This window comes from Melanerpes formicivorus, unplaced genomic scaffold (assembly GCF_026170545.1).
Source record: "Melanerpes formicivorus ecotype bairdi unplaced genomic scaffold, bMelFor1.0.p_v2 SCAF_33, whole genome shotgun sequence".
Lineage (NCBI taxonomy): Eukaryota > Metazoa > Chordata > Aves > Piciformes > Picidae > Melanerpes > Melanerpes formicivorus.
The window spans coordinates 4,919,296-5,453,487 of NW_027142385.1; the positions used below are offsets into that span (position 1 = coordinate 4,919,296).

The window sequence follows — 534,192 nt, forward strand, 5'->3', positions numbered from 1 at the left end:
TCCAAAAAGCATCAGCAGCTGTCCAGGGCAGCCAGCAGCCTGTTTCAAGAATTCTTTTACGAAACTTGCCCAGATGAAAGTGAGCACTGCAGACAGTGCTGGAGGCGCAGAGCCTCCTTTCAAAGAGCAGAGCAAGCTCATGGGTATGAAACATCTCATCTCCTGAGTCTATGGGCAGCTCATGCTTGTCTGCCAGGTCCTCCAGAAACAGTCAGATCATACAGTAACAAAAATGGATATAAAAGCTTTTGAGCTACTTCTAACGTATCAGTGTATGTGAGCTAATAAAGGCAAGTCTATGGTCAGAAGGGTTAAATCCACTCAACAACAGTCTGCAACTCCAGTAGAAAGTGTTTAAGGGATCTGCAGTCTGAAAAAGTTGAAACTGCCTGTCTAGAATAATTACAGAAGCAATAGTAAATGAAGTGTTCTGCCTCAAAAAGTTTCATATGACCTTTAGAAATTCTCAGAACCTCTAGGTGGAAGTCATGAGATGTCTATGGGGACTTGGTCCAGGCAATGCCATCTATTTGCTCTCTCATCTGCCTGTGGGTGACAGACCTGGCCTTTCAGAAATTGTTCTTCCCTACTTTCCCATGATCCTTGCCAAGACAAGCTTATCATCCACTTGCTCCATCACAGCTTGCATTATTACAGAGTATCTCTTTTATTAGTCTCCATTTCCAGAAGAAGAGCAAAACCAGAGTGATCAAACATATGGACATGATGTGAGAAGGCAAATTAAATAGTTGGTGGGAAAGCAATTTCTGGAGGCTGGAGGCTGTAATCAGAACCAAACAGATGAAACCTGTCTACGTTGATCTCAGACTGCACTACCAATGTGCCAGGTTAAGCAGATGGACCACATCACTTTAAGTGATGTTAGTTAGGTAAAAACCTGCTCTGAACAATATTTTGAAGGTGTGACATGCTAAGGTGGAGCTACCAGAGCTGTGGGGTAGCTCCAGAGGCACAATGACTGTCTGCGCCAGAGGCATTTGGCCAAACAGGGTGTATGTACCACGGCTGCCAAATTCATCTTGTAAATTCACCAAGGGCAGAGCTGACAAGATTATCTTGCTCTGGCAGGGGGTTGGACTGGATGATCTTTCAAGGTCCCTTCCAACTCTCAACATTCTGTGATTCTGTGATAAATATGCCTCTTGGACTCCTTTTTTCTTATCGTCATTAAGGAGATCCAGTAAGATCTATCAGACCTATACATGGAGAGCCACCTAGAGAATTTTGGGCTTTAGCTCTGTGTAGGGAAAAAAATTCTCTCTAGGTGTCTAGTAAAGGTTTCAGCCAACAGGAATAATGGATGAATTAGAGCCCCTTATCATTGTTAGTCTTTACTGGACCACTATGCTCATGGAAAATCAAGATCCTTTCCTAGGAATATTTCAAATTACCAAAGGATGAGGATCTTCTCACTGTTTTCAAATAGTAACCAAAGAACAGTAAATTGCACAGCAATTACTGTGCAGTGGATGGATAACGGCCTGAGTCGCCTTGTGTCATTGCAAGAAAAATGCGTGCTTATTTCTGTTTGCAGTGCTGCAAATCCATTGAGGCTCCTCATGTTAATTACTCAGTGATCTGTGTGCGCCTGGACAAAGCCTTTGCTAATACTTAGCAGTTAAACCAGGCCACCATCAATTGCATAACATTTTCAAAATATTTGTATCCTTCTTGTTTTAGCTGCTGCTTCTTTTCTTTCTTTTTCTTTCTTTCTTTCTTTCTTTCTTTCTTTCTTTCTTTCTTTCCTTTCTTTCTTTCTTTCTTTCTTTCTTTCTTTTTCTTTCTTTCTTTCTTTCTTTTTCTTTCTTTCTTTTTCTTTCTTTCTCTTTCTTTCTTTCTTTTTCTTTCTTTCTCTTTCTTTCTTTTTCTTTCTCTTTCTTTCTTTCTTTCTTATTCCTTTCTTTCTTTCCTTCTTTCCCCTTCCTTCCTTCCTCCCTCCCTCCCTCCCTCCCTTCCTCCTTTCCTTCCTTCCTTCCTCCCTCCCTCCCTCCCTCCCTCCCTCCCTCCCTCCCTCCCTTCCTTCCTTCCTTCCTTCCTTCCTTCCTTCCTTCCTTCCTTCCTTCCTTCCTTCCTTCCCTCCTTCCTTCCTTCCTTCCTTCCTTCCTTCCTTCCTTCCTTCCTTCCTTCCTTCCTTCCTTCCTTCCTTCCTTCCTTCCTTCCTTCCTTCCTTCCTTCCTTCCTTCCTTCCTTCCTTCCTTCCTTCCTTCCTTCCTTCCTTCCTTCCTTCCTTCCTCTTTTCATAGTTACTGGGCTAAACTCTGCAGTGGATGCAACATAATAAACTGCAGTGGATAGAAAGATACCTTTCTTTAAGGAAAATCTGAATTATTTCTGAGGCTGCAGCAAAAATGTAACTTCCTGTTAAGTTCTGGGTTTGCCAGTCTAAGAAATTGATACAGTGGCATGTAAACAAGCTGTGTAAATACACGAGCACAGCCATGCCTCTACAGGGATATTTTTTAACAGAAGAACTTCCACAGAAGTGGCATTCTCAGGAAATAACTGTAATTTGCACAGTGCTATGCATTAGAATGCTAAATGATATTGCAAGGTCTGAATTTACTGCCAGCAGGTTGCATATTTTAAGTACTATGCTTTTGCACTTAGCAAACCCCCAAAATATTTACTGACCTTCATTGATACAAAAATCCAGTTGTTAGGCCAGGAAGAACTGCTAATGTTATATTAATCTGATCAGAAATCCATCAAATTCCCAGCATATCTTTTTATCTAGGCCTTCAACAAAAAACATTGTCAAATTGATCAATGCCATTCATGGCTCTGATCCAGCACAGCTCTGTTTTTCCCAGGCTGAATGGTGAGAAGAAACACATGTTTAATTAGCATAAAAGGTTAGAGGGGAGAGTACAATTGTAGCAGAAATAGTAGTAATATAAAATTCTATCTATTAGACCTGTCAGTATTTGCTTCTCCAGCAGAAATGATTTTTGTGGCTGGGTTCTCTCCCTCCGCATGGAAAACTGGAAGCAACTTGTTTGACGTGTCTGCTCGGTGCCACGTGTGGCCAGAGTCAATTCCCATGACAAAACACGGACACACCTCTGTGACAGAGCAAGACTTGACTGGGTTGCATGTTGCTCCAGATAAAGAGTGAAAGCTCCCTATGAAAGAATCGAAAGTGGAACTACACTCGGCTGAAGATTTAGCCTTTTCTATAACTGCCATTTCTCCTCTGATGCTTTTTAACTGCAGATAGTAAGAGATGACTGATTCAAGTCAGTACTCCTGCTCATGGCACAAGGCCAAAACTACCTTCAGTAAAAAAAAAACTAAAAGTGACTCCACGACACCCTAAATGCTAAAGGACTAACTTTGTGCACAGCTTACAAACCAAGAATGTTAGCTAAATGAGACATGGATATTGATTACAATTACAAATTATTACAGTTCATTGCAAATATACATCATTAGTTTCTCCTGCTCCCCAGGAGGCCAGCTTGCCTGCTGAACATTTAACATTTGCAGGGAAGTTTACCACATTGAGCACATGGAGGCTGTGAAGATGCCTTCCTGGCAGCAGAAGGAAGGGTAAACGCTTCATTACCAGCATATTTACTTGTAAAAGGTACCACTTTGCCTTTGGGTGCAAGCATCTTTCCACCCCTTCCCCCCTGCCCCCACCCTCCCACTCCCTGCTGCATGACTTTTCAGACCAATTACTGATAACTCACCTAATATTAGGACAAACTTCAGTCAAACACTTCACATCACTTTAAGCATCCCAGCTAAAGCCTGCAAAGAACTAAAGACTGTGTCTCTGCTAACAGAAGTGAAAACATGAGTGCTCTCAGTCCAGCTGCTTTGCAGCTTGTCTTGATAACATGGCAGCTTGGTTATCTTGGTTATTATCCAGCTCTTTATTCCCTCTTTTTAGTGATTTGCCAGTCCTAAGTTACTCTTAAACCTCATTTTTATTCACTGCAAATCAAGAATATAATAGTTATTCCTTTGCCTCTCTTTAATTAGAATGAGAGCCCAGGATCCATATAGCCTCTATTACCTACTGGGGTAGTCATGTATCATACCAGAGACTCTGAGCAGCTGTAAATGCAGCGCATGGGAGGGTGTGAGCGGTGTTTTGGGTTTGCTGTATTTGAGTTTTAAAGCAAAGATACCACAGACCCAGAGAAAATTATTTGGAGTATGGGATTAAGCAGAGTTTCAATGAATTCACTCACAGGACAAGACAAAAAGGACTTGAAAGTCTGGAAAGGAAAGTGCAGTACTATAAGCTTGGAAAACGGACATGCAGATTGCCAGCAACTGCACCAAGCAGTGGATACACAAGCATTTCACACCCACCAAAACCCTGACTGCTAACACAAACTGGACTTGTTGCACATATATTTCACCTGTAGTCTTTCCAAAAGCAGGTCAAAGTGATCTCGGAGTGCATAGATCATTATTTTATAGATTGTTATTTCAGCTGGGAATAAATTAATTGTTACCAGGAATGGTTTAAATCCTCCTTAGTCAGGAGGGATACATTCCCGCAGAGGTAGGAAATAACTCCACTGAAGCATTCAGCTGGTTGGAGGATTCACACTGTAGATGCTGTGCTCAGTCACATGGTGTGAGGTAAATGAGAGTGTTTGCCAGTGTCAGTATGAAGAATGCAAGTAAGCCAGACAATAGAAACCACGAGGCTGGAAGATCTACCCTTCATTAAAGTGAACTGAGCCTATTGCCAGAAGTTCGTGGTGTGTCCTGGAGAAGAACCAGGGTTAAAAAGATGGAAAGAAAAGGGGGAAAAATCCCTTCTAAAAATGTCCAGGCTTATCTCTTCACACCATATTTGATTTTATGACCCTTTCTAGTGGCAATACATTGAATTTCATTGGGAAAAACAGCAACAGAGTTATGTAATTAGTCCTGGCTTCCTGCAGTACAAAAAAAATAAGACTACAATTCACCTGCTTTCAGTTCCAATCTGCCCTTCCTTCCAGGCATTCAGTCACTGTGAAGACCATAGGCATGTGCACATGGAGCTTCTTTTAATGACCTGAATGTCTTTGCTATCATCATGCCTAAGCATGATTGTTGTTTTGATTTGTATTTTTCTCCTTTTCTTTTAGATTAATATTATTATTACAGGTGCCTAAGATTTAGACTTTATTTTCCAACAGACAAAAAAAACTAACAGTTATAGAAAAGTGCTCTAAATATGTTTGGGATTTTTAACAGCTAGGAAGAAAATATACTTTGGAAACCAAAGTACCCTGGAGGCATTTTCTCCATCCATAGTATATTTGATAAATTGACTTTTGCTTCCGGGGCAAGCATCCAGTTTCTTCATTAGTATAATGATCCTTTTCCCAAACTCAGATGATTTGAAAGAAAAAATTCCTTGAATGTAATGCAGCTATTAATAGTGTCAATAAATTTTAAATGTTAATTGCATATCACTTTAAGGTGATGCTGTCCCTCTCTACCAGAGATCAAAATCTATTTACTCAGCATTGTAAAAATCAAATCTTCTTTCCCTTTGCTTGACAAGAACAGTCCAGGGTACTGCTGGGTACCGTGGTGACTTGCAAGATTTTCTAGTGTGGAATGCCCCTTTATATTCTGGATTTTGTATGAACTCAGAGACAAAATATCTGCATTAGAGTAAATAAACTTGGTAAAATGTATTTCAAAAAGTTCCTTGAGTCAAAAAGTAGCAAATCATTGTATGTATTTTCCATATTTGTATAGGCTTCGTTATATTCTCATTCTAAGTTACTCTTATGTCTCTTTCATATTTAAAAAAATTAACTACACACCTATCATGCAAAATGTAAAGAAGTATGTTCAACTAGTTCAAATTAGATATACAGTAAAAATACACTTCCAAAGAAATATCATTTCCATTTTTGTTCATGTTTTTAACAGAATTCCAGACTAATACACCAAATGTGGAACTGTACAAGTATGTGAAGAAACATTAGGATCGCAGTAGTAAAAAAATGTACAGCATTCAAAACCAACAAGCTCTAAACAACCAAACAATACCACAGGATTGAAACAATCATGGGGACAACATAGGTCATTGGAGCCAGTAAGTGAATCCTAATGCACCTACATAAAGACCCTACATAGAATATTGTCTCTTATTTATATGCAAAATCCCTGATTTGATTAAACCAGACAATTCCTCTAATTGTCTCTTATAGGTTTTAGATAAGATTCACACGAGGGTATTCCCCTTCAGAAATGTCAATTGTTTGAAAAGGCAATATTGAGAGTTGATTTGAAAGGTATTTCCATCCATGTGGATTCAGGTAGTTAAAACAGAAGATCACAAATAGCAAATAGCACTGCAGTTTTAAAGAGCCATTTGAATTGGTACCCGCTCCGTTTGCTGCAACGCTCCAGAGTTCAGGATTCAGGGTTTTAAACCGCTTACAGGTTACTACACAGGATTGTTAATCATGGGCCGTATCCATTTAACAGTGGATCAACATTGCCTTTTAAATCAAGAAAAGACCCAGCTAAGCATGTAAAAAAAAAATATATATAAAATCTCCAAGGTAATTGACAATGAACAAAACATTACATACAGCAGAACCTGTGTTTGAGTGACTTTGAAAGGCAGATATCCACTAACCAGCACAATTTCCTTCTTAGACATTTGTTCTATGAGGAAAATTGTCTTGGACAAACCTGTAACAGTTATCAATTCAAGCCTAATTATATTTTTTAAATGTTTTGTCAGTGTGCATAAACTTCATGGCCTATACTAGCCTGTTGGGTTTAGTGACCAGAACAGAATCCCTTTCACATATCTTAGCTAGTTATGATTTTTTAGCACTATTTTGCTTTTCAGATAATTCACCGGGCGGGGGGACACAGGGGGTTAAGCTGAAGTGTAAAAAAGGTTAATAAATGACCTAATTATGTCAGCATTTCTATTCCACAGTCCTTATCCTCTGAGATTTCTCACTGATCTCAATAGGAATTTGACTTGTACCAGAAGGGCAAATTTTCAGCTGAGAAAGCCGAATAAATGTAGCACTATAAAACCCAAAACATTGTTACCCAAGAGCCTGGCCTACTAAATCATCTTCAATGCACTGAAAGGGCAACGAAGCCAAATCTTGGCACCTATCTTGTTGTTTATTTGGAATAATCTTTTAGCAATTTTGATCCAATGGGAATGAGGGATTAGTTTTAGAGAGCTAGTCACAAACAACCTAACATTTGACCAAAATAAACTGATTGTGACAGGTTTGAAAAGGAACAAACATATGCATCTTATGTACCACTCAAAATCTATAAAACTACTGGGCAAACAGCATAGTGTGTACTCCTTACACATATTTAATCTTTGCTGAGGTATTTCTTTAATTACAGAAAAGCATTGTTTAAAACAATAGGAATAAACCTCAAAATATGAGTTATATTCTGCACAGACATTTGGGGAAGAAATAATTCATTTGTACTGAAAGGTCCATAATCATTCAAGGAATAACCACTTCTGTTAGTATCAATAATATATTCTTCCTTGGCATTTTTATTCCTTCAAAGCATCACCAAAAATGTAAGGCTGTGACTCTGCAGAACGTAATTTTGCCTCAACTTTGTCCACCAGCATTGTAAAATAACCTGAAACATTTCTGTTTCTTTCCTAGGGAAACATTACCCAGTGTCCACCTCTGTAATGGACTGGTTGTGGCCACACAGCTGTCAGAGACCCCACTTGCCTCCTCCATGGAATGAAGCTCTTGCACAAAAGCAAGACTGTTTTCAGAAATTCTAGCTGGAGACAAGTTTCTTTCACACATCAAGATTAAGTATAGTTCTTCTGTTTGAATTTTAACATTATCTGACAAATTCTACCTGCAACTAACAATTATTTCTCTACAGTGACGATACCTAGGCTGTCGTACAGGCTAGATTTCTCACTCATATATACTTCAGGAACAGGAAGAATGTATACATCATATTTAGAGTTTATCCAAGGCAGATACTGTGCTTGAAGTGCAGTTTTCTAATCCTTTTAAATACAACCAGCCTATCTTGATTGTGACACTAATGTTAAATGTAACTGCAGCCATTACCAAGTAGTTTCCATAAGTGGTTTTATTACTGGTTAGATTTTACAAATTCTGGTATTCGAACAGGCTTCGACCTTAAAATTCTAAAACAACAAAGCAACCAATGAAAGGCTTAGGACTATTCAAAGTAACAAACTCTTAACATTTTTGCCCTGGTCATAAATATACAGAGAGAGAAAAAGAGAGAAGTGGACATGGAATCCAAAGAATGTAGATAAAACAGTATATAAGGCACATGGCAGTCTTTGAAAATACAGAAGCTTTAGCCAACTTAAATTAATTGCTGTTTCCCTTGCTCAGTCCACAAAACTGTACAGTTACACAAATGTTGTGTTGCAATAGATCTTCCAAGTTATTCTTCAGTCCGTACTCCGCAATACCAGAACACTACATTTCCTCCTGTTTTTTTAGGAGAGATCCTAATTGTGGTTAGTCAGTTGCTCAAAGCCTCTATTAAAATTCACTTGGAATTTCAGCTAAGAATAATTTCTTTTTTAAAGAAATTATTAAGAGAGAGTCATCAGAAAAGATTCGTGAGAGTTGTTTGTGAAGGACTTCGAGATTCGTGAACCTCAAGACTTCCGGGCACTGATGTCAAGACAGATGTCACAGTAGGCATAGTAGGATTAGTCAAGTCCGTTAAAGTAGTGGGAGTGCTGGATGGACTCATGGAGGCATTGGATATTTCTGAGGCAGGACCTGATGGGGTTCCTGCTTGGAGTGTTGAGTCTGAAGTCTTATCCACCCCTGTGTTTTCTTGACGTAAGAGGTTCCGTCTGAATTTGGCTCGAGCATTTTGAAACCAAACCTGAAATAGTTTAATATAACAGGGTAGTATTTAAAGATCTGCAGTGTTTAAAAAGGCAAAAGCATATTCACAAATTCACCAATGCTTGAATCAGGGAAGATGTTTGTACTGGTAACATGTTAGAAAAGTAGCCCCAGTCAGGAGAAGTGTCCTCTGCATGCCTGTAAAACATTCCTCTTTCCCTCTTCTGCAATCCTGAATAAACACTCTGCCTGGGACAGGAGTGGACTAAGGATGGAGGAGGGGAGCTTTTCTGTGCAGGCTATGTATAAAGATGCTCAGAATTTGGCAGCCTGCATGAATCCTTGACTGCCCTCAATCCCAGAAGTATTTGTCTGGATGAGGCAGACATCAAGCATCTGATGAATATAAAATAATGAATTTCAGCATCCTCATATCTCAAGTCCATCTCCCACAGTAAGCAGCAGGTGTCCCAGACCTCAGCACCCTGCCTTTCTTCAGGCCCCAAGAGCTCTCCCAGGGATTTTCTTGTGCCTCAGTGCCTGCAGTGCTCTTACTTTTCTACAAGGACTGGCCTCTTACTCTTCTCTCTCAAATGCTGCAGCTCCCTTTGCCTATGCCACTCTCCTTTTCCAAATGTTTTCAGTACTGGAATGGTATCAGGAAAAGAGGCCCGGCTGGTATTAAAGATCCACATTGCATTACAAGCTGTCATTTCAGTAGGAATTACATTCACATACAGAACATTTTCCAAGATTGCTATTTCTTGTATCACTTGATTATTATCTCTCAGTGAAGAACAAAAGCTACAATTTCATCTTTCTCAGTTAAATTTCATTGTTTAGGTCCAAGTTAATATTGCTTTCCACTGCTTGCAGGATCTGCTTAAAGATAAAATATTTTTTTTCTGATTGAAGATATGTGAAATTAAATGTATTTGTGAAACTTGCATGAGACTGAGGCACAGCACATTACTTTGGCTAAATTTGAAAGTGTAGTTAAATATTCTATGTTTAACCTGATCTGTGTGGATACCAGGCAATTTTACTGCTACAAACTAGCTGTTCTTATTTATCAGAAGGCCTTTGTCACAGTTACATTCTTTACAGTGCACTCAGTCTTGATCCTACCGTTCTCATGTTGACCTACTATAAGGAATAGCATCACATCTTTCCATTTCAGATGCAATGAGCCTCATCATTTCGGTCTCTATCAGAGAAAAGAACTGAGCAAGTGAAAGGATCTGCATAGCCATACAGTATCTCCATCATATGTCCTCTGTGGTACATACAGGGAAACCGACTGCATGGAGCTCATGAGGCCACACCAACCTGTACAGAAAATCTGACCTCTTAACTCTGCTACAGCACGGCCCCTGCCACAGGATCCACTTTAAGCCAGACTGCTAATGGAGGAGCGATCCATAAATACAGCAGTCCTGTAAGGCATCCTCTTTGCATCCTCAGCTTGCCAGCCACAGTTAGAACTGGAGAATGTGTCTCAGCTGGTTTTCCTCTGACTGTTTTTCTTCTCATCTATGGATGCTCCAAATTCTCCCTATTGAGCACTCTTACTCTTTTTGCTGGAAAGCCTTCTGCCCATATGTGGCATTTTTGCCTGACACATTCACAACCTGTGTCCTGGCCAGTGATGATTTGTTCAGAGCCACGCAAGAAGGGAGGTGCAGAAGTGTGTATGGGGGGCTCTGAGCAAGGTGAGAGCCTTGTGTGCAGGGGGTGTAAGTGAGGCACACCAGCTTGTTCTGGCCGTTTGAGATGCAGTCCTAAGCACCAGCTAGTCTGGAACGGTAAAACCCAGCAATTTGAATATTTATGGGATTTTTTTACTCTTCAGTAAGAGATCATTTATATTTGCCCCACAAGCAATTTGGTTTTGACTTTTTTTTTCTTTGTAATGTATCTTCTACGAGTTGCATAAAGGACAATACATGAGAAGGTGAAATGGAAGTTCAGAGACTGCCGCTGTTGGTAGTTGTACGTACCATAGTTAAGCAGTAATTAAAGCAGAACAGGCAAAAGCACTAGTCCGGATGCATACATACATACTTCTGTGTCATCTCACACTTATGTTCATTAAAAATATACATATTTATCTATGCAGTAGTCTCAAATATGCATAACATTTCTGTTCCTAGTCACAAAACAATTTTCTTGTTTAAACTGTAGAAGGCACCATAACTACTTTGTTTATTTATAGTGTTCCTAAACCTCCAGATGCTCCTTAACCTTAACAGAGTGAGACACTCTGTGGCATTTTTTCTGTTTGTGGTTTGGAAGAAAAGTGAGCAGCATTATTGGTGTTTATGTATTCCCCTTTGTCTTGCACTAAATATGGCAACCTGTGCTCAGATGCCCTTACCAAGGACCATTCATGCTGCTTTCAGGAGTCACACATGTAACATGGTTCATTCTCTTTTTCATATGGCAATTCATGTTACACATAGAGCATATTACATAGTATTGTGAGTAGTGTTCAAAAATGGAGATGATGTGACTACTTTCACTTCCTTCCTCACTCAGGTCTTATTAAGATTAATCAGTGAATGGTTATAAAGTTCTTTAACATTGTCCAGTAGCAAATATTCATATTATTACTACAAAGACATCTAAATATTTATTAATCTAAATTCTGAAAATGCCTCATCTTAGGATAGAAAGGGATGATAGAATGGTGATATTCTGGGATGCACTGAAGACATGACAGCATTCAGCAAAGACTTCACATTGAAGACTAGTGAAAGAATTAAAATGGTTGTTTTCTGAGCTGTAGGAATGTGAACCTGTTTTTCTCCTGCCCCATGTCATTACTTAGAGCTGTGCAAGCAGTGTGTAGGAGCTGGCAAGGCAGAGCTGCGCATGCTGAGGGCAGGAGCCCTGTGTACTCACATTGGCAGTCCAGGCCCTGCACCTGTATCGGTGCCACAGCAAAGCCACAATAACCCAAACAGACATAACTGAAAGAATCATTCCAGAAGGACTTATCGCACATCAGTCACACAATTAGGAATCTGGTCTTCAGTGTTGGGGGATAAACAAAATCATTGGGAAGTATTTAGTGGGTTTCTGTCCAACTGTATCATTATAAGGCTGAGCTATTTCAAGTCAAAGGGGGAAAAAATGAACCAAAACTCCCACTGAGAAATAAAGGCATCTGTGAGACTCACCACTGATGCTACCATATTTTTGTTTAGCGGGGCTGGATGCCTGCAGCTGGGCAACTCAGCAGCTGGGCAGAATAATATTTACTGTGGTTAAAATATCACACTGTCTCTTCAGTGATTTGTGCATCTAACTGCTTATCTCCATCAAGTAAAATAGGAATAAAATAATATCTCCATATGACAGGGAAATATTGAAACTAAATAGGCTCAGTATTGCAAAGGATTTGGATACTGCAGTGAATGAGATCATCTAATCTCTTTAAAGAACTTTATGTTCTTGTCTGTAACACCTCCATTGTTGCAACTGTTACTTGTTAGTTGTATGAATAGCTTGGTCTAGAAGCAGATTTTTTTAAGCACAATTTTTCTATTCACATAGCTACCTGCAGACATCCAAGTTTACTGAATTTTACTAACTAGTGAGTGGAGAAATAAAAATATAAAGAGGGTTGCACCACAAGAAGAACTACATTCACTCATTGCACACACATTCTGATTACTCTGTCATAATTAGTAAACACAGAGTGAAAGGGGAGCTATGGGATACTTTATGAAGGGAAGTTCAGAGAGAGGCTGCAGCACACTGGCCTAAAGCAAATCTTCACCAAAAGGCAGTGCAGGGACCCACACACGCCTGTGAAAATGTTCCTGCTTGTTGACTCCTGGAAACTGAACTGGCAAAGTCCAAACAGACGCAGTAATCTTTGCAGGAGTCTCATAGCAACTTCATCGGGGAATGACTCAAGAAAGAATGAGCAGTGTACAAGACACCTACTGGAAAATAATGCTTTATGTTCCTAAACTGCTTTTGCCATGGATAATTGTATTCCAGACTCCTGGGGAGAGAAGAGGTACATACCTATTGCTATCAATCCATAACTTCCTAGGGCTATCTACTTCCACCCTCCTTTTCTAAACTCACAAAAAGATCAGTGATAGCATACAATAATGAGATTATGTTCCCCAGCTGCAGTACGAGAGGTCCCTGAAGGAAATTGGAAATATAAAGCTAAATTGGAATGAAAAATGAAAAAATATTTTTTTTAGAAAGTATTTTAAAAATACATAAATAGGCTTACTGTGATTCTAGTGTGGCTACTTACAGAAAACAGACTGCCTTACAAAGCCACTGAAGGAAATGCCATTTATGAAGCAGTATATTAGATTTCCATGCTATTCCACTTCTGGACAGGTGCAGCTGATGACTAATCATACATAAAACAAAGACAGAAGTCGGGCTTTCCAAATCCAGTATCAGAGATCATTAAGAATATGGTCAAATTCTCTGCTGATCTACAAAAAACCCTCATTACATGCTATAGACATGTACTATATAGACAGTCATCTATATAGTAAGGGCACTACAGTTGTTTCCTAAATCCCTAGTAACTCTACTATGTGTGTTTGGGCAATGTGCTGGTTTGGGAACAAGAGAATCTGCTTTTCCTGACCTTGCTTTTTCTATTAAAATACACTCTTCATGACATACAAAGAGCCACAACCCTTCATCAGCTGAACTGAGATCTGAACATACAGAAAGCCAAACAGCTTACAAACACACCTAGTAGCAACAACATGGGGAATCTGGAAGATTTCTTACTACTGGCAAGTGTGTATGTACATCTGGGAGTCCATAAGCGTTCAGTACATAAGACAGACTAATGCTAATGATGCTTGTTTAGATCAATAGTGTCAGTGAAGTACTTGGAGTTCAATAACTTACAGATGGAATGACAACCTTTCTGGCTCAAAGAATTAACAAGTGACACTATCTCAAGTAACCAACATCATGAAGAATATTCCCTGGCAAAGAACAACTCTGAAACTCATATAGATGAAATTCAGGCTTGAAAATTTGCCTCTCACATATTAGAGGGTAAACTAGTTGGGCACAAAGGTTCTAAAGAAAGTTGTTTGGTTATTTGGTGGTGGGTTGTTTTTTTTTATTACATGGACCAAATTAATTTTCAAACAAAAAGTCCAAGAGTGTAGGGTAGAGAGTGCTCATAACCGATGGGAAAATGCAGATTTCCTTACTGCTATTACCTGCCACCGCTCTTCAGCTAAAGGAGCCTAGACATAACTGTAAAAGTAAAATAAGTGAAATACTAATTACCAAAATTATAAAAAGTTTAGAAGTTTAGTGGAATTGTAAGGTTCTGCCCCCCCCAAAAAAAAAGAAAGAAAAGAGAAACCACTAAGCACCTTAAAACTGCAAGATGTGATACGGTTAAGATGAAAACAGAAGCAAGGAGGAAACTGAAAGGGAAACTGAAGTGTAATGGAGATGCAGAGCCCCATTTTGGAGTCAAAGAAATACATTCTGAAAAGGAAGGAAGAAACAGAGACAATAACTTGGGAAAAAAACCAACCAAACAATAACAACAAAGATGGAAGCAAAGGTCCACTTGGTGAAAAGAGGAGAGAAGTGGAAATGAAGTTCCACTTCCAGAAGTGAAAGTCGAAGTTGCTGTAGAATCAGAAGAGAGAACAGGAAGATGATGACAAGTAGGGCACTTTCTAGACACTGATCTCATTTTGTACTGCACTATGTGAAATTTCTCAGATAACTCAGGTGTGAGTGCACTGCAATGGGCAGCATGGATATTACTGAAGTGTCTAAACTCTGAGGGTAAAACAAAGGAGAAATGTCAAAATAAGGATAGATGAATGCCGTAAATTATTTTGTCCGTGTAGGAAGGAGAGCTGCTATGAGAGACACTATGGCAAGTGTTGGGATGTACACTGGTTATATTGGAGGAACCTCTTCCACCACTGCATTTCAGCCTCATTTAAAAAAAAAAGAACAAAAAATCCAGCTGTGGAAGAGTAGCCAAGAGAAGTAAGTACACACAGTTTTTCATTAGTAGTTTTTACTCTCCAGTGAATTTTGTTTTTCTTAATATATTTTGTTTACTGCCCTTCACTTGCCTGTGAATGTGCAAGAGCTGCCCATGTGTTCCCAGGAGGCTGTCTCTGAGCCCTACCTGTCTCTTTGAAGCTCACAAACCATTTTTCTACAATTAAGACACACTTAAAAATATAAGCAATAGTTGCTGGAATGTTATGGCTCCTATATGCCCAAATTTATCTCTAGGCATAGCTATTTGGATAAGTGGTCATTAAAACTGACTTATTGAATCAGAACTATAAATCGAAATGGAGCTAATAGTTTCACCTTTGTTTCCCAAAACAGCTCAAATGAGGCACATAGCCATGAAGCAAGGAAAACTCAGCCTTCAAAGAAAGAGCACTTTTAAAATGTTCTCTTTTCATTCTATGTTACTAGACTGTGACTAAAAGCTTAATCTTTGAAAAACTAAATTTATGTCTACTTTGTTTAGGAAAGAAAATATATTCCTCTTGTTTCTGATACAAATTCAGACTGCTGATTAGTTTGCACTCACAGTAATTTCTAAACTGAGCTCTCTAGTTACAGTGAACAAGCTAACTAAAATAATTCACTTTTTTAATGGCAAATTGGGAGCTAAAATATGCATCAGAACTGACTAACTCTGGAAAACAAGCAGTGCCCCAAACCTTCACAATTGGCATTAAGAATTAGAACTCAAGTAATCTGCTATTGGGAAACTAAAAAGAAGTAACTTCTCTCTTACTTTCTAGGATTTAACTGCAGTCTCACAGAAGGTATGAATGATTAAGAAAAGCTTGAGGATCAGCAGAATCTATGGCATTTTAAACATAAAGATGATGCTTTATTTACTTTTCAAGACAGAATACTGCTGCTCTTACCTGAAGAACTCTTTTGGTCAGGCCAGTTTTCTGAGCTAGCTGTTTCAAGTCCTTGGCATCGGGATTGTGGTTAATAGCAAAGTATGACTTCATTGTCCGCAACTGGTGGTGTTTGAATGATGTCCTCATACGCTTTGTTTTTTGATTGCTGGGGTATTGCTGGTCTCTATCCAGGTGGTCACCATCGTTTTCATTGCAACTTAAAGCTTAAGGCAACAAGAGGAAAAGGCGTGTAAATCTATTGCTCTGTGACCAACATTGTTTGCAGTTCATCTGAGTGCAGCAATTAAAATAACACACCGTGGCATGTATTGTACTGGTACAAATCCTACTTGCCTTCCCCTCCATTTCTGCATCTTCTATTTTTCCCTTACAATAACCAGCCTGCAAGGACCCTCACCTGCCTCTTTATGGCTTTTTAAAATGTCAGGTCTGTTTCCTTTTTTCTTCCCTCCATCTCCATGCAGCCTTTCCTCCACTTTCTGCTTGTAGGACAGTAGCTGAGCTCAGCTCTGTGAGGTGTTTTAATGTACTTTTTATCACTACAAATTGCATTGTACCATACAAAGAAAGCTGTACAATGCAGTGCACTTAAATCTCGATGGAACAGACCAGTTAAAATTATAATTATTTCCTCCATCAAACTAAACCCTGTAGAGCACAAGAGAGACCACTAAATGAAACACTATAAAAGAAATAAAGTTAGCGGGTGCCAGACAGCAAATTATGACTAATTTGACTAGCTAAAGAAACAGAGCTGTTAATACAATGTATCACTGAAATGAAAAACCTCTTTAATTACTTCTATATTTTCTTTTTTCAGAAAGTGTTTGCAAATACTGTTTGGAATGATCAGCTCTGCTACATCCTTATGAAATCATTGAATGACACCGAGAGGTATGTTTGCATAAATCACCCATAAAACCTGTAAATGAGGTCTGTGAACAAGGAACATTTTAATAATTATCAAGTGGTATTAAATGTTGAATGCCAAGTAAAATACTCTCATAGACCAAAAGTAGGTTTTTTAATTTATTTGTACATACAGGACACCATAGAAAAACTCTTTAAAATAACATTAAGGACCAAGCTTAAAGCTACTAAAAAATTAAGGGACACACCCGCGAATTAGCTCTGACAAACTGTTCCAATATCTACAGCTCCCTTTCAATTTCCAATAAGTTTCATGGCAACAGTGACAAAAACTCACTACTGTCTGTGTTCTGTGATGCATGCAGCAAATGAGGGGGGAAAAAAATTTAAATGTGAATTACTGATTAATTTCTTCACCACCTAAACATGTTTGTTTTCAATTGTCTGTTACTGCTAGTTTATTACAAATGAGTGCATCTCACAGACTTGTCTGTATAGTCTCACTCTTAATTCATTCTGTCCATCAGGGGTTTTAACCCCGTTAAAAACATGTAAGCATTAAAACCAGGTTTTATAAGTACATATAAACTGCAGGTACTCCTAAGTGCAAATACATACAGGTTCTGTAAACAGCAGTTGTGCAGCATGTGCAGTAGCTGCTTTGCAAGCTTCAGCTTCTCAAGGTCTAAAAAGACCTAGCACAATATAGAGCCAGGCCTGCAAAAAGTCAGCTTTGAGACCAAACACATGTTTGCTTAATACATGAGTAGAAAGTATCTGAAGCCTCGAATTCTGCTCTGTATTTCTGTGCTCCTATAATTTGAAAACCAGCTTTAAACATGGTGCTGTGTATATAACTGTGCGTGTGTGCGTGCATATGTGGACACTTGTATAAATCCTTTCCAGACTCAAGTATGTTGTGCCAAATTCTAGCAATATGAAGCATTTCTGCTTGTTTTCCTGTTTGCATAGGAAGACTAGAAGCACCTGAATTTAAAAGGTCTATGACACTTAAAAGGAGACAGTAAAAATGCAGATTAATGGAGCTGCATGGAATGTAGCAAACTCTTTGCTGGTTAAAGAACTGAGGTCTAGTTGCCAAACTGGGGTCACCTCATGTGCTCCAGTCTCCTTCACAGCTACAATTCCTGATGTAAAGGACACTGGGTGAATAACTGAAACTATATGGCTCTTAGAAAATTCTATTATGGAAATATAAAAACAAGCAGTGCTTGGTTTTAAAATGCACTCACAGAATTTTAGATATTAGTAATGGAAAAGACCACTGTGTGTTATCTTAAATGCTTTCAAACCCTCCCAGAAATAACGAGGCAGAGTCTTAGGAGGAAATGTATCAAGATGTCTGTCTGAAGGACTGAGGTATGTTCATGTTAATATGCAGCAAAACAAACCCTAGGGCTGCAAGTAGTTGGATTTTAACCTGTTCCGTAGAGAGTGAGATACATTCAGTATCCAAGGAAATCAAACTTATTCTAAACCTTCCCAGAATGGAATGAGGCTATCAGCTTTTCATCAAGCCCTGATAGGATAATGAACAATTTACTCTCCAAATTTCTCATCATTTCACTCATCTACTAAATAAAAGTAATATTAAAATGACAGTAAGCATGTACCATTTGAGACTGGCAAAATACTGCCCTTTTCTATGAGGAAAGTTACAGACCAGATTTTGGATGTGCACAGGAGTGTTTGATGTTCACTGTCTTGCACAAGTGGTTTGGGTACCCCCAGGCACCACCCAATATGACCATAGATATTCCTAATTAGTGCCAATTCCCTTTTCATGTTTGGTTGTGGTGCCTGGCACCATCTTCAGCAGTCTATTCTATTAGGTCTAATATTAGATGCATCTCGCTCAGAATCTGCAGTGTCTATGGGCGTTGCAGGCACAGATACAGAACAGGCCAAGGGTGTAAGATTTTAAGAGCTGAGGAGTTTCTGCAAAAGGCATCATGGTGAAGACTAACACTGTACATGCTCCTCACGCAACTCTCTGTTTTTCAGGCGCTTCTCCCCTGTTCCTTTGTGGTGTCCATGTGAATCTCCCAAAGGAATGGTTGAACTACTTGTATGTAAGATTTCCATTCAGCTGCAGTGTCTAGGGTTCCTGCGAGGAGTTCAGAAATACAATTGGTAAAACTCCAGTTGAATAGAGGAGTCTTAAATAATGTTTCATTTCCATTTTGTGATAAAACAAGTTCTGAAGCAGTGCCAGGTCTCTTTTTTGACCCTAGAACATTTCTAAGGTCCTGGTGCCTTTCCCCCAGATCCCACATCCAGGCCATTGCACTCCTGTCCTTCAGCTGGTCTCACCAGTGGTCAGCAACTACAGCCTCCTCCATTAGCATCATGACACAAATGTCCACTTGGCCACAAGATGGTGATGTCCACAGAAAGCATCACTAGGAACTAAGATTAACAAACGTATTTTGATATTGAATAATGCCTAACACTGTTTCCAAAAACAGCAACATGAGTGTAAACCAAGATATGCTCTTATCTTTGCAACAAACACTATCTGAAGAATAAAACTTGAGAGCACTGTTCCACACACAGACTGCCAGATCCCCCCACGTGTCAGGATTCCGAGCAAAGCATGTGCTTAGCAGTTAGTAGGTCACTAAGTATGTGGCACATGAACAAGATGAGAAAGAGGAATTTCCTTTGGGGGACTTTTGCTCATAGTAGCTTGTGTTTGACATGTTAAATTACCCCAAAAGAAAGCAAGCTAATCCTGATTCTGAAAAGAATGATGAAACAAGAAGCACGTTTGGTGCATGCATCAGCTCTCCGTATTCAGGGGCTCAGGAATATACACCCCTTTCCTTCTGTAATAAGAGTCAAGGGGGTGTTTTAACCTCCTGCTGCCTGGAGAGGGAACTTGTGATTAACTAGACTAGCAGAGGTGCAGCCTTGTTTGTTGTTTGGCAGGAGTGTGTAAAGGACTTTGCGGTACTTGCATACTTGAAGAGGACAAAAGTGAGGCAGAGCCCTCTGAATGGTACTTGGGACAGGAACAGTGATAGACTCTTCCTGTGGAAGGAGAAGACACTTGGAGAAAGCAGATGCCTGAACTCCTTTGCAACTGGGATTAAAAGAGGTGAAGTTCTGGCCCTTGGAGCAGGCAAGGTAACCCTCGCTGCTTCTGAGGTGCCTGGCAGCTCTGAAATGAGGGTACCTCTGCCAAGTCTTCAGCGTAACACACACGGAAAGCACTGCCTCAACCCGGATATTTCAATAACTGTTTAGAGAAAGAGAGGGATCAAGCCTCTCTTAAAGAGCCACTGTCTTCCAGACTGAGTCTCACAACGCCACGACAGAGATCTGCGATTAGAAACCTTCCTCAGCGGCCTCGCACAAAAGGGCTGCGTGTCCCGGTGCCTCCCCTGCAGGGCCGCTCCCCCTACCCCCCCTCGCCGTGGCCGCGGTGCCTCTAGCGGGAGAGAGCGGCCCGGGACGGGGCGGGAGAACAAAGAGTCCGGAGAGGGGCCGCGCCGGGCACCGGGAGTGCGGGAGGAGCCAGCCGCGGAGGGTTTTTCCCCTCAATTAAGCCAATTGAATGGCATTGAATAGCCGGTGCGAGTGCGCGGTAATTCCCTGAGCGCCGCGATTAACCCGGGCAGCCCCGTGCTCCGCGCTGCCCGTCGGGCCGGGGAAAGTGGTTGGCGGCGGGGCCGGGGAGAGCTCCGCTCCCCTGCCCGCGGGGCTCTTCCCGAGAGACCCAGGCCGGAGAGAGAGATGGAGAAATCCCGGGGCCCCCCTCGCCCTTTGGGGAGCGAGTGGTGCTGGCTCCCTGCCCCTGCCCCGACCCCAACCCTTCGGCCTGCCCCTGCCCCGACCCCAGCCCCAGCCCCCCGGGGAGGGTCCAGATGCACCGCGCCCGCGGAACCCGAAAGGTGACCGGGGGGGGGGGGGAAAGGAGAGAGCAGGAGGAGGGGGGTGAGGGAGGAACTCTGATTTCTCTTAGGAAATAGCTGCAAGACATCCGTTCTTAAGCTGCGGCTCCTGTTTGCTCGCTCTGCAACTGTAGTCGCAGGAGAGCTTGTTCTGAGCTCTCAGTCCCAAGGGAAGCGAGGGAAGAGAAAGTGGCTCTTCAAAACTTTCCAGGCTTTTTCTCATTTTTGTCTGAGGGAAAATAACTTAAAACAACAAAACAAACGAAACCAAAAAGCACCCTCCCTATCTTTTGACAGAGCCGGTTAGGAGGCTAAGCTCCAAACGGTCCCGGTGCTTTCCTAGCCGTGGCTGGGATGGCAGGGAGGGACAGAACCGAGCGTCCGCGGTGCTCGGCCGGGGGAGGTAGGCCAGCGCCCCCGCAGCCTCCCGCCTCACAGCAGAAAGCCGTCCCCGCGTTCCCCCAGCCCCGGTCCCCACCTGAGGGTGTGCATCAAGTACAGAGGGTTATCACCTTCTTACTATGGATCTTCCTGCTAGAAGAGGAAGGAAACCTCTGTCCGCACAGATGATGGGTATTTTGTCGTACACCCCACCCCACCCCCACCCCCCCGTCTGTGCAATACATCTGTCATTTTCTAGGGTATTTTAGTGTCTTCCTGTTAAAGACAAACCCGATACAAATGAATAAAATATAGCAGGCTGTGGGAGGTTCGGGGTCTAATTCACATAGGGAGTATTCAGAATCCTTTACAGGTGCTTCTGTGTTCAGCAAGCTTTCAGCCATTGATTTACTGACCTAAAAAAAAGAAAAATCAAACTCCATTCCAACAAGTGAAAGAAGAAATTATGATCACAGGAATACACTTTAAAAAAACCAAAAGGAAAAATAAAAGAAAGAAAAGAAAGACTAATCTTTTTGAAGTTTCAGTATCCTTCTAAGCTATTTTCCACTTGTCAGGTTCTATCCACATCCAAACTCCATCATCCCCGTGCAAAAGTAGTCTCGTTTAAATAGGGAGGGGAAAGTCACTCCAATTCGAGTCGCAAATGAATATTTGCTGCACGTCACAAAATAATTCCAGTCTCTACTCTGCCCAAGTTTAAAGTTCCCCTTTTTCCCATACACAAACTACCAGCAACAGATCTCAGAAGAACATACTGCGCATTTCTAGTGCATTTCTGAGAAAGAATTGACACAATTCATTAAAAACAAGAAGATAAATTCCCACACTTCTAAAGGTTTTCCCGTGAAAAGGCACACACAAACTTCAGGCTTTATAAGAATTCGCTAGTTTGTGACATTTTCATCAACGTGCAACCTGGTCTGATTTCCAAGATCAATGGCACTTATTATCGCGTAAATTAGTCGATTAACGGCTTAGTAAATAGTTAAGTAGATAAATAGTTTAGGCAAAGAAGCTAAAGGTTCCTCAAGGAAGATCTCTTAAGCTTCGTTGTAGGCTCTAAACAAAAATTGAAAGGAAAAAAAAATCGTAGGCCAATTATTTTGAGAACAAATTCTTAAAAGCCCAGTTAAAGGCAGTTTCGTTAGGCAGTCGGGGAGCAGCAAGGCTTTCTTAGGCTTTGCTCCCATCCAGGACAGATGCTGCTGGTTTGGTTTACAGGTCCTTTGAATCTGAACATCTGTCCTGCACAGGGAGACAGCGGAAGGACAATTAAAATCTAATCCTTCCAAAAAGGAGGCGGTTTTGAGCGGGCAAGATGAATGTTTTATGTGTGTTTAAAAGCTCAACCGTTACTCGCGAGAACACTACATACACCTTTCATCAACCTTCACCTCTGGGACTACTCCTGATTTTTGCACCATTTCCGAATTATTCAGCAATTAGTTAAATCAATAATAGCTGGCAATTTTGTTCCCGGGGTGCATGTGCCAGCCCGAGCTGCGCTTTCTCTCCCTGCCATTTTCAGCGCACATCGCTGTGTTTGGTCGCTATTCTCACTCTGCTTTAAGGCGCAAAACAGCCGCACCCTCCCCCTCCCGGTGCGGCCGCTCCCCCGCCGCGAAGCCCTCAGTGCTGAAAGGTAACCGGCGCAGCCTGAGTCCCTAACCACACTGCACGTCCCCTCGGTGTTCTCCCCTACACCTTCCTCACCCCTGTACAAAGCGGAACGGCCGGAGCTCGGCTCAGCCCGCAGCCGGGGCAGGCAGAGGTGCGGCTGGACACGAACGGCAGCGAACTTGGCCTTTACCTAACGCCCTCTCAGGGAATCAAGGTCCTATAGGACGTGCCTGAACTGCGCAGAATGAAAAAGTAACAGCCTGGAAACGGCGGGGAAGCGCAGACAAAGCTCAAGCAGCTCAAAGGGAGAGGCAAACGAGTTTCCTCTGCAGGATCTAACGGGACGGCTGAGAGCAGCTTAGGGGAGCTCGGGTCTGGAGGATCACCCGCCTCCAGTTCTGCTAATAAAATCACCAACTAAGAGCTGTCTTTTGCCCAAGCGCTTCTCAAGGAGCAGTGCTGGAAGCCCCAGTGATCACACCCATTCTGGTGGGCAGCTACATGGATGGAGAAGAGCGAGGGGAAGAGGGGGTGGAGAGTGGGCAGGAGACTGCTCGAATTCCTTTGCCTGCAAAATTACAGTGCTGTGGTGGTGAGAAGGTTAAACGAGGAAACATATCACAAAGTTTGCAGCTCGATAAAGAGCCTGAGAGGCAAAGTTTTTGCAGGGACCGCGGGCTTGTGGCTGCTGCCAGTTTTGCTGCCTTCCTTCTCTCTGCAGATCCCATTGAGGAGGCTCAGCTGCAGTTCAGGACATCGGGGCTTTGGAAAGGGGATGATGTGAATTTCCCGACTCTTCTCCGAATCACATCTGACAAACAGAACTATGGATGAACTTGGCATGGTATGAGAGGACTCGAGACTTCTGCAGACACCTGCTGCCTTCAGCCCCTGCCCAGGCACCCTCCGCTCTGTACCCCCCACCCGCTGCAGGACCTGGGAAGCAGCCCCTTTCTGACTCACTCACTCTCTCCTTCCAAAACTGTGAGGTGCAAGAGCTCAGGACAAGGCCCATCAGCAGCCCCCGAGTGTAGCTACTAAAGAAAATTCACAGCTCTCTGAAGTGCTAACTTACAATCTCTGGTTTCCAGATTTTATTTCAAGCTACACTCCCCCTTCTCCCCCTCCTTAACCAGATGACCTTGCTTCAAAACATTTTATTTCCAGCTGAAGTGAAAAATGCTAACATATTAGCTTCTGTAATTGCAGTTTGACAGCACTTGATCTCAATAATTACGCTGCAGCTAAACTATTATTAACGGTTTAAGTTAAAATAAACGGAAATCCCCCTTTGGAAGTGAACAGAAACAAACCATTTGTATTTCTCTGGGGCAAGATGGGAGTCTCTTACCTGCATTGTAGGCTGCCAGATCTGCCCCAGGTCCTGGGCTCTTCCTCTTCCTGGGTCTCCCTTTCTGGACAGTCCCCACACCGTTGTAATAAGGCAGTCCCAAAGTGTTGGCAGAGCCCGCTCCTAGTGCCGGGCCCTTCCCAGCGGCTACATCCGAGTGATTGAAATGCACCTGGTACTCCCCCTGGATCAGAGTCTCGAAATGGAGGCGGCAGTACACCAGATTGTCCTTCATGCCAAAGTGGTCGCCGGTGGTCAGCATCTTGTTGCAAGTGGTGCAAGTGAAGCAGTTTAAGTGATACACCAAATCCCTGGCCCTCATGACCATTTCGGAGGCAGAAATTCCCAAGTGACATCTCGCACATCTTTGCACCGAAAACCTCCTGCAAAACAGAACGGACAGAGAAGACGGTGAGAGGCGCATCCCCCCCGCCCGCCTTTGCCGGGTCCGCCGGGAGGGCAGCGGAGAGAGACGGGCTGCGGGGCCTGGGGCGGCCGCCTCAGCCCGGGCAGCGGCACGAAGCTGGGATATTTGCGGAGCTACTTCTCCAGACGTGTGGATACTATGAGCCGAGAATCCGGGGGGATTTCGTCCAGCTCCCAACCAGCTGCCCCGCCAGCTCCCACCCGCAAAACGCACTGACTCTCATCCCGCAAACTTCCCCGGGACTGGAAGAGGCCCGCGCAGGAGGCACCGTTTCGAGGTGCCAGCCCTGTTGCCGGCTGGGCTGACAGCGTGCCCGGGCTCAGCCTCATCCTTCACCTTGCACAGGGACACGGATGGGCAAGGCGAGCCCTTACCCAGGGTGCGAGTGCGGTGCCCTGCATGTTCAGGGCACGCAACACTGCTCAGATTCCCTTGGCTATTTCTTTTTCCCTTCGCAGACCGAGAAGGATGGGCAGGGGACGCCTGCCTGAAGGAGCTTCCCGGGGCTGAGCTGTGCCAGGACCGTGCCCCCGCCCAGGAACACAGGGCCTATCCCCATGACTCTCGTTTTCCAGTGGAGGGTTTTAGGGGCCCGTTGACTGCCCCATGGGGACGGTCTGCCACAGTCCCTTTAGAATAGGTTTTGTTCAGCGTGGGGGGCCAGGAACAGGTTCCCTCTCCCAGGCTAGTGACTTGAGGGCAGGCTGTACCTGTAGTAATCCTCCTTGCAATAAATGCTGCCATCCTTGCTGAAGCAGGTGAGCTCGGACTCCAGGTTGAGTTTACATTCACAGCACTTCAGGCAGCGCATGTGCCACTGTTTATCCACAGCCAGGAGGTAATAACGGTCGGAGATTTTCCCCCCGCAGCCGGCACACAGGGCAGCCCTGTCACTGCTGATGGAAGGCATGGTCGGCTGGGGGAAAACAATTACAGACCGTTAGCGAGAGGGAGAAACTCTTGTGCACTGCTGGGTTCCCCCCTCCCCCTGCCCGGCCGGGGCCGGGCTTCTCCTCTCCCTGGCAGGGGCTTGGCAGGCGTGGAGCGGAGCGGAGCAGGGGGGCTCCGAGCCGGCCGCCCCTACCTGCCTCCTTCGCCCGGGAACATGGGTCCCCAGGGGCTGGTGGTATCCCACCTTCCCAGGATGAGGGCGAGGCAGAGAGGAAAACACCCTGGATTTGAGGAAAGGCGTCAGGATCAGACCCAGTATGTTCTGATATTTTTATTTTTTCCCCTCAGTCTCAGAACCAGAAAAGATGCTGCTCAGTAAACAGGCACAGTAATCACAGAGTAGGCAAATCGCAGATAGTTAATTTTAAAATTTATTATGGATGTACTGAGAATAATGGTCAGCGAATGCACGTATGTGGAGCATGTCTCTCTCTATTTTTCTAGCTATAAAATTCCAAGGGAATTACGATCAAACCCCACCAGTAGTCACAATGCCACAGCCACAGCTCTCCCTGCAAGTTGGTTCCAAACAACATGTATCCGAATCTGCTGCCACTCGAAGCAGTAAAGGGATCAGTAAACAAAGCTGCGGAGGAGACGGGCATTACTAAATCCGAGGTGCAGAATATTTTATCAGGAAAACGAAATAGTAGGAAACACGTAAGAAAAAAAGTGGGAGAAAAACAACAGAGCACCTTAGATTATGCTGGGATAAACTTGGAAGCAATAAAACTAAATGTAACCCCTATATAATTTAATAGTTTAGTGTCAAATCGCAATCCAATCGAAACTCTGCAAAAAACCAAATCCATACATATTCTGTCAACCTCTACCGAAAAAGAGAGAGAGAAAAATATCGGAAACCGTTTAAGCACGCTGATTTATTTCAGCCAGCACCTTAAAGCAGCTTTCAGGAGAGGAGGCTGGGAGTGCAGCAGGGTTTGTGGCAGACCTGGCAATGCTCTGTTCTCCACTTTGTTCCAAACTTACTATCGCACACTTTGCACAAAAGCACGCTGCAGATTTGTTCTCGTGCGGGAGAACCCGAAATATTTTTGTGCAGATGTGATAAATAGGCACTGTGTTTTGAGTCGGGCGAGGAGTGGGGAGGGAGATTTTGTTTGTTTATTGTTACCTCCTTTAGAGCCTTAAGTCTTTGCGCAAAGGAGAGAGAAAAGACATTTAATAGGGAAGAAACGAAAGAAACTGAGGCTGTTTTGAACATATGTTGGACTCAATACTTTGATCCAGTGCATCACAAACCATCGCCATCAGCACTACTGTTTGCACTGCACTATCCCCACTATCAGAACTCCATCCAAATAAAATCCTGGCACTACCTCTGTGTGTTAGGCACACAAGCCCACTGCTAGCTTCTCTCTTTAAGGCAGTGACTGAACTCCGATTAGGGATTGTTTTGCAACCAAAGTAGTTTCTTGTAAATTCACTTTCAACTAAATATGATTTTTCCGATTTGCCTTTCCGGTAACAAAAATATTCTGAGGTCCAGAAATGGTATTTAAGGATCCAGACGTCTACCCCACCATTTATTCTACACACACATATGCACATACACTATGTATAGATATACAAAGCTACCATGCTGCAATATTTATTTCAGGAAAGATAATTTGATATTGTTTACTTGTACGGAGAAATATTAACTTTTCTGAAGAGTATCAAACCCATTTAGATTCGAAGTTATGTTCAATCCTTATTGCATAAAGGCTGTTTGTAAGCCTGCATTTCAGCATGAAATACTTTCACTGTCACCTTTAAGTAATTTTCTACGTGGCATTAAGAGAAATAACATACTGATGAAGTTTTAGAAACCAAGAACAGATACATTTCTTGCCTTATGGCCCTATCAGCTTACAACTCAGCATTTAACCAAAATACGGGATCATTTCCGTTCAAAATTATCATTTCTTTAAAAAAAAACCCAAACTTGTCTACATAAAATACTGAAACAGTTAATTCTTCAGAAATATTTTCCACTTTGCTAGCTCAGCTCTGGTCAGAAGGGTCTACCTTTTTTATTACCTAAATGTATTAACACACAAGTACTATGCAGCAGCAGACATTAGACAAAAAGTGGTCAAGTTAGTAAAATTTGCAGCCATCCATATCTCTTGTTGTGTTTGCCATGTTTGCAAACCCAGTGTTCGTAGATATTATGGTTTGATTTTGGTGGTTGGTTTTTTTGTTTTGTATTTTTTTTTTAATCATCATTTAAAGGCATTGGTCTTTGGGGTAGTTTTGTGGGTTTTAATTGTTGTTTATAAATGCTATAATGACTAACTCACCATCAGCATCCTACCTGAAAAATAACACATAATTGGTTTCTTTGGTGTTTATGTTTCCATTCTGCAGCCAAAAAAAAAAAACAAAAACCAACACCCAAAAACAAAAACAGAAAATAAAAAAAAAAAAAAAAGATGCTGTGCCAAAATGTTATCTGTAGAAAAGCAGACTTTGCCTCTTCCTAAAAACTTTGGAAGGCCAGACAGGCTGGGGGGAAGGGAAGGAGTTCCTGGACGCTACCAAAAGGCTGGTCATTCTCTTTTTTCGCACAAGCAGTACCGTTCATTTCACTCAAGCGTTACTATTACTATGCATATTATTAATAATTAACAGTTTCATGCCTTTCCCACCGGTTTTATTTAATTTTTTTGAGTGCCTTTATGCTTAATTTTCTTCTGATTTAGCATTTTGCACACGTTTTACCCTGATCCGTTATTTTAAGGGGAAAAAAAACCTGTATCTTTGAGGATCTTTATTATGTTTAGGGGGTTGAACGACTCTCCCATTCCTTCGGCTCCTACCGTTTCGGTCTCTCCCCTGTCTATAGCCGAGCTGATGGCCGGTGCTTCGCTTTTGGTTCTCCGATCCATCTCATCGATGACCCCGTGCATCTCCGAGCCGGACAGACTGTGGAAAAGCATCGCTGAGGAAGCGGAGGAGGAGGCCCCGAGTTGCTGCTGCTGACAGTTGTCGGGGTCCCTGCAGGAGCCCAGAACTTGCATTAACCGGAGCCCTCCCCCATGCATCTAGCACGGCCGCCCCGTCTCTCCTTGGTCTCCGGGCTTTTCACCCCGGCAAAGATCTCCGGAGCGCAGCGCAGGCACTGATCCGAGGTTTCAAGGGGACTGGGTGCAGAAAAGACGGGCGAAGGGGATGAGGGAGAGGGAATAACTGGTGGTGTGAGCTTCGGGGCTTGGATCTAGTCTGTTGCGCGGCCCCGGCACATCCCTCTAGGAGGCTTCTTCAGTACAGGGCTCATTGCCCCAGGTGCAGTCCCAGGCTTTATGCTCTGGCCCAGCTGGCAGAAGGCTAGGCAGGTTTACGATTGGGAGAAATTAATAAATAATAGAAATATAAAAAAAAATTAAACCATCTTCGTTGAGAAATAAATAAATAAAAATAATAAAAAAACCCGACAAGCCCCCTACGTCGTACTGTGCGAAATTTAGAGGAGGAAAGCGAGGGAGAGGGAGACTGCAGCAGGCGGAGAGCAGGCTGGTGCTGCAGAGAGGATGGGGCGGATGCCCACCGTACGCACTCACAGTCTAGAGGGCTGGCAGCGGCGGCAGTTCAGGGGCAAAGTTTGCTCCTTCCCCCGCTCCTCCCCCAGCCCGCTGGAGCTCGTTGGGAAAAGAAAAAGCCAAGGGGAAGGAAGAAGAGTTGGATGGGCACCAGGTGGGACGGGCACTCAGCGGCGGCCCCCCCTTCTCTCCTTAAAGCGGCGCGGTTTGCGGGCCCCCGGGGCGGCTGCTGGGTAGGCGGCCGGGCCGCGGAGAGGGAGGGGGGGAAGGGGTTGGGGGAGTGGAGCGGAACCGCCGCCGGAGCCGCCGCCCGGCGCGGTGCCTGCGAGCAGCGCGTCTGTAGCCTGGGCCCGCGCGAGGCTCCGCGCCTTTTCTACAGCCCCTCTGACATCATGTCCTGCCCCGCCGTCATTGGCTGCCGCCGCGCCCGAGCCCGCCGGCATGTGCTCGGGGCTGGGCGCGCCGAGCGGTGCGGGGCCGGGGCCGCTTCTCCGGCCCCGCTCCCGCCTGTCCAGCCTCGCTCCGCACTCCCGTTACTGCTTCACGCTCCCAGCCCTGAACACACACCGGCGCATTTGTCCTCCCCCGGCCCGAGACCCATTCGGAGGTTGGAGTTTGGTGACAGCCAGCGACGTGTCTCGCCTTGGAGCAACAAAAGAGAATTCCTCTAGCACGGAGAAAAAAGTTTGTTTGCACTCCAGGATCATGATACCCCAGAACGTTTATTGCTCGTTGAAAGCACCCAACAACACTCGATGTGAAAAATGTCCACCCTTATAATTCGTGTAATTCCAATTTGTGAAGCCTTTCACTTGACCAAAGACACTTGCTTCTCGTATTTCCAAGTAGCGAACCAGGCCAGCAAGGTCTCTGAAGTCAGGAGAAGCTTCAGGAAGTCTCCAGGAAAGACAAAAAGTACACCGGGGAAACTGGTTGTGATGTCTAAATATTTATCCAGACGGTGGGTAGTAAGTAAGGACTAATTAGTATTAAAGATGTCAAATATCACACTTCTAATTATAGTAGAAAAGGTAGCACAACAGAAAGTAAACCTGAATGCACATCTGAGATCACGAGACACGCTCTTTAATCCATGACTACAAATGATTACATCACTTAGTGCGTTACCCTTAGGTGTTGTGCTCTGACAGAGCCATTTGCCTCTTACAGGTGTGGCACAGCTAAGACTCTTTGCTAAAACTGGAATTGCTGCATTTATACGTAAACTTCACTGGTTTTCTCTGTTCCTTTCTTACAATAACCTAGGCTTCCTATCATCTTTCTGTTGGTGTTGTTCTGTGTAGTTAAGTGCCTTTCCATATCTCAGAGTAGAACAATATGTCTTTTGCCGAAATGTGTATGAAATAGCCACAAAACCCCCCAAGAAGCCATACAGAATGCAAGCAGATTGGCACCTGTGGGAACTACCCAAAGACCATCCCAATAACAGACTTTGGAAGCAATGGAAGTTCATCTTTTAATTCAGAATTGGTGGAGTTGGATAAGGTTTATCTTGATAAAATAATTCTTCTCTTGCTCCATTACATTGCAAGGTGCTTCAGACACTGTCTGTGATGGGAGGTTTGCTTCCACTCACTGGACACCATGGACACCAGTGTGGAACATCCTTGTCTATCTTCACCTAAGCAATTTGCTATATGCATCCTTACTTATGGCTATACACTGTACTATCCTTAGATGTTTTAATACCAGTTTAATTGCCTATCCCATAACTGATTATGTACATTTTGCAGTTAAGAAAGGTCATAGATTTGTACGCTTGGTCTGACATTGCTGATTATCAGAACAGTTTTGTATATTTAACAGAATTAAAATATAGTATTTCATGTAACAGCATTGCCTAAGTGGTTGGAACCAATAATACCAATAGCAGTTTAAAAAGGTATGGCATGCCCTCCAGTTCACAGGCTATCTCTGATTATCTCCTTAATGGATATACAAACACAAGAAGACATCCAACCCTTGCTACCAAAACACAAGGAGAGTAACAGAATGTAAACACAAAGCTGCTAATGTACACACTGACACATGAATGACATTTACATTGTTCAGAAAAAATCCAGGATATTCTTGAATAATGAGCAACAGAAAAACTGCTATAGCAAAAAAATCCTTAGAATCAAACACAGACTCACTTGAAATGAAAGTTTTTTTCATTAAAAAATCCGTGCAGCTAATAATAAAGTCTTTTAACCTGTATTTTGTTATAGGTGACAGGTGAACAAATCACAGGTCTTGAGTTTCTCTACCCTGCCTCTCTTGGTAACGTCATCTCCAGTACCATCTGCTACCTACCAGACAAACAGACCAACCACATAATGAGGTACCAGCTTCCACCCAGCTACCGTGACTAAATCAGAACAAAAGATTCAACGCCTCCTTCAACAAAGGAACACAAGTCTAAGCTGTCTTTGCTAATTGCTGGGTTTCAGGTTGTCTGTTACAGATTTTAAGTGAGCTACAAACTTCCATCAGATACTTATAGCTGTTGGATAAAGGTACTAAGAATAAAAGATAAATGGAAGCAAAAGGTAAGAGAGAAGAAAGCTTAGAAAATACGTAACTACTTATGGTAATTTAAAGGCTGTGGAATAATATAAACATGAAAGACCAGGGGGCAGAGTGATTGATATCTCATATGTTTCTGATGCCCCTACGGTTATTAGACCGCAATATATGGGAACATACAATAAACTATGAATTAAAATGTAATTGTAGCTTCAGGCATCTTCTTCATTGTCTGCTGTGGTGTTATGTCTTCATGCACCGTGATTGACAAGGTGTAATTAATCATCTTACTCAGTTGTAAATATGGGCACCCTTCACAGTAGGCATCAGGAAGTGTGTACCAGCAAAGGAAGCAATACTTGACGCTGATATACCATTAAATCAAAATCAGAACGCTTCTATGTTCAGAAATGTGTGTTTGGTGTGATGCTGTTATCGTTTATTTCTAAAATACTGTACCAACAGATTTAGTTGATTTGCAAGTTAACTACAACATTAACTGGTTTTATTTATTTTGTCTCTTCTTCATTTTTATAGGCAATGATGTTCTTCTCCTAAAATGTGAGACAGTTTGCTTCTTGTCAGCAAGCGGAGCTCAGCTCAGCTCTTCATCTCCCCGAGATGCTGGAGACAGACTCACAGGCTTTAGATTCTGCTGCTCTATGGACTGATTGAAACGATTCAGGGAATTTGGGACTCCATTCATGTATCACTTTTTGTGCTTCTTATATATTGAGTCAGACTCTTTGTAGCATTTTAAAGTAAAAGAGAATAATGAAATAATCTTAAGAAACACTCTCCAGTTTTAAAATAGGGCATTATCGCAAATGTTCTCCCCTGACTGTAAAGGAACATATTTTTAAAGATTTTTTTTTTTCCAGTATTCCAGGGCAAGAAATATTTTATATCTGTTTCCTTCTCTAAATGATTGCTATCCTTATCCAGTTAGTGCAAAAATGGTCTGTGAGTCAGAGGAAATTTAAGTGGTTTGTCTCAGGAAAATTTGGTGGTATGCATTTTTTTGACGCACACAGAGCTGCTGAATGAATAATTGGCAACCTATTTAATGTCCTTTGCTTTAAAGCTGTCTAGTATGCTTGCGGTTTAAAAAAATGTCTTTCAAAGCTGTTAAATATGTAACAAAAAGAGGTTGCTATCACCATTCTGACATGAACAAAGCCATACAGTGAGCTGCCTGAAGTACTTCCAGCATGGTATTAATTACAAACACTGTAATACATGAACATTTGCAAAGTTCTCAAATTTAATTTCTTTGCAATACCAGTGATGAATGGTTTATAAAAGCATGCAGTAAAAATATCTGTCTAGGAATTAGCTGTTAAATATTACCTAAGTTAAGCATTTTGGGGAGAGTGTGGAATCTGCTGGATTTCTCCTTTCACAGTTTACTTCTGATTGAATAAGATCTCTAGCTGTCTCAGCAGCAAACCAAGCTTAAAACAGTAGCACACTTTTAAGAAGATGATCGACTGAGAATGTGTTTTATTTTGATTTGAAAACCTGTCAATCACAGATAAAAAAGACAAAATGATATTGTTATATAATATTAGCTAATTGTATTTGTCTGGTATATCCAGGAATATCCAGGAAAGACAAATAATACAGTTTAAAAGGAAAATATTCAGAGTGTTTTGCCCAGATGTTATACTGAAATTGTTTGTCACTGGTATAAGCTGTAGATTTCAGATAAAAATATGAGTGTGCATCTGTAGATACGAGGGAGAAATAAGCTGCCCATGGTTTTACACATTTCAGTTTATATAGCCACAGCTATTTAAACAATCCCAAAACTGCCTCTACGGGTGTCAGAGAGGGAGGGAAATCTTCAACCACATGATCTTCTCTCCAGAGTCCTGTTAAATCCACTGAACTTAAAACAGAACAAGAAGTGTGAAATATGGGTTTGAACATGTTATGTCAGAAATGTAAAGGTTGGAAGCCTTTTTAGTAACCGATATTAATATTGTATTAAATGTTATGAAAAGGTAGGTGTTGGAGAGAAGGGCTGGGCTCATGTGCAATTTTGTCAAGGTTTTTATCTGTGATTATGATTCCAGATGTATCTATTCCCTTAGGAGAAAAATGAAGTAAAGTTGGCATGTGACATGTGTTTTAAGGTGTTTGGCACAGTTTCCCAAAGTGATGACAAAATGTTCATTTTTATTACCGTGAATTGGTAAAGAAAATACATCTCTGAAGGTCAGTAGCTGTATATTTAGCATAGCTTTAGAGATTTATCTTGGGAAATACAGATTTTTGGCAGTGCGTTTAGATCTGACTACCTGACCTGAGCATACTGGAATAGGATAATTTCTACAAAATATGAAGTGGTAATGGCTAGAAATTCAGTAAATCTCATGCCCAGAACACAGCGAAGAACAAATGAATGTCTAGGATTGCATGTGGCAGTGTAGCTGATTTTTAATTATATTTCAAATCTATTTACTACAGACCAATATTTTTTTGCTCTGCAATTAGAGCTCAAATAAGTATGATAAGATTCTTTGTAGAAACTCTTTCTAGTAGACAGATTTTTATTTTCTTTTTAACCAAGTGGGGAAGGTGGCTGTGGCTTTTTTTTTTTTAATATTATTTTGTATAAATGCATATGAAAAGTTTAGATGAGAAACTTCCCCCATGGCTCCCCAGCTCCCCTTCTCTGTTCCCTCCAAACCACTTCTGTGTGTAATAGTATCAGTAATTCCATGCTGACAGCAGGGCACCCAGGGCTACATTACCAGGCAAACACTCACTCATAAACATTTTACAAGTTCAGTATCAGCCAATCCTGGAGGTTTGGGAGTCTGCCCTGATTGGGTACATCATGGATTTGGTAAACATGGCTACATAACAAAAATAAGGTTTGTAGAGAACGAGTCCAGTAGTGCTGCGTTCTTTGAATAAGCAAAGAATATGATTAATTCCATATTTTAGATGTAAACTTCCACAGCTCTGTATCCATCTGCAAATATTCAGAGTGATGTGCTCAATACATTCCTTTCTGTTCTAAAACCACATTTCTTTGAGAATTTAACCACATCAGAAAGCACTTCAGATTTCTAACACAAATATTAGATGCATTTAATGTAAGGAAGCTTCCTTTATTGGAGGTGATTTGGAACATTTTGTATTTTATAGGTATATTTAAGAGGTTAGCAGTAGGGGGGAATCATCTGTGGAAAATCTGTCTACAGCTGAAATGTTTAGATGCAGAGTGTTGCTGAAATGCCTGATACATTCACATTCTTTTGTTAAGGAGCTTATAGGACTATCCTCTTAGCTACCAGATACTTCTTTTTTTTCTTTCTTTCTTCTTCTTCCCCTGCTGGGGGTGGGGGTATTTTAATTTTCTTTTTTTGTGAAATAACTTTTTTTTTTTAAATTAAAAAAAAAAATCTGTTATTTCCAGGATTATATGCTTGTATTTATTCCTTGGGTGCAATTAGAAGATATTTATTCTCAAGGGCTTTACTTTTTATCTGCAAATTTGTTGTTCTTTTCAATAATCTTCTGCAACTTTATTTTATCTGCAGTGCATGGATGAAATGCACACAGCCCCTCAGTTGCTAGTATATTATTGATTTACAAGTTTTCACAGGTTAATTGTCCATGGGATTATTTTTCTCCAATATAACATGCCTCCAATTAAAGAAAAAAATGCCAAGGGCTAAGGTATAATACAGTGTAGAAATTAATTTGTGAGGTCCTTGTGCTTATATTTTCAATTTAGAATCCTATTTATACTTCAGTATAAGAATAATATGAAGAGTTTGAAAATGAGGAGTCTGATATTTTCCAGATATCAAAATGTGTTTGGCTAATGAAGACAGAAGATTTGGTGACTAGATTTATTTTAAAGCAGTGCTTTTAGATATTCATAAATTAAAATGGCAGTTTTCAATGAGATACTTATTACTATTTTATTTGATATTTGCAAGATACCTGACCATTTAATATTTATCCTTTATTTCTCTGAGCTGATCTAATTGCACCTCTCTATTTTGCATTATTTCTCTTTGCAAACACTACATTATTCACTCTCTCCTGTGCTTATTAAACACTGCCACCTGCACCAAATGAAACAAAGCTTCTCCATCAATCTATCCCAGCTAAAGAACCCTGACTATATATTATAATTAATTGAAGCTCAATTGAACACTTGAGTCTGAACTAGATACAGTAACCTGAAATAACATTAAAAAAATTAGGATGTACTTTAAAGAAATCTTTTAAATGAAAATGTTCACTCAAAACTGAGAACCTAACCTTGTACCAAGCACTCTTCATCATCTCTACACAGTACCTCAAGTAGCAATTAGCAGGTCCTTTAATTAATTAACTATTCCCTGTACATCACAGGGATTTTTGTGGCGCTAACGTCATCCTTCATAAGTGAATACCAAATCCAGTCAATATTTTGTCACTATAAACCCTTATCTGGACTACCTGAATGCCCACCACCCATCTCTGAAAAATTATTTCCAAACACAGCAAGCAGGTATGGAAACCAGAGGCAAACTTTGCATTACTTGCCTAGGCAATTAGAGGGAAGAAAGCTAGAAAGGGAAGAGTGAATGTAGGTAATCCTCTATCTAAATATTTGCAGTGAGAAGGAATCAGATAAGGTACAAATAGAACAGTAACGATGAGATCTTATAAACAGAGTGAAGTAAATTTAATTTATAAGAAAAGCTGAATGTATTTGCAACTTCCCAAGTGCTGCAGGCTTTGCTCACGGTGCTGCCTATCTTTCACACTGCCCGCTCTCAGACAAGAACAGATTAATTAAGTGGCAGGTCAGACACAATAAGGTGAAAGGGCATTTCCAACCAATCAGAAACATTTTGCCAATTTTATACTTTGCAAACTTTTCATGTAACCCCACATATTTAGTAATTTGAATGGAATTAACATCTGAAAATGAGACACAAAATATGTATTGCTGTTTTAAAGGTTTACCAAAGATGCGCTATGTAAATTTGTTTATATAAATATGTATAAGATATATGACTGTACAAGGCTATGTGTGTGTGAGTGAACATATGTGTGTGTATCCATCTATCTAGTTGTAGCTTCAGACACAGACATATGTTATCATTTCTTAGAGGCAAATATCTGCAGAAGTAATTCTTTGTGTTCAATAGTTTTACTTAACATGTAGTAAGTTTATCTTAAGAGATTTCTGTTTTCAGGAAAGATCTTGTGAATTTATGAAATGTACAGCATGACGAAATCAAAGTGATGATGATTTTGCAAGAATTATACACTATCATTCTTTCAACATGTGTAATAGTTTGGATTCTGGAACAAACTTTATAGATAATTTTAAATAATAAATAAAATATATAATGTAAATCTATAGAAATAAAAAAGAATTATTATTCAAATAATCTGGGATCTTTGCCAAGTGATATTATAATTTTAACCCCTTCCCTCCTCCCAGCATTTAATTGGAGCTACTCATGAGGACTAATATTTATTCAATTAGCAAAATACAGTAAATGCACCTCAGTAAGATTTTCTATTTTGTGTAAGTAACAAAAATTTTCATTTTCACCTCAGGGATTCTCTTACATCACTGTTATTGCAACTTCAGTTAAAAAATGTTGTCATGATCTAAATGTGAGGTAAAATGTATAGGTCAACTGATAAGCTCTGATTGTATCTCTGGTGTTGCTGTGTAAATCCACTCTTATCAATAATTCACTATTCATGTTCTACAAAGACTCTGTCTTTACGTTTTTTAATTAGCACTCACCATTTTACAAAGCTAATTAAAATAGGGAAATATTAATCCCTGTACTTGGGGTCCTTATGTCAAAATTTACTGCACATTTTTTTCCAGTAGCTCTGGCAAATGAATACTCTATTTTGATACATCAATCTCAAACAAAGGTGGACTCTGATGCAATTTTTCACTGTTCATTTCCTTGAATCTTTTGGGATATAAAGAATCATGAACAAATACTTAACAGTCTGATCAATAATCATTGACCGTTTTGAGCCCCTCGTACCCTAACAAGCACAGCTTGATCATGTATATTTGATCACTGTAAAATTTCAAAGCACCTTGACACAGCAGAGCAAGTCTTCCTATGTCATCTTTCTGTTGTTTCATAAAGTGCATATTTCCCATGATTTAGCTCTACCATTAATGGAAACTTATTGCACGTATATTTTATGAAACTCAAGATCGTGCATTTTGGCATTATTATATCCCCAGTATTTCATATCAATGGCAAATATAAAACACTGTCCTAACATTTTAGGGTAGGAAACTCTGGATGTGCCTTTGGATTCAATGGACCCCAGAGTGCAAATCTAAAAAGCCCAATCGTTATAAATCTTGCATTCCTGCTAAGTGTTGGCATGCACATTACACCGAGGTGTGCTAAGTTTATTTTAGTGGAAAAATTGTAGTAAAAGCCTTTCCCTTGATATCCTTTTAAATATATGTTCACATATGTATAAAATAAAAAATATGCAAGTTCACAGCTGTGTTCACCCTCAGCCTTATTAATATGTAAAGAGATAAAGATCTAAGTAAAAATATTTACAGTGAAAAATGTCTTTGCAGAACTTTACTACTGTTTGTAATTGCACATTCGGTATTTTTCATACAGGAATTTCAGATTATCATTAAAATATAACATTGATGCTACATTTGTATAGCTGCCTTTTCTGCTTATAATCATAATGTTTATTCTAACTTTCTGGGCTTATTATTTTAGACAGATATCAGTTTAATTAGCTTAAGCTGTCATACTCTAATAAATACAGACAGGTTGTCTGGTTCGGGAGGAGGAAGGTGGCTGCAGATTTCAGAAGCAGAGACAGTTAATGCTTTATACATTATTATGTAAACAGCAAAAGGACAAAAAATAATGACCTGATAAACTTTCAATTTCTGACTCTCCTCTATATGCTTTCTGACCAATTTTTCTATAGAAAATCCATTCAAATTAGGCAGGTCCTCTAAATATCTGCAGCATCTGCTGGTTCAGACACCTTCCTTTATGCAGAGTACCATTTTCATATGATAATACATGTAATATGATATAGAATGACAGAATGCATGACAGTTGCCCATAATACATAGAAAGTCACTCAAAGGACAGAAGCGACATTTGGATAATTAGCATCCATTGGGCAGTCAATCATGCGAATAGAAAAAACTGAACAAAACCCACAATGGAGTTAGAAAACAAAAGGGACCCTAGCCAGTCTCAGGATTAACTGCTCTAAAGCGATCTAAATGCTTTTGTATCTAAAGAACTGAGGCTCCCAGGGCTGCCCTGTTCCCCTCTAGATACCCAGGGAACTAATTGTGGCGATCAAAGTTAAAGCATTCTCTCTTCTTTATAGACTGCTAAATACACAGAAAAATTATTTCTCCATTCGTGTTCATTAAACTATTTTAAAGTTAAAAAACTGATGCCATGTTCTTTTGCCAAGTGAAATGAGCTAGAGTATTGAGATTGTCCTGCTTTTATGGGAATACAACAGCTCATTTAATTTAAAGTCTGCCTTTGTTTGATTAATATTATTTTGCTGTTGTCCAGTCTGCTCTTTCTTTTTGGATAATGAAGGCAATTGTCATTAAAAACTCTTGTGTGAGAAAAACCTGAAAACAGCTAGGAATAATAATAGTAATAACAAAGCCCATTAACAAAATCAAGCAGGAAAGGTCTCACAATTTCTTAGTAACTGGCACCTTGTAAAATAAATAAAATGTTTTTTCACTCAATATATGCAGCTTAGAATATTTATTTTCCCCAGATTAGTTGGAAGATGAGGGCAGCCTCCTTTAAAGCTCCATCTAACAGAAGAGAGAGAAAAAGAGAAGAGATACAGAGAGAGCCCCAGGATGTGGAAAGTCATGAAAATACCTACCCTGGAGACAGTATTCCCATAGGATCCTTTTCATACAAATTCCAACTTGCCTAATGCCCTTAATGAATGAAATAAAGAGAGAATTCAGAAAGGCCCATGCTGATGGCTCCTGCTGGAAAGTGTGTGGTTTAAGGCATAGCTGCAGCAGTTCTGGGAGGGAATCGGCTCCGGTCCCCATCAGCCAAGCAGACAGGAATCACTGGGGCGAAATCTTCCCCCTCACACATTTGCAATTGACTTGAAATAACATCACGACACCTTTGGATAATTGACGCCTTCTTACCTTTCGTTGTCCTTTGCAATTAATATTTGTAGATCTAGAGGTTTCTCCCAGCCACAGATAACAGGAAGGTGGAAGGGGTGGGGAGAGAGAGAGTGCGTGTGTGTGTGCGTGAGTGTGTGCGTGAGTGTGTGTGTGAGAGAGAGACAGAGAGAGAGGAAAAGAGAGAAGCAGAGAGAGGCTTTGGTTGTGTGTCTGTGTTTGGGGAATGGTGTGTTGGTGTATTTGTGTGGAGGTGTATTTGGGTCTTTGTAAACCTCTGGAGTTCTAAAGGCAAGACAGAAAGTGAAGAGTATGAGGAGCTGGATCTCCCTTCTCAGTCGTTACAGAGTTTCGGCAGCAGTGACCTTCAACCCTTTTGCTCTGTGTTAGTCTCAACTTGAGCCCCTTGCCCAGCTGCTGTGCCCGCGTCAGAATGCGGAGAAGGAAAAAGGGACAGCAGAGGTAAGGAGGCAGAGAGAGATTGAGATCAGAAGGGCTTTTCGCCCAGTCAAATGGGCCTCTGGTGACAAATCAATCACGGCCTGTTCAAACCAATGATGCTGCCAGTCTCCAGCTCGCCAACCCCTCCACAACCTCCCCCAGCTCAGCTTGCTCTCCTACATGACACTCAGCTGATGACTGGGGCTCCAGTCAGAGAAGGGCTGCTTTTTACAGGTTGATTTGGTCATTAGCATCATTTCTTCACTGTTTTCCTCTTTCTCTCTCTTTACCTACCATCTATTTATTTATTAAATCTTGAAAACTAATATTAGAAGAGGGATTATGACACATAGAAACACCTGTAAATAAGTTCACTTACTGCCTTGTTAAATATTTTACTTTATTAACTTAGGAAGAGCTACCTGGTTTAGTGCAATTAGAAGATCTGATCAATATAATCAGTAGGCCTTAGAAGATCCTTACTCCACCTCTTCCTTCCATTTCACATTAGTAAAACCAGCTTCAGTAATTTTTTTCTACTACATCTGTAGAATAGGAATTATTTTTTCAATTATTGCTGCTAAATGATAGTAAATTACTTCTTTCAGTAAAGGCTTTCATCTGAAAATGTTTCCAAACAGTCAAAGAGAGAAACAGCAATATAAGAAGAGTGCTTAAAAGTTTAGGAAGAACAAAATACTCTCTTAGAAAGTACTCTCTTGCAGGTTTGTGATCTGAGGAATTGTATTCTCTGTTGTTTCTTCTCTTCTCACTTCCCCTCCCCCTTCCCTCAATCCCTAATATAGAGGGGGAGAAAAAGTCAAAATAAGGTCTTAACAGAGTATATATTGCTCTCTCTTAGCCCTCACTAACCTTAATCCCTGGAATAAAATCCTCCCAAAAAAGAGAAAAAAAAAAGGAAGAATGAATTTTGCACATTAAGAAGAAAGGAGAACTCCCTGCTTGTCCTCTTACATCTTTAGGGCCAGTCTCTTAGTTCAGATATATCTCTGTGCAGTCAAGGATGTCAGTGTACATTTTTACTGACAAATATACATGTTGGCCACCCGAGAGCAGCTGGCCAGTCTGACAGTGTGGTGGGAAGGAAAGATGACAGAGATGCATAGAATGGAGCTGAGCTATTCCAAGCTCTGTAAAGAGAGACTGGGCAAGATACAGGAGCATAAAAAATATAGCACAATATGCTCAAAAATGTCTCCCCTATCTTCTTTCTAATATGACTGAACTCTGGCGAAGCTGAAGTGCATTGCAGATAGCAGTGTGGGGTGTTGAACAGCCTGTAGCTGGAGAGTGCTTCAGTTTTTATCTTCAAAGCTGTCCTGTCAAATACAAGGTCTTTTAAACATCACAGGGATAAAGTTTCTGATTCTGTAGGGTTCGTTTTCCTCTTGGTTTTCCTCAGTCAGAAGTTAAGCCCATACGACCCCCACAGTAAGCTGGCTCTAGGATTGCTGCCCTGCTACTTGCCCCATGATTTGGGGATGCTTGTATAGAACAATCTTGATTTGCTCACTGTTTGTTGAGTTCAGTTTTCTTCATGTTAGTTCTTTCTTCCATCTTACATGTCTTGAGGCCTTTGCGCCATGGCAGTGAATTGAATCTTATGAACTTAAAGGAAAATTGTGGCTGGGACTTGGAGAATATTCATCTGTTGCAGAATATGCTGAAGTCTGAACATGTGAGAATTGAACTAATGAGTTTTTTCCTCATTTTGGTCCCTTAGTCTCTTTTTTTTCAGCCATATCTTAATTGCAGTGTTTCCTGACAAAATAATCTGAGCTCCTAAAAAAATTTAAATGCACACCTTCATTTCATTGCTTGTACTTCCTTCTACTAACATAATTCAAGAAATTAAGATGATATAAAAAATAATGTGCTTCTGTCATCTTATTGTCAATAAATATGCACTACACCTAAATCTAGTCGGTTTCTAAAATGAAAATTCATTACATTTCTGGAAACTTGAACTATCAGCTCCATGCATTTTAATTAGATTGTCTGTTTTTTCATTTATTACTAATACAGTCCTCTTAACTATGATTTATTTGTTAAACAAAGTGCCATAATCCGTCACTTATTCATCTTAATTTCAGCAAAATTAAAGTAGTTGCTGTTATATTACATCTAATTGCACTTGCAATGAAAAGAACGGAGATGTTAATCAAAATAAATTGAAGATAAACAATAAAATCATTAAATCTTTGCTGCAGTAAGTGTAACTAATCAGTTTTGACTTGAAGCGACCGAACACAAATAATGAATCTGTCAGTGAAGACGTGCTCATTAAATACAGCCTAGTCCGCTTGGGTCCTGCCGGCAGCCTGCACCACACAGCCCCGTGCAGCCCTCCGGTGCCTCCCTGCTATTAGGAAGCCAGGGAGAAGGAGGAAATCACATACCATTTTCAGCACCAAATGCATCTATATGCTGCAGTTTGATTAAGTGAAGATGCAAATGCCACAGGTATGCGCTAACTCCTGCAAACACTGTGCCAGCAAGAGTGAAAGAGCATCTGTTTTATTCAGCAACTGGCAGGTCAGAGATTAGAAGAGGACAGGGCAAGGGAAATTCAGAGATATGAAGCACTCGGTTTTAAAAGTTATTAGAATATTAGCTTCATAGCAGATCAATGAAGTTGGTATTGTGTTAAATAGCATATGCTAAATAATATGTTTTGCACTAGTACGAGACATTGATTATAGTCCTGTGCTATACCCACCGAGTAGGGACAATGCTTGGATTAGGAACAGAAGCTGTTCATACACATGCTGTCTTACCACCATTTACCACTTCTGACCTTACTAGCTTATTACAAGGTACAAAATGGGAACTCTGGTTATTTCCAAAGACGTTGTGATGCTGGCAAGGAGTCCTGTATCTGAGCAGCCTGGTGAGCAGAGCTAGAGCAACCAACAATTTCTGCTACAGCTTTTAAATTGTTTACTTCATTATTTCAGTTTCCCCAATGGAACATTTTGGAGTAATCATTGGGAGCATGAATTTATGTGGCAAGGAGCAACTTTCCCTAAAAGTGTTTTGAGTGCTACCCTTTTCTCTGGTATGAGACAGCAACTAAGTGCAGTGATAAAAATATAAAGAGTGGACCTCATTTTGTGGCCTTATTTAGGTTTGGTAGACTGAACTACATCTTTATTTACTTGAATAGTATTACTAGTTTCTAAACTGAAGACAATGCTTTGTATTTTAACCTTCCCCACACTGTGTTATATTTTACTTCTTTACAAATCTTGTTGTCCTTTGTCTTAACCATTTAGTAAACAGAAAAATTCAGCTTAAAATGTTGATCAGCACAAAGGATGTCTACCTTGCTCTTGGAATCACAACATAACTGATCAACATTTTACACTGCTCATGCTTTCTACTGTACTTTAAATGGCACCCAGTCCAAATAATATAGTGATAGTTTAACAGTTAATATGCTCTGGTCAAGTATATCAGATACATGCACATATTTTTTAGTTTACTTTTCATTATCTATGGATAAAATTGGGCAAGATAACCCAGTGGCCTTTGAGCAGGAGGCTAATTTCAGCTCAGAATTTCAGCTCAGTTTTCTTCTTTCTTTCTCTTTCTTTGTCTATCATTCATATCTGGTCACAATAAAAGAAAATTATCATGGGACAATAAGGTTTCACAGGCTGAATTCTGAGCTGGATGACTATTGAGAAAGTTCTTTCCCCTCTGCTTTTCTCATGCTAGTGTGATTTGATTTCTGTTCATAATTAACCTTTTTTTGTTGTTGATGTTAATAAAACATCTAGCTCGTGGACCTTATATCTAGTTTCTGTTCTGCATCTTTCCAGCATTTATAATGCTTAGCCTGGGACCTGACATTTCTCAAGACACTCATTTGGAATGATTTATATGGGCTTTCCTAGTTCAGTGCCCAGTGGGTAATTCCAGAAATTAAATATTATATGTTTTTTACTGATGTAACTCTAAACACTTAATAGAAGTAGTAAACATTACTGTTCCTAAATTACAGAAAAGGTAATATAAATACAGACTGAAAAGTGGCTATCAGGGTAGGAAACAGGTAATGATAAAAAATTAACAAAAGGATGGACCTGCTCCTTCATTAGTCAAAAACTCCTACTGACTTCTGTCAAAAATCTACCTTGAATGAAAATGATAGAGGGCTCTGGAGCTGTATAGTGACCCGTGTAAAGTTAATCTGAGAATCTTATTCCAGTGGCTTTCAGTAGGTCTCTAAAAAAAATTCACCAATACAAGTGGCACTAATTGGACCCCATGTTGGGAGACTTCGCAGAGGAGCTTACGATTGAATGGGCCTTGGAAACTGAACTCCCTCTCCTATCTAGATATGGCTCCTTGAGGTCACAGTTAAAGCACACCAGGGGGTCAATGTCGAAGAAGGTTGCTTTTTCTTTACTTGTGCTTTACCTTTCCTGTAGCTAGAATACTTGAATATTCAGGCTGCTCAGCATATCACTTGCTCAATATTTTAACTACCCTTTGGGACTTTGTTTGTTTGTTTTAATGTAAAGTGTTTAGGACTTTTTTCAAGGTAAATATGATCACCTATAGTTATGACCTTGAATAATATGCAGCATGTACACAGTGATTAAGAAAAGAGTGTGGACAGCCTGCAGAAGAGGAAAGATTGAAGGAATTCTCGTTAGCCCCATTCTGAACAACAGCTGATGGTTGGGTGTCTGTAAAGACATTTCAAGAAGACTAGTTGAGATTTAATTTTGAATAGGAGGAGACAGGTTAGGAATAAATAAGTGGATCTGACAGCTGGCAATGTAGGGATGATAGCTAAATCTGTGTTTGACAATGAGATTACACCAAAATAAGATTTGGCTTGAAGTGGAAGAAGGCAGCTAAAATACAGCTCCATTAAATACCTCCAGAAAGTTGGTGATGTCACGTCCGGATGAAGGATAAGTGAAGAGATTATTAAAGATGTAATAAAAGAGCCATGAAAGGACAGGTTCAGGGAAATTAAGAAGGACAAGATGTCAAAAACTAGAGTTCAATCAACAATTCTGAATGACGAAGTGCAAAGGAGTATGAAATTGGAATAGTAGTTCTCAGCTTTAACAGAGAAGATAGCTGTGCTGCATAGAGACCCGACTAACTCTAAGGTACTCAGCTATTACAGTGACAGTTTGTGTGTAAGCGTATCACTACAGATATATACCTATAGATGGACACTCTTCCTTGGTTTTGTGCTTGTGTGCATGCACACCAACTTGGGGGGCAATCAATGACTTAATAGAACAGGACAATAACTATTACTCTTCAGAAGGTAGGAAGGGAAGAAGAGATTCCTTAGAAACAGCAACATACTCAACTGTATCAGAAAGTAATTTTGGGCATAACAATGTAACAGATTATAATGTTGGCAAAGGAACGCAAGTAACTCAGATGCCAGGACCTCTCAGTTATGTAGAACTAATTACACAAACTTGAGCAACACGTGCCTTCCCAAGAAACACTGCAGCTTCCCTCTCACCAAATGTTTTTCAGAATTTGGTATGTTTTATTTTAATAAATGACTGGCTTTACCACCGTTTTTTCAATTTTCTACTTTTGAACATGACTCATGGATTATTACAATATCATTTAGCACAGATAAATACTCAATCAGGTTTCACTTTGCATAAAGAACTAAAATTTAAATTAGCAATGTCAAGAAGTTTCAGTTCTGCAAAACAGCAAGTTCTGACCTCAGATTAAATCCAAAGATCACAAAGCGCTTTAGGAGCTTTGTAGACTATCACAAAGTATGTAATGCAGAGCACAAAGGTGGGAAAATTCTTGTCACCTTCTTATTACTGATGTATATAGAACTCTCTGTTGACATTTTCCAGAACTACCCTTCGATCTGTCTCTGTTTTAGTAGACATACTGATTTTAATCTCATCATATATTTTTGTTGGTAGTTCAGAAATGTCTTCTTTAAATCCCCACAGAATTTATTGATTTACTTTCCAGTCCTAGGAGCCTGTTTACATTTAATTTGTGAATTTGTTGCAGCACATATTTAAATTCCTGGGCTTGACAAAACCTCATCTGTATTACACAATAGGAGGAAATTTGGTATATCTGCTTCCCCAAAATTCTATGCAGAAATGCTAATGCAAAAAAAAAGAGTAATTTACCTTCATTTTAGTCTCTGTATTCTCATTAGCTTTCTTACTTTTCTACCAAATAGCCCACTGGACTTACAAAATCTCTTGCAGGCTTGCTGCTTCTTAATACTTGAGAAAATCTTGTTTTCATGTCAGGCTATGTGCTCCTCAAATCCTCTGTCATCCTTCTAATCTCCACTGTGCATCTTAGTCACTGTATTTTATCCCTGTTGACTTCACAAGTTAAAACTCTACTTTCAGAAAAATATATGTCTGACTATAACTAATTTCTTCAACCTTCCTGTAGCCCTATTGCTCATTTTTGTTTGTCAGCTTCCTTTTTTTTGTTTAGGGTTATGCATGCCTTCTGTTACACTGTTACGGTTGCTCAAGTAGCCTCCATGCTGAGTCTAAGGATTTTAATTTCCTCACTTCTGACTTTAGGGTCTTTTTAACTAGCTTCCTCATTTTTTGTACAATCCCTCCCCTGAGGATGTTGAAGTTAATTATATTGTGGTCACTATTACTTAGTGGTTCAGCTTTACTTACTTTATAAACTAACTCCTGTGTATGACTTCAGAGAGGCTTTTCTTGACTTAGTTCTTTATAGCTCTAAGATTAAAACAACGAACATATGTATCAAACCATTTTTTAAACATCCTAACAGAGCTAACTGCAATGTCTAGAAAAAGGCATGTACTTATACGGGCAGTAACAGCAAGGACCAAGAGCATTACTGTTACACCGGTGAAATGCCACCTAATCTTCATTAACTGTAAGACTAGAAAAAATAAAATCAATTAATGCTGGCTTCATTTAGAGACAGAAGTATTGCAGTATACTGATATCCCCACCATATCATTTTAAATAATACCATAAAAGAGTCAGAACTAGATTTGAAAGACCATTTCCAGCAGGACGTTATCCCCAGTTTAGAGAAAGGGAAGATATTTGCTGGCTTGCAATACCATCTGCAGCAGTTTACTATTTAAAGTTCTCCCACTGAATACGGAAGAGGTTGGTGTTTCCTAGCACATGGCATTACCTCATTATATCTCCATGTTGCACAGTTCCATTAATTACATAAACCAGACCTTTTATGAAGTATAAAATGAGCAATGATGTTTAGAGAAGGACACTTTTACTTGCGTTCCGCCCCCCCACCCCAATACTGAATGGAATTATTAGCATCACAGAACTAATCAAAGTAACATCAAGAAATAAATGAACACTCTTATTTTTCTTAAATTATAGAATCATAGAATGGTTTGGATTGAAGGGCACCTCCAAAGGTTATCTAGTCCAATCCCCCTGCAGTAAGCAGGGGCATCCTCTGTTAGATCAGGTTGTTCAGTGCCTTGTCAAGCCTGACCTTGAATACGTCCAGAGGTGGGGACTCAAGAACCTCCCTGGGCACTCTGTTGCAGTTCTCCACCACCCTCATGGCAAAGAACTTGTTCCTAACATCTAATCTGAATCTATTTTCTCTAATTTAAAACCATTGTCCCTTGTCCTATCAGTCCAGGCTTTTGTAAACAATCTATCTCCAGCCTTTTTGTAGGCCCCCTTTAGGTACTGGAAGGCCACCATGAGGTCTCTCTGGAGACTTCTCCAGGCTGAACAACCCCAGCTCCCTCAGCCTGTCCTCATAGGACTGGTGTTCCACCCTCCTCATCCTCATTTTCATGGCCCTCCTGTAGACCAGCTCCATCAGGTCCATATCATTCCAGCACTGAGAGCTGAATGCAGTACTCCAGGTGAGATCTCACTGGAGCAAAGTGGCAGAATCCTCTCTCTAGATATGCTGGCCACGCTTCTTTTGACGCAGCCTAGGATGCTATTTGCTTTCTGGGCTGCAAGTGCACACTGTCTGCTCATGTCTAGCTTCTCATCCACCAGGACCTTCAAGTAATTTTCTGCAGGGCTCATTTTCACTGTCTCCTGGCCTGTGCTGACATCTAGGATTGCTCTGATCTAGGTGCAGGACCTTACACTAGGCTGTATTGAACCTTGTGAGATTCACCTCAGCCCACCTCTCCAGCCTGTACAGGTTCCTCTGGATGACACCCATCCTGTCCTTCAGACTTATCAACCACACCACACAGTAGCTTCCAGCTTTTCCTGTTTGTTGCCCATGCTGTGTACACTTGTGTAGAGCTTTCAGCCCTGTTCACTGGCACTCTGGGTCACTGTCATTTCCTGGGGGTGTTCCAACAACCCATGTCAGGTGACATCAATGCTTGGTGCCATGTCAGCTCTTGCACACTTTGCTGATAGTTCCTGTCTGGGGCTGTGCACTCAAATCCTGCCTGCTCACTGTCAGAAAAGTGTCCTGTCTAGTTTGGTCTAGCTTTGATCTAGCACATGGGCTTCAGCAAGTAGTGCTTCTGACATCTTGCCTCGACTGCTCTGAAAAGGTATGGTTTGGAAGAAAGCCCTTCTGTATTGTAATCCTGTCTGTCTGTCAAGAATAATGCTACATATTCTAAAAAAATAAGTAAACCATAGATGCCAATCAATGACAATAAGCAGACAATCCCCAAGTTAGCCAGGGACCCCTAAATTCTTAATAAAATGAGTAGGGTTTTTTTACCCAACCAGGTACCGCACATGAGACACCTCTTGTCTGAACTCCTCAGACAAAAGGAGAGTATGAACATGAATGGATAGATATGGAACTTACCCTTGTGTCTATCATGTGCAATATTACCAGTGTCTTCTGAACATCAATGCAGAAAAATCAGTAAAAGATATTTGTAGGCCATCAATTCCATTTTATATATGCAAGTTAGGAACAGCTACTGGCTGTCTAGCACTAGTTGTTGCTAGAAAGGTAAGTTGGAATGTCATGCTTCAACAATCATATGGAATTACTCTAATATGACGAATATAAATTACATGAGACTCAGGCCTGTACTATTTAGTCACTGCTACACTGCTCAGTATGGGAGTAATTTAAATATTTGACCATTTTCCCCCCATAACAGTAGGAATTCAATCTTGATTTTAGCATTATATAGTTCCATTTTTATATAAACACGAAGCTTACAAACAACCAGCTTACAACACACAAGTGGTATTTGATATTTTCTTAATACCAACTTAAAAATAATAGCTTATGACAACATGTTGTCTGATGACATCTTAATAAGTAGTGGGCCATCAATAGCTATCATGTTACCCCACACAATGGCAGAAAGGATAAATAGATTACCCCTTACAAGGACAATGAAGCTGACACTGGTAGTGGTCTTTTGGTTTATGGTAATTGTAGTGATTATATTTGAAGTCTGGCTCAAAACATGTTTTATTTTTATACAAAAAAAAGTTCTGATAATTGTGACTGAAAAGGCAAGATGGATGGAGCTGAAAAAAAAGGGAAAAGGATTCTGTCAGCTCTGTGAGACAGAAAAAATGAGGAAAATCATGGAGCTTATGCCAATATTTCATACCAAGATTTTATTATTTTTATTTATACAACAAATGTGACAAAGCAGAAAATCATGTTTGAAATAACAAACATTACCAAGTAAAAAACACTGTATTTTGTAAATTCATTTGTTCCTTCTTTCTTTTTAAGCTCTTTCTTTTCCCTTCTCTTTCTTTCATGCTATCTGACTTCACCAGCTTAAGCTGGGCAGTCTACTATACAAGAGTTTAGTATCATATGAAGTAAGTACTTCCCTCTGCTCCAACAACTTATGTCTTGCTGTTCTGGATTTCTCCTAAGTATCCTTGTTCTTCCAGGCTCATTAGTAACTTAGAGGGACTTGAATGTAGCAGTCTGATTTACATCAGTGATCTTATTCCTTTCAGCACAGGAGGGTTATCTTTTCTATGACAAAGGCTATTGCAGATATGAATAACTATTTTCATACTGGGCTTTTTTTTTTTTTTTTTTTGTCTGGCTGAAATCACACCATCATAGATTTTGCCTCATAAATCTGACTTTGCTTTATAGAGCAATAATGGTACAGTCAGCACTCTGCCATCACAGCAAGGTGAATAGAGAAGAGTAACTTAGGTCAGTTGCTTCTTTATTATTGGCAGATGAAATAGTGTCTTCAACAGCTTCAGAGCAAGAACCAGCTAGGCAGTGTGTTTGCACTCCGAAGGCAGTGCCGTTCTGAGAAGCCAGAGCAAGAGGTTTTTCACTAGATGCAAGGAGGGACGTATAAGCCACAGAGCAAAGCAAACCACTAAGTAGATAACCTACTGTTATTGCCTACTGTTGTTTTAAAGCTGCCTAGGTGAAAATTTAGAGATTATTTCAGGGGAAATTGAGAGAGAACTCAATTGATATTGAAACAGGTATGACACATTATCAGGTAACAAAAAATATAGCTCTGTTAACTCTGGCAGACTGAAGAAAGGATAAACACTGCAAGGCCAATTTCATCTATTTGCAAATGTATTAAAAATAAACTCAGGATCATTGCTGCAGAACCTCACATGCTTCCTGGAAAAGGCAGGCATTTAGTGCTTTCCAGAAGACTGAACTGTTTATACTGTTTGACATAGTATGAAGTTCTCTTAGCAGAAGTATTTGATATAGGCATTTTCTAAATACTTGTGAGTCTTTGTGAACGGGAGACTTCAGAAAGGTTTCTACACACCCACTGTGCAGCCCTGCTAATGGCAGGAAGGGGATGGCACTGGACAGCCAATGGTAGCATGGCTGAGCCTGGAGTTCTGCACTCATTGGCTTGTCTGCAGTGCAGGACCAATGGGAGCAAAGCTGCTCATAGCAATCAGCATGAGGTGCAATTGTAAAAAGCCAGTGGGGAGCTGTCCCCAGGCCTTTCCAACAGGGAAATTCTGGGTTTATTTCTATTGCTTATTTAATCCATAGAATCACACTTTTTGTGTAATACCTAACAAAGCTTTCCCCACCCTCTTCACTAATAGTTTTCTTTTGCTCATCTCCTGGTATCTTTTGTCACATACAGAGGTGCATGTTCATGGCCCAGCTTTGCACGTGGGTGTTTTGGTTACTCAGTTTTACAATCCATGTCAAAAGCCCTAGAGAATTTAGAAGACATGAATCATCTTCAGCAAATCAAAGCTGACCTGTGAAGAATATGGCACTGGAAGATTTTGAAACCTGAAAATCACAAATACCTTCTACCACTCTACAAGAGAACTTTGAGTATCAAATTGTAGAGCCTGAAGTGGACTTTTAATTCAGTCAGCATTGGATATCATGAGCAGCAGAATAATGTACTGACAACATTCATTATGGAGAACTATAAGCTGATTTTTGGACGCAGGACTTAATCCATGGATTTCAGCAACTGTGGCAGGCAGAACTGGAGATCAGCACATGAACACTGGTATACAGCCCCTAGGATAAGGCATCTCATTCTGATAATTCACAGATACAGGTGGTAATTTTTGCAATGCAGAGAATCCAAAACAATTCCACAGGCCTGAATTGACGTATCACACGATCTCCTTCAAAACGAAAGCTCTTCAGAGAGCTCAGTGTTTCCTGGTTCCTGCAGTTCCTCAGCTTGGCTTCAGGATGAACCACTTGTTTGTTACCTAGTGTCTGCTTTTGAAAGAGATACACAGGTGAATTACCTGACCTTTATTGTGAGTTACAGATATGGGGTGATGTGAGAGGGAATAACTGATTTTTGAGGACTCCAAAATGTACCAAGTAGAAGTTGTTGTTTTAAGCAATTACCCTCTAATATTAATTTGGATGTTTTAACTAATTTCCTCTCAAAAAATAGCAAAAAAACACACATTAAAAACAAACAAAAAATGTCTTGGATTTTTGCATTTCTTTTAAAATAATAATTACTTAATTTTTGGTCACTTTAACACCATTTTTTATGGTGGCAGACTTGTGAATCGTTAATTCTTTATATCAACAACTTAAAAGCCAGCTTAAAGACCCCAAACCAGAAAATGTGATCACTGTTGTAAGTGATGCAAACCAGGGGAAAAAAAAAAAAAGAAACCCCCCCCAGATTTTCTGACAAAAAAGAAAAAAAGTCATGGAACAGGAAAAGACAAAGAACCAAATAGTTCTGTTAGACATTTTAATAGTTTCCCCATACAAAGAAATAATCAATTTTTATCAATCATAAGAGATTCTGATGGGGGAAAATGTAGACCGTTGTGAGACAGTAGCACAAGGAAATGTTTGCCATATTTAGATCTCTTTTCACTAAAAAATGAAGAGGTCACTCGAGGTCAATCATCCTGGGCTCTTTTCTTTAGGGGAATGAGTCTCCAGCATGGCCCTTTATAATAAAGGATTTCATGGGCCTGAGTTATAGCTATTGGTATAATCACAGCTAAGAGAAATAAGAATAGTTATTTCTTATTTCTTTGTGAATAAAGAATGAAAAGGTCATTCAGTGTAAGGTACTTCAAACACTTGAAAGGAAAGGTATTTTACTGCTTACTTAGCTTTTTATGTACTGTATAGAAAGTATGCACAATGTTGCCACACTGCTATACAGAAGCAGAAAGAAAGAGCCTTTTTTATTCCATGACAAAACTTCAGATACATCTGCATTTCTTATTTTGAGCATAAAATCATAAGGTTTATGAAATCGTGAAAGACATGAAGAGGGTAAATAAAGAAGTCTGACACTGGTGAAGTGTCAAAATTACTGTGGTAGGTTCAACACAAACAAAAGGAGTTTTTTTTTTTTCACCTGGCATGTGATTATGGTATGAAAACTGTGTGCCATAGAAGGTAGTTGATTCTAAACTAGACGTGGATTTTAAAGCAACTGCACAAATTAATGGAAGAAAACCCCCCTGAAAGCTATTATGTAGAAACAGCACCAGTGCCTGAGAAAACACATTAATTTATTAGAAGCTGGGAGATGATTCTACATACTTCCATATTCTTACACTCTTCCTTAAACACCTGCCAGTGTCCAGTTTTGGAGACAGAATGCTTTTGATGCAACACATTTGTTATGTTCTTACGAAAGTTTTGTGGTCGGTTGTGGGGTTTTTTTTGGTCAATTTTTCTATTTTCTTCTGTATTTTCCAAAGATCTCCATCCATACAAGTAGGTATATCTGTTGATTTACCATCTCGTTTCAGGGCATAAATGAGTGTCTCTGAAGGCAAACCTGGTATTCTAACAATGACTGATGAATCACAGTTTGTGAGCATTAAGAGGCGGCTTTTTTCTAAAGCAACATATCTGAACACTTCTAGAGGCTGTTTGCACATAAAATTGGCAAATTACTTGATCCACAACTCAACAGTATTATTCTTTGACAATGACAAGAATTACAAGCTTGAGGTTGATAAAACAACTTGTGCTTAACAGCTAAAAAAATATTTTTAACAAGCTTTTGGTCAGTTCATAAACATTGGTAGAGACTTTCCTAATCTTCTCTGAAATTTGGAAAACCATAGGTGGCCACTACCATTAATATTATTTAGGTACCAGTACTTTCTCTTTCAAGGCATAACCTTTTAGATGAAGCTTAACTATTGATCTATAAAGTCAGCACCTTTTTTCTTGCCATTCCTATTGGGTGAGATGTAGCAGAGTGAATTTCCCAAGTAAATTTATATTACCGCATGCTTCGGAAGGGTTATCACTGACTGAGAAGAAACAGGGAACTATCTTTTTATGCTCTGGCTGCATTACATGTTAAAATATAGGTTCACATTCACCCAAATTCATCCCAGAGTGCACAGTCTAAGATCTCTGTTTCTACGGTATTGAATTAAGACTTTCTGGTCAATCTGGAAGCATCCTAAGGCTTTCACCAATCTTTTAATTCCTGGATTATTTTCTTCTGCCTGAACTTTCCCTTCTGCTTCCCTTTTGTTTGCTATTGATGCTTCATCTCTTCTGGGAGGGTGATTCACAGTTAATCAGCTCTATTTGGAGACATTCAAAAACACTGCTTTAAGGACAGGCCAGCAGGCATTGCTGGAACCCTTGTGTGGTTAAATCCTTCTCTTTCCTCAGGGGCTTGTGTGTCTCTGCAGCCCTTTAACAGTTACACAATTACCGCCAAACCATTGGGCCAGCTGCAAACATTAGTACCATCAACAGAACTGCAGAAAATGTAATTCAGGTTACCTAACGAGCAGCTTGTTTACATCAATACACCAGGTAAAGCATTAAAAAACAAAAAATCTACAGCTTGGAACACTAATTAGTATTAGGTACATAGAAAACTTTCCTGTACTCGGACAGGATCATCTGTATTACGATTAGCATCATTGTCTTTTACCACTTTCACACAGAAAATATATGTTTGTGTTTTGTTTTTGTTTTTTTCAATTGGAACACATATTTAAATATGCAGTCTCCAGTTAGCTGAAATAGTGAATGACTTCTATTTTATTATTGTAATTTGGAAGGTGCAAGCTGTGTTCTGTACCCAGGCCCTCGAGTCCAGAATGTACCTGACTTTACTTGCTTTACATATACAGAGTAAGGTAAGAGTATACCATACTAATTCCATATTGAGTGTCTGTTTTATCCTACAAGTAGAAGAAATTCTGGCCACTCATTCTCTCCTTACCTGTTTTCCTCTGTCTCAGCACTACTAGATTTAGAAGCTCACACTTGCTTCATTAGGCAGCCTTTTAAAATAGAGTTTCCACAGAGTGAATTTGCTATGTTTGTGTTACCAGACCCATTAGTGTGTCTTCTGGACAAAACCTTACCTTTTTTCTATACACATTCCTAATTATTTTTATTAATTAAACTCCTTTAACTGTGAGCTTGAGGTAGGTCACCCTTTTCTTGAAAGATACTAATATACTGTTTTTCAGCTCGAGTATCTCATGCTCATCACATAACCCATGTAGTGGTAATATTTCCTGCTCAGCAGTTTCAGCATACACACGCATGTGATCCAGGTTGAGAAACTGTTTATGAACAGGTACCAACATGGGGCCGATATTTTAATTTCTTCCCCCAAGGGTAGGAAAACACACTCATTACAAGTCAGTCACCTACAAAATGGATATTTCACTGAGACATATTTAAAGGCAATTACCCAGTGCTAATTTTGCAAGCTGTTTTTCCTGGCATTTGTTAGTTATCAGCCACTATCAGTTCATCCACCAACTCAGCTATCAACATCTCTCAGTCTCACTCCTGAAATCCAATATTTACACCATACTTTCTCCACTCTGGGGTGAATGCCTACTTCCTAATACTGCATTTACTCTGTGAAAGGATTTAAACTGCTCATTTGAATCACCTAGCATTTTATTCCTTAGTATGTCCAGTCTAAAACCTATCAAATGTAAAGCATTCTCGCACATTATGCCGTGCCCCTGAAACATTTACTGACTCTTGTAGTAATTTTACCAAATCTTTTAAAAGCACACTAAACAGAATGGAGCAAAACTAAAACTGTCTCTGGCTCAACCTCTTAAGTTTAACGTCAATCCATTTTCCAAAAAAGGCCTTTGCAAGAGTACCAGCTCACAGCCCCTCTCTGCCTTTTTTACCTTTTGACTCCTGTAGTCCCTAGCCGTCGGGCACTTATTTCTGGCTGGGCCTCCAGTCGATTTCTTGCCATGCCGGGCACCATCCGTATGGGGATGGTTCCCCTCTCTACAGGGCTTTCCAGGGTGGACAGCTCTGGTCCTCATCTGGTCTGGACACCAGTCCCCAGTGGATTGTTACAGACTCTAACCATACTTGTGGCGCATTTGCCCCTTGTTCAGGGGGTGCCTGACGGTTCAGTCCCTGACAGAATCCAAGGCACAGCGACAGGCAGGGACTGGGTAGTGGAAACGAGTACCCCTCTCAGCCGCCTTCCTGACGCTCTTGTTTGCTTGGGGTGTTTTTTTTTGCCGCCGAGGGCGCGAGGTGGCTGAGGCGCCCTGAGGGGAGCGGCGGCAAGAAGGGTCGGGCTCGCGCGCTGCGCGCGTTGCCAAGAGCGCGGGGCGCGCGGCGGCCCCTTCTGTGCGTGCCTGCCGCTGGCTCCGCCCGCCCCGCCGCCCGTGCGGCCCTGGCGCACTACAGCTCCCGGCAGCCTCCTCTACACGCCGTGACTCGGCTGGGGCGACGGCGGCGCCGGCTGAGATGGAGTGAGGGGGCGAGCGGCGGAGAGAGTGCAGCCCACCGAGCTCTGGCCCCCTGCCCCCTTTCTCTCTCTCTCTGGCCAGGGCCTATGCGGCCCCCCAGAGACCATGGGATCCAGGATCAAGTGAGTGCCCCCGGAGCTCTCCAGCCCCGCTCGCAGGCCCTCAGGAAAGCGGGAGGGCTCTGGAGAGCGAGAAGGGGACTTCCCCGCCCTCCCTCCAGCTCCGTGTGCGGCCGCGCGGGCGAGAGCCCGGCCGAGCCTACAGGCCTCGGGGTAGGGCGGGAAAGACTGGGAGGAAGAATGGGGAAGAGTGCTTCCCACCCCCTCAGGCCAGCTCACGGGCCGGGGAGGGGGAGGCGACAGGGCGGCGGGCCCCGTGCCGTCAAACCCCAACTCAGCGGCAGGACCCTGGGGCGGGGGGCTTTGCCGTCCCCTCTGCCCTGAGAAAGGGAATGTTGTTTCCTGCCCTCAGACCCAGCCATGCTCTGTAGTATTCTTTCTCCCTGTGTGCAGTTCTCCGTGTGGTGGGCACAGGGCCAGGCTGTGAGGGCAGTTTAAATTTTATCAGTGCAGGCCTGAAGGAGTGCTGGGGCTGCTGGAGTGGGAAAGTCCTCACTGCCAGCAGTGGTGACGTCTGTTTTGGGGTGTGGTGGGGTCGAGAGAGTTCAAAGCTTCCTTGCCTGGGTTGGAGTGTGCTAGAGGAAAGATAGTCTAGTTCAGGTATCTTAAAAGTGCATTAGCAATGGAATTTAGGGGAAGGAGAGGAGGGATGCAAGTGATCAGTGTGTTGGGTTTGGAACTCCATGCCCTCAGTGTTTTTAAAATTTTCACAGAAGTGTGGGCGAGTTTATTGATAAGCCCTGTTGGTATTTTTGGGATTGTCACATTAAAGATTTCAGTTCATTTGTATGCTGTTCCAGGCAAATTCTGTTCCTCTGAGACAGGTAGATGTGTAATAAAGCTATCACCAAGCAGAGAGTGCTGACATCTCTCTGCGGGAAAGGGATGATATAGTGGAGAGATCCTGTTAGATTGTATTTCATTCAGCAGTTTCAGTAGGTGCTGTTGAGCAATTGCTTTTCCTTCTTGAACACGCTGTCTTCAAAATTACATAGGGCTTTACCTTCTCACCTGTTTAACTTGAATACGAGGCTGGAGGAAATGCAGTTTGTGGTCCTTGATGACACATCTTCCTGTTCCCAAGCCCATAGGCTGGATATAACTGTGTATCTATCCAGGCAAGTGTTAGGAAAATGTAAGCAGATGATGAGTGCATGTAGTGATAGTACTGAGGTGGTTGGTTGGTGCCTGAAAGCAACATTCCTTCTTCCGGAGATGTTGTGAGTGAGGATAATTTTTGCACTCCTTTGGTATATGGGTTCTCAACTGTTGCTACAAAAAAAGTCAAAGTGTGAGAAAGTAGTTACATTTGTCTTACATTCAGATACTGGTAGAATCTAAAGTTGTTACTATTTTGACAGCAGAGGAGGATATAGCTGTAACTTGTACTTTCAGATCTTGCAGTGGCCATCATTGCTTGGGTCAGTATTGTGATCTGAAATGACTTTGGAGAGCAGCCTTGGGGAAGGGGACCTGAGGGTCCTGGTGGGCAGAGGGATGACCATGAGCCAGCAATGTGCCTTTGTGGCCAAGAAGGCCAATGGCATCCTCGGGTGGATTAGAAGAGATGTGGTTAATAGGCCGAGAGAGGTTCTCATTCCCTTCTACGCTGCCCTGGTGAGGCCGCATGTAGAATATTGTGTCCAGTTCTGGCCCTCTCAGTTCAAGAAGGACCTCAAGGAGCTGCCTGAAAGAGTACAGTGCCAAAGGGAGCAGAACGTCTCCCGTGTGAGGAAAGGCTGAGGGAGCTGGATTTCTTTAGCGTAGAGAAGAGAGCTGAGGGGTGACCTCATTTATGTTTATAAAAGTGTGGAGGACAGAGCCAGGCTCTTCTCAGGGATGTCCAATGACAGGACAAGGGGCAAAGGGTATAAGATGGAGCAGAGGAGGTTCCATGTGAACATAAGGAAAAACTTTCAGTGTGAAGGTGACAGAGCACCTGAACTGGCTGCCCAGAGAGGTTGTGAAGTTTCCTTCTCTGAAGACGTTCAAAACCTGCCTGGATGCCTTCCTATGTGACCTACTGTAGGTGATCCTGCTCTGGCAGGGGGATCAGACTAGATAATCTTTCAAGGTCCCTTCCTACCCCTAACAATTCTGTGACTTCTTATGATAACCTTATTCTTAAATCTGTTAAAAGGCTGGCACTCACTTAAACTGTGTCTGCTTTTGTGGATGTACTGAATCCACAAGCTGTATTTGCTGTCTTTGGCTTTACATACACTTTGTGGAACATGAATGTAATCACTCAGATAACACACTTCAACTGGAAGCCTCATTTGAGTAGCAGTTAGGAAGTATTTACTACAGGTGGTGGACTTTGGGATTTACTGTGCAAAGTCTTTCAGTGCAAAGTCTTTCAAGATTGCAGACAGAGCCTGTGTCTTTCTGTGTCACCAGGAAAACACAGGTTATAACCCTATGTGAGCATTACTTTTCATTCCTCTTGAACCTTGTGAGAAAGCATTTTGTCCATTGTGCAGTGAAGCAACTTTGCCTTGAGTGACAATCAAGGAGTTAATTTTTTTCCACTTTGGACAGAACACTGGTCCCAAGTAGACTAAGTGCAATACTTCAAAATAATCTTGAAATATATAACGAGGGAGCTAACCTAAGTAATCGGTTTTCCTGGTCTGCTCTTTTGAGCTGGATTGCCAGGTAGCTCCCTTATTGGGGTAGGTGGGACCGTGAATGTGAACACTGTTTTATAATTTGGTATAGTGAGGTGTGCCTCCTTTAGTGGTGGTGTCAATGTGTGTTGGAGCCCTAGCAAAAATCCATTAGTCAGATTTCTTGCTTCTTGCCATAGATTGATAATTATGAGGGATGTTAAATTCCTTGGCACATGATCAGTTGCACACACTGTGATGCACTCTGCATGAAACCTGGACATATGTGTCAGTTGTATTTTTGATGGATGTATAGAAATGAGTCATCTCAGTGAAAGACTGATTAGAGAAAATTATCAGTAGCTGTATCAGACTGAAGTGAAAGAAATCAAGAAGTTGCCAGCAATCCTGTAAGCTTTTGACTTGTGTATAGCTGCAAGCAAAAGAAGAAAAAAAAAGTTAATTGGGTATTGGGTTACACTGCTGGGTTCAGCATTTTGTTGGAGCTTGTCCTACAGCATGTACAAGGCACTCTGTGACGGCAAGGCAATGGGACATAAGAGTCTATTTCAGTTCATAGTATAGAATAATAGTTAATAGTATCGAGTTAACCTGACTACCATCTCTTCTGGGTATTCTGGAATACTCAAGACTTTAGAAAAGAGAATTCTTTTTTCTTAATAATGTGTTGATAATACAAAATCTGTTCAACAAAATTCCATTGCACTGTAAAAAACTTGGCGTATTCCTTTCCAAAGGTGGTTGTAGTTTAGTGGTGGCAGAAGAGATCCCTCATATTAATCTAGGAGTACTTTCAGATATTTAACATAACAAGTTTTCTGTATACTGAAATGTAATATTATCTGCATGGAGAATACCAGGCAGAAATACTGAAATATATGCAAATTAATCAAGTTTTGAGGTGCGGTTTCTGATTTCTGCTAGTAAATTTTTTTTCTGCAAGAGTTGAGCAACTGTGTCTGGTTACAAGACAATTATCAGCAGTGTCAGACTCCTCTCTTATACCTCTGTTTTTAAGTAGAATGATACTAGAATGATTACTTTTTCTTATGCTTAGAAAATAATGCCTCTGTCAGAATTGAAATAGGCTTTATATATGTAAGGTATGGAGTTCTGTACTACATGCAGCTTGTGCAAAAGACTTTAATTCTATTGTGTACAAATCTCTTGCAGTTTGGTGAAAACTAATAATTTTGATTGTAAAAAGTACATAAATATGTTATTTGAAGTGTTATGTTACTTCAATGTAAAATTGAATTTGTTATGGATTACTTTGATTACCAAAGCTATTTCTACATCAGAGAGATTTGAGTAATTCATACAACTAGCATTTATCACAGAAGCAGTCTGTTCTCATAGTGCTCCTTACTAAATTTCTGTTTACAAAGAAGAGTTGCTATGTATTTTTGTACATGCATGTGCTATGTATTCTTTGATTGCTTGTATATGTTCACTTGGTAAGTGACCATTGGATTTTAAGTGATTATTGTGAGGAAAGAAAACTGTGTGTGTGTTTAGGGTTCTAATGCTGTGGATGATTTCAGTGGGTTGGGATTTTATGACAATGCACAGGTGGCATTAGATATCTGCAGGGTAGTTTAATCATAAAAATGGACTGCAAAATATACATATTATGATGCATGTTTGTGCTATAATTGCAAACAGTATGAAGTTCTTACAGTGAGTTGTTTCCTTAATTCCACAGAGAAGTTATTAAATATTCAGAATTCAACAATGACTTCATTCTCATACTGAGGTGTTAGCTTGTTGAATGCAGCCTTTAATACAGAGTTTCTGGCTTGGCATAGCTACTTTAATTTCACTGTTCCTAGAAATAAGTGGACGTTTGTCATGGAATACAAAATGTGATGTCTTTTTGTCTGAAAGTTTTGGTGTATAGTATGTGCTTTTGTCAGCTGTGTTATACGGTGTTTTCACTAAAGAACTTGAACACAGACTCTAACATAATATTAAAAAGGTGTTTGTTATTTTATCCATTAGCTGTAAAAATATTATAAAACCTATAAATTTTTAATTAAGGCAACAAGGTGCTAAAAATAAAGACATAAACAAGAAGAGTAAGGTAAGGCTGCACAGCAATATGTTTGTGGCATTAACATGGACATAATTTCATCCTCATCCTGTACCATGATTGTAGGAGTGTAGCTAAGAATCGGAATATTTGAAGCAGACTATGTGTAGCAGCTTTAAGTAGCACAGAGAAAATTATGCAGATTTGTTTTATACTGCAAACTAATAGTTGATTTGTTGGTTTTAGTTTTCTCCTAACTTGTGAGTGTCTTTTTCAGAAAAATGGCTGCATAAAGTGAATCAGTTGGGAACTGGTAGCAAATTAAATTAACATTAATTGAATTGTGAACCATATTGTTGCTCCTGTGAGGTGCTCTGTGAAACTGTAGAGTGTGATCCTATGTTACTGAAGCCAATGGTAGCTTTTCTGTTGATTTAAATAGGCGTGGGCTTTTGGCTTAAAGTCACTTGAGTTACACTAAGTAGGCCTGTGGCATGGTTAGAAATGTTTTGTTTGATTCCTTTTGGTGTTAAACTAGGATTAAAAGATAATAGAAATTCTCTGAAGAGTAGGCTGAACTCCTTGACATGTTTATATGTTTAATTTGAGGTGCTGGGTGAGATGAGCTTCAGTTTTAAAAATCATTATTCAGGTGGGAATTTGTGTGTGTGTGTATGTTTTTTATAATTACTTTTATCTTTAACTGTAAGGCAGCTAACAAAGTTCACAAGTTAATTATACCTCAACAATTTTCTAACTTTAAATAGTTTACATTAACGCACAGGAGTTAATATCACTACACAAGCAGACATAAATTTAGAGCAGTAATTATGCAGTTTGGATTCTCGGTTTTAACCAGAAAATCTAAGAATAAAGTGTCACATGCTCAGACTTATGAAATCCTTATTTTGGTAACTAAACAATTGCAGTCTAATGTGTGATTCTCTTAAATCTCAAACTTTGGAGTAGCTGAAATTGTTAGACCAAAGAATCTAACTCAAATATACTCCCTTATAGAATCACCTGCTGCCATGACATGCTTCATTTATGGAGTTACATTGCTATGAACTGAAAATCTGCACCTTTACCCCTGCCCCCCCACCAAGTCTTATATCATTAACTTTTTATTTCTGGTGTATTTACAGCTCTGAAGCTGAGTAAGTTTCTTTCCTCCAGTGTTTACTTTTTGTAGTTGAATCTGATATAATTTTTACCTTTCACACCTATCTCCCTATTTTGCACATCTGTCAGCTTTCTGCATTTGACTCAGAAGTCTTGTGAGGTGAAACATTTATTGAAGAGAGGAAATGTGTGCATAAAATAACTTTACATCCTTTTGACTACAGCTTGCTTTTTTCCCCTTTTGTCTTGAGTAAATAGGTATAATGAAATTGAACTCAAGGGTCACAGTAAAGAAAACACAAATCTGGGTTGTTTGTCCCACATTCGACAGCATTACTCTTCAGTTTGGTGAAGAGAAAAGAGTATTCAGGATTATTTTTACCCCCCTGAAAAGACCTTCAGTATTTAGCACGCAGGTGATTTACTTTCTCATTTGAACATAAAAGTGAAATAAAAAGATTTGCTATTGCAAGTTGCACATGGAATCAAAATTGGAATTATGACCAAGAACTGTAATGACTGTTGTTTCTCTGAGTAGCATTCTGGAAAGTGATATGAAAGGCATGGGTTTACTTTTCCAGCAAAATTCTGAATGATAGGCCTGTGACATTTTGATATCTGGAAAAGCAGAGTAGTTGCAATAATCGAAGTGACTTAAAGGTTTTTCTTTTTTCTCTGTGGAAGTTTGTTAGACACCCTGTTCACAGTGACTCATCTGAGCTTCAGTTGTATCTTGTTACCTACCAGTAAGGCAGAAAGATTGGATGTGAAATCATCACAGACTATGAAACAAACTTAGTTTATCAGGTTGTATCTGCATTTTGTGGACCTTTTTTGACTGAGTAATTGAAGCAAGCTAGAAAAAAAATTCACAATGTGCTAAATACTGCTTTTTTCTTTCAGACAAAATCCGGAAACTACCTTTGAAGTGTATGCAGAGGTAGCCTATTCGGGCATCAGTTGCGTTGGGAAAGGTACTGTTTGCACCATAATTCTACCTGTTTATTGGTTAACGTGTTCTTAAGAGCCATATATTGTGAGATAATGAAGTGTATTTAATATTATGCTCTCCTAGCTTTTAAAGATACCTTAAACATTGCTTCTGTGTAACTTTTTACAGTTGGGATTAATAATGAGAAACTCTGGCCTTCATCTCCGACTGATCAATTTTCTCATTTCCTTGTTTTGCCTTGTCTTTTAAAATAGAAACTGTCACTTTATTAGTTTAGAAAGGTAAATACATTTTCAGATTTGTATTTACTGTTTATATAATGAGTGGGTAGTTTTAAACCAGAAAGTACTCTAAAACTTACCATGTGGAATTTATTTTTACTTTCTCTTTTTACTTGTCTGAAAAAGTATTTTTACCTGCTCCCAGACTTCTTCCTTTGAGCATGGGATTTTTATCTAGAAATAAGGAAGGAATGAAACTTAGGATTTAGTTCAGTGGCTTAACAAACATTGTTATTGAACCATAATTATAAAAGTATTTTTCTATAATGTTATTTTGGACAAATATTCCTATGTTTATGCTAGAGAAGTCCCATAAATATTGAAACCAACATGTAAGTATTTGTGAATTTTTGATTGCAGTTTTTCAAATAATCAGGAAAAGCAAAGGGTGAAATTCATAACCCCAGAATGTATTTCAAGATGCATGAACTCAGTCTCTAGACTGTTTTGAAAAGGAGGGATATCAAAATTAAATAATTATGATTAATCAACCTATACTGAAGTAGTATTTCTTTTATGAAATAATCCTGTGTATTTTCAATATGGTATAATGAACCAACAGAGAGGGGGTTTATATCTTATTGACTGGAAAGCCTTATACCTCCTTTTATATCTGGGTGTGGTTTTTTTTTGTTTGGTTGGGGTTTTTGTGGGTATGGGTTTTTTTGTTTGTTTTTGGGGTTTTTTTTGGGGGGGAGGGTGTTTCAGGGGTGGGGGGAGGTTTGTTACAATCAGCAAAAGTCAAATAGCTGCAACTCTTTCCTTTGCTGCCAAAGCCTCCATAGGAGTTGTAGTTGGAATACCGTTTTGGCTTGTCCTACTGCTATATGCCATCATGACTATTTGATGAAACTGCAGGAGCCCTTTTAATAACTAGTCTTTGTTTCTGCACATCTGACCTGGATTCTACTGCCAGAAAATCTGAACAAATTTGACCATAAACATTACATTGTACAGTACTAGTGTCTGGGTATAATCTTCTCTTTGAAGTTTGTTTGCATCTCCCTGAAGGGATTAATTCCCTGCTGTGGGAAGGTGGGTTAAAAAGCATGGAAACTACTTTACAGGTTTTTAATTGGAGAATTTAGTATGCATTTTGTTCTATAAACCAACTGATTCAGTGGGAGTTTCATTTAGTTGTGTTTTTAGGTTTGTTGTATGCACTTGTAGGTGCAAAATCCTCAGAAATAGGTTTTAGTGAGTAAAAATGGTTCTGATAATTTTTTGCAACTCATATATTCCCAAGTTATTCTTCCTGAAGTATCTTTTTAAAGTTTTTTTTTCCCCAGTATTTTTTTTGTGTTTAAGAGGTGCCTTTCATTCTCAGAAGTAGTAGATATGCATATCCCCAAATACTTTCTCCTGCTCTAAATGAAAGTTGTTGTTTGGTTCTTCAACAGCCATCCTGTATCTCAGGCAGATCACCAGTCTAGAAATATTGACCTAGAGACCTCCACATAGTCTTTCCTACTCCTCTACTACTCCTCTACTATGCCAGAAGATTGGGACTATTTTCTGCAGTTATGGAATGTGTGTTGCAAGGCATGCAGCAGTTATTGTTAAAAATGTGTGTTTAGAAGGTGTATAAGGAGCAAATTATCAGGCATTTAAGAGAACCTATTTATTTCCATGTAATGGATTGCAAAATTAACCAAGACACAGGTTTTTGAAGCTGTCTAGTGTAATAGCACTCTTGATCACTTACAATGCTCTTAATTCTGTATTGGTCTTCTGAAGTAGTCTTGGGGCGAATTAATTGCTCCAAAGCTGTATGAATCCTAGTGTTGGGAGGTTGTGTGGCTTGTGTCATGGTAAAATATCATAGTATCAGTCAGGGTTGGAAGGGACCACAAGGATCATGTAGTTCCAACCCTCCTGCCATGGGCAGGGACACCCCACCCTAGATCAGGCTGGCCAGAGCCTCGTCCAGTCTGGTCTTAAACACCTCCAGGGACGGGGCCTTGACCACCTCCCTGGACAACCCATTCCAGGGTTTCACCACTCTCATGGTGAAGAACCTCCTCACATCCAGCCTGAATCTCCCCACCTCCAGCTTCATAAGTTTGTGTAGCTGTTGTGGTTTAAAAACAGCTGGCAACTAAGCTCCACCCAACTACTTGCTCCCTTTCTCCCACAGTGGAATGAGGAAGAATGGGAAGAATGAAAGTGAAACAGCAGCAAAGGATGTTTTTATATGACTGTTAAATATTAACTAAAATCAAATATCAACTAAATGTCAACTAAAGGTTTTAATGTATTTCCTAGTTCACTTGTGTCTTGCTGCAAGGAGAGAGACTGACTTGTGTTATTTCTTTCTGACAGGCAGCTAGCAATTCAAGTAGATTTCTTGCTCATGTAATTGCTAGGAATTGCAATTAATGCATTTAATATTTATTTTGTTAATAACTTCTGAAATGAATGAGAGCAGCAAGGCAGCAGAAGGCAGCAACATTGACTATCATACAGAATTACAGAAATGTTTAGTTTGGAAAAGAACAAGTGTAAACCAAACACTGCCAAGTCTGCCACTACTCCATGTCCCTCAACACCACATCTACAAATCTTTTAAATCCCTCCAGGCTGCCCACTTCCCTGGGCAGCCTCCTCTAATGCTTGATGTAGAAGGCTTCCTCTTAGTAATCAACACGGCTGACTTCAGAAGAATGAAATATGTTCTGGGCTCTAGAAATGCAGCAATAAACTGTAACAAGTTCAATGGAGGACCACCAGGATGACGGTGAGCAAGCTAGAGTACTTGCACTGTGGGGAGAGGTGAAGATTTTCATACCTATGAGGAGCTCATCAAGATGAGATTTCCAGGCTCTTCTGTGGTACATGGCAGGGGGATAGACTGAAGCAAGAGATGTTCTATCTGAATATGGGAATGTGTTCATTGTGAGGATGGTTGTGTATTGGACCAGGTCACTCAGAGAGGTGCAGTCGCTGTCCTTGGAAGTTTTTAAGACCCATCTGGATAACAGCCTGAACAACCTAGTTTGACCTCACACTTGTCCTGTCTTTGAGCAGGAGATTGGACCAGACACTACCTGAGGTCCCTGCCACCCTGAACTAATCTATGATTCTAAGATTTGATTTGTAGAAGCATAAGCTTCATGAATGTCTTAAGACACTAAGCTGTGTGATCCAACTGACATGCTGGAAGGAAGGGATGCCATCCAGAAGGGCTTGGACAGCCTGAGAGGTGGGTCCAAGCCAGCCTCATGAAGTTCAGTAAGACCAAGTGCAAGGTCCTGCGCCTGGGTCAGGGCAATTGCAAGCACAGGCATAGGCTGCGTGAGGAGTGGCTCAAGAGCAGTCTTGAGGAGAAGGACATGGGGGTATCAGTTGATGAAAAAATCAACATGAACTGGCAATGATTGCTGGTAGCCCAGAAGGCACCTGTGTGCTGGGCTGCTTCAAAAGAAGTGTGATGAGCCATGTGAGGAAAGTGATTTTGCCCCTATACTCTGCTCTTGTGAGACCCTACCTGGAGTATTGTATCCAGTTCCGGTGGCCTCAGCATAAGAGGAACAGGGAAGTACTGGAGTGGGCCCAGAGGAAGGCCACGAAGGTAAGGGGGCTGAAGCACCTGCCCTGTGGGCACAGACTGTGAGAGAGTTTGAGCTGTTCAGCTTGGCTCTGGGGAGACCTTATAGTGACATTCCAGTACCTGAAGGGGGCCTACAAGAAAGCCAGGAAGGGACTTTTTACCAGGGCCTGTAGCGATAGGATGAGAGGTAATGGCTTTAAGTTTGAGGAGGGAAGATTTACACTGGGTATTAGGAAATAAATTTTTATAGCAAGGGTGGTGAGACACTGGAACAGGTTGCCCAGGGAGGTCATGGATGCCCCCTGTTCAAGGCCAGGTTTGGATGAGGCTTTAAGCAACATGGTTTAGTGGAAGGAGTCCCTGCCCATGCCAGAGGAGTTGGAACTAGATGATCTTTAAGGTACCCTCCAAACTGTTTCATACTGTTCATGAGATATGAAGACAAAACTTTGAAACCAAAGAAGCTGAAAAAGAACTCTGCCAAATCACAATGAAACGCACGAACCAAGAAAGGAAATGATCCCTGGATCAGCTGTGCCATGGTCTTTGTCCTTTCCCTTTTAGATTGCTTAGAACTAATGATCATCTGTGCTCAGTGTTGGTGAATTGCGTATTTCTGGTATTCAGTTTTATCTAAAAGCTGTCTTTGTGTTTTTGTTGTATTCATAGGTCTTATTTGGGGACTTAGCTTAAGCACTTCTAGACAGTTCTATGCTATTGACATATTGTATGCTTCAAATAGAGTAAAGTGCACTGGAACTGAGTTGTTTGGTTGGTGTGGGGTTTTTTTTTGGTTTTTTTAAGCCTCATCTAAAAGATAGCTTTGTTATATTGAGATGCAGAAGTGGAAAGAATCTACCAGCAATTTTAGTTTAAATACCTATCTAAACAAAAGGACAGCATGCTAACTACTCAAGAAATCTTTCTTTTAACTTTCAGAGCATTTTATAATCTTAAAACTGCTGCAGATCATCAGAAAGGTGATGTAACAAATTTAAGGATCTCTCTGGACCTCAGCCAAAGATCCTCTTGTTAGATGGGGTTATGAAGGGAATTATAGTCTGTCAAACTGTTCATGCAGAAAAAGAGAATTTGTTAGTCTAAAGTAACCGATCAAAATAGTCTCTAAAGTGTGAACATTTGAAAGTAAATGCTCACAGGAGTAAGACACCCCCCTAAACCCCTGTCTGGGAGGATGTAGCATGCTTTTGTGTGGGGTTTTTGTGTTCTCGCCAAAGCAGACATTATAAAAGTATGTCAAATCTGTAGCTTTACCATGTAGTGTGCCAAAAGGCCTTTCTCTCCAAGGACCTCATCTTTCATCTTTTTGTGAGTATAGCATAAATTCTTGCTGTGTGTTCAAGGAAAAAATGGTTTAGTACAGCTAAAGGATTTCTTTCCTTTTTCTTTTCCCTTTTTTTTTTTAAAAAAAAAAAACCCTATGCTAAGTTGGAAGCTTAAATGTGATAGCGTGGACAAAGTGTAAGTGTTAGAGTTTAACAAATGCTCACTGGATTAGTAAAGGAAATGTAGTTTGTACTACTTTTATGACAGAATTTAAAAGGTCTTGCTTTAAGACTCACCATGTGCTGCTTTCTTTTCTCCAAAACATACCACTAAGTTGAAAGGGGAGATGAATCTTAGAAGGAAACTATTAACTCTGAGGTAGTTTATCATTGTTTGAGAGAAAGGATGAAATTTGCATTTGAATTGGCTCTGAGAGTAGCATGTACTACTAATCTTGTTCCTACTAGAGGCTTGTGAGTAGTTTAAGTACTTCCTTCTTTACTTTTCATGTTCTAGCCTTGTGTTGTAATAGCTCTTTCCCTCCCTCTCCCCCCCTTCCCAGTAGATCACAAACGTTATAACTTAAACTAATCTAAGCCCTTAACTCTACTGGGAGAAGTCATGATGTGCTTGGGTCCTGAAATTATTCTACAGTTGTCACTATGGTTTCCGTGTTAAAAATTTCACAGGTAGAGAGAACTAGCAGGTTTCTGTCTCTGCAAAATAGACATACTGCTACTCCTTCTCATTAGCATTTTGTCACGTTGTAGTTCTGTGTAGTAGAATGGTATCTCCCATAAAGATGAAGTCTTTTCTTGAACATAAGCAGTTACTAGAACAGGATTAATTTAAGACTTACTCATTCAGAAGTTTGTAAACCTTCCCCATGCACCTCTTGGCAACCTTTTGTTTGTTTTGTTGTTGTTTTAAGGTGAAGACATTTTGTTGGTTGAAGTCTGCTAGTTTTGTTCTGAGGAACAGATAACATGCTGAAGACTTAGGAATAACAAAGGAAGTGCAAAATTCAGGTCTCTCTCCATTAAATAGTGGCTTTCAGTGGAACAGGTGCAGTGATTCAGGTATCACAAGTTATCCTATCCTGTCTTCACGGTATTATGGTGCTACATCCAAGTTCCTGAAGCAGGATTGCAAGAGTAATCAAATCCAAGTAGCTAGATAGTATTTGTGACTTGCAATGCTCCTAAGTTGCTGCTTTGTTTCTTTGTTTCCATTTGATCCCTTTTCTTCTAAGTCCAAACAAGCTGAAAGATTTTCACAAAGCACTTCCTAGGACTGCAGTGTCCAGATGAGATACATGGCACTGCTTTGGTTGAAGACAGTTTACAATTTGGCTTTTGCAGTAAAAATGAAATACATAACTCGAAGGGAAGCTCACTTTATGAAAAAATACTAGAATCTGTTATACTGCAGTTCATCATGAATTCTATCTAACACATTTTTTAATGTGTTCTTAGCTGGTGATGCTGCATTTAATAACCCCCCAAATGTTAATATCAAGTATAATTCAATATTCTTCCATTTCTGGAAGTTATTTTGTGTATCCATTTGTCCTTTTTGTTTCATGCTTTAACTATTTCTGTCTACAGCCTTTTCTGTTTCAGAAGTAATTACTAGTCTCTGCTATATTGCTACTTCTGGCACTATTTAACTAGACAGAAAAATTCAGCACAGAAAGTCTAACTCACAAGACTTTAAAACTCTTTTGTTGATTTATATTTTTTTAAAGGAGCTTGACATCTTCATCAAGTTCACAGTGGGCCTGCTTTGTTTGCTTTCTCTTGAATGCTTGATAAGATTTTTCTTCTATTGTTTTGTGCAGCAAGGACAGAACTTGCCATGGCTGAGGTGTTTTTTTTTTTTTTTTTTAAAAATCCACAATATGGTCATTGTCTGCTGCTGAATAATTGTGACTGCTTTTTGTACAACCAGAACTAAGGCTTTGGCTGTGAACAGATTCCTTCTTAGCGTGAAAAGAGACTAATCCATGTAAATACAGCTCCAAAATAAAGCTTTACAGAAAAAGGGAAAGGCTGCTAAGCAGGAGGGCAGAGGTCAGCAATTTAACCTTTAACCTAACAAATAAGAAGCATGAAAGTTCCCGAATTGGTTTACAAAGGCAAGCTCCTGTGATCTGTCAGTTTTTCTTTTCATGATAGAGTTGGGTGAGAAAACTGACTGACAGCTAGTGCCTTTTTAACTGCAGGTTGAAATTAACTGCTAAACCGAAACTTTTTTAGGGAAGTTTTTTTCGGTCATTTCAACAACTTATTTTCATTCACTAGCTGTACTTACAGTTTTCCTTGAATTTATAGAGAAGTTTGAGTGGTTGATCTTTTTAAAGAGTTCTTGAGATACCCAATTTAGGTATCAAATACTACTGAAACATGGAATATTTCAGCAGTTGAAGCATTTAAGAATTTAATGAAGCACTTGTAATTAAATCTCCGTTAATGTGCTCCTTTAAGAGTAGGGCTCTTATTCCAGTAACTGCAGAGATTCTGCTTTGAGTAGAGCCAAAAATTGTTATAGGCTGTGTGAATGACTTTAAATAAAGGGAGCAATTTTAACCTTAGTTCCTTCTCAGTCACAGAAATTTCCAAGGTAGTTTGTTTTTGTTTGTCCTTATTTAATCACAACAGGTAATCTCATTAATGAGTGTTAATTTTTGCTTAAAGCTTAATGCATCTGCAATCAGCGGTGAGTCTGGATACAGACATTTCTGTAAAGAACTTTTAATTAGTGTCATTCAGATGAAAAAGAAACAAAGTAGTAATGACTTTAAAGTAGACTCCCTGTAGATTAAGAATAGCAATTTTGAGGAGTTTTGCCTAATGTTGTAAGCACTGTCCTAGGAATGACTGACATTGAGTCCATCCACCATTGTACTGATGCTTCCAATGGGTGGTTCCAATAGCAATACTGGAGTTTAAAAATTGTACCTGTTTAGTCTGTTGATATGTAGGTCAGTAATTCTACCCACAGCACTGTTTTACCATGCAAGCAAAGCAAACTTGGTAGAGCAAAGGATAAACTAGATCTGTTTTTATTACTGGTTAATTTTCTTATAGGTACTTTCTTACAAGAAGGGAATGTAAACTCTTAATTCAAAAAGAGGTCTGTCATCAGACTGCCCCAGGCAGTATTGGTTTGCTTCTCTTTGGTGAGATATTTTTTTTGGTCATGAACAAAAAGAGACATTGCCAGGTTTTCTTGTGTTATTTGTTGGGTTTGTTGTGGTTTTGCTTTTTTTTTTTTTTAAGATTTAAACAGAGGTAGAGATTAAATAGAGATTAAAATATTATCAAATAAACATAAAATGAGTTCAAGACTATTGCTTTACTTTAGCAATAGTTGTGAAAAAACCACCCAAATCCCACCTCCCACATTTTGTGCTACCAGAGACAAGGCTGACCCTGCAGTACTCTCCTTGAAATGCTGTAGAGTGCAGGTTCATAGTGAAGGGGCAGTGCATGGTGTGCTTCCCTTTGCAGTGCTTGTGAACACCAGTGGTAAGACACGTTTTAATCAAAGACCTGCATTGTGTTCTGATAATAGCCAAACACACTTGTTATCTTTGAACAAGGTGTGTCACCTGCTCTCCACTGGGTGCTATAATTGGAGAGGGGAGAAAGAATGCAGAGAGATTGCTGCTGAATCCTGACTGATGAGTAAGGAGGTTTTTGTCTCTTCCTAGACCTTCCTGATTTTGGGAAACCATTTGTCAAATCTCCAAATACTGAAAGATTACTGACTCCTGGGAAGATGATTTTTGTGTGTTTGTTGTTTTTTTTTTTTAAGGGAAACAGCTTTCAGTTATTTTAGCCAAAAGTATTTCCACACTTACAATTTGTGCTAAGTTTTCAACTGGAGGTAAAGTTAAACCCTAGCCCTAACACTTACAACTCCCACTTCATTTTAGTGAAATAACCCAATCCCATCTTTAGTTCCTTTGAAGAGTCATTTACTTTGTAACCTCACAGTTATGAATAGAACTAGTAATAACATTATCTTTTTGTATTAATTGAATCTTGCATGATTTTGTCTCTTAAATGAAGAGTAATTGTTTTCTTGTGTCCAGCTGACCTGTAAGATACTTTTGAGTTCCTTAAGATCTGTTCCAAAGATTCTAAAACCAGATCATTGCTCTGTGGAAAAGCACCTATCAAAAATAATTAATCCAGACTCAAATCAAATGCTAACAAAAAATGTGAAGACAAAATAGCTGATTAAATACTGCAGTATAGGTGGACAGTAGAATCAGGCTTCTGACTTTTCCTATTTGTAAGCTTCATATTTGACTTAATGTTATTTAAATCATGTGCTGTGTCTTTTTGTGAATGTGACTCTAGGACAGTAGAAGCAAGCAGGGGGAGATGCCAAAATATAGGAAACAGCTCAGTCAGAACTGAAGTTATTTTATGCTGTTTCTTCAATAGTTGGCTGGGGAGATAGCAGAACAGAAGTAGCCTGTGATAAAGGGTGGGGTCAAGTTGTAGTAAATACAGATTTTATCAAACATCTTAAGTAGAGAATTATTTACCCTATTCAAAGCTATAACCTAGGTCCACAAATGCAGTAGATGTTTACTTAGCATTGCCACAGGCTAATATATTGATCTCATCCCATTTTACTAAGAGGTGAAATTTGTACGTGGAAAAATGTTGTAGATGTGTTTATTTTGCTTCATTGTGATTTAAGTCCTTCTACACTAAAGGTAATGTTACATTTATCCTGTATATTTGCTCCTTTTACTTAATGGCTTAAATCCTTTGTGTTTGTGGTGATCTGTCATCTTTTCCTACACAGTAGTGTTAAAAATTGTTTTAATAAAATTTACTTGTAAATTATTCACTAAAACTACATAGCACTGCAGTGTACTGTAGATTCTGTCAGTACTATGTAATTAAATATCTCTTAAAGATACTGTCTGCTGGAAAGAATTGGGATGTTAAACCAGAAGTATATAGCTTGGTGTGTGCCTTGACAGTATTCATAAACAGAAATAGCTGTAATGAGTAAATAGAATTATTTAACTTGTTCAATATCTTTATTGATGATCTGGATGAGGGGATCGAGTCCATCATCCGTAAATTTGCAGATGACATCAAGTTGGGAGCAGGTGTTAATCTGTTAGAGAGCAGGAGGGCTCTGCGGAGGGACCTTGACAGGCTGGACAGATGGGCAGTCCAATGGCATGAGATTTAACACATCTAAGTGCTAGGTTCTACAGATTGACCGCAACAACCCCATGCAGCACTACAGACTGGGGTCAGAGTGGCTGGAGAGCAGCCAGGCAGAAAGGGACCTGGGGATACTGGTTGATATTAGGCTGAACATGAGTCAGCAGTGTGTCCAGGTGGCCAAGAAGGCCAATGGCCTCATGGCCAGTGTCAGGAATAGTGCGACCAGCAGGAGCAGGGAAGTTATTCTGCCCTATACTCAGCACTGGTCAGGCCATACCTTGAGTGCTGTGTCCAGTTTTGGGCCTTTCAGATTAAGAAAGATGTTGAGTTGCTTGAATGTGCCCATGGAAGGGTAACAAAGCTGGTGAGGGGTTTGGAGCACAAGCCCTATGAGGAACAGCTGAGGGAGTTGGGGTTGTTTAGCCTGGAGAAGAGGAGGCTCAGAGGAGACCTTTTTGCTGTCTACAATTACCTGAAGGGAGGTTGTAGCTGGGTGGGAGTTGGTCTCTTCTCCCAGTGTCACAAGCCCATTGGTATGGTGACAGATGGTCCAAGTACAAATATGGTGACAACCTGTGACAGAACAAGAGGACACAGTCTCAAGCTGCACCAGGGGAGGTTCAGGCTCGATACTAGGAAGAAATTCTTCACGGAAAGAGAGGTTGGCCACTGGAATGGGCTGCCCAGGGAGGTGGTGGAGTCCCCATCACTGGAATTGTTTAAAATAAGACTGGATGAGGCACTTGGTGCCATGGTTTAGTTGATTAGATGGTACTGGGTGATAGATTGGATTTGATGATCTCAAAGGTCTTTTTCAACCTGGTTAATTCTGTATATTTTATTCTTTAATGAACTATAGGGGTAAAAAGTAGTGGAATCTCACAATTTGCCATCTCTCTTGCATGGGAATTGCAAAAAGCATCCCTTGTTGCACTTAAAATACCAAGTATGGTATCCAATAATGCAGTAATTACACTGTTTTTCATTTTGATGTATTTCTTGATTGCTTTGCTTTACCCTGGATATGGGATTAGGTCCTTCACCTAGTCATCTTGAAGCACTTCTGAAAATGTAGACTAAATCCTTAGAATACAGTGGGTGTCAATCACATGGACAATTAAAATTGAGTATTGACATGTTTTTAAAATAGTCATACATTTCAATTTTGTTTATCTCAAAGTTTTAAAAGCCTAATGACCTCATTGCAGCTTGACTATAATTACCATGTTTAAACTTCTATGCATTTTTTAGTTTAAACAGCCTTTGTGTTTCTTTTTTTTTTTAAACCAAAAGAAAATTAATGAGAAGAGACAAAGAGACATCAAAGAGGTTTTCCCTCTGATTGCAGTGTTAGAAGTTTTGCCTGAAAATAGGTTACATTTCTTCTGTTTTCAGCTGAATCCTCATTAACTTTACATTTTAATGATGTCCAGAGCAAATTATACAATTACGCTAGATGCCTTAAAGGGAAGCTTAAAGGACACCTTTTTAATGTTTGTTTCTTTATTGGTGGCAGTATTTTCACCAGTATTATAAACAGTGTTAGAATGCTAAAAGTAATCCCAAAAATATGAGAAATATCTTCTGTAGTATAAGTATTTTCATTTAAGATGTAACATAGATGGAACCTATTAGGGGGATATCTTCATCTTTGTAGAAGAAAATGTAGAGAGTCTACAAATTACTTCTGCATCCTACCAGTCCTGTTTATAATGATAAAATAAAATGGAGACAGGTGATGTAACAAGGCTTCTGAATTGTTTTAACTTCTTGGAACCATCAGTCGAGAAGATGATTGAAATGTTAGTAAAGGGATAATTTGCATTTTACGATGATGACATAAAACGTTATTGGGGGAACGCTGTTAGCAGCAGTTCTGTGCTATAATGTACCAATTCTGTGCTGTAATGTACCTTTCCTACTAAAAATTAAGGTTTGATGCCTATGAATAGAACCCTTGATTTTTCTTGCACTGCACTCTAATTAATAAACTAAATTTTGGAAGGTGGGGTTATGGCAATGGGATGGGAAGATGTAGGAATATCCCAAAGTTCAGCTATGAGGTAGGACTCAAAAATCTAGTTGCCATGTTGAAATACAATCACTTAGAATCTTAATGGTTAATACTTCATGAAAACTCTGCCATAATAGAAGTGAATTTTAAAATAATCTCTGATTATTCCTATAGATGTGGCTCTTACTTGGCCTATGATTTCACAGCACTGATGTCCTCATATGTTCCAGACTCTTAAGTCCTGAATGCCTGGCTGTTCACTTTAGTGTTATCCCAAGCGTGGCGGCGTTGTTCATTGGTAGATCTATGGTCTGTACTTGAGTGGAACATCTGCTTCAAGATGTTCTTGAGAGCTCAGATTTGAAATCTTGCTTCTCAAAATAATCCTTTCTGTCCTGAGAATTCCACCTAAAGGGTGCTACAATTGTATGATCTACTTTTCCATTGAAATTTGCATAGTGGTTTAGTGTCTTGGCATATGTACACATAGCTCTTGGCTAAATGAAATGTTGCCTTTTATTTTGAACTCAAATAAATACATTTTTGCTAAATAGTGCCTGGTTGACGACTTCCTCCTTCATTTAGTCTACTTGTCCTGATGGAAGTATTTGGTATACCCATTGTTAATAAATAATTGAATAATGCAAGAGGCATTAAACAAAAGGAAAACTGAATTTAACCTTTCTATTTCAGCATCATTCTTACATATTCTTTTTTTTTTATATTAATGCATTTTCTGTGGAAACTCTTCAGAGATCTACATTGTTGTGATTGTCCCAGTGTTATGGCAGATCCAAACTGTGCATCTACTTTGGTGTGCCTTAGATGATCTCTTGTTAGAAAATGGGCTTAAGTCTTTCAGATGTTTGGCACCCTGTAAGGTTGAAAACATCTATTTAAAGTCCTGGTTTAAGTTCCCAGTTTAGCTTAAATCTTTTAGCTTTGATGCCTTCTAATGTAGTTTTGGTTTGAAGATTTTTTCGCTAAAGAAGAAAAAAGTCAAATGCAATTTTCTACCTCTTTCTTACCTTTATTTTGTAATTACTGGAGAATTCACAGTAACTTAATCTTCAGTTGAGATACATAATCAAAATGCTGGCTAATAAGCTCTAGCTGACAGAAAGATGTGCGCATTATTTCCTTGGCATGCAGGATTTTCTATAGCATCGTATTAGCACTGGAAACCTGAAGTGTTCTTCCTGGTAACTTATTCTGCAAGTATTCTCCGCTTGGCTATTTCCAGCCAGTTATGTGTTAATGATAGTGCAAGGTTGAAGCATTCCAATCATTCATATGCCTGTCCTCCCTTTCTCATATGTGTTTCCGTGCTCGGTGTTTTTGCCTTATTTCTTTTGCTTTGTTGTGGTCAATTCAGTCAGTATAATAGCAAAGACATTGCCTTTTTTTTCTTTCTTTCTCTTTAATAAGGAGTTATGTTTGAGATATACTATAACAGAGATAAGAGCTATTTATGTCCTAAACTATTGATTTTTAATTAATGTTGCCTGGGCTCATACACGTTGGCAGAATTGCTAACAGCTTGTGGTATTTTTTAATTCACATCTTTTTTGGTATTTTGACAGTGTCATTCATATCTCATGAAAAAGTACCTCGTCAGGTTAAATGTGTTAGAACACCGAGCAAAAGGAAAAAAAAAAGAGGAGAGAATGGAACATAGGGCTGCCTAGAAACCTTGATCCATTGCCAAAGTATTTAAACAATTTAGTGTTTTGGTTTTCTAGCTCCAAGCTGCTTCTCAAATCCCTTGCTAATTAATCCAGTTAATTCTTTGTAGACTAACTGTATGCAGGGCTTTTTCTTGTGCTTCTATCGCTGAGAACCCTGTTTTGTTTGAAGCAAACCTAAGCTCTGTTATAAAGGTTGTAGTAATAAAGTGAGTACTTGCAGATGTAAATACACTGTTTTGAGCCTTTTTAAAAGGAGTTGTGTTTGTGTGTGTAACTTCTAATTTAATCTTTGGTGGTAAAAAAATTTAACATATATGCTCTTATAAGTAAATTACTGTAAGTGCTGTTTGTTTCTATACTCCAAACCAGGTGACTTGATGTAGAGCAAATAAGAGTTTAACAGGCAGGAGAGTTTTTAGAAATGACCTCTGGATACTTTGTAGTCCTCCTGGTTAGATTACAAAGTGGTGTGATTTCAGAACTGGAGAAAACAGCTAGGGAGCAGAATTAGAAATCCAGTTAGATGTGGCATGGGATAACGAGTGAAGAATATGTGCTCCTCAAGGGTGTGCTTCTCTGTGATAAAAGCTGCTACAGCTCTTGAGCTTACTTCTCATTTTATAGATATTTATTTTTTTTTAAACTGCTTCTCCTCATCATGATGCTTATCAGTGCTAAGCATGTGATTGTGTGCAAGTGAAGCTCAAGCTCTCACTGATGTTTCTACAGAGCACTATGGGAAGAATGTCTCTCTGAATGTTCTACTCCTTCAACTTTCTTTTTTTTTTCCAGAAGTTGCTTCTGAGGACTTAGTGTCTATAGGACACAGGTTTCTCTCCTAGTCTGTGCTGTATTAGGTGTTCTTGCAAATCAGTGATGATGTGCAGATGCTGGAGAATGTATCTGTGCTGCCAGTTGGCCTTGTTTCTTTGGTCATCCTCAATAGCTTTGCATGTCAGCACAATAACAGTTGATGTAGAACTGCACTTTGGCACCTTGTGGATCAACCTGTGGAGAACAACTGTGCAAGTGGGTTCAAGGTGCATTTTTTCATTACCTTTTTGGGTTGGTAGTGAAAGGAAAAAAAATCTGCAAATCTGCTGCTAAGATTGGAAAGAATTGGAAAGAAAAAGTCTCTAAGTGTAGTTGGGAGTTTGTTGTGTAATAAAACTGGGCAAGGAAAAGAAAGGGGATGGTTTCCAGGACTGGCTATTTAATTAGTGTAACATGATTATCCTAGAATCATTAAGGCTGGAAAAGACCTTTTAGGTCATCAAGTTGAACTATAACCTATCTACGATGACCACTAAACTATATGCTGAGGTGCCATATGTACACATTTCTTGAACACCTCCAGGGGTGATGACTCCACCACCTCCAACACATCACCACTCTTTCAGTAAAGAAGTTTTTCTTTCCAACCACTCTTCCCCAAGCCTGGAGTGTTGCTTGGGGTTGTGACCAAAGTGCAGGATCATGTTCTTGGTCTTGTTAAACCTCATTCTGTTGACCTCAACTTGTTGATTTAACTTGTCCAGACCTCTCTGCAGTACCTTCCTACTCTTGAGCAGATCAATGCTCTTGTTCAGTTTAGTGTTATCTGCATTGTTGCCACTGGTGCCTTTGATCCCCTGATCCAAATCATTAATAAAGATATTAAACAGAACTAGCCCCAGTTTTGAGCCCTGGGGGACACTGCTCATGACCAGCTGCCAGCTGGAGGGAGGCTGGGAGGAGATTCACCTGCCTCCCTGAGCAGGGACCTGTTTTCACTCCCCCCATCTTTTAGTCCTCTTCTGTTGCCTGGTGGCAGGAGGGGAGGGGATCCTCTGCTTTGTGATGAATCTGAGACTCCGTCTGCTGCCTTTGCTTCAGGCTGTGGCCCCACCAGTCTCTCATGCTCCCTGATACTCCTTAACCTTTCCAGTTCTCTTCTAGCTCTCCCACCCGGCTGAGGAGTCCATTGACATACTCACACCTAACACAGGCATCTTCTCTACTGTCCTCTGGTACCAGTGCCAGGCTGAGACTGTACCTTCAACCGGACACTTGGGCAGCTGCTTGTTTGTGGGGGAACTCAGACTGGGTCCCTGCATTCCTCCTTTTACCCACGTGGTTGCCACGCTGGGTCATCTTCTAGGCAGTGACCAGTTGCAATCAACAGAGATAACCTCTGTGCTTGGCACCACACTGCCCTCCCTGTGGCTTCTCCTTGGGTGTGGTTGTTTCTACCTTGTTTAGCTGTGCTGCCAGGGGTGCTGGCTCCACCACACCATCTGAGCAGTCTGCCACAAGCTGCCAGCCCTTAGCAGAGGTGTGCTGCTTTCCCAGCTTCAAGAGCCCCCAAAAGAGCTCCTTCTTGGCCCTTTTGGCCACAATTCCCTCTCCCAGTGTGGGCTTACCTACACTGGAGCTGGTCTTATTGGCAAGGAGGAGGAGTAGGAACATTATGAAGTGTTCCTACTCAGAACTAGACTAGACCATTGTCTGAGGAACATCTTGATTGCAGGATATGTGCTGGCATACATCTTGGAAGAGTCAAATATTTTAAAATGTTCTAGCACATTTCTGTTTTGCAGTTAAAAATCCTGTTGATGCCCTTGCCTTTTCTGCAGTCATAAAAATGTTTGAAATTTTCTTTTAGTAGGATGATAGATTTCCTGTCTAGTTGCACTATCAGCAAGCTCCTCTTCATGTAAAACAAATTATTCTTTAAGCTGATGGTCCTGCTTTCAATCTGCTGAATTTACTTTCTCAGAAACTTTTTTATTATAGCATCACACATGGCATAAAGTGAACTTGGGTAATAGTAGTTGAAAGCATTGCAGGTATGAAATAGTTCAATATTTCAAGTGTAAATATACCCACAATTCTCCTGTGGTGCTTGATGCTGTCCAGTTAATGAACTTGACTCCAAAAGACAGAAGTCATTCTGAACAGTGATTTTCTTTTTCTTTCATCTCATGGTCATTAGCTACATGAGATATATTTTCTGTGTTAGAAGCTCTCAACCCCCACTAGGTTTTGAATACAGTCCAAGAAGTTCAACTTCTGCCATCAACACATCTAACTCCACAGAAACTTTTTGCAGGACAGTATATTGAGTGCCTTTCCTTTTTTTTTACTAACTTTTCTCTCATGTAATACTTCATTCTGTAGGCATTCACAAGTGATGCTGCAGCCTTAGGTTAGGCTCAGTGTGACCAATTGCTGATTATTTCTTTTAACTTGCTTCCAGCTTATGGACCTGTAGAAATTCTCATGATCATTTTGATGGAATGGGCAGCACCAATGTGATTCATAAGTTGAGATGGGCATGTTACACAGTTCAAACTGAAACAAAAAGGTGAAATTGGGTAGTGAAGGGTACAAGGCTGAGTTCTGATATGTATCAACCAAATAATTATTGCTATATTTTATGTATTATCTGGCACATCTTAAAACTTAGGAATGAGTTGGTGACCAATACAACTACTGGCCAGGCAGGATGGTTTACTACCACAGATTTCTGTAGTTAAAATTGCAATAAGCATGGAGCTCTGAGCATGTGTATGCTGTAGAAACCATAACTGTACTATCTCTGTAATAATGTCTGCCCAAGAATGATAGCAAGGTTGGGCTTCCTTTGCTGATAATGAAACCTATGAATCAGATTTATTGTGTGATAGATGGGATATATTTTATTCTACATTCCAGAAGTATTTGTTAGCATGTCTACTAAAGAAAGCAATGGAATTTAAGAATGGAAGTACTGCTTTCCTCTGTCACAATTTAATCTTTGACAGAAGCTACTTCTTTCTGTTTCAATGCCATTTGAATAATTAAAGCATCCTGAAATGAAGAGAGATGCAACAATAGAAAATTTGAAGCAAACAAACCCCCAAAATTATTCTGAGGAGCTAGTTTTATATAAAATCTTGTATTGCTGTGCAGGGGCATTCCCTTAAGAGATGATATTTGGGCAGATCAGTAACACAGAGCCGTGTCATTGGGAGCTGGTGGTACTCTACTGAAAGTAACAGATGATAACTTTGAAACTGAAAACAGTTTGAGACTATCAATATTGAAAGTATGAAAGTAAGGTCAGAGTTTTAAACATTATAAAGTTACATAGCTTGAGGCTTAGAAATCAGTATTCACTGTTGCATGTTTAACAAAGGAGGTATTCTCTGTGTAGTTCAGGCAATTATACAGTTGCTGAAGAGCAGGGTTGGGTTTTTTCTTTTTAGTACATCACTTCATGAACTTGTGGTTCACTTGAACACTTTTATCCAAGTGCTTTTTGAGTCACTTCAGGTTAAACCTGAAATGAAACAGTCCATATAACAGTGAATGTGTTCCTACAGTACCTGTGCATATTTGCGTAATATCCATGTATCTGACCTCATGATGGCTGCTGAATTTTAGAAAGAAATAAAGAAGTTAGATGATTGTCATGTGTTCTGTAATGCTTGGAAAATACAGGTTATTAGCATATGGAAATGGCCATAATATCATTTAAGCTATACCCCCAAAAGTGGTGAAAATAAAGCAGTTTGGGAAATGTTTATAAAACTCAAAAGTAATGAAAAGCCTGGCAGCATGTTGGGAAATATTATTTGTTTTCATTAGCAATTCCTTTAGGTTTTGTAATGTAGTTGATTGATTGCCATGGCCACATTGTGGTTTGACATGAATTCCTTGTAATTCACCATTTCTAAAAAGTAGTATGACATTAAAATGTTATTCCTGGCTTTCTTCAAAACAACAAACAGTTAAAAATTGTCTGTTTCACAGAGGAAAGTGGAAAATGTGGTGTTAATTGAATCAGAGTTTTTTGAGTTAAGATTCCTATGACATGACAATAAGAGATATTAAGTTGGCTATAAACTCTAATTTTATCAAAACTTTTATTTTTGCTGTACAAAGCTAGCTTAGAGAAAATGTTTTAGCTTACATGTGCTTGAGCCTTCAACAAAAGCAGCAATCTTGGGAAAGTAGATAGGCATACATAAGCAAGCTGGACTTCGTGTCTTGTAAATATTAAAGACTGTTTCTTGTAGAAATGTCAAAATTCCAATTGCTTTGGTCTTATCTTGTGCAACCTGAGAACTTGCATTCTGGAAAAGCAAGTTAAACTGGCAGATGTACACAATCACTGGTGGTGTCTGGTATTGTTAAGCTCTAGGTGATGCACTAACTCTGGGTTAATTTTGGCTGCATGCTAGCTACATGTGATTAAGGTCTGTTTATTTTTTTTTCCCTTTATTGCTTCTGAGACACAAGAAAAAAATTTATCTTGTAAATCCTAGCCTGTGTGATATTGGCACTTCCAGACTGTCACGTTTAAGTCATGGCATAAAATATTAGTTAACTGCTTTTTTCGTATTTTCAGGACAAGGAGGGCTTGCCAGCTGCTGTTGAAGAGGCTGTCACCAGGCAACTCTGCTGTCTCAGAATATAAATACAAAGAGGCAGGAGAGAAACAAATTCAGTATTCATGGCCTGAGCACTTGAAACATCTCTCTATTAAATTTATAGAGTGGTGAAAAGGTTACGAGAAGAAAATACACTGATCAAACACAAATAATTTAAAAAAAATTATTAACCCCCCAAAAAGCCTACTTAAAGTATCAACTTCTGCTTTTAAACTCTTTAGTATAGTTATTACAGGCAGCCTGTGAAATGTTTCAAAACACTTCATACTTAATTTTGTAAGCCAGGCTTTGTGGATTTCTTGACTGCTGAAGTAGGATGTTACCTAACAGAATTTTTTTCAAGTTTTAGCTGCTGTATGATTTACTGACTAAATTTACAGAGGGGAAAAGAAAGAATTAAAAACATAATCCATTCAAAATTTCCTCCTTACAGAGCTCATGGAGTTTGTCTTAGATTTCTAGTGATAGTCAATTTCTGAGTTGGTTGTAGAACAGATGGTTATGAAGAGAAATATCTCCTTAAGTGCATAGTAAAGCAAACTCAAAAGATTCATCAGCCATGCTGTAATGTAGACTTGAGGTATCACCAAAGCAATTAGCCATTGTATATAAAAGATCTGAAGATCTCAAATGAAGCCAGGAGAAACATGTAACAAATAAGACTTGAAATAAGTACTTTTTGTGTCTTGTTTTTGATCTCTGTTATTTTAGCTTTAGCTCTATCCTGTGCATCCCTTTTTTATACTTCTAGCTTTACTCAGATCTGTATCGTCAGTTTAAAATTTAATCTGAACTGAAAGTTTTCTGCTCCTCTTTGTAAAGAAAGAAATCTGAATTTTCTGATAACTGAAGACATCTGATGCTTTCCAGTGTCTCCTTATTCTCACAGTTTAGAATGTTAGTAGAAGATAAATTAATTTGTATTGTTGTACATTGGATTTTTTAAAACCGATTTCTTGGTATAGATGAAGTAAAAGAAGTCAAGGATTTAATAGGTAATCCCCCAACTATGTTTCATACATTAAACAGTCTGCAATGGAACTGTTTGACAGCTGCCATTAAAAGAATTGGTAAAATTTTGATCAAACCTGGAACCATTCTTTATGGGAATCCCAGAGTAAGTAAGAGCAGTTGAAAATGCAACATGTTACCTTACAAAAGGATCTAACTGGTCTGATGCATAACTTTTCCAATATCTTTTTACTGACCATTCATCAGGTCTTGACTCTGACAAATGAATTTTCTCCAATCCATTACTTCTTGATCTGATCCTATTACAATTTAATGCTGTGGAAGGGAAGAGCTGATCTTGTTCCTTGGGAGGAGATGCCTGACTTCATGCTATAGAGGAGATTTGAAGTGAAATACAAACTGAACCAGCTCTTCAGGTTTTCTGGTGATGTTTGCATTAACATTTAGATCAGAGCTAACTTCAGTGCTGTGGGCCTTTGTGCTTGGCCTTTTGTAATTATTTTTGAAAATTCTCCTTCATCTGTTTATGCAGCTTTTCACCTGCTATTTTGTCCTGGTTTTAGCTCAGCTGCCAGCTGAGTCGTGGCAGTCCAGTCACAATAGACGGGTTTTCTCCTTCCCCCTGCTCCTCTCCCGTGTAGGTGGGCAAGGAGGAAAGGAGCAGGGAAAGATGAAATGCCAGTTGAGATAAGGACAATTTACTACTCTACTGCAGGGATACCAGATTACTCAAAGGGAACACAAAAAAACAGGAGGAAAGGTACCAGTGTAAGTAGCAGAAAAAAACGTGAAAACCACCACTGCTGTGTGCAAATGAAAATCGGAACAAAAGGAACAAACTCCAGCCTGGAAACTGGGGAAGAAACACAAAACAACTAATACAAGAAACTTCATGAACTGTAGAATATATTACAAGTCCCATGAACCCTGGGCAACCCCTTTCCTGTCATACAGTGAGCATGATATGAGCATGGCATAGAGTATACGATCCAGCTTGCTCTGTTGCTGTGTGCTACTGAAGGGGGGGGTCCCCCCCATCCCCTGTGCGTCATCCCTTCTAGAGGGGTCAGTTAGCTTAAACCAATACATATGAAACAAAAGAATAGATTCATTCAAAGTTGTAACTGTGCCAGAGGGTAATGGAGATGTCATTCTTAATTGTTCTACTTGTCTATAGCAAAATGTCCGTGTGGTGCTAGGTACCTTTTAAGTGGCAACCTGGAGAGTTCAACAACTTAACGTGACACCAAATAACTGATCAGGAGTTGCTAAGGGGAAACTAATGTATCCTCTTCTTTCCCTAAAAGGCACTGAATGGTTTTCCTGTCTTTGTATCCAATAGGGGAGTACTGTTCCTACTTTGCATTTATTGTATTTTAGTTATTTAAAAGAAGTGTAAACAGAATTTAACCATGACCTCTTTAGATGGAAGGTTGGTTTGGGTGCTAGAAACAGTGAAAGTCCTGGATTTAGAATTTATAATGAATAGGTCATAAAGTTGCTGATGGAATAAGGCATGCACTGGAAAACAGATGTCAGAAACCCATCCACCTTGGGTGTACTGGCACATGAGGGCTGCTTGGAAAGCTTTTGTCAGTTCTTGTATCATTAGGGTTGTTATTTCTCCATGTTTCTTTATTCTGGAGGGATGTGTAGAGCCTTAAGGAAAAATCAGCTAGGAACTTGCAGATTAACCTGGTTTATTTTGAAAGTATTAAAAAAAAATATATATATATATAACTGCTGAACATTACTTAGCAAAGTTTTGCTCCTTGCTGCCCATTTTGCTTTTGATGTGTTAATATAAAAACAATCATGGTGATTTGCTTACTCTGTTCTGGTTTTCTCCCTTCGTTCCTTTTTTCTGTGTTGCATATTTTATGTTGCCTTTGCTTTCCCACTTCGGGACCGTTTGTCTGAACTCTGAACAATGTTTTCTGTGTGAGGTGCAAACCTTCTTCTGTTTCTAGATAATACTGTTGTGAAAAGCATTTTCATGTTACCAGTAAGGTTTTTTGGTGCTTGCAAGTGTTCCTTTTAGAGGGAGAAACAAACTCACAAGTCTGCTTATTATGGCACTAATGTCAGTGGACTTGTTGGAACAGCAGCCGATATACCTGGGATTTGCTGATCACTCAAGGGCAATTGTACATTGCTCATGAAAGCAACAGGCAGTGTTCACTGACATACACTGAAATTTTCACAGAGATGTGGGCTGTAGCCTTGAAATGGAATATTTGTTTGCAATGTGATCTGCTGGGTGAACAGTTTCATTGCATACTATTCTCATCTGGGCTTTATTTTTGAATTTGGACCTGCTGTGTGTGCTGTCCTGGGGTAACTCCAGTTGCATGTGTTGTGGTGCTGGCAGGGGTTTTACGTTTTGGTTTTTTCAGACACAGTTTGTACGGCATCCTTACAGCATTCTCTTCTGCATCTTGGTTGTGTCCTGATTTGCACACTTTCAGAATAAGGAATATTTTACAAAGATGGAAATCTTAAAGCTTCACATCCTGAAAATTGTAGTTTTTATTCCACACCCATTGTGGGGTTTCTTGTCTCTATATGTAGGTTTGGTTTTTTCTCTCCTACATTTTCTTGTCCCCGTTCCCCCCTTCCTCCCCCTCCCCCCAGGTCTCTTCCCCCACACTGAGATCTTACCTTCGTGCAAAGTGCAGCAGTTTAGGGTCAAGCAGAAGTTTGGGCTATACTGACTACAGGACATCAAGGAGTTTGCAGAGATTTGAAGGGAAGTTCACCTAACTTCTTAGTTCTGCTGCATAAGCACTACAATGTGTAGTGAGTTGAAATTAAAGTTGCTCTGAATGGAATTCTGTTTAACTTCTAAAGATTGCAGCAATAAAGACCTTAATGAAGTGAATGAGCTAAAAAATTTAGTTAAGGGGGGGAAAGTGAAGTAATTTTCACTGCATTCTTTCTATTTGGGAGTTGTATACTGAATATAGCCAGTATGGGTTAACTTGGCTGGGTTTGGGTTGTTTTTTTTTAAATCCAGGAGAAACAGATGCTTCTGTATTTGTGTGGTTAACTCTGGCAAGTATTTTCTGATAATTTTTTGAGGACTTCCCTGGTTTTATAATTTCCATACACTTCAACTACAGATTGGTATGAGCTGTGCTATTTTTAGAAGTAATTAAGCATCTCTCTTTTTTTCAAGCAAAACTCTCTGTTTTATGATGTAAGAAAAGTTGAGAGTAAAAGAGCAGCATAGTTACACTAATATGCCATTGTGGCATGTTCCCATCCTGTCATCTGGAAAATTAAATCAGGTTACAGCGTGGATTAACATCTAGACTTGTGAGGAGGGGAAGGTAGTGTCTTAAATGCCATGAAATTGAACAATGGGATTATACAGTTCACAGCTAATTTCAATATACTTCTGTATTTGGCTTTTTGTTGAACAAGATTTTGTAATGAGAGGCAGTAATAGGTTTTAGAACTTGGAAGCATTCACATGTTTACTAAAATTCTAATGATAGATGGAATATGGTTGAGTTATTGATACAATGCTTTACATAATATGCACAGATGTGAAGTAGAATCTCTGCTTAATGTCTTGGCAATGAAAACTGTATTCACCTAGCATGGAATCAATGGTATGTACTATCCAGTTGTTGATAGCCTACAAATTCATGGGAAGGAATCAAAATGCTGTTGTGATAGTGCAGAAAATTCCACTCTTCTCTCACTGAGAAATGGCATTGCCTTTTCTTACTTATTTTTTTGGGGAAAAAAAAAGTTCAGTTACAAAAATTTCACACCTTGCTCATATGAGAATTTATTCAGTATTTCCCTCAAAAGCAGCTCTTTAAATAATTGAAACAGAAACTGCTTCAGAAGTAACTATGTGATTGGTTTCATGTCTTTTTCCTAACTGGTGCTTCCTAGAACAGGGTGTCTGTTGTGAGCGATGAGGGCTAATGGATCTCCAGGTCTTAAACTAACCCAGATTTTATGGGCAGCAACTGCTTTGTATGGAACAAATGGGAAGAGGGCTTGGAATGGTGGGTGTCATGTTGGTAAGTGCTCTGACTTCACTAAGGTTCCTCATGAATCCTATGGCATGCCATTAGTTTGAAAGCTTTTTAAACCTGAGTGAAGATCAGATGAACTGAAAGATAGAGAGGAGATGCTAAGTTCCCATCAACATACAAGTTCAACCTGTAACACAACATGAGTTCCTGTTTTGGGATTTGTGAGAAGTTGAGTTTCCAGAGCAGTTCTGTAACTCTTGTGACTTGTTTTTCTGTCTGTTGTTGCCTTTCACTTTAGTTGTTGTTTTGCAAGATCCCCTTTTGCGGACTCTAGATGAGCTTTAAATGCCTTGTGACTTCATAGGTGGTTCATGCCCTGGAAATCTTCAAGCTCTGTACTTTAACTATGTTGGTTAAGATTTCAGTCTGTTTCTTCCCTTGTTCTGATGCCAGCGAATAGATTCCACTCTCCTGAACTTGAAAAAAGTGTTTTAGGTGTATATTGTCTGTGGAGTATTAAAATAGAAAAGTATTTGAGCATCATTTCATTAGAGAGTGTCTTAAGTACCTAGAATAACAGAATTTACTGTGTTTTGAGTTACAAAGAGGTTTCTTATTGTCTGGAGATACAATGGAGCTGCATCTAATTCTGTTTGCATACTGTGTGCATAACAAATTACTGTTAGTGAAAGTGTTTGAAGTTTTCAAGTTATTTCAGTTTTACAGGCAGAGCTGACAGTCAGTTATGTTCATGTCATTACCAAGTATTTCACTTGAGTGCTGAAGCAAATTTTACTGATACCAGTGGTGCTGATTAAAGCTGAATCCTGAATGCTTGGCTGAGCTACCCTCCTGTATTCCTCCATTTGTTCAGGATAATTTGGATATTATGTCCATTGTGATTATTAGGTACCATGTGATTGTCCTTTCAGTTAAGAGCCTGGCCATGCTGAGTAATACAAATGTTTGGGTTGTAGATGCTTATATTGCCCTCATAGTGAAGAACTTCTTCCTTACATCTAATGTACATCTACCCTCTTTCAGTTTAAAACTATTCCCCCTTGTCCTATCACTACATGATCTGATAAAGATTCTCTTCCCATCTCTTCTGTAGGCCTCCTTTAAGTACTGAGGCCCTTCTCTGTACCTGTTCAAGCAGGTCCATGTCCTTATGTTGGACACAGTACTCCAGCTGAGATCTGAGAAGAGTGGAACGGAAGGGCAGAATTCCCTCCCTTGACCTCCTGGCTGTGCCACTTTTGATGCAGCCCAGGATACGTTTGGCTTCTGGCTGCATGCACACATTGATGGCTTGTGTCTAGTTTCTTATCCTTCAGTACCCCACAAGTTCTTCTCTGCAGAGCCACTTCAGCTGCTGCTCCTCCAGCTTCTGTTTGTGCTTGGAATTGCACTGACTCCTCTGCAGAACTGTTCACTCTGCCCATTGCAGAGGGGTTAGAACTAGATGAGCTTTTAAAGTCCTTTTGAAGCCAAATCATTCTATGATGGTAAAAGACTGTTCTTGCCAGTTCAGCTGTTGGTGTTTGTTTACAGGTTTGGACACCTATCTTAACACACTTACCTGCTTAAAAGTTAAGAATTTTCAAACTAAGGCTTTAAAAGGTGGTCCCTTGCTTTGTATTTCTGCTTGGTTGTATTACTGTAGAAGGGTTGGCTTATATGCTTATGTGAAATTTGATATATTGGGTATATAATTCTGTGTAAGGGTGAAATGGTAAAACCAACCATCTGATTGTCTGGAAAGGATTACTCTAAAAAGTTTGTTAATATACAGTCTTTCTGTGTTTCTAATGTATAAAGAATATACTTTAATAAAAAGTTTGCCTCTGCTAAGAGTTGAGTCACCAGTCAACTGATCTACTGCTCATGGAAACTTTGCCAGTGAGAATTCTAGGGTGGGACCACTCTGAAGCAACAGTACACGGTGCACGTCCCATAAAAACAACTCTCTTTCCTTCAAGCCTTAGCTACAGTGCAGCATAGCAGCAATTCAGCAGTAAAGGTTGTGTGTGCAATGCCACTCTCTATGAAATGATCAGCATCTGTGGATATGGCGTAGCCAGGGAGCCAAGTGTCACACGAGCAAACCCAGCTAAGAGCACTGCATAGGATACCAGTTAATTTTTCCATGTGCTACACTTTATTCTGAACACTTATCTGACTGTTGCATGGTTTGGGGTTTTTTGGGTCTTGTAATTGATAAAGTCCTTTGTAGAATGGAATCTGGCCTTTTCAGCTGTGTTCCTTTGAAAACTGGATGGCTTTGAAGAGTTTGGTTTTAAATAGGTTGTCATATAAATAATTTCAATCGTGGTATCTGTTGTTTTATGAACACCTCTAATTGAATTTAAGATAACTTCTCAGGGAATACCACCATATTATTTATTCTGGAATAAGGACTTTGCACCAGTCTTGAATGCTTGCTTATCTGAAGCACTTAGCATTTGTTTGCCTGATGGCAGAGGTTCCAGGGCTATGTTAATTACCTCTTTCAAATTTTGTTTTCCAGGGAGCATACCATAACATTAACATGGAATAATTTTGAGAGATTTGTAATCTGGTATCACTGAAAATTGTCTGTGGAACTTAATCAACACAGTGTCTGTAGCTGGCAAAACTAGTTACCTAATTTAAACCAAAATCAAAGTACATTTGGTAACCTTGTCTGGCGACAAGCCTTATTGGGAAATTGCAGCCAGAAAGATATTGTACAAGGTAACAGCCTGAAGTTTAGTGTAGCACCCGCACATCTCTTCTAAAATAATTTATATATAAATATATGTTTATATATATGTGTGTGTGCCTGTGTGTGTACACACAGACATTTCTGATGGCCTGTCTTTGGTGTATGTTTTATGTACAGTTTTTGTCTTTCTGGAGGAGGGTAAAGGCAGAGCCTTGAAAAGTCCTTCCCTGCTCTTATCAACATAGCAGCCTCAGCTGCCCTCCTTGGATCCCCTGCCAGGGTTGCTATCATCTTCTGATCAAATATTAATGTGTGATTCTCTGCTTGCTCACTAATCCAAAGCCAATTAATATTATCTGTCAATTATTTACAGATCCTGAGGTGCGGAGGCAATTCCCAGAGGGCTACAGTGACCAGGTTTGGAATGCGTAATTAATTTTTTACATGACAAAATTTATTTCAGGGTTGTTCAACATATTATTGCTGCTCTTTTTACTGAAAGAGATAAATGCAATCTTAGGAAGAAAAAGAAGCTGTAATTAGGAGCAGAAGGATAAAAACATTTTTACATTTAATGCAGAAAACTGAAGAATTTTGGATCTCGTAAGGTTGTTTTACAATCTAGTTTTTACAAGCAAACATGAGAGTGGGAAGGAAAATTAATAAATTTCACTTTTTGCCTTTAGGTGCCACAGCCTGCAGTTCATTTGGCAGTCCCCACTTCATTGTCTGCAAGGTTTATAGCTATATTTAACTGGGCACCTGGCATTACAGTACATTTTTAAAATTCTTGCCTGATCATGCAGTCTCTAGTCTATTTCAGAAAGATGGCATAAAAATCCAAATGTGCAGGTGGAACACACAGGTATTTATCATTTAATTCATGCACAGATTGAGATCTGGAAATTTTCACAGGATCTCTAGCTGACTTTGAAATTAACAACTTCAAGTTACCTTGTATTTTACTGTGGCTCATTAGAAGTGGATTGGGGCAGGGGTCAGGGGTTGGAGAGAGGGGATTATTGCTGTGGTGTCTATAAGTAGTGCTGGAGTTAATGCACTGTTATTGTTTGTCCATGCTTGGGGGAACTGCTGCATCTGGGTTGTGAGCTGATTTCTTGCACCTTTAGTTTTGGGGAGTGTTGAAATTATGGCACTGTATAACTATTTAATATAACAGTAAATTTTGCATCAGTGAGTCTCTGATATTGAGTTAGGGTCAGCAGAGCTATTTTATTTCAGATCCTTTCCCTCTAATTATGTTTTCATGCAACATGAAATTTTGTGGCATTTAGACTAAAGCATTTAATAAATTGTTAGATGTGATAGCTCATCAGGGCCAGGACAAATGCTTTCATATTTGGCTGTGATCACTCTATGCAACGGGACCTTGACCTGGCCTTCTGGGTGTTTTTGCATTAGTAGTAATAATAATTTCTTTTTTCAAAACAGCTATTCAACTACCTGACTTTCACCTGTAGTTTATTATTAGGTCTTTCTTTACACATGAAGTAAAGAATGGAGCTAAACTTTCTGGGGGAGTACATCCTTATTGCCACTGTCAGTCTGTAATTTGTGAGTAAGTAAATCCCTGAGTTTGTGTGTGCATGATATTCTACTTTCCAGACTACTACAGCATATCAGGTTAGTCCTTCAGAGCTGGTACAGTCAGTTGTGTTCATGGTCAAAGTATTCCAGGAGAGTCTTGTACACAAAATTGATTTTGTAAAATCCTTAACAGTCCTCTTCCTTCTACTGAGAATGATTAGACTTGTATAATGTTGCTATGAATATGCAAGACTGACTCAAACTCAGAGGAGCCACAACCTCATATATAATTCTTAAGATGTTCTCCCAGTTATAGTCAGAATTTCCAGTCTGATGTCAGACCTCACAAAAAACACAGTAGTGTGTTTGTGGGGATGAGTTGGATTTTTAGATCATCAAATATTTTGCGCCCACAGCTCAATGGGAAAGCAAAAGAAAGGAGGCTAAACTTCTCAAACTCAGAATAGATTTTCTTAAGGACGTTACCCTCTTGATACAGAGAAGAAGATTCTGTGTTAATAAGAGCTACATATTCTTTAAGAAGAAAACATGTCCAGAGCTGACAGATTTACATTTGAAATATCACTTATTTGTGAGTATTCAAATAAGCCAAAGGAAAAGGAATGCAGAAAGTAGAGTAAAAATGTAGAAGTGCTAAGTCACTGTAGATAAAGCTACACACCAGGAAACCCTTGATTTTCCTGCATGTATTCTGTATGCAAAGGAGAAAGACGATATGCGTGTTGGTGCAGGCAAAAATTGTTTCTAGCAATCAAACATTTATGGTTTAATCCAGAAGGAATATTTGAGTTAAATCAACACAAGGTAAAGCACTTATTAGTAAGAAAGGGGAAAAAAAAAAAAAAAAGAAAAGAAAAGAAAAAAAAAACCCTTGATTTTTTTTTTTTTTTAAATTCATCTAAACTATCAGTGCTTGTTTTTACATACACTGTATTTCCCATGTACCAGCACATCTGATCAGAGACCCTCACTGCTGCTAGATGTTTTATTCTGTGTGTTCTTTGTACCTTACAGTAAAAGAATCTGTCACAAATTATTGTGCCTCACTGCTTTAGAAACTGAGAAAAAAGGGAGGTTAGATTGACATCTGTGACTGAATAATGATGACCAGCCTTTTGGCTCCCCTTGAGCCACAAAGCTAGCATTGCCTTTAGAGAGGAAAAAGGAGTAAGAAGAAAGGGGAGGGATAAAAGAGAGTTACAAATCTGTGGTCCCGGAGATGTATTACTGTTGGGCCAGTTGTCTGCGTGGTATGATAATCCATTTTGATCTTCTGTCTTAATTGTCTGCTAAAGACAAATGGGCAGTAAAAGTTCATCAGTTTCATCTTTTGCTTCTCATTTAGAGACAGAATAAATGATCCATCGCTACAGAAGAAACCTTTCTTTCTGACACGGAAGTAATGCAGACCCAACACGTTTTATTAAAATATTTCTCCCTCATTATTTCAGTCCTCTCAGCTCTGATAGATGTTACTGTTTCATGAAAAATGTAATCTGAAATGTAAATAAGGGGTTTGATACAAAGTAAGGAAGTAATGAGCAGGCTAGCCACATTGTAGGAATTTTGATTGTAATTACTGACAAACCGAATTCTGCGTGTCCTGATTTTTTGCCCTCAAGTTGTCTTTGACACGTTCAGACCACAATGACATCTACGGTTTAAATCTGCTAAATAACTGTGTAACGGAATATTTTAGAGGAAATGTCATAGACAAGGTATCTTAGGAGCCTTACTAAGGAAAGAAAATGCTAATGATTGCTCCAGGCCACTTGAAATGGTTAAAACTAGGGGGCTTTTTAGAATGGCAGGAGGGGGGCTGAAGTAATCTTGAGATACATTTTTAAATATAACTCGTAGAGGTGTTTTATAATGGCTTTTGAGAATAAAATGTGTGTTTACATGCATGTGACTGTACCTAACATGAAATGCAGTAATTGGTGGCATTATAAGCAACACTTTTTCAGTGCTAGCTTTGTAGCAGTGGTCTTAGAATTTAAACCAGATGAGAACTCTTAGATATTTTTCCTGAAATACAGTCACTATAGGTAGAAGCATCCTTTAAAAAAAAAAAGTGAATGGTCTGGCAGAAAAATGCAGATGTATTACTGTTTTTTCTGATCTGAGTTCCTAATAAAGCTATAATAATTAAATTAATGTTTTTTGGTAGGTGAAATCCTATGTTACTGGAATGTTATAAACTCCAGCCAGGTCACTTCACCCTTATTGCCACATGAATTGTGACTACCCACTAATTGAAAGGTTAATCTCAAGATTAATGCCTCTCCTGCCCTGACACACACAAGAAAGTTTCTTGCAGAGGTAGGAACACCTAACAGAAAGAATATTTCTGCGAATACTTGATGCATAAATGTCTAAAAATAGCAAATATTCAAACAGTCAGTGGAAGGTGGAGCAGGAAAGACACAGTGTTGTAGCATGCAATATATTTTTTAAATGGCTTTTTTTGAATAGTGCATCGTTTGGCTCCTTGCTGTTTTAATCTTTCCATCTCATCTGGAAGGGGAAGAAAAAAATTATGTGGTGATAGTTCCCATTTGTGAGCTGCTTCACATGGGTATGACGACTTGTCTATAATTTGATGAACTATTGTATGTATCAGTTAATTAATACACGGATGGCTGAGGTATGCATGCTTGCAAGCTGGTACTTATGCAGATTGCTACTTCCATTCTGCTGGTAATTTTTCTTTCCACTGGCATTGTAACAGTTTATAATGAAACTAACAATCTTTATGCATTTATAGAAACTATAAAACTTTTATGGCAGTCTTTATATAGAAACTAATGGTCTTTCTTGTACAAAGTCTATGAGCGTTGTAGAAACATTCCACACAGGGAAAAATAAAAAGCACCCTTTCTTTGTGTCATTGTAAGAGTCGTGTGATTGGGGAGTATTTACACAGTGCTGGCCATAAATAGAGCATAAACCTCCTATCTTGCAAAATCTGCATGCTAAGAGGACTTAGTTGCTTGAACAGGGATAATTATAATCCAGTTTGATATTTCTGAATTGCACATAGTATTCTTAGTCTAAAGTTTTTGCCTTACAGGCTGCATATATGATAAAACCTGTCTTAGTTATTATTTTAAACTACTCTTATCAAAAGTAGGCAAAGAAGTTTTTGGGGAAAGGTTGAGTACTTACTAACTTAAAAAAATCTATTAAAGTGGCTACAGTGATGCTACTATAGAGTTAAAGCCACTTTGTAGTAAAAAGGCAGTGTGAATAGTAAATATATGGAGTATTTGATACTTGCTTCTGAAACATTTCATTCTCTTGATATGTGTGGAGCTATCACACTGCATTCATACAGGGAGGTTTTTTAAGTGAAAGCCTAATAAAACTCAATATGGGATAGTTATAAATGTTTTTCTGGTACAGTGATTCCTATTTAGGCAGCAGGAAATAGCAGCATGAATGGAAACCTTTGTGTGGTGTAGGCAAGCAGCCTGTGTGACCTGTGAGGAGATCACCTTGTGCCTTTGGTGCTGATAGTACAGCTGTTGTTTCATGGAAGCATTTTGGAGATGACTTACTCTATGAGGACAAAGCTGGGTTATTTGCTCAAGTCCTAAGAGATAGTGGATGGACTAAACCATAGACTTTGACTATTGAAAGCCATGTTGAAAGCCAGTGTCCAGAAGTTGGAAAAATTCTGAATAGAAATAGAGGAATAGTTTGGTTCAAGTGTGAGGAAATGTAGTCCAAGCTACTTTCTAAACAATTTCATTTTTTTCCCCATGTAAAATTAGAATCAATATTAGAAGTTCAATAAATACAGCTTGATTTCGCCACAAATTGTTCAGCTGAGTGCAGCTATTCCTGGATACAATCATATGGCCTTTGTTATACAAGAGGTCAGACTAGATGATCATAATGCTCCCTTCTGGCCTTAAAAATCTGTGACTATATGAATAATTTAAAACCTGTCCTGCCAACCCTCATTCGGTGGGGTAGTCATATTAAAATCCTGTGGGACTACTTGTGTGAGTAGAGGTTTTAGGATCAGGCCTAAAGTGAGTAATCATTATCACTTTTGTTTAAATGTATTGATAAAACTATGAAATATTCACTTCAGTCAAGATGAGTTTCTTTAAAATAGGAGATGCTTTTGCAGTTATAATCTATGTTGGGTTGTATAAGGCAGTCATTATCAAGGTAGCTTAAGAAGTTCTCGTTTCAGTCTCCTGAACATTTAGATCTCTACTGGTGCTATAGATCAATTTGTAAACCATTTCAAAACTATTGTGTGAAAACTTGTGCTACGTAGGAAATGTCTCTGTTTTGTTTAAAAAGAAAATAAACCCCAAGCACCTGGCAATATGGTGGCTGTGGGCATTTTAAAGTTGATGGCAGCCTTTCTCTCTACAATGAGAGGAAATATCCTCCATTTGCACCAGGGGAGGTTGAGGTTGGATACTAGGGAAAAAAAAGTTGTTTCCAACCAAAATTATTCTGATTCTATAATTCAATGCACGTAACAATCTTCCTTGTAATGACTGATTGTGTTGATAAGTGCAGGAGAACAGAGTAGTACTTTCCTTTGCAAACAGTAGAACTTCTTGAAACACGAGTATAGTATCAGCAGGCAAGTGGTGTCTTCAAGGTGAGAGTCACAAATCAATCTCAGATATGTCGTGACTTTAAAGTCATAAAGCAGTTAATTACTTAGTTGATTAGAGATCACTTTTAAATCCAGAGTTTAGTGGGATGACTTATTTAGCTTAAAAATCTGAACTACTGGTGGCTAAGACTATTTTTGAGACCACACTACCAAATGAACCTTGATAGGACTCTTTTTCCCCTTAATATGTCTTCTGTTGCTTCTTTAATATAGCTCTGCTATAGCAGAGGACTGTCTTGTAGCTCCTAAAGCAGCCATTAATGCTTGAAAATTGCCCTAGCATGTGGAGGAAGAAACAGCTCTTTGGATTCTCGCTGCTGCAGCTCATCTGCCCATACCTCAGTGTGTAAATGCATTTAAAAATGTAATAAAAAAAGCTAAAGATTCCCTGAAGTTTCTGTGAAGACAAAAGCTGGAAATAAAAGTTGTGGGCTTTAAAATTTATTTGGAGAGCATCCTGTGGCATGTAAAAAAGCATTAAACCAAACAGAACTGCTTGTGCTTTGTTACTTAAGTCTTGAGTTCTCATACCAGTTGCTGGTGCATGTAAACTGTATGAAAGGGAGCTCTAGAAGATTGCTGTTCCTTGCTTTACTTTGATTTCCAACGGGGCAGGCAGTTTCCATGGCTTATTCTTGACACCAAAGGAGCTTGGGTTTGGGGCAGTGTCAATGGAAATAGAACTTTTTTTGGTTTTCCTTGTTATGTGTGCTACTTCAAAGTAGGCATGAACTTTTATTTGCTCCACACCTCACACCCCCAGGTGATGAACTGTAAAACCAGATAATCTGTCCAGTCTCTTCAGGAGGAGGAATTTTATATCAAAGTATTGTTTCTCAGTAAAGTCAGTTGGTGATTTGTTATTTCAGTAACAAGTATTCAGTTGTAGTCATCTGCAAGGTTATCACAGCCCTGTGCCCTCTGCAGATTAGAGATTGTCGGGGTGGAGTGCCCTGGAGAATACACAGGGCAGAAGACGTGTAGGAGTGCCAAGGAATGTGTTGGTACCAAAAGGCAGGTGTACTGAATCCCAAGTTACTATAACACAGCCATATAGAAGGCTTCTGGAAGGTGTATGTTTTTTAATGCTTTACTACCATAGCTGTGAAAGAAAACCAGTCTGTAAGTGTGTGTGCAACCAGAATGCTGAGATTCTTACATATTTGAATGTCCCAGTACTGTATTTTCTTATAGCCACCATCATGTCAGCATATTTGCTGTTTGCTTTAGTGTAACTTTGGAATCCTTTCACAAATGGTGTAGAGCATTAGACTGCATGATGCCTTCACTGAAGCTGAGAGGGACTTTTAAAAAAAGGCCTGTAGTGACAGGATAAGGGGTAATGGATTCAAATCAGAAGCAAATCAATTTAGATTAGATGTTAGCAGGAAATTCTTCACCATGAGGGTGCTGAGGCACTGGAACAGGTTGACTAGGGAAGCTGTGCAATCTCCAAGCCTGGAAGTGTTTAAGACTAGGCTGGATGGGGCTTGAGCAGCCTGATCCTAGTAAGTGGAGTCCTTGCCTATAGAAGGGTTGGAACTGGATGATCTTTAAGGTCAGTTCCAGCCCAAACCATTCTGTGATTCTATGTTAATTTAAAAAAAATTAAAGAGATGTTTGGAAAGTAGCCTGAAAGAAAAGTTTTGTTGGTGATTGTTAGGTGACATTAATTGATATTCACATACTCAAGTTTTCAGGTGCCTGAGGAGCAGCCTAGAAGTGATTGTACATTATAGAGAAAAGTTGGAAATGTTTTTGTGAGCCTAGGGAAGTCCAAAGGTTCTCAGTTCTATACTTGGAAAAGATAAGTTTCTAACTGTAGTCTCCTTTGTACATATCAGTGATCTTTTCTTCAAGTCAAACCCATTTTCTGTGACTAAGGAATGTTTTTATAGCTCTGTGTTTTTATTTTGTCTAGCATATTCTTGTATTTGGAAATCTAAAAGTTGTGAAAATACTGATACATTTGAAAAGCTGTGTCCTCTTCTGACCTCCAGTTGTCTAAGGTGATCACTGACTCTATCTCATCTCTGCAAAGTTTAATGTTAGAAAAGTTGTTCTTTCCCTGGGGGCATTAGTGTCCTCATCATGTATCATCATTTTCTCCTTTAGAGAATTCCCAGATAGGTATGATGTGCATGCAAGGCTGAGAAACAGGTACTGCTGGATTTTAAAATTTGCTCAGCTGTTGCCCCCTTTGGGATAGTTGTTGAGTTTTGTTGTGTTTTCTCAGCTGCAAAAGAAGCAGATAATACCTGGTAAGGGAGCTGTGAAGGACCTTCATTAGTGGTCAGCTTTAAAGATCTCCCACAGCCAAGTGTTATTCCTGCCATTTAGAAGACTTTTGTGAGAAGGCAAATCCATGAATTGTGTCAGTTTCTGGTATTTGGTAGCAGAGTGCTAGGTATCACAGAATGCTAGTGGGTGGAAGGGACCTCTAGAGACCATTGAGTCTAAGCCCTTTTGCCAAAGCAGGATTGCCTACAGCAGGTCACACAGGAACACATCCAGGCAGGTTTTGAAAGTTTGCAGAGAAGGAGACTCCACAACCTCTTTGGGCAGCCTGTTCTAGTGCTCTGTCACCCTCACTGTGAAGAAGTTTTTCTTCATGTTGAGGTGGAACCTCCTGTGTTCCAAGTTGTACCCATTGTGCCTTGTCTTGTTACTGAGCACCACTGAAAAGAGACTGGCACCTTCATCCTGACAACCATAGCATGGTATATCCATGGCATTTGCCTTGACAGTCATATTTACCTTTTAGCTAACAATTTAAAAACTAGTCTTCTGTTTTAAGTGCAGTAAGTGATGAGACAGGTTTGCTCATTGTTTCTCAGAAATTATGTACTTTGCTCAGTTGCTGGTTAGGATTCCCAGTCCCGCTAAGGATGTCACTGCTGGAGAATTGCTAATATGGAATGACTACTTGGATTCACTATACACTCTTAATATTCTCTGAGGTAACTGATGCAGGAAGGAATTGGAGTCTAATATTATTTTCTCACACTTTTTAATGCCTGGAATTTCTATGAAAAATGTTCTCAGTGAAATGACTTAATTTTATGTGAGAGATGGTGGAATTCCTGCAGTAAGTGGCAGAGAAGTCACACTGGAGTGCTGCTTTGCACAAAGGCAGAGAAGTTGCTGGTGGCGAATTCTTACCTTTGCTTCTTAACCATAAAATTCTGGTGTTGTCTTTATTTAGACTTTGTCAACATCTCAAATTTCTCCACATGTTTTTTTTTTCTTGGGCAAAGGGCAGGAATTGATTTTAAAATGATATTTATTATCCATTGAGTGAAGTGGTTTTGGTTTGGGGTTTTTTTTTGTTTGTTTCTTCTGCATTTTGTTTGTGGTTTTTTCCCCAGTTGCTTATTTATAATATCCTAGTGATTATTTTTTCCTTTGATTTAGTTTCCTGTTTGTTGTGCCTGGACATTGCAGAAATGTCTATGGAAACTTGTACTCAGCAGAAAACAATTACGATTTATAACAGCCAGAACAGTTTGTTTAGGTTTGGGGTTTTGGTTTTGGGGGTGTGGTGTGTTTGTGTTTCTTTTTGTTTTGTTTTCCTCTACCCTGTGAAAAATGAATCTCCTATTGGGACTTAAGTACCATAAAGGTTTATAAAGGTGTAGCATAGTTACATGGGCAGCGTTTGAATTTAGGTTTTAATTTAGATTTGGAGCTCTGGCTTGGCTCTGCTCTTCTAATATATTTTACTTGTGTGAATGAATTCCCATGGTTAGCATTATCGGTTTATAGTAAAGATCGAATCTGGCCCAATCTTGTAAGTATGACTGAAAATCTTATTGGAACAGTGCCATCATAATAGCCTCCTGTGATCATCAAGTTTATATTAGATAAACAGAACTCATTTTCAGGTGTTTTAGCAGATACTGTTTCAGAGAACTGCATATATCTTTTTATAGGTTGGGCAGTGGCTGGTGCAGAAGTGATTAAGAAAGCAGGATCTTGCCCGTTTATGTAAACAGGGTATTTCTTTTGTGGAGATGTCGTGTTAACTATCTGGTGCAGACCTTTATTGGTGCTTCTTGAATAATTTGTTTAAACTACACAGTACAGATTCCTTATTTTAGCACTAAGACTTACAAAGGCTTCTTTTAGCAGCCTTTAATTTTGTACTTATGTATGTGACATAGCCTGTGGCTGTGATCTCTACTGTGAATCTGCAGTTGTTTTGGGATGAAAGAAGGAGGCAGCTGGAAACTCAGTAGCTACATCTAGCTGTCTACCTAGAGAAGGCCTTGATTTCAAGTTTATCTAAACAAGCTCGACTAATCCCAACTATCTAGGGGGATCCACTGTCAAAACAAGCAGCATGGCCCTAAGGCAAACACAACCATACAGAAATGAAGGCTGGGACTTCCAATACTCCAATGACTGCATACTGGAGGCTTTTTTTCCTGAAAGAGAGTAAGAGAGGTAGAATTTGCATAATGCCTTTTCATTGGAAACTTTTGGAAAGCTGACAGAGGTCCAGTTTATAGCTCTGTAGCCACAATACAGAGTCTATAGGAGAATCCTTGAATGACCTAACCATATTGAAAGAAAAAATGAAAGCATCGAAGTATAGCCAAGTGAGTGTGGAAAAGAGGGCTGCTGCATTGTCTAACATCTGCTCTACTTCTCGTTAGTTTTGTTCTTTGGTATTCTATGTGGACTTTGGAGAAACCTAAGACAGCCTAACATGAATCCTATAATCTTCCTTCTGAATATTTATGTAGTGTGCCAGCCTCTAAGCTGTCCTTTGCATCTTCCTACTTCCCCCTCATTTTCATGCTCTCAAATGAGGCCAACATTTCAAAAGCTAAATAAATGTTTGTGAATGTTTATAAAAGATTTGCATAAATTTGTCCTTGTTTGACAAAGATCACTTTTTTCTTATGCCAGTTCTGAAATTTTTTAAAGGTTTCAGTGCTTGTCTTGACAACAAAGTCTTGCCTCAGAGAACAATGATTGCTGATTAAGAGGGTATGCAGTTGTAGCTGAATAGAGCATTTGAGACACGTCTAAAAGGACCAGTCATCTTAAGCCAGAATTATAATACTTAACAAATGTTAGCTGCAGAAGATATTTAAAGCTTTGGTTTTGACTCACTATACCTGCGCAGTCAACTTACTGTGTGAGAAGTGTCTGATTCTCTTTGCACAGCTAATAGTTTTCACCTGATTTTTCCTAAATGGGGAATTTAACAATATTTATCATTTTTAGGCACTAAATATTTAAAATAGATTTAATTCATGCTCTCTGGTATTGACACTTCTTATCTTTACCAATTGATCAATATTAATGCAGATAATTGGACCTGATTTTTTTTATGCTTGGTTGTATAATTTTTCAATCCTTTGTGAACCAAAACCAATAATTCTTACAACTGTTGACTTTCTAAATTTTGGTTAGCACGTTAGCTAAAAGACATTTGTCTTAAAATAAAATCAAGTTTTAATTTTATTGAAGAGGATTTAAAGACATTTCTTGAGGAGATCTCCTTGAAAATCTGCTAAAAGATTTAATTCAGCTTTACTTTCAGATATATTTTTTTTTTCCACTGGAAAAAAGTAATAGTCAGTTCTGTTCTTTTGTTCTATTAGTTGAGAGGTTGAAGTTGTCATTAAGGCAAAAACTAGAGCTACTTCTCTGACACAGTTTTTATCACATCTGCTAGGCCTGTGTCCCAGGAGGAGCTGTGCAGAGCAGTGAATTCAGCATAGGCCCATTATCTACTGGTTTTGCGTGTGTTGTAAAAGGAGTGAGACCTCAGGGAGGCTTGGAGCCTCCTCCCGTGTAATGTCCAAATCAGATTTGAAGGACTGGTGGCAGGAAAGCTTTGGCCTTGGGGTGTGAATTCTAAGAAACAGAGTCACAATTAGGTTTAAAAAATTCAGGGATTTTGAGCTTTATCTTGAAATATGTTTTTAGTAATGCAAGTAGAAAAGTTGCCCATCTGTGCACATATTTTGTACATTTAAAATATTTAAATGATAGCAGGCCTCAATATGCTTAGGAAATGTTATTTATCTCGTGCTCTTCCTGATACCAGCATTGTGTATATATGTGTTAGGGGTTTTGTTTGCTTTTAAACCCCAGCATTTTCCTGAGAACAAATGGTGTTATTTCATCCTGGGCACCATTCCCCTTCTGACCCTCCTAAGAAGTAGTGACTTTTGTAGAAGAAAATCCCTCCCCTAATTCAAGCTTTATAATTGCAGAGCGAGTGGATTTTTAGCACACTAAGCGAGTGGATAAACTAGTGCTATGAAATGATATTGGAATACTGAGAGAATGTAACAAAGTAGACATAAAACTAAATTGAGATGATTTAAATTAATGCTATTAAGCAAATTATGCTCCTGCTTTTTTTTTTCTTAATCAGTTCTTTCAAAGAACTGATTCAAATGAATTCTGAAAATATTTTGACCATTATAAAAATCAGTAACTCTCAGTGCTGCTGTGAGATGGAAAAGGGTGTTAGGATAAAATCAATGCTAGATGAAATTTGATACAAATATTTTAACTAAACAATGTTGCCTAAAAAAAAAAACAAACACAAAAACCCCTGTATTTTATCAGTTCTTAAAAAGCTAGAGAAGCCTTAAAGTCTAGAGAGATCTTGGGTTTAATTTTGTGATTCATGGCTTGCTCTGCCTCATCATCTTGTAAAATCATTTTTTTGTGGCTGTGTGACACTGGCCACTGCATGCAGGACTCTCTTTTGAATTTGAGGGTTAGATTTTAGAAGCTGTTTGAATTGCAATGCTTCTCCTGATTTGTAATTGCATAATTACATGGCCCTTGTTAATCAATGAGAATCTGTAATGATAACATTAGGAAAATTTGATGTAAGAGAATATAAACTCACACTAATACTAAATGCAAATTAAAAGTCAGATTTTCCAAACACAAGATGTACTGATCCCTCTTTGTTACTGGTAGCTGTGTTCAAGGGAGTGGTTGAATTTTTTGGGCTGGCATTGCTTTAGTGCATTTAAATTCCTTAAATAACATTTTGAAACCTGACTGCATTTCCCTGTCCATTTTAAGCAGCAGCTTTGTAAAATGTTTAAAGCAGTTATTGAAACTTGCCACTGAGGTGCTTTGTTGTGCAGCAAGATGTTCGCTTTCCTAGGAAAACTGCTTTCCAGTTTCTCCTCCTTCCTTCATCAGTCTGTTGATGTCTTCCTGGAACTCTGTTGGTGTCTCTCTGTGCAAACAGGATGGATTTCACGTTTGTTTTGTGGATTCAAATGATATTTCAAGCTTGATTAGATGAACACTATTTGTATTTCCACCTTCCCTATTTAGTGTTTTGCTTACAGCAGCCTCACCTATATTTCACATCTGGATTAAGGTCAAGGAAATAAAACAGTATTCATCTTTTCATCACTGAGCCATCTCTTCTCTCCATGGAAAACTCATCCTACTTGCAATGCTCCATTCTGTTGTAATATTTGAGTTGTCCTCACATAAATACATGTGCTTTGTGAAATATGGTTGTGTGATTTTGGAGTTGTTTCCTTCCCACCCATTATTCACTACTAAAAGGGTTTGGCTTTACTCAGAGTAGCCTTAACTTCACCCATGTTTCTCTTGGGGGTTTCCCAGTAGGCTTTCAAATACAGGTCACCAACCTGTTGGGTGTTGTGGTGTGTTGTTTCCTTTCTCTGGCTCAATTATTTCAATGTCTTGCCTTAATCATTCACCATTTTTCACAGCTCTCTGCCTGTATTTTAATTTTTCTCTCCAACTTTTTCTTACACTCCTTGTTCCACTTGGAATGTGTCTTTCTATGAGTAGATTGTTCACAACAGTCTGCTGCTCTTGCCTCAGACCAGCAATTTGCTTATCATTTTATCAGCACAATTTAATTGTAGCTGCAGCATGGAGTCTTTGTTACCAATGTTCATTTGACCAAGAAAAATAAAGTGATCTCATATATCAGAAAGTCTCTGAACTTATTCCATTGACTTATAGGTAGGAGCATATAGGGAAATGATTAAAAATAAAAATTACTTAAGATACAGCTTGCTTATTAATTTCACAAGTGAGTATGCAACATTTTTCAGCCACATTGAGCTTTCTTGGCTATTTCACCTCAATCTATGGATAATTCAGGACATTGTCCAAGTGTGGATTGTGTGTATTTCACTCTCTTGCTTTCCATACACTTCTTGAGTATCTCTGTGTGTGTAGGAAATCCTTTCAGAGGCTGCCTCACCTCCATAAATCGCTGTGTGACACAAAAGGGCTGAACACTGTATTCCTGCCTCATTTATTCTGAAAACTTTGCTGCTGAAACCAAACTTAATCAATGAATTCTGTGTTGTCTCCGATAAGTTATGTACTGGCTTTATTGATTGGGAAGGATTTTAGAAAACCCATGTGGGGTTTATAATGTCAGCAGTGTTTTGATTATGAAAAGAGTTGGAACCTTGGGACAAGGAACCAGGTGGTGTATGTCCTAAAGCCACTGGTGACACGGCTGGGCTGAATCCCCCCAGGGACACAGTTCATGCCCTGCACTTTAACTGTGGTGACTGGCTGCTATAGATGCACTTTTTGCTCATTAAAATGTTAAAAATCAAACTGCATGTAAAAAGATTTGTGAAAATATAAACTTGGGGATTGATCCAGGAAACTGGCATGTGGGACCCTAGAGACACTGGTTTCAGCTACTGGGTAATTTACGCTTATCAGCTGTGTGTCCTGAATTGGTTGCTTGGGGTTTTTTGTTTTGGTTTTTGGTTTTTTTTTCTCCCCTTTTCTTCTCTCTCTCTTTTTTTTTTTTTTTTTAAAGGAGGTTTTGCTTTGCAGGCATTTATGTAGGGTTTTTTTTTTCTTTAAAGAAAATAGGCATAGGGGAATAAAATAAGAAAACAGGCTGTTGATACTACCTCTGTGTTTCCTGTCAGGGAAAAACGTAAAAAGAATTCTGCTGCCATGGAACTATTCTAGGTTTGGTTTGGTTAGGGGATTTTTAGTGTGAAATTGTAAAGAAATGATGAGTTCTCCAGGCCATAAGTAAGCACTCACCTAAAGAGGTCTGGTAGGAAGTTATATGTTACTTAGGAATTGCTAATCTTGAAACTGAGCAGTATTTCAAAGGGGGGAAAACAATGAAAAAAATGAAAGCAAAAGAACAAAAAAGCATTGCATTTATAGTAACAAGCCTGAAACTTGAGCAAAAATCGAGTAGTTCTCCAGTAATTGTATTCCTTACATGCAAAAGATCAGCAGTTTTGCTAATTAGAGACTAATACTGTGTATTATTCTAGTATTTCTTGATAGTTAATGCATCATTTTCTGTGGTAAGAAAGCTATAAATACTAGGAAACAAGTGCAAAGTAAAACACTTAGCCTACATTAACACAGTGCTGATGACATGCTGAAGTGCTTTATTATGTCAGTCTTTTTTCTTATAGTTGCAATAATTATTTACATCATCAAAGAGATGGGGAAAATAGAGTATGAAATTTTCAGGTGATTTATGGCTTGTCTTTTAGCATGGTTTTATTTCAGGATTCTGCGTAGCAGTTGCAGGGCTTTAAGTCTGAAAACTAGAGGTGCTGTCATTATTTTGAGAACAATGTTATTGATAAGGCCAACAAAAATATAGATACTTTACTCTCTTGCCATTAGGATTTTGGCTATTTTAAAATTCTACATTTTTTTTCTTACTGTGCTTTAAAAAATATTTTCTTCCTGGGCATTTCAGTTGTGAGTAAAGAACAACTGTGTAGTAGTTAAAATTTGTCAGGATGTGGGTTTTGTGCCCAAGCAGAGCAGTTCAGATGGTCAGTCTTTTTGGAAGTCAGAGATTCTGCACAAGGGTGAACCCAATCACATTAATGAGGCCTTCATTCTGAAGGCATTATTTTGTGTCAAAGTGCATATTTCTGCAGAGTTTATTTTGAAACCTGTATAGCTCCTTTCCAATTCTCCTGCTGAATTTGAAAGGAGGATTCTTCTTTGCTTTACATGGAATTCTTCAGTAGATCCTTTCGTGTTCTTTAAAAACAGGAGGTTCTTAAATAATCTATCAATAAACTGCCAAGAAGTCAAAGTTTCCATATCTGTTTCTCCCTGAAATCTTAAGAACTTGTCACATTTTAGTTGTCAAGACACCTCCAAAGAAGTGTCTATGAGCAGTTGAACCCGAAACCATTGCTAAGAATGGGATGTGCTGGTTTGAATTATGTAGGAGGAGCGTGTTCTTGCAAGGGACTCAATATGTTTTCTGCTTCATTGAATAGGTTATTAGATTGATGTAGTTTATTTGTTGAATGATGGCATTGGTTTTAGAAATAAATGAAGCGAGAAGCATCAGTTTAGTTATTGGTGATAATTTATTGCTATTGGTCAGAAAAGTGTTGAATATATCAGAGGGTTTGTCATTTAGTCAGGGACTGTCTTCTTTCAGCTGAGAACAAAAATATAGTTTACATTTCAGGTCCTGAAATATTTAAGTGTGAAGGAAAATGAGCAATGAACTGGCTGGTAGTAACTGTCTGCAAACTAGGTAGAGCTTTATAGTGGGTTGTGGGTTATAGAATTTAAAATTGGAGTATTATAGAGCAAAGTATGTAAATGGATTACTTGCTTTCTGTGAACACAACTGTTTTGGGACTAGCTTCTTTCTGGTTTTGCCTCTTTAATTACTGTGTTTGTTTAAAGGTGAAAATTAATTTCTGTGCTGATCACGTTTGCAGTTTCTATATTCATGCTTTTTATTTGCTGTCATGCAAAGGCTGTATTTAAAAGTTGCTCTGTTTGTGGTGCTGTTTTGCAGCTTCTAAAAATTGGGTTGTAGGTTATACAATTTGTATCCATTTTAATACACATTATTTTAATCAGTTTTTTAACACTCAGATTTTCTTTTTAGCAGCAGTAGGCAACAATAAACATTCCTGCTATGAGACCTATTGGCTGTATCTTTTGTTATTTATCTCACTGATGCTAGGAAGTATTCTCTAATCCCCCAGACCTCTGTTCCTAGGTAACAGTCAAAAGCTGTGCCAGCAGAAGTGGTCCTGCCAGGCCAAACCCATGTGGTTTGGTGTTATTCACTATGATCCATATGGTCAGGGTAGAGATTGTCCCTAGAGAGGTGTTAACACTCAACAACCCAACCTCCTCCTACTCTTCAGAGAATTGCTGGATGGCTCCTGCTGCCTGCCCATGTGTGAATCTTGATTAATTTTTCATTTTTAATGAAGTTTGATCATGTTTATTATTTCACATGATTGACTGCCTGGTACTCCTTCCATGTAATTGATAAAGCCCATATTTCTTCATCTGTCTCTTATTTCTTCAGGGCAAAGTTGTGAAATTCTGTGATGTGGTTAATATTAGATTTATTGGTCCCAACAGATGTATAAATTATCTCTTTTTCTCTCCACAGGAAGTTCTACAGACTTTGACCAAGTTTTGTTTCCCCTTCTATGTGGACAGGTAGTGTTAGCTTTTCAAACTTTACAAGAAAATAAGCTTGTCAATAAAACCACTGTAGAAAATAAAAACCATACCATTCTTAATGTTCTGTCTGCTTGACTGTGATTTAAAGCACCCAAGTGCAAATTATAGTCTTAGAATCACTTTTTCCTGGGGTTTTTATGGGCACCATCAAAAAAAAAAGAAGTTTTAAAAGTTGGAGCTGTTCAGTGGCAGCAGTAAGAGTGCATTTTGGTTTACGTCTGTGTAATGCTTGGATGTGGAAATCCTGGGGTAGTCATTGTCAGATATGCATATTGCTGTCAAAGATAAGATATGCAGGCATACAAAGCTCTTAAGTGACAAAATTTGGGCAGAACTATGAATTAAATGCTTTACATTTAAAGCCCTTGGTCTTGCTGGAATTCTGATGCTTTACTTGCTCACTATTTAATGTGGCTTCTTATTTTTAGGGTACAAAGTGTACATTAAGTTATAGTGGATTTGACAGGAGCTAAGACTCTTTAATGCTTGTAATTGAGAAAGCTCCAGAACATTTTTAGTTTTCCAGTTTTGCTTTTACTGTGAGGATTTTTTTAACTGATTTCTTGAAAAGACCAAACATTAGAATCTTGCAAGGATGTACCACTGCTTGCATCCTTGAGCATCATTTAATTGGTTAGAATCACTTGTCTTAGGTCAGCTAATACACTGAATAGTTTTATTGATGGAATGAACTGACCTTAACTGTGATTAAACTGCTAGAATTTGTTTCTCATTTCAATGAAATATGTTATATTAACAGTAGAAATAGATTTTTCTTTATAAATCAACATCCACTTCAAATAGTGTTGCTTGTTGGAGCTGTTGTGAAGTGTTTATTTTAGTTTGCACATTTCCCCCCCCATCCATGGCCCAGCTGAGATTGCTTAAAGTTGTCTTGAGGTATTGTTCACTGGTTTCTGTGAATGGAGATGAAATCTCATAATGCTTCTCTGGAGATGGGAGCCTTCATAATAAAACCACTGCTACACTTTGTCCTCTGATGTCATAATCTGGGCTTGGAGGAAGCTGAAAGCTTGAATGGATCATGCAGATGATCTGTTCTTTCAACCCTCCAGGTGGTTCCTGCAGATCAGGCTTGAGAGCTATTGGTGAGGCACTGCTGGAGACAGCAGTTATTACCAGTGCCTCTGCTGTACCTGATTTGTACATAAAAAGAGAATTTGAATATCCTGGGCTGTCAACATGAGCTACTTAACTGGTTCATGTTGATTCAGATGACCTTTAAAAGCCACAAATACTACTTATAATTTGGAATCACTTTTGGCTGATCATCCTTTCCCTTTCCAAAGGGGAGGGAGCAGGGAGATACTTATTTATATTTTTCTCATGTATGTGTTTCTACTAGAAATATTTATGCTTACTATGTGTAGGCTTATTGTACCTAGGAGTTGTGTTTGTTTTGTTGTTTTTGGTTTCTCCCAGCAATATAACATTTTGAAAGATAAGAACATTGAAAACCCATATGGGGTGCAAATGAGAACATAATGGAAAGTGATTCCCATTTCTGGATTGGCTTGTTTGACTGAATATCACAGACTGTCACTGAAAAGACTGCAAGCCAACCATTATGAACATAAAGGAGAGATTGTAACCGGCAGCATACATCATAATGTCAAATTAAGAATGGACTTTCTTCAGAAGGTAGAGGATGTCCCCAGCTTAAGGACATGGCAGCTGAAAGAGAGGTGTGCTGCTTCTCTTCTCGATGTAAAAATACACACATGCATAGGTGTGTCTGTAGGTATTTATATATAAATAAATGCTTGTTGGATATATGAATAAATACTTGCCAGCTTTGAAATGTGTGTGGGAATTAACCTGCCAGTTACAGCAGGGAGGAAAACTGTCTTCTATCACTGAATGCAAATGAACATGATGGGACCGTGAGAAAGATACAGTGCATCTGAAGTGCAAAGTGGCCTTCAGCTTTTAGCTACTTCCAAGTTTAGAACTAATTGAATACCTGTTCTTAGAAGCTATTTCTGGAGCTCAACTAGTGATTAGTTTGCACTAGTTGGTCTTTTCTTTCCCTGTTTACTGTTAAGCAACTACTGAGTGTTTATTTATACATTCCTTATACTGCATTTAAAGTAAAATTATTTAAAGTAATGAGCAGGTAGCCTCATAATGAAATTACTTCAGACAAGGCTTTAATATTTTTCTCAGTCTTCACAGTAAACACTTTTTCTAATTTAAGACGAAAAGAATTGCTTCTAGAATAAATACTGTTTTCAGTTTTATGTCAGAAAGGTCCTTATAGTCATATCTTACAGAGTTGACTAGCACTCTCTAGTGGGATTTTATCGCTTTGTATGTGCCTGGGAAGTGGTATGTTGGATCAGATCTCCAGTTACTCTAATTCTTATTCCTCAGAGTGGTTTTTAAATATAGTCTTGTCCTTTCTGAACAAAAAGACAGAGAAATACTGGAGTGGTTTCAGGGAAGGCCTTACAAATACCTAGGTACTATTCTCATGTAACTGAGTGGCCTTGTCACCTGTGACAATTTTAGCATTAGAATCTCTCCATATGATGAGAGATTTTTAAATGTTTATTCTTAATAAAGCAGTGGAGATACTGGCTCATTCTTCAAATACTTTTGGAACACGGGATAATACCTTCTGTTGAAATATCCTCTGGAACAGTTATCAGTATGAATTGTGATGAAGAGAGAGTGATACAAGTGATCAGAAATTCATAGTAACTAAGTGTAGGCACTGCTCTCCTTTTCACCAACTCAGAGCCCAAAGCAGAATTAGCAGTCATAGAACTTAGGTTTTCAAGCCCTGCTGGAGTCATGTCCCTTGTTTATCCTCTGTTTGTGAGAACTTTATTTGAGGAAAATCCATTTATGTAACTGCATTCTCTGTTACATGCAGTATTTTGCCAGACATTCAGTGGAAACTTCATGATGGTGGAAATGTGCTCAGTGGTAGCTGAGTTGAGGCTTGCTCTTCTGACTTTGATGTTAAACAGGGGTACTTCTTCCACAAGTGATGAAAAGGATCTAAGTCTTCACCTACATATGTGCCTCTTCTAAGGCTACAGGATTCATAACGCAGGTGGCAAAAACTGAGGATGAGTTACTGCCTCTGCCACATCACAACTTCAGATGATGGTAGGACATCAATATTTTGAGGCAGATCTTCTGCATATCTGGTTTTTGGCTCTGATGAAGGTTTAGCCACTCATTTACACAAGCTCTTAATTCTTTTTGTATCAATTCTTATATATATTGTTGCCAGTGTTCCAAAACCACCAGGGACTAGTTGCCCCTTACTGTAGGCAGTGGACCATGAATTTTCTACTCCTATAAAAGCAGGATCAAGGCTATTCTCTAACTGCAGCAGTGAAGAACTCCACCTCAGGCAAATTTCCTATCAGGATTAATTTGTATTAGCCAGATAAAGCTGTTGATGGGGGATTTTAAAGAATTCACTCTTTCTCTCTCCCCTTCCCTCCAACCCTAAATTCTATTTGCCCATTATTTATGGTATTTCTATCCTGTTAGGCTCAAAATAGACCTTCTTCCCATTTGAAAATAGAACTATGAATCTTAAGTATTGATATTAAGCTATAAGGTAAAGTGCTTTTTATTTGGGAGAACTGACAAGTGAGCAAGACCCATCAAACCTGTTTAATTTCTGCAGAAACCATGAATACAGGAATCTTTAGGTTTACTTCGAAGGAACTTACTGACTTGTCACAATTGTTCCATAAACAAGCTTCTCCCTGCTGCAAATTAAATGTTTTTTTTCCCCCTCTTCCATAATTTGTCAGCTAGAATGCTATTTCTCACACATGCTCTGCTCTCAACCTTGTTAAAATTAAGCATATAATCCCCTTTTAAAACACCATACTAAAATCACCATAGTAACATTACTTCCAAGCTTTACAGATAAAACACAACACCAGTAAGGGATTTTTTGGTATCCCCAGCAGCTCAGTATGGTTTATGGAAATAGTTGCTCTGGTGACATTTAGATTTCAGTAGGATGATAGTACTTGCACCTTTGAATTCTCAGAATGATGAAATCCTTTTAAATATCTGTCTTTTTGTTCAGCTGTGAATTTGGAGCACTTTTTTTGTCTTCATCACTGCATGTTTTTCCTTCCTTGTTTGGAATCTACTGAAGGCTTTCTGAGCTGGACAGTGCCATCTTTTCAGTTCAGATTCAACTTTTATTTCTGAAAGTCTATTTTTCATCTTTTTCTGTAGACACTAAAGGTATAATCTCCCACAGAATTGGTTTATTGCGTTATATATGGCATCATAGAAGTGAATACTTGCTGCTCTTAAGGCTTCTGCCTGTTACTTAAATGGCTTTGAATTTAATAGGATTTGTTGGTGATGTCATAGAACTGACATGTAAAGCTGCTGCCTGTGGAAATAGCAGTCAGTTCTCAGTAGTCTTGAAATAAACTAGAACATAACCTGAAATAAGTGTTAATTTCCTGTCATTATGGGGTCTCAAAGTGATCTGAAATTGGATGGAAAACCTTGTAATAATTACACTAGTCCCAGCTTCACCACTCAGTGTCATAATTTCTATTAAACAGTAAAACTATATTTCTACAAACTGGGAGGTGAATTGGTTGTGGTTTATATGGGATCTGCTGTTGCTATACAGAAGATTTTGATTAACTTTAGACAAATGTGCTAGTATCTCAACGTCTTGTTGATGAATAGTGTTCAGAAAGTGCTGGGCTTTAAATGTAAAGCATCATATTTTGATATTTTACTCTCTTGACCATAACTCATCAGTGGTAAAATACAGATGTTAAAGTACTTTTAAAGACATGACTTGTAAAATGTTTGGGCTTGGAGATTTATTTTGTTTGAATGGTCTGGTTCTTGGGTTTTGTGGTATTTGTTGGGTTTGCTTTTGGTGGTGGTTGTTGCTGGTTGGGGTGGTTTGTTTTATTTTCCAAAACTCTGTTTTTTACAGTTTGGGCAACTTTTCCTGTAGTGATACTTTCCACTGTGGTGTGAGTGGGAGCCAGCATCTAAGAATATTATTAGTTCACTTGTGCTGTTCTGAAAGAGCTGTTAAGTTCTACAGAGGAGGCAGATTGCTCTTAATTTCAAAAGACCATACAGAAGTCCTACCAAATGGTTTTTATAGTCATGGCTGGCTTGAGCACAGTGTATTTTTGATTCTCATTTCTCCTTTTTTTTCCTCATGCACACTATTCTGGTCTTTGCTTAAACTGGTTGCTTGGCTGCCAGTGTAAAGGAGAGTCACCTGGCTGGGTTCCAGCTGCTGAACATTTTGGAATTATGTATCTGGCATACATGCAGAATTGGTATATGGATAATAAAGCTTCTCTAAGTCAGTATCCAAGTGTTGAAGAAGCTTAGCATGTTATTAAACATTGTCATGCTCTTGGACTAAACCAATTCTTAAATGAAGAATAATAAAGAAATATTTTGGGTTACATGAGAGAACATGGGTTTGGTTTGTACAGTGTGTACTGCACTAAAGATGGTTGATAGTCATAACCACTTTCATTTAAAGATAAATGCATTTTTAGTGTCCTCCCACACTTAAAAAATGGGAAGAAAAGCCTAAAAAATCACTCCTCCCTCACCAAGCAACTGGGATATTTAAGTTTCTAGTGGGTGTATACTCTAAGTTATCCCTCAAAAAAAAATTCTGCTGAAAGAGGAAGTGTTATAGGTTCAGTGACCTAAACTACATACTTTTGACACAGAGTTAGCTCAGCATTAATTTCCCCCCCCTTCTCTTTATTTTCAGCCATGCAGTTAACCAAGTTGGGCAGAACTTTACATTTGTGCTTACAGACATTGACAGCAAACAGAGGTTTGGATTCTGTCGCTTATCTTCTGGGGCCAAGAGCTGCTTCTGTATCTTAAGGTAGGTCTGTGGTTTGGCTTTTGGCTGACTCTAGGGAACAGTGTTTGACTTTCTGTGCTACACTGCAATTATAATTTCCAGCTGTTCAGAATTTTTCCTATCTGGTCCTCAAAGTCACTGCTCTTCAGCAGAAGTGATGCAAAGTATCTTGCACTTTGAGTTCCTCTGCAGATAACTGTATTTGTTTGTAGTCAATGTTCTTGAGTTAACAATGTGGGGGGGAAAAAAAGGTCTCTCTGTAGTAATTTGATATGACATAGCATGATGGCAGCTGTTATCTTTAGCTGTCACAACTGATCTTGTTAAGACATTTTGTGGACATTTGTATATGCAAGTTTTATTAACAAAGCATCTGTTGGTAACTGAGAGAATGTCACTGATGCTCTCTACGTCCTAAAAGTTTGTGTGGATGTGCTTTAGTCTGTCCCACGGAGGGGTTTGTGAAGTTGGTCATAATAAAGACTGTTAGTGGAAGTTGGGAGCAATGCATTTCATGCAAAGCAAGCAAGAGGCTCTATCAGATTATTTTTGATGACCTCTGTAATTGTCTGTTTACATTTGCTGCAAGAAATGGTACAAGTAAAATCAATTTTAATATCTATCAATGTAAGAACTTTGATGGATTTAAGGTTTCCAAATGGTATGTAGCCTGTCTTGTTATAAACAAATTTTAGAATGATCTGTCTTCTGCTTTCTGCATGTTCGTGAGAAGCTGGAAGTTCAGGAGCCGTGGCCCAGGTAGAGTTAACTATGTGAACAGCCAGGAGGGTGACTGAACAGTTGCTCAAACAATCACAAAGGAAGACAGTTTCCTCTATGAGCCATTGTTGATATCTGTCTTGGTCATCTCTGGCTTGCTTTTCATGTGAGAGTAGCCAGTGTAAGAACAAGAACCTGTCTTTGCTTTGTGAGTACTGTGTGTTACACGTGACCAAATGGGACTTTCTGTATCTGTTACTGACTATGACCCCTCTGGAGAAGTGCAAGGATTATATTGAAAAATAAAAGAGCACCTATAAAGTACAAGGACACTTCTCATTCCTTTGGGTTTGTACAGCAGTACTAGGGAATAGGTTTGGGATCCATGTACATATTTTGAAGTGAATGCCTGTGCCATTTGTGCTGGCACTAGGATGGTGAAGACACCAAACGTTCATTGCTCTGTACTTCAGCATTTTACTGATGGCAGTGATCTGCTTTCTAGGCCTTCACTGGGAAAGCCTCATATTTGGAGAAATTGTTGTAAAATCTACCAAAATTACAAACTAATTGGGTGACAGGTGTTTCCTGAGTATCTTCCTTCCTTCTTTCTTTTCTCTAGTAGACATTTCCACTATTATTAGCTATGGCAGTCCAGCAATATGGATGGTGTGCTGGAGGCAGGAAGGTGTCAGCCAACATGGATTCAGGAAGGGCAGATCCTGCCTCTCCAACCTGATCTCTTTCTATGATCAGGTGACCCGCCTGGTGGATGTGGGGAGGCCTGTGGATGTGGTCTACCTAGACTTCAGCAAGGCCTTTGACACCGTCCCCCACAGCAAACTGCTGACTAAGCTGTCAGCCTGTGGATTGGACCACTACACTCTGTGCTGGGTTAGGAACTGGCTGGAGGGCCGGGCCCAGAGAGTGGTCGTGAACGGTGCCGCATCCAGCTGGAGGCCAGTCACCAGTGGTGTCCCCCAGGGATCAGTGCTGGGCCCTGTCCTCTTCAACATATTCGTTGATGATCTGGATGAAGGGGTAGAGTCAGTCATCAGCAAGTTTGCAGATGACACAAAGTTAGGGGCAGATGTTAGTCAATTAGAGGGTAGAAAGGCTCTGCAGAGGGACCTCGACCGACTGGAAAGATGGGCAGAGTCCAATGGGATGGCTTTCAACAAGTCCAAGTGCCGAGTGCTGCACTTTGGCTATGGCAATCCCATGCAGAGCTATAGGCTGGGGTCGGAGTGGCTGGAGAGCTCCCAGACAGAGAGGGACCTGGGTGTGCTGATCGACAGCCACCTGAATATGAGCCAGCAGTGTGCTCAGGTGGCCAGGAGGGCCAATAGCATTCTGGCCTGCATTAGGAATAGTGTGGCCAGCAGGAGCAGGGAGGTCATAGTGCCCCTGTACTCTGCTCTGGTTAGGCCGCACCTTGAGTACTGTGTCCAGTTCTGGGCTCCTCAGTTTAAGAAGGACATTGAGACACTTGAGCGTGTCCAGAGAAGGGCAACAAGGCTGGTGAGAGGCCTTGAACACAAGCCCTATGAGGAGAGGCTGAGGGAGCTGGGATTGTTTAGCCTGGAGAAGAGGAGGCTCAGGGGTGACCTTATTGCCCTCTACAACTACCTGAAGGGTGGTTGTAGCCAGGAGGGAGTTGGCCTCTTCTCCCAGGCAACCAGCACCAGAACAAGGGGACACAGTCTCAAGCTGCGCCAGGGGAGGTTCAGACTCGAGGTGAGGAGGAAGTTCTTCACCGAGCGAGTCATTCGGCATTGGAATGGGTTACCCAGGGAGGTGGTTGAGTCATCGACCCTGGAGGCGTTCAAGGGGAGATTGGACGTGGCACTTGGCGCCATGGTCTAGTCATGGGGTCTGCGGTGTCAGGTTGGACTCGATGATCCTCGAGGTCCTTTCCAACCTGGGTGATACTGTGATACTGTGATACTGTGTGATACTGTGTTTCCCTGGCTCTCCCCCCATAGCTGCTGCCCTGTCAGCTGGGGTGCTGATTCACTCATGTGGGAAGTGTCTGGTTACATAAGGTAACTTTTCCTGATTAATGACAAATTAAAGGGGAAACAGTTTAAAAAGAAAATCTGAATGAGAAGTCCCTTCTTGATCTCTCCTGGATAAGAGTTCCTTGCTGTCAGCTCCCTTATGTTGAGTGAATGCCCAGAAGAAATGGAGGAGTTATGTTGTAGTTAAATGCCTTCTGCTTCAACTCATAACCAAAAAAAAAAAAAAGAGGAGTTCTAGTTTCAGTTAACTGGGACTCTTTTAGCTTCATTCCTATTGTTTCTTTCTCCTAATGAGAAATTAACTAATGAGAAAGTGAAAGTTCATCATCAGTGCGAAGGAGTGCACATTTTAGAGGATAATAAAGAATGTAAAGCAGCAATACACAGATTCACTTGCTCTGTCCTGAGGATTGTGGTGCCCAGCATGGATGCAAATCCTCGCAGAGCCCTTTCTGAATTAAAGGACGCTGTGTGGCAACTGGATGGGTGAAAACATGCTGAAGAATATGAGAATGATAGGAAAAAGCAAATGGGGATTAAAAGAATGTTTGTTTGTTTGTTTGTTAAATTACAAGTTGGGTGGCAGCAAGCTTCAACTATTCCTTGCTGTGCTCAGTGATGGTATAAAATTAAGTGATATTGTTTAGTAGGAGAGATGATATTCACACGTTTGCAAGTCAGAGATTCTGTGAGTCTGGTCATGGTAAAATGGTTGGAGGTGGAAAATTATCACATGTTTAGGTTCATTATTGAAGAGGAACAGGAGAAAAAGGAAAATCTTTTCACTCAGCCGGTGCTTTAAAAAATGTCTGCAGAGGTCTGGAAGCAAAGTTTAAAGCTGAGACAGTACTCAGAAGGCCAGAAGTCAAGGTCTGGACTTTGAGTTTTAAAGTGACCCAGAGACTTTTTCATGTGATACAAAGTGCAGTAAAGGTGCTGAAGTTATCCACATGGATATGGCTCCTGTGGCCATCAGAAAGGCAGTTCAATTTTACAGAGTAACTCTTTTGGCTGTTTTAACCAGTACTGTTTAGAAATCCACTTTCAAGATAGTTTTCATAGTTTCATTCCTGCTGTGGTTAGTTAGCATCGCAGATTTATGAAAATCTTTGATTAAGTTTAAAAACTACATCTTCTAGCTGTTCAGAGATTTCCTTTTAATGTAGAGCCACTGACTCTGTCTCTATTACTCTCTTTCCTCTTTTCTTCACTTCATTTGTAGCTAATCATGAAACTACAGTGATCAAACATTGTACCGCCAAACTGTGGAGAGCTCTGGTGCACGGATGACTCCTTTCTGCATTTCAGTCAGCAGAGGGCGGACAAAGGCACAGAACAGGGGTCACACATGGGCTGGTGGGGTTTCGAGGTCCTGAGCATTGAAGTGAATTGAAAAAACCCCACAAGCTCACATACCACACATCAAAATCTCTTGGGTAACTTGGAATTCTGGGCTGCCTTTTGCAATGCAAGATGTTACAAAACTTAAAATATGCTTTTTTATGATTTTCTTTTCCAGTGATGAATGTAGAGTAATTTGAGAGCTCATGTTCAAGTCCTCCAATTTTGAGATGCAACATGGTAATTTTAATACCCTGGAAAATGTCCCACGCCAAAGGACTTTTTTCATTCTAAAACTTCATTTAAAGACTTAAGGATTTTGGCTGAAATGAAACAAATCCTATTGGATATGTATTAGGAAGCTGATTTGTTTTTGTTTGTTTCTAGAGGTTTGCTCTAACCTCACACCATATTTGGCATGAAGTTTAGAAGGTGAACAGTATAGATAGCTGTGAATTTAGTCAGGGCTGTAGTCATAACCTCAGTGATAACAAGTACAACAGGATAAATTTATCTTTCTCCTTTCGCGTGTTCTTAAAGGATATAGATGCCTTCTGATTCTTCAAAATTTTGCATGCTGAGGCTCTTAATGTTCATCTCCTCATTGTTCCAATGATAGATCACCTTACTAACTTATTCATCTTTTCATATTTCTATCAACTCCAGCTTTACTAATTTTCCCAAAGCTGGTTTGTTGCTTCTAGTCTGGACATTCTTGTTCAGCGGCTCTGCTGCATCTGTCTTCTGGCTTACAGGAGTTAGCCAAACTCTTCAGAGGTACAGGCAGTGATGAGTTTCAATGTTCTGCTAATGGGAAAGTAATGCTAAAAGCAGTTTGTATTAGTCTCCATAGGTGTGAAAAAGGAGCAGAGTGTTTTGCTGTCTGGTATCTCAAAGCGTAAATGGACAGATGCTTTTGTATGTGGTCTGCTCATAGGACACAGTTACCAACCTCATAGCTGAAATGTAACTGCAAGCATCAGGCTTGTACTGGGTCTAATGGTCTGAAAATGGTTGAAGAAAATGACGATGGGGTATATAAAGCTGTGAAGAAAGTGCTGAGCATATGGAATCCTGAATTCTGTGAATACATTGAAACATGGAATTCCTACCCCCCTGCCTGACTCCCCTTGAGAAAAAGATAGCAAGTTCTTGTATGAACACATTAGTTAAAAGTGTGTATCAGCTGTCATTGTAGCTGGGGTTTTGTCCTGACTCTTAGATGTTGTAGAATCTCAAACTTCTGACAACTTTGTCTTTCTGTGCAGTCATGAAGGAGGAAAAACTTATGCTTAGGAATGTAAAAAATGTTGTTAGCTCAGTCTGAATACTATTTTTTTTTACACCCTTGTTGCAGATTGTTTATATGAAAAAGCCCTAACAAGATCATTTAAAAAAAAAAAGCTTTTATCTATTCTAAAATGTTTCCAGAATTGTGAGGACCCAGTTACTGATGCTTGAAGAATTCATCAGGTTATAACCAGATAGGCTCCAGTCATTTCTTCAGATGTCTGTTCACTCTGTTCTGGCAATCTGAATGTTAAAATAAGTTTTGTTTATGAAACACCCTGCTTCTAATTAAAAATAAAATAAAATAGTGCTGAGGTTGAATGTGTGGTAACCTCTTCAAATGTATGAAATGGTTTAAATGTGAGGGTCCAGGCAGTGATTTCTCTCCTGTTTAGATAAAAAGATCACAGGCCTGTTCACCCAGCTGATTTTAGCATTAAATGTCGTGGCAATGCATATTGGAGTTTAAAAATGAGAAATCATATATTTGTATCAATTGAACTGAACTTTTGTAGAAGGAGGCATAAGGCCAAGTACAGTACTTGTGGTCTTCAAAACCATTTGGCAGAGTGGTTTGGAAGTAACATTCTTGCTGTTACATTGTTTGCCTCATAGCCAGTTATTTTTGAGTTAAGACTCTGAGGCCAGTAATGTGAAAAATGGAATGAAAACCATTTTGAAATAAAAATGTGCTTAAAAACCCCCAAATCACAGAAGACCCTCAAACCTGTGCACTTCTGCAGCACCTTGTAGCAATCCTAACAAAGCTGAGTTTGACATATATGAAGGGATATGGTAGGTTGTGTAAAAACCATTTTTAATCTGGTCTGGATTACTAGTGTGTGATAGAGTATTAAAAGAGGTAAAACATTGTTGGATTCTTCACTGATTTAAATGCATTTGAATATATTTTCCAGGATGTCATTAAGCTTGTGGAATATGATGATTCACTATTTCAGTTCTAAAGCTGGACAGCATGTCTGTTGCATTTCTGCAGTGTAAGTCAAACTCAAAGGCCATGATGGGTAGATGTCAGTACACTTGTCCATCTGTGCAGATAAATATGTTGCCTAACTATCTGCAGTTTCTCCACAAATGTGATTTTGGTAATTTTAATGCTGTATTTAATCTGCAAAATTTCTTTTCCCCCAGGTATTATAAGAAAAGCCCTGGGAGATGTTGGTTCAGTGCTGCCAGACCATACACAATCCTTTATCCCTCAGAGGCTGCCTCTGTGGTGGTTTTTGCCTTCCTATCAAAAAAATACAGCAACCATAAGAGTAAAAACTTTCTGAGAAGAGAACTTGGTCATTGGTACAGGAATGAGCTGTTGGTAGTTTCTGCTTTGACTGTGCTGGAGAAGTGTGTGGTACTGGACAGGCTGTATTACCCTGAAGGCCTCAGGCTTTATGCCGACGTAGTTGAAGTAATAAGATCTGGTGGACAAGCACTCTCTCATTCCTGTAACCATGAAATAGGTGTCTAGCATCTTTTTAATTATTAACTAGTACCATTTCTGTTCTATCTGTTAAATTGTGAGCTATAGCACCTATTTCTAACCTCCTGAAGGAGCACTAACACCCCAAGTCAAAGATTTTGGTCTTGCTCCACATTTTGTTGAAGTAAAAGAAAAAAAAAAAAAGAAAAGATAAAACTTTGTGTAGTTTGCTTTGGTTCACAAACTTACTGGGCATAGTTACTGATTTAAGGAGGTGCTATGACCATGTGCAACTCTGATTTCAATTCTACTTAATTTGAAGTTTTCAGTGGGTATTCAGCTTTTGTACCCAAAATGAAAATCATTCTTCTGAAGTGAAATGCAGAAACATTTGTGTGGAAATCCCTCTTGGCCAAAATAGCTAAGCTCTGCACCACTCTTTTTCTAAGATAAAAAGAAATGAATCTATAATAGTTTGTGACAGATGGCAGAAAATGTAACTAACTGAATGTGATTCTGTATGGAGTTATTTGAGGTTTTTGGTGTGATTTGTTGTGAGTTCCTCTCCTCCCCCCCTTTCCTTTCCTTTGATTGCAGTCTTTGTCCATTTATTCTTAGGACAGAATAAGATTTCTGAGAAGGGGCCTCTCTTGTGGTGCAAAGTGAGAATTGTTTTTAATTGAGCAGAAACATGTGGAAGGATCAGGAATATCTCAAGGGATTACAGAAAAATTCCAAATTTGTACTACTTACAGCTTGTGTTTAGAGCAGGGTCTGCTGGGAATAAATGTTAGTTAGTGTGACCTGTGACCTTAAAAACTGTTGACATGGATTTCAGCCAGAAACTAGCCACAGAACTCCTTTGTTAAGCTCATTCATAGCTCCTTGAAAACTCTAGTCAGTGAAAGTTGCCAGCTCAAATCTAAGGAAAGCAGAGCCCCCCTTTTTTTTTTCCCCTTTTTTTTTTTTCCCTTTTTTTTTCCCATGCTTTGGAAACAGTGGACGCCCCTTAACCAGCAAGACTTCTTTAATAGGACTGCATCGCCTAAACTTGATTGGAATTGACAGCTTCCTGGCTCAGGCTTGCCAACTGGCAGGGCATTGATGCATAGGGGACAAACAGCTTTAAGGGCCTGTGTACCACTGTTTGTGTATGTGCCTCCGAAATGTAACACACGTCTGTTGTGATACCTATGAGTGGAAAGCAAAAATCCCAAACCCCAAAAACTGCTTTTAGTTCCACAAATCTTTCCCTTTTTTTGGGTGAAAAAAACCCCCAAGAATATTTGTTGTAGGTTTGGTTTTAAAATAATCCTGCTGTGTTCTCAAATTTTCCCTTGTCACTGATTTGGCTGAAAGCCACAGAAAAATATTTACACTCGAGGGTGGCAGGGGAGGCATAGATTTTGATTTTAGAATTTTGACTACACGTTTTTTTTGGGGGTGGGTTGGTTGGTTGGTTTTTTTAACATGGCTTTATTGTACCTAGAAATATTTTGATTACCCCACTATGATAGGATTAAATTTACAAAACCTGCTTGTTGTGCACTCACTTCTTTACAAGTTTTTTCCACTTAATGGGTTTTATTTGTCTTCAGCTGATTCTGTGGTAGAATTCCCTATGTGACAGCCTGAATGCTCACCTGACATAAACAGGACTTTTGAAGTCAGAAGTACCAGGAAGTTACTCTTCACTACCTGTATCTGGTGATCAGAATAGGCACAAAATAGGATGTGGGAAGGAGAATACGAATTTGGGTTATTTTAAGCAAGAAAAAGTAAGCAAAACAAACTAATCTTCATGAACAACTGTTGAACAGATAGGCGATGAACAGAGATAAGATATCCTTAATTGATTTACAGTGCAACTTTATGCTGTTTTGTCTGCTGTCGGGTAAAGTCCCAGCGTTCAATATCCTTTGTTCATCCTGCACTGTCAATACACCTGAATATTAGAGTTTTGATTCAGGGCTTTCTGTAAAAGTGCACATTCTCTAAGGCTGACATGGTTTTTTTAATATCTTCCATGGGATTTTTTAAAGAAGAAAATAGTAGATGCAAAGGTAAATCAACCTCATTTCTCCCAAGGACGGTGCAACATCAGCCAGTAATTCCTATTGTTTTCTGGGTGTGGAGAGGAAGGGTGGTGGAAGAAATTGGAAGCTACTTACCTTTTATAGCCTCTTTCATTGAAGGATTAATATTCTTGCCCTTTAATCCTTCATCTTGTAATCTTTATCATGCTCTTTGAATTCTTCTGCTGGTTCTCGTAGCCTCAGAGAGCTGTACTTCTTCTACTGAACTAATTGCACCCACTTTTCCTGAGCTGACTTTGCTGCCTTTCTGCATAAACTAGAGAGCATTTTGCTCATGTTACTGAGCTAAGTTGGAGCAATTCAGCTCAAAAAAGCTTGAGCTTGTAGAAATTCTTTAGCAACCTGTGGGAATGATTAAATATTTTAATTAGAAATATTACTATATGTTTGTTGTTCTTCTGAAATGTTCTGTAGCTGCTGTTTGTGGAGGAGTATTTGCAGATGAATAAGGAAGGACATCCCATTCTCACTTTATCTGGGATGAAAGTTTGGAACATTAAAAAAGTGCAGGTTGGAAGTGCCTGCTTTGAACTAGTGTTAATAGGAATTTTCTTCTGTGGAGTATGCAGACATTAACAACAAATAATTCACTGTATTTAGTAGTAGTTTAATATATAGGAAGGCTGAGCCTTCAAATTCTTCTTGTTAACTAAAAATTCTTACCTCATTTAGAGTTTCTTCATACTTTGCGTTTTTTCTTTACATACATCAAAGTAAATTAGTAGGAAATCTGTTTTGTGCTTTGTAAGTAAGTAGTTAGACTACTCTATTTTTTAATTTACTGCAGAATAGACAATAAAAGCCCTCTGTCTGGGTGTGTGCTGCTTTGGGGAGGCTGTAACAGACCTATGGGGTTTCTGCCTGGTTGCTATTTGCAGGCTTTGATTTCAACCCACTGTTTTGGGTGGCATCTGTTGTGTCCTTCTCCCCACAGAGAGCAACATGGTACCAGGACTGCTGAGTTCTTTACCTAGTTTGCAATGGCGGCAGATGCCATGAGCCTGCAGTCTACTGACCACTACCTCAAGTACTTTTGTTCTGGCAAGATGAGTAAAATAGATTTTGGGTGCTTTTACTTAGTAAGGTTAGGGTACTCTTAATTAATTCTAGTCTGCATGAGATTAGTGCTTTTATCCATTGATGTTACTTTGGTTTATAATTTTTATTAAAAGTTTGCACTTTTCTGCAAGGAAGGGAAGAGAACTGATAATGAAACCAGGCTCACCAAAACAGACAATGGATTTCTGTTGCTAATTTAAAGTTTTAATTACAAGTCTAGCCTGCAAGCAATGACTGTACATAACCCCAGAGCAGAGAGATCCTTGGTAAAAAAACTGAACAAAAAACCTTGTCTCTCTATCTCTTTAACTTTATTTCTTCACCTCCCATTTTGCTGTTAGGCTTCTGTGTAGACACAGAAAAGTATTGCTGACCAATTAAATAAATGTCCAAGACTTTATTTTAGGAGGACTTACTATAGTTGTATGTTGAACAAAATGGTAACAAGCAAAATCAGTGTTTTGCTTCTATATGCATCTGTATGATACTCTCAAGCCTTCCAAAAAAGGTCTGTGGTAATGGCTGGAAATGATATGGAACACTTTTTGGGCAGTCTGTTTGGTCTTTATGATGTATCGACCCTGGAACCCCTGTTCTACTTAAACCGCTTCAGAGATGAAAGAAAATAGCAAACCAGTTCTGTTAGACACTGGCAAAGGCCACAAAAAATACATGTATAAGTCATGAGAAATTGGATCTCTCTGATTCATCAGTGCAACAAAATTGTGCCTAATAAAACTCTTGTTACTGAGCCTCTCTCTGCTGCCTTCGTAGATTTTCTTATTTTTCTAGCTGTGTATTCAACCCATGCTTTGAATGTAAGTAGGAGTTGAGGCAGACATTTCTCACTTCCTCTGCATGGACCCTACAGAGAAAAGAAGAGAGGGCAGGCAGGACTTGGAGCTAGAATCTGACCTTCCTTCACAGAAATTCTAATTTTTTACAAGCTTTAACTGTTGCAAACCAGTTTGATTTCCTCTTCTGTGTATAACAGGAAAGTGGTCCAGGGTTGGAAGGGCTCTCCCGTTGTTGCAGGCATTTTGCTTTAACTTGACATGTTTATAAAACAGTTTGCATCTTAAAAGTTTGGGTTTTTTACTCCTGCTGATTTGCTTAAACAGACACTGGCTTTTATTTTCAGTTACTTGTCAGAATATATATGGAAAAGTGATGAACCTAGTGAAAAAGAGCTTGACATCAATTAAATTTAGCTATCTACTTTGTGTTTCTGCTTTCTGATACACTTTCCAGTATAGCTTCTCCAAACTTCCTGTGTTTTTTTTTCTTTATTGTCATTACAAATTTTACAAGATAGAGATGAGCTATTTAAAACCCACTGTTCCAGGAAAAGAGGAATAAATTTTGTGTTACATCTGCTTCTTTTTCTTCCATTTTCATCTCTGCTGTTCAAACTTTTTTTAGACTCTAGAAACTTATTTCGGAAAGCCTGGAAGGCTGCCTTAGTACCCTACCTTGCTCAAGTATCTTGAAATAAAATGTGAAGCATTTCTCAAGTACTGTTTGCTTTCTGAAACTATATTATCTGCAGTGCTGAGTAAAATACACTTGCTGGGATGTTCTTAATTAAAAGCATGTGATAATGCATTTATTTTTTCAGTCCCATTATTAGAAAGCATCTACGGAAGTTTATTCCTACTTTTTATTGGTTCTCTTCTTGATCACGAATGAACACAGCCATTATTAATCATGTAAATATGTTCTGTGCTTGCATTTCATAAGGAAGTGTGCATTTCCAAAACAGAAAAGAGATTTTCACATACTTCATATACAAACTTCTGTCCAAGTCTTATAGAATCCATTTTATTCTGTAGGAGACTTGGGGTTTCTCTTTAATTAATATGTGAAAAGTATCTACAGTATTGCCTCTTAATTGTTGTTTGGGTTTGGTTTGGTTTGGTGGTTGTTGTGGGGTTTTTTGTTTGTTTTGAAATTGTATTGAGGATCAGAGTTGCAGCAATAGAAATGCATTTTGATGCTTTGAGTTTTAAGACTGACACTGAGTCGATTCCACTGAACTCATAAATAATGAATTCTTATTTTCAGCTAGATATAGTTGATAAATAACAAGTCAATAGGGAATATATTAAATGACACTGAATGAAAAGCTTTGGAGTTTTCATTGTGGTGTCAGTAGGTCTGTTAAAGGCTTTGCTCACTGAGCTCGAAGTATCGAAGCATGGTTGAATTGGTTTAAATAATTTTGTTGAAACATAAATGCCGTAGAACCTTGCTAATCCATACACCTCGTAATCACAGAGGTAAAAATGGCCAACTCCATGTATGGCTCAGCAGAAATGGACAGGGCTGTAGGAAGGTTTCATGTTTCTAGGCTTCACTCTTATAAATAGACTACAGTATGCTTAGAATCTTAAATTCTATTTGTGCAATTCATCACAGCAGCAAAAGAAATCTCTCATAAGAAGATACTTTCACCCTATGTACCTTTTGGTTTCACTTCTGGTGCTGAATGCTCTAGTCACAGTTGCGAAACACCTGATACCAATATGAGTGACTTAAGGTGTGAATGCTACAGGCAATAGGAAAAAGATCTAGAAAAGACAGAAAATGTTGCAAGTTCTGAACTGTGGATTTACTGTAATGCTCTGGAAGAGAAAAATGTCCTTCTAGGTAACGCAAGGACCCTGCTTATGTTGATTTTAATTTATTTGAGATTCTTGGCTTTCATTCTGCCTTGCTAAGCACACCTTCATCTGTGTTTTCTGCTCATGAGTGACACGTGCCTTTATGGTTGGAGTAGGGGATGTGAAGTCTTTGCTGCAGATGCTTTTTTATAAGTGATCAGCTAGTGATGATGCTTGAAATAGAAGTTTCCTTCTGTTTCTATCCATTTTTCTCTTACTGTCCACTAGAAACAGAACTTAGGTCTGTCCATCAAGTTTGAGGTTTATCTTGGTTGCAAAAAGAAAAAAAAAATCCTATTGTTATAAAATGCTGTGAAGTGTTAGCTCCACCCAGTCTGCTTCTTCCCCGGCCTGCCAACTGCTGATACCATACTAAAGGAAAATCAGTTAAGCCATACCTGCTCTGGCCTGTCTGGACTGGGTGCTGCAGGCATCGGTGTCTGGAATAAAATGCTCAATGCACAAGAGGCTAGTTGATTAACTGGAAAATACTTAAATACAATTAAACATTGGAAGTAAATTTTTTCAATAATCAAATTTAAGTTCCTTCTTACCTGCAAACAAGAGGTTGCAGAGAATATTTACATGAATACTTTATTTGGCTGCTGCTCAGCCATTTTTTTATTGTTCCTAGACAGTGCTTGGCTGTGGAGAAAAGATGTTTTGGTTTTCACTCTATATGCACATACGTATTCATCATTCTTCTTAACTGAAAGTGTTAAGTGTTCCCCTTTAACACTGATACTTATTTCCCTATATGGCAGTTTTGGTACAAATCTGAGCTGTTTACTTGCATTAATTTTGTAGTGAGATAAAGTTTTAGTGCTTTTGAAGTTAGTAGCAGCCAGAAAGTGCAGGGAGTTGTTTACAAAAGAGTCCCATCGATTCCCCTTTTCTGTGGAAGCATTCAAGCAGTAAGACCTGCACAGTCTGTTTGGCACAGTAGCTGCTCTCAGCTGGCCCTGTGCCCTCCTGCTGTTAGTCAGGGCAAAGGATGTGCCAGATCTCAGATTGTAACGGAGCAGAGCCTGCTTGCAAATCTGCTTGTAGTTAGCCTGGGGCCTTTTGGCAGCAGACTACAGCCGATTGATTTAGTTGCAATCCTTTTTCCTTAATATTTTCCATCTGGCCAACAATGACCTATAAAGACAGACACAAAACAGAGTTTGAAGTATGAGGAGCGTAATAGTGAAATACTTCCAAATCTCACTCTAGAACCTGCACCAGTGGATTGCTGCTGCTATGGAGCCGAAGAGAGTTTGTTCTAAAGCACAGCTGAAACAGTGCTGCTGCTGAAAAGCCATTGTACTTCTCAAGTTCAGAATCACGTGTGTTTTCCTTCTTGCTATTTCTTGCTTTCTATTGATCCTGAGCAGAAAGCAAAGCTCTCTCTCAAAAGCTTCCTCTCACCCTTCTCCTGTATGTACTGCTGGGGCTAAATCACGCTGCAGCATCAGGAATCATGTCAGAGTGATGGGTCAGTGTGGAGATGTGACATAGAGAGGAGCATGGACATGGAAATGCTTCAAGGCATGCAGCAACAGGCTGGGGGAACTTGCATTTTAACGATGTTAGTAAGGAGGTGATGTGTCCCAAACTCTCCAATCCGCAAGCTTGGATGAATGCTTTCCAGAATGAGCTGCTTCTAGATCTGAGCTATTTGCTGGCTCTTCCAATGCTGCTCAAAGCGGAATTCTTACTCTGATTACAGTTAACCTAAACTAGTCCTCTTGACAATTTATTTGTCTAGTGAGGTCTCAAAGACTCAGACATTTAGAACCTAGAACTCTAAAGAGGCCCTTTGGAGGGGCAAGTGATAGACATTTTCACTTGCTGGCATTGAAAATTATGAATGAGACGTGCAGGGGCAAGGGAAGGAAACATGTGCTGTCCTAGGTTTACCACAGGTTGGAGTTACTACATATTATTTCCTGAAGCTGTTGGCTTAGTAACTAATGCAGGGCTCTTCTCTGAGAGTCACTTCTCAGCTCACAGTCCTTTGTCCTTGTTTCATGTCCATCTGCTGCCCGGTGCTTCCCATCATAGCAGCAGTAAAATTGGGGATGTCAGATTCATGGAAGTGCAGTCAGAGGCACGACCATGTTGTCTTCAGAGCACAGTTGTAATATAGCTCAGCATTCCTGTTGGAAACTCTCTTGTTACTTTGTTGTTACAGTGTGTTGAAGTAGAAGTGGAGGGCAGAATTAAAAGCATGAGGAATAGGTGCAGGAGGAAGAAATGAATCTTCATGATGATTTTAGGAAAGAGCTAAAGATGGAGGGGTAAAAATATACATCATTGATACACAGGTTGAAGAAGAAAGGTAGATCAGTTATGATTTTAGGTGGTGTTCATCATATTCCATGTATGATTTTTGGTGTGTCTGTCCCATCCCATTCCTCCCCTTACCCCCCCACCTCCCATATCTCAAGGTAATTCTTGCCAGAATAAATACCTTTAAAAAAACAAAACCAAACCCCTCTTGTGTAAAACCAGAGATTAGATTTCAGGTGGAAATTAGATTTGGTGTCATGTAACAGTCCTGGATTGGAACTGCCAATTGATTTAACCTAACTAGTGCCACATAATTCTTATAACAGTGATAACTGCCATTTATTCTGACAGTTCCCTCTTGGAGCAAAAATTATGACACTGGAGTATTTAAAGGATCAGTTCTGTGATGTTGTCTCTAGGTAAAATAGAAGTCTGACTTCCACTTTATTGACCTTCTCTTGCATCATTAAAGTTTCTTGACAGAAGTTACAAAGATATGAAAGGAGCTGTATTTGCTTTCTAAACAGAACGAGGAAATGCACAATATGAAGTTAGTTATGACTTAGAACTATTTGATCTCTCTCAATGCTATCCTCAGAGACCCATGATCCTTGAAAACAGACACCCTCCCCTTCCTTCTCCTCTTCCCTCTGCATTACCAATCCATGGCAATGCTGATTTAATTGACTTGTAGTGAGTTTGAAGAACAGCAAAGGTGTGTCAAAGGAAGTTTACTGCAGATTTTCCAAAGCTTTAATCTTGACTGCAAGTCAAAACACTTTTGTAAAATACCAATGAGAAGGATCACAACAAAAAATGTCAAATGTTAGTCATACCACTGAATTGCTACTGGTAAGAACACTGCATTCTAGTCCAACTACTTCACTGGTCTTGCCTACTGACCAGAAAACAATTTTACTTAATTAGGGCTTCATGTCACACCTTCTTTAGTTGCTGAACAACTGTAACAGAAGTAATTAAATCATGTCACTTTTTATTACCTTTGGCCCTGGCTGACTGGCTTGGAAACTTCCATTTTAGGGCTAATACAAAATGAATTAGTGCATTACCTTGGGGAAAACCCAGTTCCCTGGCATCAAAAACATAGCAGGGAAGTAGTTAAAGTGTGAGATGGTTAAATCTTCTCATCCACAAATGGATCACTTTTGGGTTGCTGTCTGAAGGTGTGTAAAATGCATCTGTCAGGATTAAGACCATCCTGTTCTTGCTGATAGATGTACCCAACATTCCCCTGATGAGGTTACGTGGCAACTTCCTCTTTCAAAAATCAAGATGTGGCAGGAGCCCCGAGGTTATGCAGTGGTAATTGAAGAAGCAAGGGCTGTTCTGAGAGGTAGAATTGCTGAGAAAATCCGCAGGAGTTAACTTCTGCACCTTGTTTCAATAGAAAACGTGATTCAGCCACAATGTAATAACAGGAGAAAGGCTTTGTATGGTTTCCTAAAGGCAGTGCTAGCTGGATTGTGCATGGATCTGAAATAAAAACTGTAATTTATAACTCAGTTTATGAACATTCTCAATGAGAGATCTTCCTCTAAACTCTGCAAGTATTAGTTACCTACCAGTCACTTACCTCTTTGTGTTTTAGCATTAATTATTGTTGGTACAACAGCTTGAGTATTCAGAGAATCAAATGATTGTGGGCAAGCTCCTATTTTAATCATTTGCTTAAACTGATTGTTAGATAAGAATGCTTATAAATGAGAAAACCCATGCCCTCTGGCCAGGTGAAGGGACAGAGAGTCTTTTCTGGTCATTGCATGTCACATTTTCAGGCAGTGTGTTGCCCAGGTTCGTCAGGCAGATGAAGACTCAAGCGGTGTCTTTTTGTATGTTTACTTTTACAGCTAAATGTTGTGAATCCTAAAACGTTGTACACAGTCATAGGCACCCTGCAATCAAATATCAAACTCTCTGACTTGATCTTTCAAGCCTTCGGTTTAAGGACTGTGTTGACATCTTGTGTTACAAATGCTTGTCTGCTCTGAGTACACTGACTCTTGTATGCCTAGCCCAGTTTCTCCCATTCCCAAATGATGAATTCCAAGTAGCACCAGAGCACTGAAATAATAATGAATTTCTCACTTGACTTTTTCAGCTGTGGTTGTATTTTGAGTTTAATTTTTATGACTTGCTGCCAATTGACTTGGGGACCAAACTTTGCTTATTATTAGCAGGCATGTGTAGTACCACTGAACTTGTCAGTATTTCTTCATAGAATTTTCACCCTTGTCTGGGGGAACTAGAAAAGACCTCACTGCACTTAAGTTTGTGTTTTTTATGCCAATAGGAAACAAAAATGGTTTGGACAAAATTCCAGAAGAAGGGTGCATCTAATCTATTTCTTCTTTCTCTTTGTTACTGAAATACTCTCAGTCTCTATGCCAGTTTTCCCTGTACATAAGTTACCAAAATGTGAAGAATCAATAGTATCCAAGAATGTTGTCATTTGAACACAGAGGTGTGAAGCTGCTTTATCCACCTTTGCTGGTTTGGTGGTAGGAATGAGCTAGTGCTGCTCATTGAACAAAACAGTGTGGGCTTACTGCTTGTTTCTCAGTGTACATCTCCTCTGCATAGTCAGAAATGAGAACTATGCTGTCTGGGTTGTAAAATGCTTGCCTCTTACTAAAACTTTTTTTCTATCTATTGGCATGACCTCTAAGCTTTTTCTGAATCAGCTTATGATGCTGATCTATGAGAGTGAGATTTCCCTTGTGATGTGCTTGGTTTTGAGCAGATATTCTTTTGTGTGACTCAGAAGGTTACTAATTCTCTTTGTCATATGACAGTGTGATTAGCCAGTGAAAACCTCGGTTTTCCTCCTGCAGTTAAGGTAGTTGATACTTGCCTGCCTTAAATTCTGATCTGACAGTTATGATTATTTTTTTTCCTTTCTCCTTAGCCTTTGACATAGGTTTATGGTTAATGACCAATTCAGAGTAAATGGGTAGGAAAAAAACTTCCTCTGGTTCAAGAAAAGAAGGCCCTTGGAAAGACAGAGATTATAGAAAACACACCTCATACTCAGCTTCAACTTTTAAATATGTGGCAAATTTCTTTAGTAACTGAGCAAAAGCCCTTAGTAGCCTTTCAGTGTGACTCTTGAACATAGAGGTGTGTAAGATTTTGCTTCTCTTCAGGAGTATATTGTCATTTATAGGTTGTCACACAACACATGCCAAGGCCCCATAGCTTTCAAAGCTCACAACATCGGTGTGCCACAGCACGTTGTGAATTTGCTGATAGGGAGCAGTTCTGATTTATAATAAGAAGTTCCTAATTCTACTGAAATTTCAGCTGAAACTTAGAACTAGAGGGCACAGCTCAACAAGCACATGGGATTGGAGCCTGTAATGAAAAGGAGCTGTTTCTCTGGTCAGGGAAAAAGGGTTAATTTGCATTGCGATGAAAAGGCTGTTCAGGATCTACTATTTCAACCTGTGATAGACTTACCAGTAGTCTTTGATCCCCAAATGAAATGTGATAGATTTCAACTGATGCCAGATGTCTCAAACCTAGTGGGATCGCTGATTGTCTGCCACATCTAGAATTCTCTCTTCCAGCACTTTCATGTGTGCTTTTAAACGTGGTTTGGGAAGAGGGATTCCTTGACAAGCTAAACCTTTGGAATCCTTTCTCTCTGTTGTCACTTCAGTGGGGATCTCCAGGCTCTTGTGCTAGCACATCCCACTTAGTATAAAATCAAGCCTTAGCTTCTCAAAGTGCTTCTTGACCAATTCTTTTTAAGTCCAGGAAATTTAGTACTGGTATCATCTGTAACATTTCTCAGTTTAAGGCTGTTCTCTGCCCTCTTATTATTTGTTAATGAGAGCATTTTACCCTAGCTAAGTAAAAACATAGTTCAAAGTATTCCTGTTGGTATTAAGGGAAACAGAATTGTTGTCTTTTTAAGTCCAAGGCTACCTTGTTGCATTTGATAAATCTTACTATAAACCATCAAGCACTTGAGCATGCCCATCTTCTCACCAGCTCTGCTTTATGGGGTAGCCTTTGCCTGTGGTTTTAATAAGAATATCAAGACATAAGTGTCAGTGTTTGCCTTGTAAATGTAAAAAAACCTAAACCCCTTTATTTTTTAATGTACCTTTATTTCAGGTCACTACTTCAGTCCTTTGCTCTCAAACGTGCTGGAGAAGATGGTGGTTTTTTTGGTGTTGTTTTTTTTCCCCCTCTTAAAAAAACCCAAACCACCACCAACAACTCCCCCCCTCCCCCCCAAAAAAAAACAACCCAGAGTTTTGCACATTTCTGAAAAAATGGGAGTATATTGGTCTTCCCATTTGATTTTACACTTGATCATCCAGACTCAGTCATCCTAGAATGCAGAATCTGAGAAGGGAGGTACACCTGCTCAGACCTGCTTATAGTAGCTGGGTATAGTAAGAACTACGGCTTTCTATACTGTAAAAGCCTTGCTGAGTAGGGATTGCGCTGTTGTAAAGCTGATAAAATTGCACAGCTCTTTTCTTCTGTCATCAGCCTGTGCCCCAGGCTGGCTTTTGAGATGTGTGTGCTCTCCAAAATCTACTTAGAGTTTTGCATTTTGTTTCAGTAGACCCTAGGTTCTGTTAGTTAAATGAATTCCTTTCTCTTTTCTCCGTGTGCACTGTCTGGAGAAATATTCCTTGGCAAGTTTTCCCAATGGCACGAGTAACTTGTGTGTTAGAAGTTAAAAATCTTTGATTTTTAAAAAGGAGTGATCTACCAGAGGGAGAACAGCAAGTCCCCAACAACGGGCCAGACCTGAAAGATAATTCTGAAATGAATTTAACGCCTAATCTTCTGTTGTAAAATCCAATAAGCTTGCTTAAATTTTGCAGTGATAGATAGTTCACAAGCAACAGTCTTGACTATTGAAGATGGTTAAAATGTTGTACATTCTAAATGGTGCCTTATGTGTGTCTGTGAGAGTATGGATTTTGTACAGCATATAAGATGTTTGTACATAGACCCATAAGCCAAAAGGCATGAGATCTCTATTTTCCAGTCTGAAGTATAATGCTCCAGGTCCTTAAAAGACAGATTCTTTTTTTTATACAATGTTTTCCAGTGAAAGTCCAAGATGTATTTTTCATTGAACAACTTTCTTTTTCAGGCTGTAAAATTATGTTGTTTTCTTCCTTTGCAGAGAGCTCCTGTGAGAAGCAGGGGCGATTACTGTGTGTGCTGGGCTGATGGAAGCTTCATCATGTTGCATACTGTAATGCTAAAGTTCTTCTGAATTCCTTTTATTTACATAAATTCCACAGTGCAGCTGCCCTGGACTTTTTTTTTTCCTCTCTAAGGTTTTAGAGTGACCACAAAGAATCTGAGAAAGGGTGACAGCTTTGTCAAACTCAGACTTCAGTTCCATTTGCGATGTCCCAATTAGATGTTAGCACACTAACAAAAGCCTCTTGGAATGGTTATCTCAGGCTGCCCTTGCACTTTTAGCTTGACTAAAATGTAAAATTGTTACATCATAAATCTCTTTGTTACAGTCTTCTGGCTTCATGTTGTTAAAGGGGTGTATTGAGCTCCTTTGAGCTGCCTTTTGTGAGAGACGCTGCTGCTGCGTTTCAAGAGCCACTGTAGCTGTTTGGGGAGCAGTTGGGTTCAATAGTGGTATTTAGTGAACTTGGGAGGCTTTGTGTGAGTGAGACTTGCTGGGACTGCTTATGCTTGGTCACACAGGGTAGAAAAACAGGAAAGGGAATGTTTTAATTGACTTTTATTATTAATACACAGTGGCAAGTCACCAAATTAAGCTCTTTCTATTGCCAATTATATAGTATTAAGATGTTCCATAAGACAAGATGTGCAAGTTCAGTGTGAGCCAGTTCTGTGGGGTTAAATACTTATAAGATATGTACATGATGCATGTGGTTAAGTATAGAACTGTTAAATGAATCTCATGGAATCATTGAAAGATCATTCATGGATAATAATCAAAGGGAAGTTTATAACTGAGGGAAATTCAAAAAGGAAATAAATGCTGTGAGAGTGAGAAAAGGAAAGGATTCAGATGGCTTTCCACAATGGTTTGAGATCTAATGCAGAGACAGAATTTGGAAATAAAACAAAAAAGGCTGATGTTCAAAAAAAGGCTGTTGGCTGATCCTGTGGAAGGTAAGCCTGCATCTCATCAACATGCACAGATGTTGCTATGGAGATTTGTGGGTATGTGTGTATGTGTTTAAGCTTACAAGTGTGAGAATGTGTCAATAGACTGAGTCTAGAAGAGAGAATAATGATGTACTGAGTTCCATAAGGTGTAAGGGAAGACACTGGAACACATAAATGTGGCTGAACTGGGAATTTAGCCTACGGGAATTCCCAGATGAGCCCAGAGGTGCCTTGGTTCTTTCAAATGCATTTTGTAAAAAGGCTGAAAACATTGGATAGGGGAAGGAAAGGGAGGTGGAAAAAAATAAATTAATAGTGTATTACAACAAGGAAAATAAGAGAGGTATGAAGGCTCTCTCTTGAGGGGGAGAAAAGGGATATTTTAAAAAATATGTAGTTCAGGCATTTAACAGTCTTAGCTGGTAAAATTAAGGTGGAATTTAAAAATAATTAGAAAGGGGAATTCACATTTTTAATGAAGGGAAGGAGAAAGTGTTTTGCTGGCTCTGCTTTTGCTCTTTAACATGGTGTCTGCATAAAACCACTGAAGAGCAGAATGACTGTCCAGCATAACTTAGTTCATCATCACAATCTGCAGTCACAATTACTAGTTTCATAGTTTCATTCAGGGTTGGAAGGGACCACAAGGATCATCTAGTTCCAACCCCCCTGCCATGGGCAGGGACACCCCACACTAGATCAGGCTGGACAGAGCCTCATCCAGCCTGCTCTTAAACACCCCCAGGGACAGGGCCTCGACCACCTCCCTGGACAACCCATTCCAGGGTTTCACCACTCTCATGGTGAAGAACCTCCTCCTCACATCCAGCCTGAATCTCCCCACCTCCAGCTTCATTCCATTCCCCCTAGTCCTATCACTACCTGATATCCTGAGAAGTCCTTCCCCAGCCTTCCTGTAGGCCCCCTTCAGATACTGGAAGGCGACAATTAGGTCACCTCGGAGCCTTCTCTTCTGCAGACTGTACAGCCCCAACTCCTTCAGTCTGTCCTCATAGGAGAGGTGCTCCAGCCCTCTGATCATCCTCGTGGCCCTTCTCTGGACACGTTCCAGCACCTCCACATCCCTCTTGTAATAGGGGCTCCAGAACTGGACACAGTACTCCAGGTGGGGTCTCACCAGGGCTGAGTAGAGGGGGAGGATCACCTCCCTTGACCTGCTAGCCACACTTCTCCTGATGCAGCCCAGGATCTGATTGGCTTTGCGGGCTGCAAGTGCACACTGAGAGCTCATGTTGAGCTTTTTGTCCACCAGCACCCCCAAGTCTCTCTCCTCAGGGCTATCCTCCAGCCAGTCACTGCCCAGCCTGTATTTGTGCTTGGGATTGCCTCGACCCAGATGCAGGACCCTGCACTTGCTCTTATTGAACTTCATGAGGTTGGCCTGTGCCCACCTCTCCAGCCTGTCAAGGTCCCTCTGGATGGCCTCCCTTCCCTCCAGCGTGTCTGCTGCACCACACAGCTTGGTGTCATCAGCAAACTTGCTGAGGGTGCACTCAATGCCACTGTCCATGTCCCCCACAAAGATGTTGAATAAGACAGGTCCCAGGACTGATCCCTGAGGGACTCCACTTGTCACTGGCCTCCACTGGGACATGGAGCCATTGACAGCCACTCTTTGGGTGCGGCCATCAAGCCAGTTCCTTATCCATCTAGTGGTCCACCAATCAAACCCATGTGTCACCAGTTTGGAGACCAGGATGTGGTGTGGAACAGTGTCAAAGGCTTTGCTCAGGTCCAGGTAAACGACATCAGTTGCTTGCCCCTCATCTATTAATTTTGTCACCTGCTCATAGAAGGCCACCAGGTTGGTCAGGCAGGATTTGCCCTTGGCAAAGCCATGCTGACTGTTCCCAATCACCTCTTCACTATTCTTTTGAGCGAGTAGTGACTCCAGGAGGATCTGTTCCATGATCTTTCCAGGCACAGAGGTGAGACTGACTGGCCTGTAGTTCCCTGGTTCCTCCTTCTTGCCCTTTTTGAAGATGGGGGCAATGTTTCCCCTTTTCCAGTCTGTGGGGACTTCACCAGACTGCCAGGACTTTTGAAATATAATAGAGAGGGGTTTAGCAACCTCATCTGCCAGTTCTCTCAGTACCCGTGGGTGTAACCTGTCGGGTCCCATGGACTTGAACACTTTCAGGTTCTTCAGATGATCACGAACCTGTTCTGCACTTACAATGGGCAGTTCTTCCTCCCCGTCCCTGGCTTTGACTTCCATAACATCAGGAGTGTGGCTAGAGGCCCTTGCAGTGAAGACTGAGGTAAAGAAGTTATTAAGTACCTCAGCCTTTTCCTCATCACAGGTGACCATGTCACCATTTTCCTTTCTGAGGGGGCCCACACCTTCCCTAGTCTTCTTCTTCCCATTAATATACCTGTAAAAGTTCTTAGTATTCCCTTTAATCTCCCTGGCTAGATTCAACTCAAACTCTGCTTTGGCTTTCCTGACCAGGACTCTTGCTGCTCGGGCAGCTTCCTTGTATTCCCCCTGTTCTACCTGTCCTTCCCTCCACTTCCTGTAGAGTTTCCTTTTAAGTAATAGTGTGTCCAGTAGCTCCTTGCCCATCCAGGCAGGCCTCCTAGCATTCTTACCTGCTTTTCTCTTTGTTGGTACACAGAGCTCCTGGACACAGAGGAGGTGGTCCTTGAATACTGACCAGCTGTCCTGGGTCCCTCTTCCCTCCAGGGCTTTGTCCCAGGACACTTTGGCTAGCAGATCCCTGAAGCGATCAAAATCTGCATGCCTAAAGTCTAGGGTCATGAGCTTGGAATACTTCCTCCTGATTGCCCTGAGGATGTTAAATTCAACTGCTTCATGGTCACTGCAGCCAAGGCCGTCTATGAGCCTCACATTGCTTACCAGCCCTTCCCTGTTGGTGAGAACAAGGTCCAGCATAGAGAACAAGGTCCAGCATAGAGAACAAGGTCCAGCATAGAGAACAAGGTCCAGCATAGAACACTAGCTTAAAAAAGACCATGATTGCTAACACGGAGAGTCTAGTTACCAGCTGCAGGAGGATGGAAAGAAGCAGCATGGGTTTAAAGTATAAATTGTAATATAAATGATCTTTAAATGCAGAAACTTACAAGTAGTCTCTAAGAGACTGTATTGAGTTTTGAAATGTTTCCCATACTCATGTTCTTTCAAATGGGGGAGGTGAGGGGGGAGGTATCCACAGAGATGCCTTCTGAATTCCAGATGCAAGAATTTGTAATTCATCCTGCAGGTACTGACAAGTACCTTGGTCAGAAAGCATGTGCTGTGCTTCTCTAGGAAATGTCATCCTTTTTCAAATTGCTGGGTTTTACTTGAGATTTTGGTGTCCTCTATGACTTTTCTGAGGACTGCATGTTTAGAACAGTGATGTTGCTTGAGTGGACATAGAGAATGAGGCACACATGCCCCTGCTGATACCAGTCACTTGCATCATATGAGTGTGACCATGCAAGAAAAGGTGTTTCACTCATTAGACCAATGCTTTGTCAGGCAAGAACTTTCTGAGCTTCATAGTGATTTTACTGCCACAACTAAGTACCAGGTCATCTATGGTTTGAATTAATTATTCAGTGTCCATGAACTGAAACTTGCTGTGGTTTATTGATACATGCACAAGTTGTGCTGGCAGAAGAACTACTTGGCCTCAATTTCCTCTTCCTTACACTTCCGTCAATCAGGAGTACTTGCAGTGAAGTTGGTGAGAATGCCTACTATGGTTTATGTAAAAGCCAAGCTTATTATTGACAGAATTAGGTACTCCAGTGGCCTAGAAATTATTGTCCTGAGCAAAAGGTCAAGATTCAGGAACTCTTCGAATCCAATCCTGGCTAATACAGACAGATTTTGTGAGCCTGTCACTACAGAGAAGTGTGCCCATCTGTAAAATGGAAATGACTGTTCTGTTTTGCAAGGGAGATGGCAGTTGGTTATGCTGTTATCAAAATATATAGTATGTGTTATAAATAAATACATGTTAACAATTCCACTTCTGATCTGTGTGAATGGAAGGAATAAAAGTTATATCTGCTTGTAAATCAATCTTTCAGGGCATGCTGCATTAGATATGTTGGTGTTCAACTAGTTACTTAGTCTCGTTAACTTCAAGTGACAGATCTGTACAAAAACGCAGTTCTGCCTATATACAGAGTGGGAGTTCTAGTGCTTGGTGGAAGTTGTGTGAACTAAGGAGATACTTGAATTGGTAGGGTTGAGGAAAACACAGGTACTACAGGTACCTTTCCGAAAGTGCTTGCTTTGCTTTTTCAGGGCGTCCCTCCACCAGTAAAACTGAGCACTGGAGCTGTAAGTGTTGACAATTCATTTTAGTAACAGTTACTATAGTAATTAGCAAATCCTCATAGAACATTTTCAAAGTTACCCTTTGCCACTGAGGCTTGCTGCTGCCACACTGTAGCATTTTTGCTGCCGAAGTTCTTAATACACTTTCCAACTCTTTAGTGCTCCACGGGAGTTTATTTTACCTTCAGCTTTCACTGTGTTCTTGCACACTTGGCTTATCTTGCCATTTCTTCCTCCTTCACAGTCACTTGTTATAGCTAAGACTGGAAAATCTCTCCCTTTAGGGTTGACTTGACTGGAGAGTTACCTTTCTAACAGAAAGTAAAATTCCTAGTTCCATACCAGGCTTGTCCAGCCTCTTCTTACACTTGACCTTGCATGTACATGGTATTTGCCAGACAATACAGTGATTCATTCAGTGGTGCATGCTATAACTTAGCTTTCTCCTTCATTTTAATTGGAGTTAAAAAAATATCAAAAGAAATGTTAACAGTGAAATTTTAAGATTCAAAGAAAGTATATTTATTAGCAAGGCCTCTCTTCGTTACTCGTGCTTCAAAACTGGATATGCAGCAGCTGCGTTTTCCTGAGGAAGCTATCTTCTACTTGATTAAGAAATCAACTGGATGCCTGTGTAGATAACTTGCTTGCAGATTTCCCCTTTGCTGTTCTTAGAGATGTTGTGTTTATTATTTACTGCCGGAGAATTCCGTGTGACTAAACTAGCTGCATGTCTTTATGTACAGGCAATCACAGAACTATCATCTTGGCTTTGTATATTGTTTCTTGGCTTTTTTGTTTTGGAGGCAATCTCTTACTGCATCCTTCTGCTGGGGAATGGTAATACGCACTTGTGGGCTGGGTGTAGATAAGTGCATAGAAAGGCAGTTTCTTTAGTGCTAAGGTCCTAGCTCAATATTCTCCAATTCCAGTTGCAGTCCTTTCTGGAGGTCAGAAAATGTGACCTCACATGTGCTGCTGTGATAGTTTTTCTCTTTTAAATGTTAAAGCACACGAGTGGATTAATATGATGAAAACTCAAAGCTAAATTGACTGCAGTACAGCATTTTCATCTGGGCAGCAGCTAATATTGGGTGATGACATTTTCTGTTCAGTGTAACTTTTGAAGTATAGATTGGACTTGTGGGAGTGGGGCTGACTGGTGAGCTGGGCCTTTGGCAGCTGTCGGTGTGCAGGTCATCTGCGTCCTCCTGCCTTCCCCAGCACTTCAGCTCTGCCATCTCAGGACAAAGGCTCTGCTGCTCCTTGCCAGTTGAGCCTAGGAAAGGTGAACCTCTTCATAATTGCAGACATCTACCCACTGGGATTGTTGGGCTCTGATATCACATTAATTTGCTGCTTTCTCCCTGTCCTATTGTCTTGGCCCAGCTGTCTGTTGATTTTGCATTTTGGAAATGTTTGTATTTATAAGCTGCAGTGCAGCACTATTGTCTTAACATTTGGGCTGACCCTAATTGCTATGACACATGTAACTAACAATGTTTTGTACTTTCAAGGAGTGCACTAAAAAGGTGATGACATACGAGTTACTGAATAAGGTTCTGTGCAGCTTGTGCAGTGGAGTTTGTGCAGACCTGATGTAGCACAATAAGCAGTTTTCCTGTGCTCGTGCTTGTTTCCGTCAGACTGGCCTGTCTCCAGCACTGAGGCTGCATCACACACTTGGGGTTCAGAGGGAGAGAAAGCAGAGTGCCAAACCTATCTCTCAGCTTGAAGAAGCCTGATTTGATGAGGCTTTGGTTTGATTTGGGTGATTTGTGGCAAACACCTCGTCGTGTGTGTGCATGTGTGAGGGGATGGAAAATGGGTGTAAAATAACAAAAAAATAAAACTTGCAGTTTACACTTTTATTTTTGTTTACTCTTCAGCCACAATCTGATTTATGCTTATTGGAGTCTTTGAACTTCAACTCCCTTGAAGAATCTCTAGTCTGTCGCTTTTTTGATGTTGTGTGAAGGGGGATGTGTGTGTGAGTGTGCCTGCGCTTGCAGGCTGTGGTGCTCTGGGCAATTTCACTCCAGAGCGCTTCCCGTCCTTTGTTTAACCTATGACCTGTGAAAACAAGAGTTAATCAAAAGTTCTAAGGTAGCTAAGAGGAAGGGGAAGTGTTTGGTTACAAATTAAATATGAGCAAGTCATAAGCCATAAATCTTCAGCAGTGCTACCAGTTGGGCTGCTTAAGTTGCATGTGGTTCAGAAAATTTTTTGGTTATAAATTCAACTCCTGTTCCTTTGGAGGGGGTGTTTAAGGGCTGCCTTGAAGAAAAAAATTCACATATTTTCTTTTTTCTTTCTGGCAGAGATCTAACCCCAAATTCAGGTAACAACATTTCTTCAGTTTAGTTTAGTGTTTTGGTTTTCCCCCCCCCCAACTTTAAGTGGTCACAATTTGACCTAATAAAAGCAGAACTGTTTCACTCTTGAGCAGTAAACACACAGAATAAGTGATGAAGTAAAAGTATTGAAGATGGCAGGATAAATTAGTTTTTTAACATATCTAAAGCTTACAGGATGAGAGAGATCCTGAATTCTGCAGTGATGAGGGAGGTGAAAATTGAAGTGAAATTGTCTACATAATTTATGCAATTTCATGGTGGATTGGTTTGTTTTATCTTGTCTTGCACCTCTCTTGAGCAAGAGCCACAGAGATCTCCATGTGTTGTAGTGTGCCAAGGTCTGCTTCAAATATCAGCTAATTTCCTCAGCTTCAAAACTGTGAAGCTTCTCTCCTCAAAATGGAACGTTATTCTTAAAATAAGAAAAAGAGGAGGTTGTGCTGCGATGCTAAACCATCATTTGGGAAACATGGATTAAAATAAGGATGAGTTAGCGTTAAACAAAGGACAGTAATGAAGTTCATTATAAGATACTCATGACGAGAGAAGGGAAAGCAAACAAATCTGGCTGCGACCTTTTAATTGTATAGAAGGTTTGCTGATGTTTGAACCTTGTGTGAATATGAGACTCTGTCTGGGCTGTTTTCATTAGAATCAGAGAAGCTATTTTTCTAGGTGCTGAGCCAAAGAATTGAAACTGGATTTGGATGGCGCACTCTCATGGGTGGGACTTGCAGACTGGTTATGCTGGGAGTATTGCTCCTTCGAATCTGTAGCAAGGTGTGGTTTAGCTGTGAACAGCCAGGCCCCGACAGGACAGAGAAACAAATCTTTGAAGAAAGAATGTACCTGAACATGGTTCAGGGCTCAGCATTGTCCCCGTTTGGTCCCTGCGCCACTCACTGCAAATGGTGCTGGGAACCTACTCTGTCCTCACCCACCAACGCTGGGGCTCTAAATGAACCAGAGCTATGGCAAAAGAGAAGCTGAGGTGACTTGTTTCTGTTCATTGCTTTTATCCTGATGCATACATTATAAACACAATAATACTTTAAAAGACATTAATTTTAATTCTGTAAATGCAGTTTTTCAGCAAGGTCCCTGAGCAGTTAAGGAGAATTGAAATACACCTTCATGAAATGAGTTTTGGGTTCATACTGCTGGGAGCTTTGCTGTCTTTTCAGACTCTTTTGATAGATGCCTTGCAAGGATTTGTTTACCAGGTTCTTAATCTCTACTTAGTAGATATGTTTTGAGAGGATTTCTTGTTACTCTTGTAATGGCTTTTAACTCTGCTGAAGTTTATTTAACTAAACAGAAAGAAAGGAACTTATCTTCTAGCTAATCCTTCTTGATTGTTTACAATATAATGCCAAACTTAAATGCTGTTTAAAGTGGTAATTGTCTTTCTGGCTCTATTCTAATACATAGTTTGTAAAGATGCTTAGAGCATATTAATTTAAATGATAATGCTGTCATATAACATGAAAAGTTAAGTTGCTTATCAGTATATTTCGATAAGCTACTTACATTTTACAGTAGCATTTGCAGGCTTCAAACAAATGTTAATGATGGAGTGCCATTCACTTTATCTGTCTCATATATAGCTTCTCACCTCATTTGTTACTGAAAGCTGTACAGTTGGGAACTATGGGGCACTCAATTCTTTATAGCTGTCAGGATGTAGTCATATTTTATAAAAACTTTAAATCCTGTCTAACTATATCAAAATAGATTCCATTTGCTTCAGAAAGCATCTGTGATTAGAAGACTAATCAGTGCATGCGTCACACAAGCTTGCTTTCCTATTTGCTGCAGCTGAGGGGAAATTCCTTGCTGGTATTTAAAAAGGAATTGAAATAAAGAGCTGTGCCATGAGACCCAAAATCATAGCAAAGCATACTGTGGTGAAAAGTAACATCTTAGCTGTCTGTCTTATTTTATGGAATGAAAATGTCATGTAATTGAAAAAGATTGGGCTTTCTGCATGTTTATCTTCCAGTTTTGTTTCTTTATTTCTTTTGTAAAGTGAGTGTGATGTCCAGTGGAAGCTTCTGTTAGGATACATCTGTATAATAAAGGCCAGCAGTCTTGAATTTATTCACTGACACTCGGAAAGTTAAACATTTGTGCTTTCTTTCTTTATTTATTTTTTCCCCAGTTACCTCCCGTGGTTTGAAGTCTTTTATAAGCTGCTCAATATCTTGGCAGATTATTCAGCAAAAGGACAGGTATTGTTCTAAAGTTTAAAACTTCTTTTCCCTGCCCCAGTGTCAAGTGAGGGAGAGAGGATGAAAGCAAGCTGGTTTAAGAAGTGCTTGTATGAGAAATGACCACGTGAAATACTAATCTCCATATAGAAGAGCATATTCAGCCAAGCTGAAAGATTGGCATCTATCTCTGAAAAATAAAAATGCTGTTAAATTGCTTTTGAGAAAAGATGGCAACACCTAGCCTGCTTTCATTTACTTACAACAAGTCTAATCCTCCCAGTTAGGTTGCTGCTTTGATTTGTTACTGTTTTGTGGTAACACTTGTATTTTGCATGTGTCTGAATCATATGCATTTGAGGTAGAAGCTCTTAGGATCAAGTCTTCATCTCAGTGTATTAAATATCCTCAGTTAGTGAGTTGTTGTTTAGAACTTGCAGTGGAAACCAGCTTGCGCTGAGCTGAGTAACTCTGCAGTGCACAGTTTGGTGACTCAGTAGGTTATAGAAATACATATGAAAAAAAGAAATAAATTTCAGAAACTCCTGTTATTAAACCCAGCTGTCAGAGAAAACTACATTTATTTCTGTTCATAGCCTAGTATACAAATCTATTTTCACATTTTCCTTTGCACTTGCAAGTTCCCTAGGCACCCAGTATCACAAACGTTGTCCTTCTGTCTTGGAGTTTAGCTTGTTATAGCACTTCCTACTTAGTATTCCTCTGTTTTTCCTCCTTATTTCAGGATAGCCAAAGGAGTGAGCTCCTAGAAACATTTCATAAACTTACCATCCCTGAGCCAGGAACCTCTGTTCATCTTGGAGTGGTAAGTAAAGTGGGAGAGATGTAAACTAAGGAGCTCAGTTTTCATTACATATCATAGTGGAGGAATGTCAAAAGCAATTCTCCTTTTTGGAACTTGGTACTCGGATGTTGTTTTCCTGTGAGGACACAGAGCTGTGAAATTCCCCTTTTCACATTTGGGGCCCTCTTTTTCCCTTTCGTTAACCTCCAGTGTCTTTGAAATGCTGTTCCCTGATTGGAGGAAGATTGTGTATATTCCCCATGGAAATTTCTCACCATATCCTCTGTGACCTGCGAGAGGTCACAGAGCAGCAACATGACATTTATTGCCCACACTTCTACAGAAGTCCTGAATCTTGCAAGTATGCAAGGGGGACAAGACTGGAAATCAGTCTCCTACCTGTCATAGCAGTGTTTTCAGTGTTAACTGTTTATTAACTGTTTCTTCTTCCCTCCAAGAAAAAACTTCAAATACAAAAAAGGATTTATTTAATTTCTATATCTTGTGAGAAAATTGATCAAAGAACAGTGAAAGAAGAGATGTGAAATTTTATTGACAGATTGATATTTTTGTATTTATTCTTTTGGAATTCTTCTCTTTTTGCAGAACAACCTTGTGTTCCAGGCTGTAGTAAAAAAATCCTTACAATGCACATTGCTGCAGTTGCCAATTAGTTGTTTAGAGTTCACATGGAAACTAGTGGTGTGTGCAGTCACAGTTCTCTCCCTCTCATTTCCTTTGCTCCTTCTTCTAAAGTACTTTTTGGCAACAAGCAGCTTACTCTCGTCACTTCACTCTGTAATGTCAGTCGACAGGTAACAGTTGTTTGGCCTTGCTAGGTCACCAGCTGGCGGTGGAAATGTCCCAGTCCTCTTGAGGCGAGCTCTTTCATGAACAGCATTTCTGTTTAAGGGGATGAGCTTTCTCAAAAGGCTACCGTCAGTTGGGATATTTCAGTTTTTTCATACCAGTGGTTTCAAGGAATGCTGCTGGTCTCCCCTTGTCTCAGGCATTTCATGGGCGATGAAGCAAGAAAGGATATAAAAAAGCAGCCAAAGGACTGTTGGCTGTGGTGTCTTTACACATTTTATTTTGGCTGTTTGCAAGCCTATTTTGGGGTTGGGGCGAGGTTCCTATATGTGATGCAATTCCATATACTATTCCTGTATATTTGCATTGCATCTCTTCAACCAAACTAAAACAGTGATGTATCAAAAAGCAAGGACTTGTGTTTATACATTTAGTGTCTATATTCAGTGTGGCTGTTGTGCCCGCTTGCTATTTCGGGTTATAGATTGTTCACGAAGCACTGAAATGTCTGAGAGAGATATATAAAAAAATAAGTTGTGCTGGTTGTGGAACTCTGCCAAGAATGTAACAGCCCTTAAAGCTTCAGCAAGTCATTAATAAGTACCCCTAAGACAAATTGTGAAAATCTTAAAAATAGTATAAGTTGTATATAACATTGATTTACAAAAGCAGTTTAGTCTCATTCTCTTCTTTCCCAAAGCCCGAAGGAAGAAGCATGAAAGTCATGCATGGTCAGCTATGAGTACTGTGAGCCTGGTCTCTTCAAATGCAGGCAGCTAGAAAACCCATAATATAATGGAATATGACATTGCAGGACCAATGTGCTCTTCCAAAATATGCTTTTTAAGGTGTATAAAAGTGACCTAGGACTTTAGTAATATTTTTCAAGTAAGTAGGCAGAAAACTTCAGGAAGCATTTCTCAGTAAATTTCCATGGCTTCGCCATTGTCTTGTATGAAACTTACTGACGCTGTAAGTCAGAAGAGGGCTCGATGTTGCTGTTGCTGTGGTCCATCCTGCAACCTGCAGTGGGCTGTGGAAAGATGGCTTGAATTATCAACTGCCTTGGAGTTTCCTTGGCCTATATCATATGTTGTGTGGGTCTGTCTGTAGAGACTCTGAAGAACAAAAAACCCTAATGTAACTTCGCAGGAGCATTTGATACTTTCTATCTTAATGAATTTCATATTGGATGTGTGATCTGAGAATCCAGCTTTTGAAACCCATGACAAAGTAGTCACACTGGTAGTTGGTAACAAATGTTCTGTCGTTTTTACTTAGCTGAGCAACTGCTGTTACTGATATCAAGCAACAAATATAGATTGCTCTTGACAATATTGCAATAATTAATATTTGCTCTTCTATTTTTTTCCCAGCACTCTTACTTTACTGTGCCTGACACCAGAGAGCTTCCTAGTATACCTGAAAATGTGAGTACTCCAGAGGACCATGTGCTTTACCGCTTCTATTTAATATCAGCAACAAAATAGATAACAATTCTTACCTCTATGTGGCCTAGTAATAGATAACATTCTGTAAAATATTGTTAGATCTTGAACATCTAGGGACCTTGCATTAATGGTGTGTTGTTAGCTGCAGTTGCTCAGGCAATCATTGTTTCCTTTGGGGTAACATACTCCTTTATAGAATAGAATTCAGGTGACAATTTGCACTGGTGGTTAAAAGCTGAAATGTGTTAGGATAAGGTATGAATGGCCTGACCAATATGGGTAGAAAGAAGCAGGTCTGCAAATCATACAGAGAGGCCCTTTTGAAAGAGTGACATGAGAGATCAGTAACAGTGATCCCTTTTGGACAACTTTCTGAAAATGCCAAGCACACTGCCTTTCTCTAGGGTCACTTTTTGGGAGACTTTTAAAGCCTTACGAAGTTGTCTTCTATGTGTTTCAGCATGCCTCAGATTTCTAGCCAGATGATAGGTCTGTGGAAAGACAATGCTGGCATTTGTTTCTCTTAAATACTCTTTAATATTCTCCTGTGATACCTCTTAGCCTAATTTCTGTGCCTGACATCCCAGTTTTCTCTCTCAGCATTTTGCAGTCTGCCTTAGTGCCATATACCTTAATTTATGGCATGAAAGAAAGAAAGAAAAGGGAATCGTCAAGACATTTCATCTCATTTGTGGATGATTTGTATAGCAGATAACATTTGGGGCTTTTTGTTTCTGTTTTAAAACATTCTTGCTAGCTTTTCTGTGTCGTAGACTTTTCATACTGAGACGTAGCCTGTCAGTAAATTTAATAGATGTGTTCTTTCTTCTAAGGTGCTTTATTTCTGTAGAAATACGATATATTAGGAGTAATTCAAGAGTCAATTCCTGCATCTAAACCAGCTATCAAATCCTGCCATAATCCAGCTATGTGGTTACTTGTTTATAAGGTTTATATTTCATGTTCATCTCTTTCATGTTAATCATCTCAAACTTCAACAGTTTTTGTCTGATAAAGCTCAGATCACCTGGAGAGCAAGGAAGAAGTTTATTTCTGTTTTGCAGGCTGGTAAACTGAAAGGCAGAGAGAAATAAGCTAGTAGTGATAAGAAACCAGTAGCAAGGATTAAAAGTAGATGATCTAGCTTTGGCTTGCTTTAACTGATATGGAACAGCTCAATAGCACAATAGATGGTAAAGTCAGTATAGCTGTTTTTATGCTTTGTTGGTTATGTCTGCTGGTGCTGTTCCCTTTATATTCAAAGATGAGTCAGCTTCCCAAAACATTTGAGCAGGAGACATGATGAATGCTCAGGAATCAAAGGCTGTTATAAAGGCAGAAGCCTTGGGCCAGGAGGAATTGGGAACCCTTTGAAAACTGAATGCTCAACCTTCATGGCTGGGAGTGCCATGTGATACTAAAAAGCATCCTCTTTGAATCATTGAGTGGTGCTGATGTGCCTCAGAGGGAATGCGGCTGGCTCGATGTAGGTATCCTGTGCAGTGATGGCACGTGAAGGATGGGCTCGTGGCAGTGGCTGGGGTGAGCCAGGGCACCTCTGGGAACAGAGGTGTGGGAGCATTTCAATTAACAAATATTTATGCCTACAGTATACACTAAAATTTTGAAAGCTAGGGTTTCTAAGAAAAGTATTTAAAATCAAATCCACTGGTCCAGCAGTCGTAGCAGTTGACTTGCTGCTGTTTCTCAAGCATTTTGTTTATGCTTTCTAACGAGTATTGTGAGGATTTGTTCTATTTGTAGTTCATGTGGAACTGAAGCAAATGAGAGAATAATACATGAACATTAAATGAGCATAAATCTTCATGGATTTTTAATCAGTTGGCCTGATTTATTCCAAAGTCTACATATCTTATCAGTAATTATGTTTTAAACCCATATTAGCAAAAGTTTTAGCAGTGCCAAACTTTGAAGTTGTGTGTAATGGTTAATGGAGAGCTGCACAGAACTCTTATCTGGAATGTTAACAAACTTCTTGAAATTATCTGACTTTGTGTCAGATCAATATGTTTAATGAGTCTCAAAAACACTTAGCATGGACACTTTTATGTAACAGTTAAGCATTCACCTTTTCAAAAGACTTGAGTGATAGGAAGGATTTCTTAACGCAGAAGTAAATTGGGTTCCTTGCAGGAAATTCAGTGCAAGCTCTGTGTTTCCTAGTAGTGTCTGTCCTGTTTAAGGTAAGTCAGCAACCTGAAATGGTGATGTTTTCTTGGTGATACTGTTCTGCTGTATTTTCATATATTTCAAAATGCCTGATTTTTTTTCCCCTCATCACAACTTAACTTTTGCAACCTGATTTTCTTAAAATCCCCATCCACTTTTTGTTTCTGTATTTGCACCACTTGATAGAGTGCATTGTCTTCAGTATGTTGTTCTCCCCAACAAGAGCATGCTAATAAGAGCACAGTTGCCTAACCCACGTTAGATTTTATATGTGTGCTTCAAAGAGGGATTTCCAGTAGGAGGATGGGGAGGGAAATATGACTCAGTTCTATTGACCTGTTCTAATATGGGATTTACTGCAGTCTTGTAAATGAAGCCATTCAAGAGCTGACTTAAATAAGTGAGCTATAATCCATCTTACTATTTGAGCTTCACTCTTGGCAAAGCAGAAAGCTCTTTGGATTGTTCCTTCAGTCAAAAATTCTCCATTAGATGATGAAGGAAGAAAAGCACAGGATGTTTAATTTTATTTTCTCTTTTAATCTCAGAAGTCAGTATTCTTGTGCATTTACTGATACTACATAGCAAATGATCAAAGGGGAATGAACTTGCAAAGGCAGACTTAGTAAGTTTTGAGAGGAATGGGGGAGATCTGCTCCCATTTTTTATTTTAAAAAATCCCCCTTTTTTCTCCCCCAGGAAAGGTTTAGATCCTAGGAAACAACGTACACAACAATTACACTCCAAATTGGAACGCTTTCATTTGTATTTATTTAACTCATTCATGGTTTTGTCACTTACGAGACATGTCTTTCAAAATACATGTGTAAGTCCCAATTTCATCTTCAAAGATGACAGCTTTCTTATAAATAAAACTTTGAGCTAACACGTGAATTTCCTCAGTATCAATACATTACCATACCGCCCACATGCTTCGCAGGTGTCACTGGCAAATTTCTGAGAGCAGAGAAGACTAAAACCTTATAAATCTTTCCATCTGAAGGTACATTTGTGTGTCAAAGCCAGTATTTTGCTAGAATAAACTTGATGGAAGAATAATTGCAAATCAACTCCCTGTGTCTATTTTCCTCTTGTTAGTGGATACTGTTGCTTTATAAACACATCCCTGCGCACACATCTATACCTTCAGACAGACTGCAGGCATTATGCGCTCCTTTTGCCATGCCCCTAATTTGGGTGGCATCAAAGGGAGTTTAGAGCTACTTACAAATTCTTTTAATTCACACTATTTGCAGTAATTGTGTCGTCATGCGCTGTGTTTTGGCGTTGTGGAAAGATGGGTGAGAGGGGGAAGAAGAGCCGTAGAGAAGACAGCTTATGTTTAGACAAAAATATCATGCTAATCAGCACAGATGGGATGAGAAATACAGAAAAAGTACATGATAGTTTAATAGGTTTTTGGCAAAATGTGTTGGCTTTTTTTTCCCACCCCCCCCTGCTTCTTTGAATATACCTGTCTGTGGCAAGAGCTTTTCTTTAACAAAGAGCTGAATGACTGGTTTATATTAACATGTTTGAAGTTAACCATAATGAGCTTAGTTTTTCTCTATCTCGCATACTGGTACAAAAGTCTTCCAAATACAATGCTTAATTTTTCCTTCAGTTCTTTCTGTTTGGATGGCAAGCTGTGGAACATATTTTTGCACGGTATGAAGCATCTTGGCAGACTTCTCAGGCCAAGTATTGGTGGTTTCAGAGTTATCTTTGGATCTGTCAAAAGTGCTAATAGGCTTTGTTAAGCTTCTTTAAGTTTCTAAATCATATTTGCTTTTCTGCACTTTTTTATTTAACGATGATTAAGATTGCACTTGAATTCATGACTAATCTTATTTTGCTCTCATGTGCTTTTTCTATAAGGCTGTCTTTATTATATAGCAACCCTTTCTTACCTATTTGGAAGCAAATTCCCTAATTCAGCATTTTCAGGTGTATTATTTTTTTCCTCCACCACAATCCCTTTTGAAAATTTCTGTGTTTTAAGAAATGAGAATATCCTCTACACACAAAAATCCTTTTTTCTTTGCCTTTGCACTGTAAAAACCCCTCATTCTGGGAGAATGTAATATATTTTGATCAAGTTACCCGCATTGTGGCTTTTAATTTTGATAGTAAAGATCTTAGCATCACATTCTACTGTTTATTAGGAGATATCTTAACTGTTTAGTAAATTATACATGATTCATGCCACAGCAGCAGGTGCACCAGGGAGTTACATTGGTAATGATGAATGGGTAGTGTTACTGGCTGATGGGAGGATAGCCTTTTGTGCATCTTGCTCTGTTTTCTTTTTTGAATCTCAGTTATTTACGCTACTTAGGTACTTTGTAATATTCTGAGCAACAAAAGCATGAAATAAACCTCTGTTGTGCAGGAAATGTATCTGTAAAGTTTGGGCAGTATTACTTCCTTGTGTCTTGGTCCTTCTATCTGTGCTTTAAAGGCAGACTGCAGATGTGTTTTGCTTGCAAGGTATTTCTACTGCAGTTAATTTTCTTTATACTATATAAACATACTGATTGGATGTTTGAATCCTGTCTCTCTGTCAGAGATGGGCATCCACTGAAATTTTTAGAGAAAGAGAATTCTCTGTCTCCTTCCTCAGTTTTCCCAGTTTCCTGAGGAAGTGCTTTCTGCCTTCCACCATGGGGAATCATGTGTCTGAGTGTACAAAGGGAGGAGTTCAGCCAACCTGTGTAGATGTATTTAGCTTGTGTGTTAAATGTCCATGTGTATTTCCAATTATCAGAATTGTTCTAGCCTAGACTGAGCTTTCATCCAAATTGGTCACATTAGAATTGATGTCTAAGAGAGCTGCTTTTATTGTTAGATGGAGAAATGGTTTTGATACTTCATCAGAGAACTTTAAAGTTTCCATAAAAGTGACAGAAGATGTTTTTCTCTCTCACAGGAATATCTTGTATGTAAGAACCTGTATGTGAAACATCATCAATTGTATGATTCCATGACCTAGCTCCCCAAAAGTTATGGAAAAGATGCTGCAGTTAAAAAGTGCTCTGACATAAGAAGACATACTGCTTGCTTTATTAAGCCACATACTGGATCTAGAATAATAGGAGGGTGAAATCTGGGTTGGTTTTTCTTTTTGTTAAGGACACTTCTGTTTATAATATCATGAATCAAAAATTATTTGCTCTCTTCCCAGAGAAATCTGACAGAGTATTTTGTAGCAGTTGATGTCAACAACATGCTGCATCTCTATGCCAGTATGCTGTATGAACGCCGCATCCTCATTTGTTGTAGTAAGCTGAGCACTGTAAGTACAATGCAGAACAACTTCTCTTCTAAATAGCCTTTTTTTCTTTTAATGACACTTGTATATAAGAAATGATCCTGTGATCTCCAACTCCCCTTCCAACTTCAGCTACGCAGTCTCAACTCAGTTCTATGGTTCTATGTGATAATTTTACTGAACTGCTTCTGGGCTCTAATATTCAAATGAAAAGTAGTAGGGTTTTTTTAAAAGGAATTCTGGAGGTTGATTGGTACATAAACATACAAATATTTATGCCATTGTGAACTCCCTGTTTCATTATTTGCTCAATAGGGAAAAAACAAACAGTGGGTAAATGGTAGTGTCAGGTGGATACTCTAGTGACCTTCTCTGGATGAACTGAAGGATGGGCTAAAACACGGTGACCATCCACGTTTTTGCAGGTTTGTTTGTTAAGGTGTAGTAGCCTTAGTGCTACTTAGGCTCCATCAAGTGTCTGGGAGATGAAAGCTACTGAATACTCTCGAGTACTCCCTTCTAAAAGTGACTGGACATCAAAACAAGTACACGGCTTGATTTAGTTCAAAGTTTTGTGTTATGCCTTTCAAAGTTAATCAGTCAGTAAGATTGTGATTTCCTTTATAAAAGAAACTGTTTTCATTCTGTTTGCTCTGTAAATGGGTATTGATTGCTTTCCTTTATGAATGGCAAGCATAAGAAGGTTTAACTAATTTTGCTTTCTAGTGGACTGAGTGAGCTTAAGTACCTGAGCAGTCCTTTCTAACATACAAGCTTCCAGTTCCATTCTTTATGGTATTAACCAGTCTCTTACTGTCTGACCATAACCTACATTTGTTTGAGATTAAAGCTGCTTTGTGGAATTGTAACTACTATGGAAGGCTGAAATTCTGTACATAAAATCATGTATGGATGGCCTGTAGGTAGAGGGCAGGAAAATGAACAAGAGTAAGACTTCATACTTATTTTCAGTATAATTATTACAATATCATTTTGAAAGGTAAGAGAAACAAGAAGAGTTAAAATAATCTCTGGGACCTATTATTAAGTATTTACAATCAATCCTACATTTAACTGAAAGAATTGAAGTCTCACAAAGTTTAATATCTTAGAAAACTTGTAAAATCTTTACTCTTATATTTGCCAGGTGCTCTGTGTCCTCCCTAGTAAAAGAAAGAGCACCACATCCAGACCTGGTAATTGAATAAAATAGAAGAGAGAGAGGTGTTTATTCAGGAACATAAGGAATGAAAAGAATAGTAAATTATCAGAGAGGAGGAAAGAAGAGAATGGCTATCCAAAGCATTTCACAATTTGTGTGGCTGGTTGGTTTAATCTCTCCCTTTGTGACAGAGCCTGGGAAGAAGAATTACTTACCTGTCACTTTGCCTTCCTTAATGAGCCATTTCACAAGTAGCGTTGTGTTTTCTTTCCTATCTTTCTGCTATTTCTCTTCCTTTTGCCTCTGTCCAAGATAAAAGCATGTCTGGTTCTTCAGTGGGGAGGGGTATTCATATTGTGTGTTCTTATCTTACAACTTTATATATAAACTGCTCCAAGATTGGAGTGACAGTGTAAGACAGGTTTGAAGTGTTGGGCCAGCGCCAGTGATTCCTTGCCTGCACGCTCTGCTCTGCATGTTCCAGCAGTAGGAACAAGCTGCATTATTTTATTTCAAACTGTGCTCAGCGGAAGCCAAGACCTTGTAACTGGAAACGTACCAAACTGAGAATTCTCAAAGTGAAGTGAGGGTGGTGTGGTGGGGAGGGGAATTGCTTTCTTTGTTTTTTATTTTTTAGTTTTTTAACAAAAAAAAATGAAAGTGGAAGGGACCTATTTGCAGTGCATTTCTTTTGCCTTTGAGAGACATGGCACGCTTAAGGCTTCAATTTAATATCAAATAAGAGAGAAAATTAGACAGTCATGGATAGAAAGCCTTTCATGGTGGAATGAATTCTGTGCTTTAATGCATCATACCAAATTCAAATTTTGGTTTGAAATACCCTTAATATAGTTAAGTTCTACATGATTTGGAGGTAACTGAATGAGGCTGTGTTTGTTAGCTATTTTGTAAATCATGTGTACTGAACCTATTGAATTATTGCTGCTCTCCTGGATTTTTCCTGCATAAGAAAACTCTTTTTGTTTTTTTTTTTTTCAAATGTTGAAGCACTTATTCATGTTACATTTCTTTCTGTATTCTGTGGTCTGACTACTCTCATGAAAAGCCAGATAGGAACCAAAATGCATAAAAAAACTTGTGCTTGCTAAAAGACCACCTGCTGGTGGGAGCGTGCTGCTGCAAAACTGAAATGAGCTTCCCTTGCATCCAGTATTCTCCCTTCCATCATGACTTGCTTGTGCAGCCCTGCCACAGCAAGGTGTGACAACTAATTGTGAGAAGGGCAGCAGCAGGTTGTCTCTCATTATAAAAAGGTGGTTAACATGAAGCCTGATGACTCTTAAAAGACTGAAACTTGTGAATTTCTGTGATGTTTCTGCTTGGCTCCATCATACTGAGGTGAATTTCTTTACATAGTTTTTCTGTTACTTTTTGAGTGTTAGTACAAAGCAAAAAATACCTTTCTGACATCAGACTCTTTTGTTCCTGAGAGCTGAGAGCTTGCCATGTCACTTCTTCCATGTCACAGAAACCTCTGATACACAACTTCTCATTCCCTGCTTGGTTTCTGACATGCCTCAGGGCTCTGAGGATAAGGAAATAGTGGTCCTTAGGAAAAGACAACGTATTATTAATACCATTCACCAAATGTCCTTGTGATGCAGCACAGCTAAGAGCTTGCACTGTTCTTGTTCTACAAGCAGCCTTACAACTACTGTTTTAAATGCACAAGCTCTTCCTTCCCGAGAGCTGTGTTGCTGTCCTTCTAACCCGCCAGGATAGGTCTTGACCTGCATACACAGCCTTTGCAACAGCCCTGCTTTCTCTGCTTAATTCATATGTAACTCAGTCTTAAACTTTCTACTTCATTTTTGCCCTGAGTAAAGCAGAAAAATGATCTTACAAACTGCAAAAGGTGGTGGTTTTTTCCCAGTATATGTTACACATTTGAGGCCACATTCTGCATCTGTAAAACTGTGCAATGTCTCTCCATCAGGAGAGAGAAAGTAAAACACATTGGAAAATGTCTATTGTAATTCACCATCAGTTTGTAACTTCTATATGTGTGATAAAATCCCATTGGTTTTAATTTGCTCAAATAAGGCTGTTAGAGTAGTAAATATAAAACTGCAAGGAATGAGTGAATCAATGTCTTTCTTACACAGCTATCTTTTTACATTCTCTAGCAACAGCTGCAGGAAGCTGAGGTAGTGGAACTAATCTTATTTCAAAATGCTGGATTCCTATAGTTTTGACAGTTGGGCATTTCTCAGGCTGCCTTATTATTAAGTGCTTGTTTTCTGTATGGCAATCACTAATCAGGTGAGGTCTCCAGCAAATATGCTATTTCTTTTTTATGAGCCCTTATCTTGGCAGAGTTGAAGGACAGTACTGGTGCTTACCCATGGTAGTGTGTTATTTGAATTCATGCCAGATAGCAAGGTGGGAGTACATCTCAAAAATAAGTGACAGGTTCTGCTCAGATGTCTGCAGTGTTGAGCATTATATCTGTTTAATCTTTTCTTGCTGAGTTTTAAAACCAATGGGAGGGAGCTTGGAAGGGGCCTCCTTGGATTACTGAGTTCACTTCTCTACAGTGGCAACCAGGTTATATAATAATGCTAGGAAATAATCCATTTGATCCTCATGGAAGCAATTGTTAAGTAAGAATTAAATTTTTTAACAGTGCCTTTTCCAGACACCTTTTTGATTTGGAGAACAGAAACAGCAAACATAAAGGATTTAGGAATACAGAGGAAAAGCTACAGTGGGATGCATGCCCTTTTTTTCCCCTGCTGCATATTTTGGAACTAGGCTCTGCCTTTCATCTAATTTGTGAGAGAGGAGCATCTTCTCCAGATGGAATAATATAAAGTTAAGTTGAAATATAATAGGATAGGGATAAAACTTTAGTGTTTTGTGACTCATAAATACAGAATAAATTCAAGATTCTGTAGCTTCTAAATTTTCCTCTAATTAGCTAAGTTTGCTTTATTAGTTACTAATATTTCCATCCCATATGGACCATAAAATAATGTTCATCTGCTAATAAAGACCTTTCTTATTGAGAGAGACTGAACAGGTACTTGTTCAGATGCTTGCTGTACCCTGTCTGCTTCCAAGGATGCTATTTCCTTAGGATGCTGCTTCAAATCTAGTTTGAATTTTTTGCATATTCTTACTTCAGGAAACACTGCCAGCACTGGAACACTTTTGGCTACGTGGCCCTCTTGTTATGCCACTTGCCAAATCAAGGTGTGCTAAGGTGAGGAGTGACCGTGCAGCTTTCCTGGGAGACAGAAGTGAAAATCTAAGGAATGTTAAAAGAGGGTCAGATAAGACTGTGCCTCCAGATTTTATCAGTATTTTTTGAAAGAGCTTAATGAAATTGTGGAGATACTGAACTGGGTGTTAAGATTAATAGAGATGGAACAATACTGTTTGTGCAGGTGAATGTCACTCACTGTGGTAGAGAACTGGTAAAGAATATAGGTCAAGAGATGGATGTAATAGACAAGATAGAAACAAAGGATACTAACAGGTTTGTGTTTGAATTGTGCTAAGAGGGATCACTGTACCAGAGTGAGCAACTTTCTGTGTGGAGCAGCTTCCATGCAGCTGCCCTTTTCTGCTTTTGCAAAACACCTGCTTGCCAAGCTCACACCTCGCCATGACTCTTGCCTGAACCACACTGCCCAGAAGCCTCAAAAAATCTGTCCCTTCATTCATTCTTATTGCTTATCCAGATCTGTATTGTTAGGGGCTTTAAAAATAGCACATAAAATATGTGCTTGTCTTCCATCTTCTTGCCTAGTGACCTGCATGTTAATCAGAAAACCAGACTCTGTTACTTACAGAAACTGCACCGGAATTACTTAAAGGCTTTGGCATTGAACGTAAGCCAGACTTCATCCAGACTTGTAGCTGATTTTCCCTGACATGGAGCCTGAAGAGACCAGTTTATCTTCTGCAGACCCATTTTCTTTACCAGTTATGGGTTCCCTGTGATGAGGTGTATAATTCAGTAGTCTGTCTTAATGGAAATTAATAATAATGAGGGTCACTATTTTTAATTCTTTTGCCCTGCACCTCACTGAGTTAGGATTCATGGCACAATTTGTCTTTGCTTAGGTTCATCTCTCACAACTTCAGGTCACCACAAGGCCCCAAGTGCTTTAGATTTTGTCTTGTTGGTATTTGCAAGAAGTGCTCTTCCTCCTCCCTACTGTCCAGACAAGCATTACATGCCTGATTTCATCGTACCTTCAAATGTCTGCTAGGCTTTTGTTGAGTATTGTTCTCAAAATGCGTCTCACAAGTGAAAGACGTTGTAGTACTTGTGCTGGGCATCATTTCAGATTAAAAGACACTCTAAAACTGCAAAACACTGTCAGGGTGGATGTGATTGCCTGTCACTTCTTAGTCTTTTCCTTGTATGTTCTATTTGTATGACTGTTCTGCCTTATTTATTTATTTTCCCTTTTCATGGAGTGTTCCTATCCTCTTCTTATGGTATTTGGAGTACAGTTTTTGCTGAGATTTCCTTATTGAGGATTACCACCTTCTCCATTCTAATATCCTTAGTGAATGTGACAAATATCCTGCTTATCTTCTTTTCCATGTTATTAATTATCATTTGAAATGGGATTGAGAAATGTAATTTCCTCCAAAGCTCTGTGATGATTCTCCCCACAGCTTGACTGGCACCTGTGTTTGCTACTTGTGATCTTTTCCATTTGGTACCTGCCAACATCTAAACTATTCTGAAGGATTTTATTATTTTTTGTAAACCCCATAACTAGGAAACTCAGTGAATCAAATGATTTGGTGGAGGGCAAGTAAATAACAATTTGATCACTGCATTCAATACAACACACTCTTAAGAAATGTGTGCTACTCACATGGTATCTTCCTGGGCTTGTGTTTTTTCTTTCCAGTTTGTGTTACCACTTCAGAGCAGTTTCATGATATCTAATGGATGGTAATGACCAGAACTGGGAGGATTTGCCTTTACTGGCTTTTCATACCCTTTGTGTTTTCATTTCCACGTTTCTGTTGCTTTATAGAGCACTAGCTTTGTTTTCAGGTTCTGTTGAATGAATCATGTTCTCAGCTGTTTACAAAGGCAGTCAAAATACAACTACCATAAACCAGTCATGCTTCACCCACCAATACCCTTTTCTTAACAACAGCGCTGTTTATTTTGTTGTAAAACATGTTGATACGAAAGCAGAATTGATTATTTACTTTTTTTTCTTTCTTCTAACTTTACCTTTTAAAGCTTGGGTTTTGTCTTATTTATGGTCCTGTTTTAATATGTGTTTTTCAGTTAACTGCCTGCATTCATGGGTCTGCCGCTATGCTCTACCCGATGTTCTGGCAGCATGTTTACATTCCTGTTCTGCCCCCACATCTATTGGACTACTGTTGGTAAGGCTATATATATATGTGTGTGTGTGTGTGTGTGTGTGTGTGTTTGGATATATATTAGATATGTATCCTTTAAATTCACAACATTTCTCTGTAGTAAGTCATATATCTTCTTCTGATGCAACTGTTACTCTAAAAATATGATGGCATATTAAGGAAGCAACCAACCTAGTAAGAAAAAAAACTTATCCTCATGGCAAGATATAATTGTCTATCAGTATGTTGAGATACTCTAATATGAATGGTTACTATGGAAGGCTACAACTTGGATATTGTGTAATTAAAAGCTCTTTTCAGCATATCTGTGTTAAATGTTAACATTTGAATTAAGACTCCTAATGTAGAGGATGCACTGAAGAAGGTACTCACATTTTTCTGCTTTCTTGAGCTATTTGAGATGGAGGGAGAGGTACATATTTTCCCATGGTGATCTTTTATTATCAGTGTGTTTAAAACATGGTATTTACCTTATTTAGGGGAATGAATGTAAACCTTTCAAAAACCTACTCATTATTATGATGTGATAAATTTTGGCAGAGCCCATGAGCAGCTTCGTCTAACGTCAAGTCTCACCCTGTTTTGACTGGCAGCTTGGACCAGTTGCCCTCTGAGGTTCCTTCCAACCTGTTTTATGATTTCACGCTGTCCAGATGGCCCAGGAAGTCTCCTTATTCACTCTGGGGTCTGCAGAGCAGCATGTTGTTGGACCCTGTGGTTAATAGTTCAGTGGCCTGTCTACTGTGCCTCTCAGAGTCTCTCAGTCTTTACTTTCTTTTCTAGTACAAACTCAAGTTTAGCCTCATCGGCCATGACATCATCTCTCATTTGCTGTGCATCAGAATGGTGGATGAGTACTATGAGTAACTTGGAAGATGTTTAAGATGCTATTGCTTTTAGTGGCTCAGTTATTCTCATGCTCAGTTTGTGTCACTTCCCCCCCCCCCTTTTTTTTTCCTTCCTTTTTGCGTAGGTAACAGGGACATGAAGTCTTCCCCCAAACAGTGGCCTTCCCTTAGGCTTCCTAAAGAAGTTAAACTCTCAAGTCCTAAATGGAGAGTTAATGGAATTTTTGTCTGGGCTTGCAGGGCTGGAATTAGTAAGGCCAAAGCTCGGGTGGAATTAAACTGAGGGATATGAAGGATGAGGTGAGGCTTCCACAGGCTTAGAAGTAAAAGGAAATCACAAGGGAAACATGAACAGGCTGCTGTGTGGTCACATACTCAAGTGATGAAGGATGCAGAAAAGATTGAGGGACTCAATGCCTTTGTCTTTACCGGCAAGGTCTATTTCTCTGCTTCCACTTGTCCCTGTGGAGCTGAACTGTTTGTGGGAGCACAGCACTTAATGCACTTTTGGGAATGATTTGAGAACACCAAAACAGCCTCTCTCTATCCCCTAGCATTTTTAAAAGTCCTCTGGAAAACATAAACTTAAACTTACTGTGTCATCCGATACCCTATTTTAAACGTGGCTCTTAGTGTGGAGGTTGGCTGGGGTTTTTTCAAGTGTGACAGTGTTCTGTGGGATGTTTTCTCTGCCTTTGAGAAGAATAAGGAAGCAGCCAGGATAACTGACTTCTTTCTTTTTTTTTTAAGTGAAGTGTTAGGAACTGAACCATGTAGATTGAAAGGAAACTTGTTCCTTTGCGGATGATTTAAATGTTAAGTACGTGCCTCTGTCGAGGATACAGGGAAGGGAATCTAAACCTGTTATCTCCTGTAGAAATGACCCTTCAATTTACTGGCTGCACAGGAAGGGCAGATTCTCATCATTTGCACTGCCAGCAGGTGCCCTTTCTCTGCATAATGGGCTTCGCATCTGTAATTAACACATGAAGGCGGCTGCTGCCAGCTTTTTCTTCAGGTACATGCTGCTAGGAGTTTCAGGACAACGGTGTGGACCACAAGAGGCTTTTACGCTGGGTTTGAAGATTAGGTATTCATTGACTTTCTGACAAAGCCATGTTAAGAGGGGCTAAGTCCAGATCCTGCAGTTGGGAGCAGAAGTGTGCAAAAAGCAAACACTTGGGCAGTGTACCCAAGGAAATAAAGACACAAGTCATTGAGCTCTACTGAATGAATTCTTTCATGGCATAACACCCGTCCACAGAACGAATGAGCCAGCTAGTGTGTGAAATATGTGATTAAAAAATGCAATTACTAGGTAGATTGTAACTGCATGCTTACAAATACAACTGATTACCTTAGCCAGATATGAACCTTAATTGGAGAGGACGCTGCACACACTTTAATTGGAGAGGTAGCACTCTACACTGTAATTGTTTGAGTTAGTCAATTTAGGAACAATTTGTGTGCCATAAATATATTTCTCAAAATAGAATCAATCTATTTTGTAACTGTGTGAACTTGGAGATGTCATTTTTGCCTAGGAGGACTAAGAAATCAGCACAGTGCTCCCTGCTTTAAGGGGATCTTATTGCTTTTTCGTTGCTTCTTAAGGGAAATAACCTGAGATTATTTAAAATAAGAGTTCAGTGTAATTAGTGCCTGGTTATACCTTTTGCAGATGTGACACAAGAATTTTAAGGAGCTGAAATGGGAACAAAATTTAAAGTGATGAGGATCTTTCCTTCAGTTATTATGAATACAAAACACCTTGTTATTCATTGTCCATTTATTGCCTGTGCTGTGTGAAGCTTTTGAATCTTCTGCTCTCTTGGAAGTTGCAGAAGGGTAGGCTCCATAGACTGCATTGCTTATCACCTTTGAAAGATTTTGAAACAAGTACATTCCACCTTTGATTATTTACTTGCAATCATTTGAATTGCCAGTGGAAACTTTCTGTTTAAAGGAAACTTCTGAGGTCCCAACTGGTCCACTGACAGCTGGTGGTTGTGAAATTTGGAACTTCTTGTATTCCCTGGGAAGCGCAGGGGACACAACAACTGCTTTTCAAGAGATACACAGAGGTGGAATAGTCTCTTTGCAGAGAGCAAATGGGTAAAGTATCTACCTATCCTCCTCAAAGATCCTTTTGGCCAACTTCATATAAGAGAAACTTGAGGCTCAGTGTGGAGAGTTCTCTTTAGCTGTTGAGAGCACTGAGCATTCCTGAGCGAGGCAGGGAAAGGAAAGTGATTGGAGATTGTCACTGTCACAGGTGAATGACAGCTCTGCCACAAACATACTCAGTGTCAATCTACGTCACTGACATTGCATTTCACACTGAGTGCTTCTATAACACAGTGGTTTCTCATTTTTCAGTTTGTTCTTTGCTATTTTTTTTAATTTATAACGTGGAAGAGGTGAAAGAATTTTTAAACTTAACATGTATGCATTCCTCACTCATGCTCCTAACCACAGAACTGAAAAGGCCAAAACCCCACATCTTCAAAATGTTTGTTCTCAATACACTCTCTCTTTGTAGTAGGGATTCTGAGTCAGTAACAGAGGTGTAGTACCATGTACATGTATCTGGAATGACTTCAGCCATCTGATCCCGAACATTTAGATTAACTGTGAGGGGGAGAGTGGTGCAGTCTTGTGGGGGAGAGAGTTGGAGAGGGGGAGCAGGGGGAAGAGTACTATTCTTTTTTTTTGTTTGTCTTTTAATCAGGTACTATTCTTTGATATATTTTCAGCCCAGGGAAGATTCTGAGTGGAGACTAGAAAATGGTGGGAAACCTATCATTAGATTTCACACCTTAATGCACAGTTGCTTACTTCTTTGAATAGAGAATAACAGAAGAAACATGAAGCAGTGCTGGTTGGGGGCTTGGGGGATTTAGGTTGTGAATTTTTTTGTTTGTTTTGTTTTTTAAGAAAAGTACATGCCAGCAGGTGCCAAAAGCACTGGTTAATGAGATACTGCCACCAAGCATCAGTAGCCAAGCACATACAACTCCTTAAATTTGGCCAGAGCTTGTCCATCTATTTTGCTGTTTGGAATTTAAACATTCCTCGATGTGAAAGAAACAGTCTATTAATTTTCCTCACTACTTCAGGTCTGTTTTTCATGTGGCATAAAAACACTCCCACTGTGTCTGTTTTCTTCCTGTTTGCTCTCAGTGTCTGTGTTTAAAATTAGCCTGTAAGAAAAGCCTGTCTTTGCTGACCTGTAACACAGCTTAGTATGTTCTCCTAGTCCTAGAGCATTGTTGCTCAGGTTACTCTGTGGGCTTTTAAAAGAAGCAACAGTATATCTTCTAGGGTGATTAAACCAGTCTTTTATATTAGATAGACTGCTTAGCAGCCAACATTAATATATTCTGAGAGCCACCTTTTTAGAGTACTGTGGCACAGCTGCTGAACAAACATTTCTATTGGTGCAGTTTTCCCTTTCTCCAGGAGTTGTTTCAACTCCCTTTCTCCTGTGCTCCAAATCTGCATATAGTTCAATATGCTCCTTTAAGTAGGTGGAGGGGGTGACTGGAGGGCGAGTACTCCTGCTGCTTGGGAAACAATGATTCCTTCGTCAGGAGCCTCTTGGTAGGCATTTCAATTTAGCCTGGTACATCTGTGTACTCACTAAAAGCTCTTGTAGTTGCTGTTCTGGTTTCTTCACTCTGTTTCCTACGTCATTCAAATTTATGCAGTCAAGTTTCTAATTTGCATCAATTACTCCAATAAATTTCAGATTCCGTTCTGTTGCAGTTCAGTGAGTAATCTGAAGAGAAATCAGGAGAACTACCTTAGAGAGTAAAGTACAAGTGGTGTGAGAGAACAACACTAAGTCAGTATCTGTATATCAAGATGTGAACTTAGTAAATGTGATCTAACCCACTTTCTTGGAATAATGAAGCAAAACGTAGCTGTAAACTCTGAACCTTTTGGGGAACCTGGGGGTTTACATTATTCTTTGTGGTGAACTGCAGTATTTCTTAAGTTTTGTTGTTTGGTTTGGTTTGGTTTTGTTCACATAGGAGGAAATGTCCCTCTATTTCACCTGCTTCTCTTCCAATTAGTAGTTGCCCACCTCTTGGGAGCATAATTAAGAGGTCTCTAGTTAGCCTAAAGAAAGGAATTAAAGAAATTGTAAAAACGCAGCTGTAATAAATGGGCAATATACAGCCATTAAGTCCCCAATATCCATATTCATGCTTATGCATTGCTACTTTAATGATTTGATATTTACCTGTATAACTCATTTGATTATAAATAATGATGATTGCACTGGGAACTAGTGTAGCACAAGAGGAGTAATAACCTTTCTCTTTGTTCCAGAAGACTTCGGCAGGCATTTTCTTTAAGCAGTAAATATGCACAGTAGAAATTGATACTTCTTAATTTTGCTCTTAATGGATATTGGCTGCCTTCAAATCGCTTTGAGTAATTAGTAGTTGTTGTAAGACGCCCCAGGACTGATGAGGTGTCAAGCAGTAGGTACAGACTGGTCTGAAGGGCAGTCTTTAATCTGTCATGGGTCCCAGAAGGATTAAAGGTTGTGCGGAGTGTTTCTCCTGTTTACACAAGCAATGTGTCTTACTGAAGTTCACTTGAGAGCCTTGGAAATACACATCTAACCTGATAAAATATTAAAAGCTGCTTGAGCGTTTCATGTCTCAGGACCTGAGTAGCAGTTAGGAGGAACTGTTCTAGCGTGCTCTGAATGGGGAAGAGGAGGCACAGGGTGTTCCCTGTACAGGATGGTAGCTGAGTATTTAAGTACTGACATATGATTAACACATGATAAAGAAAAATGGTGATAAAGCAATTTATGAAGCCTGACATGAACCTTCAACATTTACTTTTAGGAGTGTTTCCTTTTCAGTCAAATTGATGAGTGAAGACAGGAGAATACAATCTTTCTGGTAGATCTTTATTGGAAATATTTATGCTCTTTACCAGAAGTGTATTTTATTGAGGTTATTTATGATGCCTGCTTAGTTAAACTTCTCAAATTATAAGGAGCTATCATGATGAATTATCCTTAAAATACCTTTGCTTTTGCTTTGCTGTTCATGTGTCAGGTCTGACAAACAAAATAAATTTGGGTAAAATAGCTAGTAATATAATTTGGGTTTTATTATCTGTGGAGAAAACACATTAAGATCCATTTGGGTGATGAACAATAATGGTTACTTTAAAGGCATTTTGAATAAACTGATTTCAGACAAATGCATCTCCAAAACCAAATGCTCCACAGATGTATCTCAGATCTGCTTTTCCCCACACCTGCCACCTTTCACACAGAACAAAACCTGCATTTGTTTCCCTAGATTTTTCTGCCAGGATGTTTGTAGATGCCTCTTGGTTGTCATTCTTCTTTGGTGTCTTTCAGTCCGTGGCTCTTGTGGATTAAAATGAGGTTTAATTTCATATGTTCCCATAACATGGGAAATCCTTTGTTGGTCCCCAGATCCAATCCATTTCTAAATGGTGTGTGTTTCTTCGGATTCATGTCTGAAGTGTGGTCTTTCTTACTTACCTGCATAGCTCCAGCTGTCTTGGCCCAAGCTCTGCCTTCTCTAAGCTAAGCACTGACTTAAACCTGTTGAAAAACTTCTCAAAGGAATTATTTTCCTATATTTTCATCAATCTTCTTCATTTACATTCTATTTTGCCCCTCTTCTCTTCTACATCCAACATGCTCTTTGTCTTCTGGAGCCCTTCATAGCATGTAGCTTGTCATTGTCTGCCATGATGGCACGTCCCAGTTCTCTGTGATCGAGTTTCTCACCCATGTTCTAAATATTTCTCAAAGAAATACCCAGTGTCTTCTTTTGTGCTCTGTCTCATTCCCCAGTGGAAATCTCTGCAACTGTTGTAAAACTAACACAAACATTTGCAAAACTAGCACTTTGCACTTTAACAAATTACTGCTTCAAAGCTGCTTTTTTCATATTGATCAGCCAAACCTGAGCTGTTTTTATGGTGTTTTGGTTTAGTTTTTTTTCAGTGGCTATGCTAAAACAACTCTCCGTAGTTCTGTAGTATCAAATTGCTCCTTCTGCTTTCTGCTGTCTGTCCAAGTGTATGTCCTGTACAGCCCCTTAAGCACTGAGCAGAGTTCTTTAATGTTTCATAATACAAGTTTAAAGAAACAATGGCTTTCAAAACACTGCTGAAAGTCAGGTCACTGTGGTCTTTATGCAATCCCTGTAGTAGTTTATATGTTGTGTTGCCTTTACCTGAAATGTCTGTCACTAGAAAACTAAAGGTGGTTCAGTACATGCAAAGCTGATCCATTTATCTTAAGCCCTGCTTTTCCTGTAATTCCTTGAAATCATACTGGAGGGGCATGCTTTTAAGGCTTTAGACACTTTTTTTTAATTCTTTTGTTGATAAACTGGAGGGTTGGAAGATGGACATGATACAGCTAATTAACTTTTACAGGTTCAGATTTTCCTGTGCTTGCTGACAGACTACTTTTGGACACGTTAATAAATGGCTGGTTTTCTGGAATACTGCACTCTTCCTGCTTCCTTTCATTACATTAGCCAAGGTTCCACTAGATGAGACATTTGCAGTCTTAAGACTTCCTGCCGAGGTTCAGACTTTGTATTTTTGAGATTGAAGCTGTCGTGTTCATGAAACTACTTAATTAGAAACACATTCATTTCAGTGCATGCTGGAGGAGCCTTGAGCAGCATAGCCAGGCACGCAGGGAAATTGAGCATTTGTGCAGCTGGCAGCTAAACCAGGGGTTTATACTTTGAATATAAAATTAGTGGATATTTGCTTGCTCCTGGAATGTGGCCATTGGAAGTGAAGGGATGTGGGTAAAAGAGATAGCATTTGTTGCAAATAAAACATGCAAAATGACAAATAAAAATACTCCTCAGCTGAGCAGCATGCTGTGTGGTAAAAATGTCTGTCTTGGATGTATGTTCTGGTTCTCATCTGTGGAATTCTCAAGGAAGCAGAACCTTAAGGATTTGTACTGAGTTAGTATCTGATTTAACAGTCCCTCTGGGCTGTCTGTCATAAGGTGCTGTAGGTGCTATTCTGGGTGAAGCTTGGGCAGGGGCATTCTTACCAGCCTGGGCAGTTCAGTAAGTTGTAACCTAATGTGATACACAGCACTTCAGTGTTCTGCAAATGAACTTGTAAAGGCTTATTTGAAGTTCTATGTGTTTAATGTCTTCAGAAAGGAAAAAATTGTTTTTATGTGGAATGTCTAGTACAGAGGCTGTTTCCATCTCTTGGTGCAGCACCCAGCAGAGCAGCAGTTGTAGGGGTATATTAATAAACATGATAAATATTAATAAGCATATCAGTAAGTAAATTTTTAAAGGTATTTCTCGTGAAAATGAGAAGCAGAGCGATTTTGGCTGGTCTGGTGTCTTGCAGTAGTCTTTTCAGCACTGTACTTCTCTTACTGAGCAGTAGGCACCAGTTTATAAAAGCAATATGGAAGATATTTTAATCCATGGCAGTACAGTGACATTTCCCTCATTTTTTTCATCTGAAATTGAAAATGAGCTCTTTAAGCTTCTGTATACAAAATGAAATGAGGCTCTATTTTAAAAGTTGTGTCTGTCTGTGTGCTTTCCATTTAACAGGCAGTATATGCCATATTTGCAATTAGCAGCTTTGGCATCCTCTTTGATGTCTTCTAATAAGCAGTGCAAATATAAGCTTTCCCTGATTAGTCGAGTGGGAGTCCTGTAATAAGCTTAATATTAGAAATACTCCATACACAAGGATACAACTTCCATTCAGTCTTGTGTTACATAGTCCATGGTGGTGTTTGCTAACATCATGGAGGAGAAGACAGAAAAGATCAATCTTTCTCTTAAATGTTGGTGTGCTGTTTGGGAACAGAAGTATCATGCTGTGCTGGAGGTTACAAATGTGGCCTAAGAGCCTCTTGGTGTATTTACATTCTGTGTTCTGAAGGGAATAGCAGTAGCCATGGATATCCCATCACTCTAGAGTTTATCAGAAGCTTCAGAAGTATTTTCCTGTATTTTTTATAAATGTAAACATTTTAGGATGTAAATTGATAAATTATTCAATATATGTCTGGACCTATTTTAAAAGCATTTAAAACTTGCAGTAGTGGCTGCTGTGTGTGCATTGAATGAACCACTTAAGGCAGCAAGTTACATCTTTCTAAAGAATCCTTTCAGAAAATGTCTTTTTTCCCCCCAATTGTAATAGTACTGTTTGTTTTTTAAAAGAAGACCCCAGTGTTACAGATATGTTTAATAGCTGTCCCTGTGTGCCTGCCTTACCTTAGACATTCTGATGTAAAGGAAAATTAGTCTTACAGTGCTGAGAGGATGTTGCATAGTAAGAGAAGTCCTTTGAATATGAAAGAAAATTTTCTTCACTTGTTGTTTGCTTCTATGTATATTTGTTTAAAGCAAAATCTAATCCAATACCCTGGTATCTTCCCATAGCTGGTTTATAAGTCATGTATGTTAATCTAGTGTGATGAGAATGTAAAGCTAGCTTTTCTTCCTCTTTGCAGTGCCCCAATGCCCTACCTCATTGGAATACATTTAAGTTTGATGGAGGTAAGTCTTTCTCATCATTTCTGAAGCTATATATAGTTTTATGATTTAGAGCCAAATTCTGCAAGCAATTATATATTCATTCATATGCTTAAAAATGAAATAATCCTGTCGATTTGGGAGTGTTGAAAGAATTGAAGTTAAGCAGTCATGATAATGGTAAATCTTAAGGCAGTTCTGTTTGCTACCTTCTTTGGGTGTGCAGTTCAGCAGTCAGTGACAAGCTCACGTTGTGCTCCCCTCTCCATCCTGTTGCTTCATTTAATCAGTTTGCTGCTTTCGTTTGACGCTGTATTCACAAAGGCAGAGTTGCTATTAAACCAAAATGTTGACAGTTACAGTTCTCTTTTAGGCTTTTGCAGACAGATTGTAATTTTTTTAATGTTCAAAAGATCTGAAAAGAAGGAACTTGCTGTTAATGTTAACACAAAGCTGGCAGAAAACCAGCCCTCACAGAAAGCTTCACATATAAACAATTCAGAGTAATTCATGTGACTTTTTAAAAACTCTAAAAGTGGAAATGGCACATTTGCTTTTGCTTCCAGTACTGGTGAAACAGTTGATGACTTTCCTCAAAAGTATCTGGAGGACAACATAAGCTATTAATTTAGCTCCCTATGAAAATCCTAGTCCTTATTAATTGTGCCACTTTACACAGGAAGTCTGAACAACGTGTATGTGCTCAGTGTGGGACGTGGTATTCCTGCCCAGAGAGCAGTGCCTCTCTGCGGGCTCTTAAATTAGCAGCAGTGTTGAACTGGTCTGAGTTGCAAATGCCCTTCGAAGTTAATTGACTTGTTTCCCTGCTTCAGATAGCTCTGTTTGGCAATTTAGGCTCAGTCTTTAGGATATGTAACAACGTCCAAAGCTGAGGTTTACATCATATAAAGTAATGCATATTGCTAGAATATTTGTTACTCACTTGTCCATAGAAGTGTGTCATTGCTCTAGAAATATTAATCAGACATTTTCTTTTACTATGTTATGTGTGTAGTAATGATCCTCTAGGTCTGTGTGTGCTGAAATTCAGACTAGTATGCCGTGGAACTTCACCCTTTTTCCGCTGTTGCTGCAAACTGATTTTAGAGGTCAACTTTTTTTCATGAGAAACTGGATGAAACATGAGGGATCTTTTTTTTTTTCTTCTCTTCCTCACCATCCTGAGCACACCTGATTATTTTTTTTATGTCCTTCATATTGCTAAATAAAGTACAGAATTGCAGTACAATGTGTTGGTGAATAAGCAATTACTTTAGAAGTCAACATACACTGTGTTTGCAAACCACACTCTAGTGTTAGAGGGGTTTCTGATCATTTACCCTTGATAAACAGGACTGAAGTAACATCTAGGAAGAAATAGCCTAGCATGTGTTTTTCATATTGAGGATGAGCCTTGTTGCCCCATGTCTGTAGCAGGTAATCATTGATTTGTTTATTATGGTATCTGTCTTTGAAAGAAAAGGAATAGACCTGGTAGAAGATGGGGTAATATCTTCATACAGATACTTTTCAGCTGTCCCAAATATTTTTGCTCGCATAGAGCTGTGTGGTTAGCCTGGCAATAGAGAAAAAAAATTATTAGTTACATCTCAAGTTGCTTTGCACGATGTCTCACTCCTGCCTTGCTACATAAAACCATTACCCTTTCCTTTGTCTCAGTGTTTCAGATTGCAGGGCTCTGTAGGCCTTCCAAACTCCATCTGTAAGAACTCAGAAAAAGGAGTTGTTCTTGGAGAAGCCAATTTTCATCCGTTTTAGTAACTTGTGAAAAAATCTGTTTTGTACTAAATCCAGTATGGCTTTTGAATAGCCAGAGATTCTGGAACACAGACACACTTTGGCAAAGAACAGTTATTCCAAGTGCCTTATGAAATAAATTAAATAAATAAACCGAACTGTCTTCACTCTGCTCTTAAGGATGAATCGAATGCTTCCAGATAGAAATGCATCTTCCAGCTAACTGTGCTTTTTCCCCTGGAAAATAAAATACAATCCCATAGTGGGCTGTTGTGTCTATTTGTTGGCAAGTTCTGTGTAATTCCTCTGTACCTTGGGCAAAGGAAAGGTGACACTTGTCAGATGAGCTGCTCAGTCCCTGATTTACCTTTTTGCCTGTTTTCAATGCTGAAAGCTTAGTGCTCTTTGTCTTTTTCTTCATATGTAGGTATAAAACAGTGTGTTTGTTTGTTAGAATAACAGTAGTAGCAACAGCCATTTTTTCCTCATGATCTAGCAATTGTGTATTTTTAAAAACACAATGGATTCATTTCTCCATATCAAAATAATTTTCTCAACTACACCTGAAACCTGCTGTCATTGTTCAGTATTTGTTTTTCTTCAAATCCTGAAATTTCAGCAAATAGATCTTTAGATGTGTTTTATTGATCCACACGTTCTAGTTTCAGGATGAGGGATTAATTCTCCAATCTTCTATTAAAGTTAAGACACATGGACTCTCTATCTACCGTAGAGCCCCACAGGAGTGATTTGCAGTTACATATGGGCTCAGGGTTCTGCTCCAGCAGCTCCCATTGCAGAACTTGTCATTGTCGCACAAATGTGAGTGGAGGCCTAAACTTGCATAGAAAAAATGGAGAGGCTGAATTTGGAACCTAGGAAAAAATTATTTTCTAGCTGTAGTGTTGTTTGTGTGGGGTTTTGGAATGGTCCTCTGGAAGAATATAGCAGAAGTGCTAATGATTTTAAGCAAAACCCCCTCACTCTCACCTTGAAAGAGCTTTTCTAAACCATTTTGTATCTTAAAGTTAGTTTGCAGTTTCCTGTGTTCCACGGGGCCTTTGTAGAAGGAGCAGTTATTTTAATGGAAAATGACAAATTTTTCTTCTGATTAAAATATCAAGCATATCCATTGACTGTTAAATCTAATTTGCTGTGACTGAAATGTTCTCCAGTGAGATAAGATAATCTCCTGTTATAGGTCAGAGGGCTCCAACTGATTTATGAGGGAAAATCTTGGTAGAAAATATAGAGCTGTGTTTTGTGCTCTTATTTTTCAGCCTTTCTATCATCACCTAGTTAGTCATTCTTTATAAGATTTCCATTTAGCAATCCATAAAGTGACTTCAAAGAAAGCTAAAAGTTTATAAGCTGTTGGATAAGCAAGGCTGGAGCTATCACATGAATAATGGAACATGCTTACGGAACTAATTGAATTCATATTAGATGAAGATAAGTACTTAGTACTGATAAATAATGAGATAGGAAAATTAAATTATCAAATGAGCACATCCCTTTCATAATCTTGTTTTATTTTTGATCTGTGTACTGTATGTTGTTTTAGTGTTCAAATTATATTAAATTGACCTTTGTGTTGTAAGTGGTGTCAAACTTAGCTGGCAGCCTTTTGCATTTTGTCATAGTAAACGATTGTTTCAGCAGCCGTTCCTGTAGGAAAGGTTATTAGTGTGAGGGTGCTGATGGAGGAGGAATGCCCTTGACCTAGTGGACTACCTATTGGAATCCAGGCACATATGGTTGTGATTTACCAGTGGGGACAGTTGTGTTTAGCTGTCAGATCCTGAGCTACTAGCAGCATACTCCTTGGTACCTAGCTTCCAGTCAGCCCCGTAACAGTAACGTCAGCCCTTTCCTTTTTATGTTCTATTTGGGGCACAAATCCAACCTTTGGAGTTGAATTCAATGGTTAGAAAAGTATTTCTTACACTTCTTTTGGGTAATATTGCAGTCACTTAAGAACTTTTTCTATGAGTTAAGAATTTTAATGGCTGGAAGATTATCCAGAGCAAATTTGTGTGTGAAACCTCAGTGTTTGTCAAAGTGATTTTTTTGGCATTTTTCCCAAGCATGAAGGACAACCTCCATAAGCAGGTCTGCAATTCTTATTTTTTTTCCCTTTTCCTTTTTTTCTTTTCTTTTCTTTAACATAGTATGAGTAAAGATGTTCATATAAAGGAAAGAAAGTTCACTAAAATTCATGCTGTGTTTAATATGGTAGGACACAGCAGTCCTACCTTATACAGAGAGATGAATGGAGAGCTGTGTTCAGTCTTCTGAACACCACCACCCCCCCCACACACACACACATTTTGGAAACACTTTTTGGCACATTTACCTGGTCTTGTCTGGTAGGACTGAGGATGCTTTGTTTGTGATCCAGTCTGATAAGATGCCAGTTACCATGCACAAAGCCTGAGCTAACCTGCTCTGAGATACAGGTTTCATCATCTTGGGCTTAATCCTGACAGTGCCACATGGTTTTCCTTTGCTGCAAAGGACACCATGGGACTTCACTGACCACTAGCATCTTCCAGTGGCAGTAATAATTGTTATATTTTTTTGATGAGAGTGAGAATAATATTTAGCTTTTTCTACCCATCCATGCATAGTAAATCACTACTTTTTCTAGGTATAACTGAAGGAGTGGCCTTTTGTTTGTTTTTTTTTTTAACAGGGTTTAAATGAAGGGGTTATTTATACTCTTAAATCCAGGTCTTAAAAAATTAAATGCAATTTAGTCACAAATATGATAAATATGGCTATATATGGTTTCAGGAGTATTCTTATGGAATGCTCTTTTATCCAATCATTGGAAAAATGAAAATAATAGCTGTTTTAATAAGAGCTTCTCTCTGTGGGGGTCCTGGAGGGGTAAGTTCTAAGACAAATGCTGCAGTACCAAGTGACTTGCCAGTAAGCAGAGAAGGGTTTTTTTCTGCTGTACACAAGCGTTAGACCAGTGCTAGTGATGTTTGTCACTCAGTTGGCAACAGCTGCTTGTGATAAGGATCTTGAGAATCACCTGTACAGGATCAGGGTACTGCACGTCAAGGGTGGGAGATGGGCGGAAGGGTGGGAGATGCACAGGAGGGGGCAGCAGCCCACCTGCTGGGCACACATCAAAGGGCTGAGGGGTCAGGGGGCACATCCCGCTTAACCAGATTTGTCTGTTGAATAGCTATTTCAGATTGTAAATCTAAGGGTGATTTCATTAAGTCCTTCTGGCTGCTGTTGGGGCATGAAATAATAAAATTTTATATCCATTGCCTTTCCTGCTTCTGGCAGCCAGATTGACACATTGTTGTCTGCAGCGCTGTGTTTGTCTTAAGAAAATAAATGGAAACTATTAACTAAGTAGAGACAAGTCACTAAGCAAATGGAGTTTAGACTTGTTGTGAATCATAATCGTTCCCAATGTAATGTACAAACTATCCACTAAGGAGTAAGACTTCTACCTTTCCAAAAGAATTGTTGGAAGACATATTTTCTTTTCTGTTACCTTTTCTTAATGTTGATCACTTTTGTAGCTGGTTATGAAACCTCATGATCAACTTGGTTTATGTTTTGGCACCAATGTAGCCATGAAATTATGCAAATATGGTTGGGGGGGGAGCATGATGGTGGGGGGTTTGTTTGTTTTGTTTTTAAAAGAACTAATTGATAAAATCCTTTCAGATGAGCCATTTTATTTGGGATTTCTTATGGTAGGAAATAACAAAAACTGCCAGCTGTAGAGAGTGATAATAAAACAACATTTTGTATAAAGTGATGCGAGTATTATTGACAGATAATGCTTCTAACAAGTGATCTGAGTGAGAGAGAAGAGCACCACTCAATACTTCTATTAGACTGTAGTTTCTCAGTGTTTTTGCAAACTTTCACATAAAACATTCAAATTACTTCATGTGTTTGGCTGCTTGTGAGCAGGACAGACACACTAACTGCTGCTTATTTACTGACCTGGTGTTTAAGGCCCCCTGGAGTTTGTTTGAAAAGTTAAGAGATTTTCACAGTAAAGGTGCCATTTCTGAAATTTAAAGTGCTCTTTTCACCAGGAGATAAGTTCTCTCTGATTAAGTCGGTAATTCTTACTAAGCCATGTTTATAGAGGCCATAAACAATGGGTTCAGTGTGCTTGTTAAACCAGCTTTCCATACCTCTCCACTCTTTTAAAAAGAGACGTTTAAAATAAAAGGCAGGTGTAGATGTTAGTTCGAATTGATGTTTTTTAGATGATTAATTATGGCTACAAGTAATTTAGTAAGGATGGTTAAGAAAGGTTAGCAGTACTTATGTGTGATGCACGTTTTCACTGAATCACTTCTTTTGACTCAGCAAGTCCCCAGTCTGTAGTAAAATTAGATAAGGGAACTGTAATGTTTGTATTTTGCCTTGTTCTTTGCTGCTGGTTGGGTTTTTCCCCCCACAGAATATGAACATAAATTAATTTAGTCCTCTTTATTTAACAGATATCACTATTTGTGAAATATTTTTAAATATTCAGGAAGCTGTGAAATATGGAATGTGACTGTATATGATTTAGTTCCTGTCCCTTCATGTTTTGAGAAAATTACACCACCACACAATCTACCTGTGAAAATGATCTACATGTAGTTGTGATTCATAGAGTCCAAAGGGATTTTGTGTGAGAGATGCAGTTGGATGCTGGGAATTTTTACTGAAATGCCAACAAGAGAGCAAATACTTCTATTTGCAGGTCAGTTGGGCTGATAGGTGCTATGTTTAGTGAAAGAACCATGTGATTATTTGACAGAAGCTATATCAGAGATAATAGTGGAAAATAATAAAACCAGAGAAGGATTAAGATGAATTGGTCAGTTTGCCTTTCTCTAGGATGAGCCACAACTGCATCACTGAAAAAATGTACATTTTCAAATGCCTTGCACAACTGATGCTATAAATCAAGTTAGTCTCAAGTGTTTTGTTAAATTTGAGGGTTACTTTCTCCAGGGAAATCCACTCAAATATTGAGAAGTTTTACGATAAGGTTGTGCTCTTCATGGTGTAAAGGTGTGGCACAGCAGAGTTTAATATTACTTTTCAGACACAATTATTTCTGGGTCATGTGTGGAGATAATTATGTTGATCAGCATTTATAGTCCTTGCACCATGAGCGGCATCCTTTTGTGCTATACCCTTTGGCAGATACCCACGTGTCACAAGCCTGTTCTTTGCTACAGAAAACCACAGCATTTTGCTGAGGGGAATCTGCAGATTCCTCACCAAAGTTACAAAAGCACCCACTGACAAGTTCAAGCACGTTTGTTGCTTCTTCGGCAAGAATCAAGAGAAGGAGGTTTTAATTCCTTCTGTCTTGTCCTGCTAGCACTTGATTTTGACAGGCTTCTGGCTTTGGTTAAGTATATTGCAAGACCTTTTTGTTGGAGCTTTTTAGACTCCTCTGAGTATAAGTGAGATTTTTAATTTTCTGAAACAGGAAGGAGCAAATCAGTTTGTCTGGTGCTTCCGGACTCCTAGAAGGAGCAAGACTCCTGGGTTGCTTTAGAGTTTATCAGATGCAGCCAACAGAGTGACCTTTGGTTCCTGCAATGTAGAGGAAAGTACCTGGTTTGTCATGAGCTACTTGTGCTTTTTATATGGAAAGCATTAAATGTAATATTCTTCCCTTTAAGTTAAAGACATTTCTCATGGAAGACCTAAACTTAAATGCCTACAAAGTGGTGTTTGTAGTTGTTGCCCCCTTTTTTTTTCCTCCCCCCTAAGTACACAGCAGTTTTCTTTATAGACAGGGGACTGAGCCTTAAAAACTGAAGGTAATTATTTAGATGCCTAAGGCTCAACTTTGCCATTGTTTTAGAGCTTTAGTTCCTTTCTTTTAAAGGAAGCAATTCCCCTCACCCTGCAAAACCTTAATTAAAAATTGAGTATGTTTTTGTTAGTCTTCCTCTTCAATAACTTGCATTTGGTCTTACACATAGGTTTGTAGGTATTTATACATTTGTTTACAGTGGCGCTGGGAAATTTCCTGAATTACCATTTGCTATAGTTCCACTTTTTTTGGTTTTTGATTTTTTCAAAGCTTTATTTGAAGAGGGCTTAGATATGTATGACTGGTCAATAAAAAACAACCAAACTAAGCAATTCAATTATCTTGTTAGTGGAAAAAGTGTTAAATATTTAAATGCCGCTCTGTTTCATATCCGTGATGCATTTACCGTTGTTTAAGCAGGGAAATAGTCTGACAGTGTTTAAATGTGATTAGATCACCAATGCCTTTAAAGACTGATAGTCAAAGGTATAAATGATTGTTGTTTTCAGAAATAGGTTATGCTTTTGTGTCTCCATGTATTGGTACAGATGATGTTAACTCTCAAAACAGAGATACGTCTCTGAATTCATGGAAGTAGGATTAAAAAGTTTAGACTCAGTATACATTAAGAGACCAGGATATGGTGGAGTTATTTTTCTCTTTGCCTTTTTCTTCTTTAAATTTTCAATTTTTTTATTCTCTGGTAGTGTCTGGTTTACTTCACTGCAATAGTAAACTTGCCTCTGTTGGAGTTCCAACATTCACCATGGAATTTGGAAACCGGTTCCCATCCCTGACTTACTGTAACTTAACTCCTAGAAAAGGCACCGTTTATTGCTTAAATTAGTTTCTAAATATGAAATCTTGACTCAGCTAGAAACTGCTTAATGTGCAAACAGGATACCAGAGTAGAGACAAACCTTAGTTGAGGTGCTTGAAATAAATCTTCACTGCAATAATCACAAGCAGTAACTCTGGTTTCAAAAATTTCAGAATGCACCATGTGAAGAACTTCCCTCTACACTGAAGGTTAACTTGTCAGCATTCTAAAATGTGAATAAATAAAACAAATGACAGAAAGACAGGATGGTTGGTTGTTTTTAAAAGGCTTGAAGTTTTGTAATGCCACATTTTTATGCCATCACTTGTGTCCTTTATGCATAAAATTGAACTCTTCATACTTACATTTCCCTTTCCCTTTCTGTGAATTTACTCATGTTTAGAAAGTAAGAAACATGGCCCTGGAGGATGTGGTGATTCTTAATGTAGACACCAATACACTGGAAACTCCTTTTGATGACCTTCAGAGCCTTCCTAACGATGTGGTATGTATCAAGTGATTTATCCAACTATTCCATTACTTAAAAGTGTAAATCCTTTTGACCTGCTCAGTTTGTAACTGAGATCTCTCGTTGTGTTACTCTGGTCATTGTAAGTAAACTGCCTTAACTTGATTCTTTCCTGGTTTGAGGTGTTAAGGAATGATATTACAGGCATATTTTTTAGCCTTCTAATGAGAATTAGATAATCCTCACAAGAGTTAAAGTGATACAGCAACCCAGCTGCACTTTTGGAATGGCATGAGCAAATTTCAGGTGATCTGAAGAGTTTGTCTTTTATGGGTGAAAAAAAGACAAATTCAGAACATGGTCATGGTATATCTGAACAGAAAAACAAGGTTCAAACTTCTTTCTTCATGAAGTGAAAAAATATTGCCACTTTGAACCACCTTTATCTATTCCATTAGGGGAAAAAAAAATACTACATTTGTAGATAACCTTTGTTTTCAAACTGAATTTTGTGGATTTTTTCTGTGACTTCCTCCAGGTGAGCTGTGCATTTTATATCCTGAGTTAGGATGTCAAATGGGTTACTTCATCTTCTCTTCTAGCACTGCTCAGTGCTTGTAATTCAGAACTAATTTTGTTTCTCATTCCAAGTATTTATTATTAACTTATTTATTTTTTAATAACTTAATAGAAAGGTTGTATAAATACTCAATCTTTGCTCCTTAATGTGGCAAAAATGCATCCAGCTTGTGACTTGCTTCTGTGGTCATCTTCACTAAAGAAGCTGAGAGCGAAAAGCAGTAGAGTGAGTAAGAATTTTTGAGAAGCTATTTTTAAGTCAGAGGTTGACTGTTTAGGAGAAAATGGCAGGGGGAAATCTGGATTTCTTTTACTAGTTCAAAATATTGTGCTAACAGATCTATACCTTTTTAACTTTAGTTGAGAAATAAAATTGATATGCCTGGAGCTCAATATAAGCTGTTCTGTTTGAGGGAAAACTCAAGTAATGGTGAATACCCAGTGCCTCCTACTGTGACATCCCATCATTTCGCTGTGATCTGTGATGTGATCCATTCTTCGAAAACAGTGAGCTGGGGATGAAAGGTCCATCTTGATTGTGAACATTTTGGCTTTAGCAAAGCATTTAGTCTATAAAAGTTACTTCCATGAATTTTTCTGGCTTTATATAGTTTTTCATTTTGATTTCACTCCCAGCATCCAAATGTGCCAGCTGGGCATCGTTCGTGCCATTATCCCCAACCAGGGGAATGACAGACTTGTAAATTTAATGGAATTATGTAAGAAATGTCTGGATATGGCGAATGCAGGGCCTCAAACATGGATATGATTTGTCAACAATCAAGTATTATATTAGATTTTATGGGACTTCATTAAAGGAGCTGTTGTAGGCGCACTGTAGAACATCAGAAGAGACTTCACCAATAAACACAGAACTTCAAGCTTTGGAATGTAATAAATTTTAAGAGACTTCCTTCCTTTCATTATTTACTTTTACTTCACTTTTATAACAGTAGAGAGTTGTGTTTTATTAGTTCAAATTTCTTGATTTGGTTTTCCACAGGTCTATTTAAAAGCTACATGTTATCTTGGAGGATGTTTGGAGCATAGCAGAGGAAGTGCTGCCAGCAAATTCAATTAACTGGCATGGCTCACAAATAGCATACATGGGGTATTTTTTTATTTCTTTTTTTCACAACTGCTATATAAATACAGCTGGGATTAATATTTGTCACAACCAAGCCGTAACTTGAATCGTATTGCTTTGTGTAATTAATGTTTGGTATCAGTGTTTATATCTTATTTAGCGTTGTTTCATTATTTGAGTTACCTAGATAATGAGGTATTCTCCTCTAGGTCTTTTCCTTTCCTTCACACTGCTTAATATTTGGCTTTGACCACTAGAGAGCAGCTGCTCGTCTTTGCAAGAATTGAATTTCTGTCAGTTCTTTCATGCATCATGTGTTTGGAACTGTAAGTGGATCAAGTTGTTCATCTCAGCAGGGAGACTCTAAAGCCAATCCATTATACTTTTTTTTTTTTTTCCCTTTTTCTCCCCTTTTGCCTCCCTGGGAGGATGAGGGGGAGATTCTGGGAGTGTGTCTCCCCACTGATCTTAGTCTAAATATATGCATTTATGATCTGAGAAACCGAAAATGTCTTCAACAGCTTCACGATCATAAATGGCTCTTATGTCAAACTCTTCTGCCAGGTTTGCTACTTCAGTGTGAACAGAGCAATTCATGCCCTGCTGAATAGACACAAAACTTTGTTAAATTAAATCTATATTCAACAGTGAGGAACAACATCTGTGTGATTCATTCACCATCAGGTAATTAATCCGGTGGAAATATTTTAAAGCTGGTTTCCCCCTCTCCTTGAACATAATCAGTGAAATAAGGTCCTGTGATTATTTTAGAGCTTCAGGCTGTGTGTTATGCTTGAGTTTCATGATAGTGATATTACTATCAAAACTGTTGGTTCTTTGGAATCTAGCATGAAATGTTCTTGAATCTTTGACTCCCAGGATCCAAATGAACACAGACCACAGCGAAATATCTTTCCAGTTAACACTTGTGTCAAAGGAGCTGGGTAGAATTAAAACAGCTCCATCAGAATCAGTCTAAGTCTTTCTTTGCCTCAGTTTACCTTAGCAGTACCTGCTGCAGTCAGACTTCCTGAACTGGTCAGGTCAGGTCCCAGAAAATCAAGGTGTGTAGTAGTGCATTTCTGATTAAAGATCTGAAATGCGAAAAACTGTCCCTCCTTCACCTTCTGCTTCCGATATGTTGCTGAAAATCTGGCAGCATGAGAACACCCTGGGAAGTAACTTTCCTTTTTAAAATAGTCAATATTAAAAAAAGAGATTTATTAAGGACTGTGATTACAATAAGTGCATCTGCTGCTGACAAGTCTCCTACACCACCGTCTGTGTTGCAAGGAATAGCAAAGAGGGGGTAGTAATTTTTTTTTTTTATGCAACCCTTATGGATTTTTCATGTATTTCCAAATAAGTGTCATCTTCTAGTCTTAGTTGTAGTCAGAGCTTCATATTACAAGGAATAAAGCATAAGCTCACTCTGTCAACTTGTAGTTTTTATTAAATGAAGCCCTGATGCAATGCAGTGTACTGCGCCAAGGAGATCTTGCATATCTGATGGCTGTGAGAGTATTGTAAATTTGCACTAGCCTATGAATATCTCAGGCTGTCAGTAATTTTGTTGTGTATGCTACTGCTGTCCATTCATTAACAAGTTACCATGAGCAGTGGTACTGGTTGGTTTTTTTTTGCAGTGGTACTGTTTTTCACTTAGTGGGGAAATTTACTGCTTTCAGGACAGTGAGAAGTACTAAACTACAACTCTATAGCAGAACCGTTTTCTTAAAGGTGAATTTGTTTTTTATTTCTTACACTGTGTTTGCAATAGGATGTTTCTTGCTTCATTCATGTTGACAACTGAAAAGCCTTGGACCTAATTAAAAGAATTTCCACTAGCACCTTTACTGAACCATTTCATTATGCTGCATTGCACAGATTGCATTTTGAAACATGGTGATAGTTTAAATCTGACCTTTAAACCTGAACTGCCAGAAGTATAAAAATCTTCTTTAAAAACACTCTCAGGGTAGACTGCATGTATATGTGTCTGTTTGGCTAGAAATAATCTTTGTATTGAGTGGTCACAGTCTTCTTCTTTTTTTCTTTTTGTTTTTGCTTCTTTAGGCAGAAACAATCATAATTCTAATGTACTGATTCATTCCAGAGTAACCATGAATTCTTTTTTCTCACTTGTTAGCCTCTTTAAATATTTTGTTGTTACCATTTTGTTTAAAAACCTGACACACCTATTGGTGTATTGCTGATTGAAAGAATAAAAATGTGCATGTGTACTACAGGCATCCTACAGTGTTTGATTTAGTTTTAGAAGAGAACAAATTATTTGAAATCTTAAAGAATTAGCAAAATACCTAGTGGTATTCTGCTTCTATACAGCTGAAGGGCTGTGATGAGCCTTCTGAACTTTTAGTTTGTTGTAAAAGGAAGCATAGAGGTTTTCTCCTTCTGTATACATGGTAAGTTCTTCACCTGAATGTTTAAAGCAAACCACTTAGAAAAAACATTAGAGAAAATGATTGGGAAGTTGTTCAGAGCTGTGGACATTTATTGCACTGTTAAGGACGACTTTTAAGTGGTTTATGTAAGTTAATATAGGAAATAAATACATACGTCATTCCTACAACATCAAACCTCTTTAAACATGGTGAAGTATGCTGTTTGGGCTTGGAAATCTGATACATGTTGAGAATAACAGAGCTACTTGACAGAGATTATATCAGTGAATACGAGCAAGCTTATTTCATGGGCACGATAGGCTAAATCTGTTATCATGCATTATGTTAATCTGTGCTTATGGGCTCATTAGTGCATGGCTCATTGGCATAAGACACAGCATTCAGATTTCTAGACAATGCTGGACACTGATGATTTCTGTTTCACTTAAAAACTGTAATGAAATTCCTTCAACAACAGAACTGCTGAAAATTTAAAGGAAATGTCTTTGCAGCTGTTTTGGTAAACACAAGTGCAAATATAACATTGAGTTTTAAAGGAAGGAAAAGTAGTGAGCAGCAGGGGTTACATATTTAACACCCAAAGATCAAGATAAGGAGTCATTTTCCTGCTGAAGAAGGAAATAAAGGATGTGCTTATGGGAGGGATAAACCTGAAGCACTCAAGAACAGTTGTTCAGTGAAATCAGCCTGCCATTTGCTGCTGAGGCAGGCTCATAGCAAAACCCTGAGGCAGAAAAACTCAGCTCATCTGGTAGGATTTTGGAGATATGGATGAGGTCAGAATAAGCTGTTGTTATGGGCCAGAGGATGGGGGAAGGTCTTGAAAGTTAATTTGAGCATTTGAACTATCAGTTTATATTTTATGAGGTATTATTGATACTCTCAGAAAACAGTTGTGTTCGCTACAAGAGAATCTGCTTACTCTGTAAATGTGGTTCCTACGAAGTTTCTTGCAGTGTGAAGTATGTAGAGCTACTCCAATGGAGTTTTTCAGAGTAGCATTTGAAAAAGGAAGATTTGCTAGTTATTGATATTTTTTTCTGTTAAATTCATAATGTGAATACTTAATGGAGTCATTCATATTCTTCTGCAAATCAAGATGACTGGGGATTTCCTGGCTTTCTGCTTTCCTTCTGAAATATTGGCTCTTTCCTTTCCTCTGCATAGAGCATCTTACCAAACCTGGTTTTTGCATGTGACATGACCGCAGCCTCTAAAAGCGCTGCTTGAACCTCTTTCAAGATTCTGTGCCCAGATTGTTGGTTTTGTATCGCTATGTGTTGTGGGAGAACTGTCTCAAAAACTCAGCTCATCCTGGTTCTGTCTGCTACACCAAAAAATTGCCACTGACATAGGTATTTGTTAATGATTTAAGGTAACCTATAACTGTTGCAGCACAGGCACAGCAAGTGTGATGTTAATCTTTGAAAGTGGGGTGGTTTTTTATCTCCTTTCCCAGCTTGTGTTTGGGAAAGAGAAATGCTGTCACTAACAATAATATATAGATACACAATCATACTTCAGTAGTTACTGAGCTCTGAGTGCTAGAAAAGAGACTTCAAACCAAGTCACAACCTTCCTGCATGTATGAGAAATTCTCAAGCACAGTGAACAGTAATGGATAATCCTCTAAAACTTTAGCTGTTGGTGTACATGGAAAATGAAGCGTATTCATATAACGTGGATTGTGGTAGTTTCAGCTCTGCCTGCCTAAGAACGTGTTTAGTTGATGTTTGCTGTGCTGGCTGTATGTGTGTAAACGGCAATGAGACGGCAGGGATGTGTCTGCCCCAAGTGAATCCTGAGGTAATCCAACACCCAGCAGGGGAGGGGAGAGGGCAGTGAGGGTTAAGGGAAGAGCCGTTCAGTGCAGAGGGCGTTTAGATCTCTTGAGAATCAGGAGGAAAAACAACTTCCGTAGACAGAATGTCCTTGTTAACTTGAGACTTTTTCAAAGTGCAGGTTTTGTTTTCTGGCCTACGCTGGGTGGCCGTGGTGTTGGCAGGGAGGCAGCAGGGCCTCCGCAGGGACAGGCCTGGCCGGGGTGGTGGGAGCGCAGCAGCCGGTATCAGCCGGATCCAGCCAGCTCTGTGGCAGATCCTCACAGGGCTGGCTCTGCTGCTCACAGAGTGTGTGAGACAGGGCAAAGTGCCACGCTGAGAACGAGGAGGGGTAAGGTGTGAGGAGGAAGGGAGTGAGGTATAAGGAAGAAGGTGTGAGGAGGAAGGAGCAGCAGAAAGGAGCTGCTGGGACTGACTGCGGCAACCTCACTGAGGTGGAAAGGTTGGGAGTGGAGAAAGGTGTGTGTGGGAAGGTGTTTTAATTTCTTTGTTTCTCACCATGCAACTCTCTTTTAATTGGCAATAAATGAAATGAATTTTCCCAAGTTGAGTCTGATTTGCCCATGATGCTAATTGGTAAGTGATGTCCCCAGCTCTTGTCTCGGCCCACGAGCTTTTTCTTCGTGTTTTCTGCCCGAGCCCTGCTGAGGAGGGGGAGCGAGAGAGTGGCTGGGTGGGTGTCTGGGAGCTAGCCAAAGGAACCCACCACATGCAGAAATAAAACTCTCAGTTTGTTATTTTCCATTAAGTCACTGAACTACAAGGCAATATATCCCTAAAAGAAAAAAAAAAAAAAGCCAACTTGTGTTCGTGGGAAACAAATTTTTCAGACCCACAGAATTTGTTCTTAGCCGTGGTGGTGATGTATGGCCTGGTTATGCAGAACAGTTTCTTTATTAATCTGATGGTTGAATTAATTTAGCTGAAATACTTTCATGGATTCTAGTCAAGAATGACACAAACTTCATGGATTACCTTCAAAAGAGTACTCAACAGCATGTTCACAGCGGATTTTCAGTAGGAGGGCAGGTTGAAATGGAGCTTTTGTTTTCTTGTTGGTTTCTGACTAGACTCCAATCATGTCTTCGAGAAGCAAAACAGCTTGAAAAGTGCTTTTAGAACTGAAAAATTCCACTCTGAATTCACATTGTCACTTCTTGTCGTAACTGCTGCTGTGGTTAGCACATTTTTTCATTTAGCTGTGCCCCAGTGTGTTAAGCTTTGTTTGTGATATGAGAGTGATCTAGACCTGTTGTGTGATTTCAGGTTTCTGCACTGAAGAATAGATTGAAGAAAGTCTCTACAACCACTGGAGATGGTGTGGCAAGAGCGTTTCTAAAAGCACAAGCATCTTTTTTTGGGAGCTACAGAAATGCCCTAAAAATTGAACCTGTAAGTAGGAAATTAGTAGGCATAAGATGTAAATCTGCAGCTGGGGTAGGTAAAGAAACTGACAGGGATTCCAAATGTAGTATAACCTACTTTTACTAAGGTCAGTGTTGGGGCTCTTGGGCTGACTAGTACTGAAAATTGTTCCAGTCTCTGAAAAGAAAGAGGTGCAATGGGATGCAAGAGATGCATGCATGGTCAGTCACACAGGGAGAAATGTATGGGTGTTACTTGATTTTGAAGGCAGCTAAGTTAGAAGAGACATGATAAAAAAAGTATAAATTATGATCACAGGAGGCTAGTGCATAGTTGACCATTTTCTCTCACTGCTAAACTTGGATATTTGTGGTGTTATTTTTAAAGGTAGTCGATGATACCTTTTTTTGCACAATATATGCCTGTGCAGACTTGTGGAATCATGGAGTTTAAGAATACAGTTAGTAAAGAAATTGTGCTTTTAGAGGAGAGGAAAAAAAAATCATATATGTATATATCTGGAGTTGTAACTGTTGACAATAATCTTTTGTTGGGGAAATTCAATCTCTTGCTTCTGGTTTGGAACAATCTATGATTAAGTGCCATCTGAGTGGGGGAAGGAGTTTTCTGTACTTGATCTTGGGTTTTATTGCTTCTACTGAGGCATCTGTTCCTGGCTTACTGCAAGTAGCTTCATGGACTTCGGTACAAATCAGCCCAGCCAAATTAAATATTTCTACGTTTTGTGACACTCTGGTTTCGCTACCATGTGCTTAGGAGGTTCCCTTTAAAGTGTGTACATTTTGAAGATAGACAGTGACAAGTTAAATGGCATGACAAACATTCACCTATAATTCATGAGATACACCCCAGAAATGTGAGGGATGAAAAGTGATAACTGCAGAGTGTTTCACAGACTATTTCCAAAATATTCTTTGTTCCCTCTTTCTGAAGCAGAGGAGACTAAGACATATGCAAGTCAAATGCAGTGCTAAATCTCAGTGTGTTGTTCATGGGCTCATTTGAACTTTTGCTGCTTAGTAAGAAGATTTCTGTAGAAGACAAAATATACTTTTGTCTTAATACCATCTCCTCTCACTGCAAGCATTGAGAGGCAGAGCAGAAAACTGGTGGTAGCAATGGAGAGCTAGAGTACCACTGGGAGATGCTGAGACAAGTTTTGAGGGTAAGTGGGGAGGCTAAATGACTGGGGTGAGAGCAGAGGCTTGCTAGTTGAGAGAAGGTGCTGTACTTTGTGTTCTCCTGCTTGTGAAGATTGATGAAGAGATCTGGAATGTGGGCAAGTAATAAATCTAATTGTAATCATTATGTTAAAGGAAAAGAGACAAAGTTGGACTTACAGGCATTGTATTTCTTGAGACTGAGGATGTTTCAGGAACTGAAGTCTTCTCAGTTTGTCTTACTCATTTTTAAAACCAGAAGGAAAAAGTAGCTCAGTCTGAATTTCAAGCAGACTAGTTATCACCATCAAATAAGCATCATTCCAACAATTGATGTTCAGGTTTGTAAGTGACTTGAAGTTAGCATGTGTCTGTCCTTCTACATCTTATTGGAGGAATCTATGTGTTGTGTGTGTAAAAAAAATAAATTGTATTGACTTGGGTATGTCTGGGTGTCAGTGTTGGGCTTGTAGAGCATCTAAGGTGGAATAATGGGAGGTACTTAAAATGTTGTTACACATAACCCAAATGAAACCAGCAAGGCACTCTGGCTGTAAGCCTCCTTTATCCATGTCGGGAAGAGACTGGCTTCTCTTCATCTGTGCAGGCTTCCTTGTTCTCTGATGCTCCTCCCAGTAGTTGCCAGGCAACTCTGGGAATATTGGTGTATGCTTTGCCTGGATGTGTGTGTGAGATTAACTAGTTAAGGGATCTATGAAGAAAAATAAAAATTTAAATTGCCTTTCTAGAAATACCATCTGGTATTTTGAAGGCTGAATGTTAAAGATGAATATTTGAAAGCAGTTGACAATGGCACACCCTTAGAGAGTGCAGCATCAAGGGACAGCTAACTTGAGGAAGTAGTAGAAATTGTTTGGATTGTTTATCATTCCATGAAATGTAGCTTGTAAACGTAATTGCATATATATTTCATAAAATCCAGATTTAATAAGCAGGAAGTTGAAAATTTCAGGGCTTTCTTTCCCAAGTCCATTCATAAATTAGAAATTGAATTTCTGATTATATGTTTCAGTATGAAATGCATTGAAAGAAGCAGCAACTTTTTCTCCTTTTATAGTTTTTGTCTCATAAGACAATTTAATTTTCCAGACCATCTCATCTGGTGTAAGTTGACTTTTCGAGATAAATGGTGTGAAGCTATTTTTCATTATTCTGTGTAGGCCCAGAGTATGTCACAGACTTTAGCTTCACACTATACTTAAGTATAGTGAGTGCTCTTTTTCTGTTCAGAAGCTTTTATTGTTTTGAAGATACAAAATTGTGTAACGTGTGTACAAAGCAGTGCACCAACATACATGTTACTGTTGCCTTAAAATTTGGTAGAACTTTTGCATGTGAAAACATACCAAGTTAACACAGTCTGCAAGTGCAATCAGAAGAGTTATGTAACACAGTAAGTGATCCAGTCACCTTTCCTTCTCTTGTGTGTGTGTTTCCTGCAGATTTGTGTGTTAAGCCAGATTTGAAGTATGGAGAAATTTCTGTTACATGTGATGTGCTTGGTCTCCACAGAGCTCTGTGCCTGTTCAGTACAGTAAATTTAGCACATGAGAATCGGTGTGCTACTTGACTGTGCTGAGGCAGACTGTTACTTTTAGGAACATCAGTTAAATTTCCAAGGGACACAACATGAACATTTTGTTCCCTTGAATGACTTTTCACAAAAAATCCTGCCTTTTTTTTTTTTTTCCCTTTGGCCATTTGCAGAGGGAATTTTTTTTTACATCTTCTAAATATTCACAGAAGTGGGACATCTTCAACAGAAATAGCTGTGTAATTACTATGTGTGTAAAGGAGGTTTGTAGTACTTGATAGTTGTGTATTGGTAACTGGGGGGGGGAATGAGGCTCTGATTTCCTGCATCACAGATGTTGGCTCTGCACTTTATTCTGCTGACACCTAGTGGGTACAGACAACATATGAGGGCTTTTCTTTCACAGCCAGTCTTTGCTAAGGAACAAACACCTGTGAATAAAGGCAAGCTCACAGTGCAGGCTGACCCGAAGCAGTGGTCTGTAGGGTATGGTCCAATACAATATTCGTGGTTCAGGTTTGGGATGGTAGTACAGCTAGCTGAGGTATGATGGTTTAACAGCAAGCTCCAAGTTTGACACAGTCTTCTCGACTGATGAAGTTTGTATCTGTTCTCTGGATATGTGGTCCTCTATTCCTCAAGAAGTTTAAAAGATGTGTAGATGTGGCACTTAGCAACCTGGCAATGCTGTGCTAACTGTTGGGCTTGATCTTGAAGGTCTTTTCCAACTGTAAGAGTTCTGGGAAATACACTGTTAGGTGAAAATGTCTGTGCTTTTCTTTTGCAGTGCTGCTATTTTTTGCATGGGTGATTAAGAAAGGATAATTTTACTATGGCCCAAATATAGCTACATTGCTTGTAGCAAGAACTATATTCCTTATTATTTGGCTCATATTGTCTTCCTGAGGTCTGTCCAGCAAAACCTTGCATTGCTTTGCTCTCCTGTGGGTGGCCTTTCTCTCTGTGAATGAACTGGAATCAAGTAACCACAGTGCTGAGATCTCTACCCAGTGCTAAGGGACATCACTGGTTACTTATATGACATTTTGCATGGTTTCTGAACAAAGTGTGTCTCAAAATAATAGGAGGGAAGAGAGCAAAGAGAGTAGAAATGTGATGGTGTTAAAAGTGTAACAAAATTGTTTGTAAGGACATTTTGAAATCAATATGACTTTATTTTTAGCATGTAATTATTGATTAATACTTTGAGGGATTTTTAAAATGCATTTGTTTTCTTTAATTGAAGATTTGCTTTCAGTCCTGGAAAGGCACAGCCAATAACTTTCATTTTTTGTGAATAGCGTTGTTCTGTATTGTGATGTTCCCTACAAGAATAAAACTGTCTGCCTCAAGCTGAGGTATGTTGTTATAGTTGGAACCATCTGCTGGTTTTGCGATACATTTAAAACATGGAATAGCAATTGGGAGTTTGCTGAAGCTTTAAGGTGCTAATAATGAAACTTAACCATCCTAAGTATCTACTGATCCTGCAATGATTGCAATAGTGGATGGTGGGTTTATTGAGCTGTTGTATGATGTACCATTATCAAACTGAAACAAGTTGTGTCTTCTGGATTGAACTAGGATCATAAATAGTTATCAGTACTAGCTTCAGTGTCTTGAGAATTACTGATAATTGATGATTCATTAAAGAGATTTGTTGTCTTTTATGTCTTCATGGTTAGTTATCCAGTCTTATCCAGGTTTATTAGCCTGAGTAGTCATTAGTTGTGTAATTGGATAAATTCTGATTAACTTTAATTGTTCCAAATTGATTTGGTTTAAATTTAACCTAAATACTCTTTAGATGCAACCTCTTAAGAATAAACAGAAAATCTTGGAAGCAGAGTCAGTGTTCTTATCTACTTCTACACTTTCTGTGTGCTTTTGTTGGTTAAGTTACTTGCTAATTTGTGAAGGGGACAACAATATGTTTAAGACGTTGCAAAATGGATTTTAATCTTAATATGAAACTACTTATTGAACTTCATGCACGTATTGGATATTCCAGCTTTCAAACTGCTTTTTAGTTGAACTGCAGTGGATGTATATATGGTTTTGTGTACACATTGCTGCCTTCATTCTATTGTCCTGTTTAAGTTTGTTCACTTATATTTGGACTCTAAATAGAGAAGACAAGATGCTTCCATTTTTCATAACTTTAACTTTGGGATAGATTTTCCTTTAATATGAAGGAATTTCAGCAGTGGGGAGGAAAACATTCCATGAATAGGAGGAGATAAAAGGTTAACTTTTATTTTTTGACATAACATTCAATTCAACTTAAGGAAATCATGTAATAATCCTTTTCAGTTTGTGGTATTGTAATAATGCTGGAACAGTATAGGGACATCTAGGGGAAGTTGTACTTCATAAAAGGTGTAGAATTAATGAAGAGTGTCTCCTTTATTTCCAACTTTTTTGTTTCCTTGAAAAATGCAAAGAACTTTCCTGCCTTGCATGCAGAAATGTTACATCAGTTATGGAGAATCACTTTCCCCTCCTTGTTCTGTGTTCTAGTAAAGACAGCACTTGTGATTATGCTGCAGTATATCCCTACCTTCTGGAGATGCTGGTCTTGACTGTGGCACTCCCCTCTGGGGTGAGCTCGCCATTCAGTCCTTTGGTGTCCACAAGTGACACAGCTTACCTGATCCCCCTGACATCAGGTCAGCACAAGTCTGAAGGAGGAAGCACAAGTTCTTTTTTCCAGCATTGTATTGGTGTATGATGCAATGCAACATATTTCAGATGTGTAGTTACCTTATATGTTACTAGCAGGTCATAGTTTTGTTTCCATCCCTGTTATGCATTCCCTCCTTACCAGTCAAACTGCTGCGCTAGCAGTGTCATACATGGGACCATGCTCTGCTGCTGAGATACTGCACAACTGAACTCTAGAAACTTTCAACTTCTGTGTAAATGGATTCTGAATTTTAACAGGGGGTCACACTCAAACATAAAGGTTCCTCAAAACTTTTTAGCAAGTGAGGTGCCACTTAGCAGTTAAAAGGCATTTTTAAAAGGCATGCAGCTGCATTATGGACAGGACACAGCTTTGCAATCATCTATTAAAAATTAATATTGTAATTTCCTGTATTTGCTGTAACCTCTAACTAGAGAATCTACCCTAACAGCTGATACTATTCTCAGTATGAATACACTGGGGCAGCCACTGAATTGCTATCTTACTTCTACGAAAGTGCATATTTTTTTCACAAATCCACTCGTAAAGTTGCAATTTCCTACTATCCCAGGATATTATGTTTAACATTTCATCAATCTTGGTAGAGTTGTTCCTCGTATGAGCTCTGAATAGATTCTATTATCTAGGGTACTGTAGCTGACTGTAATGAACTAAAGTATTGATGTTACTCTGGCATTGTATATTCGCTGGGCCAAGAGCTGTCTCTACTTTACAAGCAAGCTGTTACTCTCTACTTCTGTTTAAATTCATGGCCAAGGAAGGGGAAGTTAAGATTAGGCCCACAGATATTTAGATATTCTCCAACAGTGAGAGTTTCAATGTGTTTTAAGAGGACCGATTACTTATCCATTTTAGGGATTTACGCCACTAGGTATTTCTTGCTTTAGAGATTTATAAGTAATACCATGATACCAGTAACACAAACTGGAAGACATTTCTCAGGAAGACATTAAAACAGCAGTGTGATGACATGGCATAAAGCCACTCTATTAATTACTTCATTTCAGTCTTTTGCCCAGACTAACAATAAAAATGCCTTCAACAATTTCAGATCCATAAGATGCGAGTGAGGCAGAAGTTGGAAAAGTAGATGATGTGTGATGCAGAGTGAAAAAGCAAATGCTGGATAAGTCCAAAAAGGAAACTTTATTGGAATGTGTGCAGTAACATAAAAAAGTGCATGTTACATAGTGGTGCATAATTCATTTTGAAATGGCTTTGTAGCATTCAATGCTTTATCTACTATGAAGTATGATTGTTGCCATGGTGAGGGTTGGTTTTTGTTTTGGTTTGGGGTTTTTTTTAAGTTATTCAGTGGAAGAGTAAATAGTTGTTTCCATCACCCAGTAATTGCCACATCCTAGTTACTTTCTCTGTATAGCCATCTTTTGCATAGTTTTGTGGGGATTTTTCCTGCATGTTTATTTTAAAGGTATATATTGTATACGGAATAGACCCTTCTCTTTCACCAAAGCTGACACCATCGGTCAGGGTTTCAGGAATGTTTGTCCATCTGTATAAAACTGAAGAAGGAATATCACTAATGTTTCTATTCCATGTAGAAAAAGTTGTTTACAAAAAAAAAAATCCCCAAACAAACCCAAACTGTGGGGGAAATAGTGAGCAGAAGCCTATAAAATAAAGCCTTTTGGTTTTCTTGCAGTTTCGTGGTGCTCCTATTACAATTAGTGCTGATGGATGTTTAATAGGTTTTTTTCTCCTGCCCGTCTTGGCTTTTTCCTGTTCTAGTGTTGTTGACATTCAAATATGTAACTGTAGAGAGAGTCTAGCAGTGCCAAAATGATAGTGATTGCTAACTCTCCTCCCAATAGCTTTGCTAACTGAAAGAAATAGGCAATGACAGTGGCTTTGACAATGACAGTGTGTACAGCCTGGTGTTTGCATGATAAAATGGAGATAAATTGAATTTCTGTATATTCTGGAACTGACTTTTTATTCTTAGTATGAAAAGTCTGTGGTTTGTGGCATTTTGAGAACCCCAGTTTTCAACAGTCTCACTTGGAAGCTGCCTGTAACTAATGTTGTGCTTTACCATTTATGGAAAGTGTTCCACCAGACACTAGCCAGAATTCAAAATCACTGACTGAAAAAGATTTACTGGGGAAAGACAATTTTGTTTGTTTGTTTTCTGCGTAGTTCTTGTTTTCATTTCAATTCTGTTGCTGTGTTTTGTCTCTGAGCATTACTGTTGCTATAGACAAGTTTCAACTTCTGCTTTTGCTGTTTTAAAAATAGCTTTTTTTGTAACAAGTGTTTACTGTTCCACAAAATGCATTTAATATTCTACATCTAAGTCTGTTGAGATATACATATGTTAATGAAACTGAAAAGACATTCTCTTTAATCTCTTATAGCAGACTGTTATGTAGTAAATAGAATTGTTTTGTAATTTCCAAACTGTTGTAAGATATTGTGTTGTGTAATTCTGTATGGAAACTAAGATCCTGAAGGAATGGTAATAAAAAAAACCCAGTGTTTGAGAAAGTTAACATGGCCCCTGCTGAATGTGGCTTTTCTGCTGTAAAAGATGCAGTCAAACGTTCCTGTCCATCGTGTGGGTTACAGTAAAAAAACCAAAACAAACAACCCCCAAACAACAACAAAACCCAAAACCAACCAGACAGCCCCCTGCCAAACCCCCCCCCAAACCAACATGGGAATGGTTTTGTATTTCAGTCTAGAAACATAGCCCCAAGCAAGGGATCGTGTGCTCTGCATCTTGTAATGCGCTAGCAGCAGTAGTAGATGAAACGCTAAGTTCCTTTGAGTGTGGCTTTCAGAATGCTGATGTTCACAGGACTGCTTTGAGATTATTAACATTTATCTCTTTCATGCTGACATTTAAGTTTTTGTGATATCTTAGTATATTGGAACTTGTGAGCAAACTGAAGGGAAGTATCTTGTGTTTGATTGTATAAATAACTCTGCAGCCTCTGTAGAAACTACATGTTCAGCCACCAGACTGGATAGCCTGACTCTGTGTCCTCTGTGTTGGTGCTGCAGAAATAAAAGTAGCTTTGTTCAAAAGCCTCCAAATCTTCCTATTACCAGGGAAGGTTGGACAGTGGGGAGCAGCTCTGGGATACTTCAGCTTTACTGTGGAAGGATTTGTACATTCAACTCATAAATTATTCGTCTGAGCCTTTCACACCTGATTCTCTAGGTTTTATGCTATTTTATACACTTGGTTTTGTTTCTTCTCAATTTGTCTCAAGGCTTTGTGTGTATTCGACTGACTTTTGCCTCTGTTTTTGTTGTGTTTTCTCCTGCTACTTGACTTATAATTGAGAGTGGACAGCCTCAGCAAGCAATGAAGCAGTGTGCAAATGCCACCATGCAGGAAAAGTTGAAGATATTTCCTGAACTAATAAAGCGCAGGGGACTTAGAGTAGAACAATGAAGCAAGTAAACAAACACCAAGCATAAAATAACATGACCATTCAATTCAGCCTCTGTGTAAGGCACTCAGTGACTGTGTGCTTTTCAAATGAGCTGTGAGCAAGTTGCATTTGGTGTTAGGGAAAAAAAAAAACACAAACCCAAAACAACATGCCACACACACACAAAAAAAAACCCACTAAAAAAACCCACACCAAAAGACAGCTCAGGAAAGGAGGTGAGGTTTACATTATTACTACTATGAGCAGCTGTGCAATTGAACAGAAAATATTACTTCCCTTGAAAGAAGGTAGTATGAGAGATTTTTGGTCTTTGGATTTGTAAATCAACATGCAGCAGCAGGCAAACTTGATGAAATAATGATAAATATTAGAATATTTAATCAGATTAGGAACAAACTGGTAGTGTCTGATCACAGAAAAGCCATGCGCTCTTGTCTTCTACAATGCACATTATAGGTTGTGTATATATTGGAGCATACCTTTTGTAATCTTAGAGTACAACAAGAGTAAAGTGAAAGACAGTAAATCAAAATTATTTGTAATCATCTGCATAGCTAGGTGATAGAGCTCATACAATGAAAGCCTAAAATGCTATGGGGTAAAAACAGAATGAGACATTTGTATGCTTGACATAATTGACTGTTCAGTATGATAGCTTTCCATGGCAGACAGCATAGGAGACCTGCTCTCATCCAGAGTTGTACTTTGCTTCACAATCGCATTGAGAGATTCTGCTACTGCCCTGGGGCTCAGCACAGTCACATGCGAATGTAGGTTCAGTAGTGTGCTTGCTGTCATCTCAATTCTTCAGCCCTGGGGAGGTGGGGGGATTCATGTTGTACTGGTTACTTGCTTAAGGCTTCTGAAAAGGGAAAGTACAGAAGGGGACCGAGCTCCTTTTATGATTGTATCATCAGAGAATCAGGCAGCTTTGGTATGGGTGGTACATCAGTGAAAGATAAATTCTGGCTCATGACCACAGTGCTATATAGGCAAAAATTAATTTAACAGTGAAGACACCTTTTTCTTCTTCCTTCTCTTTTGGGGGGCACAAAAATGTAAACTCTGCAGTGTGCTGATACAGGCATTGTTCTTTAAAACACACGCTACTTCAGTCTAGTAAAACATCAAATGAAAAGATTCTGTCTTTTCTTTTTCTAATTTAATTCATTGTTTTCTGTTCCTTTCATTCAATGAGTAGCAGCTTTTGGCAATGACAGGTATTCTATTGTGACTGAAATATGCATTTTGTAAGTCATAACTGTACTTGGTATTTAAATAAACTGTGTATGTACAGCGTGCAAGATTTATGCAGAACACAGCTGGAGGTATTCTGCTCAGAATTCCTATGGTTTAAAATGTCTCTTTCAAGTTTGAAAATGTGTTGTGAAGTAGATACCATTATGATAATTGGAAGTTCAGCTTCTCTGTCTTGCTCTATTATTTTTTTGAATACAATTAACACATCACACACACTTCACCTGGTCTCTCCTCATTTACCTCTGACACTTCCTTGATATTTATTTAGACACATGTGGTGTCTTTGCTTTGAACTCAATAGTTGGTATATTCACTAGATTTTTATTATTTTTTTTTAATAAACAATTTTCTCTTTTAGGGATATACAATTAGTTTGTGTTGTTTGAGAAAAGTATACATACTGGTGTAAAGTCTTTTACTTTTTTTGTTAGATGATCAGGACATAAAGATTGCAGAGAAAACTGGGAGTTTTCTCAAATCAAAATACCTGCTGAGAAATTGCAGCAGCAGCTCATTTTATCATAGTTCTCATGAGGGAGCAGTACAGAGGGGATATGCAAGAAGCTAGGGAGGGAAAAATTAAGAAACAACCCAAAATTCATTTTGAAACTGTTGTATTTAAGGCAGCATAAACATGAAGCACAGGACTCAATGCCTCTCTCAGTTTCAGCAGCAATGCTTTTATTTCTGAAAAAAATGAAAATAAGACCAAGTTCTTAAACTGATTTAATTAATACTGTTGGTATCATTTTTGTCTCTTAAATATCTTAAATGTCCTGTGCTATGTGACATATAAGAAACTCTTAGTGACATAACGCCAGTATCTTCCAGAAAACAACTAAAAATTTCTTGACATAGTTTTTATAATTTTTTAAATAACCCAAAATTTATGAGAGGTCAAATCCTAGTTATACCACAGGAGAAAAGAATAGGAACATGTCATAACTGTACTTCCTCTGTGGAGATTACATTTGCCATTTTCTTTTCAAATTTTAATCTATTCTGAGCTTGATCCTCACAATACAGCACTAAATTGTTCTGGATTATTTCCTTAATTTTAGCTGCAGTTTGACATGATCTGGGGCTGCGTTTTTGTAGAGTTCCTCTTCATTGGCCATTTGTGGGGCAGCTGTTTTCCATAATAGTGTTGGTAACTCTTACTGAAAATGCCTGATATTTGTAAATTAGTCTATTACAGGAAAAAGGTGTCATCTGCTGAATAAGAATTTGTTTTCTTTGTTTTAAAAATGAACTGATCAACCCCAAAGATTTCAGGTCCAAGAGTCCAAAGTTTTCATGTGACAGTTCAAAGCCATTTAGAAAAAAATTGGAAAGTAAACTGTGCCCTTGGATGAGTTTTATACAAAGTGTGATTTTTATTCTTACGAGTGGTTTGTCTCTGAGATCTGATGCGTTGTAGAGAGTCTTCCTGATTTCCTGCAGCACCATTTAGTTGTGAAGTGGAAATCCACGCAGTGTGTGAAGGGCTCTGAAATGCTGTCCACAACAAAGGAAGTATGGTTGTGACAAACACAAAAATGAGGTGTGTTTGGTTGCTTCACCGTAGCCATCACCATGGAGAGATCCATTGTTCTCCAGCTGCGTCTTTGCTGGGTTGCTTAGGGAAGGGCATGATGCAGAAACCATTAGACCAGGGCATTTATAAAGAAGACATATCACAGTAATGCAAAAGGAAATCAGTGTTTTCTTTTGAGATACCTTTGACTTGGACTTTGAATTTTCAGATACACATTTAAAATTATCTCTACGTAAAACTACTTGGAAGAGCATGGTTTTTACATTTTCTTTTTTAATGAAATCATGCCGTAATAAAATATTTCAAGTACTGGCTAAGCTGTAAAGCTTAGGGCTGATAAACAAAGCATCTGAAGCCAAATGGCCCCTTAGCTAACCCCAATTAAAATAAAGATTTCACTGCGCTCTGTCCTGACAGAGAGGGAACATATTGTTGCCTTTAAGGGAGTTTGGTTTAGTTAATGAAAGAATTTATTTAATTTTTTCAAATACAGAACCTAATTAAATAAGTTTCAACTTGACTTGCAGTTGAGGACATTTTAACTCCTTAAAGGTTACTTTTGTGTCCAAGTGTAGCTCTCCTGAATTATTTCTGTTGTAGTGTCTAGTTATAGTATTAGTTTATAGTATTTAGTTTTGTGATTTATACAATAAATTTGCTAGCAGACTTCATGCAAGTACATGCCTGGTTTATATATACATACATGCCTTTGATTCTAGAAGTGTAAACCCTGTCAGTGATGGTTCTCTTTTCAAGCATCCTATTTGGCATTGTTGCTGTGGAATATTAACAGACGAGGTGGGTTACAGTAATGTGGAAGTGAAAGCGGCAGAGTTTTGTGCTGAATTCACTGTAAAGGATATACGTACATCACTCACTCCTGCAGTTCAGTGAGAGGGAAGATGTATCGAAGGATTAGCTTTGATGAATGTCTCCAGCAGTAGTTAAAAAAGTAAACCACTTTTTTCTTAGGTAGGATGAATGGTGAAAACAAAAGCAATTTGTAAGGATTACAAATGTGATTAGTTCGCCTTTCTTCAGGATCCAGGTGTAATTGTATAGGTAGAGTTTCTACCCTGCTTGTCAACTTATAGTTTATTATGTATTCTTCACTAAGTATATATGAAAAGTAACTCACTCTTTTATCTAAAGATACTTTCTTCTTACTTGCAAGAACGTTTTATACTTAGTGCTTGAAGGTAGTCAAAGAGCAGAAATGCTGCTTCCTGCCTTCATTTTTATCTAAAATTAAAAAAAAAAGTTAAGTGGCTGCTGTGTCTTTGGTAATAAAATCCTATGAGATGAGTTACAGCCTGCACGGGCTGATAGTGAGTGATGCTGTTGGGCTGGGGTGTGTGTATTTTGTCAGCACAGTAACTGGAATTAAAAGCACCTACCCAGCATCACTCCAAGCAGTGGGTTCTTTTAACTTAGAGATGCTGAATCTAATCAAGGAAGTTCATGCTTAAGGTAACTAGTATATGGTTCTAACAGGTATGTAAATATTTTCTCCAAATGCCTGTGGAACTATAAATATGTACTGTTCTGCAGCAGTGGCTTTCCAGTTAATAGAGAGGACTTCTTGATCAAAATTTTAAAAACACACATATGTTGTGTCCCCTCATTTGGGGGTTTTAAACCAATGTTTGGAGTACGGGTTCTCTTCCAAATGTCACTTAATCATGCATTCTTCTTTACACGTTGAGCAAATTGCCTTCCAGCTCTCGTAAACTGAGTTTCCAGGATGAGCAAAGAAGCTGTGTTTGCTGAAGGGCTATTGATTTCCCAAGTCAAACTTATTCTCAAGGATTTTGACGACTTTGCTCCAGGTGTGTGTGACCTTTGACTAGAGGTCTACCTGTGTGAAGAAATAAGTTAATTTTATTTACAGATAAGTCACAAAATATGTAATGGTTTTGGATAGGCTTGCAGGGGCTTTTTAGATGAAAAAGAGTGATGTGGGTGTGAACACAAATTAAATTAAGGACTATATGGTACTGGAGTCCTAAAAGTCTCTTACTTATTTGCCATATGTTACAGATCTTGAGATAACTGAGATGCAGTGCTGTTCTTTTCTGTGAATTGCTGCAGATATATTATAATTAAGATCTTTCAGAAATCTCAAGAATAGTTGCCAAACATTACCAAAAATAAAGCATTGCATCTAGCCAGAGTTCTGGACATCCTCACTCTGCCCTAAAGCTATGTTTCTCATCCATTATCTTGTCATAGCTTATTGTGCTCAATTTTAATTAACTTTAATAGCAATTTTGCAGTCATAACTGACCCAAAAGTTTTCCAGAGTTTATTATACCCATAAGGATATTTCCCTTACATATTTTTCTTGTTTCTTGTTTTTCATCCTGTCTAAATTCTGTTCTTGGGAAGTCTTTGGTGATGGAGAGCATGAATCAGAAATTGGAGTAAATGATTTAGTACCTTTACTGATAATTATCAGTTTACAGCCAGAAGTAATCAACTGCACTTTGTATTCTTGGGGAACATTTATTCTAATAGTCATATAGGAAGGCTTAAATACTGATGTATTTGATAAAGATATTGGGGTTTATTTCATTTTGCTTATGCTTAGTGTAGTGCATACACCGATTGTTCTGCATGTAAGTTTCAACATTCAGGTGCTGAATCTTGAAATACAAAACTGCTTTTGCAGTGCTGCAGTCTGCAGTTCTAGCTTTGCTGCCTTTAAGGGTGCTGTATTGACAAATGTTATGCAGAGCTCTTACTTTGATATCACAGAGTCTGAAAAGTCAGATTTTATGCTTTAAAATAATTAATTAAACAAACCTTGGATCATCAGTCCTTCCTATTGTATAGGAAGCCCTGTTATATTAATTGGTTGTCAGATCCCTAAGAAATAATGGATTAACGCGCTTGATCATAATGCCCTGCTCAGAAGCTGGAGTTTGCTGATGTCCCCAGCCTCTCTATTTAACGCAATCACAGATCTGCATCCAGGACATTTGAGTGGTTTGCATTTCATTAATACGATTTCAGCAGACAATACTAAGTTGCTGTTGGGCCTGCTCTGACAGCTAATTACTGAAATGAAGTGTGTACAGGGCTAAGAAACAATGGAGCACTTGTCAGGAACATTAAAACAATGCAGAAATATTGCCAAATCACTCCTCTGAACAGTTTCTCTTGTCTCTGCAGACCACCCTTGGGACATGATTGTGGTGGTCAGTTAGACTTCAAGAAAGCAAAGTTTGTTACTGTTGACTAAAATGCAATACAGTTCTGTTTTGTGCTTTCCTCTGTGTAACTCGAATAATGGCATGAATTTACCCTGATTGCTTAGCACACTTAGCTCTTGCTTGAAGACAGCATTGCACATTTTCCTCCATAAAATATCTAACCTGGTTATTTAAATACAACAGTTTCAAATGGTTTGCAAGCCCCTTTGTGGCATTATTTGAAGGAAAAGCTCTCCCTGGCAGTTTGGAGGAGGAGAATAAAGTGACTTCTTGTGTCTCTTCCAGTGTTACAAAATCCCACAAGCAATGAAGTGAGGTTTGTAGCAGCAAAGCTTCATAATAAAGAAGGAGGTGTTCTTTGTACAACAGGTAATAATCCCCACAAGCACTTTTTCAAGTGATACTGAGGAAGTTTGTATTGGGCTGGGGAAAGCTTGGAGAGATACTTGGGAGAGGCCTCTGTTTGGGAGAGGCTTGTTTAATACACAAGCAACAGCAGACTAAATAAATTTCTTGAGATGCAGATCCTGGTCTCATAGAGGCTGAGGGAAGAAAGAACACTCAGGCTTTTACCTCCCTGGCTTTCCTAAATGCCTGCTTATGACTACATTGGAGACAGAAAAATGGGCAGATAGACTTCATGTGATCAGTTATGGCCCTGGTGTTCCAAAACTGTGATTTCCAACTCTTGTCTGTTTAGCTTTTTCTTTGTCCTGTATTTGGGTACCAACCACTGGAAATGAGATGTTGCCACAGGATTATATAACTGGCCATAAAGCAAAGTAAAAAAGAAAAAGCAAGAGCTAGTTTCAGATGCTGAGTGGGCAAAACTCTCCTATCTCACCTCCATTTCAGACATTCTAAGATATTTTGGTAACAGATGTCTTTCAGAAGAGATTATGTTTTTATGTAAGAAACAAACTGTGCCACACCATCATTGGGCACTTTCTGTGTCCATTTGCAAACTTCTTGTGTATGTATCATTCTAGAGCAGAAGCAGCTAGAGCTAGTCTGTTCAGTACTGGGGAAGGAGGATTAGCTCAAGGCCTGTGTAAACTTATCTTACTGAAGGTGCTTTTGTCTTTATGATATATTGGCAGAATTATTAAAAAGAATATGATGTTGGCTACAAAGTCACTTCAGCTGACATCTGTGCTGTTGTAAGAGAAGGTGCTAGTTTGGAGATAATTATTTCTTTTTCTGTTGATGTTAAGAGGAGTCTTGGATTACCAGTGTAGCTCATCTTGATGCATACATCCATGTTCCTGGTTATAATGAGGGCCAGAGCCACCTCTGAGCAGCTCATGTTATTTAATCTGTGCCTCTTCAAGTGCACAGGTAGCATGAAGACAAGGGAGCTTGCATTAAGACACTTGAGCCTTTATTCCCTTGGTGGTATGTACTCATATTTCTAGTTTTGCAAGACTTTTTTCTTTTTAATTCTGAAATATTTCTGTTAGTAAACAGAAATAGAGAAAACTGATGTGGCTCTTTTGTTTTGTTTTGTTTTCATTCCAGTGACTATAAGGATCAGCTAAATATGCTGATTTAATTATATTTGCAATCAGTGACCTATACAAAATTGCAGCTTAGTTTTTTGGTCAGTATGAAAACGCACCTTTTAAAATGTACTGCTTTTAATAACTCAGGAGTTGTAACCAAGGTGCTTAAGGTATTTGTCTTTAGTGTTCATTCACAAGTAATTCAAGGTTCTACTACAAGCCATAGCATCCAGCAGTAAAATAATCACAGTAGAAAAATACTCTATTTCTTGTGGAGTTAGAATCTGATTTTTTTAAAATAAAATCTGCTTATTTTGGAGAAAAAAAGGACAGTAGCAGGTTGTGCCAGTAAAGGGTCTGTTCTGCCTGATCAACTCAAAAATTCCTGTTGTGGTGCTAGCCATTTTTGCAATTAATTTTACCAAACAACTTCCAGACCGAGCTCTGCTTTCATGTATTCTCTCTCCATGGAAATTATGTCCTTTTTCTCATTTCAAATTAGATGAGTACAATGAAATCCTTATTTTACATATTTATTAACAAGGCTTCCATCCCTATGGTATTGTAACTATCCTCACTACTTTATGCAAAGAAATTACAGGGAGAACTCACAAACCTTTAGGAGGGATACATAATCACTCTTTTTCAAGCATTATTGCTTGTATCTGTATTCATCTTGCATCTGGCCTTCCTTACCATGCACTGTTGATGACATTTTTTTAAAATCTGAAATAAATCACATTATAGACCTCCTGCCAAGTTCATATCTCTTAGATTAGCCATTGACAGAAAACTGATGAGTAAAGAAATCATGTCAACACCACTGTCAGGCTTCTGAAGGGTTAAGGGAATTTTTAGCCTCACCAAAAAGTATTTGGTCAGGTACTCAGGTGCTGGAAATTTTCTTAGCAACATCAGTCACCTAGGAACATGATCATCTGCTGTTCTGGGGTAGAGATTACAGAGCTTAATGATTAGCTACTATAAGCTGCAGCTGATGCCAGACTCTACCCCCTTTACACCTAATTAGCCTCATTAATGAGCTCTTCTGCTCTCCACAGAGAGGGCTTCCTCCTTGGAATAGGAGGCAAAAATACTTCACCCAGGTAGATGTGCTGAAACCTTTAATTATTGCCCACACCTGCAAAGCCTTGTGTCTCTGACAGCAATATTGCTTAGTTGGAATAGTGCTTATTTACAGTGACCACTGTACAAAATATTAACTCTTTAGCACCTGATTTTTAAGCTTTGAAAGTATTTATGTAGAGTATGAATCAAATCACTCTAAAATGTTATGCTTAATAAAGCTGAGTGTGTTTGTGTGGTGTTCTCTGTATGTGACAAAAATATTTTTAAAAGTTCTTGAGTTTAGCCCTGAAAAGTGAGTCTAAATAGCTGTTGAATGACAGGTGTTGCATTGCTAGGACTAAGAATGCTGTGAGGCCAGTTGCATTCTTCAAATGAGCAACTTTTGTATTGGGAGCAATGCAGTTCTCTACTGCTAAAATGAAAATATTCACTAGCATGCATGTAGTGATCAATGTAGTAGGCATTAACGGAGCTAATGGCATGTTCTGGTGTGATTCTTAGCTAGAGCAATTCTTGGCAAGTATCTTCTACATTATAGTCTTTAAATTTCTTGACATTTGATAACATGGTGTTTGTTTTATTGTTTATTTGTTTTAATGCTAAAAGAGTTATGCAATATTTTTGCATGTGCATTTGGGTCAAAGCGATTATGCCCATGCAGAGCAAATGTGTTTGTGCATTTATCAAATTAGCTCAAAGGGCAGCTCAAGTCAGTGCTTATTCTGGTTTTTAATTGGAAAGTTCAAAATGCTAATTTCTCAGTGCAAATACTTTGATTATTTAGTAACTTTTTCCACAGTAGCCAGTTTTCTTGGATTTTCAATGGCAAATGCCTACTGTGAAAATACCTAGCATTCCTTGTTTACTCTGTGGCACTGGAAAGGGTGTCATCCAGTCCTGTGGAACTGGCTGACCTGAAGATGAAGGAAGCAGATGATGAGTGCTCACTTTTACTGCTTTTCATTCTTGTTTACCTGGCTTTCTCAGTTTCTGCCACCTCCTTGGAACAGGTGAAGCAATTACAAAGGAAATCTTAGGCTATAGGATGCTCAGAGTTTGCAGGTGATTGTAGTCACAAGTTGTGGTTCTTTCTGAGGGAGTTTAAGACAAAGAAATTATTTCTCCCCCCCACCTCTGGAAATCCAGCTTTTAAAGTGAGTAGAAGATTGTGTGCTCCTTGCAAGGCATATTCAGTGCTTGCATTTCAGTCAGGCTTGTTTCCCTTGAAGGTGTTCTTAGCGGAAAGCTGAGCTAATTCTAAATTAAAGCAATATAGTTCAAAAGGAATTTGGAACAGAAAACATGTATTCATACTGTCAAAGAGTAGTAAGAAACTGAAAACAGGGTCTCAAAGCTGTGAGGTCACAGCAATAATAGGCATTATTAGCAATTACTATGAATTTCTAGAGCAAAGTTTGTTTTACTTAATTAAAACAGCATCACCAGTCAGGATATAATAATGCACTGTGTGAAGCACAGAAATTCATATGCATTAAATGCATTTTGATTTCAATACCAAAATAAAGCCTCAAAATGAGTGATTCTTCAAATATTTGGATAATGTTTTGTCAATTATTAGTGCTCCTTATAGCTGTTGTGTAAATGGGACTGAATTTTATTTACTTTCCTGATTGAAATCTTGGCAGGTTTAGTTCTGTTTCCTAGGTGAGAAAGCCTGAGGTTCCAGGGCAGATGAGAAGGACTTATACAAGATAAAAATTATCATTGAGGGCATGTGGGTCTGGAGGGCAGCAGGGTTGGCATTTTTGGCCCAGCAAATATCTGCCCATCTGCTCTCTGTCAGAATATGTTAGAAGTGCATCTGGATTTGTGCCCCAGAGTTTCAGCTCTGAGCAGGTCATGTGCTTGTCTCCACGACAACTCAAGGAACTGTGTAAACTGCTGCACTCTGAGCCAGATGCTTCTCTGCACATGTGGTCTAATTAGATGGCATTTCCCCTCCTCACAAAAGAGTTCAGAAATTTTTTGTGGTTTCCATGTCAGAAATGTGTAGCTGATATGATGGGAGTTGGGAGGAGTCATGCAGCCAAACACCAGAGCTCAGCCACGGTGGGTGTGAGCTGTAGGTTTGCAGGAATGCAGAACAATTCCCTTTGGTTGCTTCATCAGGCATTGAACAAAACCTGTGGGGGAAGGTGGTGAAAGGAAAAATCTGCTTTTTTCTGTCCTCACACTGAATACAACTTTCTCTTTATGAATATACCAGGGAGGAACAGGGGGACTGAGTCAGATGACACATCTTGCAGTCAGTGCTTGCAAGATGCAGCATTCTCAGTCTCTTAGAGGTGGGATTTCTTTTTCTTTTCTTGTTTTTTTTTTTTTAAGGGTTTGAATAAAAACTGCAAGAAGTGAGATGTTGTAGAGGAGAGCCTGGGGAAATAAAACCAAACTTAACTTACAAAAACTGATACTTTCTAATACGTCAGGATCCTGAAATTATTGTGAGATGGGGGAAAGAGCTTAATTTATTGCATGCGATGGAGGAGCTTTGTTAAAAGGAGTTGAACAGTGGTCTGGTTTGGGGGATTATATTAATGTGGCTTTTTTTGTCTTACCCTCTAATGTGGTAAAATCCAAGCTTCTTTCTGACAAACAGTGAATAAATGTTAAAGGGATAATGAAGAGTTTTCATCTATTTCATAAGATAAATGCTTTGTTTTTCTTTGTTATGTGTGTATGTGTGTGTCCCATGAGGAGAAGCATCTTGATCAGTTTTGGACGTGATTTCTTAGTTCTATTCTAGAGGTTCTTTGGGCAGATACATAATATACTAAAGTTCTGCAGCAAGCAGTATGGAGGGAAGTATTAGGTGTAGTGAGTTCCAGTTGTTCCCAGGAATGAATGCTGTTGCATCTTGAAGAGTGATAGGGATATAACCTACTGATTTATAATCTCACCTATATGATAAATAACTACAGTGAGTACCTGTGTGTGTGCATTTATGTATTAATCATTGACCACTTAGGTTTCCCTAGAGACCATTACCTGACTTGAGCAGAAAGGAATTAAACCTTTTTCCAGTGTTTCTAACCTAGTGCCTTTGATTACCTCTCTCAAGGGACATGATAAATTCCTTCTCTAAAGTGACTTCTTTTCTGTGTTTTTTATGGGAATAGTTGAGGCTTCCACACTAAGTGATCCAGTGGCATAACATGATGACAGATCAAACCTCAGTGAGTTCTATTATAGTAAAAGCATTTACTTTGCCAGATATTACATGAAGGAGGTGGCATTGCATATCATGTTATCTTCTATCTTGTGCATTAGTATATCTACCAGAGATTAGATGTCTGTAGCTCATTTAGATGTCTGTAACTCAGTGCAAATTTGAAGTTCAATTCCATTATATCCATTTTATTTATAGAGACAGGCTTTTTGTTACCTAGCTCTAAGAGTGGGATTTTTATGACCTACCTTTATGACTAAAACTTCTCTCACACTGCTTTAGTGAAGTCAAACCCAGTTTATTCTCCTTCTGCATCTGTATTAGCATCTAAATATTATATTAGGATATTTCACTCTTAAAAATAGCCATTTTATTCGGTGTGGTTTAGGGGATCCTGATACAGATGAGTTGCAAAATTATTTTCAATGTATTTATTTGGCTGAATCCTGGAAGATTCATGGATTTGGATGAGTTTTGCCTCTTTCCATGTATCTAAGAAATCAAAAAAAGGCAGAATATTAACATTTGTGACCTTTGGGTGTAAAGGTAATTTCTGAATCTTGGCCAATCAGTTATTGTTTGGGTTTTTTTTTCTTATTTTAACAGAATATTTGGTTCCTATTGAGTTTTAATAAATGAAGCAAAAGAAAACAAAAGCTTGGCATTTATCTCATAGGAAATACTTTGTGTAGATTTTGTTTCCAAGCATACTTTTATATTTTGTGATGGTATAAAATAACTCCTATAAGGAATTACACTATAATTTTTCTCCTTTTTGTATTGTCACTAGTGTTCCACAATAGTTAAAATAGAAAAAGGCTTTTTTGTTATAGGGAACCTGAATTGGTAGCTGCTTTGCATGCAGAACATACTAGCTTCAATGGGAGTATTGCTCATGGAATGATTGCAGAACTAGGCCCTGAAATTACCTTGCCAGCTAATGATAAAATCGCATGCAGGCCACAGGGGTTTTTGTGGAATAAATATAAGAGTGGAACAATATACAGTACACATTATACCAGTAATTTAAAGCATATTCAGGACAAAGAGAGAGTTCCTAGTGCAGGCAGCATCATAGAGATTTGCTGTATCTGATAAAGATTAGGTTTCTCAGCTCATAATACCATACTATTACTTTTCTTTTGTTAGTCTTTCAACACCTACACTCATGCATTGACACAATATCAAGTAGGAAGAGGAAGAATAGCCTTGTATTTAAGGTACTGAACAGGGATTAAAGAAATTTCGGTTCCTTTCCCTGGCTCTGCCAGAGACTTTTGTGACCGTGTACAAGTTACTTATTATTTTCATGCCTCTATTCTTGATCCGTGAAATGATGATTATTTTTTTTTCTCTCCTCCTTCTTTTTACTCAGCCCTAAATGCTTTCTTGCTGGCTTCTTTGCACTTCATCTTCCAGGTTTGTTGCTTGTGTTCTAGAGAAGCAAGGCTGTATCAGTTGCTTGGGGCTGAATGATGATGTAGGTGATTGGGAAACCGGGGCGGCAATGGCTGGAATTAGCCGTGCAAACACTTTGCAAGATGGCTCGCTCAGTTGCGGTAAAGTACTTCCATTATTTGCGAATATCAGTACGTGGCATTTTACTTGGTCTAACATGAAAATGCTAGGTGTCCTGATAAACTAAAAGGGTTTGAAAGGAGAAGGAAAAACATTCCTGTGTGATGTACATTTTTTTCCCAGTTACATATTTTTTACTAAAAGTAAAAGTATCTATCAGAAGTATAGATTCTGAAATAAATGTAAAACCCCAAACCAAACAATGATATGGCTCTACAAGAGCTTCTATGCCCTTGAGAGGAACATGAAATCAAGTTTGATACTGGACCAGTAATGGCAGTGGACATTTACACGAGCCAGTGAGTGTTTGGACACCACAGCCTGCATTGCTAAATACATTTTCAAAAAATCCTTTTCAAGACTGCCCTTAGCAATACTAATTGATCAGAACTGGTAGTCTCTTTTTGAACAGAGTCTTAATTCAGTTTCCTGTAGAAGTGTGGTCAAATCTCTGAGCACGTGATTTCTTTGTTCCTGAGCAGCATCTTGAAATGCTAATAAAGCTGTGGTATCATTTGCTTAATGCAGGGTATTTGATCTATGCTTTCTTGATTCCATTATGACTGAGGCACATGCAAAGAGCTTTCTTGTGCTGAATGTATGTACCGGTTATAGGCAGATTATTTGTCGTTGCAATTGCCAGCTGAATGAGCCGGTGTCCTATCAGGTGTCTGTCACCAATTTCATATTTTCTTTATGGAATCCTGCTGGCTGACTTCCTCAGCTGTGATGAGCTAATCTTTCCTTGACGTTGTAATCACAATTCTTGAATGGTCTGCAGAGCAGTAAAGGATGTGGTTATTCACAACATGTGGGTAGTAATAAAACAGAGATATATGGATCTCTTGCATGTGATTGTTCTTGCAGTGTATTTGGGGTTTGCAGCAGAGCACACTTGACACTAGACTTACAGCCAGTAGACTGTCACATTGTCATCTTGCTCTGCACCTTTAAATTCCACCCACATTTTTTCATTTCGTGGCTGGTTTACTGAGCAGCTCTAATGGCTTGTGTATTTATTAGAGAGGCTTTGAAAGAGCACCTACACAGTTTAAAGGCATGCATACAGCAGCACTAAATTCATTACTCTACACCACATGCTGGCCATGATAATGCAGGGGAGATTACTTGTATCTTCCATGGCATAACTTTCAAGTTGTCTAAACAAAGTCTTCAGGTCTGGGTTGTTGAATTTTTTTGTGGGTTTTGCTTGGTGGTTTTTTGGTGGTTGTTTTTTTTTTTACCATTAGAGTCAAGTTTTGTGGAATCTTTGCTTATGCAAGTGACTCACTGTTGACCTAATTTGAACCCTGTCTTTATTATCTTTATGTAATTTCTAGCAGTTGCATGCTGGCTTTAAAACTCCATTATCCAGATGCACATTTTGGTGTCTCATGTCTTGCAGGAGTAGGAATAGATTTCCAGGAGTTATCTTAGCACCTGTATTTCTTTCCAGAAGTATCATTTCTATCTGTCTCTGTCCCTTCCTCTGTTTCCTCCTCTAATCTGTGCTGTCTTCTGTCCCACCTATATTTAGTCCTTTATATTCACTGTGAAAGTTACTGTCATAACCAGTTAGCTGGCCTGTCTGTGAGGATGTTAAATCAGACAATTCAGATATGATACTTCTCTCACTGACAATAACTGTCTGCACGAGGTCCTGTACCCTATTCTCAAAGGAAGTTTTTCTTTCTGATTTCCTTGAAAAATAAGGGATCATGCTGAAATTTTTTTACAGTGTAACAAATCAGAATTGGACTTTATCTTTCAATTTCTGTTTTGGTTTCTTAAAATACAACAGCAGGTTTCATGAAACTCTACAACAGTCCAAAGTAAGTCCCAGACTCACTTCGTTTTCCACTTGCTGCCCTAAGTATTTTTAAACATTATTTTAGAATGTAACAAAATTCCAATTTAAAAATAGGGTTGGCAACAGATCACATGTGGGCTGAAACTTTTCAGCTTTTTAAGGGATCATGAGACAGCAGCACTGCCCCCATGAACTTCATTATGCCACATGAATATAAAATATTCATATAAAGGGAGATTTGCAAAGGCATAAAGACGAGGCTCCTGATTTTTGTCAATGCATCCGGGAATCCTAAGTCTTAGTCTTTTGTTTCAAAGTTACTTCTCCTGTGTTAAGATTGCATATTCAATGTCTTGGAAATGTGTACATTTTTATATTAAAAAGTAATTTTGTGATCCAATCTTGAAATATATGTGTATTAGCTAATATTACAGAGTAAATCAGATTTTGCCATGGAAAAACCATGCGCACATCTTAGCCTCTGTTGGGCATTTATAGGTGGAGAAGGGAACAATGGATATTTGAGGTGTTGACAAATCAAGGCCTGAATTTTAATTGTTGGAAACAGCAAGTTTAGGAGTTGGTGGGTTTATATCAGGAGTTGATGAGTTTATATCATTTATTGTAGCTGTTTTATCTGTGAACAAGACATTCTTTTCACAAGATATCTGTAGTTCTTAGCATGTCCCCTCATGTATGATGTCATCTGTCACTAAAAGCAGAGCTGATTAGCTTTGTAATTCTCTTGGCTGATTTAGTTAACTGTAAATGGTTTTATTGTCCAGTGTGTCTTTATGTAATGAAACTGTGGATGGGGGTTAGCAAAATGTGTTCATCCTTCTGGAGGTCATGGAGGGTGGAAGGTACTAATGCATTCGAAGCTGAAAAGCTCACGCTTGACCTTGATGATTAAAGTTTTTCTTATCATCTAGCAGCAGTTGAGCCTGAATTGTCTTTTAAGAAGTCAAAAGGTCTAATCAACCTAATGAACTAACTCAATCATCAGTACTTTGGAGAAGGAAGTGTGTTAATGCTGAAATAATACTGGGCTCCCTCAGCTGCAAAATGTGTGTTCACAGGAGTGACTGTAAGAGGAGAAGATGGTGTCATTGTGCTTGAATGTTCTATTTGGCAGTTCTTTCCACAACATTCATACACTTCTCTGGCTATGGGAGAAATTTTGGATTCTTCTAGGTTATAGGAAGGATTGTTTGTTTCCTTTAAAATGTTTGGTAAGTAAGGGTTAAATGAAAGCAAAACCTTTTCTGGTGAACTTCTTACCTGACCATGGACTGATTTACATTTTCCTTCATGAATTCCTCCCAGTTCTTTCACACTCCACATTGTATCTGTCAGACAAATATTTTTCAGGCATCCTTTGTAACATTCTGGTAGCTGAACTTGGTAGGAAGCCTTTTTCACAGTGGTCAGGTAGACATTACATCCTGCTCTTTGATGTGCTGTTGCCCCTGCCCCGCTTGAAAGTGTCCATTGCTACAGTTTCTGCAGTAACAGATGTGTTTCCAGTCTACTAAGATTTTCTTTTAGTAATTGTAGTGCTCTGTAGTATTGTGACTTTTCCTTGGTACCTGAGAGAGAGTTAAAACCAATCTCAAGTGGGATGGCAATAGCTAAATACAGTATTCCAAGTTTTTGCATGGGAAGCTTATAGTAGTCCAAATTGTCAGTCCCATCTCAGAATCAAATGGCTTTTCCCGCCTCTTGCTCAAAGTCTTGTTTTGACACTTCCATGTCATGCATTTCTGTCCATTTTTGCCATCCACTAACATGAATGCATGATCAGATGGAAATGCATTAAAACTTTGATTTATGAAACAGAACCTTTGTTGTGGGCAATAGTCTGTCATGGAGACCATCACCAGTGTTTTCTATACCAGGCACATACCATACAGACCTGATTTTCCAAGCATTTTTCTTTTGTTTACTTTGAAATGAAGTGTTGTATGATTCTTTATCCTGATGAGAGCAAAACCACCAGGGGGAAAGAAAAACACTTTTTCACTCTTGGGCTTCTTGCTCTGAAGTATTGTGGTGATTTTGGTCTTTCCTGTAAATAACCTGCTAGAGTAAATCAAATGCAGATTATTATCTTCACAATGAACTACCCTGAAACTGTAGTTGTCACATAAGAAACCTGCTTTCTTTTCCAAATCCATGAAATTCATTGGCCCAAGTAAAGGGTCACAGAAACTGTCCTGAAAGAGGAACTTCTTCCCTCTTGAAAGAGACCTATCCTGTGCTTAGACGATCACTTGCAATTGATACTTTCCCTCATTTTAAGAAAAAAATTGTGACCTCTGGCATTTTTTGACCACTGGGTTAGAGGTGAGGTTCATGGCATCATCGTGGTGATTCTGGGTGCCCAAGTCATTGGAGGCTAGGAAGAATTCTGTTACTGTGGGCTGGTTATTTGAAGTCAGATACTTCCTTCACTTTGCTTATAAATTAGGCTAAGAACTGATAAAACTGTTTGCACCTTTTAATTGCAGTGGTGAGGTCAGTTATGACAGGCAATTGACAGCAGGTGTCAGCTGTCAGGCTGATAAGCTCTGGTGCAGTTCCAGACCTCAGCTGGAAATGTATCAATGAGTAAGTTTGATTGTGAACTCAAGGAAAAGGTGAATACCCATGGATTTTATGAAACATACCATCTCAGTGTGCCTAGCACAGTTTGGAGGATTTTGTACCCTTTTACTATGCTTTTGGTGTCAGAAGTCCTGGGGCAACATAGTGCCATCCAACATAAACTGGTGGGGAAAACCCAATATGCTCAAGCAGTGCTGTCACATGGGAAGGTTTTGAGTATAGTCATTTCAGTGGCCTTGTTATCCTGGCTTTACACAGCCAGTGGTAAACGAGATTGCTAATAGAAAAAGCTGTCAGAAATTGAGCGATACCACTCTTTTAAAGGGGGTACTTTAAGGGGTTTTGATGTCTGTGTTGATTTTGAACACCCAACAGACAGAGTCTCCAAATATGTTTTAATATGAGTATGAAAAAGCTTCCATATTAATTATCCATCCCTATAATTTTATGTTTCTTTGGCTTTTTTGTTGTTTTAGTTTTAATTCAATCAATATATTTCCATGCTATGATGAGTATTTGTAGATTTAAGTGTGGAGGAAATTTGTGCCCTTATGGCAGATGCACAGCAGACTTCAGCATTAACATAACTCATTAAAAGAAGATAAAAGTAGAGCTGCAAAACAATTTCTGTCTTTTGCCAACAAGGTTGTGAAAAAAGGAAATTTGCTCATTCAGTTTATGAAAGTCTAATCTTCCTGAACTGTGGGGAGAACAGAGCAGGCATTTCTGGCATGTTTGTGCAGCTTGGACTGGCTGGGTCTACTGAGGAAGATAAGGAGAATATACAAAATTCATATGACTGTGTGTTGTATTCTGAGGGCATTAAGTGAAACCACCGTTCTGGATGATGGAAGTTTGCTTTAGCAAAATGTGCATAAAGCAACTGTGTTTTACTTTGATGATGTGCAATTTGCTAGTTTCCAACCTGTTTCTCAGTCACATGTCTGAAACTTGGAAACAAGCTGCTATCTACTCAATGTTATGTAAGGGCTACTTTATTTATCTCTTTATTTGTAAGTAAAATTTGGTGGATTCAAATTGATTTAGTCGAAGCTTTTTCGGTGCGTAATGATTTGAATTCCACAGGGTGAACCCATTACGTTTTGTGAAGAAACATTTGTGTCCCATCGTTCTGCTGTCATGAGGCAGTTTCTTCAGAATGCCATTCAGCTCCAGCTCTTTAAGCAGGTACTGGCTTAATTGCTCTACTGTGGAAACAGATTCTTTAACAATTAAACTCTTTGGTTTTGAGAGATTATTTCTATATTCCTTGATCTGTCAGCTACATAATTTATGTAGTTAACAGCACCTTAATTCTTCCTTGGCTGGCTTTTCTCAGATTCAAGTGGTAAGACTCTTTATTTTAAGAGGTATATGTTTTTTTTTCCTTTAAGGGTGTCTGTGTGCATTTTTGATCTGGGCATACCTAGACCAAACATATCTGCTGTAAACCTTGTAGAGAAAGAACATTTCTGTTAAACTTGGTATTGCTGCTTCAGGGAAGCTGAAAACTTGTCTATAGGCAAACACAGGAATTCTGGTTTCCAGCAGAGCTCCATGCCTTTTTGCATTGGTAAACATTTGGCCAGCTTTGGTTGTGTTTTCATTCTATTTAGAGTATCTTCCCAATAGGAACTTTGAGGTTACTCTAGTAAATGAAGCATAAAATCTTTCAGAAAAGAAAAAGAATGGGATGTTGATTTGTTTACACTCTCTTTTAACACTGATGTAGTTCATCGATGGTCGTCTGGATCTTCTTAACTCTGGTGAGGGCTTCAGTGATGTTTTTGAAGAAGAGATTAATGTGGGGGAATATGCAGGTAAGAAATAAACTATGCCAAAATAATTTCAGGCACCATTTTTGATTTACTGCTTGTGGGCCATCATGATGCAGTGGGTCTTTGTGGTTACCTGGATAGCTGAGCCTGCAAGATCCCTGCAGGCTGAAGTGTCTTAAATGTTTATTCTTTCTTCTGTCCAGAACTTTGTTTGAGTAATGTAGTTTGCATTAAGTCTGTTTGGTCTTAAAAAACCTCAGCTTTACTTCTTGGCTGAAGAGCTCCTGCATTGGAGGATGCTGGGAAAATTTCAGCTTTACCCAGGACCACCTCAAATTTGTTTTAGTGAGCTTAAAAAACCATTATTGTTTTTGAATGTCTGAGAGACAACCCTGCTAAGGTAGAAATGCCTCTGAGCAAGTAAAAGAAAAGTTGTAGGTATCTCATCATTTTGTTGTTGTTGTTGTTGTGTTTCCATTAGAAGGATGGTTGCCCTCTTCTGTTTCTGTAATGCTCATGCTCCTAGAATGACTTAAGTGCTATCACTTCACATTTCTAGCTTGTTTTCTATTTGGTGGAGAGTTACAGTTTGGTTTTGTGATTCTCTCTAGGTAGTGACAAATTGTACCACCAGTGGCTCTCTACAGTAAGGGTAAGAACACAATGTTTTTCCAACAGACCTCCTAATTCTTGCTGGCCCATTGTACAGTTCTGTATGACTGTTAACCTCTGTCCCCAAAACCATGACTGACCTGTTTCCTGCAGTGTTTCTCTGTGACCATCTTGAATTTAGTTGTGAGAAACTAATGTACTCTTCAGATGAAGTAATGAACAGAAGAAAAAAAAATCACTCTAGCAATTCTCAGGCTTTTAATCCCACTTCTGATGTTTTGGAGACAGCTGGAAATTGGTCATTGTCATTTTAGAAAATAATGTGGGTTTTCATTCCTTTTAATAGAAAAAATGAAAAAAGAGGGAAAGCTCCTTCTAAAGCTAAATGGTGTGAAGTGCTGAATGAGGACAGCACTGTATGGGATGGTTTGGTGCACCAGTTGTATAAATCAAAAATTGAATACTTTCAGAGAATAGGATGCTATTATAGCTGATATTTGACAACTACTTTTAAAAGTCTCCTTTGATGCATGAAATGTGATGTATTGACAAGTAAAATATTTCTGGTTTGTTGGTACAAGCCAGTAGGAAAGACTGAATTGTTTTCTGGCACTTGCCACTTGCTTATTGTCCTCATTATGAATGTAATTGTGTTCCTTGCACAAAATTCTGGGCTCCACATTATCTTGATAATATTGAACTAAAGATATTATGTAGCTGTCATGCAAAAAATTCCACTGTGTAGTGAGGTAAATATCTAAATATCAGTGTAGATAAACACATAGATTGATAAGCAATTTTAAGATTATAAGAAAGCAGAGTGGCTGAGAGTGAATACAAAAATCTATGTCATTAAATTCAACTGTTGATAATTTCTGTTGAAGATTAATTGGTAACAGAAGTGGTAAATCTTAAATCTGATTGCATCACACATACACACACACAGAATCAACCAGGTTGGAAGAGACATCTGATCTCAAGAAATAAGATTTTGCACTCAAATAAGAAAATATGAAAATATCCATATATTTATTCCTTGCATTTTACCCATATTTTATATTTATCAAGTCAGATACTCTACAGCAGTAGTCAGTGCTGTGGAAGATGTGTAAAACACCGACCAGACTAACAGATTATTCTGCCTGACGTATTTACTGTCTTATGACTTGTATTATGTTCACCACATGCAATTCAGCTTGTTTTGGAATTAATGTTTATGATTGTAGTTAGATATAATTTTCCCTCCGTTATCCCTTATTGAGCACTTAGATCTTACAAAGGCAGCATTCTTTTGATAAATACTATTGTGAGATCCTGATCAGGACAATAGAAACAGATACAACTTCTTCAGGCTGAGTGTACAGGCTTTCCTGAGCTGAATTTTCTGCCCCAGACAGTGAGTATTTGGTGGGATGCTTTTGTCTTAAACCTGTTTAGAATTTTAATGTACAGGACAGCCCTGAGGGTGAGTGGAACAGTCACAGAACACGGTTTTGTGAGACAACCTGTAAGACAAGGGGGTCTTAGTGTTAGGAGACACTGACATTGTGCATTTGAAATGTGTGTATCAAACAGAATTCAGGTTCCTCTGGAATAGCAGATAAATGTTTAACATGTTTTCACTTGTGTTCTTTTTCTTTACATTTACTATCACATTAAAGGTCAGCTCTGCTAGTAAGCATAGTTAATGCTTTGTTATTTTAAGTTAAGAATGGTGGATTTTAGTTTGCTGATTGCTTTAAAGAGCTTTGATGAAATTTATTCTGTTGTTACTGTAATTATAGAAAGGAAGTGGAGCCATTTTAAATACAGTGAAGACCAAGGCCAACCCTGCCATGAAGACTGTCTATAAGTTTGTAAGTATCAAGTACTGGGTTACTACTGAGATAAGAGTCTGACTGCAATTCTGTTTTAACCTTTCAATTGAAACTCAAGACTTAAATTCATTTTTGTTGGACTCACAGAATTACTTAAAACACTCTTTCTTCTAAATTTCAAATTTAAATGGAAAAGTAATTTTGGAATTTAAACATAATTGAAATGCAAACGAGGAGGGCAATTTGTGATTTCTTTTGAAAGTATAGATGATAAATTCTATTTATTACATTGAGCTATTTCTAGGAAATGGTGCCTGTATGCTCTACTAAGCAGCACTACCATCTCATCATTGCTCTGTTGGAAATCATTGTTACCTTAGGTTTCTCTGCTTGCAGCTTCATCGAAATAAGGGAATCCTCTCATTTTACAAATTGTTTCCATCTTTTCTAAATGTCAATTAATTTCCCCTAGAGATTTCTTATACCTGCTTATTTAGAACTCCACTTACTGCGTTATTCTTTAAATGAAAATGTTTTCAGTTCCATTAAGAAACAGCTAGTATGTGACTGTGTTATGTATGGCTGCCAGTTCCACTGTGCAAGATAAAATGACAGAATCAAGGAGGGATTTCTTATAAGCTCAATTTTAGGGAATAATTCTACAAAAGACATTGATAATTATTCAAACTTTTATTTTCTCTTGCCTTCCTCCAGCCTCAGTGAAACAAATAGGATGAGATTAGCTTTACTAGATGGGAACTGGCATCCGGAGCACTGCAAGGAAAAAGTTTGTAGGTTTACTGTAACTGTTGTTTGTTAGCTTATAGCAAAGAGAAATACATAAAGGGGAAGACCAAGTGTGCAAAAAAGATGAAGGATGTCTGTGGCATCAAAACAGAGAAAACACAATTTTTGCAGGGACTGTGGGTGTGGTTTTTTGTCTGGGTTTTTGGTGTTGGGGTTTTTTTTAGCTATTTGTTTTAATACATCTTTAGTATTCCTTACTTTTGTTTGTTTCCTTGCCATTTTTAGTAACCAGAGAAGGTGAATCTTGATGCACTGAAATCAAGCGTTGTCACTGCTGGTAATAAAAGGGGATTTTAACTTAAATTAATTTTTCATGCAGGCAAAAGATCATGCAAAAATGGGAATAAAAGAAGTGAAAAACCGCTTGAAGCAAAAGGTACTTGAAGTTCTTATTCAAAATGTATAAGCACCATGTATGAAATACTTCGCCACAAAAAGCATTACGTGATCAATAGGAAGCTGTTTGATACAGTGTTGTTAGCACACTTCAAAATGCATTACCAGCTGTCTCGGGTTTTTCACACTGTTATAAATATTCACAGACAAAAAAAAAAAAATAGTCTTCAAATACATTAAGGCTCTGACTTAAACCCACAAAAGCCAGAAAATTGAGTGCTCTGTTTGGAGTGGTCTCTCTCCTGTCCTTTGTGCTGGGGCACTGTGGAAGGGGACTTTATGTGAACTGGGAGATCTTTCCTGCAGTAATGGCAGTGAACTTTTTGCAAATGGCAAATCGTTGTTATTCCTCCAGTAATCTCTCAGGGAGAACAGTACAGTGTCTGTCATTGGGAAAAGGATTTATGTTTCATGAGTGTCTACTGTAAAGTTTAGATATAAAGGAATTACAGTTGGTGTTCGTTTCAGGATTGGATTAGTGCAGGAAAAAATATTCAAGCTGTGTGTTGTTTTCCAAATCTTTCTTTGTTTGTAAACAGTAAAATTCCAAGAATGCTGAATTGTGTTTGAAGAATGTATTATCCAATACTAATTGCCTCTTTTAAGCCAAAAGTATGGTCATATTGATACATACCTACGTTAAATCTGCCTTAAGTTTAGTTCTGATACTCTGTTTATTCTGTGAAGCAGAGCTATTTGAGTCTTTTGGGAAACCAAGGCATCTAACCTGCTAATAGAACTGAAATTTTTGTTCATTTTGTAACATAATAGTTCTGGAGTTTCTTTAATCTGTGCTATCTCAGTAAATTTCTTCTCTAAATTTCTAGATCATCATCTTAAGATAGCTCTGTAAATGTGTTCCTGTGGCACAGACAAAACTCTACCTGAACATGCCAACACAATGGTCATACAAAGGGGTTATTGTGCAGCCAGGTTATGAATTGACAAAATGAACTGTGTTACAAACCAAGTGCTGTTCACTCTCTAAACAGCAGATTGCTGGAGATTTTTGAGTAAGACAAAGTTGCTTCAGATGCTTTTAATGCTGTTTCGTTTTGTTACACTTACTACCTTTATATGTGGCCACTTCAGGCGTAATATAAAAACATTAGAAACATGAAGCAGCTTTCTTGTACGTGGAATTGTTGATGTAATTCTGTGTGTTTCACTTCTGGACGTAACCTTCATGAATAATGAAATGTTTGGCCTTCTCATGTGCATTTCTAAAGCAGTTGGAGCTGTGTAAAAATTACCAGATTGTTTTCCTGTATTTTAAATGCTAATATAATTGTGTGTTATTCTGTGACATTTGTATAAGAGGCTGAGAAACATCTTGTTCATTCATTGCTTTGTTTTATTATTGTTGTTGTCTTCCTAGTCCTTCAAGCAGCAGCTCTCTTTTTTTAAAAGCTCACACAACATTTACAAATAAATGGCCCAATTTTGTTTCACCTTCCTTATTATGTGGCACTCTGTAAGTGAGATGGTTAACCATGATTGTTCAACAGTGCCTTTCAGAAGAGCTTAAAAGATTTCCAGGAATGGGTGAGGCATACTGCCCTACCTCTCCTTTCTTCACTAAGTCTCTTCTTTCTATCCCATCCTCATCTCCATTTTGAATGCAGTCTAGGAAAATAACTCTAAAACGAAACTTTGCTCTCTTAAGAGAGATAAAAATACCAGCAATTTTTTTGGCCACCCTCTTATTAGTTTTAATCTAAATGACTGTGATGCTCTGTTGACAAATCTATGAGTGCGTTCTCAGCCATTTTCCTGTGAGAATGGAGCTTTTTTCATGTATTTCTTTACTGGTACATGCCAGTGTTAGCTATTTGAAATTGTGGCATAAGTACTTAATTTCTGCCAAGTTTGGGATGCTAGTCTTTTGTCTTCTAAGGATAACCTAAGGTTATTTTTAAACTGAACTTACTATCCACTACATTGTAACATATTATTTGCCATTATTAATACTAAAAGTATGTAGACCACTGGTAAGGAAAAGTCAAATATAAACATCCCTTTTCCAGTTTTTCTGCCAAATATGAGCAGTTTCTGTACAAGATAGAATTTAAAAATCCAATAAAGCTAGAGGTCTGCTTCCTACAACTCTGCATAGCAATGGTGACCTCTTAAATATAATCAAGAGCCCATTTTGCCCTTGGTCTGCTCCAGTCTTGGGTTTGAATTGCAAATGGGAAATACAGGATTGACCTGTTGAGAGGTCACTGTGGTGTGTGTAAGGTCCTTCTTTAATATGATAGTAGAGATTGAATGGGGCTCTATTTCCATCCCTTGTTCATTTGTGCTACAGTATTTCAAAGCAACAGAAATAGTTTTCAGAGGATTCTTATGAGTGATAGCAAATAATTGTTAATAGAAACAGCATGGGAGCTTTATTTTATATCTGATACAGTATCCTTTTCCTTTTTATTTTTTTCCCCATAAAGGCTGCTTTTTCCATTTCACAAACGGACCATGGTGGTCAAGTCACTCTGTTATTGGCTTCTTTGAAGCTTAACTACATAGAATTAGGAAGAAGGTGGAATATGAATGGTACCATCCTCAACTTTCAGTAAGGAGAATGTAACTTACTGAAAGCTTCTGGATAAGACAATTTATCTAAATGGTTGGGCACTTGGCATTAATGTATTCAACATTATTTTACTTACTAGAGCACTGTGTGGCTGTTATCCATGGGCTGTTGTCTGCGCTTTGTAATCAGTACTGCTCCAAACAACTCATTTAGAGGTTTGTAAAGTAATCTAAAGAATTCTTCTAGTCTATCATAAAAGGTCCCTGGAAAAATTACTAATGGATATTTAGCAGAAGAAAACCTTATTCAGTTTACAGGGTTAACACTACTTACCTGCAGATATATATCTTACTCATTCTCTGAAGGCAGTCATTTGAAATAAATAGGTAGTAAAGATTTCATTTAAACCATTGTTAGGGAAAGCACAATTTATATGTGGAGATACTTATGGAGTGTGATAGATCATTGCCATTCTCTTTTTCCAGTAATCTATGAAGTGACCTTTTTCCTCAGGCAAAAGGTGGTTTTGTTTCTAATATCCTTAAACCACACTTTCTTTTCATTAAAAATTTAAATAGCATAGCATAGCATAGCATAGAATAGAATTAACCAGGTTGGAAAATACTTTTGAGATCATCGAGTCCAACCTATCATCCAACACTATCTAATCAACTAAACCATGGCACCAAGCACCACCCCATCCAGTCTCTTCCTAAACACCTCCAATGATGGTGACTCCACCACCTGCCTGGGCAGCCCATTCCAATGGCCAATCAAATCTTGCATTTCTGGAGTAGGAGTAGCTTCCCACCTTCCATTTTCCCCACTTTTTTTGGGGGAGGGGTAGGTCCCATGTTCTTGTTATTATCCTGAACATTATCAATGACTTAAGCCATTTCAGGAATGTCTTACTGGCTTGCACCAAATCCCTTTTTTTGGGATACATCAGAACCAGAAAGTCAGACTTAGGATGTATCAACCCCGTCTGATGTCCACAGCTTGGGGTGGAAGTGCTGGCACTGGTTTCAGAAGGAGAGTGGAGGTATGAGGTGAATCCTGCCCCCCACCTGGGATACGCAGGTCTGCCAGGCTGTCTTCTTAGTACCAGGAATGGGCACTGCTTTTCTGGGACCTTCCTGCACAATGATCCACTGCAGTCCTTTGGTCATTTGTAGTTCTCAAACTGAAGAACTGCTTTTATCAGTAGGCATTTTGTGAGCCCTTACACCCTTCCGAAGTTCAGAATTGGAGAATCCTGTTTTCCTGTTTGTGGTTTTCTCTCTCTGTCTTGTGCTTCCCATTGACTTCTGACTAATTGCATTCAAAGTCTGCTAGTGGACTGAAGGTATGTCACAGACTGCTTTGAAGGACTGTTGCCTACCTTCCAAGTGTGTTTTCACTGAAGGTAGAAAACGAACTATTGAGAAGGAAATTTTGCTTTTTTGACTGAAGCTCTGTTGTTGCTTTGTTTGCCTTTTGGGGATTTGGAAAAAAATAGACAGGTGCCAAATAATTGAATCCTTGTCTTTTATTAAATAATTGAAACAAAACAAAAATGGCCAAAATCTGATGCAGTTTCTTTGGAAGTCTGTACACCAAACACAGTGGAAACACACTTTAGGATAATGTTAACTTCAGTATGTAATTATATCATCCAAGAAGTGCAGCAAGTCTATAGCAATAAAATCTGCAAGGATCTGCAGTGATCATTACAGATCGTAGAGGGGTTTGCTTAGTGTCTTGATCTGGCTGTATTTTTTATGTCCTCCCATTCCCATGTCTGAACTTTTGCATCTGTTTTTTACATTTGTCTGGAAGTGCTGCTTGCACTGGAAGATGCTTTGCTTTCTGTTAATTCCCAGCCTTTTTGGAGCCACAGCTGCAGGTGGAACTCTGAAATGCTGGGAATGTCCCCTGTTCAGTGCAGGTCAGATGACTTTGAATGTGCTGGTCACCTTTATGGCATATACCTTACATGTCTGAAGCTTGGTGACTGTTTAATATGGCACTACCTGTATAGAAATATCTAAATAAAATTTGTATTTAAAGGCATTATGTTTCTGAACAGTTACAGTGCTTCCATAGCTTATGTGATTCCCAAAGAGAGCAGATCCCTTGGTAGATTGTTGCTTGTTTGGAGCTGAAGTATGAGTTTGACAGCAGCATATGCTTCTGTCATTGAGCTGCTCTGGGGCTCTTTGTTACTAATTCAGTAACTTTGTTGTATTTTGTAAAGACACAGTAGCATTGTGCAGCTGGAGGGCAGGGGGAGGAAAAAGTTTTTCTCTCTAGTTTGACCTTAACAAGTTGTTAATTTCCCCATGATCCTTATGTCCATATTGGTGAACCACTGCTCTACCAGCTGGATCTAAAAAGGTCTCTCAGCTTCTCTGTGAAGGAGACAAAGCCCCTTAGAAAGTCCATCCAGCTTTTTGTTTCATTTGACCTAAGCACATTAGGTCAGTCTGTGTCCAAAAGAACCATTTCTAATTGGCCATCAGCTTACATGTCTCATTATTGTACCTTAGCAAGACGGAAACTTGAGGGGGCATGTCAAAGGTCAGTGAATCAAAGCAATGTCTATGTCAGCAGCCAACCTTAGGTCAGTCTTGCAGAGCTACAGCGTGTGCAGGTTTCTCTCTATATTTACCAAGCATTATTTCCTTGACATTGTTGCAAAGAGATGTAAGGTTTGGGGCCCACTGTGTTACCAACTGTCTCTCAACTGGCTTTCAAACTCTTTTCTCCTTGTCTGATTCCTTACGTCTGCATACTTTGTCTTTTTCAAAATCTATGTTACATATACCATAGGTACAGTTGGCAAGTCTTCTAACCTAGGTTGATGGGTCACTTCACTTCTGAAAATGAGGACTAATGTCAAAAGCAAAAGCAAAGCAAAACAAAAAAGCATCCTGCTGGGCAGCAGTTGGTTTGATACAGTCTCCTGAAGGCATGTTCAGGCTCAAAGATAAAATGCAAAGCTAACTAAGCTCTGAGTTTCATCTCTGCTTGCCACTTCCACACATAATTGTTCTGCTACAGATAATTCTGTGAAGTATGTAAATAAAATCACTGTTTTCATTTAGGTTTGCAAAAAGGAAAATAGCTGTTCCTAAGTCTCTGTTGAATTTGTTCCTATGATAGAAATTTTGAGCTATGTCTTGTTTTGTTTTATTTCTCCCGAGATACTTCCTGGCTTTTGCGCATTTAAGTCAGACATTTTATCGGATGTATCTGCATGCAGCATTGGTATTAGGAGGAGAGAGTGGCTGTGTTCAAGCTCTGATTGACAAAGTGCAACAAAATGTTCTATTCTAATGATGTTTTCTTTTCTGTACTTTGGTGTTTTCTTTCCCTGACATCAAAACTGTTAGTCAGCATTATCCTGTACCGTGTCCTTTGTACCCCTTACCCTCTATCAAGAATGTTCCTGGCCACGCTATTCACCTTTTCCTACCATACAGGACATTGCTGAGAACGGGTGTTCTGCAGTGCCTGAGGAGTCTCTACCAAGGACAGCACCTTCGCCATTGGCTGAAAAGAAGGACCCTAAATTAAGAGAAGACAGAAGACCAATCACAGTACATTTTGGTCAGGTATGTCTTAGTGTTGGGTTTCTTTAAACTGTGTGACTCATCAGAAATAGTTCAGAGCACAATTACAGTGAAAAGTATGCCAATTGTCTCATGATTTCTTGTAGCTGAAGTATGTTGTTATAGATTTATTTCTATTTTATTGGTTTAAATGGGACTCTGAAACCTGATTTGGGGGAGGGAGGCTAGCGATTCGTTTTTGTTCATACAGTGATTTTGAGGAAACTAAATTCTAAGTGAATGAAAGGGAAGCAAAATTATTATAGCAATTTTGTAAACTGTTCTTTTAGCATGCGGTGTATAGCCCTCAGGTCTGAGGATGTGTAATCTAAAATGTTCTCTGTTATCTAGCCAGATCATTAGTGTCAATATGGAGCATCTAACTATTAGAGCATTCTAACAGTCACTGAAAATTTAATGTGATGAAGTAAGATGGAAAAATCAATTAATAGCTTATTAGTCTACTCTGTATTTCAGTATTGACAACCAAGCTATAGACATTGGTTACTCTTATTTGTGCAAAAGAGTGAGTTTGGTTGTATGGGTTTTTAAAGAGATACTTAGAAAATGTTGTTGGTGCTGTGATTTTCATGGGAAAGCATACAGCATTTATTTTCAGTTTGCCAGTGTTCCCCTATTATGTGTAGCCTGTCTCAAAAAAATAACATTATTTGTGTTTACAGTTCCTTTCTCTTTCTCTGTGTCTATTTCTTTCTAGTCAGAAAACAGTTGTGAATACTTGATTTTTCCTAAGGAAATACAGTGTATTTTTTAAACAATTGGGAATTATAAAATGGGAAGCAAGCCAGATTTTTAGATAAGTATCTATTAATAGAAGCTGGTCAGTGGAGCTGCAGTGACTATTCAGGTGTTAGCTAGGTCCACACAAGTCATTGCTCAGAGCAGTGTTGTCTATCATTTCAGAAACAGATTTCTTTCAGAACTTTTGCCACTGTGCTAAGTGTAAGTTCTTGGAGACTTCTTTTCAAAACCAGGTTCTCTTCCAATTAAATATTTGCAGTAGTGATTTATTTTTCACTTACGTTCTGTGCCAGTACAGTTGAGAGGAAATGGGGCTACTGGAGAAATGTAGCCGTCTAGCTCTGGCAGGGAAATGCTACATTTTGTTTAAAGCAGTCAGGAAGGCAGACAATATTCTAGTCTGCTTCCATTTTTTGCCTTTAGATTTTTATGAAGGATGGATGATTCAAACATCTTTGTGGCTGAATGCAATATGTAATGAAGTGGAAAGTGCAAATTTAAATTCATTAAGCTTTTTTTAACATTCCCTTTCAGATTACTTAATGATCACTTTTTCTGGTCAAAAGAAACACATCAGCTTTATGGAGCCGCTGGCTGTGATGAGAGGCTGGCTTGCTCAATGCTTATTTTTGTCATTCCATTACAGATTTTGGATTCCAAAATATGATCTAACTTAGCAGTTGTAGGAATAGCTCACTTACAGCCTTTGTCCTTTCACAGGTGTTTTCTTCCTGATAGCCCAATGCCAAAATGAAAATTAAACCTTACTTTTGTTCCAAAGGAAAAGGTGGTCAGGTTTATGAAATATGAATTAAGGCTTTGGGGAGGAAAAAAGCCACAACATTTACTGATTAAATGGGAGATGGCTTCTAACTAGTGATTAAAGGGAGAGATTTTAGTGTCACTTTTAACTCTGTCTAGAATACAGTAGGTGGGAACAATTAAAAAGCCACAAGAACTCTGAAATAAGGGCTGTTTGTGCATTCACAGTTCTTATAAACTGAAGAGGATGAAAGAGGCTTTTTTCTCATTGTCACTTGCTTTCTATGTCTGCTAGTATTATGCCAGTGTATATGGCAAAGGCAGACTTTTTTAAAATGCATGCATGCGGATTAGGGTCAAGCCCTGTGTATCAGTAATGCAGTAAGCCTCGTCCATAGCACTGCAGTGAGAGAGCTACCAACAGCAGCGAGATGCTTTAATTGAGACATGCTGTCAAAGTGACAAACACATTTGCATACAGTCTATTTATTTTCGTTGGAAAGGTCTGCAGTCTGCTGTTGGTTGAACATTCTTAATCAGCTCGCTGTAAGTGAGCCGGCAGCTAGCTGTCCTATGCTAGGTGCTTCTCTTCATTACATGACAGATTAGCTAAAGGGGGATGGGCTAGCAAGCCAGCAGCAACCTTTAATTTTAACTCATTATCTCTCACCCTATAGTGAGGTAGCTTCTAGCTTTTCCAAATGCAGTTGTGTGTCTGCAGTTGTTAGGCTACAAAAAATATCAGTAAAATACATTGAAATGGCTTTGAATGTATAGCACCTCAGCTGATTGTTCTCAAAAATTTAGCAGCAATTATCTAACTATGTGAGATTCCCTAGTGGCGTAGCTCATCTTGGTGAGTAGTTATCAGGCATTGTTTGAGAGGGCTGTTTATAATGGACTTGTTTTAACAGTGGTTTTCTATAATACTAAGACAGTGTGGGAAAGCTCCCCTCAATCTTGAAAAGAAGGATTTTTGCCAGATAGCCTAGGGCAATGCAATGGAGGTTTAAATAAAGTGTTCTTAGTAAGACTGCCAAGGAGACCAAAGTGGGAGGGCGTGACCACGGCTTTTTCTCCAGTTTGACTTTGTGTGGGTTTTCGTTTTCTCGGGGTGCACTTTTAATATTGCCCCTCAGATCAGCCAAATATATGGACCTAACATCATCATCATGGACACTGAGGCAACACAACTGTGCTCAACAAGTCACAAGAGCAGTACAGGCAGCTAAGGATGGATAAGTGGGAAGAAGAGGGAACAATTTTCCAAGCCAAGCAAAAGATTCAGATGAGTTGTATGGAGTACTGAGTAGTGCTTTGTTTTCTGGATTAGTAAGGTTCATTTTAGTAGAAGATGCAATGCCACAGAGAACATCTTTTGTGAATGTTTTGTTATTGTTTGTTCTGACATTTTGTTTTAAAATCTGACCAAAACTTACTTAAGATATCAGAACACATGCTGCATATTGAACTACCAGTGTCTGCTGCCACCACCGTGGCTGCCCTTGACATCTTTCCCAATGATGCCAGCAGGGCAAGCATTGTGATCCCACTAACCATTGAACTAGGCAGAGTGGGACAGCTAAAAGAGGTGACTCGAGTGTTCATAGCTTTATTCCATGCACACATTCCCACTTTTTAGGTAGAGTGCATATGTTTATTTTTGTCACCTTTTGGTTGTTTGAAGAATCAACACTGCACTCTGTCACAGTGACCATTTTGAACACATTCCTCATCCAAGCAAGCAGCTATTAGGGGCTACTTTGGCAGGACCTAAATCTTGCAACACTGAGGTCTGTTGTGATACATTTGTGATGTTTGGTTTGGGTTAATTTTTTTTGTGAGGTGGGTGAAGGATCTTAATTGTTGCTTTGGTTTTGTTGTTGGGGGGGGGGGGTGGGGTGGAGTTTAAATAATGTTCATTTTCACCTAATGGCTGTAAAAATTTTTTGTTCCCTTGATTGCCTGCAAGTCTTACTATTTTATGTTAAAAATAAGGAAGAAGGACTGTCTGGATACTGATCTTTTTTAGTGTTTTTTGGGTTCTGAGTTTACATTAGTAGTGCTTGAATTGTGTGTTTCTGCTGGGAATTTCAGCTTCCATCGCTGAACTGGTGGTGGTGCTGAGCTGCAGTGATAAGGATGCCGCTCAGAGCACAGTGTTAAGCAGCCTCAGATCTCTTACACTGTGGTTTTTATTAACTGATTGATATGTATTGCAGTTCAATTTTGTCTGATTTCAGAAGTGTGTTGCTTGAGAGGGTTCTCAATATCTCTATACCCTGAACAAACAGGACAATTCATAAATTGCCTTTATGCCACCAAAAAAAAAGTAAAAATAAAGAACAAAACAGTTTCTTTTTGCAAGACTGAAGTATCTTGCTAAGGTATTTTGGAGGTTTTTGATTTACTTTAATTATTTTATTTTTTTTGAAACAGAAGTCTCAAATACCTCATTCAAGTATTTGGATTTATTTATACATGTTATGTAGTTGTAGCCAAAAAGCAAAGTCTGGGAAATGCAGACATGTCCTTAATGATGGTGATTGTATAGCTGTTCCAAGGAACGCAAGCTCTCCAAAATATCTTGCTGAGGTTTTAATGAGCAGCAGGCTTTCTCTCTGCTCTTCTATGGATTTATTTTTACATAATCTAAAGCAAAAGAAACAAAACAAAAAAAAAACCTGTTTGTAATGTATCAAGATATAAGAAAGATAAATTAATATCTGAATTTGATGTTTTAGAAGTGTTTTCCCTCCAGAAGACAGTGCTTAACTATTGCAGTGCTATAGGCTGGGGTCAAAGTGGCTGGAGAGTGGCCAGGCAGAAAGGGACCTGGGGATACTGGTTGATAGTAAGCTGAACATGAGCCAGCAGTGTGCCCAGGTGGCCAAGAAAGCCAATGGCATCCTGGCCTGGGTTGGGAATAGTGTGGCAGCAGGAGCAGGGAAGTCATTGTGCCCCTGTACTCAGCACTGGTTAGGCCACACCTTGAGTCCTGTGTCCAGTTCTGGGCCCCTCAGTTTAAGAAGGACATCGAAACACTTGAACGTGTCCAGAGAAGGGCAACAAGGCTGGGGAGAGGCCTTGAACACAAGCCCTATGAGGAGAGGCTGAGGGAGCTCAAGCTGTGCCAGGGGAGGTTTAGGCTGGATGTTAGGAAGAAGTTTGTCACAGAAAGAGTGATTGGTTATTGGAATGTGCTGCCAAGGGAGGTGGTGGAGTCACCATCACTGGAAGTGTTTAAGGAGAGACTGGATGAGGCACTTGGTGCCATGGTTTAGTTGATTAGATGCTGTTGGGTGATAGACTGGACTTGATGATCTCAAAGGTCTTTTTCAGCCCGGTTAATTCTATTCTATTCTATTTGGCTACTAGTAGACTAGCTGTAGCTATGATAAAAACCTGCAGTGTCTGTGCACCACAGCCAGCAGAAGAAATGCTGTACGATTTCCAGGTTTTTGAGACTTTGCTTAGGTAAGGGAACACGTGGCCAGGTCCCTTTAACTGCTGCAGCTGCGTGTCCTGGTGTGTGTGCCTACAGCTGATAGAACCTGTCCCATTGTACAGTCTGAGACTGTGGGTATCATATGATCAAACAGAGCACTTAACACTTGGCAGTGTTGCAGCCCTCTCTTGGGACTAAAGGGAACACTTTCTTTTCCAAAAATATACTTTTTTTTAACACATCTTTCTCCTAATGAAGCTTCTGCATCTATTTACACTGCTTCTCACCCCTCCACCCTTCATCAAGCTTTCATTTCTCTGAAATGGTGCACTGCCTGCTTCTTCCAGAGCCTCCCTGTTCATAAGGATCATTACCTATGCCCAGTCTTCCCCTCAGTCTTGGAGAGGGTGGGTCTAGACTCTTGAAAAGCAAGCCTATACTTAGGAATGTCCTTTCTCTGGAGCTTTTACACAGTCAGTAGCACAGCTGATCTGGTACAGTTAGACCAACAAGTGGTAAGCTGCCAGAAATGTCATTTGTTGGGAAAGGGGATCATTGCATTAGAAGCAAATTATCCTTGCATCTCTGTTCAACTCTCTACTTGTTTCTGTTAGAATGCCTTTTGTCAGCTTAGGTGTGCTTATGTTTCTGTGGCTTATTCTATTTCCCAGCAAATAGAATATTTTATTCCATTTATGTACTAAAAGGTAAAGCTTAAGAAAATACAAAATACTTTTCTAAGTATATCTTTATTTAAGAGATTGAGTTGTAGTCCATTCTTGATTCAAACACAGAGAAATTAGTGTTCTGGGGGCTAATGTAAATAACTATGAAACAAGTGGAAAATACACTCTTGTGCTAAAGCAGCTTATCTGACTGTGAAAAGAGTTGTCCAGCTTCTCTTCCCAGCTTATCTTTACTGCTCCTAAGCTTTCACAGGCCATAGAATGGAAAGTATCATGTTTCTTGCTGTTCTGATTACTTGTTGTTAATAAACATGTTCATTTTCCTTATTTGTGATCTGCCCTTAGACATGCAGGACAAAAAACTCTGCTTTGTAGGGCAAGTTTCTTCCGCAAGAAGATTAAATGTCATTAAGAGGTCAGGGGGAAGATGGGGAGAAAACCAGCCAGCCACATTCCAGAAATGCAAAACTGGATGGTTGAGGCCAGAGGCAGCAGAGGGAAGGATTATCTCCAGGGTGAAAGAAGTCGGGAAGCAAGGAAGGCTCCTTTGCCAGACCCTGTGACTCCCTTCACACCCAGGTGCCTTGGAACAATAGCGGATTCCCCTGGATCACAGCAGACATTGTGTGGCACTGAGGTAGAAACCAAAGGGGAAAGGGGAAAACAAGTTCATTTTCTAGTATTCATGCTACTGCATCCTATGGTGGTAAAGCCAGCCTCCTGTTCTTGCTGCTCTGAACTGTTTTGACAATAGAGGTACCTTCATTAAGAAAATGAGCTTCCGTTCCACTCTTGCCCACTGATGAGCAGTGTGGTCTGCCTGATCCTTTCTGCTGAGCCACATGGAGTTTCCTCCTTCTCTCCATTTGATTCTTTATGGATGTAACAGAATTATAGCCCAGTCCTTTAAAATTATTTTGTCTTAAGAAAGCATGTTTTCTATCCTCATTTCTTCTCACTCATTTCTTTGACTTCCTTTCCAAAAGGAATTCACTGCTGCTCAGTAAAAGTCACCTTGCAAGAAAAGCAAATGTATTGGACTGCTCATCTGTCTCATGGCTGCTTGAGATTACTCAAATGTCCCATCAGTTTCTTAGGGAACAGTGTTCTTAGGGGAATAAAAACAATGTCAACAGACAAGAAAATAATTCATTTGATTGGAATTCTGCTTTGTGGTGTGCAAGATCTGCAGAAACAGCAATCCATGGGATAGGAGTTATCTAACTAAAAGGCTTGCACTCTTGTCATGCGTGTAAATATTTGACAAGTGAGACCTGGCACTCTCTTTAGGAAGATGTACACCACCTGCAGAGCCTACCCAAAGGTTACTGCCTCTCATGCTCTCACTTGCCAGTATTTTCTAATGAGCAACCAGACAGCTATGTCTTCTTCAGCTGCTGCAGCAATGCAGTATGTATGTAGCTGATGCTATATCAGTTCATGCTTTGTAGTAAGATTACATGGCTCCAGTCCTGCATGTATTCATCCATGAAAAAGCACATTCAAGACTATGGCTTTTAGTGTTTTCTAACTGCCTTGGTGTTTAAAGCGCTTCTTAAGCAGGGATGTTCAGAATAAATTTGCTGCCCCAGGTACATGCAAGTCAGATGCCATAACACTTGGATGCATGAAGAAAATATTGTGGTTGAGCCGACCTCCTAGGGCTCTGTGACAAGCAATAGCAGCTGTATCATGCCTGCAGAATTTTCTTGTTAGTCTTGTTATGTTGAGGAACCCATAAATATCTTGCAGAGAGTACCTTGGTCCATCACTGCTGGCATGTGGAAGAAGAATAGTGCTTTATAAATAATACATACATATAAAATAAATACATCAGCACATGCAAGGCTAAACAAATCACCTAGACTGACAACTTGAGAAAAGCTCAGAGGGTCTTATGGATGACTTGCCTCGTCTATCAACGTAGATCAGCATCCAGAAGCTTTTTATGTATTACTTATGAAGTTGATATGTGCAGTTGGGCCAGAACTGTCTGAATTGACCTCTGGGCCCCTGGATTAAACTAGAAGATTAAAGGGAGAGACTGTGTGAAACATATGATCCTTCTAACTGCTAACCTTCCTGTGACTGTTGTTTGCCCAGGCATTCCTTGGTTTTGCCCTCTGGAGCTGGACTGATTAATATCAAGTAAACGGTTGCTGAGTACCATGCTACAGAAAAAAGGGGCAATGTGCTTTTGTGTGGTTGTGTGGAGGAGCATCCCCCTAGTTATGGAGACTGTCTCAGTGAATGATGAAGCTGAGTGAAGGAGATGGTTGTTGCTGTTTACAGAACTCCTTAAATGAGACACCATCTCTCATTTTTTTTCCTGTACAAATATTCTGCTTGCTAGAGAGGAATAATAGCTGTTAAAAGATAAGGGATATGTCCATTTTTCAGCATTTTAAGTCATGTGGGTTGCATGATCTCCTTGATTTGAATTCCAGTATCAGGCCCACGGAAAGTCCAATGCAAAGCTGACAAAATGACCAGTTAAAAAAAGAAAACACACACAAAACAGTGTGGGGGTTTTTTTTCTTCATATTTAATATTGCAATGCTGGATTTTCCAGTATTTTAAATGAAAAATACATGTAGTTAGTTCCATGTTGACAATGTCCTTGAGGATTTGACAGTGAGATTTTCCAGCAGTTGCTCTTCGTTAGAATCCTGGTGGTGTTTAATAAGGCAGCCGAACTGCTGGCACCTTCGGTTCTTGTTTGTTCTCCGAGGGCTCGGGGCTGCTGCAGTAAGCACATCGACCAGGGCTGATCATTACAAGGGCGTACGCCACCATGAATAAAAATGTCACACATTTTCCCATCTCACAGCGGTACAAAATGTCAGTCCTGTCAAACAGACATTGCAGGTAGCAGTGAGCAGTCAGTACAAATTGGGAAGCCGAATATTCCCCCAGCTTTCTGATATTCTTCATCTGAAGCAGAAGAAAAACAGTTGTTAACCTATTAGCTGTGATTTTAAACTCTACTGAGATAGTAGGTAGATAGACTTTAACACATGGGGATAAATATATTCCTGGGGTCTGGGATTTTTTGCAAGATGTCTCTCCATCCATACATGTGGGGAAACAGTATTAAAACAAGCCACTGCAAAATACACCTCATTTTGGTAGAAGTTCTTTGGAAATTTGAACATCATCTCAGTGACATTGTCTCAAACCTTTCTCTGCTCTACTGCTGTGAATAGTTCTGAAAAAGTCCTCCTTGCTGTTTTGCTGGTAATCCAGAAAGGGCATGGTTCAATCAGGTAAGGGAGTTTTCTTTTGTGGTCCTCTCATCAGCAGTAACATAACATAGCAGACAATTGTGATTTTATTCTCTCTCTGTACATGCTGCGTTCAGGCCAAGCCAAATTAGGCAATGGAGAGTCCAGAGGATATGATATTCTGGATGTTAGGTGTGCCTTAGTACCATGGGCATAAAAACGTTTTCTGAGTTACCTGTCAAGGACAGAGGCAAGAATATTGTCAGTGTAGGATTCTGCTGTTACTGCAGGGTCCAGAAAACCCCTGATGCAAATAGTGGTAACAAAATATCAAAGAAGTGAAAAATGGTACTAGAGAAAAGACATCAACTTGCAAGTCCATTCTGAGAGTAGAAATTCCTCTCATTTTTCTCTGATGCCTTCTCAGAACACAAAATTGTTGCATGTGTTTAAGCTAGTGAATTGTTGCAAATTGCCCCTTACCCAAATGGCACTGATAGCCAAAGCAAATTACAGCAGGAAGGCTAAGTAAGGAGCACTCGTGTCAAAGCACACAGCAACAGAACTAAGCTGTTAGAAACTACTTTAAAAGAATGCTAGCCTGCTCCTGGTTTATGGGTGCAGTTATCTGCACTATGATTTTTGGAGTTATCTAAGGCCTCCCTATGTATGAACAAAATAGGAAACAAAATGTGTGAGGCTTTTCTGAACCAGAATGACTCTAGACTGAGTTAAATATTTAATGTTTTGTAGGCATCTGCTTCCTGTGGGAAGAGTTACCTACTACATGTAGCTTAACATACAGTGGTTTTCAAACTGGTCTGCAGGCCCCTGGGATCTGTGCCAGGTAAATAAGAGGCTGTTGACAGTCACCTCTTTTGGTAAATGTCAGGAGTCTTCAAAGGGTGAAGAGCTGAATAATACCATTTTAATAGTGATTTGCACAGTGTTTTGCAAGAACTGAATGCACATATAGATGGGAGGAGGTCAGGATTTATTTTCAAGTTCACAGCAGATAAAAAGTGTACTAGAAAAACTAAGTGGTCACAATCTGAAATTGTGCTGATACACATTTCTGGGGTTTGTACTGCTTGTTTGCATAGTATGTGAACTTTTCTGTTAGTGGAGCTAGGAAGTAATCAGAAGTCTTGACAGGTCTTCAAACCACAGATACCATTGCAAGTTAGCTGCAACTACACAATATTCCTCCCATCAAGATCATTTAAGAACACAGGCTACTTCGAGGCATAGCCTGACTGTATCTATCTGCTCAACACTTATTGCACACATAGAAAAATATATCCATCTGATTCTCAAAATTCTTCCTTTTTTCTGTAATTGCAGCCCAAAGAAATAAAATAGCATTCAGCTCTGCAGCCAAGGGGTTTGTTATTTAAACCATGTGTTTTCAGAGTAGCGTCCGTTATACACCATAATAATCCAGAGTAGTATAACCTATGGGTTTAGGATTTTCTCTCCCTGGCTCTCATCCATAACAAGCAGATTATAAAACATAGTCAAGAGGCCTGTTTGCTTCATCCTGGTGGAACCTTTTAATTGGACAAGATATACATGATGCCGACATCATGCTCCTGCTTCCATTCTTGGTTTTAGGAGAGATCTACTCTGGTTAGTACCACGTAAGTCCTGGATTTAAAGCAAACTCTGGTATTTTTTAAAGTTAGCTATTCTGGGATTGTTTGCCTAGTATGAGATTAAGAGAGAGACATTATCAGCACTGCCAAAGAGGATGAGTTATCAGTACTCTGTGTCTAGATGCACCACCAAAATACATTTTTTTACCCTTGAGTAGGAAGGACAGAGTTAGTCTCAGCCAAGAAAGAAAGGAAGCAAATATAGACTTTCAGGAACTCCCTGTCTTCCCCTTTACTAAAGAAAAGTTTGCTCTTAGTGGCTTTGGGATTGCCCTCTGTATCTTCAGCAGTTTCTCATGACAGCAGCTATGACTCCAATGCCCAAAATAAAGATCCCTTTTCATATTAGGGAGAACAGAAGCATATAGGCACCTACCTTTCATTTCCTTCTCTTACTGTCTGCTTCTCTGTTGTGTAATGAAAGTTTCTGGCTAGACAGGTAAGAAAGTAGTCTTTTTTTAATTATTATCAAACTAACTGGTGTTTAATTGTGGCAGTCTCTGCCCCTTTCATTATTTGTTGGCACAGTTATAGGCATTTTTGCCAGTTTCTTTCTACCTTCCCAGTCTACAAATACAGCTTGAAGAATGAGGCATCCCTTAAAACATGGAGATTATTTTTATCACAGGACCCAGCAGATTTCTGTTGAAGTATTTCAGAGTGTAAATTAAAAATATATGCTGTAAAGCATACACTGTTCTTGTCATCCCAGTTTGTGAGCTGTACATATGGGAGTATGTAAAAAGTAGTGTGCGTGCTGTGTAGGGATCTGGATGGATAATAAAACAGCTGCCTCATAGGTTCCATCTGCTTTCTGTACTGAATCTTTTTAGGTACCATACATTTTTCAGTGCTGTTATTTTCTTCCTCATTTTTTGGCTTCTTTTTTTTTTTTTTTTTGCATAGAGCGTTCAGTTGAGGCTCAGCATATTCTTCCAAAGTCAGCACTTCAGCTCTTTTGCAGCATGTGCTTGAGCATGGGCACGTTCAGGACCATGCCTCTCTCTCCTATGTCTGATTGTTTTTAAAACATACTAGCAGTTTCAAAGTCAGCCCTGAATTTCTGAAGGAAAAAAGGCAGTTATGTAGAAGAGCTTTGCTTTGGAAATTATGAGAAGCACCCCTCACTGCTAACTGAGAAACAGCAACACTTCCTTCTATATGTACTGACAATCCAGTTCTCATCTGGTTGTGTTTCCCTTATGCATTTTTTCTAGTTGCAGTTGTTGCTGTACATGAGATAGCACCTCTAATTTACTCATACATGTTCTGGTTTGAATATCACTTTAAAGAAAAAAACTAAAGATTTCAGTGAACCGACAGCCACAATTAACGTGAGATCATATTCTGCTCACAATGTGTTACTTCACAGAGTAAAAATTATCTTTTTGTAATCTTTTCTCTATTTAAAAAAAAATTAGACAGCTGTATTGTGAAAGTTCCTTGGATGTATGATAGCCTCTTTATGAGATGTGGGATCTATAATTTTGCAGTAGTATTTTTTACAGTGTAAAAGTGAATGTAAGATATTTCTTCCTCTAGCATCTTGTAGCTTAAAATCACTTGTCTGATAATTAGTAAAACAGTGCCAGATCTGCAGTCATAAAATTGGCTTTCTACAAATTTTCTGTCTTGTTGGTTCAGAAATATTTAGAAAGAGACAATTAAGAAAATACCTCAAGTAAGAAGGTATGCTGGTAAACAGCAACGGGTAAGAAAGTGCTAATTTAGACATTTCTCCCCTTCACAGAGAAAAAACTGTAGCATATACATTTAAGAACATACCTAGAACAGCGATTTAGCAGCTTTTAGCAGTGTAGCATGTGCTGTTTTGTACCCATTCATCCTTACAGCACAGGTAATTAAGTTGATATTCCAACACAGCTTCCCCTACTGACCTTTTAGAGACGACGTGTTTTGCTGCATTAACAAATTAACTTCAAATCAGTGGCTTTTCTAGTAAATATGGTCTTCATATAGTTTGAATATACTTGCTTATCCCATTCTGGTGACAGATACTAACATCAACATTAAAAGTGAACCTTTGCTAAAGGGCAAGCAACTGTTATCTCCTGATGGACCTCCACGTCAGTTACTCCTCACTGCCCTTTGCCTGTTCTATTCTATGCTTCGCAACACTGACTTAAGCTGTACCCTGTCCCTATCCATATTTAATGGAGAGAACACACTGCTGTGAATATCTAGTTTTTTCTTATCATTCTATTCAGATCTCTTTAGGGTTCAGAAATGTAGGATGTGATGCAGTACCTACAAGACCAATAAAATGAATTTTATTTCTGGCAGCACTTCAGTGGCCCAGGTAAATTTGAATCTTGAGCGTTGGATTTGACTGTGTTCTTACAAGGACTGGGGTCACAGTTCTGAGAATTAGCATGAATCCTATTTAAAAAGTCCAAGAAACAAAAAAGTTTCTACACTGTTAGTTTTTTCCCCAAACAGCATTTGTAATGTTTCTTTATTGTGGAAACACATAGAATTAATTTTTGATCACAGATGGAAGCTTAATCATATTTAAATCTCAGCTGGAAAAAATAATCTAGTGGCAGGATAAGGGTATGAAACTATTATCTCCTGCAGAAGAAGTTCCGCTCCAAACTCAATGCCACTTCAGAATGCCCAAACAAAGGGAAAGCTGAGGTAACCTCAGTAAGTGTAGGTAACTCATACATATATCATAGACCTCAAGAAATTCCGTTTTCAGTATTCCTGGGTCATGTTGTTGAGTAATTAAATGCAAATCACAGCTCATATTAAGGAAGAGTGGGTTTGACCCTCTGGAAATGAGAGAAAAATTTAAAGCATTGTAGACTTATGCTTATCACTCAGAGACCAAAAGGAAGACAACAAAAAAAAGTATACATAGTACAGTTTTAGGCCAACATCATGAAGTTTTAAGCTGCAATTTGTAATTGTTGGTCTGTTAGGACTGACAGGAATGAAATATCAGTGCATTGCCATTGTCCAGTTGAACAGTGATGTGTCAGATAATTAACAAATCCTGTCACACATTTTTGCAAAAAAATACTTTTCCTCCAGCCAGTGGATGGGTGGGGAAGTCCAGTCCAGCTGAACATGTCCTTGCAGTGACTATAATCAGTGTATTGACTATCCCTCTGGGAGGTAATCCTCAGATACTGTGGTGTCTGTCTTGCTCTCAGAGGGGGCTGCCTTTGTCACACTTTAGTTCATCAGCTTATATTGTTGATGCTACACTCTTGCAGTGTTTCCTCAGAAGTTATCCTGCTTTTTTCCCAAATCAAAGACGACACAGCTCGCCATCGCTTTAAGAAAATATGTATATTTCCCACCTAAATAATCTACTTGAGAGTTCTTTGATGTAGAAATGTTCACAATATCTAGAAAAGTAAAAGAGAAGAAATAGCAAAGGGAAGTATATATGCAGAAGGCAAAACCAATCAAAACAATAAATAATACTTGCATCTTGGTTTTCTGCTTCATCAACACTTCAACACTTTGCCTGCTAGGCACTAGGTGAATGTCTTTTAAGCACCTAGAAAAGTGAAAATTTCAGATTTTTCAGCTGTTCCATTATGCTTCTGAAACACAATGGAAAATAAGTATGCTGTGCTACATCACAGAAATTAAATGTATTTGAAGATTGTGCTCTCAGCCTGAACAGATAAGATGGGAAGATACACAGCAGTGTAACTCAGCTTCTGGGACTGAATTGAGTAATACCAGCTACAGAAGAGAAACATTGTTCAGTGGGGCTAATGGCAGCCACCTCAGCTCACCACTCTGTCTTGTCTCTCTTTGTTCTCTTTGTTTTCATACTTGCTTTCTTGGAAGACACAGAAAAGCTATCATATGGAATAATTCTGCCTCAGCTCTCCAGCCCAAGTGTCCTTCTTTTTTTTTTTTTTTTATTTCCTTACCCACCCCAAAAAGCTGAGCCAAGTACATGTGTGCAGTCTGGCACTCCTTCATTGACAACACAAGCAAGGAGAAATGAACCAACCAATGGATGCAAAAGTATAATTTAATGGGAAATTTCAAAGAAAAGTCTGATGAGATGCAAGAGCAGAATGAAAATGGTGTGAAAAAGGGTAGGCTGGATTTGTACTATCACACAGTGTGAGGGTAGTTGAGGAAGAACGTCTGTCAATCTAGAGTAAAGGCTATTCTAGTGAGAAGTTAAGAACTGCTGAAATATGAAGCTGGACTCATTTGGAAAGAAATACAGTAATCTGCATAAGCCTGCTTTTTCTGTCTTAAGAAGCTGACTCCTACTCCCAGTTCCTATTCCTTTTCTGTGCAGCTGACAGGTTTTGGACTATGGAAGGCACTGTGGGCTGGATGCAGTGATGCAGTCATCATCCTCTGGTTGAGCAGGCATTCGGAGACTTTCCCATGTACTCCTCACTGAGGGCTCTGTTGCCCTTCTTAAGTGCTAATGCATGCACACAAGCTGCCACAGAAAGGACATGAACAGTGGTCTTGTTGTCAATATCAAAGTTGTACTTTAGGGTGGTTTTATTTAGAGTCTTGTTAATTGTCAGTGAATTTCTTGTCTAACAGATTATACCTTAAGATGCCATCTGTGTGAGAAGAGTCATGCTGCTGGCTCAGTCAAAAGCAACTGGATTTTAATAGCTCCGGTTCTGTTACAAAGCAATGAGTTGGGCAACTGCTAATTTAAAAATTGAGAGACCAAGATAATCATCTTAATGCACTCTTCTGGCCTCATAGAATTGTTGGTGATGGGCCCTTTCATTTTCCTTACAGTGACAGCGCACCCCTTGCTCTAGGCAATGCACTTAAGCCTTGATCCAATGCAGAATCTAACCACCTCCTTACCTTTAAGTGTTGGAAAAGTTTAACTGACTCTGGGATTTTTCCCATGCTCTTAAATGTCCTTATTGTTTTGAGGCCTTTACCGTAAGTTTTCACAAGCACTGATACCACGTGGGATTTTAGTGAAAGGTGGTTTTAATACTCTGCTTTTCAGGATTCTTTCTATTTGCATAAATGTTGTCTGGAACACTCAGACCTAGAGCTCCAAAAATCTACTTGGAGTATGTTTGTGGTCTCAGTGAATTTTGGATAATTGAGTCTGGAGTTCTGATTGGGCTACCTTAAGTGTAACATAAGCTGTTAAGCCTATGTCCACAGGCAGGCACATATTCCTTCCCCATTGTGGCACTTTGTAGGTCATGAAATTTGTCACTGTTTAAAAATTTCGTTTTATGAGGTGAGTATAAAGTTAAGGTAAATTGTGTGTTGTCATCTACTCTTACTGCTTTTGCCACAAAATCAGAGGTGTTTTCATGTAGGTAACTTTAATTTAGTTTCCACTTTGATACAGCAGCAAAGACTCCCTCCGCCTCGGCCACCGCCTCCAAAGATACAACGTTCTTCTAGGCCCGTGAGTAGCTGGTAGTTTTGTTTCACTGCCACAGCTTAACACTGCCTGATGCTCTAAGTAGCATTACTAAACCTTGGTAGTTTGGATTGTCAGACTTTGCAGAAAAAAGCACTGTATGAATTATGATCCTAAACTCCCTTCTTCTCTGCTGCGGCACAGCCCTGGGACCTGCATTTATTCTGCTTCTCTTTGACGAGCTCTGCAGCTTTCAGTCAGTTGTGCAGGTAACTGATGCTGCTGTTGCAACGTTTGTTTTTACTGTTGTGGTGATTTCTTGAACACAAAGTCTTGCTAGGCTGGCATAAGTTTTTAGCCAGTGAGCTTTTGAAGACTTGCACTAAACTCAAATCTGAAAGGAAGCAGAGGTCTGAAGACAAAGTATTTATTCTCAGCAAGTTGTGCTTTAATTTGGGACGCTTAATTTTTCTCCATGGAATAGATGAATGAATACACATGAAGAAGGAAATCTGTATTTGGGTAGTAGGACATTAGTACCACATTCCTATATACTTGATCTTCATTTCAAATCAAGTTGGGACTCTATGTAATTACATAGAATAGCACAGCACATTGGCCAGAGGAAAACACTCTGGCATAGAACTACTACACAGATATTATCCTCAGTGCAATACCTGCACTGTGTCAGGCAGGGATACCTTATCTCAGCAATTGTTATATATTAACTATACCAGATGACTTTTGAACTGGAGCCTGTGCTGGATCTGCACCAGTGGTGTCTTTTCAGTAGTACAGGAAAGTGGCATCAGTTTAGAAGGGGTGTTGCTTTATGCAACAGCCTTGAAACATACTTACTTCTATTCAGGACTTCTGCTTTATGAATTAATTCCCCCATAAGGCAAATGTATCTTACTTCTTGCTTCCTTAGACATACATGTATGTGCATAAGAAAGAGAGATGCAAGTTTTCAAATCTAATCTTGCTAAAACTTGTTAAAGATATCTTTTCGATGAGCAGGCAAGTGGTTAACAAGTGCACTTGGGTGTGTGTTCACTTTTGATCTTTGGTGCATGTTCCTATGTTACATTTCAATAGCATGTGGTTCTTTTTCTCCTTCTCTTTAACTCTGGGTGTTTAGCCTAACATAGTCATCTTTGGATGGATTCCTGTTCTGAAGGTTTCTGTTTTCTGTGTTTAAAAGGTAGCATTGACTATGCTTTTATGTGTTCTTTTAAATGCAGTTGTTGTGGGAGACCCAGCCACATACATTAACTGGGAATAAGCTTTCCATGGTGTGATGGGGTTCCCATCGTGCTTCACAACCCTCTTGGTTTGTTTGGCAGGTGTACGAGGGCACACTGAGATTCCTCTGTACAGAAGTTGCTGAATTGTGTTGATCCTGTGGAGTAATTTATTACATCAAAGCCTTGCTAAGATGGTTTTATCTCCCAACTGTAGGGCATTAATAGTCCTCGCTATAATGTGTTTGTGTCAACTGTCTTTGTTCCCAATGAGATTGGTAAAAGGTGGTTGGAAATGTAATAATATAAGCTCCTGTTGCATTCATATAATAAGTCAATAAGTGGAACAGAAATACTTCATTCATCAAGAGGAAATTCAGGACAAATGTAAATTATTATAATCACTCCCCAAAATATGCTTGTACCAAATATACATAAATTTGTTGTTGTTCAGAGCTGTTATTTGGCTTTTAATAGTTGAAACACATTTTTCTGTGTGTAAATAATACTTTGTGAAGGCTGCTTTTTCCCTCACTTAGTCTTGGCATATATTACAGAGGTGAATATTCTTCCTAGCCTTTCAGAGCAAGCACTAAAAGAGGAAACCAGGTCCCTCTGCTCTTCAACCAAGTCTACATAATGCCAGAAATCCTGATAAATTCTTGCTGTTTCAGGATCTATCTGGTATGAGGAGGAATCCACTGGTCCTTGCAATATGAGTTATTGCTAATAATGAAAACAACAACACAGACCAAAGAAAGGTGAAGGAAGCAGAACAGAGATGTTCTTTATGTTCTGCTGGTTTGGAATTTACTTGTGGTGGTATTTTGAAGGAGGGAAAGTTGATGCTTATAGTTAATAGAGATCTGTGTGGATTAATAGTAGCTGTTTGGAAACTTCAGTCAATTAGAAGAAAAAAAAAGTTAAAATATAATTATGCATAAAGTTGATGGGGACAGCAATAAGCACATTTAACTCTTCTCTACTGGATGTTTACCTTTTTTCTTTTGGTTGTGTGCTCATAATTGGATTTCTTTCATACTTTTGCATTTGATAAGCATTTAACTCTGAGTATTTGGCTACGTAAGGCTCAAAATTCACCAAGGAATTAGCTTGATTCTTGGCTTTTCACTACAGTTCCCCATGAACAATGCTGTAAATTTACTTAGCATGTCACCCTGCACTTTACTGGTCTGGTGGCCCCCTGGAGCCGTCCAAAACTCTTTCTCCCTCATCACCATCACTCCCCCAGGGTACCACCCAAAAGGTGAAAGCGTTCACAGCATGATGACAGGCCAGCTTTACACATCATCTTCCAGCTGAGTTTTAATTAAACAGGTTTCTTTCTTCCTCTCTTTTCCTCTTTCTCCTTCTCGCTCTCTTCTCCCCCCCAGTTCCTCTTGCTTCTCTCCCCCCTCTCTTGCACACACTCTCTCTCTCTTGGTCTCTCTCTGTTTTATCAACCCTAATGAAGCAGTATTCTTCATCGATCCTGCTGATTGCCAGCCCATTCCTTTTGTTTGTTGGCACCGAGCCATTCAGCCGCACTCTGACAGCTCAGCTCGTCTAATTAGCTCTGTTGTTCTTTTCCCCATGTTTCACCACGTTGCAAGTTCAGTTGAAGTTGCCACAAACTTAATCCTTCCATTCCTGCCATAAATTCACATTCTTAAGCTGTCTTTATTGTAGAGAGGAGCAGCCTTGTGTGGGGACTGATCTTCAAGACCTTAACATCTGACCTTTTTATAAGCCCTTTTTGCTAAGAAATAGTGGCAATACATCTCTGGATTTCTTCATCATGTCTGCTGTACACCATTTTGTTTGAAATGAAAATTCAATACAGTAATCCTGCTGCTATCTTCTGCATACTCTTGTGTAGTGCAGAAGCTCTACACATGAGTCGGTGGCTTTTTCCTGGCCAAAAAAGTTTGAGATGTATGTGTTTGGGGAGAAAAAAAAATAAAAAGAGGCTAGAACATCCTCCCCATGCCCCACCAAATAATAGTGATTAAAAAACCCCACAATAGCTGAGAAAACTACAAGTGTTGTGGCTATTAAGGGAGCACAAGCTCAGAGAGATCAGAAGTTGAGTTGTATTCCTAACTTAATTTGAGGTCTTTGGGGATTTCTGCTGACACTAGCATTCAGCTAAGCCAACACATCAGAGTGTTTCAGGTAGGGGAAGATTTTCTTAACAAAACATGGAAAGCTTGTTTGTACAGCCTGACCCTGATGCTGCAAATGTTGCTTCTTACATTTGCCTCCAAGGGTTAAGTTCACCACCAGGATTGCTCACTGGTCCAAATAAGGCACATGTATAAACTTCACCTCCATGGGGATCACAAGTGCTTATTCCTTTCCTTGAAGTAAACCTTGTTTGCTTGTGTAGTTACTGTAAGTAAATTCAACTGGATTTCTGAACACTGGAAGGTGATGGACATGTTATTGAAGATTGGATTGGCAGTAACATCATCTCCCACAGAGAAGCTTTGGATTATATTGCAGACAGCAGAAGATAAACTAACCATATCATTGGGGCGATAATGATAATAGGTCTGGCAAGGGTTTCTGTTGGGCTGCTGAAAGGGAGCAAATACATTTTGTGTGTGATAACATTTATTCTAAGTATAAATTTTTCAGTGCTCCCTCACACAGACATCTTCATTTGAAAAGTTGGGTTCCTATGAACACAAGGACAAAAAGATCATGTCAGAACTGATCTCTGCTTTCCAATAGAAGGTACAGCGACACACAGAATCTTGCAGCTTGACTCTATTCCCTATTTGAGGGGAAGCTCACATTTAGGGAATGTCTTGTCAGAAATTTAGCCTGTACCAAACAGGACAGTAGAACAAATTCTTGTTGCTTTGCTAACAGCTGTCAGTGCCAAGTGTATACATTTCATCTGCTGTTCAAAAACGTGGGGTTTTTTGTCCTTAAACAAGTTGTGGATCCCTGTAGTTTATATTCATTTGTAACATTGCTGTGCCACCAAAAAATACATTTAAAAGCGATTCTGAGTGGAAAATAGTTTTAAGGTAACTGTAGTTATGCATATTTTCTTATTTATGGCTGCTTGATCAACTTGAAGTATTTGATGAAATGTCTTCCGTGTGTGTGTAATAGGTTCGCCCACCAAGACCTCATGTTGTCAAGAGACCCAAGAGCAACATTGCTGTGGAAGGACGAAGGACTTCAGTGTCTAGTCCAGAACAGTAAGTACTTTGCTGCTCTGTTTCTCTCAGTGCATTCAGAACGAGCCAAAGGAGAAATGAAAAATTACTGCAGATAAAAGTATTTTTAAACTAACAAAAAAGCTGTGGAGTACTTTTTGGAGCATTTTAGAGAAAGTGTAAACAGCAAAGAATCCAAAGTTCACTTACTGAAAAATTTTGCTTTGTCAATTTATAGCTAAATCTGATCAGCATGCTTAGGGAACATTTTCAGCTTTTGGAGCTTTGTTCATTTCTATGTTTTGTTTTGAATTCTGCTTTAAAGAAGTTGTTAGCCACATCCACACAAACCCAGGCTTTACCTGGAAGTTGTGGAATTGTTTTACAGTGATGGCATTAGGGGTTGTGTCTCATGCTTGTTAGAGTCCCACTACCAGAAGGTCTGTAATGAGCTGTATAGTGAAGGCTTGTAGGGCTTAACTGTCTTGCATAGTACTAGCAGATCTATCATCTCTTTAGATTTGACTGTGAAGTAAACAGGGGTAATATCCCAAATCAGGTGTACTGTGGTAGCCTACTGCTCATGTATATAATGAGTTGTCTTCCAACATCCCTCTTGTTCCTGTGAACAGTATATTCTGTTACCTTGGAGAGATTTTTTTGAGTGCTTCATGAGTGTCACATATTAAATTCCTTTGTACAAAGAAGACAATATTGTGTATTGCTGGAGATATTCTTAACACATTGCCATAGCTGAGTTAACAGCAGCCCCTCACTGAAAACCTGAAGAGAATGGATATGCTGAACCTTACCCACACAGCCCAAGAGACACTATTGGGTGTGACAAATACACATACAGCCTGCTTCAGTAGGCATTTTGGATTTAAAATTATTTGAATTCTTCTGAGTGTAGCAACTTCAGATATTTAGAAATACAAAAGGTTCAGCCGCACTAAGTTCTGGCTGGACGGAGAGGCTGGATTTGGCTACAGTTCTGAAGGGTCCAAATAAGCAGGTTGCCTCCTCCAACTTCAGAATGTGGGAAACTTCAGAACTGTGCATTTTGCCTGGGGTGGCTGTTCTTGGAAGAAGGAGTGAAAATTGTGGCTAGAGTAGGGACAGATCTGCTTGGCACTCCAGAGCAAACAGCTGAGCAGTGAGGTGAGAGCAGCAGGCAGCAGAGCCAATGCACATTTTCCAAGTCATGTGGCAATATTAAACTGGTGTTCTTTGTGTGTGAGGCAGCTTTGGTGCTGTCCTTGAACAGCAAGTGGAGTGGTGTTTTCCAAATGTCCAGTGTTGCAGCAGCACAGCCTTAGCTTGGGAAGTCACTCTGGAACTGCTACATACAAACAGAAGACTCAAGGGCTGCAAGATGACTGCACTGGTCTATTGTTGTATCTCACCCTGCAGCACAAAGCAGTTGCATATGTCATCACCACTTCACATTACTTAACATCCTAGACTGTGGTGGTTTTATTGTCAGTAAAATGAAATACTTCAGCTGATGCCCAGGATTACAGGATGGTTATTGCATCTGAAGATACTAAAATCCCATTAAAAGAAATACAACTTTTCCTTGTGTGTACCAATTCCCTGTCATGAAGGAAAAAGTGGTGGAGGTTGGCCCCACCTCCACCCTCCAAAGTTAAGTCCATGGCTAGCTTTTTCCCAGCCACTCCGGGATAGGGAGATATTCTGGCTTTTAGCCAAAAGGAATGGTCACTTTTACATTCTACGGTATTTCTCCATTGTAGAGCGGGGTTTGGTTGCCCTCTTGTGGAGGAGATCACAAGTCCTGCAGAAGGGTTTGTACTCTTGCAGGCTGGTAGCTGTCCCTGCACAAAGACTATGGGAATTTCTAAAATCAAAGTTTTTACTTAGTATTGAATGTGATGACTCATGGCACATAGGTGAAGGGTAGCTGGGACAATGTAACCCTTGTGTGTGCTTCCTATGAAGGGTTATGCATGTTTGGATTAAAAAACTGCCACACAGTGTGGCTTACTGCTAACATGGATATTCTGTTCCTGCCAGTAAGAGACCAGAAATAAATGTAACTGTGAATGATAAACATCCTGTTTATGCTAATGCTAGTAGTATATTGAATTATAATTACAATTTTACTTGGGTTTAATTTCTTTCTGTTAATTTTAGTGAGTCTTAATTCAGCTGCTTTCACAGAGTAAACTACAAAACATTTTTTTTGTGCAAGTGATTGACGATCTACAGCAGTTAATGAAGGTGCTTTGTGGCTATACATTGACTTACTGTTCTTCATGAACAGCTTATTGATAGATTTTCTTGTAAATGTGGAAGAAAACCAGGGGATGTTGCTAATACCACTGATACTTGCTTTGTGGTACCCCTTGTGGTCTCTTCCTGATGTTTCACAGCTTCCATATTTTATCCAGTTCAAATGCAGTGGCACAGCAGGATGAAATTCTTTTGCCTCTTTTCTGTCATCAGGTTCAGGTGGGAAAGCAAACTTTGACATAACTACTTCCAGGCAGTTAGTTATAGGGTATCGTTCTTGACTAGATCTCCTATAAGGTGTCTGGTTAGTGTTTATTAAAATCAAGTTGGGGCAGTGATGATGAGACTGACTACAGTTGTGATTTCAGAAGTACAAGTGGAGGAAATATCTAGCCTTGTTCTTAAATAAAGCTCAAATAAATGGCTCACCTAAGAAATAACTTCATATGAATGCCTTTGAAATAGGTAATGGCATTTCCCACCATATTTGGGACTGTGACTTTTGCTTCCAACTGATTAAGACGATCCTCAGGGCGATGCCAAGCCTGACACCCAGTGAACTCATTCCAGAGGGCATCTTCTTCTCTTCGGAATAGGATAGGATAGGAGTTAACCAGATTGGAAAAGACCTTTGAGATCATCAAGTCCAACCTATCACCCAACAGCATCTAATCAACTAAACCATGGCACCAAGTGCCTCATCCAGTCTCCTCTTAAACACTTCCAGGGATGGTGACTCCACCACCTCCCTGGGCAGCCCATTCCAATGACCAATCACTCTTTCTGTGAAGAACTTCTTCCTACCATCCAGCCTGTTGCATGTCATCCATGAAAAGTAAACCCCTATGGAGGCATCTTTTCAGATGGCATCCTTCCAGGCGTCCTCTGTTACCGCATTTCTTAGGAGGTTAGGAAATGTGCATCTTCAGTTACATGAGTTAAGTTTTTAATATGCATAAAAGCAAAGCATTGTTTTGGGGGCATATGTGCTCATTTTTAAATTAATCTTCAGTTAAAACACAGGAGGGCAGGAGCAGTGAGTTCAAAGTAGAGCCAGGATTATTGCTAATGTCTGTTGTTAAACCTCTGTATTTAGAAGAGCTGGTGGGAAAATATGCTACTTCCTCCATCAAAATTTCCTTTGTTCTAATTTCAATAGAAAGTGTTGTTGTGGATTGTTTCTTTTTTTTTTACATTTTTATCAATAATTCAAGGTCTGTAATGTTCATGATTGTGTAGAAATTATCATTAAATCAAAGTTGTGTAATGAAAAAAAATAGTTATAAGGTAACAAGAATTTGTAGCTCAGACAATGCTGAATTAGCACCTGGGGCAACCCTGGACATGTGGGACATGCCTCCTTAAACACAAATCAGTTGTTCACAGAAATAAGATGTTGCATTTCGAACAGATAGGCAGGTTTTTGAGAGCTCTTTTTTACACCACAGCAAGAGTTTCTATTAAATGAAGAATAGACTTCCAGAGTGCTCCAGGAACTGTCTTCTCTAAGTACCAACTAGCTGTCTTCCAGGGCATGCAAAGTGGGAGGAAATTAAAATAGGAAATCAGAGGGTCAGGCTCACAATTAACAGTATGTCAAAAGGCTCTTGGGCTGGCTAAGCCCATGTCAGTGCTGCAGCAGTTCATTACGGCTTTCCAGAGGTCGTGTAGGACTTAGCAGAGAAGCTAATGGCTTTCCCACATATCATATGAATGGAAATGGGCTGCAGTGGGTTATTGCCCTGAATTTAGTATGAAGTCAGCATGTTGGCTGTGTTGGAGGATACAGCCTCATAAAGCACATAAATTTCCATGGCTGTACCAGGCTTTTGGAGTTCAGCCCCACAGGATTTGTATACAGTAAAAGTTTTTCATGCCACCACTGCAAGCAAAGATCTGTACTTGGGGTGAAAGCTAAGCCAGCTACCTCTAGGACAAGGGTGGCTGGAGTCAGCAAGCAAATTCTGCTGGCTATAGCAGAAAGACTGTGTGTGCTCTGATTCCTCTCCTTGGGAAGTAGCTGTAGGGGAAGCTGGATACAATGAAGGCGGTACCAAGAATTCAGATGCTAGGCAAAAGGACAGCAAACAGGAGAGAAACATGGAGAGCACTGGGGTTCTAGTGCAGGCCTTGCAAACAAGAACTGTAGCGCAAGGCTAGGGCTGCCCTTGGGAACCTCAGTCCTTCCTGGCTCTCCCAGCTGTCTGCTTTGGAGTGAACCTACCAAATATGTGCAGCTTACCTTTGTAAAGGGGTGTGACAGCTTTAGGGGAAACTTGTGACTAGATCCTTAGTACTGAATAATAGGACAAAAAAGGGAAATGACTGTGTAGAACTGTGCATCTCGATCTGTCAGAGCTGGCAGAGGTGGCATCCAGCTTGTTCCCACTTTAGATTATTAGTTAATATTTCCAGCTCTACAGAAATTTTGTAAAAGGGTCATAAAAGCTGTAGAACAGTTCCCTGCCTTGGGTAGGTGCAGTGATCACAAGCTGTTGCTTTTGTTAACTGGTTGGATGACTGGTGGCATTAATGTTTTTGTTGCTTTAATTTAAAATACCTTTTATGCTAGTGTTTTTGCTTTTCTGGAAATATTCTGCTCCTGTGAACTTTCACTGTACACAAAGTGACACTCTAAAAATCCAACAGATATTTTAATATGTTTGTTAGCTCACACTTGGGTGCAGTGAGTATTCAGAGGATGCAGGAAGGAGTCCCGGTGATAGGGCTGTGCTTTGTTCAGATTGAATAGTTAGTAGGTAATCCCCTCAGTCCCAAGTCTTCTATTTCATACTGGCAAGAAACAGCCTGTGCATCCAAATCTCTCATTCTCTTCCTTCTACTGTCTAAGAGGGACAAATTCCTTAATTCTCTAGAGCTGCAGTATAGCCATTCTTTAAAAATACATTAATAATAACCAAAAAAAAATCTCCTGCACATCTGGGAAGCCCTTTTTAGGAGGGTAATGACTGGCTGATAGTATCCCTTCGTACCATCATCTCTGTAATCAGGAAAAAGCAACACACTTAATACAATCCACAAATTTAATCTCATCAGCCAAATATCTTTTAAAATTATTAGAGAATTCTCCTTATTAATTCCCACATCCTGCACTCACATTTCCTGTGGATGGTTTTTTTTTCTCTATCTCAAGTACATTTAGGTGTCAATTAAATTTGAAATATCTACATTTGTCAGCATTTCATTTTTGGCCAGTGTGATGTGCTGCTGATTTGTCCATGCATCCTGACACATGAAAAAAGCTCCTGAGATGCAGATCTTCCTCATTAAAAAAGAAACCCACACTATCATAATGGTGCGCAGAGCCATGGAGCGCATCCCCAGCTTTATTGCACTGTGTTTCTGACATGATATTTAAAAAGGAACAGCCACGGCTGTCAGTACTGTCATATGCTAGTGCTAACCGAAGACATGTTAAACTAAACATTAGAAAGAGATCAGCAAGTCATCTGCATGGTAACTCAGCTAAGAGATTAGGTAGGCAGGAGCTGGTGCAGTCATGTGGAGATGATGAGGGTTGTAGCTGTGACGGACACATCCTTTTTTCCCTCGAAGACTGCAGCAGTGCCTGCCTTGTAGCCAGGCTTGCTGTGACCTGCCTTTTCAGAGACAGCTCTTTGTGTATGAAATTCTAGCAAGTGGTGGGTGGCAGACGGCAGGAGAGTTCCTGAATTGGGTTAATGAGGGAATAGGCACTTTTTTTGGATTCTACCGCCTCAAGCTGATAAAAAATTCAGACTTGGACAGTTTTAGATTGTTCATCCCTTGTCGTGGCCCAAAAGCTCTTACAGAGCACACCAACAGCCAAACTTAAGCACTTGCTTTTTTCTAATTATGAGCTCCCCCTTTCATTTACAGAGTCTTGCAAGAACCACAAAACCAGTGCATATTACCTGGCTACATACTGAATCTTACTTGCTCTGAGCTGCACTGAAGTGCAGCTGATGGTCTAACCACAAGATGTGGTCTTATCTCTTCATAGTTCATTCCTGGTTTATTTAATACATGCACACAGACACAATGCATTTGAATTTAGCATGGTCTGAAGGCAAACAAAAGGTGTCAGAGGCAGTGCTTTAAGGGCAACTGCACCGGTACATTTGTGATATGCAGTTAGATTTAGTGACTCAGCAAGACAGGTGGAAATGCAGTATCATTCTGGATCTTTGGAAATGATTCTGTGTTTTCTGGAATCATGTTGAATGATAATTGACTTTCCTAAGACAAAAAGACATGTATAAGAGTTCAAAAAAGAAATATCTGTGAAGTATCTGTGATTTCTGATTTATTTTAGGTGGAGCCTTTTATTACTGTAAACTTAAAATTTTTGGATGGTCACAACCTTCTAAAAATAGGGAAAAGGAAAAGCTAAAAAACCCATTACAGCCATTTTTTCCTGATGCAATGGCACCACCTCACTTTCCCTGTATGCCCATTCTAGCAGGGAAAAGATCAGCTATGCAACAGCTTTAATTGGAGAACCACTGACTATGATTTAACAGCATCACACTATCAGCTGCATCCACTGCCACCACTGGTTTAGACTTTTTATTAATTAGCCCTGGCCTGATTGTGAATAAACTTTATTCATAGTGGCAGCTTCAGACCTCTTGAGCTGTCAGTTGCAGTGACCAACTTCTCTTTTAGACCAAATCTTTTGGACTGGTTTTCCTAACTTTATTATGAAGTTATTTAGTGATTGAGACAAAAGAGCAAAAGGTGATGGCTGATTATGAGTTCAAGTGCCACTAGAGGTCATTTGTTAGTGTCTCTGCCACAAATCAAATTCTTTCTCCTTTTGTCCATGCTTTCTGATTTCAGCATATCCTCCTCTTATATGTAACATACATAGAGGTGTGATGCTTTTGTGTTGTTTTACGGTGTCAACAGGAAGAGGATTGTCCTTTGTTCCACATGATGACCCTGATTCTTCTTACACTGAAATAACAAATTTTATTCTGGACTTCACTAGCAGCAAAGTTCAGCTCCTCAGCTCAATCATGTATTGCCTTGTGTGTCTCCTGATGTGTGGTTTGATTCACTGCAATAAGTAGGACATTATCAGTGATACATGGCTGATATAAAATGAAGATGTTTGGGAAGAAACCTCATTGGGATGGCCAGAATCAATGTTTGCCTTTATGAGCCTAGTAATTTCTTTTCCATTGTTCTCATGATGATGGGAAGTGTTCACCAGCCTGTTGTTTGGTCTGTAAGACATGTAAAGGTGGTTTATAATGCTCTCAAAAAGAGGTTTGCTTGGGGTCTTTTTCATTTCCACTCATGCACATGCCAGAACACAACTGAAGTGGGAATAATAAAGACCTGTTAAAAAGAGAGTATGTTTTTTAAAGTGTATATAGTTCTGGTGGCTTTACACAACGTTGTCCTTGAGTTTTAGTAAATTGAAAAGCACTGGGCTGTGGTGCAGAGGCCTCTGATTAATACTGGTAAATCTTTTTTTGTGTTTTTACTTTGGTTTGTTTACTTTTGGTTAGTTGTGAAGCATTCATATTAATATTTAATTGTTGAGAATATACTTTCTATAAGCTCTCTTGCTGTGCAAAGCTTCAGTGTTTCAGAGAGGAATGAACAGTGGGCCTTGCTTCTTAATTTACTAAAGAACAGGATATTGTAGCATTACAAAAAGGCAATGTTTGGATTAATTTCTTCTTCAGCCTCTTTGTTCCAGTGTATTTCTGCTTAGTGACCCTGCTCCTCTACTTGTTCCTCTTCTACTAAAGCAGATAGTGCACTTAATTGTTTAAAGCAGTGATACCCACTTCTGGACTTGTGCAGTGGAAAGAGTGAACCTTGGAAGCTTTATGCACAAAAGGGTAATTCACTGGGGATTTGGTTAAAATGAAGCAAAGCAACTGAGAGCTACGATAAATAATAGAAAAAATATTGACAAATTCAGCAAACTTTACATGTTTTTCTTTTGTCCTGCAGCCAGTGTATGTTTCCACAGACCTCTACAGGCATGCACAGTCAGTTCTGTTCACTAACAATGTCGCTGTTGTCCTTGTGGGGAAAAGCTGGGTGTCTGTGTTAGCCTCTTGTGCAGTATAGGTGTGGTTGCAGGTCTTGGTCCCATGCTCAATTAGGTGGCACCCTGGACATTTTTAGAAGGGTTATGTTTTGTGCCTGAGAAGCAGAGCTCAACATTTACCTGCAGAGCTCTTCATGGTGCCAGTCATCATGTTCAGAAATGATTTAGAGCTTGGTTTCTCTCTCCTCTAGGGCTTTGATTGTGACAACTTGATAACTTCTTTTCTCTTCCTGTCTCCCTCAGCCTTGTAAAGCCTATGCGACACTATACAGTCTTCCTCTCTGAGGACTCTTCTGATGATGAATTTCAGCAGGAAGAGGATCCTGTCTCTGGCTTCTCTGAAAACTTTTTCTTCTCTGCTCCTTTTGAATGGTCTATCCTTTATTCTTCCATTGTATTGATTCAGCCCTCAAACAGTGGGTTTTGCATTGGTCAGGGTGCCTACTCTCACACTTGGAACTTTGGAAATGCTCCTTCAGGCTCTGCACGATGCTTGATGAGTGTTCGGCATTTCTCCTGCTTGTTTGTTTTGGTATCTAGCAGCATGCAAAAGCATCCTTCTGCATGAAACACAATGCAGCAATGCACAGCTTATGGTTTTACATCAACTCAAGCTCTGTGGGATATAATCCTTCCACTTGCCCTTTGTTCCAGTGTGCTGCTTATGTTCCTGTCCTAACCTTTTGTCATTTTTCCTCATGCAGTGCTGGCTGCGCTGTTTGGATTGCCCTGTGAGCCTTGTTTCAATGCAGTTGTTGGCTTTTTCTGGTTTCTCTTGCTTGATCCCAGCTCTGTTCCATCAAGTACCACATGCTCAGTGACTATGGGGAGTCACCATGCAGGTGTCCTCTGAGGGATTTGGGTACAATCAGACCTAACAGTAGACAACAAACAGGAGGCAGTCTATTGGGTTTACTCACTGTGTTATTTGTAAGCTGTCGTTAGATCCCAAAGCTCTGCAGCTTAGTCTTTTGAAGCATGGTGCTGAGCACCTGTCTGCAAGAACTGTACATGTCAGCTCTGGCTGCAGGATTCTGACACCTACCCAAAGTGGCAGGGGAACATGTCAGGGGAACAAGTGGTGCTTGTCTCTCCAGTTCTCCTGGCCAGTCTAACCTGGGGCCTGAGCATATCTCTCAGTTGAGAGGAGCAGTGTCACACAGAGGGTGAACACCGCTGGCTGCACGATTGAACAGACCACCCCCAAGGGCAGGCCGGAGCTAAGGTCTCCCTGAGCATCATCCAGAGGACTTGTTCTGTCCTGACCTGCCCAGTCACGTCTGAGCAACCGGAGCCTGCCAGGTGCAGTTGCATTAGACTAGGGTGGAGAAAGAGGTTCCCAGTTTGATAGTGGAGTTTCCATTGCTAGAACTGATTGTGTGATGCAGAAGGCAGATTCAGAGACTGACAGGGAAGGGACACGATGCAGGCAGTCAGGCATGGAGACACAGATACAGAGGTTCAGCAGCAAACGGCAGGAAAAAATGTTCCAGCGCTCCTGTGTTTGGGATGGAGGAGGCCAGGCCACTAAGATGGTTTGGTTGCAGAATATTCCTCAGGGTTTTTTTACAGTGTGATCTAATGCGTAGCATATGAGCACATATGATGTGAGAGACTAAAGATGTGATGGAGATTTGCGAGATCACCCTCCTCCTAAGGACGTGTGCCATCATCTGCCTTGTAGTTGCATTATCACATTCTTATATTGCTATCTGAATGCCTGCTACTGTGTCTTGAGGAATGAGATACAATGGGCTGTTTATAAATGTGCATGATCCAGTCATATTATAATAAAATATGGAAAGAGGAGGAGGGTCCTTCCACAGTATCTGTTTTTGCAGGTCTCAAATATTTTCTTTTAATTGAAACCATGTTTAAATGCCACAGTAGAACTGGCTGCCAGTCAAGTGCCAATCACCACCTATACGTGTGGCACTTCTTGGTATTAATTGGCTGTGCATTATGCTGCTGTTCTCTGTGCACAGAACCAATATGCAAATCTGCCGGTGTTCATTTTTTTGCTGAGGTATGTGCAAGAAAAGCACCCTGCTAACTCAGCCTTGGCTGTAAATGTAAAGTAGGTGTCTCCATAATGGATTGTGTTGTTTCTTGATAAGATGACACCAATGTAATCATTGGAACTCTGCACAGTGTTCCCAATTATTGTAGGAAAACACTGAATTATGTTCTGTGCTGAGTTAGCTTGAAGCAAGAGAATGTAAGTGCCTGCAAAACATGGGGCACTTGGCAGTAAGCTTGCTCTGGCTGCCTGTGTGAAAGGACTGAGCACAGGTGCAGTGGCCTGCCTGAGGGAAAGGCCAGACTGTCAGAGGGGAGAGCTGGCATCCAGTTATCCCTCACCGACTTGGCTCGTCAGCCTCTCTGTAACTGCATGGTCACAGCTTCCCTCTGAGTGCTTCCCACATCCGTCTTTTCCTTTTCTGAAAACCCCTCCAGTGCCAAGTCATCTTTGTCTGTCCTGCTGTGGTCACTTTGCTCACACATCTCCTGTTCACAGGGCACTGTATGCTGTGTTGTGTCACCCAAAAGTTTGTTATGAAAGCCTTCCAGCTCCTAGGTAAATACTTGTTTTAAAAAAGGGAATTACAAAGTGATTTGCAACGTGATTGTTTCCCTCCTAGGCCTCAGCCGTACCGGGCCCTGAAAGAATCTGATAGTGCTGACGGGGAAGAGGCAGCCACTCCAGAGAAGTCCAAAGAGCCTCTGCCTCCAAGCCCTCTGCTCTCAAGCAAGGACACAGAAGTCAACCTCCTTGAAGACATTTTCCCAAACTTAGAAGTACAGCCTCAACCTCTCAGCCAGGCCAAGAGCCTAGAAGACCTGCGGACTCCCAAAGAAGAGGGAGATCAGCGATGCACATTCGATTACCAGGTGTGGACAGGCTTCTGTGTACACTGGGGGCTTTGCACTGATGCTCAGCAGTGAGAATGAGCACCTGGGAATGTTCAGGTCTGCTCCAAACTGCCTGGTTTCTAATTACTTTCTTTCAATCTGGCCATTTTGGTTTAGGCATCATTGGAACACCCTAGATTGTAGGAGATTCTTTAAGAAGAATTGAATATGTTCAGCTTACAAAGTGCCAAACTAAAGCAGAGTCTGAAATCTTGATGTGACATGAAAGAAAAGAAAGTAATTTCTACCTTATAATGATATTTAATTTGTTGTTATATCCAGGTATTTCATCTGCCAGCTTTTTCTGTACAGCGACTAAAGCTTCTCAATTTCTGTACCTTAGATACAGGTACATGCTCCTTACCTGCCTAAAAACAGATCCCACAGTATGGCATAGGTGAACAATTCATCAGAGAGACAGCAGAAACTTAAACTGCAGAGTCCTGCTTCTGGTTCTGCTCTGTCCCTCTAGCCTGCAAGCTGTAGTCTCTCTCCTGAGGTCACAATCTGTAGACTCTGAGCTCAGCAGCCTGTCTGCACTTCATGCTGTATGCTGTGTGAAGATCAGTAAAAGTTAATGTGTTTGGGTTTGGTTTTTTTTCATGCTTTCTTTCAGAGAATTGATTTTGATGTGTCTGAGAGGAACAAGATTGTGCCAACAATGAAGCTGTCTCACCCTTACAACAAGCTGTGGAGCATGGGTCATGATGACATGGCTATTCCTACCAAGTATTCCCAAAGCTCACCGGAAAGGCCCTTGACTGCACTTGGCAGCATGTCACCCATCACAAGGAGACCTCGGAGCAAAGACAGCATTCTGGCTCCTGCAGAAAAGGATGAACCAAATCCTGTCATTCAAGGGAACATCACCATTCCTCGGCCACAGGGAAGAAAGACTCCTGAACTGGGGATAGTGCCACCACCACCAGCACCCAGGGCTTCTAAGCACCAGACTGCAGCTGGGCCAACAGAAATTCTCACTACCCACACTACAGGACGTAGCCATTTGGTTTCACATCTTATCCCAGAGCCCTTTGGAGTTGGTAGTGTGTCCTTAGACACTGAAATCCAGCAGTCTGTAAATTATTCCTCTCATCCCTCTCAGCTTTTGTCCAGTGCTACCAGCACAGCTGAGATGCTCCAGCCTGTCAAAGTGAAGACAGATAATGCAGGTAATGAAAGTGACTACCTTCTGAATCTGCTGGATCCACTGAAAACAGCCAGCTGGGAAAGCAGTGGCCTACAGCAAGGTGCCCACAGCCTGCAGAGCTCAGCCACTCCACCTTCTGCAGCTGGCTTTGTCTCAGTGGCAAGTGACTTTGTGTCTCCTCCAGCTGCACCGTTTGTCCAGCCTCTTGGTTATCCTTCCCCAGCACCTCCACCTTTTTTACAGCCATCCCCTAACCCATTTACACAAACAATGCCAGGAGCCCTGTCAGTGTCTCTAGTTAGACCCCCAAGGGGCAATTTCACCCCCTCTTTAGGTCATGCTTATAGCTCTAGCTTCATAACACCTAGTTCTAGCTTCTACCCACCACAAAGACCTCAACCAAACATTTCAACACTATCCATGCCAAACTTGTTTAGTCAGGTTCCAGCTGTGCCACCTGCTAGCTCCTTACTGCTGCAGAGCCACAGCCCTTCTCCAACAAGCTCTTTACAGTCAGCAGCTTTAAGTGGGCCTTCCAAACCCAGAACATTACAGGTGGGCCCGTCCAACTCAAAGATGGATCCCAAACAAGCACTAGCTCTGCTGTCCAATGAACCCCCTTTGATCCCTGCCAGGCCAGCTAAGGGCTTAGAGCCAGTGTTACTGTCCTCAAAATCTGAGGAGACAAAAGATCCCTTTGAAGATCTGTTGAAAAAGACAAAGCAGGATGTGTCATCCACACCAGGTAAGGTTGAACAGCTCAGAAAGCGATGGGAAACCTTTGAGTAATGCTCCAAAAGGCCTTTTGATGTCACTTTGGAGTTGACAGAGGAGGGGTTTTGGTTTTTTTTCAACCAGCATAAAACCAAGCATTTCTTTTCTGGAAGGCTGAGCCAAGAGAGCTGCAGGACCATTGCCGTGCTGGAATTCACACACAGCTGCTTTTTGCCCAGAGTTCAGAGTCCCCCACTGTCATGCTCCCTGCAACTGCTTCCTCACTCTGCCACTGAAACCCCTGGGACTCCTGCACTGACCAAAATCTGAGGGTAGTTGGGTTGGGTTTGGTTTTCCACACAGAGCTTTTTAGACAATGCTACTGACACAGAAGTTACTCCTTCCACTTTGTTTTCAGTCCTTAGCACAGCTGAGAGCATGGCACCTTGCACTGCTGCTTCTTCCTGCCCATGTGCAGGGTGTGCAGCTTATCTTGCATTGCACACAGAGCTGCAATGCTCTGCTTTCACAGGTGAAGTGCAGCAAGCAAGCCCAGCTTCCTGGATTGTACCCAGTGAATCTTAGGCTCTGAGGTTGTCCTGCCTTGAAATACAGATCCTGAGGTCAGACTATTGGCTGAGCTGCTCTTGCAGATTTCTGATTTCCCTCCCCCAGCACAGTGGCAGAGAGGCCACAAGGACCTCTCATGGGGCAGAATTGTCTTAATTCCTCATTGCAACAAATCCATAGCACAGAGCAGTGGCTCAGGGTTTGGTCCTGCATCTCTGTTGGGAAACTGGAAACACCAGCAATTGTTTTTCTTTTTGGGGTTTTTGTTTATTTGTTTGATTTTGTTAAATGAGAAAATAGAGGCTATCAGGAGTATCCTAGATCTTATATAGGTGTACCTTAGTATTATATGTAACTATTCTAAATGGCAGTATGGGATGTAACAGCATCTGAGTTGATTATTACGAGCAAAGGAAAAAGAGAGAAGAACTGGGGTATGAAAGTTCATAGCCCATGAGCTGAGTGCCAGTTGAGCTGGGCAAGTGCCAGAGGGCAGTGTGCCCATCCCTGAAGGACTTCTGGACTGCTCATTGCTGCCTGGAAACAACCAGGGTTTCATTCTGGTCTGCAGAGCTCTTGGCTCCTTCAGCCTCTCTGATAAGCTACAGTCTTCATCCCGCTGTTGATGAGTAGCCTTTAACTGGACATTAACTGGACCTTGAAATGGACTTGTGAGGTCATGGAGTACAAAACCACAATGCAAATGCTAAAGGGTACGTTCATTTGGATTGTCTGAGATGTTTCTCTGTGGCAATTAGTATTCTCAAGAAATTTCATCTCTCTCTTGGCATCTCTTAGAACCTGCTGTCCTTGCAGTGAGCAGTTTTAGTTTATTTCAGTGGTGCTTTTTGGTTTTGTTTTGTATTTGGGCACAATCTGGTGTTAAACATGTTACTCTAGCAGAGGAAATCACATCACCATTAAGCCTTTGATAAAGGAAATAATTTTGGACATGTGGGGAAATTCTTGTAAAGCTTTATCTGATTTCCAATGTATCTATTTTATTCATATAACCTTGGAAGATTTCTTACTCTAGTGTATGGAAATGGCTGTCGATGCATTTGAGTCTGTGCAATACAAAAGAAAAACACTCTTGGTATCTGCAATGCCAGCAGTTTGGGAAAGCCCACAGTATTCTATTTCTGTAAAGTGCTGTTACCCTGACAGGCCATTCAGTTGGATTTGTAACTTCTATTTGTGTTGGAAAACAGATGGTTTTAGTACTGCATAGTAAAATATCTAAAGTCTAAGCTAATAGCTCTATTTTATTTTATACAGCTCAGAAGATGAACGTTAGCTATAAATTCAGTCGGGAATTTCAGGGCTCTGCTGTGAGCTAGATGCTGAAAGGTTCTCAGTCAGGGTGGCTGTGTGCAGGCAGCAGGAAGCTGTGTGTGTGACAGCCCATGGCAGGGGCACAGGCTCTTTTTCACAATTTCTGCTGCCACACGCTGCTGCTGCCCTGAGGAGGCCTCTTGCACCATGCTGAACCCAGCAGAGAAATGCTCAGGTAATGCTGTGTCACTGCAGAGCACTCCCATTGCTGGTTACTTTACTCTGCCCCTCTGATGGAACATTCGATGCAGTTGATTGGTTTTGGGGTTTTTTTTAAGCCAAACAAGCAATTTTGGGTTATTTTGTAAATCAGTTCTGAGGCACTGAAAAGTACTGACACAAGTGGCATTAATCACCCTTTATTCTGAAGGGTGGAAGGGAAGGGGTTGAGCACACCTCTGTGATCCAGGAGTTTGTGACCTTCCTCCCTTCTTGAAGAGAGTCTTGCAAGCAGGAGATTGTTTTATGTGCTTCTCATAATAAAGGAATCAGATTGTCTCTAGGGCAGTATTTTAGTTGTGGTTTGGGTTGGGTTTTTTTTGTCTTAAACTCAGGAATTCCCAATATGAATCATTCCTAATAGTGCCAGCAGTAAACTGTGCTTGTCTGGGAGAGCAAGTGGGGTGTAAAACAGTCCTGCTTCTGCTGTGGAAGTATTTTGGATGTGGTTACTGACCTAGTGAATGAAGTGTTCTTCTAGTACTCACCATTTTCTTTATATTCAGCTTTGTACCTCTTTCTGTGCATTTCCCATGCTTGCTTGGTACTGCTTTGCTTATTTAAAGATGCTTTCTTCCACTAGAAATAACTTTTATTAAAAAAACCCACCAAAACACAAACAAAAAAACCTTCTTAACTGTCTGGTGCACCTGATGCTGTACAGCTGCTAAACCATTTGTGTATCTCGCTCCTTCATTAGGTTACAACCACTTTAGCCACAGGATTGGGAAGCTATGGAGACACTGAAGCATTTTGTTGCTGAAGCTCTTTCTCTGGTTTCCTTACACACAGGTGATAAGTATGAGAGGTTTGTGATTCCTCTGCACACATTAGGGAGTTATTTTCTAAGCTGCAATGAATGGTCTGAGCTGCTCAGGGACCCCTCCTCCTCTCCCCCCCTCCCCCCCTCCCTATTTTCATGTATGTGGGGAAAGATCAAGCAGGAGATTGACATCTGCCTGGGCTGCCTTTTCTTTGGAGGTGCTTAGTCTGTCAGCAAGAGACGACTGCAGCATTTCTTCTTTAACCAACCCCAGGACACCACGGATTCAGTGACTCTGAAGAAAGCAGTGGTGCAGTGCCCAGTACCAGGGTTTTGTTCAGTAGGAATGTTTAACAGCGCTGTCTTCCAAACAGCATGTAAGTAACCAACAGCTAATGGCCTCCTACACTCTGTCCTTCCACGCTGTGGGATTTACTCATCTGCTTGGGATTTTTTGTTGTTGTTGGTTTGCGCTTGTGCAGTTCACCCTGCAGGCTTTTCCAACATCAGCAGATTAAAGTGGTTAGTAATGAACAAGAAGCCTGCTAGTTGCTGCTCTTGCAGCATCCAGCTTTGGAAAACAACCTGCTTCCCTTTGCTTGTAGTGGTTAGCAGCTTTTGGTATTTGAAAAGTGACCGAATGGAGACAGGGCTGCTGCAGTCCCACCCGGACCTGGTGCCAGGGCGGTGGCTGAGACAAATTTGACAGTGGGAGGTGCTGTGCAGAGCTGCCTCAGAGGGTGCTTAGAGCTCTGGTGTGTGACAAATAAAACCAATCTGAAAATGAATACAATTCTAACTCTGAAAGCAGTGTTGAGGTTTAGAGCTGTGCAAACATCTGTACAGTCCAGAACCAGCCATCTAGAGGTGGAGTTACTCTTCAGAGGAAAATTAATCACAAGTCAAAGGAACCAGGTTATTTTTAACCAACTTTTATTGTAAATTTCTTCTGAAGGGCATTCTAATTATTTACAACTGATAAAATTTACAATTACAAAAGAGCTGAGGCTCAGGATCATTAACTACAGCAAATCCAGTTTTGTGAAAAAATATATTCAAAAATTAAATATCAAAAGCAACTTAAGTTCATTCTTGAAAAACAAAAACTTCCATAAATTATGTTGCAGAATGCTCAAGACACTGGCAAAGTAGTGTAACACTTTGTCTAGTACGGGCTTTGGGTGCTTCAAATGGACACATCTGCTCTGCTGATCCTGTAACACGACTGAGCAGAGGCTTCCTGCTGCCTGCCCAGGAGCAGTGAGGGCTGCAGACACTGCTCGCAGTGTGCTGGTTTGTAGAGATCTCATGCTGGGGGGGTTGTAGCTTCTTCTTGCCTTTCAGGGTACTTCAGCAGCTTTGTAATAGTTCTTACAACACAGATCTGGTTTTCCTCTCAAAATAACACAGGCTACAGAATTCTTGGTTCATTTAGATCCTGTTGCTGCCATATTTTTCTACAACTTGCACACAAAAAAGGGAATGGAGCTAAAAACTGTAGAAGTTTTCACCTGTTCTGGCAGCAACTAGGCAGTTAATCAGGGCTGAGTTTCCAGAGACCCAAAGCACATCCTAAGCTTGTTGCAGGTTTGTTGAGAGTCACTGTGGGACGAAGAAAACCACACCTACCTTTGCAGTGAGGTGAAGGCTGCAGAGAAGGCTCTGACAGGATGCTCTGCCTCAGATGCATGGACCAGCCCACTGCTGCTATCCAGGAACCTGGGGTCCTTTCTCACCAGGAGATAACCCCAGCCTTAAGACAGGGACAGACTGGGACCCAAGGGTGAATGTTTGTTTCTCCAGAGACACAGTGCCTGGGGCCTGCCCCTCAGCTCTGCTCTACCAGAGAAGCTCTGCCTTGCTCAGTGTGGTGATTCTCCTGTTGCACAAATGCTGCTGAGCAAAACCACACTCACCTCTTTCCTGAGGTAAGCAGCTTACCAGTTCGACTGCAGCGAGGTGACAGCCAGGTAACTGACCCTGCTCTGAGCATGTATTAGACCTTGCTACATAGCAGCTGGAAAACACACAGAGCAAGTCATTCCCATTAGAAGTAACAGCAGTGTTATTGCTAATAAACAAACAAAACCCACAGCAAGCTCAGTGAGGGGAAGTTAGACCATGCCTTTCTGCACCAGTGCCATGTCCAACCCCCTCCCAAAGCACAGCCGGGGGGGATCAGCACTTGCTGTTGCCCTGTTCCCCGGGTGTCAGTGACTCCACGCACAACATATGGTCTTGTCTCTCCCTGGGTTGGGCTTTTCTGTTTTCTTAAATGTTCATTCTTCATCTTACATCAGCGGTTGCCTGCATGCAGAAGAGCTGATCTTAAACAGACAGACCTGGTCAGTAGTTCTGCACTCCCCTTTGCTTAGAACTGCAGAAAATGTACAGCTGCAGTAAAAAAATGTACAGCTACAGTAGAAAAAATAATCCAGCAGCAAAAGAACAGCCTTTTCTGCCAGTGTGATTAGCTGTGGTGGGCAGTCACACCCTGCTCAACAACAGCAGTTTGGAGAGTAAAAAGCAGACACTGTTTGCTAAACTGTGTCTTATTGGCAGTGGCAGCAGTTACCCTGAAATGCCAATGATTTTAGTCCTTACTGGGCCTGTGGTGCTACATTTCTTTTCACAGGCTTTGCTGTGTTACACTAAGGAAGAGCTGGCACAGTCAGCAGCTACAACAGTGACATAGGAGAGGTAAAACCACAAAGACCTGGCTTAGGGATGCATGGAGAGTGAGGGCTGTGTCTCACTGCAACATCAGCCCTGGCTGCCTGTTAAAGTGCCTTAATACATCAGTTTGCTAAATGCTACTCTTCTCTACTGACAAGCCCACACTCATCTGTGCCAAGAGGGATGGGTCTGGAAGTAACCTCCTGCCCTCCTCACACAGGCAAGTACCACCTGATGTTCAAACACTGACTGTCTTGCTAAGGTGCCTTCTGTGGTCATGCTCCTGGCTATGAGCCAGCCTGCACTGTGTGGAGCTGCCAGCAACTGGGGGACAGACATCCAGCTGCTCACATCAGCCTTATTGCAAGGTCTGAGCAAAGAGAGGGACTGAGTTTTCTACATACAAACATCCTCCTTTCAGGGAAGTTAATACTGTAACTGGTAACACAGTCTCAGTAAGGCACTTACAATAGTTTTGTGGTTTAGTCTGGTCTTAGTAAGAGATTTGGTACAAGTGTCTAACACAGCACAGTGGTAATGTCTGGTAATGTGATAGCTACCTCTAGTCTGCTGAGGGAAGGACAGCAGCAGTGCTAGGAAGGATCAGCCATCAGCCAGCCATCTTAGCTCTGCAGAGGAGGCACAGCCACATGGCTTTGACACAGCCACATTATTCAGTACCATGCTGTGGTTCCTGCTGGAGAGCCCTGCCTCACTTCTCTGCTGTTCCTGCTAGCTGCAGCGCAAGGACTGAGGGTGAGGCAGAGGCAGTGAGGCTGAGCAGCGTTTCCTGGTGACAGTCCTGCAGTGCTGGTGGGACTGTGTACCCCTCTCTGCTGCCTCTCCTCCACAGGTGCCTCCAGAGCCTCTGTTTTCCTCCCAGACTTTACTTCTCTTGCTGCAGACCGATTTTATACAAAGCTGCTCTGGAAAGAGCTGCATTAATCAAGCTTGTTCAAGCAGCTGAACCTTCCCATCAAGGAAGAGCAGGCAGTTGCCTGTAGCCCATGAAGTAGCTTAAAGCAGCATCGACCTGTCCAACAACACATCAAGACTTAAGACAGAGATGCTGCAGCAGTTCCATGATCATTGAAGGATGACACAGCACCTGTTGGTGACCCCAGTTCTTAGATCAGCCGCTCAGTTGGTGGCATCTTGATTACATTCCACATTTCCACTCGAGCCCCATCTTTTTCTTGGCGGCTTGGGCTGTAGGTTCCCTGAGTTGCTCTCCTCCTCTTCATGGCAAGCGCTGTGGCTGCAACAAGTGCAAGCAGAAGGGCAGCCCCTGCAGTCCCGACTGCTCCCACCACAGAGGAGTTGCTGAGATGTGCCCAGACTGGCTGCTGTGGTAGAACAGGGTGTTACTGAGAGCTTCCACCTGCACAGTGCTGCAGTTCACACCCCTCAGCCCAGTTCCCCTAAACCACTCTGAGCTGTGCTGTACTGACAGCAGTGTTAAAGAGGAGCTTTTCTTCCCACCCTTTCACTGTCTCCTCCATGTCACACAATACAGAAGCAGTCTGGTGCCCCTTTTCCTGCTCAACCTTTTCCCCTCCCACACACACTCCAGCATTTGGCAAAAGGTACTGCCACTAGCTCCTACAGTGGCCCCCAAGCACCCCCAGTTCAGACTGCACCTCTGCTGTGCAGTACCCAAGGGAAGGTCGAACAGATCACTTCATAACCCATTGATTATACAATGATTTCAGTAACTCCTGACAGTTCCCAGCACCATGGTGGTGGGCACAGGGCAGGAGTCATGGCTGCTGTTGCTGTTGAAGGCTGCTTGTGAAACCCTTACTCACCTGAGCTGAAAAAGCTTTGAGTGCACTTCAGGTGCTGACGAAAACAGAGCAGTATATACAAACCAATCATAAATACCCTCTATACAACACGCCTTAAAGTATACATCGATTGTAGCTGTAATTAGTGCCTAATTTAACCCTGCCTTCTAAAGCAGATTTAACTATGCCATTGCTGCCTGAAAGGGGGGTGGAGCCAGAGCAACTTCAAAGCAGGTGCACCTCAACAGCTCCTGTTGAGGCCAAGGCACAGGACAGTCCATGGGGCAGAAGGGAGTAAAGAGGCTCACTCTGAGCCAGTGAGTGCAATGGACTCCATCAACTGCCACCAGCTGGAAAAGCTGCTGCATACACAGGCCGCTTTGTACTTCTAAGTCCATGTCTTCATTACCATGCCTTAAGGAAACTGAGATAGAGTGGCTGCTGCTGCAAGTGCTGGAAAAAGATCAAGGTCAGAACAGACCTTGCAGGTTCATCTCCTTGCCATGGTAGTGCCTATATTAACCGCTCTTCAGGTGGCACCTTTAGGACACTGTCCATCTCCAGCCGAGCTCCTGCCACTTCTTGCTGGCTCGGACTGTAGGTTCCCTCTGATTGGCGCCTCTTCCTTGCAGTGAGAATCATGAATATGAGCCCAATACTGAGCAGCAGCAAAGAGCCACAGGCTACAGGGACAGCTACTTCAATTAGTGGGGAGGGGAAGAGAGCACCTGGAGTCCCTTTCTGTAAAAGAAATTAATGGAGAAACAATGAAACTCCAGTGGTTACATAACTTAACTTGAAGAACCCAAAATGGTCAGACCAAAGAGAAAAAGATGTTGAGAAAAGCAAAGAAGTGTAGATCTGTGCCTGAATGGAAAAGGACAAGCAAGGAGCATGCACTGGGCTTGAGGACACCTGCACAGGGAATGCTCATGTCCAGTCTTTAAGCTCTCAGTGAAACATGTTCAGACTTACTGTTCAAATTGGATCATTTTTAACCCAAAGAACAGGCACTAACATGCTCTGACACTCACTGACTGGTGAAGCTGATCTCAACAGGGCAGAGTTGCAAATAGAGATGTAACAGTTCAAACCATTACAATAATTCATGCAGGGCACATGGAGGGAGTTGCCACAAGGACCACAAGAGCAGATTTCCTGAGGTGGGCAGTGCACCAGCATGGAGCCAGCACAGCTAAGTGCAATTAACAGGACAAGTCCTGGTACCCCCTTGCACAGCACTCACCAGTGAAGGTGATGCTCAGCAGTTTGTTACAGTTAGAACAGCAGCACAGTGGAGCCTGAGCAACACTTCAGCCATTATTGAATTGAAACTGTCCAAACAGAATGACACACTCCTTATTCTCCTCTGCTTAGGGCTGTTCTCAGCAGGACAGCCCCAGATTGCAGTGCCAGTACAGTCAGCATTCCTGGTGGAGATCTTTTCAGGGCCTCCTACCCAGCATCAGACTTAACATACATAGGTGTCACTAGGAAAGAGCTAAGCAGTATTGCAAAACCATGAAAGTCAATGTGGAGCAATCTGAATTTTAACTGAGTAGAAAATTTCCCTGAGCAGGGGAGCGATACTAAAAAAGTTCAGCGATGCCTGCTCTGGCAATGCAGGGAATTTCTTAGCTACTGAGCTGTCCATTGCAGCAAGATGGTAGGCAGCCCTGTGACTCAGCACTTCCTAGGTGTGCTGCGTTTCAGGCTTAACAGTGAGCAAATCTTAAAGCCAGAGGAAAGCTCAGGATACAAACTAAGAACTGACACAGCTTGCAGGACCATCATGAAGTCCTAGGGCAAAAGATTGTAAATCCCTTAAACAGGGTGAAAGGCAAGTGCTAAACCCTTTGAATTTGTAGCTAAAAACTTACAAAGGCACACTCTTCAGTGTCCACACGACAGCAAAATGGTGCGGACAGACGTGAAGATAATTTGCAGCAGGAAGAGGAGGGTGTTAAAAAGATCAGTACATAGATGCAAGATGGAGATGATTTAAGGCTCAAGTATTAATGAGAGAAATACAGTCAAATGAGTAGACTCTGGTGGAATTAAGGATCCTATGGAACGTAACAAAGAACTAAGAACTTGTGGATTATTTTATCATTAAAGAAAGCTTTAAAATGACAATAACTACCTTTTTTATTGCTAGCAATAGCACCTGCCACCTTTCCCATAGACCCAAAATAATCCTAGGTTGGTTCTATACGATGTTTGGATGCCACACAGGCTGTGCCCATGTCACAAAGCAACAGTACACAGAAGGAATATTCCCAGAGCACATTTCAAAATGACTGAAGCTCAAGCTGACTGAGTCTGCCAAGACTGAAGTGATGTGCCAGGGGTTAGTTCTGCTTTGGCACAGCATGCAGGTTAGTCACGCGGTACTAGCACTGCAGGAGTCCTTTGCAGTCCACCCCTCTCTGCCTTCCACAGCTCTTTAGTTGCTGCTGGTGGTAGGAGGAAGGAAGAACAGAAGAGCATCTCTCACATCCCATCACTTCTATAGCTGCCACTAACAGCAAGCCAGCCATAGCCACACTAGTCCTGCCCCCTACCATATGCCCTGTCCTTCTTAGAGGCAAAAGACAGTTCTGCCAGAAGTCATGGAGATGATGAAAATGAATCTACAAGAAGTGTCCTGGGACAGAGGAGCCAGAGAGGCCTGAAGGAGCTATGCATGCAAACAGGCAGTGTCAGGGTGACCCCATGGCACATGCATTACTGAGCCTTGAGGAACATCAACAGCAGCAAACCCCGCCTGGGCACAGCCTGTCCATGCAGTCTGGGTTAGCACATTCCCAGGTTACCAGAGAAGCCACTGTCCATGCAAGAGCTTTACAGAGAGAAAGGAAGTGTAAGACTGAACAGCTTCCAAAGAGGCAAGAAGGCAGCCTCAAGGATCCCTACTTTGCTTATGTGTAACAGGAAAAGCCTCACAGAGCCTTCCCACCCGGCAGGCCCAGATCAAGAGCAGCCTCAGCAGACAGAGTCCTACCTTTTCACTTGAATCGCTTTTAGCCTGACTTAATCTGACTTCTCCAAACATCCATTTGTACTGAGATGAGCTTTGGAAAGGGGAGGTGCTTTGTAACACTAGGGGACAGATAGCAGTAGTATCTCCTTTCTACAGGTCTAGCCCAATAGTTTGATTACTGTCCAAAGAATCGTAACATCTCAAGAAAGTTGCAGACAGCCCTAGAAACCATATAGCAGCCCATGCAGATACTGAAAGGTATTTGCTGCTGGAGAGTGACATGCAAGAGCACAGCAAAGACAAAAAAATCCTACTTCAGGTTGCTTTGGTAGCAGGTGATTTCCTGAGTGCTCAGCAGTGTGCTGTAGCCAGGGCACACACATAGGCTGTGCCACATGCAGACAGCCTCACTAACACCCCACTACCCACAGACCCTGCTAAGCCCACTGCTGCCGCTCCTCACAGGTGTAGAAGAGCAGGCAGGAGCTTCCCTGAGCAAAGGGAGGTGCTTACGTTAAGGTCACAGCGCTCTCCGGTGTAGCTGGCACTGCACAAACACTCGTACTTGTTCTCAGAGCCCTGGCATGTGCCTCCATTCTGGCAAGGGTTTGGGTCACACTTGTTTATGTTGATTTGACAACTGGAAAGGAAAAGTGCATTAGAATGAAATGAAACTTCTCACCTATGTTCTTGCACTACAGAACACAAGGTCATGCAGCCTACAGAAGCCACATTTATCTGAAAAGTTCCTGTTGCATCTTTTTTCAGGTGCTTTCTCCAGGGTCCAACCACATGAAATTTTGACCCATTCCTACCAATTCTCCTTTTGTTAATGCTGTGTGACTGATGGCAGTTTGGGTCTCCAGCACAGTTAATGAGTTCTCATGAGGCACAAGAACCATGTGGAAGTTGTGGAGTGTCTATTTCTGGAGACACTCAAACCCTGCCTGGATGTGTTCCTGCATGACCTGCTCTAGGTGATCCTGCTCTGGAAGGGATTTGGACTGGATGATCTTCTGAGGTCCCTTCCAATCCCTAACATTCTGTGATTCACACTGCCAAACCCGGTACCGTCAGCAGGATCATACCAAGCCTGCCTCTTCCAAATACCAGCTAGACTACAGCTTTGCAGCAGTTGTTAGAATGACAAAAGGAGCTCTAGCTCCTTCACAGGCACCAGGAAAACAGCACTTACTTCCTTCCAGTGAATCCTGGCTTGCAACTGCAGTTGGCTCCCCAGCTCTCAGTAACACACTTGCCACCATTCAGGCAGGTGAAGTTCTTACCACACTGCTCAGGTGGGAACGGCCATCTGGGAAAAGCAAGAGACAGCTTAAAGCAGTTGGATTTGGGGGAAGGTAAAAGGTTCAGTGGAGTCTGGGCTGGGGAGGATTAAGCAGTCACTGGTATTCCAAGTAGAGAAGGCAACAGACTCCAAAATCCATAACATCAGAGTGTTACTTTGAGCATCCCCTGGGAACATGCAGGAGCTGCACAAGCACTTTTCTCACAGAGTTGCCTGTTCTGGCTGATGACAATACAACCAGAGCCAGGCTACTGCTAATCCTGAATTGCAGCACAGCTGAGCCTCAAGGAGGACAATGCAGGTAACGAGGTAACTGTCTGCACCAGATTAAAGCATGGACAACAGGAAATTCCATCTGGGTGGAGCAGATAAAATAGATACATGGCTGAGCTTCAGTTAGCTCAATGTTCATTTTGAACAGGCACAAGTAGGTGGAAACTGTGGTAACATGTTGACTCCTGTTTCCTTTACTGATATGAGACATACCTTTGTGACTAAAATATGCTGGAATTTGCCCAAACATGAATGCTATAAATATAAACCTTATCAAAAAGCCCAGTCCCCCTCCTGACTCCATACCAGCTTCCCACCAAACTGTACGTGAGCTCCATGAAGGGATCACAAAATGTGCACTGCTAAGCAGTACAGGCAGGCAGGTGACAGGTAAAGAACTGTTTTTTTGCCCAGTGCAGATCTGATAAGAAGCAGGATACTCAAATGTATTGGGTTTTGGCCAATACACAGAACCAGGGCCCATACTTAGTCTGACAAGCAATGTCACAATATACAAACAAGCCCTTGGCTGAAGGAGCAGTGTTTATCAGTCTAGGAATGCATCTGTACTATTATCTTATGTCACAGGAAAATGCTTGTCGGGGTAAGGCTTGCTTCAGAAGAGCTGGCAGCAGTGGGCACCTTCATCAGCACCGGCAGGCTGAGTGTCACTTTACATTGGCTGTATGTCACTAGTAGCAGAACCAACCACCATTAGGAACAGGTAATCTCTACAGCCCAGCCTCAAAGGTTTATCATAACCATCATACTAAGCCGAGATTATGGTACTGGGACCATAGTGTGCCCTAGATGCCACACTATCCCTCCAGGACATTAGTGCACCTGAAACTAGAACACAGCCTGCTCCATCCTCTGGAGCTAGAGGGCTTCTTTCACTTCATAAGGCCAGAGGGTTTTGGATTATTATGGGTTTTTTATTAGTTCTGTCTTGTTAGAATCACTACAGGAACATGCCAGAGGGAAGTCAAATACTCGAGAAAAGGGATTTCTCGGGGAAGGAAGAGGGAAGCGACAACAGGCTACAGTGCCTGAACTCCAAATAGCTCTGAAATGTACCATGGGGATAACCCACATAAACAGGGTCGTTGTCCTGCATGAAGCTGAGCTCCTTTCAGTGGGGATTTGGACCTGGACAGCATCTTCCAATTCACAGCAGAATTTGGGTGCTTTACCCAGATGCTTGCAATGAAAAGTTTTCCCAAAGTGTCCCAAAGTAAAGTTCCCATTTACATGGGGACTCCCCTGACCACCACAAACCATCCAGCACACTTACTCGCAGCGAGGTCCTGAAAACTGAGGAGGGCACTTGCAGGAGTAGCCATAAACCCCATCGACACAGGTAGCTCCGTTCCGGCACTGGTGCCGGATGCAGTCATCAACGTTGATGTCACACCTCTTGCCAATGAAGCCCCTGAAGCACTCGCACTGAAAGTCTGCCACTGCGTCAACACAGTCCCCATGAACACATGGGTTTGACTGGCAGTCATCAATGTTGGACTCGCAGAGCAAACCCCCCCAGCCAGCACTGCAGGCACAGCTGAAGGAATTGAACAAGTCCTTGCAGGTGCCAGCATTGAGGCATGGGCTGGAAGCACAAACGTCAGCCCCAGAGCAGCCCAGCTGGATGGTTCTGCTGCTGGACTGCTGGAACTGTTCTGGCTGGGGGTACGAGAGATGGGCAGTGAATGGCAGGTAGATCCCCCCTATGTTCACTTGTCCGAGGCAGCCTGTGAAGTTTTCAGCTACAACTATCAGTGCATTGTTCTTTAGGAAGTCCAAGTTCCCAGCATTTCCCTGCAGAGTCATATTAACAGACCCATCCAACTGAAACAGCCATCTGGAAGACGGCGCAGATGGCTCCTCCATAGACACAGAGATGGTGTGCCAGGCACCATCCGTGACCGACTTCGGACTCAGGAAGCTGACACCTTCGATGCTATTCCCACTCCTGATGTCAATGAGCAGGGAGGAGTTCTTAATGGCTATCTGGAGAGAATCCACTTCTTCCACAGCCCGAAGCAGAACAGCATCTTCATCCCTGGTCCTGAAATCCACATGGAGGCTGCTCAGAGTTCTAGTCACTGACATATTGGTGGTAAATTCAACGGTAGTGTAACTATTAAACGTTGCATTAGCCAGACCTATAAATAAAGGGGCAGAGCATAAGGAATTTGAAAGACAATTGGCATCATGTTTGAGGCAGACCGATGGTAAACTCCTGGCAGGTTCTTTCCCTTAAGAATCATGTAAGCTCAGCATGAGGAGGATTACAGGCCTAGCTGCTGCCATCCTTAAAGCTCTTCCTGTTTACAGTTGCACCTCTGATAATACCCAGCTCCTGTGTAGCAATCTGTGTCCCTCTGAACTGCACAAAAATACAACAATTTCCCTTTTACTGCCAAAAAAACAAGAATCAGGAAAGTAATCACCTGCAGCCAGTGCCAGAGATGGGAACACCCCAACATACCGAGTTCCAGGACACTTTACAGCCACTAGACAACACTGGGGCATTGTTAGCTAGGTAGGTCTCCTTCATTCTCCATGGTTCTGACTCCAGAGGAAACAACAGACCCATTTGCAATGCTTAATTGGGTTCTACTTGGTGCACACTGCTTCAAGGGCATGTACCTGGGCACCATTCCATTTAGCAGCATGTGTTTGTACTTCATGCAACAGTGATAACCAGCAGTGCTGCTAGAGACAGCGAAGGTTGGGGATCTTACCAGCACATGAGCAGGGAGCAGTACTTACAGACATATCCTGCTAGAACATCTATACAGGTGGTAGCTTCAGGACATGGGTCACTTTCACACCAGACTCTCTCCTCACAGAATTTCCCAGTGAAATTTGCTGGACAGCTGCAATGGAAATCATTCCAAGTGACAATGCATCTGCCACCATTCTGACATGGTTCAGACTGAAAAACAAAGCAGTAGACTTTAGGAGCAGTGTAATTCATCTCTGGATCTAAAAAAACTTAGTAGAAGGAAATGTGACAACAGAGATTGACATGAACAGCAAGAAAGGAGGATAGTTAGAGACTCCACACCAGTGGAGGAAGCAACAGGGTCTCTATGAGAAGTTCCTGTCCTTCCCTGTGTGCGCTGCTGATCAACAGAAACTCCCCCGACAGAGTTCCATCCATTTGGAGAACAATGAAGCACAAAGGCAAAGGTCAGAAATAGGCAAAACAAGCTGCAATGCTCCCGAAAACCTCACAAAGTTCTCTGACTAGGACACACCCAATTCCAGAAGTGTGACAACACTTTCTAGCACCAGGAGCTTCAAGAAGGGCAAAATTCAGTAATTCAGCCTGGAGAAAGATCCAGGGAGACTTTATTGTGGCCTTTCAGTACTTGAAGGGGCCTGTAAGAAAGATAGGGACAGACATTTTAGCATGGCTGTTGTGACAGGACAAGGAGTGATAGGTTTAAAACAGAAGAGGGAGATTTAGACTAGAGTGAAGGGGAAAAGAATTACAATGCGGGTGCTGAAACACCAGCCCAGGTTGCCCAGAGAGGGGCATTCCAGGTCAGGCTGGATGCGGCTCTGGGCAGCCTGCTCTAGTTGAAGATGTCCCTGCTGACTGCAAAGGCATTGGACCAGAGGAGTTTAAAGATCCCTTCCAACCCAAAACCTTCTGTGATTCATGAGATTCTATAAAGTCAGGGACTATGGCCTCCCCAGCTTCATGTGTGGCATAAAGGAGAGTGTTTCTGATCTGAGGGCACCCAGAGACTGTTCCCTTGAACTGTTGCTGCTGAATCAAGGAGTTCCTAAGGGAAGAAGTTGTTGTGCAATTGCTACAGAACAAAGGGAGAACTGTTCTGTAATCATAGAACTCTAACAACCAACTGCACACATGCAGAGACAAACAAGAGATGTCGTACCTTGCAGGTGTCATCAGAGATGCAGCCCTTCAGAAGATTGTCATTTAGAGTCCTATTGAGTTCCTGTGGCAGACTGTAGTTCTCCACCTGAAACAACTGTATGTGGTGGCTGTTCAGCTGGATGTCCTGCAAACAGCCTTTAAAATAGCCTCCCCACGTATCAGTGCTCTCTGGGTTGGGATGTCCACCAATGTACACTTCATAACCAGCTAAAAGAGGTCTTGCTAGGAGCTGTCCTAGCTCCACGTCTGTGTCTGACTGGTGAGCACTAACAATTCCTCCTTGGAAAGAAAGAGCAACCAAGTGTTTTCTCCCATCCACCAGATCTTCTGGAAACGTCACAGCACCTGCAGACACCATCTCTATCTTCAGCTTGCCATTCTTCAAGTAGATGGTGAGGCAGGGGTGAGTTTCATTGCTGATCTGCAATAGCAAGCCATTAGGTTTCCTACTACGAATGAAAAAGGAGATGTTGAAGTCTGCACCGAGGCTGTCAGAAAGGGTGAAAGAGGCAAAGCTGGTGGAGTTCTCTACGCCAAATGTTGCTGCTGGGCGCTCTGAAAGAAAAGGAACATACAACAGCTCAGTGGCAAGGGGAATGCAGCTGGCACAGGGACATGCTGAGCTGCAACTCCTTTCTACCCAACATTTTCAACATGCATCAGGGTAATTATACTATCTCCCCATCCAGACCTGTGAAGTTAAGAAGTGAATGTGTCCTTGCTTTCTCTGGAGGACAGGAATTCAAGCACCCATACAACCAAGAGGGAACTACAGGTCTAGGAGGGTCCTCATCACCTAGAAGATTTACTCAAGGACTATTAAACTACCAAGCTGCTTTTAAAATGTATGAATTTGGTAACAGCAGGACAACTTGCCATGCTTTGGGCTCAGGGCTAAAACAAAAAACTGGGACAATATTAATATAAGCCTTGCAGGAACAGAAAAAAATGCTAATCAATGATTTGAACTCAACATTGTCAAAGACCTTCCTTTAACAATGTATTTTATCTATAAAGCAATACACTCCTATTCATCCTCAACTCAGAAGCTCAACATCTCACAGTATAACAATTTCCCTCTTCTCCTGAATTTACATAGATCTGATAAAAAGATGAAGCCAGAGCCTCTGGCTCACTGAGGAACCATATCTGCACCACAAAACTGACAGTCACTCCTGCAGGAACAACTGACACAAAAGGGATCAATAAAAGATTTATTTACAGGATATCTTGCTTCCACTTTTCCACTGGCCAAGTAGAAAGTACAGCTTTCAGAGCTAGCATCCATGCTTATCTAGCGCCTTAGAAGCAGCAAGTAATAGAGGAGGTGGCACTTACCGTATGTGCAAGCTGGGCCTCCATAAGGCCTGGAGCAGTCACACCTGAAGGTTGTCCAAAGGTCCACACACAGGCCTCCATGAAAGCAGGGCTGGGAGAGGCACCACTCTGTCCGGTCACAACCCTGCTGCACTGGGGAGGACTCACCCATAGGTAGATCCTCTGGAAGCACAGTTTCAGCATCAACCTGAAGGTCCTCCAGGCAGCCAACAAAGCCTTGCTGGCTCTGTGTGTTGTTTGCCATTGGCTCATCAGCACCTCCAACATACAAGTTCAGGAAGGCATGTGGGATCAAAACAGTGCCACTGGGGATAGGAGAGCTCTTCAGGCAGACACCTGCGTCACAAGACTCATGCCAGAGCTTTAGCTGCACAGTGTCATGTAGAACAATTTCAACTTTATGCCACTGGCCATCATCAACTCTCAGCCCCTCCAGGAGCAGCGTGTACCCAACATCCTCCCTCTTCAGTCCTGCATGCAGAACGCCACCCAAGAGCTCCAGGAACAAGTATTCAGCTTCATGGCCTCGGTAAAAAAGGATAGCGCTGGGCAAGGTGGTTCGGAACCGGAGGGACACGCTGGCAAGCTGATCTCCTGCTACAGCCCTCCTGCTCTGATTGTTCACGGGCAGCTCAATGAGGAGATACCCTCTGGAAGCAAAGGAAAACGTTGTTGGTGTTGAGCATGTGGCATCATAGAAACCAGGCTGGCACTGGCACAGGTGGCCATGGCTCTCAGCTTGGTAGGTTGGGATGCACAAGGCCTCATTTTGGCAGTCGTGTGTCTGGCACCCAGTGAGCTTGACAGAGCAGTTCTTCCCTCCCCAGATAATGCCATCCTGGCTAGGGGCACAGTGGCAGGTATAGTCAGCAATGCCATCCTCACAGACAGCTCCATTCTTGCAGGGACCCTCCTCACACTCATTGATGTTAACAGCACATTCCACACCTGTGAAAGAGATTTAGAGAGGGGATCTCACTGCCAGGGACTGCGATTCCCTTCCCCAGAGCAAGCCTGCCAGGCACAGACTGCCCTCCCAGCACTGCTGCTCTCTAAGCCATTCTCTTCCGGGAACCACCAAAAGACCAAGAGCCGCCAGCCAGAAGCCCCACAGTCACCACAGAGTGGCCTACCACTGACAGAACAGCAAGAAAAACACTTTGGTGCTGTCCTCCCCAGATGCTGAAAAGAAAGTGCTATTTTTAGAGGAGCCTACATCATCCCAGAGACTACTGTCCTCTCCCAGACAATCTCAAACACCACATGCAGAGGATGTTAGAGGGACAAAACAGCACAGACAAGGACTTTATGCTTCTTTCATAATAGCTTTGGTACTCAGATTAAGTCTATAGATCTGACCCAATCATGTTCCAGGCACCACTGCAGACAGCATTAAAATGGGAAGTTACTGGAAAGCCTGTTAAGAAAATTCAAATTCCCAGCTGATTCTCCAGTTGTAAAATGCTCACAAAAGTCAATTCCTTACCAAATAACAAACAAAACATGCTCCACAGGCGCTTTTCCACACTTGCACTACGCTGATTTCAATTCTGTCCAGTCCTGCAGAACTGAACTGGGTGAAAAGTACTACACTGCAGCTCATCTGTCTCCTCCAGGCACATGGACCCCAGTAGGGCTCAAGTAAATTACAAGACATTAGACTCAAATCTGGTTAATGAAAATCTGTCATTTTCCTGAGCATCTCCAGACTGACAGAAGAGCCCTTCTGAACCAGTTCACTTTAGCCCATAACATTGGTTTTCACTAATCTTCAGAGACAGTCACACAGATAAACCAAGCATGGATTATCCCAATCTAATAGCATTACACGCTGAATCTAGCCAGCAAGCACAACGGGGACAGCAGAAAAAAGGAGAAGGAATTCACACACAAAGGAGGGGAATCAAAACACAAAAGACATTTGGAAAGAAAAGCCACTAGACAGAATGTGCTCGTCAAAGAGATTAGAGAGCTGCCTGAGGGAAAGAGATGAGGGGAGATGGGGCATTAGGAGCACTGGAGCTGGACTTGATGTGCGATTTAAAAAAAAACATCCAACAAACAAGTTAGCAAAGATACAGGCTTCTGCTCATCAGCAGTGCCTCCCAGGCAGCCTCACACCCTAGCACCCTGCTGTCACTCTGCTCTTTCTAGCCCCAGTGTTTGGTTGCTGTTACCAGAGCTATCTCTGCAGCTAGGCGAAGAGTCAGCTTCCAGTTCCAAAATGTCGGTTTGTGTCAGTGCAGGGACAGAACATGTATGGAGCTCTGAGAAGCACTGAAAGAGAAATGGAAGGCTCTGGTAATTCTGCATGTTCCAGCTATGCTAGAGCTGTTCTGCAGGCCACATCACCTTGGATTCCCCTAAGACATAGGTCTCTACTGATGTGAGCTGGAAGAGAGCTGCTGTGCAGTGCCTGTGGAAAAGCACTGAATTTGGGCAGTAACATGTGCTTTGGAGAGCACCTCAGCCAATGGACAGAGTTGCTAATACTAGCTCAGGAGAGCTTTTCACTCCAGCTATTAATGCCAGGCTTGCTCAGCACACAGAACCTGGGGTGTGATCTCACCTGCAGAGGAGGCAGCGAGGGTAGGATTAAGACTTCATCACAAAGCTATGGCCACACCTGAAGGAAATGCGTTGGAATAAACAGAGTATAATGGACATCTCTGGGCCTGGAGGGTCCCAGTCTGAGTGAAGATTGGAAGACTTCAGCTGGAATTAAGAAAACTCAACAGAGCAGTAGAACTACATGGAGTGGGTGCTCTGAGTTAACAGTGCATAGGAGTGCTCTCAAAACTGCAAGAGGCAAGTTGTAGATTTAAGGGGAGAGGCTGTTGAATGGCAACAAAAAGAGCTGGTATAGTCCCAAATCCTTGAGATGCTGCTCATTTCAGATCAGAGCTGTTGATGTTTACCAGGGCAAAAAGCAGAAGACAGTACTGGTTAGGATAACAAAGGGAGAGAAGCTAAGAAGTTTTGCATTCCTGAGAAGGCTGGGAGGCAGGGTGAGAGCCTCATTTCCCTGTATCACATTCCTGTCCAGGTCTCTGCAGACAGCAGGATCTCCCCATGGAGCAACAGGAACACCTGCCTGGGCTGTTCCCACCCCCCGGTTGACACCTGTGGGGTGAGAGCTTCACTCCAGGCAGCAAATTACTCCCTAGGGTGAGTGCATAACCCTAGGCTGGTGGCTAATTAAACACCAAGCATTCCCAGGGGATGCAGCTGGTTTGATTTCTGAGCTGCTTGTTTGAAATGGGTGAAAAGAAGAAGCTGACTCTTCAGGACTTTACACACTGCTGTCTAACATTGAAGCTTACAATCAGGGAAAGGTAACATTCAGCAGCAGAGAAAGGAGGGCAGCTCTTCCTGGAGGAACCAAAACTACAAGCATGGCTCTCACTGTTCCTGCCAGCAAACAGCCAGCCTGCATAGGACTGAAGCAGGACAAGGAACATGCCTCTAAAACACCACGTTGCGTCTTCCTGCCCTCCCAGAAGCCAGTGCAGTGCCAGATTGGATGTGGAGCAGATTTTAAAACAAAGTGATAACAAAGGAGAATCTGCAAGAGTTCTAAAAACCTGGCTAACAGCCAATTTTTCCTGGAAGCCCTTGTTGAACAGTTACCCAATGCTACATCTTTAACTCCTTATATGGCTGACAGTGACTGTGCTTTTTCTTCTAGAACCAGCTCTTGCCCTCTCTCCTCTTTCATTATCACCAATAATTTTCATCAACTGTGTTTAAACATCTCTGGCTTTCTGTTGCATATTTGCTTCCTAGATGATCATTTCAGGGCCTCTAACTTGGCTGCAAATGACAGTGTAAATGAAGAAGGCAATACCAGCAAAATAAAGGAACTTTTCCCTACTCAAAAAAATACAACATTTGCTGTAGGCCATTACAGATTAAAACAGAAGAGGGGAATGACTCCGTTTAACAAAACAAGTTAGTCTTAGGTGGTCTTCTCTGTTCCCTCCAAATTTCTTAGGTCAAATGTTTACTATTATTTGAACTGTCAATAGTAAGAGCAGTGTTACTTTGACTGGTGACATCATTAGGAGACTTCAGAACTTTGAATGAGTTTCTTATCTAATTAAAGACTAACAAAGGCAAAACAGTGGAACTTGTTATCTGGAAACCAGACAAGTGTTATTTAAAAGGCTGCTATCTGGACGCAAGTATTTTCAAACATTCCAGTTAATTTAGCAGTGTTTAAACTAACAGTCCCAAACCAACAACCCCCAGGGGCTGGGTCAGAAACAAACAGAAGCCTCTGAGCATTAGCAGCCTGCAGCATTTTCAAACACAAATCTATTCATTGCATTCTAAAGTGCTACCAATGTGGCAAGAACAGTCTTGTTCCACCAATCCAAGTGTCAGTATAATCCATACAGCTCACCATTCTCTGGATGAAGGTCATGATTTACTAACTGCTAGCAATAAGCATAGACTTATTTTATACAGTGTAAGAATCATAAACTTCAAGAGATACTTCGTATGTTAAAGAATAAGCACGTATCGTGAAAGAGATTCTAATTTAGCTGTCTTACACTACAAAAAAGCCTTGAAGGGCAAGGTCTATTCATGGGCCCGATCTTGAAACGTGAATTCAGTGGGGCTTCCCAGCCAGCCCTGGCTTGCCCTTTCCTGCAAGACAGCTGAATTCCTAGCAACCTTTCCCCGGTGCATCCTAATTAGGGTTTGTATTATTATTATCAAAAGAAAAAAGGAGGGGAGGGAGAGAGGGGAGAGAGAGAGAATTAGCCACAACAAACGGACCCCGAGACAATTATATTTGTACAATTACTGCCATTTCCATGGCAACACACTGCTTTGACCTCTCTCCCACCGTGCACTACTACTCAAGGAGACAGTGGGGGAGGAGATGTGGAAGGGCATGGGCCAGCAAAGGGTTTGTCCTCTGAGTTAAAACAAAAAGTACTGCTCAATAACAGAGTTTTAAATCATGAAAGGAAAAAGGGAAATTATTAAAAAAGTCTGTAAAAACAAAACTAAGGTTTCAGAGAACTACCAGGGAGACATCTGTGTGTTTACTCAGGACACCTGAATACAAAGCAAGGACCCATGGCCTGGAACACCCTGGATTTGATTACCACACAAGAGCAGGGCATAAACGGAGCAGAGATGCACAGGCAGCTTGCTGACAGCTCTGCATTCATCTCGCGGCAACAAGGAAATTCCTTGCCTGAAAGTTTCCAAAACAGAACTTTAGGTCTCTTCAAAACAAAAACATTCTTCCTTTCTACTCAGTTCTTGCTCCTTCTCATGCCTCCAGCTACCACAACTCACACAGCCAGCTCTCTGCTCTGGGCAGGCACGCAAACATTCAGGACACACTGCAATTACTGTATAGATCTCATTACCTGCTAGCAGAAAAATTCCCTTCAGGATCACGCCAATCAGCACAGATTTCATGGCCGACTCCTTGCGGACATTTGTGACAGTAAAGGGGAAAAAAAAGAGGGTGAATGCGGGGGGAGGAACGACAAAAAAGGCTGGACTGAAACAGCAGATCGTGTGTAAGCGCTCCCTGATGCCAGTCAGACAAAAAGGGATTGGAGATGAAACCAGCCAATATAGAAGAGACCTGTGCTGTGTGAGATCTAATCCAGCCCTGCTCTAAACCTCCCCAGCTGGCCTCTGTCAGTGCTGACATGAAGAATGTGTACTCACAGCTCTCCTCGCCCAGTGCATTACAGTAATACCCTGCAATATCCACAGCATTATCTCCAGCAATCTCTTGCCCTTGCCACCTCCCAGGTGAACCTGCCAAATTCCATGAATAAGCCCAAAATATAGATTTTACTTTTTCACGGGCTAAGCCAAAAAGCTGCATTTCCACCACTGTGTAATATCCAAGCCATATGAATAAAGAGAGTTGCAAATGTAGAGTGCAGCCTGCACCCTGCTGTGCATTCAATACCTTCCTTAATCAGGGACTAGCAGTTCATGTGTCCTGTTCTGTGCAGTTGGGAGCACAAACATTTCTACTCTGCAATACCAACAAAGAAAAGTCTCAAGTTTTAACTACTATGATCTGTTTCTCTGAAGTCAGACTGAACAGTAGGAAATTCCCTGCATTACACTGACTGCCCTGGTTCAAATATGGGGCTGCAGAATCAAAACTCTTTTCCTTATTAGTAACCTTATAAAATTAGCTGCAGCAATCTCTTTTGCTCAGTGGTTCTTGGGTTATTTTGTAATTCCATGTTGTAAGAAGCCCAGAGAAGGTTCTTCATTCTGTGCAGAAATGTTGTGTGGGAGCTTCTCCACAAATTTGGAGTCTCTCTTAGTACCAATGTCAGGTCCAAGCAAACAAAAACTCCCCCATGTCAGAGTCTGGAATCCACGTTAGCTGTATCACTTTAAGATATTAAAAGAAAACATTCCAGCAACTCCTGTAGCTATTTTACTTTCTTCATTTCACTCAATCCAAACATGTCAGTCAGTTTTACAGATATTTTAAGCAGGAGGAATATGGTGTTTCTTTGGAGTCAAAAATTGTGTCACCTCTGGGCCCTATGCACACACAGACCTATCCTAGCCCTGATTTTAAATAACACCTGTATTTGCTAGTGTGACCCTTCTGTTGTTGTTCAAGAGAAAACAAATGGGCAGCTTGTGTCCATTCAAGCTGCTGCTGCAACAATAAAGAGTAACAGTTGTGAGGACTGAAAAAACATTAAATCCCTCTAGAAGGGCCATGCAATGTGGAAGGGAAAATGGAAGGGAAGCAGAGAGGGGCTTACAAGTGTCCCCTAGCTTGCTTCAGCAACAGTCCTCTAATCTCTTTACTAGCTTAACCTGTTAGCTACTCTTCCTGCAGAGGCTGCATATCTAAACCAAATCTGACATCAAGAAATACTTGCACAAAAAATTTTCAACCTGTCCACAGGTGGTCAGAAGGAAGAGGCATCTCTCATTTACTTCACAATCCACAACCCAGGAAATTGAGTTGATTTGATCCAGCCCAGCATGATAACAGAGTTCTCATTTCTAGCTGGCTACACGAAGGTATCAGACTTCTTTCAGAACAACCGACAAAAACATTCCAGCTGAAGACGGGTCAATAAGCAGTCCAGTTACATTGAGACATATTCACAATCACAATCCCTCCCACACTTACCATCACCTTCTGATTTCTCACCAGGGTAGCAGCATTCCTTGGCTACATACAAGAAAAGCTCAGAATTTTCCATGACCACAAGGTACCACTGCCAAGGGGTGTCTGCAGTTGAAGTGATCGTGCTCTTCCCCTCACTTCCAGGCTGACCAGTGCCACAGCACTGTGGTTTAGGAAGCTGCCTTTCTAAAGGCAACTTTAAAAGGAGGGGAAATATGAGAGGAAGCACTCATGCCATTTAAAAGTCTTTAAAGAATGAAAGAGTTGAATGCCACTTAACCAATTGCATTCTGGCAGGTTAAAAATCAGGTCCCATTCCAAATTAAGGTACCTGTCTTTTTCATGTCCTAGCATAAACTATTGCCTAGTATATACATGATCAAGAGAAACCATTTCTATGAATAATTAATTAATTGTGGAGTTTTTTCCCAAACCCCAGAATTTTCCTAATATGCTTTTTCCTCTAGATCATTTCCAAGACCATGCAAGATTCATTCTCCTCCTTACTTCATTCAGCACCCAAGCAATCTTTTGATTCTTACTTCCTACATCCTCTCAGGGTACATCCTCTACTAAAGCACAAAGTAACACACTGAATAGATTCTTCAGGACCCATCCTGTAGGTATCTCAGGAATGAGGCACTGCTTTTGCAACAGATATGTTTCAGAGAGTGCTGTTTCTTCTCCCTGCACTGCTGTAGCCCAAGACAACAGCACTGAGGCACTTCATTTGCAAGGACAGAATTTCTCCTGACTCACATTGTTATTCCAACACTCCCAAATTCCTAAGACTGAAGAAAATAAAACCTCCAGAAAGAAGCCAGCCACCCCAGCGGCTACGACTTCATCAGAGTAGCAAGTTCACTTTAATCAGCAGAGGCAGCTTAAACCCAAGTTCATGGCAGATCTAAGCTGCCACAGAAATGTGTTTTGAACAGAAACATTATGGGAAGCTTCACAAAGTTGTTCTGTGATCCTAATATGAAGTAATAAGCTGTTTACCCAGCATGACTGTACTGGGATTAATTGACAAAGGAGGGGAGATTAATTGCTATTATTTCCCTGTCAGCTTCACTCCTCCACACGCACTCACTGATCTCACAGACTGCTCCCAGCCTTTCACTGTGTTAACGTGTCAGAACTACCTCAGCTGAGACAGTCCTTTACCAAAAGCTATATCCAGAAGAGCAACCTGCTTTAATCCCCTTCAAGTACTAATGAACCCAAATTTGATGCAACAGAATGAACTCTAGCACTCCTTTGCCCATCATCCTGTGTTTCTGTCAGCTTTTCTGCCCATGAGCGTACTAAGATTTGGAAAGGATTACACAGATCTGCAGTTTGGTGAGGCACAATGGAATTCTGAACCCTGTGAGGGTGCTGGGGCACTGAAGGATGAAAAGGGAACAGGGCACATATATGTGTGGGAATTCTGACAGCTAGGATAAACTTCAAACTCTTTGGACAAGATCTTGCCTCACAAATACAGCACTGTAACTGCTCAAGGAAACAGTGATAAAGAGCTTAGATAAAAGCCTGTTTTCAAACATCTCATCTACAAAAGCAATTTTTTCTTGGCCTAGCCTAAATTAGGAATCTAAAACAAACATGACAGGCCAGAGAGCCCCACAAAGGCTTCAGCCCAGTTCCAGAAGGTGTTAACTAGGAGCTGATTTGGCATTTGGGAAATGAAAGCACCTGTATAATGAGTATGTCTTCCCAGAAAAGGGCTGGGCAGAATTACACCAACATACCTCAACCACAATGACCACAGAAAGTAAAAGGAAAACTTTCCCATGCAATAAAGGCCTAAGACAGTCTCTGGAATGCTGCTACTTGCTGTTGCATGAAGTTAAAGCGAGAAGGTTTTCTTCTGCCTTCAAGTTTTTCTTTTTTCCCCACGAGATGGCAGCCTAGTAACACCGCGAAAGGTTACATCCACCGCTGAGATACACAAAGACTCTGCTGGGGACCACCTTTCTTACAAACTGTTACCCGATGTTAAATTCCCCACAACAGAGAGTACCTATGGAATTTACAGATGCAGAAGGCCGAAAGCGAATACTTTGAACTAAGATGAGGTTTAGTGCCAGCTAGCAGTGTACCTTCCCTAAAGAGATGACGCACAACATGCACTGTTCCCTAATTTCTCAGCTAGAAAACAGATTCACAAGGGTCAAGCAGGGCATTTTTGCAAGAATCCAGACTCTCCATTCCCCTGTAAACAGAGAAGGCTTCATTTGCTCACATCACAAAGACCTGTTGACCTTCTAACACAGCAGATTACTGCCTTCAGCCAAAAACCACTGGCTCTTATCATCCAGGGGTTTTAGGGAATGGGGGTGTTTCACAGATGGTTTAGGTGCTGGTGATCCAATCTGCTACAGTCAGTAGCTTCTGACTGAGGGCTGGTTTTGTTCACCTTTGTAGTACATATATTAAAAAAAACATTTCTCCCAGTGAGCTTTCACTCCAGGATACAGATCCCCTAAGATATTTGGATCTCAGGGTCTTCTACATACTTGATCTTACATCTCAATACCTAGGTTCATAGCCTACCAACTTACGTGACCAAAACCACATCACTTTCCTGTGGAATTTCAGTCCTGAACTGCAGACACCCCACTGCACCACTACCATGCTCCTCAGTTCATCTCAGTCCTGATCAGCAGCCTGGGCTACCAGCACTGGAATCCAATTCTGCAGCCAGGCAGCAGCTGAGCACCAGTTAACCAGAAGGAGCAATTCCAGCCTCCCCCCTTCACCAGCATTACCTGAATAACCTGGCAGGCAACGACAAACGAAGCCGTTAGTAAGGTCCACGCAGAGCCCTCCATTCTGACACGGCTGGGACTCACACTCATCAATGTTAGTAAAGCAGGTCTCCCCTTTAAAGTGAAAACACAGACATCTGAAGTGCACATGTTCATCAGAGAAAGAATGAATGACAGCTGCATCCATAATTTTTTTTGCACTGTTTTTCTGTCATCTCAAAGTGCAGAAGAATTTCTGGAACCACAGCATGTATCTCAACCGCTCTGGCAATTAGGTAATGACACTGAAACGATTAGGGAAAATGAAGTGTGGAAAGGTCAAATGATTTTTCCAGTGTCATGAAAGGAAGCAGTGGCAGGATGAGAACTTCTGAACCATTCCCTTCTGTGCAGTAGTGGACCAAACTCTCATTTCTCACTCAGGAAAGCGTAATGTAGTACTGTTTAGCTTCTTGCACCAGGGAATTTCCCCAGCCGTTAAATCCAGCCTTTTATACATATCCGTAAAGCAGAGCAAGAGTGATGATGCAGTTGAACATCCACAGAGCTTACAGCTCCAAGACAGCAAGAACCCCCCTCCTTCCCACCCATTCTGATTATACAGTTGCTGTCATGACAGCAGTTTCATCAGGGAAACACCTAGAGTAGTTATCTGTGACTCCAGGGAATTAGTTTCCCCTGATGAGGAGCCTCTCAGATCCCCTGTAGGGATGAATCCTGCCATATGCACAAAAGACTGACAAAGAGAAACCATCTTGGCATCTGCATAGCCAGAGGGCACACATCAAAGCACTTGGAAAGTGCAGAGGCTGTTGCCACAGCCTTCAGACAGGCTTGCTGGACAGGGAATGACATACTGCTGCCTGCAACAAAGTCATTCGGTGTATGAACGTTGCTGAAGCATCAGGCTGCTGCTCCCTCTGAAGAAGCAGCCTCTAAGTGATTTTGGTTGCACAGATAAGCTTCCTATCTCCTCAAACCATGCAGCAGCTATCAGGTACAAGCAGGATGAACATTTACTGCATAGCTCACCTGCAAATCCTGGCTGGCATGAACAGAGGAAACCAGCTGCTTGGCTATAGCTGAAATTACTGGGGAAGTCAGGTAGTGTTCCATAATAGGCTTGGTTGGAGCGCTGAAAGCAAACACCTCCATTGTGACAGGGATCTGCTGCACACTCATCCACATCCTCTTCACAGTGCTGCCCTCTGTAACCTGTCAGAAGACATCACACACATCACTGGAACTAGTCTCCCAAATACTGTGGCTGCCCATAAGGAGAGGATAAGATCCAGAAGATACTGCAACTCATCTAGAAGGGAATCCCAAGGTCTGCCACTTTTTCCACTATGTCAAAATTAGGAGCCAAATAATCAGTTAGCAGGAAAGTACCATCTCATGATAGAAAAACACATGATGGGAAAAGGTAGGAAAAAGAAAACCAATTTTATGGCTGAGAATCAAGGTGCATTTCCCAGCAGTGAAGTCAAATGAGTCTCAGGATGGCTTGTGAATGGCAGCATCAGAATTTCAGACAATGAAAATGGTGACACTGGACTAGGCAGTATAATCATTAATTCTTTCCTTCTTGAACACAACAATTTAGCATGTGCTTTCCCTTGCTGTATGCCTACATGTCAGCATAGCAAAACAGGTATCTAACCTACCTGGCCAGCAGGCACAGCTGTAGTTTTTGATCCCCTCCACACATGTGGCATTGTTCAGACAGGGTTCAGAGGCACACTCCAGGATATCCAGCTCACAGTGGTCCCCCTCAAAGCCTGTGTCCCTGCAGTCACAATGGTAGCTGTGGGGCAGCAAAACAGAGCAAACTCCTAATCTGAGGCACAAAGCTGAGTACCAGGAAAGAGCAAACAGAACTAAGACATCAAGCCTCAATCATTTGGAGGGCAGAAGAAAAAGACAGTTCCAGCTGCACAAACAGGCCACACTGATAACAGAGCAGACAACCCTCAGCAGCCTCTGAGTTCACACCTTACCTGTGAAAAGGTAAATTCAGGTACACAGGTATGTTCTCAGCAGGTGCCTTTGCTGTTGGTGCACTGCAAATCACTTCCCTTTGTATCTGATATGGCAGCTGGAAGTGATAACAGGAATCTTTTGCTATCTTCCTTTATTCATCCTGGGAGCTGCACCGCTGGGAAGGGCATTCTCACTGCCATAAATCACTCAGTTACTGCCACTGGGACCATTGGAATGTACATTTAAGGAAATCCAATCCCTCCCACAGAGGGAATTTCACAGGTTACACCACATATATTAGTAGCTAATTGCTCAAACAAGGCTGATTTCTCACCTGTTGATGAGGTCATGACATGTCCCATTGTGCTGGCACGGCTGGCTCACACATTCATCGATGTCCACCTCGCAGTGGATCCCTTGGTAACCCGGTGTGCAGGTGCAGGTGTAGAACCCAACATGATCATTGCACAAGGCCCCATTCTGGCATGGGTCTGAACCACATTCATCTATTTCAGCATCACAGTTCACACCTTTGTTACAAAACAAGAGAAATACCTGTGTTACAAATCCTTCAAAGTGTATCTGTGCTGCCTGGACTTCTGAGCTGCAATCACAAAAGCCACATTATCAACCAAAATTAACCAGCACAGTGATCCACTGTAATTTTACCACAAGAATATTGGGAGCTCATGAACAGCATGTAATTCTTACAAATTAGGATCTTTAAATTGTATTGCAAACAAAATTAATTTATCCAGACTTTTGGATTTTAGTCTTCAGTCAAAACTAGAAATAGTTTCCAGTATTGGGGAAGCTTTTGCCTCTTTCATTCAGGTTTTCTGAAGCAGCCAGTCAGTCAGCACATCACGAAGAACACCCATTTACTGAGCAAGCCAGGAAATCTTGATCTTGCATACAGTAATGAAAGCTGGTTTGGTTTGGGATCCTTTGAGGGCAGAGATGGACAGAGAAGAATCACACTGATAGTCAGTGTTACTTCAACTTTTATATATAATACAGTTCTTACAGTTTTAGTTAGATGTGGTACTCCTCACTTATGTGGCATTGCTGTTAATCAGACCCGGTTGCATTTTGGGTAGTGATCTCTACCTGTTTCTCCAAAACTTTGTTCCATGTTTAAATAATATTTGTAACTTGCTTTGAGATACCCAGGGAAAAAAACATTAAAGCAGTGCAAAAGGATAATTACAGTGACACTAGATATTAGTAAATAATTTGATTGTGAAATGCTGTTAAAAATTAGTGGTTACCTCCAATGCTACTGATCAAGAATAAACCCAAGTTGTGTATCTTTGGTCTGAAGTTTCAACTTTCCCTGACAGAATAGAAGACTTTTATGAACTATCTTGCAATACTCTGGATTGTCCATGGCCTGGCATCACCTCCAAACTTTACTCATTACAGTGGCACCTGCCAATCCATCTAATCTCCCCTTCTTGGCAAAGGCTCACCACATGGTGGACATGGCCATCCTAATCCCAACGGAATGTGGGCCCCCTAATCTGCTGATTCAAGCTCGTCATTACCCACACAAAACTTCCTTCACCCAAATTCCAGCTGTAAGCACCAGGAAACAACCAGGCCTTGCTAGCCAAATGTGCTAGAACCTCTGCATAAAGTACTAGATCATAGGACAAAGCCTCATATCTGACATAAGTATAACTTGGAGCACAAGCTCCTCCAGCTGCCTGGGTCATTCTATCACTTCTTTGGCAGGGGAATCCCATGATCCTGAATTAAATATTCAGCATTAAGATAAAAAAGTAACTGTTTTGCAAGGACACACTTATGCTTGACACTCCAAATCAGTAGTAAACTTATGGCCTACACAGAAATTCTATTTTTTCCTCCTTCATCTCTTCAATTTTATCAGAGTGAGTCAGCATCAAGGACTGCATTCCTGATGTTGCAACTTCTCCTCATTCCACTAGTAATGAGTAGCATTCCTTCACAGCAACCTAACTCTTTAAACACTTCAGTCTGTGACAACAAGGCACGCTGAGAGAGTTCATGTGCTAGGTGGTACCAGGCAGACGTGGGTGCAGTACAACTGCATTCCACTCTGATAAGCAGGGCTGGAGAAAGAAAAAACCCCCCACTGCCTCCCTCACAGATAACTCACAGGTGTAGATTACTCTCCGTGTTACCATTAGTAGAGATGCCCAAAACAGAGATACTTATGTAAGATGTCAAAAAATAATTTGCTAGGCTTGAAAGAATTGGAAAAGAAATCTGCAAATAAAAGCCACTCTGTTCTGAGAAGTCTGCTTCCCTCAGCAAAATCCTGCAGGGCAAGGCAAAGAACTACAGGCCAGACAGGCAGAGGTAAGTTATACCTGAAAACACTAAGTATCCATGTTCTGATAATAAATCTCTTTTCTTGTATACCTCCTCTAATTTCGTACTGAGAGCTAATCACATCTACTTTGTATCTAGTACTTAAGTCTCAGTCCATCCACTTCCACTCTTAGATCCATGTCTCTCAACATCCACAACCACCTATGGAAATCAAAGCCTCAGCTACTGCCTGGATGCTGCAACAACAAACCCTGCACCACTATTCACATGCAGTCCTGAATACTCCTCAAGTATAAGTTGTGCAACAGAGATTTCGTCTCACAGCTGTAAAACAGCTTCTTAGTGCAGCTACTAACTCTGTAACACACGGTAGCAGCAGGCAAATTGTGGGAGTGCAGGAACAGCGAGACATAACCCAACCGCCCGGCTAGTACATGAGCATGAAAGGTACCTGTGTAGCCGGGGACGCACTGGCACACATAGTGATCCATCTCATTCAGGCAGGTGCCATTGTTTCTACAGGGCCGGGACGCACACTCGTTGATGTCTATTTCACAGTTGTATCCTTGGAACCCCGGCACACAGAAACAGCTATACTCATCCACCCTGTCGCGGCAGATGGCTCCATTCTGGCAGGGGTTCGAGGCGCACTCATCAATGTTGTCTCTGCAGTTGGCCCCGGTGAAGCCAGGCTGGCAGATGCAGGAATAGTCCCCAGGACCCTCGACACATGTCCCGTTATTTAGGCAGGGGTGACTAGAGCACACAGAACTTTCTGTTTGGCAGCCTTCTCCATTCAGTCCTGTTTGGCATTTACAGGTGTATCCATTTACACTATCTACACATTCAAAACGAGGATCTTTACAAGGGTTGCTCTCACACTCATTAATATTAATGTTACAATCAATACCTGTGAAGCCAGGCATACAGATGCATTCATATTCCAGGAGTCCTGGAGTTGCGTTGCAAATCCTAGGGGCAAGACACTTGGGTTTAACACATGCGTCATAGAGGAGTTCACAGTTTATGCCCATGTAGGCTACAGGTTCCGAGGGGCAAGTGCACTCATAACCCACTTCCAAATCTTTACAGCTCCCACCATTTTGACATGGGGATGAGGAACAGCTGCTATTATTGTCAGAATATGAAGTTCCTGTTGAGAAAAGAGACTTTCTGTTAGTCAGCATTCATAACCTTAAAGAAGAAAGTTCTGCTGATCACCACATAAAAATCAGAGGTTACCCACCTAAATTTCTGGCCATAGAGCAGAGGTAAAGCTCACAAACTAGCTAATGGTATCATAGAAATAGCTACTGTTTCTGGTGAAACAGGCCTGACTTTGCCTAGCATTGGGAATCAAGCAACCACTAGCATTTCACATCGGGTTTACATGAAGCTCTTTGCTCTTTTTGCTGCCTCCTGCATGTAACTGCGGGCCTCTGAGAAACTCCACAACACTGCAGGTGGAGAGCAGGCAGTTCCTCTTACACTACCCACAGCTCACTTGCTTAGCTCTCATTGCGCTACTGCTAGTCAAGAAACGTTTTAATGTGCCATGCTCCATGCTAAGGATATGCCAGGATCACACACCACAGCATCACTTCTCAGCTGACCTTACACATTCTTTCATTCATGCCATCATTATCCCAGTCCATATTTGGTCATGTTTGCCTTGTTCTGGTGCACCTTCCACACACCCAGTAGTTAATCTGTGTCAATGGTTTTCTGTCAACTCACTGCTCCATCAGCTCCTCAGTCTCTTTGTACCTGAAGGTGGAGGCATCAACTTCACAGCCTGAAAGGGACTTATAGGAGATTTCCATTTACAAAAGCCTTCTTCTGCCCTGACCTCCCCCCAAATTTATCTCACCAAAAGACTCTAGTGTTTCTAAGTCTTCTTTTAAGAGGCAGAGTTGATGGGGGAGGGGGCTCAGGGATTTAGACAGCACTTTCTCTTCCCAGCATCATCTCTACACCCACCCCTCCCTTCCACTCTCATGTGATGCTGGGGAGAGCTGCTGAGCATTGCACTGTCCAGCAATCTCATTATTCTGCCATCAACCCTTTTATTCTCAGATTCCCAGTCAGGCAGAAAACAAGGATGACGGAATCTGCCTGGAATCTCTGCAGCAATTAAGAGTGGGAGCCCAGGAAACTATTTGCAAAAGAGCTTTACTAGGCAGGAGCTCTGAGCCTTTGTGCACTTAATGAATAACCAGTCCTGGCCTGCACTTTCCACAGGCCAGGACAGCCCAGCATATAAAGAGACCAAGTCCAGTGCACGTTCAGAATGACTTCTCTGATGCGCATCAGACTCCATCTGCAAAGTAATTCACATTCCAACAGAATCACCAAGCACTGCTAGGTGCCAAAGCCATTTCAAAGGCTACATGTAAAGTTCTCCAGTTCCACGACAAGTAGTTTAAAACGCTTCTTGCAAATAAAGATAAGCATCAAATCCCTTTGCTATCCCAAGTCTTTTCCAATGTTCTTTCACAACAGACACAACTTTTTGTACTTCCTCTATTGTGGCTCATCATCTGACTGCAATGCTCAATAATCTCTATTAGTCATTAATGCCTGTGCATTACAAAAAGATTTGGTGACAAATCTATGGCCCCACAGTCACACACAACTTGCAGGCACAAAGGGTTTGAACCACTGCCAGACATCAAGTCAAGCAGACACAAAGCTTTCACTAAAAAGTCAAAAGGCCATGTTGGCTTACCAAGGAACAGCAGTATGGTAATTGGGAGAACTTCAATCTCCTCTAAACTCACTATGATCATGAACAACAGCAGTGATTAACGTGCACTCATAATCTGTGGTAACTAGTTACAAACAGGCCTACCTGGAGAAAAGCTGTCTTTCTGCACTGTTACTGTATCAGTTCCAGCTACTTTCTATGACCAAAGATTACCTTAGTTATGTCTAGAATTGATGACTTCAGTAGAACTTATTTTGGAGGAAAATGTTTTTGGAACAAACATCCTGAAATAACACATCATGCTCATAAGCCATGCATGGAGCAGGCTGGGAAAACTGCAGAGTAAATCAGAAGAACTGAAACAATATCTAAATAACTTCAAAATTATTCTGTATACTGCAGCTTGCAGAAAATTACCCAAGTGTGTGCCCTACTCAGTAGAGGTTGCAGACTTATTAACAACACTAACTCCAAGACTATATCTTATACTCCCCTGTATACAGCATGCCTATAGTAACACTAGAATAGTTCCCAAGGACAAAACATGCCCCTGTGTAAACACAGTAAAACTGTAATATTCCTTCAGAGGTAGTGCTAAACTTCTGGGTAAATAATTCCACAGATGAGACATTAAGTCAAAACAGAATTCGTTTCAGAGTGATGTCAGAGAGGGGGATTTCGGCAGTGAGAAGTGAGCGCAACATTTGTGCATTCAGCTTCCTGGCAACGCCAGAGTCTGCAAGTGTTCAGTGTATACATGGGTACCTAAAACGTAGCCTACCACCAAGCTTTAGAAAGAACACACACTGATGGTTTTAGCTCTGGTCTTGTTATTTTCATCCATCAGTCCTAGGGCATACAATAATTCCTCTCCATTTCGGAATGGATTATTACTTGACTGTGAATAGCACATGAATATGCATCAAATGCTAATAACCATAATGTATACATTAACTCTTCCTGCTGCACAATATAGCAACCATGAAAACGTGTAATTCAGACTATGCTTTTTCATGGAGATGATGAAAATCAGGTTGAAGTAGTCATTGGATGACAAGGGCTTATAGCTTTCCACAAAAGTTGTTGTTGTTGATTAGCAATGACAGGATTTTTCCTTTACATCTCATGAGAAGTGATGCTTGTGAGTGAAAAAAACATTGAAAAATACATTGCAGTCATACTATCCTGGAATCCTACTCTGAAATGAAACTGGAGAAGACACAGGTGCTTTGAAGAATATGTTCCAGGCATTTAGGGGTGGATTAGGAGAAACTTCAAAGGCTAACAGAGTCCCATATAAAGTATTCAATGAGCTCGGTCACACAGGCCTGGTTTTTCAGTTTAAAGGCTTTCCCTGAAAGATGAGGTTCATGACTTTTAGTATCACTTTAAGGCAAACAAGCTGCATTACCAGGCTTTGTTTTAATAATTTGCTTTAATAATTTTATACCTTTATACCTTAAATGATCTTGTCAAAGGGCTTTTGAAGCAGCAATTAATCAGAAATTAATGAGATGCTGGGCAATTTGAGATCCCCCAGACAGTAGTTCACTGTCTCTCCCAGACAGGCCTGAGAAATCTCTTATTGCAGTAAAGACATGATACTGCTGCATGACACTGGCAGAGAAAGGTCTGAGAAATGATAAAGACAATGCAGGAGAAGGAGGTTCTCAAGGAGCTGTAGCAAAGTTTCTGTTCTTAAAAAACAAACTTTATCTGTTCTCCACAATCTAATATATATTGTGAAATCTCAGCCATAGTTTTCCCTGCAAAGTGAGGCTGCATTGAGGTAACTTCTCCCAGAGCCTCCCCTCTCCATCCTAACTTTATGCTAGCACTGCTGCCAGAAGGTTTTATTTGGCACCCAATGAGCTGCTAAGACAATGCACAGGACAAGGAGCTTCAATCATTTCCTTACGTCACTGTTTGTGAGATGCTATTTCAGCATTACTCACTGGCTGCTATTCTTTGGTTTTGCTTTTCACGATTTTTCAGCCTTGGGAAACTGTGACAGAGGATAGATGGCCTCAAGCTGAAGATACACTTGACCTCATGGAAGATGCTCAGAGCTTCACTGATAACAACCTTAGAGGTGCTTTTAATGGTCACTTAAAATTCCAACAGGGAAGTGGCAGCAATGGGGCTATCAGCACAGAGACTACCCTGTTTCCTTCATAGTGAAGGACAATTTTGACAATTGATTATTATATTTTTAAAAGTTTTATTTAATGTTATTTAAATTGAATAATATAAGGTCATAGAGGATGTGAGATTTGTCACTTCTATGCAGACAAATTATGGGAACATTACTAATTATGAGAATTCACTAGTGTGAAGGATCCCCAGAGAAGAAAAGAGTTTACACACTGCATCTCCTAGCACAGCACTTCTGGTTTCTCTTAAGAAAGTTGCAGTGGGCAGAACTCTGGCATATCCTCCTCTTGTTTTAGTGACATACTTGGGGAAAATCCTGCTTCACACTTACAAGCATTTATTTTTGCTTCCATAATTATGACCAAATCAGGACGCACTAAGTTCCTTTTGTGCTCGGATTTGTTATTGAGCTCCTGGATTTCCACACGGTTCTAAATCTTGCTCCCTATGACTAGCATCTTTTACAAAAAGGCACTGCAGGCTTGCAGAGAAGATGCTTTCTTCATGTGTATCTCACCTGCCCTAACCACTACAACTGGAAAAAATAAAATAAAATTCCCAAGTGAGAGGTGAGAACAGGCTTCCCAGCACTAGCTTCCACCCACAGTAATAACTGAGCCAGAGGAATCATCAAGTGCTAAAGCATGAATGCTCCAAACCCCAGGCTATGCCTCTGCTGATCACCCCAGCACACTTCTCACTAGAGAAAGATACTGAGGCAATAAAGGGAACCTCCCTCACCTCAAGTATTAGAGCAACACAACTACTAAATAAACTCTGAATAAAGGAATGGACAGAGTTAGGTCTCCTTGACAACAGGAAGGCATGTGCTTATATTAGTAAATCCCTGCTGACCTCTGCTGATCTTTCCCTATCCTGGTCAGTGTAAAGGATTAGTGAAAGGGTATGCACAGTGGCCTGTTCCCAGGATCCACACATCACAAAGACTGGACAAGCCTGAAAAGGGGCTTTCATGTTCACTCTCTTCCCCACCCTTGCTATCCCTGGAGGGATGGAATAACTGATATGGGAGGTAATGGCGAGGGGGAGGAGGGGGGAGAAATAAAATCCATCTTCAGGAAATAACTTCAGTATATTCATTCAAGGAGTGTACATAGCCTTTTTAGATGACTTTACACATCCTAGAGCTTTAGAAGGCCTATTTCCTTCTTGACACAGAGATTAAAACCTTTCTTCCCAGACTGGAGCAAAGCACCTGCTTCCAGTAACACTAGCATCAGAAAACAAGGCCCTGAAATTCTCTGAGACTACTGATAAGCTCATAACATGCCAATAATAGGCACTGATTTTTCACCTAGTCTAAAATATGCCATAACATGTAATTCCTTATCCTGTTTAATACAGCAATGGGTATCTTCTGACAGCTGATTTAAGAGTAGGTTTTCTACTCAACACCAGAAAATGGGATGTGGGTATAGGAAACTTTCCAAAATACCAACATTTGATCACAACAACTAAGCCTCTGAGCCACAGCAGCTTACCACCTCTGCCAACCATCACAAGAAGCTCTGTTGAAGAGTTTGCTCCCACTTACCAGCTGCTCCCTCTCCTCTCAACTTCCCATTACCTTTTAATTTCCTGGTTATGCTCAAGTGACACCACCACTAGGATCAGGTATATTCAGTACCCCTCAAGATCCCGGTGCCCAGAGTCAAGTTCTTCCTCTCCACTTTCCCACAGCAACTAATTATTTTATTTAATTGTCGTGCTAGTAGTATAAAAGGGAGAAGTGACCCTTCAATGAAAACACAGCTGAGATACTATCTGCTGGCTGAACCTAAACATTGTCATCTCTGGTTATCAGCTTATCAGACATGACAATGTCTGTGAAGCAAGACATGACACTAGGACAAAACAACCCTCAAAACAAAGATTAGATAACCAAAAAGCAATGCTGGCAATCAGCAAATAGTACCTTTAAGACAATACTGAATAAATAATGCCTCCAGCACCTTTCAAAAGAGTCACATTAAAAGGAGCTGTACTGTTCATGGATGTATCCAAGTCAACTACCAGTTTGGATACTAATTTAGAAACCTTTAATAAAGTCCCTGCACATAGTTCAGATGGCAGCTTTTCCTGTTCAGACTGATATTGTGCCTTCATCACTTCCCAGACTATCTCTGACATTCTTTTTCTTTGTTATTGGAGACCAACAAGTTCCAGTTCCACATTTATAGTGAATTTATAAAGATTTAGACCACTAGACTTTCACTAAGACAGGCATAAGAAGATCTGGCTCATTTCCCCTTGTGAAACAGGGTATTTACCACCTGAAAGAAGCAGAATACATATTCCTGGCTCTCTCCCACCCAGCTTGCCTGGTGAATTGCTGAACGGTGCCAAACAGTGGGCAGCAATCCATAGGGCTGAGCAGTGCCAATAGTATGGCCAGAGGCATTAACACCATTAATCAGAACCATTACTTCAGGGAATTAAACTTGCTCTTAACACAGAACAAGGAGCCAGCTAACTTGTTTTCACTATCTGTTCACTGTTTTAATGCAGATTTGCAGATGTAGCTCCTATTATTATGCTTCTAGAACTTGAAGAAAGACAGGAGCTATAAATCTGTGTTTTATGATAGTATTGCATATATTGCCACCGTAACTCTTTGATCTTCTATGCTTATGACACTCCAGTATTCTCCCTTAATAAACACTCCTCCAAGCTGGCCTCCATGGTTTACACATTCTCTGATCTCTCAGCCATTTCCACAGATCAAACACTAAGACTGGGGGTTTCCTGTGTAGTCAGTTAACCAGATTGAGTCACAAGCTTTAATTTCCAATTCGTATTTAAACACACTGACAATCAACAAAACAGCTGAGGGGATTGTATTCCTTTGTTTCCGTCTTCTGAAGACAGAAAAATTTAAACTGTCTCTATGTCTGAGCTAATCTCAAGAGCTTGCAGATAGCAAACTGCCACAAAAAAAAGGTTTCCTTGCACATGTTCTCTCTCAATAGGTGTCCTAAGCATTCTGCAGGCCAAAGGTATGTCAATTACTGTGCTCAATGTTGGCTAGAGCTATGGGAACAAAAATGAACAGACACTCACTCTGTCCTCCAGAATATCCTTTAGAACACAACACTTTAAGCTGTGAGATACTGTGCTCATTACACAGGCAGCAGCAGCAAACTGGAGTCACAGGCAGAGTCTGTACCACTGTCCCTCTGGAATTTATTTTAAACAGCTGAAGATAGTGTGGACTGGGCTGCAGGGTGGCCTTATGGTTACAGCTTGCAACAGGCCATCTAAATAATCAGAATTTTCTCAGAAGTTCTGAAAAAAACCCAAACATATAGCCACTCTGCTTCATTGACATTTAGATTCAGCCAATTAGAAACTATGTAAAAAGTTATATGCTTCACAAGGGTAAGAAAATACATTTTCCTATGGCCTTAAAAGTCTATAAGTGCTACATAAGTAGTACCATTCACTAGTTAAAACCTGGCAGAATTCCCCTTACAACATAGGACCAGGTTGAAAGTCTGGAAACTACCTCTCTCCTTGAGCATTGCTGGCTACATGCAGATGTGCCATCCACCTGTACGCCAAAAGAAAACAGTCTCAGTAAATCACTGTTCCAGGAAAGAGCTTCACCCACGAGTGAAAAGCTATCGGTGCAATGGTCAAACGGCACAAATCCCCAGAAATATGCCAGCTCTCTGGCAGCTGCATACTGAGCAACGCCCTACAAGCAATGGGCCTTCCTTCTGCACAATACAAAGCCACCGTAATTGCTTCACACTCCAAACCAGTAGCTATGGTTACTAGGTACAAAAGACAATCCTGCTGCTTCCCTGCGGCAGAGGAATTCCAGGCACTTGGAATGAACACACCAAACAAAGAAGCTGGTTTAAAGAAAGGGAGGGGGGGGGGAGAGAGTTTTGATTTTTGCCTGATTTTAACTTTCATACTTATAGTGTGAAGTGACCAGAGCAAAGGAAACTTAGAGAGGCTTCAGAGGGGGGAAAAAAACCAAAACAAAACACCAAAACAACCCAAGACTGTTGGGGAATCAAAGGAAAAGCTGAAAACTTTCTCAAAGTCTCAAATAGTACATAAGCATCACTCACTACTGTGAGAAAATGCCAAACATAGCATTCAGCACCTATCTGCAGAGAAAAGGCACTTTTTGTTTTTACAGTATTCTCTGTATGTTCTCCATATTTTACCTTCACTTCTTCTTGTCACTGATCACTCCTGGCCAAGCTCATTAGAAACCAAACGGAACTTTTATGTACTGATGGCCAGTGTCCTCTGGCAGTGTCGAGGACAGGTTAAGGAAGCAGGTTCAATCCCAATCATACTTTCCAGTAAAAGGTTGGGTATGTTCCTTACATGACCTTGTAATCTTTAAATGACTAAAACACATGTCTAGGCCCAGGAGGTCTCCAGGCACCCGTTCCAGATGAAACAGAGAAATCTCTTTTTCTGGGAGTAGAGGAAATTGTACACAAGTGTGATTTTTGGAGCCCAAAGACATGTTCATGTGAACTGAAAGAATCCCAACATATACTCCCCTATACTCCTCTTGTACCTCGATGTATTTCTAAGGTATATAGAATGGAAATAAAGTTCTGTGTTTCTTCCATATAGGCACCATGAAATTCAGAACTTTCCAATGATTACTGTAATAGGTGAAACTGCACATCCTTTTTAGCTGTTGTGAATAAATGAAGACATACATGTGCACAGGGAGAAGAGTAAAGGAGACAAGCAATAAACAGGAGAAACATATCTAGAATGAAATGCCTGTTTACCTTGCAGAGAAGTTTTCAGGCTTCAATTCTAACTGTGAGCATGACATTTTCTTCAGCTCCCTTTGCAATACAAGGGCAGATCACAGATTTAATCCAAAGTTACTGCATAGAAGCTGGGTAAGAATCAGGCACAGAAAACTAAGAACTTACCCCAAAATAAGAGGAAAAGTGGCAGCAGGAGAGCAGCACTATACGTCCTGGAGGTAGTTTTCTTTAATTCCATGACAAGTCTAGGAATGGCTGTTCTAAAAACTTCTGGGGAGAAACAGTAGTTGGAAACTAGTAAATACCAGCTCTCCCCACATCACGGACTTTGGAGAATTCTCTCTACTCCAGGCAATAGCTCCATGCTCTGCCGAATTCAGGACTAGCACTAACAGAGTGGACAGAGTCCCTGTCCACTCTCAATGCTTCACTCATGTTCCTGGAACAAAGGGAAAACACTGCCTGGATTACATGGATTGAACTGCTCAGGGCAAAGCCAGATGGATTTACAGGCACAGCAGCCAGAGGGCTTACAGGAATCTGAGAATCCAGGCTGTCAAAGGTGGTAAGAAACTCAAGAACTGGAAGACTTGCAGGACAATGCCAAAAAGAACCACCACCCTGTGTGGGTGTTGCACTTTCTGTTCTTTGAACTCCCTCTATATAGCGAAGAAAAACTTGGCATCTCACTCCATAGCTGTGACAGGAACTCAGAACAAGCTGGGGGGCAGTGGTAGCCAGAGGTCATTTCTAGGATGCAGGTTTCTGTATCAACTCATATTTGCAAACAAATTCCAGAGGGAGATCAGACACAATTTTCTGATAGAGGTTGTTTTGTTCAAAGATAAAATAAGACAAAAGACAAAAGCACACTGCTAACCCCAAAGAATAGTTAGTCCACATCAGTCTTTACTGCCATTTCTCACACATCACAAGATGTGTGAACCAAGACATACAAACCCACAGTCTCATGGGTACATAAACCCTCCTCTCAATTTAGAAACTGTAGAGATCAGCAGTAGCATTCACATAACACAAGTACCAAATCACATCACCACCTTTAGATGCATGGGCATAGTTTTAGAAGCAGAAAAAATTTATCAGTGTCCATTATTTAATGAGAGTAACTGGAAAAGGACAGAGACCACACTTAGTTGTGACCTACTAAGTAGCTCCAAATCCACATCACAATTGGATTAAAATTAACTGTAAGGAGAATTACGTACATTCCCTCACCCTTCCACTGACAACTAAAAATAGGAGGCAGGTAAGATGCTGTGCAAATTCCCAGTTTAAACAAGAAATATGTGAGATAGCACAAAACTGGTGCAGATAGACCCAGGCTGCACACGATGAAACAACAGTGATCCTACAATGAGTAGTTTACATTATCCCAGCATCCCTGCAGAGCAGACAGAGGGTGATGGCCCATGGGCAGGGAAATGGGATATTTACTGCATTGTTTTTACCTTCAGTGCAGAAAGCAGAGCAGCCACAGCAAGAGTGTTTTTCACTGCCAAAACACTGTGTTTCAGGAACAAATGGTTCATCTCACTGTCCTGCCTTGGAATGTTCCAAAGATGATATATCACATGTTATCAACCTTATCTGGACCACCCTGCCCCCACTTTCATCTCTGGTGTCTTCAGCCTGTTTTCTCAAGACCAGCCACCGTATTAGTTTCTTGCTAGTTACCACCACCATCTGGAACTCATTTCTCTCTCTTTAGGCTCTCATTCTGCTGTCAGGGGACACAACCAAACACTGACACATGCAGAACCTTTCTGCTCAGAAACTTTTTACCTCACCTGCATGAATTATCCTCCTAACAACTCACCTTTTCCAAATCAAAGCAAATACACATGAATTCTCTGCACAACTAACACTGCAACAAAGCACCATTCTTACCCAACTGAATACAGCCACTTCTGTAAGTTGGCTAGGGCCATACTTCACAGTACTTGGGAAATAAAGATACCCATAGCAATTCATGACTTGTGTGTGTACCTGAAGGACATGCTCAGCTTTCACAAGAATTACTATTCCAAATCCCCACACGTAAGAAAGTGGAGATCCTCCCACAGAGGCTTGGGTCTCATGCAGCTCTGCTGCTACTGCTGTGTGATGTAGATTTTGGCACCTCACACCCCAGACAGAGCCATTAGCTACCAAAGATGTGTTACACATAAGCTAAACTCAGAAGAGAGCAACACAGTTTTGCAGAGGCTGAACAATTAAAAAGCTCCAGAGAGGAACACTGTTGATGCCTCTCAATACATTTGAGGCAATGTCTCAAGCAGTAGCTTCTTGTGCTAGTGACTGAGTTTTAGTCTGGAGTCTTCTCTTGGTCTTTCTGCCATTAGGGTTAATGCTGATGGGTTCAAACTGAACTGCACACATGGCCAGTATGTCAGCAGTATCACACATGCAGGAGTGCCATGAATGGTACCTTTTTGAAGTTACCACTTCATGCATTTGTCATACCAGGGTTTGGACTTGAGCAGCCTGAAAAAGGGCAGCAGTATACGGTTCTCAGACAAAATCTTCCACAGAGGGACGTGAGACACCCATGCCTGTACTGATGCCAGGACACACATATTGTGAGCTCTGGGGCTGGAGCAGGTTATGAGGGGTGATGATCTTGAAAAAAAGAGCATTCTTCTGTCCTCTCTGACCACTCTTAACTGCAAGCACTCCCAAGGCATCTGTTGGGACTTAAAACTTGTTTAGAGTTGCTCAAAACCCAAGCTAATGAAGCCCACACAGGTTAAGACATCTGACTTCCTTATAATAATCAAAATACCTTAATCCAGAGTTAACCTGTGAGGATACTAGAATTTATTATTTTTTCAACATTCATGGTTTCAGTTTTATGAGATTTTGCCAGCATAAATGGCAAAGCATTTCTGTGCTGGACCCTTGGGCATACAAAAGCCAGTGTGGATATTAACCAGCTTAGTCCAATTAAAGGACCCTAATGCAGCTCTGGTAAGGCCCTGATTTGTTAGGCTTGACTACATTTCCAAAGAAGGAGCACAATTGGGTGGATTTGTTATCTAAAGCATAAGCTCCAAGTCCTTAGTCATCCTTGCTAAAGCCTCCCCCAAACCGGCCATGGTTTGTGCTACCTCCGCATCACCGCAATCCAACCTCAGCATAATCTGCTCTTTAACATAGTATTAAAACCAGAGCCAAAGGACACAGCTGCTTTCGTCTGTGTGACACTCATTACCAGAGACTTAAGGACAGCAGAACAGCAAGGCTTCTATTCTCAGCCAGCAGGCAGGAAACTTTGCAAGCCGGAAACACATGCCATGAAAATGGGGCAGCAGTAGGCAAGCTGGATTAAGGTAAAAGGGAGAGAGGAGGTCTGGGGTACTCAGAAGATCCTTTATGTCCTCTGATTCTGTAATTTTTTTGTACACTATTTGCAAAACAATCCTGTACAGTTTTCTACAAACAGTTCAGAATGCACTGTGCAGGGAAGTACCTAAGCAAAACAGGCTGTGCTTTCTATTTAGAGAACAATGTACACTTGCAGGAGTTTCACAATCATTCCTTACACAGGGCTTAAAATAATCTTAATATTACAGATTAGATACTGAAGCTTAGAGGTGTGGTATGACAGACAATACCACAGACAGAAGCTGGTACGAATAAAAGCATTGCTACCTCCTGTCATAGGCACATGCTGCAGCTGCCTCAGAGGAGAGAGCCTCACCTTCCCTCCATACATTTGTGGAATCTCACCAATGACTGCAACCTACTTTTCTGAATTGAACAATGCAAGCTAACAACATCAAAATCTTCTGATTTTTTTTTCCCCAGCTTCACCCTCTGAGGGTTATTAGGTACAATCATAAACAAAGAAGTCCAAACTAACAGTGGCTGTGGACTTGGGAAGTTGAGCTGGTCGAGAAACAAACTTCCAAATATACTCAAAAACAGAGTGCAAAAAACATAAAAATTAGCTTCAGTATGCTTTTCTGCTCTCAATCACCACTGAGAAGTGCCAGAGACTTTTTTTTTTTCTGAAGTTCAGGTTTTGGAATTTTGAGTCTACAGACCCACAGGCCAATTCTGTAAACTGAAAAGTCCAAACAGAGTTTAGTGATATAATGCTGGAGGGCACTCCAGAGTCCAATCTCTAACTTGAAATTTGCTCTTTCCTGTAACAGTAAAGGTTTTTGCCCTTAATGTGCACTACCACTACTTTCCATGTGCCCACTAGATGTCCCTTCAGCACTGCACAAACTCAAGCAAAGGCCACCGTGTGGAAATGAGTTGAAAAGAAATTCACTACCACCGACACTGCCAAACCAACACAACTAGATACATCCGGAGATGCTGCAGAACTGTGCCAAGCAGCACACTGAACACTGTGACACTTTCTGCAACAGCCATGTGTCAGAGAAGCAAAGGAAATAAGCCTGTGAGTCAAAACTTTAAAGCAATTAAAACCTGGCAAAATCACACAAAATTTCCAGTCTCAAGACATCCTCTTTTCACTTTTTAAGACATATATTTAGTTTCCTACCACTTCTAAGCAGAATTGCTGTCAAAGAAATGCTGCCTGATAAGCGTGTTGAGCATATGACACTGCTCAGTCCTAGGTAATGGCAATGAAATAATTAGCATGACAAGAAACAGCAGGAAGGTTGCTCTGCAGTAACTTGATACAGCAGCACGATGGATGGTTAGAGTTCTGAACCAGCCTGACTTTCCTGAAGTGGAACAATCCATTTCAGATAAACCTGTAGTGCTGGCGAAGAACAGGATTTGTCCAGGACAAATGAACATTTGTTTATGAGAATTTCATATGAAACCTCTATGTGGGTAAGGCTGAATGCAGCACACACCCCCCATACAGGGCAATTTGGGGTCTAACTCTTCCCACACAGGCAGCCCAGCAAGCCTGGCCAGCAGGTGCCATCCTGTGATGCACCAGTGACAGGGCTCAAAGGTGTGATTTATGTCAGTCACACAGCTACAAACAGCAAACAAAACCTTAGAGGAAATCTGCCAAACCTGAAACACCACCGGGTCTTCCTGAAAGAGTATCACTTCTACAGAGAAATAATGGCTTAAGCAGAACTTGCTCTAATCAGGGTCACCAGCAATTTCTTGGAGGACTTGTGTATTTGTCTGCAGACTGTGGGAAGTCTGTGGTTAGGATCTGAAAGGACAAAACAGTACCAGATTTGCCTGAAGTCTGAAATCACTGATTGTCTTGTAACATTGGCTGCTTGTGCCTCATTCCCAAAGAGTGCACTGCAAGAACCCTAACAAGGATCTCCAATACATGAGTAGTGCCTATAACTTCCTCTCCAATAGATAAGCCCATTCACAACAGACACAGACCAGGCTGCAGTGAAGACAGGGCCATACTTCAGCCAAGTTATCTCTAAAGGAAGTTGCAGAAGTCAGGCTTTAACCATGTATGTCCTCTTTGATCTATGTGAGACCCTGCTGGAGTGCTGCAGGTCAGATTTAAGGTCCTTTGATCCTCTTCCACTGCTTACAGCTGCCTCGGTGGAGGTGAATCCTTTCCAGGGGGCCCCCTGGCAGATGGGAAGCTGAGAATGTTGATCAGCTAACAAGAGTAAAAAAATGCTCTTAGGCAAAAGTTTCTGCATTAAAGTGGAAAGAAAGATGCAGATAGCAGAAAGAAGGATGTGTCCAATACACTGCTTGGATCTAGGAGTGTCTTCAAGATGTGTTGACTGTTGAGAGGCATTCTTCCTTCTGTTTTTGTCAAAATAATCCAATGTGCCTGTAAATACCCCACTGTCGCTGCTCAGAGAGAGTCTCTCAAGCCACTGGAGGGCACTGCTGGGCAGTTTACTGATGTTGGTTGGTCGTGCTTTGAAGGCAACCTTCTGAATTAGCAAGTGTTTGTTGCAAATGTCTGCAGTGCTGTCTGCAGTGCTGGAGTCAGAATTGGGCAAAAGTAAAACGCTCAGTCATAACCAAAGGAGCCCTATATCCCACAGCAGAGCCCGGGTGAAACGAACCTTGTAACACAGAAGTTTGCACCCTGTGAAAGCCAAGGAAAAGAAAATTTTGGTATAGCCCCCAGCTGGACGTGAAAAAAAGACACCTGCACCATGTGATGTGTGCGTGTTCTGAAGCAGTCTAGCCTCCTGTATATGGCATCCATTTGCCATGGAAATAATGCCTTTGAATACTGCATAAACCAGCAAGCTCTGCCTCATTTTCCTTACAGATGTAATCTCTGTGGTCTCTCACATACTTCGTTCAGACAGTCTGCTCTGTAATGAGGCCTCCGGGAAAAATGGACATTCTAACCATATATGGCAGGTGGCAAGAAGCAAAATGGATGCAGACCACGGATGTGCCACATGCTGAGGAATGAGTAATTTTCTCCAAGAAGCCAAAGCTGTGGGGCTTGTACTTGTGCATTGGTACCTTAATGAGCATTCCATACAAGAAACACTCCTATTACCTCCAAAGCTAACCCAGGTAACTAAACAGACACATTTGTCAATATGAAGGCAAGACACAAGTGTACACAAACAGTGCTACATACAATTTCCTGACTCATAAGCTGGGGATATTGTCCAGCTACTTTCAGTATCCCAGGCTCACACACTCCTGACTTTCCAGGCCATGTCCCACACCAGTATTAGCATAACTGTGCCACAGTGACAGAATAGGAACCATCTCTGAGGTTAACCTCTGTTCTAAGAGTTTTTCACAAACTGAAGCTGCCACATGAGCCAATTTTTTCCTCTTCACAGATAGACTTGTAATGTCTTGGCCACTGTCACTTGTACTATACGGCATTAAATGAAAATGCCTTCAATTTCTACCTCCCTGAAAAGCTTTTGGGAGCATAGGTTCCTTTTGCTTCTTAATTTCCTTTAATTCAGGACAGGCAATGGCCAGAATGCAGCACAGGCATTAATCACCACACAGCACCCAGGATTTCTGAGATTGCTGAGACTTTACAGCTTCATTTCACTTAGGTAAAAATTTAACTTGCAATACTGTCAGCTGTATGAGCTCTTACAACTGGGAGAATCACACAGCTATTGATTACTTATTTTTCTCTGTTGGTCAGAGATGTACCCAAAGTGGCCTTCAAGAGTGCCTACTACTTTTGAATAAGCCAGTACCCCTTATTATAGCAACCAACTTTCAGGACTGCATAAATGAGAAAACAAAAGCAACCAAAATGCATGGCAGAAAGCCAGGAATGTCAGCACACTGGTTTTGTACTTTGAAACAGTTCCTTCACACTCAGAGGTTACATCCTTCAGACATGATTTTAAAACAAAACATACACTCCTGGCTATTAACTTCAACACTAATATACACTTAATTGCAATTTCCTTGTTTATTTTCCCTCAGTAACTTAACCCTGTTGTCAATTTCTGTAAATTCCTAAAGCTGACACTTTGTATTCCCACCACCAAACGTCCACTAGAGTTAATACTGAAACCAAACCACAGTTCATTCTTTTCCCATGACATCAAAGCTCATAATCCTCCATTAAATTAGCCAGTAAGGACAGTGATTTGCTGATTCTCCAGCAAAGGACTCGATCTCTTGTCTTTTTCTATTTCTTGTCAGAAATTGTACTTCAATTACAAGCACATCCTTGTGGGCTCATAGAATCTCACTATTAGGTCAGAACAGGTTCCTACAGCTTAGGAACCAAATAGCTTATTTGGGCAGTAACAGACAGGAATCGCTGTGGTAGGAATGGAACACAATGCTTCCCAATTCATTCATCCATCTTCAACTGAAACTGAGCTTCCAGGGGTGAAATAAGGTCAAAACAAAGTAAAGAGTGAAATAGAATCTGCCCGACAAGAAGTCAGGTGTCAGGCATCCGCTCCACAGAGCCTGACCAAGGACAAAACGGTCATTCTCTGTTAGCTGTGGTGGGATGTTGGGAATTTTGAGCAGATGTTAATAGGATGAATACATACTAGTGGTACAGTCTCAGAATAATAATGTGCTGAATACCAAATGCATATTGATCTCCTGAAGTGCACAGTCAGAACATCTAACAGCTCTAGAGAGAGCAGGCAAACACTCAAAGGGATGGGGCGAGAAAAAGAGAAGATGCTTTAGACTGGAGAGCTTTATCGGTTTAAAGCCTTGAGGCATACAGGGAATGTTAAAACCCTACTGCACAAACAGACAGAGATGAGGGATGCCAAGGATGCACACTTTGTGCACAGGAATGAAAGAATGAATTTACAGAATTTGTATGATTGTAACAGACCTAAACCACTTCTTGTGTGTCTTATACAGTATTAGAATCAGGAAGAGCCTAAATAGAAAAACAAATCCTTACTGCACTGTCTTGGTGGATCAAACCTGTGGGAAAAGGAAAGGTAACACCAGTGACACAGAGCATGCAGATATGTTCAAAAGAAATTCAGAGGGAAATCCTTTCTATTTTAATGGCCTGAGCTGTTACTAGTAAAGCAGATCAGGGCTTTGTTCTAAATGAAATCTCATTTCTAACCTGCAGTGTCTTCTTCAACAGCAAGACATTTGAAAGCTCTTTTTTAAACAAGGGTTGTGTAACTGGAAAATTAAATGAATTCTCTCTGCTTTGATATCTCTTTAGTTTGGCACTGTCCACACCATCAGAAGCAAGATACTATCCTCTGCTCTCTACCAGAGGTCCAAGTGGTGCAATGGCACGTGTTCTCTGCTCCATGGTACTGATCCAGTGTTTTCACCACCTCATAAAAGGATGTACCTCTTTGCAGTAGCACAAGACTCCAGGACAACAGGACTGCAAATTGTCAGCTTGTTCAGAGGTGGTTTTCTTTTTCATGAGCTACAGGTCAGTCTAAGCTGAACTAACAGAGAGATCCTCGTAAAGTTCACTCTCAGCAGTGCCACCTCTATCATAATTCTACAAACTCTGGTCAATAGTATTATATATCCACTGAACCACTTGAGGACATTAAGCAAACAGATTGAAGAGATGAGAAAAGATTCCAGTTGTCCTGAGCTTCCCACTCTCATACCACAAAACCACACTCTCACATGAAATGGGGAATGAAAACTCAAGGGACATTTTAATCCCACACCTCTGCTCTGATTAATAATCCTACTTTATCAATATTTGATAGAGCTGTTATTGTGTCTCCTCTGACCATTACACTTTCCATACAACACTGAATTACACTGTTCTGTAGCAATGTAACAGTCCTACACTCTTTTCAAGGTAATACAGATAGAAACCATGGTACCTCCTTTCCTAACACAATGCTTTTCCTGAAGACCCTACTTGAAGACCAGCCTATGAGATCAGCTGCTGTAGCATACACAACTGGATAACTATTTATGCAGAGATGTACTGACACAGTCCTAAATGACCCCTTCCTTTGTAGCCCACTATACCACATCATATGGAAAAGAAAATATATTCATATCCTGAAAGATGATCCAAAACACAAATAGCCTTGAGCACAACAGCAGTTCCAATGTACACTGGAACAGAGAACCACAGTTAACAAGGCACAAAAGCAATAACTACAAGAAAAACTTGACATTTTTTGCAACCTAAAGTGCTGAGGAAGAGGAGGATACAGACTACCCTGTGCTGAACATAACAGAACTTCTCATCCCTTGCCAAAAACCCTTTATTCATATCACACAAACTCACTCAGATGAGTACAACATTAGCTATGCTGTTGTGGTTGCATTTCCAGAGGGTTAAGAGGTTGCTGCTGCTACCCAATTACTCATCAGCACAGTTCCACAAGAGATACTCCCCCTCTGCCTTGCACGTGTTACTGCAAATGCAATAACTCCCAAACCAGATGTTGCTAACATGATCAAGAATATTAACTCAGCAATTGCAAGTGCTTTAACTGCTGTGAATTGCTTAAGCAAACAGCAGCTCAAGAACAATTATGTGCAGCTACATGAAAAGTAAAACATCCCACAATCCACATCACAGTCTTTAAGGATCCTCTTTGGAAAACAGAATCCATACCCAAAATTCTCTGTCAGCACAGAATTGTCACATTTAGTCCCTGCTGATGAAGAACTGAGACACAGGGAAAAGCAGTACAAATACCCAGACACAGAAAGGGCTTTTCCTATGCACTTTTCAGTCTCTCAGTTTCTGAAGACTCTACCTTCCATCTGAAAGGGATCTTATTTAAAACACACATGAAAAAATAAAAATCAAACAAACATTTAAGAGAGTAGTAACCAGAGTGCAAACCTGTAATTTCAGCACCTAGAAGGGAGCCTCCAAAGATCCACGTCCAGTCAGTATTTCTTGTGCTCTCATTCTGCAGAGTCCAGTAGATACGGAATTTCTTTGGAGAGCAAGGGAAAGAACTGGTGCACAGAGAGATCACGTCAAAAAGATTTCTGCAGCTTGTGGAACATCAAGCAGAGATATTAAAATGGGAAAATTAAAAGTAAACAAGAAGGTTTGAGGCAATCATGGGACAACAGATAGCAGCCAAAGTGCCAGAAAAAGCCAGAGAGCTTGTTAGCTACTATGTGCCTTCTACACTTACCGTCTGACTAAAAGCCCAGTGAAGTAATTAAAGCTAGCTAACTATTACAGTAGCTCTGGTTCAGGCCCACAGGGAGCATGCTACTAGGAAGCTCAGTCCTTCCACATTTCAGCAGATTATGACAAATGTGAGATTGTCAAACATCAGAAAAGCTATGGAGAGAGGTTGTAAATCCTAAATTACACCTGTCCAGTGAGTTAAAAACACTAGAAGATGCTAGCTTTGAGGGAACTTCGGTGTCATCTGTTCTGTCTTTAGAGAGAAGAGATGAGATTGCATTTTATTTTTTCACAGCAACAATACAAGCATAAAAAAGCAAACAGACAGAGGTGTTATAAGCAAAGCACAAGAAAGGGAAAAAAGATAAAGTTCCTTTGCTGGAGGTTATCACACTGTGAAATCCTGTTTGTAATGACCCATCAGAAAAATGCCTCAATTACTACAGGTTGGGATAAGCAAAGGGGCAAGCACAGATACTTAACCTCAGAAACAGAGGATCCCCAAGGATGGGCTGGTTATCCACACCACATTATCCACATCACACAGCAAGGCAGGTCGATGACTGCAAGGAGTACAAGGGCAGAACTAAGGCTTGGTGTTGTAATCAGCCCTGGTATGGTAGCATTTACTGGAGTGTTCATGCAAATTCTGAGTAGTGGAGCTCCTGAGAGGTGTCAAGTGACAGAGTAAAGCCTTTGGTCATTTGTTTCCATTCCTAGGTAGGTAGGAAAAAAAAAAAAAAAAAGAAAAAATGGCAAGTACAGAAAACACCATGTGAATGGAAGGCACTAAATGTTATCAACACATAGTGGAAAGGGCTGAAGGGGGGCTGACAAAAGTTATGTGTCCCCATCACAAAACATGCTAGCAAGGTTTAAGACAGCAGAACCGATTCTGAGGGACACACTGCTTTAGCTATAATAAAGGAGGTTTGAAGATGCTACAATTTAGCAAGTTTGCCAGGAGGTCCTTTACTAAAAACGCTTTAAATGGTAACTTGTTCAACTGAAGAGGCTCTTTCTGCCATGAGCTGTGAAAGGACATTAGTTTTCAATTTTGTTTTTGAAGGATGATTCGGATACTGATTTCTATTTCACCCTCAACATAGGTTAGGTTATGTTTTGTTCACACTTCTGGTGATCAGAGCAGAAACAGCATTTTCCTGAATACCTTTCTGAATCTCTAACCAGATCTTTTTTAACACAATATTCTCCAAACAGATCTTCCCTGTGCTGCTCCATCCCATAACCCAGCAGCCATAACAAACCAACATATTTGGCAATACTGAATTGCTCAAAGAAATCCGAGACTTCTTTTTGTTCATAGGTCTCCCTGAGGGCTCTGAGTGGGTTGCAAGAGCACAGACAGTTGCTCTGAATAGTTTATAGACAAACTCTCTGCTTTATGGTGATTAAATATATAAAATATTACGAGGCCAATGTTTGAAACAAAAAGGCCCAGGGCACCTAAGAGATGCTTTCCACACACAGCACTGGAAGTACTGGAAATACCAGAAATACTATCAAGTAATGCAGTCACAAATTATTGCTCTGAAGAAATGAAATCAAGAACAGAAAGGAACAGTGGGAAAGTTCAAGATGTAAGAATAATGTTTTTTCTCTTTGTATTCCATCTGCAAGCCAGCCTTTGTTGCAGAACACAGATGCTATAGACAGCCATTTGCTAAACAGACACCCTTCCTAGAAAGTGTCTAGACAATTCAAGGCAGAGGAGTTTTTGTTACTATGAGAGTTGTATGCTTCAAAAGGAAAACAAATTAGAGGGTTTTTTCCTTTGAAAAGGCTGTACTTCACAAAGATGTTGCTAACAGAGGAAGCAAGTGTCTGTAGGACACACTGCTGTTCTGTAGTATCAACTGCAAATGGATTAGACGTTGCTATATGATTGTACTTTTTTCTAATATAATACTAATCCTGACAATCATTTAGCACCAAATAGCATTTTGGTCATGCTGCTCAACAATTCCTGACTGGCCAGGCTGTGGTCCCCACTGTTTCAGCAAACTACAGAAAAAGGGAAAGCAAAAACACAGACAAGGCAAGCACCATCTCTGGCTCACCAAGTCATTTAAATATATGAAAGTAAGTGTGGCTTTATAGTCTTTTAATTATTTATTGCATCTGAATAATGTATGGTACAGAGGGCATACAGGAATTCTGGTGGAAAGAAGCAGCACTTTGCAATAGTATTTCCTCACCCAGGATAAGACAAGAACTTGCCCCACAACAGGTCTGCTCCAGTTTAATGTAATCCTGCACACTCATTCTCACTGCAAGAAGCTCTCCCATGTGCCTAAGAAATTCCCTGTGTCCCCTCAGAAGAAAGCATATACATTGGTGATGAGCAAAAACTTTCTCCTATACACTGCTGCATTTGTGTTTAGCCCAAATACCATTCAAGAATAACTTAAAACAAAGGCACTTTACACCTATAAGCCTGTAAAACCTAACTGATTTAATGCGAAGTGTTTAAATACAGAATACACATCATGTCTGTCATACTAGTCAGTAATTTTTTAATGTTTAATGAATTGGTCAGATTATTCTGGAACTTCATATAATTAGCAATTTTACTGTTCTGTTCAAAAGTATGATTGTTTATGCTACTCTAAGTCAATATTTACAGTACTACTGTTGTGAGGCACAGAAATTAACCAATTCTTGATGTTACATGAAAACAAAAGCCAACTTTTATTTAGTGTTGTCATGCTATGAGTACACACACAGTGGTAGCAACACCTACATTACCCATTGTATCAAATTCTGCCACTGCTACCTATAGTGGCTCTATAATAATTGTGTGTGTGTGTACATATACAGACACAAATTAGTATAACAACTCCTGTATTATATCCTTAATTCCACTCTCTTATTTCCATCTGTTTTGTTTTTCTGTTTTATGTTCTTCATTTTAAACACAGTTGTGTATCATACATAAATAAATAAAGACTTTTTAGAGAAGTGGAAGTAGATAAATGATTAATCCTCTGAGACAGTTTTACAGGTTGTTCTGTCCTTATCCATTTCACCAGTCAGACATCAATACCTTCCACCTTCACCCCACCACCTCTTACACTGGGTCTGTACTTTGCACTGGGCAAAATACCAAAGGTGCTCCCCCAAAGCTGTTTGAAGCAGAAAATGGTAGCTGTCAGCTTCAGATGCAGAGTCACACACTCAGGCTGCTGTTTGTGTTGTGTTGGGAAAACTTCTGAAACTCCAGGTCTAATTTTGCATAAAGAATATTCGTGCTTTTGTCTTTCCCTTAGGCACAATGACCTTCCCCTTGCAACAGCGACAATGCTGCCTGCTGATTAGCAGCCAGAGCTCCTGCGGATGGGGCCCCTGATAGGCAGTGAAATCTAACTGCCACTTGGTGGCAGAGGTTAGATACCATAATTACAGCTCTGGTTCCCAAGAATGCATCATGCATGCTTATTCTCTGCCCAAGGTGACTCTCAAGATTATTCCTTGCCTCCTCTAATTACTATACATATTTACAGACAAATTAAAGATTCAAACATAAACATTTATTCAATTAATCACTTCGAGTTCAAGTAGAACAAACAGTATCAAATCAATTCATTAGCTCAGGGGTTCATGACAATCTAACGCATCCATCTTTTGTCTCCTCTCTGTGGTACGAGTGAAAACATCAAACACCAGCAGCATCTTTGTAACAGAAAGAGCATAAGAAGTTCTGGACCATCAAACTATTTGCTTCAACTCACAATGAACAGAAAATGGATTTGCTGCAATAATCAAATTAGGCTTGCTTCTGGATCCCTCTTCCAAAACCATCATGTCTAATCTTTAAGTCTTTAGCTGATAATTCCATTACTAGTTTACTGAAATCAACTACAGACACAGTCCACATTACTTCCTGTGGTTTGGTTCACAACAGGAATAAACAATATTCCACAAACAGACACTTCTGAATGGCTGCTTCATAGGACCCTGCTCATCACTCCCTTCTACAGAAGGTGCATGTTTTATTCCTTCAAGATGCTGCAACAGCTCTGATTCTACAGCTGCAACCTTGCATCCCATGAGGGGACAGCCCCATGACTTCAGCAGCTTTGTCCAACACAACACTGCCACAAGGAGAGATCCTTAAGCCAAGGAGATCTATACAAATTTACATAATGTTCCCCTTTCTGTTTCATCTACACTCTCCACTTTCCATTTCACAGTGTTTTTAAAACCCTCATGACACTGTGAATCTCATAAACATACAAAACAATAACCAGGCATTTGATCTACAAATAAATGAAAGGGAATTGACAATTTCACATTTGCAGGACTCTTTCAGAAGGACTGAGCTGAACACTGTGAGATACATTTATGCCTATACCTTGGATGTATGGTCTCTTTCTGCTCCCTATGAACTGGGTGCATACAGGCACAGAGTACCACTGCTGACATGCTCCAAGCCAGAATGCTTCCAATCATGTAATAGCTAGTAAAGCAGGATTAGGAAAAAGACTCTTTAAGGACAAGGAACTTTTATCAACTGCTTATTCTGACAGGAAACTTTGGACAGACTGTACAAGTTGAAGTTCAGGACAGAGTTTATAAACCATGGGCATTTAACCTCAGAAATAAATATCACAAACCCTCTGAACAATCATAATCTCACCTAATAAAAACTGGGGGTTTGTCCACAGAAGAAAATGTAATCTAGAAACACTGGCATAATTAAAGATCATCTTAGTATAAACTATTTCATAAAATTACTGCTAATTGAAACTCATCTATCTCATTTCCCAGATTAGCCAAACTGGCTCTGTGTACACCAGCTGCCGTTCTTCAAGCAGGAGTGTTCTATTCGCAAAGTATGCATTCATCCAAATATCAGGACCTCTGCTGACACTCTAAATCAGCAGAGTAAGCATAAATACACCAAGATGTTTTGGAAGTTATAACTATCGGGATCTAGAATAATTATTACTGCTAATAGAGATTTGATAACTTTCCATGAAGAAAAAATATGTGTTAAAATCAGAGCAGGCAGTTACTGTATGTCAAAGAGAGAAGCCAACTATTTAACCTGATTTACAAATTCTCAACAGAAATAGTGCCTGCAGAGACTGTATACACTATCTACCAAATTCCAATTAATCCAGAAATATGTCCCTTAGAATATTCTTTTTCTATTTATTACACTGATGTTTTCCAAACCCAAACCACAGCTATAAGACCCTCTGTTTCAGTAGGTGAGGAGTTACCATAACTGGTATAGCTCTGTAGCTCCCTAACCTATTCATAATTGAGTATCCCATTCCATACATGTCCTCTCTATACTGAAACCTGTCTAATTCTAGAACTCTACATTGCACATTCATTACATATTTGGTGGCTCATGTGCTGCACAAATTAGTTGCACCTTTTTCATTTGCTCCATTATTGGGCATGAAAAATATGAATGTACAGATTTAATGATAAACCTGGATTTACCAAATTCCTTTTATGTGCGTTGGGTTTGGTTTGGTTTTTTTGGAAAAGTTCTGGTAATGCCAAAAATTTGTAAGCAGGGTTTCATAGAAAGCATGTTTTATAATGTTTATTAACTATTTCTATGGCTCTTAGCATCAGAGTATCCAGGCTCTGACAACAGCATTGACCTCTGGATCCATCCAAAACCCCACAAAAACGGGCCATCTGTCAACCTTCCTTTAGCTGTTGCTCCATCTTCTTCCTATAACATGTCTGTATCTTCAGACATTTTTGCTAAGATCTATGTGTTTTCAGATCATACAAGTCTCGCTAGGTCAACCAAATCCCTTTTCCAGCCTGCTGCAGCATTCATGAAACCCCTGATAATACACCACTGCTCCCAGTATTCCAGTCCTGCATTCACACTGTTTGGACCATTGCCTTTATTCAGATCCTGCAGACTCTTCTGCTTTTCAAGTATTTAAGCACCTCAGCTTTGCTAATGCATCTTTTCTACAGTTCTCACATGGTTCTGCTAGACTGGACACATACAGCATGCCACACAGCTTTTTTAAAAAAGCACATAAATATCCTTAGAATGGCTCAGCCAGAAGTGTGTAACAGACAGCATGTGGCCCTGGAGCAGAGGCCACGCTCATTGTCACGCTACCTGCTGAGCACAGCCGCCAGCATTCAGCGTATTATAAAAAGGGCATTACTGTAACAATGACAAAGACAGTGAGCCCTACTTGCATAGGTTTTAATGAGCAGCACAGACCATGGCATTTGAAGACTGACAGTTCAGGTTTGTTTGGTTGTTGTTTGTTTTTTCTTTTTAACTCCAAATTTCCATCACCTTTCCAATAATAAAGCTTCTGAATAAATCAGTCAGTTCTAAGAAAGCAAGCCTTTTTTTGCCAAAAACTCACAGGGATGCCTCTAAATGCCAGCATTGCAAGTCTTCTGCAAGAAATTGGAGAAGATCACATTATACTTGCTTAGAAATAATTTTGCCTTTATAAGATCTGAACTAGAATTAGACTGTTGATGCCCTGTTGCAATAGAGCCAGTAGACTTACAAAGAGAGAATAGCAGTTTTTAGGATGGGGCATAAACACAAACAAGTCACAGGAACAAGTTACTATGGACAAACTTATGGTATCAGCACTTTCCCAGTTTCAGACTTCTGAAAAAGCAAAATAGAAGTTATGACAAATAAAAATATTTATTACTTAAAAAAAAAGGGTAAAATATAACATCCCATGCAAGGCACTTCTCCTCTTCCCCTTTAAATTTTCCACACAACACTGGTTTTGTAGCTGCCAGTTCTGTGACCTTGCTGGAAGTGAGCAAGCCAGAGATCAATTAGTGAGCACAGAAGAGAGAAGCAGTGTTGACTGCATTCTGCCTCTCCCTTGGGAAGAGCAGCTCTGCTTCAGGGTACAAGCAGCAGAAGCCTGGAAGATTGTTATCCAACGGGAGAGCTGGTGCACAGGTTGGTAACAAACTGCAAAATGCACAATGCAGCAGAACTGAAAGAAAATGGGAGAGCTTCCTTTTCACTTTGGCTTCCATATTTAACATTTCCCAATAATTTAAAACCACATTTCTTTTGCACATAATGAAAGCTCTTTTTTTTTTTTTTTTTTTACACTAAATGACACCTACAACAAATACACCATGCTGCCTTCAAACACCTGTATTATGAACACTCATTAGTTCTCTTCCTACTGAAGTGCCCCAAAGGAAACTATTCTTCAAACACACTACATACTCTTTACATACCCCATTTAATCACTTATCAAAACTGGGGAAAGTTTGTCTATAAAGATTAATTGGGAATGTGCAAAGTAAACTGAAAACTGCTATTAGCAAAGGAGGAGAAACATTGTCAGTAACATTCAAGCATGATCAAAACACCTACCATCTCCAATGCATCTTAGAAAAAACCACATTGCTGTTCCTTGAAAGGGAACAGCAGTACAGAGGGTCCTTCTATGCCAAAGTAAACAGTGACATAAAACATCAAAGAAAGTTTTGCACTTGTCAGGAAGCAGGGAAAATGGTAGTTGATGTGTTGGAAGAATACTGAAATAGTTTCACCCATGCAATATGATGTCATCTCCTCCAAGCTCTTGACTCAATCACTAGCTCCTGGTCTCAGTCTCACCCCTGCAGTACAGATTACCTGGATGCCAGAGCAGCAACTTGAAAAATAAAACTATCAAACCTCTAAGTTCTAACTTTGTCTATTAGATCAAGCAATGCAAACAGAACTTCAGAAGAAACCCTCCCTCCAGGAGACATCACTTATTTATGTATTTCAGTCTCCATTTCCAGTGACCCTCTACGTTCAGAAACAAATTATCCACTTGTCTCTTGTGAATGGAAGAGGACCTATTTGCAAGTCAGCAGGAATATCCCAAGACTCAGTCTCAGTAAAATTGTTTCACAGCACCTTGTTAGAGACTTGATGGGCACCATGTAGCACTATCTGCAAAAGCTGGCTGATGCCATAAAACACAGAACACTTTGGGACACGGAGCAGGAGAATTTCAAAGATCAGGCCCCAGAATTGTTAAGGGTTTCTTTTTTTTTTTTTTTAATAAATTTTAAATACAAACATTTAAAATCCTGTCCTGAAGAGTTATCAGGAAACATAATGAACAATGATGCTCACATGCTAATTCTCAATTCTAAAACACTTCTCTATCTACTAAAACCCTTTCTCCTGTGGCAACACTTTCACTCCAGGAACGGAAAGCCAAGGACAGTGACTCAGACCTCTGTGGTTCCTAGCAAAGACCCCTGACTGCTGAATGGCTTTTGAACATAACTGAGGGATTTTCTGCTAAGAAGATTCATCTCCTGACATTTAAGTGTATTCTCAGTACTGCATGAACTCCAGCTCTTTAGTATTTAAATCAGTACATAAATATTTCACATAGAACCTAGCCTAAAATAAGCCACCTGCCTGGCTACTACAATGTTACAACAGTCTGCCTGCTTGCCCTAATTTGCAGACAACTGTAATGCTATTTGTGAGATACACTATTCCACAAGGCCTCCCAGAAGAAACCTGAGAGATCAATAGTCCTTAAATAAGTAATTAGAAGAGCTGAAATAATTTAGGTCATCAAATAGCAAGTGGGATAAATAAAAAGTCATAGCTCCATGAACACCTGCCTTTAATAGAATTCTTGCATTTCTTTGTTGCGTTAAGTGCTATAAAAGGCTGCACATCAGAGCACAGGAGGGAAAACTGCTGAACAGCATCTCTACCAGTAAAGCAAACAGGATAACACTATGTACCTGCATGAAAATTATTTGGTGGGTTAATTAAAAAAAAACCAAAGGAGATGCAAGATACAGACAGCACACTGTCTCAGAAGAGACACAGCAGATTTCAATGAGTAAGCTTTCTACTGCGCCCACAGCCATTTCTCTGAGGTTTTCATGGACTGGACCAAATGTCTTTGATCTAGAGCTTCAGCTACTTAGAAATCAACAGACATGAGAATCAGTGTTGAGACACAGGGTTTGGGTACCAATACATTGAGAAAACACGCTAGCTTCAGCAAGGTCAGGATTTGATCCCAAGGGTACAGCCTGTGACAATTTTCCAAATGCTATTGAATTCTGGGTGTAGTCTCACAAAACTTACAATAAAGTTATAAAACTACTGCATTATAACCACAATTCTCACTATAGCAAGATTTTCAGACCACATTTCTGACCACAGTTCAAAGCATTTCATTTACAGTTACTACAGCTCTCCACTATCTGTTGATAAAAAATGAACCTTGGTAAAGCTTTTTAAAAATTATTATGACTGTACTGCTAGCTGCACTCAGATAAACTCTGATTGCAGGTACAGGCTTCATGGCCATTGACAGACACTCAGCTATTGCTTCCATCAAAAAATACGGATCACCATAGACAAAAATCAGATATGGGAAGGAGGAAACATGCAGATAAAAAAGAGAAAAAAAAATTACAAACCCAAACCACTGAAAACAAAAACTTTCTGTACCAGAAACAGATTGAAACCAGAAAGAATATTAGCATTTAGGAATGAAAAAGCCTATTCACTGTTGATGTTAAATACAACACCCGCAGAGATGGAAGCTGGGTTTATTTTTGATAGCAGCATAAACATTAAAGATAAGCCAAAAGCATTTAGAAAATATGGGTGCAGTACAAAGGCTCATGTGATGAGAGATATTTTGCTTTTAATCTTAACCTGGAAAACCTCTTGTATGACAGAGCCTCTTTTCAGTGCAGTCACAGTCCTGCCTTGTTACTCTGCCTATTAGTGATAAAAAGGCCACCCAAGTTGTTCCTGCTTTGGAAGGATGGCAGGTTTTGAATCCTAAACTTCAAAGAAAAAGGAAAAAGACCCTAATATATCTAAGGACCTGCACTAGAGTCCTGTCTTTCCTTATCTGGTTCAATCACACTCTTTGAAAAAGCAACCCTTACAACCTTATCATCATCTTTCTGTAAAGGACATAGATATTCCCTGAAATATTTATCTACTTGCCACTGATATAGATACATATTAAACTACTTATCTCATATTGATATGAGATAAACATGTATCACATCCTACCTACACAGTGAAAGAACAGCTGATTTCCAGAGGAGTTCATCACATCTGCAGTCCCAGCAATAGGTAAGTGCTAACCACATCAACCACAACCATTGTGAGGGTTAAGCAATCACAGGATCAGATCTCAAATGTGCATTATAAACTATCGTGACAGAAAACTGTGGACACCTCTGTAAAGTTTGATCCTCCTTTGGATGTCTGTTCACAGAGTCCATGCTTATGTAGGAAGGAGAGTTGCAGACTAATAGCCAATCTTTGAAACTCATTGCAATGAGAAATCTGCTGAGACACCACCAACCCGCTATGCTCAGCCACAATGTGACTGCAAAAGCTTCTTCCTGCCACCTCTCCTTGCACAGCCCATACAGACAGGGATGGCCTGTAACCAGTTGCAGTCACCACATATTCCCATGTGTACAGCACGTAAAAGCACTTCCATTCATATGAAAAGAAAAATGTTAAAGGCCAGACAATATATCAACATTCTATTTCCCAAAGGAAGATGGTAAAGATCAGGAGAGTTCAGATGATGATTTAGGGCCCTGCTTTTGTTAGACATTTTAATTAAAAGCCCATTGAAGGTTGGCAATATTATTTGTTCCAGGCCTTCCTATTGCATAAGGAATACTGTGCTGAGTCAGCTCAGTGGTCCTATGTAGCCTGGTGCTGTCTCTCTCAAAGTGGCAGCATAAGAAAACACTTTAAGAAAGCCCATAAGCCTGGTCACTTCTCGTGGGCTATTCTCTCTCGTTTTCCCCAGGGTGTGCAACTGTAATAGTGATACTAGAGGGTAGGAAGTCAATGACCACCACTTTGCCTCACTTCCCTTTCTGTAAGGACTGACACTGTACCATCAAAAAGAATTTGTTAGATTCCACCAACCTGCTCAAGCATCTTTGAGACAGCAACTAAAATGACCTTCTTTTTTCCCCTCCACACTGACAGGAGTCTTAATGTGCCCTCTCCTATATCAGTGAGAAGCAAGAGATTGTTCTCTTTCCAATCTTGGGCAACACAATCCATAATTTGAAAATAAATTAACACCTCATTAAATTAACCACAAATTTTTAGTTTCTTAGGAAACACTCCTGGGACACAGGCCACAATGAAATAATCTCAGCAGAACCCATGCCTGCATGTGCACCCTCACATTTTATAGCAGCCTGTTTACTGAGACACATTTTGTCATGGCCATTAGTGGAGAGGTTTTAATTGTACATTCAGCAGTTGCCATATGGAGTAAGGATACAACTGGTGGACTGAAGACAGTGCAGCACACAAAACAGTTTAGATGTTAGGATGGCCAAGGCCAGCTACATTGTGATATGCTCTAAACAGCACCTATAACAATAAGATCAAAGCACTTCTGTTTACAAATGGCTCAGGAAACTGCTGATTTGCAGGTTCACTATAGACAACTTCACCTGGGCCAAAGGAAGGGATGTTGTGACAGGTGACAGCAAAGGGGCTCAATGCTGGGCACCAGAACAGTGTACAGCAGCTCACTTGCTAGTTTAAGGAATGCTCTGTACCATGGCACTTAGCAAAGCTGAGACACATCAAACAAGAGTGGAATTGGAAGATTAACATGTAGAGAAGCAAATATGGAGATAGGCACTCATTTTCTTTTAACCTAGACCTTTGTTGTTTTAATAATTGATATAAAGTAGCAAATGACTTGCTAATTGCACTTCTAAATTGTAACCCAACCTGGAATCAATCACACATGGCATAAATTCTGTTCTTATTTGAAGCTAAATCCACCACAGTGCATGCAGTAGCCTCTCTAATAATTGCATTAGTCATAACCTGAAAGTATTTCCCACTTACTTGGTTCCAGTTTTGCTTGCTTTTCAAGTTGATCCTCATCCCTATCACTAGAAAGATCTCCGAATTGTTACCCACAGAGCCAGCTCTGGGACTTGAAGAACACTGTGGTACATTTCATGGTGTGATTCCTCCTCTTTTAGTGCCTAATTTTCCTCCAGTACCATTTTAGCTTGTTTGCTCCAGTTCAGAGTCAATCATTCAGGACTGCACCAGATACTAGCAAATACTCTGTAAAACTCTAGTTATGAGTTAGGCATAAAAAGAACTGCCACATTTATGTATGTCAGCTTTTGGTTTGCAGCACAGATTCTGGATTTTTTAGTACCCTTTACATTGGGCAGTCTTTTTTCAGAACAAAACTCCTTGCTACATCATGACACAGATTAACCAGCTGTGGGCCAAACAAAAATGAAGGCAGGACAAAATGAAACAATAAAAGCTGGGACCAGGTACAGACAAAGTAAGGTAAATTCCAGCACCTAGAAACAACTCAGGATGGTCAAAGAACAGCAAGATGGCATTTGAGAACTACCAAACACGGATTCAGGCAATCAGCTTTTGCAGGGTCCTCACTAGGAAACAGACATGTCAAAGCCCATATTATCATAGAATGTTTTGGGTTGGAAGGGACCTTAAAGATCATCTAGTTCCAATCCCCATGTTAAGGCAAAACTCAGCAGTGTTCACACTCTCAGCTTTGTGCTGGAGTCCAGGGTTACATCTCAGTCCCAGTGTGAGCTGTGTGTAAGGAGAGTTGCTTGGCTAAGGCTTGGAGATGCTGTCAGGAGCTCAATACCCACACACAGTGACACCTACCACAAGCAACGTTTACCTACCCCAGCGAAGACTATTCCAGTGCTGATAACCGTCTCTTTACCCCCGCTGTGAGTTTTCTGCCCACATCCTGCAGAGAAACAGATTCAGCTAAAATCTGACAAGTTTTCACTGTTGATTTCCCTTCCTGCACCCCAAACCACTCATGGCAATTGAGTACTTGGGTATGTAGTCTTTGGCTTTAATGCAGTTGTGCAGAAATACCAGGGAGGTGGTGGAGTCACTATCCCTGGAGGTGTTCAAGAGGGGATTGGACGTGGCACTTGGTGCTATGGTTTAGTCATGGGGTCGGTGGCAACAGGTTGGATTTGATAATCTTTGAGGTCTCTTCCAACCTTGGTGATTCTGTGTGATTCTGTGTGTATTGACTCTAGATGTTAATACTTGCACCATCACCCTGTAAAGATGGGGGATTAAACAAAAAAAAGTTTGCTCTTTCTGAATGCAGTTTTAATCCATCCAACATCTACTTTTATGCCAATTATATTATAACCCTTTAACTTTCACTTTCTGCTCTCTATGTTGGGATTTTTTTGGTAGAAGACAGATGACATCATGCCTTTTTACTTTGTTTTGTCTATTTGCATTCTACCTCCCTTTTCTCATGACTTCTCTCCACACTAGCAAATGGAGCAAGGCAGAAGAATTACTTTGGACACTGTTTTATGTTGTATGGAGTTGTTTCCCACTTCATTCTTGTCACAAAAAAGAGCTGCTTTTTCCAATTTCAAGTTTTTCTTCAAAACACTTCACATTTGCAAGTCATCTCCTTAGCTTACCACCTTCTCAATCCAAACCTCCTGTGTGGAAAGTGTTCAAACACTGTCAAACTTCAAAGCACACAAACAGCCACACTAAATGTGTGATTAGTCCCACTGAAATTAAAGCTAAGCACATGCAATTATTTGGTTTTGTAGTCTTAAAAGATGTAAATCAAACAAATTTCTTTCCAAATTCTCCTATTTTGTTATTCTGAAGTTCTTGTAAATCTTATTAGACTAATTTCATGTGAAAAGATAGCTCTTTCTATGAAGATTTCTAAAATATATGCCTCATACAGAGTTACTTTTTTTCCCATTTGAAGTCTTTCCTCAGATATCTTTGCACAAATCCCATTAACGTTAGTGCATGTCTAAAGGCAGAATTTGAAACCTGTAAAGAACTGGGTCACTGGACAATGGTAAGCCTCAAACAGAGATTTTGTTTCTGAGTTATAACAAGAGAAAAATACCTCTTCCCTCAGGCATTATGTGAACATTCCCATTTGTCTGTAAACAATACCAAACACTCGAAACTTGATAGGTTACATTTCATCCTTGCTCACTTAGGATTTTTCCCTTTACTACAGCTAATAGCCATTTAGTCCTTAATGCAGGGTTTGTAGCCAGGGCTAGATCATCCAAGTACACCACCCCAGGGGCTCCTCACTGCAGATTTCAGGGGCTGGTTCACTACAAGCATGAAACCAGTAGACAGCAACAATTTTTTATAAAAGGTCCCACCATTTTTCTAGGATTTTTTTTTTGGTCCCCAGGAAAACTCTTTTCACATATTAGACACACACACTAGCTTCTGCCTTTCTTATCTTTTACCTAATACTGGTAATAAGATTTCATTAACATAGTACTACAATACAGTACAACCAGGCATGAGATCTACAAGCAGGAAGACCATAAACAGACCCTCCAGATGGCATCCCTTCCCTCCAGCACATCGACCAGACCACACAGCTTGGTATCATCTGCAGACTTGCTGAGGGTGTCTCAATCCCACTGCTCACATCACTGATACAGATGTTAAACAGACTGGTCCCAATATTGACCTTAGGGGACACCACTTGTCACTGGTCTCCATTTGACCACTGTGCCATTGAACGCAACTCTTGAAGCATAGCCATCCTTATCCAGCAAGTGGTCTACCCCTCAAGGCCATACTTTGCAATTTGGTGATCAGGAGGTCATGCAGGACAGGATCAAATGCCTTACACAAGTCCAGGGAGATGACATCAGTTGCTCTTCCCTTATCCACTGATGCTGGAAGTCCATCACAAAATGCCACCAAGTCCATCAGGCATGATTTGCCCTTGGTGAAGCCATGTTAGTTAGCACCAATCACCTCTTCTTAATTTTCTGTATGCCTTAGCAAATCCTTCAGGAGTATCTGCTCTATGATCTTGCCAGGCACAGTAGTGAGACTGACTGGCCTATAGTTTTAGAGTGTTCCTTTTTTCCTCTTTTTGAAGATGGGGGTGATGTTTCCCGTTTTTCTGTCAGCAGGGACTTCACTAGAACACCATGACTTTGCCAATAAAAAGGACAATGGTTTGGCAATTTCATCTGCCAGTTACCTCAGAACCCATGGGTAGATCTCGTCAGGCTCCATGGATTTGTGCACCTTCAGGTTCGTTAGATGGTCTGAAACATGCTCTTTGCTTATGGTGGGCAGATCTTCCTTTTCCCACTCCCCACCTGTGTTTTCTAGAGCTTGGGTAGCACAGCTAGAGCCCCTACCAGGGAACACCGAGGCAAAGCAGTCATTAAGTATCTCAGCCTTCTCTGTATGTCATGGTGGAATTCTAATCCAGACTATGCTGCTTTTGTGTGTGTGACCTCCAGCAAGGCATCTCACCTACCTTGATCTCTACACCTCCACAGCCTTTGTGGTTCCCTCAGTTATCTCGAGGATACTGATAACATTCAAGAATCCATAACAACATCTTAAATATTTCTATTAAAAGATCTGCAGCAAGCACACATTATTTCCAGCAGCATTATAGATTGTAAAAATATGCCAGTATTTTCTCTCAAGAAAGAGCATAATTATTGTTAGTTACTTCAACTTCCATCAAGGTAACTCTAATCCCAGGTTGCTTTTGGCACAATTCAAGCCCTAACTCATATTGCATACACTTGGAGACATAAATTCACTTTTTTTCCTTTTTATTCCAGGAAGCCTAAAGATAGATGACAACTTTTATCCAAACCACAGGTGTTCTTTTCCTTGTTAAATTTGTATCCTTGTACTGCAGAGCCAAAGCTCTTCCAATCCCCTGTATTCTAAATTAATCCATCAATCCCCTTTCCTCTGTTTTCGCCCTTGGCAAATCATTAGCCCAAAGGAGAACAGAACATAAAAAGTTACAATTTCACTCAGACCACAGCTGAATACATCTTTATTCTGTTTCTGCAAAATCTTCACTGAGATGCCATCTCTTGCAGATATTTCTCTCCTTGCCACACTTCTAGCTTCATTGTATGGTCACTAATTTTCACAGCTGCCCCTTCCATTCCACTATCTCCTCAGGCAGCTGCCTTCTGGGCTATATTTGTACTCTGTCTCTATTCACTGCAATCAATTTCAAACAAAAATGTTCTCACATTAAGTCCTTGGACCAGCCCTTGATTTTCTGGCTATTATCTTCTGGTCCCTTCTCAAGGCCTACACCAATACACTGAGGCTACACAGGAGATTTAGCTGAACTCGTTCAATGCTTTGAAACCTTTTGATTCTAGACTTGAAAGCAGTAACTGAGATTCCTCAGATTTGTTCCAAACATTAAACATCATTACATAAAATTTTGTAACAAAGTAGAGCTGTGTCTGACTGTTCAGAACTACGGTGACACTTCAGCCACAGACTTGGAAAGAAGTGTCAGTTGAATTTGAACAAGCTGGACCCCTCATTACGTGTACAGTTACTAATGCACACGTGTTTCCTACTTTCACTCTAATGCTGCAAATCGCTCTTTTGAATGAAAGCTACTGTTTCACTCCAGCACTGCAAATCTCCTGATCCCACTGCCTTCTGCCAAAGTTCCCTCATACGCTGCTTCAGCACAGCATGTTGTGTTGGTTATTTTGACACAGAGCTCCCCAGTTCACTGTCTTTCATCCCTACAGTCTATATAAAATCATTTCTGAAAAGCGTAAAAAGCGATGTTAACCATGATTACCGTGGATTTGTTTGTCGAAAGCGGAGTTTGAAAAGGTACTCAAGCTAGAAAACCTGGCAAATTTTGAAGCTCTCATGTGAAGGTATCAACCATTTAAATGTTGAGGCAAAACAATTCACTGCAGAAGAAAGAAGGAAAAAACTCCAGACTCAAATCACCCCCTACCCTCCTTGTACCTAAAGGTTCTGGGATGCTAGCACTTCTCTGAAGAGTCTGATGAACAGTACTTGGAGCTCTCTTCAACTTCTCTGTAGTGCCCATCTAGCACTCAGATACCTGGGAATAGGATGAACTATCACAGGACGGTTGAAGCTAACTTGAATCCATTTTCTTCATTTCTAGAAAAGAAAGATGGAGATTATTGAATGCCATATTTTGACCTGCCCAAACACACCATAAAGTTGCCTTGACCCCTATAGCCTCAGACAACCACTGATGGCTCCAGACGGAGAACAACTGCTCACATGGAAATGCTACTTCTCGGCTCAACCTAGCGAGCTGCTCTTTTAGCAGAGATATGAAATCTGTCAAGGAGGTGTGCTGCCTGGTATGCGTGCCAGAGCCCTGCCTCACACCTTCCCCTCACCCCGTCCCTCCCGCCTTCCCTCAGGCCCAAGCCCCGCCAGCGCGCGCCATCCCAGCACCTTCCCGCTCCTTCAGCCGGCGGGGACGGGTCTTTATGTGCTAACTATTTACACTCGCGGCCTTGCGCCGCTGCAAGAAGGGTTGGGTTACGGTGAAACCACACGCCCAGTCTCCGCTGAGATGCCCCGGGGCAGCGGCGGCAGGGCAGGGCGGATCCTCCACACACACCTGCCTCCCGCCGGGCCCGGCCTCCCCTCAGAAAGCGATGGGCAGGACCCTGCCGCGCGCGCTTACGTACTCTGCGTCTAACACGCCAGCACCTACGGCATTTGCGCAACGGGCTCTCTCTCAGGTGCAGCGGTCGCGTTGACGACATTACGGAGATTTCGTAAGGAACACTAACCTCTTTGAGGGGCTTTACGCAAATAGCGCTCCTAGGTGTAGGCTTGGCCGCTCCTAAACGCTGTAGCCGCAAAAGCTCTCCGAACTGCAGAGAGCTCTCTCCCCGGGGGGCGGGTGGGATTACGCAGTTTACGCAAGAAGTAGCGGCCCCAGGTGGGAAACCGGACGGGCTGAGCCGAGAAACCTTACGTCAATTCCGTATGGCTGCGCTGGCCTACCGCAAGGAGGGAGGAAACGGCTGGTTCCGCGCCTCTACGAAATTGGCGTGGCGGGCCGGCATCACCCTACGTAGTTGGCGTAAGGCTCTCTCTCAGGTGCAGGGAGGGGGCGGGCTCACGTTGCCCGGCAGCCCCAGCCTATGGGGGCGCCTGGCGCTGTCACGTGCCGGAGCCCCGCTCGCTGCTGCGGAGCCGGAGGAGCCGGACGGGGCCACGGAGCCAGGACGGGGCCAGGGGGCTACGCCGGGGCCGGCGGCGAGCGGGGTGAGGCGGGTGAGCGGCGGGGCTGGCAGCGAGGAGGGCTCGGGGCGACACACAAGCCCTCCCTACGCGCCCCGAGGGGAGGCGGGCGCCGGGCGCCGCTCCTCCCACTGCACCGGGCACTGCGGGCAGGAGGCAAGGGCAGGACACGGCGCGGGGGGCGGCGCGGGGGATGGGAGGTGGTGCGGGGAGGGGGGGAACGGGGGGACGCTGGTGCGCGGCGGAGGGGCGCGGCGGGCCGGGCCGAGGCTGGGGGGGGGTGGGTCTCCCTGCCCTGAGGGACCGCCAGCCCGCGGGCGGAGGCGGCCATGAGGGGCTCGGCGCTGCGGGGGACCCGGCGGTGCAGGGGGGCTTTCCGCTGACGAGGGGCTTGTTGGGGAAGGGAGCACTAGGCGCTTGGTGAGGGCTTGGCACTGGGGGAGGCTTGGCGGGTCTCAGAGATGGGGGCTCAGCGCTGAGGGACGCGCCGGCGGCCGCCCTTTCACCGGCTGCGGGGCGCGTACCTGTCCGCGGGCGCGCAGGTGCCGGCGGGCGCGGTGGAGCTGCGGCCGGTGTGTGGGACACAGACCTGCCTGGTGCGTGTCGAGGTTCCCTGAGCGGTCCCGTTGCTGACAGTCTGTCATGGCCCGTCGCGGCTAGGAGCCGTGCGAGAGGCGGTGGGGGACGGCCCCCAGCGGGTTGCTCGCACCGCAGCCGCGGCTCACTCGCCGTCAAAAGTTTGCTCTGGCCCGGTGGGTGCAGCGCATCGCCCTGTCCGCGCCTCCGGCCCGCTGTGCGAGGCTCTGGGTAGCCCGGCAGCCTCTCGTCCCGCGACCCTCAGGTCTCTTCACAGGCTTCCTGGTTGTGAGGCAAAAAGCATCAGCATTTTGGTGCATGGTGTTGGTTTGGGTGGTTGGTGGTTTGGTTTGGGTTTTTTCTTCATTCCTTTGTACTGGAGTTTTTGTAATCATTAATCCACTAATTTTCCTGGAAGTGAGAACTTAAAAAGGGATAACTGGGGAGTCATCTGCAAGCTCCTGAGGAAAGCAAAACTTCACTTTTGAATCAAAGTAGAAATATGCATTATCTAGCTAAACGTCTTATTATTTATTTACGTGGCTCTGAAAATGGTGCCGTGTGATTTACAGAAAGTAAGAAGAAAATGTCCTGCTCCAGAGAGTGTGTTCCCAATGGCTCATGCGCAGAGCGTGGCAGTACAAAAAATAACCTAAAAAATAAATAAATCTCTAAAGCAGGGGGTCCAACATATGTCTGGGTTTTGTTTTTCTTTAGGTGTGTCCTATGGCTTGTTAATGTGGTTTTTTAGACTTTTATCATAATGGTCCTGGAAACTTAGAAATTCTAAGAGTAGTTAAAGTAAAGAGAGGCCGAAGTGGGCATTGTTGTCCGGAACATGGATGGGAAATTTCAAATCTCTAGCTCCAAAATATGTTGGCATGGCTTTAATTTAAATTAAAATAGCTGGGCTATTTAACTTAAATTAAAATAGCTGTGTGTCCTAGCGAGCATTTGAAACCTGGCCTTTTAGGGTAAAGGCAGAAAATGTAAAATTTCCTTCATTCATGCAGAAGAATTTAAGATCCTTGGAGAAGGCAGGGCTGTTGGCAAAACTTGGGCTTAGTTTGTTTCATATTTAAGGATCTTGTAACCATTTTTTAAGAGACCCAAAGGAAGTGAGTGTTGGAGGCAGGGAGGGCTTAATGTTTGCAGGAAGGAAGGAAGGAAGATGGAACAGTGCTGTCCGTACTTGGAGAGGAGGTTTTGAAGGCCACACTTTTGGAATGGGAAGGGAGGAAGGCCTGAGAGTGCCTCTGCAGAGGTTATGTTGTTGTATTCCTTTAGTTGCACTATGTTGTTGCTCATGGTCACTGAAAAGCAAAAGTGTTTTCCAAGAATTTAAATAGTCCACCTCTTAGACTGGCCATCACAAATGTGTAAGAGCTGGATTCTAGTTATTTCCTGTCAGTGTAGAGAGGAAGAAGAAATCCATGTCAGCAGGCTGTGGCTGGCTGTAGCTTCTACTAAATTCCTGGTAATTTTTAGGAAGTTGGACTTGCCTCTGAAAGTTTTTTGCATGTGTCACTTTCTTCTCTCTGAAACTTTCCAGTAGTTTTCCCCTGCTTCATGTTGGTGTAGAATGGAAGGATGAGGAAAAGGGGTAAGGATTAGTAAGAGTGAGACTGTAATATTTTCTGTTTTCTCAGAATCTTGTCACTGGAGGTGCAAGTCTGGTGATGCTTTGGCATTTCCAGTTGAATCTTACAGTCCTTGTTAATGCTCCCCCCCCCCCCCTTTTTCTAAAGGGGTTTGTTTACCTAGGCTGTTCATCCAAACTGTCAATTTTGACCTATCGACTATTGCTGTCTCCACAAAGAAGATGCTGTTGAAGTACCAGGTCTTGTTCCAAGTAGTTGATAGGCTAAATGCAAGCTAGAAACCTCAGACTTAATTTCTTGGGGACCTAGAGAAAGATTTTGTGTAGAAATACTTATGTATCATGGCCTGGAGGGAACCCCAGGTCGTAACTGGTGTGAATGGTGCAGAGGAAGTGACTGAATCCAGCACCCAGGTTTGTTCTAGAAGAATTTCAGACAACTGATTTCATACAAAAGGTTTAGAGGCAGATGAGAAGAAAATGTAAGTGGAAAGATAAACCTGAAGACAGCAATAAAGGCATGTGAAGCCTGAAAGTTAGAGAAGTAGTTTAAACTCTGTGGGATACACAGATTTTTGGTGATCCTTGTTTCAGATTTCTAAGCCTTGTTTTTTCCCATGGATGTTCATTCAGTAATAGGAAGCTTTAGGTTGCAGAGCCCTCTTTTGAAGGCCCTCGGTTAATGCTCCTCAAAGGACTGTGAGTGGACTGAGGTTGCTTGGTTGGTTTTTTTGAACTGTGAAATCCTGTTTGGAAATAAAAAAAGCTTTTCAAAGTAATCTTAAGAAGCTGCTTCTTATTGTGAAAACCTTGCTGTCGAATCATAAAAGCTGCACTTTTTCCACATTGCTTTGGAAGCAGCTGAACTTTGTAACTTGGCATGTAAATAGAGCTCTTTGAAGAGCACGTCCATGACTGGAAAGAGGAGAGGGAAATGCCCTGGCTAGTTAACAAGCTTCTGAGCATGTAAAAAGTCACTGTGAGTGTGCTTGTCGAAGTGTCTGTTAAAACTTTGTAGAGTCTTGTCCTTGGTGGTTTTGATGTATGTATACCTAGAAGTGGCCAAGGAGTCTAAATGTAAATATGAGACAGTGAAAAAATGACAGTTTGTGTATTTCTATAGCTTGGGCTGGGAGAGGGAGAGTACTGGAGCAGTTGAGAGGAAGGTTCCTAGGAATGTGCTGGGCCTGAGGGAGGTGCTGGGCAAGTGAGAATGCAGTGGTTCAATCTACACCTGGCTGAGCTGCCTCATGGTGCATTAGGATTCATGGTAAGCCTGGCCACACCAACAGAGGACTTCAACATAGCCATTTTTATCTCTGTGATTTGCTTTGTTTTGAGGCTGGAAGAGGGAGGATTTTTCTGTCCTGACAACATACACAAGGAGCGCTTGGCTGATGTGGTGCCCTGGATTTGCTATAAACTGAGCAATACTGGCAAGTAAGGAGTGGTTTACTGCTGTCTGTGCTGCAGTGATGAAATCAAAAGGAAAATTCCTGTTTAAAGCAACATGAAAAGCAGATTTGAATAGCAGAAAGATGCAAGTCTCAAACATTTCTGTAGAAATCATAGTTCGAGTACGTGTGTTGTACTTGCAGGATGATTTGACAAAGAGAAACTTTGTACTTCCTATTTAAGAAGACAGAAGGCTGAGCTGCACAGCCTGAAAATACTTGCTTATATGTTTTTTTATTGAAAGGGATAATTGATACAAGCTACAAGACCAGAGACAGTATTTTTTCAGTTGTGCTTCTGCGTTTCTTGGCACTTGTGGAGTTTTCCCTTCTGCTCAGCGGTAGCTGCTGTAGGGGTGCAGTAGTGCTGTAGTAGTGCTCTTTCACTGAGCAGTATGTCAGAAAACCTAGATATTGGCTCACACCCACTGTCAACTCAGAGTTTGTTTAACTCTTTTGAGAACCTTAATTCATCTGCCTTTAAGAAGCAGCATGTGTAGGAATTCATGAAAATTGAGTGAGTTGACATAAACTTCTTGCAGTTTGGATTGTTTTTGCTTTATTTTGTAGCTAAACTACCTTAAGTTTTTGGTTCTCTCACTCTAAATGTCATGGAATGGAAGAGGACTGAGAGTGTTCTTGGCCTCCACTCCGTGTTGGTCTGTTGCCTCTTGTTCATACTTTTGCTTTGCCATGCATACACTGACCTTTCCGCTAATTTCCTATGCGGTACTGGAATGTAGACAAGGTGCTGCTTATAGGAGAAGCGTAAGAGAAAATTCAGGGTATGTCATTGGTTGGGCTGGAACACAAAGGTATGTGAAGCACGGTACTGGGCTGCTCTGGCCTTCTTTTGCTGGCTAAATGCAAGAGCTCTGAGGCTAATTCAATGTGTGGATTTTCCATGCAGCTGAGCAGGGCCACTGTGTTACTGGGCAACCTACATGTTTGCCAATGGGTTTCTCGAGAAATAAAGGCTGTGGATTATTAAAACCCATGCCCTTTTTGGTTTACTTCATTGTGTTCTTTTGGTTGCTTTTTTGTTTGGTTGGTTTTGTTCTCTTTTTTTTTTTTTTTTTAGTGTTTTTTTTTCTTTTCTGTAACTGCAAAACTTTAGCTCTGTTGTAGTAAAATACTCTCATAATGTACTGGTAACTTAAAGGTATGAATGGATGCTGAGGAGGAATAATCTTACAAAATCCAAGTGCTAGTTCATTTTAGGGGATCTTTTAGGTTGTGGAAACTTAAGTGATCCTGCTGCATGGGTTGATTTAAATTAGTTCTCTTGTGTTGTGGTTTGGCATACTATTTAAGAGCCTTGAGATGCTACTTGTGATTGACATAACAAAATGTAAATTGTATGCTGTTTTAGTAGGCTGTAATTTATCTGTCGTAAGGTTTGTGTACCAACAGTGCTAAGCTCCTCTTACAATAATGTTTCTCTTTCATGCAATGTCTGCATAAGGGAATTAAATTACTCTTAATTGTATACTTGAAAATAAAATTGGGATGTGTCCAGCTATGGCAGTAAATTAAATTTCACTGCTTTGTGGCTTTTTGTGCATTTACTTTAAACAGACTTTATTGAGAAATTAAATGCTTGAGTATCTGGTTGAAAAGAACACTCCTACTAGTGGGTAATCATGGGATGTCACAGAACTTGAAGAAGTTTTAGACCTTGAACTTTGGCGTATTTACTGCTGAAGAATTGAAACAGTGATTGAAGCAGAACTTGGCGTTTGGCTTGAGAGTAAAGGAACTCAATGGTAAGAAACCAGTGTTGGTTCTTAGGAATTGGCCTGTAGTAGGAGCAGAAAAGGATGACGTGATTTTAGAGGTCTTTACCTCTTTCTTTCCTCAGATTCTTGGGAGGGGAGAAATTTCCATTAAACATATTTCTTGTTTGACTTGTAATACAGCAGATTTGGGTGTTAGCACTGTGATTTTTGGGCCCTAAAGTGTCTTTAGTACTCTTGAGACACAACTATGATAGGACGTGTCATAATGTTCCTCCCAAGCTGTTGGTTTGTGTTGCCTGTGAGCCTAAGCAAAATCTTCCCCTCACTCTAGCTCTGCACTGGCAGTACCTGCCTTCCTGGGAGAGCAGCAACAGACCACAGAGAGGTGTGAATACCAGGCCCACCAGCTCTGAGAGGCTGATTTGGAAACAAGTCTTGGGTGTCTGTAGAGATGAGCTTTGTCAAAACAGTCACTGTAGAAGCTGAGGAGACGTGAGGTTTGGGAGCAGGACCTCTTTGGCTGTGCAGCACTACTGATCTCCTCCAGTGAGGTTTTGCCACAAAATGGTTTCTCCAGTGCCAGTGATATTGTGAAACTGATACAGCCTTTTTAACTCTGTATTTTAAAGGGATTGGGGTGGCTCCTGTAACAGTGGATTGTGGTAAATCATGGATAATCCTTGAGGAGGCATCAGAAATTTAATTACTTGTTGCAGGGCATTGGGTGACTGGTTTTTTTTGTTGTGGTGTAGCAGACAAAGCATTGTTACCAAGAGCCTATTTAATCCTTTCCATAAACATGGTATCCTTCTTCTATGTCCTCATATGTGCTCTTTAAAAAGAGTGTACAAAATACAGCAAGAGAACAAGCCAGCATGCTGCACCCCTCTGAATTTGGCTACCAATTTTTAAATAGGTGACTGTCTAAAAAGTGCTGGCTGGTTTATACCCGTATAAAGCAGGGGTTTAACTTAAATGGTCTTTTTACAGCCTGCTAAGTGAGACATTGTACTAAACAGGTCACCTGGAGACTGTGTGAAAGCCTGCAGTTAGATAGTATAAATCAGTTCATTTTTGAAAAACAAATTACAACTTGTATTAAAAAGAAAAAAGGGCATTTGAGATCTCTGTCCTGTATGAGTCAGCTGAGGGCAGCTGGTACTGTGGCTCTCTTGTAGTGTGGTCAGAAAGTGGCCAACGGTGTAACCTTGTGTAGATAAGATGAATGGGATTGGGTTGTGGATGTTTTTGTTAGCTATAGAACCAGATAACGTGTTATCAGTGGATCTGAAAGTGCTGACTAACGTGTGTTAACATTTAATCAATTTTGGCGTTGGATTTGAACAGCAGCTATTTATGTGGTGTTAATTATCCGGTCCTAAGCATGGCTAAGAGTGCTGCTGCAGCTCCCAGCCGGTGAGAGCTCTCAGCACAACCTGCATGGCTGGTTTTTCCAGCTATGCCGTGAGGAAGCTGTGTGATGTTGTGGTAGGTGTGTAACTGATGCTGCATCGAGGTGAAGGCATCAGTTCTCCAGTATGAGGACAAAAAGGAAGAACAGTCATTTAGCTCTATGCTTTAATGCCTCTGTGCTGTAGGGACAACTCTTTGCATAGTGAAACTTGCTCCTTTTCTTTGGTTATGGGGTGGTTGTAGTTTGATCTTCTATGCACTCAGTGCTTTTCTACTTCTCTACTTGATTTCCATATGTAAAATATGACAGGTTTTGAATATTGGCTTTAATGGAAAAGACCCTGGAGTGGAAGGGGGAGCTGTAGGCATTCAGTGGCTTCAGGGAGTGAAGTACTGGTGAGTACACACACAGCCACTGGAAAGCTGGGGGCTGTCATATGATGGGACAAGGAGGGAACGTGGAGCTCCAGGTAAGATAGTGGAAAGGATAAAGGATAATATGGTAGACTATAAAATGCTTGTACAGAAAACTAAGGATTGGAAGGTGCCCATAAAAATCTGGAAGTGTTTGATCCTGTAATATGTATTATAGTAGTTTTACACCCCAGAGTCAAGCCTGGACTGACTTTAGAGTAGATTAGTAAGAGAGTTTTCAGGTTGGATTTTAGTTTACTATGGAGGTGGTTTCTAGAAGCATGACTGACTAATTGGTTTTGTTTTCTTTATATATAGAGACATGAAAGGAGGGGTCTCCTGGTAATTAGCAATACTTCAGATGAATGTTAGTTATGTAAATCCTCACCCTGAAACAAGGAAAAAGAAAAATTTGTATAACCTCAGTTCTTGGCTTCTGCTGTCCCTTTCCTGAACAGTAAGTGCAGTGAGAACTGGAGTTTATATTTTTTTTCCCCCTCTTAAGTAGAGTAGACTGAAATCCTACCTCAGAATCTATTGGAGTTGGCAGCTGGACTCTAAAGTGACGTAGCTTGGGCTCATCTTATTTCATCATGAAGACTTTTGACACTGTTAGACTGAGAAGTGAGGTCTTGGATATCTGCTGGAGTTATTTTGTAAATGCATATGGTACAGAGAGTTTTGGATTTCTGCTCTTCCAGTCCTGATTTCTTTCCCTTTGCTCTGATAGCTGGTTTAGCTCAACAGAAGATGAGAGGGAAACAAATACCCAAGAACTGATTTCTCCCCATCTCTGCTTTGAAGAACGCCTTTTCATGTCATATATTCTTAGTGATCATCATCTTTTCAGGGAGCTAAAAGTGTTTGGTAATCAGCCATTCAATGTCCTAATGCTTCATGATCTCTTGATGTCTAGATAATTAGACTTAACAAATAGATTAGGTCGTCTTTGGTTGCTCAGTGATGCTGTCCAAGTCTTTAATCATATAGAGACTTAATTTGGTTCTTTAAAGTGATCAGCTGGGCCACTGGGATGACCTTAAGGAGTGTATCATGGGGTTGGAAATGTAGTGTGTCTTATGCACGGTAACTGGCAGCGTTGCGTGCATCACAGTCAAGCCCAGAATGATTATGAACATTCCTTCTAAAAGGGGAAATTGGTAAAAAGCTCTCTGAGTAAACTCTTCAGGATCAGGCACAGAATAACACTGTGATCAGTGAAAAAGCTCTGGTGTCGAAACTGAAAGTATTGATTAGAGGGGCATTTGGCCTCTCTTGAGGTTCTGCCACCAATTTACTGCACAATTTAATTTATTTGTGCCTGAAGTTTCTCTCTAAAGACCTGAAATGTTTCCCTCTGCTACAAAAACTGTTGTTTTTAAAACCAGTATCAAATGTGCTCTGGTAAATATGGTGACAAGTGTTCTAGAAAAGCCAGGAAGAAAGGCAAATACTGGAAAGGAGCGGAGAGACAAAGCTGATAACTTCTTTGCTTCTAGTGGGTGAGGGTGAAGTTGGTGACTGCCAAAAATATGAGCTCAGAGAAGTGGCTTGTTCTGCTTTGAGCCCACATCTGTACACACCTCCTCATCTCTACAGATGGCCAGGAGGCTGAAGAGAGAACACAGTTGTCTAAATTTGTGAAAGAGAAAAGAATCATGACTCCCACCTTGCAGGCAAAGAAGAACCTCCTGTAACTGGGGTATTTTCAACAATAAAAAAATGTGGTTGAATTTTCAGTCTCAGCAAAATCTGTGAAACCCAACACTGTTTGTAGCTGCTAAATACAAATTTTTTTGGTAGTACTTTGTATTAAAAGATGATTGGCCAGAACTGCACTCTCTATTCCTTCAAAAGTAGCCTGCTGAGGAGTAAAATTGATCTAGAAGTCGTCTTTGCATGCTTGTGCTGGAACAACTTGTAAGATATTTTTCCACTTTGGATTTCATAGTACTTCACATTTAGAGAAAATCAGTATATAGTGATGATACTCTTTTAATTAATGGTGATAAAAGGCACAAAAATAAAACCAAAATATTTCTGTCTTTATGTTTCTTTTCTACCAACATTAGTGTGGGAATAAGATTGTCTTTTGTGGGTTATTTCCATACGGTTTGCTTTATCTTTTGGGAGAATTCAGTCACTTTCCTTTTGGTAGCCCATGGGACAAAGGGTATTGTTCCAAGTGGGTAGCTGGGAGTCAGCATTATTTTAGTCAACTCTTGACCAGAAACCTGTTTTTATCATAGTATCAGTCAGGGTTGGAAGGGACCACAAGGATCATCTAGTTCCAACCCCGCTGCCATGGGCAGGGACACCCCGCACTAGATCAGGCTGGCCAGAGCCTCTTCCAGCCTGGGCTTAAACACCTCCAGGGATGGGGCCTCAACCACCTCCCTGGACAACCCATTCCAGGCCTTCACCACTCTCATGGTGAAGAACCTCCTCCTCACATCTAGCCTGAATCTCCCCACCTCCAGCTTCATTCCATTCCCCCCAGTCCTATCACTACCTGAGATCCTGAGCAGTCCCTCCCCAGCCTTCCTGCAGGCCCCCTTCAGATACTGGAAGGCCACAATTAGGTCACCTGGGAGCCTTCTCTTCTGCAGACTGAACAGCCCCAACTCCTTCAGTCTGTCCTCATAGGAGAGGTGCTCCAGCCCTCTGCTCATCCTTGTGGCCCTCCTCTGGACACCTTCCAGCACGTCCAGATCCCTCTTGTAATAGGGGCTCATTTTGTGGATGTGGCCTCATGTAATAAACTAATAATAAGAACAGTTTACAGAGCACATCTTTACTAGGTCTCTCATTAAGTCTTGTTCTTTGTAGGCAGGGTTTCAATACTGAATGTTCCTGAATATCCCTGACTGCATGTATTGCTCCCCTCCATCCCAAACACCGAAGAACCTGAAACTGGAGACTTGCTGACTCTTCTGAAAGCAAAAAACCAATGTTATTTAACTTCTTGCTGTGGGTCAGGAGCCTAAGCCTCATGCCAAGTTTCAATGTGAAACAAACTAAGACTGCAGAGTTAAGAAAAAACTCTTTCAAAGAATGCTTATATGGAACCACTGATAAAGCTGTGACTGTTGAGGCAATATGACTTATTAAAGCAGATTCTTAAAAGGGAAATGAGATATGGCCTGCCCTAAACATTCCTCAAGAAATTGCAGTTCTTAATTAGAAAACTTAACCAAGTGCATAGGTGCCATAGTTTGTGTTCCTTAATATGGATTCTGCATTAGTGTTAAAATAGCTGCATGTTATAAATGGATGTGCCTTTTCTGCATAGTTGGGTAGGAACATACCTCTGTTTGGTTTCTTGCTGAGATGCTTCCAAGTGTGCTTTTAGTAATGCAACATAAGCATAGTGTCATTGTCATAACAGCATTCCACCCTCTGTGAGAGATTGCAGCAGCACCATACAAAGACACATTTGGTCCTTCCTTTACGTGATGGTGTTGGTCATCCTTCCAGCACCATGTCTACAAAACTCTCTCTGATGGCTGTGTGCATCCAGCTCCATAAAATTTTGGAGGGGAACAAGTGTACTGAAAGAATATTAAGGGTCAAGTGGATTCAGAAGAGTTTACAGGCAGGCAAGTACAGAGTTGAGCTAAGGTGATTGGGATCAATGAATTGCCCAGTGAGGTAGAGAGTCCAGATGACACTGTCAGATGTTCCTTCAGTGTTTGGAGTATCCATTTACTGATGCTTTTACAGTTACTGCAGGGTTTGAATATCACTGTACTGGTGCTTCTGCAGTTGCTGTAGAAACTGTTGGCTCAGACTGTCTCCTTGTAGCTCTCCTTCAGAGGATGCACTGCTCGAGGAGAGCTTGTCTGGGCATGGGACCCAGTGGTATGTTTATTGTTTTCTTTCGCGCTGTGATCTGTAATCTTTATTTTAATACAAATCCCTTGACTAGCATCTTTTCTTTTGCTTGTAAATGTTTGATCTGTATGTGCTACTTGCAGCAAAGGAGTTCTCTTGTGCCAGAAGAACAAAGACTTGCTTTTCTGTTTGCAGTGGGCACTACTGATTTGCAGTAGTCGCCTGGTTTTACTGCCAGTTTTAGCAGGTGCACCTTGTCTCAATGAGTTCTCTTTGACCCTCATCACAGTACAGTAGCAAGTCTCATGAATAGTACACAGAAAACTGAATTTTGGCTGAGAGCTGAGGAGTAAGGAATTTGCTGTGCTCTCTTTCCTTTTCCTTGCTCTGTTTCCATTACCTGTTCTCCTTTTGTGTTACAGTTGGACTAGATGATTGTCATCTAGTCCAGCTTAAAATACTCTAGTCTAACATATCCTGGATAGGCTTTTCACGTGCATGTGGTAGCAGTTTGTTGATGGATGAGACAGTAGTTCAATAATATGCATGTTCAAAATGCAGTCTTAAATTTTCCTTTGTACTTCAGAATGTTGGAACAGGTCTGAAAACTTGCCCATCTGTGTGCTGTGGAAGGACCCTGCAGTGTTCATTCATAGAAGCAAGTGGAGAGAAGGTTGTTAATGTAGAAACGATTGAAAAATGTTTTCTGGCTGTTCTTGTCAGGGAAAGAAAAATGTCCTCAAGTTTGTCATGAGGTTGCAAAAACTTTCTCTTCTCTTCCTGATACTTGAGGGTAGGAGGGATGAGGGAGAGCTGACAAAACTCATGCTGGATTGGTTGGTAGGACCTTCTGTGCTGTTGGTCCATGTTGCAGCGCTTCCAGCCTGCAGTAGCGCAAAACTGGGTGTCCTCTTGCTCGTCTCTCTGTAGCACAAGAACATATTGCAGATACTCCAGGAGAGAAGTGATTAAACAGGAGCTGTTAAGACCAGTATGGGGGGAAGAAGAGACACTAGAATTTGGTGTCCAGAGATGCTTGATTCTGAGGAACAAGCTGCTGTATAGCATGGGGCTGCAAAGCTTCTCCTTATTCTGTGAAATGGCTTTGGTCCCTTGCTGGTGTCCTGAAATGTTCTTTTCTTTCTGGCTTCTGTTCTCCCTGAGAACAGACTGTGTGTCTCCTGCTGCCGAACAAAAGAGGGCCTCCATTGTCCTCTTTTGAAACAGACACATAAGATTCCTTCATCCACGTCAGTTTGACATTCAAAAGAGTGGAGTGCTCAAAAAATGTGATGCCTGAAAATAGGACACATTCTGAATTGGATTCTTGAGTTTAATCACACCATATTCAGATACTGAATTGCTAATTTGAATCTCATGAATCTACAGGTAATTGTTGTCAAGTTTTTACTATGACAGTTTGCCAAGCTGACCTGTGAAGAATGGCTGTGTTCCTGTGAGGAGAGAGGGAATACAAAGAGTCAGCAATGCAGTGTCTGTTCAAATCAAACTGAAGAAGCCTAAGTAATGAGTGGAAAGCTAGAAGGGGAGAGAGAGCGTGCTCCGTGCTTGGTGTGTATGAAAGGAAATGAAAAACTAACTACCCTTCCAAATCCTACTACTGATTTACTATGGCACTGGGCAAGTCAATGAAGTTGTTGGGCAATGGGGTCTCTGCCAGATATAAACAGTATAACATTTACACCTATTCCAGCAACTGCAGAAATAATGCTTACAAAGTGTTGTGAAATTCTTGTGCATGTAGCTAAGGCCTGATTTCATTATTTCTTTGCTAACAAAAGCATGTTAAAACTTGACATTACGATCAAAATGACAGAGACAGAGTAATGTTTTTAGTCTCTCCTATTAAGTCCAGCCAGAAGATTGCTGTCCCCCACAGGTTAGCAGTGGATTGTTGGGTAGTGCTGTCAGTTTACCAGTAGATGGAGAGGTAGTTTCCCAGATTTCTTTGTTTTGTAACCTCTGAGCTGTTCAATTTGTTGTTCATGGTGTTGCAAAAAACCATGAAAGGCTGCAGAGTCAATGCTAGGGATCTTGCAGGGACTGCCAGCTTCTTGCACAGGGCATCCTGGTGACACCTGCATGCTTTGGTGAGTATCTAGTTGCTGTATTTATGAATGAGATCAGAGTCTAGAAATGTGATATAGTCTCCCCATGGTAAACAGAAAAAACATTGCCACAACCACTTGGAATTAACACAGTTATAGGTAGTGTCATTCAACAAACTCTGCTTACTCTCCAGTGGAGTCAACTTTGATTCCTCTAATAGAATATTGCCGTGAAAATTAAAAGCTAAGAGGAAAAAACACTGAAGTTTTGTTGTTGTTAGCAGAGAGATAAATGGAAAGTTGCTGTCACTTGTCTGAAACCATGTGTTGAAAGGCATGAATTTTTTCCCAAACAGTTTTGCAGAATAATAGGAGGGAATATGATTTGGATTACAGAAGCCACATGCTGGGTCAGTTTGAAGTCTGCCAAGTTCTAATTTGCAATTCTAGAAAATTTAGAAGAGAAACATCTGAGTGCCTGCAGAAATCATCATTCTAAATTTAACTTGTGGATTTTGTCTTGGTAAAGCCTCAAAATGTCTGGCAGTGTTTGTCCACTAAATTTCAGGGCCAACTTTGTGTCAAGGGTTCTGCACTGGTGGCTCTGACGTTCTTTTCACGATCCTGCATCATGTTGAGTTCTAAATGCATCAGAGCAAAATGCTAAGTGAAAAAGTACTAGTTAGGTTTATTTACTTCCTTTTTGTTTCTCTCAAAGCAAGCCAGAATGTTCTTAAACCTTCTTATTGTTTTCTTTAATGTGTTTCTGCAGTTAATTAACGTAGTCCTAACTTTTTTAAATGGCTCTTCTTGGCTTCTGAATGCTCTGTTGCAGTAAGGTTTCACTGAGAAACCCCAATATAGAGACACTTGTTTCCACAACAGGAGCTGGGCAAAGTGAATAGAAGAAGCCATAGTATCATAGTATCAGTCAGGGTTGGAAGGGACCACAAGGATCATCTAGTTCCAACCCCGCTGCCATGGGCAGGGACACCCCACACTAGATCAGGCTGGCCAGAGCCTCGTCCAGCCTGGGCTTAAACACCTCCAGGGTCAAGTAGCAGAAGCAAGTGCTGCTCATACAGTGCACAAAGCAACAAATCTATAATTTCTTTTAAATAATAATAATAAAATAATTTAGCAGTTTTAGAGTTGAATTTTGTTTGAACCGTGGAATGAGTTAGATTGAAGGCATCATAATCTGACATTCTCTTACCAATAAAGTATAGTTTTACACTGAAAACCAAGCAGTTTTTTCAGCTTTGTTTGTTTGGTTTGGGTTTGGTGGCTTTTTGTTTTGGCTTTGGGGTTTTTTTATGTTTTGTTGTTGTTGTTGTGGGGTTTTTGTGCTGACAAAGAGCAGAGTTCAATGTTCTTGTCCCTTTAGTTCTTGTTTTCCTTGCTGCGGTGTCCTGTAATGGTAGTGTGACACAGATGCAGTTTTTCATCGGTGGCTAAGCAGGCAAGACTAATCTAGTATTCCTCCTGACTCCTCACTGAGGGATGAAAGGTTTTCTATCCTCTTGCCCAGTTTAGCAGAACACCATCAGTTTGTACAGTAGCTGTTACTTAATTCTGGTTTTGATCCTGCCCACTACGTCTTGAACTGTGCACTGTCCTAGCTGGCCAGGTTGTGGCTTTCCAAGAGCACCTTCCTTTGAAAAACAAAATACAATGAATCCATCACTGTTGCTTTTAGTAGCAGCAGATTTCCTGTTATCCAGGGAACTGAACTGGCTAGATCCAAAATGGCCTCAAATAAGCTAACTGAGATTGTTTTTCTCTAATCTTTTCCTTGACAGTAATTGTGTTAGTAAAAGTGTTACTTTTAGCAACTCTAGTGTATGAAGGGAGCTTTGGGGAGAAAGTGAGAGTTTTGGTGTTGTCAATCGATCTCCCCGCATAGCTGAGAGCATTTTGAATGCTGCTATTGATTCCATGGTCTGCCTGCTTCGCTGGGAGAAAGCCAGGCATGGACCCTCATTTACACTGGAGCTGTAGCAGCTTGCTGTCACACACTTCTGTCTCCTAACCTGGATGTCGAGTTACTAACCTCCACTAAAGAGCGAGTGCCTGGGGCTGAGACACCAATGCTGGTCATAGCTTTGTGTTTGGCTCATTAGAGATGCGTTGCTTAATATTACCAGGGAGAACAAGGTATGATGAATCCTTGACCTAAAGAAAACAGTGAAGGGCCAAGACTGAGCAAGCCTTCTCTTAACAGATGAAGAAGTGTCTTACATGTTGTTTTGAGTACAGTGTCACACTCATCATTATCTGTGAAGAGAGATTAAACTAATGTACAGAAAAAAAAAAGGCCAAGCTAGCAAATCTGTGTCCATGTTCCTAAAAATGGCCTTTAGGAGGGATTGGCAGATTCATACCCAAAGCTTCTGCCCCCTCCAAAAGACAAAATGGAATGTAACTTCTCAAGTTTAAGATCCAATTATTTGGACAGTTGTGTTCTCTGCAGACATTGGACAATACAGTGCTATAGACACCTAAGCTTAATTTTGTTACTATCATATTGAAACTTAAAATGCAAACAAAAGCAAGCAAACAAAAAAGGCTGTGGAATTTATTACTCCTCTCAGGAGGTTTGTGAGATGAGACTGACAGGTGTAACTTACTCTGAGAAATTGAGTTTTGCAGCTTAAGTGGTGGGCCACAAACTGAGCATTGCCACTGCTGATGGTCCCTGCTAAAGCTGTCCTCTTTTCGTTAGTTTCACATAGTTGTGCTGTGCTAACTGGAGAGAAGAGTAATAGATGAGTTTTGCAACCGAAGCTGGCAGATCTGACAGCACACAAATGCAGCACAGCTCTGCTGAGGCAAGAAGATGCTGGATTAAGCCAATTTAAAGTATTCTTAGACTCTTAAGGTATTCCAGGGAAATACAATTTATGTATATAAAAAAGTTCTGTAAATCTATAATGCATTTGTGGCTGTCTCTTCCTCTTAGGTAAGCTAGGACTTCCTATTGCAAAATCTTCAAGACCTAAATAGTGGATTTAAGTCACTGATGTCTGACCAACAGTGACTTCTCTGCCCAGCTAACATGGTGGTGTGGTGGTGGGGTTTTTGTTTTCATCATGGATATTGTTGATAGCTTTCTTGCCAAAATTAATTCAAATCTTTTGGTAGCATTGTCATGCATCTGGAGTAAATAACTGTGTTACAAATCTGAACACTGATGGTAGCCAGGGTACTCCTCCCCATTGCTCTTTGTTGTAGGTATTCTTGCACAATCTTCTGCATGCAGTTTGGTAGCTTCTTCCTGGCAGATGGTATTTCTACCATTTTTCTCACTCCACATGCATCCATTACTAACACTGATTCATTGTTGTTGAATACTGAGTTTTTTTGAACATGTGCTTTTTAGAAACAATTCTGCTGAAAATCCCTCTTTCCCCCCTTTGTGTGATTTACAAAATCAAATCAAAATCAAAATCAAAATCAAGTCATGTGGAAGAAATCCATTAATTAAGTTGCAGGTTCTGTTTTGCTGTAGTAGAGGGTGCTGTGCCTGCTGAGGGCTGCAACGAGCCCTTGCAGGTGGAACTGACAGGATTTGGCTCCTCTGGGCTGGTAAGACTGTATGGGGTCATGCCCACAGCCTTGTGAAGGAAGAGTGTTTCAAAAGGAGGCGTTTGTTCCTGAAACACTCTAGGATCATAGGTAACTTTTTCTTTCCAGACACTTCTGTAGCATTACATGTTGTGACATTGAGCTTCAGGATTCCCTGAAAATAATAATCTAAGACACAGGAGAATAAGGTAAACAAACTGAAAGTAGCAGGGTTGGACGGATATGAGATAGCAAGGAAAAAAAAAAGCAGCAGCTTTTAGTAGCCTGGGACCTTTGACAAGATGTTTATTGACAAAATAGCCAATTAGACAGGAAGTGAAAAAATTAACTTGAACTTGTTCAGTAGTCATAGTGGAACTAAATCACTGTAAAATCTGACAGAGGCTGGGTGTTGGCTGAGAGCACAAGAGCTCTTTGCACTATACTTGCAGAGTCTAATCATAGTCTTTTCCAAATTCTTTTAAATCTTCTCTCTAATTAAAAAAAAAAGGTCACTGAAGCAGCAAGACTGACATGCTGGAAAATGCATTTAAGTGGAGAGTCATGAATGTTTCAACTGACTGAGAGGCAGATGTGCACTGTAGCCAGTGTGGGTTTGCAGTATTGAAAATGCCAGCTTCTTTACATACTGATTTAAGGGAAGACATTCTAGGAGAGAAACTGTTGTTTAAATTTTGCCACTAACAGTTGCTGAAGTTTGAGTCAGAAGGACAGCATTTGCTCTCAATAACTTAGTATTTTGTTATTTATTTAGAATAAACCAGGTTGGAAGAGACCTTCAAGATCATCATGTCCAACCCATCGACCAATCCAACCTACCTAAACAACTAACCCATGGCAATAGACAACTAACCCATGGCAAAAACAACTAACCCATTTTGAGGTTGAAACTATGTAAACATTTGGAAAATGTGAATCTCATAGTTTCATAGTTTCATTCAGGGTTGGAAGGGACCACAAGGATCAGCTAGTTCCAACCCCCCTGCCATGGGCAGGGACACCCCACACTAAATCAGGCTGGACAGAGCCTCATCCAGCCTGCTCTTAAACACCCCCAGGGACGGGGCCTCGACCACCTCCCTGGACAACCCATTCCAGGGTCTCACCACTCTCATGGTGAAGAACCTCCTCCTCACATCTAGCCTGAATCTCCCCACCTCCAGCTTCATTCCATTCCCCCTAGTCCTATCACTACCTGAGATCCTGAGAAGTCCTTCCCCAGCCTTCCTGCAGGCCCCCTTCAGATACTGGAAGGCCACAATTAGGTCACCTGGGAGCCTTCTCTTCTGCAGACTGAACAGCCCCAACTCCTTCAGTCTGCCCTCATAGGAGAGGTGCTCCAGCCCTCTGATCATCCTTGTGGCCCTTCTCTGGACACGTTCCAGCACCTCCACATCCCTCTTGTAATAGGGGCTCCAGAACTGGACACAGTACTCCAGGTGGGGTCTCACCAGGGGTCTCAAATGTAGCACTGACATTGTACTACTTGTAAGCAAGAATTACTGAATTGTGTTGTAAATAACACAGATTTGGGATCCATGTTGGTTTTCTTTCTCATCTTAGTCTTTACCAAGGTTTGTGTTAGCTTGGAATGGGAGCAGGGAACAGCCAGTAGAGCAAGCACGGTATGCGGTTGCCTTGTGAAATTGAAAAGTGTAACCACTAATACAAGTGGCAGTAGTCTTTTCTCTGTCTCTCTCATTTATTACCAACATAGGAAGGGAATGCCATGTTTTCCAGCCTTTTCCATGTTGTGTGCCTTTGGCCTCACAGTTCTGTGGAAGACACATTTTTCTTGGTAGACGCTCAACATCTTGCTGTCCATTTCCCCATCCTGGTTGTGTGTGTCAAATGTAGTTAGTTGATAGGCTGCAGCTCAGGTCAACCTGTAGTCTATGGGCTATGAATCATAGCAGGAAAGAAACTGGGGCACTGCAGCTATTTCAGTAAAGCTGAAGGATGCTAGAGAAGGAATGTCCCTGTTCTTAATCTCTTAAACATTGTGGCTGCTTCCCATTATGGCTCTGGAGCAAAGAAAGCCTTGTAGGTAAGGAAGTGGACCCAAATAATATGGACATGGGAAGTATCTAGGAGTTTGAAAGTCTATAAAGCTTTAGTGCTGAGATGTAACTGCAGGCCTGGGCTTGGGTGGTGAGAAGCCCAACATGGCACTAAACTGCACTGTGTGGTTGAGGAGGTAGAGCTGTGATTCTCTTCTGGAGAATGTTATGTAATTCCAGGCATGGATCCAGAATTTTGCTTAAACCAGTTCTGTCTGGAAAAATGACATTGCAGATGGTGAGTGTCATTTCAGTGTAATGTAATCATTTTTATTAATTTGGTTAATTCTTCAGCTGTAAATTAATGTAGCCTGTGCTATGAATTTCAAATGATGTTGAGTGTGGTTGCTAACTCATGACTGCTTCACAAGCAGGCACGTACTGCAAAGCAGCATGGGGTTCCCATTGTCCAGTTTAGCCAGGAGAGCAGGAATGACTACATTGGGATTGTAGAAGCCAGAAGTCAGTTTAACATTTCACAGACACTGAGAAACCAGTGGTGGCTTCTGCCTTGTCTCAGTTGAATGCTTTGCTCTTAATTATTATGTGAAAATTTAAGTGTCAACAGCCAGTTTTTCATTTTTTTTTGCACCTGGTCTGCCTATTCAGTTTTGCATCTTGACACTCCTACCAAGAGATGGAGGCAATTTTGAATGTATTCCATTAAAGACCCTTTGTAGTACCAGCTGTGACTGATGTGCTGGGTATTGTGCAGCTGCCAGGGAACATGAGCCCCTATAAAAATCTGGAGAGGGAGATGTAAAATTACCTTGAGGACCGCAACTGGTGTGCTGCTCTTACGACCACTTAGTGAATTTGGTGATATATCTTCCTGTCCTTAGTAGTGAATAGTATCTTAAATCCTAAAGGAGAAGGATTTAGATTCCTTCCAAAGCTATTTTTCTTGTACATTTTAATTTGGTATCCACAGTTATTTCTGCAAATGTGTACTTCTGAGATTGGATGTGTGATTCTATATAAAATACAGCATTTTCTTCTTCAAATGATCCTATGTGTGCTCACACTGTGCCTCTGCATTCCTTTTTTAACCTTCCTGTTAGGCTAGTGATGATTTCCCTGTAGACCAACTTTTCTTCACCCTCTTTCCAGGAGCTAAAAATATGAGCTATGCTCTGCACATCCCTCTTTCCTTTTACCTTAATATATTAATCTAGATGAAATGATTGCTTGGCTTTAATTATTCAACTTCTTTATTTACTTTACAGTGTGATTTACTTTGGCTGGTTTTCCATTCCTTGCAGTCTGGAGGGAAAACCACATGTTCACCTATTTTCAATTTCATCTTTGATCAAAGGGTCCCCAGGTTCTCTGTCCATGCCTGTTCTTGGCACAGCTGAATTCTCTCGAGGATCTCTTCTAGCAGTTGACAAGTGGGCAGCTGTTTGCCTTGCACTCTAAGTGTTGTCAAAGCTCTAGACTCTGGAACGTGACTTTGATTCTTCCATTTGGGTGATCACAGGTGCCATGATTCCTGATCTGTTTATCAAGCATGCCACCCTATCCTACTCTTGGCCCTTGTTAAAGGTGGGTGTTGGGGCTACCTGACAGAGGCTACTCCTGAGAGATTCCTGAGCACAGCAGCCTTTTCTCAAATTGTGAGAGCTGAACAGGCAGGAATAATACCAGACTCAAGTATTTCTTGTATCAAGTGTAAGATTTTGAGTAGCTTTTCAGCTTTTAACTGTAGCATTGCTTTGTGAGTATTCATCTGGCTGGAAAATTCCAGCCTTCTAACAGACTAACCCAGATGCAACTTTGCCAGGAATTGCATTACTTGGAACATAATAAAACTCATATGAATATAGAGTCTGCAGGTGAAACCGAATGCCCAATATTGCTGGAAGCAGCCTGAGTCTTACTAACTATGCATCCCAGTGTTACAATTGCACTTCTATACAGAATGCTTATGGTTGAGTGGGAAGGATTTCTCTTGATAGGGTGGTGAAGAACAAAGAAACAAGTTCTGTTTGGCGTACAGGGAGTCGAATCCAAACGGTCAATATCTGCACAAGTGGAAGGTCAGTCGCACTTTGCAGATTTCTCTGCCCCGTGCTCCTCATGAATTGTATTTCTTATCGGTTGCCCTCAGTTTGTTGATTCTTTTAACATGAGGGAAAACTATTTTGATATTTCTGTCAGTTATTTTGACATTAATCAACACTGCAGATCTTGTTTTGTTTGGTGTCTGGGTACATCATAAAAAGAGTTGCTGAAAGAGTTCAATTACAATATCAGCATTTCTGCCAAATGTATTGAGCTGTTCTGAAAGCGGCTTGTCTTTTCTGACCCAGATACACAGTTTCCAACTGTGGGAGATGCTGCCAGAAAGACTCTTGGCAGAAGGCCAGCCATAAAATTATACTGCAGAAAAACACAACATATTTTCAGCAGCACTTTGTGTGGTGTGACAAAAAAAATTACCTGTCTCCTGAATGCAAAGCAGAGGTTAAAATAAACTTCCAGGTTAAAGCTGCAAATCTCTTCTTTTGACTTTTGAAGGTAACAAAAATAAGGATACAAATTCCATCTCTTTTCTGTTGCTGTGTCTGATACACCCAGGCTGTGTTAGATACTCACTGGTTTGTTATTAGCAACCTTAGTTGTCCTTGCTGCTCTGTTAACATAAACTTTGATCTTAGGGTGGTGTAAATTGTCGTTCTCATGGGCAGATACTGGTATAAGGGTGGATAGATGAGGAGGAGGGTGGAGGGTGGTTTTGATGCTTCAGCTGAGTATTGTTGGCATGTGCCCTCTTGACATAGCATTTTAAACCAATTTCCATTGTATTCTACTTGGCCTGGCTAGGTGCCTAAGCAGCAGCTCACCAAAGGGAGGGGTTGGAGGACTGGAGTCCAGTGACCTTGGGTTCCTCTTCTATCTTGCACCAGTAGTGCGTCCATGCAAGGTACTGCTCTGTGCCGTGAGGAGATGTCAGGATGCCAAACATAGTTCATGCCTCCTTCTGGAAGCTAGTTTATAACTCCCTGATTGTGTTACTGCATTTCAGTCCCCATGGAGTGCAAGTACCTATTTCTCCTGCTTTTTCACTTTTCTGTTCACAAGCACTCAAAGGTAGCTGAGCATATTCGTCACTTTTGGCTGTTTAAATATCTGTCTCTTGGGAACACAGCTGCCAGATGCAGGAGTGTATCCTGCTACAAAGGCCTCATCTGAAATACTTTTCCTTATCATGTGCCAAAGCATAAACTTCATCTGTGAAGGATGGGATGTTTAATGGAAACACTGTTAGACTGTCATGGTGTTTTAATAACATTTCTAATGTGTCAAATCCCCAGTGGCGTTAAACCACACTGCAGACTCCGCTCTGCTGTGCTGTGACCTGGTTTGGAGTCAGCGAGTATTTACTCTGTTTTTACGCTTTAGGGCCAGATGATGCAGAGGTGAAGTGACTTTCTCAAGGTCACCAAGGTCTTGGTAGTGCTAGTAGCTTTTCCTGGGAAATTTTGTACAAGTGTGGGTGGCAGCCCCAGAGTTCGACAGCCATGCATTTGAATGTTGCGCTTTTTAGTCTGGGCATCAGCTGTTACTTCCCCTAGGATACAGGGACAGATATCTGCTGTACCCTCTAGTAAAATGAGACTGTTGGATTTATGGAATTGCTGCTCAATTCACATAATGCTTTCTGATGTGTTTGGTGCTGAGCTATGTTCTGCTGCCTTAGTCCATATGGTTGGAGCAGATTTGATTTTGGTTTTCCGTAATTTAATTCTGCATGCTGTCAGATGTACTTTGTTCTGTATATTGTGTCTGCACTTTCGTAGTAAACTCCCTCCTGTTTAGTGCTTTTGTTGAAAATTTTCTCTCTGCTATATTAGGGTTTAACTTCTGTGCATGTTGCTGTGAAATATTCTTAGGATGCTAATGACTTGAGAGATGTGTATCAGCTTCAACTCAACTTTCAGGATTTATTTTCTTCCCTTCAGCTTTCTGTTTTATGATAAAGAGCCCTTCATAATACAGCTGTAGATGCACGCAAGCTATTCCCTGCTGAGAAGAAGGGCAGGTAGAATCAAACTGGTAACTATGTTCATACAACAACTTTTACTTGTCCCTGAAATTTGAACCTGCCTTGAGAACAGGATGGTTGCTCCCTGCTTAAGGCAGAGTAGTGAGAGGTGCTGGTACCTCTGCTGTCCATCGCAGCTGTGAAACATTTATTTTAGATCTGTTTCAGGTTTTCAGAGGACACTGAAAAGCACTCAGCACATCTAGAATTGCACCCCAGGGTATGTCTCTTTCCAGAGCTTGTGAGGTGGTTTGCAGACTTGCCCTCTAGACAACAGTCTGCTCTGCAGTTCACTGCAGCACCAGAATTTGCTCAGCCAGCTATCTTTGTCCATCTGCTTTCCATCCACTGTACGAGCTGATAAGCAACAGCTTGCAGTACTCTTCAGAAGGAGGCCAGGCTGGAGTGTTGCTTGGAGTCTATAGAGATGTTGTACTGGGCATATGCTGAAGTCAGCAACACATTCCAGTGCCCTTCTCTCTGCCTGGAATTGCCAAGTTACAGTTTCCAGAGAAGATAGCAAACTGGAAATGTGACATGTAGGAGTCACAGGGAAGAAGAGCATGTGAAGATAGCTGGAATTTAGTTTGAAGAGAGAACTAATTTGAAATAGATAGATGATCTAGAAACATATTTCACAAAAGTCTCTCTAGCTTGCCATCTGGTGACTCAAAAGCATACTATTATGATTATAGAAAAGCAAAACAAAAAGACCTCATAAAGAGTCTGGTTGCTTCTGGAGATGGTGAAAGGCTATTAAGTGTGGAAGGGCTTATGATTAGCTCAGAATAAATAGTACCAAGGCAGTAATCTTTGCTTACTTTTCCTCCCAGCTGTCCCTGCTTGGCTTTCAGGATCTTTTAAGAGAAGAATCTGGTTCTGCAAAAGAACATCCCCTTCCTTGATCCCTTCTGGGAAGCAATTTGGTAGAGCGTTGATACACCATGGTAGGATCTATAGCCTTTGTGATATGAAGTGAGGGTCTTCAGGGTTTTCATTAAGTTGCTTTTCCCAAGTATTTTTAGTAATACTGTGCTTAACTATCTTGGGATTTCTTCCTTGGTGATCTTTAGCTGCTGGAGCAGACAGGCTCCTACAACAGTGTTCTTGTCTGGCCTTTTGTTTTGTTTCTTTTTAACCCAGTCCTACATCTGAAATTCAGTGGTGTGAGATACAAACAACTGTTAGGCACTTGCTGCCAAAGTTATTGGTCCTATAAACCTGCTTCATTTCTTCTTAAATAGGAAAAGAGTAAAGAAGGAATTTGTTACTGCCTTTGCTCTGCCATATTCAAATCTCTATAGGATGCAAGATTTTAATTATTCCCTGTTGCACCCCTGAGGTTTAAGCATCTACTTGGCTTTCAAGTAATTTCTCCTATCCCTCTGCTGTTACCAAACATGCTTTTAATCTCTAACAATGTCAGGATTCTCTGACAGACAATACTTAACACATTGCTAGGAAAGGAGAAATGACATACAGGAGGAAAGGAAAACATTTTAGTGTGTGTCAGTCTGCAGAAATTTACTGACAGGGTTTCCAATTGCTTCAAAATGTTGCAGAAAAGCTGATGCAACAATATGTGCAGTGAAAGGAAAACAGGAGTATTCTGCAGTAACTGGAGTTTCCTGCTCTGCAATGAGCTTATGCTTTCCTCTCTCACGTTACCTGATCTGTTATTCTGCTCTCCTGTCTTACACAGCATTTATTTGCAGTCCCTTATGCTGCCAGTGCTGGTGTTTGTTTCCTAGTTTAGTACAAGAGGGCTGTTTTTGCAGGATCTTCTAAATGTTGTGTGCTGTGAAAAGCAGTGCAAAGGCAGAAAAGGAGGTGTGGATGACTTCAGCTGAAAATTCTCACAAGTCTTCAGTTTGTTATAATGCATTTGTGTGTCTTCAAATACAACTTCCAGTTACTGCCACCTGAAGTCTTGGTTTGTGTTATCCTGCATCTGACACGTTCAGGATTAAGGCCTGCACTGGGGATTTCAACAGATAATTACCTTTTGATTATTAAATACAGTGTGTTTGATTCCTAATGTGCTGTGACATAAAAATAGTCTTCTTGAGCTGGTTTCATGTACAGCATACTTGAGATGTTGGATTTCCAATCTTCCTCATATCAGAAATTTCGATTGCCAGGTGGCTGACAAACCACAGTGAGATAAGCTCTAACTGGCATGGGAAAGTCGTTACATACATGTGGGCACACTACTAAAAGTTGCTTTACACAGTGACATCTGCTTGTTCAGGAATAAGATGGGGAAGCAGTGACTGCTTCCCCATCTTAAAGCCTCCTTGCTTTATTCAGTAGTTTGACTTCATGTCCTGCATGGGACACTCACTGGGATTGACATGCTGTTTCTTCTGGTTTCAAGTTGTTTCTGTCTTTTTGCAGGTGAATTACAGAAAGTGACTCCCAGAGCATCTTGGCTGCATGAACTCTTGAGCTGTCAAGAGACTCGGAGGCTTATGAAGAGGTTCTGTCAGGCAAAACAGTGCTTAGCAAAGACACCAAGGAGGAGGGAAAAGGAGAAAGGGAGGGAGAGAGAGCTGAAACACTGACAAACCATGGTAGGTATTTGTCATCTTTCAGAGTTGCATTAAAAATATTCTGTGCTAACAGTCTTGCATGGGGCCTGATAAAACCAGACTAAGGGGATTTTCTGTCCTTGCACTACATTGGAGGTGGTACTGCCTGATTTGAGCCAAGCAAATGAGGTTTGGTGTACTGTCAGCCTCTTAAAACCAGAGAGTTGTCTTGTGAGCCTGCATTACATGAATTATTAAATACGAGCAAAGGGGATGCTCATAAGGTTTTCTAATAAAACTGGCATTAGCAAGCAGTAGCAAACAGCATCAGTGACCTTGAACTTGCAGATTGCATCACCAAATGCTGATCCTCCCGCCTCCTCCTCACAAAAGCAAGTGTTGACTGTTCAGATTTGTGCTTGTGTGATTGAAAGTGGTTCTGTGCAGACGTTGTTAATAGTGTAGAAGAAATGGACGGAAGGAAGGAGTAATTCCTACTCTGTTTTCACATTGTGGATGCTTGAGATGTTGAATTTCTGAAGCTGTGCAAGTATGAAGTATTGTGACGGTAAAATTGTGAGGATGTGTTCACAAAACAGCAATAAACCTTCCTAGTTCCTGAAATAGCATATTTATGTATTTTTCAAGTCCTCTGTGGTTATTACTGAGAGAATGGAAATGAGACTAAATGCAATAAGTCAGCAGCTGGTTGCTGATAGGCTGTGTGTTTATACTTCTATAACAAAACAAGACCTAAAAGGAGACACTTACCTATTACAGAGCACAAAGGGAGGAGGAACACTTGACAAAGCAGAATTGTCAATGTATTGTATTTTAAATAATGTCCCATTTTGCTGTTATTTTTGGACTAAACTGTGATGAAGAACTGATCTTTTCAGTCCCTCTTCATTAGAAAAGAAAAACAAGTGTTTTCTGATATAGGAGTTACTAATTTGTTCCTGTTTTCCTAACTGGTATTTCATGAGATAAGAGATGGTGGGGGGAAGGGTGGGGTGTGGGTGAGTGAATAAATCCAGTCAGTTTTCACAACTGAACTGCAGCTTCCTTCTGTATCCCATGGTGTGGGTAAACCACAAGAGGGACCTCCTGGAAGCATTTTGCAACCTGTGAAATACAGGGGATACTACCAAATCCCAAGTGGTGAGTTTCTTTCATTACCAAATTGTCCATCTAGGTAGGAGGACATTTCCTTAGCAAAGGAACTGTCACACTAACCTTCATTGGAAGGGACCTAGTGAATGCTAGTTCCTTAACAAAGATTCAACCCAGAGGCCTCTGAGGTGCTTTGAAGGCCCTTTTTGTCATTAAGAGTGCATACTGTTACAAACACATAAAGCAGGGGTGAAAATGAAACCTAATTAAGGTATTTAATGTGTAAGAGGAATAGAGGCTTTTAGTTGATGATTCTGAGTTCTGAGAGGCTTTCAGAAGTGATTGATATGTCTATAGAGAACAAGATTTAGAGCTGCTTTTGCCAGAGGTCTGTGCTGTGATCGCAGTAGGTCTGGGTCACTGTTTAAATTAAAACAGTCTCATCTGGCAAGTGTAGCAAACCATAAGTGATTTGGTACCTTGTGCTAGGAAGCTTAAGTTTACCTTCCTCTACAGTATCACTCAAGGACTCAGAGTTTCACTGCAGACTCTTTTAATTAGCACTCTAATCTCTTGCTTTTCTCTTGAGATTCTTTTGTGGTTTTTTAAAAAGCAATTGTTTCAGTCTTTTCTTACCAGTTTATCTCTCTATTCTCATCTTCATTCGTGCCTTTGTAAATCCCTGTGCTGTTTGCTAAGCCTCTTGTGGCAATGGATATTGCCTGTGACTTCACCTGCAGCAGTAACCAAGCCATAGAGAATGGCTGTTTAATTGCTTTGTTCTAAGGTGTGTTGCCATTGTCTCTAGCAAAACCAGAAGTGGCTGTGCTCAGCACTTCCAGAATCTGCAAAGCTGGTCCTGGAGAGTATCAATGACTTTTACAAAACAGGAATCTGCCCTTATCTCCTTATCTGCCCTGCTTTCCACCTGCTTTACCCAGTCTACTCTCACCTTGGGATACTTTTGTTCTAAGCTTCCCAACCCTGAAATGAGGTGAACTTTGGGGGTAAGGACCTTGTCTTTTCTTTTGGCTCTGAGCTATCCAGCTGCTGAAGGGTTGGCACAAGCCAACAAATGTTAATGAAATTCAGGAACTCTGTAATTCCTGCAAGTATTCCAGGGTAGGGAGGTCTCTCTTTCTTTCAGTACTATTGCTCACAGCTTATATCTCCATAAAGTATAGACCCTTCAGGCAAGACCAGGACCTAAGTGATTTTTCACTGACTTGGAAAGCTTAATCTAAATAAACAACCTAGTCAAAGGGTGAGGGATGTCAGAGACACTTAATGAAACTGGGAATGAAGCTCAGGATTTCTGCACTCAGCCAGCCAGACTATGCCCTCCTCTCAAAGAGCAACTTGGTGGGGGAGGGCAGGGAGAAGTGAGAAAAACAGTGAAAATGAGAACAAGTGAATAGGGATGTGAGGAATCACAAAAACACAAGACATAGAAACTCCCATTTCTATCCACTGCAAACAGAGTAATGCATACTACAGGTCCTGACCTCATTTTGTATTTGCTGTAGCTGTATGGGGGAGTGCAGAGTTTGTCCAGTCCTAGACCTAAGCTTTCCTTTGTTGTGATTTGTAACTGGTGCACACAGAGTCACAACCACCACTTGGGATGGGTGGAGCAAATGAAAGATTTTTAGATGTCTGTAGCAGCTAATCTGATATGGCACTCTGGACTTCTGCAGCCACGTGTGGGTGGGTAAATGTATTTCTAAAGCACAATTTATCTCTTCCTAAACTAGACATAAACACAAACTCTGCTCCAGATGTGCCCAGCAGACATAAACATGAGCTGTGCTCCATATGTGCCTATTCTTGCTAGCCAATAAAAGGATTTTAGAAGAGTTGAATTTAGACATCAAATATTAATTGCCATGTAGCCCACCCAAGGTCTCATCTGTTTTACCAGCTTAATGCTGACTTTTGCACTGGTGTTTGCTTGCTTGCTTTTTCAGGTTTATTTAAGTGAAGATAAGAAATCATTCCTGCATGATTATAAGCAGTAGTTTTCATAAAGCACTTTCCTACATCTCTTGGGGAGGATTTCCATTCAGGTGGTGTTGTCCTCCTATCATAATCCAATAACTTTGTGTTGTGGTTTCTTTTTTTCCCCCCACATCCTAACAGAGATCTATCCGATCGTTTGCTAATGATGACCGCCATGTAATGGTGAAACATTCAACCATTTATCCATCTCCAGAGGAACTTGAAGCTGTCCAGAACATGGTCTCAACAGTAGAATGTGCCCTTAAACATGTCTCTGACTGGATGGATGAAAAGAACAAGTCTACAAAATGTGAGGGTGATGTGGACGCCAAGGAGGAAGCTGCAGAAAGCAATGCCAAGTGAGTGAGCTGAGCCTCAGAATGCCTTACTGTACTGCTCTGAATGGGTTTCTTTCCTTCCAAATAAGAGTCGTAGTGTTACTTGATGCTGTTGCATATGAATGTTCATAGCAGGAAGTGGTTGTGTTTGGACTTTTTGAGGTGGAAGCACATAGGGTGAGTGTAGGGAATAGCAATAAGCCTGATGTGGGCAGCAGTTGCTATTTCATTATTCATTTCACTGCAGAGTTGTGAAGTTGTGTTTAGCAGAGGAATTTCTCAGCAATTTTAAGTGTCTGTACTCTGAATATAGGTAAGTATCCCTCCAGGTAACAGATTAGGAAGTGAGGCACCAGGATGCCAACAGCCAGTTTGTCATGACTCAAAAAGCCCAACTTCCAGTCCTCTGTTCATGCTGTGATGTAATTAGTATTGCTCCACTGAACTTTGTGGGACTTAATCAGGTTGTATCTGTAGCATAGCCTGCACTAGAAATGTAGTCCAGGGACTCTTTTCTTTCCTGTGATGCATGGAATATTAAGGTTTGCTGCTACATGGGCTTTGCCCACAGAGCTGTGATCTCAAAGTATATCCATTTTCATATGTATTTGTTCTGACACCTTTTATGGCAGTAGAGAGTTTACTGTGACACCTTGTAAAATTGTTGGTGTCCTGGTAAATAATACATATGTTGTTTACACTTTGGGATGGGCAAGCATAGCCTACTGCAGCAATAACAGATGGAAATACAGACCCTGTACATTGTGTACTTCTGGCAGAAGATACAGTTCAGTGCAGGTAATGGAGGAAGATAACTCTGAATCAAGGAGACTGTATCAAGGAGACTGTATCAGCTCTTAAACTGAAAATAAAGTTTACTGGCTGAACATGAGAGAGTGATTTCCATTGTATTCAGTAGTTATTCCTAAATGAATAATGATGTATGTCTGAAAACTTAGAAGTGAAATATTACTTCCTTTTCTGTCATGTGGTTCTTGGTTATTTACAAGTCTCTCATTTTTAGAGTAGCATTTAGGAGTTAAGGTATGAAGCCCTTCTGTACCACGCTGTCTGGAACGTACGTCGGTTTAGAAACAAGAGATGTGCTGCATTAACAGGGGAAATTTTTGTGGCTGGCAGGAGCAGAAAGCACTCATGACTTGATCTGGTTTCTGAGCAGTGATATGGATTCTACTTTACATCTCAGTAGTGTTTTTCCACAGATTTCTTTCTTAACATTTAAGCTTTCTTTGATTATCTCTAGGAAAAGGTTGTGGGGTTGGGAGCTGTTGAAACAAACTGCTTGCTTTGCATGAAGTTTAAATGCAGCACCACCTACTCAGAATACACTGATCCACACAGGAAACACTCAGCAGCATAAGACCATTGTATGATAGTCTTGGAAAAGTAAATACCCAAATGGTCTCTCATTTGATGCCTGTGGCTTCCTGTGTTCCCTGATAAATATTTAGCAGACACAAGCATGATCACTGGCATTTTTGTGTAAGGCCGAGCTGTGATATGTCACTCTTGGTGTGAAATCTATTCAAATAGAAATAGCAAAATGCCTAAACTCATGAATATTTTAACATGAATTAATGTATGAATTGTTTTAAGGCAGCATGGTTGTATTAACACCAGAAAACAATTGCAGCAGGTTGATAGGCTGCTTCTCCACAGATGGGCAATTAGGTGGTGTCATCTTCTCCAGGAAGGTGTTTAAGCTCAGGGTTATGCTGAAGAGCAGTCTCTCTTGATATGCAGTGTGCTCCATTTTCTGGGTCGCTCCCCAGCATTGCTGGTGACATTTTTAGGTGTGGACAAAAGAAGTGCAGAATAGATTCTTTAACAAACAATAATAATAAAATGTGTTCATTTAAAAATGCTAAGCCTGCAGGAAATGCTTTAGAGACCATTGGCAAGCCTTGGCTGTTGCACCTGCATATTTTGCATGCTTGTGCTGTGTTTCCAATGTAGGGTAGAGCTTTTGTAGACATCAGTGTACTGTCTGTACATATAGAATAGGGTGTGTATTGCTGTACTTGTTTGGGACATTATTGTACTAATCACTTTGCAAGCTAAAAGGGGCTTACAGTCCAGACAAACATGTCATTTCAAATATTTTCTTATGCTAGTTACAAACCATATCTAAAGGAGCTCTGTGTTTTCTCACCTGTTTGCATTCAGAGCCTGTTGAAGTAGCATAGCTCCAGGGTGGAAGTGAAGAGGTTGTTTATTTTTGTAATAGTTTTTTGTTGTTTTGCTTTTGGCTTTTCCAAGCTTGGTGACAAGTTTGAGATCCCTGCTTCTTTTTCTCTGTCATCCTCCTTTTCTTCTATCTGTTGTTTAAGCATCTGTTCCTGTCTTTCCATGTCAAGTACAAAAAGAGAGTACAATTACTAAATGAAGATACTGCTGAGTGAAGCTCAGGATCTATGTGATCCTTGCATTTCTTGCTTTTTTGTTGATGTTTGTAAGGAATCCTAGCCTCTAAGCTGGCTTTTGCTGCAGTCTTTCTCTTGTTACTCAAAACTAAAGCGTTCTTATGCTGCTTCAAGAGTTGTTTGCTGTGACTCTTAAATGCACCCCTGAACTTCAGCTGGAGAATAAGACCTTTCAGACCTCTCTTCTTGTTGGGTTCAGTGCCAAGACTTTTTTAAGGAATTGTACCTGAAAAGGTTTTGGAAGTCAGATTTCCTGAAATGTCAGTTTGTACTATGGGCTGAAACTTCAGAAGTTGAATAGTTGAAAAGATTTTGAATGTATGGATCAACTGAAATCAAACATTGAAGAGATGTGGGGCTGTGGTTAAAGTTGGAGTGTCACTAGGAGACAATTCAGATTACTTCTGGAAACAGGATTTCTGACAGAGAACTCCTCTAGATTAATTGCTCTGCTCTTTTGGTAGGGCTGCAGATAGTGAATTTGAGCTTTCTTGTGCTTTGTGACTTGAGCCAGGAAGCTTCTGTGTTGGTGTGGATGTAAATTGGTGCTTTAATTAATTTTTTCGTAGGCGTTAATTGCATAAACGGAGTCTATGCTCTTCATTTTCTGATCAGTGATAAGCCACTTCAGCAGTCATCAGCCCATCAGTTTATCTCCTCATTGTGATAGGCTGAGACAATTATATTGAATGTGTAAAACCAGCATTTTAATTACTCCCAATTGTTTTGTTTTCAGGGATCAAGGTGGTCGGACGTTATGTGGTGTTATGAGAATTGGCTTGGTTGCAAAGGGCTTGCTGATAAAAGATGATATGGATCTGGAGCTGGTTCTTATGTGCAAAGAAAAACCCACAAAGACCTTGTTATGTATAGTTAAAGACAATCTCCCAGCTCAAATCCAGGTGAGTTAATTTAAGGTAGTCCTCTGTCAATGGCTGATAGCACTGCTAGGTGTATTTGGGTAAAGGCTGGAAGTTGTTCCAGGAGAAAAGGCAAGTGATACAGACTAAAGACATACACTGTGAATCTGGGTGACATCTAGGGGGTGTTGGCACATTTGGTGTGGTGATGTGAAGTAGTTATTCACAAAATTTAACATCTTGTTCCTGCTGTTGCCTACTCCCTGTTTGTGGTGTCAGTTTCCCAGTGATGGCAGCTAATCTTTTTATTTGGTAACTAACCCAGCTGATTTTTGCTCTCTGGTCCAACCACTAACATGAGCTAAATTGCAGTCTCAGAATTCCTCCCTGCTTGTGCATGTGAATGGTCTGTGTTGCTGTCCCGTGGCTGAACCTCGAGTTGGACACTGCAGCTGCTTTGCTTTGCTTGGGTTATTCCAAGATAAATGCCTCTGTACTTCTAAAGTGAGAACAAGTCAGTTTAGGTGGTCACTCATTTTAGCTCATGTTAATCATGAGCTTGTAATTCTCCTTATTTATTTAATTCTGATATTGGCATCCAGTAGGCAGCACTTACAGCTCAAATCAATCTTTTAAAAGCAGCTAGGGATAATTCCTTTTTGACAGAGTTCTGAGTCTGAATAATCTGTCCAGCTTCCAGACTGACATACACTGTTGCTGAGAAACTGTGCCCTACGGTATTCCTCTGCAAGTGCCTTCACTCTAAACCATGTCCAGAGTTGATCTGCTTTTCTCCTGATACGCTTCTCTGCCTTGTGTTTATTTCCACACAGACAGTGTCTCTTTTTCCATTCTTGAAGGCTCTTTGTTCTCACTTGTTGTTCATCTAAAGGGCTTGTTTTAATGAGAGAATGTTGTGCCTGCAGATGTGCCCCTATGCATACTGAAAATGCTAAGGATCTATCGAGTAGTAAAGAGTAAATTTGACTTGTTTGAAAATTATGGGTATGTATTGAGTAGTGGAGAGTAAATTTCACCTGTTTGTAGTGAGGTGTGAGATGAGAAGGGCTGAAAGTGGTAAGTAGCATATGCTTCCAAAAAAGTGAGAATGGCAGAACAGATGTAATTGGAAGATGTGAAGATGGTAATAAATTTAAGGGACAAGTAGGTAGGATCCCATGTGGGAAGCATTGTGAGGGAAGGGATTACAGAAAAGATGAAGCAAGAGGCATCTGCCTCATGAAACAAGATGCAGCTGTCATGGGTGTAAAAGCCAATGAGAGGTTCTGCAGAGTCATCAGCTGCAGGAGGGCAAAGGAAGGTGTGGGCCCATTAGTGGACAAAAAGAGCAAACTAGGTACAGAGATGTTAACAGCTTCTGCTGTGCTTCTTTGAAGGCTAGTAGTGAGCAGATGCTTCAACATTTGCATCCCAGCATTAAAAGCACTAGAGGAGTATAGATTGCAACAGGGGAAGAAGTTAGAGTACATTAGACATGTTCTAACCATATGGTCTTGCTGACACAAACTCGCAAAGACAAGGAGTAGCTTGAGGAGTCTGTACTATCTGTGGTTATCTTTGCACTTTGGGAGATTAGAGGGGTCCCAAAGGACTACTGAAAGACCTGCAGATACAGATCACTTGAGATAACTCTGACACAATGCACATTGATGGAACAAAGTATAAAAAGCAGTTGTAGTGTTATCTACAAAATAAATCCAATCAAGAAATAAAAACTTTATTGAAAACAATTTTAAACCCACTTGATTTGTTGGTGTGCTGTCAGGAGAGGAAGGCCATGAATTGTCAGGACTGTCTCCAGGGTCTGGAATTAATGAATGAAGTGGGTGACAGTGTTATCTCACATCCAGCTTCAAGTGCAGTGTGGAAAGGGAGTGAGAGAGGTTGACATGCAGATTAGAGAGAATCAGCCAAGTGAGAATGTTCACTGGTAAACCACATAATTAACAAAAGAGTCAGGACTGAAGGCAGGTGTTAGTTGTAAAACATTAATGGTTATTTACAAAGGCACAGGGATTTGGTACCAAAAGTAAGATGAGAAGTCACTGAAACTGTAGCAAGGGACATTTTTGTTGCAAAAAAAGATCTAAATTATATGTGCAGCTAAGAATCAGACTGTTTGGAGAGGTGGTGAAATCTCTGTGTCTGGGGCACCTGAAGAGTATCTTGGGGTTGGTAAGAGATGGCTGAGGTATGTTTGGTCCATACTTCACGGCAGGTACGTGGACTAGGTGAGCTGGTGCAGCTCATTCACTGCTATCTGTCCTCCCTTTGCACTGACAGTTATGGTTGTGTTGGTTATACTGCATATGAGAGCTTTTGTGTTTAGAGGCAGTGTTACCTGGGAATTGGGCACTGCAGTTGCTGGTAGCATTTTGCATACTAGCAGCTACAAAAGTCTGCTTCTGCCTTTTTTAATAAAGTTAAAAGAAGTGGTAATACAGTGGAACTACTTAGTATTCTTAAACTCACTGCAGACCTTTTTTTAAGCCTGTTACTGGGGGTTTTCTGTTTGTTTTTAATGAGGGAGGTAAGGCTTAACTTGCTACTGCAATGTCTTGTAGACTTCTCATCAGTTAGGAGGCATTTGCATATACAGAGGTTCTGCAGGTTTTCAGCTGATGGGGAGATTCTTGAAATCTTTCTTGGTGACTTTCAGAAACTTACAGAAGAGAAGTATCTCGTGGAGGAGCATGTAAATGAGGCAGCTATTATTATTCGTAACACAAAGGAGCCCAAGCTAACTTTGAAGGTGATACTCACATCCCCTCTCATTCGAGATGAAGCAGAGAAGAAGGAAGGAGGTACACAGAGCGTTTTAACTTGTTTTAAAGACTGTTCTATCTAAATGCCCTGACTGTGCAGCACAGGGTTAATTGGGAAGTAGGTTTTTCACTGTGCATCGTGTACTGCATAGATTGGCTATTGCCACTGTAGGTTGTGTTATCTGTGCCTTAAAAAGACAGTGGTCACTCAATTTTCCTGTAAATGTTTATCGTTTTCACTTGCAAGCAATATTCCTGCGGAGTTAAATTTGACACGCAACGAAATCTGAAGTTCCTTCTTTCGGACTTGTTAGTGAATTCTCGAGCACCCCAGCGCTGCACAGTCTCCTTTTCAAATTAAGTCAGTCAAGTGGGATTGGTTTTGTAGTTACCTTGAAAAAGTCATCCAATTGTTTCTCTTTTTACGTAAAAAAGCCTTGCCTGCAAAGCTCGCAAGTGTGTCGTCCTGGCCCTCGGGTTTTATTAATTGATGTGTATGATTCTAAGTTTTAAGAATGCCTTAGCTGGGATGCAATTGAAGTTACAGTGCTATAATACAGCACTTTTGCTTCTGAATTGAACATTGTACCTCATGTCCTTAGAGCAAAATAGATATAGAGAACTGTAACTTAGTTTCTTTCTGTTCCTTCTCCCTAACAGCCTGACCTCCACTATAGTTACAGGCCCCTTGTTAAAGGAGTGTTGACTGGTAGTGTCAATGAGGTTGGAAACAAACCAAGAGAAATAGAGAAGAGCAAATGTAGCCATACTTTGTCTGATTTTTTAAATCTTGTCAGTAATTTCTGCTTCCGCTTCCCAAACATATCCCTAGAAACTTTGCCACTGGATGATGTCAGACCTTTGACCAACTGGCCACTCTCTGTCATGACAACTGAGGCAGCTGGGCCCATGTGGGCTAGGGAACTCCCTGGCGCTCTCTTCCCATTTCTAGACTTGCCACAAGTCCTTTGCTTCCTCCCTTCTCCCACATGAAATACCGATACAACGAGAAATGTTGGTCAGTTCACTTTTCATTGGAGGCAATGGCAGGAAGGATCCTTTTCAAATGAAACGGAGCACTTCGGCAGCAGTTGGATGCGGAAAGATCTTACAAACCAGATGAATGGCAAAGATTCCCGAATTGCAATGTCTGCTTAGTCTCAAATTAGCAGCCATGCTCTTTTGCAAGACCATTAATAATAAATTGCATATTACTGTAGTTGTTGTCAACTTCCCATAAGATGCTGAGATCAGCCCTGTAGTTGCTGCAGCTGATCCACATTCACGAGAGAGCACAAAGTGCAGAACAGACTTTTTATGGCAAAGGATTTGTAAGAGTCTCACAAGGGGATACACAGTTTTGCACAAAGACTTCAGTCCAACTGTTTTCTTGCTTACAGTGATACTGTTGTGGCAGTAAACTTCAGGGACACCTCAAATTGAATGAGAATTAGATTTTTCATGCTCTCTTATGTTTAAAATCTAGGTGTTCTTCTTTGGCTTTGATATCTTAAAAGACTTTTCAACATTCTCTACTAAGTTTTGAAAAAAAACCTTAAAATGGTTTTCTAAGAGTGGTGTTAACATTATCAGCTTTGTGCAGCTGATGAGGATGGTTAGTAGGCTAGTGGACCTTGTGTTAAAGCCCAGGCTTTTGTCATTGATTTGTCACAATTGTATCATATTCCTTTTCAAAGGTATGTGAAATGTTGCCCAGGTGTCACTAGGTAAATTGGAAGGGGCAATGAGGAGACTTTTTTTCCATACTTCCAACTCTATTTAAGTCACTTTCACTTGGATTGAGACCAAAAAAGTTTCCTATCTAATATCAAGGGAAAATACTCAAGAGAAACCATCTGGTGAAAATACCTTGATCTCCAAAGACAGTACTGTAATTTCTTTTTAATCCTCCTGAATAACGCCAACCAAATGTAACTCACTCTGCAGTTTGAAAAACTGGTTTGTTCCACACATCCTTTTGAATGAAGATGCTCCAAATGCTCGTCAACTTGCCTTTCATCTCACGTGTAAGATAGGCCATTGGGTTCTGGGCACTGCTGCTGGTTTGCCTGGGAGCTGCTGGCAAGGAGCAGAGCCTGCACAAAACTGACCAAGGTTTCCACGTTCGGTGTGATTAGCACTAATCTGTCCTCTAACCCAACCGGCAAGGTTAGGCGCAACAGACCTCGTTACCAGTGCTCCCATTTGTTCTGTAGGAATGCTGTGTGTGCCTTCATGCCCTGATGTCAGAATGTATCAAAAAACATTCCTGGATTTCTCTTCAGTCCCCTCCTCTTTGGAAAAGTGTCCATGTTTAAGATGTGTTTGTCCTATTTGTTTTTGCTGCTCGTTAGCAAAAATAAATAGCAGACCAGTGTGTGTGTGTGTGCATCTCAGTGTTTCTCACAAATGGCTATCCATAAAGCTCTGCTTTCTCGTGTCGACCTGAGAAGTCAAAACACCTAAAAATCCCTGCATTTTGCATCACTTCAAATTTAAACTCTTCTTAAGAAACTGAATTATTAGTCATAGCATCAAATATAAATTGGGCATTCCAGATTGGAGCTTTGCAGCTTGCAAATCAGTTGTTACTGAGCATCCAGTAACAACAAGCTTACCTAATAATAAATAAGGTAATTTACCAAAGTGGAGCTGAAATCAGCCTTGCTCCATGAGCAGCTGCTGTGTAACCAGTCTGCCTCTGCTGCTGCCTTGGCTGGGCAGATGCAGGCAGTGATGCACCAAAGGTGCCAAGTGCCTTTGAAGGGGCAATGAGCCACAGACTGACCTTGCCTCTGCAGAGAAGAGAGTGCTCCTTGTATGGCTGGCTGTGGATGAATGAAGTTGGCAGCTACCGTGTGAGGAGAACACATACAGCAAGTGGGGAGACAATTACTGAAGGAACAATTCTGTTTTGCATAGTGTGAGCTAATGTCAGGGCTTTTATTATTAACTGTTTATTAAACTCCTTGTATCATTGCCCTTGTTAAAAGCACAAGAAAAAAAAAAGTAGCTTTGCAATCACATGTGAAAATTTTGATTGGATCTCACTTTCCTGACTGGCAGAGCATGAAGAAACATGCCATTCTCCTGAGGGTGTTGAAAGGGAGTCTGCTGCAAGCTGCTCGCCCTCCTCACTGCCTGTTCTCTTCATCTTTCTGTTCAATAGAATCTTGCACCCAAAAGTTGGCTGACTGCAACATCTGCGAAAGGTGCTCAAGCCCTAGTGCTGAATTTGCCATTGGCAAACTTCTCCAAGATATTTGCAATTCAGATCTTTGGAAATAGTCTTAATCCAGTAGGGGAAAGTGTGATTCACGCTTGTTGAAGCAAATTGAATGATAGGAAGTTTTTCATTCACCTGAATGGCAGATGACACCTAAGCAGTTTTTTCTGTAGTTCAAAGGAAAAATTGAATTTGTCTTGTCAGTGGCTGCAAACCCACTTAGCAAAGCCTTGTGCAATGTGAAGTAAAAGTCCCTTGGCACTTAAAGATCTGGTGCATTGCCAAAAAACACTAAGGATTTTGCAATCAGTCACCTTTGTCGTTTCTAACATTTGAAAATAAGATTCTGGTCATTCATTGACAGTAGTTGTTTTATACAATACATGAGCTTTAAGCAGATGTTTATATTGTCCACGAGGAAGTTTCCTTACAGAACTGCATTAGATGTTTTGTGGCACACGATGGCTAAATGCACATTACTCCTGAAAATAACGAAACTGCAAATTTAGAAGCAAATCTTGTGTTCCAAAGCGACATTTTGTGCACACAAGTCCAGTGCTTCAAGACTTTGCAGCATTTATTTGGAAAACAGGCAAGAGGAGTGATTTACCCCCATATTGTAATACTGTTGATGAGGGCAATAAGAAACAATGCAAATATCTGCTGTGAAGTTCATCTGGGTTAGAAAATAAGCTTATAGCACTTCAGTCTTCTGCTGACAGCAAGGCCAGCAGGTGTGAAATGCAGCTGTGAATTGTCAGACAGGATACCTGGTTCTGTTCAGTTTTACACTGGGGTGTTTTTGGTTTGTTTTGGTTCTTGTTTTGATTTTGGCTTGGGCTCTTTTATCCATCATAATATAATGTGTTTTTACCAGAGTAGCCTTCCCCCTGAATGGCACAGAGTGTGAAGCAACTTTAACATTACAGATGCAATTGCACATGCAACCATTGCTATCCAAAGCAGCTCAGCTGTTACTAGTAAATTGTATTACAAACTGATGGTACTTTTTTCTCCTAATTTGTCCTCATATTTTAAATGTCATGCTGGATTTTGTTTATCAAGCATAGTTCTAAATTTGAAACAGATACTGTATTTCATTCAGGCCTGCACAGGTCTCAGGACCTGGAGAATTTACCATGATGAATAATGAAAAGACTATTTCTAAATCATATTGAAATAAAGAGTAGTTGTGTATTCAAAAGGAAGTCACAAGTTCAAGGATTCAGTTGAGCCATGGGTTCATTTTGTTCTTCCAGTATGTCCTCATGTCAGTTAAAAACTAGAATCCTTTTAACCTGATTTTGCAGTTATGCAGGGTCTGCCATTTGGACAGAGATTCCAGAGAACCTGAGTGTTAATAACTCCTTAAGGTTTGGGGTTTTTAAAAAGCAAAAAAAAAGTAGGGAAGAAAGGGCCAATACATTACTGCTCCTCAGTACCAGATGTGACTGCTAAAAGCAGTTTGTGGCATGCTGGATGAAAAAAGGAGAAAGAGATTAAAAACCAGAAGTGTAAACCTTCACAGAAGCTCTCAGTGTCTTGTCTCTCAAATTCTTCTGTGAACTGCCATCTGATTTCAGTTGTTGTTGGGAAGAGATGATGTTTACAGGAGGGGGATAAGCTCTCAGAGGCTATTCATCTGGAAGTTACCAAATTTAGTTCTTGCATACATTCTGGTTATATGGAAGACTAATCAAACTAATAACCACACTGGAAAATTTCTTTCACTGAATAATGTTGACCAGTACTGTTCATTCAATAATACTTCAAATATATTCAGTGTGGTTCTTTGGAATTCTCAACAATTGCATGGACATAACCTCATCTTCTGACTATTAGAATTAATTTTTGTATAGCCTCCTTACCTCTTTGAAATTCTGTGCCACCTTTGTGGAATAAAAGTAAGCGAGAAGGGAACAAAGAGGAAAACAAAGCCCAACCCAACGTGCACACACACAAAAAGACAAGTGCTATACAGCTATTTTCTGCCCTGAAATGTGTTCTACATTTTTAATAAGATCCCAGATTGTCTGTAGCAGTGGCCATCTTTATTATTACTGTTGTTTTACAAGGAGTGAATGCCTTTGCTTCTGTTGCACACGGGCACATTTACTACCTTTTAATGGCTTGTTTAAATTAAATAACACGGTGCACTTAAATTCTGGGAGTCTTATTATCTCATTGAGACGCTGCCACTCTTTTTGTATTGTGACAGAAACCCCTTGGTCAAATTGTATCTGTCTCTTTTTATCCCATTTTTACCAGTAGATAATGTTGCGATGAAAGATCCTCCGGACTTATTGGACAGGCAGAAATGCCTGGAGGCCTTGGCGTCTCTGCGGCACGCCAAATGGTTTCAGGTTGGCTATTTGTTCTTACCTTGTTGTTATTGTAGCCTTACGAGGTTTAATTTGAGACAATTTTTAAGTTTAATGCCTCTTTAATTTCTGACTAGTCCCTAAGAGAGCAAAGGTCTAGAATTCCGAATTCAGTGCTGTACTGTGTGAGGGCAAACATGACAGGTAGACAGCCAACTGGTCTAGAGTTGTCATGAGGCTACAAAAGCAATCTTAACGCTTTGCTTCCTTTTTTTTATGTCTCTCTAAATTGAAGTATTTTTATGTAACTTTTTATTTTGCATGAAGTTTATTAGGCATTAAGTAGCAATAATTTAAAAATCTGGCCTAGGACTCTGTGCATTTAAAAAGAAAAGCAAAATTGAAGGCCAGGTTTTTGCAGGTGTATTGGAATCATTTTGTTTGTTCTAGGCCAGGGCAAATGGACTAAAATCATGTGTAATTGTCCTTCGTATTCTGCGGGATTTGTGCAACAGAGTCCCCACATGGGCACCACTGAAAGGATGGGTAAGTACAGAAAGTGTTGAAAGCCACAGGTCAGGTCTCAGTTCTCCTGAGAAGTGTAAAAGTGTCTGGATTGGGGAAAACCATGCATTGTATGAAACTCTTCCATACACCCTCCTTCCTTTGATTCCCCACTGTTTACCTGAACAGAAAAGCATTTGTAGGAAGGCACGAAGGCAAGTATTTGTGCAGCCTGCAAGACGTACAGGTATCACAGAAGATGTGATGGTGTGGGTCTTGCACAGCCTGAAGGACTTGCAATAGAATTGCACTTGTTACTTCAAGTTTAGCTTTTCAAAAATGCTCTGCTGCCCTGACAATGCTGCTCCTAGCAGAGGATACTGTGTCACAGCAGCAGGTTTGGGGAGGGCCAGATGCTCTGCGTACCCATTGAGGGACACTTCTTAGGTCATCAGAGGCAGTGTTTCAGACAGAACTGATAGAACTAAGTAAGAAGTCTTTAAGAGAACACTCACAGGACTTGGCTTTAGAAGGCTCCTCCTTTTGGAATTCATGGGCAGTTAATGGAAGGCAGTTGGTTTCCTCAAAATGTGATTCTGAGCAGGGATCAAATGCAATGGGCCGTGAACTGTCCTCTGGGCTGTCTGTCTCTGTCAGTTAGACCTGTAGTGGGTAAAAAATGAAATGAGGTGATGTGATTATTCCTCTCCTCTACTTTCCATGTTTAACTGCATCACAGTTACCCTTGTGTCCATACTAATCATCATTTAATGTCTTCTAGCCACTCGAGCTTATATGTGAAAAATCTATAGGTACTTGTAATAGACCTTTGGGTGCTGGGGAAGCGTTGCGGCGAGTGATGGAGTGTTTGGCATCTGGAATTCTACTTCCTGGTAAGGGGCTAAATTAACCTCAGGAACACAAAAGGTAGACCAGACAGCCCTAATGTTTTGCTGCTGCTGTAAGATTAGATGAAAAATGCCTGCTTTGAACTCCTAACCTATAGTGGAGATAGATGAATGGTTTCTTGTTTAAAAAGAAAAGAGAAAAGGATGAAGTCGCATGGTTGCAACTGTTTGAATGAGTACATCCAGTGCAGCAGAAGTTAATGGGGAATTTAAGGTTTGGTCATAAATTAATCTCTATTTCATTAAGGGGTTGCAAACAAGTAAGTAGACTTAACAACTGTGGGGTTTTTTTATGGATTCATTAAAATCTACCTGTCCAAATTATTTGGGTTTTTTTAAGCCTGTTGATTTATGCTTGACCCTGCCCAAGGGAATAAAATCTTGGGATTAGCTTTCCCTGTGTAGTGTTTGAATCCCTTAGTGGATAAGGTGTGCTTCCCACTCTGCTGAAGTATAAGACTAGCTGTTGTAATATCCATTGGTCCCCATTTTCATATTGCTTCTCATTTGCTCTCAATAATCTGCTGTGCCTCTTTCCCTCTTAGGAGGCCCTGGTCTGCATGACCCCTGTGAACGGGAGCCAACAGATGCTTTGTCTTATATGACAGTTCAGCAGAAAGAAGCCATTACACACAGTGCTCAGGTAGAGAACTTGTACATGGGAGGAGCTAGGTACCGTGACAGTGAAAATTTCAGCTTAGTAATACAATTTATTCTCTGCCAGGATGGCTTATTTTAATGGAAGTTTTGACAGTTCTTCAGTGTGGTACCCAGGAACAGTTAAATGATAGTTCATGAGTGCAAGAGTTCAGTATATGTAGAATCTCATCTTTATAAAGGGCTGTGCACCACTTGCATGCCGCCCCAAGTGCTTATGGTACAGCCCTTGAGCAGGTTTCCTGTCATTGTGCCCTCCACTTTCTGTTACAGAAATGAATGAGTTTTAAACTTCATAACCTTTTCTATAGCTATCATAGAAGATAGCTGTAGAAGCTGTCTTCTCATAGAAGTGGTTTTGTGCTAGAAATGTAGACAACCAAGGGAAAGCAGTGCTGTGTTGTAACTATGTTTTTACTCTTCCCTTACAGCATGCTCTCAGATTATCAGCCTTTGGTCAGATCTATAAGGTTTTGGAGATGGATCCCCTACCATCAAATAAATCATTTCAGAAATATTCCTGGTCAGTAACTGACAAAGAAGGTAGGTACTGTTTGCTCCAAATATCAGTAATTGAGCTGTAGACTAAGGGTTAATTTAGAATGGGTGCAGTTCCTGAGTTATGTACTGTGAATGTAAGGTAAAGGCTGTTCCTTGTGGTAAGGGGGCTTTTAAAAAATGCTGTTGTTGGAAGAAAGTATGGAACTTCTGTTCTCTGGAAGTACCACCAGAGGAGCAGCAGTACAGTTAGAATATAGCAGATGATTTCCTTTAAGCACAGAGTCCTTTGGGGGCTGACAAGTAAAAGTAGTGACTGATTCTTAGAATGGGGAAGGGAGGCTGTTGACTGGTCAAAAAGCACGAAACAAGTGTTCGTAATAAGAATTGCTCAGGAGTTCTTCCTAGGAAACAGCATTTATCTAATAAAAATACATTCCCATGTTTATTTTTTGTAAAAGCAATACTGCTGGAGTTCTTGCATTTAGAGTAACTAAAAAACAGCACTGCAGAATTGCACTACTTGTATCACACATGATGGTGGGAACAGACATCTTGCATGGCATGGTACAGTGAGTAATAAGCTAATATTGGCTGATGTGTGGCAATAGAAGCTTAGACTGATGGTTGAGTTCTTTTCATTGATACATGCAAAGAACAGTATGGGGCTAAACAGATTCCTGCTTTTCTAATAGCATATCCATATTACAAGGAAATTTATACCCTAGGTACAGGTTCATCTGCTCTGAAGAGACCGTTTGAAGATAGTGTCGGGGATGACAAAGATCCAAATAAAAAGATGAAGCGTAATCTGAGGAAAAGTAAGTGCAACACTCCTCCATCCTGTCTTCAAAGATTTGTGTGTGCAGTGGGAGTTGGCTTAAAAGTTTCTCTGTTGGTGTGGAATAGCATATAAAAAAGGCTTAGGAACACAAAAGTGTTCCCTATCACCTCACGTTCAGAATGTCAGCCACGTGTCTTACTGTGCATCTGAATTTTCCCTGGCACGTTTTACCAAGGGGTTTCATTTTCAAATGGCATTACCAGACAGGTTACAGAGACACTGAAGTTGCACAAGCAGCTGAGGTAATTTTACTGAAAATGCCCCTATACTGTGGGCTTTTCTTAGTTTGGGTTTCAGGCCCCTTTCACAGAAGACTGCAGTGACTTTGGCTTTTTGTATTCTTCCCCTTCTCATGCCCATTGTTGGTCTCTGAAGACCGCTCACAAGAAAAAATAAAACATTTAACCTACAAAACATGGACATTGTATATATGCACAGATGAGACATCTGTCAGCACTGCTGAGATCCAGTCAGTTCTGGGGCTGTTTTCACTGTGCTACTTGGGTGCTGGTTCTGGATCTGGTTCCTTGCTGCCTACCAAACTTGTTACTCCTTTTATAGCAGCCAGGAAGATACAGCTAGCTGCAAAATAATTGTGTTAACTAAGTGGGTAATTATAGTTGTTATCCTAAAGTAGAATGGCTTATTAAAGATTTAACTCTGTCATAGTTATCCTCAACCTCTGAGAGGCTTGAGGGGTTGTTTTGTTCCATTATATAGACAGAAGGCACTGAAATGCAAATTGTCTCATTTTTCTGTTCATTTTGGTTTGTTCATTTTACCTTTTGTGGTTTTTTTTTCCGTCTTCCCTTCCTCCCCCACTTCCCTCTCTACTGTCTTGTACTAGTACTAGATAGTAAAGCAATAGATCTCATGAATGCTTTGATGAGGCTGAACCAAATCAGGCCAGGGCTTCAGTATAAGCTGCTGTCACAGTCTGGTCCAGTCCATGCCCCAGTCTTCACAATGTCTGTAGATGTGGACGGTACGACATACGAAGCATCAGGACCTTCTAAGAAAACAGCCAAGCTCCATGTGGCAGTGAAGGTAAGGCAGCCTGAAGTCATCTACTAACCCCAGATCTGGGAGCACAGACTATGAAATACTGTTAGAACTAGTAACATGCAACCTCAAAATTAAAGTTTGGATGAAGCTGAGCTACTGCCTGTGTACTTCAAACACAGTGGGGCATGGTTCAAAAAGCACCACTGGTTTTATACTAGTGGAGGGAAGGGAGAACTCCCCAGGGCTCTGCAAATCAGCTCATGTGGCAATGTATGGAATGTGGTGTTTAAGTTCTGGACTGGAGGGGTTCAGTTCTGTTCTACTCCTTCCTCCTGTTGGTTTGAAAACAGCATGTTGGTGGCTTCCTCTTTCTCCCCTCCCTTCTTTGTCCATTCCTGGGTTGTGAGCTCCTGGAAACATGTCATTGTTTCCTGTCTTCAGTGCCTGAAGAGTACCATTGCACACTGGGATATAAATGGTTGGTCTCCAGTCAATTTTTCAGTAAGAGACTAGTCAGCTTACTGAGGCTTCTCATAGGTTACTCTACATGACAGATCTTAGATCTGTCAAACAGTGACAGCTGAACACCCAACATGAACATCCTTGTAGTTTGTGAGGATAGTTCAGACTGCTAAAGCAGGCCCAGCCTGCTGGTTTCTGGGAAGAAACAAAAGTTTCCTACAGACAGTTCATATGAAAGACAACCTCTTCTAATAGAACTGTGCTTAGGACAGGAACAAGCCCATCTGTCCTTCTGAGCTTTGTTTTGTTTTGAACAAGAATCTCCCTTTCAGATGCTTCATCTGGTAACTTTCTGCTTCCCTTTGATTTCGGTTTTGAAAATCCCATTGTCCCATGTGCTTTCATGTTCAAAGTGTCCAGAAGTGTCTGAGGGAATGTGGTGTTCCTCCAGGAAAAGTAGCTCTCTGCATGTGTGTCCTTCCAGCCCTTCTGCCTCATTCTTTTAGTTTGCCTCCCTCCCTGCAGTTGTTTTAAAAAATAATACAAAACTTGCCCTGAAGAGCTCTGACTTCTCTGCCCTTGAACTTCTCTGCGTCAGCCAGATCTGCGCTGGTGCCTACCCAGCTCTGTTTTCTCTAAATTTATACACATACAAATCCTGGGCTGCACTTCAAAACAACCATGATTCAGGCCAAGAGGAAATGGGTGGTGTGGTAGAGACAAGTTAGGAGGGCTTTTTTCATTTTATTTTTTTCCCTAACAGATCCAGGCCCTGCCTTGCCAGACCTAGGAAATAATGTGATTGTTTACATTTCTAAATCTGTCCTTTTAAAATTCAGAAGCCCTGAGAATGCAGCCAGATGCACTATGATTGTATAGGAGCTGAGCCTGGAGTTACCCATGCAGTCCTCAGTTCAGTGCTGGGAAACAGTGATTTTTGCAAACTGCTCATAAGACTAAAATTTCAGAAGAGCTTCAGGTTTTTAAGGATTCTTTTAAGCTGCACAACTAAGTTAGGGAGCTGGTTACAGGAGAGGCTGACCTTGCTAGTGGAGGATGTTTTTGCAGGAGCTGGTGAATAGCACATTCATCAGTACAGTTTCATTGGCTGTACAGCTCCGAGTTGTAAGCAGCATGGAGAAAGCCTGCAGCTAGTTGGCATGGCTCACTATGAGGTAATCTTAGTGCAGACAAACAGTTTGTAGCTCTGCTAGCTGGGCATTCTTCCACCTCACATCTCAGTTTGGGAATTTGCTCCCTGTATACCTGCTCTGGAAGCATTTACCCTCATGTTCCTGAAAGATGCAAGCCAGGGAGGTGGTATCAGTCCTCTAGCTTCAGGGACACATTTTGTATGCTACTGAGGTACCTGCCTGCTGTCACCTGCCATTTCCTAGGGAACTCCAGAAGTACCATCTTATATCTTTACAGTGCTTTAACTCTCATAAGGCTGTTTGTCTTTGCCCTGCAGTCAGTTTCTTGATCCGTCCATAGACACAGAGAAGCAGGAAAGGTGTGCAAAGCCATCTCCTTATCAGACTGCTAAGCACTGTCACACAGTGGATGCACTTCTGGAATTGAGTCTATTATTTTACAAGGTGAATGATGCTCATGAGTAATTGCCATCTTGGAGACTAAAATGCTGGATTTAGTACTATTTCCCCCATTGCTGTGGTGGTTTTCTCCCATTTTAACACAGGAAGAAATGTATTTCTAAGCAATCTGCTTTTACTGAGCATAAGATGGATTCTTTCTTCTTGTGATCAGCTTTGGTTTGGTACTGCTACCTGGTTTATAGTTCACTTCATGTGGCTTTGTTGTAGGTTTTACAAGCAATGGGGTATCCCACTGGTTTTGATGCAGATGTAGAGTGTATGAGTTCTGATGAAAAATCAGATACTGAAGGTAAAAATGAAACTATTTCTTCAATCTCAAGCAATAATACTGGAAATTCCACAGCTGACACCTCCGCTACCCTAGAGGTGAGTATTGCATTAACAAGTTACAAGTGTTGGAGAGCTGTGGGGCTTGGGTTTAGTTCTGGGGGCTCTTTTTTGTTGTCTCAAGAGGAGGATGGTGTTTTAGCTAGGGTGCTGGAGGAGAAATAAAAGATAGTCTTCAGTTTAAAATCTACCACAGCCTTTGTGTAACTGGAACAAATAGCTGATCTCAATGCCTCCTTTCCTTGAGTTTAAGGTGAGGTAGCCATCTTGTCCTCATCAGACCATGAACTCTGAGACAAGTATTTTCTCTTCTGGTTAGCTGTATATGAGACAACTCCCTCTTGTTTGGTGCCTTTGGGCTCTAGTAATGCAAATTTAACACTTTGTTTTGCAATAGTGAAAGATGGTCAGAAAGAAGAATAGGTCACAAAGATGTCCTTATGTGGACAGTGTTTTAAACTGATACAAAGACCAACAAAAATAGAAAAATTCATTAGGAGATGTTAAGAAAATTAAAACCCAATACCCTTATGCATCTGGAATGGGCTAGAAAATGCTGCACTGAAAGTGCTCCAGTTTCAATAGGATATACTTTGTCACTTGCAGCTGAAGTCAGGTGCTCTAAGGAGAGTGTTGTGCTTGTTTCCTTACTTTAGCGGTGAGAAAGAAGTGTTCCTCCAAGGACAAAATTCCACTAACACTGTTTGGCTCAATGTCTCCAGGAATCAAATGATGATGGGTCTGTAGTACATGAAGTCTATCTGGCATTTGTTTCTTTTCATGATTGAGAAATCAGAGATTTTCAGCTCTTGCCTAGATGTCACCCCTTTCACCCTTCTCTTCCTGGTTTCCTCAGTTGTTGTTCCTGATTGCCACCAGGGATTGAAGAGAAGCATTCTGTGTAAAGACTGAATAGCATCTCTAAGTTTGTCTGCCTGATTTTCAAGCTCCCTGGGGGCTGTGCTGATAAACCCCTGTAAATTCCTACTCTGTTTCACTACAAAGCATTTTTCCAGGACTACTGGGGTTTAGTAATTGTTCTACTCCTTGAATATTTGTCAAGATGTTGGGTTTCCATGTTTACACTTCTGAGACACTTCACTTCCAAAGGCCAAGCCCTGCTAATAGGCTGCTCAGTCTTTATCCAAAATAAGATACTGCTTTTTTTCCATTAGAGAGTAGTCACTTGTGTCTCTGAGTGCACTCTAACACAGACTGATCTGCTGGTGTGGAGATCTCAGCTTTGCCTTCCTTGCATTCCAAACAGTTACAGATATTTCTGCTGAAACATGTGACCTGGGATATGAGACATCTTCAGTCAGAGCCCAGTAGTGCCAGGACGCAATTAGATCGAGCGGCAGAGATGTGTGCAGGGTTGGGAAGGCTAATCTCTCCTTTCAGTGATAAAGCATGCAGTTCCAAGGAACTTGACACCATGGCCTCAACTTCATCTCTGGATACTCTCAGGATTGACATTCCAAGTGCTGCTGGTGTAATGCTCAGTTTGTGTAGACATCAGACCACCAGGGCAGTAGCTCTCACTAACGGGAATATAGAGGGTGTGACTTAGAGTCTTGTTTGTCCCCTGCTGCTCTTTAGAGAAGAGGCTTTCCATCTGCTGCTCAAGTGCAGCATGCTGTACTGAAGCCAAGACAGTGTTATGGGTGCTGATACTGGTCTGCTCTGGAGAAGCCTGCTGAGGCCTAAGTATTGGGAAGAAAAAGCTCTTGCAGAGGCTTGACACAGTGATAGCTCTGGCATTTTCTAAGAGGCTGGTCCTGTCAGTTTGTCTGCCTTTTGAAGAGATACAGGCTCTGAAGCAACATGATAAATGTCTCTCTAGGTAAGAACTCAGGGCCCTATACTCACAGCAAGTGGCAAAAACCCAGTGATGGAGCTCAATGAAAAAAGAAGAGGTCTGAAGTATGAGCTCATCTCTGAGACAGGTGGAAGTCATGACAAGCGCTTTGTGATGGAGGTGAGTGAAGCAGAATTAGGAGCTGGTGGATGGGTTTATTAACAGTGCCTCAGTCTTGGGAGTTGCTTGCTGATACACTTCAGGTTTGTTGTGTGTTGCTTTTGCAATGCACATTTGTGGTGATGTTTGCAGGATTTTGTCTCTCTTATTGCTGCTGTGATGATTAGACTGGGGAAAGGAATGAATGATTGTTACACTTTAGGAAAATACAACAAGAATTAAAACTGGATTCTGGCAGCCCCAAACTGTATCCTGTTATGACATGAGGAGAAAGAGGAAAGTGGAAGATCAACAGCTTGACAAAAATACCTGATTTGTGAGTTTTGCCAGATGTTACCAAGTGTAACATAGCCCCATGTCAGTGACCTGATTTGAATCTCCTGTTGCCAGCTTAGCGGGGGTATTTGGAATGACTGTAGCAAAGGCTAAACTCATTTGATTTCTTCATTAGTGTGTTGAGAAGCTCAAGCACATTGGCTAAGTTCAGTACTAAACTGGTATGCTGGTCCTCTTTCAATTGCACTTGTTTGCAGATTCCTACTAACTGCAATGTAATGGTTCACAGGATCACTTAGGTTTCCTCCATCAGCATTATAACCTAGAAGCAGTACAAATTTGTCACATGGAAAACTGATGAGTTTGGTTTGGTTTTGTTGTTGGTTTGTGTTTTTTTTGGTTTTACTGCTGAAGTTCTTTAGGGCTTGCACATCCTGCTGCATGGGTGCAGCATGGTATACCCAAGGATAAATACTAGGCATAAACATGTCTCAATTTTCAGGTAGAAGTAGATGGACAGAAGTTCAGAGGTGCAGGCCCAAACAAGAAAGTAGCAAAAGCAAGTGCCGCACTAGCAGCACTTGAAAAACTGTTTTCTGGGCCTAATGCAGCAAACAACAAGAAAAAGAAGATTCTTCCTCAGGTAAGAATTGTGACTTGCGTGTTTGTATCGCTCTGTAATCACAGCTCTGGATTGTTTTATTGTACAGGATTGTCTGCAGGAAGCAAGTGATTTCAGTCTCTCTTTTATGCACACATGTAAGGTTTCTGGTTTTATTTTGCTATAATAATGATTGCAGTATAACAATATAATCTGACAGTTCAGACTGCATTGTGGTAAACACAGTAGGAAAGAAGGCATGAAGAAAGAGGTGCTGCATAGTTAGAAGAAATTCAACAAGGTCAGTAGTTCAAGCAGTGATGATGTGGAAGTCTCTTGTGTTTCAGGCCAGAGCTATAGTGTGCTCCTTCAAGATGTAGTCATTTGCAGCCAGGTAAAGGCCTTAACTCTGGACTCTAGATGAGCAGAGAATTTTTTTTGCACCTTTTCTGTGCCTTTTTCACATGAGCCATTTTGTGGGGTGAGGAAGATTTCTGTAATACAGTTTGGTCTTGTCCATTAGGTTTAATGATCTCAAATGATCTCGCAAATCTATTAAGGCCGAACAGAGCAGAAACTAATCAACAGTGTTCTTCCTCCAAAGGACTGCAGTGAACCAAGTCCCAAGGATTACAATTTGTCTCTTTTGTGCAAATACATTAGAATTTTCTTGTGATTTCACTCTGGGGCAGAATTTATCATAAAGTATACTTTAACAAGATAACAGTCAATTCTTGGCTTTGTTCTGTAACTAGTAAGTCCTCTCCATTTCACCAAGACCTTTGGTTAGGAGTATTTCAGTCTCTCTGTGTAGAAAGTGTACTGAATAAGAAGAATGCTACCTCACAGGGTGGTGTTCAAACATGCACTGTTAAGATATGAAAACAACTTCTGTCTGATTTTTTTCCTTTGTTGTTGTTCATGAGTTCTTTTTTCAGTAGGTCAATGATGGCAGTAACAGCCAAACTTGTCTTTGAAATACCTGGGATTTGTTTGGGTTTATTGTTTTCAGGGAGCAGTCAGAGTATCTAGTAGAGCAAAGCTTTGTTCTAATGCATGTAACTCCTTGCTGCTCTTTCACTTGTAAGTGGTGACAATGGGAAGAGGCAGGTGGCATTCTGTTGAGGTTAGGTTACAGCAGTCCAGTGTTGCCAGGGGATGGTTAATTGTCTTTGGGGTGAAATCCTGACCCTGATGAAGGTATGTGGGTTCAGAATGGTAGGAGAGAAGCAAAGACAATGTTGTAGACAGAGAAGTGTGTAAGGAGGTGGGAAAGAGCAGTGAGGCAGAGCAGAGAAAGGGGCAGAAGCCACATGTGTTGATGCCCAGGCAGCCAGAAGGGAGGTGAATAATGAGCAGCCTGAGCATGCTGAGCCAGGGCTGAGCAAAGGGAGCATGCAGGCCTTGGTGCATGCTGCTGTGCGCTGCAGGCAGTGACCTGGCAAGGGACCCGCTTGGTTTCTGTCAGTCAGACTCCTTAGGACAGCACTTCTCCAGTCTGTATTCTGCCTTCAGCAAGGCTGGCTCATTAAGCATGTTTAAAGGGATTTTTCAAATGGTGGTTTAATGCAGATGGCCTTGTCTCTCCAGCAACACTTTCACTCTCTGAACTGCTGCTTTTTGATTTTCTGAGCAGACGAAAGGGGTTGTCAATACCGCTGTTTCTGCAGCAGTCCAGGCTGTTCGGGGCAGAGGACGAGGTGCTTTAACACGAGGGGCATTTGTTGGGGCAGCTGCTGCTACTGGATACATAACACCAGGTAAGCACGGCACTGATAACTAAGAGTTTAACTTCTGTCTGCCAGGGTGTTCTTGTCCATGCATGTCAGTCACCTGTGCAACTATTACTTCTGCTTTAATTGTCTGAGACAAAGCAGAAAGGAGAATTCATGGGGCTTTAAATGGGAGCTGAAAAGCTGGTGATACCTGTCCTTGTGAGTGTATGAGTTGAAGCTGAGTGTACACAGAGAGCACAGTTATGGGCAGAATGGCTTTACTGGCTTTATTGTTTTAAGTCTTCATAGTTCAGTGCCATGGTACAATTCCCAGGTCTCTTCTTAGCTAAGAACCTCCTGGATCATGTGTCCTTTAGCATTAGCTTTCCCAAGAAACCCTTGTTGAGCTCAAGTTGGTGTGTTCTGAAGTCACTGTGCTCCCAGAAACTTTCTACATGAATTGCATATGAGCAGAGCATCTGTAAGTAGCTTCTGTGGTGGCCAAAAAAAAACCCCAAACAAAATGAAAGAATTTCTTTTCATACTTTGGCTGCTGATAATTCATCATCCCCACTGCATTGCTGGGATTAGCAGAAACATCTGTTGAAATCCAAGGGCCTTCTGGTTCACATTTATCCTTGGTGCTTACCGTACAAAACAGGTGAGTGCCTGATCAGGGTCCCTCATGGTTTGTTTGTTAGGGCAGATTGGCACCCATCAACTGTTCCAGCTTGAAGAGCTGAAGTGCTCAGCTACTACTAGCTGAGGGCTAGTGTAGGGCTTCTTGTTGTGGTGTTTTGCTTTTAAAATGTAAGCCACATAGGGTGGAAGGCATTAAAATGTAAACCTAAGAAAACCAATGAAATGCTGACTTTCCCCTTCCTTTTAAAAGTTCATTTCTCTTTGTGACTGTGCAACATGCCTGAGGCTTGCAGCTAATGTGAAGGGAATCTAGACATTGTTTTTACTTGGAATAAGAACCACAGATTTGTAAGAATGAGCTGCTGGAGATTCCTTAGTCAAAGCAAACTCAACAGCTTCTCAAAAATAGAACTTGTATTCCTCACGCTTTGATTTTCAGATTACCCTCATGAGCTCTTACACCCTTTAGTGGTTCACACATGCTAATAGCACAGCCCTTTTGGTTGGTAGATCTGCTTCCTGGCACAGTTGACCATGTTATCTTCGTTGTTCCTGTATATTCATGTAATTATAAGTATTAAAAACCAGTGATTCATTTTTAATGGCTGTTAACATTGTTTTTGGAACTGTCTTCCTGCCTGAGGAGTCATTTATGAGACAGTGGAACCTGCCAGGGGCATGCTTCTTGCCAGCATGGAATTACTCCAGAAACAAGTTTAGTTTCCCAGTTGTAGTTGTTAAGCTCTTGCTGGCCTTAGCCTTCACAGATTATGTCTCTTCATCCCCTGTTCTTCTCAGAAACCTCTAGCTTTTTGTGATGGACACAAGCAATCCCACTGGGGGGGGGGGAAAGTAAAGCCTTCATGAACTACTGAGATGTAGTAACCAAGACCTGGATCATGCCAACTCCATGCTCTGACAGTACAGACTGGGTGGGGGCTTCAGCTGAAAGAAAACACTGAGGAAACAAAATTTGGACTTTAACTCTCTGATGCTGAGGCTTATCAAGGTCATTGTGTAGCTTGTTCTCCAAGCTGCCACACAGAAGGGTGTTTGTGTTTTTAGCACTGTTTAGACGTATCAGAGTGAGTTTTCAGTTGTAATGTGATCCTGCTTCACGTACCAGAAGGGGTCCCTCCTTGTTCGTTGGTGTGCAAACACTAATTGTCTTCAGACACTGGAGGAAATGAAATCCTTCCCCTCTCTGTTTGTGTTGCAGGCTACGGAGCACCGTACGGCTACAGCACAGCTGCGCCAGCTTACGGTAGGTATAGCCCAGTAATTCACATTAGAAATGGCACAGAAACTGTTGTGGCAGTCCACATGTGGCAGTCCAAGGAGAAATTCAGAGAGATGAAAGCTTTTAAACCATGACAACAACAACACTTATGCCATAACCTTGTGGTTCTGTTTTGGTTGGAGTAGCTTTTTTGCCTATGCTTTGCCTGATTTGTGGAAGGACTGCTTGTTCTAATTGCCTGTTCCCTTTCCTACTGAAACCAAATTGAAGGAGTTTCCTTACTTTTTACAGCCAATCTGTGCTCCATTCAAAGACTACCGAAGGGCCTATTTCAGGATCTCTGACCCGTGTTTATCTAAATGGCATTACAGTTACATGGGTGAAATGTTTGTCCCCAAGTCTGAGTGGCTTGTGGACAAAGCTGCCTTAATGCCATCACCTCTATGAAGCCCACGTGCATATACACACCCTCAGCCCCCCTGCAGGCTAAAATACTGCTGCTCGGGACAAGCAGAATGGTTTTGGTGTAGCTGATACTGTTAGCAATCAGATTGCAAGGAAGCTAGGCCACGGTAATTTGCCACAATGCTTTTTACTAAGAATCATAGTGATAATAGGCTGGCAAAGCACTGGTTCCACAAAGATTGTAAAATAAGCTGATAATCAGAGAGCTATGATGGAAGGGTTTTTATTAACTCAGCTTTTCCCTACCCACTGGCTGCTTTTTATGCTAGACTAACAATGCATACCTCTAACTGGCCCTTTTGGTTACTTTGAATGAGGTTTATGTGGCAATGGGAGCAGAGCAGTTTGGAGTCAGTGATATGTGCTGGCACATGCAAAGCAAGCCCATCAGAACCAGTCCCACTGTCCTGTCACAGGGACTGGGTGCCACTCAAATGACAAGCTGAGTATGTTTCAAGGCCTCCAGATTTTCATGTGGGAAATTGAGCCTGTATTGTGCCCTTAATTTTTGAGCATTTGTAATAATTTTTCCTCTCAAATTTGTGTAGCTTGGACAGTACCAACTCCCCTGAGAGCATTATAAAAGTTAATGGCATTTTGAAAGGTGGACTTAGTCACTTTTTGAGAGGTGTAGGCTGTGAACAGTGGAAGAATGCTGCTGCTCTATCGTAAGAGTTCACTTTGCTTGACTAAGATCAGCTGGTCCTATTCTGTACTGCTGCAGTGCAAAGGGGAAGGAGGCTGGGCCCACAGACTGCACTCCCAGTGCAGAATTCTCCCCTCCAAATTGAAGCAAACCTCTCTAGTGTTAGAGCTCCTCCCTGCTGACTGGCCAAGTGCTTTGACAGCCCAGCAGCTGACTGGCCCTCTGACCGTGCTCCCTGTGCTGCCTTCTGTGTTGCATTACATGAGGATCAGTTAGGTGTTGTCTCCAAGAAAACCAAAAGGAAATTTAGTTTGGAGTTTATTTTATGGTGTGGGTTTTTAAAAAAATCCTTTGGCTTCTTGCAAGCTGTAGTTAGGGATTAGAGTGGTGTCTGCATGTAGGTGCTTCTACAGACAGAGGCACACAGTGCCATCTTTCCCCAGCTGAAGAAAAAAATACAACTGTTACCAACTTCCCTTGCAGCTGGATTTTTTATTTTTGTTTAAATTCATTCATTCTGTCTGTCTGTCTGTCTATGGGGCTTTTCCTTTTTCTTTCATGATGCCTATTTGATTGGCTGAACATGAGCCAGCAGTATGCCCAGGTGGCCAAGAAGGCCAATGGCATCCTGGCCTGCATAAAGAATAGTGTGGCCAGCAGGAGCAGGAAGTCATTGTGCCCCTGTACTCAGCACTGGTTAGGCCACACCTTCAGTACTGTGTCCAGTTCTGGGCCCCTCAATTTAAGAAGGACATTGAGACTCTTGAACATGTCCAGAGAAGGGCAACGAGGCTGGGGAGAGAGAGGCCTTGAGCACAAGCCCTATGAGGAGAGGCTGAGGGAGCTGGGGTTGCTTAGCCTGCAGAAGAGGAGGCTCAGGGGAGACCTTTTTGCTCTCTACAACTACCTGAAGGGAGGTTGTAGCCAGGAGGGGGTTGGTCTCTTCTCCCAAGCAACCAGCACCAGAACAAGAGGACACAGTCTCAAGCTATGCCAGGGGAAGTTTAGGCTGGAGGTGAGGAGAATCTCTCTGTGAAGAACTGTTGTTAGCTGCTGGAATGTGCTGCCCAAGGAGGGGGTGGAGTCCCCATCCCTGGAGGTGTTCAAGAGGGGACTGGACGTGGCACTTGGTAGTCATGAAGTGTTGGGTGACAGCTTGGACTTGATGACCTTTGAGGTCTCTTCCAACCTTATTGATTCTATGATTATGATTCTATTTTTGGATCTGGATTTGAATCACTCAGCTGTGTGTATATGACATATCACTGACTTCAAAGCACTCTGGAATATTCTGAATGCTCCCATTTTTCACATAACGAGTTTGTTTTTAATGTCTTATGATTGTGATGCGAAGTACTGGGATAATGCTTTTTGGCTGTAAGGTAAACATGTCTCTTTGCCTTTGTAAGCTGTTGCATGTTGGGAAACTTCACTTTGATCATCTGGTGCTCTGGAATACCTGCTGTTGCTGCTTTGTGATTTTTAAATGGATACATAGGTTAAATACTAGAATTTAACTAGGCAAGATTAAAAACCCAAACAAACACTTAATTGTGCAGAAGTTTGCGAGGCCACAAGAACTCTGTAATCATGAAATCAGGCAGATATTAATCTTTCCAGATTGGCCACTGCAGATTTGCCCCAGGAGAGGAAATGCAGAATAATGAATCAGCTACAGAATGTACTGTAGGTGCTTGATTTTTGGCTGACCTACCTGGATGCTTATCAAAACTGCTGAACAGTTTCCCTGTGACTTCTGTTAAGCGCAGCAGTGCCTGTTTGGAATCTCTGTAATTGTAACTGGCCTGTGAAATTAACTCAGGACCTAGAACGAGATAGTAGAGATTAATTATTATAAAGATAATGAAGTAGAGCCTCAAGTCCATATACACACTCTGCTTTTGAGAACATTGCTTACTTTAATTTTACCAAACACCAGGACAGAAATAACAGCAAACTTTAAGCTAACCATCTGTTTGAGACAGCATGAAGTGTTGAAGTGTTACTGTTTATGGGACTCTGCACCCTAAAGTCACATTGACTGACTGATCTGGAAAAGGTTAATGAGAACACTACTGTTAAACTCTTCTTTGACTTTCTTGGATCATTGAACTTATTTGGAGTCCTCTCCCTTTCTTCTCTCTGTAGGTTTACCCAAGAGAATGGTTCTGTTACCAGTTATGAAATTCCCAACTTATCCTGTTCCCCACTACTCATTCTTTTAGCAAATGGCAGAAGCTAATTCCTATTGATTGAACAACACAGTACAGTACAGAATGTTAGAAGAAAAAACAAACAAACAAACAAAAAAGCCTTTTTATCCTGTTTTCTTTGAACACATACTTGAGCAAAGTCATTTGTAAAGAAACATCTTTTTCCTACTTTTTGATTTTAACAAAATGCAAATTTAGTTCTCTAAAACTTGAAAGAAAAACAAACAAACAAAAAAAAACACAAAAAAAAAACCAACAACCAACAAACAACAATGTTCTGTGAAATGTTACCTCATTTTCAAATAACTTATACCAGCCTTCTGTTATAGGGAAGAACTAGAAGCTTAAATCTTACGTTTTAAATGAAGTATCCGATTATGTAAAGTTAAATTTGTGAAGGATGTATAGAATATAAAACACTGATCACAAATAAACTGTTTTGTTGTAACACCAGAGTACTGCCTGTTTCCTAATGCAGTCACACAGATTCAGTCAATGACCTGTACTTGTCGTAGGGTTTATTAAATGCAGGGCATAGTTCTTTAAACAGTAAAACCTAAACATTAAAGAGACCCCAGACCCACACAGTAGGAACTTTACAGTTAACATTTAACTTTGTAAATATGGTGTGTAATAAACTTAGTCCAATCTGGGTTAAAATACTGTTTTATCTTCTTTTTAACCATGTAGTTAAGCATCAGTACCTGAGTTTCATTACAACCTCTAAGATCAGCATCCTGTGACTTTAGACACAGTCTTAATTATTCAAGAAGGCTTTTCACTTGGACACAAAATACTGCAAACCAAACAAAGGGAATTAATCTTAGACTGTCTCTCTGTAGGTTGCATTCTGTGAAATCAGGATTAAACAAAGTTCCCATAGAAGGACTCTTGCATGTAATTACAGGGACACACAGTTAAGTCTGTATTGCCCAGAGAAAGGACGACACTAATACTACAACCGGGTTCTCTAGAGCTCAAAACGCTGCTTGTTTGCCTTTCTTTTCTCTTCTTTTCTTTTTTTAAGGAAAAAAAAAACTAAAAAGAAATTGCACTTGTTCTTGTGGCCTTCTTCACACTTAAGATTTTGTGCCCCCCCTTGATTTTCCATCCACTATATCTACAGAAAGCATTTTAGTTGTCAATCATATATTAAAACAAAGGGTTCTCCTTTTCCCCCCCTTACATTTACAAGAATCTAAAGCAGCAACAAGGTCCCCATGAAAACTTGCTATTTAATTGTCCCAGTTCTTGTTGAGTGCTGCTGTGAAAAGTGACACACTTCAGCCATAGGCCAGTACTTTTCTAAGGGTTGGTGCTCGAACTGAAAGAATCCTCTTTCTGCCGAGGAGTGTGTGGAATTCCAGGATGGGCCCCCAGCTCCATGCTGTCTCTCTTTTGTAGATTTCAGCATAGAAGTAGCTGTGGGCTCTACCAAGGGACTCGACAGTCTTTATTAAGGTATCACCCCACAAAATAAGCAGCACTGGTGGTTGCACTTCTCCACTCAGACCTCACCTGTTGCTTTTCAGTAGGTTTGCTTTAATTCGTGCTCTTTAAAAGATTGCCTTACACACTCTGTTCTCTAACAGACTCTGCTGCTGAGGCAGGGGGAGCTTTATATATATGAAGAGGGTTTAAGAATGGTCCTTCAAAGCAATGTAAAGTTCCTCCTCCCCTATGCCCCCCATTATAGGGAAAGAAATACTAGAAAAGCTTAATAAGGGGTGGCTTATATAACAAGCTGCTTTTCCTGGAATTAACTGCAAATGCTATTCTTAAGCTAAGTATTTGTGCTTAGGAATGTCTTTATACCTTAAATTTTTTTTTCCTCTGCCCTAGCTCTTGCTTTCATTTGGTGTTGGTGGTACTTTAATAAAAAAAATGCAGCTCTCTTGACAAGTAGTGGTGAGCCTGCTGTCATCATCCACATGGTAGCGTTGAAACAAAGAGCAAGGTCTTGGGGATGTAGTCAAATTGAGTGGTGCTCAGAAACCACGGATACATTTTGCTGGCCTATGGATGAAAGGAAGCCATCACAGAGCAGAAAAAGCATGGCTGATAAAAGCCCATTTTTGTTAATTAAATATTCATTAAAGGACTCTTTCCCCTGCACACTTCCCCACTCACCCCTCTCTTTTGGAGCTCCCCTGATTGGCAACTGTTTGTAGTTTTCAATTTTGATTTTGTTGTTTGTTTTTTTTTGGTTTTTTTTTTTCCCCCTTTATGGTTTTCTTTTCTTTAGTTTGGTTGCTTTTTTAAAGCCCAGCTTTGTAAAATTTCAAACATTCTCCGAATCAATTCCATCCAATGAACATTTGTAAGCCAAAGAAACTTGTTCTTCTTTCAGAACCAAGGAGGGCGCTATGCTCTTTTCCAACATGATGGCAGTCATTGCAGATGATTTATAGAAGTCCTTTTTTTGTTACTTCTTTTTTTTTTTGGTCATTTGTTGGGAGTTACTAACCACAGTGTAAACTTGCCCCCTCCTCCCCTCCCCCTGCCCTTGCTGCATATTTTACATTTCTCTGCTTTACTGAAAATATGAATGAGCTGTCAGTTCTTTGTTTAGAAAGTGGTAACCTTGAGAGTGTTAGATGTTTCAATACCTTCAAAGAATTCAAAGTGCCCATTGTACAATGAAAATTCCACTTGCAGCTGAAAGAGCAGAGAAATTGAAGTGGAGCTTTAGCTTCAGCCAGTCTCGGAAATTAACATGAAGTTTTTGCTTCTCTGCTCTTCTCCCACTGTAGGTGGTTTTTTCATTGACAGTCCCTATTGCCAGCCTCTCAGCATCGCACCTTTTATTATTCACTTGGGCCCTCAAGATTTCTTCTCTGACTTCTAGAACCATCAGGTTGTGTGGCTCCAAATGGCATTTTGTACATGTCTTAAAAGCAAGAACAAACATGGCTCCTTTTGAGGTTTCTCAACTTCAGACATTGAATCTGAGCTTTTTTTTTTTTCCTTTCCCCCCCCCCCCTCACTTCTTGAACTTTGTTCCATGTGATGAAAAGCAATACTTAACTCCAAGCCACAGTCCTTTCTTTGGGTACATAGCAATATATGTGTATATACTTATGGTTATTTCTTGACACTAAAAGGAAAAGACAGGCGTGTCAGGGTGGGGGGGGGACCAAAAGCCAAAATAACAAACAAAACCTAGCAGAGTGCCTGCTTTAAGCAGTGAATCCTATTTTAAGTCCTTCAGAATTTTACTACTGTGACTGTAATATCTGCATGTTTCCAATGAAAATTGCTACAAAGACTTAAAAGGCTTACATTGGCCCCCTTGAAGCAGCAGTGCTTTGTGCCGTTGTGCATGAGGACAGACCTGAAATGTAGCAAAAAGGCAGAAGAAAAATAGAATCTATTTTTTTTCCAGAAAATCTAAATTATATATTCCTTCTCTTCCTCTCTCTCTGTGTCTCTTCCCCCCATTATTAATATGAGGCACAAAAAGGGGAGTCCAAATGCGGTTCGAAACCCTTTGCTGCTCTAAATTTACTGAGTTGGTTTTTTTTTCTCTTCAATATTTGTATGTTGATACTTTGAGATTGTGAATCAGCAATAACTGAAAGGTGAATGTTTTTTAAATGGTATTGGAACATCTATATGTTGCAGCTTAAGACTTTTAAGCAGTTTTCAGCAGGTTAATACCACTTTATTCTCATTCTCTCCGGACCTTCATAGCCATATGCACTTGTATAAAATAAGCAGAAATGTAGTGACTGTAAGCTGAGATCGTGATATAAAAGGTAAGAGATTTTATTTTCAGCTTAAAGACTATTTTTTATTGCTTTTTTTCTACAAATCTCATATACCTGTGACAATCTTGTAAATGGCACGTTTTTATGATGTCTTGTTTAACTAAATGTTGAAACAGGTACTAGGTCTAATTCCAGCTTTGTATTTTCCAAGGCCACTTCAAATACTCCAGTTAAAAAAAAAAAAAGAAACTATTACTTAACACTTTCAAGAAGTTGTTTGCTTTTATCAACAGACTGTTCTCCTTCAAGTATTTTCTCTTGTGTAGCATAGAAAGCTGTTTTGATACTGCCGTGTGTCAGGCACTGCATTCCTTGTGTACCTGTAGAAAACATTTGGGTGGGTGCCGCAGCTGTGGCCACACTGTGGTTGTAGGTACATGGAATAGAAATGAGAAGTGGACCCTGTAATATTCTCTAACTAATGCAGAGAGAAACTATTTCCCTAAACTGTTAAGCTAAAATCCAAATGAAGGACGAAAATCTTTGATATTACAGTTCAAATCTGCAGAGCTCAAAGCACATTAGGCCAAATTAATTAATCAAGCAGCCAGGTTTTGCTTTCCTCTTGCAGGTGCAGGGGGATGAGAGGAAGGCAGGCGGGCAGTGATTTAACCCTGCAGGAATAATTTGCTTAGCTCTGGTTTTCTAAAGCTAGGAACTAGGATACAGCCATCCATAAATCAATCTTTTTTTTTTTGTTCAGTTCTGTAGTAAATGTTTTAACAAATATTTTACTTGGATTAAAGTTGTTTTGGATTGTGGCCTATATGGTGCACGTGATTTGTGTAGTTTTAAATTCCTAGAGGGGTTTTTTTATTTGCCTTTCTATAACCTTGCGTTATGCAAAGTTGCATAGTGCGGTACTGCCCAGCTGCAGTACTTGCAGTACTTGAAGTTGCTGGAAACAACTCTTTTTGTAGAAAAATGGTAAAAAAACATTAAAAAAAAAAAAAATACAAAAGGGAGGATGTTGATGATGATGTATCTGCATTTTAGGGTCTCATTTCAGAGGCCAAAGCATAAAAATCCCCTGACTGATCACAGTTTATAGCGATGTAAAACAGGAAAACACTTGGTACGAGATGTGTTGTAGTATATTGGGCCCAAAGCTTCTTGTTTTGCATCAGAATATAGCAGCAAAATAAGCTCTTATTTCATTTCAATAGTAAAACATCAGATTCACTAAATTACTGCATGTGTAGGTTATCCATAAGTCAGGATATGCCTGGATAGAAATCGTAGGCTGATCTAGAAAAAGAGCTGTTAAATACTGTTAGCTTTGCTACTGTGGGCAGAATCCTGACCTTGCAAGTGGCCTATAGATTTGCACCTGGGGAAATGTCCTGAAGGAACTGTACCAGTGATCTGCCCATGAAAGCACAGAACCATTTGACTACATTTGTAGGGGCAATTGATGAGCCATCAGAACATCCTTCCATTCCATGGGGCAGATTCTCATCTGCTGTCATTTTCAAGGTGCAAACCTGGGGCTTGGTCTGAAGCTCACTTAAAATTCAATTCATTCTTTCAGCCTGTCAGGCTAAGCAGTCCTGATAGAGGAGCAGCAGGCTGCTCTGTTTCCTTCAGCAGACAGTATTTTATACACGTCAGGGCAACGTTAAGGTGCATTATAATGAACTTCTCTTGAGTATTCCTTTCCTAGGCTTAACTGATGTCAGTCTGACAAGCACTGTCCAGTTCGAGGACTGATTAATAAAATGTCTTGCTGACTCTTCTTTGATCTGCTTCTTTGTGGCCTGTACTTGCCAGCTTAATCCATTTGTATTGGTTTCCATCAGAACCACTTTGTGAAGTTCCCTATTTTTCTGTCACTGTTTAACTCTTGCAATCCCAAAGCATTCCAGTCTTCTGCTTTTTTTTTTTACATTCTCACTTTGTTGGATCTTCTTTTCCCCTGATAAGATACTAAATTCCTCTCATCATTGTTCGTAATGCAAGTACTTATGCCATGCTGCACCCCTTCTCAGTAGGAGAGAGACTTGACACATGATACACAAAGTGTGCATAGGACTCCTAAAGCAGTTTGCAGCCACCTGGAGTCAGTGATGAGATCCTAAGATGCAAGATTGCCTAGGACCCTGTCTCACTGACACTGGAACATGAGCAAAACATTCCTGTGTATTGAAGTGTCATGGATGTAGGCTCCCTAAGTGCCTAATATCTTGGCATTTACAAGAGCAGTGCAATTCTAACAGTAGGGTTTAACCGAACTGCAATACCAGGCTCTTACCTGAGGAGTAACATCTGGATCAGTGGTGCAAGCAGCACTGTTCTGCCAAGGCAGAACTAGTAACTCCTTCCTTTTGCATAATACTCACAGGTTTCTTTTTAAAAGCCTTCTCACAGGAGCATGGTTTAAAGTGGCTTTTCTGTGAGATCCAAGGTCTTTTATAGCCACTAAGCTTTGTATTCCCAGATATAGCCAACAGCCAAACAAACTTCCCTACACTTTGTGCAGCTGTGTATTGTGTGGTACCTGTGCTGAAGCAGAGATGCTACTTTATAGCTTGAAATTTTGCTTCATGGAAGAGAATTCTGGAAAAGCTCCATTCAATTAGTAGCTGTATAAATAGGACACCAGGGAAAGTCTGTGCCTGTACACTGCCCACCTTAAGTCTAGTTTTAGCTCACCAGATGATGGTGTGTATTTTGGGAGATGGTGTCTGGCACTTAAAGGATTAAAAGAAGATAGAGCCTTACAATAAAGCATCGACCTGTTTCATGTGTTGCCTTTGTTGGAGGTGAATGGCATTGCCATTGGCTTTGGAAGAAGGGCTGCAGTGGTCTGCTCAGTGAGCACTGAGGAACAAGAGGCAGCTTTACAGAACAGAGACATTAAAATATAGACACTTCCACACTTTACAACAGCATTTGCTGTTAGCTGGGCCTGCACACAGACCTGTGGTCTGGCAAATACCTGCCTTTTTTTTTTCCTAACAGTTTGAGTTTCAGGTGACCAAATGAAGGAGAAATGTCTGTACAACCAGCCTGCTGCTCTGTCTAACCAGTATCTGAAGTGCCCTTGCAGGACCAGCAGCTCTCTCTGGTTCAATCCTAGCTCACTTCTTACACAGTTGTAGCACTGGTCTAAGAGCAGTGTTGCTGTGATCTTGCTGTGAGGTCATATGTTCTAGAAGCAGTGTTCTGGTTTGAAATCAGAGAAATCGACACAGAGTATTGTTTAGGTGTGTGCCAGCAGACGACTTAGGAGACACCTGATGTTATCATGCAAATGATACAAATCTCCACACGAGTCAGTCTTCAACAGCAGGCTCTACAGATGGAAACCTTTTAAGTACAGGGTTCTGCTAACTATACCTCAGCCTTTTTCCTCCTGATGGACGAGTGGCAGCTGGAATGCTTGCCACTTTCCCAGATAGGCAACTGTGAATTGTGAAGAAGTAAGGTATTTAACAAAGTAGGACTTCATTCCTACTGTTCCAGCCATATGAAATTTCTCCAGGTATGTTTTATCTAGAGGATAACATGGTTTGGAGGGCTTGGCTAGCTAAAAGTTTGGTACATGGTGCTTCCTGCCATTGTGTGTTCTCTCTGCCAGAGCTTGCTGTCTTCCTTAAGCACGCATTCAGGAGTTGGAACATGGTCACCTTATTCCTGGGCATGCTGCCAGTTGGATGGAGGGAGGCCAGCCTATACTCATGAAGGGAATGTGTAGCACGCAGCCTCTCTTGCCCGAGCAATTTCTGTTGGACACAGTGCACAATCCAACCCTCATAAAGGCAATTCAGTGCCTGGGTAGGTGGTTCCTGCTCTGTCCAATTTGCAGGCACGTAGCCAAAGTTAGTTAATTAGATGATTCAGCAACTGTCATGGCTCCCACTTGATGTGCTGTGATTCCTGCTGCTGTGACTTTCACTGCACTTAAATACCTTCAGCTTCTGTGAATTCTGTCCTCCTTCCCTGTCACTTGTGATCACTTTCTAGCATCCCAGTAAATAACAGATTCTCTCAAATTAGGGAATTGTTAACATAAAAGCTTCCAGATCCTTAAGAACTTTTGATCAGCCTGTGAAGAACTTCAGAGACTGAACATGTTTTCCTGCAAGTGTTTCAACTCATTCATGTGCCAAGGGACTATTTCTACTAATTTATAAAGATCTGTGAAAACTACTCTGGTCTCTCCGATCCCTGGAGACTAGAACACTTTCTCTGAGAATACTTGCCTTCTGGTAGGAAAAAGATTTGAAGTGTGTCTTACTCAAAAGAACACTCTGCCCTCTAGCCCCTGAAAGAATTTAATTGGGTAAAAGTGCACAAATCTGAAATGATTTGAGGCTTTTTTGCTTTCATTGAACCACCCAGACAAATTTCCCTGGCCACAATTTCCTTTGTGCTATCAGGAAATAGGAAATGCAGGGTGAGTACCATGAAGATTTTTCACATGGTCTAGAAAAAAAAATAAATAATCCAGTTTGTTGGCTGCTTAGCTATGGGACATCAATCTTTTGGGACTTCTTCTAAAACTCCAAGATAGCAATAAATGCTAAAGCTTTACTGTGCCATCCCTGCTCCACTCCCAGCAGTGTCCTTGGAGAGTGAGCCTGGCAGTCTGTGTCTTTCCAGTCACCAGTCCTCTGAAAGAAACTGTCCCTTGCTTCATTTGTAATTCTGCATCTGTACTGTTGAGAGCCTGTAGATCATCACATCCTAAAGATGGGATTCCTGAACATCTCTCCAGAACTGTGTAAGTGAAGAGCAAACAGGCAATATAGTATTTCAGTCTTTACTCAGGCAAAATTCCAAGTCTCCCTCTGCCTCTTTGCTTGGTAGGCTGAGATATGATCATTCAGTATTAGAACTTCTTGCCTTTAGCTAAATTCTCTGTAGACAGTTGTCTGTTACTTAATCAAGGGGAAAATAGGCCCCAGCTTCAGATGAGTTCCAAGTCACAGAAGCAGCTTACAAAACCAGCTACTATTCCCAGTGGCTCTGGGAAACAGCACAAGAACTCTGCTGCAGTGGATTCTTTTGGCTGCATGATGATATGTAAATGTGAAATTGAGGTGGTTGTTCTCAGTCCTGAAGCTGACTAAGACCTTTCCTCTCTGATATCAAAAGAATAAAAATGAGCTCTCTTTTTGACTCACTAAGGAGCTGTGTTACTAATGGTGGTACAGTCTTAAAAAGCAGTAACTCAGCTTGAGTGCTCAGGACACAGATCCTCTCGGGCTTCCTGCTGAATAAATCTATTGGAAAATGAGGAACTTGATTGACTTGTTTAAAGCCAGGCAAAGGGAGATTGCAGTTGCATCCACTGTCTGTAGTATATGAGACAGCTTGTCTAACAGCTCATTGGTTTCATTCTTCTGTTTTAGCACATCCAGTTTGCTGTGAATCTGATCCTTACTGTGAAGTAGAAATTCTCTTACAGTCATTTTAGAGCTGCTCACTGGAGAAGCTCAGCACTAAAGCCTAAGGATTGTGGCAGCAGTTTTCACCTGCACTTTCTTTTGAACATAAATCACTTCAGGTAGTAATCAAGCCTTTCATGGTAAAGGAATTGTCATCACTAGCTCTTTTATCACTTAACTGCAGAAGTTATTTCTACTTAGCTTTGTGTTATCCAAATCCATACCTATTTATGTCCAGATTTTCTGGTGCTCCTGAAATAGTTTCCTGTCTCATTCTACCCAAAAGTGGGACTGATTCAGTTGTTCATATGTAAGTGATGTTTGAGATAATACAAAAGCGTGAGTAGGACACATGCTTGTTCCTCTGGTCTGGGATCTCCTAGGAGAAAGGGTGCTTTTTCTGCAAGGCCTGTCTGATAACACCTTAGTGAAAGTATCTGTGTGAGTCTTCTAAGAGTGAAGTTCATCACAGTAGAAGATTTAAGTTTAGTGAAGTGGCTTTCTTTCCCCCTCCAATTCCTGTGGCTCTATCAAACGTTCAGAACACAGATCTACCTTGATAGCTAAGAGGAGTTGAACAGCCAGAAGTGGTGTATGAAGATGTGCAGTTCTAAAGCAAACCTCTTCTCTATTTTTCTTTTTCCTTTTTACAATGCTGTTTTATCATTTATTTGGTGCCTTAATTCTGTACAACTAAAGGTCATCTGTCTGCTGTACACAGGTATTTTAACAATTAACCCATCAAGCCTAGTCTACAGAAACTGTTGCAAAGACTGAAGCCTTCTCAGTGGGAGAGCTTTCTTCATGTTTGTTTAAAAATTCATTGACAAACAAGAGGTGGAAGAATTTCAGGAGCATATAAAAATTTTGACCACAGATTGAGAATGAATTTATCTGATTTCTAACTTCAAAAGGCTTGTGGCAGTAAGCTAGTTAAAAGTACAGTCTCTCCTCTTCTGAGCAGGTGAACACTGTCCAGATGTTTCACAGCTAGTCAGAAGTGCATGAAAGCCTTTGGACTGTTACCTCTACTAGAACAAGCTAATTCTAAAAGGCATTAATTGAATGTAACTGGCTATGCTTCGTTCACTGGTACAGTGCAGTTGGAAGGAGTAGAAGTTGCAATGAGTTTTTAATTCCAAAAAAGCACATGGACTTAAGCCTCATTCCTGCCTCTTACCTGGATCCAGAGGCTCCAGGTGCCTTATGCTGCTTTGCAGCTCATGGGGGGTAGCAGAGTTTCTACTGAACCTGCTTGCTGAATGTGTCTGGGCCTGGCAGAATGGACTGAGGCGAGAGAGAGAAAAAAACAAAAATGAAGCTGGACCGTCCTTTGCCAGTCTTAAAGGTTGACCATCATAGATAAGAAGTTGGAGTGGAAATTGCACTGCCATTTCCAAGTCCACTAATAGATTCTGTGGTAAAATGAGGAGGCTGATGTCTGTTGTGGTAAACCAGCAGCCTTTGTGTACTAAGAGCAGGGGAGATGATGCTGTTCTTGCAGTAGTGTGTAAGAAATTAGGTAAGATACTCAAACAATCCAAATAGCAGGCTAAAAGCTGCTCATGATGTTGCTACAGGAGATTTTGTTTGTTTGTTTTTCTGTTCAGTACACAAGTCCAGGAGGGAAGGTTTTCCAGAGAAGGAAAAGGAACAGGGGAAATCCAATAAGCAAATACTGTTTCCTGATGCAGCACTATCCAAAACAGAGAGACTGCTCCAGGCAGTGTATATAGCATACAGCTGGATTTGGGCAGGCAGAGGAATAACAGTGATTTGTTCTGAAGCAGCACCAGTTACTTATTTCTACAGTGCCCACAGTATTATAGGGACAGAGAAGAGCATGGCCACAAGGGAAAGCAGATACTGCTTCCACAACTGTACGTTGTAATGCACATATTTCCGGTCAGCAGTGGTGGTGTAACTAGTTATGACAGAGTTGTTTCATCTTACCAGCAAGGCCTATTTTGACATTTATCCACCTCTGTTTCTTTAAGCTAGAGGGGAGTTAATTATAGCACTCATCTGTTTCGAAGGGAGTAGTGCAGAAGGTAAGTTTTAACTTCATACTTTGAAGCTGCTATGAGTAAGTTGATTAACAGTGTTCCATGGAAACAACCTGATGTACTTTATTTTCTTTGTGCTCGTTTCTGTGTTCTTAGAAAAGCACAAGCTTGTGTAAGCATAATCAATACAAAGTTACTCAGGGTACTGTGTCATCGCAGCAGTGGACACTAAATGCATCTGAAGTCAACAGGCACATATAAATCAAGCTTAATTAAGAGGAACAGAACAATGTTGGCAGGTTTTGCTTTACTACTGGCACTGTTACAATTTAATGATCTATGCATACAGAAATGTGTGTGTTGCTGCACTCCCAGTAGAACCTGCAGTTCTGTAAGGGCATCCTGTAAAATCACTAAGTCAAACGTAGTCAGTGTAGCAGAGAGAGCAGCAGTATTCCTTCATCCTTGCCACAAGGAACTGTGTATAAGCAGACAAAGTGGTGCTGCTCAAAGCAGAGTAATGGTGGGCTGAAGGACAGCATTCAGAGCAGTACAGCTTTTGGAGTTAGTGAGGAGGTTATTTCCTAATTATGAAAATTCTAATTTGCTGTATAGATTATTTCCTGTGTTTTCAAACCAGTATCAGTGCTTCCCTGCTCAAAGTAACAGGGTAAGGAGAAGTGTACTTCTCTAATAACAGCTACTGCATGGAAATACACACTGGAAGAAAACAGAGGCTGTACTGCAGAGAGCATATTCAATACAGAGCCATTCTCTGGGCAATGCTGCATCATTTAAGAATGGGTAAATATGCCTTCAGGGACAACACTACATCCAACAGATGTTAAAAACACCACCACAGAAAAAGGACTCCAAGTTTTGTCCAGCTGTACCCTTATTCTGCCCTGAAAAGGGACAGGTCCATTCATATGTGCTTACCTAGTTACACATCAGACATCACAAAGGTCCTTAAGGACAAATGTTTAAAGCTAGTCTCTCCTTTTGGGCAGAGAAGGGAGGAAGTTGAGTCTGTCTTCCAGTTCCAAAGTGCAGTGTCTTATTTCTGATCCTAACCCTAAGTCAATATTTATTGATCAAACTGACTAAGCTTTTTAGGTTGACAAGCTCTCTACGAAGCAATTCTGTTCTCTCAAGCCTCTGCAGGGGTGAGCAACTGGTGCTTAACTGCTGCTTCCACTCCAGAATGTCACCTGTCCTCCAGCTGTCCCAGAGCCATCTTGGGACACTTGCACTGCTAAGAGAGCAACCCAGCTGTGGGGGGGACTGTCAAAAGCACTGAAACACTGCAGCAGAGCAAGTCCAGTGGGCTGTACACTTTTCCAAGTGCTGTTCAGCCTTTGGTGACAAAGTTGAGCATGAAACTTGTACTGCCACATGTACCAGCCCCTTGAGCAGGACAGTTGTAGGAAGCACCCTCAGAAGAGGGGATTTTGAGCCAAGGATGGTGTTTTCCAAGTCAAATTCATAAGCTTGTTTATGTTTTGGTTTTTAATGCTTGAGTTTCCACCCACCAAAAATCACCATCAGGCAAATCACTTGCTACTAATTTGGGCTGAAACATCCCTCTTGTATATCCCAAACTGCCATCATTCACCCATCTAAAGAATTCTTAAGCTGAGACTCCAGAGGGGACAGATCCCTATTAAGTCTGCACACGAGAAGGCAGATAGGAAATCTGGCAGTGCAGTATGATGTGACTGCTCTGATGACAATTACAGCTCCAAGACAAGGAAAAGTCGGAGGCAGTGCTCCAGGGCAGTGTTTCATGCTCAGCAAGTTTGTAGAGGGAAGGAATGCAATTCTATAAATCACTTGTACTGTATTTCTGTTTCTAGACTTGAATGAATCTCACTTTTCCTTTGGGGGTCAGCATAGTAAACATTAAAGAAAAGGTCTATTTTTCTAAATCTTTCACCAATAGAGGTCTGACCTGCAGCTAACAGATGGATTTATTTATCCACAGAGGACAACGTGGTTATTTTTACACTAAGATTTGGTATAGCATTGAATAAAAAGGAGTATGACCTTTGAACTCTCTAAACTACTCAGTTGTGGAATTTGTTCTGGTATTTAATATGGTGGATGATTCCATCTTCCCAAGAAATCTCTCTCTCAAAAAAACCAAACAAACAAAAAAAAAAACCCAAACCATCAGCAAACAAAAAACCCCAACCAACAAAAAAAAAACCCAACTGACCACACAAAAAAAAAGTTACCCAGCATTAAACCTCCACAGGGAGAGATCTTTGTGGTCTAATTACAGACTACTTTCAAAATAGGAACGATTTCTCCCAATTTGTAATCTGAAGAAAACAATGATGATTAAACTATTCCTGACTATGCTGTAAATAAAGCAACCTCAAATAAAGCAATTTGGCAAGCACTCTAGTTATTTCTAGCATTAAAAATGCAATCTGAACAGTCAAAATGGTCTTAATTTGGTAGCAGTTGAGTGGGAAGAAAAATCACTGCACATTGAATTTTAAGTGGAGCTGTATCTCTCACTAGCCAAAAAAAGCCTGCAAATGTCAAGAAAATGGAATGCTCTTTGTACACTGAGTTGCTTCCTCACGTGATGCTGTACCCTGTACACTCTGCTTCATTTGGCTTCCGTGTTGTGGTTTGTATGCCAGCCACTCTTATTGACTGTACACAACACTTAGCTCTGTGCTGTAATCTTGGTTCATTTGCCACTGATTGTAACCCAGTGCTACAGACTTCTCTGTATATAAAACCGTACCCATGTCCCATTTGCTTCCAAAAGCACACAATAAAGGCTTATCTCTGTCTAAACAGAAATCATGGCCTTATGACTGGTTTGGGGGTGGTGTTTACAGTGAGGAAACTGGCTTGAAGGGGTTTTGAAACCCAGGAGGCCTCATCACAGAAGTCTATTCTACTTCAGTCAGGTAATAGCTCAGCAGAAATGGGAGACAGGCTTCCTGAGGCTGCAGTTTTATCAGAATGATGATTGGCAAAGTTGTGACTTTGAGATGTATACAAAGAGCACATTTATGCTGTCACAGGCAGAGTGCATCCTTCACAAAGGCAGCAGTGAAGAGAGCGTACAGGGCTGAAATTGTGCAAGGCCTGCTGCACACAAACGCCACTGGGAGACAGCCAATGGAAGCACTAACAGGAAAGCCCAGAGAAGGCTGTGAGGAGACAAGCCAGGAAGGCAGGTTTTACTTCAGAATGAACATGGGGCACTGCCTAGGACTCAGCTAATTAGAAAAGCTGACTGGCTATTTTGTTAAGAGATCAATTACACATACAAAGAATGAGATTCTTTTCTTCAACTATCTTCTCCCCCTCCCTCTTATTTCACTGTATTTCCTCAACATCACATTCCTGTGGTCCCAGTTTGTCCTCTTGAGATATGAAGCAATTCCAAGTAATTTCCTTGTCCAGAGCCATTGAGGGCAGGATTTGAGGATACCATGAGAATTCTGTGGCTGTTTGCTTGAGGCTGCAACTCGTGGTAAGATTTACTGGAATCTACAAAGATGTCCTATTGCCTGGACTTACAGAACACAACTTTATTCTAGTCAGGAAGCTAAAGAAGTCACTTTATCACATGCTCTCACCTTTTATCTCTCAAGTGCTTTTTCTGGTCTTTAATTCAACATTTTAGTTCTAAGTGCAGAGGTCATTAATCAAATTCAGAGGCTATCAAGCTTGAGGAAGGATTAAAAGCTGTTGTGAGCTGACTAAAGCTAAGGTTACTCTTCATAAAATTAGATGTATGGAACCTCACAGCTTTGCATATATGATAACTGCAATAAGGCTTAGTGTGAGACTTCTGCACTCAACAAAGCAGCATGAAGCCAGCTGAGTCTGCTGTTCTGCAGCAAACAAGTCAGTTACACACATAAGAGCTATTGAGGGACCACTGTACCAAAACCAACTAAACCATGCATCAGTTAAAATTCAGAGCTGCATCAAATATTTAGCAAGTAAGATCCATAAAGAACTGAACACAGTCAGTTAAGAAAACATTGTTAACACTTGGCTGAACTTGAGGTCAGTTTTGCCCTGTCTATCAGCATAATACCACACCTATGTAAATGCTTAATGCTAGCTGGCTTATTAAAAGGTCATTCAGAACACTGGTCAGGATTAGCATCTCAGAGGTGCTGAGAAGGCCAGCAGCTCTTCAGCAGTAGCCTGGCAACTGCTGGTCAGTGGCAGCCAATGAAATGAGCTGGGCCCACTCCAGCAGCTGGCTGACAGTCCGTGGCCTCCCAGGAATGAAACAAGAGGTAGATAAGGGAGTGGTGCATGGGAAGAGTAATACAAGACTGAGTCTGGACTGTTCACTGTGAAACTGCTGACATCATCTACCTAGTTTTACTCCTGTCCTGCCGTAGCTAACCCAGCCATGCCCAGGCAGTTACACTGGGTCTTGCCTGGGGGAACAGGGAAGCTGCACTCTGTAGTCCCTTGTAGTCATAGTGGTTACCACCTCTCCCTCCCACGCCTCCCAACCAACAAACAATGCCCAAGTCTGTCTATTTTTTCCCAGCAATATCTCTCACTATCGACCTGCCAATGAATGGATGCAGTGAAATCAGCAACAGAAAGCTCCTTCATCATTTGCAGGCCCTCCCCAATGTTGCTTGAATACTCTAGCCCCATCCCTTGCTGGCACTGAAAGAATCCATGCAGAAGGAACCATCTGCTTAAGACACAGGATGCCCAGTTTATCTTGCTGCAATCAACATCACCTTGAGAAAGTGTATTTGGTTACACAGGAAGCAGGAAAAAAAATTACTGGGTGATGTCCATGAAAATAACAAGCCAGCCTGCCACTTCCACTTGAAAAGAACTGCTGCATCTGTAAACCTGCCCCAAAACCCAGAGAACCAGGCCTCACTTTACAACACACACAATACCAAACAAAGGAAATTCTGTGTCTTACTGTCTCTTAAATTCAGCAGCCTGATTTATCTAGTTGTCAGTTCCCTCCTCTCCTGCATAAACAACAGATTGCAAATGCAAGGTTTTGTAAGAGGCATTTGGGACACTGAGGGCTGACAACAGCTCTCATTTACTGAAAATCATGCTTACAGCCTGTGTACAGCAAACAACCCATCCCTCATGCTACTCTTTTAAGAGACTTGCAAAATGGTAAGGAAAAGCAGTTAATGCAGAGGTCTACTTCCAAAATCAAAGTAGGACAATTAAGAGTACCTCAGACAACGACATCTCTGTTTCTCAGGTTCACAGGCACCTTCCACAAGGCTGCTAAGAGATGTAGATTCCAGGTTTCCTTGCAAGAAAAGTCAGGAGGCACTTCTTTCAGCATTTAGGTTTCTGAAAGTTTATGTGCATGGCAGCCTGGACCACATCCTACTTGCTACAGAACCAGTAACTTGGGTGACAACTATTAGTTGCTGCTCAAAGTAAAGACTTAAACATGGGATCAACTCCTGTTCCACGAAGAGCATGGAAGAAGCCAGATTACAGAACTGACCACTGGATGCTAGCTGTAATGGTGTAAATGTCAGCCTCAAGCTGCAGACCCACACAAGTACTGCACTTGCCTTCAGGCTCTCCACCAAGCCCTAGTTTCTTCCCAGTGCCAGTGAAATCACCCACCCTGCTACAGAACTCCCTGCTGACACTTTATGCTTACTTGATCATTGCCTATCCTTACAGGGCAAACCTTCAAGAAAAGAGTAATTTATTCACCACAGCTGTCCCCTCTGCTAAGCTAGCACAAATTCTTCACCAGCAGCACCTCTCTTTCTGCAAGAACAGAAGTGTCACCTCACTTAATTGCTCAAGACATAATGCTGACTTTGGTTGTCTGCTGCAGGATTGAGTTCCAGCAAGTCATCTAGAAAGAATTCTTCCCTTTCCCACTTGCTAAACTGTAAATTATCCTTCCCTTTTGTGACCCCAATCCTTGGTACACTCAACAAAAAAACTGGAGCTGCTAACACTTTCAGGGTCTTGAATTCATCTTCACTTTGGGCTATGTATTCCAGCACATTTAATTGTAAAGCTAAAAAAGCCTGTGGGTATTCTTGTTGCAGCAATGCACAGAAAGGTTCTTTCTTTTCTTTCTTGCTCCAGGCACAAACATGGGGCAAAACCCTAAAAAGCCTTCAGATCTCAAAAAGGGGTCACATACCCTAGCACAAATAACATTCCCTCTTACCCTTTGCTTAGATGCTGACACAAACCAAAACTGGGATTTCCTGCTTGCAGTGAAGGCAGACTCAGCCCTCTGCTGGTTATGATTTATTCCAAGTAATTTTTTTTCCTTTTAATCTGGGTAACTTCTGATTATAGAAAAGGGAGGTCTAGAACAGGGCATGATGACAAATTAAAGCTCAGTAAATCAAATTATCTTGCCCTGCAAAGCAGTTCCACACAAAGTCTTGTCTTACTGGCACTGCAGGTCTTGGGGTAGCAACAGGACTTTTCCACAGAGCATAAAGCAAGCTTAGGAAGAGGGGTCTGAGATGCACACAGCAGTTTATCCTGGGTTAGATGAACAAGGTGGTTTTGAGAAAGATGCTGCTGCATGCTGAAGACAACCTCTGTCTGCAGCTTGGGAACTGCAGAGATCTGTGGGTGCCTCAGTGTGAACAAACCTGGAAGAACAAACCCCAGTGACTGGAGAAAGACTGAGGAGAGCTTCCTCCATCTTCTGTTAACACAGGTATTCCAAAACTCTTCCTTAGCATGGTGAAGATTAAAGGCTTAAATCCCCAGAAAATTAAGCCAAATTGCAACAAACTGCTCCAACTGACTGTGACTATGTGGTCTGAGAAATAAAGGTGCCCTTGCTGAGAAAGCCAAGAACCAGTTCACAAACCTCAGCCTCAACTGGCAGACCTCATTCTGGTTCAGTTCTTTTCATCTTGGCAACAATGAAGGCAGAGCCCTGCCTGCACCCTGCCTGGCTGAGGGATGGGATTGTTCACACACAACAGCTTTGTACCTTAAAGCCAAAGGCACAGAATCAATAAACCATTCCAGCAATGGCTAGTTACAAACAAGGATCTGTCTCTCACAGCTCTGGATGACCTGTAGAGGAAGGGCAGCATCAAAGGTTCTTTGTCATTATTCCAGTCCTCTGCTCCGTGAATTTTGTTCTACAAATTCTGTTCCGCATTTAGCTGGGGGTAAAAACCACAGAGCTCCTTAAAGGAGGCATCTGTTCACAGGCACTGAGAGAAGTCCAACTGAACTGGTCTGCCAAGACCAGGCTGCATGTCCAAGCAGATATCTCAAGATACTCTTACCTTGTTTGCTATGCTACCTCAGGGCTGTCTGTGACAATGAACTGGCTTACTTTAATACTGAAACAAATTTTAAATGACACAGCTAAAGCAAAAGACAACTCCTTGCCTTGCAAAACCAACTAAAAACAACCACAAAGTGGCCACTAAAGCCAGACTAGCACATATCCAGATTAGAAAAACAAAGCAACATTCAGGTGAAAACCAAACCCAAACAAAATGTAAGTGCATTAAGTTATTCTGAGAACAAATGGATGAAAATTTGGATAAAATTTGTATCTTCCCAGTTACACTACTTACTACTGGCCTCCCCATTCTGTCCCAGCTACAGAAATGAGTTGTGCCTGTAACCTCTAAAGACATGGAGAGATCAGAAAGGCTGCTGTGCTGCTCATGGATTCTAAAAACAGTCTGTTGCTGTAATGCTGAGACCGAAGGCACCAAGGAGCTGCACAGTTTGCTGTTCGTGCCTCTGCTAGCAGCAGACATCTCATCCATAATTCATAGAAGCCTGGCAGAGGATTCCATAGCCCCTCTGGCACGCTGGGTTTTTCACTGTACCATGCTAAAAACCACCTTAGGGAGACGCAGTCATCAGCTCACAGTCACACTATCCTTTCCCCTCCGTGCTAGACGAGAGCTTCTTGCGGGATTATGCAGCAGTCCTACCATGCCCTGGGCAGGTGGAGAGCTTGGTTGTATGCTACTCTGTAAGCAAAAATCCTTCATCATCCTCCTCATTCCCATCCATTCACTCCAGTGCACCAGTACTGAATTACCATAAAACCATTTTCTAAACTAGCATAAGCCTTCAGGACACAGAAGATATTAAGTCAGTCCTCTCTCTTGTCAGCCAAGAACTGCCTCAAAACCACAGTGGTTTACTGTGGTACTCTTAAAAGAACTGATAAAACCCCTTTGCTCACATCATGAAAGCTGACAGTGGCACAGCACTCAGTCTCATCTCAGCAAGTACTTTATTGCCTTTTCTCAGGCACAGGAATGGAATAAAATCTGCACAGCAGTTTTCTTTTCCCTACATGGGATAACTGGCCAGACAGATTAGAAAACCCCATGATGAGTTATTCTAGTGTCACCTCCCAAAACTAATTTATGACTGTGGCTTGAAGGCTACCCTTTACTCTGTGAATTAACAGATGCTCACAGCATGGAGTTTAAATACATAGCCTTGATGTATTCATGGTATACACTAACTGTACACTTTCCATGATAAGGGCTTCTGCTCTTACCCGGTAACCTGCAAGTCTCAGCTCTTCTGCACCTTCTGGATCCCAAGAGTCCAGAGTGGCTGTGATTCCATCAAAAGTGCTGTGGAACCTTCCTAAAAACCATTACTTTCATCATACAGCCTCTGCAACACCATAACTAAACCAGTGTGCTCCCTTCACTGGCAAACCCAGCAGAGATTTGAGTATCCTAAGGCAAAAAGCCCCAATGTATAAATGAAAAGTACAGCATGAGAAATGCACCTGCAAGAAAGCACCTGCAAAGGTTTTCTTTCTTCACCTCTTCTCTGACATACATAGAATTAATAAGACAGGCCAAGCAGACTCAATAATACATGAGTAAGGATAAGACAGCACAAAGAGAAATATTATCTTGAAATCTGCCGTTCTGGCTGGATGCTATTTGGCATCCTGACAGACTCTGCCTTTGTTAGTTCATTGTTTCAATTACCTAATTGCCGAATTGTATTGAAATAGATTTCATCTCCCTGAAAGGATAGAGAACGTTTAATTCAACATTAAAAGATCATTCAGCAAAGATGATTTGTTAAGAACCTTGCTATTTAACATTGCTCTTTAGAAATCTTGCAGGGTCCAGGACTTTCACAGTGCCATCTGCGGCGATTTCATTTATGACGATTTGGGCCAAACCCTGTAACATAATTACTCAATTAAAACCACAAGATATTTCACAAAATTGGTTAGCAAACTGTTTCTGCAGTCCTATGGGGGAGATCAGATAAATCATATTCTCCTCCTGTTGTTTCAGGAACAAAAACTAGAAAGCTCTCTTTACAACAGTTTTGTCCCGATATAAATACATTTGTCTGCACTTCCGGTGTAAACACAAAAGCTAGAGTGATGTTTTTTCCTACACCCATTATCTACTGCACAGAACTAACTTCCTTTTACACATGGATTCCTCAGTGACTGTAAGATTTACAGAACTGGCTGGGTTTTTTTTCCTTATTCAAGCTTTCTGTACTTCCAGTTCCAGCATCAGAATACAACCAATATGCAGCAGGAGGAAGAAACTATGAACTGCCTCGACTTGCTCAGCAGTTAGTGATTTGATTGGCTTCTTGTTGTGCAGGGTCTCCATGGGGAGAACAGTACAAGGCAGCCACTCATCACATTATAGATCAAACGGTTCAAGCACGTAGTGCTTTATTAGTTCTCACATCCTATTTCAAAGCTTTCCACTTCAGGAGGCCTCAATTCACCTCTCAGCAAAGCTGGTGCAAGAAATGAACAAACCTGTCTATGACTGTGACAAGCTGGCATGTAAATTACCCCACTCCCCCCACCCAGAATAACAGGTGCTGATGCCACTGAGGAAAGTAATTTACCACCTTCTTCAACCTGAGTGGCCTATGGAGCTGTGTACAAAATACAAGCTTTTAAAAAGGCAATTTAAATCCATGCAAATTAAAAACAAACAAAATTCACACTTCCCCCATAGCCCCTGCTGTCCTGCATCTTCAGTACCTTCAGTGGCAGGGCTCAGGTAAAAAAGGAGACTTGGCCACCTTTGGAAAGAGGGGCAGGCAACTCAAGAAGAGTACAGGGATCTGGTTAGGTCATGCAGAGAGAACATCAGAAAGGCAAAAGCCCAGCTAGAACACAACCTGGCCCCCGCTGTGAGGGATAAATAAAAGACAGACACTGAGGTCCTGAAGCGTTCAGGGAAGAGCAATGTGTCTGGTGAGGTGTTTGGAGGGCATCATACAAGGAGTGACTGAATTAGCTTGGGTTGTTTAATCTGGAGAAGAGAAGGCTGAGGGGAGATCTTATTGCTGTCTACAACTACCTGAAAGGAGGCTGAAGTGAGTCTGGTGCTGGTCTCTTCCTCCAGGAAATAGGAAAATGTAAACCAGAGGACAAAAGTAATTCTCACTGTGCACCGCCACTGTATTTTCATTATGGCTTTTGTTTAAGAAGGACCTTCAATTTAGTTAGTTGGCTCACAGAATCTTCCCTGTTCAACCAGGGTACCAGGCTGATGGTTGGGGTAAGCCATGAGCCCTGCAGTGCCATCCCCTCTCCTGCTGAAGGCTCAAAACCTCTCCGGATTAAGCTCTTACGTTAGGCACCTCCGAAGTGTCTAAAGTTAGGCTGGATGAACGCAAGCCAAGCTGTTGAACAGATGGAGTGAAATCCTCCTCTTGATAACAGGAACTTTATATCACTGCCATGGATAAGAAGGGCAGCTAAAAAAAGTCAGGGAGGTGGTTATATAAATTTCAAAAAGGTTTACCAGCAATGTTTAAAGGTAAAACTTTCTGATCGATCTTGAATATTCACTGCCAGCTGCAGACCTTGAGCAGCCAAGAAGCTCTGCAACCAAATGAGATCATAACACTAGAGCTACCACAGGACAAGACCACAGGAACTTAATGATGCAGCACAAACATGCAAAGCATTAGGAAGCTGGAGCCTGGAGCATTTGAGACTTAAAACCCAGCATCAGCAGAGTGGCACTTACCTTGAGTTCACTGCACAAAGGCAGCTGAGAGGCATATGTGAACAGAAAGGTGACTGACTACCAGCAAATAACTAACCATCTCATTACTGCCAAAAATGCTACCAAACACATTTGTTCCTTTTACAGGTCTGTAAAACACTTGTGCTTTGACACAATGTCTTTTTTTACCTTGCTTACTTCCTAGTCTTGAACATCTGCAAATTCATCTTCCTCATCTTTAAAATGACCTGCCTCCTTGTTTTTCACATGTAATTGCCCTCCAAGAGATGAGCATCTCAGCACAGGATCCATTTTTCTCTTTTAGCTGTGGATATTTTAGATGGAGTCAGATGTGAAATACATTGGTAATTATTTTCAAGCATCAAAACCTGCCAGGAAAGTATCTAAAACAAACCACAATGACTAGAAACTGGCTATAAAATGTTTAGTGTAAAATGCTGTGAATTAATTTCTCATAATGTATGTACATCTGTATATGTAGAGATAATATTTACTTAGAAAGTGGAAGGGATCTGAACAATAAAGTAAGAAAAGTTGCTTTAAGTACCTCATGTTTGAAGGAAAGAGCAAAGTACACTATTTCCCTTTCCCTTTGGGGAAGACAAGTGGATGAAGACCTTTGAGTTCGTTCTTTCTCTCCCCCATTTACCTTCAATCTCGCTCCAAAAGCTGTAATTATTGAGAAGCCACAGAGCTAAACCTACCAAGGGATGCACCTCTGCCAAAGACAAAGCAACAACAGCTACACACAACCTGATAATGCCAGCCTCTTAAAGCAGAAGTACAGCTAGAAAAGTGACAGTGTGGTAACGGCCTCCTAGAGCAGGGCTGCTTTCCAAGTCACCTTTAGTCATTCTGGTTACAAAAAAATACATTTTTACTCCTTGTTATCTCTGCAGAACAGACAGAGCTACAGGAGCCTGCACTGTGACCCAATTAGTGCAGTCATCCAGTTGCCCAGCTAAACCCTAATGTTCAGCTATGACTCGAAAATCCTAGTGAAGTTGATGTGAACACCACTTGACCCCACAGAATTTGTTACTGATGATGATGATAAGCAGAGCTAGTCTACGTTTATGTTACAGATCCAAGCAGAATTTGGAGGGCCACAGAAAAAATACAACAAACAAAAAAGTTCTACAACAAACCCAAAGGAAAGAGAGCTCCTAAATTGGACACGTCTGAGAAATCCTGAGTCACAAGGCTCAAGCTGCACAAGGTCTAGATTGGATATTAGGGAGAAATTCTTCCCCGTGAGGGTGGTGAGACACTGGAACAGGTTGCCCAGGGAGATGGTAGAAGCCCCCTCCCTGGAATTTCTTAAGGCCAGGCTGGATGGGGCTCTGAGCAACCCGATCTAGTGTGAGGTGTCCCTGCCCATAGCAGGGAGGTTGGAACTAGATCACAGGATGTCAGGGGTTGGAAGGGACCCAAAGAAATCATCAAGTCCAATCTCCTTGCCAGAGCAGGACAATACAATCTAGCTCAGGTCACAGAGGAACACACTCAGACGGGCCTTGAAAGTCTCCAGAGAAGGAGACTCCACAACCTCTCTGGGGAGCCTGTTCCAGTACTCTGTGACCCTTACAGAAAAGAAGTTCTCCCTTGTGTTGAGGAGGTCCCTTCCAACCCTAACAATTCTATGCTTCTATGAAAGTCATTTTTGCAGTTTCTTTTTTAAAACAAACCCTAGGTTCATTACATAAAGCAGCACTGGCAATACTTAGAACACACAGACTTTTTTAGCAAAGACCTTTGCAGCATGACTAGAGTTTTGGTCTTAAGAGAAGCTTGCATATGCTACTGCTTCTGAGAAGCAAATTATTGTTCTATTGCCAACTATTTGATAAGTTTTCTGTTCAAATAAAATGTAAACACAAAACAGTTATACAATTTTACTAGTTTATATTTCAATTCATAAAGTATACACACTGCAACTATGCTACCACAATGTCCACGCATCTAATATTGATGGAGTTACAGTATTTGTTTTGGTTTTGGTATTAAACAATAATGTATACAGTTAAGGAAAAAAGCTTGGACATAGCATGTTCTATTCTGTAGTTACAGAGTACATTAGCTAGCATTAGTACAGTAAACAAGAAAAAGGTAGAAATACAAAATAAACCAAGTATCTTTATATACAAACCAGTGCCTCTTATTGTTACCAGCTTATACTCACACTGCACACAAAATTTATCCACTGATGCAACAGATACTTCAGCATAACACAAACCATTATAAATTAAAAGAAAAAAAGAAAGTACAAGGTGCAAAACTCCATTCTACAGCTTCCTGGTGAGAACTCAAGACACTCCAATGAAGAAGAAATCCAAGCATGTTTAGCACCTATTAGTGCAACTGCATCGAGCATGAAAAATGACCTACACAACCTCTGAACATGTTACCAGAGAAGCAAGTTGGACATCTAGAGATGCTCTGGCAGTTAGCACTCACGCAGTGACTTTTGCCTCATATATATCTCAGTTTATTGTTTCTTTGTCCCATTCATACCTATGTGCAAAACTAAATCCTGGAAGCTTTCTCAGAGCTTCACAGAAGGCCTGCTACAGCCAGATAAAAACAAACAAACGAAACCAAAACAAACTGACAGAAAAAAACCCCAGCCAAAAAAACAAAACAAAAAAACCCCTCAATTAAATGTCAGACCAACCACATATTTAGTACTTTTTAGCAGTCCTGGCACTGGGGATTTTAACACTATTGATATGTGGATCAAACAATATGACACAGAAGTGAAACGGAAATTTGCCAAGGATTCTGATTATTCTTGTCTAGCACTCAGACAAGTTCCCAGCCTCAGGTTGTGAATTTGTTTGGCAGCCCATGCCAGAGAAAGTCCAGAGTTGCATAGAATTGATTAGTAACAGAAAGAAATGCCAAACACAGAGAGATGGATGCTGCATCTGCTAAAACAAAGTGGGGTTGCTAGACAGGAATGCTGAAATCATCCCCATTCATAAAGCAAAACGTGTCACCTCCTACTCTCTATATCCTACCTCTGGGGACTGCTTTCTGGCACTGATGTAGTTCTTGCTAGAGTTTTCTTTTTTGTTGCTTGTTTTTTTCCTTTTTTTTTTTTCCTTTTTCCTTTTTTCCTGTTTTTTTTTCCTTTTTTTATTTTTTTTTCTCCTTTGTTAGTGACACTTTTCCTTTCAAATAAAATATTAAAAAAGGTTATAACTGTAAAAAAACCTATCGTATGTAAACTTAACAGTTAGGGTTTGGTAAGTTCTCGTACCTAGTCTGTGAAAAGCCTCCAGCCAGACCGCAGAATGGAGTGTTTCCTCTGAAGAGCTTCAACCTAGCTACATCACCTGTTAAATATCAGTAGTATGAAGATCCCATGTCTAGCCATAAAACCTTGCTTGTGTTTCCATCCTCTTTATTACTGACCTATTGAAATCCTGACATGCTGTGTTGTCTATTTTATTTACATTCTGGTCCTCTCATGTCACAGAATTAAACATCTGGCCAAGGAAGGCAACAAAAGGTGTGTTAAGAAGGTGTGTTTGACAGAACTGCTTTTCAACAAGTCTCTTTTCCTTGGACTCCAGTCACTGTTTTTATAGAGCTTATTGTTCTGTTGAACCATGTTTTCTTTGCAGCTTGCACTTCATTCAATGCCAGACCCAAATGGTGCTCCAAATCCTACAAACAGAAGAGTAATTTCATTAATTGGTTATGCACTCACAGCACAAGGTTATATGAGTTAAACTTAGAAGGCTCTAGGACATCTACAATCTCTTGGCCACTTCAGAAGTTTAACAAGTCTTACATGTACTAAAAGTAGCACAAGCTGATAAAGGAGAGAAAAGAAAAAGAAAAAGCTTTGAAATGCAAACCAAGACTTGTGTCACTGCCCTGAGGAAAACATTCAGCTTTCTTCAGTTCTTCCAAACCCTTTAATTCTTTCCCATTGGAGAAACAGCTATCCCCACAGGAAGTGGGCCTTCTACAACTGATTTTTACCTTTCTCTGAACAAGAAGCCCTGGCATAACAGTTTTAGGGTGCAAGAACAATATTGTCACATTTTACCTCAAATACCTGGAATGCTTTCCAATTGTTTTAAGAAACATGTCTAACATTTGTCATGTTTCTTCTTCATGTCACATTGATTGTGAGATAAAGAAATGCATGATTCAGTGCTTTGTCAGAACTTGGATGTCTTCCAGGAAGCTGCAGAGAAGATCAGTGAGTGAGTGCTGCACTGCAGCCAGGCAGATGTCTGGAAGTTGCAGTAGCTGGTAAATACAGTTCATACGATGTCAATTATTCTGTCTGCAGACACTAAGTTTCAGACCCAGTGCTTGGTTAAATAGCCCATGCAGGAAATAGCAGCAACCTACAGGATCTGTTCCAATACTTCTACAACACACATTTGTATAGGAATGCAGACATACCAAGCAGACTACAAAATGAACCTTCAAAGCATTACCTGTATTTTACATTCCGCCTCCACAAGCTGCAGCTTGGTCTGGGCCAGCTCAAGCTCCATTTCTCTCAGCTGGTTTTTCAGTGTTTCCTTCTCCTCATCTGTGTCCTCATCTGAACCATCCTTGGCAGAAGTAGCAACCTTCACCCGGCCTTCTTTATTGAAGAACTCCCGGCAATGCTCGCAGTCATCCACTTTTTGCTAAAGTAAATACCTGATTGTGAATGCTTGCATTGAAGTGCTGGTAACATGATCAAAGCCTTTCCCTGCCCCTGCTCTGGAAGAGCAGCATGACACAAGAGGGATAACTAATGACCTACAAACCCAGGAACTTCTGGGGAAGCACAGCCAAGCAGGAACTCGTGTCCCCTCCCCCCTCACCATCCATGCCCCTCCATTTCTGGGCTGTGGAAAACACTGCTGTATTTTTGGTAACACTCTATTGCTACAATAACTGGCTCTGTACTGCCTATACATTACTTTATGGCAAAAGATAGAGAAATCCCCCAAAACCAAGACCTCTCAAAACAAAAATTAACAGTTCTTATTGCCCAGCATCAACATTAGCATGTAAGCAATAAAGCATGGCAGAGGGCTGACAATTACTCATCCCTTCTCCAAGATGTCCCCCTTTACAGCCGTCTTTCCCAAACTGTAAGTCACTAAGGGAACTCTCAGCCACCATTTCAGCAATAAAATAAAAGTGTGCTTTCTATGACAATTTTGCTAAGAGATTTAAGCCCTGCAGAATGTGAATCTTTCTGGTCTCTTACCCGTATTTTCTCAATTTCAGCTTTATTTGCTGTTTGTTGCTTTTCCAGTCGCTCACTCAGCTGGGAACAAATCTGACAAGCAAAATTATGTTACCAGACCATTTATAAATGTAAATTCCCTCCCAAATGAATGCTAAAGCACAAAGAAATGCTACAGGAATATTAACATGGATAGTCTGAGGGCTCTTAGAAAGTCAGGAAAATTGGGATGCTGCATTAAGTTATCTCACTGTACATATTCTCATTCTCTACATATTCTTCTATGCCCACAGGAAAAGGGGCAGTTTCAACATAACTTATTGGCAGTTTGGCCTTGCTAAAGGAGCCAGAAAGGGTGAGGAATAGCATGGCTCTTTTTCCTGCCCTTGACATAAAACAATCAGGCAAGAGAGCCAGAGTAGTAAAAAACCCAGTTTGTTTCGTGAGACCTGTGTGATGCAGACTTAATGTTCTGGAGGTTAGGGGCCCGCTTAAAAGATACATGGATTTGATCCCTTGATATTTACAGTCAGGAGCTTGAATTCCAATGTAAAAATATATCTTTGAATGGGAAAAGGCACCCTTTTTTATTTCCTAACTGCAGTTACCATTTGATTGAAGAAGAGAAGCTGGGAGAGGCCATTTCTTTGGAATTAAGTGAACCTTTGATATGCAAAAGCCTGTATGAACACTGTTAGGCTGTAACTGAGGCTGTGGTGACTAATGACCTACAAATACCTGCAATAGGGACAAACAGAACTGACCACCTAGCAACAAGATCTCAACAAAAGAAAATGCAAAACCAACCACAAGCCTCCCATTGAAAACAGCTAAAACGCCTCACGAAATGCACGGCACAGATTACATTTTCTCCCAAAAATCTCCTATGGTACCTGAGAAAGTTTTGCAGTTTGGTAGCAAACCACTTACCTGTTTGTAGTCACCAATAATAGAGCTGTTCTTTTTGATCTCTGACTCTGCCTTATCTAGTTCCCTACGACACATTTCCTTCAGCTGCAGAAAAGAAAAAGTAAAGAATGTATTTATTTGTAGAGTCTGAAAAATAACCAGGTGGTATTTCCTCCTCCTGCTTAACCTCACTGCTATTCCTGACAGCAGGGAACAATGGTCTAGCTGAGCTCTGTGCAGAAAAGGAAAAGCTGGATGTTGGTGGCCATCACTGTTAGGAAAACTGACTACCTAAGAAGAAAGCATTCAAATCAAGTGCAAACAGCTGAAGTCCTGTCCTGCCTCCCTCTGCAGCAGTCTCTGGCACAGTCCATGCCTTTGTGATTTGAGGTTAAAAATTCACTATGCTGTGAAGCACCTGGCAGGAAAGTGAAGAATCTGCTTTGCTGACATCCTTTACACTACAGAAGAGGAAAAACATGACTTAGAACATTAAGCCCTTCCCACACTTGTGACTGGGGTTTGTATTTTTAAAGAAGATTTCTGTACTGCACAGAAGTAAGAAAATGACAGAAATGCCCCAACCTGAGCTGATTCATCTTCTAGGCGCCTCTTTTCTTCTTCTGCATCAATCAACTTCTGTTTGGTCATCAGCAGTTCCTTATTCAGAGCATCTGCCTTCTCCTCTGCCTGAAACACAAACAGTGGAGCACAGCACTGAAGAGAGACCTTTGTTGCTGTGCTGGTATTGATGGACAGCCATGGGCACAGACTTCAAGACAGCACAGCCAAGACTGCAGTCTTTTCATTCCTATTAATAAGTGTCTGATCATTGGTATCAGTAACAATAAAACTTTATCAGGAACATTATTTTTCTAAACATTACCACTTGCCATGGCAGAGCAGCAGCAAATGGAAGTTAATGAATTGTACTGCTACACTCCATTGCTCCAGAACTCCTCCTTGAATTCTGTGATTAGTTTTAGCAAGAGATTGCTCCAAAGAAATCCAGTAACAGAAGTAAGTTTTGTTTTCTCATCCCTACTGAAAGCTGACTAATACGTTCTGAAGACAACCAAAGCCACAGAACAGCTCACAATATGCAGGACTGATAAAAGATTATAACCACTTTAGGCCTAAGCTCAATTTGCAAAATTTCACCCTTGCAATGAAAACAGAGTTAATAAAAACTGGCTCTAAAACATTCTAAACCTCTCCAGAACTCTGGCACCCATAATGGATGCAATGCCACCTTTATCATACCACCCAGAAAATACTGCGTGAAAATGCTTAGCTGCCAAAGCAAACATAAGAGTCAGACCCCTCTCCTCTCCTCTCCTCTCCTGTCCTCCTCAAAGAAGAGAGATGTCCCACCGGAAACCAGACAATTCTTTTTTACTGCATAAGAATAAAGATGTATTGTTGAAAAGTCTCAGGCTCTTTAGAAACCAGTAAAAACTCTCTGCTGAGTGAGGACACCTTTTCCTGGCTTGCACACAGCAATGCAGTACTTCCCAATAGGTGTATGAATTCTACATAAAAATAGATCAGTAACTCAACTGATATATATATATATAAAAAAAAAATCTTCAGAAAGCAGCTGTACCAATTCTCTTCAAAGGAAGGAAAATCAAAAAGTGGATTTTAGTCCCTTAAAGTCCTGCTGATCCTTTAAAACAGATGGCAAAGGCAAAGAGAACATCTTTTCATTATATGTGGGTTTTAAGCTGTTTTAAAGTTAAAGAAAACTGGGATGTGGGAGCTCAACAACAGTAGAAAAATGAAGCCTATTTTCTGGTCTAGTGCAAAGAATATTAAGGAAATTATTGTATTTCCAAATGTTTCGCTTTGATGTTTTAGGCTGCAAGATTTGTGACATGAATGTAACAGAAAAGGTTCACTAAACAATGCCCTTTGGTACTTTTCTTTCTGAACATCTGGCTGGTAGAATGAAACTTATCATTTCAGGATCCAATTACAAGAATTAATCAAGGTCCTGAAGTAGGATCAAACCTACCTATCTCCTCCTGGGGGATAACCCAAATGCTGCCAACATCATGTACCATCTCTGAAGGCATGACTGGTTTGTATCCGATGAGGTATCTCAAAGGTTTTGCCTAATTTTGTTCCTCTCCCAGCTCTCCATTTAAACGAATGAATGTAAAAGCATTAACTGTCTCACACGGGCTCAAGCAGCCACAAACAACAGTTAATATCTAATACAAAAAGCTTCCTCAGTACATTTTTTTTTATTGGAGCCCACCCTGAGTGCAGCCTGTGGCCAGTCTGCATAGCCTCCCGTGAGATGTCTTTAATGAAGTGAAAAAGCAGAGGTAACAGGAAGTAAAAAGCCTGCTTCTAGAACATACTTCTATGATGCACAGATTTTAACACTAAAGAGCAGTAGATGCAATAAACCTGAAAGTCATAAACTAAACCTCATTAAGAGCAACATTCACCCATTAGCATCAACATTTGCTACGAGTATTTTTCCAAGAGCAGATTTCCAGGAGACTGTGGGAAACCTTTAAGTCTCTGAAGCAGATAAGCTGAAACATTTTCAAGCCTGTCAACTCCTGCACTGTATGATTTTAAAAAGTCATGTTCCTTTGAGATTTCAGAAATGCACTTATCTTGGTGCAGAACAAGAATGGCAAAACATGAGCACTTGAACTCTTCCCCTCATCTCCCCAAGCAGACAGAATAAATGTGTTCTAGCCTCCTGTGTGCACTGCAAATGCCAGTATCGTTCTGTCTCTGCATGTCCTGGAATAAAAAGCTTATCCTAACAAAATCTCCCAAGCATGAGCATGTAAAGAAGGGAATGGGACAGCAAACTTAGAAGAAATAATCCTATAATACAAAGACAACCCAAAGGTTTCCTCCTGAGAGAGCTCTACTGATATGGGAAACAACCTGAGAGGATGAGTTCACACGGGCAGATTTCAACAAGCCATAAGGAAACCACAATAACATTTTCAGAAGTGCCTAAGGTAGCTGAGAAACTGACTCCACTGAGAGCCACAGTCAGGCTTTCAAGTTTATTAGGCACTTTGCAAAAGCCTGGCTGCTATGAAATCTTATTCATATGAGTATTAGTCGAAGGAAAACCGAGTACAGCATCCATGTTATCATCTCTGCAACAATTCAAAACCTTAGCTCCTGCTAGACTTTCAATATAGAGAAAAAAAAGCAACTACTCAGAACCTTTCCACTCCCTCAATTATTCTGAATGCTTTTCAGAGTAATCAGTATTTCAGTCAGCAGTCTCAATTCAATGACAGAGGCCTATAGATCATCAGTCTGCAATAGGGGCATGGAGGAAAGAATCCTACCTCACTTCAATATAAAAATACTCTATGTATCTCTCCTCCAGTTGGAGAGGAATGAGGAATCAGCTCTGGTACCTTGTTTCCACTAGACAACATAAAGACATGTCTTACATTATCTAAATCTTTTCGCAGGGCAATCTTGCTGGTCACCAGTTCATGTGCAAGATCATCATTTTCTTGCTCAAGCCTCATGTTTGCTTCTTGCAGGCGCCGGTTCTCACGCTGTGGGAGACAAAACAAAAGAAATCATGAAAAAGATCTTCCCAGGTGTTTGTCTGTAAAACACAATGCTTACTGTGTCAAAACACAACTGCTTACTCTATGGCTTAGGTATGTAAAGACAATGTTACCTGTGTGAAATGAGGACAAAACTAGCTTACCATATTGTAAATAGAAAATAAATATCAGACTCAAGAAGAAACCACAAATAAACAGCTCTGCTCAACTATTACCTGTTGAGCTATAAAAAGGGTCTTAAGCCTGCAATAACAGGGGTAGCATTCTGCCATCAATACCTTGCCAGGAGTTACTACAAGTAATAGCTTTTTTGGCTCAAAGTAGAACTTTGTGCTGGAGATGAGTGACAGAGGAGGGTGCTAGGAAAACCACTCTATTTTCTCCCTCCTTTTACAACTCCCAGCATACAGATATTAAAGAAAGTTAACATAAAATTCTTCAGCTTAAAATATATATAGGTAGATATGTGCGTATTATTGTGTAACATATACACATACATAACTGTGCATATAAAATTCATTTTGGCATTTACTTGATCAAGAAAATGTTTATTAAATTATGTATTTATTGTAAAATACATCACTTGAAGGGTTAAAATCAATTAGGCATTTTCTTTGTGTTTGTGGCAATCAGCACATTACACAAGTGCTATAAGCAGGCTCTAGTGAAATGGCTCTATAAGCCCAAATATAAATTCATACTATTCCTTTTTTCACTGTGAAGCCAAGCTCCCTACAACCCCACCCTGAGTAACATTGCCAATATAGAGAGATTCACTCAGTGTTCATGTAGCAGCCTCCCTTGATGTATCCAAAGTGGTCACAAAACAAAATCACCTCAAAGAAGCAGTCAAAGTAAGCACTTCCTGCACCAAATTAGACTGGAATAGGCAAGTGTTACCTCATATCTTTCTATAGGATCCTCCTGTTGAGCTTGCTGTTCTCTCATGGTATGATATTCCTTTTCATATTTCTTCAGCTTCTTCTGGCTAATCTAAATTAAAGCAGCCCATTAGTTCCTGCCCAGAACACCAATAAAAGAACACAATTCACAAAAGGTACAAGCTTTAAGCAACTCTTGCCTTCCACCAAACACAGCTAATATCTCCTCTCAGTTTTGAGTATTGAACCCTTAGAGATGATTTAAACATCTGTTCCACTCAGTGTAATGACAGATGCAACCCTTCCTCTTATCCTTTTGTGGAACATGGAAAAGTTTTGGACAGGCATCCTCAGGATTATGCCACCCGAGTTCTCCTTGGTGCTGCACAGCTACTTCATACTCCAAATGCTGCAGAGGCCTTTGCCTGGAAACCCACAAGATGTGATTAATTTTTGAACTAACATGATGCTGAGATTTCTTCAGCTGCTTTTTCAGCTGTAACATTTATCATCACTCAGAAGTATTTGGTTTACTTTACATGAGCCTGCATGAGCTGAAAGGGCAAGTGCAGGCTCAGCTGACATTTCTGCTAGTGTCACTCAAGCTCAGCAGAAAACAGTCCAGTCCCAGGGCTGCTTAGGTGTCTCAGTGAGCAGCAAACACTCAGAGGCACGTATGCTGTCCTCCGCTGCTCTGGAATTTGAAGGCTGGAATTCTGTCCTCGGCTCTGACACACAACACTAGGAAAGTGACTCTCTCAGGGTCCCAGTTTCCCCTTCTGTGAGAAGGGAGAGAAAGGTACTGTTGAATTCAATATTTTGTGCACAGCATTCAAGTCCTATAGCTACAGAAATCACAAAACAACCTGTAACAGATCCTGACCAGCATCTTTCCCAGTGTCACCTGTCAGCTGTGCCACATGCTATAATGGTTTAACACCACAGACCGTGCCAAGAGCACTGTGAGGGTTTCTCATGCAAGTCAGGATGCATCTAAATTAAATCTCTAGTATTAAAAGTTGCTGCTGAATCTTTCTTTTTAGTTCAGTTAGCCAAATAAATTAAAAAGCTATGGCTTTTTAAAAACCTTGCCTGAAATACATGTAAACAAATTTTACATGCATTAATGACAGGCAGAACGGAAAAGATGTTTAGTTTCTCTTCTCTGGTTTTAGCAACGTTACTTGAGATAAACTGAAGAAAACTGGTAGCTAGGCTCCCTCTAGTGAGAGCTGCACAGAAACACTTCACTACTTAGCTGACATTTTTTTTGGAGATGCCAGCCCATCTATCTGGAAGCAGTCCAGCCACATCAAAACTGCACAAGTTATTCTTACTCAGCACTCCAGACAAACACCCAGAGTGTTAACCCTCTGCTGACCATGAAGCCAGTAACTGGAGCAAATTATTTCACTGCTCTGCCTTTGCTCAAACGGTGCCCAAACTATTCAGTTTCACACACCAAATCTCAGGCTATGTAAAGTGAGAAGTGAGGCATCCAGCCGTGTGAGAGGGAAGGCAGGCAGGCACACCCTTGTAGTTTCATGTTTCCAAGAGCATTAAACCAGCTCTGCCTTTAGATACCAATAACGAGGTGATCCTAATGAGATCTGCTATTGTCACCAGAGCCCTAGTGGGACCCCTGCCCTGGGGAAGTCAACAAGGCCTTTGGATTTGCATGGTGACAGAAAACAGAAAGGAATATCTAAGACCCACCACAGTTTTTCAGGGGCACAAGAGGCAGGAGGACTGTTAACATTTCATGGCAACACTGAGGAGTGAATTTAAAAATTTAGTGTTGTCTCAAGATGATAATTTCCTGACCTCCTTTCCAGCAGAATGCTGCTGTAATCACAATGCTTTACCCAAGCTGCATCTGCCGTCCTATAAATGATTTATTTTGACATTGGGCCCTTTTCTGCTCAAAAACACTTCCACATACAGAGCTGGAGATTTCTACTGACAGCAAAGGACTTCTATTTTAGGTTAAGAAAGCACTTAAGTGCAGTAGTCCCATCAGGGGCAACACTCATGGATGTGATACAGAAGTGTTCAGCATCTGTGCAGAGCACAGTTGGGCAGACTGCACCTTCCCCCTAACCTCCTGTTTAATGCCCCAGAAAACACACATCACTCAAGAAGGCAGTGGACAGCTTCACCATGTACTGCTCAGAAAAGCCTGCTTGCTTTAACTGCTTCACACAGCACTGAGAATACAGGGATTTGGGCATGGGAAGAGGGAAACATCACTATTTGGGAACATGAAAGGCAAATGCACTCATTACATGTGGTCTTAATCTGTGGCTAATGTTGAACAATTGGGGAGCTAAAATAGCTTCCTTTATTCTTGATTATTCCATGATTTCTACACTAGTTTCATATAAGATATGCTTGAACTCTCTGCAGAATGCTGTTGTGAGTACTGTCACTATACCAGTGGCATTGAATGTTAACACATTGGGGAAGCTGGATGTACACTGGAGTGTACTTGTGCGTGATGCTACAAAGAATACCTCTAGTGAATTTTAGGCAAAAAGGATACTTTGAACGACACCACTGTATGCCACTAAAAATTAATCCACATCAAACTGCAAAGAAGTGGTCCCAAGCTTCCTTAAAATGCACTAAATAAACTATCAAGGTTCCATCTATTCCATCTGTAGAGAGAAATCTATAACTTCCTAACTTCTAGACATTTCACCTTAAGGGCTTGTTCTGAAGTGCCCATATAAAGCTTTAGTTACAATATTTACTGATTAGAAAAGCAATTTACTTTCTGCTCTGAGGCAATACAATATTTGCTATATATAACTGGTCTCAGTGTCAAAGACTTGAACCTTCATTTCATAGTTATATTTAAGAAATTTGTCTTAGGGGACAACTGAAATCTTACCAAAATAAATGAGAATCAAATGAAGACAACCCTCCATTCTTTACCTCAGGAGTTCAAACATACAAGAGAGCTCACAGAGCTCTTGCAATAAATTATATTAAGAAAACAAATGAATTTACAGGACAGCATCTCTCCAGGCTACAATAGGCACCAGACACTTGTGTTTGAGTTTCTGCTCTGTTCAAAAGAAGGCTCCAATAAAGACCAGAGATGACATTGTACAGTGACACATTATGCAAGTCTGAATTATCAGTATTTCCTAAACACTGGGTGCATGAACAGTTAATCAATGATTTGTGGGAGAAGGCAAACAGCTGTGACAATCTCATTAAAAGACAGTCTAGATGAACCTGCTAGCCTCCAAATACCCTCACAGAGAGCAGCAGGTGCTTACAAGAGATTCATGTTCAGAAACATCTGCACAGCAAACACCATACAGTATGGTCAGAGCTCTGCTTCCAACCAGAGCTCTTAGCACTTGTGCCTAGTACTCATATGAAAAGTCAAGGAAGCCAACACTGCAAACCTCCCCTATGGGCTACTCAGGAAAAACTCTGCTCTTTTGCATTCTTAAAATACTTCAGCTAACTGTGGCAGTTGTAGACAACAGACAACTCAGCCAGTGCTTTGTTTAATTTCATGCAAAGAAGACCCTCTTTAGACTACAAAGATCGTAAGAGATTAACCTGCTATCACCAGCTACCTAGAGTGCAAGTGCAACAGTCCTGAGTAGGAAATGAACTTAAAATGCCTTTTAAAAAGCAGCATCCATTCCCCACCATAAAACAGTAAAACCTCACATGAGAATACATAAACCTCAAGGTCATTTCTGTAGTTTGACTTGTAAGAATTTTTAAATGCCAAATCATATTCCCTCACGTCCCTAGAAATCTGTAAATCTATCAATGCATTTTTAATGAGCTCCCTACTGCAATACATAAACATCACAGGCACCACAATTTAAACCAGCCATTTTCTGCCTGAAATATTACATTGCCTCTGCATAATTTACTCTGTTTTAAATGAAACCTTCTCACCACCTCCTGATGAAAGATACTGCCCTGTTTGCAGCTACTACTAGAGAAAGATTTCATCGAAGAACTGCAGACATGGCACTACAAAAAACTCATTACAGACATGAGTCATTTAAGACTTTTTTTCCCCAAGTACTCTGATTTTTAGCAGCACTGAGTATTGCTTTCAGAAAGCCACTGCATTTCTGAGTTCTCCAGATGGGCCCATATCACTGAGAATCTTGGAGCTTTATTGTGTTTCACTGTAAAGCATCTGCAATGCATTTGGACAACTAAGTCGCAAAGTTAGATATGGAGATAGAAACTCTACCCCTTAACAACATGTTTGCAGTTGTTATCACCACATCCTTACCTTCATGTTACATGCTAATTCCATCAGCTTCTTTGCGTTTTCCTCTGATCGGTACCTCTTGGGCAGCTGCACACGGAAGAATTTTAAAGCCCCTTCAAAGTCAGTCAGTAACAAATCATCCTTGGTAGTCTAGAGACAAGGAAAGAAAAAACAGTAACTACAAAGCAGATTTTGTACATTAGTAAAGAACTTTATTGTTCCCAGAAGCAATAAAGCAACAACGGTTTTGTAAAGCTCCAAGAACGCAACTACTTTTTAACCATCTGCAAATAGTATTTGTTTCTACTTCTGCAACCTTCTATTTCCCCACCATCCCACTCTGTGTCATACAGGCCATTCCAGACAACAGCACATGGCACATACAAAGTTGCTAGCTTTCCACAAAAAAAAACACCATATTGTTTTTGTTGCAGGCATCTTCATTTTTCATATGGTGCATGATGATGCATAAAACACCATGTAATGTTGTAATACTCACTTTTAATAACCCCAGTGCAACATTAAAGATAACACTTATTCCCTGGAAAGAAAGATAATGACAAAATAAGTTAATTCCTTAGTATAAATAAGCCTAGATACTTAGTTATTAGGTAGGGTTTGATATTTGTCCAGTTTATGTGGAAAGGAGAGCAAGGAGACAAGTGGAACTAGGACTACGTATTAAATCAAATTAGGAAAGTATCTTCAGTGCTTAACTGCTACAGACAGCAAAACAATGCTTCAGCACAGGTTGTCCTTAGCAGCCTAAAACTCTGAAATGAAGGCACTGTTGTGTACATTTTTTTTTCAAATGACTAGTTAGTCAGCTCAGGATAATTTAATACAGCAGCTCCTAGATTCAAGGGCAGCAATATACACATCAATGTATTATGTTCTGTTATTCGTAAACTGGGATAATTCATGTAATAAAAATGAAAGTGACTCACTCTAAGACAGAGTCCCACATCACCTATTTTGCTAGTACTTGCTAAAAGTGTTTTACTTCTATCACTCAATTATTGTTTACTTATACTGGTCATTTAGTCAGTAGTATCATGCACCTTCTTAAGGGCTACCTCTGATAATCAAGACACATTGCTCAACTTGTTTTGAGATTCTGGTTTTCTTTTTTCCCAGTAAATTATTCTTTCACTATTAATTCAAAACAAACAAACAAACACCTTAAACTTCATTATGGACACATTTACTATTTATGAATTTAAAATGTGTTTCTAAACAAATACAACTCATTTTCTTGATACCATCTGTTGCTTTCTATTGCATTAGCATTTCATTACAGAAACACAACCCTTCTGAGTAAAAATAATTACCACATGCCTATCTCTGAAAGAACGGATAGTAACAAGGACATGAATCAAGACACTGAGACACTGTCAAAAGATGCTAGCAGTAGAAGTCTCCAGTAACAACACATACCTCACATAAGAGTAAGTCAATAATGTGGAAGACCATGTAGAGAGGGAATTTTGCTGTGAAGAGGGTAAGGAACCACTGGGAAGCATACATGTGTGCTTCGAGGCTGATGTCCAGAAAGTGGTTATACAGATCAGGAATGTATTCCTAATAAAGAAGAACACATCAATACTCATAGTTAATGTATACATCCAATGCCACAGGAACAAGCAGGGTGGAATGATGGTTGGTGCAGCAAGGCAGGCTTCTGTGTCCACCCTGACAAGATTGCTGCCTGACCTGTTAAAGGTCCTTCTAAGGATGCCAAAGGCTTGTCATAGTGGGGATGCTCAGAAGGATACTAAATCATATGCACCAGGAGTCCGAACTGAGCTCTTACGTTAGCAGGACACCCACACCAGTGGATGTACTGACACTGAAAGTCACTCTGCATTGTACCCACAGTTAGCTCAGCAGCCAGTGCTGTGCTAGATGTATCTGCCTTCAAACTTGCTGCATGCTGCCAGCACCATCAGCCTGGTCTTGAAGTCAGCATTCTCTATTTTTACAATACCTTCAATATGGATAGTCTCTATTCTCCATCATTACTAAGAGGTCACAAATGCTATTCACATGTAAGACAAAATGCTAGTTTTGAGCTGCAAGCTCCGATCCATTCCCTTCATGCACATCTGAACACCTACCTGCATGAGGCGTTCCAGCTGATAGAACTTGCAGTGCAAATCTTCAAAGTTTTGTTTGAAAAGTTCCCTGAGTCCATAATCAAACATGATTTTGACCAGAACACTGAAAGCTTGCTCCTCAGGCATCTGTGAGAGATGAAAGTGTATTTATCACAGAGCACTTACATCTTTCATATCAGTTCCATATGCCCTTACCTCCCTTCTCCTCCCTCTTACAGACAGGCTGAACAGTTACTACTTTTTAGTCTACTCTATCCAGTTTACAAGTAAACAAGAGTATTAGCACACAAAGTGAGGGGCAGTGTTGCAAATGGAATTTCATTCTTACTCTGTGAAATAAACCACCTCTCAATCACTTGACTATAAATACATCTTTCAGAGAGCAAGACCAAAGCAATCTCTTGGTGTCTTTATTCCAAATCAGAATCAGAAACTTAAGAGACTTTGAACAGTCTAACCCTTTGTCACCTATGTAACTAAGACAGAAGCAGTATTACTAGAGGATGTTAAATAGAATCTTTCCCTTATTCTTAACAATATATTTGCCTTTTTAAATAGCATTATTAAACTTCATTTACTAGATGGCACATATAAGAGAGACCAGTAACTGCTAACAAAAGTTCCACATACCACAACTCAGCATTGTTTTGGCAAAGTTCACTACCCCTCTCCTACCAAAAACTGAAGAAACACTCAAAAAACTCAGTGTCTAGACATTTTTCCCTGACATCAAAATTCAGTTTTCATACTTCTGTAGTGAAGTCTGACTTCAGGTCAATCACTTGTTCCTGTAAAGGACAGAACATCCATCTCAAGTATTCTATTATTAATCTGCAGATGGAGCTTGTTAAAACTGAAAACTTTGCTGAGACATTCCAAACTGGTAGTGAAGAGCTTGCAGAAACTTCATTTCCTTTCCTACAATATTTCTTTTTAATATTTCTTTTTCCCTAGCAGCCACACTCCAAAGGCTGACTTCAAAGGGAATCCAATTAAAAAAAAACACACCAACAAAAAACCCAAACCAACTTATTTAAAATGTAGCCTTTTTAAATCCCTATCTTCTTTCCATAAGGAGCAGCTACTGCTGAAGAAAGAACCCTAGACTGATGTGGTTCACTCTTCACCAGAAGTCTGTGACACAACCAGTATATTAAAAAAATGGACACAGGACAGTGAAAAAGCTAAAAGAAAACACATCTGTTTCAGAAAATGTGCTGAGTTCTGCTGTCAGAAGGCATCACCCTTCTTGATCTGGTTCAGTGCAGTAATCAAGAATTAATTGCACATCCAGTAAATATTTCAGGTTACAGTGAACTAAAAGCTTGTTATTATTAATGATGTGGCTTTTCTTTCAAAAGGATGGAGCTGACAATCTCTTCTGTGTCCCCCAATGAACTTTACAACATTATGCAAAATCCTCCACTGAAGATCAAACTTCCTCTTCCACTGAAATCTGCAGAGAGGTCTTCAGACTTAGTTGTCTATGGCAGCAATAGTCGCTTAAAAGCAGCTGGGAAAAGGAAATCTCAAAACACTAGTGGGCTTAGGAACTCTGTTCAGTTTCAGCTACTCATGCTTGCAATAAAAACACTGATAAAAAGCAGACATGACTTTTTAAAAAAAAGAACAGTCTATAAATAATTTGTACAAATTTCTAATCCTCTTGTATTTCTCAAGCATGACTCAGTCTAAAACTTTTGCTTCTGATATACAGTAACTATAAATCTCTCTAGTTCTGAACACAAGCCACTGAAGGATATTACTCTGATGAGATCACTTCTACCAACAATTAAGTTTTAAAAAGCACAATTCAGAATCTTATTAAAAAAAAAAAAAAAATATTACCCATCACTACCTACCCTCTCAATCCAAGAAGCACAAAGCCCTAAATACAGCAGCCCACCTGAGCAGTGTATTGTTCAAAGCACTGACACCTAATAAACTGACATCCCATCAATGTCAGAAATACACTTTTGTGTGTATAAGACACAGGGTGATTACCATCCACATTACCAACTGATGCAATTGAAACATCATCTAAAAAGCTTAAGTCTAACCTTGAAACTCTCTAATAGAAACATTCATAGTGCTGTCTTACACACAAATTCCATGCTTACTAGGGGATCATGAGTACAAGACTGCAGAGTTTTGAATGGAAGGGGTCCTGGAACAGCAAAAGGGGAAACATTAGAGCTGCCTTACAATACCTGAAGCTAGCCTACAAGAAGTCTAGAGAGAGACTTTTCATAAGGATGTCTAGTGACAGAACTAGGGAGGATAGTTTTAAGCTGAAGTAGGTTTAGACTGAATCTTAGAAAGAAGTTCTTCAGTACAAAGATGGTGAGACTCTGGAATAGGTTGCCCAGAGTGGTTGCGGATGGCCCTCCCTGGGGGTGTTTAAGGCCAGATTGAATGAGGCCTTAGGAAACCAAGTCTAGTTGAGAGGTGTCCCTGACCATGGCAGGGGGGTTGGAGCAGAAGATCTCTGAGGTCCCTTCCAACCTAAACCATTCTATGATTCTATGAAATGGACACTGCAGATAAGACTCCTTCAAACAACACTAAGTTTTAAACAATGTACTCTTCTCTGTACAAAATCACATTATTAATTGTCCAACATATAAATGGATATAATGCCTGCAAGCCTACTAATTCAGGAGTTGCCAACATTTGTTCCAGGCAAACCGAGCACTGTTTATTCTTAAGCTTAAAACCAGGGAAGGACAAACCCTGCCACTTACATGTAAAAGCAGCACAGCAGCAAGAAACGACTGGCCTTGGCAGTAACCAATCTCTTCATCATAGACCGAGTAGGCCTAAAAAAAGAATCAAGACTTTGTAGTATATTGGTCTCGAGCTACAAACACAAAGAAAACAAAACACTGCCATGAACACAGCTCCATAAAATCTTCACAGGGTGCATCAGGTGCCATTCCAATGAGAGGATAACCTGTGTGAAAACCCAACTGCAATACAGGATGGCAGTGCCTGGTTACAGAGATGCACCAAGACCACTGCAGCCTATTAAGGAAGAGAGAAAAACACTAGCAACACATAAGAAAGTGCTGGAAACTTAAAACATTCTAGTGAGGTAACTGAAAACAACAACAAGCTGCTCATTTTTGCTAATTTCTTCCTTCTAAGTTACCAAAACCAGTCAAGAACATAAAGAATACCTTGCATATTTTGTACAGGGAGTCCTGGCCATCTCCTCCAGTATCTTTAAAATAATCATGAGCAGGGAAGGTTCGATTGATGTCTCGGGTAATAGCACTGTCTTGTGGAGACTCCTATTAGAAAAAAATAATAAATATGTAAATTAAAGCACATCAAAAGAATATAAATTCAATATGCTAGGACTGAGAGTTAGGAGATTGGCATTGTGCTCTGCATGCTGTTCTAAATTTAACAAAACACAGTCTACTCAACCAGAACAGGCTGCCTGCAGGCTGGCAGCTCCAGATCACAATCTTGAAGGATTTGGTTACCTAAGTACATCTGGGAATGGTCAGTGAGTGGCAGAAAAAGCACATGCACAGAAGTGTTCCAGGACATTGCAATGCAGATAGCAGCCTTCCCTTAGAGACTTCTGAACTACGTGAATACTGCCCAGTTGCGTTTCTTTTATCTCTCAACAGTGGAGAACAGCAGTCCATTGTGAACAGCTGTACAATGCTGTCCAAACTTCTGTCCCTTAGGTTCAGCTGGAGAAACTCTTCATCCCCTCCATAGAATCAGACAATAGAAAACTAAAAAACTGAGTACAAGCCCATGAAAAGGCAGTATCATGCAATAAAACATTATATTATGGGGGACAGTTGCCTGTATGAGCTGGGCACTTCAGCATGAGGGTGGGGGAACTTTGTTCACTCCATTGCTCTGATGCAATCAGTTTCAGATGCCTTAGACATTTGGAAAGCTGAACAATAACAAATAGCAGACAATTAAGAAAACCAGTAAATGTGAACAATGGGCTGAAGAGACCACTTGGAAGAAACACCAAGGAAATCTGCATCAAGGGCAAGTCGTACACAAAGAGCAGTGAAAACTCCTGGTAGAGATGAAAGGATTTTGGCAAAGCTTAACAATTAAAAACATTAAACAGCAAAAGGGAAACTTAGGACCTTTTCCTCCTAGCTTTTAACGGAGGGATTTCAACACCAAATATCTCCATGAAATTAGTTTGCAATGCTGGCCTCAAATAGCCCACCCTAGTAGGAATTGCTGAAGAAGACTTAAAAGAAACCCTGGTCCTACCTTGAAGAAGTTTCTAGAAGAAAAAGCTTACAAAATATTGAAGTAAGAGGTTTATGTCAGGCCCAGCAGGAGAAACCATAAGCATTTGTGAACAATGTCCAGCCGAACCTGATTTGCTCTCTACAACAAACTCACAGTCTGAATGAGAAAACAAGCAGGTGCCATTCCCACACCAAGGTCCCTGTCAATATTAGACATGTGACTGAGCAAGATGTGCTGAGCTGTCTCATTCACTTCAGTCTGAGACAATTTCTAGGGTGGTCATTTAAGTCAGAGCTCAGAGTAACTGCAAGGAAAATTATTCTTTGAGAACAGAAAAAATACTGTAAAAAATTGTTTGCTTATATAGGAAACAGCTCATATACATTGCATATCATACAGAAAACAGCTCATATACATTGCATATCATACAGAAAACAGCATCAGGGAGAAGTATCTATTTTAAAAACAGACACTGAACAATGACACAAAATCAGATTTCAGATTTATTGTGGATGTGTTTCACCATAATACCTTTTGAGGCAGACAGGATCTAGCGGTTACCTAGCTAACCATTGCCACCACCCAAACTGCCAAAATAAAACAGAAACAAAAGCCCTTTGCTGGTCTGTAGGTATTTCCTTTTGCCTACAATTGGTCCCTCTTTCCACTATTTAAAAAGGTTACTTTCCTGGGCAGCTCATGAGAGCAACAGCTCTTTGGTAGTAGGAATCGTAGAACAACTTTGGTTGGAAAAAACCTTCAGGATCATTGAGACCAACCATTATCTACTCTACCAAGTGTGGGGCTGAATCATGTCCCTTAGCAGCACATCATCTGAAAAGATGCCAAAACAATCATTAAGCAACCACTGATAGCAAAAGTGGCAAAGGTTCCCTTTTAGGTGGCTTGCCTAGCAATGATGGAGCACACACGTGAAAAAACCAGTTTTATTCATATGTCAGATGGGCATGTAACAGTGTCCAGGTTACCACTTCAAAGATACAAGATGCTCTGTGGAAGAAGTGATCCAAATAACCCACTATTCTGTTAGACAAACAGGAAAAAAAGGTGAGAAGATTTTTAAAGGCGTATATGATGCAATCAGTATGAAGATCATTAAATACAGCTTGTAGCTGATCTTTTCCCTCACAAAATGATTTTGCAAATAAGAGCAACAAAATTACCACAGTGTGCTTAATTTTCTCTTCTGATTTTAATCCAAGGTTAATGCTCCTCTCTGTGGCTTAATACAGCCATTTCATTAGGAAAGCATTACACTGCTATTAGAATCAAGTTACTGGATTGTTTTGGAAATTATATCAAAAGTGTGGTTCAGCATTTCAATTTGATAATAATTAACATTCCAGAGAGGTCTGTCTCATTATAGGGAAATCAGAAACAAACAAAATCCAATGCTAAACAGATTTTGTATAACTACAAGCCTTTAAAGTCAACAAAGGCAAGTACGATTATTGCTGGCTGTTAGTTCCAGCTAGTTTTGCAAGTAAAGAAAGACAACGCTCAGAAACAAGTCTGAAGACTTTGAAGTACATAAATACAGTCTCAGTGCTAACTTCCAGTTTCTTGAGTGTTTGCAGGACTGAATTGCAGAGAAGTTCCCTGCTCTGCAGGAGCACAGGTACTGTCCACTGCTAACAGCAATCTGTGGTACCAAACAAGTGGGTTTCCTGAGTGGTACCTGTGCTCTGCTGCAATGGCAACACAGACAAATCCACTCGCCTTTTAATCCCCTTATCTAACAGCAGAGACCAAAGCATCTGGTTGGAAACTCTTAGGATAGACTCCTCAAACAAATCACTCATTATGGCTGAAGAGAACCAATTAGTGGTCTCTCCCTGGCTTTGCGTGACTTGTTCAGCACTTGACTCCTATGCTTCAGGACAATTCTTTAAGTAATCTGTGCCACTGGTTCCTGCAGCTGAAACATGGCTTGGGGAGAGAAAAATTAAAGGAAATGATAAGGTTTAAAAAATGTTTTTTCAAGCCATGGCTTTGAAATCTCCCCATTAGTACAAACTGCTGCAATCCAAGCATTGTGTAACCTTTTCTTTACTCCTATTTTTATACCTTGCTGTGAGAATTGGCTCAATGGGCAATTTCTCATGCTTTCAGGGGACTGGGAACTGAAGGAAACCCTTCTGAACCCACACCCTTCGCAAACTGGGATTGAAAAATAGAAAGCTAAGAATGACAGGAAGAAAAAGAAAGTAGTAAAGAAAACAGAATAGAAAACAGCCATGAGAACTGAGGCAAGTGTAGTGAAGATTAGAATTCTCACAGCAGTGTGCTGCTCAGAAGGAAAAGCAGAAAAATGTAGATGCTCAGACGAAGAACCTCCCCCTCTTTTAGGCACTTTAAAATATTAGGGGAGTTACACTGAAACTTTCCTCTCTAACTGATTTAAAGATAACTACATGAGTAATGATGCAAACCAGGACTCAGTCCAGCAGATAAAAGCTCATCTATTGTGCCAGCCTGTATGTAACAGCATTCTGGTTCCCATCTCCTAAACTGGACACCCTTAGAAGACATTTTCCTTGCATTTTCATAATCTTCCAGGGACAGTCTCAGGACCTGCAAACCCTATTGTGCAGTTACAATCTCAGACTGAGACTGTGCTACTTTAGATGCTTTTTCAGTAGCCTAAGCAGCAAGTAAAAGACATGGAAGAGCTGGAGGTCTTCTACATGGGGTTGATCACCTCAATAGCTCAGGTTTATTCTTCCTAATCCCTTACATAAACCCAAGAGGATGAAGAACAAGCAACAGCAAATTGTGAAGGAACAAGATCTGCGATGGAAAAAATCCGAAATAAGGAGTCTCCAGAGAGGCAGAGGAAGTTGCCTGCTGGAAATGACTTGCTAGCCAGAGATCAAGTCCTGTTGCACAAGGTAGAGGCAAAATCTAATGGGGGCTTAAAACATGAGGTCTTTTCCTAGACATAAAAGTGGAAAAATAGTCACCTCAAAAGTTTAGATTTCCCCCTGCCCCCACCCCCAAAATGATTAAAAATTTGGAAGTTTCCTCACTGGGGAGGAGTTGTTACCCACCACAAAACCCAAACTCTGCTTGATTCTCACTCTTGCAACAATAGGATTGAGTTTCACATTGCAATTATTTCTTAGGAAAGCCCCACTAAGTCGGAAGGATTTTGTCACATGATCAAAGATTACTGTGAGAACAGTCTAGAGACTCAATCGATAAGTGGAATTTTAGCTGCTTTGCCCAGGGTCACATGAGCACGGGGCATGTTGTTGCAAGGCATAACCAAACCAGTCAAGAGAACACCAAACCAGCTGACAGCTTTCAGCAACCGCAACAAGCAGAAAAAGCCAAAAGTCTCTGCTGCTTTCATAAGCAGCAGCGAAAGTAATATTCCACAGTGGGAGTAAATTATTTGGAGCAGATCTGCACGTTTTAAGGGCATCCAAAATTATTAAAAGGCCTTTTGATAACTATTTTTGCTGTTAGTAGGATATTGTGTCACCAGCTCTATTTTGCAGGTTGATGGCATTCCTGAATTACGAGAGGGTGACTTTTAATACACACCACTTACAGGGAGTTCATTTCCTGCATTTGTCTTCAACCAAACCACTTTGACAAGGTTTCAGTAAGAATTACACCTGTTACTGAGACACTCACTTCCAAAGCAATGCACTTGTTAACTTCTCACAAGAAATGCTGCCCACAGACACTTGCTAGGTGCAGTTAGCATTTACTGAGAAGGTTCACAAATCCATCATATTTGTGGAAAAAGATGAATAATTTCAACAAATCTGAAATGGGCAGACAGCTGCAGTTGGTACAATAGCGTATTGATACAGCATACTTTCAGTCCAAATATGGCAATATAGTGCAATTCTAAAAATAAAAGTGAATCCCTTGTGATATCTAGCCCTTTTGCTGTGTTCGTTTCCTTTTAGGGCTCAAGTTTCCCACAGGAAAATTATAGCGAGGAGTTTGCCCACAGTGCCCTACATCATGTATGGATAAAACATAAACACAAACCACGTGCTGGAAGGTTTTCCTGCTCTTGGCAATTACATACAAGCCTGACTATTTAGAGCAATCAAGATAAGAGGAAAAAACCCCACCCACTGCCAGAGGAACACACCTTCATCAGCACAGTTACACAAAAGCCATCCAAGACATGAAAACATGTGATGTATCATTTATTTCTTAAATGTATTTACGATCCATTCAGACCTTTCAAATAAAGTGTACAAGTGCATTTCAGAATAAAAAACTACACTCTTCACACAGCTCTGTAGAACACTACATTTCATCATGAAACTTGAAGCAAAAACTTCCTATTAAACCACCCATGCATCCTTTGGCTACAATAATATCACTGATCAACAAGTACTGCTATTCAATTCTTGAGCTTCCCTTTAAAGAGAAGGAGCATCCTAAAATATGCTACCCCTTCCAGAGACCTCTCTTTAAAGAGAGAATAGTAAATAAATTAGCTAGGCTTTTAGGCAAAACAGTAAGGCTACTTAGTACTGTTGATGCATGATCCATATATTTGGGGAACAGGCAATTCTAGGCTATGTGAAATGCGTCAACAGCCCTTGAAATTTTAGTAGTATCAAGATAAAAACAATCCAGAACAAATGGCAGACAAAAATGTAACCTGTGGGAACAATCACTGAAAAATGTGCAGTTTCTCTTAGGATGGGAAGTGCTGATAAGAAGAGTCAGAAAAGTGTTTATAAAATTCTCTAAGAACCACACTAACATTCTTAAAATGACATACTGTACAAAGCCCTAAACGCTGTGTGACTGTGCAGGTACTGCTCTGTTAAAACTGCCCATTTAAAAACACATACACACACACACGTATATATAAAATACAGATATGTGTTCATAAACACACAGTTTAACAGGGCATAGCTGTACAGTCACACAGTACACATATATATACACATATGTACATCTACAGTAAGAAGGAAACAAGCCGAGAGATGTATGACACAACTGGGGTACAGACCATCTCAAAGGGAATAATACAACATTTCTTTTGGAGTTTTAAGAGCTCATAGCAAAATTACCCCTTGGAAATCATTATGCAAAGATTCAGAATCAGATATTTACATGCTTCTGACTTCTCTAGTTCCATTTAATATTTAAAAATATGCAACCATTATTTTAAATCAGTAACATTTGTCATTTTTTGGCTCAACTGTAGTTTTTCTTCTTATTGGTCTTAGTTGAAAAAATCAGCTGCAGAAATGCCTATTAAAACGATGGGGCAGAAGGACCCTTCTCCCCTGGATTTTAACAACAGTTCTGAGTTGGCACAAAATAGGTAATTCTGGAGCCACAACAGTAACATCCTCAGCTGCCCTGCATATCAAAACACCAATCTTCACCATCTCTCCCTTCCCTTTTAAAGTACAAACCAGAGCAAACCCAGGCAGATAGGAAGAACAGGGAGAGCTCAGACTGACACCCTGAGACTCCCCACTGTGTCAGCATTAAATGCAGCATTAGAGAGTCTTAAGGGTCAGATTGACTCTAATTCACCTGTTTGCTTTTCTAATCTGCTTTGGTGTTTTTTTTTTTTCCATAGATCTTCAAAGCAGAGGTTTCACATTCACACCTCTTTCTCATCTTTTAACAATTTCCAGCATTAAAAGGTGCACAAAGTTCTTGCAAACACACACATACACATTCTTACCTGTGATTTTATCTATTCTTGGCCTTTTCACTGACACTCAGAAAAAAACTACCAGTTGTAACACAACTCGTGTAAGGAGCCAGACTGTCTCCCAAACATAGCTCCTTGTAATGACCCTCTGACAAGCGTCCAATCTCCACAGAACACACTGAAATAATCTCAGCAGTGGCTTCTGCTGTCCCAGTTACTGTGAAGGAGCACGGAGACAGGTGGGACACAAGGAAAAGTGAGCATCCTTTAAAGATCGCTCCACTGTTTCCATCAGCAAAGCAACCTAAAAGCACATGCACGCACAGCCTCCCATGCTTGCAGTTTAATTGTAAACAGCATGTGGGAAAAAAAAAAACAATTATAAAAGGTACTAGTACAATTTTGAAATCCCTGAAGAAAAGACATACCCACGAGCATTAAGAACAGTAAAAAAGCTCATCATTAGCAACTGCAAACTCGTTTCCATCCCGTTGCATTCATTAGTGGAATACAAAATTGAATCTAGTGTTTACATGCTAGAATTACAATAGAAACTAGATTTCAAAGGTTACATATGGAGAGAATTTATCAGCATAGGAACTTGCAAAATACTGTGCTGTACAGCATTTCTAAAGACATTTGTCTGTGAAGACATTATTTGCAATTGCAATTCCTTTCAGACAGCTCAAAAACGTGGCTGGAGGTAATGCTGCTTCCTGTTATCTGAAAGGATTAACCGCACCATTATTTTTAGTAGGTTTTAATGACAACAATTTAACCTCAAGAAATACCTAATCCCTCGAAAACTGAGGTCATCAGAAACATACAGGTACCTTACAGCCCTCAAGGTCTTATTTCTTTGTACACTAAACATCAACTCCTTCGACAGCATCTACAGAAAATGTTTTTAAAAAAGGCTTTTATGAAATACTTTCAATACTTGATAATGCTAATATTTAAAAATACTTCACAGTGTGGTACTAATGTAACTTCATAAAACAAGCAACTTGAGTTAGCTAAAGCTCAAAGCCTTACATTATATTAAAATAGTCCAAAGATTTCACACACACACACACAAAATCACTAGCACTATAAATATACCTAAGCCACTTTAGTGCAAAGTCTGGTTTTGCTTCCCCTGACAAATCCCTCTATATTCCTGCCAGCATATTAAAATGTCATCCTTTACGAATCTAATTATTGATTTTCAAGGATTCATTTACAGTTGAAATCCCAGAAGCTCTTTTTTCAACTTACCATAAAAGTAATGCCTTGGTTTATTAAGCATTTGATTGCTTGTGTCACATGATCCCTGTAACATTTAGGAATGACTCACATATGCGCAGCAAGATTCGAGATCATCTTTACAAGGAGTTACTTGAATTTATTTAACTTTTTAATTAAAGAATGACCATCAGAGAGAAGCCAAAGCTTTGAATTATAAAATTGCTATCCTCATCTTAGAAATTCATAAAAAGAAAGAAGTCAGAACAAAAAGTTCCGACTCCCTTTCCTCTCCCTAACCACCCGAGAGTACCCTCAGGCTGTATCTCAGGCGCTGTCTCATGCCAAGGCACTGCCCAGGTGAGGACTCCTCCGCACAAGCACCGATTGCTGACTTCAAAATATGTTTGTCTGTCTAAACCCAGACTCTAAATATAACCTAAAGCAATGTGCACCCACTCAGCACTTCTCAAAACTTCTTAGCAAATAAAACTACTGGTTATCAACCTGCATACAGGACACAGTCCCAGAGCGACTTGGCCTCCTGGTCTCTCCCCCGAGCAGAGCTGCATCTTTGATCAGCTCCATGACAACACTCCCCCTTCAACATCTTCAGGACAAAACAAAGATGACTTTAACAATCCCTGTTTCTCAATTTAAATAACCACAAATCCACTATCTAGAGAATCAGTTTTGACTGGACAGATTGCTGAAGTACACCAGAGGTTATAAACAAAAAACCCAGATCAGGATCTAGGAACGTAACAACATTTTAATTAACTGCCAAAGCTCAGGAGATAAAAATATGATATGGCTGAAATCCACAAACACTTCCATTTGCAACCACCACTAAATGCATGTAGAGCAGACAGACTGGCTTACTTTAAACTCTGAAGTGGGAATAAAAGGGAAAGGTGACAGAAGTTAATAGAGTGGAGAACCCTCAGCAAACCTGCCTGCACAAGCAAAACATTTCACCTGTCTAGAAAATGTGTCACAGAAAAAAAACCCTGAAATGCTGACTAGACAATTTCAAATCAGATTATATCCCTATTGCTGGAATGCCTCAGATGGACAACTGTGACACAGACTGGTACCAACCTCCTTTACCTGAACTGAAATGGAAAGGCTGGATTGCCATGCCAGAGCAGAAGGGAATCTGCTTGCTGTGGGAGCAGGAGCCCCAAGGCTCAGAGAGAAGCTGCCTTCAGAGTGCAGGAAAGCAAATGCAAAAAGTTAAACTCCATCTTCAGAAAAAATGTATAGTAAAGAATATGACCAAATTAAATACTCCATTGTTTTGACAGAACTGTAATTCACATCCTACCACCAGCAGGTTTCCTTTGCTTCTTTCCACTGGCCACAACTTCCAGTTTCTCTCTCTAAACACAACTCCACCTGGTTTTACACATACAAAATTTTAATTCTGAAGAGCTAACCTCCTTTGTAAACATTGTACATATGGAATTTTATTATTAAGTTTTCTGCCTCTGCTCATCTGCAGAAAATCTCTGCAGTGGTACCTCTGCAAAACACAGGCCATAAGGGAAATAATTGAGCAGCTTTAAAACAACAGCCTCCAGAAGTCAGGAGAGCACTTCTTCCCCATACTAAAGGAGGGGCTGTTGGATGGAGACAGACTGTAAAACCTGATGGCCCAGCAGCCTGACCTGCAGCAGCTTATCCCAAGGTCTAACCTGACCTCAGCCTAATGTATTTCAAGCCCACAAAATTATGAAGTCTGAGGGGGTCCCAAAGTGGTTTACAGATCGAATATATTGATCTGAGACCACAGCCACACATAAACAACAGTACTCACAGTATAAAGAGTATGAAAGATAAAAACGTGCCCCATGCTAACCATGTTCTCTAGAGCTCTAAACTTCAGCAACAGGAAAGAAAAGATCAGAAAACAGACAGGCAGGGAGGATGACACAGCATGGAGGAAGCACAGTTTCACCAGGAGAGCAAAAGGATTCAATTTGGGTATTTCTCTGTTGTTATACTGCAGCCCTCTGCTCCTGGAAGGCTCAAGAGGCACACCCCAGCATTTGCCAAGTATCCATTCCTTTAAGTTGCATAAGGGAACAGAGATACTCTTCCCCTACTTAAAATAAGTGCAAAAACCAGAGGCCTTAAACCTCTGGGTTCCCAGCAGAGCATCAGCTACAAATGTGCTGTGCCAGCTTCAGATAGTATTGATACTGAAGTAAAATCCAATTTTATCTTGAATGACCCCACAGAAAGGATGTGTTATGGAATCTGCAAAGTCACAGAAGGGAAGAAAAAGGTTTCTCAACTAAGTAACAAAATAAGGGCCCGGTCAGGCAGGTCAGCACCGGTTTTAGCAGGTGCCTCAAGTACCCCAAACCAAAAATGCATTAAAAAAAAATCCCTCCAAATCTTCCACCTTGTCTTATCAAAATTACCTATGACAGATGAAGCAAGTCATTAAAACAAATGAGCCTTTTATTTGTAATGTCCAAGGGCAGACTCCTATGCACAGATAGTAGTTCCTAGGAAGTAAGTTTTTCAAAGCACCAACCTGACTTAGTTCTGTCAACTTCAAACCCTGATGTGGAGTAAGACCAGACTGAAGTGTTTCAGCCTTCCTGACTCATGAAGGTTCAGTACACCTGTTAGCAGCACAGCATTTGGCAATGACACAATAATATTGAAAAATCTGCTTATTAAATTTGCATATTGAATGTTCCCACCTCACATCATGTAGAGGCCTTTGAAGTGTCTTTTTTAGAACAGACAAACTGCTGAGATTTAGGACTTGTTACAGGTCAAACCTACGTAAAGAGCAGAAAAGGAGCAATGCCACAGAGCTACAGCATGATACTGAAATTTCTGAATTCTCACTGGAGTCTGCTGGAAGAAGAGTCTTTGTGCAACTTTGTGCTACTCTTGCAAGTCTCTCTGCCTCGGCACTTTGTTCCACTTTCTTTTTGTCAAAGATTTGTGACAAACATTCCAGATTGCCCCTTGGCACTCTGACACTGAGCCATGTCAGAATTCCAACTAGAAAAAACAAATTTCTGAGTGATAAGAAGCTTAAAAACAAGTACAAAACTCCTAACAGCTAATAAAGACTGTAGAAATTAGTAACATTTAATGTAAAAAAAACCAACCCAACCTAACAGTAGATAACAGTAAAACTCTTGCTTCACACAAAAGATACCTGTTAAGCTAAAAAAAATACTATCACCTTGATTGGAAATTATAAAAAACCTAGTATTTCACAGATATTGCTCCCAATCCATTTGGAAAATTACAACAAAACCACAACCTACACTTCTGGTAAACTTTTAAAAATAAAAATCACAAGTTCTAGATGAAGCAAATTATCACCTCCTGAGAAGCTGTGTGTGTAGGAATACTTCCCATGGCACTAAAAATTGCCACTGAGCTGCATCCTGCAACTTAATTTGAAAGTGAGGCAGATAACACTAATAAAAAAACCCTCTACAGTCTGAGATGGAACTTCAAAATGAGTTCATTAAATCGTATCACAACACAATTTTTATGAAGATGTAATTTGATTTGTGTTCTCCTCAGTGTGGCAGTTATCTGTGAAATGCTCTTGATACCAATCTGTAAAGCACGAGGCGCACACACACAGATACAAATATAGCCAAGAAAGGATTAGTTTCATATGTACAATGATGAAAGTGATCCAACTGGAAAGTTTGCTGCCTAACAATTCCTAGCACAGACTGTGATGAAAAGGACTGCTGTGCCTCATGTTAACTCCGTGACAAAGGATGTTAAATGGACTGCTGAGCAAACAAGGTTATATATTTCCAAATTACTTCTTCCACAGTTGGCACAGTGAAAAAGATTCACCCCCCATGCAATCTCACTGAAGGCAACAAACTCAAATGTTATGAATATTTAAAACATCTAAGTGCATACAAATCAGATCAAGTTAACTTAGAGAAAAAAGTAGTTTAAATTAAAAAACAAACAAAAAAACAACAATAAATTAACACAGACAAAAATAGAAATATTTGACACTAAAACTAAACTACTGAGGCAACATTTAGAGTGTCTATACAAACACTAGATGAAACTTGAAAGCATCAGTTGGCTGCAACTCCTCTCTGTCCTCATCTCTTGGAGACTTCCAGAAGCTGATTTTCCCCTCTCACAGAAATCATCTGAGCTGATGAAGACTTTGAGATCAGTGAGGCAACTGAACAAAAGCTGGGCTGTTCGGAATGTTATAACTGAACCTTAGCTGCAAAGCAACAACAGCTGCGAGCATGCATCTGCATCTGTAACAACCACTACACTTAAGGACAATTCTAAGGCTTATAGCTGAAGTAGCAACTGCTTCATCTTGAGTTAAATCTCTTATGCCATGACTTAGACCCCCAACCAGTTTCTAAAATTTTCCATATTCTCAAAAGCTAGCATACAATGCTCCTATTTAAACCCTCTATTTGGACCAAGAAAAAAGCAATAATCTTTGCTCTCCAGCTTCCACTTAAAACTTGAAACTGCCATTTTTAGAGTTTCAGGCCCCAGCAGGTTCTCTTCTTCTATTAAATTTAATCAAATGCTGTTTCAATGATAAATTGCATCACTTCAAAGACTTGGAAATGTTAGATGAGGTGAACAGTCTGAGAAAAGCTACTGGGAGTTTACCTGAGAGGCTGTTCCAAAAATACTGTGCGCACACACACACACAGATATTAGTGACTAAAGCCCTAAAATTGTTCCCCAAAGCCCATCTTAGCCATAATACCTACAAAACACTTGAGAACAATTAGCCAGCTGATGTGCTGTGAGCTTATTATACCATTTATAAATGACTCACTACACCCTTGCACTCCCCCCACGTCTGTCTGTCTCTAACCAAAATTCAGACTGCAAGAGCTCTGCAGAACCAATCACCTCTATTGTGCCTGTGCAAGGATCCCAGCATAAGCCCTGGCTCTAGACACTGTCTTATTATAGAAGACAACAAGAAATGTCATTGTGAAGGCACCAGGGTTTAGACAATCTATGTTCTTAGCATTTCAGATGAACTGAGGAGGAAGTTTATCTTGAGAGGTTCAAACTACAGATGAAATATGTTGAAAGCAAACCAAGACATAATGTAAATGGCTCTCAAACCAAACCCAGGCAGCAGTGTATGTGGCTCTGCCCCATCCTCCCCAGGCACAGGTAACACATGCATATTCCTACCAGGAACTCATGTCTACCAACAATGAGTGCTGCTGACAAGTATAAACTATGCCAGAGTGCTTCCTTCATCCTGCTGCTCTTTCTTTTCTTCCCCACTGGCAGCCTCACAAAACCGTACTGGAGTAAATATGATGGGCAGCAAGCAGGATGGTCTGCAGCAATCCTTATGTGTGACAGAGGGACACAAACTGTATTCATCCAGGGAACAGCACAGAGACAAAGAGGTTGGGGCTCAGAGCAGACCAGAGAGGAGGGTGTATGTATGGTTACAGAAGAAACAGGGCACAGTACTGAAGAGAGGATGATCTTGATCTATAACAATAGTAGACCTGAAACTGTTTAACAAAAATTGTCTTCCCTTTGGCCAAGAGAATGACCCCAATTCTGAAAAAAAAAAAACAGATTACTTTTCCCTAGTGTTTTATCATTCCCACTAGCAGTGCACACCAAACATAAGGCAGGAGCTCACAGCAATCCCCCACACTGACTGGAAGCACAACAGAGGAAGCAAACTAGGGACGGCCATGGTGTGTAACCTGCTCTCAGACCAGAGGTGTGGTGGGGGATACCCCCATACCAGGGACAGGGTGAGATAAGATGATGCAGACTAATCTGTTATTACAGGAACACTTAGTTCACTTTTGTTTTCCAATATGACATCAGTAAAAAGACAAAGATATTACTTAGGACAAACTAATCAATCTGAGGCCATACTGCCTTCTCAACAGGATTTCAGTACTCAAAAATATTTAATCTAAGCTAGCTTAAAAAGCTGTGGTCAATGAGACTGTTTCTCTGATACTGACTGTGTTGGACCAGTTAGATATGTGTTTGCCAACAGGATTTAGCTCCTGCTATATTCGAACCATCTTTAATCCCATGAAGGCTAAAGAAAAATGTCTCTGATTTAGCTCTGTGCACTTATGAATAACTCAAATACTACAGTTAAATTTACAGCATAGTTCCCTTAGCTGTTTAGAAGACAATTGTTTTCTTTCCTTTCCCCTTAAGTTCTAGTATGTAAAATATCAGAAGAATTTAGATTAAAAAAAAAAAAAAAAAAAAAAGGGACATGTTATTTTTAAAGTTGTTCTTGAGAAAATTTCCACATACAAAACCGTGGCATTTCTCCACTGGTTTGAGAATAATTTTCACATGTTGGCATCATCCCCAAGCGGCTGCCACAACTCTGGTATCATAAAGCGACATGTATTCTCTCTTAGCTTATCAAAACACATTTTATTTAACTGCTAAATTTGGTCTGATCCAAGTTTTTCTTCTTACTTCACAACAAACAGGAAAATGCAGATGCCATACTCCGATCACACACATGCATCAGAGAAATGGGGCAGGGAAGCCAGACCGGTCCTCCTAAGAATACGATTGTTCAGATCACAGGGCAGTGCTCAGGGCTCAGTAAGACTTTAAGATCACACTAAAGTGTTCACATTGCTCACCACCGTTCCAGAAGTCCTGTCTAGGTAGCACTACAAACAAATTGTTTGGCCCCTTTTGTTATGATGCTAGAACTTTGTGTCAATATACTTTGGCATATATTAAAGAAATCCCTGTAATATACCATACACTGTGACATTTCCACTTCAGATATATCATTTACATGTGAAGCACGAATCTCAAAAGAACCCAGTAAAGCTGTAAGAAAGACTACATTTTGCTGAAGCTCTCAGACACCCACTCCATTCAGTCACACCAGCTGGAGAGGTAAGTGTCAAGATACAGCTTTATTCTTAAAAATGAATATGGAGGTGAAACTCCACAGCCTCCTCCACAGCAATCATTATTTAAAGTGAAACCACAATGATATGTGCTCCTGATTCTTCTACGTCAGCAGCATTTCTCAGAAACCTTTTTGCAAATCTGGACATCTTAAAATCATATTTAACTTATTTTGCAACTTAAGGAATTGTCCCTGCATTTCCCAGTCCAGCTGATAGGCGTCTTAGACATGACATCCATTGGAAGATCTTTTGCTCCTAGAGGTAGAGGAGTCCTTAGCTACCCTCTGTCTAGTGCAAGAGGCACAAATAGCCCCCGAGAGACGCTTAAGCCCCTTCTGAAAGACACTGTTGGACAGACTGTAAATGACACAGTTGCAGAAACTGTTGCTAATGGCAAGCCAAGTGGTCAAGAAGGATGCAATGCGGTTACTATAGACATTGGAGCTCTCCAGCAGAAAATAGATTATGTAGGGCAACCAAAGGATGTAGAAGACACTGGTGATGCGGAAGAGAACCATGGCATAGCGCTTGTCCGGGCAGGGCTGTGCCTCTCCAGCCTCCCCATCCTGAGAGCTGAAGCGCACTCGCCTCTCGTTGATCTCCTTGGTGTGTTGCTGGCAGATGCGGAAGATGTTGAAGTAAGTGAAGCAGACAATGAACGCAGCTGGGGCATAAAGCATCACCACAATGAAGAGGGTAAAATAGGGATCAGTGTTCCAGGAATTGGCACACCACTGGAACACATCCCCATGATATCCAGGCTTTCCCCAGCGAAAGGAGGGTAAGAAGACCAGGCAGGAGTACAGCCAAATGATCAATATGCAGATTCGGAGTCTCCATGGGGTAACGAGTGTGTTGTAGGTCAGTGGCTTCGTGATGGCAATGTATCTGTCAATGCTAATGCATGCCAAAGAGGCCATAGAGACGCTCTTCAGCACTGACACCACATAACCAAAGATTTGGCAAATCAAGGACTCACTCAAAACAATAGGGTAGTGCAGCAGAGACAAAGAAGGCACCAGACAGCTCACACCCACCAAGAGGTCAGCATACGCCATAGTCTGGATGAAGTAGCTGGTGGTGTGGTGGTTCAGCAGAGGTGCACAGTGAAAGACAAATATCACAATAATGTTGCCTGAAATAATCAGCACCATGAGGAACACGATAATAACCACTTCCAGGAGGCAAAAATTGATGGTCTCCAAATAGCTAATGGCCAGGAGACAGAAAGGCCGGCCACTCTGGTTGCCAACCAAAGAGGAGTTCATCTTGAGTACTGCAGTGATCTCTTTACTTCATGCTCCTGCCTGCTGCCTGCAGCCACTCCACGCAGCTGCTGTCATTGCGGCTGGTGCTGTGTGTGTAGCAATGTCAAAAGCAGAGCTCCAGTCCCCAGGGCTGCTCCAGATGCTGCTGCTGTGCATTGTCTGCAGCACAATTCCCCTTTAAATCCGGCTCCCCGCCGCCACTGGTGCACCGGGACCCAGCAGCAGTCATGTCAGCAACTTCACACACGCACACGGTAGAGGGCCGATATTAAAGCCCTCCTGGGTGGGCTGCCTCGCCGACAAGGGGATGAGGGGTTGGGGGCAGAGGGAGAAGGAATGTGCACCAAGTCAGAACCAGAGTCCTCCTAACAGCTGACAGAAGAGAAGGGGAAAGTGTTTTACAGAACCGCCTCTCCCCCCCGTGCTCCCTGCCACCTCCATCACCACCCCTCCTTCCCCACGCCCTGCTACAACGAACGCTTCCCAGCCGCCGCCTGCCCCCGCTCCCTGCCAGGCTCCCGCTGCTGCGTTCTTCCCTCGGTCCCTTCCCCGAGTCTTCGGCCCAGGGCAATGGGCTCCGGCCGAAGGGCAAAGCGGGAAGGCTTGCTGGCCGGTCGGAGCAGTCTCCCCGAATTTCCTGCCGCCGGCTATCCAGGCGGAGGGATGCGCGGCGGGGAGGGGGGTCCAGCCCTTCTCTCCTGGCTCCATTTTGCACGACCGCTTTTGTTCGCCGCCTCTCCCTGCCCGCGCCGCTCCGGCCCCAGCTGCCCCCCGCCCGGCCCTGCCCGCCGCCCAGCCCTGCCGCTCCGGGCCCTACCTGCCGCAGGGGAACAAAAGCCCGGGAGCATCCTCGGTCGAGCGCTGGCACGGGCGGCGTGTGCTCCGGCCGCGACGATGCGGAGCAAGGGGGAGGGGACGGCGGGGAGGAAGGGGAGGGAGGCGGGCAGGAGCGCGGAGGAGGGCGCGGCGCCGGCGGAGACCCGGCGGGGAGCAGAGCCGCAGCCCCCCGGCCGCTCCCTCAACCAGCCCCAGCGCCCGGCCGGGGCAGCCGGCGGTAGCCGGGGTGGGGTGTGTAGGGGGATCCCAGCAGCGCCGCCCGCAGCCTCGGAGATGCCTGTTTTCACCCAAAAGGCGCTCCTCAAGCCGCTTCACGAGTGGCTGACGGCGGTAGGTTCCTCACCCGGCACGACCCCGCGGTCTCCGGGAAAGCGTGCGGGTCCCCGCGCTCCGCACTGACAGCGGCGGCGACGACGGGCTCTGTCCTGCACGCCCCGGTCCTGCACGGACACACACTCACGCCCCCGTCCTACAGTCAGACAGACTAACAGACACACCCACGCCCAGGTCTTACAGACAGACCGACCGACCAACACACTCATGTCCCAGTCCCACAACGAGAGACCAATATAACCCATGTTCTGGTCCTACAAACACACACCCACGCCTGGGTCCTACAGACTGACCAAGATACCGTGTTCTGGTCACACAGACACACACCCAATCTGCACCCCTGGCCCTCCTCTCAGCACCTCTGCAAGGTGAATGATGAATGTCGAAGCAAGGATGTGAATTCTAACAGTCCTAATTTACAGCTTTTCCATTCAAGCCCTTTAGGAAAACACTTCTGGAATAAACACTTCTTTACTAGGTGTATTTTTTATTGTTTCAGAGACACTTAAATCCACAGGCCAAGCTGAGAACTATGTCCCACTGTTAACCCAGATGTTGCTCCAGGCAGGTAAGCACCTCCTGCACACACATACATGAAACACCAAGGCTTTGCTACTGCTGGCTGTCCCTGAAACAACCTACACCCAACTAGACAATCTAGAAAACCCAATGACATTCCAGAGGGCAAGAGATTCACACCACAGCATTTCAACTTGTATTCACACTGTAAGCTAATAACCATCATGCCTATTTAACCAGAAAAACCTCTTGGATGCATACAAGGTGAAGATGTCATCACAGGATACCAGTATCTTATCTGTCAAGAGCATTTGACTCACTTGACACGAGCATGGTATGTGGAAGCTCATCTCTGACCCGCATACCAGACTGTTCCACTGCCACCTCTTGGGACAGGCTCATAACTGCGGGAATTGGCCTTTGAACTAATCAAACCAGTAAGAGATTGGAGAGAGGCTCTTCAGCAATTAAAGACCTTTTGTCAAAAATAAAAGCATGATGCCAGCTGGCATCCCTGGAGCATGAAGTCCATAAGCTGAATTCAACTGACACCAACATACCAAGGTTTTGGTTAACCCAAGATAAACATTTGTGGAACACCTAAAGGAAAATGAATTGCAGCCCAAGGGACAGATCTCAAAGCAATCACACTGCAGTGCTCAGGATTTTAGCCGACCTGTAAGTAGGGGAAAAAATACCCCAAAACTTACAATACACTTGTACTGGTCAAAAATCTGTGCTGGACAACAGCATGACTTGGCACATTTTTAGGTAGTCTTGTGCAAAAGCCTGAAAGCAAAAACTTGTTTTGTCCACCCTATCTTTATCCTTTACTATTGTCTTTCATTTTTGTTAGAATTTTATGAGGTTTCTACTCATGGCAACTGAAATACTAGAACTGTAGCTAAGAAACAAACTCTGAATTAAATTTAGGCAACGGTATTGTGGTTATACAAAAAATAAGCTTAGACTGAATTACTGCTGGAGAAATGATCTTCTATCTTTCCAAAGCAGAGAATGATTTACATACCAATTGATTCAAATAGTATTTCTGGATCCTTAGGCATGAATGGACACGTTATAAACACCCTTTAACAAAATAGAGAGATGAACTTTGAGCATCTCTCAGATAGAGAGAAACAAGTTAGTACTGGAAATCCTGAGACTGACCAAAACACCATCTGGTCACTGAAATTTCAAACTAAAAGACACAGCAAATCAAACACTCCTCCACTTTTATTACCAGTACAAGCTTAACTCCTATACAGCTGACAGGTGTTTCTGTAGAAACAATAGAACTGGTTTGATTTTTTCCTTTCACTGACATTCTATTGTTTCTCTGAAGCTGAGAGCAGTAACTCTATTCAAAGTACCCCAATTTAGACCTCAATGAGCAGTATGAGCAATACCTCAAGGTAATTGTGCCAAATATCCCTAATGCCAAAAGCCAGGCCAAAGAGCCTGAAGGGTGTAAATTGCATTGGGAAGGTAACTGGTCTGGAGATCCACCTGCTAGCTATCCTAGCTCTCTGGTCAAGTGCACAACCAGCTTACCATGAAAAAGCACTTCTAAAAGCCATGAGAACCTGTGGTTCAGGCGGCTCTCCTGCTCTATAGGAGTGACACAACAACTTCATCAGATTTCTGAAAGGTATTCAAGAAATCTTTCAAAGCTGCAATGAGAACTCTTGGGAAAACTACTGCTTGTAAAAGATAATTAAACTTTTATCACCACGTGATCAAAACTAATCAAACGAGATCTCGAGGTTCAGGCACACTGACAGCAAGGCTACATCATACTGCTTATACTGATTCACAGGCGTATGCTAGGTTTAATTTCAGCTGATCATACACAATCATGGCCCTTTGCACTCCTGAAAATTAAAAGTATTCTTCTTAATTTAGATGAACATATGGAAATGTGATTGTGATACAAGTGGAAAATAAGTGTTAACCACCCACAGCTAAAGTACTACTACATTTTATGGCACTGTGAATGCAACACATTCAGATAATGGTACTGACATTTTAATCTATTTCTTCATTAAAGCTCAGTATCATTTTCACCAAGACAGATGAATATATTCGACAGAAGTTCTGTGTACTGCAATTATCTGCTTATGAAGGGGAAAAAAAAAAAAGTGGAAACATGAGAAAGTGGGTAGCAAAAGCCCTGCTGTAAGCAAAACTGAACAAATCAATCTCTTACTAGGCCCAGAATTTTTACCAGAAATGGTGACCCCAGTGTCACATTCCAGGACACTCCTCCTGCCACTGGATTTATTTTTATATTTTATTTTATTTGTGCCACAAGATGTCCCTCTCACGTTGTAATTTTCTTAATATAGCATATTTATCTGGTACAACAGTTCATGGGTTTTTTTTTTTTCCTTTTGACATTATTTCCTCCCACACAGACCTATATCCAAGAGCTTTTATTTTCTCCTCAGTACTGTAAATGTCAGGTTCTTAAAATTTGTATACCATTAAGTATTTCTCCATCGAGAGACTGCCACTGGTCTGAGAGATTCAGCAGTTGTTATTAATCCTTTCAAAAACCTTGTCTGAGAAGTAGCTATTGCCTATTTTGCTTTGCATCATGGCATTTTTGTCTCTTTTCTTTTTTCACCTGTGTGGTTCACTTCACAAGTTTTCTACTCAACAATACTTTCCCTCCATGTATGACTGTCAAAAACATGAAGTATTTCTCCTGGAGGTGTCCATTAGTATCTGGAGTGAGTCCCCATGGCTCTTCTTCTACCTTTCAGTAGCTGGAAGCCTGAAAATTAACAGCCATAACCATGATTGCCAAAGTCCTACCAGGAACAGATGCCTCTCAAAGGGATTGTCTAGATCGTTTTACCTAGAGTTTGCTTTCTGTCCCCAGTAGGGACATGACCTTAATTCACTGGACTGGCTTTCATCCACACTCCCCACCACGAGCAGAGCAATCTGGAGTTGCTAAAAGCTTTATTATTGCACGCAGATGGTGTGCAAATTCTCTGAAGCAATTTGTAGAAGCACCACAATGGTGAAACTCAGAAACTACCACAACAACAAAAGCACAGAGTACAAAACCCAGACAGAAACTATCAAAGAAATAAGGAACAAATAATTAATAAATACTATCATGATGACTACAACACAATGAGCACACCTTAAGGCAGTTTCAATTCCATTTTTCATGTCAGATTTCAGAAGAGACACAGACACACCCTTCACTGGGAGAACACAACAGAATGCATTTTCTTTTCAATCATTCAGTTGCTACACATCAAGGGTAAACAAAAACCTATCCTTGCAGCAGTTAATTTGCAGAAGAAAGCAAGGGAAAAAAAAAATTCCCTAAGCACCAAGGGCCAGAGCAGCACAGGAGAGCAAACAGCAGAAGAGATACCGGGGTGCCTGCATCCAACACCCTGCGCAGAATGGCGGGGGGAGTGAAAAAAAAAATCCCTGAAAGAGGCCAGAAGCTTTTGAAGCAGCTGTCAACACAGATCCTTATTAATTTGGGACTGTGCTGCTGCACTGGGTCATGAAAAGCCTGACAGAAATCAAATGCAGCTACAGGAATAGAGGTCAACATTCAGAGAGAAGGGGCACTGGATTATGACTACTCAAGCAGGCTCACTGCATCTCCTAGTTGCACTGAAGAGCAAAGGTTTTACAGCAACTCCTCGTGCCACAGCAGTTATTCTCAGATAAGCCATTGTCAATGCATGGTAATGCAAACAATTGCATGCTTGCCAGATAAGAATGTGTATTAGTGACATGCAAACCATGGTGAAGCATTACAAGGATAGTAAAAGCAATACATTACACAGGACCCTTGCCTTCACATAATTAATAAATTCTATTATTTATCCCAGACACATTTACTCCTGGGCATTGCTGCACACTGGCTGTAACTGAGTTGCTATTTTCAGAGCAATAAGAATCTGTCCCATCAGAACTTCAAAATTATCAAATAATCTATGAAAGACACAAAACCAAAAAAGTTAAGGTCAAGGTGCAGTGCAGTGTATTTCTACTGTTAGCACATACTATATAATGGGTTTGCAAATGTTATCTTCCTGGGTCCCGAGTTCATGTTGTCATCAGCCTCCCACACCATCTTTGCATGTTTTGCCTGTTCTCAGCTCTAGCACTTCCACACAGCCACTGAGAATCCTCTTTGAAACCATACTCTTCTTCCACTGCCTGCAGGTTGAAGCAATTACAGTTCCACTGTGAACCAACTGGACCCTTCTGCACCCAAACCCCAACCTTTATCCATTCTACAGAAACAGCCACAGCTCATTTTCATATTTAAATCACCATAAGGCAAACAGACACAGCAGGGAGCTAATGTGGCACTATCAGATTAAAGGAGACTCCATCTTCATTTGCTTGAGCTGGTTATTGCAGCATGCTGGTAGTACACTACAGACCTCATATGACTACAGCTGAGCCTGAAAATGCTCATTCAGTCCTTACTTTCAGTGGTTAATTTCTTAATTAGTTTCCATGCTGAATAACCGCTGCAGGTATAGCTGGTACTTTCGCTGCAGCCAGCGCTGAGTTAGCCCATTTTCCCTTTCACTTTACTCCAGAGATCCTTCAACACGTTGGATCCAGGTTATTTCCTTTGTCTCTGCCAAATGTAAATGAGTGGAAAGGTTTCACAGTTTTAAAAATGTAACGTCACACCACTGCTTTCTAGCTCACAAAGATAGTAGCAGTTCGTGTCACCAACTGTGCCACAGAGAGATCAGCTTCTCCATGCTGATACCAAAACAGAGAAACAAGTGACACTGTCAACCACTCACTAGGCAATTAAAATAACACAACAGGCTAACTGTGATGCACGCCTTGCCAGAGCACTCAACCTCCACAATATTTGGATGATTTATTCACCACTAAATGCAAGTTATAGCTCTACAATACATCTACCCGTATTAAGGAATTCAGATCAAGTTGCTTCTACATTCACCAAGTATGTGAGAGCACTTCTGGCAGAATTTTTTTAGCTCATCTAACATGATTCATTCAAATCACGTAGGATCCTTCTTGCATGATTCCAGCAGAACCCAAGCTTAATTTCAAGAACCCCTCTTGGCCTCAGAATAAGGCCTTCAACTGCTCCCTGCGAATCCATGCCATCTCATCCTAGATATACAAAGGCTGATTCAGATGATTTGCCTTTTAAACTGGTGAATAATTAATTTGATATATTTGTACTAAAGTTGCACCATTAATAATTTCTCATACAGTCCTGCCAGACTTGCATGTTTGATGGAAGTAGTAAAACACAACATATGTATGCAGATAATGGTCAAATCCAAATTAACACTTTGCTTTTCTGGAAAGGGAAGTGACATTTCTTTTTGTGACCCATTTGTTACTCTAGAATTGTGAGAAACACCAAATACTGTCTGTGCATACAATTCTTTTCTTTTCCTACATAACTGATGTCAGCATTCAAGATGAGAAGTTAAAAACTGCTGTCTAGTGCAAAAATAGCCAAACTGTTCTGTTTTTTCTGTCAGAAAAGGCTGCAATTTCAACTAGAAATGGATTTTTAGCATAAACGTTAAGACAATAGAGCAAAATGCAGCTTTCATTCAGAAAAGACAAACAAGCAAAGGAAATGAGCTCCCTGAATTTCTGTCAATTATGAAAGCAATTAATAGAATACTAATTTTTTACTAACTCAGAACTCATCTGAGTGAAACTGAAGTAGGACTATTAAAAAGAAAGCACTCTAAGTTGAGACAATACCACAACTAGCACTGCATGTTAGGGTTGTTTTTGTTGGAGGGAGGACTGAGTTATCCTCACTAGCTGATACACTATACCCAGACACACTCACGAACCTTTAATAAAGAAGGCACACACTTGGGACATCTCTGTATTTCCATTCCTTAGAATATGTGGTGTAGAAAAGATGAAAAAAGAATTCTACCTTTGTGATGAGAATTCGGTACTTCTCCACCAGGTGATCGTTGTTATGACACCCTGCCAGCAACTGCCACACTTCTCCTCTCAGGGCCTCAGGGACACCACTTCTCACCAACGCTGATAATGTCTTTGGCCTCACGCTCAAATTGAGGTGCCTGGGTGTAAGTGAAGGCACTGTTACTATCATCCAAATGCAAATAAATGAGAGTATGAGCAACAACTAATGTGTAACATCAGACATGCCAATTTCAAGACTGTATGTTGCCAGAGGAACTGAAATCTAAATTATTTTAAAAAACCAACAACAAAACACAACAGACTTGGAGATGGACTTTCCAAACTACTATGTCCATTCTCATTAAATTTAAATATAATACAAATATATAAAACACTCAATGAACCAAAACACTCCAGCAAAACCTACAACTGGAGGACAGATACCACACCGTGTAAGATTCAGAGCTCAAACTACACTGAAACAAGACCTGATTTGCAGAAGCAGGTACTGCAGGCAGGTAACCTTCTGGGTGAGGTAGGGTGAGAAGACAGGCAAATAAAGCTATAAAAACATCTCACGTGGTTATCTGTGTGCTTTAGCAGCTTCTACTGCACAAGCTAGTCCCATCTAAACAGTTTCTTCAAGTGAGATCAGTGACAACTCATAAATTACAGCACTGCCAGTTGTAAAAACCAAGCCTACACATAATTTATGCAGTTGCAGAAAGCTAAGCTGAACAGTCCATTCATGGCTCAAACATAAAACCCCCAAAGACAGAGGCTTCTCGGTAAAATGATTAAGAAGACTGAGAGACAAGACCAGACAAACCCCATAACTTGTATCGATTGCATTATGTTCAACAACAAACTGGTATTTATTAGTGTTTGTTAACAGTCTAGCAGACACGGATGATAATGCTACACAGACTGGGACTTCTTGTTGCCTTTCCCCAGTCTACAGTGCTCCAAACCAGCAAACTGGAGACTAGAAACGTGGACAGTTAAATGAGTATCAGTTACACAGAACCTAGCACCATAATGTCCTCCTTCACTCCGCTTTCTCTGAACATTCATATTGCTAGACTTCTCGATCATGTTTATAGACCGTGTAAAGGCCTATAAAACTCCGTGGCCACACACCAGATTCTTCTAAACTCTTTTGAAATGAGAGAACTTGTGTGACTCAGCAGTTACAAAATATGAGCCAGATATTACTTAGAAATTACAAAATACCAATGCATATTTCATTCCTATACAAATCTAATTACAGGATTCCAAAAAGCTAGCATGGAACTACCTGAACTCCGATTTTTATGATTTTCAATCCTCTTATTTAAAAGCTCAAGGATCATTACTTCCAAATACTTGCTTTTAGTTAAGAAGGAAAGCCCTTTAACACATATTAAAGTTGTTGCCAGCATTAGCACAGAAGCACTTCATATCCTCTTAGAGCTGCCAAAACATTTTCAATGGGAGTCAGGTGGCTTAATTATCTTTGAGCCCTTGGAAGAATTACAAAAATAATTCAAGTTGAAAGAAACTTTCTCACAGCAGTAGATGCATAGAGCTCATCTGTTAAAGATGTTTCTACAAGTCTAGGAGAGGGAGGGAAAAGGGCTCGTAGATCATTTTACCACAGCCTTTCCCTTTTCACAAAGGTGTCCGTTTCTGATGTCTGCTTTCCTACCAAATTAGCACAACGCATTAGTGCAAAACCAAACTGGAAGTAGAAGTATTTTTTCAAGTAAGTACTAAGTTACTGCAGAAAATAAAATATAATGCTACAGTTTTACAATCTTAAAGAGAATCATATCAGTATTTTTCCTCATCTAAAGTGCATGATTTATCCTAATCTCTGTTCTCTTGCTCCTTTGATCTAATATTCTGTACAGATCTTCGGTTTGCTGTACACCCACAGCTCCTCAGTAACACCAGGAAGCAGAAGGCAACAACTACAACCAGAGTCAAAATGTAGCATATTTGAGCTCAATCTGATGTTGTGACTGCCATCTCCTTTTGTGAAAGAAGGGAAAAAAAATAACCAAAAAAACCCCAAAACCACCACCAAAAAACCCACCCACAACAACCCAACACTGAATTTGGCAATAACCAGCATCACTTTCCTAGAACTGCTCAGGCTACTTCAAGATGAATAAAAGATCCTTTCTGAAAAGAGGACAGGTGTTGCATTAACAACTTGATTGTCAAGAAACACTCTTCTTGTAAATTGGCATTTTCTAGGGAGAAAACAGAAGAGCTCATGTACTTCCTTCTTGGCACGCTCTGGAGCCATCTTCTTTAGATAAAGGAGGGAAAGCATCTTTGCTATCCAAGTACAAATCTCCCATATTCTTAAGCTACAGTTACTAAGATCTGACAGCTGCAGGAAAAACTGGCTGTGAACTACACCAGAATTACAAAAGGGAATGGAAGTGATCTGTGAAAAAGAAAGATAAAGGCAGAGAGCTGAATTTTCTTTATTCCACTTAGCTTAGCATTTTAACAAAATCCCAGTGATACTTATAGGTAAGTAAAATACTCAGCTTAAGAGAGAACCAGCTAAAGACAGGAGTGTAAGTGAATTTCTATACAGTATTTCAGCCTGCACTCAAAAATGAAAATACTTTAAAAAAACCTCTCTGAAGAAATCAGAAAACATGCAGCCAGAAAATAAGGGGTGTTGTAGGCATGACAGAGAACTGAATCCATACTAATCTCATCTCAGCTGGGTTCTGGAAATAACAAAAACATGAAGCAGAAGGAGTGAACAGAATGAGAATATTCAGAATTGTGATGTTCAGAATGTGATTTTGCCACTTACCATTTGGACAGCAGCTCCCCCCACGTCTCAAGAATTTTTTCTGCACACTCTTTGGAAACGTCTCCAGAACCACTTAAGAGTGGTTCATCGTTGTCTGCCAACAGAACAGAGGAGATGCTATGAGATAACAGCCATTACAGATTTAAATGTTTCTCTCTTAACTGCATTGGAGTGTGGCAAGAAGAACTCCTCCTCGTTTGTGGATGGTGGTGCTTGTCCACGCAACACAGAAAAGGCAGAAGTAGACTTGCTTTTGGAGGCACACAGGGATGTGACAAGAGGCAGAAGGCCAGCAGCAACATGTGAAATTCAGGTTAAAAATCAGAAAAAAATAAATAAATTACCAAGACAAGGCCTTGAACAATCTATCTGACTGGAGTCACACTGCAGGGGAGGCAGGACTACAGATCTCCAGACATGTCTCCCCACAGAAACAATTCCATTATTACCCCAAACCTTTGGAAGACTACGAAAGTTCACAAAGAGCACAACTTTCTCTATGTGAAAAGCTGCAACACTATAAAAGCAAAAAAGACAATAAAAAAACCAGAGTGGTTCTGCTAAGCAGCTGCAGACTTGTCAGTTGTTGCAGATCCATGACAGTCCACAAGGTTTTTACTTCACCCATTTAGTATTTTACTTTGAAAGCTAGTGTTTTGGGTAACTTCCTTGGGTTCCATTAAACAGCTTTTTGAGTGAAACAATAAAAAAATGCAGTGGATGGGGAGGATTCACAGAATCACAGTAACTCTTTTTAAAACCAATACCCACGTACTCCCAGATACTTTCACTCAGAGGAGGTATCGTATACAATCGGTGAAATGTAGTTTTTAAGTAGCGAAGCCTGGTTTTGCAGACATTTGTTTTCATTAAACCTATGCTTTCTCAGCTGTCATCTGAACTTGGCAGCAGCTCTTGCAATGCTACAAGTTGCATAAGTACACTAATATATATATAGTCTAGAAAAGAATAGGGCTGTGGTTTAGCGTGGTGGTTAGAGATTGCTAATGAGTAACACTTTGCAAATGAGTTCATTTTCTACCCAACCTTCCCCTCCTCCCTGCCGCACCCCCAGAAAGGGAAATTAAAGCACAGAAGTGAAACAAATTCCTCAAGGCCACATGGAGGGCCAGCAGAAATTCAAGTCACCTACATTTCAGCTCAGAGTTGTAAGGCCAGATGTTTATATATTCAGAACTAGACCATATTTTGGTTTAAGAGAATTTTTAAAAAGCAGGAAAAAAAGATCCTGGAAATGCCTTAAGTTTCAAGCAGTGCAGGTCCTGGTGTAGTTTTATGTATTACAGATGTCTATATTCTCCTCTTCACTACAGAGGCTGCTACTTGCTTATATTTTCAAATAATACCAGCTTCTCATTTTCATTCAAATCTGTTCACAGCTGCTCAGGGAGGGGCAGAAGCTACATAATAATCTCAAATTTTTAGCAGCCTCTTTTCACATTGTTCCAAATATATCACACTGGAGGCTTCAGAGGCCTGGGCTGAGAAAAGCATAGTTGAAGAAGTGTCAGACAAGGGAGAGGCTGATCCAGGAATGTGGGGGTACTGGTTATTGAACACTCACAGCATTAAAGCAAGAAAACAAAACAACAGTAGGCCAGATTCTGACTGGAAAGGATTTGACATGTTTCATAACCCTGTTATTTACCAAGCGCCCTTCCTTTCACAGCACAGAAAGATACAACCCACTGCTTACCTTCTTCCTCATCATCCTCTGGAGGAGAAGGAATCATCGAGCCCTGTGACCCAGACTGGGGCAGACGAAGAGAGGGGCTTGCTGTAGTTTTTCTTCTCTCCCTTTCTGACTCGCTTTCTAGGCACACAACTTCATACAATGTGTCTGAGTTATTCTTTCTGTCTTTTTGCTTTATCTAGGAAACAAAAGGTTTAATTTAACTAAGATACACAAATACCCCAATCAATTCTCCTCTTGGAGTAGAAGAGCTGAGGAACAATTTTAATCACATTCAACAGTGAGGAAAGTTTAAACCTTGGAGCCCAATGAATGCATCATGCAGGGCTGCAAGTGCTTCTATCCGGAACACCCTAGAACAAGCTGTGTGCATACTGCACTCAAAAGGCATGAATATATATTTGTTACAGGTAAAGCAGAAGCCACTTGGGTCTGCCAAGCAGATAGCTCATATTTCAGCAATAAATGGACTGTACATAAATGCCCAGATATGAAAAGGTTCCTTAACATGAAGCAACTCTGCCTTTATTTTAAAGAGTAGAGGAAAATTAAAAGTAAAATCCTTAGACTTATGTCTAGTTTCTCTCTTTAACTTTCTGGAGATGCTGATGGTGGCAGAAGGACACTTTTAATAAAAATTGTTTATTCTCCCCACTATGGCAAATGTCTTTAGTGATGCTTCCAAGTAATAGCTGTGGATACACTGCTGCAGAACATAAATTGTTGAGTCCCAGAGTCTATTAAATGCCTCTGTCTTCTCCTTAATTTTCAGTGCTTTGATAGCTTCCTTTCCTTTAAAGGAAGATTCTTCTTTGTGAAGTGGTTCTAAAAATTTTAATACAGTCTATGGATTTAGAACTCTTTTTTTCTTTTTATAAATAGATAAAAATAGAGTAGAAAAGGAAAGGTGAAGAAAAGAGGGAAATAGGATTTACAATTATACTCTACGTTAAGCTCCCAGTGCTCAGTTTTATCCTTTGGAATATTAAAAATGAAGAGAAACACACCAAAACTAAAAAAAAAAAAAAAAATGACTAAATCACTAAATGTAATCTGAGCAAATAAAGTCCCTCTGCTTTCACCATTTCCGAATACAGAAACACTGCCAGAGGAAGATAAGCCAATTCGATGCAGCTGGATTTTTAATAGGCTAATCATGCCTCCATAGAAACAGGTTTCCCTTCCAGACTTATCAGGCAGGACAGTCTACATTTGTTGCTTCCACTATGAGTTTTGATAATCTTCCATGAGTAAACACTGGAAGTTGGATAACCTGACAGCACTGGTGGAAAAAAGGGAACTAGCTAAGATAAGCCACAATGGCTGTGAATTTGGTAAGACAAAAGATACAGAATTAGCTAAGTAAGATAAGTTTCCTTTAAACTGCCAAACAGAACAGGCATTTGTTGGAGGTTGTAGAGTATTTATAGCCCAACAGCCTTAACTGTTTCACATCTCAAAAAATACCCTTCACCAAAAGAATGAATTTTTCCACCTTAATTTTTAAAGGAAAATTTTCCAGAAGGTTTCTAAGATGTTTATTTATATTTTACTTCAAAAATAGGACAAACACAGAAAAGAATCTCATCTTTGTTATTACCATTAATTCCTACCACTGTAAGATAAGCACAAAAAGAACTAAGAGAAACCTTTCATTTCATTCAAAACCTCTTCAAACAAGTATGCTTATCAAGAAATCAAGACTCCAACCATGCTTTTTTGGGCTGTACATAATATTATTAAAGCTTGAGACAGCACGTTGCTATTTGCTTGTATAGATTTCTATTTCATTAAATATTTCAGAACAATAATTCCTAAAGGAGGAGAATGGCAGATACTTGAAGTACAGCATCTTAGTGGTGAGGCACTGCAACAGGTTGACCAGAGTGGATGAAGTATTCAAAGGTAGGCTGGATGTGGCCTTGAGCAACCTGGTCTAGGAAGAGGTGTCCCTGCCCATGGCGGGGGTTGTAATTATATGATGATTAAAGGCCCTTCCAACCCAAACTATTCATTGATCTCTTCAGTGACTTGAACCTTCAACTTTGCAGCCTTCTGAGAATAAATTATTGCCTTCTGTTGCTATTAGGAACATCCTGGACAGAAATTATCCTTTCCTTTTTAGTAGATAAAGTATGTTGGAAAAAACAGTAACAGTTTTTAACAAGTTCTAGGGATTTTCTTTTATGGTTGCCTGGACTTTTGTCCCCAGGGCAAACGTGGGGACTGTGTGAAATCTCTGCTTCCAACAAGTACAAAAGCAGAGTTTTACAAATAGTGCATTTTTTCCCCCTAATTCCAGGTGAATGTTTTCTCATTAAAAAGGTTGGATTTGTATGATAAAATCAATTCAGTGACATGCCAGATAGCATGTCACCAGGATTATAATAAAGCCTTTTTTCTCTTAGCCCTTGATTTTACAGCCTTATCCCTTATGCGGGCAACAATCAGCATAGGCTCATTTGCAGATAAATCCTCTGTTTCATTTATTCCTGTGGTTTGGCTGGAAAATCCATAAGCTTCTATGAAACTTTGCAGCCTCATCAAAGCTATCAAAATTTGCTTGGAAATGAGGACATCCAGCTTTCCATGGGAAATTTAGATAGCCAGCAACAATTAGCGTAATGAAGGACAGCTTTTCAAAAACTGAAGAGCATTTATCAAATCCCTCGGATTCAAGAGCAAAATGTTGAAATATCAATGTTATAGTAGCAAAGATTTTACCAATTCTAAGGATAAACAACCACAGTGAAATTCTGATCTGCCAGCAGGCACCAGTAACTATAATTCATTTCCAAAGCAATTGTATTTATTCCAGCATTATACCACAGACCTACCTCTTCAGTCTCAAGACAATATAATTGACCATACCATAGGTACATTTAAGCAACAACCTTGCCAAATCCCAAATCAACTGTAGGTTTTATTTACATTTTGAAGTGTTACCTGCTTCAATTTTAGGAAGAAGTTTTCAGTGGAGCTGCGTTTGCTGAAGGGCCAAAACAACCTCTCATTGGGTGAACAGACTCTGACTTTTGTCTCCAAAATGAATCGAACAGGTTCCTGAACCTCAGTAATCACCAAATCCACAGCAGTAGTCATGAACAATACTTTATCTGGAGAGGAGAAAAAAAACACAAAACAATGCAAGAGTATTCAAAGAAATATTTCAAGCAAAATATTCCATATTTTCCCAGTAACACAAAAGAACAAAAGAAACCTTTTGGCTGAATTCTTTTTTTCTCCCTAATTTATCATGTCTAAGCCCACAGCTCCAGAAATAAGGTGACAATGCACTATCCACGACAGAGTAAGGAAGCTTAAGCCTTGAAGCCAAGAAAATGATCTTGTTAAAGTGAACAAAAATTCTACTTTTTCCAAATCCACTGAAAGGTATCAAAAATCTTCATTAAATATCATGAGAAGTCTGTATACTTCACTCAATAGTGCAGATCTCTCACCATCATAATTCTGTTAGTTGTTTTTAGAAATTACTTTGACAATGCTTGTATTCCACAGTATTGAAGGCAGCATTGAAGACCATCTCAGCTGTGAGACTCAGAAAATTGAGTATACAGCATGATGCTCCAGAAGGAAGCAACAGGACTCAGTGATCTATGAGATCTTTTCTGGTATTAGATGATAAATTGTGTCCTTTAGGTAGGATGGCATTCAATCTAGCAACAGACTGTACCCAGCTGCACCCAGCAGTTGACTTCATGACTTGGCCCAGTCAATTCCCATTAACTTCCCCAACCTCTGACATAGAACTGTGACATCAGATTGAAAAGATGATAATTCAGATGACATCTTAAAAGAAGTAGTGACGGATGTGCTACAGGACTCAAGAGAGCGAGGCAGCATCAGCTATTTTCAGATTACAGTTGGGAGCACTTGTACAGGTACCCTTCTTTTCTAATTAAAACATGGATTCAGAGAATCTAACTGACCACAGAAACCAAGCAAAGAAGGAATCTGCAAGTCATTTAGTGCCATTCTCAAAGGGAGTCTTAAGGAGCTCTAATGGTGTGCAAAGCACACACCTCCTGTCCCCACACCTATGCAGCCTTCTACTGGGATAGTTATTCCTGGCAAAGAATTAATACTGAACACAAGAATTATATTGTAGCCTCCTGTTTTGGTTAGATTTTATGTAATGGTGGACATCCTACTTTCTGAGGATATTTCCCATACTATGAAAGTCTTTTGTGAGATTCACCTGAAAAGAGAATTGATCCTCATACCCACTATGCAAGGCATTTGCCCTGGCTGGGGTAACATCTAGCAAAGTTCATACCTTTTGGTGTTTCTTCATTTACAAACTGGAAGTGTGGAGATTTTTGATTCCAGCTCCCAGTGATCACGTATGATTTCCCATCAGAACTTTTACCCATGGACTCCTAGAAACAAGGTAAGTTTATGTAGTTTCATATAAATTCTGTAAATCTCTAGATTATTAAGTTTTAGCCCCATAAAACAACTATAGCACTGGCAGGAGAAGAGCAACCATCTGAAGTCCACATGACACAGTCCTCTAACAGAGATCATCTCTAAAGAGAAGAATAGAGATCCCATGCAGGGTTTGGGTTCATTACTACCTGGACCTTTTGGGCAGTCACTACTGTAACAAGCAGGTATTTCATAAATTCTAACAAGTTTGTTTTCACAAGACAGTTGTGAAGGCAAATGATCTCTATCATCGTTTTACAGATGGAAAAGTGAGTCATAAAAACGAAGCGCCCAGTAATCTCAGTGTTGTATTTAAGTCACTCATTTTTTACAGTGATAAGTATGCTATAAAACATTTGTAGTGTTCAGAGTACAGCTCTTTAATATTCAGAGCTTCCAACAATAAGGTTCTGTGTTTCTTATTTCAGGCCCCTGAGAACAGTCATGACTAACTGCTAAATTGGGCCACTCCCTTGACCAAGCATCAGGTCATGTTCCAACTGCAGCAGAGGCAGGGATTCAACCCAGCTGCCCAGAGCCTCCCCCTCAACAGCAGAAACTACAGCATCAAGCCCCATCAACAAACAGGCAGAACTGGCTCAATCTTTACTGTCTATCCCAAGATCATGCAAAATTGCAATGAAATTTATCACTGACTATTGCTAATGAAAGGTCCTTACCAAATCTAAAAGGTGCATGTCACCGCTCCGGACATCTTTCCCACGGCTAAGGAGAAGGCCAAAACATCTGCAAAGCCAGGCAAAAAAATTAAACTGCAAAAATTAGTTTGAGTCATAAAACAAACCATTAACATTCCTTATCTAAATAGTCGCTGTCATACATCACAAGCAGCCCGTGAATCCAATAACAAATGTCAACAAACCTTGACATTTGAAAGCAGCATCAAGCACAACAAGCAGAACCATGTCAAGTGGACATTAAAAATGGCAAGCAAGATTTCAGGAGCATATTTACAATATTATTTTACCCTGCCTAGAGGAGCCTGGAAAGTTGTTCAATTATCTGTGTTTGCAAGAGCAGTGTAGAACAGACACTGTTAACAAGAGTTCCCTATCCTGCACAACAACTTGGCCTGCACTCTTCTTCCCTGCCCTTTCCCCCCCCCCCCCCCCCATCCTTTGGAGACATGTTTGCATAGAATTCACCCTTTGGTACAGACAAGAATCAGGAAATTCCAGATGAAGTGCAAGGACCTGTCTTTTACAGTTTCATTTCACAAAGACTTTTGGCCCACACAGGTACACTCCACTTCAGTCTCTGGTTTCCCACAATGTTCTGGACTTCATTTCAGACTGTGCAGGCTGGCAGAAGCTACATCTTTTCTCTGTAGTATAAGCAGCACAAAACTCTTGACAGTAGTGAAAGATCTGAAGTCTGAGCTCTCCCCTTCCTGACACAGACACTTCAATGTTGTAGAATTCCAGACTTGGGCAGATTCAAAGAACACGTACAATATTGTTAGATGAGATGAAAGAAAAGCAAATTGAAGTAACTCAGTCACACTGATTATAGCCTCAGCATTTAAGACAAACTGGCCACTGAAATAAAAGCAGTATTTTTTTCACAGAGTTTGAAATGGGTACTTAGAGGCATGCAACGACTCATTCTACAGAAGATTTGTGCAAGTTGTGACTGCGCCTGTACTGTGCCCCTGCCATGCACATGTTGACCAAACCAATCTGATCTTCTGCACAACCCCACTCAAGAGAGGTGTGGCCTTAAGTCACACAGATGGAATGGTCATACAACTGGTCTGCTGCCTCAGAGGAAATAAAACAAAACATCAAACAGAATTACCTCTCAATAGCAAGTTCTTTATTAGTTGTCTGCTGGACGTAAATCACTATCTTCTTATCAATGCCTTGGCGGAGCTTAAAGCATTGCCTGTCCTTGTCTTTGGGAACCGCACTGTGAGTTACCAGGAAAGGAAAAAAAACCTCAGTGTCATTAATCTGCATGTATCAAACCCAGCATCAGACCCTTGGCGAAGCCAGCTTCTTACCCCAAATCACTCAAGACCTTTCTTCCTTGCAGACATCAATCAGTATGAATTACAGGAAAGAAGTGGGAAAGCAATCAGGTGACACAATTTTATTATCATTAGGTGAGAACCAAAGACAGCTTTCAAAATAAAAACTGTGGTTTTCTACTGTGGTTTAGTGTTGTGAGACTTCCAGCAGCACTTCAAGAAAGTTTCTAAATCTTGATTTTCCAGGTAACACCAAGTATTATCTGTTAAGCAGTTACTTCTAAGAAACAGTATTATCACTTTCTTTCACAAAGCAGATGACTGCTGAGGGGCACATCAAGTCAACAAGCCAAGAGACTGTACCAATTTTTAGATTATTTCCCTTATTTTTTCTCTAGAGAGCACCTTCTCCTAAATGCTGCAGAAAGAGAGGAGAGTGTGCTGTGGTAGAAAAACTTAAACTTACCCTTCCAATGCCAACACACACTAATGTTCTAGCATTAATATACTCTGCAGAGCAGCATAATTATACTAAATACTGGCCAAGTGAGACTGTTGGCTTTTGATTTTAAGTCAATCACATGTTAACTTTTCCCTTGGATGTAAAAATAATCCTTATTTTATTTCAGACTTTCAAACTATGCATTGTTACCCCAAGGAGCTGCAAAATGGACTGTAAAGTATTACCCAGAACTTAACACCTCCAGTCAAAACTGGATTTGTTTCCTGACAGCAGGTGCTTGCCCAAGCCAGGCAATGGCAGAGTGCCTCCAACTGTCAGCAGGAGTTTTGTCTCCAGGGCCAGGACAGTGGATTTATGTCCTTAGAGCCAGGACATGCCATCAGAGCTCATTTCCCCAGCAAGACAGAAATGCACTGCGAGTGACCCAGGCTGACAAGTGAAGGCAGATGAGCCAAGACGGGGTCAGGTGCATTATCAGCAACTGTATATGAGGAAAGTGCTCTCTCAACTTCCAGGTGAGTACGAGTCTGCACATGAAGGGTCACACAAAGATTAGTGTCAGACTGATAAAGCCTGCCATTTGAATTAAAACCTCTACTGTACACCCAAAGCAGGTAGGATTCTGCTTAGCTGGAGACAAAAGTCCATTTTTCTTCCTTGTGTAGATTATGCACTGTTAGAGCCAAATGGCCCCAGCACAAACCCAGACAGAAACTAAGGTGTCCAGACATGGTCACCCTCTCCTCCCCACCTTCCTGCAGAAAGCCAGGGTAACGTGGGAAGACGAACAAAGGGGACAGGACCATGCATGTCTGGTAAACAACCCTGTATCTGTGGTAAGGGTATGTGTTCTGGCCACAGCCTAGCAGAACCCCTTCCCATTGGGTAACTATGTGCTGGTTTCATACCCTATTGGTCCAATCAATCTTGGGCAAGATGTAGATATAGGCTGATTTCTAGTTGCCTGTGCCTTGCTTTGCCTTGCCTTTGGCCTTGCTCAAGCTTTGTGTTCTTGAACCCACTTGGACCTTGTCTGGCTTAAAACTGCCTCGAGTTGCATAGCCTCAAGTTGCCCAGTCCAGCACCACAGGAATACACACCACAAGCTACCAGAGGAACCACGAACTTAGGAGTCGGAACCAAGCCTGCTTCCCCTGGCGACCAGGATTTTGCTGTGCCTTAATTCACCCAGGACAAAGCAAGTGCCCATCGTGAGAAGCATCCTTAACAGCCCGCTGTCTGCTGAAGCAAGACCAGCATCAAAGACCACGTGGCATTCCTGCCGGCAACCTGCCGTGCCTGGCACATGAGAGCGCCCCAAAGCCTCTAATACACAGCAGCAGCACTCCCTACCTGGGTACAACCAGCTGTGAGTAATTAATTAACTGCCTCTTTGGCATAACCGTTCTTGTGGAGTCTCCCCGCACTGTGGTCGAGCACCATTTCACTCCTGGGGTATTCTCTTTCTGTTAGTTCCTCCCAGTTTGCATAAAATTGTTTAAGTTGTTGTAGTTGCCCAAATACTGTACATTCCCATGCAAAGAGATCTAACTGTACAGCAAACCTCTTGATACATTTTGGCAATTCTCATATTAATAAAGGTTACTAATATTTTTATTAATATAGCTGTATTGTTTATAATAAAGGAAAAATTCTATATCCCTTTTCCAACATGTACACAGCTTTTAAACAAATGCCCTGTACCATCCTGATTGCAACTGGTTTTGTGGCTGACAAGACCTTTAGAAACACCTACAAAGGTTGAGGCTTAGTCTACAGTCTACGCTGACAAGTTACTCAAGATAGCTAGGACTGAGACAGCAGCATGACTTCTGGACACCGTGTAAGCATCAAACACTAGTCTGGCTCACACTACCTGCACTGCTGTGCCTATGCTAACTTTGGTACCAAGCCAGTAAGACTGACCTTCACCCCGCATACTGCTGTGTGCCACAGCTGCGCTTCCATCTGCCCTGAACCCCAGGGCTGCTGCTGCATCCAAGCCCAAGAACAGTAAGTATCTTCCAGACTCAGGCCCTCAGATAAATTATTTTTCAGTTTCTTCTTTCATGAAGTCCTTTGGAGTGCTAAATAAATACTGGATTATTTAGTGGGATCTATTTATTTATTTAATAAATAAAAATTGAGCTGGATCTAAATCCATGAAGAGAAACATCTCTGAGGCTGTGGCTAGGAGCCAAGATGCTCACTAAGTCAGAGTATTTGGCAGACATGCTGTACTGAAATAGACAATTCAGCAATTACAGAACACTATAAATGGTGACATAAAACCTCTAAGGCCACTGTGTATAGGCCAAGCAGAAAAGACCTAACTTTGTAGCATGAACTAAAAAAAAGTCTTTTTAGAAACCATTAGACTTAACGTGAAAACAGCATAAACTGACAAAATGTGAAAAGCTGCTCGAATGCTCTCACCCTATACCACTGCTTGGTTCAGGGGAAAAAAAAAGAAGAAAAAATTTTGAGAACTCAGTCAGAAAACAGAATCAGGTAAGAAGAGTCTAAAACAAATCAGCTAAAACCAGAGTCCAGCTTTGTTCAGAAAGATTTTTGGTACTGATAAAGAAACAGTACTTTAGAGGATCAGTAAAAATGAGTATTTCAATAAAAGAGACCACAGGAAAACCAAAGAGAACTAATATTGATGATCTTTGATAATGAATTTGAATGTTGCCACCTTTTCTGTTTTAGCTCATGCAGAGATCAGTTCTAAAGAATCACAAGGAAATGGGTATAGATGAAGGATTTAATCTTTACATTCTTGAAGGGCATGATATAACTAGAAATTGCAGTCACCACGGGGAAAATAAGAAAGCTAAGCTTCCACTAGGATAAAAATAACATAGTATCTAGAGGCAAAGCCATTCAAGGATTTACCTTTCCTGGGCAGCACTGGAAGATCTGAGCTTGAACTACACAACTTCAGTAACTACCAAAGCACTATCATGTAGAGAGAGAAAAGTCCAGCATATATAATTTGTTCTACTACATTCTGCTCCCAAACTTCTCAAGAGAATTCTCTCTGATCAACGTATTTCCGAAAGATTAAACTCAATTTCTCCCATTCACGGAACAAATGCAAAGCTAATGAACAAAGTTAAAACACAAAGTGGGTTTTGGGTCCCTATGTATTTGAACCTTCTGTCTCCATGCAAACATATTTCCCATGACTGCAAGTAAACAACTATTTAAAGAAGGGCTTTAAATGACATTATTACAATAAATTCCAGACACCTGTTGATCTCAAATTCATGACTGTATGGTTCTGTGCTGACACTGAGTTGCACAGAGACCCAGATCTCTGCAGACAAAAACCCTATTATGGACAACTACACCTTTCTTTAGTTCTGGAATAGCAATGTGGGAACACGTCTGAGATCTTGATCATCAAGCTTTCAGCTCATGGAGCAGTAATAGCCCTGTGCCAGATATTAAATATGTCTTGTGGCAAACAGAATTGGCTGAACACTTCTCTGGAGAGTAACTTTGGGACCAGCAGAATTATTTAAAAAGTCATTTTTGTCTGGGATTAATTTGAAAACTTTCAAAAGGACTATTTAAAGGCCACTTCAGACTCGCATTCCCTACTCATTTTCTAATAGAACCAGAGGCTGAATGCACAGGAATGAAAGAACTATACCTGAAATAACCTTTCCCATCATCTTCTTTGATTTCCAGTGACACGGAGAAGGTGAAAATATCACTGTCTGGAGTCTGCGGGGTGGGAATGGCTGAGAGTGGAGTTTGTTTGGCAGAACGACGGAAGGCAGTGGCAAAGCTGTACAGTATTCGGCTCACCTGCATTTAGATGGCACCAAGGAAAGGTCAGAAAGCTACAGACACACAGAATGCAGCAGGTGAATCCTACCTGAATTGCCTCTAAAGATTAAGAGGAGAAGCAATTGTACAAACAGAATTCAGTTGTAGCATCGAATTAACTGTTTATTTCCACTTCTTAAAAGGACAGACTATTAAATGTGCATATTATTCTGTAATTGAGGCTTCAGTTCTTCCTTCGGGTAGAAAACAGCTGAAAGTGATGAATTACATTACTCCTACAGTGCCTGAAATGCTTCAGTTTCCTTTCTGTAATAACATTTACATGCACACAGTTATCACCTGGCAAAAAGATTCAACTTACAGCCTCTTGGATTTCACATCGGAAGACATGAATCCTGAAGAGTTCTGCATTGTAGTGGCTTTCAGTGAAAGCGAAGCAATCACTTTCAGGGGTTCCATCATGCCCTCGTACACAGAAAAGGATTTTGTAGATTGGATAATTCTCTATTTCTGTGTTTGTCTGAGGATCTAAAAGTCTGTTAAAAGAGAAAGAGAGGAATGAAACCCAAAGCTTGCACCTGTAGAAGAATTACTTCTGCCAAATATTAACTTGCAAACATTATCAATTTCATAGCTTGCACTTGACTGTCATTTACTGCAAAGCTTGACCAGAACAATTATATTTCAATGGAACTGTATAAAAATGTACAATGCAACAGACATTTCCACCAGTAATTTCTCCACAGATATCAGGGCTTAGCCTTCATAAAGCTACACTAAGATGCAGCAATGGGCAGCCTCATCCCTCGTAAGCCTCCTCTAATCAGCCATTTTCCAGCCCTACAAACTAAATACTTTCCAAGCCATTTCCAACATGTACACCAATAACCACTCTTACTATGGCTTTGGGGACACCTTGTGTCATCACAGTATTTTATGCTGACCCTTGGGAATAAGATGTCTTTGGTAAACAAATTCAAAGCATCACTTTTCATGAATGTCCTTAAAACCCACATTTACCAGTAAACAAGCCCCCAAGTTGCTCATGTCTCCTCCAAGGCAAACTGGTAGCTTGTTTTCTTTGCTAGAAATAATTAAGATTAAATTCACAGAGTCAGAGAATACACACGAGTGAGCACCATACCTCACTGTCCCTTCAGAGACATTAGGCACTGACAGAGTCACATCTAAAGAGATCTGGCACTGGCTTCGTAAGATGGACATCATTCTGAGGGCCTCCACTTCGCTCCGGGGAGCATTCACAGAGGCACAGCCTAAGTAGGTGAGCTTGCTAAACACCACACTGTCCTCATCTGTCATAGGTGTGAAAGGGCTCAAATCCTCACAGTCTGGAGCAAGACAAAAAGTTGAACATAACAAGTAAGACAAGGCCTAAGTCAATAATCAGAAATTAATTCATCACTAACTAAATGGCAAAAGCAACTAAGAAACACATTACAGTCAGGACAGGCCAAAATACAACAAGAAAACTGCCAGAAAGTGAGTTCCTGATGGCAGACAACACCTAAATTCTCCCTCCCTTCCCCACAAATGCTAGCTCACAAAATACCAGCAGGCATTCCCCATTTTTTTTCTAACCTCCCTGGGATGTTTTCACTGGCAAACTCATTTCTGGTTTCTGGAGTCCTGCCACCGACACTGGGTTAATGGTAGAGGATGCTGAAGCTTCAAGGACAACAGGTTCTTCCCCATCCCCATCGGTTCTAACATCTTCTCCATGGTCCCGATCACTTGACTGATCTTCCATGGGTGGGTCCATCAGCACGTCTTCAAGCTCCCTCCGCAGCTGCTGTTCGCTTCCATTCCCCACAATCTAAGAGCCACAAACAGAGTTGGGACACCAAAAAAAAGGCTGTTCAAATGGAAAAAAACAAAACCAAAACAAACACACCAACCCCTGGGCACAAGGTCATTGATATGGCTGCTTCTGCCAACCAAAGCAGCAGTTAACAAACAACCTAGTTACAATGGTAAACAGAAACTGCAATGTGCAAATGCTCATCGGGACAGATTATATCCTCCCTGCTTTAAAAAAATCTATAAGCTCAAAGCAGGAATTTTCTAGCACTGGAAAAAGAGAGAACATTACTTTCAAACTAGTCTTTAATCACCAACTACAAAGACTAGCTTATGACAGAACAAACTGACAGATGTCTGCAGTACAGTGGACTACAATGATTCTCAGACTGGTACCGGAAAGTGCCAAGTATAATTAAACATGCTATGTGGTTCATGGGTAAGATAGCAAAGTTTCACAGGAAGAGAAGAATCTGGAACAGGATTATGCCATCATGCTGAGGAGAAGAGGTAGTGCTGTTTATTTCCTAACACTCATCTACAGCCTGACTTTGTACTCATTGAAGTCAACATGAAAGCATGAAGCAACCTAAGTGGTGCGAAATTAGGTGCTAAGCTAGACAGAGAATAAAGGCATTAATTTCAGGAAACTCTTAGAAACTGTACGTAAGGAAACTCTTTGTCCATTCCTCTGCAATTAACAGGGAAGTGACTGATGCTTTACATAGTTCAGAAATTAAGCATGGAAATGGAATTTACAGAAGTATTTTACCAGATGGCAGACAGAGAAAGGTACTTGATTCCAGCACTTCCGTTGCTGCTGGTTAAACTCAACCCCATGAGCAGATATGCATTTCTATACCCTTACATCTCTGTAAGCTGACTGACTTCAGATACTACACACAAACTAATGAAATCCAACTTGCACAACTACTCCAAGTTCTTAAAAAGAGGGTAAATGAAATCTTTTTAATAAGATAATGTTTTTTAATCTGTAAAATATGACAGCAAAGAAAGGAAACATTTAGAGACAGGAGGAGGAATACAGAGTAGATAGAAATCTGCCCATAATGCAATCTCAGTGTTGGACCAAATCCAACCTGCCTCAAAACTCACATCTCATAGTAGAAAATGCAATTATCTTTAAAGAACCTGAAGCAATGGTCAAGGTTCTCACATTTTAACAGTAAATAAAATCAACCTGAAGTCCAGCTAAGCTTGTTGAAATAATACTGGAACAGATAACAGAACACCTTCATGCACGCATGGATTACCTTTGCAATAAATTAAGCATGCTCTAAACAAAACATCAGCTGTCACTTAAATATTTGTACGTGCACTTCCACCAGGCATGTCTCCGGAATAATCACAGTGAGATTAGAGGTTTCTCAGCCAAAGCAGAATTCTGACACATAGTCTTTTCCATCACACCCCTGAGAAAAACTTCTCAGTTCAGAAGGGAAATGAAGAAACATGTTTACTCAGTATCTTCTTTTCTGCACTCAGACCCACAATCTCCAAAGAATTATTTGTAACAGCAGCCTTTATCTATACTGCATTAAAGGAGTAAATGGCCTATCAGTTTCTGGTGAAAATAATTACTTAATTTGTAATAATATTAACAAAGGACAGAAACTTTTGACCTGGAATTACTCTAGAATAGAGCAGAACACAGTTACTTTAAGAGAAGTTTCAGATCCCTGTTCAGAAGTACGCAAAACACGAAATTCACAGGTAATGAATAAAACAGCAAGCACACAAGATCCTAGAGGCAGGAGGGAGATAAAAGTAATAACCTAGTGAATGTCTTGCTACAGAATTTCAACAACAAAATTAATCCATGAGATATTTATGCTCTTGAAAATCATGCTCAAAAGTTATATTTTAGTATTGATTAAAACACATTCATGTGCTATCTGGGATCACCTGCCATGAGTAGGACACAGCTGTACAGCCACAGAAGTATCCATAACATGCAACTAGGTAGAGGACTCCACAGACTTGCATTTACTTCACAATAATTTGAGTATTCCTTTGTATGGTTCATCATGGAACCAATGAAAAACACTGCAGAAGCACATGGTCATCAAAGGCATAATCCTCCTAAGTATCAAGTTGATTATTTAGGTCTTTGTAGGTATTTGTCAGAAAAATGATGATGATGGTAACAATGATGGAAGATGCACCATGTTTCTTTATTGCACACAGTTTATATGTTTTGCAACAAAATATAACAAATTACTTATAATGTCCTGCCAGCCCCCTTAAAGCCTGTATCTTGAAATAAACTAATGTAATTTCTGGTTTACAGGACCTGTTTTCACTGAAACCTGAACTTAAAACTCACTCTGGCAAGAACCAGCACCTCATATGCTCTTCCTCACAGTGATTTAACAGACTTCAGTTTGGATTTGGCATTTGGTGAGGAGTCCAGTGAGAATTAAATGTTGTAATGGCATTAGCATAAAATGTTCATGAAAAATGTTCCATTCCATCAAGACTACAAAGCCAAAAAGGTCTGAGTAGTGATCTACTCTATTTAGTAAAATACTCACAATCAATAACTTCTATCTAGATACCACCATATACAACATCATCTTGAAAACAAAAATTCCTAAAAATACTAGTGACAGGTAAAACAGCAGTGCAGGCTGTTTGTGGTGTGACAGGAAATAGGCAGCTAAAAGAGAAAAATGTGTCTTGCAAATATTCTACAACCTCATAGTCAAAATTTTCACTTAAAAGCTAATTTAAAAGAATCCCTGCAAGAAAGCCTTCCTCCTCAGCTCTGAAAGACACAGTAAATAGAATTTTGGATTGGAAGAACTCAGCTGTACTCACAGCCCAAACAGTCAGGTGCAATAAACCAGCTGCCCAAGAAATGAGGCCTAAAAGACAAATTAAAATTAACATCATGTCAACCAAAGTCTCTTATGCAACTGCACAAATTCACCACAGCGTGGGAACAGTGCACTTTAAGACATAAACCTGCTTGAAACTTTGCTGCAAACCAAAAAGCCAGTAAGAGGCAGCATGACAGAGCACAGCAGAACCAAAGCTGAGAGAAGAACAAGGTGTACCTAATAAATGCTTCAGGTAAGTGTGCTTGAGATAGAGAAAAGAAATAATTTACCCTAATGCTTTTTTTCTCCAGTTCTCACAAACCCAAAGCCAAGCTTCACTTAACCTTTGAGTAGGATGTAGTGTAATTCCTTTAGAGCAACACAAGGGATTTATTAGAACTGTAGTTTGTTCCCTTCTCCTGACACATGTACTGCTGTCCCCTGCTGTGAGAGGTCTCATTGTACCACATACTTCAAGAACTCCTGTTCTACAGTGTGCTCTAGAAGCAAAGCTTTTACAAATCTAGTTCAGCCCCACTGTCAGTGGGCAAAAGCAGACAGAGAAACATTAGAATGGATAGAAAATTGTATTTCTGGAAAACAATCCCTTTTTAAACTGAACCAAGTATTTCATCACAGAAAAAAACCCACATTTAAGAGTTCTAACCAACTGAAGAAAACAGGGTTCCTGATTGTACTTAGAAGTTCTAACCAAAATTAGAAGTATGCATTGATTCAATGCACAGCATTATGATTTAAAACTACAGCATGTCAACAAATCTGAAATGAGAGCCTTAGGTTTGATGTCCAAATTTCACATCCTATCACATGCAGCAAACACAAGACTAAACTTCTAGCACTATCCTCAGACTGCTCTCAGCAAATGAAAGATCCTCAAACTGCTTTTCTTAAAAAAAAAAACAAACCAAGACGCCTTCTCAAGTATGAACTTGAACTTCTTTTCTGCTTTTCTTAAGGAGCACATCAAAGCAAATGGGTTTTGACATCCTCAGACAAATTAACTTGGTTGTAAGTACCAAAGCAACTGCTTTTCCTGGAAAAACTCATTTGTTCTTCTAAAATACATAAAGAACTTCAGTTCTCATGTCATAATGTTACTATTCATTTTGCATATACTACTTAAATGCTTCTAGATATCATGGTGACAGTACCCTTAACATACCCCTCATAACCTTCACAACTCCACCTATGCATGCACACAATACAGTATAACTGGCTAATGAATGACTATTTTCAAGATTAAAAAATATATGAAAACCAAAGCCTTTCACTAGGTTACATTTCTTCTCTTGCAGATCACCACCAAAGATAAATTCTGTCCCCAAGAATAGGTAACAAATCTCATCATTTCCTTTTAAAAGTGTTTACCTCCTTAAGCAGAAAGAAGGTGGCTAACAGGCAGATCCCTGTATGGGGGAATTCAGACTGCACACTGACTGCTTATCTAAGGTGCAGATTTCCATTAATCACAGACTGCAGTCAATAACCAAACAGCACAGCTCTCGAACACCAGAACACTGAAAGGCACAAGGTGAATCACTTTGCTCAAGGATTGTGCTCTGTCTTGGCACCAAATGCATAAAGAAGCTTATCTTTAAGACCTGCAAAGCTTTGTGGCATTCAGTGCCAAATCAGGGAACAGCATAACTTTATTTTACAGCTGTTGATGATCAAGAGCCAGAAGCATTAATGTAACTTTATTTTAGAGCTGTTGATGATCAGGACCCAGAAGCACTAATGCTCTCCTTTCTCAAAGAAACAGCATATCTGCAGCCAGCATTTTAAAAACCACCTTGGTAGCAAACACATGAGGAAAATTTAAGCAGTAAGTTTCTGGAGGCAGTCTGAAATCGATTAAGAATATTCTCTGAAATACTCACAAGTTTATGAAGATGACTTTATACACAAGTCTCTTCCAATTTCTTTCACACTGCAAGACAATCATTAGACCAGCAATACAGATAGCTCCAACATGGAGCAAGAAGCACTGCAGACTGGTATTTCATGTTTCCAAATTTTCATTGGGAAAACCAGGATGGAATGGAAAAATCTGATTGACTGTCTCTGTCTCCTGAGGTCTCAAATAACACAACACAACTTTGGGAGCTAATTACATGCACTGCCACATATGCATTCTCAAGGTAAGCATCACTGTGGAGACTAATCTGAATTCTGAAGTATTTACAGCTGCTGGAATTTGCAGCATCTAGAAAAACAAGCAAGAGGCTTCAGAAATCACCAGGCAAATTGTTCAAGAAAACATCATTTTTAAAGACTACCCTAAGATGTAAAGTGGCAATCTTCTGCAACAGCAATAAAACAGAAGTGAACATTTTTTGCCAGATTAAGCAAAAGCAAGACCCTGAGACTCTTAACTAACAGAATTAGCTTGAAGTCCTATGTAAAAGAAAATAGCCATTTATAAAAGTGTGTCTTGTCCAGGACTCAAAGGAAGGCAAGAAAAACAGACAGAGCAGTTGGGAAGTAAAGGCAAGAAGAGCAAAGGCATCAAGAAATGTTCAATAAAGTTTCTGGTACAACTGTTGCAAAGGAAAAGAGGAACATCCATTCCAACAGGCAGACCACCTTTAAAGACATTATTTTGAAGACAAAGATGTGCCTGTAGACATCAGTCTCTTGCAGTGGTGGATTATCTCTTTCCATGTCCCACAAAGAACATACTAACTTCACTCACTCTGGGAAAGAGTTGGTTTTCAACACATGGAAATGACAGAATTTGGAGTGATTGCCTTACTTGTGACACTTTGCTTAAAGACTGCTGAAACACAAATTGAGATGAAAGATTATCTTGAAGTAGCCAACAAGCTCCCCCCACCAGCCCCCTCCAAAAAAAGAAGGAAGAAGAGTGAGAAGGGTCCCTTTTAGAACAGCACTTCAAAAAAGTGAGAAGATGTCACTGCCCTTCCAATTCACACAAGCCTACCACTTAGGCTTGTATTCTCAGATTCATGCCAGGTTGTTAGTTACAACTACACTTCAACATTTCTTAAAGAGAACATTTCACATTGGGGAAAACTTTAATATATGTCTGAATTAAAGGATATGGTCAAATCAAGTGTATGTTAACAGGGGTTTCTATCTGACAGCTGTGATAGAATCACAGCTCCAAGTTCATGACAGTCAGACTGTTTCATCCTAAGTACTTCCTGAAGGATTCTGAAAAGTGGGAAAAAAACCCACAAGTAGTGATGGAGAGTGCTCTTACTCAAAACCTAATGTAACCTCTGACATCAGCAACAGCAATGCAGAAATAAGTGGCAAAATTGATTCTTCTTTAGTTCTCCCTTCTGTCAAGTTTTCCACAATAAAGAAGTCCCTCTTTAAGCTATCTATGGTTAGTTTGATTTAGAAGAACAGGGAACAAACTCAGGTTATTGATTCTTACCTTCAGTCCTGTTTTTTCATCATCACTACCATTATTTGTAGATGGTGTTTCATCCCCTTGCCTGGAAACCAAGACAAAATCTTCACTGTTAAGAGTGGATACCGAGTCTGAGGAGACACTGATTTTTCCAACAGAAGCCTTGTCATCCATGACTTAAAAAGGAAGTTCGATTCATGAATGAGATTAAATATGTTATAAACTCCTGAAAAACAAAAATCATAAAAATACTTATATAAAACTTCATGCTAAAATGCTCAAACCTTTCTTTTCAGAAACCTGCTGACTAGTTATAAAAAGTAACGCATCTGACAGCAAAACCAAGTTACAACTCTTCTGTCAGTGTAACTCATGGTCCTGCTTTGATTTTGCTAAGAAGCACACTATGATTAGAGCACTGGTTTCCATAGCTCACAAAAGGGAAGGGAATAAATCACTTGCAGTATTTCTTGATCATACCAGGCACCATTTTCTACACACAGCACAGAACAGGCTGGGACATACACTATGCCTGCTGACAAAGGGCTCATAGTAAGGCCAGACCTGTAAAGTTCATTTACTTTCCTCAGATAATCTACCTTCACCTACATTCACACAAAAATTACCTCTGGAGCAATCAGAAGTCACTGTATGCTCCAGTCATGTTCTGTTCCTCCAAAACAGAAGTTAGATCTACCTCTTGCTATCTTGTGTTAAGGACACTCCAAAACCTTGGGACATACATTATGAATCTATGCTAAATCTTCTGTACTCACAAGGAACAATAAAAGACTTCCAAGAAGCAGGAAGAACAGTGTAGGCTGGTTCAGTACTGGGAATCTGAGCCAACAGAGGATTTTACAAAGCTGGAACTGGCACTGAGAGGCATTTGAAAAAAGGAACAAAAGGTGAAGTTCAGCTGCACACCTTGAACTCTACACTACAGATTCTCAGAATCCATCGCTCTAAACAGACTGCTGTGATAAAAATGGGTGATTAAATTTCCCAGAAACCCAAATATACCCTTATCACAATGCCTCAGGTCTTTATATACTCCCAAGCATGACCAAACCCATGTGCTTTTTCAGTCTCAAGTTCTGCTTTCCATTTGGTGGAACACTGTCCCAACCTAGCTTCCAACAGAGAAGCCAACAACGGAGAAACCTGGCATGTCCACAAGCACAGCTCATCACATTCCTCACTGAACCAAGAACAATGCACCAAAAATAGCAAAGCCAGCTTTTATTTCTATCAATAACCCCTCTCTCCACAGCCACCACCATGACATGAAATCTGCCAGGAGGACAACAATTCTTTTTTTTGTTGCTCCTCTGAGTTATTTTTAACCTGATTACTTTACCAATCAAGAAGTTTCACGGTCCTGAAACTTGTTTCACTGGACAACTGAAGCAATGCATAAAGGGAACAACAGATGTGGGCTGTTCATGAATAACAGCATACCTATGATTATTTAGTTTCATTTCCAAAAGCATGTAAGGTATTTAGAGATCTTTTTCAAAACCAGTTTAAGACCTACTGACAGTGAGAGTTATTGGCTGCAAAATGTAGGTATTTTGGAAGTTCTACTGTAAGTGTCTCTCTGGTACTACTCACATCTATCATAAAGGCAGGGCAGAGTTCTCATTTTTAAAGAATTTGCTTTTGTTTAAAGAATTCCCTGTTGCACCATTTAGATGACAGAGATCATTTGAAAATAACTAATCAAATACATTGAAACACAGAATAAAAATAAGCTTCAAACACTTAATATCCCTCTAGCTTTACTTCTTTTACTCAAACAGTGCAAACTCATCTGCCACTGTAAGATAGTATGAGTAGAAGAGTGGGCTTTGATCACAAGCCTCTGTAAAGATCATCTAGGCAAGGATCAATTTAGCAATTTATTTTGGTATAGAGCATCTGTCTTGAAGTGTTAATTTCACCTGTTTCCAAAGTCTTTCAATCTGACACCTTCCACCAAGATTAACTTCAATCTGAGACAATGTATGCTGTGCTTTTGCTTACTCCTACAAGCAGACACAGCACTTGATCCCAGAGCACAGCTGGCTTACCCTAACCCCTGCAGCAATTTCACAATAAAAATTGCAACAGAAGGTCCCAATTAGCACAACTTTCCCAACCTTACATCGAGCAAAAGTCTTACTGAAATTGCACAAGATAAGAGAGCACAGGAAAGGGGACAATGTAGATGACTGCAAGAAGCTTTTGTTTACTAGTGATGTACAGTGAGGCTCAATTACCCAACCACACTGGAGTCTGCCAGATTAATGCTCAAATAGTTGAGGTGCAGAAGCACAGTCTTAAAATACTAAAAATGCTTAAGTCTTGCCTGAAATTAACCAAAATTTCCATATCCCCATACTTCCTTTTGCATGCATTTTATGTCCTCTGTTCCCTGCTATCACTTTGTTCCATTCAAATTGCCTGAGGGACCATTTTACCCCAATCAGAAAATTTACTCAACAACAGAAAGTCTACGAGCTCATTAAAATATGGACCAGCCAAGAAAGGCACACATCAAAGACCAGCAGAGCAATTAAGTGTGGCAGGCTTATGATTCCTCTGGAATCAAAAAGCAAGAACACACCACAGCAGCGACAGAGCTCTTTAGTAATACCTGCGACTTCTCTACACACTGAAGCTTTCTTTTTCATAGTTAAGAGAAACAACCCCAGCCAAATGCAGATCTCAACTTTTTCTCGGAAGAAGTCAACATCTCATCCCTCACAAGGAAGGAGACTTCGGTTTGTTTCAACATAAATAAAATAGGAGCTTTTGAATTCAGCAGTTTAGTTCCTGACACAAAATTACTCCACAATAACACAGAAGTTGCCTGAAGGTGTCTTTACACCTCTACAGGAGACAGAGTGTCTAGGTAAAATGCATACTAAGAGGCAAATTTCTAACAACTTCTTTGCTCACCTGTGTAATTACATGGGCATCCTGGCCTCTCCTCACACAAAAGACTACTAGAAAAAGCTGCAAAGTAAGTCAACACAGCTGGTCCTTGGGTCACTGCTGTTTTATTTGATTTTCTAATTCTCAGTGCAATTTACCTTCACTGCTGTTGCTATACAATGCTACAATGAGAGTCCAAGAATCATACTATCTTTTAAAAACTAAACAATAGCAACCCATCTTACTCTTTCTATTCAAGATAACATGTGAAGAACAGCAAAGACACCACTCCCTACGCTAAAATCTCAAACAACTGGAAGGCAAACCTATCACAGTTCAAGATCAGCTACTCAGATGTATAAAATATTTATACCCTTTACTTTCCTATCCTTTCTCATGTATTTGGCACCTGACCTGCAATGTGTGATAAAAATTGTCCTTGTAAGTACTGCCAGAATGAATTTCAAAGAGCTTAAAGCAAACAGTACATATAAAAAAAACGAAGCCCAGAAAACCTTCCATTTTGCACTACTGTATGAGACTGAGGCTTGAATACCACCTTGAGTCGTGTGACACGGGAAGCAAGGCACTCCTAACTATGGCTGGTCTCACTCTGTTTCCAAGGAGTGCCCATTTTCCAGTCTTTAGAACACCCACACCCACACAAAAAGCCAGGGGGTGAGCAGAAAAAAAATCACAGTTTTGGCAGAGAACTTCCTGGACTATTTAAACCAGCAGCACTCTTCGAGTCAACAGCAGATTTAGTACCATTATCATGGAATTTGGAGGGAAATACCACATAGACTACACTTAAGTGTCAGGGTTTCAGAGCAATAAAGAGAATAAGCATGACAATAGCATGCAAACTAGAGAGAACAAGAGACTTTTTTCACCCCATTCAGATCTTCCTCAGCTTTTGTACTTCAGCTGCAGTTCCTATAGTGACTCCACAAAGTTAAGTATATCTGATGAAGAATGCAGCAGAAACAGAAGAACAATGCAGTAATATTAACTAAATAAAGAACAGTGCGATTCAAGAACCTGCCTTGAAGAGCAAAATCAGAAAACCTGGGTGTTCAAAATACATTTAAATCCTCTATCCCTTAAAATATAAAACACTAATTATAACGTTTAAAAAACATGGAAAACTAGGAAGTAGCTTGCAGCCAAGACACTGAGACGACTGATTCAATACAAACCAATTCACTGAAAATAATGTATTTTTTGTTTTTATTTGTCTGGCTTTATGCATGGCTTAATAATCTCCAGCACAGTTCAAGTTAAACACAGTTCTACTTTCATAGTTATCATCATTAGCATCTTAGTGTGGGTGACAAGTGGAATTTGCAGCAGAGTTCAGAAGTTTTACAATGCAGTTCATAATGCTGTGCTATGGCAAGAGAGACAGCATTCATTAGGACTCTCAGCTCCTTACAGTCATGACATCTGTGACAATTTTATCTTCACAATTCAGTGTATACTTATTTTGTACAAACACACAGAGTGTCCTGAAAAAAGACGACCAACCAGCGTCTGGGAAATGCAACAGCACGATTCTGTCACTACAGGCATGTGCCAGGTGTCTCAGTCTGACCAGTGTAAGAAATACAAGAGCAAAAGTGATGTCACACTGACAGACAGGGAGGAAAGAAGCTGTGGTTTGGCTTTTTTCTGAGCACACACACATTGCCTCTACTTTAGTGCAGCTGTAGGAAAAACAAACAAAGAAACATGCAGGAAAGATCAGTCACCAGCAACCTCCCCCTTTTTGCTTATCACGTGGTTAGTCTGCATAACTGTATATTTGATCTTTACTCACATTCCCTGGGCAACACACGCTCTCAAAGGCAACATGAACTATTTTGCACTCAAAATTAAGCAAGAAAGCCAGTGGAATACTGCATGCAAAAATTGACTGAAGATAACTAATGCGGGTAATTAATAGAAAATGGTAAATATGACACTAACATTTCTGTTCATTTTAAAAGACACCGACAGCCACAGATGTTCCCGCTAACCAAGAGCCAGGCAAGAAAAAGATGACATTATTTGGAGATAATGCTGCCTCGAATTTCACCTCCACTTCTCAAGAGTGGAGAAGTGCAGATCTCAGGCTGCTGAGTGAATCACTAGATGTTGTATGCAAAATCGGGACTCAGACAAAACGTAAAAGCTACACTAATGCAACTTCTGTTAACAATCATTAACAGTTATTGCCAACATAATGTTGCTTTTAATCTTATTTTGAACTATCTGCTTAGAGGGCAAAGCTCTAATTTTAAGATCTTGCAATAAGCAAATTCCCCAACCCCTGAACAGTGTGGCAGGTCCTGGGAAACCATGGTTTATAAAAGAAATGCTGACACTGCCTTAGCCAGCCCATCACAAGAATGTTACTGGAATGAATTAACTCTGAAAAGCTGGTTCAGCCACGCTCCGCAGCTGATGCTCCATCAGCACCGCATACACACACAGGGGAGCAGAACATCCAGGACACACCACAGGCTGGAGACTGGGACAGAAGCAGCGCAGCCAAAGGCTAAGCAAACTCTGAACATGATGCTCTACAGACTTCTGGAGTTCCTCCCTTATTAGAATTCAAACAGCAACAGTGAGTTATCCTTACCAGACAGACAGCACTTTAAAAACATGCTGTGAAAGCAACTGAGAACAGAAACATTACATTCGGTGCATGCTACTAAAAGCTGCGTGCACTTGGATTTGGAGAAGAGGAAACGCCTATGTCAAGCTCCATTTGCTAATTTGTTTACTGTGTACACAAAAATAAGTTTGCTCAGGCCCTTGACCTTTTAATGCTAAATAGAGACCTGTAAAAAGAATACGGTGTTTCTATGATTTAACAAGCAATGGGGAAGGCTGTGCAGCTACCCATTTTCTAATACAGTAGCCGAAAGTCTCACAAATCACATCAAGCAGTGCTTTAATAAACCTTTTAAGTAAAATAAAATTTGGAATATAGATCAAGCCTGTCCACGTAACAATACAGGTACGCAGTACCTGCTCTCCACTTCGTATTTAAGAAACAAACATGATCTTTTCCCTCTCCAAAATTCCATTTTTCCTCCACCTCTCCACCGAAATACCTCGAACAGGCAAAACTACACAGATGAAAATCACAGCCAATTCCTACTAGTTCGATTTCCAGTTAATCTTCGGTGATGCATAGTTTTAAACCAACTTAGCACAGTCCGCTCACCCCTAATTTTCAGCACTAATGGACACAATCAGCCATTAAAAACTATCTTCTGGAGACGTTTTAAGTGAAACAAACGTGCCCTTGCCAACGGGACGGAGGAAAAAAAAACGAGCAAAACACTGAGGTTACAATACGTAAACCAAATAAAGATGTCTGGACGCAATGAAAGGCCACATTTTAGGATCCACTAGGAAGCAACAGGCAACAACCGACACAGCCGGGCTACAGAGAGGGAAAGCAGGCGCCTGGCCGGTAAATGGACGTCATTCCGGCACAGACCGGCCCCGCCGCGGGGGTGAAACGCGGGGGCTCCGGTACGCACGCAGAAGGGTCCTGGGAACACTAATGGGCTTCCAGGATGGGAAGGCTTGAGGAAAGAGACGGGTCGCCGATGTCCCCCCACCCGGAGCCAATGGAGCTGGCGAGAAAGGCCCAGATCGGTACCCCCTGCCTGTCCCGGGTCACGGCCCGGCGACCCCGCAGCACCCGGCCCTGTGCGACCTGGGGCGGCCTCATGGCCCTGTTCCAGCCGCCCCTGCTGCTGGCCGGCTCCGCACCGAGGCCGCGCGGCCCCCGGTAGGCGGAGGGGACGAGAGGACACGAAGAGGGACACACGACCCGGAGGTAGGGGAAGAACGCGCCGGTAAGAGGCGCAGGAGGAGCCCCGATTCCCGCACGCCTCTCGCCAGGCAGGGGCGAGGAACGGCGGTGAAGTCCCGCAGCCGGGGCAGGACAGCACCCGCACGCACCTGGCCGGGGCCGCCGGGCAGGGACAGGGGCAGCGACGGGAGAGGAACGGCCCGAGGGCGGAGGGACGGGGCGGACGAGACCCCGCCGGCAGCGCGAGCCTCACCTACCCCGGCCGCTGATGCCGCCGCCGCCGCCTCCCGGTGCCGGGCCTGGGCCGCCGCTGCCGCCCACCACGTGACCGCACGGAGGGGGAGGGCGTCCCGCCAGGCGCTTCCGGGTGCGGGGCGGAGGGCGCGCGAGCGCTTCCGGCCCTCGAACAATGCGGTTCCGAGTCGCCGTGCTAGGCTGCGGTGGCGGCAGCTGTAGGTCCCGGCGGGCTGGCGGGGCGCGGGCGGCGGCCTCGGAGCGCGGGCCGGAGCGCGCCGCGGCTCCTGCTCCCCCCCAACCAGCCCCTGCCGCCGCCTTCGCCTCCGCCGCAGGCCGAGTGCGGAGAGCGGCCCGGCCAGGCCGGGGGCGCGGCGGGGCGCGGGGCCGCCCGGGGGGTGCGACTGGCGGCCGGGCCCGGCCCGGCGGTGGGGCGACGCGACCCCAGGCCCGGGCGACGGCTCACGGCGGCTCTCCTCCCCTCTCTAGGTCCGTAGCCGGAGGCCGCGGCGTGCGCTGCGGTAGAAGCGGCCGCGGGTGCCAGCGCGGGGACGCGGCCCGACGCTACAGGTACCTGCCCCTTCCCTTCGTTCTGCTGGGTTGGGTGGCGGGGCCGGGGCGGGCGCAGACAGGGGCTTGCTTTGGGGCAGCTTTATGAAAAGCCGCGCAGGCTCTCGGCCGATCTGCCCGGCGATATAGTTGTCCCAGTTGTCGGCAAGTGCGTGCTCGGGAGCCGATGCCCATCTTCGGTCAATAAAGGCCCAGGAAGCACCTGCTTCTAGAAGAGAGGTGCTGGGCCGAGCGCCTTACCCTCCGCGGACTGCCTGGAGGGCCTCAGCTGAGTAGAAATTGGGCTCGGTCTGCCACCGTGCTGAGAAAAGAGGGTTTGGGGTTCATATGATATTTTTCTTTCCATGGAAATCAGCAGTTGTGGAAGGTGAACCTCTGTCAAGACAAGTCAGTTCTTTTCTGGTTTCAGTTTCTCGATGTGACTCTTGTAGTCTGCCCGAGGAACGCTAAGAGTAGTTGCATTGGAGTAGCTGTGTCTGGTTAGCAGCACAATGCAGCGTTAGCTTGGGATGGGCACTGCAGCTACATTAACATAAATGTGGTGTCCCGAAGTGGAAAGAATAGACTTTACAAGCAGAGTTCCTTCACTGCTTCCAAGTGAAAGCAAAATAAACAGTTCACTAATGCCTGAAGTCCACTCAAGGTACTTCATGATGATCTGTGGTTGCCATTTATATTTCTTCAAGGCTGTTGTCACTGAAAATTAAACTTTATACTCTAGAAATGGGGATGAGTCAGGTAACACTGGAGACAGGATAACTGTGAGATGACTGCCTCTGTTTTCAGTAGATTCATCGGAACTGGTTGTACTCTAGAGTGATGCTGCCACTCTTTCCTAACTTCTCACTGTTTCTGAGGGTTTCTGAAATCCTTTTTTAATTTTTATATGCCATACACTAGAAGATAGAACTTGATGGCCTTGGATAGTGAGGAGGTCACATCTCATAGTGATGTCTGATCAGCAAATCAAAACAACTCTTGATTATCAGCAGATGCTTCTGAACATCTTCTTTGAACCCTTTTCTTATGTATTCGTTCATTTACACTAGTCATGGCTCCATTTCCTGTTGTGTACACTGAGCTGATAGTTCATGCCTCAAGAGAGCAGGATCTGCTTTTATCTATAAACTTCAAAGCTTCCTTTCAAGGTTTATGTGGTGTTTGTAGTAGTTGTGAGGTGTAACTTTTGCTTTGTTTTGTTATTTTATCTTGCCAAATCTTGCAGCATTTAGTCTCCTGTGATTTCTTCACTTCCTGCAATCCCACTTCTCTGGCAGAATTGTGTGAACAGTGTTTCATCAGAAATCAGTGTAGTCTTATCAATTCTTAAAAGAACAGTTGAAAGACAAAAAGGTCAGTGGTGGTTTTATGAAAGATCCACTCTTCTTAATTCCAAATACTATTAAACAAGAACAAACTTCCTAGAGGAGTGATCTTCCAAAGAGAGAGACATGAAAAAAGAACTCCTACATTTCCTAGGCATCTGAAATAGAGCCTAGAAGACGTGATTGCTTCTAAGAGGGGCCATGTGGAAGACTTTTTTTCTGTGATCTTTAAAAAAATAAAAACCAAAACAACAATACACAGCAAACCAACCCCTGCAGAAAAACTTAGACACTCTGAAACAATGTATTGAACCCAGTGCTGCAGATACCACGAAGCTGGTATGGTCCTTCCTGCTGGAAAACTGAGATGTGTCCTATGTCAGTATTCTTACAAGTCGTGGAGGAAGTAGCCACTGTTCTTGGACCGTAACTCTTATGAGCAGTATGTGGTAGACACAGGAGGTTAAGAGGAATGCTTGTATATCTCCAAGTTCTATCTCACTTTGAATTCATTTGTTGTGAAAGTTCTCTAGTCATTAAAGCAGGAATCAAAAACTAAAGGAACATTATTTGAACTTGGTAAGGACAAAACTTCTGAGGAGTTTTAATATGGAATCAAGGCTTAACCTATGGTTGACAAAAATGCTTTCATGGTTTCCCTTTACATTCCAGACAAGTAGTGCAGAAAACCTCTTAACACTTTAGGATACTTCTTCAGGAAAATTTCTGTCATATCACTTCTACTTTATATTCATACTTAAATATCAAAGATACTGTAAGTTGAGGTGCAAATTCAAATGATTTTTACTTTTATGCTGTAACAGACTGTAGTATTTATCTAGGGTAGAACATCTGATTAAGCACACACTTTATACTCTGACTTTAAACCCTTATAACTTGCATTTTAGAAAACAAAAATGTTCTCACTTGTCTTTTTTTCTTGCTGCTTTTCCTTAGGTGTGCCAAAATGTCAGAGAGATCAGACATTCTTCACTTCAAGTTTGACAATTATGGGGATTCGATGTTACAGAAAATGAACAAGCTGAGGGAAGAAAACAAGTTTTGTGATGTTGTGGTCCATATAGATGACGTTGAAGTTCACGGGCATAAAATTGTATTTGCTGCTGGCTCTCCCTTTTTAAGAGATCAGTTCTTACTAAATGACTCCAGAGATGTGAAAATCTCCATACTGCAGAGTTCAGAAGTGGGGAGGCAGCTGCTTCTGTCCTGTTACAGTGGCATCCTGGAGTTCCCTGAAATGGAACTGGTGAACTACTTGACTGCCGCAAGCTTTCTGCAGATGAGCCACATTGTTGAGCGCTGTACGCAGGCCCTCTGGAAGTTTATAAAACCGAAGCAACCACTGGAGAGCAAGGAGTGTGAGCAACAAAGTGACTCCTCTGACCCGAAGGAGCATCAAGGAGATGACGACTCTCTGCAGCAAGATTCACCTTGTATTCAGCCATCAGAAGACAGTATGGACATGGAGGATAGTGACATTCAGATCATCAAGGTGGAGTCCATTGGGGAGGTAACAGAAGTTAGGAACAAGAAGGATCAGAACCAGTTTATTTCTTCTGAACAAACTGCACTGCATTCCTCAGAGCCTCAACACTTTCTTATCAACTCCACTGTTGAAAACAGAGCAAGCGAAGTAGAGCAAAACCACCTCCACAACTATGCCCTTTCATACGCTGGCAGCGATAACATCATTCTAGCCTCTAAAGATATGTTTGGGCCTAACAACCGAGGTATAGACAAAGGCCTCCAGTGGCACCATCAGTGTCCAAAGTGCACAAGAGTATTTCGGCATCTGGAAAACTATGCTAATCACTTAAAGATGCATAAACTATTTATGTGTCTCCTGTGTGGAAAGACATTCACTCAAAAAGGCAATCTGCACCGGCACATGAGAGTGCATGCAGGCATCAAACCGTTCCAGTGTAAGATCTGTGGGAAAACGTTCTCTCAGAAATGCTCCTTACAGGACCATCTCAACCTGCACAGTGGGGACAAGCCCCATAAGTGTAACTACTGTGACATGGTTTTTGCGCATAAACCCGTTCTGAGGAAACATCTTAAACAGCTACATGGTAAAAATAGCTTTGACAATGCCAATGAAAGAAACGTTCAAGACGTAACAGTAGACTTTGATTCATTCACATGTAGCGCTGCTACAGACAGTAAGGTCTGTCAGCAGGCTGATGCAAGCCAGGTACTGGATGCAGGGAAGCTGCCTCAGGCTGTGCTCAGTTTAAGAAATGATAGTACCTGCGTCAATTAAGCAATTAAAACCAGCCCTTTGTAGGGATCGTGACTGAGAGGAGCAAAATGTTTGGCTGGACTCTTAACCTAAACTAGTGGTATGTCCTGAAAGGCTATGGATGGATGGCAAGTTAGATTGCAAGCCCTGGCAGGTCTTCAGCCACCATTCTTAGTCTTACTCGATATTTTCTGTGAATAGCGATCTTCCTTCAGGTTTCTGTCTGTGTCTCTTCTGTGGATTATGGGGTTAATGGTTTAATTTTTCCCTCATTAGGAGACTCAAGATTAACACCTTTTGAAAGACTGTTGCTGTAGGCTGCAAGTAAACCATCTGCTGTACAGTTAGAGGCCTGTCTGGGCAGATGGAGGAAAAAGCACAGAGGACAAGTCTGAGAGTTAACCCTTTTTTTTTTCTTTTGTTTTTTTAAGCACTGGATAACTGAAAGCACTCCACAGAGTTAAATTGAACTTACCTCTTGAAGTTACCCCTAGACCTCTACAGTTGAAATGAAGTATTTTTGTGTCACTTTTTTGCTCTTTCTAAACTGTTTCAAGAAGCTTCTGCTGCCAATCAACTGCTATCTTAAAAGCTCTCAGGGTTTTTAAGCTTGACATGCATTATGAAAAGATAAAACCCTAACTGATTTGGCAGGGTCATTGCATAGACTGCTCAAAATGAGAATAGATTGCAGCTCTGGAATGTGAGAGGTCGGTGCCTGGAGTGCAAGCATGACCTATTTCTTATGCTGTCATACCTAGGATTTTTAAAGGGCACTTAACCAACCTATGTACTGAGACAAGCTAAACACTTAAAAAATTATCATCCATCTTCCATACATTTAGCATCACACAAGCCACAACAGCTGCTGGTTGTAGAGCAAAGCTGAAGTGGAGAAATACTGCTTTTTGACACTGTGAAAAGAATCTGTTTTAAAAGCTGCAACATGTAACATTTCCATGCTTTGGGTTTTTGTTTTTTTTGTTTTGGTGTGTTTTGGCTTTTTTGTCCTTTTTACCCCCTTAGTTCTTGTAGATACCTATTAAGGGCCACTTAACTTGAAAAAAAAAGAAACAAAAATGCCTGCTATAGAACATTAACAACAAAGTTTTTTGATTTCTTGGACATTCAAGAACTATTTTTTTTTAAGTGACCTGCATAGTTTATGACTGTTAGTGTTTTACAGAGTCTAGGTATAGGTAGCACAATTTCTGTAGGTTAATGTATCAGCTATTGACTGTACTCAGCAATACCTCTTATATACCGCCTTAAACATCAAATGTAGCGGGAATGGCAAGTTAATTGGGATTCTGGGATTATACCATACTGCTTCTCAAAGTGCCGTGGAATTATCCGCATCCCCTAATTTATCTGAGGAACACCGTTCCCAGTAGAACAGCACTCTTAATTATGTTGAAGTGTAGCATAGACCAATAATCAAACAGCTGATCCTCTCTGAAGAACTGCTGTTTGTATTTGGAATAAGTGTTTCTTCCGATGCAGCTCTTTTCCACAAGGTTTGCCATGAGGCTGAGATTATGCTTCCTACCTAAAAGTAGTACTTCATGTGTTTGAATGAGGGGTGAGGGTGAAAGGCTGCTATTGTGTTGTTAAAAATGCTTACTTAACAGGTATGACCAAAGGTGTGCTGGAGCAAAAAACCATTTTGTATGTGATTAGCAAAAGTTGGTGTTGATCTTCAGATCTGTGTGTGTAGAAGCCAGGATTTCCTTCCACAGACATTACACTGATGGATGACAGAAAAAAAACAGTGTTAAATGTTGCAGGACGTGTTCAGAAGTCCACATACTTTCGAGTAGAAAAGCAAGGTGATTCTGTGAATCAATTGGGTTTTGGAACTGAGTTCTTAAACTGCTGTACTTGACTGTTACATGTACTATTACATGGACAACTATGAAGTAAGCAATGGAAGTGGAATCAGGGCATTACATCTTTCAAGCTGTAGCAGATATATTTAGGCCTAAACTCTTAATTATTTGGAACTTTTAAAAATTATTGTTCAGGTTCCTGGAGCAGAAAATAGGTTTCTAGGGGGGAAGAAGTGGTGTTTTTCCTCTTAAAGCCACATTCTTTCAGAATTGTTTTGAGCTAAAACTGATCATGACAGTTGCATCTGACACTTGCATTCTGTCTTCAGCCACAATCTTCTGCATTGTTCAAACACTTTGATAAGGTATTATTCACTATATGGAAGTAAGTTATAGTGCTAATGTCAAAAAGGAAGATAGACATGGAGAGTAAGAGCTTGCAGAGCCAGGTCAACATGCTGAAAGGGACTAGTGAATGCTCTAACCAGATACGAAAATGGACACAGTAAAGAAAATTGTCTTCTGCCAGAGAAAGAAATAAAGCTGTGCAAATGATAGGAAAAGTAGCAGCAAAATGGACAGTATTGAAAGCTTTGTCTATCTGGGAAGTGTTTTTCTGTGTGGAATTGTTACCGTAAGGAGAATACAGCTTGTGGAAGTAGCTGTGGGTGACCTGGAGCTGGTATGAAGAGATGAGGGGTTTCCTAGGAAAAAAAATTATTTGGTCAAGAGATACAGGTTTTCAATCCACCCTTTGCTGTGGTGATGTCAACCTCTGAGATGGATGAGACTGCTGGCCCTTCATTTATAAGGCTGCTTGTGGTCATTTGGTGAGACCATGGCAGAAATAAGTAGAAAAAGCAGAAATGCAGAAGACTGCTTCTTCAGTGAGAATGGACACGTCTGTTGGATGACAAGTGACTTCTTACTAATGCTTGTGCTTTTGGCCTGACAAAAGGGCGCAGACCAAAAGCTGTATGCAGGAGACAGCTAAGTGACTCCAGAGGAGATCTAAGAGTGTGATAATGCTGATGACACCATGCAGAGTGTTCTGGTGGTAAAGCTCGTCTAAGATTTGCTCCTATATGGAACAGACAAGTGAAGAGTATAGAAGTATTAGAAAAGCAAAATCTGGCTGATGCTTCTCTGAATCACAAATTTAAACGGTGTGAGAATTTTTATCAATGGAATATACAGAGGCAGCTCGATTATAGCATAAGTTGAACTTAATTGTCCATGTATGTAAAATGTTGTCTTCATTGCAGTGTTCCTATTAGTGAGAGACTAGGTCCATTGGTTGTTGCTACTGATGCTGCATATTCAGATGAGGACTATGGAGTTATCATAATCTGTGTGTTAATGTGTAGAATACTATTTGCTGGTAAGTGGATAGTCTCACAACTTAATGTGCTGTACAACTTCCTGCATATCCTCAAAATAACTGAAGTCTGTTACAAAAATATTTTAATAACTCCTTGAATATATTAGGAATTTTTTTTAATGTTGGCATTTTATTTATTTATTTTATATAGAAGAAAATCTTAGAACTCTTAGGTTTACCTGAGGTTTAGGCTCACCACTTCTCAGTGGTGGTAGCTTGTGTAGCAAGTGCTCCTGCAGCATGCAGTGCAGCTGCACAGCCTCCTGTAGAGATCAGGGATGAGTCCTTAATTTATTTTTGTTTTAGAAGACAGTTAGTTACTGATGAAGTGTCAGTCATTTCCTCCCCTAGCTTTTGGGCAAAACTTAGGTAGCTGCCCCTGAACTGTTGTTGAAGTAACTTATAAAATAATTGTGTGGGGCTGATTTTGGTTCTGGAGTCATTGGGAGGAGTAAAGAAGAGGAGGGAGAATCAAGATATGATACAAACTGAAACTGTTGAGAATTGTAAAGTCATGTTACATCTTGATTTAAAAAAAAAAAGGAAAGTACTCGCCCCTCCTGACTTGGTGAGAAGGCAGAACGGACGTTTTTCCTTGAGACTGTATAATTGACGGACTCTTGAGCATTAGCTACCTCTTCAATGACTGGGCAGAAGTCTTACACTACGTGTTATTACCAAAGCAGGCGGGTCAGAGGCTGTCGGATCGCATCCCCAGCTCCGGGGCCGGGCCGGTGGCCGGGGGAAAACCCGCTGCTCGGCGCGGCGGGTGAGGAGGAGCCCCGGGCGACTGCTCTTCAGAATGCCTTACGGGGGCAGCAGCCCGCAGCGCTCCGGGCCGATACGTTGCTACCTCTACCGGACGTTTGGCGAGGCGCACCCCGGTGTCGGTGCGGTGTTCCCCGGCGGCAGCCGCTGTAGCAGTGCCAAGTCTTCTAATAAACGTGCTGCTAACTCTGTCTCCCGCCGCCTCTTATTTCTCTCCGCGGTAACGGGGTCGGGGGGGTGGTACTGGAGCCGCTTCCGGGGCTGCTTCCGGAAGAGGCGGGGGGAAGAGCTTCCGGGGCGTTGCAGCACCGGCGGCGGAGCGCGCACCGGTTTCAGGAACTGGCCGGGCCGCGGCTGGTGAGTGGGGCCACGGGAGGGTGGTAGCGGCTGGTGGTAGCGGCGCGCGGGTCCGCGAGGCCCGTCAGCGAGGCCGCGGCTGGGCCCTGCCAGCAGAGCTGTACTGGGCACGTCGTGACCCTCCCCGGTGGTGCCCGTGCCGGCGCTTCCCCCACAGAAACGGCGCCATGGCTGCGGACTCGGAGGTGCTGCACTTCCAGTTCGAGCAGCAGGGCGATGCCGTGCTGCAGAAGATGAACCTCCTGCGGCAGCAGAACCTCTTTTGCGACGTCTCCATTTACATCAACGACACAGAGTTCCAGGGGCACAAGGTGATCTTCGCCGCCTGTTCCACCTTCATGAGGGACCAGTTTCTGCTCAACCAGTCGAAGCAGGTGCGGATCACTATCCTACAGAGCGCCGAGGTGGGTAGAAAGCTGCTGCTCTCCTGTTACACGGGCGCTCTGGAAGTCAAGAAGAAGGAGCTGCTGAAATACCTAACGGCCGCGAGTTATCTCCAGATGGTTCACATCGTGGAGAAGTGTACGGAAGCCTTGTCAAAGTACTTGGAAATTGATGCCGCCATGGAGAACGGAAATCAGGTTGTGGAGAGGTGTCACTCCTCAGATGCCGAACTGAGAAACGGGGACGAAGCTTTAGATAAAGAATGCGAAATAATTGAGATCTCTGAAGACAGCCCAGTGAGTGTGGAATTCCCCATTAAACAGGAAAAGGGAGATGTGTCCGAGCCTGAAGTGCAGACTGAAGTGCAGGCTGAAGTGCAGAGTTTGGTCTCACAAAGGAAGGACACGAAAAGTCCAGAAATATCAACAGTTGAAATCGGATATAAAGACGATGAGATCTGCATCTTCAGAATGGATTCTGTGAATGTAGCCAATGTAGAAAATGATCATTTTCCCCAGCCTTGCACATCCTCTAAATCAAATTTGTATTTTCCAGAAACCCAGCACTCCTTGATAAATTCTACAGTTGAAAGCAGAAACACAGAAATGTCAGGAAATCACTTGCAGGCTTTTGTCAATGACAATCCAGAAGGAACTTCTAGTGCGGTGAATGGGTTCCAGAGCTTGGATGATTACGGCAACTCATGGCGGCATCAGTGTCCCAAGTGTCCGAGGGGATTTCTGCATCTTGAGAACTATCTCAGACATCTGAAAATGCACAAACTCTTCTTGTGTTTGCAGTGTGGCAAAACATTTACTCAAAAAAAAAATCTCAACAGACACATCCGGGGGCACATGGGCATCCGCCCGTTCCAGTGCATGGTGTGCTTGAAGACCTTCACGGCCAAAAGTACACTTCAGGATCACCTGAATATCCACAGCGGTGACAGGCCCTACAAGTGTCACTGCTGTGACATGGACTTTAAACACAAGTCTGCTCTTAAAAAGCATTTAACCTCTGTTCATGGAAGGAGTAATAGTGAAAAATCAAACCTGAACACTATTACGAAAGTTAAAATAGATTATGATTAACAACTGGGTAGTTGTGGAGCCAGGCTCCACAAAAAGCTCCTGCCTAGTGAAACTCTAGATGATATTCTAGACACAGATCCCTGCATAATGGAGAGAAGCACAAAGATGTGACTGGTGATCAAATACAGGCCTTGTGAGCAGCAGACTTGCTTGCTGCATTGAGGTTGCTATTGCTGTAAGTGTGAAAAAGGTGTTTACTAATTGAAAGTAAACTGCAAAATAGGGGAAATGATGTCATTCTCTTCTGTTACTCTGGACACATTCTGATTTCCACCTCCTCCCCCATTTATGTTTTATGCTCTCCTGTTTCAAGAGCAGGCACTGCTGGTTTTCAAACTATTCCTGATATTGCAATAAGCTGAAGCCTAAGCCGTGATGTTCCTGATCTGTAATGGCTAAGAAAGGGGAGGTCTGTGTTTATTTGAGGAGTCAGTCATTCACAGCTAGTTCAAGTATCATTTATGGTGAAATGATCTCCCTGCCCAAACTTTGCTAGATCTGTTAACAGAAAGAATGCTTGTTTTCATACTCAAGCCTCTGATATTTAAGAAAAAACCACAAACAAAAAGCCATCAAGGAAGCTTTCAGATTGCTTCTAGCAAATAGAGAATTAGTAGAAAAGAATGAAACAAATGGTATTGCCTTGCAGTTCATTTTTAAGTGAATAGTCTCATTGGAAGGACTTGCTTTGAGTTTTATTGACTTAGTTCTGATTTTTTTGTTAATTCTTTCTTCTGATATTTTTTTTCTGTCATACCAGTGTTTTGCACCTGTATCTGACTAATTTGAAGTTAATCCTGTTCGCTGAGTTGCAATGTTTTTTACAAATCCTAGATACATACACAAATGTAAGAAGTTAAGATGTGTGCTGTTAGGTAATGGCAGTTTTTATGTTAATATGGAAAAACAGTCCTTTCTATCTTACTTGGAACAGCTTAGACATAGAGGTCTCCTCATACTCTAAATCTGTGATACAGTAAACCAGTAACTATGTGTGTTTGGATAGGTGTGTTTGTACTTTGTCAAAGGTCATTTCAGTTTCATCACAAGCATTGAAAGCCCTGTAACACAGAATCTTTATCCTGTACCTGTCTTTGACTGGTCTGTGTTTCTTCCACTTAATGTGATATGAATAAAGAGTCTATTCAGATGTTGATATGAGATAATGGTGCTTACATTAGGTTCTCTCCAAAAGCTGTAGTTCTTAATCCTGTCTGTAACTTCCCTTCAAGTTTCAGAAGTGCTGTTACGAAGTTTGTGCTCTGAGTCCTGAAGTCTGGTCTGTGTGGTCCGTAGCCTGGCTGGTTTTGAAAAACAAGACAAGAGGTTTTAATGTCAGTTAACAGATTTCACTTACTTTCCATCCCTATGTCTATGAGTGCAGCAGCCACTGTTTGGGGTTTAATTTACCAGCCACGTGAGGGGTTAGGCGAGTACAATGTCTAACATGCATTTTCCTGTTACAGACAGTAACACAACTGTTACTGCTTTTGTTGCTTAGCACTTTCAGTTGAACAGTTTTTAAAAACTCATTTCATGATGGGGGGGTTTAAAGCTCTTCATCTGATACTATTAACACTTAAAATACATAGTTAAATTAAAGCAGTATTTTGCAGGTTCCAGTTCATACTGTGCCTTGTTGTGCTGGGAAGCATATAGCTTTCTCAAAACCCTGTTGTCTAAATGGGCAAGTTGTGTATTCTGCAACTGAGCATGCCACTAGGGCCAGATTCCTCCCAAAATTCTCAGAAATGTCTGACTTTACACAGCTGACTTGTGAAGGACCTCATTGTACTGGATCGCTGGAAAGGTGTGTGTGCCAAGACTGCATAGGGGGCTGTCATTGTGAATGAAATGACACTCCCAGTAAGCTTAACTGGGGGTTAAAATCACCTGAGCTATCCAGTCCTTTAAGTACAAGGCCAAACCTTTCACAATCTCTGCTATTACTTCATATTAAAGTTGATAATTTACTTATTTTGGGGGTGATTTTTAACTGCAGGAATTGTCACAACAATACCTGCAGTTAAAAGCTTTGGGAGTTGTGTATGGTGCAGCAACCTGACATCTTGCTAAAATTCTTCATTTTATAGCATTGATTCTGTTTCCATTCATTGTTCTGTCACTGTTTGCAGCCTTTTGGTCCTATTGGTTGCCTGGAATTTACAGAATACCATTAATTTTGGCTTATTAATTACTTAACAATTTAAAAGCCTGATTTTCTAAAGCATGGTAATATCTGCACTTGCCCTTACTTCATTTACAGGTGTTCACCTGGGTGTAGCTTTTCATTCATATCTGCATAATTAGTTACTTAAACTCCTTCATCCTTGGAAGAGGTCATAAACCAAGGAAAAAGTCTGCTTCCTCTCCCCATCCTTTTTATATTGGGCTGCTATTACTGTAGTTCAGTAAATAAATGTATTGTGCATTATGGGACAGCTTTGCTTCAACTCTGCTTCAATTTGTTCAGTTAATATGCATTTTTGGCCCATGTATGATTAGCATTCATAACACTTCAGAAGATTACTGCTTGTTTTTTCTTTGACTGGCGTTCATAGGTGCATGCACCAAGTATTTCTGTGTCCAAGGGGAAAGAGGCTGATCTTCTGAAGTGTATCTTCTGTGGGAGCAGAATTGTGAGTTCTTTTGGTCTGTTGTATTGCATGTAAACATGAGAGGGAGTTCTGTGACAGGCCAACAGCATGTTCTGTTCAGTGGCTGAGTGTCTTGGCAAGCTTTGTGAGCAAAAATAGATTTTGTACACATGTTCTCATTAAAGGTGTTTCCCCTGCCCCTGCATGTAACCACTCATCCTTTCATAACACAATAAATAAAATGCAAACGAGACATTCGCTCTGAAATACATCAGCTTTCTTCTAATCACAGTTAAATAATCCTGTGGATACCTTAGTATTTGGTACTTTGACTTGCAAGGGTGAGTAAACGATGTTGTAAATAAAATAGGGTCTTCAAGTGGCAGTTGTTTAGGAACGCAGCTGTGTAGCCCTTCAGAAGGGTCTGACCTACTTGTCGGGCAAAACCTTTCTTCTCAGAAATCACAACTCGACCCTGCCTCGGCCGTAAGAAAACTGGTTTGATCTTTGGCAGTGACCAGGAAAGAGGAGCCGTACCAGGGATTTTCTCTGGGGCAACCCGGGAAAAAGCAGCAGCGAGCCGCTCCCAGCGCCGCCTTCGTTAATGCCGGCCCTGGAGCAGCTTCCCCCGGCTCACAGTCTGTGCGGCCACTTCGTCTCCCGCCTTCTCGCGCGGCCAGGGCGGGAGCCCAGGACAAGTGGCACATGGCAGAGGTAGCCTCCAATCCTATCATCTTTCTGAGCGCTAGTAATACTAAAGCTATTTATTAAATTTTAAAAGGATTATAAATCGACACTAGCAGTGAACCAAGGCTGCTGTGCGTCGAGGAAAGCCTGCGGCACCCCCGAGCCTAAGCCAACCGCGAGGGGGCGCAGGAGGTGGCGGCCATCACCTTTCTGCTACAGCATCTCTATGGCTTCCTCTTCCCCATGGAATGGCGTACGTCTGACGGCGCGTCTGCGCTGCCGTCTCGAGAGCAGCTCCCCAGCAGTCTCCCACAATGCCCCGCGACACCCCCTCCCCTCCCGCCGCGGTGGTCACGTGCGGGGCGGCGGCGGGTGAGGGGCGGCCGCGAGCCTCTCGCGCGGCGGCGGCGGGATCTCGCGAGAGGGGGCGGGGTGGCGCTCCCGGCTGTCAGCGCGATGAGGAGGCGCCGCCGAGGCCCCCGCCGCTGCCTCCGCCGGGCCGCGCCGCGCTGCTCGCCCCATGGCGTGTGAGAGGCCGGGGCCGCCGCCTGCTCCCGGCCCCGCCGCCCGCGCCTCGCAGGTAGGAGCGGACTGGGCGGGGGCGGCCGGCGCGGGGGACGCGGTGACCCGGCGGGGCCCCGCCCGCCCCCCCTTTTCCTTCCTCCCTCCCTTCCCCCGCCTCCCGGGGCCCTGCGGGGTCCCGGCGCTGTGGAATCCGGGCGGGGAGCCGGGCTTGGGCCAGGCCTCGCCCGTCGTACGCTGCCTGTCAGTACCTCCGCCCCGTCGGGCACCGGTTGCTGCTGCGGCGCGGGGGAGGGGGCTGCCGGCCCCGCTCTAGGCCGCTGGGCCAGTCGGGGGACGCGGGGCAGCCATTTGGTGGCGGCTCCGAAATGACGGCGAGAGCTGGAGCCGGGCACAGGTGCGCGGCGAGGCCAGAGGTGGCTGACAGCGACCTGGCGGAAGAGGGGGGAGGCTGCGAGGGGACCCGCTTGGCTGCTCCTCGAGCCCTGCGCTTGCACCGGCGAGCGTCAGGCGAGGAGGCCCCCGGTTACCTCGCCGACAGCCCGTTCGGGAGGCCGCAACCCCGAGGTGCCTGTTCTGTAGTGGCCTCCAGCATGGAGGAGAATCGCACTAGGTATCATGAGCGTTCCCGCTCCTATGGAGCTGTGCGTTAGGGTAATGGTGGAGAGGAGTCATGATGGCAAACAGGCCCAAGAACTGCACCCATCATGTCACAGTTAAAGTGGCTTAAATGAAACAAAACACCTGAGCAGGAAAAGCGTGTCTTGGTTCTGCTGATGCCAGAGGTGTGCTAAGGATTTTAGGTTAAGCGTAGAAGTCAGCACAAAGCATAGGAGCGGGCAGCAGTGTGACTGGAGAGATGAGTATTCAGTTACAGGCAGGTTCTGAGTGAAGTGGCATGTATCTTTAATGAGAGAAAATGACAAAGTTTAGGGTGACAGCCAGGGAAATTTCTGACGTAGGGCTTTTTCACTTCCAGTGCAAACTTGGGGTTTTGTTTAGGTTTATTTGTAATTCCTTTACTCTTGTAATCATCCTTCCATGCCCAGTATAGCTCCATCATAACGTTGAAAGAAAAAATAGAAACACCCCTTAATATGGCAAGGGCGTCAGTTTGTAACTGTGGCAGGAAAGATACTCTCATTCTATATGAGAACCAAGTACACAGCTGTGAATTTTCTGAATCAAAATGCTGTTATTTGACCATTGGTCTGTGAAAATACCAGTGGAAGTTCAAGAAATTGATGCTGGTGTTGCTAGTAGAAGTATTCTGTGAAGGACCAAACTCCCAATTTTTGTAATCAATCACTTGCCTGACAACTTGCATGCCATGTTAATGAACTTTTTCTTGTTTCTGCAATGTAAGCAAAGCTTTCCACGAGGAAAGGTTTCATATTAACCTGTGTCTTGTTTGAGGTCATGACCATTTATTTAAAAAAAATAAGAAATTCCACTAATTTTAGTGCTTGAGATCTCAAAGTTAAGGCCTGGTCCTTAGCATGGTGTCTTTAATTTAGGGCCTTGTTGATTCAGAGCAGATTGAATATTTGCAGTGTCCAGAGGGTAACAGCTACTAGCATTTGTTTTGTTAGGTGTAGGTTACATTCTGTTTGATAAGATTTTGTGTACCTCTTGCTGGGATGAATAGAAGTAGTCTCTCCTTCCTGACAGCATTCCTGGTGAAAAGACAGACTTTTAATATGCCCATGCATGGATCTAACTATTCTGTACAAGCTTCAGAAAGGCTTTCTTACTCCTATGGAACCCTCTACTTTCTTGCCTGTGTCATAGAACGAAATAAGTATTTCATTAAAATTATTTGAAGCATAGTCGAATGTGGAATTTCTCCTCTGTAAAATGTCTAGTTTAAGCATGGAGGTCATGTTTAAAAAATAAAAAAGCATGAAGAGCTAAGCCATATGCAAGAGTCTTATTTTCTGAAAATACTAATGAGTCAAGAATTCTTCGCTGTCTCTTCTTGAAGTAATTGTGTCTGCTTAGAAAGAGATTCCCTTTCTCTGCAGTCAGTGAAATGTCAACTGATTTCAGTAGCAGAGAAATTTTTTCATTTATTTACACTTTAGCTAGTCCTTAACAGTCAATCCTGAATGCTGTCAGGCTTGTGTTAAGGACAAGGACTCCTTTCAGTGACACCTATGGAACACTAAAACCTGCACAGGGGTGTTACATATATGTGCAGGAAACTTTGAAAATGTAGTAACAGGATTTCTGCTAGCAGTGGTTGAACAGGAAAGAGCAGGTGTGAAGTGTTGAGGATACACTGATTTAAGTGTTGATTTGGGAAGATTTACCTCCAAATGGGGTGAATTTTGGCAGTCAGCTACTGAGCAGCCATAAGCTTAATTGTGCCACCATTCACAGGGAATTGTTCTGTAGCCACACGTTTTCAGGAGGTAGAGGGGATCTAAGTTTTAATTTTTTAAGAAGATGGCAAGTAGAGCATCCTGTAGGTGTTCTGGCAGAGCATAATCTGGATAGTTATTCTGGTATGGCACCAAGATTTCTTTTGATGATAACTTTCCTGGAATTCCAATTGGACTGTAGGTACTCCCTGTAGTATTAGTGTTCCATGGAAAAAAACTGCATTGAAAAAACTGTCTTTAATGGGCATTAAAGACTTTGCTTTATATATAAAATCTGCATGTGATATAAAGAGATTTACATGTGACAGATATTATGGAATTTAGAAATAAGCAAGTCTGCTCTGTAAAGAGGATTTATTTTAATTTCAAGCTGTCATAGCTACATAAGTTAGGAAGGCAGGCTTGAAAAAGCTGCCTCCTTGTAGTGCAAACAAGCGATTAATCTGCATAAATGGGAAATTATAATGGCGGTCACTTGAAAATACCATGATCTCTTCAGTCGGCCCTGAGAAAGCCAATAGCAAGGACTCTTTCATTTAGTCATTAAAAATCAATTGCATTTGAAGACTTAAGCTTAAATCCACAGACAGATTTTAATTGGGCTGCCTTAACTTGTGAAGATGCTGTGTGATTTCACAAGGCTTTTCAGGATTTTCCTTCATCTGCAGAGAAGACTTGTCTTTGTTCGGCACTGGCAGAATCATTCTATGTGGTGTTCTCATTCAGACTCTGCTGGTTAGACTTCCCTTTTGCCTGTGTCCCACAAAGGATCTGATCAAGTAGGGATGAGCAGAGCAGTCCTCACATGAAGTTGCCAGGCTGCCACTGCTGTTCACAAACATGGCTGCTGGTGACACTGCTGCTCCTCTTTTTTAAGTAGGTGTTTGCTTGGGCTGTGGCAGAAGCCTTTAGCCCTTCTTTTGCAAAGGATTGGAATTTGTGTATCTGTATGTTGGTAAATGCCCTGACTCAGGGGAATGTGTTGCTCTGATGGGGATTGAGCCCTACCTCATGTTGAACCCTTTGAAGAGAAGGAAGTTTTCTTAGGCTGAGACTCATGCTCACCATGCTGCCTAGGAGCTGAGGCATATTGCTGAGGAGGAGGCACTGATTGTGTTGTTTTTTTCTCTTGGTCAAAGAACTGTACCTAGATTTGATGGAATGACTGATTAGTAAAAATGTACAAATTATCTTGAAAAATAAGCAAAATCCAAGTTGTTTGCTCAGGCAGCTGAAGATGAGGTTGCAGTTACCTCATAAATACACAGCTCTTCTATGTGTGAGGAACAGCTTCAAGGGGAAGGACTGAAATGGCCCCATCTCTAAATGATGCTGCTTTGTGCGATAGGATCATGGGTTAGAAGTAATTGAATTTGTGTCTCTTAATGTAGGTCAGGAATCTAATCATGAAGTTAAAATATAAGGCAGCACTGGGATAGCTAACTAAAGAAATCCCTTTCTCTGTTTTTGTGTAAAGTCTTTAAACTCCTGAGGTTTGTTAACTTCTGGTGTGAAGAAGTCAACATCTTCTGGTAGTAGGCCTCTAAGCCCTGGATAAAGGTAGTCTTTAAGATAAAATGTTGCCATCAGAATTTCTAATGAGGTAGTCCAGGCAGGTGTCCTGCCCTGGAGTTCTGAAACCTCTCCCTGCCTCGCTTGACAAGCAAGAACTTGTGAGGCCAAACACCAAATGGTCAACATTGGTCTTCATAGATCAAGCCCCCTGTCTTGAAAGGTTTGTTGTAATTCCTGCAGATTGTGTCATATCCCTCCCTTCCCAAAAGCCCTTTATTATAGCTGAGCAAAATGTGGTATTTTTTGGATGGTGTGTATATGCCGATAGCTCAGAGAGGTAGACAGATAACTGGTGAGCCTGGTGCTGTAGCCTTAGAAGCTTGTGAATTTGAAGTTTTTTCCAGATACCAGTCTTCATGGAATGCATGTGCTCGCCAGACACCTCACTGAGATTTGCTCAAACACGGCCGAGAGGTCGATGTGTGAGAGGATCTAACAGAACGGCATAATCACAGCTTGGTTTCTCCAGGAAGGCAGGATTAAATTACATTTTTCATGTCCAAAGGTCATTAAGTACAAGACTTGGATTAATTGTAGCAAATGTCATGGGATTAGGATAAATTAATATAAAATAACATCTAAATTACAACTTCCATCATTTGTAACTGGTGCAGCTGTTGAAGAAGGTTTTGGAGCTTCCCTTTTCTCCTTTCCACACCACCTTTCAATTTCATCACATAATTCTGGTCTAAAATTAAATCACGAGAAAACCCAGTCATTTATCATTCTTACTCCACTCCATTGCAGCCACTACTGCAGTGGGAAAAAATGTTACTAGAAACAGAAAACTACTAAACTGAAATTGTTTTTATTTATTCAGAATTTAGAATTGTGTGGTTTTCATTTTGTCATCTGTAATGCTGTTTCTAACAGTAATACTATAAAATTATTCTAACTATGCTATGTAAAGATCTTTTAAGTAGAAACTACCATCCTTGAGTGCCATGTATGGTGTGTGGTGGTGGTGTTTGTTTGTTTTTTCCCCGAGGTGCTTCTGCTTGAACAAGGAAGGGAAGCTCTGTATAAGTGTAGAGCTAGACAGCACACCTGCCAGGATGAACAGATAGACTTAGGGTAATGGTTCTGACTGAGTGTAGTGCCTGCTAAAAACACCCCCAAAATTATTTTATAGTTTGCCTTTATTATGCTCTCATCCTTGTGTTTGCTCAGTTTAGAACACTGGAGCAATTTGTTCTTCAAGAGGACATCCCTGAAATTCATTGTTTCTGACAGGGAGCAAGAAGCTATTAAAGATTTGGCTTATGCTTTTTGTAGAAGTTGACATGATAATTGGGAGATGTGAGATTGTTTTCTTAACATACTGGAGTGCAAGAATGGCAGGAGAGCTGGCATGCTTAATAGAGTATGGAGACTTTCCCTCCCTATGGCTGCTCAAAGTTTTAGCACTTGAGAGCTTTCCCCAGCTCTTTGCAGATGTAATTAGATTTTTTTTTTCCTGTCAAGAAATCTGAAGGTCAACACAATTCTTAGTAGAATCTGTCATTTATGATGATTAAATACCCAGAGATAGACCTTCCAAAAGTGTGGCACATGCTCCAAGAATTCATTGCATTTGTTTCCATCATGGCCAGGAAACCAAACTGTATTTTGAAAGCTTGTAAATAGAGGTGGCTGTTACTTCAGACACTTGCAACAGTCTGTGGAAACTGAGTGTGGGTACTGTCTCAGAGCAGAGATTCCTGCTTTTGAGATAATTACTGAGCAGTGTAGCAATGGAGACTGTTTACTGGGAGATTGTTAGTGACCAACACCATAGCAGCAACTGAGCTGTGTGTGTGCCAGCCTTTTCTTAAACTTTTCCCTGTGTGAGTCATGGCCATAGCACACTTCCCAGATCTGGTTTGTCCTGTGACCTGGGTGTGCAGAGAGGTGAAAAATCACCAGTGGGGTTCCTAGGTCAGCAGTCATGCTGGTGTCCATATCTTGTCATTTCTGTTAATGCTGGCAAAAAGCTTTAAGGAGAGTTTTAGTGCAAGGCTTTATGCTGCAATTTTGTCTTCTGTCCTGCTCTTTGGTAGGGAAGCTGAAGCAAGTGTGCTGAAGGAAACAGTGGGAGTCTTTATCAAGGACTTAAAATCTTTCTAGGCATGTTGGCTTATTGTTTGGTTTTGCTATTGTTTGTTTTCCTTTTGAGTTTCCTTGGTTAAATGACATGTAGCAATAGCGGATTAAAGAGGACTGCAATTGTTTTCATCCCAGCAGGAGCTTTGATTGTGTTTTCCTAGAAGTTGGATGAAAATCTGTTTTGTCCAATGCATGTGAATATTCTGGCTTATTGAAAGTGTTAGCTCAGAAGTTTGGTTTTGAAGGGACAGGTTCAACTTTCACTTTGTGTTTTGTACTTACTGTGGGAATTCATTTGGGGGAAGAATTGCTGCATAATACTGAAAAGCTCCGAGATAAGGACATCTTGTACAAGTATCCTGTTACTTAAAGGGCACTGAATGTTCATAGTACTAAAGAGAATTTTTAAACAGATGGTCATAATTAACATAAAATACGTCCACAGATAGTCTATTTGGTGTTCAAGTAATTATTTCAATGATCCGATACTTTAGTGTTAATTAAACTGTAGCACAGCCAACAATGAAATTGCGTTATGGAGCTACCAAATTCAAATGTGGAGGGGAGATCTCAGCTTCCTCAAAACAGTTACCTTTTTTCTGTCATCAGGAGAAAAAAAAAAACCAAAAATAGAATGTTAAATACGTACCTACAACATTTGTGTATTTGCATTTCTAATAAGCTGCTGGGAGAAGCTTGTTTACAGCCCTGAAGTGAACTAACTGGTCTCTAGGTTGCATGGAAAGTCAACATCATTGCACATTGCAGCGAAGGGTGGGGCTGTTCAGCTCTTCCATGGAGCTGTGAATTTAAACCTTTATGATGAAAGCTTGAACATAAATGGTTTTGATGAACTTCTTGGGCCTCATGGCTTTTTAGGTCAATTTCTGTAAATCCCTATTTTCTTGAGGATACATTTATGTAAATAGATTTGCATGGCACTACTGTACAGAGTGAGATGTCTTGAGAAAAGACAATAGCAAGTCAACTGAAGTTATTGCTTGCCCTGTCATAAATTTTGTCCTACATACCTGAACTTTCCAACACATCAGAGATTTTTCTCACTGAGAATTCATGGAAATGGAGTTGTGTGGTTGCATGAGATAGAGATGTATAAAGCAAAACTGAGTACATCCGTCTCTGCCCTCGAGTACTCCAGTGGGTTCTTGGGAGAAAAGGGGAAGCAGTAACAAAACAGAATCACAAAACTGAAAACTAATCCTGCATTATTTTAGTGCTTCCTTAGAATTATTAACTTTCATTAATTGATTTGCTTTTTATGGAAGGAGAAAAATGTCTTTTAAAAAAAAAAAATTGCAAACCTGCATTTAGTTCAGTGTCTTGAGTCTGAATAAGGTGGGCAGAAGGAAGACATCCTTCTGCTTCACTTCAAATGGAAATAACATTTTTAACTCCCTACAGCAGCCCTCCCCAGAGGGGGGAAAAAAAAAAAGTGCCTTATCCCCACTCCAGGCCTGTTCTACTACCAGGGAGAGGTTTCAGGGGTTTGAAAAGTTGACATTAGTTGAGATAGTGTGAGAGATGGTTGCTGTGATTCATGTCTTCATGTTTTCTGTGCCAGTAAATGTCTTCCTACACTAAAGGTGTGTTTAATGATGGGAGAAGAACTTTTAATGCCATGTACCACGAATAGATTCTACTTCAAGTTATGGTAGACTGCATTGATTCAGTTCATGAGCCTTCTTTGGTGCAATTGTTAATCTAACACAGAGCTGGGGTTTTTCAGTACTTGCAACATGATGATTTGGGTTTACTGTATACAGTACTGGAATGATGATGTTCGTTTGTTTTTAATTAAAAATCATTCTAAATTAAAAGCAAGCATGTTTTAAATACTCTGTTATTCACTTACAGCTGCCAAAACATAGTACAGTGAAATAATGGTCTGCTAGCCTGCTAAACAAGTGTCCAGCTTCCACAATGCCTGTGCAGGCAGCTCAGTGGACAGAATTTCTGTCCTGCCCAATCTGCTACAACGAGTTTGATGAGAATGTGCACAAACCCATCAGCTTAGGTTGCTCTCACACTGTCTGTAAGACCTGCCTGAACAAGCTTCATCGCAAGGCATGTCCTTTCGACCAGACTGCCATCAATACAGACATCGATGTGCTTCCTGTAAACTTTGCACTCCTCCAGTTAGTTGGAGCCCAGGTACGATTTAAGCAAATCTTTGTTTTGCCCCTTTGTGTTAATAGCATTTACATGCCAGTTGCAATGTGTGCTGACCTTTTTTCTTGTTTTCGTCTAAAAAATAAATAAAACCCCCTGTGAGGCTTTTACTGTAATATTTGGAAGTCCATCCATACTCCAAAACAACCACACCTTTTCAAGATCATCCTCTTCTCATAAAATGAAAATGTGTTCCAGGTGTAAGTTGAATTCTTGTTTAAAAAGGCTCTTGAGCAGTGACTGGAGGAAAATCCCCATTGGGAAATAGACAAGTAGCTGTCATACCTGTCATTAGAAAAGTGAACCTGCAAATTGCATATATTCATTGTACTCTTGTAAGGAATCTGGCTTCTACCTGTCACGTGCCTGACAGTAGCCAGCTGTTCAACCACGTTTCAGAAGTGTGTGTAATTTTTTTTTCAAAATATGCATGATGATGGCTTTTCAGTTGCCTTTTCAGACACTGGCTAATCAGGCCAGGAATGTTCCCTGTGCTGTCTCTTAGCAGTGGCAAAACAGCCATTATATAACCAGTGCTGTGCTTTACAGAGACTAAATAAGTCTGTTCACCTTATGCTGATTCATGTGCTTGTTCATTTTACTCTTTCTGTAACACTTGGGGGATGCAGTAAGGAGATGTTTTTTACTTTGCCTTTTAATGTCTTATCTCATGTCTTGACACAGCTATTGGTAACCAGACTGTGTCAAATTGTGTTTGTTTCTCAAGCTCACATGTTCCTTTCATTTTTTTATTTCTTGGTCTGTGTCAAATCCCTGCCTTGACCTTACAACATTCATTTTCCTGTTCCTCCTAACTTCTCTCAGTGTCTTTCAAACAATTCACTGTGTTGTCACTAATAGTGCGTCTATTTTCATTGTCTGACCTTGTTATTCTACTTGGAGGTTTTTCCACCAAGTTGAGTTTGCTGGTTCTTCTCTTTGAAGATTTCAGTATGCCCAAATGATGCTTAAATTACTTTTAACTTTGCTTTTGATTAATATTTTTCTTGCCTGCTAATTTTGTCTTCTACCTTCCCTTGTCTGTGTAGTAAATCATGCTGATCTTGTACACTAACCATCCTCTCATGTCTTATGTTCTTCATTCATCTTTTAAATACCTTCTTATTAGACCTTGGTTATTGGTTTTTACTCTTAATGTGTTGAGTACTAACAGGAGTAATCTTTCATCATCATGATTTTCATCTTGATCCCTTTTTTGTTTTGGGTGGGTCCTGTATTCTCTAAAAAGCATCTGCATCTGCAGTGTTATATAATTAACAGTAGTGATGTTGGTACCATCGTAGGCATATTGGGTAGGTCAGCTGGTATATGTAATTCTGCTCCCCCTTCCTCCCCTTTGCATTTTCTCAGGTACCTGATCATCAAACTGTAAAGTTGAGTAATGTAGGAGAGAACAAACATTATGAAGTAGCAAAGAAGTGTGTTGAGGATTTGGCACTCTACTTAAAGCCATTAAGTGGAGGGAAAGGTGAGTCTCTGCTGAACAGTGGAATTATGACGCAGCTTACTTCTCACAGCATTACATTTTCAGTACTGATTTTAGATGACAATGAGATAATCCTAATTTTTGTAATAAAAGTTCCATTTAGTCTTTAAAAGCTTATTCACACCTGTGAGATTTTTCTATTTGTTTAAGTTTACAAAATATACTGTATCTAACAATAATACCTTCAGGCTAACTTTGTACTAACTCTGTACTAAAGCTGAACTTGTCCTTTGAGGATGGGTTTGATGTCACTTAAAGACTTTAATTAAAATTCTTTTTGATAATGAATTACACAGAGTTGCCTAAGAGAAAGGAAGATAAGATACCTCTGGCTAATATCCCGAGTTCTAGAGAAAGACACAGACTGTTAGGCTTTTTTGTTTGTCTTGTTCAGGTAAATTTGATCAGAAGCAAGTTTGCCTTTTCTCTCTTTTTATGAAGGTGTTGCAAGCTTGAATCAGAGTGCACTGAGCCGTCCAATGCAAAGGAAACTTGTGACACTGGTGAATTGTCAGCTGGTGGAGGAAGAGGGTCGGGTTAGAGCTATGAGGGCAGCTCGATCACTGGGAGAGAGAACTGTTACAGAACTGATCTTGCAGCACCAAAATCCTCAGCAGCTTTCTGCCAATCTTTGGGCTGCTGTCAGGGCACGAGGATGCCAGTTTCTAGGACCAGGTAAGGTACCTGTAGAATCTGCCACAGAGTATATTTAGCTGTACTACTTCTTAACAGAAAATCATTTAGAAATGTTTTCTGTTCAGCTGAAGATGTAATTACTTCTGGTTTTCAACTTTTTTTGCCAGGAAGAAAAGGGGGTGGGAGGGAAGACAGTAAAATCAGTTGGTTTAAAGATTTGGGGTTGCTTCCCTCCTTACTAACTCTTCTTCAAAACTGTGAGGAAGCATTTAAAAAATCCTGGCAGAGGAGTAGATTGGCATGCCTTCTGCACAGTTTGTAATGCAGCTGGTTTGTAACACAGGCTGGTTGACCCTCTACCTGTGAGTAGAATTGGATAAGAAACAGCAAACGCACTCTTGTTCGTACTTCCAACTGTACATAAAATCAGCCTAACTTTAGTTGCAGCATATCTTAATTTTATAAATTTATGGTGATCATATTTATATCTTTGACAAAAACAGCAAATTCTTAGTTCAGAATGCTGCTGAAGGCAAGCCCAGAAATGAAATTCTTTTTCACCTGGAAGTAGTTCTCTGATTCCAGTAACTGATGCTAGCATTCCTCTTCTGTTCCTGGTTTTTTTAATACAGTTTTGTGGTGTAGCATTGATGTCCAAAATGACAAAGACTACGAGGCTGCACAGTGGAGAAAAGCATAAAAACTGCACTATTGATGTATTTATTATTCAAAATTAGTTTTAGCTCTTTGAGCTTAGATTGCTTCTGAATACTTCTAAACTAGAAAATTTCTTAATGTTTACAAAGCTCTTTTTTTCCTTAGGATTAGTCAAATGAAAAAGGAATTATGATCAAGATGTTTCAGATTCTCTTTCTTGTTGTGTTAATACATGCTAGCCTTGCTATTTTCTGGCCATACGTTTCACTTCCTATCTTTTATTTTTGTGTCTTAAAGCTATGCAAGAGGAGGCACTGAAACTTGTATTACTGGCACTGGAAGATGGCTCTGCACTCTCAAGAAAAGTTCTGGTACTTTTTGTTGTGCAAAGGCTAGAACCAAGATTTCCTCAGGCCTCTAAAACAAGCATCGGTCATGTTGTGCAGCTACTGTATAGAGCATCATGCTTTAAGGTAAAATACTAATCCTTGAGGTTTGTTACTGTGAATTCGTGCAGCTTCAGAGAAGTTGAGTTAGAAATAGTACCATTCACCTGTAAAATGTTACATAAATTCAGTTTCCACACATTTGAATAGTGTAGACTGTAAGATTTTTATCTAGAGCTGTCACGAAGTAGTTGTTTGATATTTTAAATTCCCTGAAAAAAGAACAGCCAGCCACCTGTGCAATTAGCTGGAATAGATTCCAAAATTACTGACCTCATGATTAGCTGCTGCTCATCATCTCTGAAGGGGACATGAAACCAGACTCTTAAGATACTCCCAGCCTGCTTCAGGAAGAAGTGAAATATTTCAATATAATCACTGTTGACTTTGTTTAGATTCATAAGAGCTGACCATGGCCACACTGGCCTGGCTTCTCCTAAAGCTTAGAATCCAATCACAACATCCCATGGAAAACTTTGGGACTGCTGTAACGGAGAGCTTCACAAGCCTCAATATCAGATGTGAGAAAGGGGCAGCACACACAGAGGGCGCTCAGCTGGCACTCCGGCATTGTGTTGCCACATGTTTATGTCCCTGTCTTTTGTTTTGTCTGTATCTATCTGCCTTGCTTTGAAGAGCTGCTATCCTTTAGATATCTAGAGCTGGGTTGTTTAAACTGAATATTCCCAGGTCTGCCGGAGAAGAATGAAGAGTTAATTCAATGAGTTTTTTCTGAATCACTGTGAAACATGATTGGTTTAGTGATGTTGTGATAATCGTTAAAATAATAAGACCTGCTGCTCTCCTTTGCCAAATATCTTCTATAACCTAAGAATTTTATTTGGCATTTGTAGTGGGCTCTCAGGTAATTCTTCTGTTCTTTAAATGTTGATATCTTGAAATGTTTCTTTTCATTTAAGTAAATTCTGGAGACTTCCTGTTTTTTTAAGTCATCCTTTAATACTGTGTAGCAAAAGCTACCAGTGGAAGTAGCATTTCCTGTAACTTAAGCAAATCCTATGAATTTCCTAGTTGGAAACCAATATTTTTCTGATTTGTGTTATGTGTCTTTTTCTAATGGAGATTTGTTGTTGTTGTTGTTAAAGGAGGGGTATTTAACTAACATTACTATTTATTAGGTCACTAAAAGAGATGAAGATTCTTCTCTGATGCAGCTTAAAGAAGAGTTTCGGAGTTACGAGGCTTTGCGGAGGGAACATGATGCCCAAATAGTTCACATTGCCATGGAAGCAGGACTTCGAATATCACCAGAACAATGGTCTTCCCTTCTTTATGGTGACTTGGCACATAAATCACACATGCAATCCATTATTGACAAGGTTTGTCAAAGGAATTATTTTAATGTCTTTGTAGAATTAGATTTTGCTGTTAAGTATTACAGGAAAAAAATCTCCATAAACTGCTTGGGGTAAATTTTTGTCTTTAGTAATATCAAATATTAATTAGAAATTGAATGAAGGGATTTTCCCCCCCTGCTGTGTATTTTTCATATGAAGACATTGTGGGTTTCAGTAGGTTAAGACATTCCCTTTGTGTCTTGTGATGAAGCTTCATAGGGCAGATTCTGAGTTGAGAAATAAAATTTCTCTCCACTGATTCACTCTAGATGCCATCTGAAGACACTGCATATTGCATATTGAGAATCTTTTTAAGCTCAGTAGTTCACAGTTTTAAGATGCAGCACACTAATGCTCACTTTGTTTTCAGCTCCAATCTCCAGAATCTTTTGCAAAGAGTGTACAAGAGTTGACAATTGTCTTGCAGCGCACGGGGGATCCTGCAAACTTAAACAGGCTGAGGCCTCATTTAGAGCTCCTGGCAAACATAGATCCAAATCCAGGTATGCAAATGATATTTTTTCCTATCTAGCAAAGTAAATTAAGATAATAAATTCCATTCCTGGTTTCAGAGTTCTCATTAATTAGCATACTGTATCCTAAACTATTCAGGGCTTTCCAAGCCCTGTCCTAGTACTTGGTATTCTGAAGTCCTAGAAGAGTTGCTTCTCATTTATGATACTACTGGAATTACTGACAGACTGACAACTCTGCTTTGAATCATTTTAGATGCAGCATCTCCAACCTGGGAGCAGCTGGAAAACGCGATGGTGGCCGTAAAGACTGTGGTACATGGGCTGGTGGATTTCATCCAGAATTACAGTAGAAAAGGCCACGAAACTCCACAGGTAGCTGTGTTCAGTCATTGCATTATGTGTCTTAATGTACACTGACTGAAAGATGCAATTTGAAACATTACTGTTGATGGAAATACTTGTGGCCTTTTCTGTGGAATAATTGATGGTACTGATATTCACTGGTTTTGAGAACTTCATGGTTCTGAAAGTGAAATGCAGCAGAGCTTGCTGTCGTGAGATCCACGCAATGGCAAAACACTTAGCACATACCAAGAAGTTTCCTTAGTGTTCTGATTAAAGATGCCAAGTGTAAAACAAATCTATCGTGGATGTGTTTTGTGTGTTTTAAGCCTATTTGGATGTCAGTGTCCGTTAGATGGTTTATTATTCTTTTCTTTGTTTTTTAAAGCCACAACCAAATAGCAAATATAAAACAAGTATGTGCCGAGACCTTCGACAGCAAGGGGGATGTCCAAGAGGAACAAACTGTACATTTGCTCATTCTCAGGAAGAGCTGGAAAAGTGAGTGTGGGAGATTTTTGGGTCTACTATTATTATTATTTTGGCCCTTTCCTTTGTCTTGCCATCTCCATAGAATTTTGAAAACAGTTTCTTCTGTATGTCTATGCATTTGGAAGGATTTGTGAATCCTCTTGAAGTGACAGCTCTGTACGCGAAAATGAGGTAAAGCAATGTCTGCAAATTAGTTTCAATTTTATTTATTTTACCTTAGGTGAAGTAAAATTTCTTTTCCTACAACTGAGCCTAGGTTCAGTGCCTGCCAGAGATTGATTATATCACCTACAAGAATGAAAATGATGATTAAATTTTAACTGATTAAGAAATAAAATGAGTTATTTGAGCAGTGTACAGTGTCTGCATTCTTGAAGCTGTTTTCACCCAAATCCATTTTCAAAGTACTGCAGAAGTGGATTTTCTAATAGCAAGGATGATCTTTGGCTATAAGGAAGACACTGGTGTTCTGTTTGCAGATTGCTGAAAATAAGCACATGTTTTTGAAGCCTTGTAATTTTTTTTACCATGTGCCTCTTAATCCCTTCCTTTATCTGGTTCTACAACTACATTGAGCTTCACCACAACAAGTATGTTCAAAATCATCTTTCTTCTGTGTGTTTGTACATGTGTTTGTTCATAGATACCGCTTGAGGAACAAAAAAATCAGTGCAACAGTGAGAACATTCCCTCTACTAAATAAAGTTGGTGTAAATAGCACCGTCTCAACCACAACAGGAAATGTAATATCTGTCATAGGAAGTCCTGAAGCAACAGGGAAGATGGTGCCAAGTACTAACGGAATGACTAATCTAGAAAGTGGTGTTCCCCAGTTGATCCCTCGCTGTGCAGACACCTCCTTGAGAGCTTTGGAGAACACCAAGAAGGGAGGGAAGAGTGGAGCCAATGGCCAAAATGTTTCTGGATCCCCTACAGAATCACTACCTGAAAAGTAGGTAACTTTTTTCATAAAGACAACTAAGCACAACTTTTTACCTTTAGATTATGGAGTGTGTGGATGGATGGCAAACAGCAGATACCGAATGCTGGTCCTGGTTTGTAGTTGTTGCTGGTGCTCAGTGGCTGCAGAGTTGTGTAAGATCCTACTGCAGTGCAGATACTGTTATACAAAGTCTGGGGATTCAAGTTGTCAGAGCTAGCATGGGTTGTTACAGCTGTTGACTACTGCCATGCAACATAAATAAAATGGTAAAGCTCTCCCTTTTACTGTGTTTTCTCAGCCTGGTATCTTACTTGGTATTGAGTTACTGCATACAAATACATTTTAAAAAATGGCATTCAAACTTTGACATTTCCTGAAATCAAGAAGGGTGCACATAGTGCGTACTGCCTTAGTAATCTTGGGAAGCTTCTAGTTTTGGGGCTTTCCTTCAAAACTTTTCAGATACTTCTCCAGGAAGCACTGAGCCTCGAAACAACCTTTCAAAGCCTTTGCCTTTTCTAGAATACACTTCACAAGTGGTGTGTAAGCTTCTGTCTTTATAACAAAATACCCACTTTTGAGTTCCCTTAGGGGAACATCTGAGACATAATTCCAGAGGAATTGGCAGATTCCAGAGGAAATGGCAAGGCCCAAATTTCCCCATTACATGAGAGCATACATGAAGTGATGACTAACTGAAATCAAAGTAAAGATCTGTTTAACGATTTTTTGGTAATCCTTTTCAGTAAAATTGGTTCTCCACCCAAGACTCCTGTAAGCCAGGCAGCAGCTACCTCAGCTGGTCCTCCTAATATTGGAACAGAAGTTAATTCTGTGCCTCCAAAACCCAGCCCCTTTGTTCCCAGAGTACCTGTCTACCCTCCACATTCTGATAATGTTCAGTATTTCCAAGATCCCAGGACTCAGCTCTCATATGAAGTTCCACAGTACCCACAGACAGGTGAGTGAGATGAGTACTGAGTCAAAAATAGCTCTGAACTTTTCTCTAGATAATCTGAATGCTGAAAAAGTAACTTTAATGTCAGTCTTGTAGATGTATCTTTTAATACCAACTGAATCTTCACTTAATGGAATACTACTCTGGTCTGTTGCTGAATGTGAGAGGGACCTGTAGTTTGTTTCCACTGTTGGTGGTTCTTGTCTCTGTGTGCTGTATGTTACGCAACTTCTACCTCAGCATCCAGAAGAACTTGAACCTCAAGGTCTTTCATCTGCTTTGTTAGCATTTAATTGCATTTATTTAGACTTGCTTACCTCATGGCCTCTCCATGAGGTTATCCATGGACAGGATTCAGACCCAGAGACATAGCTTGCTTCTACTATGATACTTAAATATCTTTGTGCTTCTCAAATGTTTTGGAAAGGTTTTGGTCGCGTTTTAGGTTGCAGTGTGTCCATTTATAATCAGGCAAACAGTGGGGCGTTATGACTCAGGTCATTTGCAAGCTCTCAAAAGGTGGAGGTGTTCTGACCACTCAAAAGAAAAAAGAATAAGCCAAGTGTGAAATGCTTATTTATGGACCTTTGGACTCACTTTTTTTGTAGCAGTATAGCTTTTTATTTTAGAGATAACTATTTTATCTTCCTATATAATGAAGTGCTGAAGATACTGTCTCTCCAGTTCAATAGTCATAACATAGTACAAAGGAGCAATTGCAGAGAAACTTGAGGTCAAGGTGGTAAAGGTTCAGTACTACATCTGCAAATATGATAGTTGTGCATTAAATTATAGTCCACAGAAAAAGATAAGGTCAGTAACAGGTTTGTGAAGTGTGACTCTTGATTCTCTAGAGGTATTATGAGCACTACTTACAGTTTTAGAAGGTGTAACATTCTAGGTCATGTGTGGTTACATTAAATATGCCTTTTTCCAATTTTTAAGGATATTATCCACCACCTCCAACAGTACCAGCTGGTGTGGCTCCTTGTGTTCCTCGCTTTGTGAGGTCCAATAACGTTCCAGAGTCCTCCCTCCCACCTGCTTCCGTGCCATATGCCGATCATTACAGTACATTTCCCCCTCGAGATCGACTGAATTCTCCTTACCAACCTCCTCCTCCGCAGCCGTATGGACCAGTTCCTCCTGTCCCTTCTGGAATGTATGCTCCAGTTTATGACAGCAGGCGCATCTGGCGCCCACAGATGTACCCACGAGATGATATTATTAGGAGCAATTCTTTACCTCCCATGGATGTGATGCACTCATCTGTCTATCAGCCATCATTACGTGAGAGATACAACTCTCTGGATGGGTATTACTCTGTAGCTTGTCAACCTCCAAATGAACAGAGGACTGTGCCTTTACCAAGGGTAAGTGACAGCCAGAAAGGGAAGGATGTAGTCTTGGTTCTGAAGGTTGTTAATACAGAGTTGGTAAATAATAAGCATAGACTTTTTTTTCTGCTTATTTGGAGGTAAAGTCATCAAGACATGTGACCTGGACTAAGTTCTTGTTTTGATTTTAACCTTAATAAAATAGTTTGTAAAATAGACCGCCCTAATCTGCATTAGAACCAGAGCTCCTCTGCCTCTTCAATTCCCATGTATATTGCTTGAATTAATTGCATATATTTTGAGTTGCCATACATGGATTAAGTTCTCTTCCAAGGCCTTGTGAAATTCTTCTAGTGATATGAACGGAAGGTTAGAGGCTCAAGGGAATTTGGGGTTCCAAGTAGGACCGTGCAAGTATTTGCATTCTGATTAGAGAGAGTATGATAGGATATGCAATCTTATATTTGTTATTGCCAGGAGCCTTGTGGTCATTTGAAGACTGGTTATGAGGAGCAATTAAGACGGAAGCCAGAGCAATGGGCACAGTACCACACACAGAAAACTCCTCTGGTGTCATCTACTCTTCCTATGGCAACACCATCTCCAACACCACCTTCTCCTCTCTTCAGTGTAGATTTCAGCACAGAGGTGGGAAAGCTGAAGAATGATTTTATTTCCTTTACTCTTTCTGTAAAATGCCATTTAGTATTTCTGGTAAAGGTTTTCTACCCAATATCTCTTGTTCATAAAATTAACTTAATCCTATATCAAAGGAAAGTAATCTATAAATATGAACATGTTCACTTTGATATTAAGGTGATGCTAAACAACACTGTGGGGAGAAAAGGTCAAGAAGTGAAATAATTAAGTTTATCCTCACTAGATGTAATTTTATTGACCTGGCTCTGTGAACCTCCAGGATTTTTGTGTAGGGAGGCAGAAAAGGTCCTGAGTTTGTGTGAGCACTGCTCAGTAGCAATGAGAATGTTGCTCTCTTATCAATGCTGTTTTCAGCATAAATCCAAATTAAAGTCCCATACCAGCTTTATGAAGAATATGGCAAAAGGCATGGGGAGAACATTGTGTACTTGCATGATAAGTTCTGTAAACAAGAATGGAAACTCAGTAAATGTGAACAGTATGCCTTTGAGGAAGGAAAAGTCTTGTGATATTTATTTTCTATATGTGCAAATTAAATGTATCTAAGAAAGTAGTTCGATATCCACTGTGCAAAGCCTTCTTTGCTGTGGTTTGACAGTTCCATTGGTGATATTTCAGTTGTTAAGACTCTGATTATTCAAAAAAGGCATTCTAAGGTAGGTGTACCTGAAGTCCTTTACAGGTGCATTCGAAGTTGATCAGAATTTAATCCTTTCCATCCATTTTGGAGGGTTCCAAGCCATACTTATATCTGCCACTGGCTTATAGATTAAGGGAAAGTGCTTATCTTACACTCAATTTAATTACTGTAGGTACCTGCCTGCAAGACAGCTGCCACTAACTTAGTAACACTAATTTTAGTCTCTCATCATGGCAGTCCAGGCAGTTGCTTGCTGTGACAAAGCTTGCCCTTGACAGAATGGTTTATGTTGTCCCTAGGTCAAGCCTTGAATAAGGCTAGAATCTCTTGAATTACTTCTGAGATAATGTAATAAAATAGCAGTAAATGTATTTTCTTATTTCAAGACTGAATTCCCTGGTTTTATTATTCACTGCTTATTTATTCCCTTTTCTGTAGTTCTCAGAGAGTGTCAGTGATTTGAGTGGAACTAAATTTGAGGAAGACCACCTCTCTCACTATTCACCATGGTCTTGTGGCACTATTGGCTCTTGTATAAATGCTATCGACTCGGAGCCCAAGGATGTGATTGCCAATTCAAATGCTGTGCTAATGGTAGGGTTTTTCTGTATGTTATCTCATTAGTGTAATGATACTTAAATGCTGAAGTGTCTTCTGTTTGGTTAAACAAGCCTTTTTTTTTAAAGTTAATATCTTCTGTTCTCCGTATCCTAAAGTAGTTATGGCCATTGGAAGTTGTTTGGAATATCTTTTCCCAGTTTTGTTAATAAACAATATATTTAACTTCAGTGACAGAATGCAGTGCCATGAATAAAATTCTCAGCTGTCTGAAACAGCTATTTTAATAACAGATCTCTGTAAATCAAACTTGCAGCCAAAATATTTTGAGTAAATGGTCTGTAAACTGATGAGAACTTAGTAATTCTAAAATGTGTTCTCTGATTATTAGAGTGGCATAAAAATGTTTGACTGCTTAATTTGTTATGTCTCTCTCTAGAGTTCTTTGCATATGTTGTGTACACAAGTGCTTTAACAATTCTTTAGGCATCTAAAATAGAGTATGTTGCAGTGGCAGGCTTGACTGGTTAATACAGGTCATTGTGGCTAGGCCAGAGCAGGTGTTTCCACTGCAGACATACATTTCCTGTTTGGCTTAAGTGCAGTAGTACATGCTGTATGAACCAATCACTGGCCTTTTCAGGATTCTGAGATCTGTTATGCTGCCATTGTTTCAGAAAATTGTAATTTGAAGTTAATCCTAAAAGCAAAACACACTCTCAGAGAAAAGTTGCAATATTGTGGAGCCAGGATAGCAAGCATGAACTTAATCTTGGCTGTTCTGTAGCCACAGAGAATCTGTCTGAACTGGTTTCCTAGACTACAACTCTAGCTTGTTGGAAGACACATTCTTCTCTAATAAACAGTTTACTAGCAGCAAATCTGAGAAAATAAAATGTACCTTTTTTTATCATCCAGTTTCTTTGAGAGTTATAAAAAGCTAACTGAAAGACTGGAGAGAACAAAAACCATAGTACGAATCATGGAATGCAGCTTACCTCTGGAGTGGTAGGAGCTCATGCTTTTTGGAGACTTTTTGCTATATAATGTAGCAGGTTACCTTTATGTTCTATGGAACCACTGTATCCAAATCCCCATCCCTGGAGGTGTTTAAAAACACAGAAATGCGGTCCTCAGTGAACATGGTTTAGCACCAGACTTGGTGGAGTTAGATAACAGTTGGATTTGATCTGAAAAGTCTTTTCCAAGCAAAACAATTCTGTGACTGTATGAAATTTCATACCAAGCCTTCTTTGCTGCCTGTTTGAAGGCAAGGGTACTGAAGGACTTGCAAAGCATACTGAATTTTTTTCTGCCTGGAAGCACAAGCATGGCAAAGCAAAATGATTTCTTGTAGTGCTGGCAATAGCTTTCTAGTGGTCAGTTTGGCATTAGAGGGCAATAGTTAGATCATTGAGGTCTATCTCGGCTTTCTGGTTGGATGTACTTTCAGCGCTTTATTCAGCAATAAAGAGAAAGTTGCTGGCCAACTAAAGAATCTTAATGACCTCAAATGAGTCAATCTGTCTTGTCTCCTAAATATATAGGATTTGGACAGCGGGGATGTTAAAAGGAGAGTGCATCTATTTGAAACTCAGAGAAGGGTAAAGGAGGAAGATCCTATAATCCCTTTTAGTGACGGACCGATCATCTCCAAATGGGGTGCGATCTCCAGGTCATCCCGCACGGGTTATCACACAACAGATCCTATTCAGGCCACTGCTTCCCAAGGAAGTGCTACTAAGCCCATCAGTGTATCAGGTACAAGTATGGGCTTCATATGACACTACAGCATCCATCCTGAGCATTTCATCCTGTTCATGCTTACTGTGAAGACGCAGAGAGTTAAATTCCCTGTGTATCTCACTGCCAGAGCAGAGAAGATAATGAATGGTTTCTTAATTTGTTACAGATTACGTCCCTTATGTCAATGCTGTTGATTCAAGATGGAGTGCCTATGGCTCAGATTCTACTTCATCAGCACGTTATGCAGAACGGTATGGACCATTTTTTTCTGTTCTGTTGAAAGCATTTTCTGTAATTTGCTGTTCTTCAAAGTCCCAAATGTCAGAGAAAAATCTGGAATTTAATAAACGTTCCTGATTTGAAGGAGAAGATTTTTTTTTTCCTATCCAGTATAAAGCCTTGGAAAAACTGGGTTAAAACTTGTGTAGTTTTTAATACTTAATGCAGCTAATAATACTTACTTACTAGCAATGTATCCCTTGAGACCTAATCAAAGAATTGGAGTCAGGTGCTGCCAAGCTGTCATGTCAAAATTTGCAATCCTGAGTAGTTTCTCTCAGGTTTTCTTGTCACATCTTACCCGTATGTAAAATAAAGGTGTTTGCTTCATACAATACTTTCAGGCATTGGGAGCCCCAGTAAAGATGAAGAGCACCATATCTCAGTCATGTAGTTTCTGTCCAAAGATGTAATGTTGACAGACTGATGAAGGTTTTGGTGCTTTTGATTTAGAGAACGTGTTTTTAATTCCTAGTTTTGCCTTCTTTCTCTTAAAGGGACAGGTTCATAGTTACAGATCTATCTGGTCATAGAAAGCATTCCAGCACCGGAGATCTTTTGAGCATTGAATTACAGCAGGTAAGATCAGATATCACATTAGGTGGGTTTAAGTGTTTTTTTTTTTAAACAGAAGTTATTAAATACAGTGATTTAAAATTAATTTTCATAGTCTAGCCTTTTAAAAAAATGGAATAACTGACAAAATGATCAATAAGAATTAAGTAGACACTAGTCCTGCATCACTTACTATGATGCATGAGGACTGTTAATATGAGCCATCCTATTGACATCAGTAAGGCTGTCAGCAATAGAGAGCAAAATAAATGCTGTGTGTATTAGAGGAATACAGAGTTACCCATCTAGCAAGAGAATGCTTTTTTAAAGCTTTTTGCTATTGGACAATTCATGATTCAAGTGTAGCTGTTGGTAACTGATTTGTTTCTTTCCACAGGCCAAAAGTAACTCATTATTACTTCAGAGAGAGGCAAATGCACTTGCCATGCAACAGAAATGGAATTCTTTAGATGAAGGCAGTCGTCTTACCTTAAATCTTTTAAGCAAGGAAATTGATTTGAGGAATGGTGAGGTAAAGAAAGGGGCAACTGGGGTGAAACAAGTCTTGAGGTGTTTTATATAGGCATAAGTGCATGCTCTTAGTTTTGGCATTCCCAAATGTTTATATCATGTTCTGTGCAAGTTAAGTCACTGTTGTTGCACTCAGTTATTTCCCTGAGATCAAGCTGGTGCACCTGCTATGCTGCTGCTCTGGTCATCCATATACAAAATGGGAAGAATGTGATGATCCATTTTCATGCAATCATTACTTTTCATTCTACTTGTACATGTTAAAAATCTAAACGTTCTGCCCATGAACTCTACAGAAATGTCTAGTTCAGTATTCATTTTATCTCTGTTTCAATACTTCAGTGTGATTAGATTTAGCTTTGTATCTTCTGTTGTCTATGCCCAGAGTTCTATTTGTGTCTTAACTAGCTCTTTTGTAGAAATGCTGTGTCCTAGAAATGCATCTTCTGTTTAATACTTCAGTGTTGTGTGAAGCAGGTAAAAAGCCAACTTGATCTTTACAGAACATATTAATTCTTTTTTTTAGACTGATTATACTGAAGACTGTGCAGACACAAAGCCAGATCGAGACATTGAGTTGGAGCTGTCAGCCCTTGATACAGATGAGCCTGATGGTCAAGGTGAACAAATAGAAGTGAGTACAAAAATCTGTGTCTAAAGAGATTAGTGGGTCCTCTCATTATCTGTTTTAAAACTTCTAAAAATTCTCAGTAGATTCTGTTGATAAAAAGGCCTTTTGTTTTTAGCCTTTCTAGTGAGGTCAAACATTTCCCTTATTTTGACACTAGGGGTCTCATACTTCTCCTTTGGATACCTGGCAGTTAATATAACTGAAGTTAAAACCAGCTCACTGTGTTCTTTGTCATAGCTTTCAGATTTGCTTTTCATCTTTTGCTAGCATTAGTAATAATGGGGAGTCCATCTCTTTCCCCTTCCCCTCCAGTGCTGAAACTAGTTAAGAATGTTTTACATTGATGTTTACACTTAAATATAATTTAATTTAAACCTTGTGCTCAACTGATTCTAACAGTAATTTAAATCACTGTAAACCAATGTTCTTTTGCTGCTACTTCTCTGTAATACTGTATCTGCTTCAGTTTCTTCTATGCTGTTTCCTTCTTTGCTGTGCAGTCATAAAATATTCTGATGTTCATTCCAAGCATTATGATCAATTGTCCTTATTTTAAAGCTTCATACACTTAAAGGATGTGTATTACAGTTCTTATCTGGAACGTATTCCATACTACATTTCAATGCTGGCTTACAGTAGTGGCCACAGCTTTTGTTTCCTCTGCCTGTGTGGTAGTGATGCAGTGCTGTAGTATGTGAATCACCATGACATGAAAAGAAAGATCTTTATCTTTGGCCTTTCCTCTACCCCTAAGCATTGAAAGAGCTCTCAGTGTGGTCGTCTCTGTACTCCACACGAAAAGCCATTTTTAGCAACTGCTGAACTGCTGTTTACATTGCTGTTATCATTCGCTGCCATCTTTGAATAATTGTTTTCCTGTCATAAAATGTGGTAGACATTCCAACAGTATGAAGTAAAAATGAAGAGTCTTTATGATAAGACTTCGATTTCCATCAGCTTTATGTAGTGGAATGTAATAGGAAAACTGAAAATTGGAAGCAATGATATTGATGGGCATTTCTCCTTTTCTCCTGCAGGAGATTCTGGATATACAGCTAGGTATTAGTTCTCAAGATGATCAGCTGCTCAATGGAACAACTGTAGAGAATGGCCATCCACTAAAGCAGCACCAGAAAGAATCTATGGAACAGAAGAGACAAAGTTTAGGTGAAGACCTTGTGATTCTGTGAGTGTTAGACAAAACAGCAGTGTCTGCCAGTATTAGACAAACAGCAGCATCAGAATAGTTGAAGCATGGTTGTTTTAAGGATGAACTATGTACCTGCTCAGACGTGGATTAGACCTCTGCATTGTGTATACAAGGTGAAGTGAGAAGAACCTGTTCAGAAATAGAATTAAGTCACAAATCTGAAAGCCACAGGATGGTACCATTGTTTGTATGCATTGTTGTAACCATATATACTGAAACATGTCACAGCTGTTAAATACCTTTCACACTCAGTGAGCAAAAAATGCAGAAGTATTTTTGTAGTTAATGGAAATGAAGAAAAAACTTCAGTAGGTTAAATGTCATACTGTTTGCACAAATCTCCACAGAGAGGTAGTTTTTAAAGTACACTATTTTAGGTTTCTATGTTCTGTAGTCTAATCTGTAACGCAGCCTTTGAGATGAGGCAGACTACACTTAACATCCTGAGCGTACTGTTCCGTAGTAGGTTGTTTAGCCTGTTGCTAAAAACGAGTTTATGTCAGTATTTATTTAATGCACACAATTCAGTTCCGGATACTTGTGCATGTACTTGTTTAATATTTGTGTAACTTATTTTTCTCCTCAGGGAGGAGCAGAAAACAATCCTGCCCGTAACTTCTTGCTTCAGTCAGCCGATCACAACATCTGTTAGCAATGCAAGCTGCCTGCCCATCAGCACATCAGTCAGTGTTGGCAGCCTCATTTTGAAAACAGCTCACATTATGTCTGAGGATAAAAATGACTTTTTAAAGCCTGTTGCAAATGGCAGGATGGTTAACAGCTGAAAGGCATTCATCTTTCCAGCTTGTGACCACACCATGGAAGCATTTACACTAGCTTTTTATATATATAATATATATTATATAATGTATATTTTTTTTAAAAAAAATAATATTGGGGTCATGCATTTCCTGTGGACTCTTTGATACTTCAAGCCCCTCTCGCATTAGCATTCTGAAGAAGAAAAAAAAAACTTACTTGACTAGAGTAAGGCGTTCACTTTCCACAAATGAATGGAATTTGGACATTGTTTTACTTAAGCTTAAAGCAGCTTTTTATGAGTTTGTAGCAATCCGGTGCGGTATCTGAGCCATTCTGGTTTAAAATGGCTTCTGTAGAAAACTAACAACTCAGTTATTTAAACTAGCAGGATCCTACGATGATACATCTAGTGAAAGGAAGACTAACTTATTTGTCTCTCTTTTGTTTCACGAGAGAAGAACTTGTCTCGTTGCAGCTGCTTTTTCTTTAGTTGTGGAACTTTGCATGGAGTATTGTTTCCCGTTTGAAGACTGAGAGGTGGAGATTTGGACTTGAGACTTATACAGGGTTAACACACCATTAGCTTTGCACTGCTATGTTTTTTGCAGGTCTGTGGTGCAGTGCTTTGCTGCAGCTTTTTGTTTCCATTTCCCCTCCCCCAATTTCTCCTTTAGAACTGTAGATACACATACACAGGCTACTTGTCCAAGTAAAGTTACCAGAAGTAAACCAAGTGCCTAAGTCCTCCAGCTAATGTACTAGGTATTGATTTCCCCAAGTTATTAGGTGAAACTATTTTCAACCATTCAGAGAGGTTGTGCACTAATGTAACATCAATTTTGGGTTTTCTTCTCTTTCTTTTCTCTTTTGTTTGTTTTTTTTATCTATTAATAGCTCATAACTTGGAGGTTATCGAATCCAGATGACTTGGCAAAAAGTATCAGGTGCTCTTGGCTTTCCTTTGAAAACCCTGTATGTAGTGTTTGCACTGACTAACAAGATGGTATTGCTGTTTCTTGTACTGTTTTGTTTTTAATTTAAACTAAATATTGGGAATTTAAGGTGGTTGTAATACCTTTGTTAAATGTTGTTAAGCATAATTTTGTATTCAGGTTTAATTTTTGCTTGTTCAGTGGCAACTTATTTTCAGAGACCTTGAAAATACAATGAGATAGCATTATCTGACCTTCAGAGTACTGAAAAGTGTATGAATTTATGCCCTGTTAAGATGTGACTGAGTATCGTGTTGGACATCTCAACTGAAAATTGGTTTTCATCAAATACACATGAACTAGAGCCCTGGGCATATTTTTATTTGAGAAGCTGAAAAATCCACTTTTGGTTTTGTTTTTTTTGGAAAAGAAAGCATCTCCCTCCTGATGATTACTGTCTTCTTGTTTGTCCTCTTCCTTTTCTTTGTGACAAGTTGTACATGAATTTAATTTTTTTCCTTTATTTTTTTATTTTTTCTGTTACGTTTTTATTAACTTCTGTGAAGTTGTTTACTCTGAAAATTGTACTGGAATATTTTAAGCCAAGCTGATCTTTCACCAGGTGTACTGCATGTAAGGGCTTTTCCTGCTAGCAAAATGCTTAAAGAGGATCATGTTACTGGTCGTCTGAGTTGTTATTTTACAAAATCACAGCTATGTGGTCGGGTAAGATTTTGATAACTGTTTTGTGCACGCTTCTGGGGGGTGGGGGTTGGCATTTCCCTGAGGGTTACTGATCAGACTAAATATTGGTGTTTGATATCTCTCCGAATGAACCTGTCCATGAAGTAATTATGTTGTAAATATACCTGAAAATCCAAGGGTTAGTTTTGATATTCTGGTGTCAGTATGGAAGATCTTACACATCTATTTAATATTCGAATGTATGTAGAAAAGCAGTGAAGTAGTCTTCTCCTAGTTTCCTTTGGCTGTCGCTGTACCTTCCTATAGCCATGCTTTGTTTCACTTGCAACTTGAAGTGAATGGATCCAAGAACCAGACCACCTTTGTCACCTTAACTTATTTCCTATCGATGTTACCTTTAACTTAGAATGTTAGACATAAATATGATTGTTGTATATTTTATACCAAGACCATTCTGTAAATACGGATTTCTATTACTTTTGAAATGCTTCTGAGATACTATTATTTGCTGTACAATGTAATTCCAAAACAGATATGCAAACAAGTATGTCTCTTTCATGGATATTTGAACAGTGAGATCTTCCATGTTGAAGGTGATGTAATTTTTTTAAAAGATTTTTAAATTTTAAATTGCTATTTTGTTACAAAAATAGAGAAAATATAAAGGTTTGAGAAGTCCTTATTTGCCCTCAGGGAAAGAGCCCTCTGTGCACCAGAACTCCACAGAACATCTTCAGCATGATCTGAGGGTGAATATATACTACATAAATTGATTGTGTATTTACCTTAACTTTTTAATTTTAAAATTGTGATTCTAAAAACTTGGTTGTGCTCTGCTGGAGGGGGGGTTGGGATAAGCTGCTTACACACATTTGCCTGTTTGTCCAGTGAAATGACATAAGCCTAATGTACTCCTGCCAACCATATTGGCATATTTAAAACAAAAAATTATCTAGATATACTCTTGTCTGCAGCTGGAGGTCCCATGGTATAGCAGTTCTCTAGGATGACCATACACTGCATTTGGAAAGTTGGCTCTTAACTGAGGCTAGGTTCCATGAGTTGGAATTTCAATACATACAGTGACAGGCAAAAGGATTGTTTGGAGGTTTCAACAACACGCCAGCTTTGTCTTACAGTTTTAACACTGACTGTGTAGGGTTTTTTTGCTGTGAAACTGTGCCCTCCAGTGCCCTGACAAGAAGCTACAGGTGGGAACCTAGTTCTGACTTTCTTCTTTGGTGAAGATTCAGCCCTTGATCCTATATGAGCAAGTATGTATTCATTTGTGTAGTTGTAAATCAGGTGCCTTTGGGCTGTGGAAGGGCTCGCTTTCTGACACTGAGATATAGTGACTTACCTTTGTGTGTTAATAGCAGTGATTCCCCTGTAGGTGTTGGCCTAACTTAGCTGAGCTGTCAGAAAAAAAAAGGCCCATAGCAGATTGGGGAAAGAGATTGGCTCTTTTGCTTTGCTTGGACAAGCATTTTGGATTGTTTTGGTTTGATTTTGTTGTTTTTTGGTTTGTTGTCATTTGGGTTTCTTTTCTTCCCCCATTTTGGGGTACAGCAGGGATTTCACATGCAAGAGATACAGGAATTATTAGTATCTAAGTTAATTGTGTTGCCTCACTACCTGGATTCATTCCTTGATTTGCCTCATTTCCCACATAGGTCTTAATAGAGACTAATGCTTGTGCTGGGAGAGTGTTTGTGTGAGAAAGTAATTACCTGTACATTCTTAACATATACTTCTAGCAGAGTGATTGCCCTGCTACTGATATTTTGTTCCTGTAAACAGGTGACAAGAAATGAATCTTAGTGTTTATGCAGATTTTGCATTGTAGAATGTATACTAGACCCTTCAAAGGAAAGGTTAGACTCTTTGCAAAGCAAACTGCCGTTGGTTCTTGGTAGTCTAGTACAGGGACACTAAAGTTTGACATTTGATTTAGGAAAACAAAGAAGTTGTATGCAGCTGATTATGTTAAATAAGCTCTTAACTGCTCTTTGTAGAAGTCTGATTTGGAAGGTTTTAGTGCTTTGATAACACAATTGGAAGTTTAATTTATCCTGTACTCGAGAGCTGAATGCTGTTCTTGTATAATAGTGTACTAGGCTGGATGAGGTACAAAATAATGCACAGTGGTCAGAAACAGCTGAGGAAAGAATGCTTAAAATAACTTGATCTCAACTCAGAATAGTTCCAAACATGTTTTCATTTGCTTTTTTAAAGCACAAGTTGTCAAGTTGTACCTGTTGCTGTACATAAACACTGTATGCCAGCAGCTCCTTGATCATATTTGTGAACAGACTCTTCATTATTATTAGACTGTTATTAAAGGAAGATGTTGAATTTGAGAGTGTAACAATGAGAAATTATCAGATTACCTATAGTATGTAAAAGTCCATTCTTTATGTTGTAGTTTAATCCCTTTGTTAGGACGTTCCCTCTCGTTGAGGGACCCCTTCTGCAAGCAGAACACAGTAAATGTGCTTTTTGAAATGACCCAATTTTCCACTATGAACAACCACCTGACTTTGGCAGTGGTCATCACTGTGCTTCTCTTTGCTGGCAAGGGAGCACGACAGCGCGGGGGAGAGAACACCCCAAACTGTCAGTGATGAGATGAAACAAATCTGAAAAGTCAAAATGACCAATACCTGAACAGAATACCACACCCCATTATTTAAGAAGGATGCTTGTGGAAGCTTTTAATCACTCGAGATTTTGCTGTAAAAGCTGAAATAAAACAGAGCCTGGCTGCATTTATTACTGCCAAAAGCCAAGGTCATTTGCACATAGCCCATGGATTTACCCAGAGTAGCTCTCAGTTAACCCAGGCATGGAATGCATGCGTTTTCTTAGCTGGGCAAACAAGTACATTATACGGTAGTTGTGATACAACACATGTGGCTTTTATTTGTACTGCACATACCCACTGTACAGCCACTCCGAAGTATTGTGGTTAGCTTGCAGCATCTGCTGTCTGCATTTATACTGTTTACTGCGTATTCTTTTCCCTGGAAGTTTTAAAGGAAAAAAAAAAAATACTTTTTTTTTTTTTTCTTGTTGCATTGATTACATTTTATAAATTTGCTTAGCTGGAAAGTTTGGGAAAAGAGGCCTGTTTGTCAATTGTACAACCGATTGTGAAGCTCTAGTGTGAATATTTTTACGTCTGTATTAGACATTTTCTTTGCAAATCTATTGTTCGATTGAAATGTAAATGAAATAAAAGATGGTGTACACCCATCATGTATAAAGCAGGCACCATCGCTACGATGGATTTAATGCTCATTTTTATGGCGCATTCTCAGCTTCTATTTAAAACTATAATTTAAAAAAAAGTTAAAAAAAATAATAAAAATCTGTAAAATTAAATGGGGATATATGGGGGAGTAAATTCTATTCCGTTTATTTGGGTTTTGAGTTCCCGATGGTCACGTTTCCCGTGGTGGTAGCGGTAGGGGGGGCCCCCAGCGGGCGGTGCCGTGTGTGTTCGCTGTCGCACTGACGTGCAGAGGTTGTAGCTTTGGCTGGTCTCGGGGTAGAGCAGCTGGTTTTCGGTGTTTGAGAGACTCGATGGACGAAGTTTGCAGTATTGACATGTATTTGCATGCACGAATAAAAATTATTTGTCCACCTTAACCCGCCTCTCTGCCTTCAACCGGGGCTGGGAAGGGGGGAACGCGGGGCGGGGCGAACGCGGCTGCCTCTGCCTGCCTCCCGAGCGCTGTCGCCCCAGCGCTTCCTTTCCTCCTGCGCCCTCCTCCGCTGCCTCCCTTCCTCTGCTCCCTCCGCCCCGGCCCCGCCGCGCCGCCTCTTTCCCGCCGTGCCCCGCGCTGGCTGGGGCGTCCCCGGAAGGCGGCGGAGCACAGGTGAGTGGGTGTCGGCCGGACCAGGACCGGAGTGGTGAGGGCACTGGGGAGGGTGGGGGCCGCTTGGTCCACCAGGTGGGGACTGGAGGGCGGCAGGCGCAGCTTGAGGCGGGGTCCTGAAGCTCCTGCGGGGAGAGGCTGGGCGGTGCGGACCGGGGGACCGGGAAGGGAGGCGGGAGGAGAGGGGCGGGCTCGGCCGAGCCGAGGAGCGGCTGGGAACGGGCGTTCAGTGCCCTCGCCCTTTCCTGTTGCATTGTTTTGCTTTGTGCTTTTGCACCACCCGGTGCCCCGGTGAGGAGCCGCGTTCGGCATCCGCCGCTTTGCGATGAGGCCGTGCCCAGGCATGGCTGCGGCTGAGCCTGATCCCGCGGCAGCTCGGGCTGCTCGGCCATGTCCTCTGCAGCGCTCCGAGCAGTAATCTCCGTAATCCTGGGACATCTGGCCATCCCCTCCCTAATCTTCTTCATCAGGTTTTAACTCTTGCAGAACCTGGCAGCGGCTGGCAGAGAAACTGTTCTGCTATCAGTGTTCTAGATTGCTGCAGAAGTGTCTTTGAGATCGTCTTTGAAAATTTGAATGAACGTAGTCTGCAATTTCTTCTCCCAGGTTTTAATAGAAGCTTGTCTCTGAAAGACTGGAAAGAAATAAAGGTCAGAACGTTTAAATTTCATTAATTATGTTGGTTGATTTTGATCTCGGATAAATCATTGTTGAAATAAAGTAAATAATACCGGAAATTTAAATAACTGGGAAATAAATCTCATAGAGCTGAGTGAGCCTGATAAGATTCCTCAGGCAGGCAGGGTTAGAAAAATCACTTCTTTCTGAATGAGAATATGCATAAAGTGTTTCTGTGCTAGTGAGCCTAAAAGTAGTTTTGTTCATAAAGTTTTTATTTATTTAATTTGAATTGTGGCAAAATTCAACTTGCTGCACTGTAGTGTATTTGATAGCAGACTGTAAACTGTTCTTAGGTGGCTAATAAAAGCTGCTTTGAGGAAGCAAAGGACTACCGTTGTATCATCATGAGCGGTATCTCGCACTGTGAAATCAAATACAAGATTCATTCTTTCTTTTCTTAATGTATTTTTCTGGAACAGAATGACTACTTTGGATGATAAAGTGCTTGGTGAGAAGCTCCAGTATTACTACAGCAGTAGTGAGGGTGAGGATGAAGACAGTGAGAAAGAAGATAAAGAAGGGGAAAGCACCATTCCTGAAAGCGTTGGGGAAGTAGAGCTTAGCAGCGATGGCAGTGCAGTTAACACAGGTATCATCATTTCAGACTAACTGTTTTGGAAGTAGTGTTTGTTAAGAGATTCATATGTTTTTCTAAAACTTTTCAAAACTGAAGTCCTGATTTTCTACATCTTGAGTCAGGGATGGATCATTTCCTGGCTATAGTCTGTGTTTTTAATAGCTGGTGCTGTTTCACTATTTGATTTCTCTGAGAGACTTAGCATCCCATCTAAAGCAGTTAGGCTTTGCATACAAAGCTGATAGGTACGGTTTAGTCAATAACACACAAATTTCTTTCCTGTGAGCCACACAGCTGTTAACTACTAACCAGTAGTTGCTGAATGAATACGTGAGGAACAGAAAGTGGCAGGCCTTTGCACTATACTGTTACACTGGGCTTTCCCAAAATAGTGTTCTCTGCTGCCGGTGTCAGACCCAATAAAAGCCTGTGTGGATCATTGGTGTGATCCAGAGGATGGTTCTTAGGAAAGACTGTCCCTCTGTGCTTTATGGTTTCTCTGAGAATGCTGAAAAATCCTTCACCTGAAGAAAAAATGGAAAAATACTAGTACTAAACTGGCATACATAGAGAGGACCTGAAAAAAGTAAAGCTTCAGTAGCAAGGTGACAGCAAATTGCAGTCTGTAAGAGCTAACACTGCTGCAGATCACAGAATGTGCTTCTGTACAGAGCGTTGGCAAACTTGATTATACCTTCCCGTGGTTATTTTTGTTCTTATAAAAGCCATGCTCTCAATAGAGTAATTCTTGAGGGCGGCTCTATTTCAAGAGCACAGATCTTTGGAATAATCTTTGGGACAGTTATGAGGGCAGCCCAGTTAGATCAGATTTAGTCTTCATAATAAAAAAACATAGATGTTCGAGGGTGAGATGTTCGAGTGGCAGATTACTTGTTTCATTTCTACATTTTGCACAGTATGCAGAAAGTTTATGACAGCAGCTGTTTTACTGCTGAATTATGGTTTACTGCCTGAGTTTTTAATCATGGATGTCATTTTATTACCCTTTTACAAGAAATACCTGCATATTTAATTTCAGGTCCCAAGGGAGTCATTAATGACTGGCGGAGATTTAAGCAACTGGAAACCGAACAGCGGCAGGAGCAGCGCAGAGAAATGGAACGGCTCATTAAGAAGTTATCTATGACGTGCAGATCTCACTTGGACGAAGAGGCTGAGAAGCATAAACAGAAAGAGCTTCAGGAAAAAATCAATGGAAAGGTAGCGTGGCACAAAAGAATTAAAATACCACTTAAATATTGAACTCTATTGAGTTCACTCGTTTGTGTACATGAAGCAGATAGGTAGCTGTGTTCTGTTGGTAGATCTGTGTTGTTTCTCCCCAGTTAATGGGGACACAGCAGCAGTGTAAGAGGTGCATTGTAGCAGTGTTTGCCAAGTATTGTCAAGTTTAATTATTTTGCATTTTAGTGGTATTCTAGCAATTCAAGCAATTGGTATTCAAAGCAATATAACAGCTATACAAAAGCAGTCTAAATCCTTTCCCTGGATTTCCCTTGTCTGTTTATCAAATAAGTCATCCTCAAGGGACTGATACGAAGACTTGTACAGCAATCCTGTGAATACTGCCTCCTTTTGCTCCCTTGTCTAAACCAAGCATTGGGAGTCCTTTTTGATTTTTAATTTAGCAGGTGGATGATGGGAATTTGGTTTTTATGTTTAGCTCCAAAGACAGAAGTTGTTGGAAGTAGTGAATGGTTTTAGTCAAACAGGCTGTGTAAGTAGCTCCTACAGCTACTCTAGTCAGAAGAGTTACTGATCAGCAGACAATGTTTCTTGTTTTCAGATGATGAAAGTTGGCCACACTGTCCTATACATTGAGTGATGTAAATATGTTTAACAAAGTAAATGAAGTTCATTTTAGTTTTACAGACAAGATAATGCATTTGGTTGCCACAAAATATTAACTGAAAAATTAAATCAAAAAGTTACTGAAGAAGACGCTAGATTTAGTTGAGGAATGGTATCCAAATCCATGCTTATGATACAGTGAAGGCACATAGCCATCTGAATTAAAGTAGGAGCATGGAGCAGCCACTCCTGTTACTAGTGCAGGTTGTGGGAACTAGAATACCCAGAGCTGAGATCGCTAGTTTCTAATTAGATCAAAATGGAGCAGAATACAGAGGGTGCTTGAGCCTTTACGGCTGGCACTGTGCTGTTATTAAAGATGAGTGACCCACATTAATCCTCTTGATTTCAGTTCTCATTATATAAGCGACCCATTTAGTGATGCAGATCTTTTTTTTTCCTGTATCTTTGTGTTTTAGATGACATTACAAGAATACAACATGATTCACAACGATGAAGACGATGAGGAGTTTTTGCAGCGCTACAGGAAGCAGCGGATGGAGGAGATGAGACAGCAGTTGTACAGCGGGCAGCAGTTCAAACAGGTCTTTGAGATTACCAGTGGAGAAGCATTTCTGGACACCGTTGATAAAGAGCATAAGAGCACACTGATCATGATCCACATTTATGAAGATGATATTCCTGGCACTGAGTCCTTGAATGGCTGCATGATCTGTCTGGCTGCTGAGTACCCAACAGTTAAGTTTTGCAGAGTCAAGAGTTCTCTCATCGGTGCCAGCGCTCGCTTCACTAACAACGCCCTGCCAGCCCTGCTGATCTATAAGGCAGGGGAGCTCATCGGCAACTTTGTGCGAATCACTGACCAGCTTGGAGAAGATTTTTTTGCAGTAGACCTGGAGGCTTTTCTGCAGGAGTGTGGTTTGCTTCCAGAAAAAGACCTAGTGCTCCTGACTTCCATACATAATCCGTCTGCATGTTACAGTGAGGACAGTGACCTGGAAATAGACTGAACCACTTCTACCGGCAACCAGTAGGTGTAGTTGTACTGTGGGATGTTGTTGTGCTAGGCATTGTTCTCTTTCTTCCATTCTTCCAGCAGTTTTCATTGCCCAGTAACACTGATCTTAAAGTTCTCATTGTTCCCAAAAACCCAGAGTGACCTCCCACTTCTGGACAGCTCTGGCTGAGCCTGTTTGCCTCTTTAGGAATATTATTGCTACCAAATGCAGCAGCTGCATGTGGCACTTCCTGCCAGCACCTTTGTCCTTACTGTTTGTTGGTGATTATGTTTTTGTTAAGGTGTGTTTATTTATTATCACAGAATGGTGTGGGTTTGGAAGGGACTTCTGGAGATCGAGTCACCTGCCAGAGCAGGTTCAGCTAGAGCAGGTTGCACAGGATGGTGTTCAGGCAGGTTTTGAGTGACTCTGGAGATGGAGACTCCACCGCTTCTCTGCACAGCCTGTTTCAGGGCTCTGCCACCTTCAAAGTAAAGAAGTTTGTCCTCTTGTTTAGGTGGAACTTCCTGTGCTCAAGTTTGTGCCTGCTACCTCTTACCTTGTCATACTGCACTACTGAAAACCAGTGGCCCCATCCTCCCGACACCCACCCTTTAAGTATTTATAAGCATTGATAAGATTCCCCCTTAGTCTTTTCTCCAGGCTAAAAAGCCCCAAATCCCTCAGCCTTTCATTTGTACTCTGCTTCCTTCCTAAACCTGATTAAAATACAGGGAAGTAATTTTCAAGGTTTCTGTTCCATTAATGTTCACCCTGCCTCCAGCAAAGCTGGTGCTACATATCTATGAGATAACCTGGCCTATGACATTAGAAGCCATTAACAGTTTATTGCAAATGCAAGCACAGAACCCTCAGATGATGCAGGGTGAGGAAAAAGCCTTACTGGGCAGACTGGTGTGGCTGAGTTGCTTAAGCCATGTACCTGGTGCAAATGAGCACAGTGAATGCGCGTGCTCTGTACTGGGTTATTATTGGAGCGTGCTCTCCGTGCTTAATTTGATACTACAACACGTTTGCTTTCTCACACATTGCTTACTTTGCCTGTTATTTTTTAATTTTGAGGAAAGTAGACTATCATTAGCTAAATATATGACCCAGTGTAATGCCATGTTTTATGATTAAATATAATTGCAAGTTTTATGTGAGGCACTTCGGAACACCAGGAAGAAATGCAAATGTCTCTGCGTAAGCAGTGAGTTCTTGCTAAGAATGGATCTTGGATAGAAAAAGAAGAATTTGTAATTGTATCTGTTTGAACTGTGTTTTAAAAAGTAGTATGAGCAGAAAAATAAAGAATTTGTAATTAAAAATTACTGAATTGGCACAAATTGTAGCTGGTTTAAGGAAACTGGCAGAAATCCAGATTTCACAATGTGGGAAGAGATTATTTCTTTTCAGCTCAGAATTGCATTGAGGAAAAAAAAAAAAGCCCATGAAAGTTCCATGGAATTAAACCATTGAGCATGGATATCAGCACATTTAAAAATAAATCAAAGTAGCTGCAATTTATATTCAGGATGAGATTCACTGAAGTCTGTCGTGCAGACAGGGTGCACATTAGCATCATAATAAAACCTGCTTTGGAGAGAGGGCTGGGGAGAGCTGCTTGCTGGAGCTGCTTTGAAGTTTTATTTTTATGTAGTGCTGCTATTTTTTTTTTTTTTGCCCCTGTGGCAGAACTGTAACAGGATCAAATCCTCTCCTGCTGCTTGATGTCAGATGGCCTGCAGCAAGGTGACTCCAGTGCTCAGGTCTATGATAGAGGGTTTACAGTGCCAGTAGCAAAAAGGAGAAGAAAAATGGTCTGAATCCAATTAATCATTGATCTGGAAGAATATAATAACCACAAGGGAGAAGAGGTGTAGAGAGATGTGCTATAACTGTGTCCTTTTTTTGTCCCATTTTCTATCTGCTACTTCTCAAGCACAGGACAAACATGCAAGCGTGGCCTAAGTGGAGTTGGCTTTTCCTGCAGGTAGTGGCTCTCTGGTCAGTGGGTTTTGTGCATCCCCTTGGTTGCAGACTGGTCTGGTTTGTACCATACACCCTTCAGATTGAGAAGGTACATGTACCAAGTCTAAGCCATCTCTGATTTTAATCTTCAAAAGTACTATAAATAGGTGTTGAAAAAACACTTGCAGGTAGATCATGTTGCCTCTAGGAAACGTTTTGTTCTGGAAAAAGCAGCCTGCTGCAGAGAGGGCAGCCAGAAACAGTGGGGTTTACAGCAGAGTGTCATTCTGCAGTGGGAGAGAAGAGTGTAAAATCACTTGGGTTTGTTCACATTTAATGATGTTCCAATGCAAACAGCAGGATTTGGGCACAGAATGCAAATGCCCAAGGAAACACAGATGGCTGCTTGGCAAGAGCAGAACTGGAGTCACGGGATGACTGAACACAGGCATTTAATCACAGTGCCAACCTGAGTGCCAGGAAATAGGTGAGAAGATTTAGAAAAGTTTATAGTGTTTCAGTTTTTGTTTTGGCTTCTTATTTTCTTTTTGTTCCTAAAACATTCAAAGTACAGCTTGGTTGACAATGCAAATGATGTTCCTGTGCGATCACTGGTGTGATTCATGCTGCAGAGGGGCCTGCTGGGGTGGGCTTGGGGCAGTCTGGCTGACAGGGGATTGCTTTTCCACTCAGTCTTAGGCCCCTACTCATTTTTGCCACCATGGCATTTAGATAAATTTTCATTATGGATCTTGATCAGGCATGGGTCTAAAGATCTGCAGGCTGCCCAGAGAGTGAGACCTCAGAACAGCTACAGCCTGGCTTCAATCTGCCCTTCCCTCTAACTGTAGGGACTGCTTTGTATGGAAAAGCATTGCAGACAACTGATCTTGCACGGTCTGCTCTTGTCAGCAATAACCTCCTGCTCAGTAAATGGTTGTCTTAAGAGGTCACACAACCACAGAGAGATGTTTTCTTTATTGCTGTTCACACTGCATGAACGTGGACAGCATCATCTCCCATCCATATTAATCCCCATGCTGGGGAGCTGCAGCTGGACATCTCAAAGGCATGTGTTTGAAAAATCAGAGGTGGTCCTATGGGTTGTGTTTACCAAGAGCTCAAAGAGAGGGTACATCTGGCAGCACTGGACTGTCCCCAGAGATTGCAGTGGTGGGGGATGCTGGGAACCCTTGCTTTGGTTGGATGATGTTGGTGGATACACCAGACTAAACACCATGTTTAGATGCAAACTGCTGTCTTCCACATTGGGTGTAGCTGTGCTTTGTGATGGGCAAGCTGGCAAGGATGTGAGTATTTTCTACAAACTGCTGTGGCTGAAAGGCTAGGAAAGAAGATAGGAGAGGGGAGCTTCACGTGTGTCCCCAGAAGGAGGTTTCAGTAGCATGTTGGATGCTGTGCCTAGGGTTGGTACATGTCAGTCCTGCAAAGAAACGTCCCCAAAGCTTGTCTTGCTGCCAGAAGGGTGAGCACAGGAGGAAGATGCTTTGTGGTCCTAACCTGTGCCGTGTGGGAACTGGTGGCACAACTGGAAGATACCAAGTTTGCAAGTGTTGGCTCCGCTGAGCCAGTTCCTGGTGAACCCTTCCTCCTTGGTGGCAGCATCTAGGCAGCTCTCTGTGTGCCCGACAGATTCTCATACACTTATCAGCTGGTACCAAACCAGCACTGACAGCCTTTGATAGCTACAAACAAAAGCAGGATGTTTGTGGTCTAACTGAAACGAGCTGAGCTTGTGCTTTTATCCAGCTGGTGAAGGATGCTCCAGGCTGAAGCAGCTCAGTGTAGGGCAAGGGCAGCCCAAAGTGTGCTCCAGCTGCAGACATGGCATGTATGGATCCCTCATGGATTGGAGGCAAGCTGCTGGTCTTTGGACTGTGTCTTTGCTCTCTGCTGCTACCTCTTTTTGAGCATTGCTTTGCTGTTTGAGTGAGGGAAATGCAATGAGGGTTGTGGTCCTTGTGGGGGTCACAGCACAGGGTACAGCTGGTGGCAGGGCAGACCCTGGGTGAGAGACACACACACACTGCCGTGTAACAGGCTGTGGCAGGTGCTGGTCATTTTGGTACCTGGGTACAGTGTCACCATGTGCTGGCTTTCAGCCAGAGGGGAAAGCTGGGGAAAGGGAACTGTGAGACAGGAAAGCACCACATCTCCTCTTGTCTTTTGCTACAATGCTGTGTGCTGCACGGGGCCAGTAATCTGGGGTCTCAATGTGACAGGATGACTGGGCAGGCCTGGGGCAGCACAGGTGAGCCACACAGCAGGCAACCTGCCCACTGTGCCCCCATAGATTGGCTCTGCCTCTCTGCCTCCCTTTACACCATTAGGAAACTAAAATTCAGATGATATCCTGATAAACCCATCTAATTTCCAAAGGGTTAAAGAGAGCAAGTAAGAAGGATTCTGCCTTGGGAGTCTTCACTTACAGATGTTCTCTTGCTATGACATCCTCCTAACATGTCCCTGCCAAGGCACGAGCTCTTTCATTCTCCCTGGTTTGAAATTCCTGTAACACCTCCCTGTAACTGGTTTTAATATTGCTTGGAAGTGCCCCAAACAACCCCTCTTGAGGAATTTAAATCATGACATACTTGGTTGGTAGGTATAAAAAAAAACCTCAGCTGGTGCAACCAGAAATGATTGAAACTTCTAGGGCAGAAGGTGGGATATGACAGGATTGTCATTCCCTCTCCAACTGGCCAACATCTCCTGCCCCACCTATCCTTTCTTTCCCTAAGGGAATGGCATCAGAGAGTATGCAGGAGGCTGTGTCTGTCTGAAAATACCTTGGAAATATCACATCTGTTGTCTGCCTCACCCTTCCCTGCACTGCCTCTCACATGCTGCCTGGCCCCAGGTTTTGGACCAGCACCCTGGACCTGAGTTCCTTGCCCTGGTTCTCCTCTTGACTCCTGTGGCCCTGTGTGATGGGCAGAGGAGCAGCCAGCACTGCTCAGGGGTTCAGTGTGGCAAACTCCATGTGAGTCTGGCCAGGAACAGCACAGCCCCCAAGGCCTCAGTAGTATGAAGTCACCATGCCAGGTAGAAGTCCTGCTGGGACAGAGCAGGAGCCCAGGAGCATTCCCTTCCTCTGGCTCAGCACAGGAGGAGACTGCACCCCTCTGCTCTCCATTTCATGCCCACAAAATACTTGGCTAGCAAGGTTTAGGTGTGGATAGATTTTATGTAACAGAATTACACAATGTTGGGTGCAAGCTCCGGTATCAGGATCACAAGGCAGCACAGGGCTGGCAGCGCAGGGCTGTGGAGTGGTGGTGGCTGGAGGGCAGCGTAGCTCAACTCTTCACAGGAGACTTGAATCCCACCAAAGCATCTCCTAAGGAGGAAGGACACTCCATTTATTTCTTCTGATGTGGTTGGCAATGACACAGCACAGTGCTGCTGAGCACAGACTGCTCCAGCTGCATGGCCCAGCTGTGCCCCAGCAGGGACACCAGCCTTCCAGCAATGCTCCAGGGACTTCTCCTTTCCCCCAGCTCCTGCTGCCTCCTGAGCATGTTGCTTTCTTACAGGGCCTAGTGCTGGTGAGGCAAAGCTTTGAAACTGGCTGGAAGAAATGAGTTTTAAAAATCATTTATTCTTTTAAATGTCTGTTTTCCTGATAGTGAACTGGGATGTGATGGGGATCAAGGCTGTGTCAGCAGCTGCCAGTGACCATGTCATCATGTCAGTGAGAGCTGACATCTGCATGTGTTTGTGGAGCAGAGCTTAAGCAGGCTCTTGGGGATGCCATTTGCTGAGCAGGGAAGTGTGAAAATCATAGAACAAGAGAGTCTTCATTGCTGTGTTTGCACAGAGGTAGCATCTTGCTCCAAGCAGCACAGTGTGAGCAGCTGGTGGTGCACACTGAGGGCCAAGCCGGCAGGTGGGAGATAGAGGAGGTCTGGGAGGTGTGATCTGACGCTTCTCCCCATGTCTCCTCACACAGAGACATTGCTTTGGTTCCTTCTTAGCTGTGTCTTAGCTATGACCACACACTGGGGAGGCTGGGATGGATGGCATTGAGCAGCTGCAGGAGGAGCGTATCAGTACAGGTTCCTACTGCAAGCTCATCCACTGCTGGGCCAACATGATCACCTCCAGCATGTGCTCCCCATCCCTCTGCATGCTGCCACCTGCCTCCCTTGGGGAGCTCAGCACCATGACTGGATGCAGGAGAAGACAAAGGACCACAGGGGCTCCCTAGGCTTTATGCCCCTCTGTCCTGAGCTAGGAAGTCCTGTGGAAGTGGGGTTGCTGATGGCCTGGTGTTGGAAAGCAGCAGGGGGTGGGGAGTGACAAAGCACAGAGGAGTCCAGTGCGTCCCAGGGAGGTGGGTGTCCCCTGGAGAACCCCAAAGCTGCCTTAGTGCAAGATATTCACTAGCAGAAGAATTGGGTCTGCTGAGGACAGTGGTGGCAGCCACACTCCTGCAGCACTCAAGCTCCTCACAGAGTTAATACCAGCCTCTCCCCATGGGCTGGTGTGAAGGACACCCAGGATGGGATCATCTTCTGTCCTGCTCCTGACCAGCACAGGGGTGGGAGGTCCCCAAGTCCTTGCTGCTCCCTGCAGAAAGGAATGGGCTATTCAGTATCACACCAGGAGCTCAGCTTATCTGGTGCCTGGGCAAGGATGGTCTCTACCTGGGGAGGCTGTCCTGGTGCTAGAGCTCAGTAGATGGTCCACCACCCCGAGGGCTGCCGTTTTCCACTTCATCCGGCACACGAAACGCCACATAGGGGCACTTCTTCACGTTGAGGCACACGAGCTTCTCCAGTGATGCTGTCTTAACTATCTCAAAACCAGTTTCTCCACCAAATGTACTGGGTTTCCAGTACTCTGGGGA

General features: G+C 40.8%; 11 protein-coding genes and 1 non-coding gene across 46 annotated transcripts in view; 7 read left to right on the forward strand and 5 right to left on the reverse strand.

Annotated features, from left to right (window-relative positions):
* Positions 1–5,662: 5,662 nt before the first annotated feature.
* LHX2 (LIM homeobox 2) lies at positions 5,663–29,021 on the reverse strand. Its single transcript, XM_068155765.1, has 5 exons — positions 28,154–29,021; positions 25,088–25,293; positions 23,951–24,333; positions 15,785–15,990; positions 5,663–8,889 (listed from the first exon to the last, which is right to left on the reverse strand). Exons 1-5 carry the CDS (start codon positions 28,376–28,378, stop codon positions 8,602–8,604), a joined length of 1,308 nt encoding a protein of 435 aa, XP_068011866.1. The 5' UTR covers positions 28,379–29,021; the 3' UTR covers positions 5,663–8,601.
* A 27,158-nt stretch (positions 29,022–56,179) lies between these two features.
* DENND1A (DENN domain containing 1A) lies at positions 56,180–258,977 on the forward strand. Of its 11 annotated transcripts, none has more exons than XM_068155776.1 (24): positions 56,180–56,328; positions 63,013–63,083; positions 90,550–90,593; positions 107,816–107,865; positions 113,669–113,788; positions 143,656–143,725; positions 144,450–144,530; positions 146,696–146,749; positions 152,145–152,255; positions 158,684–158,784; positions 168,163–168,208; positions 176,978–177,079; positions 184,243–184,368; positions 212,078–212,179; positions 212,724–212,811; positions 213,381–213,421; positions 215,166–215,237; positions 216,325–216,381; positions 222,399–222,530; positions 238,412–238,471; positions 242,797–242,885; positions 251,416–251,544; positions 253,815–254,064; positions 254,702–258,977. In XM_068155776.1, the coding sequence occupies exons 1-24, from the start codon at positions 56,312–56,314 to the stop codon at positions 256,022–256,024; spliced, it is 3,336 nt and encodes a 1,111-aa protein (XP_068011877.1). In that variant the 5' UTR covers positions 56,180–56,311; the 3' UTR covers positions 256,025–258,977. The 11 variants fall into 11 exon arrangements, 10 of the variants coding, with proteins under 10 accessions (XP_068011877.1, XP_068011878.1, XP_068011880.1 ...); XM_068155777.1 differs by having other exon boundaries at positions 238,415–238,471; XM_068155779.1 differs by lacking the exon at positions 176,978–177,079.
* A 780-nt stretch (positions 258,978–259,757) lies between these two features.
* On the reverse strand, positions 259,758–297,379 carry CRB2 (crumbs cell polarity complex component 2). 9 transcript variants are annotated; one of them, XM_068155771.1, is made up of 14 exons: positions 297,140–297,379; positions 288,249–288,491; positions 287,790–288,140; positions 285,354–285,549; positions 284,704–284,843; positions 284,069–284,251; positions 283,037–283,150; positions 273,113–274,060; positions 271,773–272,329; positions 270,634–270,799; positions 269,156–270,023; positions 267,478–267,594; positions 266,796–266,922; positions 262,766–264,040 (listed from the first exon to the last, which is right to left on the reverse strand). In XM_068155771.1, the coding sequence occupies exons 1-14, from the start codon at positions 297,210–297,212 to the stop codon at positions 263,813–263,815; spliced, it is 4,311 nt and encodes a 1,436-aa protein (XP_068011872.1). In that variant the 5' UTR covers positions 297,213–297,379; the 3' UTR covers positions 262,766–263,812. The 9 variants fall into 9 exon arrangements, with proteins under 9 accessions (XP_068011870.1, XP_068011869.1, XP_068011872.1 ...); XM_068155774.1 differs by adding an exon at positions 288,952–289,105 and having other exon boundaries at positions 287,790–288,491; positions 297,140–297,168; XM_068155767.1 differs by having other exon boundaries at positions 262,808–262,858; positions 263,781–264,040; positions 287,790–288,491.
* A 27,732-nt stretch (positions 297,380–325,111) lies between these two features.
* On the forward strand, positions 325,112–386,600 carry STRBP (spermatid perinuclear RNA binding protein). Of its 7 annotated transcripts, none has more exons than XM_068155789.1 (18): positions 325,112–325,160; positions 350,825–351,000; positions 354,211–354,428; positions 357,588–357,753; positions 360,392–360,536; positions 365,992–366,086; positions 366,495–366,590; positions 367,330–367,441; positions 368,002–368,099; positions 368,545–368,656; positions 369,340–369,432; positions 370,303–370,502; positions 372,746–372,904; positions 374,709–374,843; positions 375,622–375,762; positions 377,357–377,480; positions 379,297–379,341; positions 382,577–385,350. In XM_068155789.1, the coding sequence occupies exons 2-18, from the start codon at positions 350,998–351,000 to the stop codon at positions 382,651–382,653; spliced, it is 2,019 nt and encodes a 672-aa protein (XP_068011890.1). In that variant the 5' UTR covers positions 325,112–325,160; positions 350,825–350,997; the 3' UTR covers positions 382,654–385,350. The 7 variants fall into 7 exon arrangements, with proteins under 7 accessions (XP_068011890.1, XP_068011893.1, XP_068011887.1 ...); XM_068155792.1 differs by lacking the exons at positions 325,112–325,160; positions 382,577–385,350 and adding exons at positions 325,566–325,656; positions 386,335–386,600; XM_068155786.1 differs by lacking the exon at positions 325,112–325,160 and adding an exon at positions 325,567–325,656.
* Positions 386,601–406,699: 20,099 nt separating this feature from the next.
* On the reverse strand, positions 406,700–479,111 carry RABGAP1 (RAB GTPase activating protein 1). Its single transcript, XM_068155793.1, has 26 exons — positions 479,030–479,111; positions 472,061–472,262; positions 465,572–465,806; positions 465,117–465,321; positions 464,334–464,508; positions 463,833–463,990; positions 459,537–459,647; positions 458,399–458,465; positions 457,567–457,669; positions 456,216–456,385; positions 453,273–453,447; positions 451,556–451,649; positions 448,742–448,892; positions 424,942–425,055; positions 424,507–424,581; positions 421,763–421,888; positions 421,083–421,226; positions 420,145–420,186; positions 419,667–419,795; positions 415,407–415,499; positions 414,381–414,491; positions 411,523–411,627; positions 410,959–411,042; positions 410,050–410,121; positions 409,280–409,477; positions 406,700–408,491 (listed from the first exon to the last, which is right to left on the reverse strand). The coding sequence occupies exons 2-26, from the start codon at positions 472,208–472,210 to the stop codon at positions 408,369–408,371; spliced, it is 3,210 nt and encodes a 1,069-aa protein (XP_068011894.1). The 5' UTR covers positions 472,211–472,262; positions 479,030–479,111; the 3' UTR covers positions 406,700–408,368.
* GPR21 (G protein-coupled receptor 21) lies at positions 439,153–441,993 on the reverse strand. The gene is made up of 2 exons (XM_068155600.1): positions 441,926–441,993; positions 439,153–441,480 (listed from the first exon to the last, which is right to left on the reverse strand). Exon 2 carries the CDS (start codon positions 441,106–441,108, stop codon positions 440,062–440,064), a length of 1,047 nt encoding a protein of 348 aa, XP_068011701.1. The 5' UTR covers positions 441,109–441,480; positions 441,926–441,993; the 3' UTR covers positions 439,153–440,061.
* Positions 479,112–479,150: 39 nt separating the features above from the next.
* ZBTB26 (zinc finger and BTB domain containing 26) lies at positions 479,151–487,335 on the forward strand. Of its 2 annotated transcripts, XM_068155795.1 has the most exons (3): positions 479,151–479,224; positions 479,496–479,576; positions 481,859–487,335. In XM_068155795.1, exon 3 carries the CDS (start codon positions 481,869–481,871, stop codon positions 483,183–483,185), a length of 1,317 nt encoding a protein of 438 aa, XP_068011896.1. In that variant the 5' UTR covers positions 479,151–479,224; positions 479,496–479,576; positions 481,859–481,868; the 3' UTR covers positions 483,186–487,335. The 2 variants fall into 2 exon arrangements, with proteins under 2 accessions (XP_068011896.1, XP_068011895.1); XM_068155794.1 differs by having other exon boundaries at positions 479,182–479,576.
* A 115-nt stretch (positions 487,336–487,450) lies between these two features.
* ZBTB6 (zinc finger and BTB domain containing 6) lies at positions 487,451–490,128 on the forward strand. The gene is made up of 2 exons (XM_068155797.1): positions 487,451–487,499; positions 487,657–490,128. The coding sequence occupies exon 2, from the start codon at positions 487,667–487,669 to the stop codon at positions 488,972–488,974; it is 1,308 nt and encodes a 435-aa protein (XP_068011898.1). The 5' UTR covers positions 487,451–487,499; positions 487,657–487,666; the 3' UTR covers positions 488,975–490,128.
* Positions 490,129–492,695: 2,567 nt separating this feature from the next.
* Positions 492,696–523,026, forward strand: RC3H2 (ring finger and CCCH-type domains 2). 3 transcript variants are annotated; one of them, XR_010989504.1, is made up of 21 exons: positions 492,696–492,838; positions 500,700–500,996; positions 502,386–502,503; positions 502,963–503,196; positions 504,112–504,287; positions 505,400–505,600; positions 505,989–506,121; positions 506,348–506,466; positions 506,825–506,937; positions 507,572–507,880; positions 508,618–508,832; positions 509,775–510,202; positions 510,644–510,814; positions 511,905–512,060; positions 513,572–513,785; positions 513,937–514,021; positions 514,547–514,628; positions 515,002–515,136; positions 515,662–515,769; positions 516,804–517,089; positions 517,563–517,650. XR_010989504.1 is itself a non-coding variant. In XM_068155798.1 (21 exons), the coding sequence occupies exons 2-21, from the start codon at positions 500,766–500,768 to the stop codon at positions 517,759–517,761; spliced, it is 3,576 nt and encodes a 1,191-aa protein (XP_068011899.1). In that variant the 5' UTR covers positions 492,696–492,838; positions 500,700–500,765; the 3' UTR covers positions 517,762–523,026. The 3 variants fall into 3 exon arrangements, 2 of the variants coding, with proteins under 2 accessions (XP_068011899.1, XP_068011900.1); XM_068155798.1 differs by having other exon boundaries at positions 516,804–516,952; positions 517,563–523,026; XM_068155799.1 differs by having other exon boundaries at positions 516,804–516,933; positions 517,563–517,687.
* LOC137450004 (small nucleolar RNA SNORD90) lies at positions 505,799–505,914 on the forward strand. The gene has a single exon (XR_010989533.1). It is a non-coding gene; the product is annotated as a small nucleolar RNA SNORD90 (small nucleolar RNA).
* Positions 523,027–523,196: 170 nt separating the features above from the next.
* PDCL (phosducin like) lies at positions 523,197–529,898 on the forward strand. Of its 4 annotated transcripts, none has more exons than XM_068155805.1 (5): positions 523,197–523,256; positions 523,727–523,906; positions 524,357–524,526; positions 525,554–525,735; positions 526,806–529,898. In XM_068155805.1, exons 3-5 carry the CDS (start codon positions 524,358–524,360, stop codon positions 527,355–527,357), a joined length of 903 nt encoding a protein of 300 aa, XP_068011906.1. In that variant the 5' UTR covers positions 523,197–523,256; positions 523,727–523,906; position 524,357; the 3' UTR covers positions 527,358–529,898. The 4 variants fall into 4 exon arrangements, with proteins under 4 accessions (XP_068011906.1, XP_068011909.1, XP_068011908.1 ...); XM_068155808.1 differs by having other exon boundaries at positions 523,204–523,256; positions 523,863–523,906; XM_068155807.1 differs by lacking the exon at positions 523,197–523,256 and adding an exon at positions 523,261–523,290 and having other exon boundaries at positions 523,863–523,906.
* A 2,592-nt stretch (positions 529,899–532,490) lies between these two features.
* PTGS1 (prostaglandin-endoperoxide synthase 1) overlaps positions 532,491–534,192 on the reverse strand; it is an 11,953-nt gene continuing 10,251 nt past the window's right edge. For 3 of the 5 annotated variants that reach the window (XM_068155802.1, XM_068155803.1, XM_068155800.1), the window contains 2 exons: positions 533,990–534,192; positions 532,491–533,912 (listed from right to left, as the gene is read on the reverse strand). The exon at positions 533,990–534,192 is cut by the window's right edge and continues 173 nt beyond it. In XM_068155802.1, the coding sequence (XP_068011903.1) occupies positions 534,010–534,192 (183 nt within the window). In that variant the 3' untranslated portion in view covers positions 532,491–533,912; positions 533,990–534,009. The remainder of the gene's footprint in view (positions 533,913–533,989) is intronic. The other 2 variants (XR_010989505.1, XM_068155801.1) reach the window with 2 other exon arrangements.

Bases quoted from the DNA above. Each gene is read 5' to 3' on its own strand.
- LHX2 (XM_068155765.1), bottom strand. From the start codon at position 28,378: ATGCATGGGGGAGGGCTCCGGTTAATGCAAGTTCTGGGCTCCTGCAGG. The intron at 24,334-25,087 runs GTACAGCCTGCC...TCTGTTTTGCAG, and splicing joins TGCAAGGAGGATTACTACAG to GAGGTTTTCGGTGCAAAGAT. The intron at 15,991-23,950 runs GTAAGAGACTCC...TGTTGCCTTAAG, and splicing joins TCTGGCAGCCTACAATGCAG to CTTTAAGTTGCAATGAAAAC.
- DENND1A (XM_068155776.1), top strand. The intron at 90,594-107,815 runs GTTTGGAATGCG...TTCTCTCCACAG, and splicing joins CAGAGGGCTACAGTGACCAG to GAAGTTCTACAGACTTTGAC. The intron at 212,812-213,380 runs GTAAGAAATAAA...GATTCTCTCTAG, and splicing joins TAATGTGGGGGAATATGCAG to GTAGTGACAAATTGTACCAC.
- CRB2 (XM_068155766.1), bottom strand. From the start codon at position 297,212: ATGGAATTAAAGAAAACTACCTCCAGGACGTATAGTGCTGCTCTCCTG. The intron at 288,492-297,139 runs GTAAGTTCTTAG...TTTTCTCAACAG, and splicing joins ACTTTTCCTCTTATTTTGGG to GAACTTCATATTCTGACAAT. The intron at 266,923-267,477 runs GTAAGTGCTGTT...TTTCCTTTCCAG, and splicing joins CCAGGATTCACTGGAAGGAA to TTGTCAAATCAACATAAACA.
- STRBP (XM_068155789.1), top strand. The intron at 360,537-365,991 runs GTACACAGAGCG...CATTTTTACCAG, and splicing joins AGCAGAGAAGAAGGAAGGAG to TAGATAATGTTGCGATGAAA. The intron at 377,481-379,296 runs GTAAGCACGGCA...TTTGTGTTGCAG, and splicing joins TACTGGATACATAACACCAG to GCTACGGAGCACCGTACGGC.
- GPR21 (XM_068155600.1), bottom strand. From the start codon at position 441,108: ATGAACTCCTCTTTGGTTGGCAACCAGAGTGGCCGGCCTTTCTGTCTC.
- RABGAP1 (XM_068155793.1), bottom strand. From the start codon at position 472,210: ATGGATGACAAGGCTTCTGTTGGAAAAATCAGTGTCTCCTCAGACTCG. The intron at 463,991-464,333 runs GTAAGTTGAATC...ATCTAAATGCAG, and splicing joins GATGTGAAATCCAAGAGGCT to GTGAGCCGAATACTGTACAG. The intron at 408,492-409,279 runs GTAATGCTTTGA...TTCTGTTTGTAG, and splicing joins AGGCGGAATGTAAAATACAG to GATTTGGAGCACCATTTGGG.
- ZBTB26 (XM_068155794.1), top strand. From the start codon at position 479,182: ATGCGGTTCCGAGTCGCCGTGCTAGGCTGCGGTGGCGGCAGCTGTAGG. The intron at 479,577-481,858 runs GTACCTGCCCCT...GCTTTTCCTTAG, and splicing joins GACGCGGCCCGACGCTACAG to GTGTGCCAAAATGTCAGAGA.
- ZBTB6 (XM_068155797.1), top strand. From the start codon at position 487,667: ATGGCTGCGGACTCGGAGGTGCTGCACTTCCAGTTCGAGCAGCAGGGC.
- RC3H2 (XM_068155798.1), top strand. From the start codon at position 500,766: ATGCCTGTGCAGGCAGCTCAGTGGACAGAATTTCTGTCCTGCCCAATC. The intron at 502,504-502,962 runs GTGAGTCTCTGC...CTTTTTATGAAG, and splicing joins GCCATTAAGTGGAGGGAAAG to GTGTTGCAAGCTTGAATCAG. The intron at 507,881-508,617 runs GTAGGTAACTTT...AATCCTTTTCAG, and splicing joins ACAGAATCACTACCTGAAAA to TAAAATTGGTTCTCCACCCA.
- PDCL (XM_068155805.1), top strand. From the start codon at position 524,358: ATGACTACTTTGGATGATAAAGTGCTTGGTGAGAAGCTCCAGTATTAC. The intron at 524,527-525,553 runs GTATCATCATTT...ATTTAATTTCAG, and splicing joins TGGCAGTGCAGTTAACACAG to GTCCCAAGGGAGTCATTAAT. The intron at 525,736-526,805 runs GTAGCGTGGCAC...TTTGTGTTTTAG, and splicing joins AGGAAAAAATCAATGGAAAG to ATGACATTACAAGAATACAA.